Source organism: Sciurus carolinensis, chromosome 4 (assembly GCF_902686445.1).
Source record: "Sciurus carolinensis chromosome 4, mSciCar1.2, whole genome shotgun sequence".
Lineage (NCBI taxonomy): Eukaryota > Metazoa > Chordata > Mammalia > Rodentia > Sciuridae > Sciurus > Sciurus carolinensis.
The window spans coordinates 162,120,074-162,694,390 of record NC_062216.1 but is presented as its reverse complement, the minus strand read 5'-3'; the positions used below and the strand labels follow the sequence as shown (position 1 = coordinate 162,694,390).

At 47.4% G+C, this 574,317-nt stretch overlaps 4 protein-coding genes and 1 non-coding gene across 14 annotated transcripts; 1 reads left to right on the top strand and 4 right to left on the bottom strand.

Moving 5' to 3' along the window:
* Positions 1-8,111: 8,111 nt before the first annotated feature.
* Ascl4 (achaete-scute family bHLH transcription factor 4) lies at positions 8,112-18,861 on the bottom strand. Of its 4 annotated transcripts, none has more exons than XR_007108423.1 (2): positions 8,808-10,070; positions 8,112-8,470 (listed from the first exon to the last, which is right to left on the bottom strand). XR_007108423.1 is itself a non-coding variant. In XM_047550645.1 (2 exons), the coding sequence occupies exon 2, from the start codon at positions 9,453-9,455 to the stop codon at positions 8,940-8,942; it is 516 nt and encodes a 171-aa protein (XP_047406601.1). In that variant the 5' UTR covers positions 9,456-9,667; positions 18,339-18,861; the 3' UTR covers positions 8,112-8,939. The 4 variants fall into 4 exon arrangements, 3 of the variants coding, with proteins under 3 accessions (XP_047406601.1, XP_047406600.1, XP_047406599.1); XM_047550645.1 differs by adding an exon at positions 18,339-18,861 and having other exon boundaries at positions 8,112-9,667; XM_047550644.1 differs by having other exon boundaries at positions 8,112-9,667; positions 9,878-10,071.
* Positions 18,862-19,004: 143 nt separating this feature from the next.
* Prdm4 (PR/SET domain 4) lies at positions 19,005-43,048 on the top strand. 5 transcript variants are annotated; one of them, XM_047550638.1, is made up of 12 exons: positions 19,005-19,127; positions 19,472-19,738; positions 22,929-23,062; positions 25,283-25,468; positions 27,272-28,066; positions 31,939-32,088; positions 33,244-33,383; positions 34,353-34,438; positions 35,491-35,618; positions 36,236-36,550; positions 38,408-38,576; positions 41,406-43,048. In XM_047550638.1, exons 2-12 carry the CDS (start codon positions 19,728-19,730, stop codon positions 41,716-41,718), a joined length of 2,427 nt encoding a protein of 808 aa, XP_047406594.1. In that variant the 5' UTR covers positions 19,005-19,127; positions 19,472-19,727; the 3' UTR covers positions 41,719-43,048. The 5 variants fall into 5 exon arrangements, with proteins under 5 accessions (XP_047406594.1, XP_047406596.1, XP_047406597.1 ...); XM_047550640.1 differs by having other exon boundaries at positions 19,125-19,156; XM_047550641.1 differs by lacking the exon at positions 19,005-19,127 and adding an exon at positions 19,185-19,301 and having other exon boundaries at positions 33,265-33,383.
* Trnam-cau (transfer RNA methionine (anticodon CAU)) lies at positions 40,594-40,666 on the bottom strand. The gene has a single exon. It is a non-coding gene; the product is annotated as a tRNA-Met (tRNA).
* Positions 43,049-57,386: 14,338 nt separating the features above from the next.
* Positions 57,387-77,415, bottom strand: Pwp1 (PWP1 homolog, endonuclein). The gene is made up of 15 exons (XM_047551671.1): positions 77,231-77,415; positions 75,120-75,178; positions 74,809-74,993; positions 71,263-71,348; positions 71,067-71,163; positions 68,935-69,045; positions 67,859-67,989; positions 67,190-67,251; positions 64,986-65,082; positions 64,222-64,283; positions 62,445-62,556; positions 60,783-60,873; positions 60,567-60,688; positions 59,303-59,408; positions 57,387-57,732 (listed from the first exon to the last, which is right to left on the bottom strand). Exons 1-15 carry the CDS (start codon positions 77,300-77,302, stop codon positions 57,623-57,625), a joined length of 1,503 nt encoding a protein of 500 aa, XP_047407627.1. The 5' UTR covers positions 77,303-77,415; the 3' UTR covers positions 57,387-57,622.
* Positions 77,416-95,298: 17,883 nt separating this feature from the next.
* On the bottom strand, positions 95,299-363,544 carry Abtb3 (ankyrin repeat and BTB domain containing 3). Of its 3 annotated transcripts, XM_047551618.1 has the most exons (17): positions 361,959-363,544; positions 204,123-204,272; positions 190,617-190,821; positions 163,614-163,766; positions 136,290-136,455; positions 134,293-134,382; positions 132,267-132,368; positions 130,381-130,474; positions 130,130-130,265; positions 129,248-129,468; positions 127,563-127,741; positions 115,546-115,651; positions 109,609-109,711; positions 108,027-108,108; positions 102,158-102,226; positions 100,474-100,587; positions 95,299-97,374 (listed from the first exon to the last, which is right to left on the bottom strand). In XM_047551618.1, exons 1-17 carry the CDS (start codon positions 363,088-363,090, stop codon positions 97,165-97,167), a joined length of 3,312 nt encoding a protein of 1,103 aa, XP_047407574.1. In that variant the 5' UTR covers positions 363,091-363,544; the 3' UTR covers positions 95,299-97,164. The 3 variants fall into 3 exon arrangements, with proteins under 3 accessions (XP_047407574.1, XP_047407575.1, XP_047407576.1); XM_047551619.1 differs by lacking the exon at positions 132,267-132,368; XM_047551620.1 differs by lacking the exons at positions 129,248-129,468; positions 130,130-130,265.
* Positions 363,545-574,317: the final 210,773 nt, after the last annotated feature.

The window sequence follows — 574,317 nt, the reverse complement described above, 5'->3', positions numbered from 1 at the left end:
GTCTGCGACACCTTTGTTAACTTCGTCACACTGGTCTGCGACACCTTTGTTAACTTGGTCACACTGGTCTGCGACACCTTTGTTAACTTGGTCACACTGGTATGTCCAACACATGCTGTCCCGGGACTTGGCTCTCCAGTTCAATCTAAGGTTTTGTCACAGTCAGTTTGGGCTGCTGTTACAAAGTGACCGAGAGCAGGTGGCTTCAAGAACGATCATCTATTTTTCCTAGTTCTGGAGACAGAAGTCTGAGATCAGGTGTTAGCAGAGCCGGGCTCTGGTGAGGGTCCTCTTTGGGTTGCACACCGCCATCTTCTTGGTGCACCTCAAGCAGCAGAAAGAGGGTGAGAGAACTCTCTCTAATTTCTATAATAAGGACACCAATCCCAGCCACGTGGGCTCCACCCTCATGACCTGATCCCCTCTGGAAGGCCCCACCTCCTGATGCCATCACCCTTGAGCTTCGGATTTCTATGAAGGCTGGGGAGGTGCACTGCAGGTGGACAGTGTCAGGTGGAGTCAGGTGGGCGGAAATTAAATTCAAGTGCCCACACTGATATCGCCCCTGGGCCCAACTGCTTGGTGAAAGGCACAGACACCACCTCTCCAGATCTGGTGACCGAGGGCATCTCAGTTCTATTCTCTTTCAAACCCTGTTCTTTCCTGGGTTTTTTATTCTTCCTCCCCATCCCCAGAAATTCCACAAGCGGGAGAAAAGAAGGCACTCTTCTCCTCTTTCTCTCCAGCAATTCATCTACGGCATTTACTCTGGACTGTGTTCCTTTTTAATTTTTTTTCCCCAAATGATAAAAGGTTCAGTCAGTTTTTTCATCGCTGTGACCAAAACACCTGTCAAGAACAACTTAAAGGAGGAAAAGTTTATTTGGCACTCACAGTTTTACAGCTCTCAGCCCACAGACAGCTGACTCCATTGCTCTGGGCCCCAGGTGAGGCAGCACATCATGGGGCAAGGGCCCCGTCCGCGCATGGCAGGAAGCAGAGAGAGGAGGAGAGTGGGGAAGGGGCCACAGGAAGAGCAACCCTTCCAGGGCACACCCCCAGTGACCCATCTCCTCCAGCCATGCCCCGCCTGCCTTCAGTTACTACCAAGCCCATTCAAACTAGGAAGGATTGACTAAGTTATAGCTCTCATGATCCAATCATGTCACCTCATAGTCCTGCATGAACACAGGAGCTTTTGGGGGACACCTCATATCCAAACCATAACAACAAGGGTATTTTGGTTTTTATCCCAGGAGTCACAGACAAAATACTAAATAATAAGTTATTGAGCACCTATTATTTGTTGCTTGACTCTTGGGTAACCTGTGTTGCATATATTATTAATTCACATAATAAATACTATAGAACTTTCCAGAGTTGAGTCATGAAGCTTTAACCTACGAAATAAATATGAATATCATTTTTAAAGTTTCATGTCATCAAAAGTTTGAGTAAAATTTTCAAGTCATTAAAAACTGAACCCAATGGTTCTGAAACCATTGGCATCAAAGGAACAATTCTAAACGCACGTGCTCATACTTTTCATACAGCCCTCTTCTTGTTTTTGTTACCATTGCCTATAAATAGCAGAGCCGACTCCATCTTTAAGGACTTCAGTGTCTTAGTAGGCGGAACCCCTGCCCTCCCAGGTCTTTAACCTCTCCAATTTCTGGGACCATAGCTTGACCTCAGACTCCTTCATGACTGGTCATCACAGTCCTCTGAATTTACCAGAACTGTCTGACTCTGAAGACCTGAGGCTCAGAACCATCTTTGAGGTTCCATCTTTTCTTCCCCAGGGTTCGATTACACCATTCCAACTCTCTTCACCATGAAGCTCCTTGAAAGCACAGTCTTCAAGTTTATCTCTACTTCTCACTTTCCACTTATTCTTTGGTCTGCTGCACCTTTTTGCAAAGGTCCCTAGTGATCTTGAAATGGCCTAACCCAGTGGGTTTTCCTCACATGTAAACCACTTGATACTCTGATTCACATGCTGCTGGAAACCACTCACTCCTTCATATAAATTTATATCCTTGTTTAATTGCCATGATCTCATACCAGCCTGGTTCTCCTTCCAACTTCTCTGGCTCCTGCTTCTCAGTCTTCTTCAAAGACCTTTCTTCAGTCACGCCTTCAGCGTAAGCCTGCCTCGACTTTCTTCTCTTGGAAATCTTGGTTACTGTGACTATACCTATATGCGTATGGCCTCCCTCCTCGCCATGACAGTAGCTTTTCCAATTGCTTATGGGCAAGAGTAAGTAGCCTATCGGCATTATAAGTTAGGCATCTTCAAAACAAGATGATTACCTTTTAAACATGCTTATCTTTCTGATTTTAATTGATGGGAATTCCCTGGAGTTGTCTTTGACTTCTCTCCCTCCCCCATCCCCCGGTCCATCCCCCGAGTTGCCAAGACCTGGCAGTTCTACCCCATTGTCTCCCAATCCCTCCCTTCCTTTCCATTTCCACTACCATTGCCTTAGCTTAGCCCTCACACCACTTCCTCTCTCAAAATACTGAAACACCCCATTGGTCTTTGCTTCCAGCCACCAAGCAAATCTCTCTCTCTCTCTCTCTCTTTCCATATATATTTCTCCTTTGGTTAAAAAATGGAAGACATACTCTGGAGTCTGAGGAAGGAGGATTGCAAGTTTGAGGCCAGCCTCAGCAACTTAGCAAGACCCTATCTCAAAATGAAAAATAAAAAGGACTGGGGATGTAGCTCAATGGTAGAGCACTCCTGGGTTCAATCTCCAGTACCAAAGGGGGAAAAAAAGTCCAAGGTCTTTAGCCAAGCTCTCAGTGTCTCCTAGAACCTGTCTTAGCATGGTCTCCTCATTCCTAGCCTCTGTTGTTCAGTCTGTTCTCCAGACATGCTCCCTGCCTTTTCGACAGCCCTGGCCCCCTTGTGCCCTCTGCCTGCATTGCCATTCCATTTTCCGCTGCCAAATGCTTCTTCCGCAAACGTCTTCTTCCTGTTCTCTGCTCGCTTGAAGCTGGAACAACCCAATCTTTTCTCCGTGTCCTGTTCCTCATCGTGTCACAGAGCACGGGCCTGCCCTGCAGCAGACCCGCTGCAACAGGGAACAGGCATGGTTCCATTAGGAGAGACGGTAGAAAGGGAGGCGTGGGTCCTCGGAGAGGAGACTGATGGCACCCCTCCTGCCCTCCTGTTTTATAGGGTGTCCCAGGAAAGCGTCCAAAGTCCTCCCAGGTCCACCTCTTGACTTACGACTGACAACAGGATTTCAAGTCCCCACTGCACGTGGACTTACCCCACGGAGGGGAGATTTTACCTGGGTCACTTTGGCCCACGCTGACGGTTCTACCTGGAACTTGTTCCTACACATTCTATGGTAAGGAGGCTTTGCTTCTACCCATCCTCTCTCCCTGCATCCTGGAATCTGGTCTGCCTCAAGGTCACAAAAGTCCCAGCTTTGGGATAACCTGTGTTCCTATCAGCAGGGAGGCGTCTTATTTTGGGCCTGCATTTCTCCTGCAGATATCAGGTTGTTTACTGAGGAATGTAGCCTATCCTATTGATTAAATCCAGGCAGGGGTGCAAGTAAATTGCTTTGTAAAAGAAAGCATGTGGGGCTCAGCACAGGTCCCATTTGTAGAATTATCCCCTTAACCTCATGTTCCCACTGTTAGGGGACAGTTAGACGCAAATGGCGGGAACACAAGGTGAAGAGAATAATTCTATAAAATGGGCCCACTGCTTTCTTTCCCAAGAAGCAATTTACCTGCAGCCCTACCTGGCCTAAGTGAACGGGCTGTGTCACAGTCCTCAGCAAACTACCTGTTATCTGCAGGAGAAATGCAGGCACAAAATAATGTCGATAGGAAGAACCCATTTACCCTGAAGGGGGTGACTTTATGATCTTTTTCACAGACCAGATCCTGAAACTCTGGGAGGTAAGGATAGTTCCTCCAAACCATAAAATCTATAAGAATTTATGGTAAAGAATCCAATTAGAACTGGTCAGCATGGACCAAGGTGACCTAGAGTTGTCATGGCAGTGAGGACTTGAAAGTCTGATGTCACCCTGCTGTCAGTCAAAAGTCAAAAGGAGGATCTGGTTGGGACTCTCTGGAAACTTCTCTGGGATCCCTAATAAAACTGGAGTGCAGGAGAGGCACATTGTCCCTCTCCTTTCTGAAAGGACCCACTTTCTCCCTTGAGAGTGTCCCCCTTCCCTTTTCCTATCCCTTCGGTATACTCATTGCTGTTCCTGAGTGGTAGGTCTGAAATCTTTCTTGTAATACAAAGCTGCTCCCCGCCCTTTCCGTTGCATCACAACCTAGCTTGTCAGTCTGAAAGCTGCTCCCTCGCCCTTTCCACTGCAGCCATTTCTCCGCCTCCCAACCACTTGTCAGTCTGTGAACATCCTAGCTAGCTATTGGTTCATCAGTCAGCTTGCAAGTGTCCTTCTCCGTTATTGGTCCCCTGTTAGCCCTGCGGAATTACAGCTTCGCTGCCATCTTCTCTCTTGCTTTTCTCTCCCCTACTCAATTGCTTTCTCTCTCCTCCTTGCTTTTCCACTCTCTCTAGTTCTCTTTTCCTCTCATCTTCTCTCTCACCCTGCAGGGAGACACTCTGTTTGCTTAATAAACTCCCTTATGTGATTTCCCGTGTCCAGCGTGGTTTTCTTACTTTTCTGACTTGATTGCAAGAATTGGGGTTTGAAGGGGGAGTCTTTGCCTTGTCTCAGTTTCCAGGAAGACCCCAGTTCTGAGACACCACCACTCATGTCTGTCTGTTAACTATCGATAGGGTTTTTCAGTTAGGACATCACTTATTGAAGGATATAGAAAATGACAACCCACAAGACAGTGTGACCGGGGAGGAGATGGGGAGGAAGAAGACCAAACCTTGATCCTTCCTCAGTGAATCCTTTCCCAGTGACGAGACAATCCTGGGAAGGAGGCAAACATCAATCTAAAATGGCAGTCCCTGGGAAGAGGGCAAACATTGATCCAGTGACAATGGAACCACACACATTAATCCCGCCCCAGTGACAATACGATGACCCTGGGAGGAAAAAGATAAGCGCTGGACACTGAGCTCTGGACCCTCCATTCTTTCCCAATAAAAACAAGTTTCAAATGTTTACAACCTTTTTCCTGAATGCTCAAACTGACACGTTCTGTTAAAGTTTCCAATGATTAAGTCACCTCGCAGTGTCACCTATAAAAACACAAACCCCTCCTGGAACCAGTGGCCATTTTCTACCCAGGAAGTGAGCCCCTCCAATGCCTGACTGACTGACTCCACAGCTGACTAACCGGCATCGCCCATCTGTGAGGTCTGCCCGTCTCCGTCGTTTGTGCTTATACTTCTACCTCTTTTTTTCTTCAATTTAAGATCCTACTTTCCCACCAGTAGGCAAGATTCTTCAAGTTCTAATCAACAAAAAATTATAAAGCTTTTAAAAAAATGATGTGTGATAACAGCAACCAGGACTCAAAAAAAAAAAAAAAAAAGGAGTAGCCTTTAGCACCAGGTTGTCACATTCTAGTGGGAAAAGAGAAATACAGGAACTGAAAGCCACTGTTCTCAGCGGCAGGAAGCAGGCATGCCTTATTAGAGGACTTTGCACAAACTGGATGCATGGTGTTTTAGAGCTAGAAGAGGCTAAAAGATCATGCAGTCCAATCTCCATGTGTCCTGGCATAGGGAACTGAGACCACAGTAGTCAGGGACTTGCCCAAGTCACCAAGTCAGTGAGATCCAGCCCCAGGGCCAGGGCACACCCTGCCACAGCCCTCCTTCTTTGAGCTCAGCTATTACTCAGGGTTTAGACACACTTCCATGAATATTTCATTTCCACAACACTCCTCTCCACTCCATTGCTCCATTGGGAATTTATTATCTTGTCATTTTGGGAAGCACAGTTGTTTTCTGGTTTAATGAAGTGATTGGCACAGGAAAAGTGAAGATCAAACTCTTTTTTTTTTTGGTACCAGCAATTGAGCCCAGGGGCGCTTAACCACTGAGCTGGATCCCCAGCCCTTTCTATTTGTGTTTTGAGGAGACAGGTCTCACTAAGTTGCTTAGAGCCTCTCTAAATTGCTTAGGGCCTTGCTAAGTTGCTGAGGCTAAGATCAAATGTTTTAAAAACTCTTATTCCTGGAATGGCATTCCTCTGTGAATTAGCAGGAAAGTTCCAGAAAAACTGCCTGATTTTTTTTTTTCCCTCTAAAAAGTTTCTATGGTTGAGATGGGACTTTTATTTTTATTTTCCCAGGTTTCCCCAAATCATTGCCTTATTCTCAATAGGGTTTCAAACAAAACCACATTAAGTCTCCCAATGATTTGGCTGATATTCTCCTCCAACTCAGCCAGGCAGGTAACCTAGATTTTTTACCAATTTTTTCCTAATTAGCAAATTCACCTCCCTTAGGCTGGCTCCATGGAAGTTCCCATTTGGAATAACAACCAGTCTGGGGACTAAAATAGTGGAGGCATTTGCGGGGGTGGGGTTCATTGAGTAATTTGTGAGAGAAGCAAGCCATTGCATCTTGCTGAATCAACTAGAAGGCCCAGCTCTTAAGAAAAAGTTTAGTTGTGAATTGTTACACAGCATCTCTCTGTGTGACCCAAAACAAGCCATTATTATAAATATCAGCAATTATATATTTTAACACGGAGTCAGCATTCCAGGGGTCAAGTCACTCATTTCTCTAGAACCTTAACAAAGAAGGTAAAATCCTAATAGAACCTGGTTACTCTCTCCTTTTACATACTGAAGAGATCATATACCCCCCACCCAGAGGTTATTCTTAACCAGGCTTTATTCTCTATGCAACTGAGAAATAGTATAGGACTTTCTCCAAATAATGACACAACCTATGGTTGATGAGTACCACCTTTCCCCTCATGTAAAACAGAAGAGCCGAGGAAACAGTAGCAGAGGGGGTAAGTTTGCAGGCCACTTGGCTAGCAAATAACAGCAAGAGAGCACAGTGCACAAGAAATCTGGGCTTAGGGGTCAGATGGACTCAGGATTGGGTCTCAGTTCAATCCTAGCAACCTGGTCAAGGTATATCACCCCTTTGAGTTTCACTTTTTTTAAGCACAAAATAGGAACATTATCTGCCCCACACATTTTTGAGTATAAGACAAAATGTAAAAAGCACACAACTTAAGTCCTGGCACGTAAAAGATCATGAGTGAAAAAATAGCTTCCCTCCCATCTCTAAAAGGGGTAATAAAACCTACCTCATGAAGCCAGTGTGGGGAGAAGTGAAACAATACCTGGAAAGTGCTCATTTCGTATCCCTCTTAATGCCCCTTACCAAAGCCGCCTTCATGGAAAGAGAAACTCGGCATACTGGGAGACACTAAAGAGAACTTTATAAGCTGGGCACCTTTATAAGCGTAGGCCTGTGGAAGCCCAGTGACTCAGAAGGCGGAGGCAGGAGGATCACAAGTTCAAGGCCAGCTTCAGCAACTTATTGAGGCCTGAAGCGACTTAGCCAGACCCTGTCTCAAAGCAAAAAGGGCTGAGGATGTGGCTAAATGGTAAAGTGCCCCTGATTTCAATCCCTACTACCAGGAAAAAAAAAAAAAAAAAGAGAGAGAGAGAGAGAGAGAAAAACTTTATCTTCATATGTTAGTATTCATCTACTATATCTGCTGAATTCATGCTTTTCAGAAGAAAATACCCAGGATTAATTTTTGTTTGTATTTTGATAGCACAGGGGATTGAACCCAAGGCCTGGGGCATGCTAGGCAAACACTCTATCACTGAGCCCCATCCCCAAGCTCCTAGATTAGGTACTGGGGATTGAGCCCAGGGGTGCTTAACCACTGAGCCACATCCCAGCCCTAGATCAAATTTTTTTTTGGGGGGGGGTGCTGGGGATCGAACCCAGGGCCTTGTGCTTACAAGGCAAGCACTCTACCGACTGAGCTATCTCCCCAGCCCCCAAATATTTTTAAAGTAACTGTTAACAGCCAAAATCACTGGGTAATTTCAATATACCTGAAAGCCCTCAAGGATAAAAAGTTTGATAATGTGCCAAGGTCAATCCATCCCTTGTCCCACATTCCTTCCCCGCATTCAGTTCAACTACCAAAGGCACTAAGTATATTTCCATTTTATTTTAAAGTCGCGGTGTCCCTTTGATCAAAGGTTCTTAGATGGGGTGAGAAGTACAAAGGCGAATGCAAAGAGGAGGAAAACCGGTGGACAAAAGCAACTGAGAAGGAAAAGAAGTTGCCATACAGATCTGGGTTCTCTTCCAAAGAGCTCATTAGCACTAAGACATTTTACTTGGTAAATGCTACGAGGTTCTCAAGTAGTCACTTATTGATAAAACTGTGCACCAAACACAGACTGGCTGCGCTAGACCAACGTTCAGAGCCAGCGGTGCGCGCTGAAGTCTAGCTGCGGGGACTCTTCTCAAGGACCAGCGCAGAGTCGCCTTCTCCCAGAGCGCCGTGCCAATTCGATTCCTGAAACGATTCCCAAAAGAAGAAATGCAAGGAAAATGTTCCTCTCATCTAAAGGACTGTCGCGTGTGTGTATGTGCTAAAGTTCTTCTTTGGTTAATGTATAACTTAACCATATCACGAACTATGGGAAATTCCACTTTTTAAAAACCGCCCTGAGTTTTTAGATAATCGTGTTTAGAACGAGGCGCTCAGAATCTGAAACAGTGTGCATGTGCAGTTAAAAGAATGGGGGAAGAATGTCCTTAAAAGCACCTTTAAGTTGCCGGCACGTAAGCAAAAGGGGCGGGGGGGGGGGTAGTCCCAAATGGCAAACTCCCTCTTCCCCTGAAGCACTCACTTCTTTTTTCCTAAGATTTAGGGCTGCAGAAGAAACCAGATTAAAAATGCAAAGCACTTTCGGAGAGGAGTTTAGGTTGCCACCGGGGGCGGCAGTGGCGGGCGCGGGGCCGGGCAGGGCGGCTTGGGGGCGCTAGCCCGCACCCTCCTCGGGCTCGCTGCAGGGCGAGGGCGCCGACGAGGCCTTGGACTCGCCGTCGCTGTTGCATTCGGCCCTGCGCTGGGACCCGGCTGGGCCCTCGTGCCCGCGCGCGTGGCGCTCCAGCAGATCCTGGAGGTGCTTGATGTAGCTGACGGCGGCGCGCAGCGTCTCCACTTTGCTGAGGCGCCGGGCGGCCAGCTCCGGGGGCAGGTGGTCTCGGAGGCGCGCGTAGCCCTCGTTCACGCAGCGCACCCGCTGCCGCTCGCGCTCGTTGCGCAGGCGGAGGAAGGCGGGCTCCAGGGCGCCGCGCAGCGGTGGGGGCGGGCGCGGCCGTCTCCGTGCGCAGCCCCCGTGCGCCCGCTCCCAGCACGCGGCATCCAGACGCACGGCAACCCTGAAGGGGTCCCTCGGCGGGAGTAGAGGCAGGGTCCCTGGCGCGCCCAGGGGCGCGGTGCGCAGCGCATACTGCAAGGTCAGCAGTCCGGCCGTCTTCCGTTTCTCCATCATTCGCCGAAAAGCAGACAGATCATCCAAGAGAGTAATCTCTCGACCCAAGACGAGACTTAAAATCTGATCTCATCCAGATTCTGATCCATCAAACAGCCTGGCACCGCTGGTCTGTCTTTGGAAAAGTTTTCTGGGGGTCCGGAAGCTAGGTTCCAGAACAGGTTTCAAGGAAACTTTGCATGGCTTCTGAAGTTCACCGCACTCCTCGATCTCTATAAAAATTAAGACCAGAGGTGGTAGATGGATACAGGACCCTCCTCCCCCGCGCCAATCCACTCTTGAAACCCCGTCTTCCCCTCTGATCTTATTTCAAAAGATAACAAAGGGGGTTCCTCTGCTCGTTCCCACAGCCTGAATATGTGGGCGCACACCAAACAGTAATCATCCAAAGCCACCAACGCTTTTCAATTGCTGTAACACACCGTTCTGGGGCTTCAGGAGATGAGTTTTTTGCCAGCAGCCTAGGACTCTTCAAGGTTTGAGAATTCTTCCCAGGAACCTACCGATCTCCTGGCGGGGAGCGAAAGTTTACCCGTGGCTTTCTCCTTGAAAATCAAAACTTGACTGCCCTGTGGTTTCCGGCGTCCAGGTCTAATGGAATGAGCTTTTAGAGTGTTTGCAAACTTACACTTGCTCTTTCATTTCTGGGGAGGTGGAGGGAAGCGCTCATCAAAGGGAAGACTGCTCTCTTGTGGTTAGAAGATGTGTCAAATCAAGGAGGACCCCCCCGGGGAAGCTCGTTTTCTTCTCCCAAACCGAATCTTTTAAAAACCCAATTAGACACTTTTGGAAAGGAGCAAGAAAAAAATACATTCTTCAGAAAAGAATATAAGGGTCTGCATATTATGTTCCAGCGTCTGACTCAGGGTGCTTTTGGTCTCGTTGCTACTTTTTAACATCAAAAGACTGAACAGTAACAGGCACTTTTAGCCAGTTATTTCCCACACTGCTTACTGTAAACAGTTTCAGTACGGTTTCCCGACTGTTCTAATCCCACGCAGGATATAAGGACACCATCTTTCCTTAGCACTGAATATTTTTCCATTGTTTCCTTCTTTTTAAAATACACTATTTTCTCCCTTGAAGACAGGAAAGCAACATTTGAAAAGTGGGGAGCCCCAATTCCAAGGATTAAAAAAAAAGATGGCTTTGAAGACTTGTCTTTTTAACACACGACCAAAAAATGAATAATTAATCCATCCGTGTTGGTGAAGGGCTTTGAAGATGAAAGTGTCATTAAAAATCCAACTGTACTGGTTAATGTCAAAGAATGTGTTATCACACTGAAAATCAGATTTCCTGTTCTGCAAACCAGCACATTAAAGCATCTTCGACTTTAAAAGTCCAACTTAAAAACAAGAGAAGCAAAAACCCCCTACGTTTATGATCAGACCTTCTGTCGATTCCTTGGGAGCCAAGGTGTCGCCCTAACATGTTTTTTTTGACAAGTCCTGTGCTTCCCTGTTTACTCCAAAATGATCTGCCCGGAGCAACTGGAAAAACATTTCCATCAAGGCAAATAATATAGAAATAATTATTCCTTTCAGGCATAAGTTAGTCACATTTTAAAAGGCGTAGCTCCCTATGAGGCTTGTACTGGCAAACAACCTACCATGTCGTCAGGATTTCTCAGTAGAATTGAGGATTCTCTTCCTGTTAGGAGAGAAGCCCTCCAGAGAAGCAGGTAGACTTTTAGACCACAAGGTGTTTTTTTGGTTATGTCAAATATTTTGCTCTTTATTCTAAGAGTGATAAGAAGAAATTGAAGTATTTTAAAAGGGGGGGTGACATAGAAGATTTGTGTTTCAAAAAAAAAATCACTCTAAATTGGACATGGTGGCACAGACTTGTAATCCCAGCAACTCAGGGAGGCTGAGGCAGGAGGTTTGCAAGTTGGAAGTCAGCCTGGGCAATTTAGCAAGGTCTTGTATGAAAAGAAAATAAAAAGGATTGGGAATGTAGTTAAGTGACAGAGCATTCCTGGGCTCAATCCCTAGCATGGAAAAAAAAGAAAAAAGAAAAATATCATGCTTCTGCAGAGTGAAAAGTTGATTGGAGGGGAGCAAAAAGGAAAACAATTGCAACCAGGTCAGGCAAGGATGTGAGGAAGGGCTCGAAGCATAAATTACTGCAAGCTATGGGAAGGAAGCTATTGACATTAGCCAACTTGAGCATGTGTGCACCACTAGAGATCAAACCCAGGGCCCTGCCCATGCTAGGCAAGTGCTTTGCCTCTGAGCTATATCCCCAGCCTTAAAATTAATAGTGCACATCACATACTCTTTGATCCAAAGAATTCAATAACTTTGCCCTACAAAAATGAATACCCCAAGCTGGGTGTGGCGGTGCATGCCTGTCATTCCAGCTTCTTGGAAGACTGAGGCAGGAGGATCACAAGTTCCAGCCTGGGCAACTTAGCAAGACCCTAATCTCAAAATAAAACTTAAAAAAGACTGAGGGTGTAGCTTGGTGGTAGAGCTTTTGCCTAGCATGTGTGAGGTTCTGGGTTTAATCCCCAGCAGCAAAATAAATAATTAAATAAACAATGCACCAGTAGTGGTTTATAGGTACAGCAATGTTTATTGTACCATTGTTAGTGATAAAAAAAGGAAAAAGAGGCGGGAGGAAACAGCCTTAATGTCCATTCATAGGTAAAGGGTTAATACTTTGAGACTATAATGCTGTTATTAAAAATAATGAGTAAGATCTATATGTAAGAACTTGCATATATCCATGATGTGTTAAAAAATCATAGAGTAACAATTATAGCATGAACATAAAACCATCCTACATGATGCATATGTCTTTATGTGTTTGTGTGAGCAGAGAGGATTAAACGGAAAGGCGTGCACCAAACTTAGTCACTGGCTGCCTAAAAAGGATGACATTGGGGCTGGAGAAGTGTTCATTTTTCTTTATAGACCTTTCTACTGTTTAACTCACTGCAAACAGCACATATTACTTTTTTAAAAAGCTATCATAAGAGAAAATGTATAGAACACTCAAATGACGCTCTAATCTACACCAAGCCAACAGATTTGTCATTATAATTTAAAACACTAGGAACAGGTTTTCCAGCTCCTTAAAACTTCTGTCTTTGAGGAAGAAGTATGCACAGGATATATATGCCAATACTACAATAAAAAAAAAAAAGGCTAGATCTTCATTCTACAGTCCAGTTTTAACCTGGATAAATGTTCTCTCCGACTTAAAGAAGTCTTGCCTAAGGCTGGTGGTATGGTTTTGATCTGGAATGTTCCCAGGATCTCATGTGTACAAAGATGGGGCTTCAGGCAATAATTGGATCATGTGGGCTCTGACCTCATTGGTGGATTAATCCACTGATAGCGGCGGAGTACTGAGAGGTGGGCTCTCCACATATTCTTCTTCTCAGTCCTTTCTCTTCCTCTTTCCCCTGCCCCCCTCTCTCTCTTCCTCTCTCTACTTCCAGATGCTTTTCTCCATTTCTTCCACCACATCTTTCCACCATGATCATCTCAGACCCAAAGAAATGGAGCCAACTCACTCTGGTCTCAAACCAGAGTCAAAATAAATCTGTCTTTCTCTAAGTTGTTCTTGTCAGGTATTTTGGTCACAGTGACAAAAAGCTGAGTAACACAGCTGGCAAGATCAGATTACAGATATGCTAACCCACAAGAACATTTGGGACTGCTTTGTGTGGTCCTCTTTAGATGTGATCCTAAAAGGAGGAAGGGGCACTCACTAAAGGCCAGGCTCAACAGATTTAAAAGTAGATTTAAGAATGAGGAACCCTTCCACCCCTGATACTAAGCTCCTACATTACCTGCTTAAAACATGAGAGTCCGGAGAGATTTGGGTTGACTCTTCCTGTGTAATATTCAGGTTTGGATTTCCTAGCTTACAGCACTGAGGTGTGTACACCCTTCTGCCCCCATGCCTGTAATTTGCATCAGCTATGACAAGGGGAACAGGGACCTGTATGTTATGACCTCATGCTAGATGTATGATTTCTCCTAGGTGTAGTTAACTACATCTCAAATTGATTATTTAACATGATTGAATTCAATTAGTCCTTTTCTACATAGCTCAAGTATTAGCTATCTGTTTAACCACGTGTAATATCCACCAAGTATAACTAAATCTCTAGATTCATAAAAGTACTGTGGGCCACATTTGGCATCATCGGATTCATCTGGAAGGACAGGGGAGGAATGACAGCCTGGAGCAGGGTACAATTAGGCATTCACCTTCCTGGGAATCCCTGTGTTAATCTAGGTAGCAACCCACTCAGCTGCTCCTCTCCATTCCACTGCAGCCAGGTAACCACACAGGTGCAAAGGACCAAGACACATCAGACAGTGTGGCAGCTGCTCTGACTTAGAAGTCACCTATCCATTAGGAGCTAATAGATTTAATAACCACTCCATAAATAGCTTCCAGTGAACCTGGAGGGCTGAACGAAACAGACTCCACACATAGGGAAGCCCAAAGCTATATTTCCCCAGCCGGTCTTTACAGTTGTGTCAATCTACATAAAATTTACCAATCAAGTGATTGATGTGGGTGAGGTTACCTAACAGCGGAATGGACCTTCTACCTTTATCAGGTTGCCAGAGGAACCAGAACAGAAGGTCCATTGTCAGTCGGGGGGGAAAGCTGTATTAATATTTTACTCATATCATTGCACTCTAAAGATTATATAAAATTTTCAGCAAAATTTAAAGAACCATAAGTACTTAGGTACAACTTATTACTGTTTTTCCTGTTCTTCTCAAGCACTATTTGAACTTTAAACTTGTCTCTGCAGTCTTTTGTCATGTAGAAATTTAAAGTTTTTTTTTTTTTTTTTTTCATTTAATACTGAGGAATTGGGCTGGGGAGATAGCTCAGTTGGTAGAGTGCTTGCCTCGCAAGCACAAGGCCCTGGGTTCAATCCCCAGCACCGCAAAAAAAAAAAAAAAAAAAAAAAATATATATATATATATATATAAGATTTATATATATATATATATATAAGATTTATATAGATATATAAATATATATCTATATAAAATTTATATATATATATTTTAAATATATATCTTTTATATATATTTTATATATATATTTTATATATATTTATTTATATTTTATATATTTTAAATATATATATTTTATATATTTTATTTTATATATATATTTTAAAAATATATATATATATATTGAGGAATTAACCCAGAGGAGCTTTACCATTGAGCTATATCCCCAACCCTTTTTATTTTTCATTTTGAGAGAGTCTTGCTAAGTCATCCAGGGTGATTTGAACTTGCCATCCTCCGTCTCAGTCTCCAGAATTGCTGGGATTACAGGCATGTGCCACTGCACCCAGCTTCTAGCAAGTGTTTTTAAAAGATGATTTTCTAGGATTTCTTAAACTGTAACCATGTTGGCTACAGACAGTCTTGTATTTTCCTTTGAAATATATATCATTCCTTTTTCTTATTGAATTTCATTGCCTGAGATCTCCAGTTCGATGCTAACAGTAGTCGTGATAGCTGGCATCCTTTTAATGAGAAAGCTTCTAATGTTTCACCATCTCAGATTTTTTTTTTTTTTTTTTTTTTTTTCTACCAAGTATTGAACCCAGGGGTGCTTAACCACTCAGCCACATCCCCAGCCCTTTTTATATTTTATTTAGAGACAGGGTCTCGCAGAGTTTCTTTGGGCCTTGCTGAGTTGCTGAGGCTGGCTTTGAATCTGTGACCTCCTGCCTGGGCCTCCGGAGCTGCTGGGATTATAGGCGTGCACCACCTTGTCTGGCTCCCAGATATTCTTTACCAAATTAAGGAAATGCGCTTCTACTTTTAAGCCTGCGATGAGTGTTATGAGCAATGGCCTGTTGCCCTTCCTTCCGACTGAAGCACTCTTTCTCTCCATGCCTGGTGAACCACCCCCTCCCTTTCTTGATTCAAATGAGACAACTTCTTTGTCTATCCTCTTGAAAACTGTAACCCCCAACCCTGAGCCCTTCCATGTGTTTTCCCAGCCATGGTTTTTTTAATGGTGTTTCCTGCTATCTGAAGCATTACATATTTTAATTATTTGTTCCTTCTCTATCTTTTTCTGTTATAAGGGTAAGCTCCATCAGGACCGGTATTTTCTGCTTATTTTGTTCACTGCTATCTTCCCAGAGTCTGGTACATAGTAGACACTCAAAGAACATTTGTTGAATCAACTCTAGCCTTCCCATGCCTTTATGCACACATTAAATCAAGAAATAGATCTGTTAGACTCCACTGTAATTGATGAACTGCATCAGATTTCTGGGGGAGAATCCCAAGAATGCCCAAGAATAGGATTTAAATATTTCCAGACTCTCCTTAACATGAGAGACCAGAAACAGAATTTGAACTCATATAAAGGTCAATTGAAAGAAGATATTTTGACCATCCCACTCTAGACCCAAGCTTACCCATTACTACTCTGTGTTTAGTGCCAGAAGATAATGTTTACAGGTAATTTGTTCTTTGCACCTGTCTTTGCCATCCAGGAAAAAGAAAAATTGTGATCTGTTGTCTTAGCTATAATCATCTCTAAGGTCTCTCCTTGGTTGTATATTTATGTCTTGATTTCACAGTCTTTCTAATAACTGGGCTCTAAAAGAGGGGCTACTCTTCATTTCTACTGGCCAGGTTGGACGGTAATTCTCCCAGTGTTTTATTATTTTAATGGCACTATGGGGTCTCTTTGAAGGGTAAGTCACCCTAAATCAGCAGATATGGCAATCTCTGGGCATCCATTTCCTGTACATCTCCAAGTGAGTAAATACACGAGTCAATATGCCTAGCTTCAAATTACACCAGTTTGATTTTCATTTACTCATCAAATGTTTATTGAATACCTAATATATGCCAGGTATCACTCTATGTCATATAACATTAAAAAAGACAGAGAACTTGTTCCCCCAAATTAAAATCATCATGGCAAGATGGAAGATTAAACAAGTCACTATGATAATGATAGGTACAAAGAGACAGCACACAATGGATCTAATTTAGTCTGGGGAACAGAGTCAGAATACTTCAACTTTAAATGATCTTGACTTGATTTTTTTTTACATTTTTTTTAAAGAAAATAGACTTTTGAGGTATCTTTACTTTCAGTAAAATTCACCAATCTTAAATTAACTATTTGACTAATTAATATATATATTTTTTGGTACTGGAATTTCAGCCCAGGTGTGCTTTATCACTGAGCAACATTCCCAGCACTTTTTATTTTTTTATTTTGAGACAAGGTTTGACTTTGTTGCTGAGACTGGCCTGAACTTTAGATCCTCCTGCCTCAGCTTCCTGAGTTGCTGGGATTACAGGAATGTGCACTCGACCCATTTGATTAATTTTGACAAAATATATACAATTGTGTAACCACCACTACAAATGAGACCATTTCCATCATTCCTGAGAATGCCTTTATGCCCTTTGTAGTCAATATCATCCCCTTACTCAAGAATTGCTCATCTGCTTTCTGTTACTATAGCTTGCTTTTTCTAGAATTTCATATAAATGGACTCATAATATGTAATCTTTTGGGGCTGGGGTTGTGGCTCAGTGGTACAGCGCTTGCCTCGCATGTGTGAACGCTGGGTTCAATCCTCAGCACCACATAAAATAAATAAGTAAAATAAACATATTTTAAAAAATAAAGGTATTGTGTCCATCTACAACTAAATATAATTTTTAAAAATGTTATCTTTTGTGTCTGGTGTCTTCCACTTAGGCTAATAAGGTTTTTGAGATCGATCAATGTTTTGACAACTTGCTCCTTTTTATTGCTGTGTAGAATTCCACTATATTAATACACTATAATCATTCACTCACTAGTTTGTTGGGTGGTTTCCAGTTGTGGACTACAATGAGTAAAGCTACTATAAACATTCATGTACATGCTTTTGTACTTATGTTTTTAATTCTCTTGGGTAAACACCTCAGAATGTAATTACTGAATCGTATGGTATAAGAAATTACCACGTTGCTTTTGAAAGGGGCTGGACCAGTTTGCATCCTGGGCAGCAGTGCATTAGGGGTCCAGGAATTTGCTCCAAATCTACACCAATACTTGTTATGGTAGTTCTTTTTAATTTTAGCCATAATGTTACCTCCTGTGCTTCATTTGCATTTCCTTAATACCTAATGATGTTGCATGCCTTGTTTGTGTGCTTAATCACCATCCATCTATCTTCATTGGTGAAGTGGCTGTTCAAATATTTTGCACAATTTTAAAAACTTTAAAAATTGCCTTCTTATTGACTTTAAAAGGTTCTGAAAATATTTTCTCTGTCTCTTCATCTTGTTTACAGTCTTTTCAAGAACAAACGTTTTGATTTTGATGAAATTCAATTTATAAATTCTTTGTTTTGTGCTATACTTTCTTCTACGTAAATATGAGGGTTTTATTTCTTAAATTTATCTGACCTGATTTTCAAAAAAAAAAAATTAGTTGTCAATGGACCTTTATTTTATTTATTTATATGTGGTGCTGAGAATCAAAGCCAGTGCTACGCAAGCGCTCTACCACTAAGCTACAACCCCAACCCTATCCGACCTGATTTTTACATACATCTTCGCACTTAACAATATTGCTTAAAAAAAGAACAGGTGCCAAAACTCGTTCAAAGTGTTTGGACATTAATGCACATGACCATTCTGTAGGCCCCAGGTATTTTAGGGAATGCTGGGGCACTTCCTTGTGATATGATGATTTACATGTCTGCTTGGTCAAGAAGCAAAACCAGTGTGACCTGCCCACGTTCAGAGATAAGTTCCCTCAGAGGAATGTGCTTTCTCCTTATGAGAAGTCAAGCGAGGAACACGTTACAAGAATCCACACCACCCCTGCTCTCATCCAAAACGTTGTGCTTACCTCTGCCCTGGTGAAATTCACCAGTCCCCACTAAACCACCAGCTGTCCAAGGCAGGTCCGGGCATCTTGTTCTGTATTTCTATGTTTGAAAGGTAATTTATTAAATACCTTCTGGATGACGGGAAGAATCCCTGGGTCTGCTGTTCTGCGGGTGAATGGCAGATAGCAGGTGTGGTGCAGTTCCCATGTCACCCCTCTTTAAGATTGGGATCATTTTCCTGCAATATTGAAAGCCTTCGTAGTATGCTCCAGTCTTTTAGCACGGCACCTGGCATGCAGTAAGGAACGGAGGGCAAAAAGAGAAGATCTGTGCAAAACCCCAACGCCACCATTTATGACTCAAAGCGGGGAAACCGGCAACCTTCAGGTGTAACATGCAGTGCAAAACATTCGGGATAAATCTCAATTCCTCTGGGCCACACCGCTAACTCCAAATTTATTCCGAAAATTTCGGGCTCGCGTGGACCCACGCATGCTTCCCTTTTGGGAGCATGCCGCGAAGACCACAGCTCGGGATCTGGGAACTTCGGGGATTCGGAATGCACACGCAGCCTGCACAGCCGCACGGGTCGCCTAGCAACCGTGGGTCGATCGCTCGGCGCTCGACCAGATCGGGCCGGCCGGAGATGCGGCGCTCCAGCCTGAGCCTCTCGAGGCCCGCCCCCTCCGGCCCGGGTCCCTGCGGTGCGCACGCGCGGAGGGGGGCCGGACTGGGGGAGGGGCGCGCGCACGGGGGGCGGGGCGGTAGTCGCCCCGAGTGGCTGAGGAGCCGGAAACGCGCCGGGGAGGGTGCGGCGCTGAGGAGGCGGCGGGACCGGGTGGGACCGGGCGGGGCCGGGCGGGAAACGTTAGGGGAGCGGCCCTGGGGCGCGGGGGTCGAGGGCGGGGAGGGCCCCAGGCCAGCTCTGCCCGGATGAGGAACAAAGCGGAGGGGCAGGTGCGCGCCCCCCGCGCGGCCGGCAGGTGGGCTGCGCGCGGGCCGGGCGGGCGAGGGCGGCCTGCGGGCCCGCGGCCGGCGGGCGGGCGAGCGAGCGCGGCCCCGGCGGCGCTGTCGCAGCGCCTGCGGCTCTCCGGGGGCGAGGAGACGGGTGCGTTCCCCCAGTTTGGTGACCGCTCTTTCCGCCCCACCCCAGGTTGGGCAGCTCCTCCTCGAAGCTTCTGGAGGAAAGGCCCTGGGTGTCCCCCAGCATGCCCCATCCCGCGGCGGGGTGCGCGGCCACCGGCCCTTGGGAGAAGTTGGGCGGCCCCGGGCGGCCCCGAGGACGAGTGGCCGCGGTTGTGCAGCGGTTGTGAGCAAGATGCGGTAGCACGTGACGCTGGAACGCGAACCCCGATGCCGGTTCCCCGCCTCCGGAGCGCTTTTCTCTGCGACGCTTGGCCCCGCAGCAGATGCATCACAGGTAAGGACGTGGGCGCAGCGCGGGTGACAGCGTTGGCGAACCTGTGGCAGATGAGTGGCCGAGTTGGTGCTTCTGTTTTTGGTGCCATCGGAGGGCTACAGGTGTGATGGTGCATCTGGGTTTGTGTCCCAAGGGAATCAAAATCCAGAAACTAGCGTTGGGTCGAAGATACTCTCATTCATCCTGATTTACTCTGAGTGTGAACAGTTGTTCCAAATTATCCACAGGCGTATGTTGGCTGGTTGACACCTTTTTCCAGTGTATTTGAGTTATTTGATCATATCATTATCAGGAAAGTGCTTTTTTCTCCTCTTCCTTCCTTTCCCGTTGTGCTTCTTGAGTTTTATTGGTTACCCTGTGGCAGGGGTGGTAGAGTGGAGAGATTATGTTCTTAATTCTGCAGGCTGGTGCTTAAAGTACTTTGTGAACCATACCCGTAGAGTACAGAGGCAGACCAAAGACAGAATTGTTTGGTTCGGTTTTCAGGATTCTTTCAAAGGCCGTATATTTAGATTGAGGAAGATGAAACATGAATTTATTGAAATCATCCAGATTGCCCATTGCTTTTGTAAAGCATGCATTTCAGTTAGCTTCTTGTATGTCATTCCAGGAAAAAGTTGCAAGACCAGCAACTGACCAGTGTGTACATAAATCAGTTAAAAATACATAAACTGTACAGGAGGATAGGAAATGAGTAGGGAAGTGGCCCTTTCTTCCAGGATTGCTCCTTAGAATCCTTCATGAGAAGGGTAGGTAGTTAACATACAGTTGCCCTTTAGAGTAAGAGAGTCTTATGAGAATCATATTGTACATTCCCTTCCTCTGCCTCTCTGTGGGATACTAGTTACCTCTGGTTTATGGCTGCTGAGGTCATCACATTTTAGTGACTCAGAACAAAGCAGAAATCTGCTGAGCCTCTTGCATTAAACTCTGGTTGGAACTGGTTTGAGAAGGTCCAGAAGTCAACCTAGAAACACCATTTTGGTTTTTATTTTGAGGTTAGGTACATAGATAGATATTCAGGAATTTTCAGAATGGGAGTGAAAACTACAAATGTTAAGTTCTACTTTAAAAATAATTGTAACCAATTTGTTGTGGGCTCTTAATTGTTCCAGTGATTATTGTGTTTTAGTTATAGTTGTAGCTATAAAAAATTATAGGAAAAGTCTGTTAAATCAAGCTCAGAATCTCCCAGAATTAAGGTATCTGTGGTTTCTTTAGGTTACAAGAAGTTTTTGCATTTTGTGAGTAATAAGTAAGATACTGTTGTTAATATACTGTCCATATAGTGTGCTTCATTTGCATGTGACTCTAGATATCTTTCAAGGCTGATGAGTTTTACATTGCTCCATCAAATCAAATGTTCAGAGTGCCTTTTCTACTAGGTTCGCCTTGTGTACTTAATGTCCAAGAGCTTATGAGATAACCTGGCTAAGGAAAAGGGTGAACCCTATGGGTGTAGAATAATTCAAGATACAGGTGTGTATGGGACTTTAAGATGTACCCTACTAAATAGGTCCTAAAGCATTAAAACTATAAAAGCCAAACAGTTCTTTTATCATAATTTTCTCATCATAGTTAAAAGATTGGGTTTCTTTTTTTTTTTTTTTTGTACCAGAGATTGAGCCCAGGGGTGCTTAACCACTGAGCCTCACCCCAGCCCTATTTTTATATTTTATTTAGAGACAGGGTCTTGCTAAGTTACTGATGCTGGCTTTGAACTAGCAATCCTCCTGCCTCAGCCTCCTAAGCAGCTGGGATCACAGGTGTACATTATCATGCCCAGCAAGAGTTTGTGTTTCTTAAATTAGATCTGGGTTTAAATCCTAACCCTACCTCTGACTAGTTACATGTTCTTGGGTTAAGTTTCTTAGCCTGAGTCTAGATTTCCTCATCTTTAAAGCAGGATTAACAAAAGTACCTATGTTGTGGTATTTATGAGGATTAAATGAGACAGTTACACATAAATCGCTTAGCCCAGTGCCTAACTCGTGATAAGGGAGTAATAAGTATTAGCTATTATTAGTTTCAGTTTGATTGTTAAAATGTCATTGCTGTTTTTCAGAATTAAAAACCTATTGGGTTTGCCTTCACTGCTGAGGAATATGGAGCCCCATTTGATTCCCTTCCCTTCCCCTGTTTCTCCCACCCCAAATATAGGTAGATACACAAAGAAGAATGTGTAACACTGTTACCCAGCATAAGGATTAAAGGTCACTAGAGACCACCTTGAATTAGCATGTTGGCTAGCCTCTTTAAATGGTAGTGATTTTAATATGATAGTCTCTGAATTCTAATTGGGAACTAATTCTTTTTTGAAAACAACCTCCAATAATGCCGTGTTCACATCAGTATTACTCTTATTTTTAAGATGTTTTTAGTGGCACTGCAAGATGGATTGCATAGAAAAGGTGATTTTTGATTCTTAAGCCTGCCAAAAATGGTCTGTGTTAGAAAACAGATTGGCATATAAAAAAAAAAATAAACTTCTTGGCAGTATTTTACAGGATGATTTATGTTCTTTCATTTAATTACTCTGTGATTTGGGGCATATGGCTTGCCACCTTTGAGTTTTAGTTTCTTCATATACCTTATTTGGCAGAATAGGTGTGAGAATTCAAAGTAATGTTTAATAATGTTCTAGCAAAGCTTATGTAATGAACCTTGATAGAGGATGTTGATTGATTATTAAGGGATTTTTAATAAAATATTGACCCCTGGGAAAAGTATGCTGCTTCACACCATTGGTCATCTGAATCAGGCCCAGGATTGCCTCAACTCCTGATAAAAAGGATTAGTAAAAATTTTTGAATAGTTTGAAATAATAAGCCAATTAGAGAAAATAACTTTGGTGAGAAGAAAGACTTGGGTGATTGAAAAAACAAATTCATTGCCAATGTGCTGTACAGATTGCAGACTTTCCTTTGAATGGTGTCTGTAGGGTTTGGAACAAAGCTAATCTGAATTCAAATCCTGTTTCTGCTATATGACATTCATGTAGGTTAGTTAACTTCTCTGAATCCCAGTTTCTTATCAGCATTTTTAGCTCTCTCAGAGGGTTCAGGGCATGGAAATGAGTAGTTAGTTGGTCAGGCCATTTCCCCATCCCTACAAATTCAGATTCTTGAATATCTTCACATGAAGTCACTGAGGTAATTTTGCGTAACGGGTTGTGTGTGATCTTTCCTAGGATGAATGAAATGAACCTGAGCCCAGTGGGGATGGAGCAGCTGACTTCATCCTCTGTGAGCAATGCCTTGCCAGTCTCAGGAAGCCACCTGGGGTTGGCTGCCTCGCCCACTCACAGTGCCATCCCTGCCCCCGGTGAGTGGTAAGGGAGTGCCTCTGCCTCTGCACTGCAGCACTTCACTGGGTGGGCCGGAATGGCAGCCCCACACATGGTAGCATAAAAGAAAATATTTTTGTAGAGTTGCAGAGTTCTAGTGGATAGGAGTAGTAGGGTTTTTTTTGTTGTTGTTTTTGTTTTTTTCTTTTGTTTTTTTCCTACAGTCTCCTTTGGGTTAGTAGCCTTGTCCAAACCTTGACATTCTATCAGGTTATCCATTCATCTGTTTCACACCTTGGCACTCTGTCTCTGAGTTAATAGAAGAGAATCAGCTAACTTTACTCTTTAATTCCCAGAAGCATGGGAAATTGGGTTTTATTACTAGATTTGAAACTGAACAAATGTGCCAGACCTGAAATTCTGGCAAAGAGGTGGTATCACAGATGTAGCTCTTCTGCAGAGCTCCCTGTGAGCCTTATCACTCAGAGAGAATAGTACAAGAAAAGTTCATTCTTCTGTCACTGTACTTTTTTTTTTTTGTTTAATTTTATCTAGTTTTATTTTTTGCTATTGAAATGGAGAAGAATTAAATAAGCATTGATTTGTATTAATCTTTGACATTGTAATATACTAGACTTTGTTCAAAATAGGAGTTAGTGTTTAGGATTATCTTAGATAAATCTATAAGTTGTTTAGTTAGTTCTCTGTAGAGAATTATCTGATTAATTAGTAAAACACAGCAGTTGACTAAGATCAAAGCCAGGATCTCTTTACATTTAAGTATCCACAAAAGAAATTTAAAAAGCAATTATTAGTGGTTAACCCTTCTGATTGTCTCTTTGGCATTCCTTTTGTTAAGGAGGAAAAGCTTATTAAAAAATATTGCTCCTGACAAAAATATGCAAAGTCAGCACTGTCCGAGTTGGTGAGTATTCATCATGATACTTAGGCACAGTGAGGGCCACTTCAGCACTTGCAAGTAGATGTAATTCAAGGTAGTTATCATCGAAGCTTTACATTTTTTATTGATTGTGAGGCACAGCATCTGTTAAAAAGACTGTATGAAAGTGTCTATGTACAGTTTTTTTTTTTCTTTCCTGTTGGTTTCTCACATTATATTTATTTATGCCATTAGGAAGAATGAGTTAGCAGCACTGCTGCCTAGGTACAGGCATTCTTTTTTTTAAATTTATTTTTATTGTAAACAAATGGGATACATGTTGTTTGTTTGTACATGGAGTAACAGCATACCATTTGCATAATCATACATTTACATAGGGTAATGATGTTTGATTCATCTGTTATTTTTTACTCCCCCCCACCCCCCCACCCGTTTTCCCTCAATACAGTCCCTCCTTCCTCCATTCTTGCCCCCCTCCCACCCCCCATTATGTGTCATCATCCGCTTATCAGCAAGATCATTCGTCCTTTGGTTTTTTGAGATTGGCTTATCTCACTTAGCATGATATTCTCCAATTTCATCCATTTGCCTGCAAATGCCATAATTTTATTATTCTTTATAGCTGAGTAATATTCCATTGTGTATATATACCACAGTTTCTTTATCCATTCATCAATTGAAGGACATGTACAGTTTTATATCTGATTTTGAATTGCACTCTTGAAAGTAGAAGCATATCTGAATTTTTAAAAAAACATTCTCACCATATAGAAAGGAAAATAAGTAAAAAGAAAATTCATACTCCACTCCTGTGAATAATTTTCCCTTTGTTTTTCTGAATATAATTTGTTTTCTTTTTAAATGTTCTTTAAACTAGGTTTTTAATTGTAAATTAAATGTTTTGATTCTTAACCCCTTTTGTCCCATTGTTCCAGATATGGAACATCTGTAAACACATACAGTCTATAACATAGATAATATAACAAAGAAAAGGACATGATTGCAATAATCGTTATATTAATATACATATAGATTATTATTTTCAACCTATTTTAATGCACTGTTGTCATTATATTCACAGAATTGAAAACTTGGGACTCAATGGGTTAAGAGCAATACTGATAACTGAAGGATCATCTTTCATTTTTAAACTAACTTTAGGAACTAATTCTGGGACTAAAACTATTTTGCTTAGTCATGTATTAGATATTTGTCTATCTAGGGATAAGAAAGGCTACTAAGGTGAGATTTTTGCTCACATGCAAAAACTTTTCTGAGTTTAGCCAGTGGCTGTGGAGAGAACTTTTAAGTATTTATTTTCTTTTATTTATGGGGGAAAAAAATTTTTTTTTTGTAGGTCTGCCAGTGGCGATTCCAAACTTGGGTCCCTCCCTGAGCTCTTTGCCTTCTGCTTTGTCTCTGATGCTCCCAATGGGTATTGGGGATCGAGGGGTGATGTGTGGGTTACCTGAAAGAAACTATACCCTACCTCCACCACCTTACCCTCACCTGGAGAGCAGTTACTTCAGAACCATTCTACCTGGTAAGTTTTGTAGTTCTTTGTTGGGCGGGGGTAGGGAGCATAGAGCCAGCTTTTAACCTTAGTTCTTGAAGATTTGAATAAAACTCTTGCCTCATTGACATTATTGGATATTAATCCCTAGGTGGGGGGAAAAAAAACAAAAACTTTGTTTATATTTATATACTTTCCTCTGAGAATGTGTATATATTCTTGTTTTTGGCACCAGGGATTGAATCTAGGGGTACTTAACCACTGAGCTATATCACCAGCTCTTTTTATTTTTTATTTAAAGACAGGGTCTGGCCAAGTTGCTTAGGGCCTCACTAAGTTGCTGAGGCTGGCTTTGAACCTGTAACCCTCCTGTCTCAGCCTTCTGACCTGCGGGATTACAGGCATATGTCACCATGCCCAGCTAATACATTCTTCATATAGCAGTTTGACTAAGCCAAATTTTTTAATTGCACAAAAACAATTTTTCTTCTTTCTCCTTTGGCATCTCCTTGATACAATTTTTCTTTTTTCTTTCTCTTTTTTTTTTTTTGGTGGAGTGGGAGTCGGGTACTGGGGATTGAATCCAGGGCTGTTGTGCTACTGAGCCACATCCCCAACCCTTTTTATTATTTTGAGACAGGCTCTTCCTGACTTACTGGGGTTGTTCTTGAACTTGTGATCCTCCTGCCTCAACCTTCCAAGGTGCTAGATTTATAGGTGCATGCATTAATTCTGTAATTATAATTCCTACCAACCACATGTCCTGCTGCAGTGCCATTGTTTTTTAAAGTACATTGAATTTTTGTTCTTTTAGGAAAGTGTTAGAGGGAAACCTCTCAAAGTCCCTGCGTCCATCTTTTTTGATGTACTTCCTTCCTGTCTAGTATTTTGGGTATAGGTGTTTACTGTTTTTCAAAATTAAGGTCATACGTATACATAATTATTTACTTTTTTCACTTAATATTTTTCTTTGCTTCAACTTTATTTTTCTGCTGCTATGTGCTTTTCATTAAAATGCATATTCTTTAGTTCATTATATTAGTCTTTATTGTTGGCCAGGTTGATTTTTTCCAGGCTTTACCCCCATTCTAACTGATGTTCTTATGAATATCTTTGTGTATAATATTTTACCAAAATGTGTTTGGGGAAGGTCAGCATAATCAGAATTTCTTGTGTAAGATGGTATGAATATTTTTGAGGTTCTTCATAGATGTACTTTCCAAAGAGATTTTAGTAATTTACACTTCCATTAGCAGTTTAGCAAGTACCATTTCACTATGTCCTTGCAAGCACAAGTTGAAAAGTTTTTTTGGGGTTGGGAACATAACTCAGTGTTAGAGCACTTGCCTAGCATGCTTGAGGCCCTGGGTTCCACCCCAGCACACCACACACGCACACACACACAGGCTTTGTTTTGTTTCCGTAGAAGTGGTACATTTGTGACTTGTTTCGGGTAGAGTTTAATGTGTTGTGATAGTTTAGTGAGTTAAATATAATTCATTAGTAGAAGATATAACAAAATCTGCACTAAAATCTTTTTACTTTAGTTTCTTATAGAGCAAATTTTAGCACTGTAGGACTCAGGAATTGCTACCACATAAATATTAAAGGAAGCATTTAAATGATTTTCTGCCTGGCTTCAAAGGAATATGGCTAATTTTTTAGGATTTCACAGAAAGAACTCATTTATTCGTATGTTGCTATTTATAAAATACGGATATTGATTAAAATAGGAGATTTTATATTTTTAAGGAAAATAGTTTCTAGCATTTGGAATTTTTAATATGTAGCAATGTAAAACGTCTCTGATCCCTAATCTTTTATTTTTCTCAGGCATTTTATCTTATTTAGCTGACAGACCACCTCCTCAGTATATCCACCCGAACTCTATAAATGTTGATGGTAATACAGCATTGTCTATCACCAATAACCCATCAGCTCTCGATCCCTACCAGTCCAATGGAAATGTCGGATTAGAACCAGGCATTGTTTCAATAGACTCTCGTTCTGTGAACACACACGGTGCCCAAAGCCTTCATCCTAGTGATGGCCATGAGGTGGCTTTGGACACAACAATCACCATGGAGAACGTTTCCAGAGTTACCAGCCCAATCTCTACAGATGGAATGGCAGAGGAGCTTACAATGGACGGTGTTGCAGGCGAGCATTCCCAGATCCCAAACGGCTCCAGAAGTCATGAACCTCTCTCTGTGGATTCTGTGAGCAGCAACCTTGCAGCAGACACTGTAGGACATGGTGGTGTGATACCCATTCATGGGAATGGCCTGGAACTCCCTGTGGTCATGGAAACAGACCACATTGCAAGTCGTGTCAACGGGATGTCTGATAGTGCTCTCAGTGATTCCATCCACACTGTGGCCATGAGCACCAACTCTGTAAGCGTGGCACTCTCTACCTCACACAATCTCGCCTCCCTAGAATCTGTTTCCCTCCATGAAGTTGGCCTCAGCCTAGAACCTGTGGCTGTCTCCTCCATCACTCAGGAGGTTGCTATGGGTACAGGTCATGTAGATGTATCTTCAGACACTCTTTCTTTTGTACCACCTTCACTGCAAATGGAAGACTCCAATTCAAACAAGGAAAACATGGCAACTTTGTTTACAATTTGTGAGTGTGCTTAGCTTTTCTTTTTCGAAATATTGATTTGAAAAGACCATCATGGGCTGGGGTTGTAACTCAGTGGTAGAGCACTTGCCTAGCACGTGGAATGCACTGGTTTTGATTCTCAACACCACATATAAATAATAAAATAAAGGCCCATTAGCAACTAAAAAATATTTTAAAAAATAAAGAATAAAAGACCATCATTCCTAATAGGGTTAGTGACAAAGTCTGGCATGGATTAAGGGAGTATGGAAAGTTATTAGACTTTGGAGTTTTTCTTTGTATTCTCCTTTTATTAATGTGTTACCTTTTTCTCAAGTAAGCCAAGTAATGTACACTTCACTGGTTGTTATAGCATCCTCTTGAAGAAAAGAAGTCATTTCTTTACTTTACAAATAAGTTTAGCCTTATAATAGTAAGGTGTTTTCCAAGTTCTCATAAATAGAGTTCTAGTAATAAACTAGAGGCTAAACTGTGTCACATGACTTGAGTACTTTCAACACAAGACCAAAAGAAAAAAAATCTTGATCACTTTTATAACCCTATGGAAAAATGTGAGTGGATGTAAATGCATTTTTTTCTCAGAATACATATCATGTGAAAGTTCTTTTTATTGGGCAACAAAAACAAGTGATCACACTGTGTGCCTCATTCATGCAAGCAATGTGTTGTGTGCTGTTAGTATGCCAACCTGTGTACTAGATGCTGGGGATATGACAGTCCTCAGAGAGCCCCTGTGATGGGAGCATAGACAAGTGAACAGTACTGGAGCTGCCACAATTCAAGTGAGAAGCGGTGATTTTCCAACCTAGGGTAGAGATGATGAGGGTGAAGAAATTGGAGGCCATTTACAAAGAACTCAGCAGAACTGTGGACTGGATTAAGTTGGGGAAGGGGAGAGGTTTGGGAGAAAACCCTGGTTTTTGGCTTGGAATTTGTGTAGAGAGGATAATGAAAGAAGAGATTCGATTATTGCATTTTTTGGAGTGGTGCTGAGTTCAGTATTAGGCATTTGATTTGTGTTTATAAGCTGCCCTGTGGAAATGTCTAATGAGACATTGAATCTGGAGCTCGGGAAAGGTCTGTCTGACTGGAAGTATTTAGAGATTATTAACACCAAGTGGTTGATTGTGGCTAAACTGTGTAGTGTGTGTGTACAGTGAGAAGAGGGCGGGGCTTATCCAGACAGCCGCAGAGGGAGAGCTTCCAAAGTAGACTGAACAGGAGTGTGAGAGGAGGAAGCCCACCACAGTGTGGGGCTGCAGAAGTCAGTCTATGGGTTGATCCCCTTGTATTAACCTTTAAAATCTCAAGTTTATAACATGTAAACATTTTTTTCTTTTTGGTGTTGGGAATTGAGCCCAGGGGTGCTCTATCACTGAGCTACATCCCCAGCCCTTTTTGTTATTTTGAGATAGGTCTGTGTTACTAAGGGTTATCAGAACTTTTGAGCTTCCTGCTTCAGCCTCCCAAGCTGCTGGATTACAAGCATGTACTACTGCACCCAGCTTACATGTACATTTTAAAATGTACAATTTAGTGATTTTCAGTATATTCAAAAGTTGTGCTACCATCACTGCTAATTCCAAACATTTGAATCAGCCCATAAAGAAACCTCAAGCCCACTAGCAATTACTTCTCATTCCCTCCTTCCACTTCACTCTGAGGCACTCATTAATCTACTTTCTCGCTCTGGATTTGTCTGTGTGGATATTTCATATTAGTGGAATCATAATATATGTGACCTGTGTCTGGCCTCTTTCTTTAGCATAATATCCTGGCTTACCCATGTTGTAGCATGTGTCAGTACTGCATTCCTTTTTATAGCTGAATGGTATTCCACAATTTGAATATACTACACTTTATTTAGCCATTCAGCGGATGTACATTTTGGTTGTTTCCGCTTTTCGGCTATTTTGAATACTGCTGTGAACATTCATGTATAAGTTTTTGTATGAACAGATGTTTTTAATTCTCTTGGATGTACATCTAGGAATGAAATTACTCCATTTTTGACTTTAAAAAACATCGCACAATGGTAGAGCACTTCCCCAGCATGCATGAGACCCTGGGTTTAATGCCCAGCACTGTAGTATATATACATACATAAATGCACACTTTTACAAATTTCATGTACTTTTTTTTTTTTTTTTTTTTTTTTGCAGTGCTGGGGATTGAACCCAGGGCCTTATGCTTGCAAGGCAAGCACTCTACCAACTGAGCTATATCCCCAGCCCACAAATTTCAATTGACACATAATAATTGTACATATTTAGGGGGTACAATGTTTATATTTAACTTCTTGGGAATCAGCCAGACTGTTTTCTGAAGTAGCTGTGCCATTTTGCATTCTTAGCAGTATATGAAAGTTCCAGTTTCTCTACTTCCTGGCCCACCCATGGTTTCTATTTTTATTATAGCCATCCTAGTAATGTGAAGTGGCACCTCATTGTGGTTTTTAACTTACATTTCCCTAATGACTAATTATGTTAAACATCTTTTGTACTTATTGCTGTTTGTGTATCTTTGGAGAAACCTTTAAGCATTTTTTGCAGTATGAAGTCTGAATCTCCTTTGGAGATGATCCTCTAAAGAGCAGAGGAGAATCGTTCTCTTCAGTATAGGGGATCTCTAATCTGATTAGTTGTTGTTTTTTTTTTTTTTATTAAGTAATAGTAGAAGTAGAAGTTATATTACTAAATATGAAAACTTGCACATTTTATGCCATTTGAGTATTAATTTCAAATGGATTGTTAGCAAAATAAGACATGACTGTGGTTCTAAGGTTTGTTTATGTATTCAGCTACTTTGTGAATGAATTTGGAAAATCTGAACTCAGTCATTGAATAACAGTGTCATGAATACTATTCCTTAACACAGAAAGGGAAGTATAAAGAATAGAATAAAACATGGAAAAGTACACTCATTAGTGTGTAAAAGTGAAGTTGCAGTAAAAATCGAGAATAGCTTATAAAACTGGATGTCATGGTGCATGGTTGTAATGCCAGCACCTTGGGAAGTTGAGACAGGACAATTACAAGTTTTGAGGCCAGCCTGAGCACCTTGGTGAAACCCTGTCTTGGAAGAATAAAGGGCTGGGGATATAGCTAGGTGGTAGAGCACCCTTAGGTACAATGCCCAGGACTGAAAACAAATGAAAACCCCCAAACCAAAGAGAACAGTGAATGAAGGCAGTACCCTCTCTAACAATGCAAACAGAAGGACTGCATGAGCAAGTAGTTGGGCATGAGTATGATTTTGCCTGTTCTGCACGAGAGCAGATCACAATTTTTTTTTTCTTTAGAATGTGTTATGAACTAGGCCTGACGTAGCTGGCTCTGACTCCTCTGTCCACAATGGCATCTTTATTTCTACTCTGCATGACTAACAACAACTCGATTTTCTCTTATAGTTCAGAATTGTAATCTTTTGCACTTTAGGATACCAAATCCAAAAGTATTGCTTCATCTGTTTAATGTAAGGGATAATAATACTTGATTGTCGAAGTAATAGAATGTTACTTTTTCACTTTTGTCGTAGTGCTGGGGATCAAACCATGGCCTTGTTTGTGCTAGGCAAGTGCTCTACCACTGTGCAGTTTCTCATGTTTTTTTTTAATCAGTTTTTCTTTTATGCACTGAATAGGAAATTTTCCCTGTCAGATCAAAAGAAAATTAGATCTTGTTGAAGTGTGAAGAGAGAGAAGTGTGGACATATATTTTAGTGTAAGAAAGTGGTTCTTTGATTACAGTATTTCTGTTAGAACCTTGTCTTGCTGGTAACGTTTTAGGTAATAGCATTTAAATTTTTAAAAAAGGTCATAATTTAACCTGTGAACTACACCCATTTGTGTTTCTCAAATGTGCTTGTTACAGGGTGCACTCTTTGTGACCGAGCCTATCCTTCAGATTGCCCTGACCATGGACCCGTGACTTTTGTTCCTGATACTCCAATAGAGAGCAGAGCAAGACTTTCTCTCCCAAAGCAGCTCATTCTCCGCCAGTCAATTGTGGGAGCAGAAGTTGGTAAGAATCTTGGGACCATAAAACTGCATCAAGTCTCTTTTTATTGGGGTAGAGTTGTAAGAGTGGATGCGTATAATTTATATTATTTAGTGATTATTTAGTTGATCCAAAATTTGTTTATGGCTCAGGGTGGTTTTAGAGAATATTTTTCCTGTCTGGTGGTGGAGTAAATAAAGTTTCAAACTAGTGGGCAACCTCCCCCTACCTTTTTAAAAAAATATATTTTTAAATTGTTAGTGGATCTTTATTTTTTTTATTTATATGTGGTGCTGAGTATCAAACCCAGGGGTCACACATGCCAGGCAAGTGTTCTACCACTGAGCCACAACTCCAGCCTTGCATCCTCCCCTTTCTTAGAATCAGGTTTAAATAGAGGAAAGAGTCCTGGCTTGAGTCTTGAAGACTTGACTTTTATTCTGGCTGTTTCATGCACTAACAATTATACTAATAGCACTCTCCTTGAAACTTGTTTATTAAAACATGAAAAATCCACCACCAATAATTGTATGGCACAAAAGATGTTTGATCAAATGTTTGTAAGTTGTCTTATTCTCCTTAAGAAAAAGGAATACAGACTGCCAGAGTGTGTTTTGTCTTATTCTCCTTAGGAAAAAGGAATGTAGACTGCCAGAGTGTGTTTTCTCATATTCAAATTTAACGTGGCTTCGAAGTTACTATGCTGTTTTTTTTTGAAGATATGAAATTAGGTTTCATTATTCTTTCAGCTACAGCTTGAACATGAGCCGTGAAAGTGCTAAACAGCTTAGATAATATAAAGCAGTGCATTAAACATGAAAGATTTTAGAAGTTTGATTTTTTTTATAGTATTCACTTTATATTTTTATTATATAACAGTGTTTTCTTTCTTGTGTATTAACTTCAAAGTAATGTATATGGAAGGACAAGGTCAGGTTCCTTGTATGTACAACTAGGATTGGGAATTTCTGATACTGCTTCTTACTCTGCATTTCTTCTGAGCTTCGTTGAATCCATTCATTGCATTTTATTTGCTTATAGGCCAGGACCCACAGCCTTAGTTACCTCTCAGGAGTGCTGACTTGCTTGTAGTACTTAAGGTCAATGAAAACGAGTCTTTGCATGAGTGAAGCACCCGTGTCAGTATCCTGTTAGTTGTTTAAATCATTGATTGTGTAGTTGGTGTCCGTCCACTGATAGGTGTATGGACTGGAGAAACCATTCCTGTGCGCACCTGCTTTGGGCCTCTTATTGGTCAGCAGAGTCACTCCATGGAAGTAGCAGAGTGGACAGACAAGGCTGTTAACCATATCTGGAAGGTCAGTGCTAATGTAATGTTCCTGGCTTTTGGCTTTTTTATCATGATGCAGTAGTTTTTAAAAGTGATATAAAGTAAGTATTAGTCAGAACTAATGCAGTGCTATTTAGCTGTCAGTCCTTTATTTAATATTACATCCTTTTTGTTATTCTTGATGGTCAAAATATATAGCACAATACCAGCTCCTGAACAAATAGAGGATAAACTGTTTTCATCTCCATTTTTTGAGCTAATCCAACAGTTTTAATCCTTTTTATGAATTTTAATTACTTTCAGCAGCTGAAGCTGAGAGCTTTGTTTATATGATAAAAGTCATTTTTTAATTAAAACATTCCTTAAATATTTAGCTTGGGAAATAGTTCTAGAATTCGAAGCTAAGACTATTTCTCTAGTTTTCTGATGGAAACACAAGATTTTGACATAAATAGCTATTCCTATAACATGTTTTTATAGAATCTCAATGAATTGGAAATGATGCTTGCAAAACTGAAGTGGTGAGAAAGTAGGTCTTATGATAATCAGAAAGGTAAGGTGCCACTGTTTTTGGGGACTTCAGTTTTGATGTCCAAAATAGAACACAAAAGAATGCTAGGTCCAACAGGAAAAATGAGGAGGGATGGTCTTTTGCCCTTAGTGAATAGTCATTACTCTGTGCCTGCCTTGTGTTAGTGATGAAGATAGTTGGATAAGTAGACTTTTTTGTTTGTCTTTTCTAGCCAGAATGTGAATCATCAAGAACAGTCGTTCTGTGCACTGAGCCCTAAGTGGAGGTCTCTGGTGCTCTTTACTCTGTTGCTGAAGTAGGAGGATTGGTGAAGTGATAAGCATGTGGAGAAGGAGTCATATATTTTCACACTGGTTAGGAAAGCTGGAATCTGCTGTACATGAGCAGATGAATGGATTGCTGATCAAAATTTAGTGTAGTACTTTATCAAGTGTCTTATCACATGTGTCTGTTTTCTTTTGGCAGATGTACCACAATGGTGTCCTCGAATTCTGCATCATTACAACTGACGAAAATGAATGTAATTGGATGATGTTTGTGCGCAAAGCCAGGTAAGAGTAGTTGTAGATGAGAGAAGTTGTTTCCATTCTGGTGTTTTTCAGTAAGAAGGTTTGCATAAAATATGGAAGAACTGAAGAATCCATATTACATCAGTACCTGCACATATTTAAAACCTAAGACTTTTTTCAATATTTTCACTTTAGTAGTGGTTGAATAATGGTGATTATAAATCAGAACACACAGAACTACCCTTTTTTAAATGAATAGTTTATTCAGCTTACTGATGTAATGAGGAACGTATAGTCGTTGAATTTGCAAATTTTTTCTTTATGCTGGCTGTTAGTCAACCCCTTAGGCTGTTATTGGAGTTAATTTTTTTCTTGCATGTGCTACTGAGGATTGAACCCAGGGACACTCTACCACTGAGCTATTCCCCCAGTCCTTTTAAAAGTTTTTATTTTTGAGATAGTTTCTCATTAAGTTTCCAATGCTGGCCTTGAACCTGTGATCCTCCAACCTCAACCTCATGAGTCACTGGGGTTACAGGCATATGCCACTATGCCTGGCTGCAATTAATTCTTGTTAGCTAACTATCTTTGTTTTTGTCTTAGTACTTTTTAAAACTTCATTTCATTTATACTTTTTGCTTCCAGTAATAGACTTCTGTGTTTCTGACTATAAAGGGTAATCAACTAATGTACCAAAGTAACAATTCTGTTTCTCTGTAAGTTGCTCCTAATAGGTGGGATAGGGAATTACAAAAATGATTTAGAGAAAACGGTTCTAAGTTTTCATAAATGATTTCACTACAGGGGGTATGGGAGGCTTAGTATACATTTCAAAATTAATATGCTTACGGAGCTAGGAATGTAGTAGCTAGGAATCTTTGCCTAGTTTGTAAAAGACCCTGGGTTCAATCCCCTGCATTGGGGGGAAAAGATTCCATGAGCCAGCTGTGGTGATAAACACCTGTAGTCCTAGTTAGTTGGAAGTTGAGGCAGAAATGTTGCTTGAGCCAGGGAGTTTGGTGCCAACCTGGATAATATAATGAGACACCAAAATAAAAAAGAATATGCTTAATCTATTAAATGTGATAACTTAGGAATCGGGAAGAGCAGAATTTGGTGGCTTATCCCCATGATGGAAAAATTTATTTCTGCACCTCACAAGACATCCCTCCTGAACATGAACTGCTTTTCTATTATAGCCGGGATTATGCTCAGCAGATTGGTAAGTTTATAAGATTTATTTGTCACGAATCTAGCATAATAAGAACACTAAGGACCAGGAGTATCCTTTTGGAAATAATTTACATGGCAGCTGAAGTGAATCACAAACTTTTTTATACATAAAACAAGCTGTTACTCTCTGTATTTGAGCATTAAAATCTGTGAGATCCATCATAAGCTGAATGTTGCTGATCAAGCAGTATTAATGTGAAATTGCTTTTATGTTATAACTTTGATTTGGGAAGCTTCTAAGGTTTTTGAGCCAGCAGTATTGAGATTTAAGCTCATGAAGGTCAGCTAACTTCATTGAGTTGATTTAACGTGTATAAACTCTACTGTTATGTTGACAAGTTAAGAGTTTGTGCTACAAAATCTGAAAGTTCTCCTTAGGAAAGAGGCCATATAATGCGGTATTTACCAAGTGTTCTTTATGTACTTGGTACACTATTTGAGATGCTGGGGATAGAGTGTTGAGTAAGACATTTTAATTGTGTGGGTGGTGGACAGGTTGGAAATTTTGGTAAAAGGGAGATTTGTAAGCAACAATTATTAATATCAAGGACAGTTTTGAAATTTTAAGTATCAGAAGACACTAATTTTTTTTTTTTTTTTTTTAAGGTGTTCCTGAACACCCAGATGTACACCTCTGTAACTGTGGCAAGGAGTGCAATTCCTATTCAGAGTTCAAAGCTCATCTGACCAGCCACATCCATAATCATCTCCCTAGCCAGGGCCACAGCAGCAACCATGGGCCAGGCCACAGCAAAGAAAGAAAGTGGAAGTGCTCAATGTGCCCCCAAGCTTTTATCTCTCCTTCTAAACTACATGTCCACTTCATGGGTCATATGGGCATGAAGCCCCACAAGTGTGACTTCTGTAGCAAGGCTTTCAGTGATCCAAGCAATCTGCGGACCCACCTCAAGATACACACAGGTAAGCTCTGTAGGACCATCAGAATGGAATTTATGCAGCAATTTGAAATTGCAGGTAGAGTTGAGATATGATGTCTGTTTTAGTCAGTTTTCTCATTGCTGTGACCAAAAGACCTGACAAGAACAACGTAGAAGAGGAAAAGTTTATTTGGGGTTCACAGTTTCAGACAAACATTTCCACTTCTCCAGGCCCCAGTGAGGGGGAATTTATGGTGGGAGGGTATGGCAGAGGGAAGCAGCTCTGGACATTGCAGTCAGGAAGCAGAGAAAGCACTCTGCTCACGAGGGACAAAACATAAACCCCAAAGACATACCATACCCCCAATCACCTATCTCCTCTAGCTGCACCCCCTGCCTGCCTATAGTTATCATTCAGTGAGTCTGTGTCAGTGAATTAATCCATGATCCAGTCATTTCACCTCTGAAATTTCTTGCATTGTCAAACATTTTGAGCTTTAGGGGGATACTGTGTATCAACAATGTCAAGAGAAAGAATTCAGATGACTACTGATAGGACTTCACTGGGTAGTAAACCTTTGTGAGATGGATGACTGAGGCTCCTTGGAGGTTGTTACTTCCAGTTAGTAAGATGCTTCATTTTCTAGGTGCTTCCACCAGTAGTTTGAATGTATTTGGAAAAAATGCAGTTCACCAGAAAGTTGGCCATGGTGTTTGGACTTAAAGCAAAGGGAATTGCCTAGAAGTAGCTGAGCTTTCCACTGCACAGCTCAGCCTGGGTTACTAGCCTCTTTGAATCGTGCTCTGTAAACTACCCAGACTTGATTTTTGCACTTCCATGGTCTCAACTCCACACACACCAACCCTTTCTTTCAGTGCTTTTTTTTTTTTTTTTCCTTAGACACTATAACTGATGAGTTTTTTTGCTCTCTTGGGTGATTTGTTCTCTAAATCTTCAGAAGGAAGGTTTTTTTTTGTTTTTTTTTTGGTTTTTTTTTTTTTTTTTTGGTTTTTTTTCTTCTTTCTTTCTTTGTTTTGAGGTACTGGGAATTGAACCCAGGTTCTCACTTGCTAGACAAACACTTTAACACTGACCTGTATCCCAACACTTTTTACTTTTTATTTTAATACAGGGTCTCCCTAAGTAGTCCAGGCTGGCCTCAAACGTAGTCCTCCTGCCTCCAGCTGTGGAGTAGCTGGGATTACAGGAGTGTGCCACCACCCTTTACCATCTCCATCCTTTTATGCTATGACTGAGTAGTTGCGGATGAGACCTGTGACCCACAAAGCCTGATTTTTTTTTTTTTTTTTTTTTTTTTTCCTGGTATTGGGGATCGAACTCGGCCTTGATGCTTGCAAGGCAAGCATTCTACCAGCTGAGCTATCTCCTCAGCCCAAGCCTGATTCTTTCTAGCCTTTAAGAATAGTTTTGCTGAGCCCTGACTTGGATCTATTTATACATTCTTGAAAGGATCTCATTTATGTACTCTTAAAAGGATGTATGGCTTGTGGGGTCATATTATATGATAAAAAGAGAACAGTACAAAATGTAGCTTATAAAAAATGTTTGCCTGCAGACAAGTACTGAAATTCATGAGTTGTTCTTTTATGTTAGGTAGGGCACTGGGATTAAGAGTATTGTTCCCCCCAATTTTGTGTCATGTGTCAGCTACAAACATTAACACACGAGATAAGAGGTGCAAGAAGGAGAACAGATTTATTAGCTTTAGTTGCAGAATATAAACGACTCTGAGTGTTTCTAGGTAGATAGCCCAAAAAAGTGAGGTTGAGGTACCAGTCTATTCCTTATTCCTGCCTTGCTGCATTCCTATATATTATTTATCTGGAGAATACCAGCAGTTGTTTAATTCACAGTGTGATATTTTGGGTTAATTTGCAGGTCAGAAGAACTATAGGTGTACTTTGTGTGACAAGTCTTTCACCCAGAAGGCTCACCTGGAATCGCACATGGTCATCCACACGGGTGAGAAGAATCTGAAGTGTGATTACTGTGATAAGCTGTTTATGCGCAGGCAGGACCTCAAGCAGCATGTGCTCATCCACACACAGTAAGTACCTGAGCCTGCCAGCTCCAGCACTTGCAGGTGCTACCCCTATCTATTGACTGCCCTGGCAAATGGTAGATGCCTCCTGTGTTCTACATAGCCAAGCAGAAATTTTGGTTTTATCCTGGAAGCAAATAAATATTTATCATGGTGTGTTGCACTGGGTGCTGAAAAGCCATAGGAAAAGGGCACGTGAACTGCTTGAAGATCTGTCAAAGCTTCCTGGTAGTTTGAGCTAAGTCTTAAGATAAATTAGAATTATTCATGGAGGCAGAGAAGGGTAAGGAGTGAGAATGATGTCAGGTATGTCAGGGAGAGTGTCACAGGCAGAAACAGACGCAGAAAGAACTTTCGAATGTGGTTCTTTATCGTTAGAACATAGTGTGCATGTGAGAGCGATGGAGCAAGAGGCAGCCACTGGACCATGAAGAGCCTCTTATTCTCTTAAGACATTAATTTCATTCTGTAAATAATGGGAGGGCAGGGGAAGATCTGCGCCCACCTCTGCAGTGTATCAGGAACTGTTCTGTGCTGTGTATGTGTGTGTGCACGTGTCTTTGTCATTGACACAAAAACAAGCAAGTTGCTGCCTTAGCCAATTTTAGGTTTCCAGAACAGTCATGTTGTTACATTCATGTGGTTGTGCAAGTACTGCAGGACTCTAAGGAAAGGGGCGTCATGATAACTCAACCGTTCTATAGAGACAGCTCTGACAGGTGGATAGAGAATGACCAGATATCAGGAGGCTGATTAGGAATTGATTGCTGAACCCAGGTATAATGAAAAGCAGTAGTAGAAGAAACAGATTTTACAGTTGTCACCCTTGAGCAAGTGTTGGAAGAGGGACAAAATGTAGAGGTGCTCTTTAGAGATCCGTACTCACTGGAGGCTTTATGTTCTGTAGTTTGAAGAAACACCTTGCTTTGGTATCAGCTCTTTTGTTTGCTTTCTAACTACAATGCATCCCGAAACATTGAACATACAGCGAGTCAGGATCTACATCTCAACTCTCAAAAGGACCTTTTTTTTTTTTCCCCTGAGATGGGGTCTTGACATGTTGCCCAGGTTGCCTTTAAACTTTTGATCCTCTTCCCAAATAGCTGGGATCACAGGTATGTAGCACTGTGCCTGGCTGTAAAGGACGTTTTAAAATAATTTTTAGTTTTATTATTAGTATAAAATTTGGGGAGATTAGACACTAATTATCAAATAGGGAATTGTACAAGATTAGAGTTGAAAGTCGAGACCTCTGGGATCATCTAGCCAAACAGCCTGTGTGGTCAGCTAAGGTAGCCATAACTAAATACCACAGACCAAATGGCTTAAATAGCAGGGGAGGAAACCAGCATGAGAAAGCAGCCGTGATGAGCCAAGAAGACGATGCCATCTAGAACCCAATACACCAGCACCCTGATCTCAGGTTTCCTACCCCAGAATGGTGAGAAACCCCTTCGGTTATTTAAGCCACCCCATCTTCCATTTGGGAGTAGGTAGAGAGAAAGAGATATGGAGAAAATGAGATCTTTGGTGTCTTCCTCTTATTAAAAGACCACTGATCCCACCCTGGAGGCCTCTTACTCAATCTAATTATCTCCCACAGGCCCTGACTTATGTAGCAGGAGTTAGGGTTTCAACATACGAATTTGGGGGTCGTGGAGACAGACATTCCATCTATAGCACTGCCCACTATTACCACCTGGTGAGTGTGAGAAGCAGGAGGGGCCCAGACCCCACCCTTAGGGGTTCTAATTTAATTTGTCTGGGGTAGAGTCCTGGCCTTCCTAGTTAGAAAGCTCCCCAGGTGCCTGATGTCCAGCCAGGGTTGAGAACTGCGAACTTCTCCAAACAAGACTGAGTCCCACAATATCTGGCAAGTGGATATATTGTTTCTTCTTAAATACCATATAGTCATAGAAAAGTTTTGCTTGCGTCAAGCTGACATCAGCCTCTGTCCTTTCACTCTGTAACTCCCCTCTGGAATGACATATATAAATTTAATATTTCTTTTTTTTTTTTTTTTTGGCGGTGCTGGGGATTGAACCCAGGGCCTTGTGCTTATGAAGCAAGCACTCTACCAACTGAGCTATATCCCCAGCCCCTAATATTTCTTTAAAGTGACACCTTTTGTGCAATTTGTGGACACTGCCATCATCCCATTAGATCTCTTTTTGTCAGACCAAATATTCCTAGTTTCTGTGGTTTTTTATATCACCTTGTTTCACATTTGGTCACAAGAAATGAACAAAGGTTTTCAGATTATCTATTCTGAAAACAGTGGAGTTACTGTCTTCTTTGACCTTAGAGATATACACACAGTTTTTGACCTTGGATCCAATTATATTGCTCTTGTGTGTGTTCTTGGAGAAACTCCTACATGTTGCAGAGTAATTTGTGAATGTGGAAACATTCATAAACAGTCTTGCCTGTGATAAGAATAAAAAAAAAAAACCTGAAAACCACTAGGGTGTCCATTAGCAGTAGACAAATCCAGTACCACAGAATTGTGATTCCTTTATAAATAATATATAGCATTGGAAAGGAGCAAACTACTGACGTGCGAGTGAATTTCACAAGCTTCATATTCAGTGAAAGAAGCAAGACACAGGAGAAATATAAACAGGATGGTTCTGTTTATGTAGAACCTAAAATGGGCAAAGTTAGCATATGCTATTCAAACTGTACCCACGTTTTAAGACCTCTGTGTATCTAAAGCTGAACCCGATTCTAAAAGGGTAGAACTTCTCTGACAAAGGCTGAGGTTGTGAAGAATTCAGTGTGTGCCTCAGCTGTCATTTATAACCCCAAATCAAATGTTTTTCTTGTTCCTTGTAGAGAACGCCAGATCAAGTGTCCCAAGTGCGATAAGCTGTTCTTGAGAACAAATCACTTGAAGAAGCATCTCAATTCTCATGAAGGAAAGCGGGATTATGTCTGTGAAAAATGCACAAAGGCGTATCTAACCAAATACCATCTTACCCGCCATCTGAAAACCTGTAAAGGACCCACCTCCAGTTCCTCAGCACAAGAGGAAGAGGAGGAGGAGGACTCTGAGGAGGAAGATCTGGCAGACTCTGTGGGGACAGAAGACTGTAGGATTAACAGTGCTATGTTTTCACCAGATGACTCTCTCTCAGCTCATAAATAAAAGAAAAAGCAACTGCTTTGGATGGAAAATGCAAAGGGAAAAACACATATAACGAGTTATCCACTACAGTGGTTTTTATATGAGATGGTTTCTGACTTCCAGCCAGCCAGCAGTCCAGGTGGACTGATGGAATGGATAAAGCACTTACAGAGGAGTATCTGAACGGAAACACTTTAGAACAGACTGGGAAGAGAGCGCATGTGCTGTTTTTAAGCGATGGGCAGGAGGAAAAGGTCAACTTTTGAGCTCTGTTCTTTCCATAGTAATTTGGGAGAAGCATTTATGCCTGAGTGAAAGCACTCTTCTGCCCAGACAGACTAGATTTATTTTAAATTTCTCCCATTATTCCATTTTCCTCCCAACCCTATGCCTTGGTAACTCTCTAAACCAGATCCCTACTCCACAGCCATCCTGAGTGCTGACTGTGTTTTATGCAGACTGTTGTAACTTACGTGCATCAAGAATGGATTGGAAATAGCAGTGGCAGTGTGGAACCTGCAGCTCACAGGTTTAAAGCAGCACCTGCCCAGCCTCTCCTGGCTACTTGGGAATTTAGGGTAAATTGTGCTTCCCAGACTTTCAGCAGGTGCCTAGAGGGCAAATCAGAAAAGACCCATCAGTCAGTAGGCAGTGATGGCGAGAAGAAAAGGAGAGATGCCTGGCTACTGATGGAGACAGTAACTGATGGAGGTCGGGGTGAGTCACCTGGTTATTGTTACATAGAGATCTTTGAAGGATAGCCATGTCTTTGTCTCCAGTAAAGCCGCCAGCCATTCAGGTGAAGGAGACTGGGAGCACAGAGTGCCCAAATAATGTCTGGTGTACTGTCTACTGACACATACAAATGAGTGGACTCACCTGGCAAAGTGGAACCTCAGCTCATGGAAGGGAAGGAGGGGACTGATCTTTGTGTTTGGTTTCCCTGTGAAGAGTATCAAGATATCATTAAATTGTTGCCAGCTCCAAGCAACACATGACTCCAAAGGCATTAGTGCATTTGCAAGGCTGGGTCTTCCCAGTTGTCTGTGCTAAGGACCTCAATGGATAAGCATGGAGGATGCCAAAGGATTTGGAAGGTAAAGAAGTCTTAACGGTCACTAGATGGACCTGTTTTCAGGTCCCAGGGAGCATGCATACCCAACTTTTTGCAAGAAGCAGACACATCCTTAAGTTTACAGAGTTGATGGAGCATGCCTTCCTGCTTGAAATCACAACCTTTAGACTGGAGATGAAGGTTTTGCTGCTAATGTATTTATGAAATGAATGTATTTCATTCAAATTTGTATTCCTCTAGGAAGGATTAAAATTAAAAAAAATTTTTTTTAAATATAGGACTTTTCTCATAATTTCATTTTGTGGAGAAAGGGGATGAGTCTTTTATGGCAAAATTAGGTACGACTTGAGTTTTTCTAAGGTTAGAAGGGAAGAACTTCGAGATCATATTCTAATTGTTACTGCGTAATAGTACTTAGACAAACAGTGCTTCCTGTACCTTCGCCCTCCCCCGCCTGTCCTCTTCCTAAGGTGCGCCGCCTTTCTCTGCTGCCTCCTTGTGGAGCAGTGGCTCTATAGCTGAGGGCATGGTTGGCATGGGTAATTAGGGTTAGCTGCTAGTACTGGTTGTGAAACCTCTAGCCGGGCAGCTCTTGTGCCTGGGCCAGCTCCAAGGTCAGTCTTCTGCTAAGGAGGGGTAGCAGCCCCCTACCTCTTCTGTTTCCCCAGAAACCTCTGGTAGTGGATCCACTGTCTTCATTTATCTCAGCACATGTTGGTTAAATTCCTTTAACATGGAAATACTGCCCAAAATAGTTAGCCTAATGTCCAAAACACCAAAAGCAAGAAGAAATCTCAATGTTCAAGTGAGAATGTAGCCATTACCACTTATCTACAACTGTCTTCATTTTTCACCTAATTTTAAATGACACATTCCAAGTCATTCTCACAAGATGATAAATTAGTTCCTTTTGACAAACCTTTTCTGAGCCTTCTCTGTCCCATTGCAGGTGGCCTCATCCACTGCTGCTTTGGGTGAGTGGCCACACTAAAAGGCAGAACATGAGTGTGGGCTCTGGAGTTTACAGAGTGGTCTCCTAGGCTTTGCAGCATGATGGTCTATAACCTTGGCCAAATTATGTAACCAGTGCCTTTTAACTTGTAAATAAAGAATGAAGGGGTTCCCGTGTCTTAATATTTGGGTGTTAAGTGACTTAACATGTCCACGGCTACCATAATTCTTGACATAGAGTAAACAGTAGCTAATATTATTCAGTTGCATATTAGCCTAGATTTTTTATATTAGCCTACGTTTTTTTTGTAAGAAATTTTGACTATAGATGACCCAAGAGACTTTAGAAATACAATAAAGCTGGAATAATGGTTTTCAAGGCCACAGCTGAGAAACTGGCTCATAGTATTCTCGAAGATCAGTGTATGCTTGGTGTTTCCTTCCTTAACAGGCCAATTGCTCGTAGTCCTCATGTGTCATGCTGAGGTTCTCGGCCACATCGGAGGTAACAGTATTGCAGGCTAGTCTGTCGGCCGAACACATTGCTGACCTACGTGTACACTTTGCAGTAAACACTCCGTTACCTGTGTCCCGAGAGGCGTAACATGCTGGGAACTTTCAACCCCACATATCAGGTGAATTTACATTATCTGAACACCAAACTGCACCTGGGGCAAACGCTGAAGAAAAACTTTGCTCCATGTAGGCAGATGATCACTGTCCATTATGGATTGAATCGTGCCGCTCACGTCTTCATATGTTGAAATCGTAACCTCCAGTATCTCACAGTATGACCGTATTTGGACGTGATTAAAGAAGTGATTAAAATGAGGTCCTTAAGTTGGGCCCAAATCCAGTACGACTGATGAAGGTTTGCGTGTGGATTCACACAGAGGTGGAAAAGTGAACATGGGGGAGAAAGGTGCACCCCTGCAAGCCAAGGAGAGAGGCCTGAACAGGTCCTTCCTTCACAACCCACAGAACTGTCCTGCCAACACCTTTTCTTGGACTTGGAGCCTCCAGAACGTGGGATGGTGTCATTTAGGCCCTGCGGTCTGTAGTACTTCGTTGGGGCAGCCCTGGCAAACCAAACCCTGTTGAAGCAAACATCCTCTTTGTAATGACTGTGTAAAGAGGAGCAGCTTCCAGAATAGTACTTATAGATGCTGAGGAGCAACGTGAAAGGTGGTAGCGATTGTGGTCTGCGTTGCCACCAGCAGATTTTTCTACTATCCGAGGTTGGAATAGCTGAACAAAGCTCCTTAGTTGCTCTTGCATAAACATCTTGAGGGTCATTGGGTCCTCAGGTCTGTAAAAACCTCAGCACAGCTTGCTTTTCAGAAACCATTTAAGTGCTGTCACAGTTTAAGGCATGTTAGGGGAACTGGAAAAATAACTAGAATTCTGCCCCTACCTGAGGATACTCAAAATCTTGCAGTGCCTCCAAGATCTGAGTTTATATCTGGATTACTTACGGAAATCAGGGGTCCAGTCCGCCCCAGCTGGGCTCTGCGGGTGATTCTGAAGCAGCCCACTGGAGTCCTCTAGGGGTCAGGCAAGACGCAGATGCAGACGTGTGTCTAAGGCGAGTCAGGCTCTGGCAGTGTTACGTACCCTATTGATAGGTATGTGTCACTCTCAGTTGATAGATTGCTGTGTGAACCTCCTAGGGTATAAACAAAACTGGATGGGATAAGTCAGTCACTTCATGTGGCCGTGTGTGTGTGTTTGTGGTGCTGGGGATTGAACCCAGGGCCTTGTGCGTGCAAGGCAAGCATCTACTAACTGAGCTATAGTCCCAGCCCCCATGTGGCCTCTCGATGTAGTCAAGGGAATAAAACCTTGATGTATGAGACTGTTGCAACATGGTTTATAGTAAACTTTAAAAAAATAAATAAGCAGTACCTAAACTAGTAGGGAGTATAGTAGATACAAAACCATTTATTATTACGTATTGACACATATCAATACTTGTATCAAGTGTGCAGTGTACATATGCATATGTGCTGTACCTCGTTACGCCTGGTAGTGCAGTAGGTGTGCTTCCCAGCATCACCAGGCGTGAACTACGTGTCCTGCTGTGAGGTTATCAGGCGGTAGCAATTTTCAGCACCATTGTAACAGGACCGGCATGTTTTTGTTGACTGGAATGTCATTATGCTGCTCATTATAGGTGTGAAGTATTTTTAAAATCCAGGAGCAGGGGCTGGGAATGTAGTTGAGTTGGTAGAGTGCTTGCCTCGCACGTACAAGGCCCTAGGTTCAATCCCCAGCACTGTTAAAAACAAAAACAAACAAACCCAGGAGCAGGAGTGAAGAAGGCACTCCTAAGGACAGAAGATGAGTAAGGGAAGTGGACAGGCAAGCCTGCTTGTGAGGTGTGTAGTGAAAGAAGACTGGCCCTGAGAAGAGAATGAAGAGGCTGGAAAACCAGATCATACATTGAAGTACAGGACTGAACAGCATGCTGGGTTTATCACATCGGCCATTTTGTGATTGTTTAAATTACAAGTAGTTTTTGTTTGTGGTAGGCATTGTGCTAATGCTTTATAACAATCTGCAAGAAGATCTGGACTCACCTTAGTTTACAGAAGCTACTGAGGTACAGAGAGGTAAAGTAATCGACCCACCGTTACACAGTAAGAGGCAGAGCCTCGACCCCGTCTGTGTCTAACCACTGATCTTTATATTATCTATATTTTTAATGAACATATTTTTTAACTTTATTTTTTCATGTGGTACTGAGGATCGAACTCAGTACCTCTACCGCTGAGCCACAACCCCAGCCCACCACTGAACTTTGTTGATTCTCCAATAGTAGCTTGTTTGGAATTGGGATCTCACCAAGGCATATATCTAGATATTATGGTTTGAATCTTACCTGTCCCTCAAAGGCTCAGTGTTGAAGGCTGATGATACTATTGGGAGATGGTGTGGAGGCTGTAGGAGGTGGAGCCTAGTGAAAGGAAGATAGATCATTGGGGGAGTGCCTTCCTCTCTCCCTCTGCTTCCTGGCTTGCATGAAATGAGCAGCTCTGTGCCACCTTGTGCTCCCTTTGCCACAGGCCCAAAAGCAATGGAGCCAGCAACCATGGACTGAAATCTCTGAAACCTGAGCCAGAACAAATCTTTCCTGCTTATAGGTTGATTCTCTTAGTCAAGTGTTTTGTTCACGTGATGGAAAACTGACGAACACACTAGGCTATAATTCTTTAATGGAAATCTCTCAAAATCTGAACTATGCCATTTAGACAAAGCCATGTTTGGGGGGCTTGTATAAAGCATGCTCTGTTCTATTTTCTGCTCCCTGAAGCCTACCTTCCCACCTCCAAACTCACCTTTGTATTTTGCTGCATATTTGCTGATGCTCAGACTGGACATAAGGTTTTGGGATAGGACCAACATCAAGATAAATTTATGGCCAGTGTAGGGAGAGAGAGTCATTTAAGGTGAAGGGTACTTACTTTGGGAAAATTTATGTCTTGAATGATCTGTCATTGATCAATAGTAAGGAATTCTGGTCCTTCTTAGCTAGCAGTACCTAGACGATTGTGACACATTTGCCTGCAGATATAGTCATTTTTATCTTTTATTTAGTCCTCGTAGAACATTATGAAAGTAGGTTTTATGCAGTTTTATAGATGTTGGAAATGAAGTTCAGAAAAATTAGTTTCTTGCTGCCTGGGAGTACCTTTAAAAAAAAAAAAATGTGTTTCTTCAGGAGTTCCATGTTAACCTACGCGGAGCACAGAATATTTTGACTGCTTTGGTACTGACATCTCTTTAGGGTGTCTCACACTGCTACTTGTTAGTACAGGTGTATATGTGCCCTGTGGTTGTAAAATACATTTTTTATAAGCAGAGAACACCTCTGTAGGGCTTCACTCCTCGTAGGTTAGAGACAGCTGACACTTGGCTATGAAAAATGAATTATTCAATAGTGTGAAAGAGAGCATACTATTCTGTTAGGGACTTTTAAAGATGTCTGACCTAGATACACTGTAGCATAAAGCATTGCATTCGAAATTCCCAGCATGCAAACAGCGTGTTTCATGGTAAGAGAAAAGCAGGTTAGTCATTCATTCAGCAAGTATTTGTTTTCTTTAGTAAAGGAATGTGTTAGACTTAAAGGGGTGGAAGTGGGTGATTATATGTAAGAAGAGTGGTGGTGACCAGGAAATTCAGTTCAAGCCCAAAGCACCCATTATCAAGGGAAGATAACTCCAGTATATTAACCCTATAGTGTGTTAAGTGTTTTCACAATATCAACCTCATAAGGTAGGTTTTAATTTCTTGTTCTGCTACAGCCATGGAGAGTCACAGATGTTAACCCAGCTCTTAAGATCTAGGAGTGGAATTCAGAGTCTACTTCTGCATCCTATGCTTCCCCCTGTGTTCCACAGCCAGTTATTAGTGTGATTATGGAAAAGTCACTTAACTTGGCTGACTCTGTCCTCATTTTGGTAATTTATAATGATTCAAATTCTGATTGATTAATAATTATACTAGAGAAATTCCAAGTCTGAATGTTGTGAACATATATTTTGAAAATTCCAAGTGCTGAGGCATCCCATTTAGCTGAATTTTATAACAAAATCACAATCATTAAGTCTAAGGAGGGAGACTATTGAGCAGTCAAAAATAAAACACATCAGTGTGGAATGCATAGCTTGTAGGATCTTACGTAGGCTTGGGGAAGAGGGGAAGCTTCTCAGAGTGACATTTAAGCTAAACTTTGAAGGATGAATGCAAGTAGCCAAAGAGTGAGGTTTTCCAGAAGGAAAAGCATGATGATTTATTTGTTAAGTTTCTGTCAGAAATAGCACACGGCAGGAAGTGGTGAACTATTGGATATTTCATACGGGATGTGACCTTGTGGTCCTCTCGCAGCCGTTCTTTCACATGGCACCAGAGATGGTATTCCACGGAATAAGGCTTATGAACTACCCCTTTTTTCAGACAAACTATTATGTATAAACAAAATTAACTGAAAACTAAGAATGAAGAAAGTGTAGCCAGGTGCCCAGTACAAAGAGAGCATAAACATTTAGCAGCTCTTCTCTATTAAGAATAGCCAACTGCAAAAGCAACGGAGAGTATCCTATGTACTCAGCATTAAAGTCACAAAACTTAGGCATGAATTCAACAACTGGCAAAGTTTATGAAAAAACAACTTCACTGAAAAATATAAAAGAATAGAATGGAAAGTTGTCTCATGAACCTAAATGAGATACATTTAATGGCATGGAATTTAAAAAATTCTCTATAACTGTAAATCCATTAACACCATTCAATATCCCAAAGGTGTTTTTATAAAATTTGATAAGCTTATTTGAAAAAGAAGGCATAGAAATTTTTTTTTCTTGGGAAATGAATTACGAAGGCAACTTGTCCTTTGGGAACCAGAATTTACTAAGGTTATATTAATGTATTATAAAATAATTGTTTTGGCACAGAAAAGTACAAATAGTACAAACTAGAAAGTCCAGGATAAAATGCATAGAGATAGATATATCTTATAGTATAATGTTGGCATTTTGATCAGGAAAGAATGGACTATTTAATATTGGGATAATTCACTATTCATTTGGTTAAATAGTATATTTTTACCTTAGACTATACAGAAGGAAATTCCAGATCCACCAGGTATTTTTTAAATCTTGGAGTGGAGAAGGTTTTCCTAAACAACAAATTTATAACCACAAGAGACAAATGACAGTGGAGAAAAACAACATGCAGAAGATAAAACTACAGTTACTAATCAATTTTTAAAAGCACAAAACAATTAGCAAAATATTTAACAGGTAAAAAAGAAATACAAGTAAAGAACATTAAAACACGATCAACCTTACCAAATACCTAAAAGTGCAATTTTATTAATTTTGCCTATAAAGTGGCAAAGATGTACATGATCAGTACTATCCATTCTTAACCTAGATTTGAGAAAAAGGATACTTTGGGGGTGTTATTGATAAAAACTCTTTTAGAAGGCAATTTGGCAATATAACAAAAGTACTGGAGATTATACACTTTATTCATTAATCTACTTCTTTGAATCTATCCTGTGGAAATGGTCATGCGTATGCAAAAAAGGTATGTACAGTATCATGGTCCTTTCTTATGGATGTGTGGTGAGGATATGACAGTATTTGTAACAGTGGAAATGGAAAAAGAAACAACAACAAAACAACGAAAAAACCCCTCAAAGTGTTCTTGAAAAGGAAATGTTGAATATATCCCTACCAAGCAATATAATGCTGACATTAAGATGAATCAAAAAATCCATATGTACTAACCTAGAAATGGCAACAAGACACACGGATCTCCCTACATCCGTATTAACACATGGTACAGAGGGCTCTGTAGAAGCCAGTGTGGTTGGAATGTTCCCACCCAAACCTATTGATGAAATGTAATTCCCACTGTGAGGTGCGAAAGGTGGAAACTTAATCTGACTAGGATATTTGGAGGTGGGACTTTGGGGAGGTAATTAAGGTTAAAGGAGGCTGTAAGGGTGGGGCTTTCATGGGGTGGGATTATGGCTTTGTAGAAAGAGGAGACACCTGAGCTAGGATGCCATGTGATGCCCTAGTTGCCTTGGGACTACAGAGGATTCCCCACGTGTGGCCACCAGAACTTCCAGTCTTCAGAACCGTGAGCCGAACAAAGTTATTCTTTCCTAAGTACTCAGGCTGTGGTGGTCAGTTATAGCAACAGAAGATGGACTAAGGCACTTTTCAGTGTTTGGTACTGTAGAGATGAGAAAGTTAAAAACTCTCTGAGGGGCTGGGTTGTGGTTCAGTGGCCTAGCATGTGTGAGGTTCTCAGCACCATATAAAAGTAAATAAATTTGTTGTGTCCATCTCCAACTAAAAATATTTTTAAAAAAACTCCCTGAGACTCCTTTTCAGGTAAGATTCCAAACAAACCTAAAGATACCTCTAATTAGATGAACTCCTATAAGACTGATTTGGAACTGAATTACGTGGGGGGGAGAACCAGGGTCTGAGGCATCTACTGTCCCGGCTTGTCATATGACGAGATGGTCATGGTGGGTGCAGGCTTTCCAATATGGCCGGAAGCCTCCTGATCACTGGAGCAGCTGTGCCTTGCAAGCTCACTTTTGTGGGATGGAATTGGGAGTCATTCCTAGGGGTCAGCTTGGATTCATTGCTTTGACCTCTTTGTGCGCAGTGCTGGGATTGAACCCAGGGCCATGTGCATGCTAGGCAAACACTCTACCAACTGAGCTATACCCCCAACCCCCATAAATTCCTTTTGCTTCAACTAGCTGAAGGAGATTTTTTTTTCCCTAAACATAAGAATCCTGAACAAATAATCAACTTAGGAAGTGTTGTAGGAAACAGATCCTCAAGGAAATGGCCTCCTGGTCTAGTTGTCTGACTGGCCGGGGTCAAGGCAGCAAGGGTCTAGTTCCTATTAGGGGATGGGACATAGAATTGCAGCTGGTGCCCATGACTGGCACCTGGGTTAGATTGTCGTCTGGAATGAGAAGTATCCACGCTGATAAATGTAGCCTAATCTAAATTGTGGCTGCTTTCCTGGTCTTGCAACCTCAGAAGTTTTTTGACACATATTCCTCAAGATTTTGCTGACTTTTGGGGAAATTGTTGCAATTCTGTTAATATATAAACTTTCCCCATATTCGACTTTAGCATCATAGGGAATTTGAGAGTTTCATCTAGTAAGAGGTGGTAGGTGTGGTAAATGCGAATTCAAAGTATTTTGCAAGATAACTACCTGAGGTGTGGTTGTTAAAAGATTTTCAAGAACACTTCTCAAGTTCACTGGGAGGGGAGAGGGGCGGCTCTTGTCGGCAATGGAAATCTTTGGGGTTTTGTGTACTTGGAACCATTGGAATCCTCTCAGAGATCACCATTTCACTTTTTAGGTTTGCAGCCTTTCCTTCAAAGTTTCATTCAAGAAATTGCTGAAGGTGTGAATTCGACCTGTGCATCTTTAATCTGCAGGATCAGACTGTTTCTGGCTTATTATTGTATCAGTCTTCCAGCTACAGGAGTGAGAAATTTCAAGGCAATGATGTGATAACTAACTCCTTGTTTCCCTGACCTAGCCGATGTGTGTGTCAGGCAGTTGGATGTGAATATGAAGCATGCAGGGTTCAAATTGTCTGTTTCTTGTATCAGTTTTGGTAAGATGTTTTTCTAGGAATTTGTCCATTTTATATACATATTCAAATTCAGTCACACAAAGTTGCTGACAATCTATGTCCATAGGGTCCATTTTACTTCTAATGTTAACTTGTTGCTGTGATCATTGTTGCTATGGGTTTGTCAACTTTTTTACTATTCTAAAGAATCAGGTTTTTTTCTTTGATGACTTCCTGTACTGTGTGTTTGTTTTCTATGACATTAATTTCTGCTTACTTATTTCCTTTCCTTATTTTTGGGATTAAATTGTTATTCTTTTTGTAACTTTGTAAGATGGTTGCTTAGATAGTGATTTTCAGTTTTTGTTTTCTAACATGCATTTAAAGCTATTAAAAATCTGAATGCAGTTTTAGTTACATCCTGCAAGAGTTGCTATGCCATACTTTGTCACTCAATTAAAATATTTTCTCATTTGTTGTGCCTTCTCCTTTACCCATGGATTCTTTAGAAATGAATCAATTTCCAAATACTTGAAAATTTTCTAGTTATTTTCAAATTGATTTCTAGCTTAATGTCAGGACAGAGAACATAGTTTGAATAATTTTTATTCTTAAAAGTTTGTTGATACCTGGTTTATGGTCCTGCATGTGATCAATTTTAGAAAATGTTCTGTTTACTTGGAAAGAATGTACATTGTTATTTTTAGGTGGTGTACTATGAATCACAATTAGATCAACTTATTAAATCATGTTGTTTAGGCCTTTGTACTGAATTTTTTGTCTGCTTATTTCGTCAGTTACTGAGAAAGTTATGTTAAAATCTTTCATTCTGATTGTAGATTTCTTTCTTTCAGTTCTGCCATTTTTTGCTTTCCCTGTTTTGAAGCTGTTATTGGATACTTAAAATTTAAAAACGTATCTTTCATGTTGGATTGATAACTTCTATCATTATAAAAAGGAATTTACATTTATGTCTTTCCTTAAAGTCTATTTTGATATTAGAATACCACCTTAATTTTGTGATTTGAATAGTATGAATTTCTCTTTCTTATATTCAGACTTTCTGATACTTCAGCTATGGCTTTTGTGAGCACCATAGTTATAGTTGTTTTTTTTTATATATTTGAATAACCTGCCTTTCACTTTACTGAATTTAAAAACTGTGGCTCAGTGGCAGAGCGCTTGCCTAGAATGTGTGAGGCACTGGGTTCCATTCTCAGCACTACATGTAAATAGGTAAATAAAAAGTAAAGGTCCGTTGACAACTTTACAGAAATGCCCATTAATTTACATATAATTGTGAATTGGGCCTAAATCTTCCATCTATTAATTTTACCCACTTTGTATTTATTTCCCTCTACTTGTCTCCTTTGGGTTACTCTCCCTGCTTTTGGCTTATGTGTTTTTTCAGTAATCTTTTAGTAGGTAGCTTAGAGATTGCAACATACAGTCTTTACATGTCAAATGTCTTATCTACACTTTTATTCTTTCCCAAAGAATGTTGGGATCTTAGTGTTATGTACAAAGCTGCTCCCCTGCCCTTTCCGTTGCAGCCATTTCCCTGCCTCCCAACCACTGTCAGTCTGTGAACATCCTGGCTAGCTGCTGGTTCATCAGTCAGCTTGCAAGTATCCTTCTCCGATATTGGTCCCCTGTTAGCCCGGCGGAATTACAGCTTCCCCGCCATCTTTTCTCTTGCTTTCTCTCTCCTACTCACTTTCTTTCTCCTCCTGGCTTTCCACTCTCTCTAGTGCGCACTCTTTCTTGTTCCCTTTCTTTTCCTCTCATTTTCTCTCTTACCCTGCAGGGAGACACTCTGCTTAATAAACTCCCTTATGTGATTTCCCGTGTCCCGCGTGGTTTTCGTGGAATTCCTTACACTTAGAATATCTTAACTTTGTCTCCTTTCACCCTTTTATGTTGTTAGGCATTTTAATTTTACAAACATGTTAAGTTCTGTACATTATTTTGTATAGTGATGTTCATTTAAATTTACCCAGATTAATAATTTTTCCTCCTTCTATTTCCATGTTCCCATCTGGAATCATTTTTATTCTAAGTTTAATGCAGGATTTAAAATGTCTTGCTCTTTTAAAAAAACATATTTACTGGAATTTTATGGTAATTTATCATAAAATTCACCCATTTTAAGTGCACAGTTCAGTGGCCTCTAGTACACTGGGTTGTGTATCCCGCACCTCTATCCTATTTATTCCCATCATCCCCCAGAGCTCTCTTGTGCCCATTGCTGTCATTCCTTAACCTTACCCCAGTTCCAGGAAATCATTACTCCAATGTCTCTACAGATTTGCCTTCTATGAAAATGAAGCCAGAATTGAGGACAGGCAGTTAGTGTAGAAATGGGGATCAGATCAAATCCAGGAAATGAAGCCATGAAAGCCATCTGCCTCTCGAAGTTGGAGACCGCCCTGGGAGAATGGAATGTCAAGGATCTCCAGAGCCCACTTGATGACCAAATTTCCCTGCCTTTATCAAGGACTGCAGGCAAGGAGCTGCTAATCAACACCCCCTGGGCCCTTGCCTGCCTGAATCACTTTGGCCCTCCACCTGTCCGTTGCTTCTCACTTAATGCAAAACCAGGCCTAGTCATGTAGGCAGGAAGGGGAGATCAGGGGGAAGAGAAATGGAGAACAAAAGTCCTTAACCTATAAAAGATGTAGGGTGTGCTTGCTTCTTGGGACTTTAGAACATCAGCCATGGCTCCCCTTCTCCCTCCTGGGAGAAGTCTGTATTATTACTACTTTTAAATAAAACCTGTGTAATATGCTTGCCTTGGCTGCTTCTCTAGTGTTCAGAATCCAAGGATGCTTTACCATGGAGCGAAACCTCGTCCTTTCTATTTTTTGTGAGACAGGGTCTTGCTAAGTTGCTGTGGCTGGCCTCAAACTTGTAATCCTTCTGCCTCAGCCTCCTGAGTTGCTGGAATGATAGGCAGGCACCAGTGCACACAGCTTATTTTTAGCTTTCTGGGGAACTCCCACATTGCTTTCCTTAGTGGCTGTATTTACATTCCCACCAATCATGTTTACGAGTTCTTTTTTTCTCCACATTCTCACCATTTGTTGTTTTTGATAATAGCCATTCTAACTGGGCTGAAATGGTATCATATTGTAGTTTTGATTTACATTTTCCTGATGGCTACTGATATTGAACATTTTTCATATATTTATCTTCTTTTGAGAAATGTTGATTCCAATCATTTGCCAATTAAAAACTGGGATTACGTGCTTCCAAGTTCTTTATGTATTCTGGATATAACCCTGCCATAGGAATAGCTGGCATGTATTTTTTTTTCAAATTCTTTAGGTTGCCTCTTCACTGTTCGCTTTCCTGTGTAGTGTTTTTAGTGTGGTCCAGTCCTATTTTTTGTCAATTTTGTTTTCTCTGCTTTTGGAATCCTATAGAAAATCACTGTGCCAATATTGTGTTTTCTGTTTTCCTATAGTTATTTCAAATCTTACATTAAGGTCTTTGACCAATTTTGAGTTGACATTTACATAGGGTGAGAGTGGGGTCAAGTGTCATTCTTCTGCGTGTGGAAATCCAGTTTTCTAAGCACCACTTACTGAAGAGGCTGTCCTTCCTTCCTTGTTTTTTGCACCCCAGTCAAATCAGCTGGCTGTGGACGTGAGGGTTCATCTCTAGGTTCTGTTCTGTTCCACCATCTGCCTGGTTTCATGTGAGCATGGCTTGGTGGTGTGTCTCAAATCAGGTATCGCTCCCTCCGGTGTGCTTGCTGCCCATTGCTTTGGCTACTTGAGGTCTTTTGTGCTTCCACAGGAATTCTAGGATTGGTTTTTCTAGTTCTCTGAAGAATGTCATTGGTATTTCGATGGGAATTGCAGTCAATCTGTTGATTGCTTTTGGTAGTATGGACAGTTTAACAATATTATCTTTATAATTTCATTCAGCAGTGTTTTGTAATATTCACTGTAGAGGTAGGTCTGTCACTTCCTTAGTTTATTCTAGGCACTTTTGTGTGGCTACTGTGCGAATAGGATTGCTTTCTTGACAAATTCATTATTGTGTAGAAAAACTACTGAGTTTGTATCCTGCCACTTCATCACTACATTCCTTCACCAGTTTTGTCTTTTGGTTTTTCTGTGTATAATCTTAGCATTGCAGAGATCATTTGACGTCCTCCTTATTTATACACCATCACTTGCCTAGTTTCTAGTACTGTTTCGAGAGTGGTGAGAGGAGACACCCTTATCTTGTTCTTAGAGGAAACTGACTTTGCTTTTCCCCATTCAATATGCTGTTGGCTGTGGGTCTGTCATATACAGCTTTTATTAGACTGAGGTCCAATTCTTCCATACTTAAATTGTTCAGGGCCTTAACACAAAGGTATGCTGCGTTTTATTAAATGCATTTTCTACATCTATTGAGATGATTTTTTAATCATTCCATTTATGCGATGCATTCCATTCACTGATTTGCATATGTTGAACCAGCCCTGCATCCCTGGAAGGAAACCAGCATTATGATGATGATCATTTTGATGTGCAATTGAATTATTTGCTAATGTTTTGGAGGTTTTTGCATCTGTTTGTCAGACATACTGGTCTACAGTTTTTTCGTTGTGTCCTTGTCAGGTTTTGGTAATGATACTGCTGGCCTCAGTGAGTGTGGAGTTCCCTCCCCTTCAGGTCTGTGGAATAGTTTGAGAAACTTTATCTCAGCAATAAAGACATTGGTTAGTCCTGGTCTTTTTTGTTGTTGGGAGACTTCATTACTGATTTAATGTCATTACTTGTTATTGCTGTCATTAATTTTGAATAATCTAGGGCTTGTTTTGATATCTGATTAAAAACGAAATCAAAACAAAGAAATAAATAGTTAATCCATCCTTCAGTCTGCTGTTCCAGAGAGGTTTTGGTGAATTCAAGTTGCAACAACTTTATACAGTGTCTGAAACTGGAGTGACATTCTAGTCACATTCCTAAGTTATACAGGAAATGATGATGTTCGTTACTGAAAGCTCTAACAAGTTAGGGATGGATCCCATAACCCTTCCTGTTGACACTGCCTCTTCCCACGCGTGTGTAGCAAAGGCAGACTGCACGGCATCCAACATCTGAGAGAGACAGTCTGCCTCTTCTCTTTGACCATGCTGGAAAAAGCAGCACGCCACTTTTTAAAAAGTAGCACTGAGAACATTTTAAAATCATGAGCATTTGATTGAGAACAGTCAGGAAAGTGGAGCCCTGGGGCGTCTGCCTGTTGGTGGCTGTGCAGTCTAGCCAGAGCACCACCTTCCTGGGCCTGGGCTATCAGCTTCTGAAACCACACGCTTTTCCCTCTTAACACTCTAAAGCCCGGCGTGTGTCTGAAATCCCAGCTACTCAGGAGCTGGGGGCAGGAGGCTCACTTGAGCCCAGTTGTTCAAAGCCAGCCTTGGGCAGCACAGCATATCCTGTCCGAAAAACAACAACAAAACTTTTAGGTTACTACCTAATTCACTAACCTAGATTTCCTGCGATAGACGGCAGGCTTAAGGAATTAGTTTTTAAAAATCCTTTTTATTATTTTCAAGAAATCCAACAGTAACCCACACACCACCCACCTGGAGGCCAGCACAAGGCCCCACTCTGTGTCGCCACTACAGCCACAGAAAGGAATGTGAGGCAGTAGGAACCGATTTTGTTTCCATCCCTGCATGGCTGTAGCTGCATGGGGACGTTCTTGGGCCCACTTTTTAACACACTGGGTTAAGCCAGGCCAACCAGGCGATTTTATGATGCTCATCAAGTCTCCATGGGCGTGTGCGAGCTCCTGCTCCCAAAAGGGCCACTAACAGATGAGCTTCTGGCGTTGCTGAGAACAAGCCTTTCTCGTCTTCCAAATGCTTCATTTACTAAAATGCAAACCAACAGTTAAGAAATCACCAGATCAGGAAATTAAGTAATGCAAAAGAGACTAAGATATAGAAATAAGCCATAAAATTCTATTTTGGGGTGGACATCCCCCTCCCTCTGTGCCTACCTCAGCATCCTGAGTAGGTAAAATTACAGTGGGAGCCACTGTGTCCAGCTAAAAAGTATTAGGTATATTTTCATGACAATTTCTATGCCATGCTTGGTGTGATGGTGCAGTCCTGTAATCCCAGCTACTTGGGAGGCTAAGGCAGAGGACTGCCAGTTTGAGGCCGGCCTCAGCAACTCAGCAAGATCTTGTCCCAAAATTAAAACAAAACAAAACAGGGCTGGGGAGGGCTGGGGATTTAGCTGTTGGTAGAGCACTTTTCTAGCGTATGCAAGTCCCTGGGTTTGATCCTCAGCACCAAAAATCAATTGGTCTGCCAATAAAATTGGCTGCAGATGTGGCTAAGTGGTAGAGCACCCTGGGTTTAATTCCTAGTACTTGGGTGTGTGGCAGGGCAATTAAGTAAATGAGAAAGTAATTAACTAACTTGGAAGTTAAAGGTAATATGCTGCATGAAGCCAATAGTTTGTCTTTTTTTGTACTTTACCTCTGCTTGCCTTGGATTAATCTAGAATGTTTGGATAATAGCTGTCCCAGCCCTTCTAATAGCTACGTCCTTCCTGTATTCTACTCATTGTCTCTCGTTTTCTTTCATCTTTTTCTACATCATGACCAGCAGAGAACTTTTGGCATTTAGGACTCTTTATATGTAAATTCTAATTAGAATAACCCAAAGAGAAATCTCAGGATCCTTCCGCATGGAAGGGAAGATTCAGGAATCACATAGTGGGGACACAGCATCTCTATATATCTAGGACACAGCAGACTATCTTAAAATAAAAAAAGCAAACAGGATCTCCTGAACAAAGGGACTGGTCTCTAGGAAAGCAATCTTATAGAAGGTAGTTGAGGAGAGGGCAGATTTATTCACATTGGTAAGGGGAGAGCATGCTACATTCTGTCCAGCTCTGCCAGATCTTCCAGTTTTTAGACATTAAAAAAAATAATAATCTGCATTTGAGCTGGTTGTGGTAGCACATGTCTATAATCCCAGTGACTCAGGAGGTTGAGGAAGGAGGATCCTGAGTTCAAGGTCAGCTTCAGCAACTTAGCTAGACCCTGTCTCAAAGTGAAATATAAAACAGGCTGGGGATGTGGTTCTGTGGTAGAGCACCCCTAGGTTCAATCCCTGGTACAAAAGAAAAAAAAAATCTACATTTGAGTCAGGGGCAGTACTGAATGCCTGTAATCCAAGCTACTCAGGAGGCCGAGGAAGGAGGATTACAAGTTCAAGGCTAGCCTAGGCAACTTAGGCAGACCCTATTTCAAAAAATAAAAGGACTGGGAATGTAACTCAGTGGTAAAGGACTCCTGGGTTCAATTCCTAGTACCCCCCCAAAACAAAAACAAAACCCCCTCCTCCAAGAAAACAAAACTAAAAAGTGTGACAACGAGCTTACTTGTGAGTGTGAACACTTCCACAGTAAGCTGAGGACTCTTACCCGAGGAGACGGTGCTGATATCCCAGACACGAAGCCCTTCTTTCTGACCTCCAAAGGCGTAAATAAATGGCAAATCAGGACAGCATGACGAACAGAAGAGAACTCCCTAGGGAGAAAGGAAAAGAAAGCCGGTGGCTTCTGTCCTTCCAGAGCCCTGGTGTCTGGATCCCGAGCCTCTTCTGAGGTCTCAGTGTGGACAGTTCCAGCGACTCTCTACCACGGCGGCCTGCAGTCCCGAGGGAGGGGGTCACCATGTCCAATAGGAAGAGTGCAGCACGGTGGCCGTGCCAGGGAGAGGTGCGCCTGCCCTGACCACTTGGGTCTCTTCATTCTAGAAGCGATTTCCTAAGAAATCTGATCTGCTAAGACCCAGAAGCTGTTCTTTTAAACAATGAAAATAGCACGAAGGCCACTCTTAGATTTTTTTTAAACACTGCTGGGGCTTGAATCCAGGCCTCACATGCTAGGCAGGTGTTCCACACTGAGCTACATCCCGCCCTCAAGTCGTGAAGTTTGTGATGTTCTCACTTTCACATTTTTATTTCTAGATAATACATATGCATTATAGGAAATATGAATAAAAAATTAGATAAAACTTCATATTTTGGGATGTAATATGCTGAACTTAAATATAGGCACTTAAGCAATTAGGCATTTATAAATATGGACGATGCTGTAAAATATAACTTAAAATGATACTATAAGTACCTGCTATAAGTTGATACACACAAACACACCCACACACACACAATTTCTAATAGCCGTGTGGTGTTCTGTATTAGTCTAATTTAAATAATAGTGCCTTGCACACAGAAGGTGCTTAATATTTGTTCAAAGAATCCTGGTTATTTCAGAAGTTTTTAGTACTACAAATCAACTTCAGTGTAGTCAGTGTAGTCAGAGCTAGTTACGTGAAAAGGTAGTGAGAGGTACATATGCTGGCGCCAGCAGCTCTGTTGCCCTAAGGTCTAAGACTTCCTGGAGTGGTCCTGATTTTAGGGTAAAATAATAGCCACGTCACTTGTGTCCCCTTCTCATCCTTTTTAGTCTTACTAAGTGAGTGATAATCATGTGAACTGGAAAAGAAATCAGAATAGTCCCTGATTTTTCCAGAACTTTCCTAAGTCATATAACTCCCACTAAATTTAAAGCTCAAAATTAACTTCGATACATTCTTTAATGCAGTGATGTCCAGAAGAAGACAAGCAACGCAGGCAGGATCAGAATGGCAGGGAACAGAGAGGCCAGGCCAGGACGTTCTTACCATCTTCATGTCCCTGGAATGAACTAGACTTGGTCTGTCTCCTAAGATGTCCCAGATCTTCACATATTTGTCTGCTGACGCTGTCACAAGACAGCCCTTGATTTGACTGCTGAGATCAAGACCTAGAGGAAGATAATGATTAGTTCAGAGACTCACTTTGAAATACAGATTTACTTCATCATAAGTTAATGGAAATTAGACACTATTCTTGCTCACCAGAGATCTCATCATTGTGTGCATTGAGTGTAAAAATCGGCTTATCTGAACGTGCATCCAAATTATATACAAAGCCATCATCTGTACTGGCCTGGAGAGAGTAAAGAAAAGGCCAATGAAATTAGCAATGGTTAAGTATAAATCCCAGTAAAAATCAGCTACACATCTCACTGGTGGAGCTTATTAAAAATTAACATGGACACAAAGAACTTCCTCTGGGCTGAGCCAGTTACGCCCACACGGACTACTTGCACTCCACTGGCCCAAGGCAGCGAGACGTGACCACAAAGCTCTGGGGGTGACTGTGATGGCAGCAGAGCTGTAGGAGCAGAGGGTCAGACCTTGGAGTGCAAGTCTAAAGGGCAGGACTGGGAGCAGAGGCCTGGTGACATGGCTGCTCCAGGTACAGCCAGGGAGGACCCACAGAACCAGAGTCAGAGATCAGACGAGAAAAACAGCTTCTGGAGAAAGGGCGGTCAGTGCTGTCCGTGTGGTGGCAGAGCAATTCAACCAGGTAGGAGGTGGAAATGGAGGAAAAGCAGGCAAAAAACCCCAGCCAGTGCAGGAAGAAGGGAGATGGAACCACTGGGGACAGGGCCAAAAACTGAAATGGAAGGTCTTTTTCTCTGAGACTAGGAGGAAGGCAGCCACCATTTCATCACCTCCCACTTCCCTACATTTTTGTGACTTTAGCATCTATGACCATTTTCAGCAAATAACCTCAGGAACAATCTGTGCCTGACTTTTGAGAGCCAATGAAGAACACAGCATCAAATACGCTGTAGCTTCACTCCTGGTGACGGAGAAATCTGGCTCCCGGTAGGCAGCTTAGCCGGGATCTGCATGTACGAAGGATGCAGAGTTGAGATCATTCTCAGAATTATTACTTCAGGAAACTTATGAGAACTGTCCATGACTTTAAGAAAACTATTTTTAAAAACAGTATTTATTTGCCATGGGGTCTCGCTACATTGCCCAGGCTGGTCTCAAACTTGCAACCTTCCTGGCTCAGTCTCCCAGTGGCTCTTTAACACACTTTACTCCCTTTTCATTATTTAGGAAAACTGGGAAGCATATGAAGGTCTCACAACTTAATGAATCTTCCCTTGTGGGTGAAAGCTGGTTGTATTTCTCCTGGACTGAGTGTTGGCGGAACTCCTGGGGGCTCTGGGAACTATCCTCCCCACACAGCAAGGGTATTTGTTGAAGGGTCAGATCCTTCTTCCCCATTTGGGATGCGGGGTTATGAATGAAATAAGCTGGCATCGTCATCACTACGACTCCACTTAAGCACGAGGATTTAAACAGAAGATCATCTTCCTGGTCTGATTTAACCATTAAAAATCAGGAATAGTAACTGTGCCTAATATTAAAAAAAAAAAAAAAAAGACACTAAAAAGGGATCAAAATCAGTAAGTAAAAATAAGATACGGCACACTCTTGAGTGGTTGGCGGTTAGCAAAATCGTTCCCCTGTGCACTAATGTTTTTGTGGCTGAGTCATTCAAAAAAACCCCCAACTTATTTTTTTGACCTTAAGACCCAAATACTTCCCTCATAGTTAACACAGAAAAGGGTTTTCGGTGAATCTCTCTGCAATGGAATCAGGGAATCAGCTGTTAGAAACCTGGGAAAATCACAATAGTAACATTCACGTTCTTACCAAAAAATGACAAGGTGAAAAATGATTCCAGGTCACTCTCTCAATCTGCCCGCTGAACCGCCACATGCGATGGCTTTCATCTGGACTTCGGCAGTCATACAGAGCCACCGACCTGCAAACGTGCAGGCAGTTAGGCCTGAAGAGTTTAGTTCCCCTTTATGTTCTTAGTATTTTTATTCACTTTTTGAGACAGAGCCTATGTTGCCTGAACTTGAAACTATTCTCCCTCAGCTGGGATTACAGGTGTGCCACTACCATGCCTGGCTGACAATTACCTTTTTTTTTAAAACTAAACCCCAGAAACTCATGCATTTTAATTACAGCATTAGGTAAGTAGTCTTGAGAGGACAGCCTCAGCTCTGCTGCCTTTTTTTTTTTTTTTAACTCTTTTGAAGATTTTTTTATTTTTGTTTTATTTGTTCTAATTAGTTGTACATGACAGTAGGATGCATTTATACATTTTGAAAGATCATACATAAATGCAGTGTAATCTCATTTTTCTGATTGTACATCTTGCAGGACCACACTGGTCGTACAGTCATACATGTACATGAGGTGATAATGTCTGTTTCACTCCACTATCATTTAATAACATAGTTAGCAACAGATTGTGAAGTCAGGATCCCATTATTTAAAGCCTGTTTTTTTTTTTTTTTTTTTTTGGTGCTGGGGATCAAACCCAGGGCCTTGTGCTTACAAGGCAAGCACTCTACCGACTGAGCTATCTCCCCAGCCCCTTAAAGCCTGTTTTAAAGTCCTAAAAGTAGAAAAAAAGGAGCTGCTCCTCCCCAATAGGTAGAGTCTGGTCTTGCCACATGAAGCTGCTGGTGGGCTCCGAGTGTCTGCAGGGCAAATCCTCCACTGACCAGATGAATCCTATTTCCAAAGTTCAGAACAACATCTACAATTTCTTAGCCACAGTTGCTCTCTGCAGTCAGATCACTGTTTTGGGGGAACTGAGGGTACCCTTTTGTAATTTTACAGGCAGGATACCTAAGAAATGTCAACTTACTACTCTTCAAACGGTAAGGAAGCAAAATAGACTAAGTCAGTCTGATTCTACTGCTGTACTTCCCACCCTCAGGCTCAGTCAGCACAAGGAACACAGGTGACCGGAGGCTGTAGCCTGTCATAGGTAGCTGCCTATAGTGGCCTTCACTCAACTCTCCTACCTCAAGCCTTCTACCTGGGATGTGGAGATTGCTCATGAAGGCACAGTACATCTCCCCACTCCATGTCATCTATTTTGGTCAAAAGAACAAGACAGGGTACTAGTTCTGAACCCAGATCTTCAGAGGTTGTGGTATTTCGCTTATATGTCTGACCTCGCCCTAAGAATGTGTGGGCCAGCCTGCCGGTCTAGAGCCAGGTCCCCTGCTGCTCAGCTGACACAAGCCAACAGGAGCAGAACTGCCAGGCGACTTCAGCCTACATCTCCCAACCTCACGCAGACATCGGGGACAAACGTTTATCATCTAAAGTAACTGAATTTGGGGACCGTTTGTTTCATAATAATGGTTAACTTGCACATACTCAAAAAACTGAAGAAGTTACTAATTCCTGTAGCTACATTATTATGATAAAACCACACTTCCTTAGATTCCAAGGACCACAGCTGAAAACTAAAGAAAGTGGTGCTAACTGAAAGGACCACAGCTGAAAAGTACAGTAAGTAGGGGTCTCGACAGTATGTTCCATCTGCGCATCAAGTGAAAGTTCCTGAATTAGTTCAAGAGGATAAAAAAGAGCAGCAATGATTCGTGAAGTGCTTTCTTACTTATCATATGATCCAGAAATTAGAGTCTGTGCTTCAAATGGATGAAACTGCAGAGTCTGGACCTAAGGGGAGGAAAAGATAAATGAAGAGATCTATCTTTATTTTTTGTAGAATTACCTAACGTGGTGAGAACGGATTTCCATAAATTATTCACTTAGAAATTAGTAGTGTATTAAAAAACATAAATATACAGCTGGGCTCAGTGGTGGATGCCTGAATCCCAGCAGCTTGGGAGTCTGAGGTAGGAGGATCACAGGTTTGAGGCCAGCTTTAGCAATTTAGCAAGGCCCTAAGCAACTTAGCAAGACTGTCTCAAAATAAAAAATTTTAAAAGGGTTGGGGATGTGGCTCAGTTGTAAAGTGACCCTGGGTTCAATTCCCAGTGCCAAAAAAGGGAACAAATATATGCCAAACTATATTCCCAAACAAAGGCCAGCACTTTAAATACATAATGCAGTATTCCTCAAACTTTTACATATATAAGAATACATATGTGTATATGTACATGTACACACACATGGATACTTATAGCCCTCAAATGTTAAAAGATATTCAGAAGAAAAAGGGGGAATGGTCCAGTGTATCTGGGCAACTACACAGGCTTCTAAGTCCCACAGTGCACTTTAGCGTTAACAGAACCCAGAGGAATTAATTCTGCAGTCGGATCTTGTCACGTGCTCATGAGAAGCACTCTGTACACCCCAGGACACCATATGGAAACGCCCAGATTTTTAGAATCCTCTTTATTCACTCAGTTACTGTACCTTGTCTGTGTGCACAGCGAGGCTGGCTGCTGGCTTCCCCAAGGACATGTCCCACAAAATGACTGTGCTGTCAGCCGACGCACTTGCCAGCACGTTTCTGAGACAGGGAACACACAAATTAGGTGTGATCATTTAAAACGAGAGCATTAAATTAAGAAAAGGAATCAATTTACCATAGCATCAAAGTGAATACAATACTGAGGAATAAGTTTAATAAGAGAAATGCAATCTATATACTATAAACTACCAATATACTGGAAACTACCAAAGATTATCAAAAGAAACAAAAGCCTGTCTAAATGGAAGGACACCCGTGCTCCTGTACTGGATACTTAATATTGTTAACATGGAAATGCAGCAAATGCAAGATACCTAAAACAACCAAAAATCTTAAGAACAAAGTTGGGAAGCCCATAATTCCAGATTTCAAAACTTAAAAAGTTATGGTAATCATGTAAGGCGTAAGGACAGACCTATAGATTAACAGAATAGAATGAGGGACCAGAAATAAACTCTTGGCACTTTTAATTTTTGACAAAAGTGACATGATAATTAATGTTCAGTGGGAAAAGAAAGATCTTTTCAACTTAGGTTCAGGGACAACTGCATATCCCATACAAAAGTTAGGCCCTGACACCTCACACCATAAATGAAAGAATAACTCAAGACGGATCACAAACTTAAGTGTTAAGAGCTAATACTATGAAAGTCTCAGGAGTGTTCTGAGAGCACAGGTGTAGATCCTCACGATGCTGGGTTAAGGCGACAGTTTCTTAGATACAACCCAAACCACAGACAAAACTGGACATCATCAACCAAAAACACGCTGCAAAGTAGTCTACAAAGAAAGCAAAAAGACAACCCACAGAATTGGAGAGAATATTTCTGATTAGGCAGAATATGTAAAGAACTCATACAACTCAAAAAATGGACAAAGGACTCGAATATACATTTCTTACAGGGAAGATAATACAGTGGCCAAAAGATGCTCAACATCACTAATCCTTGAGAAATGCAAATCAAAACCACAATGAAGGTCAGGCATGGTGGCACACACCTGCAATCCTAGGCCTCAGGAAGCCGAGGCAGGAGAAGCACAAGTCTGAGTCCAACCTGGGCAACTTAGTGAGACCCTTTCTCAAAATAAAAAAATAAAAGGGCTAGGAATGTAACTCGGTAGTAGTACACCCCTGGGTTCAGTCCCCAGTACCAAAACAGCAAACCAGATCACAACATGATGAGACATAACTTCATACTTCTTAGGATGGCTATTGTTAAAAAAACAGAAAATAAATTTTGGAAGGACGGGGAGAAACTGGACTATGGAGTCCGTGTACACTGCTGGTAGGAATATACAATGGTGTAGCTGCTATGGAACAGTATAGAAGTTACTCAGAAAAGTAAAACTAGTACTATCATAAGATCTAGCAATACTTCTGGGGACATGCCCAAATGACCCGAAAACAGGGACTTGAGATATTTGTACACCCACATTCATAGCTGCATTATTTGCAATAGATAAAAGATGGAAGAAATCTAAGCGTCTGCTGATGAATGGATAAACAAAACGTGGTATTAACATACAATGGAACATAACTCAGCCTTCAAGAAGGACACCATGACATGAACAACAACATGTATGACCTGGGAGACTTCATGCTGAGTGAAGTAAACCAGTTTGAAAAGGTAAATACTGTATGACTCTATTCATGTGAGGTGTTTAGAATAATCACAGGGGCACGGGGAGTTAGTGTTTTAGTGTTTACAGGTTCAGAGTTTCAGTTTGGGAAGATGACAAGGTTCTGGAGATGGATGTGGGGATGGCTGTGCGACAATGTGAACGTATGGAAAGTCTCGACTTAAAAATGGTTCGAGTAGTAATTTCATGTTATGTATATTTTACTATGATTTAAAGATCCTATGACTTAAAGAAAAAAAGTGAGCAGAAGCGATATATGAAAAATGGAGTAAGAAAAATGTCTTTTGTGAAGAAACCCAGCCGTCTGCACCCTGGGTGCCGCACCACATGCTGTGGGGGAGCGGCGGTCAAGCAGGGGATGAGGAAGCAGAGCTGCTGCCCTCACAGGCCACCCGCCGCAGCAAAGGACGGCGGAAGTGAAGGCCAAAACACACAGGCAGACAGGTGTGGTGTAAAGACACCGTGGCCACCCTTTTATAGTCCAGCAAATGCCATTTCCTTTTACCTGATCAGCTTGTTCCATGAAAGGTCCAGGACAGCATCCGTATGCCCTTCTGCTGAGGAGCTCTGCAATAATTGTTTCCGTTACTTTCTGTATTAAAAGTCACCTCTCCATAAAATTGATATATTAATTTGTAAGATGCTTTAAATCATAAGATTATGTTTTGCTGTAACACAAACCTACTTGAAGAACTAAAGAAATAGACACTCTGTCTCCCTGTTGCCATAGATAACTAGGACACGTGTCAGCTCTTAAGGTAGGCACTGATCCTCCAAGTATCAATGTTGCCACTTGCCTCCCCCAATCGTAACAATTACAAATGCTACAGGAATTAATACATGGCTATTTAGAATTCAACACACACGAGGCTAAATAGAAACATTTAAAAAGTTCAAAACTGGCATATGAGTATGAAGTTATTATATATGAGGGAGAATCACAACCTAAGCCATGTTTTGTGTGGGAAATAATACGACAGTGGAGGTATTATGCAAACAAATATGTTCCTTGGATGGAGTTTTTTAAAGTAGAAAAATTATAATACCTTCATAACTACCTGTTCTGTCCCAACGAGACTATCTGGTGGAAAAAGTGTACGTTTGTATATGTTCTTATACTCTCCAGTAAACTTCTCTGTGTTTTCTAGAGTTTAAATATTTATTAACTTTTTACCTTCTTTCCTTTCTTTTTCTTCTTTTTTGAAAGTTTACTTCCGAGTGTGAAGACTGGCTCTAAAGAGTCCACTATATCAAGGTCCCACACTTCAATAACAGGGGTCATGTTTCCCACAGCAATGTAATTTCCTGCAGGAAGAAACAATGTGCTTGTGATTAGGCAGGAAAAAAAAATACAGAAAAACAACTAAGCAAATACATTACACTGTAGATTAAATGAGTAATGGCTTTGAGCAGTTGCTCACACTTCTAGATGCACCATGTAAACGTTGTTAACCATGCAGAGTCTATTTCAGGTGACCTTTTTTTTTTTTTTTTTTTGGCGGTACTGGGGATCGAACTCAGGGCCTTGTGTTTGCGAGGCAAGCACTCTACCAGCTGAGCTATCTCCCCAGCCCTTCAGGTGACCTTGAGTGGGCTCAGTCTGCATTTCTAAACAGCTCCTGGGTGACACACATGTTGTGCTGCTGGTATTAGGACTACAATTTGAGTCACAAAGGTTCAATCTTGCTTCAGTGTCCTCACTAACACAATGAGAATATCTGATGCCCACCAATACCATTCCTTCCTCATGGGCTGCTAAAAGGATGAGGAGGTCAGATCATGAATGTGAAAAGGTCTTGCAAACAAGACCGATGGTGTCAGTACTGTCAGTGTGCACCTCTCTGAAGGAGTACTGCCCGAGCACATAACGGGGGGTGCGGTGTGGCTAAGGGGACCCGATTAGTGATAAGCCTCTTCATTTTAGTTTTACCTGATGTTTTTTGAAACAGAGCATACCACTCAACTCTAGCAGGTAACACACACCACACTACTTTATATTGGGTTTTTATGGGACCGCAACAGTTTTATAGTCCAAAAAGCTTTCAGGGCTTTGTCCCTCAGCCTACAGTGGGGCTAATCTAAAGTCTGAAGATACACACACTCAAGAAATTAAGTGATCATAACTTCAGAAAATAACAGCAACTTCAGATCAGCAACAATTTTGAACACACTCATACAGAAAATAGTTTATTAGCTAGGAAAATGCCACAGGACTAGGGACCATAGGGCAACCTTAAGTTTTCCAGTTACCTGTAGAATCATCTGGGCTGGGATCAAAATTCAGCCATTCCACACTGAGAGGATATGCAGACAAGAGTATATCATGGTGTACATAGAAAGACTCTTCTTCTTGATTATAAACTGAAAAGATTGGAAAAAAAGAAGTTAATACATCAGAATAAGTCATCAGAAATTACACCCCACACAAAAGAACACTTTCCCTATAGAGACACATCTGATGACATTATAAGGAGATTCCATGGTCATCATTGACAGCTGAAAATTATCCATGTCTAATATATGTGCATCATCTGCCATGCCCCATATAGGGACATGAACACCCACAGGTCCCCCACCTGCATGCCTGCCAGGCAAATGGTCTTGATCTCTAGTTCTTTTGTTACAGAAAACAAACATTCATGACATATCCTCCAGAAGTACTTATTTGATTTTCTTAAAGGTCTAATTGATTAAAAGCAAAACTATGTTAAAACCTATGACTAGGAAGTCTTTTATTAAGAAATAAACATCATAAAATAAGCTATGGATTCCTTTTTTATTTTAATTCCTAGGGCCTCTGCTTCTGGGATGGATCCTGGGATCAGCAGATTCTATGTAAAGTTCTAGCACATCAGTCTAGGATGAGAGTACATGTTCAACATGATCAGACTGCAGTCCTGCAATAGCCTCAACCATGCTCAAGGTACTCAGCTTACATCTTAAATAAAACTGGTGATGATACTTTAAAACACATTCTTCTTTTAACCACTTCAGAGCAACAAATGGATCAGTTTTAGAATACGAGTTTTGAAATCTGAAAACAGATATGCTGGGTAATTTGTAGATTCCCTCCAAACCCAAATAATAAAACATATCTACAATGGCCTAACTTAGTAGGGAGTGGAAACGCACTGCAGGAGTAGAACTCCTTTCTACTCTTGGATCCTGAGTTCAAAGGAATGACTACAGTGTTCTTAGATGAGAATGTATACAAATGATGACAAGAGACTGTCTTACAATTTTAATTACTTGAAATTAGAATTGGTCTTCAGAAAATCAAGCGACATGGTTCTCATCTGAAATATGTAACAGTTCAAAGATATCAAGAGTGAGAAAAATTTCACATTTCAGTGCCTGCCATTGGAAGCCCTTTTAAAGAAAAATTTTATAAAAAGGTCATAATGAGTAATGGGATAAAATTGGCCTAATCTATAGCTTCCTGCAGGCAGTTCTGAGGTTTCCAAGAGTCACTGAAATCCAAGCTGGAACCAAGGGGCTGGGGTGCAGCACAGCAGCAGAGTGCTTGCCTAGCAGCCTAAGTCCTGGTTCAATACCCAGTACTGCAAAAAATTAAAAATTACAAAAATAAATAAATAAAGTAAATCTGATTTAAAACTTCATATCACTGTCTAATTCATGCCTCTCCATTCACCTCTGGCTTTAGTGTAAACATTTGCTAAGCTGGGAAGGTAAGCAAAAACTTTTGGTTCCAAAAGAGATTTGTGGCTTCTCTGTTGAATTATTATGAAGAAAACAAAGTGTTTCAAAAAGAGGAAATACCTGAAACAACTCTGAAAAAAGCAGGATAAAAATCTGTCTATCCAGCACAATCGCAATCACATAAAAGTGTTCGGGGTGAGGGGCAAGAAGGAAAAACCAGGGTGGCAAGTTATCACCTCAGGGTAATAGGATCGCGGAGTTTTGTTATTTTGTACACAGTTTTCCTTCCATGTCTACATTGGAAGTGGGGAAAACTGGTGAACATATTTAAATAAAAGACTAAAAACCCCTATTAGAATTTTCCAGGGGACCTACTTCCATTAAAAACACAGTTACCTGGGCTGGGGAGATAGCTCAGTTGGTAGAGTGCTTGCCTTGCAAGCACAAGGCCCTGGATTCGATCCCCAGCACCGCAAAAAAAAAAAAACAAAAAAAAAAAAAAAAAAAAAACAAACAAAAAAAACAGTTACCAAAGTGACAGTTCAGATTATACATGCCCAGAACAATAACCAGGAAAGGGACAAGTTGCATAAAATTTAACTTTGTAACTAACTCCAATGAAGTACAACAGAATTTAGCACTTAATACTTCATAACAGGAACCATGACAGTTATTTTAATATCACTTAGGAAACCTCTTAGTAGAGGACTTACTTCACTTACCATGCACCTCTAAATTGCACTGTTCCTGTTCAGCTCTGCCACAAACTATGAGATTGTCACTGGGCTTAATCAAGAAATCTTCACGCTCATATTGTTCCTAAGAGGGCAGAAAAAATAGTCACTGGCTAAAAGAAAGATCCAGTGAGGTTTCTCAGACACTCAAGGACACGATTAGAAAAGTGATGTAAAAATTTACCGTATCTTTCAGAGTAACATAAGGATCTTGATCATTACTCCCATATACTGTAAGACCCAGGAGAGATTCACCAAGAGTCTCAGCATCTAAAAGAATTCATCAAAATAAATAAAATGGTCATCTTGACAAAAACGGTTTTCAGAAGACATCCATCTGTGGACTTAGACCCGATCATCTATTTTGTACTAACTACACATTATCCATAGTAGAGAAAGGACACAGTGCAGGAATTTTAAAAGCCATTTATATTTGATGTTTGGAATGCATTTCTGATAGTCTTGGGGTTCACAATCTTCCAATGAAAGAATTACATCAAAGAATTAAATCTGCTGGGCACAGTGGTACACACCCTGTAACCTCAGCTACTGGGGAGGAAGAGGCAGAAGGACCACAAACTAGAGGATATCCTGGGCAACTTATTAAGACCCTGCCTTAAAAATAAAAAGGGCTGGGGCGTGGCTCAGTGGTAGAGCTTTTGCCGAGCATATGCAAGATCCTACGTTCAATTTCCAGTACCACGCCAAAACCCCCAAAACAAAACAAAACAAAAGACCCCCCACCCTTTTAGAAAATATTAGAACTGTGCTCAGATTCTCTAGCTTTCTCGCTGCAATTGTGATTCAAAACACTACAGAGTGGCCATTTTGAGGATCTAGAAATAAAATTGCCCCCAAACACTAAAATCAACACAGAATAAGTAAGGGCCGTCTGGTCAAAACTGAGAAATGATGGCTTCAGAGTTGCCAGCTGCTATAGTGCAAGCATTCTCAGAACTGTTGATAGGCTACTGTGCCTTATCAACCTGGAAAAAAAAAAAAAAAAAAGCTATATGCCCTTTTCACTAAACTTACTTGAAAATGGAATTGTTCTTTTATGAGACATCTACAAGTATAGCATAGAGTTGACCCAGAGTAACATAAACTCAAGACAAAGAAGATATGCTGAATTGTTGTTAGGGGAAGCTACTTTAAGAAGACAGGACTGATAGGGCCCAGACAACGCTATTCCCATAGCACCATGTTCTTAACAAGGTGGGGGCCCACAACCCAGGGCTGAAGGATCACACCAAGAGAAAACTGAAAAAGAATGAAGGATTTATAGCCAGAGTGTGCTCAAACCTTAGCACAACCTCCCCCCAGCTGTGTGACACTGGTAAATGGAGGTGACACTCCATTTCAGTATTCCATAATGCAGAATGAGGTAAACAGCAGTGCACAGGACACAAGGCCAGGGGAATGGGGAATATGGAGGAAGGAACATCCGGATGGAAATAAATGGACGAATGACAATAGAATCTGACAATGGAGTAAGTCAGGGTTATTTATTGGAAGGAAAAGGGGTATACCACTAATAAGATTGAAACTGGGGGTACCAATTCTGGCAGAAAGCATCCCCGAGGATGATGCAAAATTCCTAGCTGCCTCTGCCATCTTTTTCTACTTTTTCCTCCTCCTTCCTCGTGAGCCAGGCCGGGTCCTCCGTGCTTCTGGCCTAATCTAGCTTGAAGTTTCTTGCTCCTCCAGGGAGAGGTGCACCCTTTCTCCCAACTCATTCTCCACTGCTGCCTCAGGCAACCTCCTAAAATCCCTACTGAGTTGTCCTGTCCAGTGCACATACCTTTAACAGTGTCCCCTGTGCAGACCCCCAAGCCTGGCATTCAAGCTAGACCCAGTTAGTCTTCCTGAACGGCTCCCCACGCACCTCCCGCATCTTCACTCACACAGATGGACTCACGGGCATTTCCCATGGCGGGTCTTCATTCCAGCAGTTTCTTCTCCCTGTCCGAGCTCAACCCTGCTGGGACACTAAGGTTCTCTCTAGTCTGCCCGTCCGCACTACCTTCTCCTCTCCTGGGGTTGACTCCACCTCCACGCGTCGCCTATAGCACTTGAACATGCCCCCACTGGAGGCATCAGGCCAAGTGTGCTCATTTCCATTCCATCCTCACCAGAACCCACTTCCTCAGCGCTCACTTGCCCTATTTCCGATCTCCCCGTGCGCAGTGCAGACCACCTCCCCGAGTCCTGTTCTTCGAGCACTCCAACAACACCAACTGCTCTCTGGGTTCCCCACAGTGCTCACTGTCACCCCACATGGGCCCGATTTCAAAAACAACAACTGTGTATTACAGAAATTTCTAAACATGAACAAAAAGAGAGGAGGCATTAAAAAACCTACGGCATATCCCCTAGCTTTAACAATTAACAATAATTTCCCCCTGTTGTTTTTTTACCCTTTCTTTCCACTCCAATCTTTGGGCTCTTTCAGAGCAAATTCTAGAAAGCATATTATTTTACTTGACGTTTTACTGTGAACCTCTCCCTGATAAGGGTATTTTTTGGTGCCTGATAACAGCTGTGAAACTTTTGCAATGTACTATGTTAAATGCACTTCATCATCCCAAGAACATCTATCGTAAGGCAAGATATTTAATAAATCGTTAAGATTTTATACTGGGTCACTGAATTCTTGCACAAATCCAGGCTCTTAGGAAAAAGAAACAGCATTCTTTGACTCCTCAGTGTCACTCAGTATAACACTCTGTCAAAGTATCATTCATATTCCCTTCCCACCCACCTGTTGAGTAAGCCAAGGGGATCAGAGCTTAAAAAGTATCAAAATGGTATCATCTTTGAGACTTTATACATTGTACATCATATAAGGAACAACTTTTGCTTAGTATCAGTCACTCATCAGAAATCCTTCAAGAGTTGCTCCTCCATAATCAATAAATGGTAGTGACTTTGCTTTGCTGCAGATAACATCCCTGTTGAACTGATTTTTTATGTGTTGGGTCATTTATGGTTTTCTGATTTTATAACTTGGAAGTTGCTGATTCTGTTGGAATCCCGCCAGGTCCCCAAAATGCAGAGCAATTGGGATTTAGAAGTTACATACATAAAATAATTAAATCATGCACCAAACATGAATGCCTATTTCTCAACCGTCAGGATCAGGTGTTAGTGCCAAGCAGGTAGCACACCAGAAGACCACCATGGCAAGTGTGTCCCGGCTTCTGCTGGCCCCTTTTACACACATCTTCACAAGTCCAAAAAGAGCAATAAAGTTCTGTTTATGCCTTCTGAGTTCACTTTATTTCCCCCAAGACTTTCTACCTGAACTGCTCTTCTGTTCTCCCTTTTCTCTTCCCATCTGGGGTTCTCTTTTTCTAATGAGCTCCAAGAACACTGTTTCAACATGCACATATTGTGAAAAGAGTCAATGCAGTTGAGGAAAAGGCATAAAGATATAAGTTCAAGTACATTATAACTGCATACCAGAACTCACGAATGAGTTACAGAATAATATACCTAATACATGCAAGAAAATGCATAATATTTTTTTAAAAGATCTTAGATTTATACTTTAGATCAGTGGATTATATCTTCTAAACTAGTTTAAAAATATGTTCTGTTTAAATCTTGGACCAGACTATTTAACTGAAGTCAGGGATAATGAACTTGGGGTAAGCCTTGGAACACCAGCATGGTGGAGAGTACTGTGCCCGTATGTGATCAACGGCAGAAGTGACCGAGGCCTCCTCACCTGGGTCGCCGTCCTCGTCGTATCTGTCTAGGTCATACTCAGCCAACTCATCGTCTTCTAGGGTGCGGTCATCCTCTGGGTCGCCATCCTCCAGGGGTTCCCTTGGTCGTGCCTGGGTGCGGGCGCTCTGCATGCCATCTTCTGAAGGATTGCCTGTCTCCTCTTCTTCACTGCCACCCTCTTCTCTATGAGAACAAGAAGACAAAAGAAATCACCCAATGGCACTGTCCAATAACAAGACCACTAAGCCATTCTTCAAAACGCACATCTCGTCTGGATTTGATCACAGACAGCAACGTTTCTGAACTTACTGTAGCTTCTCCTTTGCTTCAGCAATGAGACGTTTTACTTCATCTTTACTTAACTCTACCTGTAAGAGAGCAAACATTTCATTATAACTTTTTTTTTTGTTTGTTTGGCACCGAGGAATGAACTCAGTGGTGTTTAACCACTGAGCCACATCCCTGTCCCATTTTTGTATTTTATTTAGAAACAGGGTCTCACTGAATTGCTTAGGACCTCACTAAGTTGCTGAGGCTGGCTTTGAACTCATGTTCTTCCTACTCAGTCTCTGAGTTTCTGGGATTATAGGTGTGCACCACCATACCTGGCTTCATTACAACATATTTAAGGAAATCATCAGAAGTTTTTGAATGAACAAGTTTGTGAAAAAATGTAAAATATAACTTCAAAAGACATCAAGATGAGAGTCAAACATCAATCCAGGTTCTCTTGATTTAACATTAATAGAGTTTTTACAGGTCCTTACAATCAAGATCCTGTCTCACTAAAACTGTCTTTTTGATTTTATAACTTGGGAGTTGCTGATTCTGTCAGAGTCCCACCAGGTCCTGTACCCTAGTAAGAGTTCAAAACTGAGGTCACTCTCTTTACTTCAAAACTGGCATTCCGTCACATTAGCAGTGCTTCAACTTTAAAACACACTGAACACTAATAAAATACAAGCTCCTTGAAGACAGAGGCTGACATGCCATTGTATAAATAGTTTAGTGGCCCATGATAGTGATGTTTAATAACTGATGATGAATTCAATCATTCACCCAGTTTCTACTAAAAAGCCTTTGAGAATGGCATTCCATTGTGGGATAGCTCCAGAAAACAATTAAGTTTAGTGAAAATACAGTTATTTGTCTAATTTTTCCTTTTGGAAATTTCACAGAATTCAACTACTTTCTTCTATAAACTCTTCAAATTTTTCTGCGCCCAAGAATCACCTGGGGGATTTCAGGCCATGTCTTGGGGCTGTAGCTCAGCGGTAGAGCATTTGCCTAGTGTTCAATTCCCTGGTGCCACAAAAATAAACATTCCAAGCCATACTCTAATCTCAATACTTCAGAGTGGAGCATGGTAATGTCTGAAGCTCCCCAAGTGTTTCTGATGCGTAGACTCATTTGGAATCACTGTCTTCAAGAATCTGAAAGGTTGTATGTCCCCCTTTAATAAGAACTACTTCCTCATTTAACAAATTTTAATGAGATAATTTTCTGTCCCTGTTCTATAAATATGCATTGAGTGTCTGCTACACGCCAAACATATGAGAAAAAGTTAATAAAACAGTTCTTGCTCTGATAGAAGATGCATGTATTGGGACTATTCCAACCCCTTACTCCTGTGAACTCCATGTCCAAGCCACTCACATTCCTACCGATTTCCCTATCTGTCATCATTGGCCCAGTCAATTACATTCAAAACGACCCGTTTTACAAGACTTATTCCCACTGACATTCAATAAACGCACGTTCACTCCATAAAGGTGGGGCCTTTTCTGTATTGTTTGTGCTTCTCGGATCCCGAACAAAGCCTGGCCTGCAGAAAGCACCCAGCGATCTTCACATGTGCTACAGACTAAGTCTGCTTTTCATTCATGGGTCACGTTCACTCTTCACCTCCCTGCCCGATCAACATCTCATTCGGATTACTCCAAAAAATTCCTGATTTGACTCTGGGCCTCCCGACATGGCAGCCTCCACGCAGCTTTTCTACGTAGCTTCCATCCTCACTCCTCCGAGCACAAAGCACGAGAGTGGAAAGTGGAGTTTGTTCCCATGCGCTCTCTTCCCAGGGATGCCTGAAAATGCACTGGGCTGGGAGTGAAGCTGTGCTGCGGTGGGTGAGCGTTTTGCGTTATTTCGCACCCGAAGCAGCACCCCGCCCCTTTCCAGTCCTCGAGGTCCACGTGCGAGCGAATTTGGGGGTGTGGCTGGTCTTGGACAGACCCGCCCTAAGCAGCAAGGTCCTGACAGGCCCAGGAGACGCGTCGGAGCCGCAGCTCTCGTCGCTACAACCAGGCCGAAGCCGGCCTCGGCCGGCCAGTCGCACCAGCTGGCCAGGCCCGTGCAGGGTCCCCAGGCCGGACTGACCGGCATGCCGCTCCCCCGATCTCGGAGCGACCAGGCCTCACCTTGTCTGGCGTCTCTTTGGCCACGCCGCAGCGGACCCAGGCCACGCAGGTCACCTGGCGGCTGCGGTTCATGGTCCTTGGCTCAAGGGCGTGTCAGGCTGGAGACCCGGGCCGCAGGGGAAGGTGGAGCGCCGCCCCGAGAGCCGCACGCTCCCGAGGAAGCCGGCAGGCAGAGCGCAGGCGCGGGCTCTTGTCCGGCCGCGGCGCCCAGTTTGACGTCATTCGAGGGCGCCGAAGGCAAAGGGCGGGGAAGGGTCCGAGACGGAAGCCGCGGGGCGGGGAAAGACTGGAGGCGGAAGCTGCGGCACGTGGGGCGCTGAGTGATGGGCTGGGCGGTGTCCTGCAGCTTGAGGGGCTTCAGGACCGTCCGGCCGGTGGCGGCGTCTGCGGACTTGATGGGAACAAAGAAAATATTTAGAACTGCAGGGGTTAATCAGAGGCAAAATGCCGCCAGCCTTTATGTATTTCGCTTGCAGTTCCGTAGACTTCGTGGTGACCGGTGGCACCAGAGAGGGAGGGTGGGTGGCTCTCTCCGATTTTCTTCTCCGTTGCTGGGGATCCAGTCCAGGGCCGAGCTCTCTACCACTGCCTCACTCGTGCCCGCCATTATTTTCTTGAATGTTGCCTTCTCACCTTAAAACATTCTGCACCTGTCATATACGAGGTGTCCGATGGCATTGGGAATCACATTGTGCTCTTTAGGTTGGAAGCAGCATTTTAAGTGCCTTATGTTAAAATGGTGGCTTAATTTTCTTTATCCTTCCCTCGTTTTTATTAAGGCAAGAGATAACGTAAAATTTACCATCTGGACCATTTTTAAGCGTACCAGTTTAGCAGCACTAAGGTTGAGAATTTTTATTCCTCCAGGCTGGCTTATTAACATCTGTCTAGGCTTGGTCAGGTGGGCCCAGGTGGGCATATGGAAATGGGCTTGTGTTTGAGTATTTGACTCTGGCTCAGTTCCCTCGGGGTTGCCAGTTTATGAGCCAACTGCTGCTGCAAGATGACCAGATCCTTTGCAGCTGCACCCAGCTCAGTGCCTACTGGGCACTTGATAAATATTTGTTAAATGAATGAGTAAAGAATAGAAGATGGGCTAGACTGTGGTTATTTCAGGCCTGCCGAACCTACCCTCTTTTACTGAACTTACTACATTCTGCCACTCCAACCCAAGGTGTGAATTTCCTTTGAAAATGAAAATCCAAATGCAGCTGGTGTAATTAATTCTTTATAACAAGAATTGACAAGAGCCAAGTTCTATTAGTTCTATTCCTAAGCCTTTTTATTGGGAACTGATGAGCTCATTTAACGTGAAAAGTCTCTTTGCCAGAGGCCAGAAAAAATGTGCTTGGCAGCATGATGGCTATTCTTAGTTAAAGGTCCCAGAGGATTGAACCCAGGTCTGTGCCAGACTCTTGTGACACCTTCTAGCTCAGCACCCTGTGTAATTAGGTTCATCAGCATTATTAACAAATGACCTTGAGTGCTGGGAAGGAAGTGAAATCCGTCATATTCTCCTCCCCATTGTACTAGGCCCTATTTCTTGCCCATCCTCTAGCTAACTCTACAATATTACCTGATAAAGATTTGGAGGAATAATAACAACTACCAGTTTCCAAGTGCCAGAGTCTCATACCATGTCATTACCAGTGACAGGTGTACCAAGTTGGAACTTCATTGTTCCAGAACTGAACTTAATTTCCATCTTTGCAAGGACAGGAACCATGAGGATCTCAACCACAGTACTGCCAATACCTGGCAGAGTGCCTGGCACAGCAAATACCAGTAAGTATTTGTCAAACAAATGAATCAGAATTCTAAACTGAAGTTCACAGACATTAAGAAACTTGCCTAACATCACGCAGTGACAGCAAGATACTGAGTCCTAGTCCAGGATCCTTTCCTTCATGCCACACAAGTTTTCTGGTAGTTGCTTGTCAATTGATTCATTCATTTTCTTGGATGCAAATGACAGATAACCCAACTCTAATTGCTGTAGGCAAGAAATGGAATTTTTATGCTAGGATGACTCAAGAATATAACGACATAAATGACTTCAGACATATCTAGGCCCCCGGTTTAAACCACTGTCATCAAGCTTTGACCTCTCTTCCATATTTCCACTGTCTTCCAATATGTTGGCTTAATTTCAAGCCTTCAGCAACTTCAGGCTTGCAGCATCACCAGCAGAAAAGCACTTGCATTTATTTCTCCTTCTCCTTGTGCCCCTTGGTAACTTGGGCTAGACTTGGCTGGCCATGGGATCAAGGGAAGTGCGGAGAGATGCCATCTCCTGATGGGAGGGTCTGTAAAGTATTTGTGACCATATTTAATTTACTATAGATGAGAAGGCGAGACCCTAAAAAGGAAGTGATTTATTAAGCCACACATCATGTAAGTGTCAAAATGGGTGACAGAGCCTAGGTTCTCCAATTTCAGTGCTGGGTGGTTCCTTCCACACCTGAGTAGCCTCTTTTGGAAAGGAAGACACGGTGTGCCGAGGGAAGAGTGAAGGCTTTACCCAAAGCCACAGATAAAATGAACTTGGTCACAGCCTCATCATCTCAAACCCCACTTAGGTGACATTCAGGGATATTTCTCAAGGACATGGACCACATCATTTATAGTATAGAGAGAGCTGACTGGGCGGAAGTTCTGATCTCCCCTTTCATGAGGCCAGGGTGAGAAAGGACTTGATGTTATTTTAGGGGTCCTGAGCACGGTTTCTGGAGTTCTCCAGTTCAACTTCATAAACGTCATTCCCCCTGCAGATCAGGCCAAGTGGTCCTGGGTCACACATTTGTCTATACTACACTGTCTTGTCCATCCCAGCATCTTTAGGTGGTGGCAGAGAGTTCGGACCAAATAAATATTTGAGAAAGGGAAGAATGATATCTCTGGACCCTTTTTAATGCTGAATAAAAGAAACCATGGAGTTGCTGCATTGCTATGAGATTCCTTACAGAAGCAGAGAAGTTGCCAGACTATAATTACAGTGCTCACGAGTACAGTGTTTATTATATCCCATGCCTGGTGTTAAGTATTCCCAGGCTCAGTGAATATTTAATGAATGAATGGATGGGTGGATGAGTGAGTGAGTGAAACTTCTCAGTCTCTCACAGGACAGATTGGTGTTCATTTGAAAACACACACACACACACACACAGAGACACACACACACACACACACAGACACAGACACACACACACACACACACACACACACACACACCCCTGGGAACTCCCGAATGCTGGAGTGTGGCTCCACCTAGTGGACACTCTCAGATTATACCTGGACCTTGACTGGTTTTCTCATTCCTTTTGTTCTGTGGCTTCTCCACTTGCTCATTCCTGCTTTACTCACTTTGGCACATGACCACCGAGCTGCGAGAGAACAGAAGCCTATCTGGAGTCCTGAAATGAGCAACTTGAGAAAGATGTTGTTAGGGGACAGTGTGGACTAGACAGGATGAATTGCTTTAGAGCTGATGGTGATGTGCAAAGGACCTTATGTTCTGAGGCCAAAAAGTAGTTTGCCCTGTGGCCTTGACTGACCCACCCACTGTCTGTGACCCCCTTTTTTTTTTTTTTTTTTAAATTCTGGGGAGGCAGGAGCTGAGCTTAGCACAGCTGTGGTGACTGAGTCCTTGCTGCATACCCCTGGGCTAGTTCTCAGATCCCAACATGACCTTGCTTGGCATGGGGGAGCTGCTATATTCATATAACAGCAGAGCACACTGGCTTTAGATTAAAAGTAAGGAACTCAAGGGATCCAGGTGGTGCATGCCTGTAATCACAGCAACTCGGGAGGCCGAGTCAGGAAGATCACAAGTCTGAGGCCAGCCTCAGACCCTGTCTCAAAATAAAAAAATTAAAAGGGCTGGGAATGTGGATCATTGGTAAAGTGCCCCTGTGTTCAATCCCCAGTACAAAACAACAAACAAACAAATCAAAACCATGAATTCAGATCTTTCTGACTCCAGCGCCTACACCGTGGGCCCTACACCGTACCATTCTTTAGAGGCTCCGGATCAAAATTGTTAAGGAGCGACCGCTGGAGACTTGCTCCCTCAGTGTGGATTTCTGACTCTGTTTACGTACCTCTCATGAGATAATGTGACCTCGGGCGAGTCGCTCAATCGGTCTGCATTTTGGCTTCTCCATTTGTACGATGGGATAACAATACCAAAGCCTCGCTATACAATTTTATACAGACACACACACACACCCCTTAGAATACTGTCCTGCATTTCCAGTCTTTGTTTTTACTATAAATTCAGAGTTACACAAATTTGTATTTCATGCCTTCACAGTTATTTTCTGCCTCTGAACTTTTGCAGCTCCTTATGACATTGCCTGAAGGAGCTGTAAATTTAGATCTTTAATATTATTTCCAAGCAAGGTTATATTTATAGTTACAGAGACACACTGACAGTTCTGAGGAAAAGAAAACTTTCTCTGTGCCTCTTAAAGATTGTGTCCCATTACTGCCCCCCAAGAAGGCACTATGAATTAAAGTATATCAATTTTATGAATTGTACTGTGCATGGTACAAGCACATTCTATTCCATTATTTGGGAAGTGGAAGTATTAATTGCTTATATGCAAATGTTTCAAGTGAACAGAAGTTTTTGTAATCTCGTTTTGGCCTTTCTTCATTTCTGTACCTGCGGCGTCTGAAATGGGCATGACCTGGGTTTCTCTTGACCTCCCAGAACCCTGATCCATTCCAAGACACCAGAAGCTAAGTCCCACAAGTCCCTCTGGAGGACTGAAGTGTGGATAGAGTCTGCCATTGTGGGATGCCCCATGGTGGCAGCAGAGCATGACTCGACGCGAGTCAAGGGCATGGTGGAACCTGGCTCGTCACTGGAGACTTCACCTTGACTCTCCTGGGTTCCAGTAAACCATGGGGAAGCAGCACGGCTCCCGTCCTTCAGTGCTGCTGTCATTTTCACTGAGTGGAGGCTCCAACCATCTCAGACTGAGACTGGTGACCTTGGCACCACGACTCTCAGGGCCAGATAATTATCCATTGTGGGGTCCTTCCCTGTGCAGTGTAGCATGCTGGACAGCACCCCTGCACCCTGGCCTCTACCCACCAGGAACATCCACCCAGTTATGAAAACCAAGAAATGCCTCTGGACGTTGCCACTACCCCCTAGGGGTAGAACCGTCCCCTGGGGAGAGAACTGTTGCCATAGAGTAAATGTCGGGAGTCCCAAGGCAGGTGGCTTGCTGTTTTAGTCAGCTTTTGTGTCTTCATGACCAAAATACCTAACAGGAACAGGAATTTTAAGTTTAGAGGAAGGAAAGATTATTTGAGGATCATGGTTTCAGAGGCCTCAGTTCATAGATGGCTGACTCCATTGCTCTGGGCTCAGCACGGGAGAAGGGCCCAGTGGAGGAAGGCAGCTCAACTCATGGGATCCGGAAGGAGTATGAGGGTGGGGCAAGGGTCATAGAGAAGCCCACCCTTCCAGGCATGTCCCAGGGACCCACCCTCCAGCCACGCCCCAACTAGTCCAGTTACCACCCAGTCAGTCCATTCAAAGTAGGATAGATGTGGGGCTTGGGAGATAGCTCAGTCAGGCCCTGGGTTCAATCCCCAGCACTGCAAAAAACAAACAAACAAACAAAAAAACAAAGTAGGATGGACTGATCAGGTTACAGCTCTCTTAAGCTAATCATTTCACCTCCGAATATTTCTGTTTTCCCAAGTAATTTATTTTTTCTTTTGTATTTATTTTTTGAGGCTATGGTGAATGGGATAGTTTTCCTAATTTTTCTTTCAGCTGATTCATCTTTGGTATATAGAAATGCAATTGATTTATGGGTGTTAATTTTATATCCTGCTATTTTGCTGAATTTGTGTATGAGTTCTACAAGTTTTCTGGTGGAGTTTTTTGGGTCTTCTAAATATAGAATCACATTGTTGGCAAAGAGGGACTGTTCAAGTTCTTTTCCTATTCATATCCCTTTAATTTCATTCTTTTGCCTAATTGCTCTGGCTAGAGTTTCAAGGATGATGTTGAATAAAAGTGGTAAAAGAGGGCATCCCTGTCTTGTTCCAGTTTTTAGAGGGAATGCTTTCAATTTTTCTGTTTAGAATGATGTTGGCCTTGGGTTTAGCATATATAGCTTTCACAATGTTGAGGTATGTTTCTACTATCCCTAGTTTTTTTAGTGTTTTGAACATGAATGGATGCTGTATTTTGTCAAATGCTTTTTCTGCACCTATTGAGATAATTGTGTGATTCTTGTCTTTAAGTCTATTGACATGATGAATTACGTTTATTGATTTCCATATGTTGAACCAACCTTGTATCCCTGGGATGAACCTCACTTGATCATGGTGCACTATCTTTTTACTATGGTTGTGTATGCAATTCACCAGTGTTTTATTAATTGCATCTTGTTCATCAGGGATATTGGCTTGAGATTTTCTTTCCTTGATGTGTCTCTGTCTAGTTTTGGTATCAGGTGATACTAGCTTCATAGAATGAGTTTGGAAGAGTTCCCTCCTTTTCTATTTTGTGGACTAATTTGAGGAGGATTGGTGTTCTTTTATTTTTTTTTAAATTATTTATTTGTTTATTTTTTTAGATGTTGATAGACCTTCATTTTGTTCATTTATGTATATGTGGTGCTGAGAATCAAACCCAGTGCCTCACACATGCTAGGCAAGCACTCCACCACTGAGCCACAATCCAGCCCTGGGGTTAGTTATTGACTATTCCTGTTTTAACACAGGAGCTTTTGGGGGACACTTCATGTCGAAGCCATAACATGTGTTAAACCTAGAACATATAACATGAGTTATCTTCCCACAGATAGTTTTGGAAAAGGTGATGATGATGGTTTGTGTGTAGAGGTAGTTGGAGTGGGGTCGGCCTGGAATTATCTGGAAAATTGATCAGTACTCTTTCTCCATGCTGCACTATAGACAGGACTGTGATCTCTTTTGGGTGTGAATACTTTTTTTTTTTTGGTACCACTTAAAAGTCACTAGAAGGGATACAGAGGTATAACCTAGAGGCTGAAGTGCTAGCAACTTGGGACATTCTCTAAACAGCAATTTCTTGTTACTGGTTTTATGTTCTCAAAGGTCATTTATAAGGAAGATGTTTCAGATGGTGACTTTCTTCCCTAAAGGCACCATTTAAAAGTCCTCCTTCAAATTAGTCTGTTTGGGCTGCCGTAACAAGAATGCCGTAGCTGGAGCTTAAACAGCGGACATTTGCTACCCACAGTCCTGGAGGCCTGAAGTCCAAGGCTGAGGTGCCAGCTGATTCCATGTCTAGTGAGGTGTCACATCCTGGCCACACAGACATGGCAGAGGGGTGAGGGAGCTCTCCGGGTCTCTTTTATAAGGGCACTAATCCCACTGGTGAGAGGTCCACCCTCATGCCCTAATCGCCTACTGACGGGCCCTGGTCCTAACACAATTGCGTGGGGATTAGGATTTTCTACGTCTGAGCACAAACCTTCCAGAAACTTCTTTCTCTGAAGCCCCCTCCTTCACTCCTGCCCCTTTATGGCTCATCTGTCCCACTTTGGACACAAACTGGTGTTGGCAAATCTCATGCATTTATATGTGGTTTCATATATATGAACCTTAACTTTCTGGGTCCTCTTTCCCCAGAATGGAAGGATGGTTATCTAATGCTTGGTAAAGATGCTAATTCACACAGTTGTCAGCAGAAACAGGTGGCTGGGCAGGTGACAGCATCCCCTTCACAACACCCCCCTCGGCAGAGTCATCAGGGGAAAAGCCACCCAGGGTTTAAGGTGATTTAAGAGACGTTCACGGAGGGCTTGAAAGACATCTCACACCCACAGGAGGAGAAATCCTTGGCAAAAGGAAACACGTGTGTCCGAAGAGGTCTCTGAGAACACGGAGTTCTTAAAATGCCTTCTTATGGGTGAATAGAGAAAACTTCTTAAGGATCTTCTTTCACATTCCACTCTTGTCCCCTCCCCACGTCCTGACCACATACAGATGGTGTGTGGGCACTCTGAAGTATCCTCCGAGAGAGAGAGAGAGAGAGAGAGAGAGAGAGAGAGAGAGAGAGAGAGAGAAGCAGGTCGCAGCGCCCTGGAACAGAGCATGGATTCTCAGACCTGGGTGCACTCAGCAGGCACCGGGCCTCGGTGGTAGATTGGGGGCAGGGCTGAGATTCCTGACAAGCCCCAGTGATGTCGGGGCTCCGGTGTGCAGACCCCACTTTGAGAAGCAAGAGAGTGCAGCACTGATTTTGGAAATTCTACACGTGCTTATGCAGAAGGAGGAGCCGCAGCGGGTGGGGGAACAGAGGAGTCGCCTGCTTGCCCCAAGTCACACATGCCAGTGAACCTGAACTAGGTATGGCTGGCACCCCTGGCTCCTGGGCCAGCGCTCAAGTCCAGATCCTGCTGTTTCCCTCTGTTCCATGTGGACAGAGCCACAGATGGACTATCGCTCCCCCATCGGCCAATTAGAGGATTTTCCTGCTCTCTTACCCGAAGGAGCCATTGCCTTCCTTTAAAGCCACCGTGGGAAACCAGAGTACTGAGACGACCCCCCACAGTGAGCATGAATCCAGGGTTGGACCCTCTACCTCAAGGTGCGCTTCTGGAAGCTACACCCTGAGGACCCTTCTTGCAGCAGTCTGGAGTCCACAGCCTCACTGGTAGCCTGGTCAGCGCCCAGACTTCCTGCTGCGTTGACAGCAGAGCTATTTACCTATTTCCTGGTTTTGCAAGTGGGGTGGGGAGAGAGAGAGAAAGAAAGAAAGAGAGGGACCCTCATGTCCTGGCCTTTCTCAATTTGCCCTTGTGTTCTTCTGCCCAAGAATACAGGCATCTCAAAGATGCTGTGTGTAGTAGGAAATGCAAGAGAATAAACAGAGTTTCAGCTCAGATGGGTCAATTTTTTTTTTTTTTTTGAGTCAGTAACTATAAAACAGAATGCCTACGGGAGGGCGAGGATTTGTTTTTGGTGGCTTAGTCTCAGTTCACTTTTGGAAGGTTGTAGCTAAAAGCAAAATCTGTTTTGATAGCAGCAAATGAATTTGTCGTCCTGGTGGAAGTGAAAACAGGAAGCCAGGTCGGCTGATCTCTGCTCCCCAGGAACTGGCCACAGATATGTCTTCTTCCTCCCCAGGGGAAGGTATTGCATGCAGGCTTTGGGGGACTTTTCTTATTTAAAAATCTCTAGAAAGAGTTGAGTCTTTGAATCTTTCTCAGCTCTAATGAGAGACTAGAAGTCAAAGTCCCTAATTCAGATTCTTCCCTGGGCCTGGAAAGAGGAGTCAGACTCAGCTCTGTGGTAACAGGGAGGCTGGCAGGTCAGGAGAGGCCTCTGGAGAGCGTCTTCCTGGGGAGCCACGGACATCACTGAGTTGCTGGGGTGAACCGGGCCTTGTGGGGAACTTGGCCCAGATGCTTTCTTTCCTTACCAATGAGGCAGGGGACCCAGTCTGGTAGAAGAAAAGCCCAAATCTGAGTTGGGACAGATGCAGCTGGGAGCAGAGAGGAAAGCAGGCCCTCCCATCGCCTATCTGATGCAGCACCTGCAGAGCAAGACCTCATCAGTGAGGCCCACCTGCCAGACGTGCGGGGCTGGTCCTAGGGGTGGTGGGTTCGGGTTTGCAGGGGCTGACTGTCCCCTCTTGCTACATTGTGTCACACCAAGAGCTGGCTGGGCGTGAAGGTCCCTGGGTGGTGCCTGCAGGGTGGGGAGCACTCCAAGAGGTTCCATCGTTTGCATTTCTGAGGTTCCAGTGATAATACCTGTTAGGTCTTTAGGCCAAAGTAACTCCATTTTGAAAATCAGCACCTGCCCCTCCCCAGGTATGACCTTCCCAGTAGGCACACCCGGAAAGAGTCCCTAACTACTGCAAACCCAGCAGAGAAGTCAAGTACAGTCACAGAACCAGACTAGTTATTTTTTAACTAGTCCACTGTTTGGAAGTTCTTTCCGGCAGGCTGCTGCTCCTTGCAGAGGGGCAGCCCGGCAGACCCTCTCTGTCCATAAGCCTTTGCTTGAACTCAGAGCCGTGTCTCTTGTGGATATTTGCGCCAGTTACCCTAACGATATCCACTAAGAACTGGTCAATATGAGCTGAGTCTTTACACAGTCAACACTTCATTCTAATCCAAAAAACACTCACAAGAAAACCTCAACCCCGAGGACACTGCGAGGGAGACGTGCGGGGCTTAGGCAGCCTGGGCGAGATGGGGAGTGGGGAGGCGGGGGCAGGGCCAGAACAAGGGCGCATGCAGAGGGTCTTCCCACGAGGCCAGCTTCCTGCCTGAGGAAAGCACTCGAGGACACGGGGACCCGATCAGACAGACACTTCCGTACTCCTGCTCCTAAGGGGGGATCCAACAGAAAAACTAAAGCAGACGTGTGGACAGAGGGGGCACCGATCAATAACAGCGAGGGCTCCCAGCTCGGGGGCCCCTTCTCTTTGGAGAAGTACCTGCTGCTTTTGCAGTAAACCTACTCCCTGCTTGCTACCTCTGGGCCCTGTTCTTTCATTCTTTGTTGAACAAAGACAACGATCCCAGCACCCCGGATGGTAACTATTGGCTTTTCCAGTAGCTCATGGGAGACACATAGCCACATCCACCTCAGCGCAGAGGTTTCGCCTTCCTCCTCCCGTCCCTCTCCTGAATGATCATGTTCTTGCAAGGCGTGGAGAGAAGAGAGCGCCTTTTCTCCCACCACTGCCAGCGAGGATGGTCAGTGAAGCGGCACGGAAGGTCTTAGGCCAGACTGACGCAGGTCTGCGACCCAGCTCTGCCACTTACTTTCTTAGCGGGTGTCCATAGCTCAGTTTCCCTACCTGGAAAAGGGGAATAAAGATTCTTACCACGTGGGGTTTTGTGAGGATAGAGATCATGCATCGAGAGAGGAGCTTGGAACATAAAGGAATGGGAAACACCCCGTCCCGTGCACTGGGATTAATGCAGACGTTTCAGTGACAGAAGCAGCTCTGGTGCCAGTATGTACTCGGGCACTGTTCCCATCACCTCTGGGATGAAGTGTGACAACCAGCTGACAGTCACATAGTTAAATTCCCCACCTGAGAGCTCAGAGCAGACACGCTGGGGTCCCTGGGAGCTCCAGGAAGTGAGGCTGTCCAGAGTGTTAGCAATCAAACTGGAACCTACTCCAGAGTGCAAGGGGGAGCTCTTAGGCTGCCCCAGGCCACTGCTGGCCTTTGGGGACAGGAGGCTGCCAGGGAGGTGGTTTTAGTCAACCAATGATAAGACTGCAGGCTGGGCCTGGGGCCTGCACTGCCCCCAGCCCCTCTCTTGCGTCTCCTGCTTGCATGGCCCCCTGTGGACATGACCTTCTGCTCTTTCACAGACTCTCCCCTCCCCCCTGCGGCAAAGTGCCTCCGTCTTCGGCCGGGCCGATGCCAGTCATCCTCATTCTGTAGGTGGGAAGACTGAGGCCAGCAAAGGCGCTCACTCGCCAGGCACTTGTGCCAAGCTGATACCAACTCAGGGTTCTTCTGTAGAGTCCAGTTTAAAAAATGCCGACGAGTCATGACAGATTTCATTCTGCCCTCAGAACGGTCCCTTCCTAACTTGATTGATTCACTGAAATCCATTTTTTCCCTTTATAAAAAGAAGCCCCATTTTTCAGTGCCTGCATTGCTTCTGGCTGCTTTCCTCTTCCCAGCTGGTGAGGTTCTGAGGCCCATTTCTCTTCCTTCTGTATTAGATGAGTAAGAATAATGAATTGGTCTGCTGCCTCCCTAACTTGATGAGGATAAATAGGGTGGCAGGCTTTAATAAAAGGCGGTGCTGGCAAAAAAAAAAATTAAGGCAGAAAGGTCATTACCAATTCTACATGTGATCTATCAAGACTGATACCTGTTTTCTGAGACCAAATAGATGATTCCTATCAGGAGAAAATGAATCATGATGACATCTCTGAGTTACAGGGACCCTTAAATTCTAAAGGTCTTCATGGCTCGAACTTCTCTCAAAGGGCTGACTAGCATTTTTTGAATGCTTCCTGTGATGGGGAGCTCATTACCTGTTCGTCTGCTCTTTTTTATATCTGGGTGGAATCTGACCCTTGAAGAGTCCTTTGTCGGAGCAGCTGTAATGCCTTGACCTTCCTGAATGAAGCCAACTCCTCTGATCTACGACCCTCTTCTGCGGAGGATGGCAGTGACCGTCACGCCCGTCTTCCCTTCTCCAGGCCAAAGAGCCCGGCTCCTTAGCTTTCTTCCACTTTCCAGTAACTTCCTTCTGATGAAGCTGCGGTTTCTCTGTGACCTTTGACAAGTGTAGGGGACATTTGTCTTGTTCATAGTTACCCATCGTCTCTCTCCTTGTAGAAGCCCCACAGTCTGCGTCCTGTTTCCCCCACAGCAGTGAGAACTGGACCTGCCCGCCTTCCCTGCTGCCGGCACGTGGTCCTGTGGCCCTGGTTTTGCCAGTCGGGTGCACCCAAAGGGAACCTGGCTTGCGAAGGGAACGCCAGGATCCGGGGGAGCTGGCGGCCCGTCGCGTGGAGCTTGGCAGGGCAGGTTGATCTCTGGTGCAGGCACAGTAGTGGAGCCTGCTGCGAGGGCATCGCTGAGATTAGTTAAGTCGTTTCTGCCTCTGTGGTTTTGGTGGCAGCAGCCACCGCAGTGACCTCATCAGGCCAGCTCTGTGTCATGGCTCCTTAGTTGTTTCTAAGGCTTTGGCTTTAATGGTTTCTCCAGCCCCGGCAGCACTTGGATGGATCCTCTAATGCCTTTGGATAAACCCCCTTTCATTTTGAAATTGGCTAGGAATCTCCACTCAAATGAATCTTGAGCTGGACGTGTGATCGCGGGGAGACCCTCAGTGCACGGAGGGACCCCATCTCCCTCATTCTAGCAACCAGGCTTCCTTCCACCAGGGTGGCCCGTGGCTGCGACCACGCCGCCACAGCTGACTCCCATCAGACTCACCGGTTAACGGAACCCCTGTGTTTAAGAGGCAGAGGTTCATTGCTTCGTCCAGGGAATTTACTCTGTGTACTTTTTTATTACCTGTTCAGCAGAAAACGGTCTCGACCTCCCCCACCTCCCCAGACACCATCTTTAATGCACAAAGAGTGAGTCCTTTGAAGCCATTCCCTTGACATGGAAAGAAAGTAATGAGGAATTAGGGATAAAATCCTGCCACCGCTTCTTCCCCACCGACTCCTTCCCCCACAGCACACAGCGGACAAGCTCAAGGTCACCCACAGCCATTTTGAACCAGATACGTGGCTCAGGACAGCATCTTTGATTCTTCCCCTCTTGATCCTTCCGAGTGTCCCTCCCACCCCCAGGGGCCCTCGGTGAGTGCACAAAGAAGCCTGGAAACACAGTCTTCAAACCAGAATCTTCTTCCCCTGCCAGCTCAGAAGGGAAAGGACAATAAAAGAAGGAGAGGGGGTTGCTTAGGGCCGTAGCAGAGCTGGGTGCCTTATGTAGACAAGGTGCGCACCTGTGAAATAATAAGGCTTATTCAGACCAAAGGCAGATGAGGGAAAGGTGAAGGGAGAAGCAGGTGATGCGTAAGTAACTCCCTAGGCTTAATGCAGGCTGAATCCTCGCCCTGCAAATAGGATTGCAAATGATTTTCTCAAATGTATTGCTAAAATGTCTTGACTGCCTGAGTCATAACAACCCTCTGGGTTGAGAGTCCAGAAAGGCTAGGTGACAGGACAGGACAGAAGCAGCTGGGTCTGACAGCAGAGAGAAATCTATGACCTCTGTTTATTTTATTTTATTTTATTTTTTATAACTTTGCTACTCAAAGATGGTCCCTGGACCAGCAGCAGCAGCAGTAGCACCTGGATCCTCAAGCCCCAACCCAGCCCCTCGGAGCCAGGCCTCACATTTCACAGGATCCTCAGGGCTTTGTATGCAGAGTAGGTTTGAGGAATATCACCTGACATCATCAGCCGATGTCAGAAAGTCTGTGGACCATGGAAGGACCTTGTTGCAGAGCTGAAGGCCATTTAGCCCAGATGGAAGGATGGGCCTCCGTCATCTGCAGTGTTACCTACAGGTGCTTTGTATATACTCATTAGCACGAGGAACCTGTGTTTAGTGCTCAGGAGACAATTGTTTTCTGAGAGCAACGACCAAGAGAGTCTCTGGCATCGTTTCTGATGTGCTCCTGTGTTCATTTGAAGGGATGGAGCTCAGTGGTAGAGCAGTTACCCAGCATTCTCCAGGCCTCAGTTCTAGCTCCAGTATAGCAGAGACTGAGAGGAAGTGAAAGAATGAGATGGAACTTCAGGGAATACTACTGGGCAATGAAAAGGAACAAACAATGGATACAGGCAACACCCTTGGTTGGATCTCAAGAGCATTAGGCTGAGAGGAAAAAAGCCAATCCTGAAAGGTGACTTGCTGCATGATTCCTTTTAGGTCACATTCTCGAAATGGCACACAGACGAGTGACTACCAGAGTTAGGGCCACAGTGCTCGGAGGAAGGGGTAAGGACAAGGCAGTGATGCAGTAGTGTGTGGAGGTCCACCCAAGTCTGCGTGTGCTGTGGAGGGCCCGGCCCACGCAGTAACCATGTCGGCTTCCTGGTTTTGATACTGTACTGGACTCACATAAGACGCCACCCCCAGGGGCACTGGGTGAGGTGCACAAGACCCCTCTGTGACACTTGCAGCTTCCTGCTAAATCTGTAATTATTTCAAAATAAAAAGTGACCCCTGAGGTTGAGGCTGGAGGATCACAAGCTCAAAGTCAGTCTCAGCAGCTTAGCGAGCACCCCGCCCCCCAGCAACTCGGCAAGAACTGGTCTCGAAAGAAAAAAGAAAAGGGTTGGGATGTGGCTCAGTGGTTAAGTACTCCTGGGTTCAATCCCTGGTACCAAAAAATTAAAAAAAACTGACCACGTCCCCAAATGGAAAAAGAGACAGTAGCAGTGTGGCCATGATCTAGTGAGATGCAATCTCAGAGTGAAACGGCCACGAGCCCTGTTCTCAGGTCACTCCAGTGGAGGCCTGTTCTACCGGAGGGTCGAGGTCCCTTTCTCTAAGTCTTCCCGGATGTGATGCAGAATGTTCTATCACGTTTCCTGGTGTTCTCACAAGGTCCGCCTGTGAATGTAGTAAGGGGAGAGCCACATGTCCCTGTCAGATGGTCAGCTTGAGAAGACCCTCATTTTAGAGCTGAGGAAACAGGTCCAGGCTGGAGAAAAGGGCTGGCCAAGGTCACCCAGGCTGCAGGTGGCAGAGGCAGGACCAGGGGTGGGATCCGTCATCCCGAGCTGCCTCCACTCTTGGCAGCTCTTCCTCTCGGAGGTCCGAGATGGCATTAAAATTCAGAACTCATCCAAAAGTCAACTCTGAGAAGCAGCAGCCAAGGCAGCAGCAACGTTAGGGTTTCTCTTTTAATTGCCTATTCACGCAGACAGATTGTCTTTTCAAATTCGGAGCTAATCTCGGAGACTGTCCTTTTGCGGGCACTCGTTATCTGACTGCCTCATCAGTAATGGAAGCTAACGTGCAGTGTGATTACTGAGCGTGAGTTCTATTTTCTTTTCCTCTCAAGCAGGAAGTTCAAAATCTGCTGGGTTATTTTTAAAGAGGGTGCAAAAATAGGATCACACCAGCTTCCGCGTGGGGCTGTCTGGAGGCACGTGCCGCTCTATTCAGGGCACTGGCCTGAGCTGGAAGGACGGAGGTGACAGAAAGTTTCATCAGGGAGCCTTTTGGTGGAGGCGTGGGGTCAGCGTCCACAGGCTCACATGGCAGCACAGGCTGCGGGGGGCTTAGCGGCCGGCTGGTGAGGGTAGGATCCCAGGGTTTTCTGGAGTGGACATCTAGTCGGGTTCTTCTGGGGCATTGTGACTGCCGTCCTCCTCCCCAGAGCTTGAGCCCCAGGCCCTGGACTAAGAGCTGGTTCTGGTGTCCGGTCATGGGTGGGGCCTAGGCTCTTAGACCTACCCCAGGGCAGTCTCCTGTCACGTGAGTCCCCAGCATGAGCCTCAGTTCCTGAACCCACAAGCCATTTCCAAAATGATCCCCGCAAAGCTAATAGTTAGGCAATACCATATTTATAAGAAAGTTAGGCCAGTTGAACTTGGCTTCTGTGGGTTTAAACATTTCTCGAGGGCTGACTTTGGGAGAGGCACTGTTCCTGGGAAGAATTATGGAAGAGCCCTGTGTGGGGGGAATTTCCCCATTCTTCAGGAATAAGTAGCAAAATCCTGGAGAATCACAAACTCTCATGGGAAGTGCTCTTACAGAAAGTTCTAGAAGCAAGAGGCAAACTCATTAACCCTCCTTTCCTGGTATGAATTGACATTTTCTCCTTCCCTGTGCTCAGTCTTAGAAGCTTGGAAAAACCTTTTCTCTGTTACTAACAGTGAGGGCTCCTTTAACCCTCTCCAGGTTCTGTTAACCAGTTATGAGGGTGAAACCCAAGATTTCAAGAGGAAAATGCAAACTAGATGAGTAACTTGTCCAACGTCTGTCTCAAAACTGGTCAGGGGCCAACGCACTGGGAACAGGGAGGTTTTCAGGTTTGTGTTTCAGGAGGTAGTCGGACTGGGTCTCGCATGGACTTATCTCCCTGAGTGGACCCTGTAAGTGGAGGGACCCGGGAAGAGGGCTGCTAGTGGCCAGCTGGAAACAGAGTTAGAGATGGTGGGAGGTGGATACTGCTGCCTCCTTCATCGGCGACTGAAGGTGGGGCATGCAAGGTGAGGTAGAGAGAGGGGAGCACGGAACTCTGAAGACAGAGACCTGACGACTAGTCAGATCCTGGGGTTACTAAGACGCCGTGTGGTGGAAGGTCTGGATGGAACCCCGACACCAGCAGGAGTAACATTTTTTTTGCTGGGACTTCACAGGAAAAAGCAATGTGACATCTGAAACCAGAACACAGAACCCCGAGGGAGTCCAGGGGTGGGGATCTCGGTGCTTGGTCCCATCGCCCTCCTGTGGGGCTGACCCTCCTTCTCATTTCTGCAGGGCCTCTGTGGCGGGCACTCATTCCCTGGTCTGTTGGGGGTGAGGCGTCCCCTTTTGAGTAGAATGGACAATTGATGTCCAGAGCGGCAGTTACTTTGGGGGTGGGCACGGAAGCCGAGCTGGCCTTGGGGTTTATTTGGCCAGCTGCACACACCCGCCCTTTCCAGGTCCCCACTGCAAATGGAAGGGTGGAGGGGGCTTGTGACAGGCAGGCTCCAGGCCCCCACCTCCCAGGATGGGCTCTGCTGTGCCCCAGTGACAATGACCCTGGCAGGCCGTAAAAGGCAGATGCCCCGCACACGGAACGGCTGGAAGGCTCGCTCACCCGAGGCCTGGCAGAGGGTCGTGCATTGTCAAGAATAAACCGACCTTCTGTTCTCCTGGCCTGACTCAGAGTTCTGGCCCCTGGCACTCGGTTGCTTTGCTTGCTTCTTAAAGAAGACACAGATCCGGCTGCGATGCAGGGATGGGCATTCTGGGGGGGTGGGGAGGTCAGCTCTGCACCAGCCCTCGTGGCTCAGTGTCCTGGATAGGCTGGCTTCTCCCGAGGTGGGCCTTTGTGGATTATCCTGGGGTAGTGATTGCTCCATGGGACTAGGTAAAACAGGCGGGTCAGGAACCAGAGCAGAACAGCTGGGGACCAGGTGTGACCTCGAGATGAAGACACCTAAGAATAAAGCTGCTTGTCCCTCCTGTACCCTAAGCCCCCACCCATCCAGTAGCATCACCTCATGCTCCTTGGTTGGAGTGGGGGGTACACCATGTTGACCATCCCCTCAAAGTGTCAGCAAGGTAAGGGAGGGACAGGCAGAACAAGTTCCCCGTAGTGGGCAATAGTACCACTGCAGTGGCCCAGGTGGCAGCACCTGTAGCCCCTCTGCCAGATGGGAAGGAAACCCCAGGCCATCACCCAGCAGTGTGTGCAGACCTGGGCCCTGGAACCCCGTCAGCCCCTGCCCACCACCAGCAACACGAGCACCTGCCTTCTGTCTAGTCTCTTCATGTCCCTCAGTTCTGCACAGTCACATTTTCCAATCTGAACCGAGGACGTTCTCAGACTTGAACTGTTGGGTAAAAAGCTCAAACATTGCGAGGCTTGGGAAAATCATTTCTTTTAATGACAGAGAAAGCACACCAAACTAACAGAAGCCCCGGTGGGAGTTGCCAAGGTACAAATCAATGCCTGGGGACCCTGAACTAGCAGCAGACATTCACGGAGGGGTCAGCTGAGGCGGAGGGACATCCCCACAGCATCTCTGAAGACGGAGGCCACAGGCGCGCGCACACTGTGTCTGTGACTTGGCCTTCTCCTCAGGCAGCTGTTTCCTTCCTCCTTGGATGGAAGGGCTGGGGGAGGTTTGCAGGTGACCACGTGGGAGACAGGCCTTTGTGTGTCAGTGTCACAGAGGAGCCAAAGCTGTAGACAGATGTGGCCTAAACCAGACTTGACACTGGTCCTCCGACCAAGGGCTCAGGGAGCGAACAGGACAGATGGATAGCAGCTCCATTAGAATCTAGGCTCCGGTGCAACTTCCCAAAGGCATGCTAGGAAACAGCTTTATCAGTAAAACTTTGCCATCCCAAAGGGTAAAAGTCTTCTCGTTTTAACGGCATGTATCTAGGTTTTAAATCAAAGAACGAGAAAAAAGGCCGCAACTCAAAAATTATTTGGAATATTGTGGCACTTCACCAATCTCTTTTGCTTATATATATATAATATATGGCAGAGCAAACGGAACCCTGTCTATATAAACTTTCGTTATAGATACCCTATACTGTACACTCTCAGAATACAGAAAGTATCCATCCTATCATACATGTTTCGTCTTTTAAAAATAATCTAACATAGTCATACTCTCTGGCTATAACAAACTATTAACATCTTCTGAGAATACAGAGAAAACTCTGGAATTAGTAATAAATTCTCTGACGTGCTACCCTCGCCCCCATTCAGCATCATCTAAGAACACATTTCTGCAAAAGCACCCCAGAATCATTCATAATCAGGAGAATAAATGGATATGTCAGTTTCACCAAATGGACTTTTAGCAAGAAGTGACGGAACACTTTGACCTTGCCAAAAAAGGAAGCACACACGTAACGCCGTACAGGTTTGGGCCCATGCAAATGCATGTCTTGTTATGTGGGGGTGTTCTATGCTCACCCCGAAACCACGATTAGCATGCAGGTTGTTTTCAACTATTGGATTAGAGATAATTATTGGCAGTGCACCTCTTTTGTGCGACCATGAGCACTGAGGCAAGATGATTTCACCTTGTATAGAGTATCAGCAATAATTTGTCAGATGCAGTGTGGACCTGCGACTTACTGTTTTAAGAAAAAAGGAAGACGATAATCTCAAAACACAGATCCCTAAACACAATTCAGTTGAAAATGAACTGTTAAGCTTTTAGAAATATATTTTAAACGACAAGACTGCCCTGTTTTTGTTATATATTATGAACATTTTAAAAAGTTCCCGCCCCTAAAAATTGGCCAAATGATTTCCTCATTATGGGTAACAGCCTCACCAATTAGCAACCGTGATTGACAGCCACCCAGATGCAGCTCTCAAGGTCTTTAACATGTACTACCAGGCTCTGCAGGATTGGTACCATTAGGTCCTCCAACTAGCGGTCAGAACCCAGAAGGCTTTGACGCCTTCGTCCGCTCGTTTGACAGTGGTTCCACGCTCCCGGGGATGCTTCAGTGGGAGTTGGCTTGGCCGCCCCAGGGTGACCCCCAAGCTCTGGACCCCGCTGCGGTTTAATCTGCACACCAGGGAACGTCTCTGGGTTTCAACAGGAGCACGTGGGAGCCGAGTTTGCTTATTCAAGAGAAGCTGGCAGTTGAGGCAGCTCCTTGGCTCAGCCAAAAACAGAAGCCAGGTGGAATCGTAGGTGTTTGTGGGAAGCCAGCGCAGGGAGGACTGGACAGTTCCCGGGCAGCGCTCGCTCTGCCGGAGGTTTCATACGATGGAACCTTTGGAAGACGACAAGTGGATAGACTGAATCCTGATGGCCAACGTCCTCTGTAAGTCCTGGAGCACATCCTGGCCCGTCCCCTCACCGTTTTTGTCATATAGGAGCTGCTTGAAGGCTTCGTTTTCGATGAGGACCATCATGTTTTTGAGAAAGTAGCCTTCGCAGTATGCAGAGAGCTCGGCGACTCCCAGGAACTGTGGGGAGGAAGAGAGGCGGGTGGTTACGCGCCTGAGGGCCCTTGCCTGCCTCCAGACAGCCATGGTGGACCCTGGGCTGCGGAAGCGGCCCTGACTCTCTGCCCTCTGCGGGACCCCTGGGTGCCACTCCGGAGCTCCTCCCTTCAGAGGATGGAGGCCGCCCCTCCACACCGTGACCTTGAGCAGATCAAATTACCTCTCTGGCCGCAGTTTTCTGAGCTACAGAATGGAGGGGTGGGTCAGAGAGGCACCGTGCTCTTCCAAGCCACTTAGGACATGGAGGCGCAAGGTGATTGGGCCGTCTCTGAGAGGCTGGCCACCAAGGCTGGGTGAAGTATCATGAGCGGGCTTCCTGTCACACACAAGTTCTCACCGACGTTCCCCTCTGGCGTGGGGAGGTCTCAGGAAAGCTTTCATCATGAACCCTGTTCTTGGAGTCACAGAGTACCAGCCTCATCCTCTAGGTGGGGAAAAACTGAGGCTCAGAGTTGCCTATCTGATTCAGTAGTCACAGAGACCCCCCTTACCACACCTGGCACCTGCTTTTAGGTTAGGGTCACTCAGCACACCTTAGTAAAAGTGGAGAGTAATAAGCACAATAGACACATTTCTAAAACTTGGTGACATTTATTGAATGGTGACTCTGTCAGACACATGCCTATCTCCACACAATGAGTGACGGACAGAACTAGGACTGGAACTCTCTTCTCCTAGACCAGAGGTTGGCAAACCCCAGGTCTGTGGGCCAAATGTGGCCCATCAGTTGTTTTTGTAAATAAAGTTTTATTAGAACACAGCCACACCATTTGTTTACATATCATATATGGCTGCTTTTGCCCTGCAAGGGTGGAATCAAGTGAAAAGCAACCATGTGGCCTGTAAAGTTGAAATGAATTATCTGGCCCTTTACAGAATGTGTTTGCTGACTGTTGTCCTAGATTATAATTTTTCAAGGTCTTACTAATTACTTACTATATTATGATGACTACCGTTCCTAATAAGTAATGGGTGGTCAATAAATACGAATGGATGAGCCCTCTGCTCTCCACGCCTGCCATCTTTCCATCAGGGTGCACTTGAGCTTACTCTTTAGCTGAGACTCAGTGTGATGAGCCAGCTTATTCTTTTGTTCCAAGTGGAGAGACACCAGAAAGGGTCATCAGAAGCTCCTGGGCATCTTTTCCAAGACTGAACAGCTCAGGAGAGCCTTGCTAGGGAAATAAAGATGGGATGGGCTTATCATCTGTCTACAATTCTGCAGCTGCATCAGAGGGTTAGATGAAGTATAGGGGCACGGCCACTAAGGGCCTTGTGGACTTTCAGAGCATGGCTGTTAGCACCTAAATGCCTGCATTTCCTGGGTTTCCAGTCAAATCCTGGTTTCTCATTTTTATCTCCCTCTTTCTCTGTGTTTGATGTGTGTGTATGTGTTTGGTGTGTGTGTTTGATGTGTGTGTGTGTGTGTTCCGGATATTGAACCCAGGGTCTTTGCATGTGCTAGGCAAGCACTCTACCACTGAGCCATGTCTCCACCCTTTTTATTTTTTCTTTTGAGACAGGGTTTTACTAAGTTCCTGAGACTGGCCTTGAACTTGCAATCCTTCTGCTTCAACCTCCTGAGTCACTGGGATTACAGGTGTGTGTCTCCACCCTTGACTGTTTTTCTCCCTCTTTTTACTAAGCTAGCCTCGAATTGCAGCTCTGTGTGGCATGGGATCATCATGGGGGTTGTGGCATCCATCTCACAGGGAAGCAGGGCACAGGAAGGGCAGGAGGTGGCTGGCTCTGTTCTGTCCCTCATGCCCATATCAGGAAGGGCAGATGTTTACGCTGGAAACACGCTAGCATGTGACCTGGAAGGTGGAGGTGGAGGCTGGTATCTGTGAAATCAAAGCCTCAGCTGCCACGATGCACTCTGCAGAGAGCTCTCCTCTGCCATAGAGAGTCTAAGCCTGTATCCCAGCCGGGGCTCACGTTGCATTGGGCCTCGCGTTAAATAGAGTTATGGGGCAGAGCTGCCTGCTAAGGAGCCTGCAGGGGTTAAAACAGACTTGCTGCCAATGGGGTGGACCACTCGTGGATGCCAGATGTGGAGCAATTTGAATGACCATGACCAGAGGAGGAGGGCATAGAACCACTAAGTCAATCAGACTTCCTTTCTGGGCAGACAGAGGATCCCTTTGGATGCTCTTCTACAAAGTAGTTAGCTTAAGATAGAAAAAAACTTACATGTGTCCTGAGAAACCAGGACTTGGTATAATCATTACCAGAGCACTCAGACAGTTCGTGTGTCCATGTGTATGAAGAAGCCTCTACTTTCTCATTACTGATAAGCCAATCAGGAAACTTTTTTTTTTTTGTGGTGCTGGGGATTGAACCCAGAGGCTTGTGCTTGCAAGGCAAGCACTCTACCAACTGAGCTATCTCCCCAGCTACCCCCTCCCCCCCTTTTTTTTTTCAGAAAACCTTCTTTTGAGTATCGAGGATTGTTGGAACTATTTCAAACATTCATTAGGCCAGACAGTAAACAAAAGGTTAAGAACCTGAGTTTTAGAATGAAACTAACCCAGGTTTAAATCTCAATGCTCCTTTCATGTCTATATACCCCCAAAGGATCAAAAGCAGTGGCTAGGGGCTGGGGAGATAGCTCAGTCGGTAGAGTGCTTGCCTTGCAAGCACAAGGCCTTGGGTTCGATCCCCAGCACTGCAAAAAAAAAAAAAAAAAAAAAAAAAAAAAAAAAAAAAAAAGGCAGTGGATCGAACAAATACTTGTACCCTCATGTTCATAGCAGTATTATTTATAGCAGCCAAAAGGTGGAAGCAACCCACGCGGTTACCAACAGATGAACAGATGAAATGCCACACACACACACACACACACACACACTGAATGGAATATTACTCAGGCTTAAAAAGGAAGGACATTCTGACACCTGGTACAACATCAATGATGTTATGCTGAGTGGAATAAACTAGTCACAAAAGGACAAATATTATACATTTCCACTTATTTGAGACCCCTGGAGGAGTCCAATTCAGAGACCAGAAGTAGCCTGGTGGTTACTAGGGGATGGCAGGGGAGGGTGGCTGGCTTACCTTGGCATGGTTGTAAATATCCACGCAGTTGTCGGTATTGATGCTTTTTGCACAGATAATCTCGCAGTGTCGCTGCAAAGCCTCCAGCTGGAAAAACTTAGCGGCAGACAGAAGCTAGAACGCATGAGAAGGTGTTAGAGTGGGGGAGGGGTGGCAGGCAAGAGTAACAGCAAGAAAATCACAGCCACAAAAGCCCCTGCCCCAGAGTGTCGGGGAGGGGACGGGAAATAAGCTGTCCCTATATTCCTTTAAGGCAGAAAGGGGGCACCAGAGGAAGGAGGCACAGGGACAGAGCTCTCCAGGGGGAGGATGGCGGTGGGGGGCAGAGAGCCCAGGCACACCTGGTATAGCAGGAGGCCAACCCCGAATGCCTGAGAGACGTCCAGAAACAAGGGTGAGCGGTGGTACCTAGCAATGGACGCCACCGCGGCGGGTGGGCGGGGCTGTGCGTTCCACGCGCCCTCCTGCACGGTCCGGTCTGCGCGATTTAACTGCACATGCGTCCGCCTCCATCAGAGCCTGGCCCTGGGAAGCAGGTGCACCCCAGCCCGTGGGGACAGGTGCTCCGGGCCCTGGGACCCTTCTGGATCCTGCTCTGTGGACCTCCTCACCTGGATGTTGATCTAGGTCCCTGATCACATCCTTTATCGTAAATGTAAACAAAAAGCATTTATTATTTTGATTTTAAAGTGACTTTTTAAAACAAGGTTTATAAAAGAGCCCGGGTCCTCAGCGTGTCGCCTGGTCCTGAGGTGGGTGGGAGAGAAGGATCAGAGGGGAAGTCCAGAGACACGAGAGTCGCTGTGTGTCTTGGAGGAGGGTGGGGAGGTGGCGAGGAAGGAGCAGGAGAAGAGGACAAACGGGCGTGCAGTGACAGCACAGCCCACGGAACTGTGCCCAGCAACTGATAAACAGCTTTCAGATCCTCTTGAAAATCCAGTGGGGTGGAAACTGTGTCGCCATTTTACAGGCAAGGAGACCGAGGCTCAGAGAGGTCAAATGACCTATCCAAGGACACAGAGCCCAGAAGTGGCAGCGCCTGCATGCAGACCCAAGCTGGCCGGGTGTCCATATCCAGCCCATTGTGTGGGTCTCCTGAACAGGATGTGCGGGAGCCTCAGGATTCCAGCCATCGCAGAGGGAGGTCTGGCTCCTTTGCTAAGGATCATTGCAGCGATTTTTGGCTTCTGGTTGAAAACTCCCAGCTTCGATTGGAAAATTGATTTGGGTTCACTTCTGGGAAGGAGCCGGGGAGCTCTCAGCCTTGGGCAGAAGGGGTGGGAACAGGCCCCTGGAGGAGGCAGCTGGCAGGGATCAGTACTGGGCTCTTGGCTTCTCCTCTTGGGAGAGGGACAGCCCTGTGATTAAGGAATGTTTACAGTGGATGTGAGTCTTTTACCCATGACAAGGGACAAGAGGTCAGCTAGGGCATTTCTGATGATGCTCTGGAGTCTGGCTTTGCTGGAGCTGGTGCTCGTCCCTGACTTCTTGGTGACAGTTAACATCGGGGCTTGCCGGAGGCTACCCAAAGGGCTGCCAGGGGAAGCCCATCCTGGGGGACTAGCGCCAAAGCCTTCACCCAGCGTGTTCTGAGATGCTGCCCAGGTGGCCTGTGACCGAGTTTATGGTGCTACCACTCACCCCTGGGGAGCCCCCAGGGGTCAAGGGCCCAGCGTCTCCTTACCTCCATGATCTCGTTGTTCTTGATGAGAAGCGACTCTGGGCCTCCACAGTAGAGATACTGCATGACGAGCTGGAAGGGAGAGAGGACGTGGGTCACAGGGCACATCTGAAAGCTGTCCAGCCACGTCCACCCTATGGCCTCCTGGGGGAAGGCCCACATGGAGTTTTCCCCGACAGGTACCCTGGAATCTGTGGCTGCCAGCCCCTGGTCCACGTCCACTACCAGGGCCAAGTGAGGCCTAAACTTGGTTCCCCCAGTGGCTCTGCCCATCTATGGGGTGCCCTCTCTCCTCCTACGCTGGCAGGCCACGCAGGTGGCATGGCTTCCAGGACCTGCACCGGCAGGACACTGCCCTGGGAACACGGCTGGCTTTGACTCGAAACCTCCTGCTGAGGTCCCAGGGAGCCAAGTGGTTTGAAGCCACTTGGGGTCCAAGGTTTCAGTGGTCACTGGTGGTGCCGTGACTGGTCCAAGCCAGGCTGTCTTCTGTCATATGACTCACCATGTCCAAATGAGGTACAGAATTACTGTTTTGCAAGTGGGTGTCCCTTGAGTGGAACCAGGTTCACGGAGGGGTCTGAACTTGCCATCACACCCCCCATGACAGCGGGAGTCCTTCACAGGTGGTGTGGACACTCTCCTGGGCTCCTCATTCCCTCTTCCACCGCCTGCTCGACAAACTAGCTTCACCCGCCTGACTCTAAGGAGGCTGTGTTGCCCAAATCTGCAGGCTGGCCACCTTCTGTGTTGGGGTACTTGTAAAATGAGGGGCTTGTGCAGGGCTGTGCTTGATGGTCCCTCCAGGCTCCGAGAGTCTGTGAGCAGAACTGGGCAGTGGTCGAGAGCAGGGACCCTGCCTTAGCGTCCGATCTGGCTCTGCCGCCTAGCAGCTGCGGGATCTGAATGGAGCTGGACCCTGCGCATCTGTAAGCTGCGGATGGTAGCAGGCGCCTGGAGGGGTCATGATGAGGCCCCAACGAGTTCCCACGTGGCTCGGGACTAGCAGGGCCGCCATTTAAAGAGTACAGTGCAGTGGTTTTCTGCCTGTTCACAAGGGTGCGTGCAGCCACCACCAGGCAATTTCAGAACATTCTCAACGCCCCCAGAAGACTTCTACCCTTGAGCGGTCACTGACACCTGCCCCACCTGCCAGCTGGGGTGCACACCGTGGAATTACCTTTCTGGATGTTTTACATAAACATCTAGAAAAAAGCCAGGCCACGTGCTCTTTGGGGTCTGACTTCTCCAGCTCTGCAAGCTTTTGAGGTTCACCCAGTTGTCACGGGTATCAGTCATGCGTTCTTTTTATTGCTGACCAACATCCCACTGTATGGACGGACATGCCACGTGGGGCGGATGCAATTACCAGCTGATGGACGGTTGGGTTCTCTCCACTTTTTGGCTCTTACGACTATGGCTGCTGTGAATTTCCATGGATGGGTTGCTTTTCTCAGATCCCATCTGCTGCTCCATCTTTCCCTCCTCCCACTCCTGATGCCTTTGATACTCTGAACTCTCCCGCCCCCTCCTCTCCCAGTCCCGGGCTTCTGCCACGCTAGTCCCTCTGCTCGGGTCCTGCCCCCTGCTGCCATTGAATTCAGCCCTTTCCTGGGGGATCCAGCTCAGGGGCCACTGCATGGGGAGCCTCAGGTCTCCTGCCGTTCCTCTTCCTGCCCTGTGTTGGGCCATCCCTTGTCCAGTGTTCCTTCTCACTGGAAAATCTGGGCACAGACGTCTCGCCCGTCATCCTACCCCAGTGCCCACAGAGTGCCCGGCACAGCAAACACCACGTGTCCCGTGCACATTCAAACATAAACATAAAACCTCCCCCGCCTCTCTTGTGTTTGGGTCTCCCACATCCTGACTTGAGGCTTTTGAGACCACCTGCCTGTCCCAGAGGTGGGGGCAGCAAGGCCTTTGAAATAACACTGGTTTACCTTCCTTTCTCCCACCCCGATGGGTCCTAAGCATCCAAAATACCAAGTCAGCAAATGCTGGGATCTTGGCCTTATTAAAATTAATTTTTCATTCCCTGAGCACCTCTTTTATAAAGGCCAAAACAATAATAAGAAGGAGAATCCTAATAATATCTGACCCCAACACAGGGCCTCTCCATTTACAAAGCACTCTTGGATTCTGTTATCTCATTTATTCAGGGTCAGCCATGGACTTGAAACCCACGGCTCCTTAGCGGTTGGAGGTTCTGGGGCTAATGGAATTTAAATTGGGCTGTCCCAGACCACGCCAGACCGACCTGCTTGCCAGCACACACCTTTCTGCAGGGGTGAAATGCACCCTTATTAGGCCGCAGGGCTTGTTTATGGAGTTGCTTTTCTTGGCAGCAGCCAATCTGCAGGAAGCCAGGACCAGAATGGCGCTAGCAGCCTAGCAGAAGCCCGGGCTTCCAGGTGCAGCTCAGCTGCGGATCTTGCGTGCATGTGATGTGACAGTCTTGGGGGAGGAGACCCAGAGCCATCGCATTTGCTAAACTTCCACCAGCACAGAGTGAGGAGCAGAGGCCCCCAGGAGGCCCCCTTCTGGGTCCAGTTCAGCCTTCCTTGGCCTATTTCAAGCCACAAATGAGGCTTTTCTTCTTTTATGGGGAAGGGGCCTGCATACGGAGTCCCCAGAGCCTGTTAAGTTGTCCCTTCCCATTACTGTAACTTTAGGCTAATGTGGCCAGGAAACCATCCCCAGTGAAGGCAATTACAGGCCTGGGGACGCTGCTGGGGCTGTTCCCAGGCAGGTCTCTCATTCACTGGATCCGCTGGACGAATATTTATTGAGTGCCTGCTAGGAGCCAAGCTCTTATCCAGGAGCCCCTCCATTAGGCCTCAGCTTTGTGGTACAAGTGCGGCTTTCGGAGCACTCGGCCAGCTGGGGAAGGGCCCGTTTCTCGGCCGCCAGCTCAAGCTCCGGGGCTATCAGGTTCTCCCGCAGGGCCCGGCAGCCTGCGCCCTCACAGCAGCGGGGAAGCGGAGAGAAGCACACAGAGCGCCAGGGGCGGCAGTGAGAACTCAGGCGCCACCTGTAAGAGCCACCGGCCAGAGCAGCAGTTCTCAGAAGGGGTGCCGGGATCCGCAGCAGCGGCAGCTGGGGTGCTTGTCAGGAATGTGCATTCTTAAGTCTGCAGACTGGACTCTGGGAGGGGCCCAGGACCTTCTGTGTTTTCCCAAGCCTCCTACCTGCCCCCAGGTGATTCAGACACCTGCTCAGGTAGCAAATCCTGGTGGACCTCAGAGTCCCGGTTCTCCTCCTGGGCTGCCACGGGGAGACAGGCAGGGGAGACGCTCTGACCTGCGATGCTGGGCCCCACCCTGAGGTTGGGTCTGATGAAGGGCCGGGCCTTCCCTGGGGATTTTTAGAGCTCCCCCCCCGGGACTTCTGCCAGGCCAGCTGAGGATGAGAACCGTTTGCTTTGAGCCTCACGCATGGTTGAGTCTCAGGAAAGGGAAACTGTCCTTTTAATCTTGATTCCTACTTAGAAAAGGCAGTCCAGAGCAGAGTCCCTCAGCTCTGCTTCCGGACAGCCTGGGTTCAAGCCCTGGCTCTCTCTGTGTTATCAGCACCGTGGCTTGGGGTGCCCTCTTGCAGTCTCTGGTCTCAATTTCTTCATCTGCAGAAATCGGAGTCATAAGCCGGGAACCCCAGATGGGCAGCGGTGAGGCCTCACAGAGCTGCTTCCAGCTGCCATTCGGGAAGGGCCGTGGCTGCTCAGCTCTCTGTAGCCGGCGTTGGCGAGGGGCTGGGAAAGGGGAAACGGGCACCCAGCCCACCTCCAGCCTCCTGTGTCCTCGCTGATCCTCCACTGCCTCCACTTTAGTGGGAGACACCTCCTGTGGCTTGGGCATAGCAGGGAGGTGGTATCATCAGTTGCAGCTTAGAAAACAACCCACTTGAAGATTGCCGCAGGCGCCATTGTGCACGTTGAATGTCTTCTCACGTTGTCTTATTTGATCTCTGCAAGATATTTGAATCTCTTCCAGAACCCAAGACACAGAGGTGCTAATGACTAATCCAGTGGCTTGGGAGGCTGAGACAGGAGGACTGCAAGTTTGAGGCCAGCCTCAGCAATTTAGTGAAGTCCTCAATGACTTGGTGAGCCAAAAAAAAAAAAAAAAAAAAAAAAAGGGCTGGGGATATAGTTCAGTGGTAAGCACCCCAGGTTAAATCCCGTTTGTTTTAAAAGAGGTTTAGAGAAGTGTCTTGTTTTTGGTTATGGAGGAAGGATTCTTTATTTTGAGGCTTCAATCATGACAAAGGAGTGCATCTTGAATGGTGGGAATTCAGGCACCTCAGCAAACTCTGGGGAGGGCCTGGTGCCTTCTTGGTGGTCCTCTCGACAGCAGGATCAGGGGCTCAGTGGTGGAGGAAGAGTCACAATCTGGCTGGTCTTCTTCCTATACTATGTGGTCTCCATGCATCTTTAGCCTCCCATATACCATAATACCCAGCTGATGACTGGTGATCACTTTTCCTCAAACACCCCACGGCTTTCTGCTCTGTGCCTTGGTTTTCGCCTTCCTCTCTCTGGGATACCCTCACTCTCTCCCATCAACCAGATGAGGAAACTGAGGCTCAGAGATTGGATGACTTGTTCAAACTCACACAAGGGGCACTGATTTTAACTTTTTTTTTTTGGCACTGGGATTGAACCCAGGGGTGCTTTACCTCTGAGCTACATCCCCAGCCCTTTTTATTTTTCATTTTGAGACAGGGTCTCACTAAGTTGCTGAGGCTGGCCTTGAACTCACAATCCTCCTGCCTCGGCCTCCCGAGTAGCTGCAATTACAGATGCTTGCCACTGCGGCAGGGGTGCTGGTTTAAAACAGGGGCATCCTGGAGTGAGACTCCATCATTCAAGACCCAGGTCAGGACCTCCTCCACATGACCTTGGTCATGGTCAGTTCAGGCCATGCTCATGGCCTCCTGTTTTCTGAATGCCCACCAGCCCTTCTAGAACAGGAGCCTAGTCATCCCTCCTGAAGTGAGCTGGAGGAACCAGGTACCTGTTAGGGATTCTGTAAACCCCAGCCCCAAGCCACGCTTGTGGTAGAGGGACCGCGGCGGTTTCCCTGCTGGCCTGGGGCAGTAAGGGGCCTGCAGCCTTCAGGAGTCCTGAAGTCCTGGAGCTCCGAGGTGCAGCCTTGCAGGAGCTGCGGGCACGAGTTCCTATTGGCTGCAAGACCACTGCAAGGGAGGGCTTATGAACCAGGCACCAAGGAAAGAGAGAAGCAGGCTGCTGCGCCTCCATAGCCACAGAACCCAAGCCCGAGGTCAATGGCATCGACCTCCTTCCCTGCCTGTGCTAGGTTCACACTAAGGTTCAAATGACCCTGGGTTCCCTAAAAGCCTGCGGGTTCCCAATCAGGCTGGGCTCAGTCACAGCGTGGGGACTCCTGTGCACGGTTCCTCTTGCCTGAAATGTTCTATCCCCCTTCTTGAGCACTAAGCCTTCCCGAGCTCCCCAGCTTTCCGATGGCCTTCGATCCCTCAGCTCCTAGGACCTCATCCGAGAGGTCTCCCTGGCTGTCCTGGCCTGAGTGGCCACGGCGGGCTGGTTCACCCCCATCTCTCACGCACCCCACAGTATACTGTAATCAATGATGACTCAGAGCCTCCCCTCTAGACTGTGGGTCTTGGGGAGAGGTTGTCCCTTAGCTCTGTGTCCCCAGCCTCCAGCTCAGTGTGAGAGGCAGGTGCCGGCTGGCTGCTGAAGGGCTGAAAGGTTGGGAAGGGGTGGCGTGGGCAGGAGCCTGGCAGCTCTGGGCAGGGGCGTCTCCAATGACGAATCCCAGGCTGAGAGTCGGAGGCAATCGCCTGTGTCCTGCGCCACCAGCGCAGAGCTGCAGGCCACACGAGGGCTCACCTGAAAGATGGGGTACTTCACGTAGCCGATCTCTATGCAGGGGCTGTCGTTGGCCGGCTTGCTGGAGAGGAGCGCTTTGAACCTGCGCGAGACACAGGGGAGATAAAAGGCGCGTGCGCACCCACGGCCTGCAGAGGCTCAGCTCTTCCTGGCCGAGGGGTCCTCGACACCCCGACTCTGAAATGCAGCAGGGACAGCGCCGGAGATCTGAAGATCTAAACCCGCCCTGTATCACATCAGCCTGGACGGAAGCTGCACTCGCAGCCAAGAAGAGTTTTGAACCAGCCCGCCCTTTCCACCTGGGGACAGGAAATGGATGGATGCCTTTAACCTGACATCCCGTCAGGGCCCTTGGCAGGCCCTCCCTTCCTGGAGCTTTTCTTGGTGTGGCCATGGCTCCCCCTCATCCGGCCGGCCGGAGCTCCCCAACTCCCTCCCCGCATCAGCTTTGCCCCCATCTGTCTCTCTGGCGCCCTCTGTAGGGACTGGAAGTATGGCAGGCATTTAATTCACACCTGCGACTCCCCCAGGGTCTCCCTACAGGGGACCTTCTGTCTTTGGCTTCCTGAACCATAAACACCCTGAGGGTAGAGACCCCATCAGCAGAAGCACCACATTCCAAACATCTAGGGATGACCTGTCTCTCTCTCTTTTAAAACGTTTGATTTTGAAATACTGATAGATTCGTGGAAGAGCCGCAGAGATGAGCAGAGGGCCTGTCTACCTCCCTGTGTCCCCGTGCCAACATCTGACAGGGCTCTGGTACCTTCGTCAAAACGGAGAAACGGACTTCAGTTCACTATGGATCCAGCTCGTCTGGTGTCACGCACGAGCGGTGGGTGAAGGAGAGTGTGCCTTTTTCTGTCTGCAAAGTGGACGCCTGGGTTTGGGGGTGTTTGGTTTGGGGGGCACTGGAGATGCCAGGATGCGCTAGGAAGCCAAGGAGCGCCGGTTACAAAGTCCCTGGAAGGGGCTTCCGTTTCTGGGTCAGCAGTGTCCACGCCCAATGCAGGCACGCTCTGCTCACCCCAGCAGCCTGGCTCCTCCGCGTGTGGCATCAACTCTCTGCCCAGCTTCGCTGCTCCCTGATCAGGTCCGAGGTAATGTGAGTCTAGAGTGTCAACCTAACTTAATTCAAATCAGTAGGGGAAAGGGCAGTACAGCCGAGCCAGCAGGGAGGGGGAGCAATTCTTCTTTTTATTATTACATACTATCCTCTGTTAACTCCACAGTTAGGAGAAAGGAAGATAAGAACCTTTGTATTTTGGTGGCTTATACTAAAGTCTGTGCCCTGACACTTGGAGAGCAGGTCTCTTGAGGCTGCCCTGTGAGGGGCCTCAGGTTGTTCACTGCACAAGGGCGCCTGGCTGAGAGAGTCAAAATGTATCCATACCCTGCATACAAAGCTCTGCCCCTGGTGCCTTGTTCTGGGTTGCACAAAGGTGTGCATCCTGTACTCTGGAATCCTTGGTATTGAGAAGATACTCTGTCAGTCCAGCAGACACCACTGATACTGAATTTCAAAAAATAGTAATAACAACACAGTCCTGATCGAGCTTGGTGCCAAACGGACGATACATACCTTGGAGAGGCTGTGAACAGCAGCACTTTGTGAGCATAAAATGGTCTTCCTTCTACCAGAAAGGTAACATCGGACATTTCTTTATTGTTCAGAAAATGAGGATCTGGAACGAGGGAGGAGGAGAGACGTTGGTGGGCAGGAAGGTGAAGCTGGGACCCTTCTTCCTGTAGAAAGCCCAAGTTAGCGTGGACAGGGAGACCACGGCGCTGAGCCGTTGGCGGTGACCAAGGAGACGGAGTCCATCAGAGGAGCGCTCCGGTCACCAGGACCCAGTGTATCACAGGAAATGCTCACCTGCAGTTAAGAACGAGCGCTTCCTCCTCGCAGACCCGGGGCAGCGCAGGGGACTTCCAGGTGCGCGAGGTGAGCGCCTGCTCCTCTCTAACAGCACCTCGGCCCGCCTTCGCTCCGCCTTCCACCCTCCAGCCCAGGTCCCCTCACCCCTGTGTGACTGCAGGTCATTGAGATCAAAGTCCTCTCCCGGGGTCAGTGAGAAGTGAGCCAGTCCCGGCCCTCATCTTTCATGAGAGCGAAGATGGTCTAACCCTAACTCCTGGTGTGCCGGCCCTGCACCCCCGGCAGAGCCACGTCGCTCCCTCGTGCGGCTGAGCTACCGATCGCGCGCGGTACAGTGACCCGTTCAAGCAGCGATGGGCGGAGAAGCCGGGATTGGAGGCAGGCGTTCTGATTCGCCAGCCGGCCTGGGAAGCACACGGTCCTCCGGTTCCCTGTCCCTGAGCCTTTCAGACCCGAGTCTCCCCAGGGGCCAGTCTGTCCTCAGCCCAGCACTCTGTCTTGTTGGGGATCTGTGACTCCCTTGGCCACCAGTCCCTGCGTCAGTCAAGAATGAGGCGACTCTCACCTGTAGGGGTGCAGTGGGCCGCCCCCCGTGGCTGACCCAGCCGCAGCGCCCCCAGGGCTACTGCCCACTCACCTCAGAGACGCTGCTCCCTGTGAACAGCACCAGCACTCGCCTAAGCCAGGGACCCAAAGGCCACAGGACAGCTTTCCAGGGCCACCAACACCCCACACCATCCGCCCCAATGGCTGCTGTATGCCCGCTAAGCGTTTCTAGATCCGGTCTCCCTCTGGCTCTCCGTCCCACTGCCTCGGCCTCGCCATCTCTCCAGCCCCTCCCTACCTGGCTCTGCCCTCTGGGCCATCCACCCCCTCCTGGCTTCCCGCTTCCTCCTGGCGGGACCTCTGTCTGTCCGTCTCCTGCTTTCTTCAGTGTCCAGGAAAAGAGTGACTCTGGAGTCAGAAGCTCAGTCACACGAACTTGGCCAGGTTATTTATCTGCCCCGTGCCTCAGTTTCCCCTTCTGTAAAGTGGGAATGGTAATGATGCTTATTACAGGCTGAGATCACAGGAGTGGGGTGCAGGAGTGAACCAGGTGAAGCGCAGAGCAAAGCGGCTGGCCAGTGTGAGCTGCCCAACCACTGTCACCACCGAACACCACTGTCACCATCAAACACCACTGTCACCACCCAACACCACTGTCACCAACAAACATCATTGTCACCGCCAATCACCACTGTCACTGCCAAACACCACTGTTACCACATGTGCACCACTGTCACCACACATACACCACTGTCACCGCCAAACACCACTGTCACCACCAAAAACCACTGTCACTGCACATACACCACTGTCACCACTAAACACCACTGTCACCGCCATACACCACTGTCACCGCACATACACCACTGTCACCGCCAAACACCACTGTCACCACCAAAAACCACTGTCACCGCACATACACCACTGTCACCACCAAACACCACTGTCACCGCACATACACCACTGTCACCACCAAACACCACTGTCACAGCACATACACCACTGTCACCACTAAACACCACTGTCACCGCCATACACCACTGTCACCACCAAACACCACTGTCACTGGCATACACAACTGTCACCGTGCATACACCACTGTCACCACCAAACACCACTGTCACCACCGAACACCACTGTCACCACCAAACACCACTGTCACTGGCATACACAACTGTCACCGTGCATACACCACTGTCACCACTGAACACTACTGTCACCACCAAACACCACTGTCACCGCCATACACCACTGTCACTGCCAAACACCACTGTCACCACCAAACACCATGTCACCGTGCATACACCACTGTCACCACCAAACACCACTGTCACCGCCATACACCATGTCACCGTGCATACACCACTGTCACCACCGAACACCACTGTCACCGTGCATACACCACTGTCACCACCGAACACCACTGTCACCGCCATACACCACTGTCACCGCCATACACCATGTCACCGTGCATACACCACTGTCACCACCGAACACCACTGTCACCGTGCATACACCACTGTCACCACCAAACACCACTGTCACCGCCATACACCATGTCACCGTGCATACACCACTGTCACCGCCAAACACCAATGTCACCGTGCATACACCACTGTCACCGCCAAACACCACTCTCAGCACCAAACACCACTGTCACCGCCATACACCACCGTCACCGTGCATACACCACTGTCACCACCAAACACCACTGTCACCGTGCATACACCACTGTCACCACCAAACACCACTGTCAATGTGCATACACAACTGTCACCACACATACACCACTGTCACTGCCAAACACCACTGTCACCACCAAACACCACTGTCACCGCACATACACCACTGTCACCGTGCATACACCACTGTCACTGCCAAACACCACTGTCACCGTGCATACACCACTGTCACCACAAAACACCACTGTCACCGTGCATACACCACTGTCACCGCCAAACACCACTGTTACCACCAAACACCACTGTCACCATGCATACACCACTGTCACTGCCAAACACCACTGTCACCGTGCATACACCACTGTTACCACCAAACACCACTGTCACCATGCATACACCACTGTCACTGCCAAACACCACTGTCACCGTGCATACAGCACTGTTACCACCAAACACCACTGTCACCGTGCATACACCACTGTCACCACCAAACACCACTGTCACCGCCATACACCACCGTCACCGTGCATACACCACTGTCACCACCAAACACCACTGTCACTGTGCATACACAACTGTCACCACACATACACCACTGTCACTGCCAAACACCACTGTCACCACCAAACACCACTGTCACCGCACATACACCACTGTCACCACCAAACACCACTGTCACCGCCATATACCACTGTCACCGTGCATACACCACTGTCACTGCCAAACACCACTGTCACCACGCATACACCACTGTCACCGCACATACACCTGGTCAATTCTTTTCTCTTAAAGACAGAGCACCCCTGGGTCCCCATACTGCCCAAGCCAGAGGTCCCACGGCTACCCACTGGTTTGTCTCTGTCCGAACATGGTCACATCACCTCTTCCCACATGGGATAAGATTTTTATTTTAGAAATATCAAAAAAGCATAAAAAAGTCAAAGTCACCTATAATCTCATTTTCTTCATAATTTTTAATTTTATAAAAAGCCCCTCAAAATCCTGAAATCGTGGGCTGGGTTAGTGGCTCAGTGGTAGAGCACTTGCCAGCATGTGAGAGGTACTGGGTCTGATCCTGAGCACCACAAATAAATAAATAGTATAAAGGTCCACTAAAAAAAATAAAATAAAAAAAGCCTGAACCCACTCCAGTAAAGCAAAGAGAAGTTACCGGGAAGCCTCAGGGTGGATGGAAACTCATTTCTCCACTTGATTTAAAGACTTGCTTGGAATACATTTCTCCTCAGCAACCTGCCTCCGTCTGCTCATTTTTCTTACCTGCCATTCATCTCCAACCAGCCCCCAGTCCTGTTCCCCAAATTGCTGGTATCTCCTCTAGCTCGCTAGTTCTCTCCCAGAATCCACTGGGAGGGCTGGAGGATCCTGTGCCACAAAAAAATGAGGCACATGCTCTCACGTTTGCCTCAGTCCCCCCCACTCCCTGATGTCTCCCACACAGAACCCATTTCATGCATTCATATCACCTGCCTGCACCTGCAGCAATGCCGGGTGAGACCCTGGTCACTGATCATTCTTACCTCTCCCTTAAAGCAAGTCCCTAAAGAATGACTAATTGGCACCCTTTAATTACCCCAGCTTGTGATGCAGGTTCCAAGATGCAATCCGCTCCCGAATCATATTCCGTTTGTTAATAATGCTAGGACGCCCTTTCTCTTCCTTACTGTGAGGGCTGAGTCTCCCTTTTTTATTTTTATTTTGGTGCTAACCGTGGAATTCTAATGCTTGTCCTGAAAACCAGGTTCTTCTTCAGGACTGGCAAGAGAAATATCAGCACATTTAGGAGAAAACATTCCCCACTCTGTGTGGCCACAGGAAAGCAGATTTTATGTCATGCCACTGACATGGCCCTTGCAAACACTGGTGACAGTGGTGACAACTTATAAGGCATCAGACCTTGTTCCCATGTCCCGGGACTGGAACCCTCCGTGTCTGACATCTGCTCATTCACTTGATCTCTACAGGTTGTTGCCCTGATAATATTTTATCAACACCTGTTGTCTGCAAGGGAGAAAACAGTGCATCCATTTTCTCACATGCTCGGACATAAAGGTAAATAGGTGAATTTGATTCAGCTGCCTGATTTTTCTTTTTTGCAAAACACTGTGTCTCGTTTGCCTTACCAAGTTATTCTTGACAGGAATGAAAATAGTTTAGAACAGTTCCATGAACTCGGCCTTTTAACAAGTGTTCACACCTCTGCTCACCTCTGGCAAACGAGTGGCTTAGTTATAGGGTAGAATTTTCAGATGCTTCATTCCTCAAATGTTCCCTCCTCTCTACAGGAAAAGGAAATGGGAAGTAGGAAAGTTCCCAGGTGGACAGGAAGGGAGTCCTTTCTCTTTAATATTTTATAGGTCCCCAGGCAAGCGAGGAGACAGGCCCATGTAAGAGCAGCTTCAGGTTTCAGGCCCTGAGCCGCTGAGTATTTCTCCCAGGCGGCAGCAGCCCCGGATCCTCTGAATGAATCCAGCGCCTGGTGGAGAGTTTCCTCCTGTCAGTTCTCAGAAGCTGGCTCTGCAGAATGAAGGCATTATGGCTCCCCCTGCGTGAATACTGCGGCCATATCTTGGGAGGGGTCTCAGAGCTGAGGCCTGAGGGTTACTTTAGACCGGGCAGGTCAAGTGCAGGCAGGAGATGGCTCAGGGCAAGTGAGCCGGGAGTTACTTTCCTGGGATTTTGGAGCCTGCAGCCTCAACTCAGGTATGTCCCCTTCACGTCTTTAGGGGTGCGTGATGCTGGAGGGGGCCGTTTCTCTCTCCCATCCCCTACAAAGGATTTCCATTGGACACAGCTGTCTCATCACTGTCCCTAGGGAAGAGGAGGGTCTTAGAGGAGGGAGTTTGGGGGACGGAGCTGCCATGTGCAGCTTGGCCTCGATCACAGTCTACCATGGGGGCGCATACATGGATCGGGAGAACTTGAGAGTCCCCACGGTCCATCACTGTGGGAGAAAAGTCTGCTTGTTGAAGGTGAGGCCCTGGAAGTCTCCTCGACCGCATTCCCAAGGTAGATTCTCCAGAGAGACACCTGATGTGGGGTTAATCCCAACTCCATCCGCCTGACTCTCCATCTATCTCATTCACCTTTAAAAACGCCCAACCATTTTTTTTTTTTTTTTTTTTTTTTGCACTGGGACTTGAACCCAGAGGCACTCAACCACTGAGCCACATCCCCAGTCCTTTTAAATATTTTAGAGACAGGGTCTCATTGAGTTGCTTAGGGCCTTGCTAAGTTACTGTGGCTGGCTTTGAACTCACGATCCTCCTGCCTCAGCCTCCCCGGCCACTGGGATGACAGGTGTGCGCGACCGCGCCCTTTATTTTTTATGGTGGTGTTTGCTCCCCGTGCAAACACAGAGCAGCAGCCCCGCGCGCCTGAGCGGGCCACTCACCCAAGCGCGAGGTCTGCTTCCTCTTGATCTCCGTCAGCTTGGGGATGGGGTATGGTCCGTAGCAGTGCGTGAAGATGACGCAGAGCTGCTGGCTGATCACTTCGTTCTGTGGAGAGAGGAGAGTTGCTGACTGGGGGCGGTGACACAGGCGTGTGTCCCCAGGCAAGCGGAGGCTCGCGCTGTGCAGGCTCCCTGAGAAATCCCCTGGAGAGCACGCCTTCCCTGGGCCCTGGCTGGTCCTGGACTGACGGCTCTACGTCTGCTATCTGTTTCCAGTGAGTTCTCTGCTGAAAGCTGGAGAAATCTTAATGAAATTCTTCTGTCTCGCCACGATCATTTATTATCCATGGGAAAGCAGATTTCTGTCGTTCATAAAACAGAAAATAAGTTTTTGATCTCAAATCCCTCTTTACCAATAATCTCAAATTCTGGAAGCCGCTAATTGGCCTGAAATGAGCAGCAGGAAGCCCTTTGGGTCCTGTGACTGCACTCTCCAAGAACACGACCAGTGTTCCTGATTCTGCTTTCTTGTGAGTTAGCCTCTGGGGGCTGGCTGAGGCATTTCTGGATCCAGGAGTAATCATTCAAATCGCATTTTGGGGTGGGGAGGGTACTGGGGATTGAACTCAGGGGTACTCGACCACTGAGTCACATCCCCAGCCCTATTTTGTATTTTATTTAGAGACAGGGCCTCAGTTGCTTAGTACCTCATTTTGCTGAGGCTGGCTTTGAACTCGAGATCCTCCTGCCTCAGCCTCCCCAGCCCTGGGATTACAGGCGTGCGCCACCACACCCGGCTCAAATCACATTTAAAAAGCAACAACAACAAAAATCCAGCAGGGGGCACTTCTGTGACCCGGAGTTCCAGTGCCCTTGAGGACTCAGGCGGAGCCTTTGTGATCGGCCTTCAGGCTCACGGTTTGCCCTTGGGCCATTTCTGTCCATTCCTCTGAGATGATTCACAGCGTTTTGCACTTTTTATGGGGCAAAGGAGGATGAAATGAGGATGAAATTAGAAAAATATTGACAGTTTCTATGGTTTGGATAAGTGTCTCAAAGGCCCATGTGCTAAAGTGTCACGGTCCCCAGCCCATGATACCCGTGGGAGGTGGTGGAACCTTTCTGAGTTGGGACCTAGTTGCGAGGTTCTTGGGTCATTGAGGAAGCTCCCTCAGGGGGCTTATGGGACTTTTCTGCTCTCTCCCTCTTTGCTTCCCAGCTGCTGTGAGTGAATGGCTAGGGGGTCCCACCATGGGGTGCTGTTGTGCCTCAGGCCCAGAAGGAATGGGGTCGACCAACCACAGCCTGAATTTCCTCTGAAACTGTGAGTCAAATAAACCTCCCTTTTAAGTGGATCATTTCAGGTAGTTTGCTGTAGTAACAAAAATCTGACAAACAACAACATATTAAATAAGAAAAGTGGTTACAACACAGTTTGTACTTTTTTTTTTAGAAATAAAATCCCTAAAAAGGTTAGGAAGAATAGAGCAGTTGTTTTGGGGGAAGGTGATGGTTTTCTTTTCTTTTTATTTGTATTTTGTGCAACAAAGGAGTATTGTTTTTTGTATTAAAATATAATCAATACAATCTTGGATCTTAAAAGATGGGCTTGGGACCACTAGGATGTCAGTGAGTCAAGGTATTCTTGAATCTAATTCATTGTGCTCCCAAGGCAAAAGGACACCAAGGAAAGAAAATCCAAACGCTCTGGTTAAAGTGGCTAGGCTGCAGAAGGTATGTTGTCACTTGGGAGTGATTCACAGCGTGTAACTACTGTGGAGGAAAAAGGAACTCTGCTTTCAAGGATGGTGCCTTCTAACCAAAGGGCGCCTGGTGCTCCTCTCCTTAACACTCAAAGCAGTGACTGCTGGCCTCGTGGCTGAATGCAGTGGTTCTCAAAGTGTGGTCCCTGGACCTTCTGGCTCAGACACTCAAGAGTGGTGTCCAGAAAGCTGGATGATCCCTGCAGTTGGAGAACCATGGGTTTCACGTGCTGTGATTCTCCCTGGTGTTCCACCCGGGCTGTGGGCTGAGAATGGGTTTTCTCTGGCCTGAAGCTTTGCCATTCACTGCGTGCCACAGCAGCCTCAGCAGCAAGTCTGAGAGTCCGTGAGGAATGCACACTGTCACCCCAGTCCCACGGGACCAGATCCACGTTTTAACACTCCACATGTGACCCCCATGCAGGGTCATGGAGTAGCACTGCGTCAGGCAGAACCTTGGCCCCTACAGGAGAGGGCGCTCTAATCCCTGGGACTGAGGACCATGAGCCACCCTTTGCTCACGCATAGGTCACCAGACAGGCGGACAGGACCGTGCAGGGGTGAAGCTGCTGGCTCGGTCTGGGAAGCTATAACTAAACACCTTAAACTGGTATTTGGACAACAAAAAAATTGTTGGCTTCTGGACAACAAAAAAATTATCTCTTCAGTTCTGGAAGCTGAGAAGTCCATGATCAATACGGGGCAGGTGCACTGTGTGGCGAGACCCTGCTTTCTCACGGATGGTGGTTTCCAGCTGTCCTCATGTGGTGGAAGGGGCAGGACATCTCTCTGGGGCCTGTTTTGCCAGGGCACTCATCTCAATCAGCTGCCGGAAGCACTCCTTCCCAATATCATCATCTGGGGGTCGGGGTTTCAAGGCATGAATTTTGGGGGAGCACAAACGTTCAGAACACAGCAGTGACAAATTAGTCAACCTTAAAGCAGAGAGATTAGCCTGTCCTCTCTGGGAGAGCCCAGTGTAACCACATGAGCCCTTAAAAGTCCAGGCAGAAGAGGATTCAGAAGGTTTGGGGACAAGAGGAAGTCACGGGGCTCTGATTCTGGGAAGGACTTGCTATTCTGATGCTGGCATCAGGTGGAGGGACCACAGGGCAGCCTGAGAGGGGACAGGCACCATTCTAGGGGAACAGGGGACCCCAGCCAGCAGTCAGCAGCCAGCAAGGAGCTAGACCACAGTCCCACAAACACAAGGAACAAAGTGAGCTGGGAAACAGCTCTTCCCTGAAGCCTCCAGAAAGAGACACCATCCTGGTGACAGCTTGGCCTTGCCCTTGGGACCCTGAGAAGAGAACTCTGCTAAGTCACACCGTCCCCAGGCATCTGAGCCATGGAAACCACGAGTGATACACAGGTGTGGTCTTGACCCTAAAACAATGGGTAAGAATCCCCGTGTCTAAGTTTACCTCAGCTGAACCATATGTCATCACCTCTGTGACCCCAGAGGGCCAGGCGCATCGTGGATGCTAGATGAGGACTTGCTGATTGTGAAGACGATGGGACCTGCTGCCTGCAGACCTGCTTTGCGCAGCCCGTGGGATGGCTGTCCCCGGGCCTGCTCACCCGCATGGGGTTTGCCTTGAGTCTTGCTGGACAGTCACGTCCCCAACCCGCTCTGAGGGGAGTAATGGAAATCCATTTCCAAGATGCGTGGCCTGAGCCGCCGGAGCTCCTGCTGTGAGGATCATTTTTTTGTGGTTTTGATTGATTGGACTTGGTAGGTGTTTACTAAGCAACCAAAGTGTCCTGCACCATGAGAGGAGTTGCACCAGGGCCCCCAGAGCAGCCCCTCCTGTCCTGGAACTTCCAACCTGACCTCTCTTTCTGACTTCAAGATATATTGTGTCACCTGAGGAAGTAGCTTTAAGTGGCCACATTTGTCCCAAAGGGATGATCTTCAAATAAGCTGGGGAGGCGTAGCTCCTTCCGGCTCAAGCAAGGGCTGTGCGTGCTGACTTCGTTCGCAGGAGTCCCTTGTGACCGGGGAACAAGAGTAAACTCACAGCAGAGGAACTTGACGAACATGCCCCAGTCACGTGACCAAGGTCAACATCAAAGGCGATAATGCTATTGATGGACAGACAGTGGCGCCGGGTCTCTGGGTCTTCCTCCACCAAATCCAAACTCCAGTCTAAGCTTGAGAAAAAACTTGGGGTATATTCCACTGGAGGGGTGACCTTCAAGATGCCCGATGAACTGTGAAGGCATGGTGGCACGTGCCTGTAATCCCTGCAGCTCCGGAAGTTGAGGCAGAAGGATTGCAAGTTCAAATTCAGCCTCAGCAACTTAGCATGGCCCTAAGCAACTCAGGGAGACCCTGGCTCAAAAAAATATAAAATAAAAAAAATAAATAAAAAAAGGGGCTGGGGATGCGGCTCAGTGGTTAAGCACACCTAGGTTCGATCCCTAGTACCAAAAAACCAAAACCAAACAAACAAAAAACTGTCAAGGTCATCAAAATCCAGGAGCATCTGAAAAATCATCTCAGTCTAGAGAAACCCGAGGAGATGGGGCAGCTAACTGTCTTATGGTGACCTGGAGGGATCCTGGAGCTGGAAAAGACACTGGGCAAGAACTAAGGCCATCTGAATACAGTGTGGGACTTAGCTGGTAATAATGCATCAGTGTTGAATCATTCATCAGAACGAATGCGCCCTGTTAATGTGAACTGTCCATCACAGGGAGAAGCAGGGGAGGGGTCCACGGAAACTCTGTACCATCTCATCAATTTTCCTCTAAATCCAAAAGATGGATGACTTAGAATCCATCTAAAAAGATGAAGTCTATTGAGGAAATCTGTCCAGGGAGGAAATAGGATATCTACAAGGAAAGAACTCGAGGTTCAGCAGAGACCGGGAAAGAGGGCGGGCTGAGGCGAGTGTGACCCCCGGCAGGTCCTGGGCTCTTTCCACTCGTCCCCCAAAGGTTTGATGGACGTGGGCTCTCTCGCGCGTGCCCAGCTGTGATCCATCCATCCATCCTTCAGATATTTCTTGAGCACCTACTAAGTGCCAGGCACTGGACACTGCTGTGCCCAAGGGGCCCTTGATTCGCTGGTGTCTGTGGAGGTGTCTGCTCCAGACCTTCCCCGGCTCCTCCTCCAGGCAGTGGGATTACAGGTGCAATCCGTTCTGGTCGCCGGGCATCCCAAATGGATAGGGACTCCGGGAGGGCTCCACTGGGCATGAGGGGCTGGCCGCCAGGCGTTTAGGGGCGTCACTGTGCAGACATGGCCAGGCTTAGCTCTGGACCCGACCCTGCAGGTGGCAGAGGGAAGGAGCCTGAGGCTCACTCTTCTGGAGGCAGGTGTGGCGTGTGGAGGTGGCTACGTTGGGATAGACGCCTATCTTCTCCTCCGCGCGGCACATGTGAGCGCAGTGCTTTGAGGCCAGACGCTCTCTGAGGCAGAATCTCAGGGGCAGCAACCAGCCTTGCAGACAGGGACCAAGCTGGAGTCCGGGGCAGGGCGGTGGGTGGGTCTGACCAGGTCCCAGGACACAGCGGCTGGTTAGCAGTGCTGGGCACGCTGGTGGGTCCCTACCACTCAGGTCTCACGCAAAAAGCTGGGTGTGTGTCTGGGACAAACTTGGGTCCTAGGACTGGGAAGCATGTGGCCCCAGAGAAGAACCGAAGGGGGTGAAGACAAATTCTTAACACCTTGTTACCATGGTGAGCTGGACTCCAGTGGCCTTGGGGCTCTTCCCACCTCCTCCTCTACCTGGCAATCTTCTGTCAAGAGCAGAAGCACATTTCTTTCAGAAGGAGCACGGGGATTAATCCCCAAGGTCCTCTGTGGGTGGCTCAGGCTGGGGCTCTGTGCGGTGGTGCAGACACAGAGAGTGGTTCGGCTGGGGCTGGGTCCCAGTTGTGGCTCCTCACTCCCTAGCTCTGTGACCTTGAAGTAGTTACTCAACATCTCTGGGCCTCAGTGTTCTCTTCCAAGGTGGGTTCAAAATCCCTGTCTGATGAGGTCGCTGTGAGGGTTAAATAAATCAACTCTTCACAGTGCACTGTTAGGAGGAGCCAAAGGAAAGTGCTAAGGTCTGACCATTGTTTTAACCCGAAGATAGCAGTTTCTCACAGTTGAACCTAATCCCAATTTTATAAGGTTCCAAAATGTTATAAAATGAAGAGTAGCTTTTAGGGGAAGGGAAACCCCACAAACCTCAACTCATTAAATGTCCACATCCATTTAAAGGACATTTCAAACCTTGAAATGCTAAAATGTGAAAAGAGCTGTTTTGGAATCAAGAGTGTGGCGTGATCACTACTTTCTGGGTACCCAACAGGCGACTCAGTGGCCAGTGCACGTGGCCAGGGATTCACTCCTGCAGACACACACTGGGCTGCCTCTGGCGCGGCTGCCCACCCCTGGTGCCCACCTGGGAAAGAGCAGGAGGCGACCAGCCCCAGGGTGCCACCGGAGTCCCCACGGGTGGGTAGACACACCTTCTATCTACAGCGAGCGAGGAAAGCTTTCTATTTATGATGCTAATATAATGTTTCCTTTTAAAATACCTTTAAGGGAAAGCAAGTTGATCTAATTTAAAAGACCAAGTCCATCATCAATGGCATAAATGACATTCTGATCTACTTAGGGCTTCACATAGTATTGTTTTTCCAGAGCTGGGAAAAGACCTGAGAGCAGGAGCAGATGACCGGTCTAGGGACTCCTCAGGCTAGAGGACTTCCAAGGTTCTTTCCAGTGCAGACTTCCTGGGTCCGTGGCTTCAGCAGACTTGAAGTGACCTGGGGGTAACCGTCCCCTGGGAAGAAGTTTCCACGGCTGGTCCACCAGCGTCTGCTTTCGTCACTGAAGAGGAGGAAGCTGGCATTCCACAGTGAGCTACGTGCTACAGGTGACACCCCCCAAAAAAGCAAAGGGACAGGGTGGCCGCGCCGTTGAGAGCATGAGCTTTGGGTCCAGGCTGCCTGGGTCAGGGTCCTGGCCCTGCGGGGTGCCCTGCTGAGCTTCAGGTCTCTGAAATGGGGTAATAGTAATAAACCCTGCTCCCTCAAAGTGTCCCTGTGAGGAGGGGGTGATGAGCAGGGCCTGGAGCGGCACCCAGCACACGGCGCTCAGGAATGTGGAGGTCACCATGTTTAAATCCAGCCCGGACTCCAGTGCCTGCGCAGGTGCTGACCACGGGGGAAGGGGAGGCCAGGAGCATGGTGAGCGGGTGACAAGGACGGGTCCAGGCAGCTCTGCTGAATGAATCCAAGGCAAAGGCGAGAGCCGCCGACCCAGCCCCTGCTCCAGGACCCCGGAAGTCTGACAAACCGGGAGGGCCAGCAAGCCGTGTCTACACCGCATCTCGCCGTCCGAGGGTTGGAACCCACAGTGCGGTGCAGTCGGAACTGGGAAAGCCTCTGCTGGCGTCTGGGGGTGCCTGACGCTTTGGGGGTCTGGGCCCACGTTATTTGGCAGGCGCCGTTTTGTCGTGGGTGGTTATCAGAGAGGAAGAGGCTCACAGAGGCTGGAGCACTTCTTCGCGGCTTCGTGGTCCAGTTTGTTAGTATTATTTTCTGCTTCAGTGGGGACTTTCTTTTGGTGAAACCAGTTGTTGTCTGACTCGGGGCTTTGGAGATGCGCCTGCTTCCTCGGGGGTGTCTGAGGTCCCAGGGGCTTTTGGGGCGATGACCCAGCCGTCGACTGAAGTTCACGAGACCTATTACTGCTTCTGCTTCTGGGAAGATGAAGGCCACACACTTTTCCTGATTCCTCAGGCTGAGTTGTCCTGCTTTGAATCTGGTGTGTCCCCTCTGAAGCTCATGTTGAAAGGTGGCGTGACCATGGAGGGGGATTAGGTTCTTAAGAGGGATGGATGCAGCTCTCACGGGACTGGACAGGTTATCACGAGACAGGGTTGTGATAAAGCCCGTCGTGTCTCCTCTGTCTGCTCATGCCTGCTTGCCTTCCAACTTTCTGCCATGAGTTGAAGCAGCACTGTGATTCCAAACAAGCCTCTTTACTTTATAAATTATCCTGTCTCAGGTATTCTGTTATAGCAACAGAAAACAGAACTAAGACATAATTACAGCTAAAATCCCTGGATATTATATATGAAAGAATCCTAAGAAGACTCAGAGATGGAGGGAAGAAGGAATACCAGCTAGGGATCTTGGGACTGGATAACACAATGATGAGGTCACCAGACTTCCTTTTTGCTGAATACGTCCCATTCTTGATGTTGAAGAAGTGGTCACTCAGAAATGCCAATGGCACAGAAAGAGAAAGTCTCAACCAAGATTCAACCAAAGCCTGCTCACTCTACCCAAAGGGGCTACCTACCAAGACAGGAAACTTCTAGACAACAGCTGCTCAACTCTTGCCATGACAGGAGAAACCATAGTTCCACTTTACCAACAGAAGTCAAGGAGAAGCCCAGATGTCCATGCTTACTGGGCTACAACAGGGCACCTCCAAGCCTCAACTGAGGTGTGCCATGGAGGGTCAAGGGGGGACCCTTGCATGCCCTCTGCAGGGTGGGGTGTCAGCAGAGACCATGTGGGAGTGTGGACTTCCTCTCCCACCTGGCAGTAAGAAGGCATCCCTCCCACGTCCTGCTGGGGTGTATCAGGAGAGTCCACGTGGGGAGCAAGAATTCTTCCCCCACCCACCAAGAAAAACCTTCCTCTTTGGGTGTCAACGGAGGCCAAGAGTGGAACCTGGATTTCTACCTGCACCTGGCAGTGACTAGGTGTCAAAAAGCCAGCAAGAGCTACGGAAGATCCAGTGTCTCAGAAGAAGCCCTGGTCTTCACTGCAAGCCACGCATAACATCAAGGACCAGAAAGACCTCAGAGCGAATGAACGGAGATAATCAACCAATGCCGCACCAGGACAGCAGGATGAAAGACGAGGGAAAATATGTGCAGGCCATATAGCTGACAAAGGACTAGTACCTAGAACACATAAAGAACTCTCAGAATTCACAGTAAAAAGCACGCCATGCCATCAGAACTCAGGCGGGACACCAGGAGGTATTTCAGTGAAGAGAACAGGCGGATGCCAGAGCGCACGCCTGGGGAATGCTGGACTTCATTCACTCTGCCGCCCTGGGAAAGGGCTGCCTCTTACCCCGAGGTCACTGGGACGTGTAGTACAACAGTTCACCAGTAGGGGTGCCACCCCACCCCGCAAAGTGCCATTTTTCCTGGACTGACCCTCCCAGCAATGAGATGCTGGTGCCCCATCTCGGCTCCTCCACTCTGAGTGACCAGTACAGCTGCCAGGGAGCAGGCTCTGGTCCACGTCTCCTGGCAAAGGCCTTTTCTTCTTCCCGTGTCTCAGCCGTTGCTGTCAAAGCTGTTGGTGACCCCCTCTCCTCCTTCCACCGCATGACCTACCCAACTTTCTTGCTGTCAGACACTGAATTGTCATCAAGGGTTCCCCAGATCCTGCCGGCCCAGCACACACCTGCCCCTTGGGGCTCCCAGCCTCCGACACCAGGAAAGGCTCAGGTGTCCTCCATGAGGACGATTCCAGTTATACCACGAGGGACCGTTGTTCTAGGATTACTTCTGCAGGAGAAAGTGCGGTCTGATTTTCAAAGGCTGTAAGAGATGGGGCACTGCTGTTCATGAGCCGAGGGTAGCCTCTGCCCCGGCTCCAGGTTCTCACACGCTTGGGGTCAGGTTTTGAGAACCATTTCCTGTCTAATGAGCTGTCCTGGTCAAACAAGCCCTGGCTCCAGGCAGGATGGAGTATACGGCGGGTGCTGGTGGTCACGAGGGTGGCGGCGCTCTGGGTGCTCGGCGTGTCCTGCTTCTTGGTCTGGCTTCTGAATACAGTGTGTTCACCTTGGTGAAAACCAATGAGGCTCTGTAGTTACCACCTGGGAACTTTTTTGTGCAATGTCATATCAAAGTGAAGTTTACTTTAAAACCCACAGGTGGGGTTTTCTAAATACACAGGATGCCTCAGCACATTCTGGAAATCCCACTGTAGCCCGAGGCAACGTTAAAAACAGAAAAGGTAAAAAGCAACAGAACACAGGACGGAAAGAGACCAGCAACGCTGTTCGCCAAAGCGGTTTCGTAGGTAACCGCGGGTGAAACCCCTCTTATCCGTTTACTTATTCTTGAGTTGGAGGAGAGGGAGGAGGCGGTTGGGTCTGAAATGCTGCCAGCAGGTTTTGCTCTTTAAGGACTCGGAGAGGCTCATTATTCTAAGGCTGAAGCACCTGCTCCCATTTGGGGACTCGGTGGGTCTGGACACCAAGCACAAATCCAGCCTGCAGGGGGCCCAGAGATGCTGGGCTAAGGACAGATGCTAATGAGAACAATGACTGGGACTTGCTTTGGACCTGAGGCCAGGTGTCCCGAGAGGCTCTGAAAGCAGATGGGCTGCGTTTGCTGCTTCCTTACTAAGGAGTCATCCCTGCTGTCTGGAGAAGGCAGTTCCAAGTCCCTCTGCACTGAGGGTGCACAGCTCATTAGCCTGGCCCGGGAGGGGGTCCCACGCTCCCTTTCATTCACAGGTTAGTTTTTCTGGAGACTTCACAGGCTCCATCCTGGACCCCAAAGTTCCACAAAGCCAGTTTTGTGGGCAGAGGTAAGAGGGCTGGCACTGGAAGCTGACGGATGGAGCTCAATTCCATCTGTCACTTTCTAGCTGTGTAACTGTCTCCATGCCTCAATTTTCCTGTCTGTTAAATGGGGATAAGTATAGTATTTCCTTCAAAAGTTGCTGGTGAGGATTGAATGAGTTACTCCTCATAAAATGCTGAGATTAGTGCCTAGCATATAGTGAAACAAGAAATGTAAATTTTAGCTTAAAAAAATTCCAATTCGCCTCTTGAAAGAGTTCATTATAAAAGGGTTCCGAGGGCAGATGAATTTGGGAAACGCTTTATTCCCTTGGTGAATTAGGATATTCAGGGCTCTGCAGAGAGAGATTTTAAATGGCGTGGCCATTCCGAGGCGAGGAGCTGACTTCAGGCCTTCGCACCTGGCTGGTGCCTGAGTGGCCCTGGCGTGCTCAATATTCTGACACCATCCCTGCTGAGTGTTGGCCTTTGCGGCTTTTGGAAAACCCTGGAGGTGCCACCTCCCCTGGTGAGCCCATCTGTGTGGGACAGACACGTAGGGATGGTTCAAAGGGCACTAGGGCATCGACTCATTTTACACTCACCTGAGCATGTTTGTACAATTGTCTTCCCCATTAGCAGACTGGGAAACTGAGGCAGAGAGAAGTGGTTTGATTAAGGTCATAAGGCTAGTAAGGAGCAGAGCTGGGATTTGAACCCCTGAAATTTGGCTCCAGGGTCCACGACCCCAACCACTGTGCTATCCTGGCCCTGTGCTCACTGAGAAGCTTGGGGCATGGGATGGTTGAGTCGCACAGTCCTCAGAGCCTTCTGGGCAGAGTGGCCCTCCCTGGTGCTTCTCGGGTCACAGTACTGGTCACTGGCCACCACGCCTCCCTTTGCCTTTAGGCCATTGACCTTGAGGGCTGGTGGGGACAGTGCCTCCAGGCTGTCCATTCCCTACATTTCCCTTCAACACATAGGACAGGACCACATAGCCCCCTGCCATGGACTGGAGTGTCCACGTGGCATTGCCAAACAAATGACCCAAGAAAGATTTTCTAAGAATGAATTCCATAATAGCCCAAGAGCCAGACTGAAGTGTGGGAGGGGACAGAGCATTTCCTGGCTGCCGGGAGTGGAGCTGTTGTCAGGGCGAACCCCAAGGGGTCAGGGCCAGGCTCCTCTGGTGCTGTCCACCTGGGAGCCTTCCCCCGGGGCCTGGCTTTCTGGAAACCGCAGGTTCTGCACCCTCTTTTCTGGGGAGCTGCACCCACTGCGTCTTCCTGGTGGATGCCTGTTGTCCATGCAGGCCTGGCGCAGGGTGGGCACCTCAGGAAGCCACTCTCCTCCCCTCTGTCCACTCCCGCCTCTCCTCGCCTGTGCCATTTAACTCTGTCTTCCAAACTGCCTCAGAGGCTGTTGGGACACCCCGCTGTGGATACCGTCCCAGCTTTAGTGCACGGTCCTTGAGTTAGAGACCGATTTGCCCACAGGCCCGGGTGCCTTGGGACATAACAGACGTTTAGCAAAACAGCTGCTTCACAGGCAATCGCGCATGCAGCGCAGCCAGCCGCAGGCACCTGTGACACCTGTGGCCGTGGCTGCAGCCATCCTGCCCGCAGGGCAGTGTCAGGTTAAGGGCCATGGAGACCTGGGGTCTGAAATCTGGCCTCATTCTCTGCCGGGGTCTCAGACGCTCGTACCTTGCTTGCTTTCAAGATCTCAAACATCAGGGGCAGGCCTTGGGTCACCAGCTCCTCCGTGTACTCCTCCTCCTGAATGGTCTTGAACTCCTTCAGCAAGCACTGGATGAGAGGCCTGCGGTGCTGCTGGAAGGCGATGCGCAGAGACTCCAGCCACGTGTGCAGAGTCCACGGCACGCCTGCGGGGAAGAGGGGCAGGGAGGGCGGGCAGGGGTGGGGCGGGAAGGAAGAAGACAACCGGAGGAGGAGGTCCGTTTTTATCTGGAAGTCGGCCTTTCCCCGGGACACTGCCAGATCACGAGACCGAGGTGCTGCCTATCCATGAACAGAGCCAGGGCTTGCCCAGCTCGAAACCGAAGGTCTCACCTCCGCAGCTCCGATCTCTGGACTACCAGCGTGCGTTTCTGCAGGCCTCGCAGCCACCGGGGCTGCATTTTACAACACACAACTGTTGTGTGGCGTGTTGGCATTATTACGCACACGACGTGGGCATGGCGCCCTTGAGGGCCGAGGTCGGAGTCTCCATCCCCGCTACTTACTGGGAGAGGGGGCAGGGAAAGGGATAGTCTGGTGCTGGATTAGGTACCACGGCCACACCCAGATGAGAGGTGAGACCTGGTGAAACCCCGCTGTGGACCGCACCGTCTTCCCTACTGGCCAGGGCGGGAGTCACATCTGTAGCTGGGAGGACACGGCTGCAGGTCCCCTGTGCGAAACGTGTCCCTCTGCAGCACTGTGTCAGGCCTCCCGCCTCTAATGGTGGCCTCCCTAGCAGCCAGCTGCTGTCATTCGCTTCTTCCCCTCGTGGTGAGGCAGAGACCAGAGAGGGAGAACACGTCTCACCACAGTTTACAACAGGACGACCGTCCAGAACCTCTGAGCTTCATCATCATGCAACATAGGCTCTCGGACAAAGATATAAATGTCCCCCTCGTGGAATAGCCATCCACCTGAGAGAGGCCAGCACGGCCACACGGAGACTGTCTTCAGTCCTCAGTCTGTGTAAAGGCCACATCTTGTATTTAGGGACCCACTGCCAGACCCCTTCAGGGCTCACTTGCCCTAAAGCCACCAGTCTAGTGACGCCTAAGCTGGTCTCATTCCCCACGGCACGAGAAGATGGTTCTGGGGTAGCTCACTCAAGGAAGAGCCACCCTGGCTTCCCTGAGAGTGACCCTGGCCCCTGAAGCTTCGTGGAGGAAGACCTGGTAAGGAAAGGAGCCTCGGCCTGGTGGCCGCCTCGTGGAGTTGGTGCTCTAAGGCGGCCTGTCCTCGGCCGGGAACCACCTGGGGTGATTGTTAAATATAGAGATTTCCAGCCTTGAGCCATGCAGACCCTCAACAGCAGAGCCTCTGGTGTAGGCCTGGCAATCTGTATTCAGACAAGCTCCCCAGGTGATTTGGATGCCTGACCGGAGTCCAGAGTTTGGGAGCCAGGGCAGGATGACCTGAGGATGGGTCTTCAGAGCAGGCAGGGCGCAGCTCTCTATGGGGACCATGTAGGCGTCTCGACCTGAAAGTGTTCCCTCAGTGAAGGGGAGGTTCCTGGGTCCCCTTGGTTGTGTGTGTGTGTGTGTGTGTGTGTGTGTGAGAAAGAGAGAGACAGAGACAGAGACAGATGGAGGGAGAGAGACCTAGAGCCGGGCAGCAGTGCCGTGCCCAGCAGTGGAAAGGGCCAGACTGACCTATGCTCCTGATATCAATTGTGACATCCACGTAGCCATGCTCAGCGCTGTGATACATGGCCTCCCTCAGGGCCCTCAGTTTGGCCTTGCTGTTGCGGCTGGCACACAGGGGGGGCGGGGCTGACTCCGCCAGGTCAGTCCCCTCGGCCAGAATCTCCTCCAGGGACAGGATATCGCTCTTCTCCTTCTCTGGCTGAGCGAGCAGTTTGCGGAACACATTCCTGTCAATCATAAACCCAGAGAGGAAGACACTCAGAGATGGAAATGGCTTGGCTGGGGCAGGGGCGCGGTGGGAAAGTGGAAGGCGCTCACTCTGGACCAGGGAACGATGTTTCGGGGATGGAGGAGGTGATGGGACATGACCATCCTTGCTCCCTGGAGGACAACTTGGGGCTAAGTAGCATCCAGAGGGCTCTAGAACTCTACCCTCCTAAGGGCTAGCCTGCCTTCCCGCCAGTGAATTCGCTTTACTTGGGGTTATAGATCATAAAATCAGATGGAAATCCTGAAGGCGACTGAGAACAGAAGTAGGCAAAGAGGAGGGGTTCTATTTTTTCTTTTTGTATGGAGTCTTCTCACTTCATGACAGTCGACGTGATTGATGTACTCTGACCCCAACTGGCAAAGAGTGAGGTGTCTCTGTGGATGAAGCTGGTTGGGACTGAATACAGCAAGCCAGTCTGTGTGGATGTGACCATGGAGCCAGCTTTTAGCAGAAACCTGGCAGGAAAGGTCACTCTGGCCAGGCCTGGGGCCTAGACCACCTCCTGCTGCGTCTGGGCTCCACATCCAGAAATAACATGGGTCTGGGGTAGGCCTGGGAATCTGCATTTTTAACAAGCACCGCTCGGGACCTTGAGGCCGTGGCCCATCCTAGCCTACCTGTGTCCGTGGGCTGCGGCCTGGCTGAAAGAATTCATATCCCCCTGGGGGGTTGTAGAAATTCCATTCCTGTACATGGTTCCTATCAGGGGATCCGCACCACGCTCCAACAGCAAACTAACCAGCTCAAAATTTCCTGCAGGCCCAGAGAAGGGGGTTTCATAAGAGAATAAAGCAAAAACAAGAGTCACAGGCACATCAAGGGCCAGGGTGGTGCAGACCCCTGGCCGGGACGAGAATTGGCAACGTACCTACGGCGGCTGCCAGCTGGAGAGGCGTCTCTGAATAGTTCTCCTCCCCGTGCTCCACGGAGCCTTCTACCTTGGCCCCGGCATCCAGGAGGAGCTGCGGAGGAAGAGCGGCCATTGAGATGTTTCAAGGACCTGTGCCCCGAGGAGGCGTCCGAAGACTGGTGGCATCAGTAAGATGCCACCGCTCCTTCCCTCCCGCTGGGTCAGGGACTGTGTGCACAGGGCTGGAGGATGAGTGGAGGGCCCCTCATGTCTTCTAGAATCTCAGGCTACCCAGTGATACAACCATGTCAGCATCACCTGGGAGCTTGTTAGAACGACAGCCTGTCTGGCCCCACCCCAGGCCTACGGTTGGAGAGTCTGCATTTTAACAACGTCTCCAGGGAATCTGTATAACGTTCAAGTTTCTGGAAGCACTAGGCTAGAAGTCCTGGGCACCAGAATGCTGGAAGACTCCCTGGCTAGGAGCCTCAGAGGACGCTGGAGTGGTCTCTTATAGCCACAGACTCTCAGGAGTCCTGACTAACTTGGGACATTCTTGGTCAACCAGGGTGAGAGTCTCTTCCAGAACCCCCGTCCGTGGCGGTAGGACAGGTTAGCAAATGCTGAGTTTTGTAAGGTGGCAGAGTGAGCTTCCGGAAGTTATGCTTCTCAGCGACTCGGTTCTGGGCATTCCCAAAGACATCTGGGCTTCTTTAGGAGGCAGATCGTCCATGAGGGCTCACAGTGAACGTGCTGTTAGCATCACTGATGTAACGTGGGGACCGTATGCGCCATTTTTACAACCCAGCTAGGGCTGCCTGCGCCCACGGCATGGGGGTGGCCTGAATTCCGCGAGGCTCGGCTTGGCTTCCTATGTTTCCATTTCTGGTTTAAAGGCCGGGGTTGCCTGTTAAAGGGTGGCGTCTGTGTCCATCAGACCGCCATCTGACCCCTCCTTTCTTGGATTCCTCTACTAGGAGGGGACGGGGCAGAAGCCAGCTCTCAGAGGGACACGTCGCGCACACAGCCTCCCGAAACATCACTTTGGATCTGTCCTAAGGATTCCCATGACCCAGGAAACGACAAAGGGAGCCTGTGAAGCTCCAGCATTGCCGAGCCGACCCCGTGACGCTGTCCTCTGCTCTGCGTAGAATTCAGAGCCAGGGGCCACACACAGGAGGCAAGTTCCTGCTGTTCCCAGAGCTTGGTACTTACTACAGGCCAGGTTGTCATGGACCAGGAAGTTGATCTTTCTTTTCCAATAAAGTAAAGACCAGGTTTAAAATCCAGAATGTGCTGGGCACACTATTCATCAGGCACCAACTCTTCAACAGCCATAACAAGCACAGGCAATAATACTCATACGCACATCACCGTACGTGAGGCTGTTCAGAACACACGTGCGGAGGCCTCCCTCTGGACCTCCTCGGTCTGACTCTCAAGAACCGGGACCCAAGCAAGCGCTCTTTGGAAAATCCCCTTGGTGATCTGGATGCTTCTTCCCCACTGATTGGAAACCACTAGATTCTACGAAACGCCAGGGTCACACCTCCAGGGAGGTTCCAAGGTACGGACACCAGTCATCTCATGTTCAAATGTTCTTATGACAAACGAAACGAGCAAATCCACAAAACGACAGTGGAGGCCCCACCCCAGAGCGACCAGGAAGAACTCTGCAGCTCGCCCTTGTGTGTGAGGCTGCGTGTGGGCACGTGAGCGGTTCATATTGGTTACAGCTGGGCCAAACAGATCAAGACATACCGTGTTTTCATTCATGGGATATAAATATATGCTGCGTGTCTTCGCCATCAACCAATATGAATCTCTTACGGAAAGTGCATGCTGGGAGAGGTGTAGATTTGCGTCACAGAGGAGAAAGGTCAGATGTGGAAATCCATTAATACCTGAACTACAGGAATATGTCCATGCAACACAGCAAAAGTCAGAGCCGTCCAATGGCGGGTCTCGGGGTGGACGGATGGATATTTATGAGGAGTACTGACAACCTATAAACAAATCGAAGTTATTTTCAAAATGTGACCTTCGAAATACTTAGGCTAGCAAATCTGACCTATCTGTAACCTGAATGTAGGTTAGAGATGCATAAAAAGGACACCCTAGAAGGTGCCCCGGGAGGTGTTGGCAGATGCCCCCAAACACCTCTTACCAAGTGGGCATTGGTCCTGTTTGTGTTTGTGGGAACAGAGACTGAAGCAGTCCCCCGGAGGCCGGGGACTGGGATTTGGAGATCTGCATGGGGCAGGGAGAAAATGTCCTCTTGCCCCATGAGGACTCCTTCGCCTCCCTGACGGGGATGAATGGGTGGCTTCCGGTCACTGGAGAAGCAGGAAAGGTACTTGCCATGGCAGTGAGCAAGCTCCCCTGCCTGTCCCCTTCCTCTGTCTGCTTGAGGGTGGAGGTCTGAGAGCTTCGGATGTCAGATAGCAAAGAAGCATCTATCTTTCCACCCACACTTTCAAGAGAGGTTCTGGGGGGCAGCAACTCCCCAGCAAGGGGCAGCCCGCTCAAGCTGTCCTGCCAAGGGAAAACCATCCTCCTCTGATGGAGGGACTTCCCTGGCTGCTCCAGCTCACCCCATGCTTCCCCACTTCACCCTCCTGTTGGCCTCCTGGCTGATAAGGACCCTGGAGTGACTGGAAGCAAGGAAGTTTTCCCTGGACACAACACAAACGGGCAACCCGAGACAGGTCTTTCAGGACGGGGGTCTCAGCATACCCCAGGCCAACACAGAGGCAGCGGGGAAGCTGGGGTTTGGGGTCCAGCATGATTCACAATCACACGTGGTTCTCATCCCCAACGTTTCTGGGGCCAAGCAACTTTGATGCCTGCAGTTCAGTTCATTGTGCTGGACGGAGGCCCTGAGTCGAGACTCATGGGATGGGCGGGAGGGGAGGGCTGGAGGACCCCGTCAGGACCCAGAGCCCTCACAGGGTCTGTACGGTGCTTGGAGCTCACAGCAGGGGTGGCAAATCCCCATGTAGGTGAAGCTTGTAAGATCCCAAACCAAACTCGTTAATTTAAAAAAATATAAAATAGTAATGAGACTGAAGGGCATCTAATTTTGGATGGAATGGGTTTTCCCAGAATCATGGCAAGATGACCTCAGCATGCCAACCTCTCTGGTGTCTGAGACTGCCAACATCTGGCTGCCAGGAAGAGTGGGTCTTCAGATGGCAGAGAAAAAGCGGGCAGAGGGGCGTGTTTCCCTATTTCGAGGTTGGGCAGATGGAGCAGGATTGCCAGCCTGGGCTGGGTACGGTCACATTTATTTCTTCTCACAACCATTTGCAGTGCCGTGATTATTCTCCCACTCTGCAGACGGGGACAGAGAGGTCATGCCACTTGCTCCACAGCAAGTCAGCACGGAGGTGGTGATTTCAGAACTTGGACCCAAGTCTGTCAAATTCTAAAGCCAGTGGGGATGGGGGGCCACGCTTTCCGTCCTACCCCACTGCCTCAAGGAAGCCTTGGGATGAGCTTTAAGACCTATCGATTCAGCCAAGGTGAGCCAATCGGGGTTTAGTGGGGAGGGCAGAGGACCCGAGCAGGGGCACCTCAGCCTGTGGGGACTGAGCAGAGCATCCTCTGTGCACTGATCAGGCGAGGGGACTGGCTGATGGCTCAGGACAGCTCTTTCTGCCCTGTTCCCTGAAGGAACGGATGGGCTTTGAATCCTCCTTGGCCATGATGGTTTTTTAAATGGAACATACGTGCAGGAAGCTCCTTGGGGCTTGGCTGGGCTGCAGCCTTGGGATGCACCAAATCTGTCAGGGGTCTCCCAGGGCCGCAGTCCCTGCAGGGCTGAGGAGCCATCTACTGGTTGAAGGGAGCACACTCAGCGGTGGCTCCGGAAGGAAAAGCCCCCCTCTCCTGGGTGGCTGGGGGCCCTGTGGTCCTCTGTGCCCTCACCTCCACATTCAGGTCAGCTCCGGCATCCAGCAGCATCTGAACCATCGCCTCGTCCCCACGGACGCAGGCGTACATCAGGGGGGTCATGCCCTGCGGTGAGTTAAAACCAGAGAACGGAGAAGGTTTACAAGGCGGCTGTGGTCAGTCAACAGAAACAAATGGAACGTCTTACGTGAGCGCAGGAGGCTCTGCTCGTGCTCAGAATCCAGCAGGTCAAAAGTATGCACGCGGCCCCGTGACTCACAGGTCCACAAGCCTCCGCACTCCGGGAACCACGGCGGAAGGGCGAAGGGAGCTCACCTTGCCTTTTCGGTATTGGTCTTTGCTTAGGTTGGAGGATTCTGGTTTGTCTGTCTGACTCAGGGTGCAACGGACCTAAGCGCATTTCCTAAAACAAGTGGCTGATTTCGACTTGCAGCTCTTAGGACTTTCTGGATTCTGCCACATCGGCCTTAAGCTATTTAACTGATGAATGCTGCTCCTCAATATTGTCTCTCTCACAATATAACGAGCATCCTCCTTGCTCTATATAAATTGCTGGTCAACGTCAAGGTTAACTGGATGCCCCTGAGCATGTGGTATCCCCAACACTGAAACTGTCACTGACAAGCAAAAGGCAAGTGAAGGATAGATGGCCTTCGGGAACACTACAGCTGCTCCTAACTCCTGCTTAGCACAAGCCAAGTACCACAACCCACAGAAGGGAGGGGTGGGTCCTTCCAACCTACAGTGTGGGGAAGCTAGCCATCTGGAAAAACATCCAAGTTAGAACCTTATCTCACACCGTACGCCATAAGCATTTCTAGTTTGATTAGAGATAGCTAGAGAAAAATTAAAACCATAAAAGATATCTAACTGGTCTCAGGATCCATGTCTAGGCATACAAGTCATGGAAGAAATCACAGAGGAGAAATCATTCTAGCAATGAGGGAATAAAAAACATTTTAGACAAAATTCAAGGTAAAAAGCACATCGAAGCATTTTTGTTGCATTATAGCAAAGGGCTGTGTCTCATATAGAAAGAGTTATTCTAAATAAATAAGAAAAGCTTCAGTGAAAAGTTGGCAAAAGATAGGCTGAAGATTAATAGGGAACACGTAAATAGATGGAGGGTTGGGAAGAGGAAACAGCTTCTGAAAAATAACTGAAGACTGAGACCCTAAGAACGGCTGGTGTGTTTGAGCCAATGCTTCCATTTTTAAGAATTTCTCTAATGAAATAATCAGGGGTTTGCGCAAAGACTAGTGTAAGTACATTTAACTCAGCATTATTAATAAAACTAATCAGAAACAACCTAAATATACATGATCGAGGTATAGCACATGAAAAAGTATTACGGTCATTTGATGTGGCCATTAAAATGATTTTTAAAAAGAATATTCATTAACATTCTCTTTAATGTAAAATGTCAAAAAAGCCAGATATAATAAGTCCCTGAATTTTTAAATAATGGAAGTGTGTGTGTGTGTGTGTGTGTGTGTGTGTGTGTGTGTGTATGTGTGTGTGTGTTAGGGATACTAAGTATTTCTCAAGAAAATTGTTAGCTGTAATGAAGTAAATCATCCCTGCCGCCCCGTCCTGGAACTCACTGTGTGAGCTGCCCATGCCAAGCCACCCCATGTGTCCCTTGTAACTTTCCTTTGGAGTTCACTGCTGTCTGTTTTCTCTGTCTGTGACATTTCCCCTCATGGGGCATCTTGAGAGACTCTTGTACCAGTTTCAGGATTTTGGGGGTGGTGGGGATGCTGCCTATTTCTGAGTTGCCTCTTAGGGTCTCCAGACTGTGTCTCTTAGGCACAGCCTAAAAGTTTGGGTGAAATAAGCCTGGATGTGTCCAAAAGAGAGAGAGAAAAATAACACTATAAAAAATAAACCTTTGAAAAAAAGACCACCTAAGTGGCCAGCAGGGGGCGCCTCGCCCCAGCGCCTGCGCTTCCACCTTGCTGCGGGGTGAGGCAGGAGCAGGCGGTGCTGGCTCGGACACCTGGAGCCTGTACCTGTTCACTCATGGTGTTGATCCCGTCAGGCCCCAGCAGAGACACTGCCTGCTTCACCAGGTCCGTCCGCCCGCAGTTCAGCATCCGAAAACCCAGGTCTTGCTTAAATTTGGCTTCGATGGCCACGGCGTCCAGCTTCCGAGAAGCACAAAAGCAGTCGTCCGCCCTGAGGGAGGAAGAGATGGTCACGTGGTGTAGCAGCTCCCCTGGGGCCTGGTCCCTGCAGAGCAGACTCCTCGGGAAGCCCGGCCTTTGCCTTTTCATGTACCTGGCTAGTTCCTAGGCTCCTCTAAAAAGACTTCCTCCTTATGTTCCTTGATCCTTTGTCCTTTATAACTGCCGCTGTTCTACCTTGCCCTCTTATGTCTCACAGCCCACCCACCTAAGCATCATGCGGAGAAGAGTTACTGACTGTCTTTATGGGTAGGCCCTGGCTTCACTGTTAATAATTCAGCTAGTGTCCACAAAACCAGAGTTAGGGTCCTATCAGCACCCCTCTTTAAACCTGGGGAGACAGAAGCATGTAAGGGACCTTCCCAAGGCATACAGTCTGCAAGTGGCAGAGCCGGGATGGGGATCAGGGTAGTCCGTGTGAAGAGCCAGCCTGCGTGTCTACTATGTGACACTGTCCCCCAGGCACGGTGCCTCCCGTTTGCCTGTCCTGTCTGCTCCTCACACTAGGCCCGGGAGTTCTGAGAGTGGGGACTTTGCATCTCTCTTCATCCCCGCTTGGCACGTGGGGTGTTAAGGAATGTGAGTGGAAGGAACCCAGAATGGCAGATCTCCCTACATTCCAAGCAGAACAAGACGGAGAGTCTGTGAAATAACTTGAGCATATGTGACAAAGTGCATTGAAGTGTCAGCCAGCTGGATGGAAGGAGGAAGGCTAGGGATGGGGCGGGGAGGGTCGTCAAGGGATCAAACAGGTGACAGATTCTGATGGTAAAAATGTCACTTCCTTCTCCTGGTGAATGGATCCATTAATTAATTATCGAATCACTACATATTTATTGAGCTTGTGTCAAATTCTGCTCTGAGCGCTGAGAACACAAAGGTAAAGAGGTCACGGCCTCTCTTCTAGGAAACCACCTGGAAGGACAGAGGAGGCGGGCATGGGCTGTCGTCATTCAGTGTGGAAGATGCAAGGGTTGAGGGGTCGGAGCAAGTGCACTGTGGGAAGAGGAGGAAGCTGGACCAGAGCCCAGGGGATCCAGCCACGCTTCCTAGGGAGGTGACCCCTGAGCTGTGTCTTAGGGGACAGGAGAAGAGAGGGTGGAAGCACCTTGAACAGAAGTCTGGAGACGGGACGTGGCAGGCAGTGTGAGGGTTGCGGTGGAGATTTAGGGTTTCTGGGGCAAAACCTTCTGGGAAGAGAGTGGCAGGAGCTGAGGGGTAGGAGCAAGATGACAGGGACGGCTGCCTTAGTGCAGAAGGTCCAGGCTTTATCTTCAAGCCGGTGAGGGGGCTGAGCAGGCCAGGGACATGCTGGCTGGCAGTTCTCAGAGGCAGGGAGGAAGGGAGGGAGGAGCCAGCCACAGAGGCAGGCCGGAGACAGGTCGGTGCTGAGTGAAGCGCTGAGCTGGGAGCAGCCTCCACCCTGCGGGGTGCTGCTGCTCAGACTCAGGCCGTCCAGGTCCCCCAAGGCCCACCATGTCAGCAGGAGCTGGCCCACCCGACCCCTTGGAATTCCCTCCGCTTGCCGTCAGAGGCTGGGAACCGAGGAAAGGAGCCAGGCGGTCAGAGCTCCAGGTCATGACAGCCGGATGCCAGCGGGACACCTCCTTCTTTTTCATCACTGGGGGACATGAGGGGGTGTCGACGGCACCGAGGCCCCCATTCACCAGGAAGGCCGGGTCTGGGGCTGAGCCACCCAGAGAGCCTCGGGAGGTGGACAGATGCCTGTGCCTGTCGCAGGGTCCTGTCTGCCATTCATCTCTGCCGGGCTGAGGATCCTTGGGCAGAACACCGGGAGCGTGTTCCAGCCACCAGGGGGAGCTGGCGTGGCACAGACCGCCACCAGGGCCCAGAGACCCAAGGCCTGCTGTTGAGGTGGGGTCTATCTGCATCTACACCCCAGGAACTGGGCGTCAGGCAAGGCCTCCAGGGTCTATCTGTAGGAGAGCCCTGAGGGACATTGAGAAGTATTTAGGAGATTACAACTGGCCAGGACCTGGACTCCAGGTTCAAGGCCTTTCCGTGGCAGGCGGGGGAATCAAGGCCACCCCGATGTTGCTGGCAGGGTCTCCAGGGAGCCCCCTTGGGTAGTGGGAAGGACTGAAGGACTACAGGCCTGGCTCAGACATGAACTTCTAGGGCACAGACTGGGGCTGAGCCTCAGGGTTTCTTGGTTTTAGTTCATGGGGGTGTTGAACTTGGGTCTCCTGCAGCTAGGGTTACCAGATCAAGCAAATAAAAAATACCAAAGACATATTGCACGGGACACACTTATACTAAAACATGGTCCACTGTTTGTCTGAAATTAACCATTTGTGCTATCTTTTATCTGAGAAAAGATAGAACTATCTCCCAGGGATCCAGACAAAACATGCAGAGAAACCATGAATCCCTCTGACGTGTAAACAGTGCCTGTCTCCAGAGAGGAGGGACTGTTGGTGGGGCAGCAGCCTTCATCCAAGGGACCAGTGGTCCCTAATGATGGCTAAAGAAGCAGTTTCACAGCGTCAGAGAAACAGGGCAAGGCCCTAGGGTGTCCATCGCAGAGGCCTCTGGGAGGGGTAAGGTGGGGCCTGCGTGTGTCGTGCTGAAGTATCTGGACCCCACGCTGGGGTGTGTGTGTGCACAAATCTTGGGAAGCTATCAGACTTGACACACCGCAGGAATGGCCTTCCTACTCCCCCCCCCCCAATTTTTATTTTATTGATTTAATTTTCTGTCTCATCTTTCTTATTTTTCCATATTGCTATTGGTGCACGGTGGCCGTACCTAATGGTGTGATTTGTTGTTGCGTGTTTGTACCCGCACACAATACGGCAGTAGAACATGGCCCATATCATTCTCCAGTACTTCCCCTTTCCCCCCAGAGCACTGCCAAATCTGGAACAGGCTGCATTGTGGAAGCCAGAGCTCCATCTTGGGATGAAGATGCTATAAACTGTCGCTGTCATGGAAAAACCCTCACTGTCATTTCCCGTCTCTGAGTCCCTTCTGATGGCATCAGTGCTTCGTGGACTCATTCAAGTAAGCTTTCCTCCCCTGGTAGTCAAGCTAATTCCACGTGACTGGATAAACATTATTGGGCACCTACTGTGCGCTGGGCCCCATGCTAAGGAGCCCCGGAGGAGGGAGACAGATCCCGTGTTCAGAGCTCAAGGCTCAGAAACGGATAATTCCAAGAATGTCAGAAGTGTTTACCAGCTACACAGGTCCTTGATTTTAATTAGAAAGAGACAAATGGCAAAAAAATCACTGCAGCTCAGATGATGTGACGATAATTGTTATTACAAGAAGTCGACATTGATTGAATACTTATTACTGAAATCTAAGCTCTTTCCACACATTCACTCACGCGATCATCACAAGTCGGTGATCTAAGAGCTATTACAAGCCTCACTCAGAGACGGGCAAACTGAGGCAAGGGAGCTTCCCAAGTCTCAGAGTTGATTCCAGGGGCGAGCCAGGATTTGACCGGATGACCTGACGCCCCGTCCCGTCCTGCATGGAGCGGCCCGGCATGCTCCATCGCGCCAACGTGCCCGTACATCCAGCTTCTGCTGGAGCTAATCTCTCCATGTCTCTTGGACCCTCAAGTGGAGCATCTCCCTGATGGAAGTGCTTAGGAACACACCTGGTCCCACCTCCAAACCTGTCCCCGGTCACCCACCTCAGTGAACGGCACCACTGTCCACCTAGAACCTGGTCTCACGCCCGTATCCATCCCAGGGGCTGTTGGTTTTCCACCCATCTCCCAAATCCATCGACTTCTCTGCACCGGCGGCCCCTCCCTGGTCCTGAGCACCGCCCTCCATCTCTGGTTGGGGGGCTGTAGACACCTCCTCATGGTGTGGAGCCTCCTCGTGGCCTCTCGCTTTCATCCTTCTCCCCATTCACACCCCTCTCTTGCCCAAGATCAGACCACACTTGCCCCTGCTTAAAGCCTTTCGCCACCGCCCGCCCGGGGTATGGAGGATAAAATCCTGCCCCGACCCCTGGAAGCCTCCAGAGCTCACCCCACCCTGCTCCATCTCCCCTGCTCTTCTCCCCTGCTCCGTCTCCTCCCTCCTTGTTCTGCACCAGGAACCCTCCTCGGCCTCCCCCTCAGGCCTGGGGTTCCTGCCTCCAGCGCTGTGCGCCCGCTCTTCCTGCTCCCAGGAAGGCCCGTCCTGGATCTTCAAGGGTAGCGTGAAGGCCAGGTGTCGGGAGGCCTCCTCTGACCAGTCCACTCAGACAAGGACACGCCCCTCTCTGCCTTCACCCGCCCCATCTCCTGGCCAGTCTCCTCTGTCTCCTGGGTATGGTCACCTTTCACAGGCTGAGCCTTTTTTTAGTTTACTTTTTATTTAAAAAAAGGTTGTTTTTTTTCCACTCTCACGCTGGCCTCCTGGGGGCTGGACCACATCTATCTTGTTATCTGTTGTCACCAGAACAGTGCCCCTGCACCAGTGCTGACGGGTAGGGGAGACAGGCAGGGTCCATTCATTTTTATTTTTAAATAAATTAACTGATCACTAAAATTGCATATATATTTATGGTGTACAACATGATGTTTTGAAATATGCATATGTTGTGGAAGGGTTAAATTAGGATAATTAATATATGTATTGCCTCATGTACTTATCATTTATTTGTGGTGAGAACACTTCAAATCTACTCTCGTAGCAATTTTCAAGTATATAATATGTTGCTATTAATTATAGTTGCCATGTTGTACAATAGAGCTCTCAAGTTTACTCCTCCTGTCTCACTGCATATGTGTATCCTTTGACCAACACCTTGCTGATCCTCTCTCCACCTCCAGTCCCTGGTATCTGCTGTTGTAGTCTCAAGGTTCTCTGCATTCAACTTTTTTGGATTCCATGTATAGTGAGATCATGCAGTATTTGTCTTTCTGTGACTGGCTTATTGCATTTAACATAATGTTCTCCAGGTTCATTTAGGTGGTCACAAATGACAGGATTTCCTTTTTAAAGGCTGAGTAGTGTTCCATTGTGCATATATACCACAGTTTCTTCATCGAGTCTTCTATTGATGGACAGTTAGGCTGATTCTGTATCTTTTGGCTACTGTGAAGAATCCTCCAAAGAACTTTGGAATACAGAATATCTCTTGACATACTGAGGCTATGTACCTAGCAGTGAGATTGCTGGATCGTATGGTATTTTTTGAGTTGTACTTTTTTTTGAGGCCCCTCCATAATGTTTTCCATTCTGACTATGTGAAGTATACAAGGATTCCCTTTTCTTCACCATCTTGCCTGCACTTATCTTTCATCTTTTTGACAGTTGCCATTCTAACAGATGGGAACCGTTACCCTATTGTAGCTTGAATTTGCATTTTCCTGATGATCGGTGACGTGCAGCATTTTTTCATATACGTCTGCCCATTTGCATGTCTTCTTTCGAGAAATGTCTATTCAGATTTTTTGCTCATTTTTAAATTTTTTGTTTTCTTGCGATTGAATTCCTTATGTTTTCTGGATAGTAACATCTTATCAGGTGTATGGTTGGCAAATACTTTGTCCCACTCTCTAGGTTCTCTCGTCCCTCTGTTGATTGCTTCCTTTGCTGTGCAGAAGCTTTTCAATGTGAGTCAATCCTCTTTGTCTATGTTTGCTTTTGTTGTCTGTGCTTTGGGGAACGTGTCCAAATAATCACTGCCAAGACCAAAGTCATGGAGCAAAACTCTATGCTTTCTTCTAGCAGTTTTACAGTTTCAGGCCTTACATTTAAGTCTTGAATCCATTTTGAGTTGATTTTTTGTAATTGCTGTGAGATCAGGATCTAATTTCCTTCTGCCTGATATCCACTTTCCCAAAACTATGTATTTTTAAAAAAATTTTTAGTTGTAGGTGGACACAAAACCTTTATTTTATTTATTCATTTATATGTGGTGCTGAGAAGTGAACCCAGTGCCTCACACGCGCTAAGCAAGTGCTCTGCCGCTGAGCTACAACTCCAGTCTGCAACACCATGTATTTTTAAAGAGATGGCCTTTTCCCCATTTGGGGGGGGTCCTGGCACCTTTCATTCTTGAAACCAGACCCCAGGAAAAGCACCTGTTTATCAAGACTCCCTTGGACACACAAAGTAAATAGAGTTCTGCCTACTGAACTTTACCAGTTAGGTCAGGCGAGAAAAATAAAGGTAAGAAACATTTCCTACAAAAGTGTGCAAACATGGGTTTCTGTTCAACCCAGTTTGTTAGAGAATTTAATTCTGGGAAAAAAACAAAACCAAACCCAAATTCCTGCAGCCTTCCTGTGAACTGGGCTCAGGGCTCTGTTTACTCTCTCTGGAAGTCCCTGAAGGATCTCCACTGCTGTAAACCAGCAGGTCCCCATGTGGCCTGAACAAATCTGTGAGCTCTCCTTTGTGCCTGACTTATCTATGCAGAAGACTATTAAGCCAGTCACCTGGGGCTTCACCAGAAGCCAGCCAACTCTGTGGTTTTCCCCTTGAGTGGCTTTCAACAACGCAATAAAAGATCTGATCAATTCAAGTAAGAAGTTCAGCTACCGAGCTGGTCAATTTCTCTGATTTCTCAAGTGCCCCAGCCCTGAGAGACTTGCTCAATATCGTCCACCACTTCAGGGACTGAGTGACTGAGAAAGATGTTTTCAGAAGGCCAGCAGGGGACTTGGGACCGCACTGCCTTTTCTCCCCAAGAAAGGAGCCAGCACTGACATGGGGGGGGGGGGCGTGTCAAAGCATTCTGCTGGTCTCTCGGTGCCTTCCAAGGGACAAATGCAGGCTGGTGACCCCCGGATATCTGTATGCATTTATCATCCCGTAGGGCCAGCACAGAAGCTGCGAGCGCCAACTCCTGTGTCTCCCTACCTGGGTTCAAGTCCCAGTTCTGTTACTTCGTGGCTGTGTGGTCTTGGGGCCAGTTACTTAGCTACTTTGTTATTTGATTTTCTCATCTGTAAAAGAAGATTTAGTAATAATTCCTGACTCATAGGATCCTGGGTGTCGATCAAATGAGATAATCCATGAATAGTGCTTAGCACACAGCTCTCATTTCCTGTCAGATTCCTCGTATCACAATTGTTATAAATTACAAAGCCAAAGGCAGCTGGTGGGAAAGAATATAAAGTAACTACACAGACAGAGACTCCAGGGCGCTGCTTTTCCTGGTACTGGGGATTGAACCCAGGGGCCTTAACCACTGAGTCACATCCCCAGCCCTTTTCTATATTTTATTTGGAGACAGGGTCTCGCTGAGTCGCTGAGGCTGGCTTTGAACCTGCGACCCTCATAGTAGTGCTTCTTAAGGTCTCAAATGAGACACTGTGTCTAATGAATACCATCAGAGTCAAGGCAGTCCTTTCCCCACGGGGGAAGCCTGGCTCCCAGAAAGGCTGCTGCCCGGTCCTGCATGGTTTTGCAAGTGACCCTCTAGCAATGACAGAGGCTCAGGGGAGTTTCTGGAACCATCCAGCCAGTGGAAACAGGCAGAGCCCTCAGGGGACTGTGGGACTGCCCAACAAGGCTCCTGATCTTTTCTTCTCTGCTCTAGGGTCAATCCCAACCCCACTGGTGCTGGAAGGTACCTGGAAGCTCCTGGCTCCCTGCCAGTCAGATGCAGTGAAATTCTGGGAAGCCTGGAGAACCTGGGCTTGGACACTGGGGTTCATCTCTTGGCTTTGCCCTCACGGCCAGGTAACCCTGCACCAGCTTGCTGACTGTCCTTTAGTTTTCTCACTCATAAAATGGGAACCTCACATTACTCTCTGTATTTTAATCTTGAGATAGCACTTACTTCACACCGGGTGTACTATAAGCTTTCTACAAGCATTAACTTGTTTAATTCTCATCATTATCCTGTGAGGCAGGCAATATTTTAAGTCGATTTGGTAAATAAGGAAAAGAGGGCACAGAGAGGTTAATTAACTGGTTGCGTTAGCCTGTTTCTGTTGCTATAACAAAATACCTGAAACCAGCTAATTACAAAGAAACAGGTTCATTTAGCTCACAGTTCTAGAGGCACAAGATCAGGAGACCCCTCAGATCGACCTCTGGTAAAGTCCCCTGATGTGACACATCATGATGGATGGCAGGAGTGTGTGCAAGGGGGAGAGATCACATGGGGAGACAGGAAGCCAGAGTGGGGCAGGGCCGATCTTGTTCTTCTACCACAACCCTCTCTCAAGAGCTAACCAGGGTCGCAGGAGAACTGCAGAAATCCCTTCGGAGGGCAGCACCCCAGTGACCTCCGAGTCCCTACGTCTGAAAGGTTCCACCACCGTGCTGAGGACCAAGCCTCCAATATATGAACGCAGAGGACAAACCCCACCCCAATCACGGTACTTGCTCACGGTCACGGCTGGTAAGGACTCAGGATGTGAACCCAGCACCTGGCTCCTGATGGAATCACTCTTCATGGCCGGCTCAGCAATCCACTGGCCAAGAGGGGCAGCTCCGGTCTGGAAGCACAGGTCCTGCAGGGACTCCTCGTACCAGGACTTGGAAATCTGTGTCCCAGAGGCCCCCGGAGCACCCTGACCATGGTCAGCAATTAAAAAGCCACCCCTGAGTGCATGCTAATGGTGGCCAGGCACTGTGCTGAGTGCTCAGCATCTGCTGCTTCCTCTGATCTTCTCCTAGAAGGAGAGGAGGAGGATGTCCCCATTCTCCAGCAAGGGACTGGCGCGGCTGAGTGTCCGACCCGAAGCCTGTGCTCTCACCCAGCAGCACAGCCCAGTGCCCGAGCCCAGCGCTCACATCCCAGGGCTGTTCCTTATTGGCAGGTCACCTCTCTACGCCTGTTTCCCCATCAGCAAAACGGGGATGACCACTGAGGTACCTGTAAGGAGTTTAAAGGGAAAATACTCTTGAACCACTCAGCATGGTGTGTGATGGTAACAAACCTGAGCCAGGTGACTTATACTCATACTCATGACCACGACTCTGTAATTGTAGGTCCTCTCTGTGGGGATTTAACCAGGCCACCTCCCTTCTCCAGCCAAGGCAGGCCTTGGGTGCCAAGGGCCTCTCAACTGCTCTGCAGCCTGGTCACTTTGAGCCCAGCTCCATGGAGGACTCTCACTTGCTGGGCCCGAGAGCTCCGCTGTAGCTCCGGGTGTTTTCCATGTTTCCTGCCCATGTGCTTTTGCTCTGTTCATCCGGGACTCAACGACAGGCTGGCCATCTGGGACTGAGAAATTTCCAAGGTCCGACTCTGAGGCAGCAGCCAGGGGCCTGCACAGGGACCACACAAGGAGAGAGGCCACTGTAGCGGGTTCACATAGAAAGTGCCAGAAGCCTACCACTGCAGGGTGCAGGCTGAGGTGTTTGTCTTGGAGAGAAAGTGAGAGGATGCAGCCCTACTATGCTGCCTAGGCTCCAATGGTTCCTTATGTGGGTTATGGTATGATGCCCAAGGCCACTGGTCAGACTAGATGTCTTGGAGGAGAGCAAAGGTAGGAACAATGGGAGAAACAGTAAACATGGATGAACAGCTTCCTGAACACACTTCAGTTAATATACTAATAACAGGCATTTATAAGTAGTGTTCTGTTTGCTAAGCTTTTCACATTAAGATTAAACTCGCTTAATCTCCAAAACAAACCCCAAACCGGGGACTGTTATCCTCACTTTGCAGAACAAAAAATGGAGGTGCCGAGGTTCACGCTCACGGTCACACAGCTCTAGGTGGTGGGGCTGGCAGGGGACCCAGGCAGCCCGGCTCAGCTCCCACTCGTCTCTTGCTTAAACCACATCAGGAAACTCAAGGTCAAGTTTCAGTATCCCCATTGTAACCTCAGGAGACAGGGGCTCCAAGGGGTGAAGCATCACGTCCTCAAGTCACCTGGTTCCACGGCCCTCCATTTCAGCATCCCCTGTCTCATTCCACAGTCCTGGCTTCAGTTCCGCCTATATTCCTCTGAGTCCCCTCGCCCTGGTCCGGCCCAATACCAGAGGTCAACATTACTGAACAGCCACCCTGTGCCAAATGCTGGGGTTGCAGCCACCCACAGGAAGTGGCAGTCCAAGGGAAGCACCGGGATTCCTTCCCTCACCCATGGAAGGTCCAGGTGCCAGGTTAGATGCTGGGGTCCGGCAGCCAGCACGTCAGACATGGGCCTGTCCTTACAAGGCTGCCACCAACCAGGAGGGTGAGAGTCTGCCCAGCTACTCAGGTAACAGTGCAATGAAAACCAAGGTGCCCGGGAAGAGGCTGAGAGAAGGGCTCACAATGGGAATTGAGGACCAGGCCGCTAGCCTTGGCATCTCTCCCTGGCATTCCGAGTTGGGACCTGTAGGGAAGAGGGGGCCGTGACTTCCAGGGTAGGGCCATCGAATGCTTGAGAACTTGACGGGGGTGTCAGGGAAGGCCGCCGATTGGAGGTCGCGGCTCACACAGCCTCCCTCCTTGCTGCGCAGCCCTGGGCCACATCATGGCCTCTGCTGCCCCCGCTGTAGGGCGGGAGCACCGCTCGTGCGTGTCCCGCTCCTGTGGGGACCGAGTGAACCGCGCATGCGCCTGCCTTCGGGTGCTCTGAAGGCAGACGCGCACCTGGGTGGGAGGTGCGACGCTGGTGACCACCGTGGGTTCGGCCGATGTGGACCTGTGCCAGCCATCCGCAGCACTCCAGGCACCCAGCTACCTCTCCAGGGTCTCTGGGGAACCCCGTGGTGGCTGCCAAGCGACACCCAAGCCAAGGACAGCAAATGGGGTTCCTCTCGTGCAGCCTCTGATGCAGAGACCTGGCTGCCTGGAGTTTGGGGTGCAGGATTCTGAGGCATGGCCAGAGTTCAAGAGGAGGGAAGAACACCCAGGTCTTTCAGGACCCTGGAGAGCCAGGATAACGGGGTTCTGTCACCGCTCCATCAACCAAGAGGCACGCGACAAATCACCTGGCTTCTCACAAGATTCCTCATGGCTGAAATGAGATGCAGGGCTGCAGGCTCCTGGGTGCTTCCCAGCACGGGCACTCTGAGTTGATGACGTGTTTTCTGGTGCTCGAATTCCACTCTTTACGAGACAATCATCCTCTCCCTCGTCCATCCCCACATTCCAGCTTCCCTGTTCTGTTTTCCAGTCGTGAAGCACTTTCACCTGGGGAAGAAAGGGTGGCAGTGCGTGCTAACTGCCCACCCCAGCATCAGTTCTCTGCTTCTTCCTCATCAGAACAGAGGATCACCCGTGCTCAGGAGTTGCGGCTGAGCACACGGGTACTCAGCTGGGGATGGCACTTGCCTACTCTGTGTGGCTGGCTACGGTCACATGATTAAGTTCTCACTCACAGAATAGAAGCAGAAGTGTCACAGGGACTCACAACCCAGTGCTGTGCTAGAGCTGGATCTTACTGGCTTGCAAAAGCCAGCTATGTGCCTCTCCTCCACCCCGCGTCCAGTGACATCTCATTGCTCACTTAAAATCAGCCTTAGCAGAAGTTACCTATGCCATGGGAACTGGCAAAGGCTACAGAACACCCTCCGCCCTCCTGGGACAGCTGTTTGGTGCACATTTAGCAGCACACACTGTCTAGGTCATCTGCTTAAGTGGAAGCTTCCAGCCCAACTTTCCATCGTTCCCTTCCCCAGTTGATAAGTGGACTTGCCAATGTCCTTACTCTGACCATGCAGGTGAACCCAATGCTCTAGGGCAGGGTTAGCAAACTCTTTCTTAAAAGTCAAGATGGTCCCTTTTTGAGGCTTGCAGGCCAGATGGTCTCTATTGTGGCTTCTCAGTTCTGCTACTGGAGCCTGAAGACAGCTATAGGTGGCACGTAAGTCAATAGACATGGGCTGTGTTCCAATAAAACTTTATTTAAAAAGACCCAACAACACAGGAGGCCAACTCAGGGGCCATGGTTTGCTGACGCCTGCTCTAAAGGAACTGTCAGGCAACCAGAGGGAGAGAAGCTGGGTCTTCAAAAGTTCTGTGTGGTACAGTCACTCTATCAGCCTGCACAGGCTGACCTGTTACATGGGTGGGCACTGTGCTCTGGAGCCACTGTGGAAGCAGCTTGCCACCTACCCAATATTTGGACTAAGAAAAGAAATGCCCCTTGTGGCTCCTCTCCTGGTAGGCAGGGTGGAAACACGCCTTGCCTGGAACCGAAAAGGCCCAATCTGCCTGCCGCTTTCTCCCACTCTGGGGAGAAGCTGGAGTCTGCAGACCTAAGTGGACAGAGCGTCCAGGAGAGCAGATTCCGTTTCCCAGACTCTGGGGATCCATACAGGGCCCACAGGGACGGTGTGCGCAGAGTGTGTCTGGCAGGACCCGGAGGCATAGCTCAGGGCTGCAGGTGCATCCTGCTGTGTGTGGCTCTTACTTCCCAGTTTATTGGGCACCTGGATGAGGCAGCCTGTTGGGGAACGAGACTGAGATCTGCTGGCTTACACATGTTTAAAAGCAGCCCAGTGATTTCCAGAGAATCACAAAGAAAGTCACATTCTGTTCCTGCTGTGAGGAGCAAGACCGGAAGAGAACTGAAAGGGGGTGTGTGGGAAGGCTGCAGGAAGGGGAGGTCCCTGCAGGCGCAGGGGAGGACTCCCGGGGTGGTGGCCCACCCTGTGCTGAAGCAGTCTGAGTTGGGAGACTCCATGTGGGCCCGCACCTTTCCACACACAGCCAGGGGCACTCATTGGTATTTTTGTCTGTTCCTGGTGGCACTGCTGTTCGGACCCTAAACAAGGGAGGGGTGACGGGTTCCAGTATTACAGATAGAAGACGTTTTAAGAAGTCTTCATCAATTCCTTCGGATCCCCTAAAGACCATGCCAACAGTGTGCTAGGCAGTGAGTGTTCTGTACCATAAATATTTTATTGGTTCTCTAATGATTATAATAATAATAATAATAATAATAATAATAATACTATAACAGCAAACAATGTAGCATTTACTATGTGCTAGGAACTATCCCAGTCTTACGCATATACACACACATATGCTTTTGTGTGTTGTCCATACATATATGCAAATGAGTACATATGTAATATAGATACACGTGTAATATAGATATAAATGTCCACATAAATATATACTCATTCATATATATGGTCTTATCTAATCCTTACTTTAACTCTATGAAATTCATCTTCATTCTTCAGAAGAGGCAATTGCAGCCCAGAGAGGCTAAGAAACTTGCCCAAGGTCACACAGCCAGTCAGTGGTAGAGCTGAGACTGGAACCCAGGCAGGCTGCTATTGGCCCTTACCACCTACTCCACTGCCTCTCTGTGCTGTTGCAGGTCTCCCACGTTTACTTTGATTCTCTTCAAATACTGTCTGGGTCAGAGCTACTAGATGCCAGGTACTGGGCTGTGGGCCAAAGAAATATACAATTCCCAACCATGGCCTTGAGGCTTAAGGGTCTCTGCAGTGGCTCCTCAGGGCCGTTCTCCATCTTCCACCCAGTCCAGGGGACCTGCTTCCCACTCCCGACACACGTTTCCCTACCGTTTTCTTCTCGGCACATGGTCCTTCTCACTCAGATCCTCCCCCTTATCCTGTTTTCCTCCAAATTGTGTTCTAGAGACAAATCCCATCTAATGGCTTCTGACTGGCAGACCCCCACCATGTTGGAGCTGAAAGAGAAAGCTCCGCTCACCTCCAGACCCTCCTGAGGCCAGGAAGCCGGAATCATGAGGACGTCCTGTTCCACCTGTGTGGAAAAGTCACCCATATATGTAAGGACAGAATCCATGTGTTTCTTCTAAATTGGTGTAGGGCAATGAGTCTGAACCAGGGGTGATTTGGACACCCAGGGGCATTTGGCAACGTCTGAGATATTCTTGGTGGTCACTGCTGGCATCCGCTCTGTGAGCAGAGGGTGCTATTGACATCCTATAATGCCCTGGGCAGTCCCTCCCCACTGCCCCAAAGAATTCTCCAGCTGCAAATGTCAATAGTACTGAGGTTGAGAAAACTTTGTGTAGGGGAATAAAATGTTTTTGCATCACTTCTTACATATCAAGTCGTTCCCATTACAGGATTCTGTAAGTGTGACAATAAAATGATGCCTTCAGAAATGAGTCGTGAAATGGCAAATCCGAGACCATGGACCCGCCTCTGATAGGCTCCTCCTCCAAGCCCCCTCCTCACACACTTCCCTTGCCCAGACTGAGTCAAATCCCTTTCACAGGCTTCAAGTTCTGGAGTTGATGATTTTATCCCCCCTTTTCTTTTGGGTAGCAAAAAGATGAACAAATCGAGTCCTTTGTGCTGAATTAAGCTACACCAAAATTTCTGTGCACCTTTCTAAGAAAGAAAAAAAAATTATATTATTGCAGCAAATGGTACATGTAATGCCTGTGAAGTTCCTAGGAGAAATCCTGGCCCCCAAATTGTGCCTACTCGCTATTTAATGCTGCTACTAGAGTGCAGAAAAGAACCAGCTCATTAAAGCTGCCTTTGACCAGGAAAAGCACCTGTGCCCTGCCTTCTGCTTTGGGAGAGACATTCGAGGGACCTGGACCCTTTCCTCTTGAGAAGTTGAGGCCCTGTTAGTGGCAAAACCCACTGCCTTTGCCTCCTAGAAAAGACAGAAATTCTGCCTTTGTTTGAATATGTTTAAAAATATTTTTCTCAAGAGCAAGAGCTACAAACACCCAGGAGAACAGATCTCGTGCTCATATCTGAGTGTCTTGTCACGTTAGTAGCCAACGATGAAGCAGCACCATGGCTTGTGATAAAGGAGAGTGACAAACTGGGTCTATCTATAGAGAAAGGAGTCACCCCTGTTTAAGGATGTGAGCTCTCAAAGCATCCCTTCTGGCAAAGACCGATTGCTGTCCTCGAGTCCCTTATCTTCTTTGTTGTAGGACTTGGAGTGTTAGCTGGCCACATGGATGTCAGAGAAAGACTACATTTCCCAGGTTCCCTTGCAGCTATGTAGGGTCACATGACTAAGTGGTGGCCAATAGGAAGTGATGTGTGTAACTTCTGGGTCTTGCCCTGGCCTTCCACTTTCCTTCATCCCATTGGATACCATCCCATGTGGCCTGCTGGGTGGGGCATGCAGAGGAAGGAACCAACCAAGGGATAGCAGAGCAACAAGAGGGAAGGGGTCTGGGTTCTGACCTTTTGGAGCTGCTGCAACAGCCCCAGAATTCTTACATCTGGATTACTGCATGAGGGAAAATTTTAACCTCCTGTCTTTTTTTATTTATTTATTTATTTTTTAATAATGTTTAGTTGTAGATGAACATAATACCTTTATTTGTTTATTTATATATGGTGCTGAGGATTGAACTGCATCACATGTGCTAGGTGAACACTCTACAACTGAGCCACAATCCTAACCCCTAACCTCCTGTCTTCTTCAAGCCAAGGTATTCTGCCTATCTGGTGCAGCTAACAAATTTATATTCTAAATGATCCATTCCACAAATGTCTTTTAAATTTAAATCAACTCAGTCACGCACACAGGAAGCATTGAGGATAGCCAACTAGTGTGCTAGGTGCTACAGATTCAAAGACAAGAGCATACAACATCCTCCAAGAAATTCTAGGAAGAGCTGATGGTCTTCTTTAATAACAACTTTAATGGCTAAACAAATTCCTGAGGTAGGAGCGCAAAATTCCACTGTTATGATCCCAAAATATACTCACTGTAACCCCAGCCTCCTAAGATACTCTTTTTTCTGTAAAGGATGGAATAGTAAATATTTTAAGCTTTGTGGGCCACATGAGCTCTCTCATAGCTACTTACCTCTACCACTGTAGGGGAAAGCAGTCATGGAACATACTAAAAAATAGGTGTGACTGTTTTCACATACAACTTTTTTTATAAAAAAGAGGGAACAGGAGGCTGGAGTTTGCTGATCCCTGCTCTGTTCAAATATGTAATAGAATAGCCTTCTCTTTGAAATTTATAAGAAGTATGTTAAAAGATCTGAGAATTTTTAGAACCTGTTTAATTTCATTTAAGCTAGGTTTCCCAAATTCATCAAACCTCTTAACATGTTTTTTTAATGCTTATTAATATCCCAGAACTGGCCTTCTGAACATGCTGTAGCAAACACTGGCTAAGTAGATAACTTTGATCATTAACACATCATTTTAGACACATATAAAATATAGACCAATACAATGACCACCTGCAATGTTGATCATTCAACAAAGACAAAAAAATAAAGCATCACATGTGTGAACAAAGGTCCTTACACAGTTCTCTGGATTCTACCTTCCCAACAGGACCTTCTCTTTTGAATTTGATCTTTACCATCCCTATGCACGCGTTCTACTTTTTACTAAATATCCACAAATTCCTAACAACATAGAAGCTCTCTTTTGCATGTTGGCAAACTTTTCATAAATCTTCTCCAACTTGTTCTTTTTTTTTGCACAGTATTTGGGAGTTGGCCACGTAGTAACGTAAAGTTCTAGTTCATTTATTTTCATTGCCACTTAGCTTTCTGTTAAATGAACATACCATAATTTATCCATTTGCCTAGAGAAAGCTTGTTATTTCTCTCTTTCACTATTATACACACTGTGCCTATAAACATCTTTGTACATGTTTCCTTATTTCCATATAGAAGTGTTTCTCTAAGGTGTAGACATAGGAGTGGAATTATGTGTTTTCAAGTTTACTTGAAAGTAGATTCAGAGTCCCCTCTGGTGGTGTTTAAGAATTCTCACTACTCAAATCTGGTATTATCAGATTTTTTCATATTTTTTTTGCCACCTGAGGGGTATGAAATGCATACCTGGGTGTGGTTCTGATTTACAGTGGCGGGATTCACAGTTGAGCCTGTCTCTCCTCTCTCTAGACCACGTGGTAGGATATTTCTGTCTTAAGTCTTCTCAGGGCGTTCTGGCATTGGCCAAAGCCGACAGGTGCATCTGAATTCCTAAAAGGATCCAGGGCTGGTGACTGACTGAGACTTTCAACAGAAACCTGTGAGTCTGTCGCAAAGGTGACTTTCACATTTCCCTCGAGTCTTTGACTGAAGCTGCCTTGCTAATAAAGGAATGTGGGCTTTGGAGTCAGGCAGACCGGGTTCAAGTTCCAGATGGGTCACCTTCTTCATATCACTGTGGGCAGGTTTCCTCATCTCCTGGAGGTCAGGTTCTGCAGGGGTAGGCAGGGGAGGGGCCCCTCAGAGGGCTTGGGAGAGCTGAACGGAGGGTGCACAAGAAACACCTGGGCCGGGGCCTGGTTCATGCAGGCTCTTGATTGTTCTGTCATTTTGCAGAGATTTAAGAGACATGAGTCGGAGCTACTCTTATTTCCTTCACGCGCTCCATGCCTCAGTTTCCCCCACAGGTCAGGGTGTTACTGTCATTTTGCACACTGAATGTCTGACTGCAAAACTGAATGACTTTCAGAGCTGGACCCACTCCTTCCGGAAGGTGACAGAATGGTGGCTGAAAGGACAGCGTGCTTTGGAAACATGGCGCCTACACAGTGTTGTGGTGAGGCCTGCGAACTTCAGGGAGTACTTCGTGGTCGGCAAACACACCTCTGCCCTGGCTTTTTACAGAGCTCTTTGTGCTAGGTACCTGACTTTGCAGTAAGTCCTGGTCACTAATTGCCAGGGAAAGATAATGACCCCGAGTAACTAATCCTTTAAACTAGAGCTTGGGAGGTTTGCTGGTAGGTGAGGAAATACGCATGTTGGGTAGAAATCTAATACAATCAAGAGCGGGTCTCCCAAATAAGTAGATCAATCAATCAATCTCTGTTTCTCAGGAAGCCAAATCCCATGCGGCAAACAACAGACCCTCATCCTGTCGGCCTGGATTGGAAGCCCTGATTTGGAAAGGAGCCGCAATGCTACTTAAGAGCTAGTTCTCTGCGAGGCTGTAGCACCAAATGTGTTTCTGTTTTGGTTTTGACACTTTGAAAGGCTGGAAACAATTCCAAGTGTTGGCAAACTGTCCGTGGCCTGCGGTCTGGTTTCCGCCCACACCAGGCTGTTGCTCAAGTGCTGTTGTGAGGGGCACTAATGACTTCCCTTCTGCCAGGGCCAGTGGCCTCTTTTCAGCCCGCGTCTCCTCTGCAGCGTCTCAGTTCTGGAAGCTGGTGACCCCTGTCCCTCTTAGACTCCTTGGTGCCTGTGCCTGCCCCTCAGCTTCCGCAGGCTCTTCTCTGACCTGGGACCACTGTTCCCTGTCTCAGGGTGCCTCCTCTTCATCAGCCCCTTCCTTGGGGTAATCTCATCCACACCCATGACTGTAATGGCACCTGTTTGCCAGAATCCGCCCCCGCCACCAAGGCTTCCTTGGTTAAGACAGCTCTTTTCTGAGGTCTTGCCGACTTCTCATCTGCCTCCCAGCGTCTCACCTTGAAGCCTTCCTACATCCGGATGAGGTTAGGAAAAGCCCAGTCTGTTCACCGATGCACTTCATGATAGCCTTGGGCTCATTCATTCATTATTGGACAGAATTACCCGGCCTAAGCTTTGCCCCTAGCCCCACAAATGAGGTAACCGATTTCTGCCCCAGTCCCAAAGAAGAGCCACTTGTCTTAAATAAAAGTCCAAGCTGTGACCCTTTCTTTCAGAACACTGCATGCCCTTAGTAGCTCCCCAAACCTCTGCTCACTTGGAACAAGGCCCGGTTAATCAGGGGCCACATTTGCTGTTTGGACATATCCTCCTCCCTGTCTGTCCTCTCTTCCCTTAGTGACCCCATCCATGGGGACTCAATTGCTCTGGACATGGTTTGGGACTCCAGCCAATGTTGGCCTTCGGAATCTTTTACTTCAGAGGTGAGTCACACAGAAGAACTCTGGAATCACAGAGGTGGGGACAGTGGCTCCCAAGGCAGCCATCCCTGGCCGATTTTCTTCCGGCACCCTGGGGACCGACCTCCCAGCAGTGACAACAGGTCTAGGACACCGCAGACTCAACCCTGAGCTACAAACCACTTCCCGATGGTGTGCCACCACACTGGTCCCTCGCTCTCCTGACCTGCACGGTCCAGAGGGGAGGAAATGAGGGCGACAGGTAATCTTCAACGTGCATTACTACAGCACAAGCCTTGTTCTGAGTGCTGTGTACGAATTATTTCACTTAATCCTCCCCACAATCTTAAGAAGTGGGTATATTACTGTCACCATTTTATAGATACAGAAACTGAGGCCCAGTGGGTGTGATTATTTGCCTAAGGTCACACGAAGAGTAAGTGGTCCAGCCAGGGTTGGAATCCAGGTCACCTGGCTGCAAGGCCAGTGCTCCTCACCACTGTGCTCTGCTTCGTCTTTAAGAAGAGTCTGGGCAGGGCCTACTCCCTGCCAACCCTGCTCCAGCAGAGAAGGCCGAGGAGAACCCTCATGTGCTTGAACAACACACTTTCCAGACCCAGCCCATTGCTACTTCTCCTGCCCTTGTAGAAAGCAACCCTGGCTGCACATGTTCCCAAGCTGGCCACTCCAGAACCCGTTTTCCTTTTCTTTTTTGATGCTGGGGACGGAACCCAGGGCCTCGCTCGTGCTAGGCAAGCGCTCTTCCACTGAGCCCCAGCCCCAGCCCAGGGTCAGTTTCTGCCACAGAACTTGGTGAGTGGAATAGAGAACACCTACCCAGATGGCAACCCCGACAGCCTGGGCACTTCCCTCCAGCCTTTCCTCCCTGTCAACATGGATTAACTTATGTTTCCAAAAAAGGTACCAGGTGCTTAGGGTGGGCCCTAGGCTACTGTGACCGCTGTCCTGAGAAGAAGATGGAAAGTGAACGCAGACACGGAGACGGAGGCTGGAGTGGCACAGCTGAGCCATGCGGAGGGTTCTGGGAGCTGGCGGACAGGAAGGCTCCTCCCTAGAGGTTTTGGAGGGAGTCCGCCCTGCGGGCCCCTGGATCTTGGACTTTCAGCCTCCAGAACTGTGAGACAATGAACATCCGTTGTTTGAAGTGCCCCAGGCAGAGCAGCTCTGTCTCTGCAGCCCTGCCACACTGCCATGCCCAGCTTCCAGCCCTCCCGAGAGGCAGCTCTGGGCCGGGCTCCTTCATTAATTGGTGCATTATAATTATACCTAATAGCGGGATTCATGGTGCCGTATGGGGAATGCACATCACCTAATGGGGTTATTTGTTTTGTGTCTGCCCCTCCAGAGCTGGCTTAGGCCCCACCATGAATACACATGTGTATCTATCACGTAAGGTGACATCTTACACACCGCTCCGTGTGGTTTTTCTCATTTGAAGACACAACAGGGCCATTCTTTTTTATTGTGATAAAATCTACATAAAATTCATCATCTTGAAGGTGTCCAGGTCTGGGGCCTTGGGTCTGTTCACGCTGTTGTTCAAATCTCACCACCCAGCCACCTCCACCCGAAACTGGACCCGCAGTCACACGACAGCAGCCCTCCCCCCGCCCAAGGGGCCGTTTTGGACACTCGTCACTCCCTCACTCTGGCATTCCACACTGATGCCACTTCTCCCTTCTCTGCATCTCTCGGGTTCTTCCTCCTCTCTCCATCTTCCCCTTCTGCCTTCAATCTGGCTGCCAGCATCTCACCTGGATCACTGGACCCCAGTGTCCCTGGACCCAGCCACCTTGGTCTATCTTCCATGTGGCCAGCAGGCAACTCTTTCTAAAAAATATAACTCTGATGTCACTTCCCTGCTTAAAATTGCACCGGCTCCTCCCTCCTGCAGATCGTCAGAGTCCTTTGGCATGGCATGCGGGACCCTTCTGGGCCAAATCTGGCCCTGCTCTCAGCTCTGCAGCCAGCAGCTGGGCCCAAGCTCTTGGCGTCTGTTAGGACGTGCGCTCTCTCGGGATCCCCGCGCGTCCTCCAGCGCGCAGTCCCACCTGGACGCCTGGGCATGTTCCCCTGCGTGGACTTATTTCTCTAAAGTCCTTTCTCCCTATCTCCTTCCTTCACTTCTCCACCTGATGGTTCCTGTTTAGTTATCAGGAAACAGATCAAATAGCACTTCGCAGGGAGGTGGCCGCTAGCTCCCCCGCCCTCCTCCTAGATCTTTACTGACAGTTGTCAGCAGTCACCTGGACCTCTCTGTGCAGCCGAGCACATAGTAGGCCAGTCACATGGTAGGCTCTCAGTAGGGCTTGCTGGGTTCCTTCAGCAGGCTCTGTGTCCTGTCCCTGACCCTGCTGGGGAGGACAGTTATGCCCCAGTGACTTCCCTGGGGCCGGGAAGGCAGTTCCCTTGCCTTCCAGGAGGCGCAAATGCACTGACATCAGTGCGGGGGAGGCAGTGGCTCCAACTGGGTCACCACGGGGCCTGCAGCCTGGGGCCGATGTCTCCCGGAGGTGAAGAAGGGGCTGGTGTCTCCCGCTGCATCCCACGGCAGCCCAGCTGAGAGTCCGTGGGGAGCAGTGAGATGCATCCGGGGCAGGGAAGGAAAAGGACACAGGGGAGAGGTGAGAGCAGACTCAAGGCCAGGAGCTTTCCAGGGCCCCATGGCGCGCTGCGCGGGCCCAGGTGCTCAGCCTCTGCAGGGGACCTTCTGGGGGAGAGAACAGGGAGGCCCAAGGTCAGGCTTCAGGAGTGTGCGTGGACATGACCCAGGGATACACCTCCGCACCCGCTCTCCCCGCCACCTATTTTCTCCCTAGGCCCCTGGTCAAATATTCATTTAAGGCAGGAGCAGGACATGTCACTCTCCCTCAGGTCCTGAGGCGCCCTCTGAACACCTGATCTGTTCTCGTCCTGGGTCACCTCCGCCCCTCGCCCTGCTCTTTCTCTGGGGCGCTCGGACTCTGCGACACTGTCACTCTTTTGCTCATGACTGTTCATTGCCTGCCTCCTACAAGGAGGATGGTCTCCTCCCAGCTCAGAACAAGATCTGGTACTGCCTAGAGCCCGGGAGGGCGTGGGAGGCACTGTGGCCCTCTGGATTCGTGGGTCTGTGGCTTTGACCAACCACGGACTGAAAATACTTAGGGAAACACCTGCACCTGGACTGAACTCGTGCAGACTTGTTCTTGTCCTTATTCTCCACAGAATACTGTTTAACAAGTCACACAGCTCTGACATGGTGTGAGGAACGTGACAATTTAGAGGGCTTAAAGTACACGGGATATGCAGTTACGTCGCCTCTATGCCATTTTATATAAGGGGCTTGAGCATCACAGATATTGGTGTCCATGGGGGTCCTGGAACCAACCTCCACACATTCCGAGGGAGGGCTGTGGGGTGCCAACGTCAGACTTCCCCTGGTCTGGATGATCTTCTCAGAGAGCCCCAGGGGTTTTCCTGAGTGGGCGCCACAGGCCATCGGCACCCCAGACCTGCCTGACAATGAACCTGAACTTCCAACTGTCATGACAGGGCAGCGTTTCAGGACCAGGGCTGTTGGGTGCCGCCATCACCCAGCTGGGCCCACACTCAACAAATAATAAACCCATCAGACTCAGGAGGTGCCCAGGAGACCTGGGAGGGGTTGAAAGTAGGTTGGTCCATGGTGCCACCTGTTTATTTCATTCATCCCTGACCTCCTGCAGCGGTCCCAGCCCAGGGAGCGGTGGCCACTCCCATCTTTACAGAAGACGAAGCAAGCCCTGTGCCATGGGTGAAGTGACTTGCTCAAGGTCACCTGAGAAAGCAGCAGGCCTAGGTGGCAGCATCTGAGTGGAGTTTGGCACTGATTAGGTGCTAATGAACACCACAGAGAAGCCAAGGCAGGAACGCAGTGACCCAGGTCCCCCGCGTCCCTTCTAAAATGCTGCCCCTTATCACCCTGGGCTTTTCCATCCGGGGACAGCTCAAATTCTGGTCTGAAACACCTGCAAAAAGATTGGCCATTTTCAGGGTTCCAAGGGCCCCCAAATCCTGTTGATAGGTGCCATTGATCAGCTGAGGGAGGACAGTACTACCCCTTACCACTTCTCTATCGACACAGTCACACTCCAGAAGAGAAAAACTGCTCCTTACAAACATGAGGGGAAAAACCAGCATTTATTTTTGCAACTCCTGAAGAGTTTCAGAACCCGTAATTAAGGAAAGAAGGACTCCTGCCAAGGGGTATTAGCCATTCTGTCCTTCCCCCCGCCGCTCCTCCACTCCCCCACCCCCCAAAGAAAGAGAGGAAACAAAGCTGGCCTCGCCACGTTGAGATTACCTGATACTTTGATTAAGGAAGAATAAATGGGTCACCCCATTGGCTCAGAAGCTGCAGCCACACAGAACGGCATCCCTCTGAACACCTGATCACCATGGTGAGGCTCTGCTGTCGCTAAGTGGAGACAAAGGCAGAGCTCCTGCAGCATTTGACCAAGGTCGCTCTGAAAATCAATGGCAGCACGAGTGCCAGACCTGGGGATCCTTGACTCCTGCTCCTTCCCGGCTGGTGTCCAGGCTGCCTCCCTCCAGGAAGCCTCCGCCAGCTGGTTGGCAATTACATTTGCTAAAGTCACTGACACTCCAGTGGCCAAGGCCACTTTCCCGCATTTGTTAGAGCGCCAAGTGACCCTCACTTTCCTGGCCTGCTTATGTTCAGGCGGGGGAACTCGGCTCTGACTCAGAACCAGGAGCCCACCTGCTAACTTCTAGGTTGGGCGAGTAGGAAGACAGAGAAAGGAGGAGGCTGTATTCCCGTCGCCTCTGGGGAAGTCCTGCATTCTAGACCTGTCTGCCTCACCGCAGTGAGTGACCTGGGGTGGGGGTTCCATAACCCCCATAAGCCTTGTCCTTCTTATCTGTAAAATGGGGTAATGCATCTGTTTTGCACAAGTTGTTGCAGATGGCTGTGGACAAGCCACATGGTCAGTTATAATAAGGCCCAGAGTGGGTCCCTAGTGTTTTTGCTGGATGTCTGATCCTGTAACCTGCAAAATGGAGACAGTCATTGTTCACATCACATTAAAAGAGATTGGAATATATATATATATATATATATATATATATATATATATATATATATATAATCTGTATACATATATTCACACACACACACATATATATATATATATATTGACCAGACTGAAAAATAAGTACCCTTTCTCATATACTGATTTTTAAAAAATTAATGTAACTGTAAGTCTTACACTTACTGTTTAGGAAAGCTAACAGAACACTATACAGTGGTCCTTGGTCTCTGTGGGAACACCCTGAGAATACCAGAATCTGCAGATGCTCAAATCCCTCATATAAAAATGGCAAAGTGTTTGCATGTAACCCAGTGAGCATCCTTCTGTGTACTTTAAATAATCTTGAGATTACTTTTAATACCTAGTACAATGTAAATGCTGCGTAAATAGTTGTTGCACTATGCTATCTAGGGAATAGCGAATCTGTGCATATTGAGAACAGAAAAAAATTGAAAATGTTTTTGATCCGTAGTTGGTTGAATTTGTAGATTCAGAACCTGCAGGTTTGGAGGGTCAACGGTCTTTCAGTTCTCTTTGAAAATGATGTCAAATCTTTGGAAATGATTTGATGAAAGTTTAGCTTGAACAGTCAACAAGTACATTTTCTATATACGAGTTGTCATTCAGGAGACACATGAGTCAAGGATGGAGAGATGAATGAGTCAAAGGAGCCCAGGGCCCCCTGTGAATCTGCCCCTTTGCTCCCCTGTGCATTCTGAATTCTAAGCTTAACACACTCACATCCCATATGCCAGGGCCGAGGCCTCAAACTGGATAGATGAGAGACAGAATCCTCCGTGTGACTGTCAGAATGACACACCCGTGGTCACTAGACCATGCTCTGCTGGAGGAGGGCACAGAGATGGATAGCTCCCCGGGGCTCACGTTTGGTCTAGGGAATTCTGAGGAGGAACAGAACCATCTAGAAGAGCTACCAGTGTCCTCTGAGAGGACTGTTTAGGTCTAGGGTGGGGAACCAGAAAAGTTATACATCGTCCATCCCTTGAACCCATAGGATCCCCTGTGGCTATCCAAATCCCCAGATGCTCAAGTCCCTTCTATAAAATGGTATAGCATTTGATGTAACCAACACCATCCTCCTGTGCACTTTAAATGATCTCTACGTTACTTATAATGCCTTGTGCAATGAAGAATTGAATGCAAGCAGCTGTTAGACTGTCATGTCTAGGTAATAGTGACAAGAAGAAGTCACCGGGTCGTGTTCAATACAGACAGAATTCTTTCCTCAAATACTTTTGGTCTGCGGCTGGTTGAACCCCCGGATGTAAAGGGCCAGTGTGGTTCTACTTATGGGTACCTGGTTTGATATCCAGCTCCTGACTCTTTCACTTAGTATCTGTGTGATACTGAGCTTTATCTAATCTCTCTGGGCCTTGATTTTCTCCTCTGTAAAATGGGGCAGCATTACTTGTCTGGTCAACAATATTTATTTTGAGGCTCATATTAGAAAAAGTTAAAGGTCTTCCAAAACTATAAAGGTATATACCTAAGTTTGAGCCTCTATTGTGATTTTGTGGTGGTGGAGACTTTGGGTCCCTACTTATTTCCCTTTGGGGGTTGTCTGTGTGGAGGTTTCGCCTTCATGACCTTACATTGTGCAAGAACTAACCTCTGAGAGGGGTTGCTAATAATATCCCCATGTTACTGATGAGGCAATTAAGGTCCAGAGAGGTTAACTAGCTTGCTCAAGGTCGTACAGCTAATTAATTGTGGTGGTGGCATTTGGACCCAGGCAATGGTACTCTGGAGCCCAGGCTCCTAACCTTGGGCTGTGACTTCTGAGAGCATGAAAAACAAAGAATACTTTGTCAGTAAACATAAAGGAAACATCTTAAGTTTCCCATCCTGCAGCAGTTCGGGGTTTATTGCAACCAGGAAGGCTGGAGACCCAAGGGTACCCCAGGCTGGAGCTGGGGGCAGTGAGGGGGACGGGTAGTGAGCTGTGGGTAGGGTGCCACCCTAGTAAACAGGAGGCAGAAGAGTCTGGGGGCAGAGGCTGGGTTTTGGCCTAAAGTCTCTAGGCTCTCTTCCTGGCACCTCCACCTACAAACTGCCCACCAACGGCTTCCTCATCTGTAAAATGGGAAGGTTATGCTAACCTCAAGGGGCTGTTGCAGGGGTTTAAGGAGCCAGGAGATGAGTACAAATGTCTTATTGCAGCTGATAACTGACACATAGTACCTGCTCACTAAATGGCCGCTTTCAGCCTCTCCCCGAGATGACTATTTTTTCTAGATGCTAAGGTGTAAGGCATGGTGGTCAGCTAGAAACCACCTAGAAAGAGAAAACCTGAAGGCAGAGAAGCTCAGTGGTTAGAATACAGGCCTGGGTCTGGCTATCTGAATTCATATCCTGAGCATTTACTAGCCTAGTGACCTTGGATATATCACTTAACCTAGGGCCTCAGTTTCCATGTCTTTGAGATGGGTATAATAATCATCTACTTGATAGGATTTGGGAGAATGTTAGATATTAATCCATGTAAAGCACTTAAAACAGGGTCCAGCTTATGGCAAACATTCCATAAAGCTAGCAGTCAAGATGGATCAGTCCCTTTTGTGTTCTTGGGCCATGTTTTATAATGCGAACCCTTGATTTCCTTGCGGAACCCCAGTCAGATCCTGGAAAGGCAGAAATCCCGAAGCCTGGCCTGTGATCAGGTCAGACAAACTGGAGCGAGGGCAGCTTCTCATCAGGTGGGCGGCAGGGATTTGAAGATTTGAAAAGGATGATAATGATCCCAGAAAACAGCTCCAGGGGTCCGGGGGCGCTCGTGTACCCCTGGACACACAATTGGGTTTCTGTGCTTTTTGCATTTGGAGACAGGTATGATTCACCTGAAGCGAATCATTTCACTTGTTTTGCTTTGGATAAAAATGAGCCCCCGGGCAGAGGGGCTTCAGCAGCCCATGAGTAGTCCCCACCTTGCTGGAGGGGAGACCTGGGTACATGGGGGGCGGAACGCAGAGGCCCCTCGGTTCCCCACGTGGGGAAGCACAGGACTGTCTCGCCCAGCCAGAAAATGTATTTGCAAGATTTGGTCAGAAAACGACGGGAAGACCCTGTTTTACTGAGAGGGAGGCGCAGAGGGAGGGAAGGGAGGAGAACAGAACAGAAAGAACAGAGGAAGGACACCGGACCCAGGCCATCCCCGCGGCCCGGAATCCGAACGGCCACGCTGCGCTCCTTTCATCCCGGGAACTCCCGACCTGCTCCCTGTCCAGCCCGCGTCTGCCATTTAAACCAGCGGTGTCTCCGCCACAGTCACGGCGACGGCGACGCGTGCGGCGCAGGGCGCCCGCAGCCCGCAGGGGAGGTGGAAGCGCCGCGCGCCCGGAGCCCCGCGCCCCGCGCCCCGCACCCGCCCGCCCGCGCCCCGCGGCCCTACCTGAGCTGGCGCGGCTCGCAGTCCACGCCGGGCAGCAGCAGCCGGGCCGCCTGGCGGACGTCGTCGCTGTCCATGGAGAAGCTGCGGCGGTGGCCGGCGTGCGCCACGGCCACCCGGATCCACTCCATCAGCGGCGGCAGCACGAGGAAGGGCCTGCAGCGGGTGGAGGCATGCGGGGACGCGCCGTTAGGGCGGCAGTGGCTGTCGCTCGGCCCCTCCCCTGCCGTGGTCGACCCCTCCTCCTGGCCCCCCGCCACCCCGCTTCCCTGGAGACCCTGCCTCTGACTTCCCGAGAAGTGGGAGAGTCTTCGGAGACATCCCGACCCCACCGGTGACCCCGGGGCAGGCTCTCCAGAATCGTTGGACCTCAGTTTCCTCATCTGTAAAACGGGGACCCTGTGACCACGGAAGCCTACGATGTAGCTAGGCTGTGAATACTATCCCTCTCCGCATCATGTGAACGTAAAGGAGATGAGTCACTTAAAGCCCCAAGCACAAGGTCTGGAGCCAGCAGAAAGCTGGTGCGCAGCCGGTGCCAGGGTTCTTGAGGCTCCTGACTCGGGCCCAGTTCTAAGGTGTCCTCTAAATCTCTCCTCCATCCCCAGCTTGCTTCCTCACACCCTCTGGAACTCACGCAGGGCTCATCCTTACCCAAGCACCGGTTGCCAAAAGGCTGTGGTATCTGGCAAAGGTATAGAGAACCACCTTTCCCAGGAAGCCAGGCCCGTCGGTGGCCCAGGAAAGCTGGACTCTTGGGATCCTGGTCACATCCCTGAAACTGGGAGCCTCAGGTGTCTCACCTGCCAGTGGAATATGGTGGTGGTCTGGTGGGGTCCAGATTGTTGCAGGCATCGACTGAGACGTCGCTCTGGACAAGCATTACTTCCTCAGTGTCTGTATGCATTGTATGTGTGTAACATATCTGTCTTTCTATTCCTTCTAGTGATTATAAACGCTGTCCTCATGCTAGGCTTACTAGGGGGACAGGGGCTTTTTAAAAACACTGATATTTTAGTCCTACCCCAGGATTCTGATTTAGTTGGTCCAGGGTGGAAAAAGCAACAGTAGTTTTTAATACCAACCATGCAAATTTAGTGTGCATAGAAATTACCTGGAGGGTTTGTTAAAATACAGATTGCTGGTCCCACCCCCAGAGTTTCTGAATTAGTAGATCAGGATGGTCCCACCCCCAGTTTCTGAATTAGTAGATCAGGAACTTGCATTTTTAGCCAGTTCCTGATTCTGATGCTGCTGGCCTGGGAATACCTTTAAAGAACTTATACTCTAATGTAATTGTGGGAGGGCCTGGGAGTCAGGTGACAGGCGCTAACATGCTGGCCCTAGCTCCTGAGATGCTGATTGGATAGGGTCCAAGAATACAGGTTTTTTTTTTTTTTTTTTTTTTTTTTTTTTTGCGGTGCTGGGGATTGAACCCAGTGCCTTGTGCTTACGAGGCAAGCACTCTACCAACTGAACTATCTCCCCAGCCCAAGAATACAGTTTTAACAAGCAGCCTGTACGATTCTGATTGAGAAATGCACCATGCAGACCCAAAAGATGGCCTGCCATTCAGCAGGGCCTGGACTTGACTGAAGCAAGGGGGCGCTAGGGAGCACAATTTAAGGAGACCAGGGGATCCATACAGGTTCCAGGCACCTCTGTGGTCTTCCCCCTTGCCCTGGGACTGCCACTCAGCTCAGCATGGCTGCCATTGGAGCTGACCCACTGTGATAAACAGATGTCATAAAGTTCTTGGTGGCAGAGTCAGAGAGTCAGACCTATGTACAGGATGCTTCTAAGGTGCACCAGTTTAGCCTTTTACATTCCTCCCAGTTAACTCCATTCATGATCTCATCCAAGTACAGGGCCGAGCTCCGAGCTAGCTGTGAGCGTGCCCATTTCACAGATGGAGAATGGGAGTTATTGAGGTTCAGAAACATGCGGGGATCACACGGATGTGAGAGCTGGGAGTCAGACCCCAAATATTTGACTACGCAGCCGGTAACCCCTTGTGATACCAGTATTCTCTTGTCCAGCTTCCCAGCATGCACCCTGTTACCCACCCGGCGCTCGTTACCCTGGGGGAACTGATTTGGTCACGGAGCCCCAGTGCCATGCCATGCTCACGCCTGGCCATGCACTCTCTTCCCTGTGCGCAGGGCCTCCAGTCCCACTGGACCTTCAAACCGTAGTTCAAATCCCACCTCTTCTAAACATTTGTCCCCATAACTCTGCCCCACGTGGACCCAGCAGAAGACTCTTTGGCCCTGCAGATGCCCCGTTGGTGGGTAAACTCCACAAGAGCAGGGACCTGGGACCGCTCAGGCCACTACTATAGCTACAGTTGCAGGACCGTGTCTGGAGCCACTTAATAAATATTTGTCCATGAAACAGATTGACTTACCAATTTCTTACTGGGTGAAACTAATAAAATGGAGTTCCTGGACCCACAGACCTGTGGAGCAGCTCCTAGGGAATTTCCGCCTGCATCTGCCTGCTACTTAGGCTGTCTCCTTCATTCTTTCACTTTCTCCATCACCTAAACTGAATCAGGCACTCAATAAACACACACTGACTTGAAATTGAATTGGATTCTACTGTCTGGGGTGATGTGGAACTTATTTTTGTCACTGAGTCTCCATCACCATCGGAAACCAGCCCCAAGAGCAAAGAGCACTCCTCTCTGGGTTGTTTTTTAGAGGTACACCCCTTCTTCCTTGACTCAGTGGTCCCCCAGAAGTGCAGCCCATGACCCCCAGTCCCTGGGGAGCTGTCTCTCTCTCACTGAACTGCCCTTGGGCTGCTGCCTTTCATGTCAGAGGCCCAGGGTACACAGCGGTACCTGAAGAAAACCAAAGAGAAGCAGAGAGAGGCTCTGCAGCTGTCCACGGAAGGAACGCCTTTACCAAGACAGCTGGCGAGCCCCAGAATAAGAAAGCTTGAACCCCGGGGGTCTGGCCTCTTCTGGAATTTTCTATGTACCTATTCTCTTCTTTCAACATCATCTCTTTTAGTCACTCTGACCTCAATAGTTTATGAGCTCATGAATTCTTTGCCAGCAACTCATTAAAAAATCTTCTTATCTTGTCTGCTCAGAAGGGGAAAACCAGCATTATTTGTGATGTTTTATTTGGAGGAGTTGGAGATGGGAAAGAATTCTAGGGCCTTGAGTCAAGGAGAGGGTGGAGAATGCTCAGGAAAAAGAATATTGCATTCTCTTTGAATATTTCCTAAGGGCACCGTGCTCCACTGGCTACCTGCTTTAGTCTGATGTCAGTATCCACTGAACCCTGGAAGCAGCCTGTGGAGCTCATTGTTTTGCAAAGACCCTGAATTCACACTCCAAGTCCTGGTTCAGGAGAATCTGGGGTGGGGCCTGGGCACCTGCATTGCACAGTGGCTCCCCTAGGAATTCTAGGGCAAACCGTCTTGGTTAGCCCCTGCCTGGGATGAGCAGGGGGAGATGGCAGACTCGGACAGTGGTAATAGTGGACAATGGTCCCTGGAGGCCGTGCAGTACGGAGGTTAGGAGCCTGGGCCAAGGACACAGACAGGCCAGGAGCTGGGCTCCAGTTTCCCCCTGGGGGCTGTGTGCTATGGTTTAAATGTCTGTGTCTCCCCCAAACTTCATGTTGACACTAAGTCCCCAGCAAGGAGGTGTGGCCTTGGGAGGCGATCCCGATCCAGTCATGAGGGCTGCACTCTCCTGACTGGGATTAGAGATTGAGCAGAGTGCGCTCTTGTCCCTCCTTCCCTTTCACCAAGTGAGGACACTACCGTCTCCCTCTGGAGGAAGAGAGCAGCCGGCCCTAGACACCAATACTGTTGGTCTCTTGACCTTGGACTTTCAGTCTCCAGAACCGACTGTTTATAAATTAGCCAGTCTGTGGTATTTTGTTACAGCAGCAAAAATGGACTAAGACATAGTGGATCACGGAATGCAATTTTCTCATTGGAAAAACGGGGATAGTAACAGTGTCTACTTCAGAGGCTGAATAATGGCCCCCAAAGATGTCCACATCCTCATCACTAGAACCCGTATTTTACCTGGCAAAATGTGTTTTGTTTTATCTGGCAAAATGGACTTTGCACATGAGACTAAGTTAAGAATCTTGAGGTATTCCAGATTAGACAGGTGGACCCAAGTACACTCCCAGCGATCCTTACAAGAGGGAGGCAAGAAGGCCAAAGGAGGAAGGGGGCTCCGGACACCTGACGCAGGAATCCTGCAGGGAAGGAGTCAGGAGCTGAAAGGAAGGCAGGCGGCCTCCAGAAGCTAGAAACAGATTCTCCCCAGCTCCTCCGGGAGGTTCTGGCCTGCCGACCTTTGACTTTAGTCCAGTGCATCTGATCTTGGACTTCCGACCCCCAGAACAACAAGAGAGTTGTTCTGTGCTGTTTTAAGCCTCCACATTTGTGGCAAGTTTTTTTTTCACAGACACAGGGAACAAGTAAGAGTGTTATTGTAAGAACAAGGTGATGTATGGTTCTGGCTCCTGGACCCAAGAAACTGCTAAGTTTTTTAAATTTATTTTTTAGTTTTTTGTACCAGTGACTGAACCCAAGGGTGCTTAACCACTGAGCCACCTCCCCAGCCCTTTTTATTTTTTACTTAGAGACAGGTTCTCACTGAGCTGCTTAGGGCCTCGCTAAGTTGCTAAGGCTGGCTTTGAACTCGCGATCCCCCTGCCTCAGTCTCCTGAGCCGCTGGGATTACAGGCGTGCGCCACTGTGCCCGGCTTCAGTAAATTCTTATCACCAACCCTGTTTCTGGCATCACCATCCCAGCTGGATGGAGGAAAAGGCCTAGCTCCCTGTAGGAGGGACACAGAAGCCTGTCCCCACCCTCTTTGCAAACCGAAGCAAACCTTCGCAGTTGCTACAGACTTCCCTTTACAAACTAGGTGGCCTGACTTCTCGTCCTTGATATTTACTGAGTCTTTCACAGGCTGGAGAGGAGTTTAGATGTTTGACTGTGTTTTAGGAAGCTCATCATTCCAGAGATCCGGGGAGCAAAGAAAAAGCCGCTGAGCTGATAGTAGACAATGCCCAGCGTTGGTTTCTATGGCAATACACTTGTAATCTCACTGCATCTGTGGACACAGAAGCCAGGAAGATGGCAGAGGTAAGAGGTGGCCAGGCAGGTTTCCATAGCGACAGCCCTACTGTGTGAAGTGTGGTCAGGCTGCCCCCCTCCCCTCCCCCTCCGTGGTTCCTGCAGGAGAGGAGGGAGCCCAAGAAAGGGCTCCAGGTGAGTGAGCAGAGCTTCTTGAACATGAGCGTGCCCATGACTCTCCTGGTAGTTTTTTTTTTTTAATGTAGATTTCATTTTGGAGAGTCTAGGACAGGGCCTGAGAATCTACATTTCTAATGAGCACCAGGTGACGACGGGGCTGCTGGTCTCTGGACCGCATTTTGATTAACCAGGCCCTAAGAATACTGTGACTTAAGCCAGAAACCAGAGAAGGTGAATTTGATTCCTGTATTTAAAGGAGGATGTGGGGCCAGACCTGACCGAGCTTCTGTCGGGATCAGAGGCAGCAGACAACGAATGGAAGGTGGAAGCACCTGGCTGGAGCCTCAGGTTGCCCGAAGCCCAGGTCGCGCTCTGCCGAGCCACCGAGGGGAAAGCTGGTGTCTGGTGATTCCAGCTTGGGTCTTGGAGGTGGGTTCTGCCTCGTGGCGGGATTCTTGTTCAGTCTTCCAACCATCCTCGGCCCTCTTTCAGTCTTGGGGAGTTCTTTCTGACTAAGCACATGTCCCCTAATCTGAAGAGTATTTTGAATTCATGACAATGTCTAGAATCTTCCTGAAAATAAAAACCCTTAAAAAATACACCTGTGAACACTAATGTTATATGTCAACTTGCCCAGGGCACAAACTACCCAGATATGTGGTCACACTTAGTCCGGGTATTGCTGTGGAGGCATTTGTTTATTCAGTGTGGAGAAGATCAACATTTAAATCAGTCGACTCTGAGTAAAGGGATTGCCTCCAAAACGTGGGTGGGTTGGGCGCAGTAATGCACACCTGTAGTTCTAGCTACTCAGAAGGCTAAGGCAGGAGGCTCTCAAGTTCAAGGACAACCTGGGCAAGACTGCCTCAAAATAAAAAATAAAAAGGGCTGGGGATGTAGCTCAGTGGTAGAGCACCCCGGGTTCAATCTGCAGCACCAGAGGAAAAAAAGAAGAGGGCATTCTGCCTCCGAGGACCCTGGACTGACTGCCAACAGCCGCTCTTCCCTGGTCTCCACTTGCCAGCTCATGAGCCAGTTCCTGAAATTAAATCTGTGTATGTATAGCACATTAGGGTTCTCAAGAAAAGCAGGAACTATAGTCTATGTGCTTGTCGATAGATGGATTATCACCTATTTATCTCTACCTACCTATTGATTTATTGATTGATCGGTTGATCCAACGATCATCTGTATCAATCCACCTATCGATCAATTTCTCTCTCTATCCACCCATCCACCCATCCATTCATCCATCCATCTACTGATTCATCTATCCATTCATCCATTCATCCATCCATCCATTCATCCATCCATCCATCCATCCATCCATCCATCTATCCATCCACCCATCTATCCATCCACCCATCCATCCATCCATCCATCTACCCATCCATCTTTCCATTTATCCATCCACCCATCCATCCATTCATCTTTCTATCCACCCATCTATCCATCCATCCATCCATCTTTCCATCCATCTATCCATCCACCCATCCACCCATCCACCCATCCATCTAGCTATCTGTTCATCTTATCTATCCACAGCCCACACCCTGCTGGTGTTCCTCTGCGGAACCCTGGCTGGCACACCCCTCGGTGAGACGAACTCTGTGCAGGATGCCCGCTCCCCTCTCGGCCAGACTCCGCCCCCTTTACCATCATGCAGAGTTGGCTGAGGCAGGGAGGAGTCCTGGGGGGTGGTCACAGGGAGGACACTTCTCAATGTCCCAAGTGCGCAGACACTCTACTTGAGGACCATGGAACAAAGGCAACTTCGGCAGGGTCGACGCTTTTCAGGGAAAAGTGAAGCATTTTGTGTCAGAAGGTCAAGTGCGGAACTCAGCCCCATTTATGGTGATTACACAAATTGCCTGAAATGGGGAAGCACCAGGGGCGCTAGGTGAAGAGGTGGCCTCTGTTGATGGTGCTGCTGGTACATGTGACTGACCGCAGTCACGCTCGGCCTTCCCGTCACCCGTTCTGAGGGGGGTGACTTAGGGGGCTGGAGCGCTGAAGTACAGTGTGCGAGACAGAAACGGCGAGAGCCCGCACCTTGTCCAGCAGGGCTGCGCGTGCCCAGCCCTCTCCTTCTCATCCCGCAGAAGGACTGCATTTCTCCTCCCGACTCCTGCTGCCCTGGGACGTGGCTCCCTCACTCACCTCCCTGTGCTCCCTCGATCTCACCCTCCTCCCTGTACCTTCCCCATCGGCTTTTAACCTCTCACAGATTAAAGAGCAAAGCTCTGAGGCCTGGTCCTCCAGGAGCACTGGTCCTCCAGGAGCACTGGTCTAGATGTTCCATGCAGTTCCCCGTCTTTGGGGACCCCAAAGTCAGTCACCGGGAGGCCAGTGAGGAAGCACATCCTGCCCCAGCCTGCTTGCTGGGCATATTTGTTTCCTAGGGCTGCTGTGACACACGGCCACAAACCTGGTGGCTTAACACAGCAGAAAGTATTTCCTCCCGTTCTAGAGGCCAGAGTCCGAAGTCCAGGCGCTTCTGCCCGTGGCTCCGGGGAGTCTGCTTCTTGCCCCGTTGGGCTCTTGACAGCTGCTGGCATTCCCTGGGGAACGGCTGTATCACTCCAGTCCCAGAGTCTGTCACCTCCCCTCTGTGGCTGTCGAGGCTCCCTCACTAATAAGGAAGATCGTGGTCATATTCAGGACCCACTGAGGGGACCCTGGATAATCTGCCCAGCTCAAGATCCTTAAAGAGTCTCATCTGCAAAGACAGTGCTCACAGGTCCCGGGCATTGGGAGCTGCTGTCCTGGGGGTCCCAGGTATTAGGAGCTACTGTCCTGGGGGTCCCGGGCATTGGGAGCTGCTGTCCTGGGGGTCCCAGGTATTAGGAGCTGCTGTCCTGGGGGTCCCGGGCATTGGGAGCTGCTGTCCTGGGGGCCCCGGGCATTGGGAGCTGCTGTCCTGGGGTCCCGGGTATTGGGAGCTGCTGTCCTGGGGGTCCCAGGTATTAGGAGTTGCTGTCCTGGGGTCCCAGGTATTAGGAGTTGCTGTCCTGGGGTCCCAGGTATTAGGAGTTGCTGTCCTGGGGTCCCAGGTATTAGGAGTTGCTGTCCTGGGGTCCCAGGTATTAGGAGTTGCTGTCCTGGGGTCCCAGGTATTAGGAGTTGCTGTCCTGGGGGTCCCAGGTATTAGGAGTTGCTGTCCTGGGGGCCCGGGTATTAGGAGCTGCTGTCCTGGGGGTCCCAGGTATTAGGAGCTGCTGTCCTGGGGTCCCGGGTATCAGGAGCTGCTGTGGTGGGGGTCCCGGGTATTGGGAGCTGCTGTCCTGGGGGTCCCGGGTATTAGGAGCTGCTGTCCTGGGGGTCCCGGGCATTGGGAGCTGCTGTCCTGGGGGCCCCGGGCATTGGGAGCTGCTGTCCTGGGGTCCCGGGTATTAGGAGCTGCTGTCCTGGGGGTCCCAGGTATTAGGAGCTGCTGTCCTGGGGTCCCGGGTATCAGGAGCTGCTGTGGTGGGGGTCCCGGGTATTGGGAGCTGCTGTCCTGGGGGTCCACTATTCAACCGGCTGCTCCTGTCACCGCGGGCTTCCCTCCATGCCTACCCAGGGCCCAGCGCCTCGGGTCTGGAGAGCGCAGGCTTCGAGCTGCTTCTCACGTGCTTGCAGGGACCAGCAGCCCGGCCAGTGCCCTCCTCCTGAGGACACCGACAGCCCAGGGAGGGACCACAGCCTCAGAAGTGGGAGCCACGGGCCGTGTGGGGCTGCCCCAGAGCCCGCGTGCTGCCTCGCTCGGAGAGTAAACAGCCAGGAGAAGGCAGAGCCCCCCAGCCCGACCCCGGGACAGGCAGCTCCCGCAGCCGAGAAAGCAGGCCCGCCTGGTCCAGGCCAAGAGGCAATGGCCAGGGCTGGCCCGCAGGGGTCACCAGGGCTGCCTCTACCTCCAAAACGAGCACCAGAAAGTTGTACGAGGCAGCCCAGGCCTTTCAGAGGACACGGGCCCTGCCTCCGTGTGGCCTGGCTGTTAGGGGAGGCTCCTTGAAGTTTCAGCCCGGGCTCCGCTGTGCACCAGCTGTGGGAGCGTGGCTAAGTCACTTAACCTCTCTGTGTCTCTGTTTCCTCACCTACAAAACAGGAGGGATTTTAATGCCACCCCACAAGATGGTTAGGAAGATCAAGTGAGAGAATTTATGTGAGGTGCTTAGCACTTTGTAAAGGCTCAATAAAGTCTTATTTAGGGCTTGTCCTATGTGGGACATGGTTCTGAGTACTTTCTTTGGCTCATTTGATAATGACAAGAAGTCTAAAGTGTTATTATTGTCTTCATTCTACAGATAATGAAAGGAGGCCCAGAGGGGTTATGCAACCTGTCTAAGGGCACACAGCTATAAGCAGCAGCGCTGGAATGCAGACGCAGGTCGCTGGACTCAGAGGCAGGGCTCTTAGCCGTGTAGTGTATCACTTCCAGGCAGAGGCATGTGCAAAGGCCAGAGGCAGCTGGGGGCACGGGGCTTTGGAGGAACTCAGGTGGGTGCTGCTGGCCGGAGAAGAGAGAGCAAGGAAGGAGATGGACGGGTGAGAGGGGATGCTGGAGAGAGGCAGGGAAGGACAGGAGGCAGGGTCTTGCGACTTCCCGAATAAAACTGCAAGTTCCCGACATTTCATTCCTCAGTTACAATCGTAGTTGAGAACATAGAGGGGGAAAAACCTCAGAAAAAATACTTGAAAAGAAACACAAGAATGACTGAGGAGAATATGCAAAGCAATGGGTGAGCCATGACCCTCTCTTTGAAAAATTAACGGAGAATACCTTCACATGGTGGCGGAGACCGCTGGGGTCCTGCCATGTGTTCTTTTCTTCCTTAGTAATGAGATCCCCAAATTTTAATTGGCTCATGATTACCTAGCATAAAGATTATATTTTTTAAGTCTCTCTTGCACCTAGGAGACTGGTTCTTAGGATGAAGTCTGAGCAGAAGTTTCATATATAAGACTTTCACACAAGGCCCTAAAGGGAAGAGGTCCAAATTTCTCTGGCGTTCCTTCGTTCTATGGACAGGAAAGTGGGCATGATGGCTGGCACCTAAGCAGCCAAACTGGACCATGAGGTAGAAGCCATGTTGATGGAGGCAGAGCCACAAGAGAAGGAGGACTTGGATATCTGATAGTTGCATGATGGTACTAGCCCTGGATTCTTTCTTTCAGACTTTGTTACTATGAGACCAAATTTTTGGTTAAACACCTACTCTGAGCTGTCACTCATCACCAGACCTCATTCTAGTGACACATGTCAGTCCCTGCATGTAGGTCAAACCTCTACTTCTCCTATTTTCTGTCACCATGGTTTGAGTCTCTTTTCCTTTTAATCACGATCTTCCAAGGAACTTAAAAACTTGAGGCTCTATATTTGGTCTCAGAAAGTACATTTGTTAAAATGTGTGTTATAATGAATTCTGCGTGTTCATTTAAAGGTGTAAACTGAACCGTAGGAAGTTGAATTTGTTCATTAACCTTATGGAAACTCGCTGACAATGGCTTTGAGCTCATCATAATGAAGTCGACCCAGAAAGACAACAAGGGAGGTGCTCCTGGAATCAAAACCCATCTCAAAGTCTTCAGCAGTCAAAAATTTGCTCGCAAGTAAGAAATTTAAAATTAGCGGATCAGTTTGAAAATGCCATGCAGAATCTCTTCCACGAACCTAAACAGAGGGACATAAAGGAGAGGCAGAGGTGGCCTTGAGTTTGTCCCTGGGCTGTGACTTTGAGGAAAACAGTATGGCTCCCTGGTCCTACGCCCCTGAACTCACTCTGCCCTGCATCCGGGGTGAGCCGGATGGGCCACCTGGATGTGCCCACGCCGACCAAGCCAAACCCTTTAGAACAAGGCCCAGGCCCGGCCGTGGGACCCAGGAGGCTCCTGAGCGGAGGCAGCTCTGGCCCAGGCTCTGCTGCTCATGGCTGTGGACTGTGTATCCGGCCCCCTCGGGGCCTGTGTCTCAAGGCAGACTTGAAAGACGAGAGAACCTCTCTTCTAGCTTAAAATAATAGTAGAATGTTTTGAAAGAAAGAAAGAACAAAAACAGGGACAGAAGGCAGGTCGGGGGACACCGTGGGAGCTGCGTCCCATGAAGTTTCTGCTCTGATGACCATGCCGTCCACCTGTGCTATCCCCTGGCCCAGGGGCTGCGGAGACCTGAAAGGTGGCTGGTGTGACTGAGAAACTAGCATTTTAATTCATTTAAGTGGCCACGTGTGGTCAGTGGCTCCCGCTGGGTCTGTGGCCACCGGATGGCTTTTGGGTCAGTACCATCTCAGACAAGGATCCCAGGAGCGTGGCGGGCGGGAAGAGGGCCGCGGCAGATATCAGACGTTCACATTTGACGTTCCCTCCTGAACCACGACCTACGTCATCGTCACCGTTGTCATTATCGTCAGGTTTTAGCAACTGCCATTTCCTGAGTGCTTCTACCAAAAGCTGGCACAGAGAGGATCGACCTTGGGGGGTACTGTGATCATCACCTCTATTTTGGAAAGGAGCATACGGGGCAGCACCAGGAAGCCCCGCGGGTGCCAAGCTGACGGGGCCGAGCGGGGTCTGAGCGAGGGGCGCCAGGGTCTGTGAGCAGCCATTACCGTACTGAGCCCCCGGCTGTGCACCGGGGCACACGGTCAGCGCACGGTCACTGGGACCGGACACGCTCCTGTCCTGCTGCTGGGGAGTGAGGGACAGGCCACAGAACTCCAGGCTCCGCTGGAGTGGGGAAAGGTCACGATCCCTGTACCCTGACGAGACTCTTCTGTACAATGAATGCTGTCATTTAGACATGACCACGCTGACTTCGAGAGACCCCGAGCACGGTTCGCTTATTCTTAGACGTGACCACAGAATTTTTAAAGTTCTCCAGGTGATCTAGAAAGATCTTAAGAACTAAACTAAACTGAACTAAAACTGCTAAAGTTGGAAAAGAATCTTTTGGGAAGACTTTGTTTTCTCAACATTATGGTGCATGTGTGTGTGTGTGTGTGTGTGTGTGTGTGTGTGTGTTATGGAGCATGTGTTTAAATTAGATGATCAGCACTATATGACTCTTGTTTCCCTTTTTTCCTTGGTGGCCGGGAAACTCAAAGCTACATTTTGTGCTCAGTTCCAGTAATGAATCTCAGGAGACTTTCTGGTGCAGAGGAATTCCTTGGTCTTAATGACAGGTTTTTGTATTCTTATCTCCGTTTTGTGGTTCTGTTATAGCTAACTCATACTGTGAGTTTAGTTCAAGTTCCTTCAGAGTGCGACTGGCTATAAGTGGTGAATAAACAAACATCGTTGATCTCAGATTGCACCAAAGTCCCCAAAGTAGTGGAGATAAGAATACAAATGTCAGTTATGTAGGATGAGGGGCTCCTCTGAAGAGGCAGGGACAGAATTTCCCAGTCAAAAGAAACAATAATAAAGGGAAAGTAGATCAAGACAGGAAAGAAAAGACCCTCCTCCCCTGAGGCTTAAATCAAGGAAGAGAGAAGGGAAAGAAAAGAGGCGTCTCAGTGTCCGCCTAAAGCCAGGTGGCCGTCGAGCAGACCTGTGGGCTCTCCAGTGGCACGAGGAGAGGCTGTGGGCAGTGTACTTCTCTGACTTCACATTGGCTACTTCCCATTCTGCTGAGGCTGGAGGGCGCCATGATGGGAACCTGCAGGGGAGTGTGTGGTCCTCATAAATGGATGGTCAGCGGGCTCTTTCTGTAGCTGTGCTGTCCAGGAAGGGACGGTGGAGGCCGGGGCACCACGGAGGGCAACTCCTCCGTCTCCACCAGCAAACTCTTCAGGTGAGTCGGGGGCGGGAGCAAGGCTCGGCCCTTCTCAGGAGAACCTGTGCTCCTCTCTCCAAGGCAAGGGGCTGAGTCCTGGGACAGTCCTGGGTGGGGGCAGAGTGACTGCCACCCAAGCAAGGGACAGTCAGAGTGAATCTCAAGGCAGGCGCAGGCCTGGCCAGTCGGAGCCTCCCGCCAGGGGTGCAGGTGGGGAAGTCGGTGGAGACTTGGCTGGGGTGCAGGAGCTGGTCCTATGGGAGCCGGGGGCCAGGGGAGTGGGCAAGGCACAGTGTCACCTCCCGCTTGGACACCTCCCTCCCCTGAGGAGTGAGGGTCAGGGGGTCAGCAAGGGACCAGAGAGGAAGTGCTGCTCTCTGGAGGCTTTGCATTTAGGCATCTTCATTGCATCCGCCATTGAACACGTAGCCAAAATGGTTATGAAGGTGGGCTTTGGATTAAGAAAAATAACACAGGATCCAGAAAAAGTCAGGCTCCTGCCCACTTCCTCCTCCGGCAGCCGCGACTGCAACGCCACAGTCTGCCTGAAGGGGGCGCTCCAGCGCACGTGCGCCCTGCGCAGCGCGCGTCTGCAGACTTTCCGGGTCAGCTCCCTCCACCTGTTCTCAGTCTGCTTCCCGCTTTCCGGCCTCTGGGCCTTGCTATAAATTCCTCTGCTCATCACTGGGATGTGTCCACGTTGAAGCCTCGTTCCACTCGATCTGATCGGACACACCAGTTGCTCCCCGTCCACCTTTCCAGGCCCATCCCCTGCCGGCATTTTCATACCCTGCATTTTCTTCTCCCAGGCGTGGACTCCACCCCAGCACTACAAACAGGAGAGGCTTGTGCACAGCACTGAACAAAAGTCACGCCTTTTTTTTGCAGTAGCGAGGCTACAAGCCAACGCCAAATACGCATAATGCCCGGAACTGGGTGTGGTCTGCACTGTCCACAGCCCTTGAAGAGACCATGGTGACTCATCTTTGGCACCTCCTTCTTTAATATCCAGGACAGGGGATTTTGTAGGAGTAGGTGCTAAATAAAGGTTGAGTTAAATTGATAGCTATCCCCCAGGAATGCAGGCTCTGGAGCCAGACGGTTTGGGGTTTTAATCCTGGTGCTGCAAGGTAATGGGGCCAATGGCCAAATTTCAGCAAGTCACATGGTTAATGAGCTCTAGGGCTCCACTCTGGAAACGGGGTGACATGGGCCCTGCAGCCTTGCCTGGCACACAGAAGGTGCTCAGGAAGTTTCTGAGCAGTGAGGAACTGCATCTGGATTAGGAATGGATCAGTTCTGCAAGCCCCAGGCCCAGCGGAAAGCTCCAGAGGGATCTCTGCTCCCTGTAGGTCAGACAGGGGAGTGCTTGGCGCTCGGAAGCTGGGATGGGCCTAGGGCGGAGCCTGGGCTGGACAAGCCCTGGGGAGGATGTTGGGGGCGGGGCAGAGATGCAAATGAACACTGGGCCACGTGACTTTTAGACTTCCTCTCAACCCTGAGGAGTCTATTTAGCACCCACATGCTCAGTCACACTAACTGATCAGTCCTTTCTGGAACATTCTGCGTTCATCGCCTCTCTTTCTTTTCCTGCTGCTGTTTCCTTTTTCCTCCCACCCTCTCTATCCATCTTTCCAGATACTGATCAGATATCACGCCCTCTGGACAGGGGCTCCCCAAGGGCCGCGCTCCCACAATGCAGTTAGTCTCCGCCCCTCCAGACGCCCCCACCACACACACAACCTGTGCACCACACTATTCAGATGGTGTGGCTGCGGTCACGTGTCTTCACCAGCACCCCACCACACTGTGGGGGGATGGGCGAGTTGTGTTTGTACCCTACAGACTGGCACGTAGTGGCCTAGTCACTCCTAAGGTGACATGTCATATTAACTCCCTGGTCTGTTGTTTCTCCTCACCAGACTGGAGGCTCCCTGTGGGGAGGGCTCACCTGCAGGTCCTCAGTCAGCTTTTATTAGGCGAACAAATGAACGTGTGTTTAAATGGATTGATGAACGTATGATTGAATTCTGTGAATTTGCTTAGCTTAAATTCTGGTGGTTTCCCACCTTCCTCTGGGGCATAATACACTGAAATGGGTTCTAAAGATGCAGTCAAATGATAAAAATAGCAACATGTGGCTCATTTCCAGTTGCATTAAGGATAGGAATTCCACATAATTGCGATTCAATGAGAACCAGGCGTGGGTAAAAACTGGGTTAAAAGTCAGGCCCGGGACTCTGCCAAGGGCTCAGAATAAATCCCAGTGACCCTCAAAGACTTTTTAGATGCTGGGAAAGACAGAAAGGAAATGGAAATAATGGACTGCATTGGGATCACGCTGCTGTTCAGGGCAGACGTCCCTGTGCCAGACCTGGGGCATGGGGGAGGGGCTGGCAAAAGAGGTACAAGGCGAAAGGCTGCAGAAACCATTTGCACGACGGTGCCAGTCCCAGGACAGACTAGGTGCTGAAGCTGCTAAAAGGGATTGTTCGTCAGACTCCCGAGTTTGTAGATGATACGGGCTGATGGAGGAAATTGCAAGGTCCAAAAATTGTCGGCTGTCTGTCCTAATGAGACCCAAGTCATTTTAGTGCAATTCATCTCAAAGAATTCAACCTAACAAACCTTTATGGAGCCTCACACCACTCAGGCAATAGAAACCAAGCTCATTTGCATGCCTAAAAGGCCCTGCAGGAACTGACCCTGACTACCTTGGACTTCACCTCCTACCAATTGTCCTCACTTGCTCTGCTCCAGGCTCCTTGCTGTTCTTTGTGCACGTAAAGCATGCTCTTGCCCCAGGACCTTTGCACTTACTGCTCTCTAAGCCTGCCAAGATCTGTCCTGAGAGATCTGCATAGCTTGCTAATTCCTTAGATCACCCTAGCAAAAATAGCACCTGTCACCACTTGTACCTTGTTTGAATACCTGCTTTATTTCTCCGTATGCCACCAATCTGTGCCTTATATTTTATTATTTATGCATTTGTTCCTTGCCTGTCTTCTTTGGTAAAATGTAAGCTCCAGGAAGGCAGGCATTATGGTAGATGTGCTATAAATAGCTGCTGAATGGATGAATGAACAAATAAGTGCCACCATGTAGGTGCTTCTGACCTTGGTGATAGTGCAGAGGCCCCGGTCCTCAGTGAACGCAGGGTCTACTGGAAAGCATGAGCCAAGAGCCCTTCACCACCTCAGGGATGCCCCAAGCCTTGTGAGACAACGAAGTTGCTGTTGCGGTTGAGGGGAGTGGAGTGGCCTCGGGGACTGAGCCCAGGATGGGGAGAGAGAGGGGTCTGCAGAAAGCACCCTGGCAGAGGAATCCGGTGAGGCAGTGCAGGGCTAGTTTAGGGGTCCCGTGTGAACTGGTACCCGGGGAGTTGGCAGAGAGGAGGGAGCGTGCAGGATGGACCCGGGAAATCATCAACACATGCGCAGCAGGGGCCCCCGGGAGCGGGCCGAGCACGCACCGGGTTCGCTGTCTGCCACTGTCTCTTGGGGCAACGGTCTGTGTTGAGATTTTTGGAGGGCATAGGGCATAAAACCTGGCCGCGGTGTTCCATCTAGTAATGGGCTTAGTGTGGCCACACGGCCCTGATTTTCCAGGGCGTCTCCAATCGCACATGTCTGCCTGGCCTGGGCTGCACGTAGGCTTATTAGCGGAGGACTTGGATTCGTGCATCAGGGCCTAAGGTGGCCATCGAGGAAGAAGGCAGGTGACCAAGGTCTGGGGTGGACCATGAAATGTGCCTTGGGAGACGTGCTTCTAAAGTGCTCTGGGGTCCCAAGGAGGACAGGACCGCCGGGAGGGGGCAGTGCAGAGCAGGGGAGGTGCAGCCGGGGGTCTCAGGTTGGTCCTCGGTTTTGCCACTTACAGGTCTCCTTTCTCACTCACGCCTTGCTGTGCGGGGCCCCTAGGCCAGAGACTCACAGAGCAGGGGGTCCAAGGACTGCAGAGGGGTGCCGCAGCCTTGCACGTGAACTTGGCAGTGAGAGGAGAACAGAGGCCTGGGGAAGGATCCGGCTCCTCCCTGGGCCTACATTCCTGGGCAGGCCGGAACCCAACTGGCTGAATCTTGACCAAATTCCTCACAGTGGCGTGCAAGAACTAAGGAGGCTTCACAGGGGATGTTCCTGGACCCAGGGGGAAACATAACGCGGGCCAGAGACGTTAAGTCTAGGATCGTAAACGAGCAAGTGCGGCCACCCCATAAACGCCTCCTGGAGTCGCCGGGTCTTCTCGTCTACAGACGTGGTCAAGTGCGTGCCATGAACCTCGTACAAAAGAACAAGGCGAGCTCTGCCTTCCCAGGGTGTTCACGTGCTCTTCCCTCGAACACCACACGGTTCAGCGAGAGGGGCGGGGATCCCCAGGGCTCCCTGGAGCAGACCCCGGATGCAGCGGGGCCACTCACGGCACGACGGGGGTCAAGCTCATGGCTTTTCTAGCACCAGTCTCTCGAGATGGGAGAAGAAACCCTGTCTGAGGTCCCCACCTCCCAGCTTTGGGGGAGACTCCAGGGAGATCCAGGGGTGGAACATCCCTGGAGCCAGGATGTGCTCACTCAGGGGATTCTGATCGTCACTGCGGGAGGAAAGCTCACAGGCCAGGCGGGCGTCATTTTTCCTTAGGATTCCCACAAGGCCTTGCTCTTTGCAAAAGGAGAGGCGTGGGAATGGCCGGGCAGGGCTCCCTTCCCGGGCTCTCCTTCCGCAATTTCTTGCCATCAGAGGCCCCAAGGATTAACTCCTCAGTTGCTTCCCTCCAAAAGACTACTCTTTTTATACCCAATCCCTCTCCATAGATAGCTTAGTTGTGCTACTGTGGGCAGTTTTGAAAGAGTAGCAGTTCACAAATTGGAAACGACCCAAATGACCAGCAACCCAGGAACCATTAGAAAATTATGGTCCATTCCGAAGGTGGAATATTTTGCAGTCATTAAAAATGATGTGTATGAATGTTCTGTAGCAGTACTACGAAATGCTTATTGTATGCTATTAAGGGAAATAAAAAGATATAAAGTTATACATACATAGTACAAACATTTAAAAAGCCTTCACTATTTGCATTTTAAAAAAAGATACTACACTAAGTACTAATTTTGGCTACATCTGGGGATCAGAATTGTAGGTAATTTTAATCTTTCTTATATTTTTCAAAATTAAAAAAATGGGAATATATATACCTTTTCGGGGGGAGGGGGAAGACAAGATAGTATAAAGATGGGAATTTACAGCACCCCGTATTGTAGTTGTAAAGAAAGATGCAGTCCATAAGGAGAGTAAAACGGAAGGAGGGAACATGATTAAATCAATAAAACCCCAGGAAAATCGCAGACCCGAGGAGGCTGTTTGCAATGTCAGACTTTGAAGAACGTAAAATCAACTCAGATCTGTCTACGGAGCAAGTGACCAGATTTACCGCCTGGCCATTTCCCACCACATGAACCCCGGCTCCGTGTTGGCCGCTATTGATATCGCTATTTCTGAAAGCATAAAATAAAAATAAAGTGGAAGCTTGGCACAGAGGCTGTTGGCCGGGGATAGCCCTGCTCAGAGACGTGTCCTCTCTGCAGGCTGCTCTGCTCCGGGGCATTTGGGCTCCTGCCTGGGCCCTGCCCTGCCCTGGCCAGCTCTCAGTGTGCACTGGGTGGCTTTAAGAGCTCATTTTTGCAAATTCTTTTTTGTTTTTAAGAAAAGATTTTTCCAGAGTGTTCACAGTGACCTCGGCTCCAAATATGGAGCATCCAAGGGACCGCCAGTTCCAGGCAAATGAGGAAGAGCCAACAATTCTGGAGGTCAATGTGGTTTCCCTGGGGACCCTTCAGGGGTAGGGATGGGGCCAACAGGGACAGGTCCCCCCGAGAGACACAGAGGATGGCACCCATCAGACAGGGGCTTCCGTCGTCTCTGCGGGACTCTTTAGAGAAACTTCTAATAGGTTCTTACATCTGTCCCTGTCCCCTTGGCAGCCGTGTCCCAGACTGGTCTTGCTGTCTCTCACCCACCCGATGCCAGGCCGGGCTGGCTGCCCCACAGAGAGAGCACGAGATGACCAACGCCCCCACCCTGCCTCTGAGGAGCTCGGGTCCGCAGAGACAGACTTCCATGGAAGGCAACGGACAATGCCAGCGCAGTGGCAGGGCCACAGGGAGGTGACCGAGGGGACACAGGCTCTGGAATCACCGTTCAGGGCTCAGCTTCCTGCCCAGCCCTGCCTTAGCTCTGGGACCTTGGGTACGTCCTTGACCTTCTCACTCCCCATCTGTAAAACAGGCAGAATGACAGTATCTCAGAGGGTGACGGGGACGCTGAGGTGGGGGATCTGGAGAAGCGCGGGTCCTGGGGCCTGGTGCGCGCTGGCTCTGGACAGCTGTGGGAGCTGCCCACCACAGGCTTGTGGAGAAGGGGCGGCCTTCCCCGCCAGAGGCCGGTGGGCGGGCCCCACCGCAGGGACGAGGGGCGGCAGGGTCCTGAGGGAGGAGCAGGGTTTGCGTTTTAGGCCTGCCTCTCCCCTTGTCCAGCCTTTGCCCCATTTGGCTGCTGCGGGCACGATGGCCCCGTGACGCTGCAGGCCACCGTGTTCTCCGGCACGCTTTCAATGCAGGGGGGTATTCTAAAATATTTAACTACCAGCAAGGCCAGGCACCAACCAGCTCCTACGCCCTCAGTGCAGACAGGGCACCTGAGGTCCCCGACAGGGCTGGATGCCAAGCCGCACCCACTGTGGGGGAGGGCACTGCAGGGACGTGGCGCTTACTGACCCATGGAGAAGCGCTTCAGCAATTGGCTGAACAGCTGCACCTCTGCCACCCACCCGGGGCCACTCCAGCCCTGACCTGAATCTTCCTCGCGGGGCTGTGCCCTCCTCACCCCGGCGTGTGGCTTCAGGTTTCCCACCTGGAGCCTCGGCCACTCACTGCCTGATCTTCTCCACCTTTCCAAGTCTGGTCCCAATACTGCCGTCCTGGATGTGCCCAGCAGGGCCTCTCTGCCTCCCTGGGACACTTGCGATTCCCCTGCATCCTGGCTGTGAGGCCTCCTGGGCTCGGCCCTCCCCAGCACACGGCCAGACACGGAGCAGCAGGTGCCCCCGTTAAGGGAGTGGATTCTGGGGACAGGCCGCCTCGGGAGCAAATTGCCCATCCTCTCTGCCTCCCTTTCCCCATCTTTAAAATCAGCATGACCACAATCATATCCTGATGGGTCACAGGAGGGATGCATGAGTCGATTCACGGAAAGTACCAAGAACAGGGCCCGATGTAGGAATTCAATGAGCCTTAGCTCTTTGCTACTGCATGGACGGATCATGGAGAAGATGTTTAACAATAAACAAAAATAATGAAAAGATTTAAGTAAAGTAAATGAAAAGCTTAAGTGACACTGAGGTAAAGATCTAAGAGGAGGTGGGATGGCAGGGCAGAGAGGAGGACCGTGGTGGCAGGGGCTGGCAGTGGTCAGTGGTGGGCAGGAGGAGGTCAGCAGGTGCCGGGTGACGTCCAGCTAGGCAGGAGTAGTGAGTTCTGTGATCTGCACAGCTCGGAGATGTGATTAATAATAATAACGCATTGCTTACTTCGGAGTCTCTGAGAGAGGGTTTTAAATGCTTGCAAAGAGATGACAAACATTTGGGATGATGGGATATGCTAATCAGCCTGATTTGATCATTCCATAAGTTATGCAAGTACTGAAACATTATCTTCTGCCCCACTGACATATAATTAGTAGTTGTCAATTAAAAATAAAACTTGCAGATTCTATTTTTTTTTTTTTTTGTACTGGGGATTGAACCCAGGGGCGCTTAACCACTGAGCCACATCCCCAACCCTTTTTTGTATTTTATTTGGAGACAGGGTCTCACTGAGTTGCATAGGACCTCGCTAAGTTGGAGGCTGGCTTTGAACTTGGGATCCTGTTAGGGTTTAAATGTGACGTCCCCCCAAAACTCACATGTGAGACAGTGTAAGCTTTGAAGGAGAAACGAGCGGGTCATGGTCTTAACCTCATCAGTGGATTGATGCCTGATGGGATTCACTGAGTGGTCACTGGAGGCAGGTGGGATGTGGCTGGAGGAGGTGGGAATCAGGGCGAGGCTTGGGGTATGTATTTTGTATCTGGAGCGTGGAGTCTCACTCTGCTTCCTGATCATCATGTGAGTTGCTTCCCTCTACCACACTCTCCCACCATGATGTTCAGCCTCACCTTGAGCCCTGAGGAATGCAGCCAGCCTTCTGAAACCGTGGGCCCTCAATTAAACCTTTCCTCCTCTATAATTGTACTGGTCGGGTCATTTAGTCACAGCAGTGAAAAAGCTGACTAAAACAGATCCTCCTGCCTCAGCCTCCCGAGCCGCCGGGATCAGAGGCGTGCACCCCTGGGCCCAGCTTTCTGTGTTTACCTATACAGCAATTTAAGAGAGTAGCAAGTTTCTCAAAGGTTTTTAACCATTGTCCAGTCAGATAAAGTGATTCAATGATCATTATTCTATTTATATTAGCAATATTCGTTGAGACCTTAGGCCAAAGAAAAATGGAGAAGGAAATAAAAAGAGGGAGAGGAAAGCATATAAGGCAAGGATGTTCCTGGCCACAGATCTGCAGCTTTTCACCTTCCTAGGGAACCCTTTTGTCCCTCCTGTCCGCTGGGTGTGACAGGGGTAGAGAGTGAGCTCAGGAGGACTCGAGCATCTTGACTTTGCACCTCAGCTTTGCCCTGATGTGCTGTGTAACCTGAGCAAATGGCACAACCTCTCTGAGCCTGAGGTTTCTCATCAGCAAGATTGGGATAGCAATGGGAGACAGTGTCGCCAAGAGACCCACTGGATTCCTGTGAGGATTCCACAAGCTCACATGCTTACTAGAGAGCGTGGGCTCTCAGAGAAACCTGACAAAATTTGATGGCGATGACAGGCTTCAAGAAACTGAGCTCGAGATGATGCAACATGGGCCAGAGCAGAGGCTCAGGGGGAGAGCTGGTCCCTTGCCTCTCCCGTGGCTCCTTCCTGGTTGCTTGGGAAGACTGATTGCCACGACTTTTCCTAAAAGAGGGCACTCCTGCGCGGGGTCTCTGGTCTAGCGTTGGGGTGCTGGAAATGTCCGATGCAAGAACCACCAGCTACTGCAGCTTTCAGGTATTTGAACGGAGGCTGGTGGTACCAAGGAACTGAGCATTAGTGTGGTTTGATCTTTACACCCTGAAGTATAAATGCCTGCCCATGGCTAGGCGTTACCATGCTGGACAGGGAAGCTCTGGTCCTTTAGTCTTCATGTCATAAAAGTCCAGTTGTCCGTCTCTTTTCCCCCAAACCAGGAGCAGCTGGCACCCAGGCTAGATCAGACAGCTATGGGAGCCAGTTTAGTGGGATTCGGAAAAGACCTGGATCCTGGAACACAGCAGGGTGGCCGTGCAGCCGGCCAGACTGAAGCTGCCTGTCAGGCCACTCTTGATCCCGAACCCCTCAGCTGGTCCTGAGGTCAGAAGCCATTTCTCCCCCTCGGCTGGGAAGAATTCCCAGGCGCCTGAGTCGAAGCTGGTTGTCAAGCCCCGGAGGCCGGAGGTGTTTGGCAGCGCGAAGGTGGAGAAGTTCAGGATCTGCCCGATGCTGTCCCCAAGGACGACACCTGTCACTTCCTGCCTGGCCTTTCCTTTCCACAGCTTGTCACTAAGTTGCCATCCCTGAGCCACGGAAGAGGAGCTGGGCCTTCTCGTTTGGCTGAGCGTGATCATTAAACTTGTAGGCTCAGAGCTGTCCCTTGGCGGCAGCTGCTCCGAAGCCCCCCAGGGCCACGCCTGGCCTCTGGCCATGCATTCCGGTGATTGCAGAGGTCAGGACAGTTGAGGCCCCCACGAGGCTCGATCCAGCCCCCAAACTGCAGGACACGCTCGGGAGCACCTGTGATGGGCTAAGCTCTGGCGGGTGACACAAGTCGCAGGCTTATCTCTGCTTTCGTGTAGCTTACTTTTGGAAGCGAGTGTGGATTGGGAAGTGAAGACATGACAGACGCGAAGAACGAGAATCCCTGGTATTCACGGCCCTGTCCCTGGAGCTTGTTAGGAATGGAGACTCAGGTACCACCCTGAGGCCTGAGGAGTAGAACCCACATGTTAACAAGAGCCCCGGATCCCCGGAGAGGCCCTGTTATCATAAACCTCCAGGTAATAAACGCCACAGCGGTGAGAATAATAACGGACATTATTTAAAACCGCCTAAAGCGTCCTGAGTTTTAAGAACTTTAAATATATGAACACCAAACAGTGTCCTAACAGTTCTCTGACGTAGATTCTCCCATTTTAAAGATGAGGAAAGTGAGTCTCAGAGTGGTTAAGTAACATTTTGAAGGTCGCACAGCTATTGAGTATTAGAACCAGGACACTAACCCATGTATTCTGGCTCCAGAATATAAAAATATTCAAAATTTATTCCCCCTGTCTAACAGATGTATATATGTATTGAAATACATACTGCATCCTGTAAATAGCATTATTTTCATCAATTTAAAAAGTAGATATTTATCAATGTGCTACCAAGATCCTTAGCTTCCAAATAGTATTTTCCTACTAAGTAACAGTGAAGGGTCAAAGATTTAATTTTCTCACCAGCAGATAAGGATGCTCCTAGCTCACAAGGCTGAGGGGCGGATTCAGCTAATCGGAATGTGAAGTGCCTCACACAGGATGCAACAGGCATGTAGTAGATGCTCATTAAACACTACAGGCCTCCCACTGCCTGTTTATGCCTCTATGGAGATCTGGTCTCTTCCCCTCTGCCCAGCCCTCTCCGAGCTGGTCACTGCCTACAGGAAGAAGTCTTTCAGCCCAGAGGACCCTCAGGTACAAGGAGATGAGATCCCCTTGGGTAGCTGTAGAGCTGTCCTGGTTTACAAATCCCAATATCTCCTTTAACAACTCTGCAGAATTATCTTCCAAGGTCCCTTTGAAGGACATAGCCAGTTACAAGTGCCAGTGAATTCAGAGGAGCCCAAAGCTCTGGCTCTTTATCAAGCATTTCTAGTACTACCAGGTCAGATACAATGTACCAATCTGGGCCTGTTCCGACTGTAAGCAAGGTTGCCTAGAAACTGCAATTTTTATCAGGTTTCCAGGGGAACAGAGCTAGAGAATTAACCCAAGGTCAAATTCTCATGCAGAAGCGCAAAGTGTCTGTTAACCTGCTGCCCACGCCAGGCCTCCCTGAGGCTTCCCTTCTGCTTTAAGCTGCCACCGCAGGTCAGCTTTGGTGACCAAGCATCCTGACTGGTAGTGCTACTGGTATCGAGGACACATCCTCCCCGCCACGTGCCGATATTGGTGAAAAAGAGTGGAGTCGAGTTCTAAGTTACATTCTGGATGCTCTGTGTCACCCTGCTCTGTCATGGGACTATGTTGAGATTCGAATCTCAGTCCTCACAGGTCACAGATGAAAAACATGTTAAGTGACCATGGGTTGGGGTGACATTTTAGTACAGGAAATAGCTCGGAAGATGTATTTGGGTGCCATGAGCTCCTAATGTTCTGTTCCATTGGCTTTATGAGCTCAGTTTCTTCAAGTGTAAATTCCTTCATTTGTTAAAACCATTTTGTTTCTCAGCATTCATTCATAAACAGTTGGTGACTGATCGTACACCCATGTTTGCGGCTGAGATTCCTCTGGCAGGCATTTGGCCACATCTGTTGCTACTTCCTGCTTGCCAAAGGGCTGAGAGCAGTTCCTGTGTGTGCATAAATCCTGCTTTGTTTGCAAGAAGATTGGGGGTGCCCAGAGCTACCTAGTTGTCTCGTATTCCGAGTAAAGCTGCCCTTTGCTCCTCCCAACATGACCAGCTACCTAGGGTGATGAAACACCCGATTGCATTTACATTCATCCTTGCTATTTGGAAATTACATAATCATAAATCTTACAAAATTATTATTATTATTATTATTATATTTATTTATTTTTTTGCAGTGCTGGGGATTGAACCCAGGGCCTTGTGCTTGTGAGGCAAGCACTCTACCAACTGAGCTATCTCCCCAGCCCCAATCTTACAAAATTTATCTGAGGCCTGCTTTCCTTCCTTTCTTCCTTCCATCTTTCCTTCCTTCCTTCCTTCCTCTTTCCTTCCTTCCTGCCTTCTTATTTCCAAGGTTTCTGGAGACAAGTTCTACCCACGAGCATCTCACAGGTTTTAAAAACTCAAGAAACAGTCAAAAATCATTACTTCATTCTACAAACATCTGTTGCTTCCCCCGCTGCTCCAGGTGTTGAGCTTGGCCTCGGCTGTGGAGTAATGGCCCAAACACACGTGTTGTCTGCCCTCATGAAGCTTACAGGTAACACACAGCCGTGGAAATACATATATAATTTAAAATCTCCATGCTAGGCAGAAAATAAGGTGCTATGAGCAGAGGCAGGCAGAGTGTGAGACTCGACGGTGGAAGCCAGAGGGCAAGGTTGAGTGGACGAGGAGGCTTACGGTGGGCAGGGTCTGGCTGGAGATGGAGGGGCTCCCCTGCAGGGAGATGGGGGTCCAGAGTGTCATGCTCCTGTTGGGAGCAGGGGCTGACGCATCTGGTGCCCCGGGGCTGAGGCCAGTGCCTTCCATTCCCTCATCCCTTGGGATGCCAGTCAGGGAAAGCAAAGTATTGGTGTCTAACTCAGATGACTTTTTTGCTCAGGGACCAGGGGCATTTCATGGGGGCATGTTTGAACATGAACATATGCGCTGGATGCCCACTGATTTGACCTGGACACTGAGGGACCTGCGTAACCCCTGACATGCGAGCTCCACACTGGACGGACCTATGGATGCTAACTCGGGATTCTCCAAAATCAAGAAGCAACCTCTGCCTGGCCCGGGCTCCACCCTCTTCTCTTAACCGCAAGTCCAGAGACAGGCAGGGGTTTGTGCGGGAGCCCAGTTTCTTCCGGCAGAAAGAGTGACCCGTGGGCTTTTGAGAACCAGTGAGCTTTGGGAACTGAGAAAGGAAAGTTGTACTGAGCCCATTCCGGGAGGTGCCCAGCTCTGCACACATAGCAGTACAACGACAATAATAAAGGCTGACACTTATCAGGCGCTTGTGGCTACTGGCACTGCTCAACTCATTTAATTTTCCAACGGTTCTACACAGGATTTACTCTTTGTATCCCTGTTTTGCAGATGAAGAAATTGAGGCCCAGAGAGTTTAAGGAACTTTCCCAGGACCCCTCAGTTTTTCGTTAGAAGAGCTTGGACTTGAGCCCAGCGAGTCTGGGCCTCACAGCCTGCTCTCCCAACTTCTCTTTTTGGTAAACTGGGGTCACTCCCATAGTACTTAGAGCAAACAGGGCCAGCGTGGAGGCCGGGACCCCGTTTGTGAGTCACTATGGAAAGAGGCTCCATGAACCCGCTGCTGAAGGAAGAGGGAAGGGAGGGGACAGCTCGTGGCGGCAGCTGCTCCTGGGGCTGTTTCTGAAGCCCTGTGTCAGAGGGTGAAAGTGTCCCCAGAGAGTCCTGGGATTTCCAGATGGGAGGAAACCTCGGGACCAGCTTGCTTCCGCCCTGATACACAGAAGGGGAGGCTGGGCCGCATGGAAGCGGAGGGGCAGAGCTGGGAGCCGCAGAGCCGGGCCCCTCCCAGGCCGTGCCAGCTCCTTCCCACCCCAGAGTGGCCCAGCCCCCTGCCCCCCGAGAGGCCCCCTCCAGCTGAGCTGGTGCTTCCGGTTCCCCGTGGAAGCCCAGGTGAGGAGGATGGAGACAAGTTCCACCCACAAGGAAGCCGGCAGCACCCCTGAGGCCCTCATCCCTGGATCTGCAGGCCCACTCCTCTGACCAAGGCCATTTTTATCCAATAAAAACCCATTTCAAAGACCCCTGCTTCTAAGATACCCCGTTAGGACGTAAGGTTTCCCTCTGGACCCCTCCAGCAAGTTTTGGCAACTGGGAAGTTCTTACCCCAGCGCCCTCCCCTCATGCACCCGCACGGCTCCCTGGAGTAGCAGGCTGGGTTGACCAGGGCAGCTTCTCCCTGGTCACTGGGGGCGAGGCCCGTCTTACCTTTCCACCTGCAGGTTGACCTTGGAAGGCTCCACGTTGGGGTTTTCCCATTCCATCTGCGGGCAGTGCATGAAATAGCAAAGGGTGTACAGGGCCTCGGGCTCCCAGTAGAGCGCCCCCTGCTTGTGGTGCAGGGGGGTGCCGTTGCCGTGGTGCTTGGCATTGAGGGGCTGCAGGTGATGCATGGCGCGGGACACCAGGTCACCTGTGGACAGAAGCAAGAGTTCAGATCCTCTGGGCAGACAAGGCTTGTGGAGAAGCTGTACCTGAAAATTTCTATGGAGACTCTGATCCTTGGGGTCCCTCCTTAACTGAGGTGGTCCCAGGGGACCTCCAGGTCACACTCAGGAGAACATTCGTTCATCATGTGACTGTTGAGGGTTTACGGACCTGGCGAGCTGTGTCAAGCACAGATGGCTGCCGGGGCCACTGCTCCTGCCCTTATGGAACGCAAGGCCCAGGCCGCCCTCTGTGCTCAGCTCCCTTGCCTATGATGTGGCTAAAGTCATCTGCAGACACAAGAATGGGTCACACTCCCTCTTGCCTCTGAAGTTATGTATATACTATTTGCTCTTTCCAGAACATTCTCCCCTCCTCTTCTCTAGGCCAACGCCTACTGGTCTTCCAGATATCTGTGTGTATGTTAATTCCTCCAAGAAACCATCTGGGAGCCACCCTCCTCCTGCCTCGGTGATCACGCTGTACTTTCCTCATCAAGGCTTGTGGGGTGCTGCCTTAGAGTGGCCTTGTTCCTTGTCAGTCTTTCCTGGGGACAACACCTCACTCTAATGTGATGCTTCCTCTGTGCCAGACAGTTCTCAGCACTTTGATTCCTACTGTCAAGTAGGTACCTAGATGAACCCATTTTACAGATGAAGAAACAGAGGCCCAAAGTGGTTCAACGACTTCTCAAGGCCACAGAGACACAGGTGGCAGAGTCAGGTTTAAACCAGGGAGTCTGGCTCCAGAATCCACATACTTGGCCGTGTTCCTTGAGGAGAGAGCTTCTGCCTCACTCATCTTGGCACCAGCAAGCCTTGGGCAACCTTCTGCTTTTTCTCTAGCTTTCTCAGAAAGAAACTAAACTTCTCCTTAATCCAACCCAAGCTTCCTGCTCCCACATTGTTCCCACGGGAGGGTCTTCCCATGGAGGGGCTGCTGGCCTGGGGAGTCCTGACTTTTATTGGCTAAGATGGTGCTTTCCAAACTTGGGTAATTTGCAGGCCACCTTCTTGGGTGTATCTGTACCCAAGTACCACTTTTACAATTCTTTAATTGAAGTGAAATGGGCTCATTTTGTTTTATTTAAATATATCTATCTAAAAAAGGAAACTTACGTCACTATCATGAATGGAATATCAGTCCATGGCCATAAATAGAAGGTCACTGGAAAAGTAAATCCGGTGAAAACAGAGCAGTGTACTTCATTTCTAGCTGAATTTTGGTCCTGTTTTTTCTTTTATTCCAAATAGTAAGAGTTAGAGAGGGGTCAGGGGCTCATATCCAATGGAGTCTTTCTTCTTAAAGTAACTAGGATGAAAATGAATGGAGAAGAATCTCTCTGTGATAGATGATATTTAACGCACTGAGTCATCCCACTTAAAATCATCTCATGCACAACTGTGTTGCACACTTTGGGGCACACTCACCTAGATTGCCTGTGGTGGTTAATTTGATGTGTCAATGTGCCTGGGCTGTGGTGCTCAGTCATTTGGTCTCACTCTGCTCTATATATTGCTATGAGGGTATTGTTTTTAGGTGTAATTAGCATTGAAATCATTAGACTTGAGTAAAGCAGATTGCCTTCCACACTGTGAATGGACCTCATCCAATCAGGTAAAGGAGTTAAAAGACTGAAGTTCCCCAAAGAGGAAGGAATTCTGCTCCCGGCCGCAGCATCAGCTCTTACTAGAATTTCTCGCCTGTTGGTCTGACTGCCTTGTAACTTTTGGACTTGCGACCCTATGACCAAGTGATGCAATCCTTAAAATAATTTTTTTTTCACCCTGTCTCTCCACACACACACACACAATCGGCTGTCTCTCTGGCGACCCCTAACACAATCTCTGATATGGCCTCAGTCTCCCTGTGCCCGTGCGTCATTTTCCAGCAGAAACCCAGCGTTCACCCTCCCACTGAAGCTTTCTATGCCTTTGCCCGTCGTCTACACCCAAGTAAGTGTGGTAGGACGAGAGGCAGGAGCTTCTCCTCTGGAGACTTAGAACTCCCTTCCTAGGGTCCTGTGTCCCAAGGTGGGGAGCACTACCTCAAAATATGATTGACAGTGGGGCCGTTAGCCCTCTTTAAGGAGAGTTGGCTATGGAAAGTCCTCGGAGCTCTTTCCTACTGAGTGCAGAGGTAGCTTCGAAATCCTTCTTAAGGCAAGATCCCAGGCAGTCACTGTGTCTGATAAGAGTTGTCAGAAGAAAGAAAACCTCGGAGTCACCTGAGTCCCAAGGCCGCACTAGGACAAGCTAACTAGAGTATAATCCAGGGGCTTAATACCTGGACAGCAGGTGCAGGGGCTGAGTTGATGACAGTCAGTTAGCCATGTAACTACAGATGTTAACTTGGCTGGACTAGGGGATGCCCAGATAGCTAGTAAGGCATTATTTCTGGGTATGTCTGTGAGGATGGTTCTGGAAGAGTCTGGCATTTGAACCAGGGAAATGAGTAAGAAAGGTCTGCCCTCACCCAATGTGGGCAGGCTCTGTCTAATCAGCCGAGGGTCCAGGTGGAAAAAGAGGCAAATTCTCTTGGTGCTTTTCAGAGCCAGAAGTCCCTCTTCTCTCATCCTTCCACCTTCTGCCTGAGGACAGAGCAACAAGGCGCCATCTTGGAAGCAAAGAGAGCCAGCTGTCATGACACCAAACCTGCTGGCATCTTAATTTTGGACTCCCTCGGTCTCCATGACTCTGAGGAAATCAATTTCTATTCTTGATAACGTCCCCAGTCAAATGAAGACAGGGTGGTTGCTTCTGGACACCTCTTCAAACCTTACCATGCCTAGTCCAGAGCCTGCTTTTCCTCTCTCCATTTCCCACAACTGGAAAACACACCCAAGAAATTAAAAGAAGAATCAGGAAGGGACGGTCTCCTTTAGAGGCAGATGGGCAGGAAGACCCAACGGGCTACAGAAGGAAGACATGGAAGACTAGTGTTCTACAGAGCAAATCCACACTGAGGTGACCAGGAAGCCTGGTCTATCAGACCAGATGGCCCACCCAGCCCCCGGCAAGGCTGACAGAGCTTTGCCCTGAAGACTGAAAGGTTCCCATTCTTCATCTTGGCCTGTTATGGCCATTGCTCACGAACCCCGAATAGGTGCAGCCCGGGCAGCTTGGTTTGGGGACCACGGGACGAGGCTATGGTGGATGTTACCAAATACATGCCCAGTGCTTCCTGTGTGGGGTGCAGTTCTGAGAACCTGGCACCTACTTTGCCATTCAAGGGCCACACAACCCCACAACGTGTGTCCTCACGGCACAGACACCTCCCCGGCGAGGACAGCGAGTGCAGAGGGAATCTGAGCCACTCCGCCCTGGTGGAACGCAGAGCCGAGCGTCCCCGCTGCTGCGCTGGCCCGAGTGCACAGCGGGCCACCTACAAGGGCAGGGAGGGGTCTCCACGTGGGGGGGGTTGGCACCGACTCATGGAGGCCTCGGGGGATCACAGCAGCCTCGGGACACTGGTGTTGTGGCGGAAGAGCTCTGTGCACGTCCGCTGGCGCCTCCCGGCAGCGTCCCGTGTAGAGCGTGGAAGGGCCGCGCGGACCGTGCTGCAGCTGCAGGGGGGACTGAGTCTCCAGAACTGCCCTGGCCTGGAGTCACGGTCTTCAAGGTGGCCCCGGCCATGGGCAGGAGTGACGTGTGGGGGTCCACGCGGTTCAGGGGAGGCCAAGGCCCCGGGCTGTGGGCAGCTCCGCTCTGAGCCGCAGCACGGCAGGAAGAAATAGCAGCCATGTGTCACTGGTCGCCTGGGGACTCTCGAAAACTTCTGGGAGATTTTGTCCTGTGTCGCCTATCTTGCCTGGGGACACAGTCCTCTGTCACCTGGGGACTCCCAAACACTGGGCAGGGGGCTGCATGTCAGTGAGTTGGCAGGATCTGGGGGGCTCTGAGGTTGGCCAGGTCTGAGGGGGATGTGGCCTTTGCCTCACCCCAGGGGAGGACAGCAGGAAGGGCTTGGCTCCCCAGGAAGTGACCCAGCTCAACGCTCTCCGTCCCCCAGGAGGACAGCTGTGCTGCAAACATCCTGGAGAGAGCAAGGGAGGACGGAGGGAGGAAGGCAGGAAGGCTTCCCGGCCACAGACCTGAGCGCCAGGGTCGTTCCTAAACAGCAGGAGGGCTCCGGGAAAGTGCTGGAAACGTGGTTCCAGAACCACGGCTCCGAGAGTCAGGACTGGCCCTCGTTGGTCCGGGCTGTCCTGCCAGGTGTCCTTTCTGCAGTGTCCAACAGTGGGAAGCCATTACTGCCACTATTATCATGAACAATAGAAACAGCGGCCATTCATTAAGGCCCAAGGCTGTGCTGGCTCGGGGAGCACCTGCCGCACGTGTCTGCCCTCGTGTGCTCCTCGTGGTGCTCCTCAAGGCCCTGCGCACGGTGTGCATCGATGCTACTTCAATTTTGCAGCCGTGGGCCTCAACCGATTTTTGCCTCACAGGGCCATTTGGTGAAGACTGGAGACACATTGGGTTGCCACGTTCAGGAGGCCACTGGCACCCAGTGGGTGGAGTTTCAGGATGCTTTAAATGTCCTGTAATGCACAGGGCTGTCATCCCAAGGAATGCAGCCCTGAATGTCCACAGGGCCCAAAGAGAGAAACGCTGCTTCACAGATAGGGAAACTGAGGTTACAGGGTGCATGGGGGGGAAGACAAGGTCCTGAGTCCTGGTCCATCTGGCTGTAATGCCTGTGTGTCTTCACCCCACGGGGATCTGGGTCCCTCTTTGAAAGGTTTCCCTCTGCAGCTGGCCAACTGGCCATCCGTCTCGGAGCGACTGAGCATTACATAGCCAAAGTGTTAACCAATGCTCCAAGACCTCGGTCAGTAAGTCCACTTCTGGGAACGTGTCCCAGAGCGAGGATTCAAAAGGCAGCAAAATCTCCGTTCACAAGGATTTGCACCCAAACCCTATTTACAGGATCCAAAATTTGACAAACGAATGTCCCCCTATAAAAAGCACAGCTAAAGAAAGCCCGGCAGTCTTTAAAAATGTTTATGCCTATCTGCAACGGCATGAGAAAAAATCTTCATGTTAAAATGGCTAATGGAAAAAGGAAAATCCAAAGTGGCCAACACTGTGATCAGGATTATGGTTTTAAAAACTGCTCAAAGTAAGCAACGGGAAGGGAAAAAACCAACATGTTGACCAAAGACTTCTCTGCCGAGGGGATTAAGGGTGACATTCCCAGCCAACTCTTCCGCAGTCTCTGAACTTTGAATTCTGCATGTGCTGTTTATATTATCAGAATAACGAGCTTACCCGGGTGGTATTTACTTTCCAGGGTCAGACTAGAATACCCTTATTTTTCTGCCTCTCTCTTTCCAAAGCTCCCACTTAATAGCATGAAAAAGAAAAATAAAATAGGAGTAGGGAAGAGAAGGGGGCCCGCATTCCGGGCCCCTCCAACACCCCTTGCATCCCCAGGGGCTGGGAGGCCTGGCTGGTGGCGCCTTTTGCCGTTGGCCAAGGCCTCTCCTGGTCCTCAGGCCACCTCTCGCTCCCCCTGCAATTGCAGACGCCGTGGTTCTGTGATTGTTTTCGCACCGGGATTGTCCTTCCCTGCATCTTCCAGGTACTGAAGACTCCATGGCTGTGACCAAGGAGCCCTCCAGGATGCCCCCGATCAGAAGCAAGCCCCCCCCTCACCCACACACCCGCAACACCAGTCAATGGAGCCTGGGATGTACCTGCTTCATTCTGTGGCACTTCACTGTTTACCATCTGCACCTCCTGTTCTGAGCCTCGAGGGCAGAGACCGGGCCTCGTGCCCCGGGAAAGGGCAGCATGGGGTTAGATTGCCTGAGTCTCAGCCTCCAGCTTGCCACTATCTAGCTGTGTGACTTGGTGAGTTACTTAACCTCTCTGTAAGCAGGAATGATTAAGACATAATGGATTTGTTAGGTGGATAAATGACAAGTACCCATGACGTACACAACTGTGGTTTGCGCGTTTGTAGAACGGGGATAATAGTACTTACTCCACAGTTTGAAATGAGGAGGAGCAAATAAGGCATTTAGAGCACTTGGAACGTGGTCTGGTACACTGTGTATGCTTACTCGGTATCAGCACTACTCTTTAATCATCACCATCATCATCATCATGTGGCATCACCACCATCATCACCACCGTCATCTCCATCATCTCCATCATCACCACCATCACCACCATCATCATCATCATCATCTCCATCATCTCCATCATCCCCACCATCTCCATCATCTCCATCACCACCATCACCACCATCATCATCATCATCATCTCCATCATCTCCATCATCACCACCATCTCCATCATCACCACCATCATCATCATCACCATCATCATCTCCATCATCTCCATCATCCCTATCATTGCACCATCATCTCCATCATCACCATCATCACCATCATCACTGTCATCTCCAACATCACCACCATCTCCATCATCTCCATCATCACCACCATCCCTATCATTTCACCATCATCTCCATCATCACCATCATCACCATCATCTCCATCATCACCACCACCTCCATCATCTCCATCATCACCATCATCACTGTCATCTCCAACATTACCATCATTTCCATCATCCCTATCATTTCACCATCATCTCCATCATCTCCATCATCACCACCATCATCATCATCACCATCATCTCCATCATCTCCATCATAACCATCATCTCCATCATCTCCATCATAACCATCATCTCCATCATAACCATCATCTCCATCATCTCCACCATCTCCATCATCACCACCACCATCATCATCATCACCATCATCTCCATCATCTCCATCATCACCATCATCACCTTCATCCCATCATCTCCATCATTACCATCATCTCCATCATCACTGTCATCTCCATTATCTCCATCATCACCACCATCTCCATCATCACCACTATCATCTCCATCATCTCCATCATCTCCACCATCACCATCATCACCACCATCTCCACCATCACCACCATCATCTCTATCATGTCCATCATCACCATCATCTCCATCATCACCATCATCACCATCACCACCATCACCATCACCACCATCACCATCATCTCCATCATGTCCATCATCACCACCATCTCCATCATCACCATCACCACCATCATCACCATCACCATCATCATCTCCATCATCACCACCATCACCACCATCACCACCATCTCCATCACTACCATCACTGTCATTTCCCTGATAATCACCACCACCATCAGCAGCAGCAGAGGACTAGGTCAGAGACCCCGAGGCTATCTCCTAGCAGGACTGGCCGTGGGAGACGGGCTGGCAGAGGGCCTGCTACCATCACTCACTCCACTTCAAACCCTGCTCTCTCCATGTGCTGTCTGCTGGCTCCTCTGCCAGCTTCATGGGCTCCAAACAACAAATCCATTCGTCACTCGCTTCTCTGAGCTTGGGAAGGTGGAATTTGGGCCGAGGAGCCTACTTGGAAATCAGTCTACTGATAATCATGTTTCCCAAAGTCAGCCTCTTGGGACTCACCACGGATATCGCTCCTGTGTGTGGCTCATACAATTTATTTACTTAATATTTTGCTTTAAATTGGTTCATTCATTCACATGAATGAATTTATTTACACAGGAAACTTCCTATCAGGGCCACAAATGGAAAACCAATATTTTTCTAGTACTTATAAAATATACATAGCAATAAAAATTAAAAAGTGTTCTGTGTGTCACCTGTGATCATCCCTGATGCTACTCTGAGCAGCCCCCAAGAGGCTGGCACTCCTGTGTGCCAGTGTGATTGCCCTGGGCAAAGGCTCACGCCTTTCAAAGGGGGTTCCTTCTGCCCCAACCCATGCTGAGACGTCACCTTCACTTCCTTCCCAAATCTTCATTTCACTCCGGTTAACCACACCTAATGTAATATGTTCCTCAGACCTCCCATATCCTGGACCAGGCAAGTATGGCCACCCTCTTTTCACAGAGGTAACACTGAGGATCAGAGTGATCAAGTCACTTGCCCCAAGTCACACAGCACAGGTGAGCACTGAGATGTTCTCCAGAGTCATAAAATACTGTTCAGCTTGCCTCATTCAAATCTTTCCCCTTGAAAAAGAAAAAGAAGGAAGGAAGAGATAGTACTATGTATAATCCAGGTCATTAGGTACCAAATGATGAGAAATTTGTTCCCATGGAGAAGGAGGGATGGAGGAGCAGATGTGGAACAGCAGAATCGATCTTTGGATTCAGTGGGAAGCTGGCCATCCATTCACTCATTCAGTCATTTGCCAAATATATATTGAGTCCTACTGTGTGCCAGGCATTGTTCTAGGCATTGGGGCTACAGTCTGGTGGGGGGACTCAGAAAATAATCAAATACATAGTGTATCAGGGTGGTCACGGGTGCTAAGAAGAAAATTAAAGCAGGAAGAAGGTACAGAGATGGATGCGGAGGGGTTAGTGGGTGGTGTGGTCACCGGAATGCCTCTCTGAAGTGACATTTTGGTTGAGATTTGGATGAAGTGAGGGAGGAACCTTGTGCGTATCAGAGGAAGGCTTTCCAGGAATGGGGAGCAGCGGGTGCCAAGGCCCTGTGGTAGAAGCATGAGTACAAATTCAAGAATCACCAAGAGGCCAGTGACCACCTTGCCGCCTGAGAAGGTCACAGGTACACCCAGGGCCAGAGGCAGCAGGACTCTGCAAAGGGCCCGCCCACATTTCAAACATGCAGAGAGAACCCCTCATCTGAGCTAGAAGGACTGTTTCTAGGTAGTGGTTTTTGTCCCCTGAGAGACACTGAGACAACCTGGAAACCTCTTATTTCAGGTGTAAGTTAATGGCCCTGTTTTGACTGCCTGACTGAGGGGCTCCGGGTTCACACTGCAGTGGCAAGACATTAGCGAGGGACACTTCACCACGCAACTCTCACTTATCGGAACAGCAGAAGCAAACGCTGTGATAACGGCTTTCAGACGAGGGCTCAACTGGGCGCTTGGGGCGAGACTGGGGTGACAGGCAGAACAGCCAAGACGAGGTCTCAGGGACACAGAAACAGAGGTGGAGGGGACCGAAGGTCGGGATGAGCTCGTCCCAAAGCGAGCGGAGCCAGGTCCCCTGCTTCTGCGTGGCCTGGCTGGGAAACAGGGCCCCCTGCCCGCTCCAGCCTTGCTCCTGGGTTCAGGGACGGAGGTCAGCACTGCCCAGCAGATGCTGAGGGCAACCGTGAGGTCCAGCACCTCATGAAGCTCCCAGGGTTCAGGGCACGCGACTCCCAGGCCGTGTCCATCGGGGACCTCCTGGTGTCCCGATGGAGCGTCCCCTCCACGTTTTAGAACGTGCTGAGGTCCCGAGTTCCAAAGCCCAGTGGAAAACCTTTCCTCCGACGGGTTTCGCCTGAGTCCCGCTCACCGGGCGCACCTCCTGGGGCGGGTCCTTAGACGAGTTCGCTTCAGGTCACTCACTTGACATTCAGCGCTGCTGCCCAAGCTGCGGCTGATGCGCGGGGCGCTCAGAATGCAAAGTGGCTTTGGGCATCGCAGGGCAGAGGCAACAGAGAAGATGAGTCAGGACTGCCACTTCCTGGCCGGGGAGCCTCGGGCAAGGCGCGGACCTTTCCTAAGTTTCAGTTTTTCCCATCCGTGCAACGGGAATAAGGCTATCTGGGATGGCACCCAGGGAGTGTCCCAGACGTGGAAATACTGTCACCCCAAGCTGGGGATGTCGGTCAGCTTTCCATCACGGTGACAAAATCCCTGAGATAATCAGCTTATCGGGAGAAAGGATTTATTTTGGCTTGAGTCTCAGAGTTTCTGTTCACGGTCGCTTGGCACCGCTGGTTGGGGCCTGTGGTGCACAGAGAGTCACAGCAGGAGCCTGGGGTGGAGGAGGCTGCTCAGCTGAAGGAGGCCACAGGCTGGAGACGAAAGCTTCAGGGCAGGAGCCTCCAGGGGACATTCAGATCCAAATGGCAGCACCAAAGCAGCCTGGGTAAAGGGAGGTGACTGCGTTCCGCTGGATCAAGGCCGTCCCGGGTCATCAGAGTGCCCTGGGCAGGGGTTACAGGAGAGAGCCCATGCAGGGCTGGGTCCCCTATCCCTTGGGAACGGTCCCATCTCCAGTTTAGATCAGAGCTCGGAATCCACCAGGCCCCCTATGGAGTGAATGGCAGGTCCCCCAGGTGGACGGGCACAGCCCCTGCCCATACCCTGATGGTCGGGGTCGAGTGGAGGCATCTGCTGGACCTCCCTCCGCCCCTTATGGGATAAGGAGAACACAGGGGCCGTTGCCGCGAGGCCTTATCAAGGTGCCCGAGTTCAGTGGACACCACCCGCTGGTCACCTGTTGAGAAGGGGTCTGCTCTGGACCCTGGCAGGCGAGGTTTCCTGCTGAAGACCCTTCCCCACCTCACCTGGGCTGTGGCTTCTGCACCCGGCCCAGCAGGGTCGCCTTTGCATATGAAGAACAGCTCTCGGTACACAGAGAGCAAGTCTGTGTGACTCGGACCACAGAGCCAGCCAGTCCAGACTACAGGCAGATCCGGAAGGAGGCCAGGCGATCCCCTTCCGTCCACCCGACGGCTTACCCTGGTGCTTCTGCACACGTCCTCCGGGCTGACCTGACGAATGTAGGGAACCCAGTCACAACTGACAACACCCACCTGCGAGCCCGCGACTCCCACGTGAGAGTCAACACTCCATGATGGCGGGGTTTGATTTACAGAGCAAGTTATCCCTAAAGACAATTCAGGCAGCGGGTCGGGCCTGCGGGCCGCCTGCTCAGGGGAGTGCAGGTTGGGTCAGCAGGTCCTTTCTTTGAGGAAGGCACCAGAATTAGGCAGGGTCCCTCGGGTGCCTGAGGCCGGGAGGGGTCTTTGAGCTATCCCAGGACCAACCTTTGACACACGGGGGTGGGGGCAGTGTCGGGGGCCACCTGGTACAGGGGCCTCATCCCTGGCAACACCCACGCAGCCAAGTCCCAAGTCTGCAGCCAGATTCTACACTTCCAGGGTCATGGTCACGTCCTGGAAATGAGCGAAGCCCCAGATGGGCGGCCTTTCCTCTTCTAGCAATGTCTCCCAGGTGCGGATGGGACACGGCATCCGCACACCCTGGGGGCAGAGGTTCCCTCTTCCCAGTCCGCTTGTGGATACCTCAGAATGGCATCCACACACATCGGCGCCTCAAACCCATGGGGTCATCAGACCTGCGCCACCGCTTGTGACTTCACATGTCAATCAAAGCCCAGCATGACTACCACACTAGAGATTTAAGAAATTGGGATAACTGAATTTTAACCCTGGCCTCCTTTGTAATCCTATGTATAGTGTGCATTTAAAGATATTCTGAGTCAGGGTCCCTGGCTTTACCAGATTCCAAGGGGGTATGCAGCCCCAATGTCTGAGCAATCGCATTTCTGACAGCTGGACCACCTGTGACGGGAGGGAGGCAGCTCGTGGCTTCAGGGTCTGCAGTGGACGCCCCTCGCTAGAGGGGCAGGCCATGGCCTGTGGAAGCTGCTGTCCTGGGTGGGCAGGGAATTCCCCTGGGCCCTGGGCCCTGAATCTCATCGTAGTTCAGGATTTGCTGGAGTTGCAGTACCAACCCAGCTTTAGCCTAATTCCACCATTTCTGAGATCACTGCTCTGATTCCATCAGGAGCTGAAATAGCAAATTCCTTTTGGCGATCAATTGGATCATAAGTAGATACAGTGCCATTTTCCTCTGGTTGGTCAGACTTAGCACAACCCTGAATTGGTGCACAAGCATGACAGATTATTCCTTGAACTTGGGACACCTCAGCCTTGGCTGTTCCTTCCTTCTTTCTACCTTTCTGTCTCTGTTTTCTATTTTTCTGGTCAGCTCGCCCTTCTTTCCTTCCTTCCTTCCTTCCTTGCTTCCTTCCTTCCTTCCTTCCTTCCTTCCTTCTTCCCTCCCTCTTTGCTTCAGGCTTCCTGAAGGCCTACTATGTGCCGGATAGTATTCTTGGTGCTGGTGTTGTATCAGTGAATACATCAAATGCTCCTACTGTTAGGGAGAACAGAGGCTGCAAGTAAGAGATGATTAAAAACAAGAAAGTAAAATACACAGTGTGCCTAGGAGAGGGGACGTGAGTGACCACCCTTGGGGACTGGGATTCTGGTTCGGTGATGCAAATGTCCTAAACTGACGTTGGCCATGGTTGCACAAAACACAGGAAAAACGAGAGACTTGCCTACAGAGGTGAACCTCTGTGTCTCAGTGAATAGAGTCTCATTCAACCCCGAAGAATATATAAACTGTCACCAGATGGCAACTGCTGACCACAACAGTTCAGCAGGGAAGGGGGACAGGGTGGCTGTGACGGCGTGTGTGTCCTCCCTGAATTCCTGCTGAGGCCTCAGCCCGTGTGATGGACACAAGGTGAGGGTGGGGCCCAGGTGGGGTGAGTGGTCTTATAAGAAGAGGCAGACTCCTCCTTCCCCTCTGTGCCCCTTCCTGCCATATGAGAAGGCGGCCACCTGCAGGCCCTCACCGGGAGCTGACTGCTCCCCTCCTTGACCTTGAACTTGGAGCCTCCAGAACTGTGGGAGGTAGACATTTCTGGGCCAGCTGCCTGTGGTGGCCTTTGGCTGTGTCAGCCTGAGCCCTCGGGGTTACAGTTTTAAATGGGGTGGCCAGGGCTGCCTCACTGAGGAGCCAACACTTGGGTGGAACTGGAGGGTCACGAGGGAGCCAGTAGTGGCTGTCTGGAGGGGCGCGTCAGGCCGAGGGACACAGGTGCACAGGTCCCCAGCTGTGCCTGCGATGTTCAAGGACAAGAAGGTGCCAGAGAAACAGTAGAGGGGGGTGTGTGTGTGTGAGAGGGACGCTGAGAGCCATCCTGCAGCCTTTGGCTTTTCCTCTGGGTCAGAGGGGTCCGTGCAGGACTCGGAACAGAGAGGAGTCATCTGACATGTGCTTCAAGGATCCAGCGTGGGGATGGACAGTGAGCGGCCCCAGCAGAGACCCCCATGCGCCTGCGTGCCCGGGCCCGTGCCAGGTGCCCGATGGGCTTCCATTCACAGCATCGCCACTGCAAACTCCAGGCTGGGAACCATTATTTCTTGTATTTTATAGAAAAGGGAAATGAGGCTCAGAGGTCAGCAACTCGACCTCGACTAGCGGTCAGCTCCCCAGGCCCCCGGCTCCAGGAACCTCCCCTTCCCACTGCTTTAATATCATCTTGTGCACACAGCAGGCACTCAGTAACAGTCCTGGTCACAAAGCAGCGAACGCCCCAAGGGGTGGGCATGGTGAACGGCGCGTCCGCTGGGCACGGGGAGGGAACGTGGTGGCGGCGTCACTTACTCAGCTCGGCGATGCTGCCCACGCGGGTGGCCAGCAGGGACTGCTCGATGGTCCTCAGCTCCGACTGGCTGAAGGCGGGCAGCCCCCCCGGCTTGCTGGGCCGCTGCGCGTCTCTGTGCAGGTTCAGGTTGTCTGGCAGGCACAGCACCCCTGCAGCCAGAGGGAGACAGTGAAAGGAAGACGGCGGTTACTCCTCAGGTCACCAGGGGAGGGGACAGAACTGCAGCTGCCATAGGGTCACACTGAGGAGCAAGCCAACAAGGGAACCCGTGCCCGGGACCCTTTTAGACGTGGCGTCCAGCTGGTTTCAAAGATCCCCTCAAAGGCCTGACGACTGATCTTAACAACCAGGTGGACATGGGACTTGAGGCCCACATTTCCAAGAAATGGAACCCTCCCCAGGCGCCTGGAAGGGATTCCGTCCACTTGGAGATGCTGCCTGTGAACTCCAAGGTCGCTGCCCCCGTCCTCCGTCCCAGAGGGAGCTGCAGACCCTGAGCATCCTGGGGGCAGTCACTGCTGGCAGTGGCCTCTGAGGGTTTGCCCAGCAAACGTAACTGGGTGGCTGGGCTGTGGTCCATGGACGGGCTTCTGGCTCTCACTGCAGACTCTATGTTGGGAGGCAGAAAAGTCCCGGGAACTTTGGTAACCTGTACTGTGAACACCCCTGGAAATCCCGAGACTCTTCCCTTCTTTCCCATTCTCTAAATACTTATCGAGAACCCGAGGTCTTGCTTGCGTAGATTCCTCAAATATTCCCTCTTCCTTTGCTACCCCAAGGAAGCCTGTGCTTCTTGCTCCTTGACCTTCGGCCTTGACTCCTTGATTGATGGACTCAAAGGCCCAAAAAAGCACTCTCTCTACTTTCTTTCTGCCTTTGCCCTGAGAACACATGCCCTGACTAGCCTGCTGGTCTGAGAGCGAGAGATACATGCAGGAGATCCAGGAGTGACTGGCGGCTTCGAGCTGCCCCAGATGCCACTGAGACAGGGGCTCTTTCTTACTCACCATTGTTATGGTGAAAGCTAACAGATACCGTTACTAAGCACCAGTCACAGAGGACACGATGAATAAGGCTGACACTGCGCTGCCTTAGGGACAGAGACGGGCAGAGTACACGTCATCTTTGTTCTCAGGGGTGCCAGTCTGAGTGAAGGAGAGATACTGTTAGGTACATGACCATAAAACTCTATGACAAATTAGGAATGAGGTGCTGTCTTATCAGGGATCCAAAGAATCAGCCGTGGTTGGTAAATAGGAAGCATTGGTTGAACTGAGTTGCTAACCCTGCAGCAGTTTGGAGATGCAGAAGCAGCAGAAAACCAAGGTCTTTTTTTTTTTTTTTTTTTTGCGGTGCTGGGGATCGAACCCAGGGCCTTGTGCTTGCAAGGCAAGCACTCTACCAACTGAGTGCTCTATCTCCCCAGCCCAAAACACCAAGGCCTTTATAAACTCAATGAACGCCTAAGACCAGCACTGCCAATTAAGCATGTCAGTACGCTGATGTGTTGCTAGTCTCCATTGCTCTGGTGAAGGCCAACAGACAGCCACCGGGCCTAAGTATCGATATGCTTTGGCACTTGATTTAAACCAACTGGCAGGGCCAGGGGAGGTGGAAAGCAAAGGCCAGCGGTCCCTCTTCACTCTTCACCCTGAGGGAAAGGCCCTGCTCTAGAAGGTGGGCGTCTTGTCTGGTGATCTGCCACACAGCTCTTCTGGCCTGCTGGCCACCAGTGGCGGCAGCTGAATGGAGTCACTTACTTTGTCTGCAATGGTTTAGCTTCATCCCTAAGGGAGGCTGAGACGGTGGGAAAGGCCATGTACTGGGTGATTTATTATTACTATTATTATTATTTTATTTTTACAGACTGCATTTTGATTCATTGTACACTAATGGGGTACAACTTTTGCTTTCTGTGGTTGTGCACGATGTAGATTCACACCATTTGTGTATCACTCATGTACACAGGGTGATGTTGTCTGTCTCAGTCCACCGTCTTTCATACCCCACCCTCCTCTCATTTCGCTCTACATAATCCAAAGTTCCTCCACTCTTCTCTCACCCTGCACCATCCCACCCCATTTTGTATCATCATCCACCTATCAGGGAAAACATTTGGCCTTTGGTGTTTTGAGAGTGGCTTATTTCACTTAGCATGATATTCTCCAGCTCCATCCATGTACCTGCAAATGCCATAATTTTATTCTTCTTTATGGCTGAATAATATTGATGACTAATAATAATGGATAGATACGAATGAACATTAGATTTTTTTAATGGTATCACTGGGAAATAGGTTTAGATTTCTTTCTAAGATTCTCCTCCAACCATTTACTTTTCAAACACTTCTGCATGTGACTGAATGTTTTCTATCACAGCCCAGTAAACAGACACACACATACACACACACACACGGACACACACACACGGACACACACACGTACACACAGACACACATGTATGCACACATGTACACACACGCACACACATATGCATACACACACACACATTTTCATGAAAAAATTTTTGTGGAAAATAGCACTGACCCTTAGTACGTGTGAGAAAGCCTCAGTTTTTCCCTTTTTCCCTTTTTCGTCTTACCGACCTCTTCTCCTGTCTTATCAATGAAATGCGCTGGCTGGCTGCAGCCCCCACAATGACTTCAGGACCGGCTAATGGGTCATAAAAGCAGTTTGGAAATCACTGTTGGAGCCAGCGGGCAGCCTGGCAGTACCTGGTCCGTTCGGTTTCCCCGCTGACTGGACACAGGCTGGGGCTGCTTTCAGGGAAGACGAGCCCTTCACAGAAACGCCCACCTCACCTCGCAAGGCCACCCTGCCACTCCCTCAGCCCTGTCATCCTCCCCGTGGCCCCAGGCAGGGCTGCTCCCAGTCACCGCCTGTGTGTTCACCTGCTGAGACATGCAGTCAGAGGCCAGGCCAAGCAGCCGTTGCCATGGCAATGGATGGTGGGCCAGGCCCTCACCTGACACCCCTGAGTTCTCTAACTCCAATTCAGGGGCTTCCGCCCCTGAGGAACTCACTGCCCCAAGCGCAGGATCGCCGTCACCCATGGCAAGTGACCCAAGTTTCAGGGTAACAAGGCCCTCCACGTTAGGGAAAAGGCGTGTCAGAGAGTCAGCAAAGGAGCCCCAGGAGGCAGCTGGGGATTAATGGGACACATGACTCACGTGTTCTCAAAGAATCGCTTTCTCAATATTTGCATTGTTTGCGGGAAGTTGTGATGTTGCTTCATACGTTGGATGAGACACAAATGCGACTTGGAGTCCGAAACCCAAAGCTTCAGTCCCACTCTGTCCCTTCCTGTGTTGACTCTGGGAAGCTCAGGGAAGCTCTCCGGGCAGAGCTCAGTATCCTCTGCTGTGAAATGGGGCTATTGGTAATGGCCTGTCTTTCTCCCAGGCTGCAGGGGTGGGGTAGGGCAAGGGAAATAAATGAGACATGAGAGGATTCTGCTTGTGCTCAGCAAAAAGTAGGTTATTCACATATGTTAACTGAGATGAAATCAGCCAATGTGTGCAAGCCCAGTTTTGGACTACTTTATGGTTTAGCACACGGATAAACAATTTCCCTCGCAACTTATTCTTCTTATTCCAACTTATTCCTCTTATTCCAACTTATTCCTCTAAGGAGGACTAAGGGCTATGCTATTTAAATTTGAGAATATAATTATTCAAAGAAGCTTCAAGATCTACATTACAGAGATTTGGGAAATCTAAACTTGATCTACTATGCAAAGATTATATACAAGGGGTTTCTCTTCTTTTTGAGGACTCTATATGGTGTCTACACATCAGCTGGAGTCATTTATTCTTTTTTTTTTTTTTTTTTTTTTTTGTGAAAAAAACCCTCTAGGTGAATGGGAAGGCCTGGTGTCATATTTCAGTGTCAGAAGCAGGCCTGAGCTTTGGGCTGCTCATCAATTCCCATTTTGGCAGCCAGGGACAGCCATGCCCTGGTGATTAAGACCTAGGTTTAAAGACAGAGGCAGCTGAGGCTCAAATATGACTTTGGGTCTAAAACCAGGATCCAGGGAGCTTGCAAAGTCATTTCTCCCTGAAATCCTATTAATCCAGGTGTGTCGAGCATTTGACTAAAGAGAGAGTTGATTCCAATTCTCGACAGCATCTATCACAGGTCCGGAAGAATGACCAGCTGTGCCTCTGAGCACCTACATTTTCACCCACAAAAGGCTGTGCAGCAGGGGAAAGGGGGCTGGGTATGACCATGACTTTGACCTTGACTGAGCTGAGCACCCATCCTGCTATGGCCCCTTCTCAACCCAGATAACAACTTCCTCTTCCTCCCCCTCCAGTCAGCTTTGCTACCTGCAGGGAGGGGTTAAAGGATCCACCTCCCTGGGTTTGTTGTGATGATTAAACTTAAAGCCTCGGCCTACACCTACCCTGTTCCCACAGATGTGCAGCTTTTTGCATTTAAAATCTGGATTCAAACAGCTTTGCAGGTCATCTTTCCAAAATCTCATGCAACTAGGCACATGACAATTTTCGGGGAGGTCATTCAGAACCTAAAACACAAGGACCACCGCTTTGGGTGGGACCCGAGACAAACCACACCTGGTCTGCTGTCCTGATGTCCTTTCTCCTCCCGTCTCCCCCCTCCCCCTGAGCACAGGATGGCCCCCCTGGCCAATTTAATGCCCTGCCCTCTCTCTCCAGTCTACTGGTCCTGGGGGACAGGGATGCCAAATGCCCTTAAGAAGAAAACCAAGCAGGACAGCCAACAGCATCCATCTGCTGGACCCTCTGCAATGACATCGACCGTGGTGATGGAGGAGGTGGAGACCCCTAACTTCTATTGAGCCGGTCACCGTGGCGAATGCTTTACACATTTCAATTTGATTTGATTTTAATCCTCCCAGCCGCACTAAAGGGTAGGGAACCAAATATTTTGGGGAGACAGTAAAAGGTAAAAGATGAGAACAAATCTCTGTGTTCAAATTACCTGAGTGGAATTCTGATGATAGCACTTCATCTCATTTTCTATTCACAGCATTTGCCTCCACTTGATATTTTATTATTACATATTATTTACAAATGTTTATGCCTGTCCTGGCACTTACTGTAAGCAACCAACGGTTTACCTGTCCGTGTGTGTGTGTGTGTGTGTGTGTGTGTGTGTGCGCGCGAAGGGGGTTGAGGTGTAGCAACGGGAAGGGGTAGAATCAGGAGGTGACGGTGTCATCCTGTGCTGGGAGGGCTGACCACGTGAGCCTTGGTACTCTGGACCCAGGTTTGGGCTCTGCGGTGTCTGTCTCTGGCTGCAAGAGAACAGACTCCATTAAGTCCTGCCTGCCACGCGCTACTTGGTCTTCCGTTAAGATCCCGCAAAATTTAAAGGGGAGGGTTCAGCACCCGTGTCACCTGTAGCAACCAGGAAGCAGCAGTTGGGTGCGGCATCCTCCCATCCGGTCGCTGGATGAGGCTCAATCTGGACACAGAGCAGCCCTTGAATAGGCAAAGGACCAGCTGGCCAGGTGCAGACGCCCCCTCGCCTTCTTCCAGCGGGGCGTCCAGGGCTTTGACTTGGCTGCTCTGAGCCCCATCCTCCCTCTATAAGTGGTTGCTATCTGCCTCCTGGCGTGGCTGGGAGGCTATATATATAGACAACCTGGCACAGAGAAGGGGGTCGATAAATGTTTGCTAATAATCTGAGTAAATGAAGTTCTCTGAAGCTCAAGATTTAGGAATTCAATAACCCAGACAGTGCCAGAAGGCCTTCTTTTACTGTTAAATTTATTAAGAAACAAGATAGGAAATTATCAGTTTTTTAAAATGCTTGCACGACTCCCTTGGAAACCCCTTTCTATTTTAAGAGACTTGGCAGCAAGAAATAAATTCAGGGTGACTTGGCGAACCCATTTGTCTATGAGAAGCAAGACTACTCCAATTAGGATGCGCCCAGACTGTGTTTCCCCCCAAACAAATTATGTGCCAGGAATGTTCTTGGGGAGTTTCATGCTGAACCACCAAAAGAAGAGAGCTGGAGGAAGAACAGAGGGGCATTTCCAGAATCGGGCTCGAGGGCAGAGGTGGAGCTGAAGCACACAGGAGGAATAGCGTGCTGACCTTCGGAAAGAGCAGGAAGGTGCCTGGGCTTCCCTCACTCAGCCACACACGTGGACAGAGCCCATGGGACACGCCTGTCCTCCAAGCTCCTGGGTGGCTGGGGATCCAGGCCACCATCAGGGAAGTACCTGGAGGAAAGTGCAGAGCAGAGGTGCTTGTGCGTCCTGTGGAGTCTCACTGTGCGGCCTGAGGAGCCTCAGGGGTGCTTCCTGGGTGAGTCCACTGCAGGCTGGGACCTCGGGAGCAGCTGCTGCAGAGCAGAGTGGGCGGAGTGTGGGTTCTGAAGTCCGGAGGCTGGGCTGCACCACAGCGCGGCCGGCTACCAGGGTACCCCCTCGGCATGGCCCCAGGCCTCCTGGCTGGTACTATGGGAACAGTCACCACATCACCTCCTAGGGCCTCAGGAAGATCGCATGAGCTCGCAAAGCTTGGTCTCTATAAGGAGTTCAATGAATATTAACTACTATTATTATTATATTCGGGAAGGACACTCCAGGGAAGAACAAAGGCCCAGAGGCCTGTGCTCTGCATATAGGGAAGTGACTGGAGGAGAAGGTGCAGAGGAGGGAGAAGCTGAACTGGGGGGCAGGAGGGTCAAGGAGGACCCTGGCTCTGAGCCCCAAGGCTTTGGACCTAGACCTAAACCTTCACCTCCCGCCACCATGTTCGGCTCTCTTCCCTTTCACAGCCCCAGACGGTGGTTTGTACCCACGAGCTCCATTTCTTTCTCCTACCCGCTGTCTCCAGCCCCGGTTAGCTCCATCTGTGCCGGGTGCCCAGCAAGTTCACGCTTATCCACCCAGGCCAGCCTGAGTGTCACTTTGGACCAGCCAGAGACTCCGAGAAGCTACAGCCTGTTTTTAGGAAGCTCCGAGTCTAGACAGGGGGATCCTGAGACAGGGGTACTCAGTGTGGTTGCTGAGCACAGAGAGACAGAGAGGGGCAGGGTCACCAAGGAGGAAGTGGCCCAAGGTGACCCCACAGGCTTTTCTTGCCCACATGAGCCAGAGGCTTTTCCTCGTGGTCAGCTCAGGAGTGAGGGGAGTGGGTAAGATCTGGGGCGGGGGTACGAGCCCTGAGATGCACAGTGGGAACTATGCTGTTTTGAAGGCAGAGGGTGTGGGACAGGGACAGTGGGATGACACTGTGGCTCTAGTACTGAGAGCAGAACTTAAAAACCAACCGTTAGAGAACCACAGAGAAGTGAAGGGTGAAAAGCTCTGCTCATTCATCCGCTCGGTAAGTATTAGCTGAGCACCTACTAGGTGCTAGGCACAGTTCTAGGTCCTGGGGAGCCAGCAGAGAAATACGGGAAGTCCTTGCCATCTTGGGTACTGTGTTCCACACGTGTGTGTGTGTGTGGTGCTGGGGATTGCAATGCTGGCCAAGGGCTCTGCTACTGAGCTACAGCCCAGCCCTCTTTCAGCTATTGAGACAGGGTTCACTGCTTTGCTGAGTGGGGCCTCGGATTTGCAATCATCCTGCCTCAGCCTCCTGTGGAGCCGGGATTACAGACATGTGCTTCTGTCCCCCCAGCTCCAAATGTCTGTTCTAAACACATAATTAGACGACGGAGCTGTTTGTGGTCAGTGCCGGGAGGAAGGTGAGCAGACGGGAAGGACGGGAAGTGTGGCACAGGGCCGGAGAGAGACCTGAAGGAAGTGAGGGTGTAGGCCAGGCACTGCCCATCCTGGGGGAGGCTCAGGCCATCAGAGGGGACAGGAAGGGTGAAGGCCATGGGGGAATGTTCTTGGCTGGACACAGAAAGGAGCAGAGGAAGTTGAGGGAGCGCAGCAGGTGGCGAGGCCTGACAGGTGCCCAGGGCAGGCTGGGTGGGGCCCCGCGGGCGACTGCAAAGCTCTGGCTTTGACTGAGGGGCCGGGAGCCCTGGGAGGGCTGAGGGGGGAGGCTATGAGGAGCAGGTTTTGGAGGGCTGCACAGCTGGCAGGTTGAACAGGCTGAGGGCGTGACCGGGGCTGACCAGAGTGGCCACAGCAGAGGCAGCCAAACGATGATTCTGGGTGTAAAGGGAAGGTGGGGTCAATGGATTTGCTAACTGGGGTAGATGTGGGAAAGGAAGGCAGGCGAGAATCATTCCAAGGTTTCCGACCCATGCAATTGACGATACAGGTTTACTGCTTCCGGCAAGAGGGTTGGGTTTGGGAAAAGACCAGCTCAACTGGAGACAGCTGTGGGTCACCTCCTGGAGCTGCTCCCTGCTCCTCACCTCCATGATGCAGAGCCTCATCTTGTGAGTCCCAGTGGCAAATGTTCCTTCCCCTCTTTCCTCTCCCCTGTCACGAGGGGCCACTGCTAGGCATCCTTACAAGATGGCTGCTTCCCTCCTCTACCCTGCCTGCTTCTCTCCCTGGTTCTGCCTTTATTCTATCGTCCCCACTACTTCCCATGGAGTCCTCCTCTACATCCGTCCTGTAGGGGTTTAAGACAGAAGAGAGACTCAGTTTCCTCGCTCACATCGGCAGTGAGGAGGCCCCGGGTCTGGAAGAACTTGTGGGCACCTGCTTCAGGCTCTAACTCCTCACACCGAGGAGGTTCAGAGCCCCAGTCAAGGAACGTCATTGAATACCTCCAGCTCGGTCTTGGGTAGCTGTGGAAATGTCAGAGGTTGGGCAGATTTTGGAGACCATCTGGCTCCCAGGAGTAGCTGTGCCCTTTGGAAGTTCTCTGAAACGCATCTTCCTTGCCGTGTACACAGAAGTGAAACTTGTGGGCCCTCAGTGTCATGCTATGGGACAAAACCCAGCTTGGGGTTGTGACTGACAGGGAAATTATGTGCTAGAGTCATTTAGGTTGAGAAATAGTCTTTGGCATTTCAATGAACACAATGGGAACCGAGTAGGGTAAAACAATGAGGCAGATTTTCAGACAATGAAGGCTCTCTTGCTCTGTGTCAAGGTGGGTATGCAGCCTCTTCTTAAATATCTGCAATCCAAATTCTTTAATTGATATGTCCATCCCATTCACCATCCATTAATTTATTCACCATCCATCCACCAATCCATCCATCATCCACCTATCCATCCATCATCCATCCATCATCCATCCATCCATCCATCTGCCCACTCATCCATCAATCACCCAGCCATCAATCATCCATCCATGCAACTGGTCATCCTTTAATTCATTGAACTATTTTGAGCACCTACCATGTGCTACGCATTGTGCTGCACAACAGGAATACAGCAGGAAAAACATGAAATAGCTGCTGTCACGGAGCTGGGCTTCCATTCATCGAGTCACTCATCCACCCATCCACCCTCTCGTCTTTCTCTGTGCTCCCATCCATCTGCCCCACACAATCTATTTGGAACTTTAATGAAAAGTTAAGACACATCCTGCCCTTAAGAGACTCACAATGCAGTGGGATGGGTACACTAGGTCATGAGCACTGCGGGTGCTGGAAGGGAAGTCTGGGTGGTGCATCAGGACAGCCTTCCTGGATCAGCTGACCTGGATGGGGGCGTAGAGGGGGTCACGGGAAGAGGCTTGCAGGAGCAGCAAGAGTTAAGGCACGGAGGCAAAACCCTGATGCATGTGGAGACTGTGAGAGGTTGGCTGAGGCTGGGGCGTGAGCTGAAGGGAATCCCAAAGAGGTGCTCAGGGCTGGATCAAGGAGGGGCTTCTACATCGTGGTGGGGAGGGCAGATGAGTCCCCTGGGAGCGAGTCCTGGGCCTCATTTCATGCCTCCATGAGGTCAGCACTCACTGCTGGTGCTCTGGCCCCAGCGACCAGCCAAGATGCCCACACTCAACAGAGGCGACGAGCAGCGCTCTCTGCTCAGGCCTTTGGCCAGTGCAGAGCAAAGCAGTGCAGAGCATTCCTTCTCTGCCTCCCGGACCTCCTGGGCGGGGAATGTGGCCTGGGGCTCCTTTCTGCTCAGCAGAGGTCTCAGACTTAACCTTCTGGCTTCCTTTTCCCTCTCTGCTTCTGCCTCCACACTCGGCCAGCCCGGGCTGTGGTGAGCAGCCCACCCGGCTGGCTCTGTTGCCCGGCTCAGCACTCTCTGATGGCTTCCATCCCAGACTGACCGTCTCCTTTCCCGCCAACGTGTGGGAGAACCTGAGCTAGTCGCAAGTTGGTCTCCTCACATCCCAGGTCTCCCCCTCCCCACCCGACTCCCATCTGTGACGTCCGTTTGTGAATTATAAAGTTGCACGTGCCCACTTCAAGAACGTCAGCGGTGTAAGAGGGGGTAAAACGGTAAACCGAAAGCAACCTCCTTCTCTGACCCTTCACCTGGTTGCACTGTGATCAGTTTTTTGTGTAAGATTCTAGAACTTTCCATTAATCCCATTCACGTGTTCATTCGCTGACACAACGCATATTTATTAAGTCCAAACGGTGTGCAGGTTCTGTGAGGATAAAGGTGGGAGCCCTGTCCTGGTAGAGTTCAAAATCTAGCTGGAGGGACAAGCCGCCATCACAGGATCACACAAATAACCGCACCACTATTGACATAGCGTAGATAAAAAGCCTGCCTGATACCACACCCTCAACAAGGTGAGAGCTGGAGAATCCTTCTAATTTAATTGGATTTCAGATAATTACAGACAATTTTTCAGGGTTATCACCATCGTTTCCCTTTGTGAACTGTTTCTGTATTTTTTCAACCCAGGTTTCTATGGGCATATCAAATTCTTCCTCATTTATAAAAGTCCTTTCTACATTAAGGAAATCAGCCCTTTTCCTGGCATGTGTCATGCACATAAGTTTTTCCAGGTTATCATCTGCCTTTTGAGTATGTAACAGTATTTTTTCACATAGAAACCTTTCATTCAATGCAGACAAATGCATCGCTCTTTCTCTCTACAGGTTTCGCATCCAAGGTTATATGTAGAAAGCCCTTCCTTTACCTAAGATGATTTTTAAAATCAACCATGGTTTTTAATATTAAATATTTGATAATTTTATTTTAATATTAATAATTGATAATTTTAGTCTCACTATTAATATTAAAATTATACTCTGGAGTGAGGTAGGGATCGAGTTTTCGTTTTGTCCAAGTGACGAATCAATTGTGTCAACACTTGCTGAATAATGCATCTTTCCCCCACTGATTTAAAACAGTTCCACTTTAGCAACTCTTTGTCTCCAGATACAGTGAGCTACATCTTTCTTTCTTTCTTTCTTTATTTTTTTATCCCACAGATCTAGTTCTTTCTGTGCCAGAACCAAACAGTTTAATTATCGTAGCTTCTTAAATGGTTTAAAATCAGTGCTGCTCCTGACTCCATAACTCTGCTTTTTCAAAGCTAGTCTGAGGCTCTCTTTAGCTCTTTCTTTCCAAGGTTAATTTTAATTCTGATTCACTGAATATCTGAAGAGGTCAATTGGCAAAGGTGGACACATTAGGAAGGGAGGCAGTGAGGAGCTATGGGAGGGGATAGGATTTCTATGGCCATTTAAAAAAAATCTCCCATTCTCATTATTTGATCATACATCACATTCCCTACAAGGAACTGAGGCTGGGACATTTTCCTGTTGCCACCAACTGTCCAATTGGATCGGGTCTCGCGGAGGCTGGTTTAATAGACACAAGCTAAACTAGCGAATGAGTCCTGAGCGGCGCTGTGTGGGAGAGACTCGCAGGGGCTGGAGAACACACCCCACCACGGATTCCTGCTGCCACAGAAACTGAAGGGGGCTGAAAATATGGAGAGGTTTCACGACAGCTGTCAGAAGCACTTTATGCGAAGGACAAACATTCTCAGATTTGTCGGGTCCCCGGGATCTCTAGAAACCATTTCCAGGTAAAGCCGGGATACCCTCTAGAGCAGAAGTGGGTGCGCCTGGCAGGCTTCTGGCTGGAGATTCTTTCCAGCAGAACTTCTGCAGAGCAAGCGGATTATTTCTATTCATCACGAAGGCCCCTGAGGCCTGCAAGATCCTGACTCACCCACAAAAGATTAAATCACATTCAACCATGCTTTAGTGTTAAGTATATTTAATTGTATTCTAAATCTTCAAAGACTGATTATCTTTAATTAAACAGCCTGGCGACTATAGACTTAATACTTATTTGATATGATATGATATGGTAGGGAACTATTCACTAGAATGTTAAATAAGTTGAAATACCCTATGGCTGACCACAGGGAGCGTGTATGTGTGTGTGTGTGTGTGTCTGTCTGTGTGTCTACAGCCTTGTAAGAGTTGGCTAAATGCTGCTGTTAACACGGTGTAGATGTTAATGGCACATAAAAGCATAACTCTGCCATTTGCAGCCGTGCATGTGTATGCAGATATAAATAACTAATAGGCCTTTCACAATCCATCGAAAATACAAAGATTACTAAATTGGCTTTTAAAAACATTAGAATCCCATTAGACCAAATTCAGCAGCTGATTATAGAGCAAAAGAACCACAAGAGGACTCTAAATTCTCATTTGTTGCTGCTGTTAAAAGGGACTGCACTTTCAAGGAGGCCCTGGCCCCGGGGGAGAGAGCGCAGAGCCCTGGTGAAGTCCTGTCCGGCTGGATGTGTGGATAAGGACGCTCCTGGGGAGGGGCCTATGCTAAGGCTTAGATCCAGGAAAACGGGAAAGAGCCCAGATGGAAGTAGGATGCTCAGCTTTTTATTATTATTTCCCCCGCCTTCCCGAGAAGGCTTCGTGGGCATCTCTTCCCCACCCTCCACCCTCACCCCGTATCTTTTACTTCCATATTGTGGTGCTTTGACATCTGGGGCCCGCCCGCCCCTCCCACCGTTAACCAATTCCCAGAGAGAGTGAACCATTGGCAGGGAGCTCATGTTTCCAACGCAGACCACCCAACCGAGCCCACACCAGCTGCTCTGTGGGCTCTCCACTGGGGCCACTTCCAACCTGCTCTGATCTCTCTAGGGCCGGACCCCAGACAACTAGCGGCAGCCCCGCCGTGGAGCCTGCTGAAAGCGTTCAAAGCAGCCAGTTCTAAGCCTGCTCACCCTGCTGCTCCCACTCATGCCTGAACACCGGCAGGGCTTTTGCCCGCAGCCCCCTCCCAGCTCCTCCTGCATCCCAGGACCCTGGTGCTTCCCTGTAGACCCTCCCCTGGGAACTGTGAGCAAGAAACTCTGTTTTCCATAGAATCACCTTCTCACCTGATGGTCTAACTTGTTCTTTGAATATACTGTTTTAAAAGACCCCACCTGTTGAAATTTTAATGCCACAAACACTGTATACACCTTTATGTGCTGTGGTGCTTTTGAGGATCACAAACCATTGTAATACTTCCGGGGGGGGGGAGGGTGCTTCACCCTGCAGTGCGAATTGCTCCCTATTGAGATTGCGGGGAACACGGTGGGGGGTTTACCAAGCACCTATCCCGGCCCCACCCCAGGCCACACAAGCCAGAACCTCTGGACCAGGACCCAGGTGCTGGTGTCTTCTCAACCTTCCCCACAGTGACCCAAGCATGGACAGGCGGAGAACCTGAGTTAACCCAAGCTGCAGCTGCTCCCCCACGCCTCCTCACCAAACCTGGCCCCCGCCCACCACATTCCCATCCGCAGACCAGAACCAAAGATCCGGGGCTGCAGAGCCTGCTGCCCGTGTTGGGAGCTCAGCCCACTTGATCCCATGAGTCGGATCTCTCAGTGTGGACATGGCCTGGACAATGGTCAGAACCCCTTGCAGTGGACTGAATGACGGGCCCCCAAAGACACGGGAAGGTGACATTTGGAGATAGGTCTTCGTGGATGTCATGAGGCTAAGAATCTCAGAAGGAGCTCATCTGGGATTCAGGATCCAGAGTGAGATCCAGGGACACTCTTCCCTGCACAAGCAGGGCAGAGGGAGACTGGGGACAGATGCCCAGAGGAGGCCATGTACAGATGGAGCAGCAACCGGAGTGGAGAGTGCCTGCAGGTCAAGGAGGGTGGGCACTCCCTGTGGCTGGGAGACTAGTGCCTCAGATTCTCCCCCACAGGCTCCAGTGGGAACCAATGCCACCAGCTCAGCTTCCAGCTTCCAGAATGTGAGAGGGTAGAAGGTTGCTTTAAACCCCTGGGATTGTGGTAACTTATATGGCAGCTCCAGGACTGAATTCTCTGTGATTTTAAGTGCCTCTTCCTGTCTAGAGCAAAGTTATAAGCCATGACCCCTTTCTCCCACATCAACAACCTTCAATGGCTCCCTATTGCCTAGAGGACAAGATTGAAACCTCTTAACCAGGACATAAGGGCTTTTGTGACCTTTAGCTAAGCTAGCTGTCCAACCAGGTTTCCTTCCAAACTGACTGAGCTCCTCTTTCCTGGATGTGACCTCCCACCTTCCTGCCTCTGCCAGCACTTCTACAGGGATCTGCCCTTCCTGTTCCTCAAGGCACAACTCAAATGCCACGCTCTTCCGTGAGCTGCCCTAGACTCTCTCAAATGGGGGCCCAGGCTGGAAAGGACTCTTAAAGTATTTTAGTCAGCTTTTTTGCTACTGTGACTAAAAGACCGAACCTGAACAACTTTGGAGGAGGAAAAGTTTATTTGGGGGCTCCTGGTTTCAGTGGTTTCAATCCACAGACAGCAGGCTCCATTCCTCAGGAGTCAAGGTCAGGTAGAACATCATGGAGGAAGAGTGTGGCAGAGGGAAGCAGCTCACATCACCATCAGGAAGCAGAGATGCCACTCTCCAGATACAAAATGTACACCCAAAGCCACGCCCCCAGTCCCCACCGCCTCCAGCCACACCCACCTGCCTCCAGTTACCACTCAGTGAATCCCACCAGGGTGTCATCCACCGATTAGGTCATGGCTATAACCCCATCATTTCTCCTCCAAACCTTCTTGCATTGTCTCAGAGGTGAGCTTTTAAGGGGGACGCCACATCTAAACCATAACATAAGGCAAGTTATAAAGTCTGGACTTTATTCTGAAATCAATGAAGAGCCACTTAAAGGTTCCTATGGAGGCAGAGAAGTGATCCAGGTTTGGGTTGCTGCCATCAGGGTGACAGGAGGTGGGAGTTGGGACGGGGAGAGGCGGCCAGATGAGAGCTGTTTCTCAGAGCCGGGCTGCTGTGGGCACACCTGCGGGTGCCTGCATCAGGAGCCCACCTGAGCACTAAAAACCAAATGCAAAAGTGAATCCTCAGGTGCACGGGGTGGAGGAGCCGGCCCGTGCAGCCCTGTGGTCTGGGCAGGGTGGGAGGAACAGCGCAGAGCCTTGAGGACCTGCCCAGGGCCACGCGGCAGACGAATGTGGGCCTCATTTGCCAAGTTAGGCACTGCGCTAATGACTGGAAGTCACAGATACTGGAGAGACAGGGCTCAGCGGAGTGTTAGGATGGAGCAGATATCCGGAGGGATCCTTGGCCCAGAGGCCTGCAAGCACCTGCAAGATGATATAGTTCAAAGCAGAGGAAGGCACCCTGCGGTGGGCGGGGCGCACCTGCCAGGTAGCCTGGAGGGAAGGGGAACTGGGCGGGGCCTGGGGCGGAGCAGGCGCACACTGCATGCGGGGAGGGCGGTCCACACGCATTGGGGCCCTCACCCAAGGCCCTAGCGGAGGAGCCAGGCCCTAGCGCAGCAAGCGCTAGGTCAAGTTGATGAGCTGATTGCGGAGAAACCCTTCGATCGCGGAGCCCAGGCGCGGCATAGATGAGTATTTGTACTACCTGAAGTTGGTACAAAGTCACGCGCCTGTACACAGCCCCCTCCCGTGTACACACGCGTCCACGCACACACACACATGCATGCACAGTTGCCCATCCATCCATTTTTTGCAGTTTTACGCGTGTGCGTGTGTGTAATCGAACGTCTTCCAGGACAAAGCCCTGCTACAGAGAAAAACGACACACTTTTCTCCTGGGGGGCGGCGGGGGGGGGGGCGCGTTTCTCAACAGACGTGATGAAGCATTTTGAAAGTTTGCCCTCTGTTACTGAGAACCAGTGAGTCGTGAAATCACAAGCCTTAAAAGCTGGGAGGCCGGAGGCATCCCTGCCCACTCAGTCACAAGCACTTCCTGAGAGTAAACTATGTGCCAGAGTCTGAGCACAAGATGACGGTCCCTCATCAGAGTCTATAGTCCAACTATCTTAGAGATAAGAAAACAAAAGCCCAGAGAGGGTAAGTAACTCTTCTGACATCACACAGACTTGGTCGAACCCCATTTCTGGATAACCGAAAGCTACCTCTGGGTACAGGCATGAATTACCAATTTGAAAAGAATTGGAACATAACTCTACATTTCTATTACTGTGCTGCTGGAAGAACATTGGTCTCCAAAGATATTCACGTCCCGGTCCCCAGAACCTGTGAATATGTTATGTTACATACAAGGGGAATCAAAGGAGTGAATGGAATTAAGGTTGCTAATCAGCTGACCCCCAGCCAGGAGGTTGTCCTGGGTCATCCAGGTGGGCTTGGTGTGATCACAGGGTTCCTGACTGTGGAGGAGGTGGGCAGGGGACTCAGTGTCAGAGCCATGAGGTGTGGGAAAGGCTGTAACCAGCCATGGCTGGCATGGGGATGGGAAGGACCCCACGCTGTGGAATGAGGAAGCTGGAAGAGGCAGGGAGCGTTGTCCCGAGGGCCTTGGTTTTAGAGCGTTGTCCCGAGGGCCTTGGTTTTAGCTCAGTGAGACCCACGCTGGGCTCCCGGCCTCTAGAACGGTAGGCGATACATTATATTGTTCTAGGCCTCTCGTTACAGCAGCCACAGGACACTCATACGCTCTGAGAGATGGCTGAGCCTCCTCAAGGGCTCTTCAGGGTGCCGTTCTGAAACGGACAGCACTCATCTTCCCTGAAGGGCAGACATCTCATTTCACTTTAAAACCTGGGATCAGTTTTCGGCCAGGACACCTTTGCCTTTTCCCCCTCTGAGTAAATTCCAGAACTTAACACAGAAATCAAGAAATGGCCAAAGAATGCCATTTCTCACAGCTTCCTGTCTCAGTTCTCCCACTCACTTCTCTCTCTGCCTCTGGGCCACTGTCCCCGGCTTTCATTTTCTGGACCACTGCTCCCGGCGTTCCTTCTCGTGCCCACTGAAGTGACCTTGAGGGCCAGCACTGCCCTCCCCACGCCCACACTTCCTTTCCTTCTCAGTTTCCGCTCCAAGCCTGCCTTCTGCTTCCAGACGTGGCTCAGACTCCTGACCTGGAGGGCGAGGAGGGGACCTGGACGTGGGCCAGTCCTGGAATCTGCCCGGTGAGGGTAGAGTTGAGGTGGGGACGAGTCACCTCCAGGGGAAGGAGGGATGTGCCCACCATCTCAGGGGAAGGGGGTGGGGAACAAAAGACTTTTCCAGGAATTCAGAGGATCAGAACGTCAATTTTCTGGTACTGAAAATTGTCCCTCCTGGGAATGTGATTGGAGAAAAGCCACGTCATCTGTCATTCAACAGCAGTCATTGCAAACTTAGTGATGGGTTCTGTCCATGTGATGCAGTGATGGTGACGATGGTGATAAATGTTGATGAGGTGGTGATGGGGGTGGCAGTGATGCTCATGGTGATGAGCCCAGTGGTGACACTGATGATGGTGCTGAGGGTGAGGGTGATGGTGACAATGAAGTGAAGTTGGTGACGATGGTGAAGATGGTGGTCATGGTGATGGTGATGGTGACAGTGATGGTGGTGGTGGTGATGTTGGTGATGGTGGTGATGGTGGAGATGGTGGTGATGGTGGTGATGGTGGTGATGGTGGTGGCAGTGATGGTGGTGATGGTGGTGGCAGTGATGGTGGTGATGGTGGTGGCAGTGATGGTGATGGTGATGGTGACGATGGTGGTGATGGTGGTGATGGTGACGATGGTGACGATGGTGGTGATGGTGGTGATGGTGACGATGGTGGTGATGCTGATGATGGTGATCATGGTGTTGATGGTGGTGGTGATGGTGACGATGGTGGTGATGGTGGTGATGGTGGTGGGCATGAAAAATTTGTGGGTGATGGTGATGATGGTGGTGATGGTGATGATGGTAGTGATGGTGGTGATGGTGATGATGATGGTGATGGTGATGGTGATGGTGATGTCATAGTGATGGTGGTGATGGTGATAATGGTGGTGATGATGGTGATGGTGGTGATGATGGTGATGGTGATGGTGATAGTGATGGTGATGATGTGATGGTGGTCATGGTGATAATGGTGGTGACGATGGTGGTGATGGTGGTCATGGTGATGGTGATGGTGATGATGGTGATGGTGATGTGATGGTCATAGTGATGGTGGTCATGGTGATAATGGTGGTGATGGTGGTGGTGGTGATGATGGTGATGGTGATGTGATGGTCATAGTGATGGTGGTCATGGTGATAATGGTGGTGATGATGGTGATGGTGATGTGATGGTCATAGTGATGGTGGTAATGGTGATAATGGTGGTGATGGTGGTGGTGGTGATGATGGTGATGGTGATGGTCATAGTGATGGTGGTCATGGTGATAATGGTGGTGATGATGGTGGTGGTGATGATCATAGTGATGGTGGTCATGCTGATAATGGTAGTGATGGTGGTGGTGGTGATGATGGTGATGGTGATGGTCATAGTGATGGTGGTCATGGTGATAATGGTGGTCATGGTGATGATGTGATGGTGGTCATGGTGATGATACTGGCCATGGTAGTGATGGTGGTGGCAATGTTGGCAGCAGCAGAGTTGACGGTGTGGGTGATGGTGGGAGCTAACGCCTACTGTGCGGCAGGCACTCCTCTCAGTACTTGCCATATACTTGCCCATTTTATATCTTCAGGTGGTGGGCATGAAAAATTTGCCAAATTAACGGGTAGAGGATGATGGTTCCTACCACGCGGAGCTCACAACTAGGAACAGAGGTAGGTGGGTCAGAACCAAGGGAAGATAGGATATGGGAAAGTGAAATAGAAATAATGATCACAATAAAATAAGACAGAGCAGCGGGCAGATGTGTGGGCTGGAGACGAGGCTGCCCTGTTTTAAACCCAGGATCTGTTACTTATGAACTCTGGTCACATGAATGAACCACTCTGCCTCGGTTTCCTCTTCTGTAACATCGGGATGGGAATCACGGTGGCTCCCTCCTGGGGCTGGTGTGAGGGTCCGTGACCTGGTGTGTGTCCACACCCAAACAGTGCTGGCACTCAGTAGGTGCAGGCCCCTGTGTTTCTCAGCAGAAGCCATCTAAGCCCCAGGAAGCAGCTTTTGGTGTTTCTGTGGTTGTCTTTGCTGCCTCCACTGTTGCTGCCACTTGGACACCAAAGTCCCTGCTTCTGATCAAAGCCAATTTCCCGTTGTGCATCCTCCTCTCCTCTGGGCCTCTCTCACAGGGAGAGGTCCAGGGAGACAATGAAACAAGGGACACTGGAGTGAGTCTTCAGGAACGCGTCACTTCAAAAAAGGGCCTTGATAGCAAAGGAAGGAGGAGCTGTTCTGGATAAAGGAGGAAGCGGGGCAGGGGCACATACCTGGGGGAGGTGGGGCAGGCTGTGCCTGGGCCTGGGGCAGGAGTTTGGGGGGCAGGAAACACCTTAGGTCCCACTACAAGCCTGATGGGAGCCACTCCAGGTCGGAATCATAAACCCGCCCTTGCTCTGCGCCTCCTAGAGGTGCTGTCTGGAAGTGGTGTTCCTACCTACACACGTGGCTATAGCTACAGTGGCACTGAGAGTCACACGGGTCAGAGGATAAGCAGTTGCAACCCGCGCAGCACTGGGGGGCCGAGACATGCCCATCCTCAGCCTCGTCTTCTTCGTCCTTATGAACTTTTATGTAGTGCTTATTATGTGCCATTTCAAATACACACGCTCGGAGGTCTTATCTCACATAATCCTCGTAATAACCCTATGAGGTAGCTTATACCATTGTACCCATTTTCCAGATGGGACAACAGAGGCAGGAAAGAGTTACACCACCAGGGCAGAGCTGTATGGGAGCCAGAGACACAGGGCCTGGACACTGATGGAAGAGTTCATCAGCCACTGAGAAGCTGCCAATGTCCCCATGGGAAGTGGGTGTCAGGAGCTGATACCCCAAGAGGCCGCTTCCCCAAAACTTCATTCCTACTTGTGTCAGAGTCTCTGAGAGGCCATTGTGGGGTCTGGCTGTGACCTGGCAGGGGCAGACAGTCCTAGCCTCTCCCTGCCCTCTTGCCTGGAGCAGGGATGGGGTCCCAGGGTGGCTGGGCCTGGTTCAAGTCATGCCCACGCCTGAGCCTGTGAGCAGCATGCAGGGAGCAGAAGACCCCCTGAGGTCTCCTCCAGCTGGAGCTGCCCTCCTGCCCAGGTCATGGGCTCAGGCAGGCCCCGGGCACCCTGCTGCCTGCCTCCAGTCTGCTCTCCTTGCAGAGCGTGTGCACACAGGACACCGCAGCACAGCTGAGCAGGTGCAGGTGGGCCTGGCTCCACCCACAGGCTGGCGCACCTGCGAGGGCAATGGCTAAGGCAAAAGGGAACCACCCCAGCAGCAATGTGGCTTTTCTGCTGGCTGCAAAACACGCCATGTTCCCTTCCTGCCCCTCCTCCCGGCCACCAGGGAAGAGGAATGGCGTTCATGAAGACAGTCGGTGGAATGGACCAGCCTCAGTCTGCAACACCCCAGAGAGGACCCTGGGGCTCTGGGGGATCCTGGCTGCCCCTGCCTTTCCTGTTCCTGAGAGGCAACAGCCAGCCTGCTCCCTATCTCTGCATTTCCCTGGCTCTGCTCGTGACAGCTCCCCTGTGTCCCCACAGTCCCCTGGCAGGAGCTGGAGCTTAAAAGGCCTGTTTTGCAAGCTCTGGGTTCTGTGATGCCACCTTCCGTGCTTTGATTAAGAACGGTCCTCGGGGACCTGCTGCAGAGAAGCTGGGATCCCTGGCTGCTGCCAGATCTAGGAAGGAGAGGGCAGTGGATGGTGCAGGACGGGTGCAGAGAGGTGCTGTGGGGACACTACTCACGCCCCCGGGAGAGGGAGAGAGGTAGACCTGCTGAGAATAATCTGGTCCTGGAGCCATGGGCAGACCCCAGCTCTGCACGTTTCTAAGTCTGCGGAACAGTCAGGAGAGCAGGAGGTGCGTTCGCTCAGGCCTCCAGTGGACTCCCCAGGGATGACTCGCGGCACCTGCAGGGGTCTGAAACGGGCGCTGGGCTCCCTGGCCACACCCACCTTGGGCCAATGCACTCACGCCACCTGCTCGCTCTGCTCTGCCAGGCCACTCAGAGCCGACAGCTCAGGACCCCCAGGACAGTCCTGTCCAGACCCTCCCTGTAGGAGGGCGAAGGGACGGGGCAGGGCTGGCCGGGGAACCCTCAGCGTTTCTCAGACCTTTTCTGTGTCCAGCAACGCCCAGGGTGCTTGCTCGGGCCGTCCCACCTGTGTCTGGAGCGGGGCCGAGCTGGGCTCTTCCCGGTCCTCCCCTGACTGTCTCTGAACGTGCCCTCGAGCCTGGGTTCCTGTGTTCACGAGGTGGGGCTCTCGGCACCTCCTTTCGCGGGTCTGCTGTGAGGCCCAAGGAGGTGACAGTGTGCTAGCGCTCAGGCTCTGTCACAAAGCACTGGCCCGTCCGTCCCTTGTCTCGTGGTTCTGGAGAGTCACACAATTCAAGTCCCGGGGGGGCTGGCGGCACTGGTTCCTTGCAAGGGACTTTGAGGGAGAATCTGTTCCCTGCCTGCCCTGGCTCTGGAGTTGGGCCGGCTCCCTTGGGTGCCCTGGGCTTGTAGGAGCCTCACCTTGAACTTGTTCTTCTCAAGGCTTTTTCCCTGAGTGCCTGCTTGTCCCTCCCCCTCCTCATAAGGACGCCAGTCTAATGGATGAGAGGCCCCCTCAGAGGACTTCAGCTGAAGAATTTTGACAGGGACACAGTTCAAACCATGGCACGCTGCCAAGCGCAGCAGGGGTCCTCAAGGAGCGCCTGCTTGGTCTTTTCTGTTCCCACGGAAGAGGAGCTGGCCTCGGGCTGAGAGGTCCTGTCCCTCTGGAGCTGTCCCGTCGGAGGGCAGACGCTCGGATTGTTGGGCAAACACCGCCTGCCAGAGTCCACCTTCATGCTGGGCCTGGCCTTCCCCAAAGGGAGGCCCCGCTGCAGAGAAGCCCTCCACGTTCCGCACCAGGCGGGACCCTGCGCGACGGTGAAGGGGTGCGGCCGGGCCTCGGCAAGGGAGGCAGCCCACCCTGCCTTTCCTGCCTGTGCTGCCCTGGAGGACCTCAGTCGGGAGGCCCCAAGGGCTGCCTCTGCCCAGGGGCCTTTTCTCCCCATTTTCTGTTTCCTCTGCAGCCTGGCCCCGGGGAAGCTGAGCTCAGTCTCCAGCCCCGGGGTGAACGGCTTCCCCTTTGTCGCCTGTCACTCTGATCCTGACAGCAGCACGGGGGAAAAGATCTCTGCTACACCCGGGCGCCGGTGGCTCCTATTAGCACAAGGCTCCTGGGCAGGGCCGCGGGGCCGCGGGTGCTGGTTTATCTCTGGGGAAGGCGAGTGGCCGCCCAAGGGCACGGAGCTAATCAGCAGGCAGAGGACTCAGTGCCACGTCCTTCCCCGTGGCTGTCCCCAGACTGAGCCGCTGTCACCGCTGGGCTGCTGTCTTTGGTGCTGTTCAGTGGGGCTGGGCTGGCCTCCTCTCGGAGGGTGGACAGGTCCCCTGGGGACCCTTAGCTGTTCCTCAGGGGAGATGAAGTGTCCGTGAGGGAGGAGGAGGCCAGGGGGTCCTGGGGCCGGGACACAGGAAGCAGAGGTGGGATGGGGGGCATGGCCAGTGTTACCCCTGGAAGGTGGAGCAGGGTGCCCGGGCCACCAGCACTGAGAGGGGCCCTTAGAGTGGGAACGTGCTGGCCTAGGTTCTCGTCCAGGGCCGTGGGCCTGGCGTCCTGGTCTTGCCACGACTCCTCAGGTAATCGCTGCATTCCGGGACCCTCTCCAAAGCCCCTGGGTCCCAACAGCCAGTTCCGGCCTGAAAGGCTAAGGAGCCCTTCGCCTGGCGGAAGAAAGAATGAAGGACCGATGCGTGAGGGGCTTCTGTCTTGGGCCTTGGAGGCGCCGATTCCCCTGCCGGAGCCCCCTACTCAGATGCATGGTCCTTATGTGCACGATGACACCGGGGCAGGTGTGGCCCGGGCACAGCTCTGAGTCCTGCAGCTCTGAGTTCTAACTCTGTTCCGTGTGGCTCTGGCCACCCATGAGGGCCTACACAGAGCCCAGGGCCGGGTGAGCACCTCAAGGTCAGCCCTCGCCCATTCCCACGAAGGGGATATGATGGTTATTTAGATGGAGAAAGGGCACAGAGATTTTTAAAAATTAACTTCCATTGAGATCTGATTAACACATGATAACATGTCCATTTTAGCCTACAGCAGGATGAGTTTTTGACGAGTGGACAACCTGTGCAACTGATCAAGTCGATAAGTCCCCAATCAAGTTGGAGCACTTTGTTGTCTCCTAAGCACAGAGACATTTAGGTGGCCAGCCAGGGAATATGGAGCTCTGATGAGGACGGAGCACAGTTCGATGCTGGTGTCTCCTGCCACCTTCCATGGGGGTCCCCCTAAGCCAGCCGCTCCTGTACCCGAACCCCACCTTCCTCTGCTCCCTTGTTCCCCAAACCCGGAGTGCCGCCTCCTCTCTTCTGCCTCCCCCGCAGCTTGGCATTAGTCTCTCTGGACACCAGTGCCCTTGACGTCCTTGGACACTGCTCAGCTGCTCAGTTACCGATGATCAATTGTATCTGCGTTTTGGTGAATTCTGTTTATCGTCTTTTCCCTCTAAGGGACCAGAGGACTCCTGAGGGTCTTGCTGGCAACCTCTCTGGTTTTCAGGGCAAGTGTAGGCGATCGACCCCACTGGAGTGAAAAAGGGCCTGTTCAGTTTTTAAAAGGGCAAAATCACATGCGCTGGAATATTTCCCGATGCGGGCAGAGCCCTGCCGACTTACCCCCTTGATCAGCGAGGGCTGAGAAGGCTCAGGGGTCACAGGACACCCCAGGATGGGGTGTCCCTTCAGACGGGATCATTGCGTTCTTCCACTCGCCGGTCCCCATCCAAGTCCACCCTCAGCCAAGGCAACAGGCGAGGCTTGACTGCTCTCCTCCTGACAGGAGCGCTGAGCAGAGGCCTCGTGTCTCTGAGGCCATGAAGAAATAAGGATTCCACGTTCCCAGAGCCGTGCTCCTCGACCACCAGCTGAGCCCGGCGCTGAGGCAGGCGCGGTGCTGAGCTCCGTGGTCTCCAGGAGCTCATGGTCAAGAAGATGACCAACCCAGCATGTTGCCCTGACGCAAGAGGATACGCACTGTGTGGCCTCTGTTGCACCTGGGAACCCGACGGCAGAGGGGGGATGGACTGACCTCTGCAGCCAGACTAGCTAGGTTCAAACCGCAGCTCGCCTATTTACCAGCTGTGTGACTGTGAGAGAGTGACCCAACCTCTCTGGCCTTAATCTCCTCCTCTGTAAAATGGTGATAATAAAATCAATATCCTCAGCCTTGCAGGCCACACTCTCTGCAGCAGCTCCTCAGCCCGCCTTCCAATGGCGTGGCTTTATTCAGGACAGGGGGCCCTTGGGCTGTGGTTGGCCAGCCCAAGTTAGAAGGTTAAAGAGACACAGGCACGGATCCATCGGGCCCGAGGTGGCCACACCCCTCAAAATAATGGTGGATCTTTCACAGCTGATCCTCAGCCCAGGCACTTTCCATGGCAGAGAGTGACAGAGAGAGAGACAGACAGACAGATGGCAGAGTATGAAATGTCCCAATGTCTCCCTTCCCGACTTTCAGTCCCGGGAGCTGTGGATGGCATGGGACGGCATTAAGGCCCTTCTCCCAGGCTCCTCCCCCCATGGCAGAGGAAGGGGGTGCTGGCCCTGCCCACGCCCCCGTTTCCAGGACCGGCACACGGGGAGGCGGGGCCTGTGCACTGAGCACCGTCCGCCGGCGTGAGCTACAGAACAGCTCTGCAGGCTCAGCTCAGCAGGTCACGTGCTGCGTCACACCCTGGGGAATCCTCAAGCATGGAGGACACGGCTGTGGGGTCAGAGGCCGGGTTAAAACTCCAGCCCTTCCCACTGACCAGCAGCGTGATCCAGGGCTCCTCTCTGAGCCTCAGTTTCTTATCTGTAAAATGGGTTTCTGTGAGACCATGAGGCCATGGAGACCAGGTACCAATGTCAAGTCCATTATCAGGAGGCCAAGAATCTGGCTCATCTGTGGGTCACCTGTGTGACCCTCCCAACCTGTCCCTTTTCTTGCTCCAGACTCAGCTGTCTCTACCCTCTCGGCTCGTGTTATTTGTTTGCTGGAACTCAAAATCAGAAAAATCCCAGCCGCTTCTGCACGCACGGGAGAAACGCTGAAGAGAGTAAAGCAGACACATGAAGTCGTTTCCTCAGACTACCACACAGACGTCATTTTCTTTTGCTAAAATAATTTCTTCTGTGCATTTGTGCAGTCTTGGAAACATTGCTTTCCAAAGAGAAAGTTATGTTATGTGTCAGGAGAATATGAAAAATAAATATAAATAAAACAGCAATGAGCTCATTTGTGGCCTGCAGCTCTGACAACTCCTGGCCTGGCAGAGGGCTTGATTTATGTGCAAGGTCGGGTTATTCATTCCGGAAGGTCAAGCACTCGGCTATTTTCATGGCTTAGGCCTTCAACCTGTAAAAACACACTCAGGGACACACACACACAGACTCCATCACCAAAAGCGCCCTCTCAATTCTCTCTGAAGCAACAGAGGGCTGAGAGCTGGAAGAAGTCATTAAAGAGCATTCCTGGGAGGGCAGGAGGCGCAGCGGGGACAAGGGAAGGACTGTGAATCCTGAGGTGCAGAGGGGGTCTTCTCTCCTAGCTGGGGTTCGCTATTACCCCACCAGTTTTATAATCTTGGGGAAAACTGAGACGTAGCATGTGGAGAGGCAGGAGGGGGTGGCTGTAGAATCGGTGGGGCTAAGACTTGAGTCCTGCTTTGCTACAGACACACCCTGTGGGCCTAGGCCCCTAATTTACCCCATGACCTCAGTTTCTCATCTCTAAAATGGGTATCATATAACCTCCCAGCCCAGGGTTCCCGTACACACTGAGGGGGAAGCTGTGTGTGAAGGTCTTCTCCCCAGTGGTCTCTCCATCTCTGCAGATGCCTGCTGGACATGGTCACTCAGGGTCTGATGGGCATGGAGGATGGACATGCCCAGGCTGCCCTGTGCCCTGTCCCCAGCCTGTTCCTCCAGCATCTTTGCCCCAGTGAACAGCAGCTTCGTCCTCCCCGTGCGCAGGCCTGAGGCTGGAGTCGGCCTTGGCTGCTTGAATCCCTGCGTCCACAGCTCATCCGTCAGCAAATCCCGGGGCCTCTTTCTTCAGAAAAGCCCAGAACCCCAGGCTGCCAGTTGGACTGTCACCTTCCTCTCTGACATCTCCAAGGGAGTTGCTGCCACAGGAATGCAAATTTCAGGGACAAAGACCAGGGCCTGGCACCTGGCAGGTGCCGGGACCGAGTGCCGTGCCAGACCCTCTACCTAGAATGCCTTTCTCCTCCTCTTAACCATTTTTTTTTTTTTTTTTTCTTTTTGGTACCAGGGGATTGAACTCAGGGTGCTTCACCACTGAGCCACATTCCCAGCCCTTTTTATTATTTTTTAAATTTTGAAACAGGGTCTTGCTAAGTGGCTGAGGGCCTCGCCAAATGACTGAGGCTGGTTCTGAACCTGCGATCCTCCTGCCTCAGCCTCCCGAGCTGCTAACCATCCTTTTCTGGGTCTGGGTCTGCCTCAAAGGCTACCTTCTTCAGGGGTCCCTGCCCCAAATCCCCGCAGCACCTGGCATCAGACATACATTCCGTGCGTCTCATTCCAGAGCTACCTCTCCATCTGCTGGTTGAGAACAGGGCGTGGGGCTGGCCACTCTGGATCAGGGCTGGGGACCACCTGCTTCCCCTGTTCCTCTTGGAGCCTCCTTTTCCTCGACTTCAGAGAATCACTGTGAGCATGGACCTCTGCTGGGAATGAGCCGAGCTCCAGGGTCCCGTGTGGCTATGCACGTCAAGCGTTTATCACAGCGCAGGGGGGTGCTCCGTGCATTCCAGAGCCATTACTGCCATCACCGCCAGGTCCTGCAGGGATATGGAGAAAAGACATTCCCCCGGGGCTAAGGTGCAACGGTCAGGACCAACGAAAGGACGCGACCTCCAGAGAGGGAGAAATGAGGGACAAAAACAGCAAACATTCGGTACGTGCCAGACGCTGGCAGGCGCTACGCATCCATTTGCTGACTTTTAGCAACAAGGACACTGGGACGCAGAGGGGGGCACAGAGACAGAGAGGGCCCCCGAGATCACACAGCGGAGCTGGGACTCAGTCCCTGGGCTCAAGGCCCTCGTGCCTGCGTGGGGTGGCTTGTGACGCCTCCCGGGACAGAGGTCCCAAGAAGCTCTTGGAGGGGCAATTCTGAGTCGGGAGAAGACAGTAGCAAAGGCCTCCGGGGACCCTGACAGTGCCTTTGTGGGGGGCTGCCTGCACGCTCTTGTGTTTAGTCTGAACTCTGTCAACAGCCACCTGGGATTGCCGGAGCCCTGCAGGGTGGGAAAACATCTGCAGCCCAGCTGTGTCCACCAGCCCTGGGGCCACGTCAACGCACGTGCCATTTGCAAAACCTGTCGGTTCTCCAGGTACCTTGTGGGAGGGAGGGAGAAGGTGTGGGAACAGAGGCAGATCGCCAGGAAGAATCAGGAGCAAACCCCTTCTCCCCGACAGACTCAGCCTTCCAGAGGTGCAGACGGTCCAAAGGCCGCTGCTGGCTCAGGGCGGGAGGGCGAAGTGGACCCGCGGCCATTCTGAGGGGTCAGAGGCTGAGGGGGTGGGAATCCTTCTCAGATGGGGTGAGGAAAACCCTGGGTTCCAGATGGTAAGTCTCTGAGACAGATAAAGGGAGTATCAATCCATCTCCCTGCACCCCAAAACATACAAATGATATATTAAAATAGGGGTGAAGGAGAGGAGTAGTAACTGAGCCCCAATCCTTCCCGAGCCTCAGACATTGCCTCCTCTTTCAGACGCTTCAGCTGATAGAGAAGGTCAAGATAAAGGTCAAGTTCAGCAGTCACTCCTCTCAGTGCACCTGGAGTGAGTCCTTCCTTTAATCAGTTATGCATTTGCTTATCAAATCGTATTCAAAGCACATCCCAGCCCATTCACTCCACAAACACCCACTATGCGCATGACGAGGCTTGGGAGGCACAGCTGGGCTGGACCCTTCGCAGGCCGGCTTTGATGGGCTCCTGACCTCATCTCCCACTCCAACCCCTTTCCATCCAACAGGCAAAGCTTTTGAAACTCAAACAGGATCGTGTCTCTTCAAAAAAAAAAAAGTTTTTTCTTTTTTTAAAATTTTTAAAAAAATTTTTATCTGTTCTAATTAGTTACACGTGACAGCAGAATGCAATTTCAATTCATTGTACACAAACGGAGCATTGTACACAAACTATTCATTTCTCTGGTTGTCCATGATGTAGAGTCGCACCATCCCTGTGACCATACGGGTACTGAGGGTAATGATGTCCATCTCATTCCACCATCTTTCCCACACTCCTGCCCCTTCTCTCCCCCCATTCCCCTCTGCCAATCCAAAGTTCCTCCATTTGTCCCTTCCCCCACCCCCATTATGGATCAGCATCCTTACATCAGAGAAAACATTTAGCCTTTGGTTTTTTGGGATTGGCTTATTTCACTTAGCGTGGTAGACTCCAACTCCATCCATTTACTTGCAAATGCCATAATTTTATTCTCCTTTAAGGCTAAGTAATATTCCATTGTATATATATATATACCATAGTCTCTTTATCCATTCATCTGTTGAAGGGCACCTAGTCTGGTTCCATAGTTTAGCTATTGTGAACTGAGCAGCTATGAACATTGATGTGGCTGTATCTCTGTGGTATGCTGATTTTAAGTCCTTTGGCTATAGGCCGAGGAGAGGGATAGCTGGGTCAAATGGTGGGTCCATTCCAAGTTTTCTAAGGAGTCTCCACACTGCTTTCCAGAGTGGTCGCACTAATTTGTAGTCCCACCAGCTTTGATTGTATTTAAACACTGCATACAGTCTTAGCCCTACAAAAAACCCCCTGCACTCAAGTGATCAACGAAAGTGGCAGACGCAGCAGCGATGGACCCCGAGGCCGTCACGTAGCGCCCTGCATCGTGCATTGAGGAGGATCACGCTGAGCACCATCTGGGTGGACAGAGACCTTTACTGTTGGACTTTCTCTCAGAGCCTTTCCAACCCAGCTCTGATGGGTCCTTTCCACAGGACTTGGAGGAGACTCCCTCTGCCTCAGCCTTGCTTGTCCTTCTGACAGGTTTATTTGATGGTCCCTGGGACGCTGTCACCGACCAGATTTCCCTTTTCCTAACACCAACCTGGAAGCTCAGGGCCCTCCATGTAGCTGAGTGGGGAAAGCGTGCCGTGTGCAGAATGGCAGAGCATCGTCCACTTTTAAATTCATCACTTCTGGTCTTTTGCGTGTGTGTGCGTCTTTGCCCGTGTTTTTCTTTTATCTCTATCGATCATTGAGTTCACGTTTATTTTCTCTTGCCGTTTAGCATGTAGCTTCATCAGCATCCTTTAATTCCTGTTGGAACATGTTGGTGCATAAAACGCGATGGGGAGCAGGTTAGATAAAACAAGAAACGAGGATAAAACCAAATAACGGTTTTGAGCTGGAAGTTTTAAAAACATCCCCAGGTCATACCTGCCGCGTTCACACCGAAGCACGTGCAATCGGCGCCCTGCCTCTGAGGACATTCCAGAGGCCCACGGGCCCTGGCAGGTTAATATCCTCCTCTCCACCAACGCTCCGGGCAGGGACAGCTCTGGGTGCCAGCCTGCCTGCCACGCACTCGCCCCTCCCACCTGGAGAAAATAGCTTCCTGTGCTATTTTCACTCTAAGAAGCGTTAAGAGCTACTCAGCGCTCCGTTCCCTTGCTTTTCACAGGGATGTCTCTCGACACACCCGAACTCTGTATCAGGGACGGTGCTAAAGGCAGGAGAGAGGACGCAGACGCCCTCGACCTCGCTCGCGTTGGAGGTGGGAGGTGGAAATGGCCTTTTGCCCTCTGTCAAGGCACAAACCCCAGCATATGGAATTTTTAAGCAGAAAGTTCCAGCATATATATTCAGATGCAGGGCACAGACGGACCTCAGGGTCCCTGAGGAGCCAGCACAGAGCTGAATACAGTTGATGTGACTTCCTCCCAAAGAAGGACATCCCTACCCCGCTTCTCTGTAGTGCAATCTGACAAATATTTGTGCAGCCCTGCTACGTGGACATCCTATGAGCAGAGCAGACGGGCTTGCGGTGGGCGAGCGCGGGAGTTTGGGTACAGGCACACAGGAGCAAATCGGCGTACTATGAACCCAGCAGGCGGACTTCACACGGTGTCCTCTACCTTCAAGGGGCTCGTGTGGGGTGGGGGCGGGGCAGACATGGCTGCAATCCTGGCTCCCTCCATTCCGCTGATTCCTCAGGCGTTTCTAGAACACCCGTCAGGCGTCGTCTCCCCTGAGAAGCCTGACTCGATCACCTCTGCCTTCTGTCGGGTCAGGACCAAGTGTCTCGCAGCTCCAGTGACAGTACTGATGTCCTGGAGGCACCGGACACTCAAGTTATGCTAAAACTATCTGCAGAATGTAAGAGTGAATAAGTGATGGAATGAACAAATGAAGGACTTCCCCAGTAAGACTGAGCCGGAATCATGCTTTTTGGTAGTCACTGCGAGCTGGTATGAAGTCGAGCACGTTCCAAAGTCTCCAGCAGGAGGGCGGGTGGTGGAGAACCAGCTGGGAAGCCCCCAGCTCACATGGAACATCTCCCTGCGAGCCCCGGGATCCTCCTCAAGGTGAGCAGGCAATGGGCCCGAAGGCCCGAGCCACCTTGACCAGTGCCCCAGCCAGCAGGGCCCCTCTCACCCGGGGTCCCCTCCTTCCCTTCCCTCTCTCCAGCTTAATGAAGGAAGTGGTGGTTTGACACTGTAAAATAAGCAAATCGGGGCCCCGGCTGCCGAGGAATGTTTGCATCTTGCTCCCGCCTGCAGAAACGTGATCCATGACTTCAATCCCCGGCCACCCAGAACCCACAGCTCAGCACCCACACGGGGCTGCCGGCCCGGGGAGAGGTGCGATGCTCTTTGGCGAGGCCAGGTCATCTCATCCTGAGGCGCTTTGCAACCTCCAGCTGGCATTACAACTCTGCTGTCAAAATTCACTCCCAGCAGCCAGGGCCACCCTGGGGAGGACCAGAGAACAAAAAGGGACAAACATGATTTCGGTGCCAGAAGCCTCCAGCGCAAGGCCGAGCTTTGTCACTGACCCTTGGTGCCCCAGTTTCCTTATTTTTAAAACAAAGTCAACAATACCATCTGCAGCTGAAGTCCCTACCAGGTCCAGCAGATGGTCCCCCGGCTCCTGAGATGGAACCGGATCACAGCCCAGCCCGGGGTTCAGATTCTGGCTGCTCCGGCCCCCAGCTGAGCTGTGCTCAGCATCTTACGCCCATTGTGGCCTTTGGTCACCATGACAACTCGATGATCTAGGCCTTATTATTCTGACTCTACAGGTGAGGAAACTAAGACTGAAAAAGATCAAGGTCGAGTCTGACTTCCATCCTGAACGCAGCGGCACAGAGATGCTTCCTGGCCTAGGGCGCAGGGAGGTGCCATCCCTCAAAAGGTATCAGAGGGAGGTCAAAGTGAAGTGGTGTCGCTTGGCAGCCTCCGGTGGCCGAGCTGGGGTGAGGCTCTCTGCTGAGCTGAGTCCCTGCCGCAGCTGGACTGGCTGCGAGGGAAGCGGGTGCTAGCAGAACTGCAGAGGCCAGCGGTGACGGCAGGCAGCGGCCAGGCGGGAGGGCTGAGCCTCCTCCTGGTGGGGCCCAGGGTGGGCCAGAGGGATTGGATGCTTAAAAGAGTAGTTTCCAGAAGGGGCTGGGCATCAGATTCACTCCTGGGGCCTGTGCTGTTCTGCTTCTCCGGCCCCAGCCTGGGGAACCAGATTCAGGGGGAGAGGGAGGACGGGGCACTGACAAGTGGCAGTAGCGCGATACCCACCACCCGGGGGGCTGGGACCCAGGCCCTGTGCTGCAGGTCGGGAAATGCTACAACAACTGAAGATGGGCCCACGATGCTCTACCGTGCACGGTACCTGCCTCCCAGGGCCAAGGACAGCCTAACCTCTGACCTGGCTGCAGTTCTGCCCCACGCCCGGCCTCCCTCTGTGGCCAGCCTGTTCTTCCCGGGGCTGAGCCATTCTGGAAGAGGACAGGCCTGATCTCTTCACCTTGGCTCCAGCCTGCCCGCTCCCAGGACGTTGGTCACCGGGAAAGGGCCTGCCGTTTGGAGCAGCGTCCCTTCCCATGCTGGCATCTTGTTATGAACCTTCCACACTGTTCCATCCCAGGGCCTCCCGTGGGGGTCAGAGGAACGGTGAGCAGAGGGGGCTCCAGTGCCGGTGGACAGCGGGGAGCCCTGCTCAGGGTCTGGCTCAGCATCCATGCTCCATACATGGGGGCCGAGGGGCTCCCCTGAACCCCGATGCTGGGTGCCAGGCACAGAGGACTTGGCCACTCCACCCCGGGTACATCCCCAGCAGGACTGTGCGCACCATCGCCAGAGACGTGTTCTAGGATTTCCACAGCAGCCCAGCCGCAGCGGGACGGATAGACCAAAGTGGGTTCCCTCAGCCAGCGACGCCCCACAGCCCCACACGACGGCGCAGAGGAATCAAATGGACGCGTGGCCCTGAGCCGCCAGCGCTGGACGCAGAAGGGCCCAGGCCACGCAGAGAGTCCCTTCACGCCAAGCTCAGAAGCAGGCGAGCTGTGCTGTGGGCGTTGGCCGAGCGGCCCCAGGGAGGGTGGTGACAGGAGGGGACGGGCGGCCAGGCCCGGAGCCCAATCCAGCTGGGCACGCAGATGTGCAGGAGCCAGGAGCCGTAGGGTTTTGAGGTGGGCACTTTCTGCGTGTTTATCACACTTCCATTAAAACACAAATCTCACCCCAGAGAGGTTCAGGAAGGAAGAGAGAGGAAAGGTGTCAGGGAGCCAAGACACGGCCACATAGGACCCTGCCCTTGGCCACATGGGACCCCAGCCCTCAGCCATGTGGGATCCCAGGGACCCGGACCTTGGCCACGTGGTACCCTGGCCCTTGGCCACATGGGACCCGGCCCTCACTCAGCTGTGGCTTGCCGTGTCCTCCCCTGGTCCATGGGCCTCCATGGCCTCATGTCACCCTTGCTCTGTAGAAGGGGTGCTAGAATAAGGTGGCCTCTGTCACCTAGTGGGGACTGTCTCTGTAGCGGGTGTAAGGACGTCAGGAGGCTGCTGTCACTGACTTCTCCCAGTGACCTACTGGACACCCTGAGTCGTCAACCCCATGGGACCTTGGGTACTCAAGTCGGTCAGGTCCTGTTCTCAGTAACCATTCATCTTGTCACACAAAGGGCCAGCACTGGGCCCTAAGTACCGGAGCAGAGAAACACCTGTTGAACTGGTGATGTCCCCACTCGGTGCAGGAAGGATACAGTGAGAGGCAACGCTGGGGCACCCTCACGATGCCCGTGGACGGCCTGCCAGGCCTGTCCTGAGCCCTTCCAGGGGTTTCTCGTTGACTCATCAGAGTCCTCGTGGGCTAGGTTCTATTTATTAGACCCATTTACATCAGATGTAAACTGAAGAACAGAGAGGCCAAGTGAGTTGCCTAATGTCCCACAGCTAGCGAATGGCATGGCAGGGTTTCCAACCAAGTGAATTTGGCTACAGACCCCAGGCAGGATTTTGCTTTGTTTTGTTTTTTTACCTTCTCCCTGCAGCTGTCTGGGCTTTGACTTGTCTGGATGTGGGGAGACTGGGACTCTAGCTCTCATTCTGTGTTGTTCCAGCCCTCCTTTCCTTTCCCTTCGACATTTGGTGGCTTCCATCACTGCCCCTCTGGGAGGGGCTTCGTCCTCCCAGACCGAAGAGGCCGCTCCAGTCCATCTGCTTGCGTGCACGGCAGCTGCTTAGAGCTCTGCACCACCATCTCTTGCGTGGGGACTTCTCCAGTCTCCAGGCCCCGTCCCTGCTGCAGAAGGGACGATGGACCCTGGGAGCAGTGTTCTGGGCTTGTCTGGGCAGTGTTCTGGGCCTCAGGCATTTGTTTTCTCTTTGGTCCCCAGTGTCCTTCCCGATAATGGCCAGTTATTTTTCTTCAGGCTTAAGAGGCGTCAAGGAAATGAGGAAACTGCCCTGGGCAGGAGCCCGGGGTTCCAGACACTCCATCTGTCCTGGGAGTGGGGGGCAGTAACCAGGTCCAAGAGGGGCCCGGGGTCTCCACCATCTGGACCAGGAACCACACTCCGGCACTGCAGGCCCAGGGAGGAACCGGCACCCGCCAGGCCAGAGCCTCCCGGGACGGCTGCGGGAGACCCTCTGCCCCTTACATAGCGGGCTGCGCTGCCAGACGGACGCTTGCCCTGTGCCGGGCACCAGGATGGGGGACCTCGGAGTTGCAGCACCCCATCCTTGAACCTGACCTGATGGGAAACGGAGGGCAATGCTGCCGCCGTGTCCTTTCCTCAGAGACCCCCAGGGACCCTGCAGCCTGTCCGGTCTGTGAAAGTAGCCAGTGGGCCCGACCCTCGCATTCGCCCTGGGCACCGTCGCTCTAAGGATTCAGCATGGGACGCAGGTGGGCACGGTCGGGCCTCAGGGGCCACTGGCCGTTGATTCTCACTCCTGACGCCCCTCGACTCACAACGGGGCTCCTTCCAATAAGTCCGTCGTGAGCTAAAGATAACGTCAGCCAAAGGCATTCCACAGAGCTGCCCACTGAGTGTCACTGCTCAGTCTTGCCTGCCACCCACACGCTCGGAGCACGCAGGGGCCTGCCCTGTAATGGTGCCGAGGGTCTCCTCTCGACCACGGGACACCAGACGTGCAGCGCTTGTGGGCTTTCCCCTCAGGATGGGCCTGTGGCTGCCGCCGCCCACGTGGAACAAGAAGACTGTCCTACACCTCGCTCGCTGGGACGGGAGCAAATTTAAAAGATCAAAGGCAAATCCCAGGTGCGGTTCCTACACCAGGTCGGAAAGTCGGAAGCTGGACGCTTGCAGGTCAGGGGCCATCTGAACACACACCTTCCCTCCTCGCCGGTTCTCTCCCCTCAACCTGCAGTGGGAACCCCGACTTCTGCAGTCAGTCCTGAGATCCCAAGGAAGCAAACACCAGTCTCCTTTTCTGGAAGGAGATCAGGTTCACCCCATGATTCCTGAAGAGCCCCAGTCTTGGGATCCTTCCCTGGTCCCTCACTCTCGCTCTAGCTGTGTGACTTTGTGGTGGTCACTTAACTTCTCAGTTCCACCTCTGTGAAATGGGGTGATAACACCTCTGAGTTCTTGTGAGAATCCACTGAATGAAAAAAATACATATATTCTATATACATATATGCAGCGTATATACTGTATCCATTAGTGATGGGAAGCTGGACTGTGGTACTGGGCAGCCGGGTTAGAGTCCCACCTTTGCCATTTGGTAAGTCTGAGACCTTAAGCAACGTGTCCGACCTTTATGGGACTTTATTTACAGTGGGAACAGCACTGTACCCACCTTCTAGGGGCTCCTGTGAGGAGTCCATGCGATGACACATGTCATATCAATCATGTAGAACAGTGCCTGTCCCATAGGAGCTTTATGTGTGTGTGTATATGATATGTACAATATATGTAATGAATATAGAACGCACCCATGTGTACACGTGTATATCCTATTTATGGAATATATGTGCACATGTATGTGTGTGCATATATGGGAAAACCCCTGGTTCCAGCCCCACATAGGGATTCACTGATTTCCCTTGAAAACGCCAAGCGCCACGTCCCACACCAGCCCCACGCCAGCCCACAATTCAGTATTTATTAACTGCCTCCTCCGTGCCCGGCATGCTCAGTACTCCACAGCTGTTCCCTCTGACAGCGGCGATTGTTCCGAGGTGCCGGGATACCTCTGGGAACAAGACGTCCACCTCGCGCCCTCCTTCTCCCGTCACCCCCAGCTGGCTGGCGAGGCTGGGCCGGGCCCGCTCTCCAGATGGCTCGGTGCCTCCTTCCCGGGCCTCCGCTCCGGGCAGGCTTCTCTGCCTCTGGCTACGGTCCCACGCGGTGGGGCGGCCCCTCCCAGCCGGAGCCAGGCGCTGGGAGAGGTGCCACGAGGCCAGGGTCGGTTAATCTTGCCTGTAATTAGCAGTTGCAATAAGTGACAGGCCCAGGGTGACCTCACAGATGGCAGCCAGCTCTGCCCCGAGTGATGAATCGGGAGCATCCAGGTTTGTGAAGGGCTGGTTCCTGTCACCGCGCCCCCCACACCTGCTGCCCGGGCCCCAGCGTGGGGGTGGCTTGGCCGGCCAGGCCTTCCTCAGGACAGAGGACACTGGGCAGAGCAGGGACGTGGAGGGTGGGCTCTTGGCTTTCCCGGGACGCCAGGCAGTTCTATCCTGACTAGAGTCTTGGGGAGAAAGGAGCACAACATTTACTGAGCCTCTAACCTAGTACCCAGCTAAGGAATAACGATGACAATGACTTCCATATGAAGTCACCATCTTACAGGATCCAAAAGATTAAAATATGGGGCTGGGGTAAGGTCAGTGGTAGAAGCTCGCTGAGCCCACACGAGGCCTGGGTCCCCCTCAATACTAAAACAAAAAGGTGGGTGTTGTCAGCTTCTTCCTATGGTTCAATCCATTGTGATCTAACCTGTGTGCCAGGCACAGTTCCACATGACCGACGTGACACGTCTCCTGCTGGGGTCTGCCGTCAGGAGATCACCTGATGCCACACGAGTCACCTCCCTAGTGGGACGTCGCTGTCTTGGCCTGTCGGCTTCTGGGGCCTAGCTCTCCACTAGCTCCACACTTAGCGGTACGGGAAGAGAAGTGTCATTTGGTGAACCCCTAGGAGCCCCACCCAATCACCCCCTTTCACAGATGAGGAAGTGGAGGCACGGCTGGAACAGCCATGTGACCCGGGTGGTTGGAAGCCTTCAAGGTCAGAGGCCCTGCTTCCTGTCAGTTGGAGCACATTTTTAATCCTGTCGCCGGGGTGGGATACCTAAGGGCTCCAGGCCTCGGAGCGTGGAGGGTGAGACAGGGTGCCTGGTGTGAGAGTCAACTGCTACCAGTCACAGGTCTGGAACTTTAGAAAACTGCTTGGAGCAATAAATACTCCCTTAATGTTAAATAGTGCAGAGAGAGAGATCAATAGAAAAAATATCCATCTTGTCCCCATATTCTATTTTTTTCCATAGCACTCAATGTGTCAGAGATGGTGGGATTTAGGTATTTATTTACTTATGACTTTTCTCTACCCAAATCTGAACCAGTGACCACCTTGTTTGTCTTTCTATCCCTCATGTCCCAGAGTGCCCATCACATAGTAGGTGCTCAGTAAAAGCTTGTGCAACCTTCTGGACGGAGAGCTCCCTTCCCTTCCTCGAAGTAGGAAATGCCACCAGCCCAGCAGCAGCTCATGTTTACAGACGGTTCTCTCCCACCCAGCCTCCGCCACACGGATCCAGGAAGGAGCATGGTTTGTTTTCAAGGTCACACTCAAAGCCTCCCCCTCCCTGGCTGCAACTCCCAGCCACACTCAGATCCCGGACTCTGATTTCCCCTGGTCCTAGCAATCTCCTGACAGAAGCCAGAGGCCCTTTGAACTCTATATGCGCAGGAGGTCACTGACTGGCTGGCTTCCCTCTCTCCCCGGCACAAGGGGGAGGGAGTGCCTTCCCCCTGCCAGGCCCAGAGGAGTGAAAAATACACACCCAGGTCCCCTGCTGCCTGCCCAGCGGAGCTTGTCTCCAGATCTCCCTTTTCTTGCTTCATGAGTGCCGGGCCAGTTCCCCGCCGCCAGCCCTCTGAGGGGCGCCTCCCTGTAGCCTGGCTGGCCTCAGCTCCTGCAGGCAGGGCTCCTGCAGGCAGGGCTCCTGCATTCAATCAGGGGGCGAGGGATGGATCTGGAGCCCTTGCCTATGAGAAGCGTGAGTGGGGTGGGCAACAGCCAAGCATCTTCCAAGTCAGGACAGTCTTCTTCCTGCATGTGGGTGGGGGAGCCTCTTCTGGTCTCTTTAGGGGGATCACATCTGGAAGGATCAGCTGGAGGGCACATCTGGAACCAGCCAAGCCTCTGCTCATTGTGGGCAGTGAGGCGACCCCAGAAGGGAACACAGAGGGAAAGAACTTCATAACAAAAGGCGGGCATCACCTTTGATGCAGAACAGAACGGCTCCTGGGCCTTTCCCGAAAGCCCCTTCTCTAATAAAGGAGACCAGGAGAAAAATGAGTGCCGCTTTAAGAGGCTGATTTCTCTGGAGCCCTGAGAGGGCCAAGATGAAGCTGGGTCTGTCTGTGCGCAGGAGCATCCGGGCTGGGAAGCCACCCAGCATTCAAGTGTGTGCTAAGCAGGTGGGCGTGGCTGTGGCCTTTGGAACAGCACACTCAGCGGTCACAAAATACAAAGGCCTGAGCCAGGGCTGCCGTCTGTGTGGATGGCTTCCCCTCTCCACCCGGCTGGTCGTAGCACCCCGACTCCTGCCAGCATCGGCCTCTGGCCCACGCTCGGTTCCAAAGCACTGCAGAGTTTGACAGATGAATACACCAACCCTGTGACAGCGCCCATTCACTAGTGCTTACCACCCGCCATCTGGCACCTTCTAAGGGCTCCACTTGAATAAACTGATTTTCAGCGCCCGTGACATCTCGTGAGGGAGATGCTGCAGAGATACAACCCCTTTTGAAGCCCTTGGGGGCTAGGTGTGTTCCAGAATTAAGGAGTTTGGAGTTTCAGAGAGACGAGACCTGGGCCATCACCACGATTAAGCCCCTGGGACCTTCTGCAGCCACCTGTAGCCACATCCTCACTAGGAACAGGAAGACCTTGGAGAGCCTGCTATTCTCTGAGCCAGGTTTAGCTGCCCAATGAATCTTTGCTCAGCTAATGAAAAAAAAAAATGTCTGGTTTCCAGAGCTTTCCATGTCGTTGGTGTTTTTGTTGTTTTGGGGAGTACCAGGGATTGAACTTGGGGCACTTGCCCACCGAGCCGCATCCCCAGCCCTAGCCCCTGTTGCTTAGCACCCCACTTTTGCTGAGGCTGGCGTTGAACTCGAGATCCTCCTGCCTCAGCCTCCCAGGCTGCTGGGATTACAGGCCTGTCTGGGTTTTGAAATCGCACATCCAGGAACAGGAAGTCCTGCTCTGCAGAGCAGAGGGTGGGAGGTGGAGACCGGAAGCAGGTCTGTGGTAGGGCCAGGCTTCACGCACAGCCCAGCTGGACCCTGCGCCCCGCTCGGCTCCCTCCACGTACGTGGGAACCTCTGGAGTCACTTCCCCAGGTGCACCGCCTGCAGGGTCACCCCCCAAGCCCACGGCTTTGCACGTCCTCTCGTTCTGACCCTCAAACCAGCACGTGGTCTGGGAGCAAATCAAGTCCTGGCCGCTCTTTGCTTTTGCAGGTACTGTCCGGCCAGCTCCCACTCACCCTTCAAAGGCCATTCAGATGCCCCTTCCTCACTGAGGCACGTGCAGATCCTGCTTATCCCCCTTGTCCCTGCTCAGAGTGGCACGATTCCCTGTTGACCCTCCAGGATCACCTTCCAATGAGCGTTAACCAGGGCGCTGCCTGCTCTCTGGCTTCTGGAAACACCTGCCATCAACCCCTGCCAAAGACCCCCCATCCACCCCCAGGCCCCCGGGCTGTCTCATCAGTGGTCACTGCAGCCTCTGGTTCCTCATGCTGTGGCTCCAGGTCACACTATGACCAGCCCTTCTCTGATGCCCACCAAGAGGCCACTTCACAAAGCAGCTGAGAGAGGAGCCAGTGTGCTGGGCATTTAGGGTTGAAGCGTTGGGACAGAGGACATGTGTGCCCTACAGGAACAGAACCTGCCTCCAGCTGCAGCTGGGGCAGGCTCTTAATGGCCTCTGCAGGATGACTTCTTGGGCCTCCGCCCCACAGGGCCCCGGCCTCTCCTCCGTGCCTCCCTGCAACCCCTCTTAAGAGCAAAACCAATTCCTGTTTCCTCCTTGCAAAGCAAATCTGCCAGTTCTCTCCCGCGCTTGGGTCCTGCCCTCTGACACCCTCCTACTCTGTGTCCTGGGCCTCAGGATCCACCTTCTGTCACAAGCAGCACCTCAAGGCCCCCACCCCCAGCAGGCAGCCTCCTCCCCGGGACTCTGCAGGTGGCAGCCGAGATGACCACAGGGCTCAGCTTGTCTGAATGCTGACCTTTGCTCCCACTCTGGCCTGTCTTGATGTGCTCAGTGTCCAGCAGGAAGCTGGATGCATAGCAGGTCTTGGTGACAACAGAATGAGCGAACCCAAGATACACGAAGAATCCGAATCCCTCTGAGAGGCAGCGTGAGGTACAGAGAGGAGCTTGTCCTGCACAGCAGAGGAGTGTGTGTGTGTGTGTGTGTGTGTGTGTGTGTTCTGGGAGTCATGGAGGTTAGGCCTGGGGGTGCGCAAAGGTAAAACAGACAAGACCTGCCAGTCCAGGAGGTCAGACGGGCCGCCCAGAGGCCTGAGGCCTGACACAACAGCAGCCCTGAGCTTGGCCCGGGGACAGAGGCCCTGGCTGGGGCTTTCTTACCACAGAGTGACCAGGGAGGTGTTCCCCAGTCCCCCGCCCCCAGGATGCCCACGCTGTTCGGAACGGTGAGGCTGCACTTGATGTTAAATCTAGGATTCCCGCCGGTGCCCGCTAAGCCGTTCCTGGGTCCCTCCCGTGTGCTGAGCTCTTCCTGGGCGCTGGGAAGTCAGGGTAGGGAGCGGCTCACAGTTCGGGGGGGAACAGAGGAAAACCAATGACGCAAACATGGAGAGCTTGTCCCCTGGAGCCTCCCAGCCGGGGAAAGGACTGGGCGAGACCTGCGAGTGTGACCTTGAACGACCCCTTTCAGCTCTGGGGCTCTGATAACAGTGCTGACCTCAGCGGGTTGCAAACAAGCTAATCTGCAGGGCGTCCTCAGAGATGGGCGCACACAGCGCGTTCTGCCTGAGCTCGATACGCTGTGACTGCTCACGGTACCAGGAATGACTACTCTGCTGTGACCCATGCTTTGCTGGCCCCCGTCTTGGCCGCCCAGGCTCCACGTGGTCTTGCCCTTCTCTGACCTGGTGGTTAACACTTTCCTCACCCACTTGCTTGAGACCAGGGTTTCTCAATGACAACGATTGGGATCCAAAATAATCCTTAGCTGTGACAGTATGTGGGAGGAGGCCGGCGGGTGTCTGTACCACGCTCAGCAGCAGCCTGGGCTCGACCCATTAGATGCCAGGAGCATCACCACCTTCCCAGCTACGACACTCACAAATGTCTCCAGACGCTGTCCAACAGCCGGGATAGGGGAAGGGATGAAGCTCTGCCGTGGCTGCACACAACTGGCTGTCTCTCAGCAGACTCAGGGCTCAGCCCCTGCTGCTCCCACCACCTGGAATGCTCTTTCCAAATCACTAGGTGGCTCAGTCCTTCAGTTTTCAGGTCTCCGCTCAGAGGTCACCAACTCCTCAGAGGCCTTTCCTGGTCACTACACGCACACACGCACATGCTTCGTGGGTCACGAACTTTCTCTCACTGCCCACGACCTTATGGCCAGTCCACGTCTCAGCCAGAGTCAGAGCTGGCCAGACGCAGAAGGCCGGTCAAAGCCCCATCGCAAGGCAAGACATGCGCCAGGCTGCATCTGCCCCGAGCCTGGCCCTCCCCCCGGGCTGACCCAGACGGGCCTCAGAGCATTTGCCAGGCCCCTGTTCTCAGAGGGGATGACGGAGGCCCAGGGATGGGGCCCATCGGCCATCAGCCCCACAGAGCTGATGGCAGCGTAGGATCGGCCTCCCCGTCTTTGCTGATCCCAGACGGGAATGGTTCTGGAGAGGGCGAGCTGAAAGAGGCGGGCTGGGGCTCTCCGCACAGCACTGGGGAAAGCTCTCTACTGCAGTCTGTGGGCAGAAGCCCCGCGAGGCTGCTGAGGAGATCTAATGAGAACGATGAGACACACGCAGCGCGAGCCTGGTGCAACGCAGGAGAGGAAGTGCTCTGAGTGGTCGTCACCAGGGCGGGCGCTGGTCTCATCCGAAGTCTGGGCTTTGGAGTGCAGCTCTCCTGGAGCCAACTGCAGCTGACGCTCACTGCTGTGAGCCTGGCCGCGGTGCGAAGCCCTCCGTGCCTCAGTTATATCTGGTATAAGATGGGAATGCTGCAGAACTACCTCCGGGAAGCTTGTAAGGCTGAAGTGAGGTAATGCTGGGTGCAAAGCACGGTGGCCAAGGACAGTGACAGTGTTTATTAGGTTATTGTCATCACCACCACCTCCACCGTCAGCACTACCACCATCATCATCACCATCATCAATCACCATTACCACCACCACCGTCAGCACCAACATCACCATCACCACATCGGCGAACTGGTCACCACCACCACCACTACCATTACCACCACTACCACTATCACTATCACCACCACCATTACCACCACTACCATCATCACCATCACCACCACCATCATTACCACCACCACCACTATCACCATCATCACCACCATCATTACCACCACCACCACTATCACCATCACCACAACCATTACCACCACTACCATCATCACCATCATCAATCACCATTACCACCACCACCATCAGCACCAACATCACCATCACCACATCGGTGAACTGGTCACCACCACCACCACTACCACTCTCACTATCACCATCACCACCACAACCATTACCACCACTACCACTATCACTATCACCATCACCTCCACCACCACCACTATCACCATCACCACCACCATTACCACCACTGCCACTATCACCATCACTACCACCACTACCATCATCACCATCATTACCACACCACCACTATCACCATCACCACAATCATTACCACCACTACCACTATCACCATCATTACCACCACCATCATCACCATCATCAATCACCATCACCACCACTACCACCATCACCACCACCATCAGTACCAACATCACCATCATCACCATCCTCACATCAGCAACCTGGTCACTACCACCACCACTACCACTACCACTGTCACCATTACCACCACTACCACTATCACCATCACCACCATCACCAATATCACCACTACCACCACTATCTCCATCACCATCATCATCACCACCATCACCATCATCACCCACATCAACATCATCATTACCATTACCACCATCATCATCAGTATCAATCACCACCATCATCACCATCATCATCACCATCATCAATCACCATTACCACCATCATTGCCCAAATAATCACCTGATGCATCTATTTCCTACCACTCCGACACTTGACACGGTTCTGTTGGAGTAGAGGATTCAACACTTGACACGGTTCTGATGAAAGAACTGTGGGGCCATAGGCGTGGCGTGTCTCCATGTGCAGTTTACTTTAATACTAATAATCAATATATCCTTAGATTCAGATTATAGAGAATACTGGGGAGATTTCATGGTGCTGGGACACAAAATAACATACAATAAAGTTTATATTAATACTTAGATGAAATCATAATTAAACAATTATGATTTACTCAAATTTGTAAGGAGCCTGTGTTTTCTTTTAGTATACAAATTCTCTAAAAGTTATATATAAGTATATGAGAGTATTCCTCTGAGCTTTGATGTGGTGTTTGGTCTTCATTGCTTTCTTAGTGTTTATGATTAAGTTTAAGGATATTTTTCCCACTTAATAAATAAATAGGTTAATCATAAGTACAATTTGTATTCTTCCTATGTCTAGTTAGAGTTTCAGTCTGCCATTGAGTACATGAAATAGAATAAATATTACTATAAGCTGATTCCTCTATTCTCTGTTAATAATAACAAAAACTTTCCACTGTTAATAACTAACATTAGCGTTCTTGGAAAGGGTAACTTCTATAGAAATTTAATGACATATTCTTTCAGGGAAATTAAAACTAAACGGAGTCCTCCACCTTACTGTTTTTCTTTTTCTTTAAGCTATCATACAGTAAGAACATGTTTCTTGAATAAGATCATGAATTATAGTCGTGAAGATTTTTTACTTAACACTTCCTTGTATCAACCATGAAATGATATAATCAATACCAAAGAAAAAACATACAAAAAGACTCTGTGAACATAAAGATTCAGACTCAGCCTCAGAACACTTGGCGTCTCCGTGTGCTGTTTCTCCACCGCGCCTCCCGTCTACCTGGGACCCCCACTGCTGCTAGGGCTGGACCCCGGCAATCGCCATCATCACCAACATCATCATCACCAACCTCACTATCACCACTACCATCACCACCACCACCATCGCCATCACTGCCATCATTACCATCACTATAATCACCTCCACTACCATCATCACCACTACCATCATTACCCAAATCATCACCACCATTACTATTATCACCAACATCACCATCATCACCATCACTACCTTCATACCATCATCATCATCACTACTATCACCATCACCACCACCACCATCACCACCACCACCATCACCACCATCACCATCATCATCACCAACACCACCGTCACCATCACTACCATCATTACCATCACTATAATCACCTCCACTACCATCATCACCACTACCACTACTGTCAGCACCAACATCATCATTATCACATCAACATCCTGGTCACCACCACCACCAATACCACTATCACCACCACCACCACCATCACCACCACCACCACCACCACCACCATCATCACCACCAACACCACCATCACCATCACTACCTTCATACCATCATCATCATCATCACTATTATCACCATCACCACCACCACCATCATTACCCAAATCATCGCCACCATTACTATTATCACCATCATCACCACCACCACCACCACCACCATCACTACCTTCATACCATCATCATCATCACTACTATCACCATCACCACCATCATCGCCACCACTGCCTCACTCAGAATCCCTTCTCTCAGGTGCCCTCTTCTTTGCTTCAGGCCATGAAGCCAAGGCAGGCAGCACTCCCTGGAGAAACCCGGCTCCACCCGGTCCTCCTTATGTATTCGGTGGCACCTTTGCATTCCTGCACTCCTGCAGTCGTGCCGGAGGAGGACACTTGGCTATGTCGAGTGCCACGCTCAGGTGCCAGCTGCCGGCCTGGCTTATTTGTTTTCTCTGGATCTGACCCTGGGCTTGTCCCTGCTTCTCACCTCTACAGCCTTCCCACCCTCCTCCTTTCTTCAGGGCAAATGTGCAGCACAAGTCTCAGGCAGGAAGGTAAGTGTCAAAAGCCACAGGAGTCAAGGGCTTACATAACCAGGGGTGGGGTGTTCATTTCCTTGGGCTGCTCTATCACATTCCAAAAACTCTGGGTGGCTTAAAACAACAGAAATGTTTCTCTCAAAGTCTAGAGACCAGCGGTTCAAAAGCAGCATAGCTGGTTCCTTCTGTAGGCTCTGAGGGATCTGCCCTGTGTCTCTCCTGGCTTCAGGGCTCCAGCAACCCTGGGGTCCCTTGGCTTGTGGCTGCGCCACTCTGACCGCTGTCCCTGTCTTCATGTGCCTTCTTATTTTGCACTTCTGTGTCCTCTCTTCCCCCAGTGGATTTAGAGACCACCCTGATCCAGCATGAACTCGTCTTAACAAACTACATCTGCCAAGCCCTGATTTCCAATAAGGTCACCTTCTGAGGCTCCAAGTGGACTTGAATTTTGCAGGATGCAATTCAACCACGTACTGGGGCAAAGATTTTAAGAGATTATTTAGTACCTTCCTCCGACTGGAACCCTTTCTGAATGCCTTACACGCTCCTCCCCAGTGGAAGATGGAAGAAGAGGGATTCTGACTCAGTAGCAGCAGCAACACTGTGGCCTTCTGAGGGGGATCTCAAGAGTACTAGTACCCTGCAGGTGTTCCAGAGAAGCTCATAATGGCCTCCAAGGAGAGTGGACTTCTTCATCCTCCAATGGGTAAAGAGTTCCTAAGGCCACATAGCTGTAAGTAGAGAGCTAGGCCTAGAACCAAGGCCATACCCCCGAGTCCAAGGCTCATTCTCTGTCTGCATTTTTTCTATAGTTTGAATCTTAAGGGGTCCCCAGAGGCCCATGTGATAAAGGCATGTTACAGGCATGACATTACTGGAAGATTATGGGACCTAGTGGGAGGTCTTGGGGGTCACTGGGCCATGTCCCTGAAGGGGACTGTGGGATCCCAGTCTCTTCCTCTTTCCCTCTCTTGTATCCCAGTTGTGAGGTTTTGCTCCACCACGTGCTCCCCACCAGGATGTGCTGCCTTGCTACAGGCCCAAAGCAACAGGACCCATTGACCATCAATTAAAACCTCCAAAATGTGAGCCAAAATAAACCTTTTAAAAAAATAAGTTCATTATCTCAGGCAGTTTGTTATAGTGACAAAAAGCTGACAAACATAATTTTCTTCCCAAGAAAAGAAAGAACACTGCTGATTTTGCAACAGAAAACAGGTGGCTTAGAAACCTTTAAGGGATTTGGGGAGAAATTACCCCTTGAGAAGCAGCCACCCAGAACACTGAGGAGAAGCATTGGCAGGATGCAGGGAGCCAAATTACTTTCCTTAAAAAGGAAAAAATCACAAGAGGTTGGTCCCCTTTCCTGTTCTCTGTCATCTTTAAGACCATCTCTGATCAGCCTGCTTAAAGCTGCACTCCAATACTCCTCAGCTCTCCCTGCTTTGTGTCCCTCCTCCAGCCTCCTCTATTTTCATTTTTAATCTTGATGACGTCTTTCTCTCTAGATGGTACGGCTCAGGCATGGGCGTTTTGTCTGTTCATTTCAAATCCCTCGTGTCTGCCCTGGTAGTGGTGCTGCGTGAATGTTCGGTGAGTCAATCATTCACGCATGACCGAGTTTAGTGCAGGGTCCAGTGCAGTAACGTAAGGGTGCTCAGGATTCAGACCCTCTGGGAATGAATCTAGCACCTCACTGCCTAGCAAGTTACTTCATGTCTCTGGGTCTCAGTTTCCTCCTCTGTAAAATGGGGATAACCTATCAGCCATTATTACAATTATTGGATTTTTAAAAATTTATTTGGGACAGAACACTACACAGTTGTACAGGGCAGGAGGAAAAGGAGACAGACTCTCTGTCCTCAGAGACTGGCCCAAACTACCAGCGTCTACAGCAGTAGACGGCTGTACCTGGCACAGAGTGGGCCCTCAGTGGACGGCAGAGAATGAAGGGAAAGTGACCCATTTGCCAGGTTCCCCAGCAGAAGCTGGTTCCGTGGCCTGTGGCCAGATCCGTGGGAGGCTGCTGATAACTTGGGCGAGGAGCTATGGCGAGTGTTCAGATGAGGACTGTCTGTTGGCTGTCCCCCACCTGGCAGGGCCCACAGAGGCTTCCAGGATGTCTAGAGTTCAAGTCCCGGCTCTTCCCCTGGCGGGCTGTGTGTCTCTAGACGAGTCCCTTGGCCAAGCTGGTCTCGGTATTCCCCACAGTACTGAGTGGGTGGAGCTTCCTTCCAAACCTTTCCAGCCATGACACCGAGGTCCCACCAGCCCCTCGCACCCCGTCCATCCTGTCCCACTGCAGACATATTGCTGGGCTGCTGCTCTGGGTCTAGTCCTCCGCCAGCTGCCCAAAGGTGTAGACCTCTGTGTTAGCACCTACCAGGCTCTGGGCCAGGCTCTGCCCTCGCTTGATGGGTGACCCCAGCCTCTCAGCCTCTCAAGTCACGGTACCCCCCACCCGTCCCACAGGGAGTTGTGCCAATAACAATGCTGCATAAAGCCCCTGACAGTGCCCAGCACAGGGTGGGCACTCAGTATATGGTTTTCCTTCTCACCCAGGCAAGGAGCAGGGGGACACTAGACAGTGACGAGTCCTTGTGCAAAGCTGAACATGTCACCCACTTGATTCCCTGATACCCTGCTATTCCCATTCAGAGGAAGAACCTGAGGCTCAGCAAGGTCGACAAAGCTGCCCAGGGTCACAGAGCTACCAAGGATCACGGCAGAGACTTGAACATATTTCTTTCTGTTGCCAAAGTCTTGGTCCATGGATTGCTTCTGAGGGAACACGTGGGACGCTGATTCTCCTGACACTCTGCTGAGCAGTACAGATGGCAGGACAGGCATGAGCTGGCAAGCAGCAGGCGAGGCTGTGCCCGCAGGGCCCTGGGCGAGTCCACTGTATTTTATTCGGTGGAAGAGGGACACACACACACACTCACACACACACACACACACACACACACACACACACAATAGAATATTACTCAGCTTTAAAGAAGAATGAAATTCTGGCCTTTGCTGATAAATGGATGAAGTTGGAGAATATCATGTTAAGCGAAATAAGCCAAACCCAAAAAACCAAAGGCCAAATGTTTTCTCTGATATGCAGATGCTAATAATAAGTGGGGCATATAGGGAAGGTAGAGATACTTTACATTAGGTAAAGGGAGTGAGGCGGGGAGGGGATGGGGAAGGAATGGTAGTGGAGTGAAACAGACATGATTACCTCGTGTGCATGAGTGACTGCATGACCAGTGTGATCCTGCAATATGTAAAATTAGAAAAATGAGGGATTACACTCCATTTTTGTATGATCTATCAAAATGTACAAATGCATTCTACTGTCATGTGTAATTAATTAGAACAAATAAAATAAAGAAATTTTTAAAAAGAGGGCTATGTTATCATTGCCTGCTCAGAAGGACTCTTCCCTGGGCTGGGAGCTGGATCTGAACTTGCAGGATCCCTCCTGCTCTAACAAGATTGAGCACCGTGACTCTGTACCCAGAGACCCCATCCATTAGTTGATTAAAAGCCATAGATCGGCCTGCCCAGGACTCGGCAGCGCCATCATGAATAAGAAGTGTCAGGAAATCTTTCCCTGTAACCAATGTCTTTGAAATTGCCATGGTGACAGTTAATAAAATTTCGGAGTCTATCTTTCAGCAAGCCAGCTCTGCTGCCAGGCAATAAAATTTGGGCTAGCCTTTGAAGCAGTTTGTATTTAAATGAGCCGTGAGTGCCGTATCTCAAAGTTCCACGCCCTCGGATTAAAAACAACCAGAGCCACCAAAGATGAGCTTGTCAAACCATTATTCCAGGCTGACAGGGGCGGCCGTGAGTTAGGTTAAGGTTTGCAGAGGATTCCCGAGAGGCAGAAGGACTATCGCCGTGGTCACGTGTATGGTGACATGAGCCCAACAGCCCGAGTTCAAATCCAGGTTCTGACTCCTCGCTTTGTGACCTTGATCAAGTTGCATAGCCTTTCTGTGCTTCAGTTTCTTCGTCTATGAAATGGGAATGCAACTTAGTAAATATTTCAGAAGATGGTGTCAGGATTAGATGTGTGCGTATAGAAGTCCATGTCAACTTGGGAGCGGGTCCTGGCCTGCATTGTGAATTCACTGAATGAATAAACACGCTTTCGCGTTGCCGGCAATTCCTCATGCCTCTCTGGTCCATGGTCTCAGGCAGTGCCCCTCCATCCTGACTCTGGGCCGGACCTTGGGATGTCATTTGGCTGAGAGAAGTCAATGGACGTGATGGTGCTCTAACAGCACCCAATGCTGAGGCTGGATTCAATAAAAGTAGCTTGATCCACACCCTCTCTGGAAGGCCCAGGGCAGCCAGGTGAACAGAGCCAGGCTGGTCTTCAGAATTGGAGATGGTGGCGGACAGCCCAGCTGTGCCCCTGGGGTCATCTCAGACCCGCCTGCACCAGCTGAGCCTGAGTCTGCAGGAGAGCAGAGCAGGAGGCAGGGCTGACTCTCCGACCCAAGCTGACCTGGGAAGTGTGGCTGAGCCCATCAAGTGGCCCAGGGTCCCCAACTAGTGAGCATTGATAAGTGCTTGCTGTTTAAGCCATTTTGAGTTTGGGGTGGCTCGTTCCACAGCAACCCCTGATGGACACAGGACCACATGCACACTGAACACTGTCGCAGGCATGAAGGGAAGAGCGGTGACCACGATGTTGCTCAGGACCTTGAGGGACTCATTGCCCTGGAGGGAAACATCACCAAAACGCAGTTCTATCATGACCTGGCCTTGTAGGACCCTCCACTGAGAGACAGTAGGGACATTCCAGGCAGAAAGTCTGGCAGGGACCAGAGCAGAGAGGTGTGAAAAGACCGTGCATCGGAGCCTGCCTTGGGTTTAGAGACCAATGCAGATGTTAAAGGATTTCTTTCCCATCCATTGGCATTCACCAATGAGTCGGGGACCTGAGTATCGGTCCCTCAACAGTGGAGACACAGAGAGAAAGATGAAGTACTCAACAACCTTCTTTGCACCAGACAGAACAGCTCTTCAGATGGACTCGTGCGATCTTAAGCTAACATGGTAGGCGTTTTCAGACAGGTTATAAAACTTGGCTGAGATCCTACAGCAAGCAAGTGAGCAGCTTTGTCACCAGCAGGTGCCGTGCCCTAGCTCAGTGAACAGATCCCAGATCCCAGCTCTGCCGCTCACTAGCTGTGTGACCTCAGGTCACATGCTTGAGCTCTCTGACCCCACTGTCCTCTTCCAGACTGAGCCCTGACACAGGACTCCAGCTAACACAGGAGGAGCTCAATCTGCAATAGCTATTTCTCTTATTATTCTTCTCCCGTGCGCACAGCTCCTAGGCATTGGTGTCCACAGCAGCTACCAGCTGTCCTTGGAGGGTGACTGGACCTTGCAAAAGCCTCAGTTTCCTTCTTTATAGGATGGGAGTGAGGATACCACTTGACCTTGAGGCTTGTTTTAAGGTTAAATATGACTGTGCAAATTAGGTGCTCAGCCCGGTGCCCAACACACACCAGGGGCTGTTAGTTATATTTGTATAATTTTTATTTAACATGGGTACAAATATTAGATTAAAGGAGGAATAGAGGAAAAGAGTGAAAATGTGTTCCCTCCCTAAGCACAGGAGCCCTGAGGTCTGCTGGCCTTGGGGCCTGGTGTTTAGAGAGCAGGTCCCCAGGAGGATCTCAGTGGCTCAAGAGGCACAGAGGACACAAGGTCAGAGATATGGCTGAGCTACTCCGTGGGACAAAGTTGCATGAAGCCTGTCCCTACTGGGTTCCTGGAACACCCAGGCTGCTTCTGTTGCTTCTGAGGAAAGTTCCACATCAGCTTTTATCCCAGAAAGCCTGGGTGAACCTACAAGTACCCTCAGGAGGTCCGCTTCCTGTGCAGGAGCAGAGCCAGCTCCCCGGGCATGTGCCCCGTACAGGGCAGACAGCACCAAGCTTGGTTAAGTGATCTGCTGTTGCCATTTGAATTTTCTAAGCATTTAAATACGGGGTTCTGTGTTCTCATTTGGGATGAGGCTCTGGGACTCAGGTGCATCAGCCTGCTTAGGACCTAGCCAAATGCAGACCCTCAGGGCGCCCTCAGATCAAATCTGCCTCTGTGGGCACCAAAGCTGCACCTGTTGGTCAGGCAGACTGGGTATGTATTCTTTCAACAAGTATTGATTGAGTGACTACTGTGTGCCAGGCACAGTGCATATATAATGAAGGGTACGAGGTCTCTGACTTCAATTAGTTTGCATACCCACACTGTACGCTTGATCTCTCCCTTAACCTGGCAGTTCCCCGCATGCCAACCCTGGATTTCTCCCAGGCAGAAAACTGCATTGCTCTCCCAAGCTCTCCAGCTGGGGACCCAGGAGTCCTCCTGAGTCCTCCCTCGCAGTCCTGAGGGTTTTATCTGCAGACTTCAGCTCCAGTCTGTGCGTCTTAGCACTCTTCCCTGCACCCCTGCCTCCAGGCCACCGTCAGCCTCTTAGCTCCTCTTCCCTCACCCAGTCTTGTTCCACACCTTTCCTCCTCTGGTTCACCAGAGGAATTAACATGTGAGGAGATCAGATGGCTCCCTCGTGTGAAGCCCTCTGTCTTAGTCCATCCCTGCTGCTACGACAGAATACCATAAACCAGGGGGCTTAGAACAAGGGAGATTATCTCTCACAGTTCTGGAAGCTGGGAGGTCCAAGAGGAAGATGAGCAGATTAGCTCTCCGGCGAGGGCCTGCCTTCTGACTCACTGATGGTGCTTAATGCCGTGTCCTCACGTGGTGGCACTGACTAGTTAGCTCTCTGGGCCCTTTTATGAGGGTGCTAATCATGATCATGAGAGCCTGGGCCTTCATGACCCATCTTCTAATCCCATCACCTCAGAGGTTAGGATTTTGATGTGAGAATCTGGAGACATAAAATATTTAATATCTTATACCCCTCAATCACTTCCTGTTATATTTAGCATAAAGTCCTGGTGCCGACCTTGGCTTCACACCCGAGGAGCTGGTCCCCAGCCTTACCTTATCCTGCCCTCCCCCAGCCCCATTCCTGACTATCAGCCAGTCCAGCATCCTCTGGGCTCCCTAAATACAGCAGCTCTTTCCTGCCTCAGGGTCTTTGCACATGCTGTTCCTTAGACCTGGATCCCTTTCCCCTGTGGCCCCACCGCTGTCCTTTGCTCTTCCTTCATTTCTCACCAGAAATGTCACAACTTCAGAGGGGTCAACTTCCCGGCCACCCTGTCCAAGGCTTCCCACCCCATGACTCTGCAGTTCATCACTTGTCACAGTCGGTACTGCTGTTCTGGATGTGGTCTCCTCAGTTTTAAGCACCTCCCCTCCAGGGCTCATCCCTGGAGACTGCCAGCTCCACAGGGCAGAGACCTTCCCAAGCGCATGCGGGGCACAGCTGGCGCTCAGGGCTTGTTTTCTGGATGGCTAAGCTCACAGCTCAGTGCCAGAGGTAGAGAGGAAATCAACACTGACCGTCTGGCTTATCCTGGAAATGCTCTGCAGCACTGAAGTGGCCCGTCTGCAGAGGCAGGAGGACTTGGTAATAAAGGCGGCCCCTCCCAGTGCGCCTGCCACCATTCCCCGGGCCCAGGGGTATCCAGTGCTCAGCCCAGGTGCCGGCGGGCAGCCAGCTCTCAACACGTTAGCTTTTGTATCATGGTCGTTATTATTATTGTTCTCCAGCGTTGGTGGCTGGACAGACTCTCCGAGGGTCAGGGGTTGGGGTGAGCGGTGTCCCGACAGAGGGGCACAGGTAAGAAGCAGCAAGGGTGGAGCCGTGTGTCCAAACGTCTGTGAGGGGCGCCGGGTGGGCGGAGAGGACAGCACTGAGGGACACAGATCTCCACGGGCTTGCCAGCCTTGCTGAGTGACCCAGACTGGCCCAGAGGACTGTGGAAAACCAGCGGGGACACGATCTGCTGCCGACGGTGTGTTCTGGCGGGGAGCACGGCGCATTGGACGGGGCAGGAGAAGAGGGTTATTTATCAACTCCCGGGAGCACAGCCGTCCACTCTGCAGGCCTCCGGAGGCTCGGGACCCGCAGGGTGGCGCAGGGTGGCGGGTTACCCCATAACCTGCCGTGCACAGTCTCTGGGTAGGCTCACCTCTCCGCCACGGCGGCCTCCTGGAAGAGAAATGAGGTTCCCGCCTCGTGTTTCGCAAGGAAGAGGTGAAAGAATCCATCAAAGTGAACCAACCTCATCTCAGATTAAATCATACGCGAGACAAAGTCAGGAAATCCATCCTTTATGGAACCATATTTTTCTCTCTTTAATGTCACTTCTTTCAAACCCATCAAAGCAAAACGTGCTGTACGCGACCGTTGCATAATGTCACAGGGACCATTGTACGAGATCCATCCGCCCCGGAAAGGGCGCTTATCCAGTGTTGAAGCCCTGACCCCAGAATCTTTAGAATTACTTCACAGGCTATTTTTTAAAATTATATATACACACACACACACATCTTAACTCAGTGGCAGAATTAGCTTCTTCCAGCCTGGTAAGAGAAGAAAGGGGAAAAGGAAGTAATCAGAATAAGAAAGGTCAGACACAAGGGGCAGCCAAGAAATGTCTCAGCTCATTTCCTATCGGTCCCTGCTCTCACGCCTCGGGGATTCCAGCCAGCCCGGAGGTCGGCTTAGAAAGATTGGTGATGAGAGAAGAGCGCTGACATTTATGGAGCTCCTACTGTGTGCAGCATTGTGCCCAACGCATCAGCTCAGTGAAGCCTCCGGTCTTTCCTTCTGAAGTGGTACCCCACTACACCCCTCTTCTTTTCTAAAATGTTTAATTTTTTATTTGTTCTTTTCAGATAGAGGTGACACTAGAGTGTATCTTGACATATGGTACATATACTTGTGGTTGTACATGATGTGGGGTTTCACTGGTCGTATATTCACACAGATGTGAGGTGTCCCCCAAAAGCTCATGTGTGAGACAATGCAAGATGGTTCAGAGGAGAAATGATTGGGCTGTGAGAATCTTAACCCATCGGTGAATTAATCCACCGATGGGATTAGCTGAGTGGTAACTGAAGTGGTGGGTGTGGCCGGAGGAGGTGGGAATTGGGGCGTGGCTTTGAGTATACATTTGTATCTGGCCAGTGGAGTCTCTCTCTGCTTTCTGATCATGATGTGAGCTGCTTCCCTCTGCCACACTCTTCTACAGTGAGCCCTGAGGAATGGAGCCAACCTTCTATGAACTAAGATCCCTGAAAACGTGAGCCCTCAAATAAACTTTTCCTCCTCTAGATTTGTTCTGGTCGGATCTTTCAGCCACAGTAGTGAAAAAGCTAACTAAAACATAAAGGAACATAAGAAAGTTATATGGATTCATTCTACTGTCTTTCCTATCCCATCCCCTTCCTTCCCTTCATTCCTCTTTGCTGAATCCACTGAACCTCTATTCTTCCCTCCCCCTCCCTGTTGTTGTGTGTTAGCATCCACATGTCAGAGAATATTCCACCTTTGTTTTTCAGGAATCGTCTTATTTCACTTAGCACAATAGTCTCCAGGTTCATCCATTTACTGGCAAACGTTATAAAGTCATTATGTTTTTTATGGCTAAGTAATATTCCATTGTGCACATATACCACTTTCTTTATCCATTCATCTGTTGAAGGGCAGCTAAGTTAGTTCTATAGCTTAGCTAGTGTGAATTGAGCTACTGTAAACATTGATGTGGCTGTGTCAGGGTAGTATGCTGATTTTAAGTCCTTTGGGTATAGGCCAAGGAGTAGGATAACTGGGTCGAATGGTGGTTCCATTCCAAGTTTTCTGAGGAATCATCCTACTGCTTTCCAGAGTGGATATACCAGTTTGCACTCCCATCAGCATTGAATGAGAGTGCCTTTTCCTCACATTCTCACCAACATTTATCATTATTTGTATTCTTGATAATTGCCATTCTGACTGGAGTGGGATGGAATCTCAATGTAGTTTTAATTTGCTTTTCTCTGGTTGCTAAAGACATGGAACACGTTTTTCACATATTTGTTGACAATTTGTGTTTCTTCTTCTGAGAAGCTGTTGTACCCCTTTTCTGATGCAAAAACAGAAGTCTAAAATATTAAGTGACGTGGCTAAGGGTATGCAGACGGTTCACAATTGTTGCTCCTGTGCTCCATGGTCACCACCGTATGGTGCCTGAAGGGATTCAGGAGAAGCTGAAGGCAGAGCCCCTCCCTCCAGAGGCCCAGAGCCTTCTAGGCCAGAATGGAAGATTTATGCAGCAAAATGAGAGGAGAGGAGAAGGACCTTGCAGCCTTACAGTTCCGCACGTTGGGACAGCCGTCTGTTACCTGTCCCATGTGCCATCTGGGGACATGAAGCTGATGTGACCAGTTTCCATTCCGAGAGCGAGTTCTGCCTCATCAGAGCATATCTGGCCTGACTTTGCACTTGGGAAACAGACCTGCCCCGAGAAGAGGAGAAACCCAGCTGCACCCCCTGCCGCTGCTGCTGCCGGGACCTCCGGAGCCCAGCGCCCCTGACTGACAGCTCTGTGGTCCAGCCTGCCCAACCCTCAACTCCCCAGTGGGCAACCTGGGGACCCACAAGCCAAGTGCGCAGCCAAGGCCACACTCCTGGCGAGCAGAAGCACAAGGGGTGGCTCCAGGTTACCTGCCCCAGCCCGGGCTTCCATTTTCTAAGCTTCCTCCTGCCCGTTACTTCTCAGAACTGGGTTCTGCATTTTATGAGGCCTTCCTCATGCTTTTCTGATCCTCCCTCCCTCCCTCCTTCCCTCCCTTCCTTCCATCCATCCAGATGGAACCATCCAGAACACTGCGGTTCTGAGGCCCCATTACAGAACCAGTGGAAGCCCCGGCCCAGCTCACAGGCTCCTCATGGCTGTAGCTGATCATAGGCACTTGGCAGGCCACACCCCGGGCTTGGTTTTGAATTTTGCTTAAAGTTTATTTTTGTTTCTGTCTCTTCTAATTTCTTTAAGAACTGTCCTCCTTTCTTTCTGAGTGCCATTTCATCTCAGAGAAAGATTCATCAAATCAGAGTGCCCAGTAGATTCAGGATATCAGGAGGAAGCTGGACCTGAGTTCTGAAGATATGTACTCAGATCTTAGCTGTCTGGCTGACAAGCTGTGGGGCCCTGGGCAAGTTACTTGACCTGTCTGAGTCTCAATTTCCTTGACTGGAAAGTGTGGATCGTAACCTGTACTCCAGGGATCTGTTAAGGAAACTTAGGGATACAATGCATTGGAAAGTGCCTTCCAACTAAGGGCTTCATCATTTTAAAAAGAGTGGTCTGATTATTTTTTTAATTCGAATTCTTTGAAGATGATCATCCACTCAAGATCCCAGAGCCCCTCTCTGCTAACCAGAACACTCTCTTCCAGAATAGTCTGTTCCAGAACATTGGGGGATGCGGCAGGGCAGAATGGGTTGTTCCAAGCATTTGCTCTCCAGCTAATAAAAAATGGGGCGAGCGAGGTTATCAGGTAGACGTTTTAAGCCTTCTGTGACCTTCCCAAAGCCCAGTCTGGCTTTTCATGTTGGTGGGTTCCTGAGAGTCTGGGTTTCCCAACCTGTGCCCCAAGTTGGTGGTAGGGGGTTGGGAGGAGCGAGAGAAGGAAATGTGACCTCGCAGCGAGGTTGCTTCTTGAGCTGCTTTGCCATGTTTGAAATTCAGATAGCTGCAGCTCTTCCTGCGCTGTTTTAGCAGTTACCAGGTTGACGGGCTCATGTCGGAACTCCAGGCCAGCCCATGTAGTGGTTTTGTCCACATGAATTATGGAGGTGCCCCGGGGCCTCCTCTGCTACGAGGGAGATGAGAGGCATGGGGGACAGCCTCTTCATTAAGGCCTCCTGAAGCCAGACACGGGACTTCAGAATTGTGTTCTGAGCCAGGAGAGCTTGGCTTCCACCTCTGAGCCCCCTCCAGATGAGAGCTGAGGTGTGTTCCAGCTTCTTCCCAAATATTGACGGAGTTGCCTGGGCCAGGATGCTAAGTTGGGCTGAGCAGGGCCAAGGACATTTTCCACAATGATTTTAAATCAACTGCAGAGCAACCCTGTGAAAGTGAGTTTCACAATCTCCACTTGAGGGATCAGAAGAACGATGTCCAGATGGAAGCTGGAATTGGAAACAGCGCCCAAATCAGGCTTGGTCGCTTACGTGTAGCTGGCCTACCTGACTTGTTGACTTAGGCCTAGTCACCCGCAAAAATGTGGATCACTCCTCGCTTTAGCAGTTGCTATGAGAAGTAAGTGAATTAAAGTGTGGAATTTGGGTGGGTACTCTGAGTGGCAGCTGTGATTGATTCGCCCAAGTCCAGCATCTTTGATCACTAATTCCATTATCTACCCCTAGGGGGTGCTATAAGGAACCGGAAGTCTAACATTGGTACTCTGAATGGCACTCAGGAAGAAAGAAGGGTAGCTTCCAAAGAAATTAGAAGAGATAGGATTAAAAATAACTTAAAGGAAAACTCTAAGCCTGAGGCACGGCCTTCAAAGTACCCCTATCTGTTAGATCTAAATTGTAAGTTGCTTGGGGCTAAGAAACTGTCTCCTTACTTCCATCCCTGAACTCCCAAGGGCTAGCCCGGTGTCTTGGGAAGGAGGATTTGCTGAGTGAGTAAATGCTCATGGGTTGGTGGCGCAAACACATGGTTAGGCTCATGCCTGATGAGGACCAGCTATTGCCCACTAAGGTTGGAACAATCTGGATGGAGACCTGAGCTACAGTGGGGTAATTATCAGTAGCAATGGAGTTGAGGGAAGATGAGGTTACAGACCTCAGAGTGTGACCAGAGGGGACATGGCCAGTGAGGTCAGTTTCTAGAGCTGCACCCCTGCCTCAGTGGCTCCATGTGAAGTTGTCCTGCCCTGCCCTGCAGCACAGCATGCATGTGTCTCTCTGCCCCTCTCTCTGGGGCCTCCTGTGGTTCCCCGCCCACTCTCCGACCTTGCTGGACCTCACGGGGAGCCCAGCCTCAACCTGCTCCTCATTTCCACACAGGGGGAAAAATCCCCCTTTTCTCCCAAAGGTGGAGCGTATATTTTGGAGGTTTATTCATTGCACCACCAAGCACTTTGGGTTACATAAATGGGCAGGGGTTTTGAAAATGCTGCTAATTTCATCTGAAATAGATGGAAGTGGGATTGGGAGTCTGCCTCCCTTACGAGTCTGCGATTCCGGCAGCAAGCTACCAGCTTCGCATGACCTCTGATTTCTAGTTCGTGAGACAGGGCTAATAAAGGCTGCCTTGGAAGGCGTTCTGTTTGCCCGGTCATTCATTGATGAATCCTATGGTATTTTCACAGCATCCAGTCTGTACTGGTCACTGCACTGGCCACCAAGCACAGTTAGGTGCTGGCTGTGGGTTAAAATGGGTCAGGGTCCTTGGTGGCCCTAGCAGGGTTGGACACATAGGTGGTCAGTGGGCACTGGTTTTATTGCCTTCTCTGTGGGACGTGGATTCTGACCATAGTAGGCAAAGCACAGGGAGGGCTGAAGTGACAGTTGCTGAGTGAATGAATGGAGAGGCCCGTTCTTCAGCCACGTGCTTCCTCGGCCCACCCCTCTGGGTTTTGCCTATCTCTGCCTGGTGAAGGATAGTTGGGGGCACTCCAGCCCCTCAGTCCTGCCTCTGGCCAGGAAACTGCCCCCCCGCCCCCATTTCCTACAATCATTTGCCTAAGCTTCCCCTTTAAGCTTGGAGAAACCAAGAAAACAATTTTTGTTTTCTGCAAGTCCTACTGGCCAAATACATCCCGCTCTCTTGTAGATGTTTAATTATGGCTACCGCTGTGGTCTAAATGTCTGTGTCCCCCAAATTCAGGAAGTCATAACCCCCAAGGTGATGGTATTAGGGAGTAGGGTTTTCGGGGGAGGTTAGGGAATGATGGGATTAGTACCCTTATAAAAGAGGCCCTGGAGAGACCTCGGCCCTTCTACCACGTGAGCACACTGTGAGAAGACTGTGAACCAGATCATGGGCCCTTGCCAGACTCCAAATCTGCGGAGCCTTTGACTGTTGACTTCCCAGTCCCAGAACTGTGATAAATTGTTGTTTATAAGTCACCCAGTTTCTGGTATGTTGTTACAGCAGCCCACACGGATAAGCAGCTTCCCTGGGGAGGAGCGTACCAAGTCTGGGAGAGAAGATTCCAGGGTGGCGAGCAGGCCAGTCTCCCTGCTCCCTGGCCCCTCGATGCACTTTACTTAAGAGTCCTCCTGGGCCTCCGTGAAGCGCGATTACCTACCAAGATTTACATGCTTCAGGTTTTTCATGAGTCCCTTATCACCTATCCAAGAACCATTACTAGCTGGGAGGAAAAGAAAGAGAGGACAAACAGGAGAGAGAACACGGCACAGACATCTTTCCTAGCACCCCATTCCCTGCCATCTTGGCACCTGTGGAGAAACGCCGTAAGATGTTAAGCTGTTCAGCCAAGTAAATAAAGTCCAGAAGCATCAATCCTCCACACCGCAGGGCTTTCAGCAGGCGAAACAAGGAAATGGAAACTCCAGCCTTCTCTGGTTTCCAGACACAAATTAAGCTGGAGCCAGAAAGGAGGCGAGTGACGAGGGAGGACCCTCTAACATTCTAACAGGCCCTGAACTACTTTGACAATTTCTTGCTTATTGGAAAAAAATATTCTGCAATAAAAATATTGATTGATTCATTCACTCAGTCATCTATCCAGTTAGCTATTGTCCAGCTGTGTAGCCTGTGCTGGGCTCTGGAAATGCAGACGAGAGCTCCTCACTGCCCTCAAGAAGAAACAGAGGTGTTTCTCAGAGCTTAGACCAAGATGTGCTAAGGGCAGAACTTGGGGGTGAAGTCAGGATTCTGTGTTTTGAGCAAACACCCCAGGTGGTTCTTAAGCACGCCGAGGTCTGAGCATCCCTGGCCTACATCCCTGTCCATCCCAGGGCTCGGGGCAGAGGAGAAGGGTGGGCAGGCACTTCACAGGTCAGCTGACCTTGACGTGAAGCCTCACCCCACCTCAGCCTGGCTGTGTGACCCGAGCAGATTACCCCAATGCTGAGCCTCGTTTTCCTCACCTATAAAAGGGGAACCACATTGTAAACCTGCAAAGGTTATGTGAGCCTCTGAAGATTATGGACGCCCTGCCCCTGGCTTGGGCATTCACTCTGCTGAGCCGCTGTCCTTATTGTCCCCTGCCCCACTCTCTTTTTTTCCTTTTCCTTGTCTCCCTCCATTGGAGAATGAATATCACGTGGCATGAAGGGTCCTCACTGTTGCTGTTGGGGACTTCAAATGAGACCACTGCAGACAATGTTCCCAGTCTGGTGGGGCTACCTGTTCTCAAGCAGGGTAAGAAGGTGACTGCCCCACAGAGGCAGGAAGAATCAGAAGAGCCAGCCTGGAAAGGGCGGGGAGATCAGAGCCTCCCAGCATGGAAAATGTCCTAAAAAGGAGGTCAGTGGCTGAGTGGCGGGTGTCATGGTGGGGTGGCGGGGACAAGACCTGAACTCGGAGAAGGAGCCAGCAGCCAGGTGACACGGAGCTGCCTACACAGGGCATGGGCCTCCCTGGATCCAGAATGGGTGGGGGCCACGCTGAAGTGTTAATGTTGACCTCCACTACTGCAGGTGAGCAGCTCTGGGGGGCAGAGGGGTTTCCGGGCAATGGGCGGGGCGAGACCTCTAGCAACTGGTGTAGCCTCACAGTGGATATGGGCTGAATAACAGGCCATCGACTGAGCCCTGCGAAGGCATTTAGACTTGATTCCAGGCACCACGGGAAGCCACTGATGGGTAAAGCAGCAGGGTACTAATGCCAGCAGATTAACATTTTAAAAAGCCACTCTGTTAGCACATTTTAAGTACATGCACAAAAAGAATTCGGACAATAATAATCAAGGGGACAGGGGAAAGTGGGAGGTGATGGATACATGCGTGGTCTTGATGGCGAGGGGTTTGCAGGTGTGCCCGTCCCCAGACTCACTGAGAGGGCGGCGTCTATTATGTGCAGCTTGTCAATCAGACCTCCATAAGGTGCTTTAAAAGTAAACTAAATAGCAATAGGGTTGCTGTCTGTGGATGACGGAGGTCACACTGGAGGTGGGACAAGAAGGAAGCGTGTGTGCTGAGCCAGGGGAGAGGAGCCAGAGCAAGATCAGAGAGGAAGAGAGGCAGGGCCACCTGTGTGGTACCCAAGGTGCCCGGAGTCTGGTGCAGTGAGTTTTCTGATGTGAAGGCTCCTCCCCAGAAGCAAGAGGCCTAAGTCCAAGAATTAAGGGCTAATTGGTTCAAGTACTTCCTTATACATTCCGAATATTCCCAGAGCTAAAGTTCAGACCAGCTGCTGTCAAACCGAGCAGGTCAACCTTATTATGAAGCCAACTGTGTCTGGGTAAGGTTAAATTCTGGCAGAAGAAGAAGAAAAATCAGACATCTGAAGTGCTGTTATCTACAAATTACAGCACCATTAAAGACACGCAATTATCAGCACTTTGTGTGAGCGACTTTATGTTCAAGCCACAAACAAACTGTTTGTTCTTTGAGAGACAAATGTGAGCCGCACTTCCAGGTGGTTAACAACCACGACAGTAAAATAAACCGGATGATGTCTTGTGTTTGCAGAACACGGTCCCATTTATGAACTGCCTCGTATTGGCACAAGCGGGAGTCTTCTCCTCAGCTAAACAGACGTTCAAGGTGAATGTTTCCAGTGGTCCTGCAATTGCTTGACACCCAAAAGTGACTCACCTGGAGCAACTGTCCTCCCAGAGGTGACCAGCTGTCGCCCTCCGTGCTAGAATTTATGTCTCCGTTGGATCCTCACTAAGAAGAGGCTGGTGCTGATGTTCAAGTGTCATTGTGTCTCATCTTCAGTGAGGACTCTGGGAACACTAAATGGAAAGCACCCCCCAACTCAGGGCGAGACTAAGAACAAAGACAGCAGGTCACAGGTTAAAAAGAGAGGGGGAGGTTTGCAAATGGCTGGGGCCTTTTATCTGTCCAATAGCATGTTTCCAGAAAGCCCAGATATTCGCATTTCCTTGAGGACAGACATCGAGCGTGTAAAGAAGAGTCTAATGCCTCTCGAGACTACAGCACACAAGTTTCTGATGGGTTCAGAGAGCACAAAAGCAAGGAAGGGGCAATCATCTTCTGTGTCCATGCACGCCCAGCCCCCAAGAAGAAGACATGTGCAAAGTTCTGCACCATTGAAACAGGACGATTTTTGAAAAGTCCAACTTGCTTTTATGGCCTGAAAAGGTAGGACCTGATGACACTCCATCCCCAGTAGAATGGCTTACTGACAGTCTCCTCCACTGCCTGCCGACGCACCCAAAAGAGGTGAGACGCCTGCCCAGCTCATTCCCATTCCTGTTTGCAGAAGAAATCGTGACACAGAGTATCCACAGTGACTGTTACCCCGGGCAGAATCCCAGATACAGGAGTGTCTGGGGGACTGGTTGTATCATCTGAGAACCATCTGAGAGCAGAGCTGGGCCCAGCTCAAGGTTTCTGGATCACCTTCAAGTGGTCTCCCCATTGTAGAATATCCTCAGGAGAGACCCCTTGGGACCAGGGGACACAGGTAAGAAGATGCCATCAGTCTCTGCCATTGGAAGTCAGCAACTCTAGTCAAGGTCAAGGCTGTGTGGGACTGAGTGAAGGTCAAGAGAAGATAAAGAGCCCTCCATAACCACTGTAGTAGGTTGAACATTGGCCCCCGAAGATATGACCACCGTCCTAAGACTAATTCACAGTCCAGAACTTGTGAATGTTACCTTATTTGGGAAAGGGGTCTTTGTAGAGGTAACTAATTAAATCAAAAATCCTGAGATGAGGAGCCATCTTGGATTATCCAGATAGTCCCTAAATCCAAGGACAAGAGTATTTGTAAGAGAAAAAGCAGAAAAGGAGATTTGAGACAGACCGAAGAAGAGGAGGCAATGTGGAAGGAGGAAGAAATTGGAGAAAGAACATCAGTGCTCACAGCAACTAGAAGAGTCAAAGACCCAATTCTCCCCTGGGATCTCCAGAATGAGTGCCACCCACTGACACCTTGATTTTGAACTTTCAGCCTGCAGACTGTGGGAGAATGCATTTCTACTGTTGGAAGACACCTGGCTTGTGGTAATGTTACGGCAGCCGTAGGAAACTCATACATATAATCGGAAGACGTTACCCAGAGGATCTGAGCACCACCTGCATCCCAAGCTTCCTCACAAAGAATCCACAGACTCCTAGGAGTTCAAGGATGACTTTTCTAGCCCTGAAATCATATGCAAAATTGACAGGGCACTTGGACATTTTTGGGGAGAGTGTCTACAACTTTCATCTGATGCTCAAATAAGACTAGGATCCCCCCAAATATCAAAAACATAGACCCTCTCCATGACAGGGTACAGCCGTCCAGGGCCTGACAGTTCCTCGTTCATTCACTCTCTTACTCTAGCAATCATTCTACAAAGGGTTATAAAGTACTTGTTATGGGCTCTGGCTTGGATAAGCACTAATAAGCAGAGCTGGTAGATGCTCCACTATCTGCCAGGATAGAGAGGAGTGAGCTCAACCTCTAGATATTCTGCCCAGAAGAAACAAATTCCTTTAGGCCCTGCTTGCTGGACTTCATAGGATGTCAGGTGGGCTATCACACAGGATGCTCTGAGTTACTCCTAGGCTTGAATATGTAACCACACGAGATCATCACACTCTTAGAATGGTCTAGAAACTTCAATATGGCAACCATATTAACTGCCTGTCAACCTGACTGCCTGTCTCACCCAGCAGTGGTTCCAAATCCTTGTTTGACCACGTGGCTGCATTAGTGGTGTAGAAAATACAATCCGGGGGCTTGCAGGGGACTCGCATGGGATCCCTAGGCCCAGGTTGGCCCTCCCTCCCAGTTGTTCCCCTTGGTCTCTGACTGGGCCTCCTCCAGAATAGGTCACAGTATCCCAGGAAGGGTCAGTCACTTGTTGAAAAGCCTTTTGAGAGCAAGTCATTTCTGAATTCTCCCTCCTGGCACCCCATCTGGCACTTTGGATGGCATGCCCTGAGAGGAGGAATGAATTAGGGAAGTCTCCCCTCTTCCCAACCCCTCCCCCTCGGCTTTGGAAGAATCGCAAAGACTCCACGTTGGCAGGCGTAGGGAAATGGGTGCGTGCGTACTGTGAGGGTGGCATGGTGAGTTAGCTCCATTTCTGAGGACACCTTAGAACACTCTATATCTGCACCAACATGCCACTGGCCACATGTGGCTACCTGAATTAAAATGAATTAAAATTTAAAAAATTAAAAATGCAACTTCTCAATCATATTTGCCACTTTGCAAGTACCCAGTGGTCACATTTGGCTAATGGGTCCTATTGGACTGTGCAATGCTCCGCCCTCTGACCCCATAATTCCACTGCAGGAATTACATCCTGAGACATAATAAAGGAAGAACAGACTCTCATACATGGCACCATCCAGAACAAGGAAATGTTGGAAACAACCCAAATGCTTCCTATGAGAGACTGGCTCAGCACACAGTATCGACATGAAGGAAAAACTAAGGACCTTCTTACATTTGTGTTCATTCATCAGATATGTATTAAGCACCTACTGTGTGCTCAGTTCTGTACTGAGTCCAGCATGCTGAACAATACAAGGAAGAACCCTGTTCTTCCGGTATTCTCACTCCAGAGTGGAAGAGATGGACTATAAACAAGTTATGATTGCATAAAGAAGATTATTTCAAAATGCAAGTATCATTGAAGAAATAAGAACCCCAAAGCCACAGAGAGTAACTGGACCAGAGAGCAGATGCCACATAGAGACGGTCCTCAAGTGCATCACATCCCCAACCCCGTGAAGGCGCAGTGGACGCCTCTCAGAGCATGCGGATTAGCCAGGGCCGGAGAACGTGTCATACGGCGTCACTGTGATGATGGGCAGGCTCTGACTCTTTCTATAGAAGACGTGCACGCGTGGAGCAACAATCGGAAGAGAGCTCAGAGGCACGTATAGATGGTTCCCGTCCTGCAGGGTGGCTGGGTTTGCGTTCACAATGCTGTTGCAGTGTATAGATGCTAACAGGAAATGTCAGCTAAGCATAGCAGGCTCCAAAATGAGGGTCAGGCTGATTGTCAGAAGGGCAGGTGGCCACCTGGAGGTGATGCTGGTCATATTCCAGAGCCAACTTGACACCTCTGAGGGTTCACTCCCCGGGCAGAATGAACTCTTTTCTCCCCCGTGTTCCCATTGACCTTTATTCTTAATGCAGATAGAGTTCCTGGACATGGAATTGTAGCTACATCTGTCTCCTGGATTTGCTTTAGCTATTTGCATGGAGCATCTGAGAATGCGGCAGGTGCTTCAGATGCAAAGATGAGCAAGACAAAGGCCTTGCCTCAAGGGCTCATGGGAAGGGCTATAGCAGACACTGTGCATGTCTTCCCCGGATGCCCTTGTCCTTACCGCTTGGGTGCATACAAGCTGACTTCCCACTGCCACCACCTGCATTTCTTTGCCTACAAGCTTTCTTGTGTCAAGCTTTCTTGAGTCCACCATGTGTGACAGGTTGGAAGTGCCTGCTGGGAGCAGCCCTCAACCAAAGACTGACAGAGCTGGTGTATAAATATCCCAGTGTGGTTCTATACCGAGTGCCAGTTTTCCGGTGGGAATAGACTCCAATCACTCATGGCAATAGTTGATGTGATAGACTGAAGGTCTGTGTCCCTGCCCCACCCCCACCCCTGCCTCCAAATCCATGTTGAAATCCTAAGCCCCACTGTGATGGTATTAGGAGACAGGGCCTTTTGGAGGAGATGAGGTCAGAAAGATGGCGCCATCATGAACATCCTTAAAAAAGGGACCCAGAGAGCTCTTGAGCCCTCTTTCAAATCTGTGAAGATAGAGTAGGAAGCCGGCAGTCTGCAACCTGGGAAAGGTTCTTTGCTAAAACCTAACCACACCAGCACCCTGAGCTTGGACTTGCAGCCTCTGAAACTGTGAGAAATAGTTTGTGTTATTTCTAAGTCGCCCAGGGTCTAGGACTTGGTTACAGCAGCCTGGGTGGATTAAGAAAGCTGTTGCCCTTCTCTGGGTGTCAGCCCTTTCCTGGCCCGCTTCCCTCTGCTGTCACCTCCCTTACATATTTCTAGCACTATATGTTGGCTTCAGGTCTGAGTTTAAGGGAAACCCAACCTCCATCAAGGACCTACTCTGTTTAAGACTATTATGAGGATTCAGAGAAAAGAGCATTCATAAAACACCCAGAGTGCATTCAGCAGGCACTCAGCAAGCCCACTTCCCTTCCATGGGGTCACTCCCTCAGCAGTTGATCTGACTGTTCCCAGGACCGTCTTTTCTGTTGTGCTCTGCAAAGCATTGTGGGACCACCTACGTCATCCGAGATGATTTCTCCAACAGCTGTTTGGGTAATTACAATTTCTAATTATAACTCATCTTTATGATTTTGATAAATCCATTAGAGATGAACCCTCCATCCCCTCCTCCCTCTCCTCTTCTTGTCTTGAACGTGTTAACCCTGCTCTGCCGTGAAGAAGAGGCAGGCGAATAGGTGGGCTTGTTAATGAGTGGGCTGTGAACAAAGAAGCTTCTCACAACATAATCTCATTAAGAATGATCACCCAGAGCCGGGGCCTCAAATTGAAGCCTGCATCACAACCTCTGGGAGATGTGTTATAAATCCACGTTCCTCAGCCTCTCCTGCACAGATTCTAATACGAAAATTCGGATGGAACTCAGGAATTTTCATTCAAGCAACTTCCCCAAGGCCAGAGCGCACACTAAAAGAGATATGGCCCTTTTCCTCCTCTCTGCTTGCACGGTTGTCCACTGGTGCCTGGGCCGAGTGAACGGCCTCTGTTCATCGTGCAGCATCTCTTACTGGACACTTCCTCTGTTCCAACCACGAAGCAACGTGTTGGGATTACCATAAACATCTGCCACACATGATCAGGGCCCATGTCTGCTACTTTTGGCATACTGGAAATCAACTTTAAACACATAGTAGGACCTCAGTGAAGACTATCCCCTTGCAAAGGTATAGGAGGGAGGTTGATACTTCCCAAGGAGTTCCTATCTCCCTAAGGTCTCAACAGCTTTATGGTGACTTAGGTAAAAATGTACCAGAGCATACTGACACCAAACCAGCTCATCACCCACCTTGTTCATATACCCGTATCCTTCTCTCTCTCACAAGCAAAAAAAAGGCTCTTTCCTTCTCTCAGTCCCGTCAGTTCTCTCACACCTCAGGGTGACCTCTGACCACTGCACACTGTAGTTCCAGTCCTCCTAGTGAACACCGCAGACCAGGCAAGAACATGAAAATTTAAAAATTGGTGTGAGATGAGATATGTGGTTGACCAGTTGTCCAGGTTGACAGTGGAGCCGTGTCACATCCTAAATCTAGGGGAAGGAGACAGGCTACTGACATGCAAACCCTAGGAAACCACCAACCGAAGGTCAACTCAGAGGCTGGTCCAAGCCCCTTTCACGGGCTCTGCCCAGGTCGGACAGAACTGACTCAATGCCCAAGCAAAGCTGAGAAGGAGAGAGTAGCACTTTCTGTGCTTTAAGTCAGAGTGAATCCCCCACCTCCACCCTCACCTCACATAATAAACCCTCCTAATTTAAGGGTGGGCCTTATCCCCCTGTCCCCTGGACCTCCCTTCCCAGCCTGCACTAGAAGCTTAGACAGGTGGCTAGGTGAAGCAATATGGCAGCTACGTGCCTTTGAGCTAACCTCACCCCCTCTCTTGAGGGAGAAATGGTAATGGTGCCCACCTCACTGGGATGCTGTCAGGACTGAACAATAGGGTGACTGGCAGGGGTTTATCACAGTGCCTGGCACGTAGCAAGGGCTCAATAAATGTTAAACTATTTTAATTGGATTTTACCTCTTCACACTATGTGATATTCTAGTTTGGATTCCCTCAAAAGCAGACCTGGAGGCAGGGATTTGGGTATGAATTATTGATTTTGGAGGTAATCCTAGGATGCACAGCAAGGGGATGGGGAGAGAGGTGGGGACGAGAGTGGATCAAGCATGCTATAATGAGATGGTCACTGCTGTTGGCCCTGGGGCTCGGCCTTGCTGAGGACGGTCTAAGAGGCTGAGGAACACACCTCAGGACTGTTGCAACAGAGGCCTGGTGTTTCCCTGCCAGTTCCCATCCTTCACCGGTCAGGGATGCTCCCCGGGTAACTCTCTAACATGTCCAACCTGTCTGGCTGCAGGCTACAGATGTTCCAGGAGCCTGAGGACCCCAGGGCAGACAGATATAGGAGGTGCATGCCGACAGTCTGTGGCAGGACCCAGAGATGGTCAGGACGTGAGTGGGGTACTGCCAGTCTCTGTCACAGCAAATGAGTTGGCACTAGACACGGTGACCCTGGATGCCAACCATGGAAAACCCTGGGAGCCATTTTGGGGCTTAGTTAGGTAAGCAGGGCTTCCTTCCTGCATTTTTTAATTTGTTCATTTCTTCCATTCAGTCATTCAATGGCGTCTATGGAGCACCTACGGACCGCTGGGCATCAGACACTGCGTGAGATGCTGGAAGAGTCAAGGAGTAAGGAACTGCACCTGGGAAGAGTGAAGGCCTTCCAGGCAGAGGGTCTAGAACCAGCAAAAGCTGGAGAAAGGATGTCCTCACGGTACTGAGGCGGTGGCAAGTGGTTTGACATGGTTGGACACGTGAAGAGGCAAGACAGAGACAGGAGGGCGGGTGGTGAGGCTGTTCCAAAGGACTCTGGTTGTGTGTGAAGGTGCTGACATGCCGGGAGCAGCCAGGCTGTGGCCTGAAATGATTCTCAGACTGCTACACGGTCAGCATCCAGGGAACCGCATTGGCAATACCCCCTCAGCCACCCGTCAGGCACGCGTGGTGAACACTCCATCCACCTTGGCTGTCCCATTGAGACGTTGATCCATGAGCCACTGAGAGCCCGCGCAGATGAGAGGAGAGGTGAGTGTCCCATAAAGAAGGCTGTGGCAGGCTGAGAGATGGCCCCGCAAAGCATCCTCTTCCACTGTCTGGTGCCTGTGTCACCTTACATGGCCAAAGAGGCTCTGAAGAAGGATTATATTTAGGGCTTCAGAAGAAGAAAGTCATCTGGGAGTACTTGGTTGGACCCAGCTAATCACAAGGTTCTTAGAAGAGGACAGAGGTGGGCTACAGGTCAGAGAAGAGAAGCCAGGGAGACAGGGGAAGCAGAGAGTGGAGGGAGGGGCCGCGAGCCAAGCCACGCAGCAGCCCAAAGAGGCCTGAAGAGGCCAGGACGGACCCCCTGGAGCCTCCAGAAGGAACCAGCCCTGCTGTGTCTTGTCTTTACCCCAGGAAGACTCAGTATGGACCTCCGTCCTCCAGGAACGTAAGAGAGTGCATGTATGTTGCTTCAAGTTGCAGTTTGGGGTTATTTGTCACAGTAGAAACGAGAAAATGATGCAGTGTCTCAGCGGGCATGGAAATGGATGCGACTGAGGACAAGAAGGCAGAAGAGTAGGGGGACCCTGGCAGGCAGGTCACGGGTGACGGGGACCTAAAGGTGAGGCAGCAGCAGCAGGCTGGGACAAAGGGAATGGATAAGAGAGGAATTAAGAGGCCAGAATCCCATGGACTTGGCGGAGGAGGAAGAGGAGGGAGGGGGCAGCAGAGTTCCAGCCAGGCTTCTGGTTTGGGTGATGGAGGTGGGGGTGGGGGGCAAGGCGATGATCTGGGACCCTGCTCCCTGGCATCGGGGCAGGGTGGGCCCTCCTCCATCTCCACAATGGCTGCCTTGCTGCATAGTCCAGCTTTCGGCAAGGCTGGTGAACCAGTGAGCCAATCAGCAAACCCAACCTCTTCAGTAAATGCAGAAGATCCCCGTGGGCACTGCAGGGGCAGCATCTGCATGTTGCTCAGGGGACTCTGGGAAGGAGGGGACAGAGCGGGGCTGTGTGGGCAGGAAGAGGCCAGCAGTGCCCCTCGATCCTAGCTTAGGGTGGAGCCAGTCCCCTGCCCAGGCTGTGTCCCACTGGGGATGCAGAGGGCCGCCGGAGGGCCAGGCTGCAGGCTTGAGGTCCACCCCTCCCCTTCCCTGTCCTGGACACAATGGGGCCAGCAGGCCACTACATGTCCTTAATCATTCTAAACTGTTCTAAGAAGCGGGCCAGGGTACCGCTGTGAAGTGCTGATGGCACAGAACTGGAGAGAATAGTAAATAGAAAGGAAACACCCCAGAGGAGCCGGGGAGGAGATGCCAGCGTTTATGCAACTAGGCCAGAGCTCGCGAAGCCCCCGCCAGAGGCTCGGGGAGGCGGGAGGAGCCTCTGCCAGCATGCAAACGCCTTCTGCAGCTGGGTCCCAGGAGGCAGAACGCCGCTCAGGAGGCCGAGATGGATGGTCAGGGAGTCTCCCTTCTCCAGAGCACGAGGACACGTCCTGCGTCCCAGGGAGGTGGGGGGAGACTGACACCCACTCAGCATCCCCAGGCCTGGCCCAGAGCTCAAGGAGGGCACAGGTTGCTGGGGACACGGACATGGAAATGAGGGAGCGAGTCGAAGCTCGGATAAAAATCTGGACCACAGATGATGGCACGGGGGTCACCAAGGCAGGAGGGGCGGGTCCCCCCTGTGTGGGTCAGGGAAGTCTTTACAGGAGGGGTGGTTCTCTTGGTGTTTGTTCAATGGAGGTGACATTCCCGACACGTAAAATGAACCTTAAAGCGAATGATCCGGTGGCACTGGTGCACGATTTTCCACCCCCTCTACCTGGCTCCCGACGGATCTGGACCTGCGGAGTCGTTGTCCCATTCCTCCCCTCCCCGAGCCCTGGCACCCCGTCGCCCTCTGTCTCCACAGATGCCTGTCCCGCATATTTTATGTCCCTGGAATCAGGCCCATCGTGACCTTTGCAGCTGGCTCCTCACACGACACGTGGCGTGGCATTTCTGAGGTCCACGTGTTTTCTAGTATCAGGGTTTCATTCTTTTTAGTGGCTGAAGAGCAGAGGAGGTGATTTTTGAGCTGATTTTTTTTTAAATGAGGAGGGGTATATGAGCCAGGAGACAAAGGGTGGCATTCCTGGGAAGGAGGTGGTGTTGGCAAAGGGGTGGCAGCTTGAGAGGTCAGACGTGGGGACGGTGGCCGTGAAGGACCCATGGGTAAGGCCTGGAAGGTAGGAGGGCTTGGGGCCTGGGGGTTTGTGGGTAGTAACTGAAGCCACGGGAGGAGTGGAGGGGGCGAGGTGGCCGCTCATTCTAGCAAAGATGCTCTGGCTGCAGTGTGGACCACCGAAGAAGGGAAACCAGTTAAGCAGCTGCTGGGAGGTACTGGGGCCAGGACTCAGGCAGCAACTGAGGGCTCACAGAGGGTGGACTGGCCACGGCTCCCAGGAGCCGCCTGACTGGTCTCCCTTCTTCAGTGGTCCATATTGCGTTAGAGCCTCTTTTTCCAAAATGAGGACAGAGAGGCGGTCGTGCTGTGGGGGAGTTAAGCTCAGGTTCTGGGGGGTCCTCCGGGTGGGCCTCTCCGGCAGCTGGGTCAGGAGAGCCGCCGGGCTGAGACAGAGCCTTGTGGATCCTGCTTCATTTATTCTTTACATCCGCCTCGTGCAGCACCCCTGAGTCCCATTCCACAGTGGGGACAGCAGAGTCAGAGGGATCAGGTCACATCCTCAAAGCTCCATTGCTAGTAAGTGGCAGGTCGGGGGTTCCACCGGGTCCTTGCCTCAGGGCTCTCTATAACAGCCGCCCCCACCCCACCCCAAACTCTAAATCCACTCTGCACTTTCACAGGCCTGAACCAACCCCAGGCAGCAATTCTGCTGTCTCCATGTTCAAGCGCAGCGGGTAGAGGTGGGGAAAGAGAGGCAGGCAGGACACTGTTCTCCAAGCAAACACTTAGAATTCCCAAAGAGGCCCTGGAGATGTGACTGAGTCTGGATTAGACCCCAGGGTTTCCAGGACGGAGCAGCTGCAGATAAGGTAACCAGGGAGACGCCCCCGGGGAGCGGAGCCTGCGTGTGTTTCCCATACCGCTTCAGTGCCAGCTCTGGCATCTCAAGGTAATGGCATTAACTGATTCCTCCACATCACGTGGCCCAGCTTACGGGGCCGTAGTGGGGAGGAGGATGCATGCTAACAATTTTACGGGCAGATTTGGGGCTTTGGGGGCCTTCTTAACTGGCAAGAATAAATCAGCCCCAGAGGCAAACAAAACGCAGGCAAGAGCAAAACTACCCAAAGAAAACAACTTAGGGAAGTGATCAGGTGTCATTTAAAGCTAGGGAGGCAAGGCAGGGATTGTTTATTTTAATGAAGCAAAACCAGCATCATCTCAGAATGTAGCTTTAAACGAGTCCAGTTGGCATTGTCAAGGCCAAACAGCCCAGGCTGCTGCAGAACAGCCTTGGAGTGGTGTCAGGTTGTTGCTGGACTCGCGTCTGAATAATTCAATGTGATGCAGCTGTCCTCTCAAACAGAAAACCTGAGGCCACAGGTCAGGAGGCACTACCGGCTCCAAACCGGGACCTCTGCAATGGCCCGCTGTCCTCATCCTCAGCCCCTCTTGGGCCTGCCCCAGCCCCACCCAGGCCTCCCAGCCTCTCCCTACACACCAGCCCCACGGGACGTCCTCTCCGGGCTGTATGGGAGAAACGCGGTACTTCTGTCTGCTTTCTCTCCGCCCTTCAGGTGGCTCGCGAACAGGTGTCTATCAGCTTTTCAAGTTCAAGTTCATTTTCTGGCATGGAGGTATCGTGTTTGGCAGCAGGATAAGGTCTGGGAAGCCCTCTGAGAGGTGGTATCCAGCATGCTGTGCTTCTCATGGCTACGATTACCTTTTTTTTTTTTGTCTCCAGGAAAGCATCTTTTGTGACAGCAAGAAATGACAAAGCAGAATCCTCATTTATTTATTTTTTTAAATTCTTATTATGCCAGAGTAGTATAAATCAGTTATTTTTGCTTACACGGCCACCATTTTCCCGTTCCTGGCAATGCACGGCTTTGGGGGGGGGGTTTCTTCCCTGCCGACACCCCTGATGCCAGCTTGGCTATGTGACAGTCAGCCGGTCTGTGCATTCCATTTCTTTGGAAATTGTGACTGGGTCAGGGATGGGCAGGTGAGGGATGGGCAGGCGAGAGGAATGGGCTGGTGACTAACGATGACCAAATCATCAGATTTGTTGAAACTCTTGAGGAAGAAACACTTTTCTGTGGCCATTGCTCTAGTAACCCTGGAGCTGCTGGGGTCACGGGTGAGAGGTGAAGAAAACTGAGGTATCAGGCCAGAAAGGGACGGGATCCTGATGATACCATTTGCCTTCCTGGAACCAGCCATGCTTGAAATCCAGGCACGGCTGGGCTCTTCCGTTATGGAAGCCAGAATGAGTTGAGTTTCTTTTCTTACAAGCAAAAGAATCCTAACGAGTAAAACCTCATACTGTGCTTTGCACAAAAGAGGTGTGAGACGTTATCTCCCATGCAATTTTTTTAAAAGCAAATCATACTGTATCTAATTTCCAAATTCATCCCGATTCTTACCAACTCTCACCGCCTCCATTGCTACTACTGAGGTCCAAGCCTCCGCCATCTCTCCCGTCAGTCACTGCAGAAGTCTCCTCTTTTGTCTTGTTATTTCCCTTCTTATCTCTCCACTTGGCAGGAGAGCAGAAGGGTCCTTTAAAAGCCTAATTCTGACATTGTCACTCTCCTGCTCAGATGTTCCATGGTTCCTACTCCACACTGGATAAAATTCAAAGGCTTCCCACAGCCCCTGGGCCTAATTGCAGCCTGTGTGGCCACATATCCCCGCCCCATCTCTGTCCCGTCTTCCATCACGCCTGCTCACTCACAGGGTCCTGGCCATGCTGGTCTTTGCTTAAGTCACGTCCTCCTGTAAGGACCTTTGCACCTGTTACCTCCTGGTCCAGAGCCTCTGTCCCCCAGTGTTTTCCTGGCTCCCTTTCTACCCAGATTTCACATCTTCCAGGCCCTTCCTTGACCACCACAAACTACCCCCTTGCCTCACTTTCTCTGTAGCACGCTGGACTTAGAGCCCGATGCGTGCTGGATTGCTGTCTCTGTCTTGTCCTCCCTGCTAGCCTCACATCCATAAGGACAGGGACTTCGCCTCTTGTTTGCCACTTTGGCCCAGTGCCCAGAACGGAGCCTGGCACACCACAGGCGCTGGGAGCTCCCCTAAGTGCTGAGTGTGCAATGAACAGTCTGGCGATCAGCAGCCTCTCTGGTCCATCAGTTCCCGTCTGCATAATGAAATGATCCCAAGAGACCCGTGGTCTTCAAAGTACAGTCACCTTCAGGCTGAGGTGGGGTGAGGCAGGGTCTCTGGGGCCACTTCCCTGCTTCAACCAAGTAGTTCCACTTAATTTTTTTATATTCTGGGATCTAAAGAAGAAACGAAGGTTTCCTGCTGCCCAGGGTGGCTTAGAGGGTCTTACAAACAGCTTGGGGGTAGGTCTAAAAATCCACAATTTCCTTTTCTCTAAGGCATTTCAGCACACTGTATTTTCTCTTAGCAGAAAAGCTTTGGGGGTTTGTTTGCTTGGCTTTAAATTCTATGAAAGTCTAAGCAGATTCTCTTTCCCTTCATTAGAAAAGCTACCAGGGGTTACTCTCTTCTGGTACCGCTATATTATCTGGTCAGCCCTCGCTGTCCCCATCTGCTATGGAAGGTTCCGGCACAGAAGTCCTTGTGCTTTGAGTCTTTAAAGGGAATCTTCCCCCTCCTCCTCATTTGGTCACAGATCCCCCCTTTTCTTTTACTCCCATGCAATGTAGGGGCATTGGTATTTTTCCTGATGTCTACTAAGATGTGACGTTTAAGCAGGACCAGAAAAATCAATCCGTGTATGAGGCTAATTAAGGCTGTTTTGTCTATTCTTGCAACTTCTCTCAAAGGCAAAATTTTTCTCAATAGACTCAGCATATTGAGAGATTTATAGCAACAACAACCCAAAACCCAGTGAGAGTGAGCCCAAGACAATAGCTCTTCATGGACCTCCCCAGGACAGGCCCTCCGGAACCCGCCTCTCTTCTGCAGCAGCTTAGGAAGTTGGCAGAAGAGACGAGAAGAATTGGGAATCCAAGCTGTGTAATCTGAACAGCAGTGCTTCAGGCAGCTCGCTCTGGGAGCTGCGTTTAGGGTCAGGAAGAGAAACGGGAGGTGGGGGCAGGAGGAAGGGGTGCGGTGGGGAGTGGCCGCCACATACTTCAAGGTGGTACCCAGGTAGGTCTTTTAGTCCCCATGGCACAGAGAATGTAGAGGTCCCCAGCTAGGACCGTGATGGAGCTGTGTGCCCAACCCAGGACCCAAGCAAAGGTTCCCTCCACACACTGCTCTGCCTCCGGGGAGACCAGGTCAATGGCAGGGCCGGGTCTGCAGGAGAGTTTAGGGGAGAGGCCCTGACTGCTCTCAGAGTGTCAGAAAGGTCACGAAGGACACCTACCGCTGGATTTGCAAACAGGGTCCCCTCAAGAAGGGTCTTAGTAGAGTAATGGGGATCCTTGCCTTGAGTTGATCCTCATGGGAAAACTGCACAGAGCGGTCTTTCCAACGGGCACATCTGACCTTGACGCCCCTAAAAGCCAGTCACCGGTTCCCCGCCAGCCTCCCGAGCCCACCGCCACCCCTCCTCATGCCCCGAACATAGTGCTTTGTTAAGGTCACTCCTCCTGGGCGCTCCCAGCTCCCATCCTGGGTCTCGCCCTTGCCGTTCCCTCTGTGAGGAACGCCCCTCCCTCAGCTCCTCTCCAGACCCTTGGCCTTTATTAAACACCTCCCATATGCTAGTCCCTGGTCTGAGGGTTCTGCATGGATTAACTACCCTAATAACCATTCTGTGAGGTGAAAGGCCAAGGCACAGAGGGCCAGCAGCTGGGGGTGACAGGACAGAGACTGGCTGTAGACAGAGTACCCCAGGCAGTCCTCTCAGGAAGCAGTTCAGCTGAGACTGAATGAGGAAAGTGGGACACTCGTGGGACTATCAGGGGAAGAACAATCCAGGAGAATGAAACAGCCAGTGCAAAGGTCCTGTGGCAGGAATCAATTCCACATATTGAAGAAACAGAAGTACTGGAAGCAACGGGCTGAATGCTGGAACCATCTAAGAGGGAGCGGGGGTCAGATCACAATGAGGAGGATCTGGATTTAATTCTGAGTGTGCCACTGGTCTGAACCAGTCTTACGTGGAGACAGACAGGTGAGTGTTGGAGGAGCGGGATGCCAAAGAGGAAGGTTCTGGAAGACACGTCCCTCCCTCCCTCGTGGACCACGGTGCACAGGTCGCGTTCTGCACCACTGGTCTACCTGGGCTCTGCTGTGGGCGAGGCTTCCTGGTCAGCCCTCTAGATCTGTCTCTGAGAGAAGCGTCTCAAAGTGTTTTTGTTTCTTAATTAAATTCCAGCAACCTGCTCCTTTTAATTGTGTTGAATTATCAGGCCATCTGTTACCTGGGCAAGCATGGAAGCTGGCAGCGAGTCCTGGGGCAGTGCCGGGCTCTCCCCGGGGTGAGGCTGAGGATGGCGGGGCATCCGAGTTACCTGGAACGGGATCTGGGAAAGGTTCTAAGCGGGTCTGCTGTCGTTTAAAAAGCTGGGACACTGCTGCCCTAAATCAACCCGCCACCTCTGCTGCATATGCCAGCCTCAGAAAAGCGGAGAATCGTACCGAGGTCACGGAGGGAGCTGCAGAGCAGGGACAGACGGTCCTGCCAGCTCGGCCAGGCCGGCTCCCTTTCTGGCTGCCTGGTTTCTAGGTTACCACAGGTCACTGCTCTCGGAATATTCGCAGCCCTGACCTGAGCGTGGTCTTTACCCTGCAGTGGATGAGAAGCACCCTCTTCAATTCCAAGCACGGAGGACAGACCGTGGTGGCCTGGTGGGGTTGGGGGACAGGATGCAGGACCGAAATGACTCCCAATATAGCCAGGTGCCGGTTCCCTCTGTCCCCCCAATCCTCAGAAAGGCGCCTTGGGATGAGCTAAGGGATTTTTCTAGAACTATCTACATCGCTCTCTCCTACTGGTGGGGCTGTGGATCATTTCACACGTCTGGAGGGAAGCAGGGCTTTTCAGAGTTGCTGGTGCTCACATCAGTGGGCAGACCTCAGGTGCACCAAGGAATGAGACCCAGGTTCTACCTGGCATTCAGCTTGTCGAGGGATGTGGTCTGAGCCCAGCCCCGTCTGAGCACACGGTGGACAGTCAGTAAGAGTGACCACCAAGTTCTGTAAGGGTGTTGAAAAAGCTGACAATTAAACCCACGTATTATTCCTCTGTTACACAGCAGAAGCCTCTGTGAAGACAGAAGCTCAGGAAGGTTGAATAAGTTGTCTAAGGTTGTTTAGTGGGTTGGACAGTGACCCCCCCAAAAAAAATATGTCCAAGTCCCTGAGCCTGTGAATATAACCTTATTTGACAAAAGGGACTTGGAGATGTAATCCAAGTGTCACCAAAGAGATAAGAGAGAGGAAGACAGGGAGGGGGATGCACGGGGACAGAGGCGGAGATTGGCCACAAGTCTAGCAATGACTGGAGCCACTGGAAGATGGAAAGGCAGGGGAGGCATCTCCCAGGAGCCTTAGGAAGGAGCAGCCCTCAGACCCTCCCTTCAGAGGGAGACCAACAGCTGCGTGTTGGACGTCGCGTCTCCAGAACTCTTGTATTAAGCCACCCTGTTTGTGGCCGTTGTTACAGCGGCCCCGGAACACGGAGGCCGGTCTTAAGGCCAGCTGGTGGTAGAGGCTGTTCTGTTTGACCCGAAGGCTACGCTTTTAACCGCGAATGAGAGGATCCATGGTTGGGTGAACGAATGGATGGAGGAATGGAGAAACGCCCTTGCAGGAGAAGACCAGCAATGCTGTTTTGGTGGCAAGGTGGGGAAGAGGGAGAGCCAGGCAGGCAAGTATCGATGGCTAATTTCTTTGTCTTCGTGAGTCAAATCCGACACCCTCCCTTCTGCCTGTTCCTCCAACGTTAGGAATCCCGTGCTCACTGGAAACGGGGAGAAGCTGACAGGAGGCCTGGCAGAGAAGGCCATGCGTGAAGGTAAGATGGAAACACCTGCCGGGTCCAGGTGACCAGCGGCCTCCCAGCTCGTCGTGAGGGGTGGCCCCTGGAAAGAGGGCAAGGAGGCACCAGAGCAGGAGCTGGCTTTCGAGACTCGCGTGCCCGACCAGGCACCCGGGCGTTTGAGCCAGTGACTCTCCCAAGGACCACGGGTCTCCTCTCTTTTGCTACCTCCGTCCCCCACCCAGCCCCTTCCTCTGCCTAAGGGAGAGGGCCTGGGTGCCTCAAGGCAGAGGGAAGAGCCGCTGGCCCGGTTTCCAGAACCTGCTAACAGAACGATCCAGGCAGCGGGGCTCGGTGGAAAGAAGGAGGGAAGCGGGTCTCCGAGGCCTCTCTGGGTGACAGGGCTCCACGTGGCACCCGTGACGGCAGAAGGGGTGGGCAGGGAGACGGCAGCCCTCCCACTGCACTCTGGGCCCCTCGATGACACCCAGGTGAGCCTCTCGGGCTGCGTCCACCCACTGTGTGTCCCTGACCTCGGACTTCTCCAACCTGCAGCCGGGCTGCCTGAATGATTGTAGACTCTGGAATTTTTCCAACCTCCCATTACTGGCTGGCTGTGAAGCAGAGTGTAAAACGCCAATCATTTTTCTTTTTTTCTTTCCAATTCCACAGTCCTCTGACATCAGAACAAATTTCAGACCTCAACTGTCAGAGCTCTGGACATAAACAGCTCTCACCAGCCCCTCAAGGGGAAGCGGCAGCTTGACATGACGCAGAGGACTTTGAACGTGGGGCCATCTAGGTTAAGGGTTCGAGTCTGAGCGCCACCATTTGCCGACATGGTGGCCTAGACAAACGTTCCAACTCTTGGGGTCGAGGTGTGTGGGCTCACCCAGCGAACCTCTGCAGAGTGCCCTGCTGTGGCAGCCTGGCTCCTCCCGGAAGGGGCAGGAGGGACCAGCAAGAAGAATACCCCACGGCGCTTAAGAGCCACTCCGAGCACTAAAAATGGGTGAGTCAGAGAGGCCAAGTGCAGCTTTAGGTGCAAAAACAGGGCGAGGCCCCTCTGAAGAGGTAACATCGGAAGTAAGAGACAAGAGACAAGAAGAAGCTGGTCACAGAAAAACAAACAAACAAACAAACAAAAAAAAAAACAGCAGAAGCATTTTAACATTTTAAGTGAAGGGAACAGCTAGTGCTGTGGCCCAAGGACTGAGCAGCACTTGGCAGTTCAGATAGAAGCCACGGTGTCATGTACGGGGGATGCGATGGTGACAGAAGATGCCAGAGAAAGGTTAGGACCAGATCGCACAGTGGCTCCAAACCGGGGTGCCCGCGATGATGGACCAGGGTACAGGGTAGAACTTCTACTTACATTTATCTTTGAATCTAAAAACATAAGAAGGAAATTAAATTCAATTTTACTAAGCTATTGCTGATAGCGCATATTTAATTTCTCAATATGCATATAATGAAGGAGGATGCTCAAGTTTGGGGAGTGGAATACATAATTTAAAAAAAATTTTTTAACACATCAATCATTTGACTTCTGTAAGAGAATGAGGAGCGGGTAGGTGACCCTCTGGGAGCTTTAGGAACAACAGGACGACATCCCCAATCCATGTGTCCCAAATAGAAATATCTGGAGCCCCCAATGAGATAAGCCATGTGATGGTTTTTATTACATACAGAAATTCTGTGTAGCCTAAAAAGTATTAGAACTATCACCAATCACCCAAGTATCCCCCAAACCCAAATCTGCCTAACAACAACAACAACAACAACAACAACAACAACAACAAATTCCTGCTCATGTGAGTCTGATATTCTCCTGGCCTCCACTTCCCATGGCCCACCCGGGCCTCCTCTGACCAAGACCGGCGCTCTCCATGTTCAGCCTGCCCTTCCTGCACAGGCATGCTCTGTCCTCCTGCTGCTCCATCTAAGAAAATAACTGATTTTATTTCTCCTTTTAGAGATTCATGATGTACACCGTGTATTCAAGGCCCTGAGAAGTCCTGCAATTAAAAGGCCGGTTAACTTGGTCTAATCCCGTGACTCGCAACCAGGCCGCCCACTGGCATTGTTTGGGGTGCTTCACCAACTACTTAAACCGAGTCCTGTGCCTGAGAAGGACGCAGGATGTAGCCTGAGCGGCAGGAGCTGTCCAAGCTTCTGGGCGGTTCCAGTGGGCAGTCGCTGGGGAACTCTCCTCCAACTCAGCAGCAGCCAGCTACCCCAGCTTCTTGCCTGCAAGAGTTAATCTAGCGCCTATTCAGGTCCCCATGGAACGGACCTGGCACCGTGAGGAGCACACTTTGGGAATGCTGGACTGAGGCAGCAGTTTGCAAACTGGACTGCCTCCTGCGGTCAGCCAGGGACTTTAAAGAAGAGCCATTTCCCAGGTGCAACCTGGGATGTGCCCCATCTGGAGCGACAGGGCTGTGGTCTGCAGATCTGGAGTTTTAACAGGTTCCCTGGATGACTCTGATGATCCCATGAGTCTGGGGGCCATCCACCCTCCTTCTGCCTCAGTCCCACACTGCTGCCCTGGCAGGAGCAGCCCGATTGGGCAGGGGACACCAGGCAGTGCCAGGCTTTGAGTGTGACGGGCTGGTCAGGGACGGGCGTGTCTTAATTTATGGGTCACCTGGCTTAGCACCTAGGCCTCTGGGCCCCAGCCTTCTCATTTGTGAAATCATAAAACGATCTTTACGGCTCCTGCTCAAACCTCTTACATCTCTGTTAGTGCAATCTGGAGAATGACATGGCCATGGGGAGACATTAAGCACACAGGCGCTCCTTCACTGTCTCTTCCAACCCTGCGGGACGATCTGTCCTGCTTGGAGGAGTGGGACCCAGCAGTAAGTGTGAACGCTCGGGCACCTGGGCCTGGCTCAGACCAGCTGCGTGGCCTCGGGCAAGTGACCGGCACTACCGAACCTCGGCTTCCTCATCTGTAGAACCAGGAGAGCTGGATCAGGCAGGCAGACTGCGTGGGGCTGTGCAGGAAGAAAATGGGGGCTGGCCAGAGTGCGGGCACAGTGCCTGGTACCCAGGAAGAGCTCGGCGCGGGTCTGCTGCTGGTGGCAGCAGGAGAGGAGCAGAGGAGCACCCTAAAACACTGTCACTGTAGTCTTAAGGCCCACAATTCTCAAAGGACACTGGTGGTGATTTCATCTCTCCTGATGAGCCAAGATTTGTGGGGGACCGGGGCGTCTTGAAGCAAGAACAGACACTCCGCACTCCAAGCCAGCCATTGCCACGTGGCTCCCAGTGCTGCAGGTCATCAGAGAACTTTGTCTCAGTCCCCAGAAACATGGGGTGAGCATGGCTGGACGGAGCTCAGACCATCAACCACAGCATCTGCTGCTCAGCACCATTAAAATCCACCCACTGGAATTGCTTGGGAAACTCACCATCTACTTGTGTCTGAGTCCTGCCCCTGAGAAGGACACGTTGTCCCTGGGCATGACTGGTTGGTGCCTCAAGGCCGAGGAGATGGTGGGGGTTGCTTGGGTCCTCAGGCTGATGGGTCACAGAGTCAGAAATGGCCGAGAAGGTTCGCAGTCCCTACGAATGGGGACTCTGAGGACCAGAGGGGTAACGAGGTGCCCCAACTTGCCAGTTGAAGGCTATGAAAGAAGAGGGCGCGGGGACGCTAACGCTTATTGAGCACCTACTGACTACCCCACACCACTCTGCAACGGTTAGTTCTGCAGCCGCTGCACCCCGTGGCTTGCGCGTTGGCTGGCCTTTGATCCACGAGGCGGTGGTGTTCACAGAGGTGGTGACTAAGTTTCCAGCAGGCAGAGAGGGGCTGAGTTCTCAGTCGAGTCCCGGGTCAGCTCGTCTAGGGCCGGGTCAGCGCTGCGGCTGGCGGCTGTCCCCGAGGGCGCGCTCTAGACGCTCCTCCCAGGGAGCGCCGGTCACGCTCATTCATCCGCTCGGGGCGCACGGATTCCACCTCCGCTTGGCCATCCGACTGTTTGACCAGCAGCTCTTTTACCAGAAACATCAGCTGCGGGGAGTCTCCGGAACCCACGCACGCCCCCCGAATCAGCTGTGGGGAGTCTCCGGAACCCACGCACGCCCCCCGAATCAGCTGCGGGGAGTCTCCGGAACCCACGCACGCCCCCCAATCAGCTGCGGGGAGTCTCCGGAACCCACGCACGCCCCTGAGCCCCTCCTCCACTCCCTCCTTTTCCTGGGAATGACCCCTCCAGTGACCCAGTGGTTCAATAACCCCCACCTGATCCTCCTGTGCCCCTTCCAGCCCCTCAGGCCCATCTTTGAACTCTGGCCCAGTCCTCTGCATCTCCAGCGTCCACCCGCTTGTCCAGTTCCGGCCTTCCCGCAGCCGCCTGGATAGTCTGCCGCTCTCATTCCTCGTCTTCCACTCAGCGGCCAGGGGGACCGTCACAGGCACAAATCCAGGTGAGTCCTTCCCTCCCGCACACCCAACGGCTGCTTCCGCCCTGGGGACCACGATGGGAATCCTTGGGTCTCTCTGGCCGCTCTGCCCTCCCCTCGGCTCTGCCCGTCCCTGGCCCCCTGCAGCCCTCCAGCTAGCACAGGACCATCTCATCCTGGGACGACACTGTCCTCATCCTAGAACCCAGACTGCCCTCTTCTTTTGCCCAGCTGACTCTTTTTTAAGAGCCTTAGTTATTTATCTATTTATTTACACACGCGTATCCCTTGTGGGTCTGGAGGGGCCCTGGGTGGCCTGCACTCGGGGTCTCTCCATTGGCAGTGGCTGGGCCCAGAGCCATCCTGACGGCTGCTGGCCGTGGATGCTGGGCCTGGGCTGGGGGCAGGGCTCCATGCTGAGAAGGGCCCGGCGCTAGGCCAATGCTCTACTGTCGCCACCTTGAGATTCTTCACTTTTTGTAACCAAAGGCCCCACATTTTCGTTTTGCCCTGGAGCGCAGAAGCTGCAGCCCGTCCTGACTGGGACTGCTGGTCACCTCCACACAGGCTTCAGTGCCGACGGGGCTTGCTGACAACACGGTGGCTTGGTTTCAAGTGTGAGAGTTTTGGGGAGTGAGCGTGAGTGCGTACACACAGGTGAGAGACAGACAGACAGACAGACAGAGAGGAGAAGCACCGTGGCCCAGCCGACTCACTCCGTAAGAGATCCACTCAAGTCCCTTGCTGGGGACACCTTCCAGACCACTTCCCTTAGAGCACCGTGTTCCTTCTTAGCAGCTCTGCACCTTGGGGGGCTACAAAGCCCATGGGGTAGGAACGCAGGCTTTGCTCACCATCATGCCCCTGGAGTCCAGCACAGCACCTGGCACAAGGTACAGTCTCAACTGCCACAGGAATGAATGGAAAGTCGCAGTGTCTACAGTAACCGACAAGCTTGGATTCGAACCCCAAACTGTCTGACTCTGAGGCTCAGGAGGGAGGAAAACAATGGGCGGGCCCGAAGCCCGGAGGCTGGTGCCAGTTCCAAAGCCAGGGTTGTCACTTAGCAGCTGTGCGACCTTGCACAAGTTCTTTAACCCCGAGGCCCTCACTACCCTCATCTGCAAAATGGAAATTACAGGCTTAATGTCAGATAAAATGAGATACATGTGCAAAACCCTTAGAGATTGACACCAAGATCTCAGTGTATCAGCTATTCCCACCTCCCTCAATCCAGCTGAGTCTCCCCTCCTGTCCCTGCCGTCTCCCAGAGATGAGCCAACCCTTGTCACCAATAGTCACACAGCTCCCAACCGTGCCGAGTATTTAAACCATTTTTTGACAATCTTTAAATTTGCAAATTAGAAATGTCAACACTCGCCTTGAATGAGTTGGATAAGGATGTGACGGTAGTCCACGGGGTCCCAGGTTTTAATAAAAGGAGAAAGAACCAACAATATCAATTTTTAAAAAAGCACCTGATGTACACTTTCCAAATTACCACTCTTTGCATTTTCCTCTTTTATGTGCATTGCAGTTAAATTGCCTGCTCAGAAAATCTCGGCCACACAGCACGCCCGTCTCCTCACAAAGCCGCACACATTTTTAGCATCCGCTTGGGGTTTGATTGTGGAGAGCACAATACACGGCAAGAGACGGTTTATCATATTTGGTTGGCTTGCCCCTCATTTTTCCTGCTGACAGTTTTATTCATTTCACGGCAAGGACAGGTTCGACACAGGCGGGGGGTGGAGGTGCATTCCAGGGCTTTGCACCATCCTCAGGCTTCCTGCACCATCCTCCACCTTTGCACGACATCCTGGGAGGAAAGCCCCATAGGGCACCCCCAGGCAACCTGGGTGCAGAAGGGAGGACTCGGGATCTGCTGTCTGAGAGCGAGCTGGGTACCGTCCAGTTGGTACAGCTGGACATATGATGACTTGGTGAGCCAGTGCCCTGGTCTCTTGGGGGTCCTTGAGAGGTCTGGTGGATTCCATCCATATCCTACCTTTCCCCTCGTCCCTGGCCACATGATTGACAGTTCCTTGCACTGAAGGGGAGCAATTGCTCTAGCCCTTGACTTTGAGTTTGCCCATGTGACTGTTTCTCTGTTGACCAACAGACAAGGCAGAGGTTCTGGATTTTTCCATTGCACACCTTGCAAACCCTGGTGTGTTGGGTCTCTGCATCTCTGTGCACCTCTACGCCCAGGTAGCTGCTGCTCTCAGACAAGCCCCCACAGTGGACATGGTGGAGCAGATCCGAGCTCAAACCTCTTGAGGAGCTAAGCCTGGCTGGAGGGGTAGCTTGAAATGGCAGCCTTGGCCAAGCCTAGAATATTCCAACTGCCTCCCTGACTCACAGATACACAATCACAAGTAGCTGTTAAAGTCACTGGGTTTCAGGGGGATTTGTTATGTGATCAGAATGAAGCAATTCAAGGGAAGAGAAAGACCCTCTGCCCTGTGCCAAGCTCCGTGCCAAGCGTTCCCCACACATCCTCTTCTCTAAACCTGCCAAGCCTCCTGGGTGCCAGGTGGCATTTTATGCCCATGTCACAGATTAGCAAGCGGAGGCCGGTAGCCTGATGTGCCTGGGCTCACACGGCAGGCACAGACCTAAGTGCTTCCCACACTGACTCACTGAATCCTCGGTACAGTCCCAGGACAGGGCGATGATATTTGAAAGATGAAGAAACAGGGAATGGGAAGGTGAAGGGGCTCGCCCGGGGTGCAGCAGCCCGACTGCGGGGGAGAGGTGGGACGCAGAGCCCCAACTCCGTGCGAAAGACGAGGCGAGGGCCTGGTTCAGAGCAGGTGGCACAGGACACCTGGGGGAAGACAGCGGTGCCGAGACCATGTGCGTCGGAGACTCACGGAGGGACCCGGTGTGGGGTCGGAAATGGCCTGCGGTTTCTCAGAGCCACACCCAGGACTCACGCTTGCCTTTCGCTCTGGTGTTCTCAGTGTCTGACCCCCGCAACCCATAAGGACAGACGTTTCTGCCTACTTGGGTTGTGACACATCCCCAGGGCCTGCCATGTACCTCTGACCGCCCGGCTCAGCGCCTCTCTCGTGGGACAGGCAGACCACAGGCCCTGGGAGGACAGCGTGCGGGGGAAGCCAGCTCCAAGTCCAGGCGGAGACTTCCTTGGCAGGGGTCCAGGCCCGGCCTGTGCCTGCTTCCGGCATGGCCACCCAGGGGCTGGCTTCCCTCCCCGGCCTGGGCCGGGGTCAGACGCCGGGCCTGGCTCCCACCAGGCTCCTGATTTCCAAGCAACTGACATTTCTCAGCCTCCTGCAGTGGCCAGCAATGACCCCTGGCAGCCCCCACCACCTTCAAGAAAGAAGGAGGGAAAGTGAAGGAGAAAATGTGCATTGATTTAAAGAAAACACAGTAACTGAAAGGAGCAAGCACTGGCCATTTACTGAGTACTTACTATTCGACCTTGGCCATGACCCTATGGGCTGCTGTTATCATTGTCCCCATGTGACAAGCGCGGAAACGGAAGTCCAGAGCCGAGGTCACACTGCTTAGGTAATGATCGCAACCTGGACGGCATTAGGGTGCCGAGTCCCGAGCCCGATGCTCTGCACATACGAAGTGGTTACCACTCTGGCCGGGGTGCCCCCAGCACCCCCACTGTACAGGGAAGGACGCTGAGCCTCAGGGAGAGCGAGGTCTGTGCCCCAGGGGACAGACTTGGACAGAAGACCCAGCAGCCCGACTCCCTGACCACCAGGCTACACTGCCTCTTCCATATGCAGCAAAAAGCCCTGCTTGGCACTCATGTGACGGCAGCTTGGAGAACACTGTGCGGGTCCGGTGTGGTGATTCCACCTCCCAGTGGTCATCCCAGCATGCGTTCTGTGCCTTTGGGGACCCCCCCCCGATGTCCCCTGCCCCCAGGATAGCCAGCCCAGCACGTGGCGCAGGCCCGGCTCCCAGGGCTGTGAGGTCGTGAAGGTCCGTCTGTGTTTGTGGTCTTCATTCAGAGTCTCACTGGGAGGCTGACCAGCAGGCGGGCGGTGCCCTGGCCTCGCAGGCTCTGCGGCCCCGCCGTTCCCCTCCCCCTCCCCACTCCCAGGGTCCCGGTGGGTCAGGAACCATGGCTACAGGTCAGTCCTCCCTTCGCAGGTGGGCAAACTGAGGCTCAGAGGGCAGAAGTGACCTGTCCCAAGGTCACGAGCCAACTGATGGCGGCTTGGGACCAGGCCCGGCAGTCTGGGGACACTGATCAGCGAGGATGGGTGTGTCGCGCTCACACGTGTGTGGCCCGTGCTCCCGCCACCCGGGGTCAGGTCGCCCGCCTTCATAGGCCCTGCGGTTCCTTGAGAGCTGAGATCCCAGACCTGCCCTGGGCCAGGAAGCACGTGGCTCTGGCCGCAGTGGCCCTCTGCCAGCCCTGCCTTCCGCCTCCCCTCCGGCCCCAGCCCTTCCCTTCAAGAGTCGGGGCGTGAGCTGCCCGGAGCTGCCCAGCCGGCCTTGCCACGTGCCCCGGGGCCAGCCCAGCACTGCCAGCCGTCAGCCCGCGGCTTCGACCAGACAGGCTCAAACGCGCTCGGCAGAGCTGAGACCGAGAGTGGGCACCTCTGCTGCCCAGACAGCGAAGCCCCGAGCTGTCACTACCGCCAGGCTGCAGTCTGTAGCTCCTGGCTGCCACCCTGAGACAGACGCCTGGTCCCGCTGGCCCGTATCGATTCTTAGGGCTGCTGGCAGCGAAGCCGCCCCAGAAGCCACGGCAGCCTGAAGGCTGGGCTTGCAGCCGACCCAGGACAAACAGGTGAGCGTCCAGAACCAGGCTGGTGGGCCCTGGGCCCTGGGGAGAAGAGGGGCGCCCGCAGTGCAGTGATTCACAGCCCAGCGACAGTCACCCTGAGCGGTGGCTAAAGTCAGAGAGGTGGGCAGTTACGGGTCCTGAGTCCGACGCTTGCCTTGTCTGAGGCCGGGTTCCCGCCTCCCCAGCTCTGTGAAGGGTAAGGAGGGGCCGCTGCAGCTCAGGGAGGAGGCTCTGCAGCAGGCGCGAGGCCCTGGGTTCCCGCCCAGACCTGGGGGAAAGTCAGCACAGAGGACAGCGGGCGGCTGATGTCAGCACTCGGCCGGGGCCAGCATGGGTGGGCCACCCCTCATCAGGAGCTCCACTCCTCCCAGTGTCTCTGCGACAGTTACTGTGGGCCAGGACGGTCCCCTCACTGCGTGCAGATGAAGTCCCACAATCGTCACACCAAGCCCCGGGAAAGACCAGTCACGTCCCTGCTTCACGGCTGAGAAGTCAGGTGCAGGGCTGAGGAGGCTGCTGAGGTCTCCAGTCCTCTAGCTCAGCCCGGCCCACGCTCTCACCCACTCTGCTGAGAGGGCTGGAACGTCAGGGGAAGGCACTCGGCCTTTGTACCTTGGGAGAGTCGGCCTGGGGACTAGGTGGCATCCGAAGGTTTGAGGTCACAGGAAGCTGGCAACCAGAGCTGACAGGCAGGGCACACTCTTCTGAGCCCTCCTCCTGATTAAACAGCTAGAAACAGCAAGAACCCCAGGGACACCATTTGGGTTGTGCAGCTTGTGCACTGCTTAATTCTAGAGGGTGCCATTCACATACACTAGTACCTCTAGAGTCGAGCAGTGTACAACCTGGCCAACTGTACATCAAGGCCCAGACAGAAGTGCCTCCTATCGCTGGCAGATTAAAACCAGTGCCTTGTCTATATCACTCCAAGATCTGCTCACCAAAGTGCTGCAGCAAAACAGCAGGGTGGTGGGTCTGCATCTTGGATCTGCCACTTCATACTAACGCGAGGCCCCAGGGAGTTTCTGGAACCTCATCGGGTCTCACCACCATCGCTGCAAGGCAGGCGATACTAACTAACGGCGCCTTCCCTGCGGGGCGGTTTGCATAAGCTGAGACACGGGAACAGCCCCCCAGACACAGCTGGCCTTTGGGACGCAGCATCTGGGAGGAGCGAGGCCGGGGTGTGGAGAGGGAGCCCCATCCGTCAGGGCTGCCGCAGTGAGGGAGCGCCTGTCTTGACGGAGCGCCACAGTGCCATCAATCAGAGCTCCCCAAGCCGCTGGAAAACTAGGTACGCATTATTCCTGAAGCCAGAGGGACTCCCCGGGGAGCCCGACCTGGCAAGTCGCTCACAAAACACTCCATCTTTCGGGGTGCTTCTCAGACACCCCGGGTGCTTTCTAAGGCAATCCCCAGCAGATCCGTCTCCATGACACATCTTAAAGAGACAGGGTGCGCTGACAGGAGGGGCCCGGGAGAGGGCCCGAGACGTACAGCCTCATCCGTCTTGAGCAGAGGGTGCCTGTGTCCCTCTTTTGACTGGTCCCTCTTCCCTGCTCCGGAGAAAACGTGAAAATTTTGTTGGGAAAACAAGTTCCTTCTAGCAGATGGGACATAGATCATTAGAATAAAATCTGGTTGCCGTTCACTCTGTTTTCTGCATGGATTCCAAAGACTGCCCGGCATTTCATTCACTGCGTCCCCTTTGTTTATGTCCTTTACTTCTGACTGGGGTGGGTGGGAGGCCGGGAAAGGAGGCCCCCGCGGCACCTAGCCTAGCCTCGGGCTTCCCTCGTCCTCCGGCGTTGCAATTGACAGCTGAGCCTGGCTGGGCTGGACCCCCCGAGCCCCCAGAGAGCCGGTTCCTCTTAAGAAACCAAGAGAGTCGAATTGGTGGAGGGCTTTGTCAAGGACAAGGTGGACAACAGCCGCTCAGTGTCCTCTGTTGGTAAACGTCTGGGAGACATGATCTCATTTCATTCCGGCTGCGACTCCCTGAGGTGGCGGTAGGGACCTGGAGGCCCACTTGAAGGGCGGGCTAGCGAGGCCCGCGGGGGCGCTGGAGGCGCCACCTGGGCAGAGGTAGCGGGCAGGGAGGCGGCACCCCCCAGCTCCCTCTGCTTCTGCAACAGAGCTGAGAGCACCCAGCCCCTTGCTGGCCCGCGTCCTGCAGGCACAGGGACATCTGCGATGGGAAGGCCACACGCACGCCCAGGTCTGACGCTGACGCCTGCTCATGTCTGCACCCCACCAGGCCTGGCTCCGCTCCTCCATCGCGTGGAAGTAACGGCACCCGCCTGGCAGGCGGCCAGCGCCTGTGCCCACGATCTACAGACCACGCCTGGGACATCGCGGGTCCCCCGCTGCGCGGCGTGGACTCGGGCCTGAGGCCTGTGGCTACATCCTCACCCCCAGGAGGGGAGGAAGGAGCAAGCACCGCGTCCGAGGCTCGGGTGGCTGGGGTCTGCCCCCCATTCCCAAGAGCACGGATTCAGAGGGGGACGAGCATGGGGCACGAGAGGCCAGGGAGCCCGGTCACCCCTCCAGAATTGGTGGCTCTGCGGGTTTCCGAGCTGGCCAGGTGCAGAGACTCAACTCAGGAAGCGGGGTCTCTGGGCACCAGCAGAGGGACCGGCCTCCTGTCTGCAGGGCCCACGTGGGGTCAGGCAGGGGGTGGGCAGGCCTGCTGCCTCCCGCCGCCCGGACCAGGGGTGAGGTGCAGGCTGGAGAGAGGTGGAGAGGGACACTGCAGCGCGGCCATGGCTCTGTGGGGACAAGTGGCTGCAAACGTCCCAGGGAGCCACCGTGGGCCAGCATGTGGGGCTGAGCATGGATGTCCTTCCAGCCGAGGGAGGAGAGGAGAGGCCCCTTCCATCACCTCACGGCATCCCTGAAAGACCCTGGAGGCGGCTGCCGCCAGGACCACTTTACAGAGGAGAAAGAGGCTAGGACTCAGCCCATCAGGCTGAAAGGCTGGGACTTGAATCCAGTCTGCTTTCCTTGCCTGCCATGCTTCCCACAGGCGGGCAGTAAGCGCCTGCGCTCAAGAGTGAGGCTGCCTGGCTCACAGCCCAGCTCCACCTCTCAAAGCTGTGTGGCGTCTAGTGAGTGACTTAACCTCTCTGAACCTCAGTTTACTCGTCTGTAAAATAGCAACAACTATAGTACCCACCTCCCTGTGATGTGGAGACTGAATAAAAGACATCAAGTGATTCGCATACAGTATAGACGTAGCAAACGGTGACTGTTGTAATGACCTTCCCACGCTCATCTCCATCAAGACTGGTTTAGGAGTCAGGATAGGACTAGGCTTCTGAGGACCAGTCCTGGGGGGACAGACGATGGAGAACTGAGGTCGGAGGGCCCAGCAAGGACTCTCGAAGTGACTGTCGCCTGTTGAGTGAAAGGGAGAGGTTGGGGCCGGACCCACCACAGACGTAGGATTTAAAAAGGAGATTCCTTCTGTTCCTTTTGTTTAGTTTTGCTTATTATTCCGCAGGCGTAAAGCAGTGCTTCTCAGATGCTGGGGTTTCACAGATCAGGGACGTCTCCCCACTGTGAAGACCAACGTCGGGAAAATTGTGTCATCTCACAATGACGGAAGCCAACCTTGACCTCGGTGCCATCGTTTCTGATTTTTTAAGGGGTGTGCGGACACCAGGACACCAGGACATGGGGTTGAGACCCAGCACGGCCTTTAGATGCAAGCCACACCCGTGGGTGAGCGGGGCACCCGCTGAACCCTGGGCGAGCGGCCCTTCCCGGTGTTGAATATCCCCCGCCGCTTGGGACGCTGAGGCCCAGGAGGTGTCTGTTTCTCATAATTACTGCGTGTTAATGTAATCACCGGAGCAGGGAGCCAGCTGGAAAGGATGGAGCCTGACATCCCGAAAAGACAGACAGCTAAATAAGTCATCGGGCCGCAGACAGCCTGGCTGCCGGCTTACGTAACCGCCTCCCCTCGCTCCCTTTCGGTTCCTCTGTTTGGCCTTTTTTGTGCTTTTGCTCTTCTCTCTTCTGTCTGCCTGGACAACAGGCAGGGAGAACACTGGACATGAAAGGAAGCCCATTTGGGAACACAGGACAGACACCTCCTCAGCAGCTGCAGGCACAGAAGCAAACCCCAGGTTTCCATGGGAGCCAGGATAGGCCCCAAGAGAAGACCTGGCACCATGTGGCCTTGCATGTGAATGTGGGCAGGGTCCTCAGCCTGGCCCGCGCGGGCAGGAGGCAGGGACGGCCCTTCCCAAATGGCAAACTCGGTTAGTGCATTTTAATTGGTCCAGGGCCTTTTGAAGCCAGGCTGCTTAGGGAGGCAGGAAGTAATCGATTCTCTGCCAATCCATTTCCATCCCGGCTCTGCGTCTGCATGGAAGGACCAGCAAGAGGAGGCTGACTCAGCACCTCCCAGCCGGGAACTGGAAGAGGCCACCATGGTCAGGAACCCTGACAGTGTGTGAGTCTCTCCCTGTGCTCTCCATGTCCCTAAATAACGGTGATGAGAGCCAGGTGCGGTGGCACATGCCTGTCATCCCCGTAGCTCGGGAGGGTGAGGCAGGAGGATCTCGAGTTCAAAGCCAGCCTCAGCAACTTAGCAAGGCCCTGAGCCACTCAGAGAGACCCTGTCTCTAAATAAAATATTATAAAAGGGCTGGGGATGAGGGTAGGAGCCCCTGGGTTCATTCCTCAGTACCAAATAAATAAATAAATGGCAGCGGAGACCAGGAGCAACGGAGCGCTGACCACTTACTGCGGATGCACACCTGGCTTTGAACGCTTCACCTCACCAAGGGCTCACAATTCCCATTTTGCAGGTGAGGACATTCAGACACAGAAAGGTGAAGTTCAAGGGAATGGCCACACCCGTGCAAGCCGGCACAAATGCGCCAGCGTGGCCAACGTCAACAAAAGCGGAGAGAAACACTGACTGGGCTTTTCTCAAACTTAACTGGAGGGAAGGGTACAGGGATACTTGTTAAACACAGATTCCTGGGTCCCCACGCCCACTAATCAGTCAGAGATTCCAGCAGAGTTGGTGAGGATGTGGGGATAAAGGTCCACTCATACACTGCTGTGGGATTGCAAATTGGTACAGTCACTCTGGAAAGCAATGTGGAGATTCCTCAGAAAACTGGGAATGGAACCACCATGACCCAGCTATCCCACTCCTTGGTTTATACCCAAACGACTTAAAATCAGCAAACTACAGTAACACAGACACGACAATGTTTATAGCAGCTCAATGAACAATAGCTAAGCTAGGGAACCAACTTAGGAGGCCTTCAACAGATGAATGTATAAAGAAAATGTGGTATATATACACGATGGAATATTATTCAGCCATAAAGAAGACTGAAATTATGGCATTTGCCAGTAAATGGATGGAACTGGAGACTATCATGCTAAGTGAAATAAGCCAATACCCAAAAACCAAAGACCAAATGTTCTCTCTGAGATGTGGATGCTGACTCACAGTAAGGGAGTACATAGAAGAAAAGAAGTTCATTGGGTTAGAAAAAGGGAAATGAAGGGAAGGGAGGGAGGATGGGAATAAGAAAGACAGTGGAATGAACTAGACATCACTTTCCTGTGCTCATATATGAACACATGACCAGTGAAACTCCCCCGCGTACAACCACAAGAATGGGCTCCTAACCAGAATAAGTTATACTCCATGTAGGTGTGATATGTCCAAATCCACTCTACTGTCACATTTATCTAAAATGAACAAATATAAAATGCAAAAAAAAAATAAAATAGGCAATCCTAACAGAGGAGCCTGGAAACTTGGATGGCGAGCAAGTGACTGTAGGTGCTCTTCCTGTGGGTCTCCTTGAGCAATTCACATACACATTATCAAGGCCACATATATAAGGCATTTAGAACCTTGCTGGGCAGCCCGACCGTTGCCATGACATTACAACATTATATATCATGATGACATTACAGACTAGATTATTGTAGATATCTATATGGATAGCATAGATAGAGACACCTATAATATCTGTGTCGACAGCATTTATACATCTTTAATATCTATAATATTGTAGGTGCCCCTTGACCTACCACTGCACATGCGTTCAGTCCCCCGTCCCGCTGGACACCATGGCTCAGCCCAGCCTACCCTAAACCTGCCTGCAACGCAAAGCCTCTTCCCCGACCCAGCGCTGAGTCGCTCGCGCATCCGCTGAGTACCACCGACTGAAGGTGACCCCGAATGGGTGCGGGAGCGTGCTTTTACGCCTTCGTGAGTCAGAGGCCATCTGCAGGGGACAGCGGCTATCGTTTTCTCTGCAGGTGATTTCCAGTCCATGAGCTCAGGCCTGGGGAGATGGGAGCCTCTTCGGGGTCTCCAGTCACCCTAGTGACTCCTCTCCCAGTCCGCAGTGTGGGTCTGGTGTTCAACGTCAGAGGCTGAGCCAGGTCAAACAGTAGAGGGGAGAGTTTGGGGGTGGGTGCTGTGTCCCTGCTAGGGGAGCTCCTGGGCGGGGGGTCTCACAACCCCGTGGTCTCAGCAACCATCCTGCCGCATGTTAAGTATCTTGGAAGAAGAGTCACTCTTGAAGGACATGCTCAGCAGGTACCCCGGCATCCCTCTCTCCGGCCAGCTGTGCTTCTGTTTAAAGATAACTGGTTTTCAAATGCTTTCCCCTAAACACACAAGCCACCTGCTTCCCCTGGTGCACAACCAAGGAAGCAGATCTGCTCCAGGGATGGAGGAAGATCGACCGTGGCGGACCTGTTTTGAGACCATAAGTCTCCACATTCACATCCTAGGCGGGGCAAGAGCTGTTCCCAGGGCGACTGGACTCTCTAATGCACTGATGTGAGACTCAATGTCCCCACCCCCACAGCAGGCCAGGCTGGATGCCCGGGTGGCCTGTCTGGATCACACCAAACTCACCCCCAGCCTGTGACCCCCTGAGCCCACGCTCCGCACATTTGACTAACTATACTGATTCCTAGAAGGTACGGGGAAGCCACAATGTGCTTTGTGACTAGCAGGCAGCAATTTCCTCCCGAACCGTGTTAAACAGGTCCCGCAATAGGAGTTGAAACCCTCCGTGTAAGAAGTAAACAATCTCCTCACCCTCTCGCTGCCTCCCAGTCCCAATTTAGTGGTCTTTAAATTGCTGCTTCCTGCACTGGGTTTTAAAGTGAGGCTGTGCAGCAGGAGAACCACCCAGGAAAGGGGGAACCACAAGCAGAAAATGAAGAGCCATCTCTGAACGCCCTGGAGCACACCCAAGTGCCGCAGAGGGCAGGCGATGCTACGGGAGGCGGCTTCTCGGCAGCACGCCCGCCTTCCCGTCCCAGGGCTCTCCTCCTCGCAGGCCCGGGGAGACCTGCCGCCACCAGCCTCCTCTCTAGGTCAGACCCCCCTGCCCTGACACGAGCTCAGAGACGCTAAGTGGTTCTCTGGGAACTCAGTGGTGCTGCTGTGTGTCTGTGTTATCTAATCTCCACGGGGACAGGCCTGCAGCCATGCTTAAACTGCTTTGAAAAATCACTCTGTCGTGGTGAGGACGGGTGTGTGCGAACACCGGGCTCCGCAGACCCAATCTGGGCCTCGTGCGCCCACCCTGCATGCTGTGGCGTCTGCCACTGCTCATTTTCTTCCAGGGGACACTTGCCCCACCCCAACCCAAGGCCATCACAGATGGTCCAGGCGAGGTGGCCAGGCTAGGTCAGGAAAAGGTCTATAATTCACACAAAAGCTAAGAAAACAGCCAAGCTGGGCCAAGGAGTGACCAGCCTGCTAAATCCCCCTGCTGTGTGTTCTCAGAGCTGCCTGGGCTTTTCTTTACTTTCTCTATTTTGTTTTTCTTGTTCTAATTAGTTGTACATGACAGTAGAATGCACTTACGCATTTTGATAAATCTTACATAAATGGAGCATAATCTCTCATTCTTCTGATTCTGCGTGTTGCGGGATCACCTGGGTCACGCAGTCGTACATGCACGTGAGGTAACGGTGTCTGTTTCACTCTACTGTCCTTCCTCCCCCCACGCCCTTCCCTCCCTTCACTCCCCTCTGCCTCTGTTCTTCCCTAGCCCCCCGTTATCGTGAACTAGCTTCTGCATATCAGAGAAAACATTTGACTCAGCAGCCCCGTCAGTGTTTAGAGCAGCTCAACTCACAGTAGCTACACTATGGAACCAGCCTCGGCGTCCTTCAGCAGATGATTGGATAAAGAAAATGTGGCTTTTCTTTTGCAGCCTCCCTTCCAACTATGAGTGTGCGATGATTTCTACCTAGACAAAGAAAACAAACAGCATGGAAACAGAGCCAGAAAGGCACGTCAGGGTCACGCAGGACAGAGGTGGCCCTGCACACTGTACAGGAGGTGTGCTGTTGAGACCCCGGGTGGGACACGCGACCTCCCCGGGGGGAGATCAGATCAGACCCCCTCTCCTTCTCTAGGCAGAAGGAGTCCCAACTGGACTGAAGACCCACGTGGAGAGCTGAGACACGAACTCCAACAGCACCAGAGGGAGACACCGTAAACTATCTTCACGGGCTTGGGTCTTCATCAAGTCAACAGAGTCTTGATTATAAAAGAAAAGATGGATGTGATCATAACACAGCTACGACCTACCTTCCTGTGACAAAAAGCCCCACGAACGAAGCCCCAAAATAAGCAATACTGGGGCCGGGAAGAGATTTATAACACAAAAGTCAGTCCCCAAGCTGTGTCAAGAATTCCCACAAAAAAATTTAAAAGGCAAGCGATCCAACAGGGAAAAACAAAACAAAACAAAACAAAAAAAACAGGCAAAGAATCTGGACAGGTATTTTCTGACGAGGAGACCCAAATATGCAGAAAACACAGAGAAATGTTTGAGTCACTGGTGATCAGAGATCTACAGACAGGGGATGCAGCTCAGTCGGTAGAGCGCTTGCCTAGCACGCTCCAGGCCCTGGGTTCAATCCCCAGCACCGCCAAAATAAAAGGAGGTATACAGACAAAAGTGAGTCTAAGGAACCGTTCCTCATCCAATCTGTTAGGCAAAAATTGAAAAGTCTAATAATAACAAGTATTGGTGAGAATACAGAGAAACAAGGACTCCACACTGCTAGTGTCAGCTGAACCCTCTGGAAAACAGGCTGCCAGGCTGCCAGTGCGCCTGCCTGTGATTCCACAACCCTGCCACCCCGGGAGCCCAAGAGAGCCACCAAGACATCCCCGCTGCAGCCCTGGCTTGGCAGGACAAAGTTAGGAACTGATAGGGAAGCCCACGGTGACCCGAGTGGATGAGGAAGCACAGTGTTTCCATGTAGATATATTTAAAGACAATATTGGGTAAAAAAAAGTTGAGTTGCCGATCGGTGAGCACTGTTGGATGTCACTCATGCACATTGGATGTCACTCTTGCTGTTTCACAAAGAAAGACCATCTGTGAATCACCAGCACACAGAGGTAGCCAAACAGAGACGGACTGGAAGGCCAAGCCTCAAACTCAGGATCAAGGCTGCTGCGGGAAGGGAGGCAGAACTGGAAGTGGCTAACAATGGGGATTTCAGCTTTAGCAGAAATATTTTACTTCTGTTATTTGAGAAAATCATGCAAATAGGAGAAATTATTAAACTGTTAATTCCAGCAGGTGGTTTTATATTCTCAGCATTTTTAATTACTGAAAAGATCATTAATCCTCAAGCAAATAAAATTAAAATTCATCATGTGAAGAAATCATCTATACCACTGTTCGCTCAGGCCCACGTCCCCCAGGGCTGGCTTGGGCCTACCTCGGCTTTGCTACACGCCCTGGACGCTGAGCGAAGGCACCTTCAATACATTGCCTCATTCTGTCCCCTGAGTTCCTAGGAGGGTCTTCATTGTGCAGATGAGAAAACTGCAGTCTGGGAAGGTTATGTGACTTCCCAAATCTCCCAGGCTAGCAGATTTTGAACTTGACCCTATCTCTAGACATGGCGGGGAGAGTTCAAGACAGAAAGGAGATACAGGGGATCCGGGAGAAGGGGGTGAGGGGGGAGCCAGGTAGACACAGCAGGGTTCTGAAGGTTCCACCTGGATAAACATACTGACAGCACAACAGTCCCCGGAGAAAAGAATCAGTATGAACGTGCAGAGGACAGGAAGGAGGCGGGGAAGGGTGGCCTGGGTCACGAAGGGCCTGAATACCAGGACCAGGGAGGCTCGGCCGAGGACAGGGCGGGGCCAGGAGGAGGGCCTGCTGGACCCAGGAGCCCACAGGCCACACGGGCTGGCTCCAGCCAGGTCCCCACCTTCGCCGCATGGCTCCCTGCCCTGGGTCCCAGCATCTCTGGCACCCTTGGGAGCCCAGCCTCCCAGGCACGTCCCACCCTGCTCTGCGCGTCTCTGCCCCATCCCTTGGCCCCACCTGTTTCTAGGTTGCCTCCTGCCAATGAGCCTCTCTGTGCCTCGGCTCACTCCTAGGCAAACATGGGAACTCTGGGGACAGTGAGTGGGGCCGGGAAAGCGACTGGAGACCAGGGCTGGCCCCGGGACAACCCTCCTACAGCACGTGGGGAGTGTGGCCTCCTCAGGAGGCTGTGGACATACACAGAGGTCCTCTGGGAGGTGGCGCAGGAAGTGCCCCTCAGACAGTGTGTACAGCAGCTGTCAGTCAACCGTCTGGCCCAGCTAGCTCCAGCCAGCGGGGCAAGCAGCACAGCTGAATGCCCAGGGACAGGGTGTGGCCAGTGTCGAGGCCACAGACAAGCAGCATAGGGCCCTGGACAGCGTCAGCAGGGGATCTAAATACCAAACCAGAACACCAGATCGAAGTCCCAGGATGAGAAACAGGCAAAGCCCGTGACACTGGGGCAGAGAACAGAGCTTAGTGTGCGTGCAGGTGGTTATTTAGGGCTCAAATTGGGGGAGACACCAGGAGCTCCTGCAGACGCACCTGCTGATGAGGGCGGGTGGCAGCGAATGCCAGAGTTGCCTTGGTCAGAGACACAACTGGGCCGGGTATGCAGGTGGGCAGTGCTCAGAGCCCGCGGAGACGCCAGGAGAGAGAGCAAAACCCAACGGTGAGAAAGGGACCCTGAGAAGACTCCAGGGCCTCTACACAGTGGGCCCTCCGCTGACTGCAGCTCTTCTGGGCCTAACAGGCCACTGACGAAGCCCCTGGCCTGCCTCGTCTGGGGATTAATGATGTTGTCTTTGATGATACGAACATAACGGTGATGCTGACAGCTGCCACTTACTGAGAGCTGCGCTGCTCTAAATGCTTCGCACGCACCAACTTATTTAAATGCACAGCAACCCTGTGAAGAAAGAATAGTCTTGCAGAGGAAGGAAGTGGGACATGAAGAGGTTAAGCCGGTGACAGCAGGCCAGTGAGGCCACCCGGAAGGACTTGTGGAAGAGCTGTGTGAGATGATGGGTACGTGCTGGGTGACTGCCCCAAGGAACCTCAGTTTGGGGGGTGCTTGGTGGGGCTTCACGGAGTCTTCATGTGGAAGCTTTTGCAAGAGGGCTTGGTGGAACCAAAGGTCCCTGGTTTTGGAGTCAGGTGATCCTGGGCAGAAGTCCAGGCCCTGCTAGCTGTGCAATCTTAAAGAGGTGAATTCACCTTTCTGGGCTTTGGTTTTAGCATTCTTTCAGCAAACATGGGGTCCTACTTGAGCCAGGCGTCAGGACAGGCATGCTGGTGTAAAGTGGGGTGAACTGTGCTGAGAGTAACTGCTGCCGTGCCAGAGCCTGGGCCCTGGTAATTCCCGAGCGCTTGGCTTCTGGTTGTTGCTCCCTGAGTCGGAGCGGGCAGGACTTGGATGCTAAGGGTTTCTGTTCCCCAGGTCTCCTGGCCCCACCCCGCCCCACCCCAGTGTGCCTGCCCAGCCCCGACTCGCCTCTCCCACACGGAAAAGGAAACGCTGAGATCACCTGCCTGCCCAGCTCAGCTGCTCCTGGAAACCCCGTGAGCTCATCAGAAACCACTACAGGTTTATCTTCAAGGTAGGAGGCGCTGATTGCAGCTTGCAGAGCAGAGGTCCCGCCCTGCCCATCACCAGGGCCCCGGGGAAGCATTTCCTGACTCACCTGTGTACAACCATGGTGCCAAAGCCCCACAGGCCCAGGCGGGGCCAGGCTGGACACCTGCCCTGCCCTCCCCTCCCCATGGCTCTTGCTTGGCGGTGGGTGGTCCCAGGTTCCAGGCTGCCTGTTCCTTGGCCTGAACCATCTGTCCACAGGGCCAGGAAGGGGCTTCCACAGGTGGTAGGAGTCAGAAAAACTCGGATTCCCTCTAAGAGGATTTGCCTTTTCTCTATTAACACGACCTATGCGTTTTACTCCATTTTTATTTAGTGAACGTGTATTAGGCGCCAACCGTGTGCACCATGCTGGTCTACCAGTGCATATGATTTTTGCCTTCATGGAACTTCCAGTTTTGTAGAGAAGACTGTGTTGATCGCAAACATGGACAGTTGCCATGGTGACACGGGATCCCATGAAAGAAGAACAGAGTTGGAGTCTGGATCCCGAGGTCAAGGATGGTCCCACAGAGAGGGAGGCGGACACTGAGAGATTTGCAAGGGCTGGACAGAAGAGGCCCCCCTCGGGTTCAGCAAGAGTGAACTCATGCAGAGGGGGTCTTGGTCCATCCCAGGAACAGAAGGGCCACTGTGACGGGAGGAGGGGCGAGGAGGGCCCCCTTGCAGTGCACCTTGGGGCCGTGGTGAGCCATCTGGGTCTTAAGTGCCTCCCTCAGAGGGGCCCGGGCAGCAAGGGGAAGGCAGAACAGGAGCCGGTTCCTGCAGGGAAGGACAGAGGCGAGCCTGCGCTGTTCTACCTCTGGAGAAGGAACTCTTAGCGACTCAGAAAGCAGGAAGGTCCAGGGAAACTCAGGGGCACCGCCGCCTGCCCGGAGCCCGGGAGGGCAGAGACGGGTCCCTCCTTGCCCACTGGTGTTCTGTGTGTGCTTCACAGAGGGTGGGGTGGCATCCAGCATCACAAGCAGCCAGGAGGTGAGCGTTGCAGCGCCGTTCGCAGGCAAGGAGACCGAGCGCAGAGAGACTAAGTCACTCAAGTGGCATGGCTGACAAGTGGCAGAACCCAGATCTGCGGTTAGAAAAATCCAATTTCAGAAAACTAGCACCCTTTGCTGGTCACGCATGTCTCCAAGAAACTGTTGAATGCTGTGAATCTGCTCCCCAGAAAATGTGTGGGTTACCCCCTCCCCCCAGTAACAGCACCCTCCTCTAAATTGTGCATCCTTAGAAGAGACCGAAAAGCCTGGTGACCAGCCCTGATGGTGGTGCCAGACTGTATGTCATTGGGATTTAGGTCCAGTTCCATGACTTTACGAGCTGTGTGAACTTGGACAAGTCACCTCACCTCTCTGTGCCCATCTCCTTGTCTGTCAAGTGGCAATAATGAAGGCACCTGGGACACTGGTTTGCTCAAAGGCTAAGGGGATTAATTCATGTCAAGTGCTCATAACCTTGTGCAGCACAAGAGCGTCACCTGAATTCATCTACAACCACCCAGGACGCAGCCCTTTCCCTGAATCCCAATCTCGTTTTTTCCAGCCACTTTTTAAGGGACAGCCTGAGTATCACCTCCTCTGAGAAGCAGCTTCCGAGGCAGTCAGTCGGAGCCCCGACCACCACCCTCGGGGTGCCGTCAGCCCTACAGTGTTGCCGATGCTGTCTTTTCCTGTTGGTCTGCCTCGTGCCTGAGGTTCAGCTCTTTGAGGAAGAAACCAGGCTAGCCTGCCTCCCACCTCCCAGGACCTGCTGCATCCTAGCAACTCAGAAGATGTATGTATTTGCTTAATACGTTTGGATTAAAAGAGGCAGGTAGATAAAAAGACATGGCACCTTGTCATAAGACAGTGGGTCATGGAGGGACCAGTAGAGGCCTTGGAGCCAAGCTAACCTCAGCCAGAGTCCAGGCTTCCCAACCCACAGGCTGTGGGGCCTTGGGCAATATGCTTAGCCCTTAAGACTACGCCCTCCTCCATAATGGACCTAGTAACATCTACCCCTGGGAGGCTGGAAGCTTAATAATGCAGGTGCTGTGGTTTGAATATGGTCTGTCCCTTCCGAAACTCATGGAGTTTAATTCCCAGAGTCATAAGCCAATGGTATTCAGAGGGGGAAACAATCCAACCGTGGTGTTTGGAGGTGAGGCCTCTGGGAGGTAATTAGGACTAGATAAGGCGGTCCAGGTGGAGTCCCCTGGTTGAATCCTGGTGGCTTTCTTACAAGAGGGAGAGGGACCAGACAGACACATATGCACTCCCTGAATCACCACGTGACATCCTGGGCCACCTTGGGACTCTGCCAGCAAGAAAGCCAGGATCTCAATCTTGGGCCTCCAGAACCATGAACCCAAATCAACCTCTTTGCTTTGTAAGTTACAGTCTGTTTCAGTAGCAGCAGAAGGCGGCCAATCAAGAGGTGGACCACACAGTAGATGCTTTTTAAAATCCTCACAGGTCTGTTGCCCAGGAGCTGTGAGAAAGCAAGAGTCTCACTGTGGTGCGGGTCTCCAAAGGTGGCCCTGGATGGCCCGCCCCTCTCAGGGCCACGCCTTTGTTTAGGCTCCTCCCACAGGGAATCTAGAGGACGAGCATGGGCAGCATCTGCTGTCCTTGAGAGCACGTGGAAGCCCCGAGCCACCACACGGAACGTTCAACTGTTGTGCTAAAAAGGACCGTGCAGAGGGAGCAGAGAGAGACAGGGACAGGCTTGGGAAGAGGAAGAGGTCCTCTAGCCGGAAAGGGGACAGACACATACATGCACCCTCAGGTGTCCCAATGTCCCTGCTGACCTCACCCAACCATCTCCCACCAAGACAGGACAGTGAGCCATCCTAGGTGGTCCAAGGTCACTGGGGCAGAAGAGCCGCTCAGCCGAGCTCATCTTCTGAGGGAGAAGGTGCCTCTAGTTTGAAGTCACCATGTTTGGGTGGTTTGTTCTGCATTCACCCTGGACAGGAGGGTCGGACAAGCCCTAACCCAGGGTGTGAGTCGCCACGACTGTTTCAGAATGTGCAGCCTAACCAGGTCTCAGCGAGGGGCGGGATGTCACTGTGGGGAGGTGTGTGGGTCAGGTGGCAGACCACCTGGGGTGCATCTTGCCTCTGTCATTTATAAGCTCTGTGACCCTTGAAGAGTATTCCTGCTTCTATTTCCTTACATGCAAAATGAGAGAATAGGGTTATGGTAAGCTTCAATGAGACAGAGAAAGCAAGGTAGGTAAGCATTAAAAAATCAGCTACTCCAGAGAGATGGGAGGAGGCAAGTGATCACCACCAGAGTCATACAGCTGCTTCAGAGTTTTGTGTAATTAAAAAAAAAATCTCAAATCTTGCTGCAAATTTGTTGAGGTAAATCCCACAGCCTCTGGCCTCATTTGACCCCTCAGACTCTCCTAACAAGCTGTGGAACTTGAAGAACAGAGGTGCCGTCCCCAGGGCCACACGGATGAACACCCACCTGAGGCTCAGAGCCATTTCTGAGAAAGGAAATTAAAAAAGCTGAACTCTGATTTTAATGTTGATTTGTTCCAACGTGAGAAAAGGTAAACTCCATGCTTTTCCTCTAAGGAATACAAAACACAAAATCTGAGCCAGCCGTTTGATCCTTGTTAAATTAATGTATCCACCACACGGGGGACCAGGGTCGTCATTCATCTGTGACTAGGTGACAAGGCTGTGAATGCTTCAGGTCTCCTAGCAGAGGTCTGGCTGGATTCAGGATACAGAGGTCAGGGACGTGGGGATCGCCCAGCAATCGGATCCGGGCGCCTGCTAGACACCACCCAGCCAGTCTCGAGGGCTCACGGGTGGCGGGCTGGGCCAAGCCTCCCAGAAGTGGGGAGCAGGGAGAAGCAGGAGGAGAGGAATCCCTGAAGGTCTGGTGGAATAAGCACCCCATCCATGACAGAGGGGACAAAACCCCTCCATGAGACTGTATTTACATCAGTGCTGCGTTGAAATTAACGTTGAATTAAGTCAGAAGCCCTCACGTCTGCGTGGGAGGGGCAGGGTTGCAGGCTGCTTGGGGGAAGGGCCACTCCTGAGGCCCAGTGGTCTAGGAAGGCCCAGGAAACAGATGCTCCTAACCTGGCACCCTGCCTGGCACAGAGCAGGTCCCCTGAGATGCTGGTGGACGGATGAATGAGCGGACTTTGCAAGTGAGACCCCACCCTGCCCCTTCCTTGTGGCCACATCTGTTAGTTCATCTGGTGATTAGCTGCACTTCTGTCCCCCCACTGAACAGCAAGGACCCTGCCCGTGCTGTCACCCCTGAGTCTTCAGCACCTAGCCCAGCACCTAACAAACAGCAGTTGCTCAACAAATTCTCTTTGACTTAGGGGTAGAGTGACCAAGGGACAGACCGCCTAATATCAAGAGGGGTGGAAGGCACCTCTCTGCAGGAGCAGGCTGGGGGGTGGGGTGCAGGCAGCTGCCTGTCAGGTCCACACCATCTCCTTTCACAATCAGCATGTGTGTGTGTGTGTGTGTGTGTGTGTGTGTGTGTGTGTATGCATCGCGCACGCGCGCGCACACACACACACACACACACACACACTCTCTTTTTCCATTTCCTTGACTCTTGGGCTTCCCACCCAGGAGGCACAGCACTCGGTGATGTGCCAGGGATATCGCCATGACATGACAGGATTGGAAAGCCAGGTGTGGCAGATGCTGTGGAAGGAGGTGGTGGGGAGAGGCTGAGCCAGACCATCTGCAGGGGGCCCTGGAACACCTGGCCCGTCCCACCCTCCAGCAAAGCCCAGTGGATGGTCCCTCAGTGCCGTGGGTTCACTGGGCACAGGCTGGCCCGGGACAAGTGGAGCGAATGCTCTTTCAGGCTGTAGAAAAGTCACCCAGCTCCTGGAAGCCGCAGGCCAGATCTCCCTCTGTCTACTGCTTTGCATTTGTAAAGAACCTTAATCTACATCAATAGTCACTCAGCAACGAAGGTTCATGGAGTAGCTACTTCAGGTCCAGCTCTGTGCTAAGTGCTGGGGATATAGCCAGGGGCAAGACAAGGTCCTTGTCCTCCGTTGAGGCATCTAAGGATGGTCACCTGTTCCAAAAGCCCACAAACATCAACTGAAAGTTGATCGAGGAGGAAGAGAAGAAATATAGTCCTGTGTAAGTCCCATGGGAGTGGAAAATAGGGAACTAACCTGGTTAAGCAGCGGTAACAACTGACCAAGACCTGAAGGAAGAAGTCTACTAGGAGAAAGGGGAAGAGGTAAGGACTGCAGGCCAGCAAAGAGCGTGTACAAAGGCCCTGAGGAGGAGGGTGCAACCCATTTAACAGATCAGGAGCTAAAGCCAGAACACTTGGTCAAGGTCAGAGAGCAGAACCAGGACCCGAACTCAGACTTTTCACTCAAACCTTCATTTGTGAAACGCCAGAGGCCTCAAAACCCCAGGATCCCTTTTCCCAGGTCTGCTGGACATAGTGGAATGGCGGGAAGGTGGCCTTCCTGGCCAGTGAGGAACAGGAAATGCCGGGGAACGCAGAGCTCACGGGACTGCCCAACGAGTCAGGGCTTGGGGAGGGTGCATTGCCTTCAAGCCTGTGAGCTGTCCTCCTGCCACAGCTGCTCCAGCTGGCACTCCAGGGGCTTGGGCAAGCGCCACGGCGGGGGTGGTCTTCTGAGGAACACCTCAGCCTTGCCCGGCAGCAGGCTGCTGCATCAGCAGATGCCACGCCTGGGGAGGCTTTGGGAAACCCCGCCCCAGCTGGCAGGAGGAGGGACAGCTCCCCAGCCCTGATGAGACAGTCCAGCCACCGTCCTGCAGCTACGGTCATCCACGTGCGGGGACACAGCATGGGCAACGAGAGCCCCCAGCTTGTTCCTGTCAGGGAGGCCCTGGGGTCACCTCCAGCCCCATGGCCCCAGCTTGTTCCTGTCAGGGGGGCCCTGGGGTCACCTCCAGCCCCATGGCCCCAGCTTGTTCCTGTCAGAGGGGCCCTGGGGTCACCTCCAGCCCCAAGCCCTTTCCTCACGGCGCTCCTCTACTGGAGATCATTCCAGGTGCTGACCCGTCTCTTCTCTGTCTAACACACAAGAGGGTCAAAGCCACGAGGACAGAGGCTGTGTCACCAGCACCTGGCACTTACGTCACTGCACCTGAATGCAGAAGGAGTGAACATTAAAGAGAAGGAAGGAAAGGTCACCTTCAAGGACGAAGGAAGATTGGCCAGGATGATTCCCTTTGCCCAGCGGGTGAGCGTCAGGGTCTGAATCCAGTGCAGGAGAAGCACTCACCACCCACCACCCCCTCGGGAGCAGGGAGAAGCAGTGGACATGGACAGACACGCAAAGCAAGAGCTACTAGACAAGGTTGCAAGAGAAAGTCCAAGCCAGAGGGTGACGCCAAAGCCCACAGCAACTCACAGCGAGGAACACATCAACGGCATCAGTGGGGAGCAGCAGCGCCCCCTGTGGCGGGGGCTGTGGGCTGCCCTACAAGACCCTCCAGGTTCAAGGCAGGGAGCCCCCAGCTGCTCCCTTCCAGGGAGCCACTCGGCTAAGGGAAGCTCGCCCGAGGTCACACCCCCCTGGGGCAGCCGTATCAATGGCTGGTTAATGAGGGGGCACAAAGGACTGCCCCCCTTGAAACTGTGGACACCTCCACGGGCTTCTCCAGCCTGGAGCTCCCATGGGGGCAGCTGAGGCCTTGCTGCAGGTGCATCAAGTTCAACATCTCCCTCTGTCCAGTTCTGTGCATCCGAGGGGATCCCAGGAGCAGCCCCCAAAGACCCCTGTGGGAACCTCTTGGTGTCTCTTTTCCAGGAAACCCAACCTAAGACCCCTCCCCAGAGGCTCTTTAGAAACCAGCAAACCCAACCCAGGTCCCCATCTGGGCCGCTGTCACTGGCTCCCGTCAACCTGTCTTCCCTCCGCTGAGATGGGGCGGGGAGAAGGGAGAGTTCTGTTCCTCACCAGAGATGCTCAGGTGCTGGTTAAGGACACTGTGGGCTCTGGAGACAACCTGCCCAGATGGGGATCCAGCATCACCCTTCCTAGCTGCGTGACCCTAAGCAAGTCTGTTCTGCTTCCTCATTTGTAAAATGAGATTCCGTCTCACTGGATATTGAGGACCACCTTCATCGATAGGACGAGTCTTTGGAAGGTACCTAGCACTCTGCAAATGCCCCAGAACAGGTTACACCCCATTTCTGCAGGGTGTACACTTTCCACTTTCTCCTCACTCCCCTAGGGACCTCAGGTGTGCAGGGCTATAGCCCAGGGCACCTTGCACACCTGGGCCTAACGCTAACTACTGGATGGATGGATGGATGGATGGATGGATGGATGGATCCGGGCACGTTGGCTGCCTGGAGCCTTATCTGGAGGGTGGTCTCTTGGAGCTTCACTTTCTACAGCCCTGGAGAAGTTTTCAGAATGGAAGACCCTGAGCAGATAGAAGACACTGTTATTGTCTGAACTGTCTGAAACTTCTTATCACTAATTCTGATCACCTAGGGACATGCCATTTCCATAAATCAGCCAACCACAATAGGCCAGGCAGAGTCTAAAGATGACAATAATAATCATGTATATTTATGCATGCCTTTGTTCTGCAAAGCGCCAAACAATCGGCAATCATTATCTCATTAATCCTACAGCAGCTCTGAAAGGTAGGCCTGGAACAGGTGTCTCTCGAATAGGCAGGAAGATGATGCTGATAGCAATGATTGCTTATTGACCACTTTTACTCTGTGCTGGGCTTGATCATTATTAATCATTATTAATTATTAATGTTATTAATATTTCAAGGGCTTTATAAATATTAACTCAACTGTAATGTCGTGAAGTAGCTACTGTTTGCTGTGGTTTAAATATGGTTTACTCTCTCCAACCATGATGCTTTTGGTTGCTGTGGCAACCACGTTGGGAGGTGGGGCCTGGTGGGGGTGTTTAAGTCTGGGGAATGGAGCCCATGTGGCTGGTTCAGTGCCTTTTTTGTTGTAAATTCTCACACTCGATAGGACTGGATAAGTAATGCTGCCTCTGTTATTTTGCCTCTTCCACAAGTGCCTGCTTGCCTTTCTGCTTTTGGCCATGTTTGGATGCAGCAAGACCCTCCCCAGAAGCCAAGCAGAAGCCAGACCACGCTCTTAGAACCGTGAGCCAAATAAACACCTATCCTTTAAAAAAAATCACCCAGTCTCAGGTATTCCACAGCAACAACAGATAATGGACAGAGACACTATGCTCATCCTTAGCTTACAGAGGAGGAAACCAGAATCTGGAGAGGTGAGGGAATTTGTCCAAGGTCACCCTGCTGGCTAGGAGCAAAAGCGGGATTTCAACCCAGGCAGCCCGACTCTGGGACCTGCTGGTTGAAACCCAGCCTCACGCTGCCTCCCAAAACATGGGAGGCATTAGAGTTAAGAGAAAGGCAGAGGCCAATGCTGAAGCCAGAGCTATGTTTGCAAGACACCAAAGTGACAGTCTAGGCCAGACGTATGTGCAGGACTTGTGGGGAAGGCTAGAAGTCCCCAAATGAGCCCAGACAGCAGCTATAAGGAATTGTTGTTGCCGTTGTGCCAGGGTTGGAACACAGGGCGCTTGCCCACGGAGCCGCGCCCCAGCCCTTTTTATTTCTTATTTTGAGACAGGGTCTCACGAAGTGGCTTAGGGCCTCATGAAGTTGCTGAGGCTGGCTTTAAACTGGTGGTCCTCCTGCCTCGGCCTCCTGAATGGCTGGGTTGCAGGGGTGCGCCACCACACCTGGCAGGGTTGTTTTGTTTGTAAAGGAGTCAAATCCCATCACGTCCGGCTTACAGCCTCCAACAGCTTCCCGCTGGAACTCCTTATCTTGACAGATGAGCCCTCACGTGGCCCAGTGCTGGCCGCCTCCTCAGAGCTTCCTCCTCCGCGAAGGCACAGACACAGCCCGTCTCATTCCGAGCAAGTCCTCTCCCAGGAGTCCCGGGGAAGCCCGGGTCACCTCCACACCTTCCTGCTCTCCTCCTGCTCTTGGTCTTATCACTGACTTGTTCTTGTTAATTTCTTTATTCATTTACTATTTTTGTCCCCTAGTTAAATGTAAGCTCCATGCCAGGGTGGTCTATGTTTGGTCCATAGCGACTCTGTCTCCTGCTGGGGTCGTGGGGAGGGGCTCCATAAACACGTGGGATGAATTATAATACAGAACAAGGGGAGCAGCTGTGGCAGGTCAGGAACGGCCTGTGAGCTACATAAATCAGCTCATTTCCTCCTCCCAATGCCCTGCTGAGTCCTATGTTCATCCCCACCTTACCGCTGACAAAGCTGAGGCAGGGGAGGTGAAGTGACTTGCCCAAGTCACACGACTGGCAAATGACAGAGCCAGGAGGCACACACAGGCAGTCCAGGGCTCGGGCCACACTCCACACCACACCCTGGTCCTCCCTGACAAGGAATCCAGACCCAGCTCCTTAAAACAATGAGGAAGCTGAGGCACACACTAAGCACCAGCCCTGCGGAATCTTCTGGAAGACCTGCCCTTTCAGTCCTGCACCCTAGCTGTTGCACACCTTGTACTCTCTGCTTTCTTGGCCCACTCCTTTCTCGCCCTTCAGGTTCCTGCTGAGGTGGCCCCTTGGGGGAAGCCTCCCCACACCTTCAGGCCTGGCCAGGTGCGCCCGTGCATCCCCTTGGCACCCTGCGCTTGCCTAGCCCTGCCGGGGGCCCACTATGTGGCACGTGTACAGACGTGTCTGCAGGAGCCCCACACCCACTCATGATTCAGCAAGTGTCTTCTGCATGCCTACCACGTGCCCAGCCAGCTCCTGGGTGCCAGCAAGAGAGTGCCAAGCAAACCATCTTCAGCCAACCTTCTACTTGGGGAGATGGATAATAAGCAAACAAAAATACAATATAATATCATGGAAAATTTTGAAGACAGAGACAGAGTAGAGGAAAAGAGAGTAATAGGTTGGGGCTCTATTACATAAAATAGTCAAGAACAGCTACATAATAAAAAAAAGGTCATCTCCAAACTTTCTTAACAATATACTTCCAGAATCCTTAGGTATGCCTCCCCAGTGTGTTAGAGTAATCTATAATTATTATTATACCTAATCTAAAATTAAATACTTATATATCTAACATATAAGTACATGTGGTACGCTGTTATGTATGTATACATAGAATATAAATATATGTATATAACATATATGGTATATGCATTGCATACTGTTTTACTACTGAATTATATGGTTTGTTATAAAATATACACAAAATACAGAAAGACTAAAAGGATGAGAAGAAGTTAATAGGAAGGATGTTCTGGAACATTCTCAACTCCTAGCACACTGTCCTGTGCACTCATGCATACAGCCTTATTGTGATGAAATATCAGCTCAAATCAGTACTAAAAAGCAAAAAAGTACAAACAAAGAAATTGGGTCACTCCCTGATTTGAGCTAATTACACACCCCAAAAATGATCTGTTGAATGACTCAGGGCATGGAGTTTAGTAGACTCTAGGTAGGTCGGGGTTAGTCAGGTCATTTCCTAATTCTGGGTCTGTTGCCCCATCCGTAAACACAGGGTGTAGTCTGAACCCCAAGGGTCTCCTGAGTCTACACAGGCACAGAAACGTAGGTTCAAGTTCACTCCGCTTGAACTCTACCACTGTTTCCTGATTAAGACAAGGCCATCTCCTTCATGGTCCAAGTGCAGCCAAGTTCTGGTGTGGACAGGGCTTCGCTGCTGGCCTTTCATTGATTTTTACTAGTTCACATGGAAAGAAAAAATGCAAACAGAGACAAATGCACTCTCCATTCCCAATCCCAGGAAATTATGCAGAGATTCGGGAGAGTAATGAAGACCATCAAGCATTCCCTGAAATAAGAGCCCGCAATCTTCCACAGTCTTTGGTGACAAAAGGCAAAACTGCAGGCCAGACCATTCATAAGCAGCAGGTCTGTTAACCAGAGCTCAGCTCAGAACACATGGGCAGGTGTGGAGATCCATCCTGTGGTTCTGCTCTCAAAGGCCACAGATGAATCACAGCATCATGCCACACCACGCCAGGGCTGCTGGGGCCCTCTGGGTTCTGCCGGGCTGTCCGGTAGAGGGAGGCTGTAGACCTGCCTGCCCTGTGGATCGCAGCCAGACACACCGTGGGGCGCTGGGGTGGACGTGAGCGAGCCCTTGTTCAGTGGGGCAAACCGGTTCCAGAGTTTCTGAGCAAGAAGGAGAGCTGACTCCAGCGCTTCTTGACAGCCTGCTCCTCTGATCCTCGCTCCTCTGAAAGGCTCTGTCAGTTCCTCAAGGTCGGGTCTGTCTTTGGCGCTGCTGTATCTCCAAATGCCACAGCACAGGGCTTTGCTGGTAATGGGTAAGTCCAGTACTAAGGAAGGAAGAAAGGGAGCAGGGCACGGAGGAGGGGGTGGCCGGGGAGGAGGGGTGGGGATTCAGTCTGTGGCTTGTCTGCTGACAACCAAGACCATTTACAGAGCCTCAGTCTGTACTGGCTGGAGTCACCAGGGCTTTAAATGCAAGATCACATAGACTTTTCCAACAGTCCTACAGGAGGATGTTGCTATTGTACCATTGAATAGAAAGGGAATCAGAGGCTCAGAGAGGTCCAGTGACTTGCCCAAGGCCACTCACTGAGCAGGTAGCTGGTAAATGTAGGATGCTTTGACAGTTCTGGGGCCTAACCACCACCCCACACTGCCTGCCACTGGGACCTGAATCAGACTTCTTGAATCAGACTTCTCTTTCTCCTCACTGTAAGAACAGGGGCAGCTTCACCCAGGGAGAGGCAGCAACTCCTACTTTAAACCTCCAGAGGAGGCAATGCCTGTCCACAGGGCAGGGCATGCAGCCAAAGACTCATCAGGGGACATTTTCACAAGTGACAGAAGATCCATTCTCATTCCCAAAGACAGAAGACAGTGTGGTTGTGGATTTGGGCAGGAACAGTCAGGATAGGAATGTGAACGGAAACAGAGCAGACAGACCAGTGGGGGTGGGGGTGGGGGACCAGGAAACTGATGGGGGCTGAGGACCTGTCAGAGGACATGTCAAGGTGTCAAGGTGGGAGCCCAAAGACAGGCAGGTGGGTTCCTCCAGGTGCAGAGTGGGGCTGCGCTGGGAGACGGCCCTCCTCCCCTGCTTACTTGCTGTGAGGTTTTGAACAAATGGCTTCAACTCCCAGGGCCTCGGCTCCCCGTCTATAAAACAGGGGTAATAACAGTGCCTACCTTATAGGGCTTTATAAGGATGAAATGCAATGTAAGTGCATATAAATTGCTTTAAGCACAGGGCCTGGCGTATGGCAAGCACTCCGTAAGTAATAGTAGTTGGTGGCGGTGCTGGACGGTCGTGCTGAATGATGCTCAAAGCAGGAAGAGGCGAAGGGCTGGACAGGTAAGATCTAAGCAGAGAGCAATCTCGTCACCTCCAACCTTTAAGGGACGTTAAAGAGGTTAACAAAGCATGCTGAGTACAGTTAAGCCAAAGAGAGTGACTCAGGGACGGGACCAAGGCTGAATCGCACGCATCCTGGACAGGGACCATGGCTGAATCACATGCAATGCAGACCCTGGCATGGCTCTGCACCCAGGGCATGCTCCACACAAGCATCGGGTCCCCGGGAGTCTGCAATGAGATCACAGTCCCTACTCCCGCTCTTTGCTTGGTTCCCTTCTACTCCCCTCGCTGCCGATTCATTTGTCTACTCCCCCCACTTTCAGAGTATTTGTTGCATCATGAACCTTCTGGAAACTAGGAAGGTATTAAGGAAGTCCAGGATGGAGCTCGAGTGGAGGCAAGCATACCTACATGGTGAATAACTGAGTCACCGAGTGCTCATTACGCTCAGCCACATCCCACTGATGACCCCAAACAAGGTTTTTACCCTGCCTGTGTGAGCCCCGTGGGAAACCCTCAAAGGTTACACTGCGTTTGCCCAAACTATCCAGTCCTTGACGGGCACTTGCCGAGGAAGACTGGGGTGTGGGCCAACAGCTCTGAGGAAAGAATCGTTCATCTCACCATGGAGCATCGCAACTCAGGACCACAGTGAGAAACTCAAGGTCACCTCCATCCTCATCGCTACCCGTGACCTTCTCAAGCTCCCCCAGCACATGCTGGCCCCTCAGGACCCCAGATACTTCCTCAGGGGTGCAGGGGAGAGGTCCATGAGGCAGTTGGGTTCCCAAGAATCAGAAAAGAAGACGGAGATGGGCCCGAGATGTGAGCATGGGATGCGCGCATGTACACTCTCTCCACACGTGATTCCTGACCAGGGAAGGGCAGGAAGCAGGACCCGGCTCGGGAGAAGCTGGGCCGGGATGCGTTAATGGAGGCCTCAGCCCCGTCTCCCCAGGCCCGATCTACCTTGGCGCCTGGGGGCTGGGCTCTTAAACCCCACACCCATCAGTCACTGAAGGTACACTGCTGACCCAGGGGGTGTGACAGGCAGGCTCAGGAACACTCTCAACCAGGGGCAGTTTCCAAAGACAGCTGAGAACAGTGCTCCCAACAGGTGTTGGGCAATGGCCTGCATCCTGAAGGGGGATCAGGGCAGCCCACTTCCGTGACCCGGACAGTCCAAGTGGTAGCCACTGGCTCCTTTTCCCCATGGAAGAGCCAGAAGACGCAGAGCAGTAGCTGAGATGTTGGACTCTGGATTCAGTCAGTCAGGGCCCAAATGGAGAATCTGCCCCTTATCCCTGAAGCCCCTCTCCTATCAAATGGGACCGCTACCCATACCTTGCCCATTCAGCTCTTGTAGGGTTGAGTTCAGCAACTGTGCCCTGTATACAGTAATCACTCAATAACAGGCAGCTATGCTCATTACCACATCTGCAGAAGAAAGGAGGAAACTGCTTCCTTCGGGTCACAGGAGTAGTTGTTTCTCAGACTCCCAGAGTTTCTAGCATAAATGTAAATCAATTCATTCATCCATCCGTCAGACATATTTTCAAGGACAAGGATTATATGCCAGGAGGAGTTCTAGGTCTCAGGGACACAGTGGTGACCAAAAGAGGAAGCTCAACTCTCAAGGAATTGAGTGGAACAAAAGAACCAAGATGTCTGCTACACAAGTCCTGAAGAAGAAAGGAAGGTCAGAGAAGCCAGGGGCTGGCTGGGGTGCAGGATGGGGGCAGGAAGAAGGAAGCGACTCCGGGGAGGTGAGCAAGCACCAGCAGGAAGTGAGTGCAGGGTCTGGGGAAGCAGGAGGAACTTCAATGCAAAGACAGGAGTTGAGAGCGGTTGGTCATATTCGGGGAACAAGGCCAAAGGGTCATGGGGCTGCAGAGCCCTGCACTGGGGGAAGGGAAGGGAGAGGCACGGAAAAGGCAGCCAGGCCAGTGGGGCAGAGCCTCATGCCGGGCAAGCACTCCAGATTCTCCTCTAGAGGTATGTGGGCCTCCAAGTGGCAGAAAGAGAAGCCACTGGAGGAAGAAGCATGGAGGACCAGAGAAACCAAGAGATCAGGAACCTCCAGAGAGCATCCAGCCCAGCTTCTTGGCCTCCAGCACTCACACGTTGTGGGACGCAGTCACATGTTGTGGATGAGGAACTGGAACCCAGAGCTTGGGCCGAGGCACAAAGGGCTCTGGGGGAGGACTTTGGCTTTGTTACTGTTCTTTCAAAAGGAACCCCTAGCCCTTGGCTGGACAAGGAAACATTGTGGATGGCTCCTCAGTCAAGGAAGCCAAGGAGTCTGTCCTTAAAGTTTGTCTGTGTCGTTTATGAGCAGGGAGGCCCGAACGGCCACCTTCCCCCAGAGCCAGAGACTCCCTCCACCCCAAGTGTCCTTCAGGGCCCCGGAGAGGAAACCAACCCAACCTCAGGCCAGTCTGGAAACCAGGGCCGGAGATGATCCAGGGATTCAGACGTTGTCGCCGGGCGGTGCCTGAGGAAACATGAGGAGGCTCAGGGACCGTGAGCTCAGAAGCCACCCGCGGGAGCCCGGCTTCCCCTGCCAGGGCCCTGAGGTCACCGTTCGTAGCTGGAGCACTTTTGGGCAGCGGGCAGCTCTCTGTGTCCTGGAGGACCACGGCTGCCAGGGAGAAGGAACGAAGGAAGCTCTTTCTGAAAAGATGGAGCCGATGAGAGCCCAGAGGACTGCCTTGGCCCAGGAGGGGGAGCTGAGCAGAGGGGACCTGAGCCAGGCCTCAAAGCCAGTCCTGCAGGCAGGGGAGGAGTCCCGCAGGGCGGCAGGAGGCCTGCAGGTGGGAGCAGCGGGACGCGGGAATGTAGGTTAGACAACTGGGGCACTTCTGAAGCCGCCACGTCTGCGGCAAAGCCAGGCAGGGCTGGAAGAGGCAGGAAGTGGGAGAGTGGAGGGCCAAGCCGGCCTCCAGGCCTCTGATTTGGAAAAGGGACCGGGGAGAGAAGAAGCCCCTGTGAAGCAGGAAGGCCAGGGCGTGAGCTGCCACCAGCCCCTTCCAGTCCCCTCCTGCCATTGGAAATGGGTTAAAGGTCCCAGGGCCCTTCCAGCCAGGGGGCTCGCCAGTCACCTCACTGCCGAGTCCTCTCCACCTCCCCACTTCCTGAGCTCTCCCAGCAGTGGCCACTCCCCGTCCATCCTGTCTGATCCTACTTGTTGGGCTGAGCTTTCGGTTCTTGCACAAATATTGACTGAGCATGAACAGAAGGCGCCGGGCTGGAGGCTGGGAAGGACGCTGAGTTGCAGGGTCACCGTCTCTCAAGGGCCACGGACAAAGGAAGCCCTGGGATAGGCAGCCCAGACACCCGGGACCCAAAGGCCCGCTCCATGGCTCCCGGCTGTGTGACCTTGGTTGGGCAAGTCACACAAGCCCGCGGTCTCCATTTCAGTTTCCTTATCTGAACGCTGGAGGGACCTGGAGATGGGGCTGTGGGGTGACAGGGCTGTAAAGGCCAACGGGGCTCAGGTGAGGCCTCTGCAGAATATCACAGCTCCGGCTCCTGCAGGGCCTCAACCGTCCTGGATGCTTCTTGGGTCTCCTCTCTGTCCTCACAATCACCCCACAAGGTAGGAAGCTCTGTCTGCACACAGACGTGACAGGAAGTGGGAGGGAGCCCTGAGCAGCACCTAGGAGGCCAGGGGCGCGGAGAGTCAACTGACGGGCAGCTTGCACTTGTGTTCACTACGGGCTCAGTGTGGTTCTAGGTCAGCGGTTCTCAGCAGAACTGGCCTGGCCCCTTCTCCAGGGGGCATCTGTGACTGTCATACCTTATCAAGACCCAGGGGGAGGAGGGCCACTGGCATCCAGTGCACAGGACAGCCATGTAAGAGGGAACCATCTGGTCCGAAATGTCAATCACACAAGGTTGAGGAGGGCTGCTCTAGGTCCTGGGGTATGGCTGGGGACCAACAGGCAATGGCCCTGGGGTGTGCAGGTGACAGACGGTGAGCAGCTAAGCAAATGTCTAGAGGTGCATGAGTAAAGAGTGCTGAGAAAAGCAAAGTAAGAAAAGGAAGAGAGAGTGACAGGGTCGTGAGGGACAGAGAGGAGAGACGGGAGAGAAGCAAGGGGTGAACCTGTGACCGAGGCCCCGGGTGGGGTGCAGGTGGCATCCTTAGGGGTGGTGGGAGGTCTGTGCAGCCAGGCCACAGTGACAGATGCTGTTGGGAATACTGTGACACTTTGGTCATTGGCGTGGACTCCTCTTGGCCCCCCAGGGGGACACTCCATGAGGACACAGGCCATTCCCTCGTGCCTCGGTGCCACACACTGGCAGGAAGCAAGCTGAGGAGGCAGCAGGTTGAGCTCTGGCTCCGGGAAGCAGTTTCCTGTATTGTGAAATCTACATGAGACACGCCGTCTCTGCTTTGTTCTGGTTTGGGGCAGGAAATGGGTTTAAATATGCTGTCAGCTTTGGGTTTTTGCTTTGTTTTGTTTTTTGGGTCATTGTTGGCTTTCATTCATTCGAGAAGAGCCAGTAGACCGTGACAGCATCCCTGAAAGAGTCGATCCCGGTATCGCGTCTTCATCCTACTGAGACATTACTGCATCCAACAAGTAGGTGTTGACCGCGGTCCCCGGGCAGAGCAGGGACGTCGCAGATGAATGGAGCACAGGTGCTTCTCTCCAGCAACGTGCGGAAAATAAAAAAGTTAAGCCATGCGTCTAGTTATTAATATGAGGTACGAAGTGCCAAGTGTCTCCAGTAAACCCAGAATTGGGAAGAAGGCAGACTGACTTCCTAGAAAGCAGGACAGAGAACAGCTCCCATGTTAGTTCTGAGTTGCAGTGCTGAGGGGGTCCTGAGACCCTCCCTGCGCTCAGTGAGATAGGACGCTGCGCTCGGTGACGGGTGTCTGCCATGAACAAGGCACCATGGGGCAGAGGCACCCAGTATCTTTGCCATCTGAAGTGGAAATGCAGCTTGAAGAGTGAATCACATCCTTCCTCTCAACCTGCGGCACAGACACATGGGGCTGGGGCTGGGGCTGTAGCACAGCTTGCCTCGCAAGCACAAGGCCCTGGTTCAATCCCCAGCACCGCAAAAAAATAATAATAAATATACTGCACTATCAATGCGGAAATGGAGGAACAAGAACAAACTCAATCTCACTGTCTGGAGTGTGTATTTATTTACTTCTCCAGCTCCAGGAGGATTTAAGAAAGAAGATAAAAGCAACGAATTCTCTGCTACTAAGCAAGTGACTACAGAAGACTCTGTCAGGCATTGCTGCTTGGGGTCAGAGGGCACAGGGCACAGCACTGAAGCTCTGGGCCTCTGAGCTGAGGTCCCTCCCCTGACCTCCCTCACTTTCTGTCCCCTGAGCTTCACAGGAGCCTGGTGGAACCCGGAAAGCACATCCTAGACCTGGATTTGCCAGTCAAATCCTTCCTTCCCAGGGGCTGGACAGGAAGTGGGAGATGTCGTTCTGCCACTGCCTGGTCCTAGCAACAGGAAGTGGGCAGTCTCCCTACATCCACGTCCGTGGGGACACAGCCTGTCCACAGCCTGTCTTTAGGCTACCTGAAGAACCCTGTCAGTGTGGCAGAAGCAACCTAAAGATGGGACTTAGTCTCATTCTGACACAGCCAGGTTCCAGAATGATCTCCCTGCTTGCTAGTCAAGCTGGGATTAAGCCAGAGGCAGCACACAGGCCTCAGGATCCAGAGAGATGGAATTGCTTTATTAATATCACAAAGTAGAGCGGGAAGAGCATTACAGATTCACTGAGCCAGTTTCAGTTCTTAACACCAAAACCCGGGAGGGCGGGGAGGGGGTGGGCCAGGTCATCGCCCGCTCCATGAGCACTCTCTGGGGGCCATTCATGGGTGGCCGTGGCTGCCCCCCTGGGAAGGTGACAGCCCTTCCTGGCCAGTGTGGCAAGTCAAGAAGAACTTCTGTGTCCACCTGTGTAGACGGACAGCCCTCCAGGGCTCAGGAAAGAAAGTGACAGAACACAGCCTCCATCAAGGATCAAACGCTTAAAGAACAAAGCAGAAGGAAAAAAAAAAAAAAGGCCCCTGTTTTGAAAGGCAGCCGAAGATGCACCTTCCCAGGGCCAACTCTGTGTGGCTTCTAGAACACACTATTTCCAGCAGCCCAGACGAGCAGCCGCCAGACCACGCAACCCAGAGCCTGGCCCTGAAGCCTCGGTGCTTCCCTCAAGCTCGTGGCCCAGAGACCTGGCTTGTTTTATTTTTACTTTTTTTTTCCAGGGAAAAACTAAGAGGGGAAAGGAAACCGGGGAGAAATACTGTGTCCCTAAAGCCCACCTGCAGAAACAGCCAGGCCAGAGGAGCTCTCTGCAGGCTGGCCCCGTTCCTAGCTGAGCAGCTACCACGTGCCACGCCTTCCTTGGTCCCCCAAGTCTGTGGGGCAATGGGGTGGCTGTGGAAGAGGACAGAGCAGACGCTCTAAAGAGACCTCAGCCGTGTGAAAATAGGCTCTGCTGAGCAAGCCCACTGGCAGCTTCCAGGAACCTGCATGGGATACCATGGGGATGCCAAGAAAGCAAGGAGATCATTCTGGAAACTGGCTGTGTCGGAATGAGACTAAGCCCCATCTTTAGGTTGCTTCTGCCATACTGACAGGGTTCTTCTGCGAGGAAGTTATGGATTAGCAGGTAGAGACAAGTGGCGATGGCATTTGGGGGGGTGGGGCTAGGGGTCCCCCCTTTATATCCACCTTGCGAGGATGGGGGAACAGCTGAAAGCATCACTAAAGTCACATTTGATGATGATCACGATAACATTTATTGAAAGCTATGCTCTTCCATACTCTAGCATTGAATTCTTCCAAAAATCCAAGGAGATTCAGGTGCCATTCCTCTCTTACAGAGAAATGGAGGCTCGGAGGGGTTGAAGAAGTCACTCAGATTCATGTGGCAGAGGAGCGAGTGGAGGAGCCTGCACTGAGTCCAGTTCATCCGAACCCAGGTTCACGTTCATTCCCTTGTGCTTGACCTCCTCCCAACATTGTGAGGGATCATCGACACCCCTAATCAGAGCACCATGTGAGTCTAAAAAGAAAGGACTATTCTGTTTTACTTATTTATTTGAACCATCAGGTTCAGAGACCCTTATTCAGAACAGCATAACAAGTTCAGAAACAAATCCACATACAAAAGAATTTGAGAGAGGATGAAAGGTCTACCTCGTCTCGAAGCAGAAATAATCTGTAATAATGTCAAGAAAACTGGCTCTCTAAATGAACTCAGACCCCTTCCAGATGTAAAGGTGTATTCTCTAAAAGAATGAAAAAACATCAAGCGTGAAAAGAAAACTCCAAAGCGAAGAGAAGAAAGTGTGAGAGAATATCTTTGTGGACTTTGAGGTATGAAAAGTTCTTAAATAAGGTCCCCAAAGCGTAAACCAAAAAGGGAAAAAATGTTGAGAGATTTAATTGCGTCCCAATGAAGAGTTTCTTTTCAACAAAACTTATGCTGGACAAGTTGACAGAGAGACAGCAGAGTGCAGAAAGGTATGTGCAATGTTCAAACCCAGCAAAGGATGGCATCTAGCTACACCAGAAACCCCAACAAGTCAACAGAAACAGACAGGAAATACCACAGAAAAATGGTCCATGAATGTAATGGGCAGTTGACAGAAGTAGAATGTCAACAAGTCGATGAAAAGGGGCTCTGACTTACTAGAAACGAGGGTGAGATCAACAAGGGGATCCCCATCCCACTCAGCTGACTGGCGACACTCGACGGCTGAACCACACTCCATGCTGGGAGAGGGTACGGGGAAATGGGCACCCTCACACGACGTTGGTGGGGGTCTAGACTAGTGTAGCCATTCTTGAGGTCCATAGGGTAGTGACTATCAAAACTAAGTTATGTATAAGCTTTAGGAACCCCAAAACCCTCTCCTGGGCATAGATCTCAGAGAGGGACATGCATGAGCCCCCATGAGGACAGGTACAGGAGACTCCTGACTGCGCTAGTGTTGGTGGCAGTGGAGAAGTGGAAGCAAACAGGTGTCGTCGCTAGAGAATGGAAAAAGACAACCAGGATGGGAGCTCACGTGACGGCTGTCAGCGTTGTTCACCAAGTATCTTCCCTTGTTCCTCCTGCTTGATTCCTGGTGGGATGACCATTCTTACCCCTTATGAAGGTGGGAATCTTCTAGCCGCTCTGGGATAGAAGGCTTTAAAAGTCAGCGTGCCACGTGCCACCTTCTGGATAGAGCCCACGAGAGGCAGTGGGTGCCCTGTCATTTCCTCTGCCTTCTCCCTCTCAGCCCAAGTCCCCGCGGCCAAGCTCCTGTTGGCCTGATGGGCACGCGTATCGCCAAGCGCCCAGCCGCCATCCTTCTGGCTGCTGTGGTTTGGGTGGCGTTCTGCAGCTTTGCCCACCTAGAATCAGTGCTGCTGTTGTTGGCAGTAAACCAGACCCACAGCCAACCGCACTGGCAGGTCTCGAACACCCGGGAGAGTGAGTGAGAACGGCAGGGACCAACCAAGCCCCGAAGCACAAAGCCACTTCTGCAAGTCAACAACACGCACACACAGCAAGGCTGCGCTCTGCGCAGACTCACAGCTGGTCAGGGACGTGGAGAGAACGCCCGTGAGCCCCAGGAGGGAGTGGCAGGTCGCCAATCAATTAAGAAAAGTGAAGAGTTAAAGCAAGAGAGAGCCTTGTACCCATGACGACACTTCCATGTACCGATGACTACGAATGATCCAACTGTCCAACACATCTGAGATCCAGAAAGGAGAGGCCAGGGTGCTGGAATGCCCGGCCTTTCTCGGTTGACCCTGGTCTGCATCTAAACCCTTCGCGCCCATCAGCCTTCGGCACCTGTGCACCTCCCTTACCCAGCAGGTCCCTTGTGGAGCTGCCCCTGATAGGGGCTCACACGACCCCCATGTCCTAAGGGACAGAGGACACCCACAGCATCCCCACCTGTCTTCCGCTTCACTGTGATGGGAGGGAGAAGGTTGCAGGCAGCCCGACTGCAGAGTCGTGAGCGGGGCTGCAAACCCCAGGCAAACGGCTGAGGCAGCCGCAGCTGGGGACACGCTCTGGCTGCCTGAGAGGATCTCAGTCCAGAGCAGATGCCAGCTGGACTGGGCAAGTGGGGAGCCTGCGAGTTGTGTCCACAAGGGCAGAAGGTGGGGTGAGGCTCTCCCGGGGGGCTCCTGGCAGCCCTGGCTTTTTGCTGGTTTTCAGGGGCTCATGGGGGAATCTGACTTGAAGATCCACCCCCGAGCTGTGTCACAGCAGTGATGGACGAAGACTGCCATTTCCATTCCTTGATGGAGCGGAAAGGGGACAGTCTTGGAGTTGGGCTGCAGGGGTCCCCATCAGGAGAAGCTGCGGGTCTCCTCACCAGACCATTGGCTCTTTGGAGTCCAGAACCAGAGATTATTTGAATTTGTATTCTAGCCCCTCATCAAAGTTCTACTGAGTAAATAAAATAATGAATGAGTGAATTAACTGACAACTTAATTTTCGTTCTAACGATCTCTATTCTCTCCCCCTCAGCATTAAATCAATTCAGGGCATTCAGTTATGAATCTCCAAGCTGAGCACTGTGTGGGCATTCAGGAGCCGCTTATAAATTTGTTGATCTGAACTGTTTATGTGCTTCTTATTCTGAACGGTTCATGCGCATTTATTCTGGAAACAACCAACTTAGACAAATACATTCATCTGACTTGGGGCAGCCCCTAAAATGCAAACGGTAGAATAATTTCAACGATCCAACGATGAGCGCATATGCAAAGCTCTTTCATATCCATTGTGAAGATTAACCCTCAGACCAACCCTCTCTTCCCCTGCTAGCTCCATTGATAAGGAAGACCAAGCTTATGAGGGGTCAGTAATCAACTCACGGGTTTCTGGAATGGAAGTCAGTCATCGCAGAAGGAACAGGAGAGCCAGAAAACTGCCGTCTGCAGTCCCCAGTGTAATGGCTGGCTCAGGTAAGGACCATCCATGGAAGCTGAGCCCAGGGGGAGGAGTGGCGGGGAACAGGACCCTCGTGGGATTTCAAAGGGTCACACACAGATTACTTAACGATCACAAAGGATTACAGTGACGAGATCTTGCAGTCCCTAGTGGTAACCCAAGGGTGGAACGTGGGGTCTTCAATTATGGGACCAATATCAGTGCTCCTGCGGTGACACGGGACGCGGGTATCCCTGCCACACGCACTTCAGTTTACAGGCCACAAGGACACCATCAGAGAATCCAGAGCGTGGGAGGCTCCATCAGACCCGCACACCGATTTTCTTTTGTTTTGTGGAAACAAAAAGGCGGGGGAGGGGCCGTTCTGGATTAAAAGGCTAAAGAGATGTCACAACTGAACGTGACACATCAGCTGCTGGACTTTAAAAAAAGCAAGAAGAATTCTTGGGACATCTGATGGGAAGTCAATAAGGACAGAAGGGCAGACGGCGTCCCTGAATTGACCCCTTCTCTGGTGTGACCGCGTTCTGTACCAACAGGGAATCTCTTGGTTGTGACCGTCGCCCGGAATCAGGCAGCAGAGTGTCCAGGAACGTCCACGTCCTCTGGAAACGCAGCCGGAAGGCGTGGGGCCGAGATGCCTGAAACTCGCATTCGCGTGGTCAGGCGAAGTGGTGACCGTGGGTGGGGGCGTGTGGAGACCCCAGCGGGTGTGCAAATGGGGCCAGCGGAGCTCAAGGTCAAGGGCATGCAAGTATTTATTGTGCTGTTCCTTCAACTTTTCTGTAGGTTTAAAATTTTGCAACTGAGAAACAAAAACAGGTTGGGAAGAAAAACAAGTGTTCTGACTCAGAGGCCCAGGGTGGGCCGGGTCACCGAGCCGTTCTGAGGAAAGCAATGCCCTCCCCCTGTCCCTAGGACGGCCATGGCCCCTTTGCACCCAGCAGGAAGAGTCAGCAGTTAGATGACAGGGTGGTTTTCCCACTCACTCATTAAAAAAATATTTTCTTTCCACAGAGTACTCAATGTGGGTTATAAAATTAAGTCTATTTTCCACCCCATTTTCATTTTAATAGTAAAACACATTTGCTAAATATCTCAATTAGAGATTGAAGAAAAGGCCATCCTTCACTCTTCAAGCGGTATTTCCACTAATTTGATTGCTAGTTCAGGGCTGAAGGAAGAGGGCAGCTCTCAATCATTAAGTGCCTCCCTCCTCCTCCGGGCCGCAACCCAGCAGGCATGACCAATCAATCACCACTGCTGTCCCCCTTAAGCCACAACCTTCTCTGCAGCCTGCAGAATTGTTTCCTGGTGTCAGATTTTTTCTTTTACACTTTCCTCCCAACTTTTCTTTCTTTTTTTTTAAGACATTAGAAGAACTGGTGTGGTGGGGCACACTTGTAATCCCAGCAGCTCAGGAGGCTGGGGCAGGAGGATCGCAAGTTCACAGCCAGCCTCAGCAACTTAGCAAGGCTCTGAGCAACTTAGTGAGGTCCTGTCTCAAAATAAAAAATAAAAAGAGCTGGGGATGTGGCTCTGTGGTTAAGCATCCCTGGGTTCCATCTCTGGAACAAAAAAAAAAAAAAAAAAAAAGACATTAGAGGAGGAAAGAGTTAAGTTTGTTCTTTTATTCTAGGAGACTCATTACATTCAAATAACTTACCTCAGCTGTTCTGTGCAAAATAGTTTTCAAGGCCCCTGATTTCCTCCCTTAATTATTCATTTAACAGTCATTTATGAACTGCCTACTGTGTGCTGGTACCTGGGGTGCCAAGCACTGAAGATACTGCTAGGTGGTTCACTGCAAGGAGTGACCAACCACCAGCTGGGAAGGGCAGGTGAAGGCTGCTAAGAGGAGGTGACATTCTCAGAAGGTTCTAGAATGGTGCAGGTGGCTTGCAAGGGATCATGGCAGCTGTGCTGTCAGGGGCGTGCAGTGCGTTCTCTGGCTGTACTGCCCCTCTTCTGGCTTCACCAGCTCCTGGGAGCACCTGAGTCTGCTGCTGGAGCCGCCCCGTGTGCAGGGGCTGTTGGCTGCCTGCATTTCTTTGGAGGCAGAGTCCATGAAAGTCGCCCAGTGGAGGGACAGACGTCTCGCCTTTCTCTTTGTGGTGGGTCAGCTGCTTCGGGTGTCATGTTCACAGGAGCAGCTGGGATGGGCAGTTCTCGGTGGTGATCTGTGCAGTGCTAAGCTGGACCCACCCCAGGTGGCAAACCCTCTCACTCTGAGTGCCTGAAATTCCATCCCGTCCTCAGAGTAGCACCTGAGGGAGGAGGTGACGTGGAGCGCCAGGGCCGCCTGAGCAGCTCTCTCCTATCCACAGGGGAGATGCTCAGGTCAGCTCCTGCGACCTGCAGCCACCTCGGGAGGTAGAGGGGCGTGGGAGGAGACGCCCAGTGCTCCTCAGAACAATGTCCGCTCTGCTCCCAAAAGATGATTTTAAGTTTTGTGCTTTCTGGAAAATACACCATCCCACATGGTCTCCTATGGCTGGATCAGAATCAAAATCTGACATAATGATGAAACGGAAGAGAAGAGGAAAAGATTTATTTTTGTCTACTCTGCATATTAAGTGTCCATATATGTGATCTCCTCAGACCCCCCCACAAACTTCTAAAAGCTATGTATTATTATTACTATTATTATTCTCATTTTATATCCAAGTAAGTTGAAAGTTCAGAAAAATATGTTCATCATCAGCCAGGCACAGTGACACATGCCTGTAAATCCCAGCAGCTTGGGAGGCTGAAGCAGGAGGTTGGCCAAGTTCAAGGCCACCTCAGCAACTTAGTGAGGCCCTAAGAAACTCAGAGCAATCCTGTCTCAAAATAAAATGAAAAAGACCCCAGGGGTGTGGTTCAGAGGTAGAGCACCCCTGGGTTCAGTCCCGGTACCACAAGTACCAACTGCCATCCACTCACACCTCACTCTGTATCAGGCCAACCATCACCTGCCTGACCACTTGTACTGTGAACTCACTGAGTCTAAGAAAGGTGGAGAGTGACCTGGCCAGGGCCGTCCACTCCAGAGGTGTGTTGGCACCAGGATTCACAGCCAGGTCCACCGACTCCACGCCTGTCTGACTCTCAAACACTGCTAATGCTCACGTGCCATCCGCTCCGTGCCAGAGCCCTGGAGCAAACACTGTGCCCGGCAGCAACACTGTGTCCCGGGGGGTTGACATGGCCTCGCTGAGCACGCAGGGGTTATTCTCTAGATCAAATCTAAAAACTACTTAAACACCAGCTTGGAAAAGTCATTAGACTTAGATTTTGGTGGTGCCACCTTCAGGAACAATGGCTTACCCTTATTTGATGCCAGTCGTGTGCCAGGCACTGTTCCGAGAGGCACTGCACACTTCAGGGTGGACACGCTGCTGCTCGCCAATCTTCCTGGCTGTCCCCTACTCCTGGACCCTCCCCCACCTGGAATTCACACTGGGCCAGGCAACCTGCTTTGGCCGGTGAAGTGCCACCTGTGATTTGTGTCACCATCTCTGGAATAGGAAGCCTCAGGGGTCAGTGCATGATTCTCCGTAATCCTGGGTGTACCTTCCCAGGTACACCGAGAAGGGAAGCGTGTTGATACTCAGGGGCTGGAAAATCGAAGCAGCCTGGGATATGTTGAGCCAACACACGGAGCCAACTGTTCTAGAACCACGAGGATTTTCAGAGCAGTTTGCATAATAAGAAATGATCATTGCTTGCCCTGAACTTCCGAGATATGGGGTTTGTCTTCCTGTGGCATCACCTAGCTTAGCCTGGCCCCAAATCATCAGATCCTCACACCAAGTATAAGATGCCCTTCTTCCATTTCACAGGCAAGAAATGGAAGCACAGAAGGGTTAGGTAACTTCCAAAAATCACATAGCTCATAAAGGATAGAGCCACTGTGAACCTCAAGAATTGAGACCCAGAATCCAGACACTCAGTAAATATCCTACATTTCCTCACCAACATTTTTACCAATCAGACATACTAATGCATACACATCAGGGTCTACAGACTTTTTAGTATACCTTAGCCAATGTTTAAAGAATAAGAGAATTACAACAACCTATAATTAAAGAAACACCAAAATTGCTTGCTTTAAAAAAAGAGAAAAAAAAGCCTAGTTCAGCTTATAAGGCAATTAAAACTGAAAATGGGTCACAACAGAGGTGACTATTCTTTGGGGAACTGCTTGAATACCAGAAAACCACTTGAAGAAAACCTCAGTTTCTCTGTCTTTACCTAATTTCTTAGAGTTTACTCTAAAGAGCAATAGACACAATTAAAAGTATAATTAGAATTCTCATTCTTCTCCCAAATTATATGTTTTCCTTCTAATCAAAAATTGTTTCTTTAACAGACTCGTTGTTTTCTCCTTAAATCAGAGCTGATCCTGAACCAGCTGCCGCAGTCCTCAGGTCAAAATGGAGTTCACTTTGTGAACTTGAGTGCGTCTCTCTCAGTCCCCTTTGAAGCAAGGACACTTGTCAAAGTCCTCTCTGTTGTGTGTGGTCCATATGATTTAGGACATTTGGTGAAGTGGTTCTTTCAAAAGCAATTAACAGATTTTATGGAAGCAGAGCCGGGCAGAGGTCTGACCTGAAGCTGTGACCCGTCTACCCGGGGCAGGGACAAACCAGCAGGCCTGGCTTTTCCCCTAAGTAGAAGGGTCATCAACCTCCAAAAGTCAGGCGATGCTAAGGGCAGGGGTCGGTTTAGCAATGGCTGAGAGATCGGCCTCTGCAGCCAGGCTGCCCGGGCTCAACGCCAGCTCCTCCGTGTACGACCCAGGAGAGTCAGGACAGGAGACATCGTTCTTTGAAACTTTAGTTTAGTCATTTACAAGATAGGAGTGGACAGGATCTTTACTCATGGTTAAAAGAATGAAAACAGAAACTGAGCAGACATTTCACAGAAGAAGATATACAATCGATCAACAAATATATGAACAAATGTTCAACTTCTCTAGCAGTTAGAGAACTGCAAATCAAAACTACCTAAGATGCCATCTCACGCCAATCAGAATGGCAATTATAAAGAATACAAGCAACAGTAAGTGTTGGTGAGGATGTGGGGGAAAAGGCACACTCCTCCATTGCTGGTGGGAATGCAGATTGGTGCAGCCACTCTGGAAAGCAGTGTGGAGATTCCTCAGAAAGCTTGGAAAGGACCCACCATTTGACCCAGCTATCCCACTCCTCAGCCTATACCCAAAGGACTTAAAATCCGCCTACTACAGTGACGCAGCTACATCTATCAAAATGTATAACAAATTAGAATAAAAAAATTAATTGAAAAAAGAAGAATGAAAAAAGAAGTCGCATTCCAAAAGCCGAGGAGGGCACTCGGCATCAGAGGTACCCCTTTATAACTATTACTGGAGGACGATTATTCCCCTCTCCTGGCGGGTCCTGCTCTGCAAGCGACCTCCGTCCTTCCGACATCCCAAGCACGTCTTCACCCCTCACCGACGCCTTCCCTGGGGAGGTGGAACCACTCATCTTGCTCCTGGTCTGGGCTGAGGAGCTGGGTCGCACACAACAGGGAGAACTTGGACAAGTGTCCTTGCTTCGAAGGGGCCTGGGAGGGACTGCCACTCCACGCTGGCTTAAGGACTGAGCTCGGCCCTGCCTCTCCTCCTCCTTCCGGCCAGCTGCCTAGGAGAGAGGCTGGCACCCCACTGACCAGCATGAGGTCTGCCGTTTCCCAGCATGCACCAGGGCAGGTGCAGTTTCAGTGCTAGGAAGCCAAGCGGCTGCTGCAGGGAAGACGCGAGGCTCATTAGTAATAAAGGCACCGTTCTGACCTCCATCTTCCTGTCCTCCCTCGGTCCACTTCGGCAATAACGAGCGTAGGAAGGGAGCTGTCCCTCATCACGTCCTCTCAGACCTCGTGGTGGTGGCTGCACTCTTTCTGGAAGGCACGCCAGGCCTTTTATGAGCTGGAATCCAGCAACGCCATGTTTAGGAATTTATCCTCGGGAGATAATCAATCACGTGCAAAAAGTTCCACTGCCGGGTAATTCACTCCAGAGCTGCTCATAGAATCGAAAACTAAGAAACAACCTAAACATCCGCTATTAGAGGACTGACCACAGGATCGTTTAAATGACGCTGTCAAAGACTACGTCATGCCAGCAAAGACGGTCAGGCATGAATGAAAGAAGCAAGGACAGAACAGCACGTGTAACGCGATTCTGTTTTGCAAGGAGAAAAGATAAACGCACCAAAACATCTGGAAAGGATTCACTGCAGGTGGCTGGCCTTGCCCACCTCTGGGTGGGTCGTTTGCAGCTCTGCTTTTATTACTCAATCAACAGTCTGATTTCTCTCCGACGTACTTGCAGGTGGAAATACGGAGAGAAGGTATTTTTCCCTTTTCAAAAAGCTAGGTACCCGGGCCGGGTGGCGGAGCTCCTTGAGAAGTCAGCCTGGGCTTCCCGCCTGCCGTGGCTCAGACTCCCCTTGGACCAGAGCCATCAGGACCGAGCTCACGCGTCCCGTGTCCTCCGGCTCCACCAGGGTCTGAATGTCCGGCCTGCTGTGAAAGAAGCCCGGGCAGGGCTCTGGCAGAGCCCAGCGCTTGGGGGACAGTCAGTGCTGGCCAGGGAGGGCAGATGGTGACCACAGCCCAGCAACAACACTCAGGAAATGGGCACCTGGACTTTGGGGCCCTCACAGGTTGGTCCCAAGGCCTCTGCATGTTGTCCGGAGCCTTTGCCACCTGGCCCTGGGCAAGGCTTGGCCATCTTACACCCTCTCGCTCGCCTCACTCTCCAAGCCAACAGAGAGCTTGCCGCCTCTCGCCGGCCCGTGCCCTGGTTCCCCGATGCCCCTGATGAGCCGTCTCTCCTCTGTCCCTTCCTCCGTCACCTCCCAGCTCCTTGTGATGGACTCCTACTCATCCTGCAAAGCCCACCCGGCCAGCGCCTGCTGGGGGAGGATTCCATCATGGGCTCCCCCTGGCCTTTGGGCAGACTCCGATTAAGCAGGGACCAGGTGTCACGCAGGGTGACGACCGCCCAATCCCAGGCTGGCGGGTGACCTTGGAACAGCAGAGGGAATGGCAGGCACCTGGCTGTGGCTCAGGTGGGCTCAAGCCCATCCCGGGAAAGGCTCCCAGACTTGACTTTCTCGCCTGTAAAGGGGGAGCGAGAGCCAGACGGGAAACGAGGCCACGAGGAGCCCAGGGCACCCGAGGGGTCAGGACCCGAGGGCGTCCGTCTGGGACTCATGGCTGCTCTGAGTGACTCAGTACAAAGTCCACAAGGACGAGAACAAAACCGCAAGCGACACGCAGGTCTGCCTGTGCAGAGCCGTCTCCCCAACCTTCCTCTCGTATGCTCACGGCAGCGTGGCCGCCCTCCCCGCGTCCAGGGTTCTGCTCCACCTGGAGCTGACACGCCCCAACGCTGTGTCCCCGAGTGTCCCGGAGCCCGAAGCTGGAGGCTCTGTCTGCAGAGGAGCAGGTGCCGGGAAGACCGGAGGACCCGCCGCAAGCCCAGGTGTCTGATCGGCGTCACCTCCCCTCTCTGGGCCTCAGTCTTCTCATCTGACCAATGAGAGACCCGGGCCAGACGACCCAGCGACAGCCCCGCCCCACAGCCACAGATCCCCGCCCTCCAGCCTCGGCCACACGCCCCCGCCTCCGACCTCTGCCCACCCAGCCTCCTGCGTCTGACCTTTTTATGAGTCTGAATGTCAACCTTCAGACACGTGATGATGGCATTTCCTGGATCAGGGGCTAGGTCAACAGTGACTGCTCTCCCGTCTGGGACCACACCTGCTCCTGCCCGCAGAGGCCGGGACAGGGGACAAGGGACACGGGAGGGAGCAGCAGACTGCAGGGGAGGGTGAGCCTGGAGCTCCAGAGCAGCGGCCCCCTAAAAGCATCTTAGAATCCCCCAGTGGGACTCCTTAAAATAGACTCTGGAGCCCACAGCCAGGGTTTCTTATTCAGTGGGTCTAGGGAGATTCAGGGGCCACACTTTGAGAATAGCTGTGAGGAACAGGATTTCATGACCCTTCCAAGGTCCAGCCCCATCCCAGTACCTGCCTAACCTCATCTCTGACTCTCCCCACTGGGTCAACCCCCCCCCCCATTATTCTCCAAACCAACCTGGCCATTTCTGCCTCAGGGCCTTTGCACGTACTCCCGCCCAATGCCTAGAAGGCACTTCTCTAGTTACCTGTACAGCTCATTGCCAATTTCTTTGAAGGCCTCCTAAAACCTCCCTCTCTCAAGGATGTCTTCCCAGCTAAACTCAAAACCTCCCAATACTTAACTCCCCTCATCCCGGCTTTTATTTTCCTCTGTAGCACATGCCCTCACTTCACACGCCACCAATCTGATACGTGCTTATTTCTGTCTCCCCCATGAGAATGTGGGTTCCATGGAGGGCAAAGAGTCTGTCTGTGCCATTTGCCACTGTATCTCAGAAATAGCATCAGACAAACTGAGTAATTTAATATTTGTGGGAGGAAGAGAGAGGAGAGAGGGAGAGAGGTACAGGAGGGAGAGAGGAGGGAGGGAAAGAAAAAGAATGAGGGAAAAGGAAGAAGTTCCACAGACCAATGACATTTTTAAATAGTTGTAGAGGGTCCCCACCTTCGCTGTAATCCCAGGAAGGGCTTTGGAAGCCCAGAAACATCACCTGCCATCCCTGCCCCATTAGGGCCTCACGGGGTGGCCAGAGTCCTACTGAGCACAGGGGAGCTGGAATCTGGTGATTCTGAGTTTTTTTAAAATTTTGCTTTAACTCATTTTTTGTTTGGTTTTGGTGCTGGGGATTGAACCCAGGGCTCTGTGCTTGCGAGGCAAGCTCTCTACCAACTGAGCTGTCTCCCCAGCCCTCACTTTAACTCTTGAGCTGAGTTTTTCCTTTTTAACTCAGAAGTCAAATTCCAAGTGTGGTGCCGACATCAGGTCATCCGATTCCGGAGCAGGAGAGCATCCGGGCATTAGCCCCGAGCCTGGCACATAGTAGCTTCTCAACGAACACTGGCTGACTGGACCGTGGCAGAGGGGACTCGCCGCAGCCCTGGGTCTGTCTGGACTGCTGCTGGGCTGTTGCTGCTGCCGCCTTTGCAGAGTCTTGGGGCAGAATCTGTCCAGAGTGCTCTCAGGCTTTATGAGCCGGCTGGGGGTCGGGAGCACGGACTGGGGACCCTTTGGCCACAGGCAGGGTATTTTTCCACGACAGGGATCAACATGGATGGAGGGACTGTAATGACGTGGCGTGTCCACGGTCCCAAGAGCTTGGACAACTGGCAGGATCCCTCGGAGGACGCTGGCCTCATCCCTCGGAGGACGCTGGCCTCCACCTTCTCCACAGTGGCCACAGCTCCCGAGCACTCTGGTTCCCTGACGCCAGGGTCCCCGCAGGGAGGGACGGGGGCACCTCCAGCTCCCGCACAGGGAAGGGGCGGCTCCTGGCTCTCCATCCCTCATAAGCTCGCCCACCCCGCCAGCTGCTCATTCAGAATTTTACGAGTGTCCCTAATGGCTCTGCTGTGGCACCTGGTGCCAGAGCCCAGCCAGCCTCCCCGGCTCCCCTCAAGGGAGGGAGTCAGACCCGTGCCACGCCAGGCGGGGCCCACCCGTCGCCAGGGGACCCAAGCTGGTTCTGGGTGGCACACGGATGGACGTTTCTAAGTTAATAAGCGTTTACTTATTTTATTGCGTCTTCCAAAATCCAGCCGGCACACCAACACCCCAGGTCGCCGGCCTTTTAGCCCCAAAGGTGTTCGTGCTGAACGAGGAAGGAGATTTGAACTCACCAGTAGAAAAAGGGACTGGGAAGGGGCGCCCCACACGGACCGAGCTCAGGACACACGGGTAGTGGGTTCAAATCCTGGCCCTGATCATTGAGCCACCTGGGGTGGCGATGTCTTCCGGGTGGGTTTTGAAGTTCATCGCGATCCTGGCAGGTGCCAGCGCGTGATCAGCTTATCATCATCACCGCAAATCCTCCTGGGTCTGCAGGGGACTCTGGAAGACGGCTTTCTGGGGAGGAAGCTGGCGTGCTCAAGCCCCAAGTTGCAAGTCGACCGTGAAAAGAGGGAAACACATAAGGGGAGGAGAAAATGGCTTTGTCCGTGGGCCCCGGGAGCTTCCGGGGCCCCCTGATGAGGAGGGAGACAGCTGGACAGCGAAGGCCCAGGGCTCCCAAGAGCCAGCTGTCCTGGGCAGTCTGGACCCCATCTGCCTTGGCGGGCAGCAGTCCACACTCGCCACTTCCCATGAATGGCACGTCGGAACCACAACAGAGAAGCTCTAATCCCAGGTGGCTCTGCCCCACACGAGCTCCGGCTACCAGACCACAGACCCAGCTCTGCAGCTGGCAGCCACCTATGAGAGGCACAGACCAGGTCTCCTAAAATGTAACCTGGGGAGGTGACCAAGGTCTCTTGGACCATAGAAGCCTTTGGCGAGGGGAGAGGGTCTCCGAATGTCTGGGCAAAGGACCCCTCCAATTTTACAGAGCACAGATCAGTCACTCCTAGGATGGTAGATCCACACAATGGAATAGCACTCAGCAACAAAAAAAGGAACATGATCCATGAATGACTCTCAAATGCATTATGCTGGGTAGCAGGAGGCGGAGTCCAAGGGACACATACTGTGTAATCACAGCTATCACATCCCCGAAAAAGCAAAACGATAGGGCCAGAGAGTAAGTCAGTGACTTGCCAGGGGTTACAGGTATGTATAGGGAGACTACACTGAGATACACTACTTCACACCCAATAGGATGGCTATAATCAAAAATACAGACAATAACAAGTGTTGACAGAGATGTGGAGAAACTCTCATACACGGCTCATGGAATTATAAAATGGTGCAAGCAATATGAAAAATCGTTTGGCGGATCTTCAAAAAGTTATACACAGAGTTAACCATATGACCCAGCAATTCCAGGGTCCACTTAAAAACTCATACATGAACAGTCCCTGTAGCATCATTAAAAATAGCCCCAAAGCAGAAACAACCCAAATATCCAGTCACTGTAAAAAAAATACAAATATGGTATATCCATACAAAGGAATATTATTCAGCAAGAAAAAAGGAATGGTGAGCTGATACATGCCACCACACGGATGAACCCCAGAAACATTCTTTTCAGTGAAAGAAGGCTGGCACAAAAGACCAACTATTATATGATCCCATTTATAGAAAAGGTCCAGAACAGGCAAAATTCACAGTGACAGAAAGTACATTAGTGGTGGGGGGGGGGGGGTGTGGCCTACGCTTGTTGTGGAGATGGCTGAAGAACTCCATGGAAACAGCAGATCTCACAGAACTGTGCCCTTCAAATCGTGAACCGTGGGAATTCCATCTCCATCTCTCAAGACCTAAGGGGTAATCAGTTGCCACGAAGGAAACGAGAAGCGGGAGAAGCGGGATTGTTTGCGTCTGGCTGTGGTTGGAGCTGGACAGTCGCACTACTCGTCTCAACTCCTGGAAGGACGTGAGGATGGCGCCAGAAGAACCCGGTCTCTCAGAACGACATCCAAAGCGGGGCCCTCCGTCCACCTGGGGCGACGTGCTTCACCGGCCACGCCGTTCAACTCCTGCAAAGCACCCTTGAAACAGTGCAGCCTCCATTCCACAGACGGGCAAACCGAGGCTGGGGCAGCCCCGCCATCTGCTCAGGATTGCGGCTGGGAAGTGTCCTCAGAGCCGGGACTCGAACCCGGGTCTCTCTGACCCCAGGTCCCTGTGAAGGTCCGCGGGCCGCCTCTGCACAGCTCCAGTCTGGACGCTGGTCGTCTTTGACAGCTAACTGCCGCTCATCCCTCTGCACAGTGAGGTCCCCGGGGCCCAGGCCCACCCTGGCTCTCCGTGGCCTGGGGCACAACCGCCACCCTCTGCCTAGTGTTTCCGCTCTGGGAAGGACTGTCCCGACTCCCGACTCAGCAGGTGCTGAGAAGCAGGTGTTCCCCAAGGCCCTGGGCGCCCTGCTGTTGGAATCCATTCCCGAGCCCACTCTCCAGACCCCCGCTGCCTGGCGCCCGCCTCTCTCCACCCCAGCCCTTCCTGCATCCCGAGGTTCCTGGAGCCGGAGAAAAGGCTCGAAACCACAAGTCGGATCTCCATCGCAATGTCAAGGCGAGCACAAGCTCTCGAGCCCCATTGAGAAGCCCGTGCGCGCTGAGCGGAGACCCCTAGCTTTGTCAGGTCGTCTGGTGCAGGACACGACCTGGGTAACCGCCCAGGGCAGCCCTACTCTTCCTTGCCCGCCCACTGTCCCGAGAACAAACATGGACGTCCTCTGAGGGCCCGAGGCTCCCTCTCTGAGCTACTCCTTCCCTCTGCGCTCCACCCCCCATTTCCCAAGTGGACTCTCCCCTTGCAGAAACCCTTCCTCCCAGCCTGGAAAACTCCTCACATCCTCTTGCCTTCACCTTAGATGTCCTCCCTTCTCCAGGGCCTCCCCTGACCCTCCAAGTCCCAGATGGGGTGCCCCCAGCAACACACACCTCACTCCTTACCGCCCATCACACCTGCATGGGAACAGCCAGCTCCTGCAGCCTCTCCCCAGGACACCAAGTCTGCCAGGGCAGGTACCACCCACTGATGAGGCAGGTACCACCCACTGATGGGGCAGGTACCGTCCAATGATCAGGCAGGCACCACCCACTGATGGGGCAGGCACCACCCACTGATCAAGCAGGCACCACCCACTGATCAGGCAGGCACCACCCACTGATGGGGCAGGCACCATTCACTGATCGGGCAGGCACCACCCACTGATGGGGCAGGTACCATTCACTGATCGGGGCAGGCACCACCCATTGATGGGGCAGGCACCACCCACTGATCAGGCAGGCACCACCCACTGATGGGGCAGGCACCACCCACTGATTGGCCATGCACGCTTAGCACAGGGTAGATTTTTATTGAATGAATGAATCAGTTAAAGAGGAAGTGAGCGGGGAACGAAATGGCTTGCCATTGGTAGGACATACAGGATTCCACATCTGGATCTCCGCCTGACCCATGGCTTTACTGAGGAGGAGACCGACTCCTGAGGGCGGTCCCATGACGGTCCTGGGCCACACACAGCCAGCTGTTGACAGGCAGAGGGCACAGGAGGCCAGGCCAATCCTCTCCCACTGCAGGAGGCAGGGAGAGCAGAAAAACCCGCCACACACAGGGACGCGCGTTCAAGAAACACTCAGAGAGGCCAGGCGCGGTGGCACACGCCTGTCATCCCAGCGGCCCGGGAGGCTGAGGCAGGAGGATCGCGAGTTCAAAGCCAGCCTCAGCAAAAACAAGGTGCTAAGCAACTCAGGGAGACCCTGTCTCTAAATAAAATACAAAATCGGGCTGTGGAGGTGGCTCGGTGGTCCAGTGCCCCTGGGTTCAAATCCTGACACCCCAAAAAACAAACAGATGGAAAGACGCAGTGGACCCCGTGGGGAAGCTGCAGGACTTTGACGCCGGGAGCCTCGGCTCCTCCTTGGTCATGAGGCCTCCGCAGGCAACCAGCACACCTGGGAAGGGGCACCCCGGCTCCCGCTGCAGGGGTGCAGACCAAGGGGAGCCGGGGAGAAGCACTCGCTCGTTCGCAGCCAATCCCAGCGAGCAGGGCCTGCAGAAGCCGCAGCGCCCCTGCCAACTCCACAGGCCCCTCTTGCAGGGGGTTGGTTCCGGGGTCCCTGGAAGCAACCGAGAGGACTCCACAGTGATCTGTAGGCTTTCGGGGATTTGAAAACATCCCTCTCCATTTAAAATAGCCTGCCGCTCAGGGAGAAGGGGGGACGCAGACTGTTCAGCAGATTGGGCCACGTTCAGGGCAGGAGGGCGAGGATAGTGGGGCGGATGTCGCTCGTGGGAGAACATTCCCAGCCGGTTCTCCCGGTCCTCCTGCTCTGCCCAACAGGGAGGCCCTGGGAGAATCTCAGTTTTGAGCCAGAGACCCCGATGGTGTGGCCACTCTCAGATCCCGGGTGGCCAGTCTGCCTCCAGGGAAGCAGAAGCGAGAATCTCGGCCACCTTCCCCAGGCGTCCCCACTCTGCAGAGGCCAGAACCACGCGGCTTCCTCCCTGAGCTGGCTCCCCTGTGGCCTTAAGTGGCCTAAAGAGAAGGAGCAGAGCAGCGGACAGCCTGCCTCCCGGTCAGCAAAGGTCACCCTCACCTTTGAGAGGGGAGAGAGCAGAGTCCCCTTCCCAGAAAACAGGCCTGCAGGGATCAGCACGGGTGAGCCCGGATTGATCTTAAGGGCCCAAACAGAGGCGGACGTCTGTGCTGTCCACGCCTCACCGAGTCAGGTCCGCGCCTCGCAAGCTCTTCTTCTCTATGAAGAGGTGGAACTGCTGGCACGTGTTCCTCAGAGCCAGGCTCTGGCTCGGGGACAGTGCTCACTAGGCAGGTGCCCTACACTGAGCTACAGGCCCAGCCCCTGACACTGTAAAAGTTCATCCCTGTCCCAGATTAGGGTTGCCAGTTAAAAGACAGGATGTACTTTAAAAAAAAAAAAAAAAAAAAAAATCATTCCTTCTTTATCTGACATTTGCATTGAATTGGCATCCTGTCTCTTAGTCGGTAAATCTGGCAATTCAGGACTTTTTCTCATCTAATCCTAACAACTCTGAAAAATAGGTCCTGTACCCATTTTATAGAAAAAGAGACAAAGGCTCAGAGAGGTCACACAAGCTTCCGAGGCTCCACGTGGGTAGGTGGGAGGGCTGAGGTTCACTGCCCCTCTGTCTTTCCATCTGCAGGCTGGACATGCGTGTTAGGATGAATGAACGGGAGGGAGAAGCCCGGAGCCTGTTGGGCACTTGGCTCTGAGTCACCGTCCCTCCCTGGAACCCGGAATACTTCCTCATTAGAGAAATTGCTCACCGCTGACGCTGCCCCACATTCTTCTTGGGAGAGGGCCAGCGGCTGGAGAGGGAGGATGTGCACAGGGCCATTTCTCCCCAGGTGGAAACAAATCTCCTCTTGCCAGGAACGGGAACGGGAGGGGGAGAGTCTGGACAGAGGAGGCTGCCGCCCTGCAGCCGGGCCCTGGGGCGGAGGCAGGGAGGCTGTGTCTGCAGCCTTCTTCTTCTGCTGGTCCCTGGCCCCGGCCGCAGGACCTCAGAGAGCCCCAGGCAGGGCATCGGGCAGGTGTCCAGGTGCAGGGACCACCCGATGCCCGCGGAGCTAGGCGCCCAGGCTCTTCCTCCACTCAGGGTCGCCCCCACTCGCGCCTAAGTGTCACCTCCCAGGAGAGGCTTTCCCGCGGCCCCGGCTAAAGCAGCACCCCTGGCTGAGCCCGTGTGACGGCTCGGCGCGCCCTTCGCACGCGTCACGGGAACGCGGCTCTTCAGCCCGGCGCCTGGGCACCCGGAAGGTCGTGGGCGCTCAGGAGGCGCTCAGGACGTGGGCGGAAAGACTGAAGGGAGGTCTGCTCCAGATACGCCGCGGCGGTGGACAGACGTGCGTGTGCGTGCGTGTGCACAGGTGAATGCACGCACGCTCCACACACGCGCGCACACCAGCTCCCCTGCCACGCCCACTCCGCTGCCTCCTCCTCCCGACCCCTCCCCACCCCACGAGCAAGGCTGCGACCCCCTCGGTCTCCCTTCTCTCAATCTGCCTCGTCCCTTGTTTGGGGCACTGCCCGGCACGTCCTGGTGTCCTCGGGGCCCACTGGACGTTTCAGAGGGGCGACGACTTTTCCCGTGGCTCGTGCCTGCTGGCAGGCGACCCTGCCTGGCCCCGTCGGGCACGTTCCTCCCGCGGCCTCGAAGGTGGGCAGGTCTGGCTGTGGCCCTGGCGCGCCGTCAGGGTGGCCCAGCGCCCGTGCTGGACGCGGCCCTGGCCCGGCCTGGAGGCGCCTGGTTCCTGCCTCGCGGAGGCCAGACGCCGTTACCGAGCCCTGGACCATGCGAGCCCGGCCACGCGGAGGGGTCAGGAGCAAGCAGGTGCCCCGTGGGCGACTCTCGGCCCGGCGCCTCCGCGCGCTACCTGGCCAAGCCCAGGCCGGTCCCTGGGCGCACAGCCCACGGCGACCTCAATGGCTCTTAAGCCGCTAGGTCTGCAGGGCGGTTACGGTGCAGGGACCGCCAACGGTGCAAGGCCAGGCGGGTCCGGAGGGCGACCCGGGAAGGCCACGCGCTGCTCCAAGTGACAGACGACAGACTGCTGGGGGCGAAACCGGAACCGCAGTCACGCCTGGACGTCCTGGGGACACGGCCGGACGGTCGCCGTCAAACGTGGCGTCAAAGGACCCCGTGTCTGCACCTGGCACCAGGAGGCAGGTGTCCTCGCCCCCGACGGGGCGGGGACGGGGACGCGATCCTGCCGCCAAGGCCCAGCGGCGGAGCCTGGAAGCCACGTCTCTGTCTCCCCAGGACAAAGCGGACTCTCCCCGCTAAAGATGGAGAGCGGCTGGGCTGAAGGGCTTCCGGCTGGCTCCGGGATCGGGGGTCTGGCCACCGGGCGCCCTCTGGGGTCTGTCCAGAAGCATCTCCAGGGTCCCGAGCCTCCCTCGATGGCCCGGGCTCCAGGCCTCCCATCCTCCCTGAGGTCATGGCCACTGCCCGGGTCAGTCCAGGGAACCTCTGCCCCTCGCACCTGCTCCTGGGGTGCAGGACACTGGGCAGCCGAGCTGTGCTCCCAGCAGCCCGGGGCCCCCTGATTCTGCTGCTTATCACCAAAGGGAGCAGACGACTCCCCCAGCTTCTCTGGGTCCCCCACCCCACAGGACTGCTGCAGAGATGGAGATCCTGTCTTGTCCATCGCCTGGAATGGAGGGAAGGCTGAATCCAAGACAGAGTTCCGGCTGAACGGAAGGCGGAGCCCAGGGGAGGGCGGCCACACCCCTGCCTCGCTCACCCTTCCTGTTCTGCCCACCCCTCCCTCTTGGCTCAGCTCCCCACCCTTCCCCAAGGCCTACCCCCAACACCTGCCGACAGCCAGCTTCCATTTGAGACCGGAAGGCCACTGCTGGGGTGCTTCTGTAGTCAGTCTCCGAGGTGCCTCAGTTTTCCTTTGGGGAATTCAGAGCCTCCTGTCAATGAGTCTGGGGACAACTGAGTCCAGTCCCATCTGGTCTAAACCAGTTGGCATGGCGATTGGGGACAGGACAAAATCAAATCTCCCCCCAATTCTCTTTGCAGACAAGTCCTATAAAACTACCTTCAGAGAGCTCTAAAGCCAGAGAGCTTGGTAAGTGGCCTCAGAGGTGAGCTCTCTCAGGAGCATCCCAGTGTCTACTTATGTGGAAAGGATCTCGGGTCTCCATCACACTTGATTTTGCGCGTCTTTTCAACCCTGGGCTGGCCCCTGATCATTCGCAAACTTCCCACTCATCTCTACACCCATCTTAGTTCGTTTTCTGTTACTGTGACAGAATACAGGAGACTGGATAACTTACAAAGGAAAGAAGTTTATTAGGCTGATGGCTCTCAAGGCTGGAAGTCCAAGATAAGGCGTCTTATTGAGCCGCCTCGTGCCGCTTCAGAACACGGTGGTTAAAGCAGAAGGGCGAGCAGGCACCACAGCCCACTCTGTGGTTACTAATCACCTCTTAGAGGCACTTCCTCCCAACACCACCACAATGGCAATTAAATTTCATGAAGAGTCTTGGAGGGGATAAATCATATTCAAAGAAGGGCTCACTCTACCCGCAGGCACCCTTTTCCCTACCTTTCATCATTCTTTGTCTGCCTTAAAATACAAAAGTGATGACTGGAGCTGTAGCAGCCCTATTGGGACAGTGAGGCTACCCTGAGGCTAGAAACCATGTGCTCAGGATGGCAGCACAGAAAGACAGGAGCCAGGCTTTGGCCTGTCTGCCTTGGACAGTGATAACAGAGAGCACCAACTCCCTTCCTTGTTTAAGCCGCTGTTAATTAGCTCTCTGACACTGATGGCCCACCATACACCCTGACATCAGATTGGCTGAAGCCTTAAAATCGAGTGTGGTGGGTCAAGTAGGGCACTTCCACTCCTGAGGTGGTGCACACCTCCAATCCCTGCAGCTCGGGAGGCTGAGGCAGGAGGATTGCAGGTTCAAAGCCAACCTCAGCAACTTAGCCAGACCCCGTCTCAAAATAAAAAATAAATTAAAAGGACTGAGGATGTGGCTCAGTGGCCCCTGGGTTAAAAGGATGTTGTCCCCATCCGAGTTCACGTTCTAGACCCAGGATCATGAGGGCTTGGAATGAAGGGACTTCCAGCATCTCAGGAAGTCACAGAATTCTGGGAGAGCACAGTGTCCTGGAAGGCTCTTCATGGATGATCTAACCCACTGGTTTTCAAACTGGGTTCCACTGGGTAATGGAGTTCACAGCACACAAAGGGGATATCAGTTGGAGCAAAACAACTCTGTTTCTTGGGTTTCAAAGAATGAGGTTCCTGAAACACTGAGTACCCAAAAGAGGGACCGCTACAAGTGGGACAAGTGGTCCCTTTTCAGCACAGACAACCTAACTCCTACGCCCACTTCATCGAAGAAGAAACTGAGGCTCCTGGAGGGCCACACTCCCTTGCTTCTCAGCCTCACCAATCTTGGACTTGCCTGGTCAATGCTTACCCTTCCCAGGTGGCCTCACCAGGTCGGGTGGTGGTGTGGTCATTTGCTGCTGGACGCCCAGCTCCTGCGCAAAACCTGCCACAGGGAGCCGTGGGTGACAGCGCATGGCGGCAGCCCCGTGGTGAGCGAGAGCCACTGGGCTCAATCCTGAGCCCCACCTGTGGCCTGGGTAGACCAGGATCGCAGGTGCCTGGGCTCAGGTGGGGGACTGGGCATCCTTGGTGCTTGCTCTGTCCCGAGAGGCCGGGGACAGGCCGGGCGCCTGCAGCCTCCGGCACAGCTCAGGTCATCCCGACCTGCTCAAGGGCACCTCTGAACTGTGCTCGGGTCCCTCCCGCGCCCGCCTGGCCTGGGACTGACCCCGGCTCGGCCTGCCCGCTTCTCCTCAGCCAACTCCCGGCTTCCAGCAATGACTGACGATCCTTTTGAAAACACGCTTGGAGATGTGCGGATCGCAAAGTGACCGGACCAGAAGGAGGCTGCGCCGGGGAGGGCCCTGGAGTGGTCGCTGGCCACTTCCTAGACACTGAGGGCTGCGTCCCTGCTGCACGCGGCTGCAGGAAAAGGGACCGGTAGGTGGTAAGGACGAGAGCCACCAGGCAAGCACCCTGTCCATCCCCAGGCCTCTGACCCCCAGCACCTGCCCCAGGGAATTCACAGACTCGGCAGCGCCCTCCATGAGAAGGGGAGACGGAGAGAGCCGACCGCTGGGCTTCATTTAAACGTTGCACTAGATCCTATTTATTGTGACAACTGCAGAGCACTGTGTGTGTGAGTGTGTGTGTGTGTGTGTGTGAGTGTCCATGAGTGTGTGTGTGAGTGTGTGTGTGTATGAGTGTGTGTGTGAGAGTATGCATGAGTGTGCGTGTGTGCGAGTGTGTGAGTGTGAGAGTATGCGTGTGTGAGTGTGCATAAGTGTGTGCGTGTGTGTGAGAGCATGTGTGAGTGTGTACATGTGAGTGTATGAGTGTGTGTGTGAGCGAGAGAGTGTGTGCATTTGAGTGTGAATGTATGAATGTGTGAGTGTGTGAGTGTGTGCGTCTGAGTGTATGAGTGCATGTGAGTGTATGAGTGTGTGTGTGAGTGTGTGAGTGAGTGTGTGTGTGTGTGTGTGTGTGTGTGTGGCCTTGGTCAGGGGTGGAAACCCTCGGAGGGACCTTCCCGGGGCCGATGTTCCTTTACGCCACCAGCGCAAGACCACGTCGTTCCAGGAGAATTAGCTCTTCGTTAGCTCTTCGCCATTCTCGGACCCAGGGAAACAGCCAAAGGCCTCAAAATGAAAATTATCGGCTCCAAAATATGAAAAGAAAGCAGCAAAGCCATAATCAATAACTGTCATCAAGCGGCTGAAACCCTTAATGTGACGTCAACGTCGTGAGCGTCTCAACCGTTGGTGACGTTTCACTACGTGTGGGGAAATAGATACACAAATCTGTTGGATTCCTTCGTTTTCCAGGAAGCCCTGCGACACGGCCCGATGACAGAAACCAGAGCACCCCCAGCCCACAAAATGAGGATCACGCTCACAGAGAGAAATAATGCCAACAGCAAAACCACGACGGAATCTTTTCAGCCACAGACTTAACTGTGCGTTCGCGCAGGCTGCGGGACGGACCTCCACAAGTACAGGGGACGGAGGGCGGGCAGGTGTCCACATGGCCTGCTCAGTGGTCTGAGCCCAGGCCAGCAAACCTCCACCCTGACCAGAAGCTCCCGCAAATGTCCCCTTTCTGGTCATTCTGATGATCAGATAAGACGGCACACATGGACCGTGCTTGCACACGCACGTGCACACACACTCACATATACTCTCACACACTCACCCATTCACACACACACTCACACACACACTCACACACACACACACCCTGCCTGCTTCCTGGGTACTCCTGTACATACACTTACACACACTCACCCATTCACACACACACTCACACACTCACACACACACACACACCCTGCCTGCTTCCTGGGTACTCCTGTACATACACTTACACACACTCACACATTCACACACACACTCACACACTCACACACCCTGCCTGCTTCCTGGGTACTCCTGTACATACACTCACACATACTCACACATTCACACACACACTCACATACACTCACACACACTCACCCATTCACACACTCACACACTCACACACACACACACACCCTGCCTGCTTCCTGGGTACTCCTGTACATACACTCACACACACTCACCCATTCACACACACACTCACACATTCACACACACACTCACATACACTCACACACACTCACACATTCACACACACACTCACACACTCACACACCCTGCCTGCTTCCTGGGTCCCTCCTGCAGTGACCAGCTCCTGCAGTGACCAGAACTTGCCAGGGTCTCATGCAATGAGAACACAGGACTCTTCCTTGAAAAGCCAGTCAGGAACCTCCTCTCTCGCCTTCCATGGACAACACCTTCCTGCTTAAGGAAAGCGTGCTGCGTGACTCAGACCCGGGCAGAGGCCCCGGGGACCGGCTGTGTCCGGAGGTCTGCTACCACAGTCCTTTCAGAAGCAAAGCCCCCACAAAACGAAACAAAAAGGGCAGGAAGCCTGTCTGGAGGCACCTCTCCCACCGGGCAGACCCCACCTGTTGGGGTTTAGATGTGAGGTGTCCCCCAAAAGCTCATGTGTGAGACAGGCAAGAACATTCAGAGGCGAAACCGTTAGATTGAGGTGTGGCCTAATCAGCGAATTAATCCTCTGATACGGATTAACTGGCCGTGACCTGCGGCAGGCAGGCTGAGGCTGGAGGAGGCCGGTGGCTGGGGTCAGGCTCTGGGGCCTACATTCTGTCCCTGGCGAGCAGAGCTCTCTGCTTCCTGATTTCCAGGGCCTGAGCAGCTTTCCTCCTCCACATCCTTCCACCATGATGTCCTGCCTCACCTTGGTCCCAGGGCAATGGAGTCGGCCATCTAGGGACTGAGACCTCTGAAACCATAAGCCAAATAAACTTTTCCTTCTCTATTTCGTTCTTGTCAGGTCTTTTGGTCACAGTGAAGAAAAGGCTGACTAAAACATTACCTTTCCAGTATCTAATGCAACACCAATGACCTCGTATGTGGGAGCAGAACGGACTTTGTGACGGAACAGAGCAGAGTAGGCTTCATATGCTCTGCACTCATGTTATCCTTCAGGAACGGCTTGATCAGGGTGGGCCAGGGTTCCTCAAGAAAGGCCCACTACAGGGAAGGCTCGGGTGCACTTGGGTGGCAGCCCCTTTTTCCGAGGCCAGTGGGAAGGTGGCTAAGGGCCCTCTGCGGTCTACGGAGCCCCACAGAAGCTCTGATGATCCAGAGGTGACCTCCCCACCGCCCTGCTCTTTCTGAGTGAGCGTTCCGTGGGCCCCTGACCTTGGAGCCACAGCATCTGAGGCCGGATCCGAAATGCTCTGGGTGACTTGGGGGAGCCCTTTCCTTCTCCCAAAGAAGATGGGGGGTACAGTCAGGGTCAGACTCCAGATTCCACTGGGGCCACAGAGGCTACCGGGGAGGACAAAGTAAGTCCATCTGTCCAGCGGTCGGGGGTCCAAAGGCCGAGGTGACCTCCACATCCTGACAGCCTCCGGATGGAGCCCCTGCGTGCTCCCCACCACCTGGTACAGCCACCCAGGCTTCAAGACATCTGTGCTACCAGGGAGCCCGGACGGAGCCCTGGATGTGGAGCCAAGCAGACGCTCACGGCCTGGGAACCCTGGCAAGACGCTCAACGCTCCACCCTCTCTGTCCTCTTGGGTGGCCCGGGATGTTAACACCCACTCCATATGGCTGACGTGAGTGTCGACAGAAATGACCGCTAGCACACGGTGAAGCGGGTCAGTCTACAGGTTTGATAGCAGTAAGCTTTTGTGGTTTCAAAGTCCCAACCAGCGCAGGCTGATGGCCCCTCTCCTCTGGCCTTCCTGGGGCCCCTGGCTTCCGTTCCACTCGCCCAGCCGCTCCGCTGGGCCCCAGGGGGAGGAGGAAGAAGAGGCAGAGCCCCGTGGTCACTGAGAACATTAGCACACAGCAGCTCAGAGAGAATTTGAATCAATATGTGTTCTAGAAAAACATGGTTCTCGTCTTGGCGATCGCAAAACCGGTTTGGATGCTGGCAGCTGAACGTGCTTTACCTGTTAGGCCAGTGCCTGGCGCTTAGTAGGCGCTGGACTGCTTCTCGAGTAAAGGACTAGAAGGAGAGCGGGAGAGAGAATGGGGCTCTCGCCTTCGTCATCCCGGGCCCTGTGGCTGAGGACCACGCGAGGCCCGTCTGGTTCAACTGCTGGACGGCTCCCTGTGGCGGGAGCCGGCCCCGCCACCCCTTCGTGCCACGGCTGGTATCCTCAGAGCACTTAAGGAGTTTTCAACAGGCCACATCACACCCCGGCTACCAGCTGCCAACGTGGTTAACAGCAGGGCCTGGCGATGACCAGTCGGGTGACCTGGGTTGGGCCCCAGCTCCTGCGACCCCACAGCATGGCCTTGTGGGAGTCCTGGAACCTCTGTTTCCTCAGGTGTTGGTGGGATTAAATGAGATACTACTGGGCAGTGCTCAGGCTGACTGGTGCCGATCAGAGCTAAGGGAGGTCAGCATGGCGTGACGGAAACACCGGCCCGGAGCTAGGAGGGCAGAGCCGGGCCCGCTGGGTGGCGAGGTCTCTGCTCCTCTGACCCTCAGGACCTCCTGCGGCCCACCACCCCGGCTCACCTGCAGGCAGCGCTGCCGCCCCACGCGAGGCTCCCGACCCCCTGGCTCTCGAATGCAGAATCCATCTGACACCCAGATCGAAGGCAGCGGGGCTGCCCCAGAATTCTGGAGACTTCTTGCGGCTCTGAGATGCCAGACGCGGCTTTCCGCTTTGAATCAGGGTGGGGTTTCTCTCGCAGGCAGCAAAGCGGGCACAGAGGCGTGCCCAGCGCTCAAGTCTTTCTCGCTCTTCAAAGAGAGCGAGCGGTGAAAGGAGGACTTTCCAGGGCCGGCTCCCGGCCAGCTGGCCGCGGTCAGCGGGGGGCTCTCTGCTGGCCTGACACCACGGGGTCTCGGCCGGTGCCACCACCCACCCGAGTGTTTGGGGGACGGGGCGGCAGGGAGCGGAACCAGCAGACAGCCCTGTGTGCACGCAGTGTAGTCACTGAACAGACATGCTGAAGTGCCTACTGTGTGCCCGATGCCGTCCCAGTGACAGAAACGCCCTGGAAAGATGACCGGGCCAGTGACCACGCGATCCGGTCTGAAGGGTGCGTGACTGGGGAACGCGGGTGTGGTCGGGGCAGGCGGCCACGCGGCTACTGACATCCGGCCCTTTCCCATGAGGCGGGCCGCTTGCAGGTGAGGAAACCGGGGCTCCGAGGTCAGTCCCCAGGGGGCCCGGCTACTGAAGCATGAGGCTGGGACTTGAACCCAGGCCATCCGAGCTCGGACCCTTGACTGTAACTGCCGCCACCATCCCTCCCCTTACCATCGATGGCATCAGAGCCGTCAGCGAGGGAATGACTTCCGCCCAGCGCGTCACCGGCTCCCGAAGCCACCGTTGGCCTGCGTTAGGGTTTGGGAATTCAGGACGGATCCTTCTGTTGATGTGAAATCGGTGGAGCCACAAAACTACGTAGGGCACAAAGACACAGAGCTCGCTGAGGTGCAGAGGCGGCGGCTTTAAGACGCAGGCCTTTGAGGGCCACGGTGACTCTGCCAGGGTGACAGATGACAGCCGGCACTCTGGCACGGAGGGCGGGGACGAGCCTGGCAGGACGGGGCTATTTTTGGCTCAGAGATGACTTTGATGGGCTCTGCTCTGCGCCTGGGGATCCGAATGCCCCCTGGGGAGTGAGCCGCAGCCTGAAGAGGGAGCAAAAGGAGCCTGGCAGCAGGAAGAACCGGGGCCACCCACCTGGGCACCAGCAGGGTCGCCCTCAGCTCCGCCCGTGGTCCTGAGCCTCCCACGCGCTTTATTTCCGGCACCGATGATCCTCGTCTGCTTCCTCCTCCTCTCCATCCCTTTGGACCCCGGCACGGCACCCCCTCTCTCTGCCTCCCCAGCCCCGTCTGCTCCGCGGCTTCTCGGCCACCTGCTTTTCTGACTTGTCTCAGTGGCCAAAGCACAAACAGCCAGGCCGAGGCTCCCGGGCTCCCGCTAGCCTGAGCCTCCCGGCATGTCACTCTGGAAGGACTCGCCCATCCTCCTGGCCAGAGCGTTGCAAACGACATGTGGTGTGCAAAAGGCCGAACCCTGTAAAACAGCCCGAGCAGGGCCGGGCGGGGCCGCCTCACCTCGCACCCGGCCCCGTGAGGTCTCCAAGGGCTGGGAGAGCTCGTCTGGTCAGGCTGACTGGCCTGCTCTCCCCGGCCTGCCGAGGACCCCCTGAGGATGTCTCCCCGTCCTCCTGAGAAGCGTCGCAGGCACCCTCTGGCTCACTACGGGGACCGTGGTTCCCACTGGGACGTGGACACTGCTGCTTCTTCATGGGCCTGGACGGGTCAGCAGGCGGCACAGGTGCTCCCACAGCGACACCGTGACCACGCACACGCGCCCGCCGCGGCTGGCCGCTTCCTCCTCCGGGGCGCCCTTCCTCCCGCTGACCTTCAGGACATCAGGTGTCTCCCTGGCTCTGTGGCTCAGCCTCCAGGGCTGGCTCGCCTCCTGCCTCGGCCCTTGGTCCTCCTGTCCTTCCACACTCGCGGCCTTGGGGACCCTGCCCCAGCTCATGGCTTTAAAACCGTCCCCAGCTCTCTGCTGCCCAGTCTCCAAACCATCCCTGCTCCTGCACACCAGCCATGGCCGTCCACCTGCTGGGCGACGTCCCCCTGGGCTCCTGATCCTTCCGCAGCTCCACGGCTGCCTCATCCAGGGCCACCTGGCCCTGGGGTCCTCCTACCCCTCACCGTGCTCTAACATGGCCTTACTGATGCTGCCTGCAGGGTGGAAGCCCACTGCCCCTCAGTCCTGCTAGACGGCCGTCCTGGGCCAGGTCACCCGCCTCAGTCACCAGCGGCCGACAGGCTCTCTCAGCAGTTGGACTTCTGTCTGCGCCCTGGTGACCCTGGGATTCGGCAAGCACCTCGCCCTCCCTGGCCCTGGGGTCCTCTCTGGGAAGCAGAGGGAGCCACACCCTTCCCGCAGAGGAGACTTGAACACGTGCAGGGCGTGGTGAACACCGGCTGTCAGCTGTCCCCGCGGTGACGTCTGCCCAGAGCACTGCTTCCTGGACACTCACAGCCTGGACCTGGTGCTCCCTCATTCCCCACTCCTGCCGAGGACACGGAGGCCCAGAGAGCTCAGGAGCGCCAGGAGGCGGGGCACCTGCCGGCCCACGGGAGCCCAGCTGCCTGGCGGGTCCACGGGACGGGGCTCCCCTCGCCCTGCCGGCTCGCCCTTTGGCCGCCCTCTCGACGGTAGCAGCAGACCTGGGTGCAGGGAGGAGGGCGTAGGGCGGGGAAGGGCCTCACACCGACCCCCAGGCCAACAGAGCAGAGCCTCCGGCCTCTCCCTGGCCGACTGGACGAGAGGCACCAGGAGGCGTCACTAGGCCGACGTGGCAGCTGCAGAAGAGCGGGAACCGCAGGGAGAAGGGAGGCCCTGCTGCCCCTGCCGGCCCTGACGGCACAGGGACGCGCGCATCACCTTCTCCAGAGTCACACCCTTGTCCTCCCACCCTGCCGTGCGTCCCCATGGCCTGTGTTACCCCATGACCAGGAGAGGAGGTGAACAAGGAGCCTCCAACAGTCACCTGCGCGGTGCCCAGTCTGGGGGCTCATTTGGAATGAATGCCAGCCTGCAAGCTCCCGGCGGGCAGGGGGCTGCAGGGTCCGCTCTGGAGGGGGAGCCAGGCGCCACCCTCAGAGGCTGCAGACGGAAGGCCGGGAGGCCCAGGGAGGGAATGGCCGGTCCTGCTCCCCAGAACTTGACGTTCTCAGAGGCGTCAAGAGAAAGGGGGGATTCCTGTCTACGTGCTGCCGGTGCACCTCACGACGCCTGGCTGGTACCCTGAGCTGGGACACAGGCCACCAGAAGGAAAGCAGTCCATCCGCCACCCCGTCCCCGAGGCAGCCGCCATCTTCCTAAGGTCGCAGCGGCCCCTCCCCAGCTGCCTCCCTGCCTGGCTTTCGGCTGGTCATGCACAGGGAGCTGCCAATTCGAGTCTGCATGGGGCACACCTGAGCTTGACTGTGGTCGCTTTCACTGGCTCGGGCACCGTCTAAGGGGGTCCTGACGCTGCCACACAGCCCGCGTTTCACCGTGAGATGCAGAGCGGACCGGAGATCTCATGGCAGGTTCACAAATTCACCCCCACCGCCACGAGCTGCCACCCGACTCGGCTTCCCAAGAGTGAATCACAGAGGAGGAGAGGTGGGGCGAGAATCCAGAAACCTGGGAATCCGGTTCCAGCTCTGTCATGTGACCTTGGGCCAGGGAGTGTCTCAGCTGAGCCTCAGTTTCCCCATCAGTAAAATGGGAGACTTGAATCAGCTGCCCCCTTGGGATGAGGTGAGAGAAAGAGTAGAATTCAAAATCCTCTGACTCCAGATCCAAGCCTGCTCTGCCCCTTATTGTCTTAGCAACTCTGGGCAAGTGACTAAAGGTCTTGCAGCCTCAGATTCTTCTTCAGATGGAATGATAACAATACCCAACTGGTCTTCCCACACTCACCCCTTCTTTCCAGTCTGCTCTTTGTACGGCAGCCAACATGAGCTGAGCTTTATAGAATGCAAATCTGATCATAGTCTCTCCCTCCTTAAAAGCTTTCAAAGACTCTTCAGTGCCCTCAAAAAAGACAGACCTAAACTGGCAGATGCTTGGTTTAACCTCTTCCTGGCTTCCTTTGCTCTCCTCTCTTCTCTCCACACTGGCTGAGCCTCCTTCCCAAAAATGCTCCCCTCTGCCACAGGCCCTTTGCACATGCTATTTACATTCACAGAGAACTCTTCCTACCTCTTCCACCAAACTGACCATGCTGCAGCCTCATCTAGACTTCACTTCCTTAATGAAGTCTCCCTGGGATCCCAACACTGGCAAGAGCCTCATTGAAGGTCCACAGCCCAGTTCTCTCCTTTGTAGCCGCTGTCAGGGTTATACATCCACATTTGCATGACAACCTGACAGATAAATTAAATCCATCGCAGGCCTGCAAGTTCCATGAGGGCAGGGACCATGTTGCTTACCTTGGTGCCCAGAGAAATGGTCATAGCAGATATAGCAAAACCCAGTAATAGCTAATGTTTATGAAGCAATAGCTACACACCGGGCACTTTCTAACAGTCCTACAAATTATATTCCATTATTATTCTAATTCAGCAAGGAGAAGACTGAGTCACAGAGAGGTTAGGTAACTGGCCTAATATCACACAGCTAATAAGTGGTCAAATCCCAGAAGCCCAGTTTTTATGGACCATCTGAAGTCACCCGGTCTGTCAGTGAGGCCGGGTTCCAGGAGGCCAGCCCTCTCAAGCACTTAATAAAGGTAACTGCTAACATATTGAGCATTCATTAGTGTCCAATGCTACTCTAAGGACTTCTGCATGAATTAACTCATCCAATCCTCCCAACAACCCGCAAGGGAACACTGCCATTATTCTCATTAGCCAGATGAGGAAATCGAAGCCAGGAAAGATGCACTGACTTGTCCAAGGTCACCTGGCTCAGAGAGGGCAGAGCCAGAATTTGAACTTGGTCCACCTCCCTCCTGCTCTGCGATTCTCCAGCAGATCCAGGCTCAGTCTCCAGCAGAGCAGAACTGGGGTAAATTCTCCTCTAGGCCACAGATTCCGCCTGCTTCCACTAGTGCTTCGTAGGGCACTGAGCCTGCCCAGCGAGGCAGGGTATGGACAGAGCTGCCCCTGGAGGCTCTAAAGCCAGCCACTGCCTGGGGCCTCCGCTGAGCAGCCAATGCTGGGATCTGGTGAAGGCTGGGCGGTGGCTCAGGGGCAGCCAGGGAGAGGGAGGCCGGAGGGCAGGTGGCAGGGGACAAGTCCTGGGACCACAGGCAGCAAGGACAATCATCAGCCCTAACCACCAGCACAGGCCCAGGCTGAGGTCCCCAGCCGCTCGCCCCCGGCTGCTCTAGGCCCTCTGGCATCCTTTCAGGGTCCCCACGGGTTGAACGTCACCACTGCGCTGGGGCAGCTCAGAGCACAGACGCTGAGCCCACATCCCAACTCTACCCCTTAGAATCGGTGGCAACCCAAACTGGTGCCTGAACTTCCATGAGCCTCAGTTTCCTCCCCAGCCACACGGGGATCAGAAACACCCACTGCATTCGAACAGCGTGGGGATGAAGTGAGGTAACAGCTCAGCCACTGGCGCATCCCCGGATGATGAAATGCAGGGGTGGCGGAGGAGGAAGACAGCGCAGAGTGTGGTTTTCCCGGAGGCCCGACTCTTTCAGAGTCCTCTGTCCCCCACGGTGGAGAGCCACAGCCCTAGTCACCGTGATCCATCCACCTCCAGCACAGAGCCGCACCACAGGAATAAGCAAGATAATAGATGACGGCTGTCAAGTACACGCCACGGATGGGACAAAGACTTCACGTCCCTGTGTCATTTCCATCCTGCGAGACAGTCCAGAGCCCAGCTCTGGTCACATCTAGCCAGCCACTTGCAAGCCACTGTTGTCTTGGGCAAATCCTTTAAACTTTGTGTTCCTCAACATCCTAATCTGGAAAACGGGGTTTGGTCACAGCACCCGCTTGGTCAAGTTGCTGAGATGGCCAGCTCCCAGTTCAAAAGGCACGCCCCTTCAGGAGTGCAGATTGCGGCTGGGGTCACTGGTTACCCAGCCAGGACCACAATTCCCAGCCCCCTTGCATTCTAGTTAAGGCTACAGGACAGAGTTCTGGTGCGTGGAATGTGGAAGGAATGGATACCTCCACACCCAGGACTGTCCCATAAAAACTCAGTCCCCTATACTCTCTATCATCTGCTATCAGAAAGTTCCTCACAGTCGACTTCCAGGAACAGAAAACTCCCTTCCCCACCATCCCCCATACTTTACAGGGAGGAAGAGACAATTTTTATTGTGATCTGCCTCTAAATTATTAAGTTTTGCCTGCCACACAAGATAGCATGACACTCGATGATAGAGAAATCGGTGCCAGAAGTGGGGTGTTGATGAGATGTGACATTGACGTGCAAGCCACATGTCAGGCTATGATATTACAGGCTAGAAAACTGGAGACCCACATCATGCCGTGAAAAATGTTTGGTTTAACTGTCACCTGTGTTGACTTAGAAGGCAGAACTCATGCCCAACGATCCTTAGGATTAGAGAAAGAGGTTGGAAAAAATAATGATAATAGAGTCTATCGAGTTAGCTGCCTCAGATGTTTAGTGGCAGGGACACCGATCTCACCAATACAGCAGCATTGATGCAAAGCCCACTAAATTGTTGAGGGAATTGCATTGGCAAAATCTATAAGCCTGGATTTCCAGTCTTTTATTGTCAGAGTATTATCATAATCCTTGGGCCCGTAAAAATTCAAGTTATGAAAGATTTAGAGCCCCCTGAGGCCACTTCAGGTGTGGTCAAAAAGAATGGTGGACAAAGAACATCTCCCCCTGGGCAGAGCTGGAAGCATAGAGATTAATGAGCCAGTAGACTCTTCTCAGAAAGCAGAACGGAGACCTCGCCTAGGAACCCACCCACTGCCAGGTACAACCACGCAATGGCTTTTGGCATGATTTCGTAGCTACCAAGGACCAGGCCTGCTGGGTGTCTTCTACTAATCCCATTTCCAAATGCGAGCTATCCTGTGGTTCTGTGGTTCTCCCACCCTGCTCTGATACGGGGTGCTGAGGCAGGGTGGAGACAGTGTCCCTTTTGGGCGACAGGTCCTTAGGCCATGAGGACCCACACTCAGTTCTGTGGATGGGACTGAGGATCATCCAAAGATGCTGAACTTTAAGTTGGGAGAAGTGACCAGATAAAATATGGATTCCACCCTCAGGAAAAAGGGTAAGAAGGAGGCACACAGACATTCAGTGGCCAGAGGGCCAGCGATACCTCTGGTCATGACACATGGGCATCTTTCTTAAGATCTTCCACATCCTCGCTTATTCTTCCTGCATCTGAATGTCCAGGGAAGGCACTGGAGGCCACAGGTGGAGATAAACAGCAAGACTCCCCGTCCGTCAGCCTTGTTACCTAAACGACCTTCTGCCTCTTCCTACCCATCAGTTTAAGTGAGTAAGAAATGACCTTCCATTGTGTTCAACCACTGAGATGTAGGGACTGTCTTTTATAAGAGCTGATATAAATGTAACAATTGTAACATGGAGAACTCGTAAAACAGAGCCCAGCCTGTACCAAGCTACACGGGTGTAACTATGACTCTTACAGTGCCCATTTTACAGATAGGGAGACTGCAGCTTAGGGGTGTGTCTGACTCCAGAGCCAGTTGCTATTTTATTTGTACCTCCCAGTAGATGATAATCAGTCCCATTTTATAGGTGAATTTGTCATCTCGCTTAAGGTCACGAATAATGACAGGCTCAGAATTAGGGGCCATCCTATTCAAAGGCTTGACCTCAGGTCTCCAGGTTGATCCCTCGTTGTTTTATTTGGTCATGATTTTTTATTTTGTTTCAGGAAACACCCAGCTTTCAGATGCCCCAGCCCTGAACTGACAAGTCTACACAGAGAACCAAATAACCCTCTACTGACCTAAATTCCAAGTGTTCATTTACATCGAGCCAGTTAATTAAAAACGTGCTCTGTGAACAAAGATCCTGCTAAAGGCTGGCACTTGGGATGGCTTTCACTGCTTCTCTCCAAGAGCTGAGTTTCTTGTGTGACATTTCAGACCAGCACAGTCACTCTGCACCAGGGAACAGCACGAGCCGCCTGGCAGCAGAAAAACTGCTGAGCAAGCAGTTCTGCAGAACCAGTGTCCACGGGGCGACAGAAAAGCAGGGGGCCCGAAAACCAGCTACCCACCAAACCAGTGCAGGCGAGGCAAGGGTTGGTGTAATTAATGTTTATAAAGTGATTGGGGATCCCTGAAATGAAAGAGCCTATTCAAAATCCCCAAAGTACTGTTATCACCAGCCCGAGTAATCTGTTTTTGAAGGAAGCCGTCATTATCAAGAGTGTAGTGCACGGCTGATGTTTGCACACCCCGTATCTGATCTCATCTTGTGATTGCCCTACGTGGTAGGTTTGGGTTTCCTTCTTTTTGTGTGGGTCTTTAAAAAACAAAAATGTAATCCTCACTGTACTGATGAGAAAACCAGATTCAGCAAAATTAAGTCACTTGCTAGAAACTAGCAGAGCTGAAATTTGAGACTAGAGCTTTCTAAGTGTCAAGACCTTCTCCCTTACTGCCTCTTCCCTTCAAGCGCTTTCTGCATTTAAAACAAAATTTCATTTGAGAAGACCTATGGCTTTTTTAAAAAACTGAAGTATACCTTGAAATACCAAGAAATGCACAAATTTCAAGTTCATGATGGGATACGTTTTGACACTTATAAACCTCTGAGTCCCTACTCTATCAACATAAGGGACACTTCTATCACGCCAGGGAGTCCCCTGGTGACCCTTCTCTAAAGATATATTATAAATTAAAAAAAAAAATAAGCTAATTTCCTTTGACCAAAACAATCTTTTTTGTGACGTTGGTTATGAGATTATGCCCGTGGAAGTCAGTTGCTTAGGTTGGTGCACTGAACTCCTTGGTGTTGGGAATATCCAAAAGGGAAATCCAGGTAACACTTGGTGCCCTACCGACTCCATCCGCAAAGGGCACAGGGAGTTAAGTTGATCTGGCGGCGAGAGGTGGCACCAGCAAGCCCAGTTATCACCATTTCAGTTCCTACCATGCGTCAGGCACGAGACGCATCCTGAGAGCACACAATCCCATTTAATCTTCATCATTATTACCTTCATTACAGGACAGGATAATGGGGCTCAGAGAGGTTAGGTAACATCACCAAGAACACAGAGCTAGAAAATGGCACCTTTAAAATTCAAGTCCCAGGGGTCTTTACAGCAGCTTTACAGCTGCAGAGGAGTAAGTTTTAAAAGACTAAGACTGAGTGGGCCGGTTATATTCATTCAACGAACAGTAGCAGGTATGGCCCAAGTGCCCAGCGCTGCGCAGGGTAATAGGGAGAAGGCACAGGATGAACAAGAGAGAGGAGGGCTGCCAGGGAGAACTTCTCAACCCACTCTCCAAGGACAAATGGAAACAGCCAGCTGGGAAGTTTCGGCTACAGTGACCAACACGCACAAAGGCATCAAGGGGCACTTCCGCCCACTCCTTATTTAGTTTGAGCAAAATCAATTGAGGAAAGTCAACATTTCAAACCCCACAGAAACACCTGGGGTCTCTCAGCTGTTGCCCCAGCTCTGCAAAACAGCTGAAAGCGAGGGCTTTCACATCACCCCAAAGTGCATGACCAATGAGCCTGTGCGATTCCTGAAGACCAACGATCTCGTTTGCAGAGGTGAGTCCCGCGTGACTAGTTTCCTGACTCCTCGCACTTGACAGTTTAGCAAATTAGAAGGATGGGCAGGTGGAGAGGTGACAATAAGAAGGGAGACTCAAAACACAATAGCTCCTTTCAGGACACGGCAGGTGTAACAGGGTATGACAGCTCACTCAACTCAACAGGCATCTAATAAGCTCCAACTGTATCCCAGGCCCTCCCTTAGGCTTGACAGAGGATATAAAAACATATCAAATTCAGTGCTGGCCAGTTCAGTTTGGTAGGGACAAAAGTCTATCAACTGAGACAAAGAGAATGTCTGGTTGTAGAGAGTCTCTGTTCAACTGTGTGGATAATGAAGGAAGGATGGCCTGAGGCAGGGGACTCACCTGTCATTAAGGTAATACAGACAGTGGTTAAGAGGGTGGACTCTGAGGCCAGGTCATCTGCATTCAGACAAGTGATACTTCAGTTCCCTGTGCCTCAGTTTCTTCTTTTGTTAAGGGGGATAATAGAAGAACTTTTTCAATGAAACACTGAGGATCGAATAGTCAATACTGAGAAGGATGCCGGATCAGGTCAGCTGTTATTACCTCCTATCCAGTGTTTGTTTATCCTCTAGCGTTTAGAAGCCGCTCAATAAATATTGACGAACAAATGAACTCATAAAAGAATAAATAAACGATACTACTGAGTTAAAGGGGGGTAAATCTATTATAAAAGGTCTGATCTCCTTAACGTTTGCAGCAAAAGAGTTTAAGAAACAGGTTTGATATTAAATGTAAGTTTCAGATGCCTAAGACATTAATCACTCATTCCTTTACTCTCTTGCATACATGTCCTGCCATGGCAAACAAGCCCCAAGCAAGGAAGAGATCACAATGAAATTACAGCACATCTCCTGCCTGGGACTCAGGAGTTAAGCTTTGTGGTGTGGGAAACGCCGTGATGGCAGAGTCCCAACCACCACACACTCACCCTGCCCAAAACCAACTCTGTGGTCTTCTCTGTCCTTCAATTATGCTTACTCCAAAAAGAATAAACACAAACACTGTCTTTAAAAGATGTTAAGGATCACAAAAGTAAAATCTATCTGAAAAACACAGGGGCGACTACTGCAGAGGTACAGGGAGACCTGGGGGGTGTATTATATATGTAGCCCCTATTTTGCAGATGAGGAGCCCAGAGAAGTCACAGTACCCTGCCAGAAGGTACGACTTAAGAGAAAGGCAGACATAGATGGAGCCCAGTGCCCAGATGTGCAGACTGAGGGGAATGATGATCTCCCACAAAGGAAATATTGGGGGGCGGGGAAGAGGGGAGGTTCCAGCCCAAGAAGGAGCCTTGAGGGGGCGGGGATGGGGGCGTGGCACAGGGTTAAAGAATGATTGAAGCCGGACACTGGGAGATCGCCTTGGGAAGAACACCCAGACCCTCTGAGCTTTTTGGTGGAGACAGGTTTCCAAACAAAGCATAATCCAGTCCAAAGCTGCTAGTTTTTGCGGGTGAACCCCCCATGCTGAAGAAGCCCATAGGAAGCCCGTGCCTTCTCCCCAGATGTTCCGCTCTGTCTGGATGGTGTGCACACGCGTGTGTCCTCCTCTTTGGGGGTTGTGCCCTCCTTCTGCAGGCAGCAGAGGGGTGGGGCTCTAGCAGAGATCCCAAAGAGTCTCAGGGATCAACGCAGGTCCTCCGCCCCCAAAACACACATGTACCATTGGCTTCGGTCCTTTTTTCCCCTCCCCCACCTATGATCAAACCCAGGTGAAGGAATCCGGAGCTGCAGGGTCGGTTTCCAAAAGGTTTCAGCTGGAGCCCGGAGCCCTGCTCGCCTGCTCGCTCCTGCGCACGCTCCCAGGGCACTTACACACGGGCTCACATCGAACACATGCACACACTCGTATGTGTACACTTGGCACCCCCAGAGGCCGAGCCGCGCCCACTGCCTCTCTCCTTCAGCCCCCGGGAAACAGACAGGCAGCAACATGAATGAAATCTGCCCAGAGAGACTGCATTTCTGCTCCAACCACGCAACCTCCGGCCAAACCGCCGAATATGTAACAAAGTTTTATTTCGCTTTTAGAGTCTCCAGTTACGCTTCTACCATTTCCTGTGGAAAATTGAAGCTTTGAAGTGTCTAGCTCCGGCTTTCTCAGACAGGCAGGACTGCCAGCGCGAGCTCTCAAAAACAAGCGCCTGAGTCCCACCCCCTCTGCCGCCAGAACCGCGGGTTCAGACCCACCAGCTCCGGCCTCCAAACAGGGCGGTGCAAAGAAAGGACGACAGGACCTGCGGGAAACGCCGCCCTAAGCTGATAACCCCCTCCCCGAACCCCGCCCCGCCACCATCCTGCTTGGGTCCCTCGTGACACTCCTTCAGTCAAGTGGTGACAGCTGCAAATCCTTGCCAGAGGGAACCTAGACGGCAAGAGCTGGGAGGTCGGAATTAAGGGCTTTGTCCATTGCTAGGCATCCCCCGCCATCACCAGTTGTGTGCTCTGGACCCCCCCAAAAAATTGCCCGGGAACAAACTTGACCGGATCAGCCTGCTCGCTCCCCCTCCCACCACACGTACACACCTCGCCCCGACTGTTTCTAGGTCGAGCCAGCTTTTAACCATTCTGCCTTCACCGCCGCCCGTCCCTCCTTCCCCGTGGGAAGGGCCAGGCCGTGGGCCAAAAAGAGAACTGGATGGCGGAAGGAGGAGCGCGCCTCCTCCCGAGTCCTAGAGAGTCAACGCCGTGGACACGGGAATGTGGCATCTTAACGATCTAAACAAACGGGGTGCGGGTAGAAGACATGTACCAGGTGCAAAAGATCTCAAGCCCGCTTTTTAAAAAATGGTGTCGGGTTTCGCCCACGGCAGCCAGCCACCGCCCCGCCCCGCACTGGGGGTGGGGGCGGGGGGCGGAACCGTGCGCTCCCGAACCTAGGCTGCTGCAAGTACGCGCATCTCTAGCACCGTGAAGAACGTGCGGGCTTCTGGCCGCCTCCTGCTCCGCCGCCCGCTCCAAACCGTGGGGCAGGGGCTGGTGGCCGGAAAGACGCGGGAGGGGGACGGGAGGCAAACTTGCGCCGAGAGTTAGCAGAGTTGGGTGGGAGGGAGAGGCACCCGCGCGGCCACTTACCGCTGGCGTTCTTCCCGCAGATGAGGTGCTGGTAGGGCTGCAGAAGCCCCCAGATCTCGGAGTCGTTGTTGACCGTGTGCTCCAGGGTCTCTACGGTGAACTTGGGCGCCTCGTGGAGAGTGTGGTGGTGGTGATGGTTGGCTGCAGCGGCAGCTGGCGGGACTGCGGCGGCGGCCGCGGCTGGCGGGGCGCAACAGCTACTGCCCCCGCTGGCGCTGCTGGCTGCGCTGCAGGCGCCGCCGCTCGCCGCTCCCCCTCCGGGCGCCTCCCGCTCCTTATCCACCGCGGGGGCAGCACCGGGGCCTGAGCTCGGGCCTGGGCCGGAGCCAGAGGCCGAGCCGGGGCCGCTGCAGCTCCGGGGCAGCCCCGAGGCCACTACCCGCGCGTAGATGTCCCGGAAGAGGCTCTCCATGCAGGCGGTCAGGTAGATGGCGGCGTGCTCGTGGATGCGCAGCGCCACGCGGCTGTCCACCATCCAGCGATACACGCGGCCCACGGAGAAGGTGAGGCCGCAACGCGCCGACTTACCGCGGCCCAGGCGGTCCCCGCCAGCACTGCTCATGTTGTAAAGGGACAGTGCGGCCAGCGCCGCTGCTGTGCAGTGCGCCGCCAGGCCCCAAGACAGCACGATCTCCATGGCGCTCTGAATCTCGTACTTGGTGCACTTGGCGAAGCGCAAGCTCAGGCGCTGCGCCTCTTTGGCGATGCGCACCAGCGCCCGGCTCACCAGCATCGATAGCTTAGCCAGCGCGTCCTTGGGCAGGCTGCCGGGTGCCACTGGGCCTGCCCGGGGATCCCGCGAGCGCAGCAGCAGCACCTCCAGCTCCTGCAGGGTCCAGGGGACCTCGTCGAGGTCCGGCAGCAGCCGCGAACAGTGCTGGCCGGCGCAGTCCAGCCCCTCGGAGTCTTCCACCAGGGCAGTGTTGACGGTGTCAAAGCTGTTGTGCCGGCTGTGCATGGAGTCAGTTAGAGGCGGCCAGCAGCTCCCGCCATACGGGGACGCCGGGTGCGAGTCGGAACAGCACAGAGACAAGTTGGAGGAGCGCACCGAGTCCGCCGCGCCACCATAACCCGAGTCCAGCGTCAGATCCTCCAGCGTTCGCACCACGGGCTTCTTACCTCTTCTGGCCATCGCTGCGCCACTTCATGCTGCGGCCGACTGGGAACCGAGTGGAAGGAGCGGCGAGGAGCAGCGGGCACCCGGGTTCGCGGGGCAAGCGGACTCCGCGCCGCCTCGGCTCACTTTTCCACCAGGTGTTATCAGCACCAAGTATTACTACTTTCGGCTGCCTCCCGGAGCTGAAATGCACAGGGCAGACCCTGGAGTCATCTTCCAGAGTCTGGGCCAGAACTGGGGCGCACTGAAAAGCGAGCCAGACCGGGAGGGAAGCTCCCTCCGGAACTCGCCCCTTTCATCCAAAATAAAAAGTGTCTGGCCCGGTCCTCCCTGGGCCTGAATGGGTGCAGAAGCTGCCGGGCGCCGTCTACAGTGTCCGAAGGATGGAGACTGCCCCAAATGCCGCCGCAGCAGCTCCGCGGGCAGCTGGCTCCCTGCTCTCAGCTCGCGGCCGCAGCTCCCTCGGTGCCCGCCCGCCCCGCACTGAAGCACCGCGGCTGCCAAGGCCGCTGCAAACCCTGGCGAACCTCAGCAAACCCCGGGCAGCCAGCTGGGCGGGCGTATGCAAAGCAGGAAAGGCGTAGAGCCAATGAGATCGGAGGATGCTAATTACTTCGCCCTTTTAAAAAAAAATTCCTCCTCGCCACGTGGCCCCGCCCCTCAAACACGCCCCCGGCCTTGACCAAGGCTACAGGAAGTGGGGAGCGGCGGCCTAGGAGAGGGGGGACCCGTGGGAGCGTGAAGACGCGAAAGCTGCTGCTGTGCTGCTGTCCCTGCCCCTCGTGCTTCCGGCTTGGGTACCATAACGGGAGGGTGTTGGTTTAGCAGATGACCCTACAACTGAGGTGTGCTCCCCCCAGCGGTTCACAAAGAGTCTACCCGAGGGTCACTTTCTGCCCCTGCCTTTCGGTCTTCACGTTCCTTTTTAAAATCAATACTTGGAGGTAGTTTTCCTTTTCTTACTCTATCCCCCACTTTAGGTACCCAAACCTCTGTCAGCTCTTCTTTGCTCCATGGTGGAAGGAAGTAAGCCAGGAGAGCGGAGAGGGGCCAGTGTGATGGACGCCACTGGAAGGCTGAGTCTCTACCTGCCACCTGGGTTTGCTAACTAGGCCGCTTTGTTATTTGCAAGCAGGAGAAACCTGTGTGCATCCGTCAGAGTCCTGGGTGGGGTCCTGGAGGAAGGATTCATGCCCTGCTTTGAAGTTCTGGTGGGTGTTCTTCCAGACAACTAGCTGCATTAGTGTCAAATGGCATTATCTTGTTTACTTGTGGGCCCCCACGCATGCACCCTAGCAAAAGCCGTCCTTTTACATGGAGACCCCCAGTTCCCCACACAGTGCCTCTCAGCTTAGAAGTCCACTCCTACAGTAAGCCCATTCAAATCTCCCAAAAGTAGCAGGGTGCTTCCACGGCCTCACCCCTTGCTGTGGTGGCTGTTGTCACTCAAGGTTGTTACAGTCTGTTTATTTGTCTGGATTCCACACTGGGCTAGAGGTTTGCTGTGCACAGGCCTGGCACAGAATAGGTGCTTAGTAAATATTTGTAAACTGATGATGGAATAGAGGACATGCTTTAAAACTGTTGCTTGGATGTTCAACAATGGCCAACAGGTAGCTGAAAAGATGCTCAGCGTCACTAATCATCAGGGAACTGAAAATCAAAACCATAATGAGCTGTCACCTCACACCTGTGAGGATGGCAGTTGTTGAAAAGTGGAAAGATAACAAGCATTGACAAGGACGTGGAGGAAAGAACTCTTCCTTGTACACAGCTGCCGGAATGTAAAGTGGTACAGCCACTATGCAAAATAATGTAGAAGTTCCTTAAAAAAATGGAGCTACCCTATGATCCAGCAGTCTCACTTCTGGATATTTATCCAAAGGAAATAAAATCAGTATCTGGAAGTGCTGATTGCATTTCCAGGTCCATTGCAGCATTATACAATAACCAAGATATGGAAACAACTTGTGTATGTCCACAGATGGAAGCATAAAGAAACTGTAATACAGATAGATAGATATAGTGGAATACTATTCAGCCTTTAAAATGAGGGCTATACCTCCATTTGACAATATGAAGTACATGGAAAGCATTATGCTAAAGGAAATAAGTCAGACACATAAAAACACATACTGTCACTTATATGTGAATCTTAAAAAAAAAAAAAAACAAAAAAAAACAGCGAGCCAGGGTAACAATTACCAGGGGTTTAGGTGTGCGGAGGGCTATTGGTCAAAGATACACACTTTCAGTCAGAAGATGAAGAAGTCCTAGAGACCTAATGTAAGGACTACAGATAATAATGATGTAACCTTGAAATTTACTGTGAAGGTAAATCTTCATTTTTCTCATACACATGAAAAAAAGTAACTGAGAGGTGATAGGTATGTTAATTACCTTGATGGTGGTAATCATGTGCAATGTATACATTATATCAAACATGGAGTGCACCTAAATATATATAATTTTTATTTGTCGATCATACCTCAATAAGTGGAGTTGGGGGGATTATCTGATTTTTTCATATCTATGAGCCCCAAATTCCTGGTCACCCTGTACCCACCATCCTAATACATGCTCATCATCTTTCACTGTGACTATTATTATTTTCTACCAACTGCTCTCATCTCCTGCCTCTTCTTTTTCCAAACCACCCAATCCAATAAACCTCCAAAACCCCAGCTCTCATTTTGTCATTCAAAAACATTTAGCATAAAAAAAAAAACATTTAGCATATCAAAAAATTCAAAGACTCTCCACTGTCTTGCAGACAACCTGACTTTCCGAGACCTCACCGGGTCCCCAACGCTGATGGTCTTTAATGGACTGAACCCTGCCTCCCTCTCTGGCTTCCCTCATCCCAGCCTTCTGAACACGCTTGCTCATGTAGATATGCAGACATGCACAGATGCACCCACACACATATATACATGTCCACCCTAGGCTCTAACCCTTCTGCAGGCTCTTGCTGGTTTTCCAAGTTGGCATCTTGTCTCTTGCATCTGATAGGCCCTTGCAGGTGCTGCTGCCTCTGCTTACATACCCACCTACCCACTTCCCCATCCGGTAAGCACCTTCCTTCTCATCCACTAAGATTCAGCTCCAGGCTGCCTCCACTGTACAATAGTCCTTGATGCTGCCTGCTCTCTATCCAGTCTGGACGGGGGAAGATTTCCCCGTCCCTATTGCTTGGAGCTTGTTCCCAGAGCCCTGGTCCCTTCTTTGCACATTTCCCTGGTGATCTCATCTACTCTGTGCCTCCAGTTACCACTGGTGTGCTGATGTTGCTTGAGTGACAACTTCTCAGTAGCACACAGGTAGCAAGAGAAACAGGAAAAGCCTCATAGCAGAGAAAAACTGAAAGCAATGGGTTAAGAAGTTAGTTGTTTCCTTTTGTGGCGCCAGGTTGACTTGGATTCCAATATTGCTTCCGCTGCCTTTCCAATCATGTACCCCGAGGTCACTCATCCAATCTCTTTACACCTTTATTTTCTTGTCTTTGAAATGCCCACCCCCAAATCACATCCACTTTCTAAGGTTGCAGGGGTTAAATAAGATCTTTCCATGTATAGAATTTAGCACAAGATCCCACATGTGACAATAGCTCTATAAATACCTGTTAGTATTTTTTACATTGTTCTACTGTTTTTGCAATGAACACTTATGGAGTAAGATGGAAACAACAACAAATGTAGAATACACCATTCAACTTAGCCTTCACGCCTGGGAGGAAATGCCCCCTCCTCTAGGCGACTTTGCCCGTCCCTGCTCTTTCCTCTTCTTGGTCTGCAGATGTCCTGTGCTTGTCTTCTCTCCCTCCCAGATGGCACACTCTTTAAAAGCAAGCTCTTGCCCCTAACATAGTGTCAGTGCTAATGAACATGCTCCTTGGCACTATGGATAAGCCAAAGCACGTGTCTGACTAGTTTCCAAAAGTAAATCCTTTGCAATGATGTTAAGCACTGAAGATGTGTGATCCCAAACACTAACAATGAAAAGCACAGCAACCCAGGTTCAATATTAGCCCCCATGCTACTAGAAAATTCAGTTGAAGAAGAGGAAGGAGGAGAAGAAAAATGAAATCATTCAAAATCAATCCTACCTCCTGGAGATACCAACATTAACAACTTGTATTGCCTTTTAAAATCTTCCCCAGACTCTTTCTTCTGACCATGTATATTTTTACACACAATTGGGATTACTCTGTAAAATTATTTTGCATTTTGATTTTTCCTCAAAAAAGTTTCTGAAACTTTATAGTATAATCATTTCCCCCATATGATTAAATATTCATCCAAAATATTGAGGTTTGAATGAGGTTGTGGGACAGTTTGGCCAGTGCTGCAAATGATCTGTAGTATGACTGACTCTTGGACAGCACTGTGCTGGCCGTGGAGAGCCAAGGGGACTCAGCTTTGCTTCTGGTCCTGCTTTTAGTTGAAAAACAGATGTTAATCAGAGCTGCAAGTGCAATGAGTTTCCAAGGAGGGGAAGTTCAAGGACTACACACACGAATGAACGGATGGTATATGTTTCACCACATCATTTCTGAGCAAGTCCCTTGCAAATATCAGCCATTTCCAAATGCACGTGTACATGTGGATCTCAGCCATGATCCCTTCACTAAGCATCTTCGTGTATGGAAGACTCTAGAACTGGAGATTATAAAGGAGTTTGCCCAATTTCCTTCTGCTGCAAAACAGAAAGAGATGCTTGTACCCACTTCTGAAGTCTCTCCTGAAAGACAGAGACACCATGTCAACATACAGCAGCTTGCTTATTCAAGGATATTGCTGCGCCTGTTAACATCAGGCAACATTTAGAGCAGATCCCTGTGCGAGCCTGGCCTCCTAGCAGTGATCCTTCATGTCTTGGGGGTCATGTGTCCTTTAGCAAACTTGCAAAGTCATCAAGTCTCACTAGAAAAGTACGAGTGCACATGGACATTATTTATATGCAGTTGGGAGAAAGTTTCATAATACCTGGGGTTAGCTGACCCCCAGATTCTACCTATTAATATGTTGATCATTGTCATCTCCATCACTTTTTGAGAATATGCTTTGTGGCAGGCACCGTTTTAAGGACTTCACACGTACCTATGGCACAACATCCCCATTTTATAGATGAGGTTCTAAGAAGTTGTGTAATTCACCCAAAATCAAGGGGCTATGGAGTCACAGACACAGAATTTCCAACTGTAAAACCCTTTCCCTTGGCAGGTCCCACGGGGCTCTGATGGGGGCACGGAGTGGACTGGGGGAGTTCCTCACCCAGGTCAGGGGCGTCAAGATGACCTTCTGCAAGAAGTGACACAGGCACCCAACTTGAGGGATGAGTAGGGATTGACCACATGTGGAAAATCCTCCAAAAAGCAGAAAGAACAACTGCAATGATCCCAGGACCCAAAAGAATTCAGTCATTTGGAGGAACTGGCGAAAGTTCAGTGTGGCGGAAGTTCAGTTGCAGAAGCAACTGGTAAGAAATGAGGCTGAGGAGGAAGGCTCAGGCCAGCAGAAAGGCCCTGAGAGCATTTTAAGGAATTTGGACTGAATCCCAAAAGCAATTAGGAGACCCAGGTGAGCTGACATGTCTAACTTCCTTGGAATCCAGAAAAAGGTTGACTAGGAGGAGAGGGAAGGCAAGCAGAGCCACAATCATTCAAAGCCAACTCAACTGCCGGCATCAGGGGCCAGAGGTTTCATGTAAAGCTGTAACGGTATTATCCAAGCAAACGTACATTCCCTCGGCTCCATTAACCTCTCCTCTTCCCTGGGAGCCAGGCAGCTCTGTAGAGTGAGTAGGAAGAATACTCACATCAGAATTAGTGTGGCTTGTGTTCAAAGTTTGCTTCCCACTTTATCTGTTGCTTGCTTACTTTTGACTTCTATGAAACTGGGAAACTAATATTTATCTCGAATTATTAGGAAAGTTCATTAACATAATGCATGTAATGTGCCTGACCTATTTGAGAGTAACTGGTCACTTGTCACTGAGAAGAGGGGAAAATACACAATCCTGTAGTAGTCAGGATAGACTAGGTTATGCTTCAGTAACAAACAATCCTGAAATCTCAGTGACTCAGGTTACAATGTAGAATGTGGGTCCATAAGGTTACTCTACTAGCAGTATTCACTTAGGAATCCAGGCTGCTGGAAACGACTAGAAGATTCACATGTTCCCAAAGCTGATAAAGTCAAAAAAGGGATAAAGGGACATAAAATAACTCTGACTTTTAAAGTTTTCACCTGGGAGTTACCTACACCCATCATTCCTGTTCATATTTCACTGGTGAAAACCAGTCATGCAGCTGCATGTAAGTTCAAAAAAGTAGGAAAGTAGAATAGAAAGTGAAGTAGAATATTCATGAACAACCATAATGGCCACAGCAAATGTAGCCTTCTGCTCCGTCAGGAGTTCTTCTATAGGGGGCCAGTTTATTTAATTGACAGACTCAGGAGGAGATGCTGACCTTTCCAAGTTCATTATCTGCAAGCAATCTGGTCTGTTAAAATCTGAGAATGTGGGTGATGAGCACTAGGGGAACACTAAGAAAACAGCACAGGCATTTCTTGGGTCTCTGTACCCTCTGGGGTGAGGGTTAAATGAGATGGCAAATGAAAATTATTCCAGAACATTCTCTACTACATAACCCACCTGGCCTCTTGGGACTGAGTCAAAACTTCACTTCAGGACTTACCTGACTACTAAACCCCAGGCTAGTTCAAGTTCCTCTGCCATTAGATCTCCTAGAGCTTCCTCCAGAGCACATGTGTCCTGGTTTTTAATTATAGATTCATATTAATGCCTTTGACCCCAATTAGACTATATGATTCATGAGGGTGCAAGCCTATTATTCTGCTCACTGCTATAAACCCCAACACCTAGCACATAGTAGGCACTCAAGAAATGTGTGTGGGAATGGGTGAATAGGTGTCGTAGCACAGACTCTGCTCCCCAGATGATTCTACAATGGCATTTTCTACCCTGAAGTCTCTACCCCTAAGCAGATTCTCCAATGGGGGATCTCAGTGACTTTAGGAAAAATGGGCCAGCCTGGTGGCTTATTGGTGCAACAAGTCCTCTATTCAAATGTAAGCTCTCTAAGGCAAGGGCCACTGCTGTCCAGCCAGCACCTAGAACAGTGCCTGTAAAGCACCTGAGCAGGAAGAACTTCCTCTTCCTCTTCTCTTCTCCTTCCGGCTCCCACACAGGTGAGCCAGTGAGATCCAAGGCCAGGAATCAATCAAGTCTTTCTTGGGTAACTGCTCTGTACCCACTGTGGGAATTCTAAAATAGAGAGAGAGTCTCTTGTCCATTAGGAACTTCTGCTCTGGGTGGTCCAGCCAGAGAATAAAAACCACTCTAGAAATAACAGAATACAAAGAATCAGGTAGAGAGGAGAGGACAGGCCAGCCGAGCCACGCGGCAGGGAGGAGGTGACTAGAAGTTCCCACCAGCAGACAGCACCAGCCACCCCTATCAGGGAGGCCATGGAGGAGACAGTGCAGGGGAGGTAGCTCGTGGTGGTGGGGACACTACGTGGCACTGGGGGATCCATAAGTAAGAGGCAGCTGCTGCCAGGACACAAGCCGGAGTGGGCAAGGAAGGACCAAGACCCCGGACTCGCTTCTCTGCCTCCCCCATTTTCTGCCAGAGCCCCCCACTGGCTCAACCCACCCAGCAAGGGAGGGCGACGGAGGGACATAAGTTAGACCAGGCGGAGCCCTGTAAGTGCGGGTGAGGGAGAGAGAGAGGTCAGCCATGGGCCAGCTCAGGAGGACGAGCCTTTTGTAGGTGAATTACGATACTACGTCCATGTGGTGCACCTTCAGAGGACGCGTCAGTTGGTCCTGTCACCTTCCCATGTCCTTACCTGGAAAAGCCGCCGGTCACCTCCTATTTTTATTGTTCCCAAGAGCCTCTCTCTTGGTCCCCGCCAGGCTGGTCTCACCTCCCTGTTCAGACTCCCCTCCACCCTGGCTCATTTTCTACATCAGGTCCCATCACTCTCAGCAAGAGTAGTGATGTCCAGCCTCAATGGCTGCTGTCCTGCTCTGGTGACCAGCCCTGCAGGCCCTAAAACGAACTGTAGTTTCTTAAATAAGCGAGTGTCTTCTCATGCTGTTCTGTGTACTGAATGATGTTACATTGATTTTTTTTTCCTATTTACTCCTACACATCCTTCAAAGCCCAGGCCAAATATTACCCCTTTGTGGTAAGAACTACTGCCCTCCCGTCCTGCCCCACAGAACTGGCCCCTTCCTTTGATTCTTTTCTTTAAAACATTGAACACGTGCCTTCATTACAGCCCTTTCCGATACTTATTAGCTCTGATCAGTGTCATCAGCAGCAGCTACAGCAGCTTTTTGCTTTTTTTCTCTGTGTGATGAGTAACGGTTCCAAGTATAGGTCATAAAGACCCTGGTTTAAGTATCAGTGGCTGGCAGTATGATTTGTAGATGCATTTTTTTATAGCAAAACCATATGCCTTTCTTTCTTTTATTATTATTTTTTTAACTTTTATTTTTACAGACTGCATTTTGATTCATTGTACACAAATGGGGTACAACTTTTCAGTTCTATGGTTGTACATGATGTAGATTCACCCCATTCATGTAATTGTAGATGCATTTTTAACCCCTGAATTTCCACCTATTATTTTTGTGTGTGTAGGAAATTAATGCCTCCTAACCTTCCGTAGGTCAACAAGACATAGCGGTAGAGACCACGCCTATCCGTGCTCAGCCTGGCGCACGTGAGAGCTCCAAGTCCCAGCTACCTAACCCTGATCTTTGAACCAGAAACAGGATCCTGCTGCATACACTGATTTGTAATCTACTCTTCTCATTAAATCATATCACTTTTTTTCATGTCCTTAAGCAATTTTTTCCTCCAGCTTTTTATTTAGAAAACTTTCAAACAGAAAAGTAGATAGATAGATAAACATCCTGTCCACCCCTCGCCACACTGACCGGTACTAGCGTTCGCTCCCTCCGGGCTCTGTCTGCAGGTGTGTGTGTGTGTGTGTGTGTGTGTGTGTGTGTGTGTGTGCGCGCGCGCGCGCGCACATGTTGCCTGTAAGCTCCTTTTTCTCTGCACTATTTGAGTCAGCTGCAGACATCCCGACACGTTAGTATGTGTCCTACATTACTCTACAAGAAGTAGCACTGATATTATCTAATGGTATAGAAATCCTATTTTAATTATCTCCTGAATGTGCTCCGTGGTGGTTTTCCTGACCTCATTTGTAATGACTCCATGGAATTCCACAGATGTCAAACGAATTTCTCAAGGAATCTCTTATTGGATATTTAGGTTCTTTGCAGGGTTGCATACAGCTCGGAGGCAGGGGGAATGTCTTTATAACTCTTGTTTGTGTATGTGACGTTTTATTTCCTTGGGCAAAAAAAATTCTACAGTGGCATGTGGCCCAAGGTAACGCAGCATTCTGAGAGTTGGAGGCCCACAGCTACGTTGCCCTCTAAGTAGACTGGACCCATCTCCCTCTCCAGCAGTACAAGACCACCTGTGTCTCCTTTGTGAGTCCTTTGGCACCTCTTATCATTATCATTTTATATTCATTTATATAATAAGATAAATAATAACTGATACTTACATACCATCTCTGATGTGGCAGCTATGGTTCCAGACACATGACACTGTCCATCTTACAGATGAGGACACAGGCTGAGTTTCAGCAACTTCCGAAGGTCACATAGGTAGGAAGCAGCACCCGGTCCACTGAATCCGTAGCCTGTGCCCATCTGTTACCTCCTCTGTGATATTACCTCTCTCTCTCTCTCTCTCTCTCTCTCTCTCTCTCTCTCTCTCTCTATCTATCTCTCTCTGTCTCTCTTTTGTTTTTGGTACCAGGATTGAACCTCAGGGACTCTTGACCACTAGCCACATCCCCAGCCCTATTTTATGTTTTATTTAGAGACAGGGTCTCACTGAGTTGTTTAGCACCTCACCTTTGCTGAGGTTGGCTTTGAACTCGAGATCCTCCTGCCTCAGCCTCCGGAGCCACTGGGATTACAGGCATGCACCATTGCGCCCTGCTATTACCTCTTCACAGAGTGTCTCACGTTTATTTTATTATTATTTTATTGTTTGTTTTGTTTTGTTTTTTATTTTCTTCTCTTAAGTCTTTTATATCTTTGCCTGGATTAATTCCTTGTTGGTTATTTTTCTTCTTCTCTCTCTTTCCCCTAAGCTGTTTGCCTTTTTGTTATTGATTTTGATGAACTACTTAGACAATTCAACACTTAACTCTTTCTCTGTTGCATTTCTTGCAGGTAGATTTCCTTTTCTTCCTTTAAAATTTATTTATTTGCTTACATGCTATCACACAATTTTAGTTTCCTTCTATTTCTCTTTGTTGCTTCTTCCCCTGAAGGTTGGTAAGTTTAGAAAGGTCTGCCCTATTCTCAAGAGGATAAACATTATCCTCTATTTTTATCTTATCTTAAATCTTCACATTTTACTTTTCTATCTTCAATCCGTCCCACTTTCCCTCACCTTGGCCAACACCAGAGTGACTTTATTTCTAAACCAGACCTTAAATGCCTTCCAGGGATGGAAATAGGAGGTTGTCAATTTAAAGGTTGGTTCTGGTGTCAGGGGAGGAGAGGTGTCTCCGGAGACGCATCTAAGAAGTTCCCAGAGAGAAGAGGGAGCTCCACTCAGGACCAGCAGGGTTGTTAGCTTATGTGATGGAAAAGAATTTCAGCACACACCAATCAGAGGCATAGACAGGATTATTTAGGAAAGCAGATACATATTCAAGGGAGAATGGGGGCCATCTCGAGAGTAAGAGGCTACCAACTCTTCTTTTAAAGAAAACTCGGAGAGGGATTGGTGTGGGAAGGTAGGTAGGAATGGTGTTAGTCTGGTGATCTCAAGATGGTTTATGGTGTTCTGCTCGATCTCGGGACCCTGGGCTGACGTGATCTTCATTATCTGATTGGTAGTTAGTGCTGGAAAGTCTCCCTAATATTTCTCAAAATATTACATCTGTCTTTACTTAATCTATTTATGAGCGGCAATTAATAGTACATAAGATATCAATGAATGAATTTATGATTATCTTTTTTAAGACTTACAGAATTCCCCAGGAATTTGAGAAAAACAGGTCTGGAAAAGTACACAGTACTTTTGACTTAAATTTTTATTTCCTTGTCCCTCCTTTATGTCTCCTTTGTACCTATTTTTTCTTACTTCTCTTCTACCTCACAGGGACTTGTACTGCTTTGTTACATCGGGAATGTCACGTGAATTCCCCAGGAGCAGGGCACCAAAGGCAGAATAGGGCTGCCGTTTCAATCTGTTTCGTACGTGATGTGTCCTTTCCCCTGCTTTCCATCTCAGATAGGAAACACTTGCTACCCGCTGGACAGGGAAGACAAAAGCCAGCCTCCCTCCTAGCCCGGCAAGGAGGCTATTGTGGTAGTTGAGAGAAAGGCATGCCAAGAATTCATTTCAATCTGAAAGGCCTTTTCAGGGCCAAGCATCCTTTCAAGAGTTTACAAACAGTCCAATGAAGTGTTTCAGGCACGATTTCAATACCAATTCTGCTTCTGCCAGACAATGGTTCCTTGAGGATGATGCTTTTCTTCAATACACATTACTGTTTTCAGCAAGGCCTGGATTTTAACATCAGCTAATTCCATTCTTTCTTTGCTCTGCTCTTTGCCCAAATATTGTGACTGAAACCATTCCTCACCAAAGGAAACAGTTAGCAAATTTCCAAATATACTTCAGGAGAAACACAGCAGCTCCATGGCCCAAGCCATAATTTGGTGCTTGCGGTGTCTGCAACATGGGAGATCGTCAGTCAATGTTTGCTAAGTAAATTAGTGGAAGTGTGCATGGGGTTCAGGAAAAGAACAACAGCTATTAAGTCTGTAATGAACAAAGGGGGGCACAGTCTGACATTTTTACAGGGAAGCATAAACCTTTAAAATCACAGGTCTAATGCATTTACTCCTTTAGCTAATAGACAATTTTCTGATGTGTGTTTCACAAAACATTAGCTCTATGAAATGCAGAGGAAAAAAGTTTTCAAGTTTGGGATCCACTGAACCCTTTTTCCCTCTTTCAGAGAGACATGATCAATATTCCCATATAAAAGTCTATTATTTCTGCAACATAGATACATGATTTTTAATTAAACAACTCCATAAGGGCAGCAGTAAGTTCTATTATAATCACTAATACATCCCTGGGGCTTCTGAGAGTGTTCTTAGATATTTGTTGAATGAATGAAAGAATATACTAGTCATCTATTGCTGTACACAGATTGATTCTTAAAGCTTACTGTTTTAAAACAGCAAACATTTATTACCTCACAGTTTCTGTGGACACAGCTTAGATTGGGCCTCTGCTTCAGAATCTCTTAGGCTGCAATCAAGGTGTTTGAGTTTTAGTCATCTCAAGCCTCATTTGGGGAGAATTCACTTGCAAGATCACTCATAGGCTGATGCTGGAAGCTTCTTTAGTTCCTTGTTATAAGGTCAACTCCCACCCAGACGGCAAGCTTCCCTCCGAGGGCTTCCAAGATGGAAGCCACAGTCTTTTTTATAACCTAATCTCAGAATTGCATCCCTTTGCTTCATAGTGATACAGCTGTTTACCGGTGACGAGTTCTGCTTCCTCTAATGTTGAAGTTTGAACACTAGAGAAGCACGCCAAGGCAAGCATATTAAGCAGGTTTTATTTAAAAGTAGTAATAATACAGACTTCTTCCAATGGGGCCATGGCTGATGTTCTAAAGTCCCAAGAAGCGAGCGCACCTACATCTTTTACAGGTTAAGGTCTCTTTTGCTCTCCAGTCCTCTCCCCCCTTATCTCTCCTTCCTGCCTATGTGAATAGGCCTGGTTTTGCAGGTAAGATGCATAAAGTGAGAAGCGATGGGCAGGGGGAGGGTCAAAGTGATTCAGCCAGGTAAGGGCCCAGGGGACATTAATTAGCAGCTCCTTGCCTGCAGTCCTTGATAAGGGCAGGGAAATTTGGCAATCAGTGGGCTCTGGAGGTCCTTGACATTCCATTCTCCCAGGGGCAGTCTCCAACTTCCAGAGGCAGATGGCTTTCATGGCCTCCAATTCCTCAATTTGACCTGATCCCCTATTTCTACACTAACTGCCTGTCTCCAATTCTGGCTTCAACAGTCTACTTGTTAGAAATGAGTCAATAAATCCAACTCACACTCAAGAGGAGGGTATTACACAAGAGCATGAATGCCAGGAAATGGGGATGATTGACTGGCTTAGATGCTGCTTGTTAAAGAATGACTGAATGGATCCTACCTTTTCCATAATTATTTCCATAATTATTTGGCCCCAAACTTTCTTTCAATAACTTTTAATCTAGAAAAGCATTTCAGGAAATATGTATTAAGAGCTATATTCTAGGACATAAAAATAACTAAAACATAATTTATTTATTAATGTACTATTTTTTAGGACACAGTGATGCTTTGTGTACCTGGCCCTGTTCTTTGAAGAGCTCAGGGGTTAGCCCTTTTAGAACGCACTGCTGTGTGTGCGATATTAGAACAGTGCAGATTCTAACTGAAGAATAAGAGGAAGGATCTGGTCATCTGTGTGGTCTTCTGATTGACTAGCAGATGCTCTCTCCTCAGATGCTTTCTTGATGAAGCAGGGGCATTAGCTAGCCTTGTTCGTGGTATACACTTGTACCAGGATTTTCAATTTTAAATGGGTGACACAAATTGCCGAATTAGTGAGCAAATATTTATGGTGGAGGTGGTTTTGGAGGTTCAGAGTCATCAACACTAATCATGTTAGGAATTTCTCTTTAAGAATTATTAATAGAATTGTGCATCACTCATGATCTAAGAAATTCGGCACAGATGTGTATTTCTTTAGATAGTAAAGTGTGAGGAGAAAGTAGCACGTGTTACATCAGAAAGAAGTTTTAAGAACTAATGTGTAATTGGCTTCATGCTTTTCCTTTTTCCAGTCTCTGGGATCATGGAAGCAGGGTTGAGATGGAGCTTCCATGAGCCTGTGATCTTGAGCAAGTCTCAGGAAGGGACAGATAATGGGACATGAATAATGAGAGTGAGAAATTAACCATTGTCATTTAAGACACTGAAATGTTTGTTACTGCAGCATAACCTAGCTGATACCATAGTTTAGCAGTGAACATCAGCATTTGGTGTCCATCAACAGAAGATCAAGCATCTGGTAGTGGTAGTGCCAGTTGTGTCTACTTGATCAGTCACGATGTTGACTGTATTTTTGGTGTGTAACCTTTCTTTGTTGCTGTATATGTGTTGTAAAGGGTGTTGTGAGCTATATCCTTCCAGTTAATCCCTTTCTTACTAAAATCACTTGGGTCAGGTTTCTGTTGCTTACAATGAGAAAAACTTCCTAATATTCTGTTTCATTGGATAGGAATCTATTGATCCCAGTATGCCCATTACTGTCCTAACTTCGGGCAACACTTGCAAGTTTAATATTGGAACTCAATAATGAATAAGACCTACTCCCTAATCTCAAGTAATTTAAAATCTCATTAAACAAATAGTATGCACATAAATGAAGCTAGTTGAGAAAATTAAAATAAGCATGCGACAATGCACGTATCTGCATATGTTCTTTAACTAGAAACTTACAGAAAAAAACAAAGATAAAACAGGGCACATGCATTTTAATTTCTTTGTATACCTTCGCTCACCCAAATTATTTTTGAGTAATATTTTCTCAACATAGTAGCATGATTTTTCCAATAGGACCTGTCATGCAGTAAGCACAAAATATATACTTGTTAAATGTCAGAAGGAATAAATGAGATTAAGGGCATAGGTAGACTTGATCGGTGTGCCCAGGGTTCAAGTGGCCTAGAGTTCAAGTCTTACTTTACAATTTCTTAGCTCCTGTGCAGTTTTCTTGAGGTTACTGAACCTTGGAATGGAGACTCCTAAAATCCTTGCCTTGGTTTCACGGGATTCTTTAAAGCATTGAGTAGATGCTACTATTAGCATATAAAAAGCATGCAATAAATGAAATATAGGCATTTAGACTCCCACATGTAAATACTGGTGTGAGTGCACAAACTCCCCAGAATCTATTTCACTTCTTTTGTTAACTCATATAGAAATAGTTGCTAAGCATTTACCGTAGTCTGCAATGACTGTTGAGGACTAGGTGTCAGTAGTGATAAGTCAAGTGCAGGGACCATGTGTCTACACCGCAGAGGAAGTTTGGATGAACCACTAGTAAAAATCAGAAATTCTGCCCTTTGTATTTTCCCATAGATGCCCCAATTTCCACCCCCTATACTTCTTGTAGCTGAGGGAAAAAAACAACAGAGTCTAGATATGACAGAAGCTGTAAGTCGCCTGCCTCCACTCCATTGTCCCCTTTCTCCTTACAATTATAATCTTGATTTTCTTTAGGGTGGTAATGAGTTCAATTATGATCTGGTAATTGTGGTAATGAATCCTTCGATAAGACTAGGAAGGACAGTAGAGTGAAGCAGACATGATTACCTCATGTACATGTAGGACTGCATGACCCATGTGATTCTGCAATATGTATAATCAGAAAAATGAGAAATTACACTCCACTTATGTATGATCTATCAAAATGTCTAAATGCATTCTACTGTCATGTACAACTAATTAGAACAAAATTTTAAAAATTAATATAAAAAAGACTATATTTCCTACTATCGCCTATAACTGGAGGTAGCTGTGATTAGTACTAGTCAAAGACATATTAGCAGAAGAGTGCTGGGCATTTCTGAAAGGCTTTGCTGTCCTGACTTAGGTGGCACCTCATCCTACCAAAGATGGTGGGGAGAGGAAAGCCGGAGGAGCTAGGGCCCCTGGTGGCACTGTGAAGCCACACCATTGGCCTGAGTAAGCCAGTTTTATGTCATGCAGTAAAGTTCCAAACCTTTAATTTACCCATCTGACAAACATTTACTGAGTACCTATTATGTACAAGACACTAAACTAGACCTTGGGGATACAGCAGAGAACAAAGAAGACAGCTTACTTTACATCCACCATGTGATGCAGCCAGAGGGCTCTCACCAAAGCTGGTGCCATGTTATTTGGACTTTCAGCCTATAAAACTATGAACTAAATAAACCTCTTTTCCTTTTAAATTGCCCAGTCTCAGGTACTTTGTCCTGGCAATGAAAAATGAACTAAGACAGGATGCAGAGCCTGGTAGATCAGTTTAAGGACTTTGGCTTTTACTGGAAGTAATTGGTTAGTGACTGGAAGGATTTGAGCATAGTGTCATGATCTGAATTGCATTTGAACAGGATCACACTGAATGTTGGAAAGAGAATAGAAAATAGAGAGTGGGGGTCAGAGGTGAAAACCAGAAGGTGAGTTAGGAATCCCCTGCAATAACCCAAACTTGTGCCACATGCAACATTGTCCTGGTATCCAGATTTTCAAGAGTCTGACAGTGTTACCCAAATGATGTATGCAAACCACCATGGCTTGGGCATAATTAATGATCCCACGCCCCCTCCAAAGCAGGAGGACCCTGAGTGCTTTGCTACCTGATTTACCAAGCAGAACACGAGGAACTCTTCATCTAATTGAAACAGTGGGGGGAGATTTTAAATAGGCAACGTGCCATTACCCAAATTAGAATAGACACGGGACACCAAGACTTAGACTCCCACAAAAACGAAACACAGAAACAGCCCAGTCACCAGTTCAGGTGACCAGTAGAATAAGATGTGGGTCAAAGCATTCTGTTGACTCCATGACAAAACAGGCTCATCACAAATGCGATGCTATTTTCCTCCCTTCTCCCGCGAAGACGATGCCGTCCTGGGACCAGCGAAGCCTCCTCTTTAGAGAGCAGCCCTGTTTGCCTCAGGTGAGGCCGAGATGGACAAGCTCCATGGCCATCTCTTGGTACAAGCAATTTGTTGAACAGTGGCAGGTGGCGGTGGTAGACCATGTGGGCACCTCCAGGAGAAGGATGCTCACCTTCCATCTCCCTGCTGTGAGTACCAGGGTCCTCCAGGCAGGCTCTGCCAGTCCCTGCCCAGGGATGAATCTGTGTTGGTCTTTGCCAGTCACAAGGTTCTCGTGGCCCTTGTTCAACGTGACAGCCATGGAATGTGCTCCCCTACCCTAGGGAGTGTCCCTGGACATCAGCCCATCTGCCACGCTTTAAAAGTCACCGCTGCCCTAAGTGATAGCCACGATGCTAAGGCAGGCTTGTTCCCCCAACAGGCAGGGAGGCCTGAGGCCTCTCCTAAGTCCTCACTCAGCTTTCCTTAGAACTGCACTGAGGTCAAAGATGTTTACCCAACCTCCTCTCCTCCCTTCCTCCCTCCCTCCCTCCTTTCCTCCCTCCCTCCCTTCCTTCCTCCCTCCCTCCCTCCCTCCTTTCCTTCCTTCCTTCCTTCCTTCCTTCCTTCCTTCCTTCCTTCCTTCCTTCCTTCCCTCCCTCCTTTCCTTCCTTCCTTCCTTCCTTCCTTCCTTCCTTCCTTCCTTCCTTCCTTCCCTCCCTCCTTTCCTTCCTTCCTTCCTTCCTTCCTTCCTTCCTTCCTTCCTTCCTTCCCTCTCTCCCTCCCTCCCTCCCTCCCTCCCTTCCTTCCTTCCCTCCCTCCCTCCCTCCCTTCCTTCCTCCCTCCCTCCCTTCCTTCCCTCCCTCCTTTCCTTCCTTCCTTCCTTCCTTCCCTCCCTCCCTCCCTCCCTTCCTTCCTCCCTCCCTCCCTTCCTTCCTTCCTTCCTTCCTCCCTCCCTCCCTCCCTTCCTTCCTTCCTTCCTTCCTTCCTCCCTCCCTCCCTCCCTCCCTTCCTTCCTTCCTTCCTTCCTCCCTCCCTCTTTTCCTTCCTTCCCTCCCTCCCTCTTTTCCTTCCTTCCTTCCTTCCTTCCTTCCTTCCTTCCTTCCTTCCTTCCTTCCTTCCTTCCTTCCCCATTCTTCCTTCCATCCCCCAGGGTCAAGCTGCATCGTCATCAGGTGGCTTTGCTAGACTCTTCTTGCTCCTTCCCCATCTTCTCTCCCAGTCATTTCCCTAATACCGTCCTGCTATGTTTAATCCTGTCCTGAAACTGTCTTAGGAGACCTGGGTCAATATTCCAAGTTACTACTAAAGCACGGCACGTGATACAACTCTGGCCAATAAGTACAGAAACAAGTTTAAGGGAGGAGGTGGTGCCCACAGGGAGTTTTATTTGTTCTTAGAGAGGGGAATTCAAGCAAAAGATTCTTTTTTTTTTTTCTGCCTCAGGACCAGAAGTAGATCCTGGTTTTGTGGAACTGAAAGCTTATATAATTTGAAACACCTTTAAAAATGCCTTATCTTTACAACTGTCAAAAGGTATGTGGCCATTTGGGCACATCATTAGGCCTTGAAGGGGCTTGAAAGTAAGGGAACCTGAAGCTAAAGTTTAATTGACTTCATGAAAATCTGCCTCTACTCAGGATATTGCTATTAGCATGTGATGATGGAGCTAGGGCAGCCACCTTGGGACTACGAGGGGAACCAGCTGAAGAGAATGAGCCAACACAGTGGAAGGAACATGTCCTTGTTGATGTTGAGCCCCGTAATTATTCAACCTTGGAAACATCCTACTTCTAGATTTGAGAGCGAATACATTTTCTTACCCTAAAGCCAAATTTCATTGGCCTCTCTCTTATTTGTAGTCAAAAGCATTTTAACAGGTACAGATTTATTTCTGAAGAGGTTTGTTCTGTCAACCCAACCACTGTGATACATGGGGTGGGGAGGTGACTCGGGAAAAGACAAGCAAGGTGGCAGCATCTAGCAACTAGATCTGCACCGCAGATGTTTTCCTAGAAAATCCAGAATTCTTCTAAGAACACAGCGGTGGAAGGATGAGGGAGAATTACTTGCTTCTGGAAAAATGGAGAGGGTCTTAAGAAGAAAGGGTCTCCACTCAGTTATGGTAAGAAGCAGAGTGTCACTGGTGACACACCAGAACTGCTTTGGGCTGTCCCAGCTGTCACAGACTACAAGGACCCCACAGGGGACCCAGCGCCAGCGCGAACCCACAGGGCTTCATAGCACACATCAAACCTCCTTCCTGAGCTGACATAATGTTTCAACCCCAAAACTGGCATCTTTGTGGGTCAGCTAATAATAGTCTATGACACGTATTGAGCTTGGTTTTATGTCAGGTTCTATGCCAGCACTCTGCATACAGGGTTTGCTTTAATCCTCATGGCAAATTTATGATAGAAAAATTATTACTCCTGCTTGCAAACAAGAAATTAAGGCTCAGAAAAGTTAAGTAACCTGCCCAAAGTTACACCGCTATGAAATTATAAGCCAGAATCAAACCCCAATCATTTCTTGCTTCAGGTTCTCTTTCTCCCAGACTCATAATGTCCTCCAATTTTTTAGTATAACAGGACAGATAGTAAATGTTTGCAGCCCTGTGAGCCAGAAAAGTCCATTGCAGCTACTCCACTCCCCACTACAGTGCTAGCGCAGCCACAGACAATACAGGAGTGAAGGGGAGTGGCTGCGTTCCAATAAAGCTTTATTGACAAAAACACACAGAGGGCCTGACTTGTCCCCCGAACTGGTTCCTGCAAGCTGTCATCACTTCCTTGCTTCTCTCATGCTCCTCTTATTTGCACCCCATGGATCCTATCACCCCTGCTACCACAGTGCTTATTCCAGGTGAGACACAGAGTCCAGAGGACCTCAGTTCAGTTGTGAGAGCAAAGGCGTATCACCCACTAAGTGTCCAATGAAGCTTCAACTCCACCAGCTCACTTGACAGGCTCCCTCTGGGTCCTGCTGGATCCTTAGCAAGGGGAGGGGCTGTTTAGTAAAAAAATGTATATATATATATACATACATATATATGTATATGTATATATATGTATATTTATACACACACAGATATACATATGTATTTTTAGGTTTGCATAAGGAAAATATCCAGCAATACTTTCTTTCCTTCACACTTTCCTTCATGTCAAGTGGTCCCAAAATGGTCAAGAGTATTTTAGCCATCTGACTGAAGTGGAACTTGAGCGTAGGGAAAAGTAGTTTATGTCCAGTGGGATATTTATGGATTCATACTTCGTTGTGTATGGCCAGGCTACTGCTTGCTGCCCTGGTGTGGGGATGGCCTCTGAGCGTCCCTCCCCAGTCCCTGCCGCCACCCCGTGATATGCACTCATCATCTCTAGCCCTCGAGGGGCAGGGATGGAGAACCTCACCCTTGGTGCTGTGACCGGAAGTGGAGGGGGAGAAGCAGGGTTCAAGATGTAGGAAGGCTGGACTCCATCTGTGGGAAATTCCCCCTGGAAGTGGACCACTGGCTTCTCATCCAGGACTAATCAAAACGGGATTCCTCTTTTCAGGGAATGCGTGATAAGGCACCTGTGCAGGTGTGAGTGCACAGGAGAGCGACGAGCTAAGGAAGCTAGCCAGCCAATTTCATCGCGCCCTCGTTGTTCCGTTAAAGTAAGTGGAAAATAGAAGATTGATAATGTTGATATTAGTGAGGTGGGGGCCAAAGGACAGTCAGGGTAGGTGATGGGTGACCGGGTCAGGAAGAGGGAGGGGCTGGCTTAGAAGCAATACAATGCTAACACCTCCAGAGCACCTCCCCTCCTCCAACCTGTTGCCAAGGTCACCTGCCTCGGAGTTGTTAATGAGTAGCCTGGGCATCTCCTTTCCCACCCTTGGTCACACAGGCAGGATGAGAGGAGGGCATGAGAACAAAGGAAATCTGAAATCTAGAAAAGAGGCAGGACACCCCTGCTCCCTCGGGCACCAGCTTTGACCCCCTCCTCTGCAGAGGAGTCTCTCTCTCTCTCTCTCTCTCTCTCTCTCTCTCTCTCTCTCCTTCCTATTCTTTAAATAAAATGTTTTGCTCTTGCCTGGGCATTTCTCAGGTGTTCCATTTTCCACACCGGAGAAACAGCACTCAACACAGAACACAGTTATCATCTGTATCATCTCTGGTCTCATCAGTACTAAGAAACAGGCCTCAGAGATGTGATAGTGTTAAGAACCAAGAGGAAGCCCATTGAGCAGATGGAACCCGAGAATATTTAACTTCCATGTGACACTTTCTGTTCTAAGCTGGACCACCCCTGTTCATTTCTAGAGAAAAGAGCTACCTGGAAGAATGTGCAACACATGGAAGTCACAACAGCAAAGACGATGCTTACCCAGGAATCCCAGGGTTTGTGTAACTAGGGTGGAGCCTTCTCTCCTTAGTCCCCATGACATTTGACATACACCTTGTCAATAGCTCACCTGTGTATAAGGTAGGTACTGAATAAAGTCATTGAACTTCCGAGCCGCAGTCTCTTGACCTGTAGGATAATGACCTTGCTCATGTCTATCAGCAAGTTGGGGATAATAATACTATCATTGTAAGGCTTCCACTAGGAACATTGTGACAATGTTCCCAGGGAAGGACCGGGCCCTGGCAGCTGCTCAGCCCACTCGATTCTCTTCCTGTGCGACATTGTTGAATTGGGGTGACGAGTCGGGCAGCTCTGAAGGCCTCCTTTGCCAGTGTTCACGCCATTTCCCAGTCTGACCACTGGCTTAGAGATGATGCTAATGGACATCCTCCCTGTGCCCAGAAATGACTGAAACCCTCTGCAGCAGGTGCAGCCCCTGGTCTGAAACGGAAATATCCAGCAACATTGCTGCTAAGACTGGACCCAGAGAGATGCATGCTCCAGAGCAGGTGTGGGAGGGAGGAGAGGGAAAGATGGGGAGCCCACAGTGACCTGACTGGCCTGCACATGGAGCTTTGTGTTCCTCACCCTCACGTCTACCAGCAAGTTGAGAATTATCCTTTCTTTACAGATGAGGAAACAGAGGCACATGGACTCTAGGAGGCTTCCCCAAGGACACACAGCAGAACAGTGCAAAGCAGGGCTAGAACTAGGTCCCCTGAGTCCATTTCTAGAGTTGCTGGCACTCACCCCTGCCCTTAGATTCCACGGCTCATCTCTGTACTCAGGTGAAGGCTTTGGGATGGCTTCCCTGGTCCTGCTCCTCAGCCCCCCACTAAACAAGAGGAAAGACACACTGAAACTCTGCCCTGGTCAAATCGCTCTCTCTGAGAAGCCAAGCATTTAGAAATTCTAAGTCCGTGGGGGTGAGTCTGAGGATGCAGGACCTTGAGTTCAAATCCAATATCTTGAGCTCTATTTTTAAGAGTCTTTCTGGGAGAAAATGTTCTATTCCAGATCTCCATTCATTCATTCATTCATTCACTTACTCATTCACATATGAATAGCATGCTTGCTATGCATCAAGTGCTGTGCTGGGCACAGATAGACAGGTATACAGTGGTGACAGATGAGGTTTCTGTCTTGGACTTGACAAGACAGGTAAAACAAACAAAAAAATCCAGGCAAGACTGAAAGGATTCTTGATGAGGGTTAAGTAGGAATAAATAGAAGAAGCTGAGATAGAGAGCCCAACTTTGAGTCAGGTGGTGCAGGAAGGTGACCTTTAAGCGAGTCTTAAAGCATGGGCGGAGGCAGCCAAGAAAGGTGAGGTTGGGGTGGAAAACTTTCCAGGTAAAGGGAACAACCTGCGCCAATCCCCAGACAGGAGTACTCAGCCAGTGTGACCAGAGCATGGCGGGTGCGGTCAGAGTTGAGTTTGGCAAGTTGTCAGGGACCAGCTAATGGCCAGGTTGGTAGCGATGGTAAGAGTCTTTGATTTCAGTCTTCTTGCACATGGGAATTCACTAAACTTGAAAGGTCTTGGTTAATAACTATTTTGATGCAGTAGTAAATCAGAAGAAATGAGAAAGTTTCCATTTGGATGCTGACTTTGAGGTAGGGGGACTGCAGTAATAACCCCTCCCCTTCATCCCTCTCCGTAGCCACGCCCTTTTCCAGTTCCTCTCAATACCAAGATCCACCTGGAATCTGGCTTGGCTGCATGACTTACTTTTGTTCAAAGGGCTGTTAGTAACTATGATGCGACCAGAGACATGCCCTGGGGAAGAGACCCGGAACTCGCACTGAGTCTCGTGCTGAGAACCCACACCAGCCATCCAGCTAAAGCAATCCTAGGGAGAAAGCAGAGGGAGAGCCATCTTTTACCTGGAGCATAACACGGTTGGTTGTAAATTGCCTTTTAGGTGATGGATTGGAAATGAAAGGTGGAAGCTGAGAAACTGTCAGGCTAGTGTTACCAGAGTCCCCGAGGCAACCTCCTGGGCCAGCATCATCCACAGAGCGCAGGAAGCATGCCCAGGAGGGTCCACTGGACAACTGGGTGTCCTTGCTGTCAGACAGAGGTCTGAGCTGACAGTGACTGATGGGGGCTGAGGCTGGCTCCCACGGGTCAGGCAGCACTGAGGACGGTCCCTCTTCCTGCACTATAACCCCACCTGCTGCTCCTGGGAGAAGGCCCTGCCTCCAGCCTTCCTTTCTTGAATCTGTTAAAAGCCCTCCTCTCCTCTGCATCCTAAAGCTCTCCCTCCTCCTTCCTTTCCTGACCCCAGTTGCCTATCTCTCCACTCCTGCCCCGGCTGCTCGGAAGCAATGGACTCTGCCTTGTTTCCTGCCCCCCACCTCCAAATCAATGGCGGGTCGAACCCCAGAGATTTTCTATCTGCACTCCCAGGCACTTCCCTTGTCTCCTTGCTGTTCTGATTGCTCTGACCTTGGTCTTGTTTCTTGTAACTTTTGATTGAGATCATTGCAACACTCTCTGGTCTCGCTTGACTGTTCTACATTCCTTATCATTTCTGGATTCTCTGAGTACCAGCTCTGAGCCTGGTGACCTCCTGCTCAGAATCTCTCTTTTGCTCAGAAGTTGTTAGAACTCTGTAGATTGACTCAGAGACTCCATGCTCCCGTCTCATCCAACTCTCCAAGTTTATTTCCTGCCACTCTTCTTAATGAATCCTGTGTTCTCACCAAATGGAATATCCGTTTTCCTCATACATAGACTGTCTGACCATAGACCTGTGCTTGTGATCTTGCTCTTCCCTGGCAGCCCAGTCTGCAATTTCTTTCTTTCTTTCCTTTTTAATTTATTTTTATTGTAAACAAATGGGATACATGTTGTTTCTGTCTGTACGTGGCGTAACAGCATACCGTTTGCATATTCATACATTTACATAGAGTAATGATGTCTGATTCATTCCGTTATTTTTTCCTTCCCCCCACTCCTCCCACCCCTCTTTTCCCTCTATACAGTTCCTCCTTCCTCCATTCTTGCCCCCCTCCCACCCCCCAATATGTGTCATCATCCGTTTATCAGTGAGATCATTCGCCTTTTGGATTTTTGAGATTGGCTTATCTCACTTAACATGATATTCTCCAATTTCATCCATTTGCCTGCAAATGCCATAATTTTATTATTCTTTATAGCTGAGTAATATTCCATTGTATATACATACCACAGTTTCTTTATCCATTCATCAATCGAAGGGCATCTAGGTTGGTTCCACAGTCTGGCTATTGCGAATTGAGCAGCTATGAACATTGATGTTGCTGTATCTCTGTAGTAAGCTGATTTTAAGTCCTTTGGGTATAGGCCGAGGAGTGGGATGGCTGGGTCAAATGGTAGGTCCATTCCAAGTTTTCTAAGGAATCTCCACCCCAGTCTGCAATTTCTACACACCTACCCACACCAAATCTTCAAAGTCTGGCAGAAATAGTTTTCCTCCTCCATGAAGCCTTATTTTGTCTTCTTGGGATAAATAAATATTTTGCCAAATATCATTGGCATAAAGATGGTCATAATCATCGACAATTTTACCATATGGGAAAGTCATATGGTAAACCAGATGACTGTCAAACAGAGGCCTGAGTTGATGGTGGTTGATTGGGGCTGAGGCTGGATCCCACGGGTCAGGCAGCATTGAGGACGTCCCTCTTCCTGCACTGTAACCCCACCTTCTGCTAAACTTACCATATTAGTTAACCTAAGGACTGTAAAATTGGATAATTATATGAAACAGGCAAATAGTATGAGACATAAAAATATACTTTATAAATGGCAGAATGGGCTGGGAAAGTACTGTAGCAAATGTCATAGTGTCTGTCACTTATATCGGAGCAGCTGCTGCTCAGCACCAGCCAATTGTTGCCATTTGGAAATGTGGGTCTAGAATTATGAGGTCACGTGATTATTAGAGAGATGCGAGAAATCTGATTATTTATGTGAGATCTTGCAGTTTTTAAAAGTTGGCAACTGGCTCAGATTTTAACAGTTGTGCTGCCAACTTTGCAAATTCCCGGTTGGAGGAGGTTGTATTCTGTTTAAGTGAAAAGGCTGCGTAATTGAATTACTGGATAGGATTCATCCAGGCAAAGCTGGTTGACTCTCAGAAAACTAGAGCATCCTGTAATGCATTTAACCCTGGCTCCATGGTTGATTCGGAAGGCACTTTGTGGCTTTGCTATGTCTAGGCTTCTCATTCGGAACATCAGTCATCATCAGGGAGAATAGAGAGGAGCTTTCTGGGAACTGGAGCTCTCTGCTTGTCTGTATTCTGGAGACAACCACACTGCTTTCTGCCTACTGCATCTATTTCCAAGGCTGCTCTCATTTTCCCTCAGACTTTTGCACTGAGCAACCACTCTGCCAGTCAAGACCAGGTCTCCCAGGTCCCCAAATGCTGTATGATCTCAGCAGTCAACAGGGCATAAGCTTAAGGGACTGAGGACCAGAAAGAACCCCCCTGAAGCCCAGGATTAATTGTTTAACATCATTCTCACAGGACTTGTAATAATATTTGATTCTTTATGCTAATGGTGACTGTGTATTGAGTACATGTACTAGGCCTTGTCACAAGCCTGTGGAATCTGACAGCAATCTACAAAGTAGATAATTGTGTTACTCAGGAGAAGTTAATGATTATAAGATGACATCCCCAAAATTCCAGGGCTAAGTGCAGTGAGAACTTATTTCTTGTTCACATCACACTTCCATGTGATTTGGATTAACAGGGGAGCTCTGTTCCATGCAGTCATTCAGGGATTCAGGATCCTTCCATCCTGGGGTTGGACCCACCTCTAGGATCTTAGGATTCCTCTTTCCTGTTGGCAAATGCAGAAAAAGAACTAGAATTACACATGGGGTATTTTTATCCACCAGAACTGGAAAAGATTCACATCTTCTCACGTTCTCTGGACAAGGACCCAATCCTCTGGCCATACCTAAATGCAAGTATCGTCAGGCTGTGTTCAGATTCTAGCAGCCTCTGCCCCAGTGCTCATTCCCATTTCCCAGATGAAGGAAACAATCTCAGAGAAGTTATGTATGTCACTTGCCTCGGGTGACACACCACTCAGTGGCAGAGCTAGGCCTCAAACCTACCCAGGTCTTGTATTGATATCCACCTTCCTCCACGGCTCTGCTCAGTTCTTGTTGCATCTCCCATCCATCCTGTCCTGCGGGCATCAGTGCATGTGACACACCCGCTCTCACAGGCCACTTGCATGTGGGGAATGTGTTATCGGCATAGTTCCATGGGGCTCTGCCTAAAGAGGCTCTAGACTTTAAATTGTTGAACTTTCCTAAGGATGCACATGCTGCTTCCTTCTAGGAGGGAAAAAGGAAGGGAGGGAGTGAGTCACAGGTGATGTGCCCTATCCATCAAGAATAACGGGGCCACTTTCATAGAGATGTGTCACTTCACGGAGTTGGTTAGTTTGTATTACATTTGTGTATTTCTTCCCCTGCCCCCAGAAACTTGAGAAAAACATTGGGGCTTATATTTCCAGTATGTTTCAGAGTCCCTGTGACATTATAAATATCTATGAATGTATTTTGGATGACTAATTTCTTAGAGTTAAGATGGCCTATTCGTATAAGTGTAAGATTGGCTACATGAGAGAATTTGGGAGTATAATTAGCTATGGGTAGGAAACTTCAGTGTTACTCTTTCTTGAACTGAATTCCCCCGTTCTACCCTCTCTCCCCAACACTAAAACTTGGCCAAGTGCTCCTGGGACACTCCCCAGCACTTTGGCTTCTCCTATACTTTCTTCCTAACACTTGTTATGGTTATACATATTTTTTATTTTTAACAGACTGCATTTTGATTCATTGTACACAAATGGGGTACATCATTTCACTGCAATCAATGGTTGTGCATGTTGTACATTCATACCATTCATGTAATCATACACGTACATAGAAACTTGCCTATGTAATGATTCGTGTCTGCCTATTCCCCCCAGACTGGAAACTCCCTGAGGACAGAGATCATGTCTTTCTTTATCATCCTTGTATCAGTCAGTTAATGCTGCATAATAAACAATCCCTAAACTCAGTAACTGAAGACAACCATTATGTATTCTCACTTGTGTATCCATAGGTTTTCAGGGGTTTGACTGATCTAAGCTGGTCTCTGCTGAACTTAACTCCAAGCTGAGAGTATATCTGTTTCTTCGGAAATCCGTTGGCATGTTGTTCTCATGGAGATAATTGAAGTCCAAGAGGCAGTGGAAGACAAGTCTCTTAGAGCCTACTCTTAGAACCAGCTCACAGCAATTCCGCCCACACTCTGCTGTCTAAAGTGAACCACGTGGCTAAGTCCGACCTCCACTGGGTGGAAAAATACACCGTGCCACTTTAAGGAGCAACTGCAAAGTCACATGACAGAGGGTGCGGATGCAGACCTGAGTGAAGAATTTCAAGCAATAATGCACTGTATCACATGACTGCGTCTCCATGACTTGCACATTAGAGCTACTAAATAGATATCATTTGAATAAATGTATTAGATGTGCTAAGTCAATTAATTTCTCTGGGTTCAAATAAATCAAACCACTGGTTGGTGAGGATGGACTAATGTTGCAGGATAATATATTAAGAGATCAGTTTGTGCTTGTTCTTTCTAATTCTTTTCCTTCCTGAAGTTCATGAGAGGAGCCAGGAGGAGCTGTGTACTCTTCACAGAAGGGCGGAGGTGACCCTAGGGCTTCTCCCAGCTCTCATTCAAGTCTCTGTCCCTTGAGAGAGACTTTTTTTTTTTTTTTTTTTTTTTTTTGTGGTACTGGGGATCGAACTCAGGGCTTTGTGCTTGCAAGGTAAGCACTCTACCAGCTGAGCTATCTCCCCAGCTGAGAGAGACTTTTGAGAGAGGAAACTTGCTCAGCCAGGAAGCAGAGAGCTGACCACACGCATACACATGGCCATGTGTCTCTTTTCTGAGAAGATGGAATTGCTTCTGGGAGGACTGTTGGATTTTGTGAGGCAGAAAAACCTTAGACCCATCCACAAATATTCCTAACCCCAGTGAGTGCCCCAGAGGCAGAGACTTGTGGACATGAAGGGTCCCCTTCACTTAGACAGTGATAACACCAACCACCTAAACATCCAGAGTTGGGAACACGAACAAGTTCCCAGTAAGTTTTGTGATTAAATGTCTCACTTCCTACTGGAATAAGTGTCATGATTAAGCCATCTTAAAGGAAATAAAGAAAATGCTATTTCCCATACACCTGAGTCAGAGAACAGTCATCCATACATTGAACTGTGAAGAGTAGAGCTGGGAATTTTCAAAGCAAGGGGTTTTCTTTTTCTTTTCTTTTTTTTTTTTTTGGAGAGAGAGATTAATACTATGTGAATAGTATTGAAATATTTTGAGGACATTGGTTTCCATTTTCATGTGAAACCTTATACATCTAAAGGCCTCCACAGAGCACCAGGAGAGAGGTGCCCATAATGTAAAAAGGGACCTTTGTCCCTCTTTCAGGGCTTGAGGGCTTTTTTGTAAAACCCACACACTCTCAGATTGTGAAGTTAAATTAACAATAATGTTTAAATTATGCAGGTTCCCAGCTGTGCTGTGATGTTTGCACACTTTCTAGGAAATGACTAATTATAATTAGTGCTTAAATAGAAAAGAGGTGCTGTCATTAAAAGAAAAGGAGAAAAACGACACAGTGCTGGCTATTTGCATTCCCTGTCGCTGGGGTTGCTAGCTGAAGGACGGAAGGGAAATGGATGTTGGTGTCCACACTCTGGAGAAGATGGATTTAGATGCTCGTGGGTCAAGTGAGGACGCCAGACACAGAACAATTCCCAGCTCTAATCTGATGTCAGCGAGTCACCTCATCAGGAAGGCAGTGAGGAGTAGAAGCAAGGACCACGCTAGCGGCGGAGCTGGGTTCTCGTCCAGCTCTGTCTCTCATTACTTGTGGAAGGTCATTTAGCTTCCTGGGTCTTCGTTTCCTGAATTACAAAGCCACGCCAACCATGCCTGCCCTAGTGTTAAGATTTTTCCATGAGTTTACTTTTCTCCCTGAGACAATAACCACTGCTTTTTGAGAGCTGCCAGGCTCTGAGCTGGATCTTGTTATTTAGGGGGTGAAAACATGGAACCTTCTCTCCTCTGCCCTATAGTCTTCCTGCTTATCTCTATCTTGGTGGTCTTTTCCTTGGTCCCTCTTGCTAGCCCTTCACCATAAAGCATAGGATCCAGGTCCTGATCACTGTCCACTGTTGCATTGCCAGTACCTGGCAGAGTGTGTGCATACTGTAGACACAGATAAATGTTACTTGGAAGAAGGAAGAGAGACACCTTGGCTTATATCGATAGAAAATGATTTAAATGCATTAGTCTTGCCTCATCTGCACTATAAACTCTTTGAAAACAAGGAGTGTGTCTGACATTTCTTCTGGCATTTACTAAGGTGCTCAGCGATTCTGAGCACGTCATTATTCCTGGGTTCCCATGAATAATTATTGAGCCCCTACCAGGAAGAAGATACTTTAAGCTGGGCAAGGTGATGCATGCCTGCAATCCTAACTTCTCCAGAGGCTGAGGAAGGAGAATGGAAAGTTGAAGGCCTCATCCTGGGCAACTCGGTGAGACTGTGTTTCAAAAATTTTTAAAAAAGTGGCAGGGACTGGGGATGTCGCTGGGTGGTAGAGTGCTTGCCTCGCATGTGCAAGGCCCGGGGTTCACTCCCCAGCACCACAAAATGAAAAAATAAATCACAAATTAACAAATAGAATGAATAAAAAATAACAAGAAGGCACTTCAGCAGGAGCCAAGGGTATGGCCTTGGATAGGACAGTTAAACCTTCTGCCTCTTGGGACTTAGATTGGAAAGGAGAGTCAGATCATTAGTGGTGAATCATCGAACCAGTACATCCTCAACCCCAAACTGGGAGCAGTACTGCGACAAACACTGCAGCCTGCCAACTGAACACCATCACCCACGTCCCTCTTTTGCTAACGTAATATTGTTCCCAGGGATTAGACGTAGTGTAGCTGAGTTGGACTAAACTCCTATGGAAATTCCATTTCCTCCTCATTAGTCATTGCTCTGTATAGACACGTGACTCATTCTGGCCAATAAGGGGGAGACTGCCAGCGGACTTCTGGGAATTAGTTTTCTCCTGAGAAAGCAGAAACCTAATTGAGGGAAAAGTCCTTTTGCCCCCTCCCCTATCCTTCCTGCTTGGCAGGTGGTCACGTGACAATGTGCTGTTTGCTGCTGCGGCAGCCCCCTTGTGACACTGAGGGCCACTCTGTTGGAACATTGATGAGAGCAGAGCAGGCTCCTGGAACAGATCTGTGCTCCTGAGTCTAAAGAAGCCCGACGAGTGGCTCCTTCTTCTGAGTCCTGAACTAATTAGGAAGATAATGAAGAAACTACCATGTTGGTTGCTGATGAGCTCTCAGTAAGTGGCGGTAGGCTGACGGGGAACCGTTGGGCCCCAGCCTCACTTTAGGCAGATTTAGCACTAATTACAGACCATACCTGGAGTAACAGAGGCCAAGCGCTGCATGTGGCAGGCACAGTCCCCAGAAGAAATGGGTTAAACTTAACCAGACGCATGAGCCATCCTCTTCCCCAGGGATGGAGGGAGTAAAGGGGAAGAAGGGGGGAAAAAACAGAAAACAGAATTGACGGTGATAGAGCTTCCTGCACATGGAAGGAAACTTCTGGAATGAACACAAAGCATCCCACCACCCCCAACCATGTGGCTGAGCTACTGCACTGACCTCAGAGTTGCCTTCAAACCTCTTACTCCATGAGACTTGCAAACTCCTGTTATTGAGGAGTTCCTTTTAGTCAGGTGTTCTGGTCATTGCAGCCACAAACATCCTAACTGGTCCAAGCACCAGAAAGGAAACGCACAGGACAGGGAAAGGGACGTCAAAGGGAAGCTCATTTTCATTCAGACAGGGGTGCAGGTAGTCCCAGGGGAGTGTCTCTAACTTTATGCCCCTTCAGGTGACTCTGAAGCATGGGAGAGAAGGTTTGACAGCATAAGAAGCAGCGAGTGAGAAGACCACCCCCCACCACCAAGGCATCAAGGGAAGGCCACGTGGACCAAGCGGATTCAGTGAGAGGGAGAGTCCTGAGATATGGTATCAGAGAGGGCGGCAGTGGAGGGATCAGAGTTTCACAAATGGGATGTAGCTGGTGGGGTTGTCAGGGAGCAGGTGATGGAAGGGAACTTTACAAATAAGGATGTTCATTAAGGAACTGAGAGGAGTGAAAAGAGGAGCAGGAAACAAAGCAGATCGGGCAGGCGGTCAGGTTGAGGTGCTGTGCAGGTCAAAGGCAGAGTCAAAGTGACCAGAACTTTGCATCCCCACCTAGAACCATCACTGACTTCCGGATAACCCCTGAAGGGACAGGCAGCCAGAGTAAGAAGGCTGCCCTGAGCAGGAATCTGGGTAACCCTCATACTTCTTCCTGCACAGAGCTGGGCAAGCTGCCAAGTCTCAGAGCACCATCTTCCACAGGAGCCCTCACTGTGACCAGCGCCAAGGTCACTGGATCCCCCACCCTGCCTTCAGCTTTAATATCTCTCTAGAAAAACTCACAGAAATCACCGGGAGCTGTTAAGTTCAGGGTATGGTGTTATGGTTTGGGTACAAAGAGTCCCCCCCAAAACTCCTGTATTAACGTATTAATGTTCAGAGGTAAAATGGTTGGATTGTGGGAGCTGTAAACTAATTAGTCCATCCAACTTTGAATGGACTGACTGGGTAGTAACTGGAGGCCTGTGAAGTGTGGCTGGAGAAGGTGGGTGACTTGGGGTGTACCCTGGAAGGAACATTCACCCAAGCTTGGGAATCCTGAAAAGTTCACTCAAACTTGGTGTCCAGAGTTTTTATTTGCTTCTAGTACATAGGCATTACCGATTGCCTGATTGATTGATTGATTGCACATGAAGTTGGTCTCAGTATTCAAATAGATGAGCCAAGCTAGCACCCTAATTCACCTTATTGTGTCTCCAGTGTGGCCCCCTCCTACCTAGTATGACATAGGTTACCTTTCTGGGGACAAAGATGAGGGATGGCAAAGGCCACACTTGTCTTTGGACCAGGTAAAGTTCTTTACTATGTATTTTTACACTGGGATAAAGAGTTTGGATTATATCCTTAAGGCAGTGGAAGCCATCTCTGTGTGACTCAGGAAAGGTTAGAAGGAAGTTGTTTTGATGGTCAGAAGGTTTGCTGAGGAGAGAACTCGCCATCATGGAGTCAGGCATAGTCCTGGACTGGCTTCCACTCTGCCATGAGACCAAAAATCAAGTCACTTCCCTGCTCATGATCTCAATTTCTATTAAAAATGAAGGTTGACCTGGTCTCCAACCTTTCCAGTTTGTACATTCTGTGACTCTCTTACTACCCCCTATTTCTGTCAGCAAGTTTTCCTGGGTCAGTGGTTTGGGCCAGAGGTTTCTCAACCTTGAACTATTGATGCTTTGGACATTCTTTGTTTGGGGGGGCTGTCTCGTGCCTTGCAGAATTCCCAGCATTCTCTCTGATCTCTGGAAACCAATAATACTATTTCCCTGAATTGTGACAATCAAAAATCTTTGAAGACATAGCCAAATATCACCTGGTGGCAAAACTGCCCAACTGAAGAACAACTGTTTTAACTCAAAATATCTGAATTATTTGTTTAAAACCAAAGGTACATCCTAAGTGGTCTTGGGCAATTGTTCAAGATTTCTGGGACTCTGCTTCAGGGTAGGGTGGGGATTGTGCCTTGATAAATGCTTGATGGCTTGGTAGAGGGAGGAGGATTACTAATTCCAGCAAGACGTGCACACCTTGAAAACCTGGGAGAGAACTAGTACAGGACCTACCTCCACTGCCCGCAACTTGCTCACCAGCTGACTATTTATTTGTGCTGGACGGGTTTTGTGAATGAAAGCAAGATCACATCCACCAGGTCTCCCCACCCTCTTATTAAACCAGTCTATTGTCATCCTTTCTGACACTTTTCTTGGGCTGATTGCCAAAGCTGACTCAGCTAATGCCTTCCTACAGAATTCTCCACCCAGCTTTGGAGTCTGAATCAGGCCCCAGTGTGTTGTACGTGCGTGCGTGCGTGCGTGCGTGCGTGCATGCGTGCATATTCTCTGAGTCTGATTTAATATGCATTGTGTCAACTTCTGCTCCTGCAAAGACTTCGCCATCCTCCAGATTTTTCTTTTCTGAATCATTGCCCCTGTGACACGATGCAGCTCTCAGAATCGGAAGGAATGCCTGAGAGTACAGACATTTGACATCGGATGCTGGGTTCTGTAGGTGGCATCTAATGGGGACTTCAGGGTCACCATAACTCCATCCTTTAATGGATAACGGTTCCTCCCATCTTTTGGGGACTCACTCCTTTGTGGAAGCTGTTGGTCGTGTTCTAATATGGGAGGTTCTGGGGTTGCTATGGTCATACGAGAGGGACCATTAAGATGGACAATATCTTTTGGTCACAGTGATTGGTGCAGTGATAACCATCTGACCTCAGTGGAACCAATCAGTTCAGCTCCTTTCTTTCTGATCACAGATTGGGATGATTGAGGAGCCGCTGCTGGCCAGAAAACATAAAGACCACACAAAATGAGATAACAGAAAAGGAGACAGAACGTTGTCACCATATCTGAGATCTCTTGTGGCAGAGGTCCTGGAGGCCACCCCACCAATCTTCTTAATATGCACAGCCAAAAATTTCATGTCTTTCCCCAAGAGATGCATTTAAATTCTTTTTCCTAAACTTGTTTGAATTGGGTTTCTTATACAGTAAAAAATTTCAGGCCAAATAGATTTATTGAGTCAATGTAGATTTATTAAACCTTGATATTGACAGTGATATCAGATATTAGAACAGAAAAGATAATTTATTTACTTAATTATATGATCATTCAACAAATATCTACTAGTCCAATAGTGATTAAGGTTATCCCTCAGGAGTTAGAGCTTTGAATTCAAATTCTAGTTTCACTCTCTGTGATGCTGGGTAAATAAACTTGTTGAGCCCTAACTTATTCATATCTTCAGAGTTTAAACATGACTATGTTGAGCTGTTAACCTGTTTTGACATGTTTAGCATTGAACCTAGCATGTTATAGGTGCCTGCACATTGGTAGTTCAAAATGCATATATCATGCACTGCAGAAAGATTAGGGAGTTCCCAAAGGGCATGCAGCTATCTAGGGACTTGATCCATCTTCCTACTCTACTCAGATTTATCAAATTCCCTTGAAGAACCAAAAGAATTTAGATCTAGCTCACAGTGTGTGCTGGCCAGCTTCCTGTCACTGTAACAAATGCCTGAGATAATGAATATATAGAGGGAGAAGGTGTATTTTGGCTCAGAGTTTTAGAGATTTATCCCACAATTGGTTGGCTCCATTTCTTTGGGGCCTGTGATGAGGCAGCACATCATGGCAGGGGCACATGGCAGAGAAAAAGCCATTCAACTAATGGCCAAGATGCAAAAGAGAGAGAGAGGAAGGCTCTGGGCCTCCACAATACCCTATCAAGGGTCTGTCCCCCAAAGACCCAAGATCTTCCACTAAGCTCCACATATTAAAATTTCCACAGCCTCCCAATAGCACCTCCCTGGGGAAGAAACCTCGACCACAGGAGCCTTTGGGGACACTTAAGATCTAAACTATGGCAGGGGTTGTCATTAATTTAAATATGACCAAGTAAAGGTCAAGGTTGCCAGTGCTTCAAAATTGTCCCAATTCCCTGATGTTTACTAGTTTGTACCAGCTTAAGCAACAGAAATTCTATGTTCCATGATTTGAACATATTGGAAGTTATTTCTCTTATAATCAAATGCCAAGGAAAGTAGTTCAGGCCTAGATTGAAGATTCTTCAGGACCATCAAGGATCCTGGACCCTTCCGGATGTCTTCTCTGCCGTCCATGGATGTTTGGCTGCCACACCTCCAAACAACATTTCTGCAGTCCAGCCAGGGAGAATGAAAGGGAAGCAAGTGGTACCTCTATCAGAAGAATGAAAGCTTTCCCAGTAAAAGGTTTCATGTCTTATGCCCAACTATGGCTACAGAGAGTCCAGGGACTGTTTTTACCTGGCACATTGCCACCCTGAAGAAAATCAGGGATCTTTAGTAAGGAAGACAGAGGGTGGGAGCTGAGGAGGAAACTGTCATTGCTTTCTGACTAGGCAAGTAGGTCCACCTTAGCTCCAATAAACCTCACCCTTTATAGCCTGTCAAACTCTTAGTAAGAGATAAATATCGAGTTGTTTATTTATTCATTTATTCATTTAACAAATTGTCAAGCACTGTGCTAAACAACGGGAAATTACAGAAATAAATCATAAGACGTGTTTTCTGTACTGAAGGAACTCTCCAGCTAATGGAGAAAATAGATAAACAAACTACTACAATAAAAATATGATGAATGGGGTACCAGAGGTAGAACTAGAAGAACTCAACCTAGGGAGTGGCAGTAACCCTGCCCATACAGCAAGTCAGGGGAAACTTCAGAGAGAAGGTCATTGTCGACCTGAGCCTTGAAAAGTGAGTAAGTGTATTCGTCAGGTTAAGCTGCGCTGTGCTGTGGTAACAATAAATCCCCAAATCTCAGGGGATTAAAACAAAAAGTTCACTTCACACCCGCATAAAGTTGAATGTAGACTCACTTGGTCAGGAGGTTCTCTTGGGTACCTTTGCACCAGTGGGTGACTCAGGGGACTCAAGACCTTTCAGCTATTGTCTCTACTATCCTCTGGGACCTTAGACTCCTTTCTAGACATTCTGAATTCAGCTGGCCACTGAGTGAAGAGCATATAGAGTATCGTGAATCCCCCAATTGAGCCACATCCCCTTTAAGTACCACAGGCATTTCTTCTCACATTCCATTGGTAAATACTGGTCACATGGTCCTACCTGAAGCAATGGATGCTGGAAAATGTGACCTTTCACTCAGCAGCAACTCCAATATGGAAGAGTTATGCCAAGTTCCTTGACCAATTATGCATCTCTGCTACTACAGGAGATTGTTAGGCAAGGGAGGAAAATAAAGGGGATTTGAGGAAGGGGACGTGGCTTATGCAAAATCCTAGATATGTATCAAATATCTACCAGTACCAGATATTTGGTACTGGTATCTACCATCTACCAGATATTTGGATTTTGCACAGAGAACACTGTTGTGCTGGGTGTTAGGTTACAGGAGACATGGGAGAAGGGTCTAAAGGAAGACTGGAATATAAATTAATGTGATAGGGAGAGCCCTTGAAGGAGCTGGAATTACATGCTAAGAATCTGACCTTGTCTTGTAGGCAGTGGGAAGACGTTAGAAGCTTTATATGTGAGCAGGACTTCAGTGGCTACGAGGAGGATGGACTAGAGAATGCAGACAGGAGGCAGGACCACATTCAAGACGGAAGCCAACTTCCAAGTGGGAAGTGATGAAAGGCTGAGGTGGGGCCGTGGCTAGAGTCTGGAGAGAAGGCTCTGAGCAACATTGTGCAGGTGGAGTTGATTGGACATGCAACGTGGGGCAGGGAGAGGGAAGCGCTAGTTACACACAGTGTGCGCCACTCGAGAAGGATTCTCTCCTGTGCTCCCTTTCCATTTCCTACTATGGTGACCTACACTGAGTCTGCAGGAAAATCAAAGAGCTCCACATCACTTTACAAAATGTGACCACGTCCAAATGCCATGAGGCTTTGTCGGTTGCACAGCGGCTGGTGTCAGAATTGGGCAGCGCTCTGAAGTGTGGGAAGAAAATAAAGGGTGGAAGTGTGCAGGTAGGATAAGTCAAAGGAAATAACTGTCAAATCTTTCCTCTTAAGTAGCACAGTGCAGTGCATTCTGTATAATAAAGTTTTGTTTCCCAATTGTGTTGGATGTCGACTTTCTGCTTCTCTTCCTGGTCCAATCTGAAGTTCCAGATAGACTCATGATCCAAAGCAGAACTCAAAAGAGTTGCATATGGAGGTTGAAGGACATTTCACCATATGATTCCTGTTACTCTCATATTTGCATAAAGTGCACGAGATGTGATATCAACTGTTTATATTGTCACTTATATGGATTTTGAACACTAGGATTATAAAAAGTTTAATTTTACCAAATTAGATTTAATTCAAATTTCTAACTATTAAATAACAAGTTCAGACATTTAAACAATGAAACAGTGTTGATTTAAATTTTGATATAATTACTATTCATTTACATTTTGCCTTTGAATTTTAAGCCACTTTTGAATATTTTAGAAGAAAAGTTTTTAAGCATGTAGAATGTGAAAACGTTTTGTACATTGTATTAGTTTGCTGTGAATGGAAAACAAAGTTTGCAGGTTAACATAGCATACATTTATTATCTCACGGTGTCCATGAGTTAGATTAGTGGGTATTTACTGGGTTTTCTGCTCAGGGTCTTACAAAACCACAGTCAAGTTGTCAGCTGGAGCTGCACCCTCATCTGGAACTTGGAGACCTCTTCTAAGTTCATGTGATTGTTGTAGAATTTAGTTCCTTTTCATTGCAGGATTGAGATCTTTAGCTCCTGAGACACTGGCTCTACCATATGACTCTCTTTACTGGAAGTTCACACATCATGGCAACCTGCTTCTTCAAGGTTAAGAGAGTTTCTCCATCTGCTAAGAATCTTACATGGTGTAACCTAATCAAGACAGTGAGATCCCATCACTTTTACCATATTCTATTAGTCCGAAGCAACCATATATCCAAACAAAAAGTCCTGCCTAAATTCACAGGGAGGGATTACACCTTGCTGTGAATCATGAGAAACACATCGTTGGTGTCATCTTGCAGTATGTCTGCCACGTACATTTACCTTAATCTATCTTCTTAGTAAACGTCTATTCAATGTTTATGTACTTTAAAACAGTAACATTTTACTTTTAAATGTAAAAAAATCATTTTTTAGGGTAAGATCATCACTATCCATAAAATAAAAATCTTGAGTATTAACATCATAGTTAAGTGATTATGCTTAAAGGAAAGCAAGAGATAAATATTAGAGAATGAATATATAATGATTGATGATTATATATGTTTTCATTTATTACTTGTCCTAAATCACTGTTCCAACAACAGAACACACAGAACTTTTGAGTCCAGTCGACTTTGATGTTCTACCAACTTCTATTCATTTGCAAACCAATGCTTTATGTTAATTTTTTATTTTGCCTTTGTTAAGGTAGGAAATAGAAAAGGCAGCTCTCTAGCTCTTTTTATTATTTTAAACTTTTAAGCAGATAGTAGGTGAGGACACTCCATTTTTACGGTTGCCCTGGGTGTAAAAGTTTGGGGTAGGCCCACCTATAAGATCGTAAGATTAACAGCCTCACAGAAGTCTGCACTCACACCAATTCTTGATGAAAACCAAACTTTAAATACCCATATGTCCATGAATTTTCTTTCTTTTTGATTTTGGTACTGGGATTGAACCCAGGGGCACTTAACCACTGAGCTACATCCCAACCCTTTTTATTTTTTATTTGAGACAGGGTCTCTAAGTTGCTTAGTGACTCTCAAAGTTGCTAAGGCTGGTTTTGAACTTGCACTCCCCCTGCCTCAGCCTCCAGAGCTGCTGGGATTACAGGTGTGCACCACCACACCTGGCTATACATGAATTTTCTTTGTGAAAAATAAAAACTTGCAAAAAAAAAAAAAAGAAAATCCATAATCTCATTCATGAGAGATAATTACTTAATATTTTGGTACAGTTTTGCTTCTATACTTCCCCTCCCAAATACTGATATGCCACAACTCAGCTAACCAATCCTACATTCTTAGACAGTCAGTAGCTGTCCTTTTTGAGTGTGCTCTTTTAGATGACACCAAGATTTAATAACTGAAACACTAGGTGCATTTAAAATTTTTTCCCATCAGGTTAAGTCTTAGAAGCACTACTACTGGTTCAGTGGTTATACACTTTTTAAAGTATTCTGGAATATACCATCAAATTCTCTTCCTTACACTAATTGTCTTAAATATGATTATCTTCTTGTCATTACCTTATTCAAGAACTTAGAGTGAATGATTTCCTATGGCCAAGCATCTTTTGGGGGCATCCAGGGACCTCCATAAACAGGCCCTAATCTTTCTTTTCACATTTATTTCCTATTGCACCCCATAAGCATCCTTTCTGCTAACCTAGATGTTCTATTGATTTCTCTCTGAACTTCTGCTCATGTTGTTTTTCCTGGCCCTCTTCCCCACTAACTCTTCCTTCAAGAACTAATTCAAATGTCACTTTCCTAGGAAGCCTGATGCTTATTTCTTCTTCTAATGATGATCATTTTTTTTTTCTCTAAATTCCTATCACACTCATGGCTTTTCCATTGTTTCATCTGGGTTAGTGGTCAGTTTGTTTCCCTGGCTAGATTAAGACATCCTGGCAAATGCCAAGATTACTGAAATCTAATATTCTAGAAAGGGAAGTGAGTCTCACAGCCTGCCAGTATGAGTTCACTATGATCAAGCCTATCAGATTAATGTCATTTCCTCTTTTGAAGGACTTGCTAGTCAGCTAGATTAAGGGAAGGAAGGAAGAAAGCTAGTATTGGTGTAATGTATAATATATACATACATGTATGTCAGGAATTTTTAACTATTTTTTCATGTGTTTACTATATTCCAAGTACGGTGATAAAACTCTTTAGGAATACTGTTTAAATTTCTGCTTACAATACTACTGTGAGGTAGGTATTAGCAGTATTCCCATATTCCCAATGAGGACACTGATGGTCTGAGAAATTCTGTGACTTGTCCATAAGTCAGCAGAAGAACTGGAATTTGAACCCAGGAGCCTTGGCTCTGCAAATGACCATCACAACCTCTAGGCTGTGCCAACCTCATGAGTTACGTACTTGATTCCCACTTACGGCTCACAGTCATCCTAGGAGGCAGGAAATATTTTATCTTCAAGCTACAGATGAAAAATCTGAGACTGGAAGACATTAAGTCATTTGTGGGAGGAAAGTAAGTCATGGTATTGGGATCCAAACCTGGATTGTGTGATTTCAAGTCTACTGAGGTTTTGGTGTATCTGCAGTTAAAGCAGGAGGTTCTCAGGATCTTGTAATCTTCTTGAGTAAGAGAAATTAGAGATGTGTGGTCTAGAGTAGGTTGACACACAATTGGCTAAATGACCAGGCCCAAAGAATATTGATTAAAGGGCAGCAGCTCTTCCTTCCATTGAGGAAGATTTCTAGTGCAGTGTCATAGGGCTCTGGCTACAGTACTGTCCCAGCTATGGGGACTGGGTCCTCCTTCTGTAGTCTACATCTATGACTAGATCTATGTGGATCTCCACAAGGTTGTATCTGGGTAGGTGGGATCAGACTTAGAAGGCGGACTCTATGTTAAATTTCTCAGGGTTGGAAGACTGTCGGACTCATGGACCAGGGTGGTCTGCCAGAGAGATGAGAAGAATGACAGAACCAGCTGGCCATAGGGGTCTCAGGCTGTGAAACAAGATCAACAGTGAGAGTTACAAAGAGTCCACTGAGGTTCGAAGTCAGGAAGAACTTACTCAAAGCTGGAACAGGTCATTAACAGGATGGTTTGTTGTGGATCCACATAAACCCAACGTTCATGCGAGATTTTCAGGGATTTACTTTTCCTACAGTATTACAAAGTAATGTCTGAATAATCTAGAAGGAAAAATAGCATAAGAATTAGAAATGTTATAGATCTGCCAAAAGTAAACAAAACAGAGAAACAAAGAAGGGTTTTGTTTGTTCCATGGTGGTGTAAAATTGCAAAAAAAATTTTTTGAGCAAAATAGAAAATAAAACATTACAGACACCATCACACCCCAACTGTGTGGTAGGGAGATAATGAGTTCCTCGTCAATTTCACATCCAAGCAGAGGATAAATGGCCACTTGTCAGGGAGAAGATGCTGTTGATAGTTCCAAACATTAATGGAGAACCAGATTCAATGAGTCTCAGGGTTTCTTTTAACCCTGACATTCTAGGGTTCTACAAAGGGAGGGAAGACATTTTCAAGGAAATGCTAAAATAGAAGGAAGGGGAGGAAGACATGCTTTCAAAAGGTTCTTAAGGCTGACACTTGCTTAAAGTACCACCTGGCCACTGCTCTCACCTAGAAAGAGAACTTCCCCCCGCACACATTTCCAGATGTCACAAGATTGTGCTTGTGTTCTCAGCTTATTCTATTGAGAGAAGGTGTGTGTGGCTATGTTGTGTTACCCAGAATGAATAATAAGCCAGGGAGAGGTCTTCCTGATGTAGGAACACTGTCTTTGTGGTAAAAGAAGTAGGAGTATCTCTGAGAAGTTCCAGATATATACCATTCAGTGTCTCAAAATTCCTCATGTTGAGGACTCTGCCCTTTTCTCATGAACAGCAAGCCCTGGGTACAAAGGGTTTCCACGTCTTTTCCCCTTTCTGTTAGAGAATCTTTCGAACCTAATTTTGATTCTGTTTCCAGTTTATTAATTGGGACTTTCTGCAAGGCTGAAGGTGGTAAATGGTGGATATATATCATGTAGGAACCTCCTTTCCCTTCTGCTTCATGTTTCCAAGTGTGGGGACCATCGTGAGAGTAGCACTCTTGCCTTCTCTCCTCAGAGGAGAAGCAGTTTATCTGATCGGAGAATTTAAGATAAGGAGGTGAGCATGCTCAGTCCTCCCCGTCTCTTTCTGTGCCAGATGCTCATGAAGCATTATCAAAAGCTCTAAGCAGGTCTGTCCCTGTAGCGGAGGCCTGCATTTTGGGAATTAAGTTTAACACTGGGAAGTGTTAGCAAGTAATCTGGCCAGATCTAAACCATGCTTATTGTTTTATCTGTAGTAAAGCTGACATTTTTATCTCCATCTGCTGGACTCCTTGGGGTTTCTCTCTATTAATTAGGAACTCAGGCAGGGAGCAGGGATGTCATTTATTAACTCCCTAAATCCCCACAGAATTACCTCTCTTGCAGATAAGGCCATCTTGATTTGGTTCACCCATTTCTCCAGTCTTCTCCCACACGACCCCCTCCCTTCTTTTCACCCTCCAAGAACATCAGGGCACTTGTCATTTCTATAGTACCCCATGCTCTTCCTGCCTTTGTGCCTTTACTAATGTTGTTTTTTCCACGTGCATACCCATTCACCTCCACCCCCTACCTGTTCTGCTAATGCTTATCCAGGGTTCTGGCCTGATCTATGGAACACCCCAGAAGGCCTCCCTGATCATCACCTTCCTACCACTCCAGACCCAGTTTTGAGCTCCTGCAGTAATAAAGGTCTGAAGTGAACACATCATACTGCTTTAAAATAGATCTCTCACCTCTGGGTCGTGAGTTTACTGAGTGGGGACTGTGTTCTTTTGTGAATCCACAGAAGATAAGCCCAGTAAAAGTGTGTTAAATCAATGGATAGATTAGTCAGGAGCAGATACTATTCAGTCTTGAGGCCAGGCTGAATTGGGAAAGGTATTTACAATAAGCCAGAGAAAGAGATTCAAGGTTATAGTCAAGGAGACAAAGCCAAGCATTCAGTTCACAGAGCAGTGGCCAAGTGAGCAGAAGTAAACTCAAAGAGAAGGAAGCAGGAGATAAAAGGGATACAGTGCAAGGAACACGTCAGGGCAAACGATGCAGAACTAAGGCTGTGAGAAGCAAATGAGCCCTGGTGTTGGGCGCAAGGTTCAGGGAGGGCCTGTGGTTCGAGTGTGTTAGAAACTTATATATTCACCTATTAATAGTAATTGGAAGTGGGGCTTTAAAGAGGTAATTAGGATTAGATAAGATCATAAAAATGGGGTACCATGGTAGCCATGGTAGCTGAAGCTCTTGCTATGCCTTGCCATGTGATATTCTCAGCCTTGTTAAGATGCAGCAAGAAAGCCTTTACCAGACTCCCAGCAGATGTTTGTGCCATGCTCTTAGACTTCCCAGTCTCCAAAACTGTGAACCAAATAAACCTCCATTCTTTTCAGGTTACCTGGTCTCAGGCATTTTGTCACAGCAACAGAAAACAGACTAAGAAGGAGACAGAAGCTTAAGGCAAGGATTTGGTTAGAAGGGAATGCAGGGAAAATCACAGTAGTGAGAAGCAGGAGATGTAGAGCTTGGTCTCTGTTTTGCCACCAAGAATTAAAAACTTGAGTGATCTTGAAAAAGTCTCTTTGTTTTCCTGGGAGAGAGTTTCCTCACCTACAAACCTGAGCAGCACGTCTTAGATTACTTCTCAGTGCCCTTCTGGCTTGAATGTACCATGTTCTCCAACTACTATTCCATAATATGCTGGGAGATAATTCTTCCATAATATATCATATGTAATTTTTATAAACATATATATATATATATACACACACACACATACATTTTACCTATACATGCAATTTTAACCCTTCATTTAATTAACCACAGATGTTTCTTCTATTTTGACCTGATGAAATTAAGAAAATTAAGCTAAGGTTATTCCTGAGATACCTTCCAGATATAAAAGGTTTATTGTACTGTAATTCCCTCTGTTCATCGAGCATCTGCTCTCTTCCTCTCTGTGCTTGGCACTAGTGTACTCTTCATTTTAAATGGACTTATAATATAGCTGAAATAAAAAGGCTAAAATCTTCAAAATGATTGAGAAAAAGGCCCAAGTCATTACATAATTTAGTGCAAAATTGTATGTTATAGACTCTAAGGAATTGACAGAAGTGAGGGAGACGAGGAGGAATTGATATCAGGGAAGGTTTCCTGGAGAAAATTGGCCTGCATAAGTGAACAGGACATAGGTGAAAAGGAAGGCAGAGATGGATGGATGGATGGATGGATGGATGGATAGATGGAGTAAAATAAATCCCAAGCAAAAGTAGAAATCTAAAGACAATCCTGAATGTGTATGGGCTCACTGGAGACCTACTTTGCTGGAGTAAGGAAATGGGAAGGGAAAGAGGCTGATAATCTGAGGCATTTCCACTTGTGGTAGGTACTCATAGTGTGTGTGTTTTGGGGTGTCTGCCTCCTACAGGCCCTTTCTCTGGAAACCAGCATGCAGAGCTGAAGAAGAGGGTCAGGGCCATGTCTATACCACGTGGCTAGTCTCATACCTGGCTACAGATCATTGGACCAATGGTTGAAACTGGACCAAAGCTTAGTCAATTCAGTTCTTCTTCCAGAAATATGGTACTGGGGCACAGAAAAAACAGAGCAGGAGGAGTTTTCATGGAAAGGCTGGAGTGTAGAAAGGTCTGGTGGGGTGAAGGGGAGGAAGAGATTGAAAGGAGCTAAGAAAGGCTGAGAAAATCAATTTGCAGAAAGAAAAGGGAACCATGTGCAGAGAGGAAAAGATGGAACACCCTAAGACAGATGCTGCGGCTCCCAGGAGATGGAGCAAGTGCCTGGATTCCAACGAGCCTGATTCCTCTCCTGAGAACTCTGTTGCATTTCCTATTCCTTGATTTCAGTTGAATTAGTTTAAATACTTTCTTCCTGTTTCTTACAATAAAAACAACCTTAGCCAGGACAGTCCATTCTCAAACATTTTTCCAGGTTAAACTTCCCACCAATTCAATGAAATAGGAATTGTTTCCACATTATTAACATGGATGCCAGAGCTTAGACAGAGATCTGCCCAAGCACCCAGCTAGTAGTGGGTAAGCTGGAAGTCCAAACAGCTCTAAGATCTCCAGGTTCTTAGACCTCCCATTTTACCACATGCCTCCCCAAGGAACAATTGTCAGTGTTAGATTCATCAGCTGATCCTAAGAACTCTTTTCTGTAACCTGCACAATTTATTCAACTCAGCTTTATGCTACATTTGTTCATGGGCCAATTTGATCACTTTTTGTCATTCTGAGATTCTCCTGTGAAGGACAAAAGTTTACTCAGACACAAGTTCAAAATTTGTAAGACATCAGATACTATATTTGCAACTCTTATCGAGCCAAATACAAAGAAATCTTGTCCTCAAAAAATACCCAGATTCTAGAGAATAAAGGAAACTGGTCAAAATTAGTGGAATCTTTCCAAACCAAGTTGATTATAAATGTCCTTAATTTGGAGATCAGTTAAGTAATTAATTCATCCTAAGCCACATCCATTGAGCAGTTGCCATGCCTAATTTTTCCATTTTGAAAATCCAATTCAAAGACACCTTCTTCATGCAATCCACATTCTTGCCATTCAACTATTGAGGTCCTCTCAAATACCACATTACTTATCACAATATGTTCCAAAATTCATCTCCATCTGGAAAGCTTCCACTCTTCTTCCAAGATTCATCAGAAGCTACCACCCTTTCTCCAAAATTCCCCTTTCGTGTAAAGCTGTCCACTCCCTCTCTGCCCCATGCAGGTTAATAGCACTTCCCACTATAGTCCCCAGGAAACCCAGACCTTAAATCTCATTGCTGTATTGTAATTGTCTCTTTTCTGATAAAGCCATGTGTTCTTCCTCCATGCCAGAGAACTCTTTCCTTTCCAATTCCTACCTCTTCTCCATCCCTCGACTAATGGGAGAGTAATTGCTAACCTGATGAACTTGAGATATTGCTTAGGCCATGCTTCATTAATGAGAGAGGCCGCCATGATGGAGACCACTCTGTGCCAACGGTAGGTCAGAATTTTCCTAACCTTCCCTGGTCACCCACAGAGGTGCTAGGATAAAAATCAGCCAATCTTCCTCTTCTACTTCTCTTCTACACTTTTGGTAAATTAAGATAACATGTGGCCGTGGGTGTGGTGGAGATCTGCAGCCCTGCCTGCAGACATAGCCATCCTCCCCGGCTCTAGGCCAGCACCCTTCACCTGCATAGGCAAGCCAGGTAGTGCTCTGCAAGCTGCTATTGGGGTTGGGGACAGGAAATAGTACCTGGGTTTCCCAGCTGTAGTCTGTTTACCAGGGGAGACCTGATTTTCATGAATGATGGTGGGGTAGTTGAGCATCTGTTCATCCATTAGTAAAGTGGAACTTTCTCATTTAAGTCTGTTTCTTTGATCCATAAACTTTAGACTATTCCTGTAGTCAGAATTCTGCAGCTAGATGCTCATGAAGCAGGATTTGACACTTAAATCCCACCCCACACCTGCTACAACACATTTCTTAGTGAAGTTTTCTAACCCAGTCATTTTTCAGCTCTGGCTGTAGGTTAGAATAACCTTTCCCACAAGAAATCTAGATGATTCTAAAGTGTGGATAAATTTAAGAATCTTTGCAAAGGAGAGCTTAGCAAATTCGCCAGCCCCCACCCTACCTGAGGATGTGAGCTGTGCTATGAAGCAGTCAAAAGAAGCTTCAGTAATCAGTAGATTTAAGCAGAGCTCTGAGTGACCTTGAATTACTTCACCTCTCTGTGCCACAGACCTATCATCTGTAAAATAAGAGGTTTCACCGAGAGCTCTGCTTTTGATATTTTGGGAGCCACAGGCACCTTTGAAATGACCATGAAAGCTCTGGACATATCCCCAGAAAAATGACCATTTGTTCACCCTCACACATTTGCATTCAGTTTCTGGGGTGCTTGGGCTTCCTAAGACCCTGGTCTAAAGAGTGACTGGGGTCTTTTGCAGCTTTCAGATCCATCATCCCAGGCTCTTTAATCTGGTAGAGAGCAGCTCTGGGCCAGCAGACTACACTCCTTTTTCTCTCTTGCTGAGCCCGCTTCTGCTTGTGTCTCCACCCAAGGGGTCCATGAGGCTAAGGATTTGGCCTCTGAGGGCCTGCACCCCACCCTTCCACACCAGGCTCTTGGGATCTGGAGTCCTATATTCCCTGCCAGAATACCCCCAGCACTTCTGCAGGTTTCCCTAGATGTGTGCTCCCAACTCTGATCCACTCTGCTAGTTTCCATGGGTCACCTTGGGGGTGTGAATAAGCTGCAGGCCCACGTGAACACATGTGAGACCCCTTACAGGAAGCCAGAGAGGGGAACAAGATGGAGTGAGCCGTGGGCTGGGGACTGGACTGCCTCTCCCGGCTGTCATTCCACTGCTCTGACACTGTTTAAACTGGACTTCCAGGGCATTATATTTTTATAATGATAAAATCATCTGTCAAGGTAGGTGGACAGGACATATTTTTAGTTTGCGGTTCCTTATCCTGATTTATAACTTTTAAATATTTACACAAATGATATTTGGGCCTCTCTTTGTACCCTAGTTTCAGGCCCCAAAAATGCTAAGGGAGGATCCAAGGAAATATGTATATGATGTGAATCCATCTAAGCTGCTTTGATTTCTGACATCTTTCCTTCACTGTCCCTTATGATGTTGATAATGATGATAGCTAAACTTCAGAAAACAACACTGCTAACATTGAAGCACAACATGCATATGTAAAACTCTCATGGAAGTACAGCGCACATGCATAAAAGTGCACAAGTTTACACAGAGCTCATGTGTGTAACAAGTAACTGGACTGAGACACAGAATATTGCTAGCATCTCTTAATTCCCCTTCCAGTCACTACTTTCTCTACCCTTCCCTGAGGTAACCAAAATTCTGCCCAACTTTTGCTTCCTTTTGAACTTTGCATAAATGGAATCATATCATATGTATTCATATCTGGCTTCTTTCCCTCCATATTGTATTTATGTTATTCATCCATGCTATTGCATGAAATACTTCATTCTCTTTCATTATTATAAGTATCCACTGGATGAATATTCCACTTTCCATTTCCTCCCTCCGTTTGACTGGTAGACATTTAGACTTTTCATTTTTTACCAAAAAAATAATGCTGCTATGACCATTCTTTCACATGTCTTTCAGTGTCCATGTAAATTCATTTATAATTGAGTATATATTCCCAGGAGTGAAATTACAGGATCTCAGAATATGGATACATTGAGATTTACTACATACTGCAAAAAGTATGGTGTGTAAGAAGATTTTAAATTATTCAGTGTATTTTATTTATAGTCATAGAGCTGTTTGGATTTTCCTTTTCTTCACGTGTCAGTTTTGTTAAGCCTTGCTTCCAAAGTTCATTTTCTTTAACTCGTTTATAATACCCTCTTACTATGTTAATATCCAGAGAATCTGTAATAATCTCTCCCTTTTTATTTATAAAATCTATGCCTTTTTACATTTCTTTCTCTTTTTGTATAAGTGATTTATTAACTTTATGAGTATTTTCAAAGAAATAACCTATGATTTTATTGATTTTCTCTATTGTACATTTCTTTTCAATTCCTGTTCTTATATGTATTTTTTCTTTCCTTCTACCTTCTATGGGTTAAACTTGCTGGATGTTTTTTCTAATTTCTTACTATGGATACTGTCAAAGTTTCTTTTCTGCTGCTATAATAGAATACCATAGATCAGATAAATTACTGAAGAAAAATCTATATCTTGCAGTTCTGGAGGATCAATCTGCTGGTACCTGGTGGGTCCTTCTTGCTGCATCATAGCCTGACAGAGCACATGTAGTTTTGTGGAGAACGCATGAAAAGGTAAGAGGGTGGCAGCAAGAGAAAGCTAAGGAAGCCAAACACACTTTTATAACAATTGCTCTCTTAACTAACTTGCTTCTGTATTAATGGCATTAATCCATTCATGACTGTGGAGCCCTCAGTATCTACTCCCCTGTCAGAAGTTCACTTCTTAATATTATGATGGCAATGAATATCAACATGAGTTTTAGAAAGGACATTCAAACCATAGCAGATACTTAGATATTTGACTTAAACTCTCTTCTTTTCCAATATATGCACTTAAAGATAGATATAAAGATGATATAGATTTAGTATTCTCTCAATCACTGCTTTAGCTATAGATCACGAGTTTTGATATGCCATATTTCATAAGCATTCCATTCTAAATATTTTGATTTCAAATGTGATTTTTAATTTTTATTATTTTGAAGCATATTGTTTAATTTTCAAGTATTTGGAGATATTCTGGTTAAACATTGTAATTTATTTCTAGCTCAATTCTATTGTGGTCAAAGACAAATTTTTTTATTTCAATCCTTTGAAACTTGTTGAGATTGCACTTGGAAAGAGTTTGTATTCTGCAGTTGTTAGGTCTGGTGTTCTATATATAACAACTAGGCCATGTTTTATAAGCATGCTGACTTTTCTGTTTCCTTGTTCTATCAGTCACTGAGAAAGGTATGCTAAAATGTCCAATATGCTCATGGGTTTTTCTATTTCTCTTTTTAGTTCTGTCATTATTGTTTCCTATAGTTTGAGGTGTTATTAATAGTTCATGCCAACTTAAAATATTTACAATTTCCTGTGGATGGACCTTTTATCACATAGAAATGCTTCTCTTTATCTCTAGCCATTCTCTTTCCCTTAAAGTCTGCTTTATCTGATATTAACATAACTGTCAGTTTTCTTTTGGTTGACATTACATAGTATACTTCCTTGTATACTTTTACTTATTTTAATATTTAAATTGTGTGTGTGTGTGTGTGTGTGTGTGTGTGTGTGTGTAGAAAGAGAAAGGGAAGTGGGGAGAGAGAGAGAAAATTTAATTTTTTGTCCAGGTTGACAATCTTCAGCTATTAGCTAGACTATTCTTTTCACATTTCACAGAATTATCTACATACTTGGGTTAATTTTGTTATTTTATTATTTGTTTGTTTTCTCTTTGTTCATCCGTTCTTTGGCCCTTTTAAACATTTTTTGCCTTCTGTTGAAATAATTGTGTAATTTAATCAGTACATCTATCCATTTATATATTTTACATATTGTAACTATGTTTTTCAACAATTGTCCTATAGATAACCATACAGATAGACTTGCCAAGGTCTTGTACAAATTAGCAACAATTCAAGGAAACTGAATACTCTCTTTACTACCCACTACCTTTGCTTTCATTATTGTTGTGTATCTAAAAATATTTAAACCATGCATGACATTGATATTGTTGTTTAAATATGTAATTCTCATTTAAATATTATACTTTGCATTAATTTCTTTTCTTTTCTATGCTTCAATATAGTCTATTTTGCCTTCTACCTAAAGAACTTTATTTGGTTTTAATTTTAGTAAGAGTCTGCTGGTATGATTCTCTCAGTCTTTTGGTTTATAAATATCTTCATTTCACTTTTATTTTAAGGGTTATTATAAATCAGCACAGAAGTGTAGAGGTCAGCCATTATCTTTCTTCACTTTGAAGATGTCATTCATTTGTCATTCAGATGTCATTCTTCCATTGTGGAGCTTCCACTTTTACTATTATTTTTTGAGAAGTCATCTATCAGATTATTGTTGCTCTTTAAAGTTGATATGTCTTTTATCCTCTGGTTGTGTTTTTAGGATGATGAGCTCATCTTTGGTTTTGAGTAGTTTTACTACAATGTGCTTATATGTGACTTCCTTTCTATTTATTTCCCCTTGGAGTTAATAAAACTTCTTGAACCTGTGGTGTGGTGTCTTTCATTGGCTTGGGACATATTTCACTATCTCTTCATTCATTGTTCCGCCCCATTCCATCCTTCCTGTTCTTCTGGGACTTCGACTGCTTCCTTGTTCAACCTTTCTATCTGTCCCATATGTCTCAGATTCCTTTCTCTTTTTTTTTCCCATTCTTTTATGGGAATGAGTCCAGACATTTCCTTCTCACAAATGCTTCAGTTCACTACTCCTTTCTCAGCTCCTTCTAACCAGCTGATAACCCTATATGCTCAGTTTTAAAATTTTGGCTACTTTATTTTTAAGTTTGGAATTCCACTTGATCATTTTTTAAATAACCATTTAAAAAATTCTTATTCTATGCTGAAAATTATCTAATTTCTTGAATACATTTATGACAGTTATTTTAAGACTGTGTTAACTCCTAGACCTTCATTACATGTTGATTTCTTTATATTGATGGGATTTATTTTCCTCATGGTTTTTGAACGTTTTGTCTTGCCTCCAAGTGAGTCTGGTAAAAATTTTTTTTATTGAATATCAGATTGTATATGTAAAGTTCACTATGACATTATCTTTCTCCAAGAGGATTAACTTTTGTTTTCAGCAAGTAGATAGGTAAAGGTAGACAGTCCCACCTTAATTAAATCAGTGATGGAACATATTCAAAACTAGGAGTTAGTCATGATGAGGATTGATGTATTTCTAGTTAATCCATATTCTTGGATCCTAACCCTCAGTGGAAAACATAGGGTAAGCTTCATGGTTCCTCTCCTCTGAGAGTCCCTGTCTCTTGTTTTTGTTCTTTTGAATCCCATACATCTACCAGAATGCTGCCCAGTTTTGTGTTTTTTGTTTGTTGGTTTGTTTGTTTGTTTTTTGCTTCTCTCTTCCATCCAGCTTCTTGGCATCTTGAGAATGCCTATCCATCAGCTCATTACTCTTCACTGCCTTTCTCTCTGACATCTGAGGCTCTGAAGTCCTCACAGCCTTGGGATTTTCTTTGAACATTTCACACAGCTCCTCTGGTTGCCCTCAGAGGAATAACTGGTCTGAAACAAGCTATTCTATAAACCCTCAATGGCTAACATTTATGAAGTGTTCAGTATGTGGCAGGCACTGGTCTACACAGTCTATATGTACCTGAATATTTAAACATCACAACCTTAACTTGCCAATTCTTTTATTTTCTATGCTTTGTAGAGAAAAGATGTGCTACAGAGAGAGACAGGTAATTTGTTCAAGGTTATCCAGTATAAAGGGTATATCAATAATCTGAAGTCAGGCAACTTGAATTTAGAACCCTACACTTAGCCATAGAACTATAAACCTCTTAATTAACCTCTCATGTATTTGAGATCCAGGTGGTATACCTAACACTTCATTACTAACTGCACATTTTTACAGGAGCTAAACTGAGTTTCTGTTACTTGCCATCAAATGATTTCTGATGAAGTTCTTTGGACAAACTGCCTCTCCCACCAAAAAGCTTCATTAAAATGGATTAATAGCTTCTCCCAAAACCTTTCTTGTATTTATGCCTAGAGATTCTCATTTCTTACCATCCTCATGATCTCATTTACTTCCCTTGTTAAAAAAAAGGAAACTTGCTGGACAATTCTCTCATACCCACAGTGCCAGCAAACCTATCTATGAGAAATAAAAGTTCTATTAAAGCTAAAAGTAGGTAGCCTCGACGAAGGAACAAAGTCCTCCAGCAAGGTTAGCATTCCACCAGGCTTGTGCTCCAAGCCCCAGAGCACAGCTTGAACCAGGGAGCTAATTGAGGCAGCTGCTGAGAGGCAGTAGTCATACCCCCACCCCAACTCATTAATCTGCCTTCCTCGGCTATGAAAGGGACCCAGGGCTTCCATTTTAGCAACATGAAGAAACAAACCACTTCCACACATAATTCCATAAAAATCCCCTCCTGGAACCCTTATCTTAAAAAAAAAAAAAAAAAAAAAAGAACAACAAAAAAAGCAATACTCATGAGATAGTCTCTGTAGCTTCTAATAGCTTTTTATTTAGCAAATCTTACTTCATAAAATTCACTCAGCTCTTTCATTTTTTCCACTATTGGCCAAACATGGTACCCAGTGGTAGGTGTTTTGAGTCCATCCTGGCCCACACCAAGGTCTGAAGGAGTTAGGGAGAAGCCCAAAATAAGGTGTATGCCTTGGGAGGAATTGGAGGCAAGAGGAAAATTCTCTTCAGGAAATGTGACCCTTCACCCATGGAGGAAGCCCTTTTTTCTTTGTCAGGAGGGAATGGGAAAGAGGGTGATACACAGTCATCTTGTCCAATGAACCTTCTGTTCCCTGGCATTCAGAAAGAAACCCTCCATTCCTGCTGATGAGAGGCTGTGAAGAACTCAGCGCGGACACCAAAAAGGACTTGAGCTGCTAACCTCAGAAGAGTCCACCAGAAGCTCTTTCCCAACTACCCTGCTAAGAGAATGATGATGGTGGTGATTGTTATGATTTAGGTGATTGTTATGATTTAGACAGGAGGTCTCCCCCCAAAAGTTCATGTGTGAGACAATGCCAGAATGTTGAGAAGTGAGGTGATTACATTAGGGGAGCATATCTGTTAAGCCACTGATATGGATTAACTGGGAGGTTATGGTAGGCAGGTAGAGCATGGCTGCAAGAAGTGGGTCACTGGGGCCGTGCTGTTGGGTTTATAATTTGTATCTGGTAAGCAGAGCTCTCTGTGCTTTCTGGTTGCCATGCCCTGAGCTGCTTTCCTCCTCCATCCCTTCCGCCATGATGTTCTGTCTTTCCTCCGGGCCAAGAGCAATGGCGTCAGCTGAGCAAGGACTGAGCCTCTGAAACTGTGAGCCAAAATAAATGTTTCCTTCCCTAAGTTGTTCTTGTCAGGTCTTTTGGTCACAGCAACAGAAAGCTGACTAAAACAGTGATGAAGATGACAACAGGTCATTTCATTGGATATTATATCAGATGAGCTATAGGCATTATTGCCAAGAAATCTGAAAGGCAAGTATTTTTACCCTAATTTTACATATGAGAGAATGAGGTTGGAAAGGTTGCGTGGTTTGCCCGGTCACTCTGGAAGTGGTGAAGCCAGGATCCTACTTAAACCCATGTTCTTTTCAAATACCACCCTATCTTCTGACCTCGGTTCATTGCCACACCAGAGTGATCCTGGATATCTTAATGTGAGGTCAAACCACTATTTTGTCACAATGGAACAGAATAACTACTCTCCCACAAAGAAACAAAAATAAATACAATCAAACTACTAAAGATTATTTAGCAAGACATTGAGTGGGAAGCTTCCTGACTCCTGGAATGGACAACAAAGATTGAGCCAAGGTTCCAGATACCAACCTTCTAAATAGAGCTAGAGGCACAAAGAGTTCTGCCAGCTTTCCACCCAGGATTTCCAGGAGCAGCAGAAGAAACAATTCTTTACCCTACGGAAGAGGGTCATGGGTAGTCTGGGTAGCTAGTCACAGGCCCAGCAGGTCCTGCTGAATTTGGAGTTGGAGTCTTTTCCCCCTACAGTGGAGACCAGGGTGCTTCCCCATTTCCTAGAACAGCAGTTCTCAATGGTTTTTAGTCACAAAGACCCCTTTATGTTCTTAAAAATTATTGATAACTCCAAAGAGATTTTTGTCTCATGTGGTTCATACCTATGAATATTCACATTATTGGAGATTAAAAGTAGAATTTAAAAAAATATTTACTTATTGACTAATCTAAAAGTAATTAAATAAACCCATTGTCAACATAAAAACTTCTTATGAAAAAATTAATACATTTTCAAAAAAGAGTAGCGTTATCTTACAGTTTTTAAAAGTCTATTACCTACTTTAATAGAAAAATACCTGAATTCTCACATCTGTTTCTGCATTTAAGATGTTGAATTACATTGCTTTGATTGAAGAATATAAAAATCTGCCCTCACACAGATGTGTACTTGAGAAGAATATTTTAATACTTTTTTTATATAACTGCAGCTATTCTTTGATATTACACCAAAACTTGACAAGTACTATAGTAATTTCTCAAGGATTGTTTGTAATATGGAATCAGAAGCCATGTCAATATATTTTGTTCTTTGTTACATTAAAATGCATTGATTACACTTACAATGGATATTTTACCCACTTTCTATAACATCATCCATTTATCTGTTATTTGGAAACATTTTGTCACTCAGTTATGAAAATCTTCTAAATCGGCATATTTCATTATGCTAGTAAAAATCACCCATGTGTTAGCCAGACTCACTATGAGCCTAATCTCTGACAAGAACAACTTACAGGAGGAAAAGTTTATTTTGAGCTTGTAGTTTCAGAGGTTCAGTCCATGGTTGGCTGACTCCATAGCTGTGGGTCTGTGGTGAGGAGCTTCGTGGCAGAGGGACATGGTGAGGGGAAGCTGCCTACCTCATGGTAGCCAGGAAGCAGAGAGAGAGGGTGAAAAAGAAGCCAGGGAGACAAAACACAGTCCCCAAGAGCATGCCACCAGTGACCTACTCCCTCCAGCCACGCCCCACCTGCCTACGGTTACCACAAAGTTAGTCTTCTCAAGTCAAATTATTATCCATCAAATAGATGAATGCACTGATTAATCCACAGCTCTCACGATCTAATAATTTCACCTCTGAACATTCCTCTAGGAACACAGGAGCTTTAGGGAGACAGCTCATATCCAAACCATAACAACCTGCAATGTCATCACAAAAGGTTATTAGTACAGGAAGCTACTGCGCACATGATATCAGATGCAAATTCTGTAAAATTCCAGTTTCTGCTTGAAAGCTCACATTGTATCATTGGTAGCAAATACTGTCAGAATTTGTAACCAATACTGCTTTCCCCCCCTCTGGAAGGGACAGACTCTCTTTGTACTTTTTCAAGAAAATAGGTGCCAAGTAACCAACCGGTATCACAATTTTTGGTATGTCCGTCATTCTTTCATGAAAGAAGTAGCTAGATCCTTCACCTTACAGTTCAGTTGCAAAAGTGTGGGATTTTTTCTTTCTTAAAACAACCATCTTACTTCATGTACCCCAGAAGTGCTTTGTGTGTACTTCCCTTTTAATCACAAAGTTTTATTATAAGGATGTATACTCAAGGGTTGAGGTATACTTAATCAATACTTTTTACTTCTTCATCAAGACATTCTTAAGTGAAACAAAAGTTTTTGTTTCTCTGGCAAGTATGTGGTGGTGAAGAGTCTGGTGTCTGCTAGAGCATTTGGACACCACTAACTTCCTTCACACTAAAGCACCAGCGGTTTTGCCCACCTTTATTTTGTATCATTAATGCAAAAGTCAACAAGGTGAAAAAGGCAAATAACATTTCATTATAAAAACAATTTCAACCTTGGGAATCCCCTGAGAGGCTCTTAAAGATCTCCGGGACTCCATGGGCCATTCTGCAGAAACTGCTTTCCTAGTTAATTAAGGACAAGTGAAGCTTCTGGAAAATATCACCCAGTGGGGGTGCTTGTAAGAAGTGGAGACTGGCGCCCCCTCTGGATGCTCGTGAAACTGTCGTCAAAAGGCAAATCATGGGTTGCCTTCAGGGAGGAGGGGAATCTTGGTAGATGGAAGATGTGTACCCAGAATGGGGGAAGACACGGTGTAGGATTGCATTTTTGGTCTGTGTTAGACGGTCTGTCTGAGGACCAAGGAGAAACCGAAAAGGGGACTTTTTTGGTAATTCATCCACTCAGTTGGGGTGCCCATTTACTGTCTGCCCAACACAGCGTATGCCAATGGCAGCTCCGATTTGGGGACATGTATATACCCAGGTGCCTCTCACCTGGAGATTTGGGAAATCAAGAAGCTACTTAGAGTACCCCATGATAATAAGGAGAGAGGAGACCAAGGAAAATGTGTGTCTGAGGCTGTTTTGGCTGCAATAACAAAAATTTCATGGACTGAACAGTTTGTAAACAACAGAAATTGTTTTTTATCTTTTTAGAGACTGAGGAGGCCAAGATCAAGGCATGGGCAAATACAGCGTTTGGTGAGGGCCTGCTTTCTGGTTTATAGATGATCATTTTCTCACTGGGTCCTCATATGGTGAAAAGGGCAAGTTAGCTCTCTGGGCAAGTTAGTGCTCTTTTATAAGAGCACTGATTCCATTCATGATCACCTACCAAAGACCCCATGTCCCAAAACTGTCACATTGGGGGTTAGGATTTCAACAAATGAATTTGAGGAAGTAGGACACAGGTGTTCAGTTTCTAGCATTGTACCTAGGAAGAAATGAAGCATTCTCCACCCCGGCCCCGTTCCGCATAGCTGAGCACGTCAATGAAGATATCAAAGATTCCCCTGGCTCCATGTCAGACAGCAAAGGGTTAAAGGCAGGAGACTCAGGCTGCCAAGAGAGGAAGTGCTTCACGAGATGATAGTCGATGGAGAGGTGAGAGGAGTTAGGGACAACGGGGACAGGACGAGGCTCCATATTGCCTGGAGAACACCGTGCATGTCATCTGCACAGAGAGCACCACATCAAACATAGCATCTCCCCCCCCTTTATCAGAATGGGACTCATCTGCTCTTCCTCATCCTCAGTGCCATTCAGGGAGTAGAAAGTTCCAGTGTTAATGGAGAAACTTTCAGAAGTAAAATGGTTGGACGGTGAGAGCTGTAACTTAATCAGCCCGTCTGAGTTAGATGGATGGGGTGGTAACTGTAGGCAGGTGGGGCATGGCTGGATGAGGTGGCTCCCTGGGCGTGTGCCCTGGAAGGGTGTTTCAGCCCCTTCCCTTTCCTTTCTCTGTTCCTGGCCACCATGAGGGGAGCCGGGCTCCTCTGCCATGCCCTTCCGCCATGATGTTCTGCCTCACATGGGTCCAGAGCAGTGGAATCTGCTTACCACGGACTAAACCTGTGAACCGTGAGCCAAAAGCTGATCAACACAGGCAGGAAGAGAGCCAGTACTGCTCCGCCCTCCTCCCACTCTCCCTTTCCAATGCTCAGGTCTGAGGAAGACCGAGGGGCAGCAGCTCACAGTTCCTAGGTTCCAGCTGGGGCAACTGGGAAGTTTGAAATGGACGTGCAGAACAATAATTTTAAACTAGACCAAACTGAATTTTAGTAGTCTAAAGTATTAAAAAAAATATTGACTCAGTTCACGACCTTAATAAGGGACCTCCTATCCAGTGGGAAGAAAAGAAAGATTTAATACAGAGTAGCTAGGGGTAGTGAATGGAATAAATAAAATCGTCATGTTTTTATTCCCCCAAAGAGCTGAGACTCCTCGAACCAGTCACATCTAAATGCATCTAAAGCAACCAAAAGGCTCAGTGTCCAAGGTTCCTTTCAGCCAGCTCCCAAAACTCAACTCCCAACTCGCATGGAAGTAAAAATAAGTGCTGTCTCTTTTCTGCTCACTGTGGCCTGGAGAGGCTCTGTGGCGTGATGGAGGGAATATGGATATGGTGGAGACACCAGTGCTCTCTGCCCACCTCTTCTCACTGTCACCGCGGCTCCCCAACAGTGCCCGTGGACGGCTAGCCACACTGCCTCGCTTGCCCTCTGACCACATGTGATTCAGGCTCCACCAGTCATGACTCCCGGTTCCTGCTTAGTGTAATGGAGGGGCATAGACCCAGGCAGGTCGACCAGGGCCCCCGGAGGGATTTGATCTGTGGTTGCTAGGAAGGGAGTTCAGAAAATTAATTGAGCCTGTTGCTGACAGAGCCCACCTCTCGTGGGTAAGACCTGCGGGAGAATGAAGAGCCAAGGACGCAGGGCTGAGCGGGAGAGAGAGCTGGGGCAGCTGTCAGGGACTCCCTGCATTAGCTTGGGCTGAAGCCAAGGAACCCACCCCTTGGACTTCGAAGCTTTGGGCATTGCTATGGTTTGGACCTTGAGCATTCCCCAAAGGCCCATATGTAAAGTCCGGTCCCCAGGGTGGTGGTATTGGAAGCACTGCGGACCTTTAAGGGGTAGAAGAGGGCTTGAAATGTGTATTCCTTTGTTCTAAACCATAACAAGGGGCCTTGAGGGCTGGAGGTACAACTCAGTGGTAGTGTGTGCTTAGCGTGCATAAAGCTCTGGGATCCATCCCCAGTACCCACCTCCCCCAAAAAAGGTGGCCTAGTGAGAGGTCCTTGGATAATTGAGGGAATGCCTTCAGAGGGATTGTGGAAACTGGGTCTCTTGTTAGCTCTCTGCTGACTTGAGATGTGACCGTCTGCACCTGCCATGTGCTGCTGCCATGATATACTGTCATCCACTCACCTTCACCAGAGGCCAAACCAATGGGGTCACCCCACCTTGGACTTGAACCTCCCAAACTGAGGTAAATAAAATCTTTACTTCATAAATATCTTACATCATGTACTTTGTTACAGTCATAGAAGCTGACTAATACAGCCTATTGCTCTTTTTGACTAAACTAAGCCAAGTTGGGGACTTGTGCAGTCTGAATACGCTGGCTTCCAAAGTCAGCTCTTTCAATTATTAACACGTGAGCATAAGCAACGTATTAAACATTATTCATTCCTCTATTTATTTATCCAACAAATATTTATCGAATGTATATGAAGTGCTACTAGAATTTGAACTCGGCCCTAAGGATCAAAGATGAGACCATTTGCTCTCTGTTTTTAAGGAGCTCACAGTCTTTTGGAGATGAAAAATAAGTCACAAAAATCAATGAAAAAATTGTTTTAAAATTCAAGGGGAGTGTAGACAAAGCACACAAACACCAGTCTGGAAATACCAGGCGACGCTGTGAGCTGGGGACTTGCCGCAGAGAAACAAGGGCATTCCAGGCAGAGGAGAGCGTCTGCAAGGGCGGAGGCGAGGGAGGGTGGGGCAGGAAGGTGCTAGCTTGGCGGGAGGCCCGGAGAGTGGACCGTGAGTCAAGGGGGGACAGGGGCAGGTGGGCACCATGCCATGCAAAGGAGTTTGACCTGTGACCTAAAGGTCATGATGAGCCCCTGAAGGAGTTTCGGCCTGGGGTTGGGGGGCAGGAGGATGAAAAGACTCAGATAAACAGCGACAATTCCAGATGATTGAAACAGGGCGAGACAGGAGACAGAGAACCAAGAGACGAGGCGGTGCTGGAGAAGAAGGTGGCCAGGTGATACCGAAACTGTCTGAGTGTGATATAAGGAGCCTCTGGAACAAGGTATAGATACACTGAGTGAACAGACGGAACATTAAATCACTGAGCTTGAGTAGACTCGCTAGTTTCAAATTCTGCCCTGTTTACTGTGTGACTTGGATAAGTTGCTTAACCTCTCTGAGTGGCTTAACAGGTAAGCAGGGTGAGGGTTGCATATTATTTTTTGGTTTTATAATGAGAGTACTTCTTGCCTTTCCAAGATTCTTAACCTGCTCTGAGTCATGATTCCTCTGAGAAGTTTATGAAAGCTGTGTCCTGTCTTCTCAGACATATATATAAGCAAGCAAAATACTAATAACTAACATTTGCCAAACACTTACTATATCCCTGTCAATATTCTAGAAACTTTAATCATCACACAAACCATGATTTGGTACTATTATTCCTACGTTATGTTAAGTCATTCAGAGAGGTTAAGCAACTTACCCAAGTCACACAGTAAACAGGGCAGAATTTGAAACAAGTGTGTCTGCTCAAGCTCAGTGATTTAATGACCATGCTCCTCAGACAGGAGCATCTGTGCCGTGCCTACAATTTGCAGGGGGAGGAGGATCAGAGGTTCATCCACCCCGAGCCCATTCACTGTTACTTGTAAACCGCTATCAGATTTAAGGATAAGAACGTGGTTGTGCAGGACCCTTGGTAAACTCGACAGTGAGATGGATGGAAGGGATGCCCATCATTGATTCCGGGTTCCCTCAAGCCCGCCTCCCCTCACTGCCGTCGGAAGAGGCCAGCTCTACGCCCTAACCCAACGATGGCTGCCCTAAAGGAGCATTTGTAGACCTTCATGATTCTTCTTGAAATGTTACCAGCAAAGGTAAACTCGCCCCATGTCTCTGTACTGTGTCTACCTGAGCTTTAAACACGAGATTTTCCAGGCCCCTCTCCTCCTGTCCCCACTGAGAAAGGACCCTCCGACACTAACCACCCACTCTTCACTGTCTCCAAATTGCCTCTGGTGATCAGGATTTGTACCCCAACACTTCCCATCTGCCACCTTCTCTGTCGAGCACCTCACACACATGACCTCAGTGAACACTCACCACAATTCAGGTCGTGGACTGAATCAGTCCCACGTTTCTCAGGCACTTGTATGAATGATGTTTATTATGTTGATTTTCTTGCTGCAGAAACCTCAGGCTCAGTGATGTCAACGTTCCCAAGGTTTTACTGCTAGAAAGCGGCAGAGCCAAACCTCCCCACGCCTGACCCTGTGCTCCTCCCCAGCCGAGCAACTGCCCGCACAAGCCAGACTTGGCCAGCTGGCGGTGGGGTAGACGGGAGATGCCCTGTCCAGAAGCTGACCCTCCTGGCATTTTTCCAGAAATCCACAGGGAGTAGCATTTACCAGCTGCCCTTGAAGGGTGTTGGCACTGCCAGGGTGACCCTGTCATCCATCCTGCGGGCTTGTTCGCACCTTCCAGTTACTGTGAAAACCTGTTGCCCCTCCGCAGTGATTGAGATTGCAGACCTTAGGAGGCACAGCCATTTGCAGACCTAATAAGGTATCACGTTGCCTGCGTCCAAAGCACTACAGAACTTCTCTCCCGTGCTCTCTGACAACGGTGTAACTGTACAACTCTGGGGGTCGCCAAACTAGCCCTTGATATATTTTAATTTTCCTGGATTTGAAGAAGCTGATGCTGGGTAGGTAAAAGGCTTGGTCAAGTTCATGCAATACATTTGGGAATAAAAGTCAGTTCTCAGATCGTACCGGCGTGAAGGAGGTAAAAGGGTCACAGTTCCACCCGCCTCATGCTTCTTAACAGTTGGGCAGAAGAATCACCAGGAAAGTTAGTTAAAATTCAGAGTCCCAGGCCCCGACGCTTGCACATCCTCTTTGACGGGACCTGGGAGCCTGCATTTTGAGAAGTGCCCAGGTGACAGTGATGCTGGGGTCTCCAGGCTGTACTTCCGAGAGACATCGCTCTGAACTTCCCACTCTGGGTAGATGAGGAGTGGGTTTCTTAGACCCGTTGTCCAAAGGCCACAGCGTTCCTGGCATGGGGCAGGTGGCCAAGGGAGTCCCACAGGTGTCTGTCTCTTGTGCTCCTGTGGCCCAGCGGGCTCTGTCAGGGGTGCTTCGGGTCTGTCGCAGCTGCAAAGGCGGCGCCATGGCCCTTTCTCAGCAGCTATGCACCAGGGGTCGTTTCTCCTTGACTGATTTACCGACTTGCTTCTAACAAATCGAGTGAGGCAGACGTGATGGGATGTGGCGCTTGGCATTAGGTTATGGAAAGGCTTGTCTGGGCTTGTGGTCCTGCAGGGATGCACAGCGCCATCTTGACAGCTGCCCTGCAGAGACGCCCACGTGACAGGAGACAAACGTGCCCAGCACCAAGGCCTCCCGGCAGCCACCGCTGGGTGCGCGGAAGCCATCACCTCCCCAGCAAGTCTTGAGATGACAGCAGTCCTGGTGGGCACCTTGATTGCAGCCAGGGAAGGGACCTCGAACCAGAGGCATCCAAACCAAAAAACCACACCCAGACTCTAGAGCCCCAGGAGCTGGGAGATCATGTTTGCCTGGAGTTGCTGAATTTGGGGTGTAGACTGTTATACAGCAGAGAGACATGGTGCAGTGAGGCCGCATCAAGATTTATGAAGAAAAGGAAATAAAGCAGGTCTGTTTGCTATTGTTAATGATCTTGCAGAGGAAAAAAATCGAGGAGAAGGAGGAGAGAAAGGCTGAAGAGATGCCCTTTGGGAGACAAGAAGCGATGAGACCTCGTGTGCATAGGAGGGACGGACTTCAGAGAGAGGCAGAGTGAGAGGGCAGATTCACTGGAGAAGGACCAGATGAAGTCTGTGGTCAGGAATTCAAAGCAAAACCAGCAGGGAGTTCTTGTGATTTTTTTCCTCCAGCTCCACTCAGCTGCACAGGTTTGGACTTGGAATAGGCAGCTCAGCATTTAATCAGGGCTTCGTTTTGCCAAGAAAGAATGACAAAGCTGGAGAGGACAAGGCAGTTGAGGGTATTCACAAAGCAGTCACCATCACAATTGGCTGGCGACGTGGTAAGAGGAATAAAGTGGAGGTCTAGTGGGGACAAAGGATTTTTGGGAATGGGGCTGCTGGAGAGAAGGACCATAGTAGTTAGAGGGTGGGCTCAAGAAACCAAGGTTAGGGCTGGGGTGCAGTTATGGGGCCTGGCCATGGGACAGAGTGACAGAAAGGGGAAGAGGAGGTCTTCGGAGGAAAGACGTCCAAGGAACTGGAACCGCAGCATGACAGGTTGCCAGAGGGGTCATTGCTCACATCTTTGAAACAGATACATTTAAGACACCCCAGAGATCATCTAGATCAAAATTGCCACAGTGAGGGGAAGTAGGAGGAGATGAAGACCTTAATAAATAAAGAAGCGATTAACCAACACTAGTGTTTAATTGGCAAAGTCATTTTTTAACACCTTGAACCAAGATACATAAAAATAAGACTTAATCGTGGAAATCACGCATTCTGTCTTCCTAGCACTTGTCTAAGTGCACGTGCAAAATACCTCCTTTGGTCCTCACAGTGCACCTAGGAAGCAGGTGCTATGGTTATTCCTGTTTTTCAGATGAGGAAACCGGCACAGAGAGGTTAAATAATTAGCCTATGAGCAAACTGCTGATAGATGGAAGATTTGGGATTTGAGTCTCGGACTCTGGTTCTGGAGTTTTGGCTTTTAATCACTAAACCATCCTGCTTCCCCGCCTCTCCTTTCATCTAGTCCCTCTTCTCTGGCAAGTCCCCAGGGCGCTAGGGTCAGTGCCACCCAGCTTTGTTCTGTCACTTGTCTTGAATGGATGGCTTCTGCTCTTGGCTTTCATAACAGAGAGCTAAGATACATTTCTCCTGGCTGCTCCTAGTGTGCACACACACACACACACACACACACACACACTCACACTCACACACATGCACACACACTCTTGCACGTCCCTCTGCCAAGCTCAAAACTGAGTGCCTCCTGGTGGAGGTGGGACCGGGTGGTGATGGAGGGTGGGTTCTGGGCCCAGGTCCCTGCTCTGCAGCCCACCTTGGCTGTGTGACCTTGGCAAGTTCCTCGCTTCACCACACCTTCATTTCCCAGTTGCAAAATGGGCATTCCCAGACCCCTTCCTCCCGGGACAGGAGGCGACGAGTGTAAATCGCCCACCCTGACACAGGCTCAGTGCCTCAGATCACTGCTACCTTCCTTCATCTCCTATCATTCTCCCCAAGCCCATTGACTTTCTTGCCATTTCCTTAATATGTTAAGTAATTTTTGCCTCTTGGCCTAGTCCCCTATATTTTCATGAGATGAACTCCTTTGATTCAGGTTTCTACTCAGATGTCACCTCTTTAACAGGCTTACTTGCTTATCTAATTGTTTTAGCCAACTTTTTCACTGCTTGACTAAGAGACCCGACCAGAACAATCAGAGAGGAGGAAAAGTTTATTTGGGGGCTCACGGTTTCAGAAGTCTCCATCCACAGACAGCCGGCTCCATTCCTCGGGGCTCAAGGTGAGGCAGGACATCTTGGCGGAAGAGTGTGGCAGAGGGAAGCAGCTCACACGATGATCAAGAAGCAGAGAGACTCCACTCTCCAGATACAAATATATACCCAAAGCCACGTCCCAATTTCCACCTCCTCCAGCCCCCCCCACCCCCCCCCCACCCCCCCGTCTCCAGTTACCACTCAGTTAATCCCTATCGGGGGATTAATTCACTGATTGGGTTAAGACTCTCACAACCCAGTGGTTTCTCCTTCAAAACTTCTTGCATTGTCTCACACATGAGCTTTTGGGGGACACCTCATGTAAACCATAACACTAATCTAAAGCTTGCACATATGTACACACACACGCCTATTTTACTATTTATCATTTTATTATCTGCACAGCACTCATCATTATTTGATTTTATATATATTTTATATATATTTTAATCTCATATATAGACTATAGGCTCTGCCTACCTCCCTAGAACATAGACTCGAGAAGGGCAAGAGCTTTGTACTCCTTGCTCATGGTGATAATCCAGTGCTGGGCATAAGAAACGCTCATTAAGTGCTCACTGAATAAATGCTGAAAGCACACCCATAAATGCTGGTAATGAAGACCACCATTAACTGAGGGTTAACTCTGTGCTACATCCTTCCTATGAGTTGCCTCATTTAACCCTGACAAACAGCCTAAGAGACAGGTACGATGGCACTCAGATGAACATGAGACGCTCTTGAGGGGCAGAGCAGGTGAGTGCCATACTCAAGGTCACGCCCCAGGTAAATGGAGGAGCCAGGCTTCAAACACATGATTTGCAAAGCCTGCAGTCCTGACCCTTGAGCATTGTGGGTAAAAGAGGCCTGCTGTCTTTCTTTGCCAGAATTTTCCCTCTCACATTCCAAACTGGTTGCTATCTCTGGCACTCAGACAGGCTGCCTTCAAGTCCACCAGGGACTATTCTGGAAAAGACCCAACTTGGCTCTTTGGAAAAGCACCCCAGCTGGGCTGGGAGCATCAGGCCCTGTGAGGCCCCTGCTGGCTGGCCCCTGCCTACTGGCACTGCCACATGTCGGGGACTGATTCTGAGAAGCAGCCACCAGGTGCAGCAGATGCAGAGCCAAGGGGCTCACAGCCTCTCATTCTTCACAGCCGCCCCCTGCTGGCCCCTCACTTCCAGCTGTACCAGAATATTGGCTATTTCCAGAAGGGGCCAACTGCTTCTCTACCCCTTGCCTGAGAGCATTCTGTCCCCTGCTTGGCATGCCCTTCTGCCACCTTGTCCTCAAGCAAACTCCTGCTCATCCTTCAAGACCCAGCTCGAGTCCCCTCCTCCATCAAGTCCTCTGATTACCTGCAGATGGGCTGGACTGGCCTTCTCTCTGTTCCTCCTCTGGACTTTACTGCAAAGGGATGGAGTCCGTGGGCTTGAAGTCAGGCAAATTCCATCCACGCATTCGCTCCTCTGCTAGTAAGTCGGGGGACCGCAGCGAGTTACTTAAACACCCCAACTGCTGTTTTCCCATCTTCCCTGGGAACGACAGAGGTCTACCTCGTGGTGTTGGTGTGACTCAGGTGAGATAACCCACGCAGAGTGCACGTGCCTGTTGCGGGGTGAAGCCTCAGAAGCATCTGCAACGACCGCTCTTCACTCCACCTTTCCCAAAGAACCCAGGAGCCTGCTCTCCCTTGCTAGGCTGTCGTCTTACAACGTTGTCTTGTACCCCTGAAACAGGAGTTGTGCCTGGAACGCACTAGTCGCTCCATAAAGGTTTGTGAAATGGATCTAGCAAAATTTTTCTCAAACTTTAAAAGTTTGAGAGGCAACTAAACTAAGCTTAATTTGGGGTTTGAGTCTAGAGTTTGGCTCAGCTTCAGGGGTATTTCAGTTGTCTTCATTTTAGAACCCAGGTGACAGGGTCAATGGCTCCGTGCAGCAGACTCATGGGGAGGGAGGATGCTCCAGTGAGCTGATGGAAACTGAGATTCCTGTGTGTGGGGTGTGTGGTGTGTGTGTGTGTGTGTGTGTGTGTGTGTGTGTGTGTGTTGGCACTGTGACCAAAATATCCTACATAAACAACTTAGAGGAGGAAAAGACTATTTGGGCTCATGGTTTCATAAGACTCAGTCCATGGTTGGTCAACTCCACTGCTCTGGGCCTGAGATGAGGCAGAACGTCATTGTGGAAGGGCATGGTGGAGGAAAGTTGCTAGAGAGAGAGAGAGAGAGAATTCCCAACGGTACCCCCTGGACTACTTCCTTCAGCCACATCCAACCTGCCTTCAACTACCACCCAGTATAGTAATCCTTTCAAATTATTGATCCATAAAGTAGATTAATTCACTGATTCGGTTATAGTTCTCATAATCTAATCATTTCACCTCTGAGGAACATTCCGGCATTGTCTAACCTGAGCTTTTAGGGGACACCTACTATCCAAACCGTAACACACTCTCTTGGGATGGGGGTGAGAAGGAAAACAACCCAACCAAACCCTGAGCCCCCACGTCCTCTCTTGACCTGTGATCTCAGTTTCCCTCATCTCTTTAATCATTTCATGTACAATGGGAACATCTTCTTGAAAGCAGGATGCTGTAGGCATCTCAAAAACTCCAGGATCCAGAGAAAGATTTGGCCTCTCTGCATCAGCTCATGTCCTGGATACTTCCTGAGAATTTCCTGAGCATGTGTGCAATCAGATCCTTTACTGCCCTGGTATAGGGGGACAGGAAGTACATTACCCTACCTGCTCATGCTGGGGGTCAGGTTTCTTCTCAGCTTCCTGTGTATTGGGTGGTCATGGCTTCACACAGTGATGAATGATTCCATGACTCTAAATGCCACATTATAATGTCATTCTCTGGGCTTAAGAGGGGGATCCCTACTTTATAGCCCTGTCCTCATCTCCTTCCCTAAAGGCAGCCAGCTTTCTGACTGCAGTGGGGACCTCCTTGCTACCATTTCCTACCATTTCTTCTTCTCACCTCCCCTGCCCCTCCTTATGTTTACTTTAACTTGAAATATCCCACTTTGAGCTAATGTCCTTTCAAGAGAACTTCTTATAATAAATACCCTACTTCAACAGAGCACATTAGTGCCTTTCTTCCGCAAAAAAAGTCTTCTCATTACAAAAGTAATACATGCTCATTATAAAATAAATGGAAAATGCAGGAACATTTTTTAAAATAATATTTAAATGACCCATAATCTCACAGCCCTTAGAAAACCACAACTGAATGTTTGCACAGTGCCTTCCAGAGTGTTTTGTGTGCTTAGGTATCGATTTGTACGCCATTCATGTCACATTACTACTAAAAAGGGATGATCACCCTATGCAGTGCGTTTATTTATAGCTTGTGGCTTTCCATGACAAGTTCCCATCTTTTCTTTCTTTCCTGGCCACCACCATAAAAAAGAAAGCAGATGTTAGTGTCCTGGGATCCTGGATATAAGAAAACTAAGAACCAAAGAAGGAGTGACTTTTTCAAGGTCATGCAGCTTGTTTGCATGGCTGGAATTGGAGCCCAAGTCTCCTGGGTCATGGCCAAGTCCTCTTTCCATTGGACTGAAAGGAGAAAATAGGCCCAGATGCTCTAAGGAGAAGAGGCTTATGTACCAAGAACCAAATTTATAAAATGTAGAATCAGAGTTCTAAGGTGGTGTACATTTTCACCCCAAGTCCAAAGATAGCAAATGTTGAAATCCTTTCTTGAAGCAAATTTGAAAATGTACTATGGTCACTGAAGGAGTAAGAGACGTGCTCTCTTGCCCCGATCCTGGACCCTCATCCCTGCTGACCCTCTCTTCTAGTTAGGGTTTCAATTTGCAAATTGAAACATAACTTACTCCTATTTCATGCAGAAAACTGATTTATTCAAGGGTATTAAATACATCACGTACTCTCCAGAAAGACTAGAGAACCAGGTTTGGTAGCCACATAACCAAATAATGAGGAACAACAAAACCTAGAGTGATTGTCAAATATCTGGCAACCACATAATGCATGCTTCAACCAACCAGAAGAGTGGAGGGCAGTAGGTAACCTCTACAGCTGTTCCAGGGCATAATCTCTGAACATCAGCTCAAATCATACCTTGGGAGCAGTCTGGCAAGGAGGCTGTCTTAGATTTCTTTTGATAATGCACATAACAAATTATTTCTCCAATCTCAACAATGTTTTATTTTTTTGTTAATGGGTAAGTTGTGATTTGGCTAATCTTGGCAGGGATCAGCTGAGGTTAGTTTGCATTTGGATCCAGAGTTTGGCTCAGGCTCAGGGATTTTCTGGGTGTTTCATTCTAGAAGGGTCAGTGGTTACATGGAGCAGGCTCTTTTCATGGTGAGGGAGGAGGCTCAAGTGGGCTGAAGGAAACTCACCATGCTTCTTACTGCCTTTCTCTAGTAGACCTGAGAAGCTGTCCCTTCCATCTGCAGTCCATGGCTCAAAGTCAAATCCTACAGCCAAGTTCAACGTCAATGCGTCTGGAACACAGACTCCGTCTACTGTCATGGGAGGCAATGCAGAGTCGTGTCCCCAGAGGCATGGATTCTATTGAGGGGAAAAGTGAAGAGTAGGGAACATTATCCAGTCTACCACAGCCCAACTTCTGCCATGCCCTGAGTGCACCCTCTGCAGTTCATACCACCAGCAATGGGCATTGCTACCCGGGAGCTGTTTTATACTCTGCCTGCTGTCAATGGAGGGACTTGCCACCATACGCATCAGGAGATTCTTTTCTGCTTCTCTAGTTTCTAGTTCTTTATCTAGAGCAGATACCGTCCTGGCTACCAAGAAGGCTGGAAAAGCAAGTATCTGACTTCTACCTAAGACAGGGGTGAAACAGTTAACTCATGAAGGGGTAGTTGAAGCAAAAAGTAGGAACTTTCTCCAACATAGGAGGAATGGTCAAGGTTTGGGGCAGCCAGAAAGAGCAGTAAATGTGCACTGCACGCACCTTCACAGCAGACCTCGGGGAGCATGAAAATCCAGCACAGCCTTGATCCAGCCATACGTCTGCAACTGTCCCTTCTCCCAACTCCACATCTTCCTGACTCGACAGTTCCCTGAAATTGGATTTCTCCCACTCGTGACATCTGCTCTGCCCCCTCGACTGTGATAATGATCACAGAGATGCTGAGTATGTCCAACAACCACTCTCTCCTCCTTCCCTCAATTAACACACCTTGAGCTTTAGTTGGGCTCATGAATGAGGAAATGAAGACTACACTTCCCAGTTTCCATTGCAGCAATTGATTCTGGCCAATAGATATGAGGGGAAGGTGCACATGAACAAAAGTTGAACCATATTCTTCAAAGGAAGTTACTTGTCCTCCATTTTTACTTTCCCAACCCCTTGGGTTGGAACGTAGGTATGGTGAGCTGACATCATTCATGCAGGAAGGATAGCAGCCAATGGGGTGAGGAAGAAGCAGGACAGAAGGAGCCAGGTCTCTGGATGACCTCAGGGAAAAGACCTGCCTCTCTCCCTGGACCATCCACTCTGATTTATAAATGAGAGGGAAATTAACTCCTATCTGTTTAAGCCACTATGATTTTGGTCACTACAAAAAAGAGCTAACTCAATATTCTAACTAAAACAGACTCACCTGGTCTTACCTTGGCTGCAAGAGTAGATGGACACATCTGGGGTATAAGTCCCGACTGCCAGTTACCTGTTTTGTGACCTTGGGCATATTATCCTCTGATACTCAGTATTTTCATCTGTGAATGGAGTTACACTGTCTATAAAATTGCTGTATGACTTGATTTTTTATATTGATTATAAAACAGTAAACTAGCTGGCATTTAGCCACTCAATAAAGGACACACATTCTTTAGGAGTCTGCCCTTTGGTAGCAAACATGTATCTCATATATGTGATAGCCAAAGGCCTATGTTCAACAAATTTTTCATTCCTTAACTCAAATAATTATTAATTCTTATTGTGTAGGTATTCCCCTAGGTGAATTGAGAAATAAAAGGATAAAGAACAATTCCACACTTAAGTATCTTACAATTTAGTAAGAAATAAAAAAGAAAAAAAAAAAAAGCAGAAACAACCAAATAATTCATGGCAGAATAAAATAAATGTGAAGAAAGAGAGTGGGCAAAATGTTTAGAGAAAGAAAAGATTGTACCTAAATCAAAATGAAGTAGGATTAACAGATAAAAATACAAGGTATTTACTGAAATTTTATTTTCCGAAAAATAACAAATGTTTTTAGCATAAATGTGTCTTATGAAAATTGCAGGACATATTTACATTAAAATTATTCATTGTGTATCTGAAATTCAAATTTAACGGATCATCCTATATTTTCTTTGCTAAATCTGGCAGTTCTAAACTTGGGGGAGGATCTGGGAGATCAGAGAGGAACTGGCATTTGAACTGTGCCTTAAGGATAATGAATAGGATTTCAATCGCCAGATTATTAATTCAATAGCTGATTATTTAAGACCTGGATTATTTATTCCAGCCTGAGAAGACAATGAGAACAGAGGATGAGAGGTTGAAGTATCCGGAATACCTTGGTATCTACATCATTGCACGGTGATTTGTCTCATCTGGCCATTATCTTGGTGAATCCAGCTAACGCTGAACCTAATGACAGATTCAGAGGAAGTGCAGCCATGTTGCAAAATTCAAAAACTAAGAGCTGGGATCCTTAGTATTGTGTTCATCTAGCAGTAAATGTCCTGAATTCTGCAGGTACAATTGAACTAGAATGTAGAGAATTTTAAAGAAGGAGGATACAGTGTCGGAATAGTGATGTTCCAAGAAGAATAAGAACTACGACCTACATCTTCTTTCTTTGAAAGATGATTATAAAACACACTACTTCTGGGTTCTACTCAGCTCTCAAGGACCCTGGTCTTTCCTGGAACCCACATGGATGGGCCCTAGGCAGACATTGTGCTCTGCAAGGCCTGTGTCACTATACCTAAAAATGGTTGGGACAAGGCGGATATGTGACTTCGGTTGAGCCAATCAGAATCCGTCTCCTGGGTGTTAGGAACTAGAAGATTCTAGTTAATTCTGAATCAGTCTCTGGCAAAGAGAATTTATGGTTATTGATAACTACTATTACAGCAAAGCCTTGTCCCCACAATGGCCTCCTGAACTTTGTTCAGAGTGGAAGGAGGGAGATCAGAAGCCTGGAGACCCCATTCTTCTGAGTTTGATGATTAAACGTTGGGGAAGTTCTCTTCTCGGTGCTGAAAGTTGATATGGTTTCATACTGTAAACTGTGCAAATGCAGATCATTTCTTTTTGTTCTTTGTTAATTTTGCTTAGTGATGGTCAGAGTTGACCTGGGCACCAAGGGCTCAGGCAAGGTGCAGGCTCCCTCCTGCCCTCTGTCCATGTGCTGGCCCCCATTTCTATATTTGCCCCCTGGAGCAGCAGTAGGGATATATGCCGATCTCTAGGCATGTTCTGCTCTGTGCCTGCTCTAAGCTGAGAAGACTGCTGTTCGCATTATTGATAAGGAGCCCGAGAATCTGAAAGATCAACGTGACGAGCCGTCTGCCATGCCTCATTCAAGCCTGGACTTGCACAACACGCCTGGTCTCATGATTCCAGTGTGGTGAGTTTAGGATTTAAGGAGGCTCCTCTGGGGCTTTACTGGTTTTGCTTTGGTCCCTCGGAATTCCTACAGAAAAGGATGCAGCAGACTTGTCAGGTGAGGTATCTCCGGGTAAAATAAAAATGAATGAGCCACAGTCTGCACTCCTGAATCAGGGCGTGAACCAGGAAGAAAAGAGCCGAGGAGGGAAAGCTGCAGAGTGCTTTCTCCTGCCTTGCCGTGACCTTGAGCCCCGTCGGCTTCGGTGTCAATGCCGAGGGAGGATGCTTTGAACTGAGGAACAGGAAAAGACCATAAAGAAAGATGCTTTTAGTTGTTTCCTGGGGTAGGGAGCAGGGGTGAATGATGTGGCCTCTTGCTCCTGACACTCTCTGGCATCCCATTGAAACTAGATCCCCCTTCAAAAGTCCTCCTTCAAGATTTCACTCCAGTGTCATTTACAGTAGAAACACCAAACTGGGGAGGGTGGCACCAATCTTCAAATCACCCAAGTGGCTGGACAAAGATGATTTTCACAGCTGGAGCCTGGGAAGGCAGAGGCGTGGCCAACTCCATTGGTCTCTCCAAGGTTGCATTAGCTGTTGGAAAGTCCTGAATGATCAGCTCACCCCAAATTTTGACCTCACCTAATTGGTAAAACCTGAGAGTGGATTTGTAATTAAAAAGGAAAAATGTCTCCTTGGTCCTAACAATGGTTTCTGTTGTAAGGAAAAAGCCCCAGTTCTCTGAACCAAAGTAATCTTTCATCAATGGTCATGTGTAATGTCTTTCTGGGATGAGAGGGATTTGTAATGCTTATTTTTGTGTTTGAGATTAATCTGATGTTTCATTTCTCACCCCAGGCTCTGGGGAACAGTAGTAATTTTCAACTTTGTAAAGCTTTCTCTCATTTTTTTATTCCATTCAAAGGCAGCTATTCTAAGTTTGGGTGTCTTTTGTATAACACGGCATTCCTTGGGCTATTATGGATGGCTTTTTAGAAAAGCATATTGTCAGTTGACTCCAGTGACACCAGGGAAACAATCCAACCACGTGAGGTATGCTCCTTCCAAAGGTTGATATTCCGCACTTCAGAGACGTGACCACAAACCCAGCACTTAATCAACTGTCCTGAATGTGCCTGTCGGTTAGACAGTAAAGCCTTCTATTACCAGTAACTCACTAAAACAGGACTGTGCAGAAATGAACCACATATATTTTATTCATTTCTGAGTTCCCAAGGAAAGAAGTTTCATGAAGAAATGGCCTGGAAACTCCCAGAAGGGAGATAACCCCAGTCGATCAAGAGGCACCCCTCCCTAGTTTAGGACCTGATTGTAAAGTGTAAGGTTTTCCCAAAACACAGTGAGGTGTGAGTTGTTGGTGACTGTCTTACCTCATCATGCTCATCAGGAACCAGATCAAAGACAGAAACATCTGGGTTCAAAACCTAGCTCCATCGCTTACTGAGTCTGTGACCCGAGACGAGTTACTTAGTCTTCCTCTGCCTCAGCTTCCTTATCTATAAAATGAAAATAACAGAATTATTATACAGTTAAATGAGATACTAATGTTCCTATTAGCAGCTCGCTTTCAGCCAGGAAACACAAAGCACTCTAGGTCTTTTGACACAGGGGAATTTAATACAGGAAATAAGTGATCCAGGAGATAGAGATGATGATTCAAACAGATACCAAGAAGGCAGCGTGGAGATTAGAAATGGTGGGGACTGCTAGGGCTGGAGCGGCAGTAGGTCCTGCAGGAGCTGAAGCACATTGGGTCTGAGCTGGAGGAACAGAGGACATGTCACTGGATGCAGAGCAAAGGGGCAGAAACACTCCAACTCCTCGCCAAATCCTGTCTCCCAGCTCTCCATCCATCTCCCATGGCTGAACTGTCCTGGGAATTGTGGGGTAAGGGAGCCTAGAGAATATAATTCCCTGAAATATGGAGCAGAGAAAGAGAAGGTCAAGGGTGGATGTGAGTGCAAAGGGGCCATTAACCAGCAGAGGCTGACACTTATGGAGCCGTTAGCTGGGCACTGGGACTCAGGGCTTCACACAGATTGACTCATTTAAGCCTCTTTGATGTACCCAATAAATGTTAGATCTGTTATTGAAGATTACTTCCCCAAAGAAAGGACAACCCAAGGAAAATGTGGCATGTGGGTGCATCCCCACGTTGAAATAAACAGGGGAGGAACTAGACCTGGTTCACTTTGAGTCCCTGGCACATAGCATGGTACTCTGCCATTGGTGCTCATTCAGTTCATATTTGTTAAGCTAAATGAAATTAGCAGCAATGAAATCAGTGAAGTGGGACTGAGTGAAGGGCTGTCTCCGACCCTGGAGAGTGACTTCAAAGAACCGTTCATCAAAGAACCCTGCCTGATTCTCTCTCGCCAGGGGCTTTGATAGCCTGAGCCACCATCTATGCCCATTGTGTCTCTAAAGCCCATGCTGGAAAGTCCAGAGGACCAGATCACAAAGAGAGGGAGAAGGACGCCGAGGAGTACCAGCTACTCAGTTCTCCAGTCCAGAGACCAGATTTTTGAATGGAGAAGCCTTCAAGAGGAGCCCGGTGCCAGACGGACCACAGCCACATGAGCAACTCAGAGCAGGAGCTCACAACCGAGCTGCTCCTGAATCAGGACCTCCTGATAATAGATGAGCCTGTTGCTATTTTAAGGCACCAAGATTTTGGTGTGATTTGTTATGTAGCAACAGATAGTTAGTAATTAACCATTAAATACACAGTAATAGAAAACTAGAGCTAAAAGACATTTGAAAGTCAGGAAAAAGATGCTCCCAAAATATTAATAGTGATTTTCTCGGATGAGATGACATGCATTTATTTTCTCCTTTTGCCTTCTTTCTGAACTTTTGGAATGATGAGGTATTTCCTTGAACAACTGAAGAAATAAACTTTATGTTGAAAAACATTCAACCGTGACTTTGTTTTGGCATCCAGGTTCCTTCAGCCAAGCTCCAGGTTTCCTCCCTGGGGCTCCTGGGAATCATGTACAGGTGCACGAACCCAAGACAGCCAAAGCCTTAAGGAGCACCAGAGAACCCTTGTCCAGCCCCCCAGGCCATCCACATGATAACCTTGTCCAAATTTTCTATGAATTAAACATCTCCACCACAGGGTTTTATCACATCCAGATCCAAATCTTTCTTCAGTCTCCACCAGAGGGATGTCTTTCCCTCTAATGAACTAACGAGTGTCTCCCTGGAGCTTCCAATCACTCTTCTTACTCAAGAAATATTTGTGAGGTCTTCAGCTGAGTGCCTGCTGTGGGCCATACACACTTGTTCTAGATCCTGGATCCAACAGCGAACAAGACAAAATCCTTATTCCCAAGGAAACTGGATACTAGTGGGGGAGATGCACAATTTAAAAAACAAACAAAGCAAAACATGATGGCTATGCTTGAGTGTGCCCCTCTCCCGAACTTCTCATGCTGGAAACTTTTAAAAAGTGGCAGTGGGGGTGGGGAACAAGAGGAGGTCTTGGGAGTGGATCCTTTATGAATGGATTAATACCTTTCTCCTGGGAATGGATGACCTATAGTGGGAATTCTGCCCTGTGTTCTCTCCTTTCCATGTGCCTGCCTGTCCTTCCGCTGTCCCCCATGAATTGGACACCAAATGTGACCATCTGATCTGGAACTTCACTGTCTTGAGAATTATGAGTCAAAATAAGCCTCTTTTCCTTATAGAGTACTCGACCTCAGGTGTTTGGTTTGGATGTAAGGTGACCCCCAAAAGCTCACGTGTAAGACAACGCAAGAAGGTTTGGAAGAGACATGATTGGGGTACAGCCTTAACCTAATCAATGAATTATCCCATTAACTGAGTGGTAACTGGAGGCAGGTGGGATGTAGCAGGAGGAGGTGGCTCACTGGGGGCGTGGCTATGGGGTATGTCTTGTAACTGGGAAACGGAGTCTCTCTCTCTCTCTCTGCTTCCTGATCACCATGTCAGCTGCTTCCCTCTGCCACATTCTTCTGCCATGTCGTCCTGCTTCACCTTGAGCCCCAAAGAATGGAGGCTGCTGTCTATGGATTGAGACTTCTGACACCATGAGCCTCTAAATAAACTTTTCTTCCCTAAAATTGTTCGGGTTGGGTCCTATAGTCACAGCAGCAAAACAGTTGACTAAAAAACATCAGGTGTCCTATTATAGCAATAGAAAATAGACAGAGACAATAATGTAAGTGAGACAGGGTACTATGAAGACATTAAATCAAGTTAATGTGATTAAGAGTTAGGGTAGTATGATTTTTTTAAAGGATGGGCAGAGAAAGCCACCCTGGGGAAGTGACTTGGGGTAGAGAGACCTGGAAGAAGTGAGAGAGGGCAACTTGTGACTCTTTGGGGGAAGAACATCCTGGGGGGTGACTCCTGAAGCAGACATCTGCTTGGCAAACCTGAGTAAGAGCCTGAAGCCAGGATGAGGGTGGTGGATGTGGGAGAGAAAGGTAGGAACACGAGGCTGGGGAAGATGTGAAGGCTGATCATAAAGACCTGGGACCATGCTCAGGACTCTGAGTTTCATTCTGGGTGTGATGGGAAGCCACTGGGGGGTTGGGGAGAGGACTCACAGGGGACAAGTGATGTGAACCGACTGAGGTCTTCAAAGTGTCACCCTGACTGGTGACAATGAGAAAGGGATGGGAGAGAAGGGGAATTGAGAGAACCCCTGGCTGGTTGCTGAAGTTGTTTAGGCAGCAAATGGGTGAGAGGCGGTTGAATTCTGGATATATTTCAAAGGCAGAACCAATAGGACTTGATGAATTAAATCAAATGTGACGATGAGAAGGAATTCAAAGATAACCTCGAATTTCTTTGAAATAAATAATTTCATATCAACTAACTCTTATGTATGACTATATGGCTCTGCCTATGACTAAAATGGATGAGGACAGACAGACAACATTCCCAAATCATTTTCGTATATTAGTGCTGATATAGTAAGTGTGCTCAGGTTAGGCTAAATGTTACAATGGCAACCCAGAGGAGGAGCAATAAGGGTTTCCTAGAGGAGAAATGCCTATAGGAGCTTAAATGAGGAAGAGATGGCAGGCAAAGATCTTTCCAGGACTGGAACCATTTTGGCTGGACTGGGAAGGAGGAAACAGGAAGCTGTTGTGGAGAACACTGAGCACGTGGGTGTTCCTGGAGGCAAACACGTCACATGGGACCAGGGAGGACTTGAGGATAAAGAAGTCCACAGGAGCCACGCTCAGCAGGGTGTTGAGCTTCTGAAGACGACTGGGCTTCATCCTGGGGACAGTGAGAGCAGGGTGGGTATTAACCAAGGAGGTGAGTGGGCTGTGTGCCCCAGAAAGAGGCAGCCACAGGGTGGAGAAAGGAGCCAGAAGATCTGATTGGAGGTGGGAATGGAAACTACAATAGCAGCCCAGGGCAAAATGCCAAGAGACTGGGGCAGGGCAATAGAGGCGAAGAAAGGGAGGGAAGGTGTGCTAAACAAACAGAAGTCAGAGGAACCCATCTTGTAGCCAGTGGGGTGCTGGGGTGACTGAGTATGGACAGGATGGCTCCGAGCTCTCGATGTGGGTGCAGGAAGTGAAACATGAGGGGAAAGGCAAGGAGAGTCCTTGGACATGTCAAGTGTGAGCTGCCTCAGGGACACGCCCAGTGGGCCAGGCGGACAGGCAGGAGATGTAGAAGCCTCAAGCTCAAGAGCAAGGGCAAAGCTGGAAATGAAGACGGTCCCTGCCACTCTGTCCCTGGGGACTCTGCAAGTCAAGACAGAGTTGATTTTCACAGGGAGGCCCTTTCCGTGTTTGAGGACAGCCACGCCACTCTTCAGTCTCACCCCACTGGCTGCCTTGAGGCTGAACACCCTTGGTTCCTCCCATCACCTCGCTTTGGGGCAAATAGAGTGGTTGGAAGTCTCGGTGTGTGGCCCGGGGCCCAGCAGCATCGCCCGGGGGTGTGAGAAGGGTAGACCTTCAGATCTGCTCCAGACCCATTTGGTCAGAGTCGGCAGTCAGCAATTGACAAGAAACACTGGTTTAAAGTGGACTGGATTTATACTGCAGGGTTGATACTCTGGCCACGTTATTAGCATATGTGGGCAGCTTACTTCTCTTACCTTTCTGTTTCTCTCCCCGTCAACTGGGGATAATGTTAGGACTGACCCCACCAGGAAGTTAAAAGGCTTAAGTAAAACAATTCAAGTAAAGTACGTCATGTGGTCAGGACCTCAGAGCGAGTTTATTACCGATGACAAGGCTCAAGACCTCTTCCTTCCTGTACTACCAGCCTCCTCTGAATTGCCTCCAATTTGTCTACATTCCTTTTTAAAAAGCACCCAGAGTTGAGCACCTCCACTGAATGTGGCCTGGTCAGCCCTTGGGTATATTGGACTACTTCATTCTAGATATCCCATTTTTATAGTTTGCTATCTTCAGATAGAATAGAGTCACCAGCACATAATAGCTAAGAACTGAGCGAGGGAGCTAGACTGTGCCTGAATTTCGTCCCTACAATTTGGCAGTAGGAGGGCCTTGCACAAGTCAGTTAAACTGTCTGGGACTATTTCCTCATCTGTGAAAAGGAGATAAAACTAGTTCTGCCTTACAGAGTGCTTTGGTCTAGATAGAGTTTGTCCCTGATGTGGTGTGTTGAGGTGGCAGGAACTTTTAAAAATGGAGCCTAGTGAAGGGCACTACATTTTGGGGGCTTCACCCTTGTGATGGACTAATGTTGGCCTTGCAGGAGTGGGTCAGGTCTAGTAGGAGAGAATTGTTACAAATGGAGGGAACCTGTCCTCTCCCCAGTCTCTTGCTTCCTTGCTCACCTGTGCCCCTTCTGCAGGTGACCAGTTCCCTTGCCGCTTCTCCACTATGTTCTGAGAATGTCACCAGGATGCCAGTGCCATGCTGTTTGGACCCTCCAGACACCAGGATTGGGGTCTAAATAAACTTCTTTATAAATTATCCAGCACCAGCATCAGGCATTTTGTGATAGTAACACAAAACACACTAATAGGGTTATTGTGACATTGAAATGACTTAAAGTAACTAAAACACTTTGTGTAGCATCTGGGGCATTTAAGGTACCCGCTAACTATTATCATCAGTACAATTTCAGTATAATGCGTCTCATGAAATCATGGCATGTTAGAGGTCCAGAAAGGTTGAGATGTGCCCAAGCTAGAGAGGTGTAGACATTCCAACTCAGAAATCTGACCCTTCAAAGCACATCTGCTATCATCCCCTCACACAGGAATTCCAAAGAAAGGCTCTGGGAATGGTATCTCCATTGTGTAGTACCCAACCTACAAGACAGCATGCAGGGGACCTGTCCTCTCTGTATTCACGGCATCAGAATCCAGCAGCTGTCATGTGGGGTATGGAAGAAGAAGAAGACCTGCTGTCTACTCTCACAGAATCTTAATGTCTTTGGAGTTTGCTTCAGGTCAATAATGAGTTCTGCAATTATAACAAATGTGGAGTTAAATTCAGTGAGAAATAATTTTGATATTTCTCAACTGTCTGATTGCCTTAAGTCTTAAAAACAAAATACTGATGGCAGGAATTTTCCCCAGGAACCTGGGACTGAATGTATTAATTTCTTCACCTTTTCTGGTAAGTACTAGCAAAATGGAAAAGAAATAATCATCTCTGGTCTGGTGGTGGGCTGAGGTTTTATCGTGCTTTTGGACGTGCTGAGTGGCTACCAGGAGCAGGGTGCCTTGCCCTAGTCAGTGGGGCTATCATGAATGACAGGATCATCAATGTCAAACTCTAGGGAGCATCAGAACTGTCGTTCCTAACCCCCTCCTCAGAAAGCTAGTCCAGTAAGCAAGAATAGGGTCCAGGAGCAGCATTTGAATGAGCACCATATGTACTTCTCACAAAAAAATACTCACTCTTAGAAACACTAGAGTGTAACGTACATGCAGGGAATAGTCTTTGGACTTAGATAAGGGTCAAATTCCCTTGTGAGATTTCGACCTCCCTAAGCTTTGATTCCCTTTAACCTGGGCTAATAAATGGATCCACCTCAAAAAGTTGCCTTGAGAATGAAATGAGATAAAACACATAAAACACTTAAATTCTATGCCTCAACAGTCTTTGAACTCAATGAGAGTTAACTCATTATTCCTAAAAAGCAGTATAGCCTTTTGACTCTGAGCATGGATATTGGAACCAAACAGATCTGGTCTCAAACACTCTTCTACCATTTATAAATTGTGGGATCTTGTTTTCCATTGGGTCTAATATCTCCCCTCTACTGTGGAGTTGTAAAGATGGAGTCAGCATGATCAAGAGCTTAACCAAGTGCTTTATTTAATCATTAGTGCTATTCCCCAAATATCTCACTCTCCTTTGGGGGGCACACGATAGAATTGTACCCTCCCAATTAAAAGTTAGTTGAGACCATGTGATTTGCTTTGTGTCAATGAAATGTGAACAGAAATGATGTGCTGCTTCTGGGCAGAAGTTTTAAGAGTACAATCTGTTACATCATCTTTGTTCTGTTGGAAAAACTATGGCGCACAAATCTCTGTTTACCTGGGTCCTGAGAGACTCTATGGAGCAGAGGCTCCATGAGACCCCAAGGAGCATGTAGAACAAGGACATACTAAGCCACTGCCATTTTGAGGTCATTTGTTACTACAACATAACCTAGTTCATCCCACCTAATACACCTGGTACGTGGTAATCTCTCAAGTTATTATCTGCTATGATTCTTATAATCATTGTCCTTCAGTGGCTTACAACTCAGCAAGAGCAAGAGCAAAACTTGAGAAAATGAAATATTAAAGAGCAAGTCTTCACCGCCTGTGAGGAATGCTAAATAAATGAAAAATTTCAATATAGTAGATACTCTAGAAGACAGTCAAGAGAAAGACGCAGTGGTTTACAATAATTAGAAAAGGCTTGGTTTTATATTAAATCCAAATTTACTGAGACTTTAATTTTTGTTCTATCTAAAGTAAAAAGAAATTTAATTCCTGATGTGTCTTGTAATATACCCTAGACCTTGAGCTCTTGAGAAGACTCTTGAATTGAATATTTAAGCAATGATGCAACCGGGGCCTCCCAGAGTGTTACCTGCCTTCATTAAATCTCAATTTCCAAGACAGATGTCTTATCTCCTGACTTTTCATTAAAGTGCGGGAGGGGATCAGGAGAGAAGAAAGGAAGTACAGTGGACGGTTGTGGGACAGATCAGCGTTCTGTCCTTTCTCTCTGAAGACTTTCTCCTCTCTCCTCCTCCTTGGTTGAAGCATTCTGGCTGTGTCTACGGTCCAAGTCACTAGGGTCCAAGGAAGTCTAGACAAGAGGACTGAGGTTGGGGGAACTAACAGCTGTCAGCACAAGGAACCAAGAGATCACATGAGAGCAGCCAGAACCACAGCCTCATCTGTGAATCTGGTGGGACAGGTGGTCCCCACTGTGGGAGACGTGCAGAGATACCTTCCCCGCCACCAGCTCCCCTTTGCACCCAGACACCACCTTAGGAAGGAGGTGGAGAAGGAGGAAAAACAGCCCTGATGGGAGTTGGAACTTTTAATTGATAAGGTAAACTGGTGAGGTAAACTGACTTTTCTGGGAGTATGGGAACTCTAAAACAAGACCAGTCCAGTTTTAGAAAACTAAGGTACTATTTCTTTCACCTGAGTAAAATTTTTCTCCACCATGTATTTACTCACAACTATATGCACCAGAAGTACAACAATCGCATTGTCCATATTCGAAGAAACATAAAAAATATTAACACATGGCCAACACTGAAACAACTTTCATGAATTCAGTGATTCTCAGATTTTAAGTGTGCATCAGAATCATACAAAGGGCTTGTTCAAATGCGGATTACTGGACCCACCCCCAGAGTTTCTTTTTCAGTGCACCTGGAGCAGTGGCTTAGAACCTGCATTTCTAACAAGTTCCCTGGTGATGCCCTGCTGGTCCAGGGACCACACTTTGAGAACCACTATACTAACTCATCTGAGTCCAATGTTCAACTCACTCCAATGGATACTGAATATTGGCAGATGAAATACTATGGAATGTAGCCATGGGTATTTTGATATTTTAGTCCTCATTGTCATTATCACCCTCATTTTCTTTTTCATCTTTATTTTTATGGTTCCCATTGTCGACGTCTAAGTTGTTCCCCAGAGCCAAGGGTTGAGCTAAGTGCTCTGCACAGCGGATCTCATTCAACCCGACACGTACTGTTGCTCCCGTTTTCCAGGTGATGGAACTGAAGTGTCAAGAAATGAAGGGACTGGTTCAAAGTGGCAGAGCCCCCAAGTGGCACAGCTGGGCTTCCATGGGCCGTCAGACCCAGAGCAGTTTCTTTCGCTAGGACGATGCTCCTTATTAAGGGGTGACCGAGATGACCCCAGAGCCCAGAATTGACAGAAGCAAACCAAAGCCCACGGATTATCGGAAAGCACCGATGAAGTCGTCCTTCAACCTCTTTGGATGTGGGGCCCTTTCTGTCCTGTTTTGCTGTAGCTCCTACCTCGCCCCTCACCTCCCGTCTCAGTTTTAAGACTTCCCTTTTGAGAGCTCAGAAGTTTCCGTTTCATTTCCCATCTGAGCACTTAGCGCTCTCCGTTCCCTGGTCACTTTCTCAACCATCCCTTAGCTTGGGGAGGGGTTGGGGGAAGGGTGCTTTCTTGAGCATCTAATTAAATTGATTTTGCTAAACAAAACACCATCTCCTCTAGAGAGAAATCATATCACTGTTTGTGAGCAGAAGCAGCTGTCAGCAATTACGTTTTAAATAGTAGGGTTTATTCTTCTATTTGATATGCACAGTCTATTTAAAAAAAAAAAAAAAAAAAAAAAAAAAAAAAAAAAAAAAAAAAAGCTTGTAGAGAGAAGCAGGTCCAGTGATGAACTTGAACAAGAACAGTTCATGTTCAACTGCACCTTCAGCAGTCTGGGTTTAACCCAAAGGGTATGTTCGTGGTCTTCCTTGATTCCAGTGCCTTGGTGGGCCGCTGTTTTGCGGACCCCTGCCCACATAGCAGGTGGCCCCCAGCAGTGTGGGCAAACCTCAGACCCAAACTAAAAGAATGAACGGGGCTATCACAGTCATCGGCCGTCGATCACATGCTTCCTAATATTTTTTTTCACAAGAATTTTCCATCTGTGTGTCACACCAAGCAGGACAAAGTCATCTTCTGAGTCCAATTGAGCAAGAGAGAATGTGTACCCAGCCTGACTAGACTGCTTCCCAGAAATGCAGGGGGGGAACCCTGGGTGGAAACTCAGCTCTCCTTTCCACTTCCTGCTGCCTCTTCCCCTCTTCCTCCTCCTCCCTGGGGACAGAGAACATTCTAGGCTCTTCCCCAAGGATCAGCAGGACCCATACTCCAGTGCCAGGCAAGTGAGGTGCGGGTGGGGCGAGGTAGCAGGGGCACTGAGGAGGGAGCATGGGAGCAGCAAGGCCCCCTGCTGGGCCGTGAGTCTGCCCAGGGTGGTTGCTGGCATTTCTGGCCTCCAGGTGACAGCCTTTTGCACCATCTGAGACGGAACTGATGGCTGTGTGCTCGATTGTGTCTCACTTACACCCTCTCCTTTCTTCCTTTGATGCTCATTCTCTTTCCTATTTTTCTGATTATAAAAGAAATATATGCTCATTGCAAAAGAAAAAAAAATCAAAAATGACAAAAAACATAAATAGGAAAATATCCTTCCCAATCACCCCTGGAAAGTATGTATGTCATTAAGACCATTTTCAATATTTCAGAAATACTCAGATATTTCGGTCCATCATCTGGATCGTCTTTTACAGATCTTTATGTTTTCGAAGTACAATTGTCTCATACTGTTCATCCTGTTTCACAACCTGCCTCCTCTCACCACAAATTATGGGTCTCTTTCCAAGTCAATCAATATGTACCTACCTCATCATTCCTGGTGCTACACGACACGGCAGACGACTCTAATTTATTTAACCGGTTCCCTCCTAATGAACTCAGGGCTGGATGAGGGTCCTCTTCCCTCCCTGCCCCCAGACCCAGCAAACTGACATAGCCATTTCCTCCCCACAGCTGCCTGGGCTCCACTTTCCCAGGACCAGGGCTCTATCTCTGGACTCCATCTCCTTAGAAGTCCCTGTGGGTGGAAACAAGAGCTGCACACATCTGAAGTCCCTCCAGCCTGTGCGCCACCGCTGCCCCTGAGGGCAGGAAGTGGACAGGAGGAAGCCACCCAGGCCAGAGAAGAAGGAACGGCTCTTAAATCACCCCTTTCCCCATCAAGCCTCCTGTCCCCAGAGCTCCTCCCCCACAGCCCGTTCCCCCACACGAGTTCCAGCATGTCCCTGTCTCACTGCCACACCGCCCTTGAACTTGACTTTGGCCAACACATGTTCTAGAATTCTTCCTCTTTTCCCCTCTTTTCTTTCCCTCCCCCTGTACAATACACACAGCCACGTCGCCTCCCTATCCAACCCATACCCACAACCCTCCACATGGTCCTGTAGCTGGACCTGTGTGGCAGAGGAACCAGGGACTCTGCTCTCTCCTCCCTCCTCAGTGCAGAAAAACTGGTCTTTGAAGATCAGGCTGAGCAGGGCTGCTGACGCTGCCCCTCCGACGGCAGTGCTGCAGAGGGGCCATTATGTCCAGACTCCAGAGCTCACGAACTCCTCCAGCCCCTCAGACAGCACTGAATGTGTGCTGAGAAAAGGAGGCAAAAAAGCAACCTCCGGTGCTAACTGTATGCTCACACGAACAGGATTGCGAATGCACTTGACAGAGAGACCAGACGGCAGGCCGGGTTAGGATGGGTGTCTTCAGGGTGTCAGGAGGATCTGTAGGGAGCCTGGAAATGTCTTTGTTGTTGTTTGTTTGTTTTGTTTTGTTTTGAGAGCATTTATCAGTTTTCAAATGAATGAGCATTAACCGTGCTTTATTCAAGCAGAAGGATTTGTCAGGGTTTTGATTCGCTTCACCGTTCATAATTTTCTAAGGGAAACTTCAGAGCTTCTGGATCTTTCCAGTATTGTTCATTTTCTTTCCATCGACCTCCACCAGGAAGCAGTAAAGGAGGAGCTTAGGAGAGGGAGGGGACTTGCTTTCTGATGGTGGAGTAAAACCAGGACGTGTGACTTCAAGTCCCATCTCTGCTAAGTACTTGCATGACCTTGGACAAGTCATTCGCTTTGAATCTCAATTCCTCTGTCTGCAGAGTCAGAAAGTCTTTTCTAGCTCCAGCTTCCTAGGTGAATAATGACTTTGCTGTAGGTAGCAGAGAGAAAAATGAAAAGGAAGAGAAGTTGCAAAGAGCAAGAGACTAGTTCTCAGTCAGATATAAACAAATGGCAAAAAGGCAGTCTGTCCTGGTGGGTGAATAGATTCGTAATAAAATTCAGGATCAGAAAGAGTGGAACCCTTCCTAGAGAGAACTCGAAGGGTGGGGGGGGAGGTCTGCTGACCGTTTCCTGAGGCTATTTTCCCTCTTTTTTCCTTTAATTAATGCAGCTTCACCCCCATCCAAACGAACACATCAAAGTTTAGCTGGACACACAGCCACCCAGTCAGTTTCCCAGAGTCCCTTGAAGCCCTTTGGAACCCAGGACCCTTCAGCACCATGGTGTATGAGCAACAGAGACATGTGCACCTCCCACATCATGTCCTTACATTTGCTTGTCCTTGGCTCCTTCTTTCTTTCACTTCCCACCAGCAGATCACAGGGACAACTGGAGCATCTTAGAAGGTCCCGCCATGAGTGACCAGACCTTCCTGCCAGCCCAAATCGCTCAACTCTGGAGTTTTACGGAGAGACAAGGACCCCACCATTGCTTAAGCCATTGTATAGGTCTCTCTGTTGGAGCGCATTAGCCTGTAGCCTAACCAACATGAAGGTCTTCACACACAGCTCTAAGTTAGGGGGTAACTAATACTGTCATCAGAACGTCAGCGACAGCAATGGGATTACATCGAAGGACAACAGCCCACCAGACCTTGCCAGCCCTGTGATCTTGAATAGATTGTTTACTGGTCTCCGATTTCCCCTCTATAAAATAGCAAAATGCTGTCTTATCTAGGATTATTGGGGAGAGGAGAGGTCAAGCAGGTCAGGTGCCCCGGTGATCCATAAATGGTAGTCGTGGTTCTTCTTCAGAAGGCATCTTGGTAGGGGTCAGTTCGAGGACTTCCGCAGGGGCGCTCTAGGGAGAAGAGGCATGTTTATTTTGGGGGGAGCGGGCAACAGCTCTTTGCTTCAGACCTGTCAGTCACCCAAGTGCCACCCAGTGTCAGAGCCAAGGCAGTTGGTAAAATGACTGACAACTCAAGGGACAACTGGAAAAGAAAGGACTTCAAGGTACAGAAGGGACTTTGGTGAGATGGAGATCAGGAGACATTTCTTTCTGGTCCTAGACTTGAGAAGAATCGTGGGTCGTGGGGCTGTTAATCGTGCAGCGGATCAGGTCTCCCTCTTCACCTGACGGCTGGAAAACTCAAAGCCGATTCTGGCTTTCCACCTAGCGACCCATCGACTAGCGACACAAGCACTTTGGAATTTGCCTTTGTTCTGGTTTCATTTCGTGTCTCTAACTTGGATTATTGTTTTTCTTTCTCACTTCTTCTAATTTATGTTCTCTGTGGTATTTTATAAGTTCCTGTAAGACTCTTAAATTTTTTTCCTGGAACAAAGAATGAATGAAGGGATAGATGGATAAAGAGGTAAATAACAACAGAATTTCAGAGTAGGAAAGGATCTTAGAAGCCATGTAATTCAAGGTATTTCCTCTGCGGTCTCCTTCAGAGAGGGTTGATCAGGAATCCCCCTTCAATTAAAGAGTCAATTCTAATAATATGATATTAGAATATTCTGGCTTATAGAAAGTTAATGTCTGTCCTTACAGGAAATAACATTATTTATGGCAAAAGGAGATAATATTTTTAATAAATAAAAAAGGTGGCAGAAGGAAAGTAAGGGTCTGAGATCAAAGTGGAATGGCATTAGCTCTTATTCTCAGTGAAACTTGTGAACTCCAATGATCTCTTCAGTATTTTCTAAATACAGACCATCTACGTTTGTCATTGTGCCACTACTCAATTCCAGACTTATCTGGTTCTGAATTATAAATAAAAACAATACATACAACAAGAAAGTAAAAATGCAACCCGCAGAATGGGGAAAATATTGCAAATTATACATCCGATAAGGGATTTGCATCTAGAATGTACTGTACAACTTAATAATAAAAGGATGGGAAAAAGATGAATAACCCAATTAAAAAATGAACAAAGGGATTTAATAGACATTTCCCCAAAGAAGGTATTAAAATGGCCAATAAGCACTCAAGAAGATGCTCAACACAATTAGCCATTAGGGAAATGCAAATCAAAACTACAGTGAGAGACCTTCCACACCCACTAGCATAGCAATCATAAAAGAAGACAGATAATAAGTAGGGGAAGGATGTAGAGAAATTGGAACCCTCACAGGCTACTAAGAGGTCGTAAAATGGCGCAGCCTCTTTGGAAAACAGCCTGCACAATCCTCAGAATGTTAAACATAGAATTATTGTGTGACCCAACAATTCTGCTCCTCGATGTTTACCTGAGAGAAATGGAAACATATGTCCACCAAAAGCAAACCTTGTATACTGATGTTTATAGAGGCATTATTCCTAATGGTGAAAACAACTCAAATGTCCATCAAATGGTGGATGGATAAATAAAACAAGGCTTCTCTCTACAATGGCATTCTTCAGCAATAAAAATGAATGGAGTGCTGACACTTGTATAACATGGATGAAACCTGAGAACTTGAAGCTGAGTCAAAGGAACCAGTCAGGAAAGACCACTTAAAGTATGATCCTCTACATATGAGATGCCCTGAGCAGACAAACGTGTAGACAGAAAGCAGATTAAGGGTTGCCTTGGACTTGGGGTGGGGTTGGGTGGAATGTGGGGAATTGGGGGGAACTAGAGTGACTATTAATGGGTACAGCTTCATTTGGGGTGAGGAAATGCAGAACTGATTGTCAGATGGCTGCACAATTTTATGAATATACTAAAAACTATTGGATTCTATATTTTAATGAGGCGAGTTGTATGGTAGGTGAATTACATCTCAATAAAGATGTTGTTTTTAAAGCGAGGCCCAGGTATTGTATCAATCCTGGTTCTTGGTTACAAACAAAGTCTGTGGTGAATAAACAGAAAGGGGAATCTGTCCAGGCTGTGAGGAATCTCGGACTCTCCAGGAGGGCCAGGGTGTGAGTCCCCCAGCGCCACCTGGAGGACTTCTCCAGAATAGCCATCACTCACTGCAGATCCTATACTGTTGAGACAGAATGGACACAATTTCCCCTCACTGCTACCTGCCAGGATCTGGTCACCCCTGTCACCACAGATCACATGAAGCTTCCTCAAGATGCTCTCTTCTGGAAGTCCAGAGGAAGGCCATCAGATTGGCTGAGGCTAGGTCTCCCGCCTGCACGGATGCTGCAAAGGAAGCTGGGAAAGCTCTGCCTTCCGCTGCGTGGGGGGGGGGCAGGTTGGATAAGAGAAGTGCTCTCAGCAAAGGAAGGATGTTTTCAATCTTCCCTTCCTGCTTTTCACTGGATAGGGTGAGTTTGAATTTTCTTCTGCTGTTTTAAAGTTCATATATTCCGTTTTGTTCTGATGATTGTCATTAACCGAAGACTTGTTCGTAGGTTTTGTAATACAATAATATGCTGCAGACAGCGTGCCACATCTGTTCTCTATTCTGCATTCAGTGGCTTCACCTTCATAGCTGGTATTTTGATCACAGTGTATTTCCACCGTGAATATTGTCAAATGTTGTAAATCGGTGGCCCTCCCCAGGGAACCAACTGTTAAACACACAGGATATTATCCGTATTGAATTCTAAATTGTCACTGTAACCAGTATTTTAATACAATCCTACTCAATATGGGCTCCCTGGGCCCATGCTGGCCTTCAAACTGTTTTATTATCAGTCTGCAGTAAGTTCAGAAACGTAGAGCAATTTAGAGTAATTTAAAATTACTGTGACATCAGCCCAATGTGTGATTTTGTATTTCTTGAAAGTATCATTCCAGGATGGATTTGAAATTTTCAAAGTAGCCATGACCACAAGTTGTTTGAGAAGTACACCATTAGCTTGCTCCAGGTATTCTTTGTTCTATTCTTAACCCCTCATAAAGCAGGGAGTGATATTATCTTCACAGATATTAAAAGTCCCATTATCTGGTTACTGATGGATTCTGCATAGCCTCTGACCTCATCACTTTAAAAACTGATTCTGATGTTTTTGCTCAAGTTCTACCATTCTGGCTTCTCCTTGGTAGAACCCCCATCTCAACCACGGTAATATCAAAAGACTAAAAAGAGGTGCCAGGGTTTTAAAATAAACCAACAAAAACTCACATAGATCAGAAAATACCTCTTTCTATTTCCTACATATAAAAACCAAGAAGGATGTACATAAACATATCAGTGGTTATCCTTGGGTAATAGGATAAGGAATTGAAATTATGTTTTTGTATATTTGAATTTTCAGTATTTATTTTTTTACAAATGAATACATTCTATGTTACAAAGAGAAAAACAAATGCGTGCCCTCATTTCCTGGGTTTTCTGGATTTTCAGTGGATTTCTCTTCTTATACCTGGTTTTCTTCAGAGAAAATGATGAAATTCAAGCACCAGTCCTGGAAAGTCTCAGGACACCGTCATAAAACAGTCACGATGATACGCTCAGATATTAAATCCATATCAGAACCAATCTGCAAATGCCGGAGGTCATATGTAATTGAAGTTTGCCACCCCCAATTTCCTACCAAATTCTGCTGTTCCCAGACTTATTGAGAAATTATTCTAACCTCGAGATTGATTTGCTAGAACATCATCACTCTTGTTCTCCACAGGTGGATGTGATACAGGTATTAACTCTGAGTTCTCAACAAGTGAGACGGGATCTTTCTGTGCTCCTCCTATGCATCTTAAACATGAGGACTCTGAGAACTGTTTTGATTTTGGCCAGACAGCAATACATGCCTTGAATTTTTATGGAAAAATTTTACATCCAGGGACTTTTAACACATATAATATAATCATCTCCTCCTATTCTCAAGTAATAGCCTTAAAATAATACTAACTAGAGAAATTTAAATTAAACCTGCAGGGCAAAATTCTTTTTACTCTATAAATTTTAGTGTACTTATTTATTTATTTTAAATATCTTTTCAGTTGCAGATGAACACAATACCTTTATTTTATTTATTTATCTTTATGCGGTGCTGAGGATCAAACCCAGGGCTTCGCATGTGCTAGGCAAGAGCTCTACCTCTGAGGTACAACCCCACCCCCTGTAGTGTATTTATTTAATGCCATTATCTAAACCTAGAAAATGTTTGGGAAAATTGACACTCTCATATACTACAGATGGGACATAAATTGGTATAATCTTTCTGGAAATCATTTTATCTCTCTGTTAGCAAAAGTATTTAAAATATGCATATAGGCAGAACTTCTGGCTGAAGCAGTCAGGAAAGATAGGTAAATTCTCCTCCTTGTTCCCCAAAATGATAAAAATTGTAAAAAAAAAAAAAGTGATGCAAAAATGATCATTTCAGATCTTTGGAAATTGATCAAAAACAAATAGGAAACTGAAAAATAAATTCTTTCATGAGAACTTGCTGGAGATTCAAGATTGGAGGAAGGCTGCATTTCCACCAGCTCCCTGGCTCTGGATTCAGGTAAAGGAAATACTGCTTGTCAGCAAGGTGGCTGAGAGAAGGAATTCACTGAGATTCAATATCAAACAGTCAAAAACAGAGATGCAGAAATTCAGGTGCATTGAACAAAGAGCAAGAGTCCATTGGGGCCAAGCTAGTGGTGGCAGCGGTAACGGTGCCAGGAGAGGGACAGCACAAACAGAGAAACACATTGGACACATTTGGCATGGAGAAACCTGGAGAACAGAAAAACAGACCAAACTGAGCTGATGCAGAGGCTGCACAGCAAACAGGGGTTGGAAAAACGCTCGGTTTCTCAACTGGGAAGCAGAGGGGTGAGGCAGGAGGCCCCTGGAGGAGGCCACGCTGCAGCTTGCTGCTGGGGCCCGGGGAGATCAGAGCATGTGCTCAGGTTGCACCTAGCAGATCATGAGTGAAAAAGGCAGAGAAGACTACCTCGGGGGGGGATTCAAGTCAGGAACAGAGGGGAGTGCCACTCATTCACTTTCCCTTGGAGTCTGGCAACTCAAGTGACCTGCTGAGAAAGGTCAGGGGAATGAACAGGCTGGTGTGAATACACCTGGAGACGAAGCCCAGGAAGGTCACATTTGTGAGCAGGAGAGGGTGTGGGAGAGTGGAGAACTGGTTCCCTGCCTGGGGAGTAGAATTCTCAGGAGGCTCCTGAGATCCAGGCTCCCAGCAGAGATTGGCATCCAGCCTGGTCCTGGGGGTGTGTTGATCAAATCTGCCCAACAGTACCACCCAACACAGACCCTAAGGCCTGGCTAGAGGTAAGCACCTGCTGCCAGAACTGCCCACTTGGCACTGTGCACCAGCTCCACCCTGGGAATGCATTGATCTGGTCTGCCTGGACAAAACGCCAATCAACAGTACTTTCCAGTCCATCCTACTTCAAACTGGTGAGCAGAGGAGTTGAAAGCTATTTCAGCCAGCTTTGGCTCCAGCCACAACATCTGGCAGGTTAATGAGCAAGAAGGAATTAACAACCCCTGGCTCTTGCATGTGTTTTCTCTCTCTCTCTCTCTCTCTCTCTCTCTCTCTCTCTCTCTCTCTCATTGCTCAAGAAGAAATGAAAATAGTGAGCCATAAGCAGTTAGCATTCATTCTTATCAATAGTTTTGACTTCAGTGGAGGCAATTCTTTTATTTTTTATTAAGAAAATTTTCCTTTTTTTTGAGTTCTTGCTGTGCTGACTGATTCATGAATATACATATACACATATACATATTTGAAACTTTGTTTCTTTTTATTTTTAACATTTTTATGATGGCTGTTTTCCTTTGTCTTATCTTTGAAGGTTAGAGTTTTTGTTTATTTTGTGTTTTTTTTTTGTTTCTCTTATTTCTTTTTAGTATCCAATAGTCAAATACTCTTGCTCTCTCTCTCCAGTTACTTACTTTATCTTTTTATTTATTTTTCTATTCCTTCTTTATAGCTGTCACTTGTTACTTCTCTCTTGTTTTATCTTGGTTCACATTTTGAACATCCTAAACTTTACCTTCCTATCACATGTCTTTTCTCTCAATGAACTGCATCTTTACAATCTTTTATAACTATTTGGTTTATAACTCTTGCCCCCACCATTCATGTTGTTGCTGTTATTAGTACTGTACAGGATGTAATTGACAGTTGCTGTTCACTTTAAAGTCAGATCTAGTTCATAGCTATGTATTGCTTTTGCTTTTGGCAATTGCTGACCCCACCATTCCTGTTTTTGTGGTAATTAGTAGATCTCATAGAAGGCACCAGGCATCTATTTTAATGCTATAATTTTTTTTCTTTTGTTGTTGCTATTATGTTTACTTCTTTTCTGTGAGGTGCTGGAAATCTACTGAGACACTACAAGTTCACAGGGTAGAGTCTCTGCTGCTGAGTTAAACCCAGACAAAAGATAGCACACCTTGCTCCACACACCAATTAACCATGCTCAAAGTTCAGTGATACATTAATACAAAGAATAGAAAAGACAAAACCCCCCAAATAATAACCAGGCCCCAAGTCAGAACAGCTAAGGGTCCTCAGGTCCACTCACGGGCATCTACTTCTACAGCAAATACAGAGAATTAACACAAAGGTCGTGGACACCATGTCTACAAGAAAGTTCAATCAAGATCACTTTGGAATATACAGAATTGTTAAGTGAAGAAGAGCAATCACAGAGGGTGAGTTCCACATACCCTGCTGTATACAATACAACTGCCAGATCTATAAGGAGAGACACCACTCTTTTGAGACCTACAGGAAAAGTGGAATCCTCAAGTTCTGAAACAATATACACTGTATCACATTACACTAATTATCACCAAAGAACTAGCGAGGAAACTACACTGCAAGACCCATTTGAAATATATTAGAAAATTTGAAATAACCTGATATCCCAGAATACTTTGGCAAGGGAATGCCATGCCCTGAAAAAGCCCACACATAAAAGAGAAAGATAAATCCAACCCAACATATACAATAAAAACCAACACAGGAATATAAGAAATGTTAATAAACAAGCACCATGGAACCCTCTGATCTTCATAATTCACTGGTAACTGACCCCACAGGTACTGAAGTGGATGAAATACCAGGTAAAGAATTCAAAAGAATGATTATAAAAATAATTGATGAATTCCAAGAGAACCCAGAAAAACAACAAAACAACTGAAAAAATTAAGGAAGTCAGTATAGGATATGAATATGGAATTCAGTAAGGAGATAGAGCTATTGAGAAAGAACCAAACAGAAACCTTAGAAATGAAAGATAGAATAAATGAAATAAAATGTTTGGTAGAATGCTGCAATGTGCATGCAGAAAACTGGTGAGGGGTGGTGGAGGATTAAGAAAGACACATAAACATTTAGAGAGAAAAGAGGCATCAAGTAGAACACTGATCTCAGGTGCAGAAGAAGTGCCAAAGAGTTGGCTCAGCACATTTATTATACAGAGTCTCATAATCAGGAAGTAAAAGACTATAGAGGTATTGTTTTTGTGCACTAGAAAGTTACAGAACTGGAAACATGTTTGTAGCTATTCCACTGTTGCAACACTAGAGCTCCCTGAGGCCCAGGGAACCCACTGTTGGAGGTTCTATTAAGCCGGGCAAGCTTGGAAGTTACACCACTGGTGAAACATTGTACTTGCTGTGCTCAGAATCCTCTATCCCTGAGAGTTGATGTCTGTCATTCCAGGTTAAAATTGATATCTCTGGACGTTTGCCCAGAGAGACCAAAGGCCAGCGTCACCACAGCAACTGGGAAATGTTAACCCTGAACTTTTGCACAGGGGAATCCCAGCACAAGTGCACCACAACCATGAGGTGATCAAACACCTTGATTCACATCACTGCTCTCCACACTTGAAAGTTTCTCTAATACAGTAGACCATCCCGAAGACAAAATCTCAGAGACAGTATAAAGGAAAGAAAATAAGTAACCGAAACCAGAATATATAAATACTCTGGGAAAACATTAAGAGAGCAAATATAAGAACCACTGAAATCAAACAGGGTGGTGAGATGCAGGCTAAAGGCATGAATAACCTCTTTAAGGAAGTAATAACAGAAAAATTTTCAAACCTTGAGAATGAGAAGGACATCCAGATATAGGAGACATTCAAAACTTCAATGGACAAGATCAAAAAAGAACCTCTCCTCAACACAATATAATTAAAACATCTAACATACAGAACAAGGGTAGAATTTCAGAAGTCTCAAGAGAAAAATGTCAGGTCACGTTTACAGGCAAGCAAATTAGAATTACTTCTGATTTCTCAGTACAAATTCTAAAAGCCAGGAGGGTTCAGAATAACCATCAACCAAGATTGCTATATCCAGCAAAGCTATCCTTCAAAATTGAAGTAGAAATAAAAATCTTCCAAGATAAGCAAAAACTTAAAAAATTAATGACTACTAAGCTGAAACTATAGAAAATTCTGAAAGAAGTATTACACACAGAAGAAACCAAAAACAAGCCCAGAGCTCACAAATGAACCAGCCTCATGTGAGGAGTAGCTAAGCAAATAAGAAACAGGAAATAAGAAACAGGACCAAATTAAATGTTAAAAATAAATCAAAATGGCAGGAATTAATAAAATTCTCTCTACAATAACATGGAATGTAAATGGCCTCCACTTTTCAATTAAAAGGCATCACTGGTAGAATTGATGACAAAGAAAGACCCAGATATAGCCAGGTGCAGTGGCACATGCCGGTAGTCCCAGTGGCTTGGAAGGCTGAGGCAGGGAATCATGAGTTCAAAACCAGCCTCAGCAACTTAGCAAGGCTCTAAGCAACTTAGTGAGACCCTGTCTCTAAATAAAATATTAAAAGGGGGTATGGCTCAGTGGTTATGTGCCCCTGGGTTTAATCCCTGGTATAAAAACAGAACAAAACAAAAAAATCAATTCTATGTTGTTGACAAGAGATTCATCTTATAAGCAAAGAGAGTCACAGGCTGAAAGTTAAAGGATGGATATTGATATAACATGCAAATTAAGCACTAAAATAAGCTGGAGTAGCTACTTTCATAACCAACAATATAGACTTCAAACCAAAATTAATCAGAAGAGACAAAGAAGATCATACTTGTAAAGGGAAAAGTCCAACAAGATGTCATAACAATAGTAAATATTCATGCCCCAAACATTGGTACAACTAATTATATAAAACAGACACTACTCAAATTAAAGATGCAAACCTCAGTACAATAATACTGGGTGGTTTCAACACACCTTTCTCACCAATTGATAGGTCATCTAAACATAAATTCGGTAAAGATTCTTCAGACCTAAAAAATATTATTGATCAAATGGACTTACCAGACATCTATAAACTATTTCATACAACAACAGTCAAATTTACTTTCTTCTCAGCAGCTGATGGAACTTTCTCCAAAATATACCATATTTTAAGCCACAAAGCAACTCTTAGCAAATATGCAAAGTTATATAATTCCTTGTATCTTATCTGATCATAAAGAAATGAAATTAGAAATCAATACCAAAAACTGAAAATAAAAAACTCTGCAGAAACTAAATAAACATATGGAGATTGAGCAATATATTTCTGAATGATAAATGGGAGAGAAAAAAATCAGGGAAGAAATTAAAATTCTTAGAATCAAATGATAATACTGATACAACATACCTTACCTCTAGGCCACTATGAAGGCAGTTTTAAGAGGAAAGTTTATAGCTATATGCCTGCATAAGAAAATCAGAAACATCCCAAATAAACAACCTAATAATGCATCTCAGGATGCTGGAAAAACAAGAATGAACCCATTCCAAAACCAGCAGAAGAAAGAAAAGAATTAAGATCAGAGCCAAAATCAATGAAATAGAGAATTTTTAAAAAATACAAGGGATCAATGAAGTGAAGAGTTGGTTCTTTGAAAATATAAAGAAGGTTGATAAACCTTTAGCCAAACTAACCAAAAGAAAAAGAGAAGGTCTGAATTAATAAAATTAGAAATGAAAAAAGAGAAATCACCACAGACACCACAGAAATTCAGAGGATCACTAGGGACTATTTTGAAAATTTATATTCCAATAAACTGAAAAATCTGGGAGAAATGAATATATATATATATATAGACACATATGACCTGCAAAAATTGAATTGAGAAGACATAGAAAACCTAAACAACCAATAACTAGGAATGAGATAGCAGTGATAAAAAAAATACCTCCAAAAGAGAAAAGGCCAGGATCAGATAGATTCTCAGCTAAATTCTGTCCACCCTTGAAGAAACAATGTCAATGCTCCTCAAATTATTCCATAAAGTAGAAAGGGGTAGAATACTTCCAAATTTATTCTATGAAGCCAGTATCACCCTTATATCAAAAATAGATAAGGACTCGTCAAGAGCAAAAACGACAGACCAATATCCCTGATGATCTTAGATGGAAAATTCTTAATAAAATATTAGCAAATGTTATTCAAAAAAATATCAAGAATACTGTACATCATGACTGAGATGGTTTTATCCCAGGGTTGCAGGCATGGTTTAACATACACAAATCATTAAATGTAACTCACTACATAAGTAGAATTAAGGACAAAAGTCACATAGTGATCTCAAGAGATGCTAAGAAACCCTTTGACAAAATTCAGCACCTCTTCATAAAAAGACACTGAAGAAACTAACAATAAAAGGAACTTAACATCATAAAACCTATGTACAACAAATCCAAAGCCAGCATCATAGTTAATGAGGAAAAACTAAAAGTATTCTTTAAATCGGGAATAAGACAAGGGTGTTCATTGTCATCATTCGTATTTAGTGTGGTACTAGATATTCTAGCCAGAGCAATTAGATAGGATGAGGAAACAAAGGGGATAAAAATAGGAAAGGAAGAAGTCATATTATCACTGAGAGCCAATGCTATACTGAGGCTCCAAAATCTCCTCCAAAAGATTGCTAGAGCTAATAAACAAATTCAGAAAAGTAGCAGATTACAAAATCATCATATAAAAATCATCATCTTTCCTGTATACCTATAATGAATCTGCTGAGAAAGAAATCAGAAAAAAAAAAAAATCCCACTCACAACAGCCTTAAAAAAAAAAAAAAAAAAAAAAAAAAAAAAAAAAAACCTAAGAATAAATCTAACCAAGGAGGTTAAAGACCTCTATGACAAAAACTATAAAACATTGAAGAAACAAATTGAAAACCTCAGAAGATAGAAAGACCTCTCATATACATGGATGGGCAAAATTAACATTGTTAAAATGGCCATATTATGAAAAGCAATATATAGATCCCCAATGGCATTCTTCACAGAACTAGAAAAATAGTCCTAAAATTCAGTTGGAAAAGTAAGAGACTCAGAATTATCAAGAAATTCCTATAAATAAATAAATGAATAAATAAATAAATAAATAAAGCAAAATGAAGACATCAGAATATCTGACTTCAAATTATACTACAGAACTATAGTAACAAAAACTGCTTGGTACTGGCATTAAAACAGACGCATAAACCAAATAGAGCAGAATAAAAGACACAGAGGCAAACCCACACAGATACAATCATCTGAACCTTGACAATGTGGCAAAAACATACATTGGAGAAAAGACAACTTTTTTAACAAACAGTACTGGGAAAACTGGTTATCATATGTACAAGAATGAGACTAGATTCTTATCTCTCCCTCTGTACAAAATTCAACTCAAAATGAATCAAAGACCTAGGAATTAGACCAGAGACTATGCAACTCTTAGAAGAAAACAGAAGCTCAACATTCCAATGTATAGACGCAGGCAATGACTTCCTAAATAGGACCCCTAAAGCTTGCAACATAAATGGGATGGCATCAAATTAAAATGCTTCTGAACAGTAAAAAAATTAAGAATGTGAAGAAAGAACCTACAGAATGGGAGAAAATCTTTGCTGGTCCACTTCTCTGACAGGATTATTAATATCCAGAATACATAAAGAACTCAAAAAACTTTAAAATATCAAATAATCCAATTAATAAAAGGAAACATGAACTAAACAGACACTTCTCAAAAGAATGAATACAAATGGCCAACAAATACATAAAAGAAATGTTCAATATCATTAGCAAATCAAAACTGCACTGAGATTTCATCTCACTCCTGGTAGAAGGGCAGTCCTCAAGAATACAAGCAATAAGGAGATCCAAGATGGTGAATTAGAAGGAGGATGCATTCCTTGTCACTCTGTGACTCGGGATTCAAGTAGAGGAAATACTGTTTCTCTGCGAGGCAGCCATTGCTGCCCACCGATCCCCGGCTGTTTATCCCCATTCGACTGCCAAGATTGCCTGCCTTCTGCCAGCATATTGCCCACCTTTTGAGCACAGATCGCTCACTGACCACCACCTATCATTCACCATTTGCTCCTTTGCCCACCTCTTGCCTGCCCATTGCCTGCCTTTCACCTACCCATCTCCTGCCACCCAATGTCTACCTGCCAATTGCCTGCTGTTAGCCTGTAGACCACCCACAGATTGCCAGCAGATCACCCACTGCCTGCTGCCCACTGCCCACTGCTGCATGGAAGTCCATTGTCATGGTACCTGCAGGTTTGGTTACACACATGGCCACCACCATCTTGGGACACCCGCCAGGACCTGCTGGTTTGGTACCACCACTGCCATCTCAGGGCCTCTTTGCAGGGTCACTTTGTGTGAGTACATCCCTGGTGGTCTCTCTGCAAGTTGAAAGGGCATTGAGATCTTGGGACTGTAGCAATGTAGAGCCTGGGAAAGCTGAAGTCCAGGTCCATCAGATTGTAGCTGGGTTTGCCTGGGCCCCCCAGTCTGGCAAGGTTGTGGAGACCAGGGGCTATTCCCCCAGAGGGCACAGGTTGGGCAAATTGGAGAAAACTGGGCTATCTCCAGCCCAGTGAGTCCTGCAGTGTGCAGGGATGGAAGGGGCCAGTTACAAATGGTGGGAAGGCTGGAAGAGGGTGTGAGGGCATCTTGCTATTAGCTTTCCCACCAACTGGTCCTGCACCCACTGGACTAGAGCTAACATCACTTCAGACAACCCCACCACCTATGGGTGGAGAAGGGAAGCTGAGAAAATTTTTGAAAGCCAATGGAAACAATCATTCAATTTTCCATTGAGACTTTCCTTTTTTTTCTTTTTGCACCCTCTCTCTCACACCTCTACATCTTTGAATCCAAGTATTTTTCATGCATCAATTTATTGAGGAATGGGATGTCTGAATAGTATATTATAGTTGTGTTGTGTATTCTTATATTTTTACTTTTTAAAAAAATCTGTATATATATTTTCTCTCATTTGTCTCTCTCCCTGGATTCTCTTTCTCACTTCTCTCATACTAACAGTCAACTCTATTAATTCCTCCCTTGCTCTTACTATAAATTTTTATCTCTATTTTCTCTCTTTCTCTCTCATAAACATCACATCTTACACTACTTTTGTTCCCTCATTGTCCATCATTTGAAACAGTAAACACTTTTAGCAAACTTACTGTTTATATTGTAGACAATAATTGAACACATCCTCACTGTTTATTGTGACAAAATTGTAAGCACCTTAATAGGAGCTATTTGGTTTAAGACTGTATATTGTTTGCATTGGGTGTTATTAATATTGGTCTTTCCCTTATAGGTGAGGTACTAGAAGCCTTCAGGAACACTATAAGACTACAGGGTAGAAACTGTACTGCCTCAGATCCATACCACTAGATAGGAAGACACACAAACAACAGGAAGAAACAAGGTAACAGCACCTCAAACAAACCAAGATGTTCCAACAATAGAATCCATACACCCAGTAGAAGAAACGTCAGAGAAGGAGTTTAGAAAGTACATAGTTAGACTGATCTTTGAAATAAAGGATTGTATCAGAGAGAAAATACAGGAAGTGAAAGATCACTTCAATAAAGATACAGAGATTATAAAAAAGGAATCAAGCAGAAATCCTTGAAATGAAGGAAACAGTAAACAAAATTCAAAATTCAATGGAAAGTATCACCAACAGACTAGACCACTTAGAAGACAGAACCTCAGACAATGAAGACAAAACATATATTCTTGAACATAAAGTTGACTGCACAGAGAAGATGGTAGGAAACCGTAAGCAGAACTTTCAAGAAATATGGGATAACATGAAAAGACTAAATTTAAGATTTATTGGAATAGACAAAGGCATGGAGATACAAACCAAAGAAATTCACAATCTTTTCATTGAAATAATAACAAAAAATTTCACAAATCTAAACAATGAAATGGAAAATCAACTATGAGAGGCTTACAGGACTCCGAATGTACAAAATTACAGCAGACACACACCAAAGCACATTATAATGAGAATGACTGACATATAGAATACGGATAGAAATTTAAAGGCTGTGAGAGAAAAAAATCAAATTACATATAGAGGAAAACTAATTCGAATTTCAGCTGATTTCTCAACCCAGACCCTCAACACCAGGAGGTCCTGGAATAACACATATCAAGCTCTGAAAGAAAGTGGATGCCAACTGAGAATTTTATATCCAGCAAAATTAAACTTCAGATTTCAAGATGAAATAAAAACTTTCCATGATAAACAAAAGTTTTTTAAAAAACTCAACTAGAAAGCCTGCACTACAGAATGTTCTCAGCAAAATATTCCATGAGGAGGAAATGAAAAAAAAAAAAAAAACAATGAAAATCAGAAAATGGAGAAGCTACACTACAAGAAAGGTCAATCAAAGGAGAAACTAAGTCAAGTTAAAAACCAAAAATAAACCAGAATGACCAAAAATACAAATTGTATCTCAATAATAATGCTGAATGTTAATGGTCTAAACTCATCAATCAATATGGCATTTGAAAATAAATGGATGGAATTGGAGAATATCATGCTGAGTGAAATAAGCCGATCCCAAAAAAACCAAAGGCTGAATATTTTCCCTGATAAGTGGAGAATGATATATAACTCATTCAGCTCTGATTGAATTATAGGGTGGGGGGTGGGTAGTGAGAGAAGAATGCAGAAACTTTATGTAGAAGGAAATGAGAGGGAGGGGGTATAAAAAATTGTGGAATGAGACAGACATCATTACCCTATGTTCATGTATGATTACACAAATGGTATGAATCTACATCATGTACAACCATAGAAACAAAACGATGTACCCCATTTGTGTACAATGAATCAAAATGCAGTCTGTAAAAAATGAATAAATAAATAAATAATTTTTAAAAAAGACATAGACCAGCAGATTGTATTAAGACAAAAGTCCCAAAAATATGCTGTCTTCAAGAGACTCACCTCCTAGGAAAAGACATCCACAGATTGAAGGTGAAAGGTTAGGAAAAAACATATCACTCACATGGACTACATAAACAAGCAGGGGTATCCATCCTCATAGCAGATAAAGTGGACTTCAAGCCAAAGTTAGTCAGAAGGGATAAAGAAGGACATATTGCTTAAGGGAATCATACATCGACAAGACATAACAATCGTAAATGTATATGCCCCAAACAATGGAACATCTATATACATCAAACAAAACCTTCTCAATTTTAAGAATTAAATAAACTACAACACAATAATACTGGGTGACTTTAACATATCTTCTTGCCATGTGATAGATCTTCCAAACAAAAACTAAACAAAGAAACTAGAACTAATTAATTTAATCAATGATTTAGACTTAATGGACATATATAGAGTATTTCATCCATCATGACTTAAAACACTTTCTTCTCAGCAGGACATGCATCCTTCTTTAAAAAAGATCATATCTTAAGTCACAAAGCAACTCTTAAAAAATACAAAAAAATAGAAATACCCTGCATTCTATCAGATTGTAATGGAATGAAACTAGAAGTCAATAATAAAATAAAAAATACAAGATACTCCAACACCTGGAAACGAAATAGCATGCTATTGAATGATGAATGGATAGCAGAAGAAATCATAGAGGAAATAAAAAATACTTAGAGGTAACATATCAAAATCTTGATACAATGTATCAAAATCTCTGGGACACTCTGAAGGAAGTGCTAAGTGGAATGTTCATTGCTTTGGGCTCATACATTAAAAGAATAAAAAGTCAATATATAAATGACCTAACATTACATCTCAAAGTCCAAGAAAAAGAAGAACAAATCAATACCTAAAACAATAGTGTTGAGAGCAGGGTGGTATCTGTGCTGCTAACTGTCTCAAGGACAAACAGGACTGCTGGGCCCCTGTGCTCACCAAGGTTGTTAAGAGATATTTGTCCGAGGAATGTGCGGTTGCCTGGAGACCTTATCCGTCAAGGACAGGAGCGGGGCTTAGCCCCGACTCATCTCCTGCATAGTTCACCCCTTCCCTCCTCCCTTCTTCCACTAGGACCGTTCAGTTCTGGCAGGACTCAATGAGAATCAAATAGATCGGCCGGACCCAACCAGAGGAGGACTAATGTTTAGCTGTTCAAATGTTAACCAATTAAAAGAACACTGTAAAACTGCTTGCCTTTCATTATAAAAACCCTGCTAACGGGGCCTCTCTTAGCGTCACTGGTTAAGGACGCAGAGGACCAGGTTCGAACTTGCTAATAAATGACTCTTTGCTGCTTGCATTGATCGTGGTCTCTGGTGGTCCTTGTGGGGTCTCAAGCCTTTGGGCACAACAATAGAAGACAAGAAATAATTAAAATCAGAGCTGAAATCAATGAAATTGAAATAAAAGGAACAATTGAAAAAAATCAACCAAACAAAAAGTTGGTTCTTTGGAAAAATAAATAAAATTAATAAACCCTTAGCCACACTAACAAAGAGAAAGAGAGAGAAAACTCAAATTACTAAAATTTGTGGTGAAAAGGGAAATATCACAATGGTCACTACTGAAATTCAGAAGATAATTAGAAACTACTTTCAAAACTTGTACTCAAATAAAATAGAAAATCTCAAAGACATCAACAAATTTCTAGAGACATAGGATCTACCCAAACTGATGCAGGAGGACATACACAATTTAAACAGATCAATGTCAAGCAATGAAATAGAAGAAGTCATCAAAAGCCTACCAACCAAGAAAAGTTCAGGATCAGACAGATTCTCAGCTAAGTTCTACAAGACCTTCAAAGAATTAACACCAATCCTCCTCAAATTATTCCATGAAATAGAAAAGGAGGGAACCTTTCCAAACTCATTCTATGAGGCTAGTATCACCCTGATACCAAAACCAGATAAAGACACATCAAGGAAAGAAAATTTCAGACCAATATCCCTGATAAACATGGATGCAAAAATTCTCAATAAAATTCTGGCAAATTGCATAAAAAATATTGAAAAGATAGTGCACCACGATCAAGTGGGGTTTATCCCAGGGATGCAAGGTTGGTTCAACATATGGAAATCAATAAATGTAATACATCACATCAATATATTTAAAGACAAGAACCATATGATCATCTCAATAGATGAAGAAAAAACATTTGACAAAATACAGCACCCCTTCATGTACAAAACACTAGAAAAACTAGGGATAGTAGGAACATACTTCAACATTGTAAAAGCTATCTATGCTAAGCCCAAGGCCAACATCATTCTAAATGGAGAAAAATCAAAAGCACTTCTTCTAAGAACTGGAACAAGACAGGGATGCCTTCTTTCACCACTTCTACTCAACATTATCCTTAAAACTCTAGCCAGAGCGATCAGAAAAAAACAAAGCAATTAAAGGGATATGAATAAGAAAAGGAGAACTCAAATTATCCCTACTTGCTGACGACATGATTCTATGTTTAGAAGATTCAAAAAATTCCACCAGAAAACTTCTATAACTAAAAAATGAATCCAACAAAGCAGCAGGATAAAAAATCAATACCCATAAATCAAATGCATAAGTGATGAATCCACTGCAAGAGAAATTAGGAAACCTACCCATTCACAATAACCTCAAGAAAAACAAATTGTTGGGAATCAATCTAACAAAAGAGGCAAAAGACCTCTACAATGAAAACTACAGAACACTAAAGAAAGAAGTTGTAGAAGACCTTAGAAGATGAAAAGATCTCCCATGCTCTTGGATAGGCAGAATTAATATTGTCAAAATGGCCATACTACCAAAAGTGTTATGCAGATTTAATGAAATTCCTATTAAAATCCCAATGACATTTTTCATAGAGCTAGAAAAAGCAATCATGAAATTCATTTGGAAAAATAAGAGACCCAGAATAGCCAAAGCAATCCTTAGCAAGAAAAGTGAAGCAGGAGGCATCTCAGTACCAGACCTTAAACTGTACTACACAGCCATCATAATAAAAACAGCACGGTGTTGGCACCAAAATAGACATGTACACCAATGGTACAAAATAGAAGACACAGAGACAAACCCACATAAATACAGGTATCTCATACTAGACAAAGATGCCAAAAACATACATGGAGAAAAGATAGCTTATTCAACAAATGGTGCTGGGAAAATTAGAACTCCATATGTAACAAAATTAAATTAAACCTCTATCTCTCATCCTGCACAAAAATCAACTCAAAGTGAATCATAGACTTAGGCACTAGAACACAGACCCTGTGCCTAATAGAAGAAAAAGTTGGCCCAAATCTTCATCATGTCAGTTTAGGACCTGCCTTCCTTAACAAGACTCCTAAAGCACAAGAAGTAAAATTAAGAATCAATAAATGGGATGAATTCAGACTAAAAAGCTTCTTCTTAGAAAAGAAAATGATCAATAATGTGAAGAGAGAGCCTACAGAATGGGAGAAAATCTTTACCACACACACATCAGATAAAGCACTAATCTCCAGGATATGTAAAGAATTCAAAAGACTTAACACCAAAAAGTACATAACCCAATCAAAAAATGGGCTAAGGAATTGAACAGACACTTCACAGAAGAAATACGATCGATCAATAAACATGTAAAAATATGTTAATCATCTCTAGCCATTAGAAAAATGTGAATCAAAACTACTCTAAGATTTTATCTCACTCCAGTAAGAATGACAATTATCAAGAATTTAAGCAATAAAATCACTTTTTATTGTGATGGCAAGGATGTGGGGGAGAAGGTACACTCAGACATTGCTGGTGGGACTGCAAATTGGTGCAATCACTCTGGAACACATTATGGACATTCATCAGAAAACTTGGACTGGAACCACCATTTGATCCAGCTATCCCACCCTTTGGTTTATACCCAAAGGTCTTAAAATCAGCATACTTCAGTGATGCAGCCACATCAATGTTTATAGCAGCTCAATTCACAATATCTAAACTATGGAACCAACCTAGATGCATTTCAACAAATGAATGGATAAAGAGAATGTGGTATATATAGACAATGGAATATTATTCAGTCATAAAGAAGAATAAAATTATGGCATTTGCAGGTAAATGGATGGAGTTGGAGAATATCATGCTAAGTGAAATAGGCCAACCCCTAAAAACCAAAGGCAGAATGTTTTCTCTGATAAGTGGATGATGATACATATTGGGGGTGGTGGGGGTAGGGGGTAAGAGAAGAATGGAGGAACTTTGGATTATGTAGAGGGAAATGAGAGGGGGAGGGATGGGAGTATGAAAGATGGTGGAATGAGACAGACACCATAACCCTATGTACACACATTATTACACAAATCGTGTGACTCTACATCATGTACAACCATAGAAATGAAAAGTTGTACCCCATTTGTGTACAATGAATAAAAAAATAATTTAAAATAAAAAATTTTGAAATCTTCTTGGAAAAAAGAGACTAGAAATGGAACTACCACATGATCCAGCTATACCACTCCTCAGTATTTATCCTAAACAACTAAAGTCATCATACTATAACAATGCATGCAAACCCATGTTTATAGTTGCACAACTTACAATAGCCAAACTGTGGAACCAGCTTAGGTGTCCATCAACAGATGAGTGGATAAAGAAAATGTAGTATATATACACACAAATTGTTTAATTTAACAATAAAGAAGAATGAATTTTTATTCAATCCTAAAGAAGAATGAAATTATGCCATTTTCAGGAAAATGGATGGAACTTGAGAACATTAAGTCAAGCAAAATAGGACAAACTTAGAAAGTCAAGGGTAATATGCTTTCTCTCATCTGTGGAAATTAGAGAGGAAAAAGTAAAATAAAGATGGGGGGCAAGTCTCATGAAAATCAAAGGGAGATCAATAGAAGAGTGGAAGGAGACCAGAGGAGGGAGGAGGGAAGGGAAAGGGGAAATATTGGGGGATGATATTTGGGCAAATTATATGGGTATATTGTGCACATGATGAATATATAATAATGGATCCCACCATTATGTACATCTATAATGAACCAATAAAATATATGGAAAAATTGCTGAACTTTGAACAAGAACAGACGTCTATGGTGTTCTGCCTAGAACGCTCCCACCCCTCCCCTTATTCCTCACACAGCAGTGCTATCAGGGTGGGCAATCTGTGCATATCAGGAGCCTTGTTACTGGGGAGGACTTAATTTGGAGCAGAGGGAAGAAAATCTGTGCTCAGAAATATTGACAGTAAAAACAAACTTGGTAGGAAACAAACAGGAGAAACTCACAGTTACCATGGATTGAAGTTGCACAGCCGACAGCACGTGTGGCAGAATTGGGGACTAGCCAGAAATTTAGTATGGAGAACCTGTCCATGAACATCACAGAAGCTGGATTAGCTCTCTACACATCCCTGGCTATGTGGGAGCCTGCACAGATCCATGACCCCAGGGAACACAAGCAAAAATAGACCCTCACTGAGACTCATAATAATCAAACTATTGAAAGATGAAAACAAAGATAAAAATCTTAAAACCAGCAAGGAGAAAATTGTCACCTATGGAAGACAGAAATATGATCAACAGCTGACTTCTTATCTGAAGCAACAGAGGTCAGGAGGAAGTGGAATGGTATTCAAAATGCTAAAAGAATAAACCATGGAAAAACATCTCACTATCCCACAAAGCTATCCATCAAAAATGATGGCAAAATAGTGTTATTTGCAGTTAAAAAAAAAATTGGGTGAGTGTTGCTAGGTCACTTGCTTTATGGGAAATACTAAAGGAAGTTCTTCAGGGTGAAACAAATGACACAAAGTGGACAGAAAGAGGTAAATGTTAAATATGTGGGCAAATATAAAAATATGTGTAAAAATGGTTTATCTCTTCTTTGTCCTTAATTTCGCTAGAAGACATTATTGAAGCTGACCATGGTGGTGCATAGCTGGAATACCAGGTACTTGGGAGGCAGAGTCAGGAGGATCACAAGTTCAATACCAGCATAGACAACTTAGTGAGATTCTGCCTCAAAATTCAAAAAAATTGAAAGGGCTGGGAGTGTAACTCAGTGGCAGCATGTCTCTAGGTTCAATCCCCTGTAAAACAACAGAAAGATAGTAAAGGAAGGAAGGAGGGAAGGAAGGAAGGAAGGAAGGAAGAAAGGAAGGAAGGAAGGAGAGAGAAACATAATATTGTCCAAATCAATAATTATAGCACTGTATAATTTGGCTTCTAATAAATACAAATATATATGACAATAATAGTACAGGAAGTGTGAATATAGTAGAAATTCAGATGAGCAAAGTTGCTACATTTTATTCAAAGTAAGACAGGAATAACCTCAGGTAAAATGAAAAAAGTTAACCTATACATTATAATTCTTAAAGCAATCCATTATATAACTAAAAATAACACTCATTAAGAAAACAATTAAAAACCTAAAAAAAATAGTTAAAAAACATGACCCCATTAGGGAAATATAAATTATAGCCACAATGAAATATAATCCACATCTCCTAGGTTGATTACAATGTTATGATAAATTGGAATCCACATGCACTGCAGGTTAGAATATAAAATGATGCAGATACTGTGGAATACTGGTGGTTCTTCAAAAAATTAAACAGAATCACCACATAATATAGGAATTTCTCTCCTAGGCCTATAGTGTAAAGAAAGAAAAATAGGGTTTCAAAGAAGTATTTGTACACAAATGCTTCATGGCAGCACACTTTGTGATACCAAAATTGTGGATGTAATACAAGTGTCCATCAATGGATTCATGAATAAACAAACTGCAATAGATATATACAAAGGTATATTAGTCAGCCCTAAAAAAGAATGAAGTACAGATATGTACTTCAATTTGGATGAACCTCAAAAACATTATGCTAAGAGAAAGAAGTCAGACACAGGGTCACATAATTTAAGATTCTATTTTTATGAAATGTACAGAATATCTAAAGCCATAGATCCCTACAACAGATTGTCGCAAAGGGTTGGGATTTAGAGCGGGCATAGGGAGTAAATACTTATTTAATATGAGGTCTTCCTTTGGGTGTTACATGTTGGAAGTATGTACAGATGATGGTTGCCCAGCAATATGAATATATCAAATGTCACTGAATTATACACTTTAAAATGGTTAATTTTACACTATGTAAAATTCATCTCAATTTAAAAAATTAAAACATGATCCTATATATTGAAAATCCTAAGGAATATGCCCCCACAAGTTTTTTATTTGTTCTTTTTAGATATACATGACAGTAGAGTCTATTTTGACAAATTATACATCAAGTATAATATTTTCCTATTATTGTCATTGTCTATGATGTAGAGTTACATTGGTCATATAGTCATATATAAGGATAGGAAAGTTATGTCTGATTCATTCTTCTGTCTTTCTTTTTTTTAAATTTATTTTTATTGTAAACAAATGGGATACATGTTGTTTCTGTTTGTACATGGAGTAACAGCATACCATTTGCATAATCATACATTTACATAGGGTAATGATGTTTGATTCACTCTGTTATATTTTCCTCCCCCCCACCCCTCCCACCCCTCTTTTCCCACTATACAGTCCCTCCTTCCTCCATTCTTGCACCCCTCCCACCCCCCATTATGTGTCATCATTCGCTTATCAGCGAGATCATTCGTCCTTTGGATTTTTGAGATTGGCTTATCTCACTTAGCATGATATTCTCCAATTTCATCCATTTACCTGCAAATGCCATAATTTTATTATTCTTTATAGCTGAATAATATTCCATTGTGTATATATATATATATATCAATCACAGTTTCTTTATCCACTTATCAATTGAAGGACATCTAGGTTGGTTCCACAGTCTGGTTATTGTGAATTGAGAAGCTATGAACATTGATGTGGCTGTATCTCTGTAGTATGCTGATTTTAAGTCCTTTGTGTATAGGACAAGGAGTGGGATAGCTGGGTCAAATGGTGGGTCCATTCCAAGTTTTATAAGGAATCTCCACACTGCTTTCCAGAGTGGCTGCACTACTTTGCAACCCCATCAGCAATGTATGAGTGTATCTTTTTCCCCACATCCTCACCAACACCTATTGTTGCTTGTATTCTTGATAATCACCATTCTAATTGGGGTGAGATGGAATCTTAGTGTAGTTTTGATTTGCATTTCTCTTATTACTAGAGATGTTGAACATTTTTTCATATGTTTGTGGATTGCTTGTAGATCTTCTTCTGTGAAGTGTCTGTTCATATCCTTAGCCCATTTGTTGATTGGGTTATTTGTATTCTTCATGTAGTTTTTTGAATTCTTCATATATTCTGGAAATTAGTGCTCTATCTGAAGTATGAGTGGCAAAGATTTTCTCCCACTCTGTAGGCTCTCTCTTCGCATTGCTGATAGTTTCCTTTGCTGAGAGAAAACTATTTAGTTTGAATCTGTCCCAGTTATTGATTCTTGCTTCTATTTCTTGTGCTATGGGAGTCCTGTTAAGGAAGTCTGATCCTAAGCCAACAAGTTGAAGATTTGGACCTACTTTTTCTTCTATAAGATGCAGGGTCTCTTGTCTGATTTCAAGGTCCTTGATCCATTGTGAGTTGATTTTTGTGCAGGGTGAGAAATAGGGGCTTAGTTTCATTCTGTTGCTTATGGATTTCCAGTTTTCCCAGCACCATTTGTTGAAGAGGCTATCTTTTCTCTATTGCATATTTTTGGCACCTTTGTCTAGTATGAGAAAATTGTATTTATTTGGGTTTGTGTCCATGTCCTCTATTCTGTACCATTGATCTACCTGTCTATTTTGGTACCAATACCATGCCGTTTTTGTTACTATTGCTTTGTAGTATAGATGAAGTTCTGGTATTGCGATACCCCCTGTTTTATTCTTCCTGCTAAGGATTGCTTTAGCTATTCTGCATTTCTTATTCTTCCAGATGAATTTCATGATTGCTTGCTCTATTTCTGTAAGGTACATCATTGGGATTTTAATTGGAAATGCATTGAATCTGTATAGCACTTTTGGTAGTATGGCCATTTTGACAATATTAATTCTGCCTATCCAAGAACATGGGAGATCTTTCCATCTTCTAAGGTCTTCCTCAATTTCTTTCTTCAATGTTTTGTAGTTTTCATTGTAGAGATCTTTTACCTCTTTGGTTAGATTGATTCCCAAGTATTTTTTTTCTTTTTGAGACTATTGCAAATGGAGTTGTTTTCCTCATTTCCCTTTCAGCTGTTTCGTTGCTTGTGTATAAAAATGCTTTCGATTTATGCGTGTTGATTTTATAGCCTGCTATTTTGCTGAATTCATTGATGAGGTCTAGAAGTTTTCTGGAGGAGGTTTTTGGATCCTCTAAATATAGAATCATGTCATCCACAAATAGTGACAGCTTAAGTTCCTCTTTTCCTGTTCGTATCCCTTTAATTTCTTTAGTCTGCCTAATTGCTCTGGCTAGAGTTTCCAGGACAATGTTGAGTAGAAGTGGTGAAAGAGGACATCCCTGTCTTGTACCCGTTTTTAAAGGGAATGGTTTCAGTTTTTCTTCATTAAGAATGATGTTGGCCATGGGCTTAGCATAAATAGCCTTTACAATGTTCAGGTATGTTCCTACTATCCCTATTTTTTTCTAGTGTTTTGAGCATGAAGGGGTGTTGTATTTTGTCAAACACTTTTTCTGCGTCAATTGAAATGACCATATGATTCTTATCCTTAAGTCTATTGACATGATGGATTACGTTTATTGATTTACAAATGTTAAACCATCCTTGCATTCCAGGGATGAACCCCACTTGATCATGGTGCATGATTTTCTTAATATGTTTTTGGATACGGTTTGCCAATATTTTGTTAAGGATCTTTGCATCTATGTTCATCAAGGATATTGGTCTAAAATTTTCTTTCCTTGATGTGTCTTTGCCTGGTTTGGGTATGAGGGTGATATTAGCTTCACAGAATGAGTTTGGTAGGGTACCCACCTTTTCTATTCCCTGGAATACTTTGAGAAATATTGGAATGAGTTCTTCTTTGAAGGTCTTGTAGAACTCGACTGAGAATCCATCTGGTCCTGGGCTTTTCTTGGATGGTAGATTTATAATGGCTTCTTCTATTTCATTGCTTGATATTGATCTGTTTAAATTGTGTATGTCCTCCTGGTTCAGTTTGGGAGGAGCATATGTCTCTAGAAATTTGTCAATGTCTTCGGTAGTTTCTATTCTGTTGGAATACAGATTTTCAAAGTAGCTTCTCATTATGTTATGTATCTCGGTGGTGTCTGTCGTGATATTTCCTTTTTCATAATGAATTTTAGTAATTTGAGTTTTCTCTCTCCTTCTCTTTGTTAGTGTGGCTAAGGGTTTGTCTATTTTGTTTACTTTCTCAAAGAACCAACTTTTTGTTTTGTCAATCTTTTGAATTGTTTCTTTTCTTTCAATTTCATTGATTTCAGCTCTGATTTTAATGATTTCCTGTCTTCTACTACTTTTGCTGTTATTCTGTTCTTCTTTTTCTAGGGCTTTGAGCTGTAATGTTAGGTCATTTAGTTGTTGACTTTTCATTCTTTTCTGGAATGCACTCCATGCAATGAATTTTCCTCTTAGTACAGCTTTCATAGTGTCCCAGAGATTTTGATATGTTGTGTCGTCATTCCCATTGACCTCTAAGAATTTTTTTATCTCCTCCCTGATGTTTTCTGTTATCCATGTTTCATTCAATAGCATATTATTTAGTCTCCAGGTGTTGGAGTAATTTCTGTTTTTTATTTTGTCATTGATTTCTACTCTCAGTCCATTATGATCTGATAGAACACAAGGCAGTATCTCTATTCTTTTGCATTTCCTAAGGGCTGCTTTGTGGCATAACATATGGTCTATTTTCGAGAAAGTTCCATGTGCTGCTGAGAAGAAAGTAAATCCGCTCATTGATGGATGGAATATTCTATATATGTCTATTAAGTCTAGGTTATTAATTGTGTTATTGAGTTCTATGGTTTCTTTGTTCGATTTTTGTTTGGAAGATCTATCTAGTGGTGACAGTGGTGCATTAAAGTTACCCAGAATTATTGTGTTGTGGTCTATGTGATTCCTGAAATTGAGAAGGATTTGTTTGATGTACAGGATGCACCATTGTTTGGGGAATAAATATTTACCATCGTTATGTCTTCCTGATTTATGGTTCCTTTAAGCAGTATGAAATGTCCTTCTTTATCCCTTCTGACTAACTTTGGCTTGAAGTCCACTTTATCTGATATAAGGATGGAAACCCCCACTTTTTTACTGAGTCTATGTGCATGGTAGGTTTTTCCCATCCTTTCACCTTTAGTCTGTGGATGTCTTTTTCTATGAGATGAGTCTCTTGCAGGCAGCATATTGTTGGGTCTTTCTTTTTAATCCATTCTGCCAGTCTATGTCTTTTGATTGATGAGTTTAGGCCATTAACGTTCAGTGTTATTATTGAGATATGATTTGTATTCCCAGTCATTTGGCTTCTTTTTGGTTTTTAAGTTGGCTTGGTTTCTCCTTTGAGTGGTTTTTCTCTAAGGTAGTTCCTCCCTTTGCCGACCTACATTGTTGTTTTTCATTTCCTCCTCATGGAATATTTTGTTGCGAACATTCTGTAGTGCAGGCTTTCTATTTGTAAATTCTTTTAACTTTTGTTTATCATGGAAGGATTTTATTTCATCTTCATATCTGAAGGTTAGTTTTGCTGGATATAGGATTCTTGGTTGGCAACCATGTTCTTTCAGAGCTTGAAATATGTTGTTCCAGGACCTTCTAGCTTTTAGAGTCTGGGTTGAGAATCTGCTGCTATCCGTATTGGTTTCCCCCTATATGTAATCTGATGCATTTCTCTCGCGGCCTTCAAAATCCTATCTTTATTTTGAATGTTAGGCATTTTCATTATAATGTGCCTTGGTGTGGATCTGTTGTGATTTTGTGTATTTGGTGTTCTGTAAGCCTCTTGTATTTCATTTTCCATTTCATTCTTCAGGTTTGGGACATTTTCTGATATTATTTCATTGAATAGGTTGTTCATTCCTTTGGTTTGTATCTCTGTGCCTTCCTCAATCCCAATAATTCTTAAATTTGATCTTTTCATGATGTCCCATAGTTCTTGGAGATTCTGTTCATGATTTCTTACCATCTTCTCTGTTTGGGTAACTATATTTTCAAGATTAAATATTTTGTCTTCATTGTCTGAGGTTCTGTCTTCCAAGTGGTCTAGTCTTTTGGTGATGCTTTCCATTGAATTTTTTATTTGGTTTATTGTCTCCTTCATTTCAAGGATTTCTGTTTGGTTTTTTTTTTTTTTTTTTTTTTTTTTTTTTTTGAGAATCTCTATCTCTTTGTTGAAATGATCTTTTGCTTTCTGCACTTGCTCTTTCAGCTTATTGGTATTATCATTCATTGCCTGCATTTGCTGTCTTATCTCATCCTTTGCTTCATGAATCATCTTAATCATGTATAATCTGAAGTCCTTTCCTGACATTTCTTCTAACATACTGCCATTGGATTCTATTAATATAGAATCTAGATTTGTTTGGATCATTTTCTTCCCTTGTTTTTTCATGTTGTTCATGTATCTTCCCCTCTAGCAGTGCAGATCTGGGATATTGCAGATTTCCCCCTATAGGCTTATAGTGGCCCTATAGGTTTTCAAAACCCTTTCTTTAAGGGGAGATCAATATTAGCAGTGCCCAATTCAGACACTATGCAAACCTAGACCTAATAGCCCCTATGAGGGCAATAACAAAATTGTCATAATAAACAGAATGAGTTCAAATATTATCTTCAGTAAAACAAACAGATTTGCAATAAGTTCTGCAGTTTCAAATGGAGAACAAAGAGGATGCGGAGGGATGTAGAATGTGGCTGTTAATGGGATAAGAAAAGAATATACAGAAGTTCTAGATAATAGAAAGGGTGAGAGTGTAATCAAAAGAAATTGGATGTTAGCATGCAAAAAAGGGAGAAAGAGACTCTGAGGGAACAGGTAAACAAAAGGAAAAGAGAGCAAGAAAAGTAAAGAAATAAAAACAGAATTTTTCAGTAAGGAGAAAAAAGAAAATCTACAGTATAACAGTCATATAGTAATGAAACCTCCCAGTCTTCAGTGGCCTGATGCATGAGAGGTACCTGACCATGAGATTCAAGTCTCCAGCAGGCGTCTCAGGATGGGATTTGCCCCACCTAAAGATCAGAGCTATGGCTTCCAGGATTATCCAAGATGGTCGCTCTGGCTTCCAAATGTGTTGGCAAATGGGGAGCTGCAGCCCAGGGTGTGGCCATGGTCAGCTGGAGGTCCTGGAGTTGGGATGCGGTTGGTCCGGCAGGGGTCCTGGAGGTTGGGTGTGTTTGGTGTGGTTGCGGGATCCTGAAGGCCAGGTGCAATCCGTCGGTCTGGGGTCCCGGTGATAGGGCACAGTCAGTTGGTCCGGGGGTCCTGGCGGCAGGGAGCAGTCAGTCAATGTGAGGGCCCCAGAGGCAGGGAGTGATCAGTCGGGCTGAGGGATCCTGGAGATGGGGCTCAGTCAGTCCAGGCAGGGGTCCTACGGGGTCTGGCTGTTGTCTCAAAATGGCGGCAGCCACATGTAATCAAACCTGCAGGTACTGTAACAGTGAACGTCCAGGCAACAGCAGGCAGCTGGTGCTCCATTGGCGGTCGGCGATCAGTTTGCTGACTGTTGTCTGATGATCGGGAGGTGAACTTCGTGCGTTGGGTCATGGGATAGGTGTAAGGCAGGCGATGGACAGCTCTTCTGTCTTTTTTATTCCCATTTCTCCTCCCTTCCCTTCATTTCCCTTTGTCTGGACCAATGAACTTCTAATCTTCCCCCATGTATTGTGGGTTAGCATCCACATATCAGAGGAGACATTCTGCCTTTGATTTTGTGGAGACTTGCTTATATCTCTTAGCATAGACTCCAGTTCCAGTCATTTACTACTGGCAAATGCCATAATTTCATTCTTATTTATGACTTAGTAATATTCCATTGTGTATATAGACCACATTTTCTTTATCCATTCATCTGTTGAAGGGCACCTAGTTTGGTTCCATAGCTAGCTATTGTGAATTGAGCTGCTGTAAATATTGATGTGGCTGTGTCACTGTAGTGTGCTGATTTTAAGTCCTTTGGACATAAACCGAGGAGTGGGATAACTGGATCAGATGATGGTTGCATTCCAAGTTTTCTAAGGAACCTCCACACTGCTTTCCAGAGTGGTTGTCCCACAAATTTTAAGCTCTATTAGAATTAATAAATGATTTTAGCAAGTTGGCAGAAAACAAAATAAATATAGAAAGGTCAATTGTATTTCTATATGATAGAAACAATTCCAAAATGAAATTAAGAAAACAACTCCACAATAGCATGAAAAAGAACAAAATATGTGACTTTGAAAAGAAGTTATAGACTGAAATAAAAATATTTTCCAATTACATATCTGATAAAGAACTTACATCTAGGATATATAACTTTTACAACTTTTAAAAACATCCAACTTTAAAAATGCTAAAATATTTAAATAGACATTTTGCCAAAAAAAGATACACAGATGACTAGTACTCACATGAAAAGACACTTAGCACAATTAATCATTATGAAAATGCAAATTCCAACTATAATGAGTGATGGCAAGGATGTGGGGAATCTGGTACCCACACACTTGGTTGCTGGGAGTATAGATTGGTAGGGTCACTTCACAAAACAGTATGTAGTTTCTTAGAAAGTTAAAAATAAACTTTCTATATAATTCAGCAATGCCATTGTGAGGTGTCTACCTAAGAGAAATGAAATGTATTTATATGTATAATGAATGCTGATAGCAGCATTATTCACAATAGACAGAAAAAAACCCAAATGTCCATTAACTGATCAATTGATAAACAAAATGTGTTATATTCATATAATGGAATACTATTTGACAGCAAAAAGAAACAGACTATTGATCTGTGCTCCTGGATGAACAAACCTAAGAAACTTTATTACAAGTGATCACAAATAGTACAATACTATTTATATAAAATTTCCAGAAAAGTCGAATCTGTAGAGCTCATCAATATTGCCTGGGGTTCAAGGTGGGAGAGAAAACGCACTGCAAATTGACACAGAGGACATTGTGGGTAATGGGAACATTCTAGAACTAAATTGTGGTCATGGTTGCACAATTTACTATAAAACATCGAATTGTATCCTTTTGGTGAATGCTATGATGTGCAAATTATATCTCAACAAAGCCGTTAAAAAGTGATGTACTTTTTTTTAATTAGTAATTTCACTTCTATTTATTTTTACAATCATAACCATTAATGTGATTCATTTTCTTGCCCTGAGGATGTTTATCACAGCTTCATTTATAAATAGTAAACAATTTGAAATAAATGGTTCAGCATTATATCATGATTAAATAAAATGCAAGACTTTGCAGATGAATGTTATTATATAACATTATTGAATATTGTAATACTGTACCATATTGTGTACTATTATACATTTTTAATATGAAATGCAGTAATCGATCATGAAATATGTTCAAGACATTCTGTTAAACTAAAAGAATGATGTTATAAAATAATAGGATGATTTCATTAAAAAATAAATACATGCATAGAAATAAGTCTGGGAGGGTATTCACCAAAATTATATCTGGATGATGGTATTTTGAGTGATAGCTTTAGGGCTTTTTTTTTTTTTTAACTTCGCTTACTCATGTCTTGGAATTTTTATATGATATGGATCTTTATGAAAAAATATAACAGTTAAAGGAAAGTTCTGTGAAGCTCGTAAGGCCCAACAGCACAGCAGGAAAATGGAATGATTTTTCCACCTGGGTCTCCAAATTTTTCACCTCAACAAGCAAATTCCTGCACAAATATCCCTTCCATTATGCTTTATTCAGTTATTGCCCTCCACACTTGCCATAGAACATTTTGTACTTGATATGTGCTTTCGTGACATATCATCTTTCATAATTCCTTTGTCCTTACAATAACCCCCTGAGCAACAAGAACACACACACAAAAAAAACTTAATACATTTGTATAATACATACACTACAAGTTAGCAATTAGTAATACTTACACTATATACTATAGGTAGAATTATAATTAATACATATTTTGCATGCATACACATAAATTCCTCATTTATTTTTCTTAACAAACTCTGAGGGACCTATTATCATCCCCATTATATAGACTAGGAAAAAAAAAACACAGGTCGAGGGACCGGCCAAGTGACATTCTTATCTCCATTTCAGACGCTGGAAAACAAGAACTGAGCCTCAGAAAGGTTGATGTGTGGCAAAACCACACAGTTAAAATCAGAACTTAAACTTCCCCTGAGAACGAGTCATTATTATGATGTCCTGTTCAGAATCTTCCATGTCGTTTGAATGCTGACTTTCTTCGGAAGTGGGGAAATAATGGGTGTTGGCATAAATGGATTTATTTCTGTGCCAACAGCAAGGAGCGAGGTTGAAAGAAGTGGTGGATGCCTTCCAACAGTTTGTCCAGAGGTGCTTGGCCTACTTTCTCTCCCCATGGAGTTTGGTACTTTTAAAAGGTGATTTTCTTTCTTCAGTTAGACCTTAATTTGGATTTGAGTAAGTGGAAGTCATAGTGCTCTGTTGGTGTAAACAGCTTAATACAAACCGTTCAAGGCTATTTGTGGCTGGATTTAAGGCCCAAACTGTAATGTTCAACATAAAAATATAAAAGCTTGAAGTTTTCCTTTTTGGATCCAAACACTCCTAACATTTAAATACATGCTTGAGTATATTCAGAATCTTATACTGCCTTGTAGGCCCTATAAATATATGCATGCCTATTTGCACAGCCAGGGGAAGTAACAGCAAAGCAGTTGTTGATTTTACAGCTGTCAAACTCAGCAATAAATATCTACTTTTATTGAGTGCTTACTGTGCACTGGGGCTTAGTACTTTTTTTGTAGGCAGGGTCTTAAGAAATCTTCCTTCCAAGCACCCTCTGAGGATGCTACCATTTTTAATCCCCTTTTTACTGATGAGGAAACTGAGGCCCGTGCATGTGGTAATAACTTACTCAAGGTGGGATGGCTGGCAGTTGGCATCGATAGAGTTCAAACTCAGAGCTGTTGGACTCTTAAGTTGAGCCGTATTCTAGGGTAGATTCTGCTGTTGGAGTTCATTCTGCATGCTCTGATAATTATGGTCTTAGGTGTTCTGGCCTCTTTGAGAACTTAACAACATCAACTGAAGTGTGTTCTCAGAATATTCACAGAGACCTCAAAAGTAATAAGAAATATGGCATTTGTATATTGTATCTCTTTTAACCAAAGTCTCAATGCATGTTGAAGGGACCTACTTGCTGAAGTTGGAAGTTAACTGGCTGGCAAGGATTTTGATATTTAAGATTCATGAATTCATTCACCTCAGACTTCGGATGTTTATAGGGGTAGCAGACCATGTACTAAGTCCTGGGCATCTGGATTTGACTGGACCTGGTTCTGACCTCAAGGGGTTCATGATCTAGCAGAGACAGGAGCATAGAAAACTAACCCTAACATAATATCATACGTGTTACAGTGAAGGCAGGTGACGTTTAACATCTTTAACCTCTGCTATGGCCTGGGCATTGGCCAACCAAGTAGCATGAGTGGACCCTTGCCATAAACTACCGGCATGCCTGACTTTCCCACTAGTAAATGGCAGTTTTGAAGAGTCATACCTGGGACAGAAGGAAAGCTTCAAAGCAAGGTACTATCTGATGATCCAAATTGAAAAAAAAAAAAAAATGAGTTGCATTTCACTAGGTAAAGAGCCAAAAGGAAAAACAGGCCAGGGGGGCTGGGAATTAGGTGCCTACTGGGGACAGTAGGAGATAAACTGGGAAAGGCAGATGGGACTAACATTCTGAGGCCTTGAATATCCCTTGGCCTTCCTTGATACTGCTGGCAATTTGAAGCCTTTCTGATATTTTTGAGTAAGAAAATGGTGTGGTTATGCGCTAGTAAGAATCCTTAGACATTTTCTAGTCCATCCTCCCCCCAAAATGCAGATTTTCATCCCAGGGAATTGACTCACCAATCTTCCCTTGAACATATTCAAGAGCAAGCAGCGTATTCGTCTCAAGCTAGTCTGTCTCTGCTAGAGGAAATACTTTCCCAAGCACCTTGCTTATGGCATTTTGTGACTGACGGAATGAATTTATGAATGAATGAATGAATTTTCATGTACCAACTCCTCATAGAGACCTTGAAAATAATTCCACATTTTGCAAATGGAGTTAGCATTTGCATTAGCCACATTGGAGTTAGCCACATTCCTTCCAAAACCCCCTGTGAACCTGACACACAACATACTTCCTCGTCTTGATCTCTCTCCTCCTGAATGTGGTACTTTTAACTTGTTGACATCCCTATGAAGATCGAAGCCAGACAACAGACAGCCCCCAAGTCAACTGAGCCCGTGAGGACTCTTAATACCCTTCATCAGAGCACTCAAACTCACTATGTTTTAAAATTTTTTTAAAGATTTGCTTATTACAGAATTGTAAAATAAGGCAAGTACTTCAGCATGTATAAAGTAAAAGGTATCGTCATCTCTTCCTCTAGTTGCACTAAGATAATTGCCCATGAATGAAATGTTTAATGTCCTTCCAGGCTTATCCATATCCTAACACAATGTGATTGTGCTATTATTAGAATTTAATTACCTTTCTAAACATCTGGCTGGCCACTGTCTCTGCAGACTCCTACAGAGATTGCAGTCAGCCAAACCTTCTCCCCTGCCCCACATCCTCGAGTTATTAGAGAGCTTTGCAAGTTCTCTAGCCAGAAGCAGCGCTTCCTTATTTCTCTTTGTTGAATTTCATCTTGTGGGGGTGGGCACATTTTCCCAACCCATAAAGGTCTCTCTGACTCTACTTTGTCTGACCCATAGGTTTGCTAAGTAAATTCAACAGCAGAGACCCACGGAGACCTCTGTCGGGCCATTCCTCTTTGAAATCCTCCAGTGGCTTCCTTAAGCCCTCTGCGCTTCGGTTTCCTCATATGTTAAGTCAAGGAGCACGATTTGGGGGCCTCTAAGATCCCTGTCTGATTTTGAAAGTCTTGAAGGTGCAACATGCCCTGCTAAGTGTCCTCCTAGCAGCAGCTGATACTTCGCCGTGTGAGAAAGCCCACATTTTCTAGGCTGGTTGCAGAAGGTAAAGGTAATTATTCTGAAGATTCGATCAAGGGCGGAGCAAACTGCTTTGATTAAATTATCCAGGTTCTGGTTTTGAAAGATGGGACCCAGTAAGGTCCCGCAGATGTGAAGATCGTTGCAGCAATTCTAAAGAGAGAGACCAAGCTTAGTACTGTTTCCAAGTTCCAAGTGCAGGTCACATTTGTTTTCCTGGAGGTGGAGTTTGATCTTTAAAAAAAAAAGAAAAAAAAAATCAAATCCCAATGTTCTAAATGCAGCTCTAGCTCCCACCAAGGTTAGCTGAAAGTGGCTGACTTCTCAAGGTGACTTAGTGGCTTGGCTGGGCAGTTCTTCTGGATGGGAAACTTTGTCTAACCAGCCTTGTGAGACTTTTCTTGAAGTGGAGTTCAAGGCTACCTCAAAAAGCTTGTCCTCCCTTAACCCCAGTCAAAGGAGAGCCCTGCAGAACAGAGCGAGGAGCCTCCTGAAGTGTAATTAATAATTGAATACAATTTAATTATTTGGCTGAAATACATTATGGGAATGATTTTCAAAATGAAAATCATTTCCCCCCTTTCCAGTGTCAAAGATTTAACAGTTGCTAGTGTTTCTTTCTAAGGGCATGTTTTCAGGGTTCTGTTATGATGAGAAGCTATTGCTCTTCCCCTTTCCCACCTCCTGTCACAATAGGGAAGATTGCAGCACCTGGCCATGATTGATTCTAAAGAATAAAATACAGAAGCACCAGGCGTGGTGGCTCACGCCTGTAATCCCAGCAGCTCAGAAGGTTTACGCAAGAGGATCGCAAGTTCAAAGCCAGCCTCAGCAACTTAGTGAGGCCCTGTCTCAAAATAAAAAATAAAAAGGGCTGGAGATGTGACTCAGTGGTTAAGTGTCCCTGGGTTCAATCCCCAGTACTAAGAAAGAAAGAAAGAAAGAAAGAAAGAAGGAAAGAAGGAAGGAAGGAAGGAAGGAAAGAAGGAAGGAAGGAAGGAAAGAAAGAAAAGAAAAAAGGAAGTACAGAAGGAACTTCAGGGAGAGGGGAGGCGATGGACAGGTATGTCAGGAAAAGCAAACTGCCAGTTTCACCTCTGCTGTCACACTGCAGTCCACTCAGTCACAGACTCCTGTGACCCCAAAAGGTGTGGAGATATGTCCCCGCCAGCAGTTCTGCAGTGGACAGAGGCTGGATGTCCTCTGATCCAATTCAGTCCACACACCCTCTACCTGGAGAGAGTGTCAGATCCCACAGGTTGAGGGCTCCGTCCCCAAGCCTGTCCCCACTTCCGATCCACTCACAAGTCACAGCCTTGGGAACTTCTGAGTGCTACAAATTGAGGTTCCCATGCCTACTGCCTCAGATTCAGTTAATTTGCTAGAGCAGCTCACAGAACTCAGGGAAACTCTACACTTACATTTATGGTTTAGTATAAAAGACATTTTTTAAAGATACAAATAAGCAGCCAGATGAAGAGACACAGAGGTCTGGAAGGTCCTAAGCACAGGAACCACTGTACCTGTGGCACTGGGACGAGCTCTCCCTTCCCTTTCACCTCCACCTATTCACCTACCTGGAAGCTCCCAGACCCCTTCCTTGGGGAATTTTATAGAAACTTTATTAAATGCTTTTGCTGAAATTTGATGGAAAGGCTCTGATCTGACACAAATAGGCTGAGCGGGGGCCCAGAAGTTCAGCCCCGATCCTTCTTGGTCTCTCTGTGCAGCAATCCTTCCTGGTGGGCATGAGGCAGGATCCTTCTGAAATGGGGGACTTGCCATCAGAGAAGTTCTTTATGGAAGTTCTCAGACAGAAAAGAGGGGAGAGATTGGACTACTTTCTTGCTTTCTATGACCCACCCTGGGGAAGGGGACTTCTAACTTCTATGTCTGGCCATGGGGAGAAAAAAGAGCAGGTTAGCCAGGCACGGTGATGCACGCCTGTAATCCCAGAGACTCGGGAGGCTGAGGCAGGAGGATCCCAAGTTCAAGGTCAGCCTCAGCAACTCAGTGAAACCCTGTCTCAAAATTTAAGAAATGAAAAGTGCTGGGGTGTAGCTCAGCGGTAGAGCACCCCTGGGTACAGTCCCTACTACTGGGGGTAGGCAGAGAGCAGGGAAAAGGAGACCGTCACAGAGGGAGGGAGACTTTGCTTCCTAACACCTAAAGTGCCCCAACATTATTCAAGTCACTTTGGAAATGACAAAGGCTGTGAGAGCAATGAGCCAGGAGCCATGGATGAAAATTTTTTAAAAAGAAAAAATTATTGTATCGCAAGAGGGAAATCCAGTGCACCAAAACTCAGAAAATGGTTAGCGTTAGGTGAAACTGTTAGAACAGAAGGTGGCTGGACATTATTTGTCAATGGCAAGGGTTCTGGAACCAGAGGGCTGATTTCAAATCATCACACATGAGATGAGTGACCAAGGGCAAGAGTGACTTCACCTGTGTGCCGGGTTTCTCCTCTATAAGTTGGGGATCGTCACAGGACTTGCTTTATGTAGTCAGTATGTGCATCACACGTGTTGAGGCGTGTAAAGTGTTTAGAACAGTGCCTGGCTCACAGTCAGCCTCAACTAAGGTTGTATATATGATGGGTATAGATTATATGCTTATTTATACACACTCGAATACCAGCAAAACCTTCCCACCCCTCAGGATGGCTATTACACTAGGATTCTCCTGAGAAACAGGATATCTATCTATCTATCTATCTATCTATCTATCTATCTATCTATCTCCACCCATCAATGAATCTATCTACAGACAAAAAACCATAACTAAGAGAAAATAAAATAAAAAACCCTAGGGAACAAAGCTATACTAGATCTGAAAATGCTGTACCAAGGAAAGAGAGAGAAAAAAGAGTAAATCTGGGCTCTGAACTTGAGAGCACTCTAATTGATAAGAGCAGGTACTAAAGGCAGCCACCCATTATTTTACTGCATTAACAAGAAAGGACGGGGTATCAAAAGTGAAGAGATGTTTTAGAGCGCACGGGCTTCCCAGTGGAAGGTTTTAGGGTGTTTGAAAGTTTACAGGACCTCTCTGTGTTATTTCTGATAAATTCACGTAACTCTACAATTATCTCCAAATAAAAGGTTTTTTAAAAAAAAAATCACGTTGTAAAAAAATAATAATAATAATAATAATAACAAAAAAGCAAGGAGAAAAGTAAACCGCATTTCCTGGGCCTCCAGGAAAATTGCCATCCACCCAATCCTCCCACGTGGGTCCTAGGGAGCCTGGAATGGTCTGGATGTGTCCTCCAACTGCTGGTTTCGATCCCCCAATTCACGTGTTAATGGTATTTCCAGCTGGGGCATTTGGGAGATAGTTAGGGTTAGAGAGCATCAAGAGCATAGGCCCTCAGATGGCACTAGTGGCTTTATCAGAAGAGGAAGAAAGACCCCAGCTAGCTCCCTTGCTCTGTCTCTAGCATGTGACGTCCTCTGTGTGCTACAAGGCAGCAAGAAGGTCCTCATCCCATGCTGGGGCAGTGCTCTTGGACTTCCCAGCTTTTGGGTCCATGAGCAAAATGAACTTTTATTCTTTATAAATTTCCCAGTCTCTGGTATTTTGTTCTATCAACTGAAAATGGACTAAGGCAGCCCTGCACCATGTGGAGCAGGCTTGGCAGCCAGGTGAACAGCCGCCATCACTGGGTAATGGGCTTCCTCAGTACCTGGGCACCCTTTCCAGTTGACCTGGCTGGCTTTAAGAAGCAGGTATGAAGGGCTCCAGTTTATTTCCTCCAAAAGCCCAAGTGAGCCCCACAGGGTGATGTACTGAGGCCCAGTTGCATGTACTGGATGGAGACCACCATTTTTTTTGCCTTAATGATGAGGAATTTCATTTTTAACTCAGTTTGTGGAAGGTGATTCTCAATCTCTCTCAGTCCCAGTCATGGTAGGGGGTCTTGGGCCCCCTCCTTGAAAGTCTTTGTGACCCCAAGGACCTTAATATGATGCTCTGTGGTACCTGCTGGTGCCCACGAGACATGCCCCACTTCTGGTAGGACACCTTGCCAAAAAGAACCTAATAAGACATTCCTTTTCAGATGCTAAGACCTCCTAAATCATCTCTACCTCCAACACCTGCTACATCTGGACCACTAACTCCAGTGAGGGGCGGGGCAGCTGCCAGCTTAGACCCTCTGGCAACAGCCACAGACTTGCGAAGCCTGATGATACTCATAAGAATAGTAGCTAATGTATATAAGCTGATCCAGTTATTGTGTAACAGAAACTTGCAGTTCCTAAGTGTTTGATATGTATTAACTTAACACTCACAAAATCCTATGAAGTAGCCGGGCCCAGTGGTGCCCACCTGTAATCCCAGCAACTTGGGAGGCTGAGGCAGGAGGATCTCGAGTTCAAAACCAGCCTTAGCAAAAGCAAGGTGCTAAGAAAGTCAGGGAGACCCTGTCTCTAAATAAAACACAAAATAGGGCTGGGGATGTGGCTCAGTGGTTGAGTGCCCCAGAGTTCAATCCCTGGTACCCCCACCCAAAAAAATCCTGTGAAGTAGATAGTAGATACCATCATGTGTGCGTGCGTGTGTGTGTGTGCGTGTATGTGTGTGTGTGTGTTTCACTCCATGTTTTAGGTCGGAAAACTAAGGCATACATTAATATCATAAACCAAAGAAAATGGCTAACCCAGGCAGCCTGAATGCCAACTCCACACTCTTTACTCTCGTACATTATTCCCTAAAGGGTTTTAGAAAAATGATTTCCAACCTGTAACTACAGAGCAGCCATGGAATTATTGCAAGGTACCTGGGAATCCATATGGCAGGCAAATATAATCCACAAACAAATACATAATGCCTGAGACATTTATGTACAAATATTTTTCAAATGTATATAGATGCCATTGTGAAAAAATTAAAATATCAAATATTGAACACATTGTAGCTTTTACTCAGAGTTTCTCAATCACAGGTGCAGGGGGGGAAATCAGAACCCAAGGCAATATATTCAATTATGGTCTTCTTTTGCCTTATTTTGAGACACTGATAGATTTGCTTCTCTCTAATATTTTAGAGAAACATAAATCAAAAGAATAAACAAGTGCAAATTCTAAACAAAGGAGACTTAAATTTTTTTTTTTTTTTGAAGCATCATATACAGAGAGAACAGCACCGGATCCTAGGAAATAGCTGGATGAATTTCATAAGCTGGAACAACTGCCTCAGTAGCACCAGATCAAGAAACAACATGGTCAGAGGCCTGGAGATTCCTCGTGCTTCCTGCAATCGCTCTCCAAGCCCCTTGCCGGCAGCCGCTTGCAGTAGGTGGAACTGTGTACCCCAGAAGACACGTTTGAGTCTTGACTCCCAGCACTGTGAAGGAATGTGACCTTATTTGGAAAGAGGGTCCAGTCTTTGCAGATGCAATCAAATTAAGATGAGGTCATACCAGAGGAGCAGACTGGACCCTAATCCAATAACTGGTGTCCTCACGGGAAGAGGAAAGACGGAGACAGCACACACAGGAGGATGCTGTGTGAAGACACACACACGCAGGGAAGGAAGACGGGCATGTGACAATGAGGGTACTTGCTAAGGAACACCAGGGATGGCAGAAGCCACCAGAAGCCAGAAGAGGCGAGGCAAGACCTGCCCTTGGATCCTTGAGGGCATGCAGCCTGCTAAAGCCTTGATTTCTGATTGAGACCTCCAGGTCTGTGAGAGAATGACCTTCTGTTGTTTTAAGCCACCCAGCATGTGCTACTGTGTTACAGCAGCTCCGACAACCTGATACACTTTTACTCTGCCTCTGAACGCCATGGAGTATTCTTTTTGTTTGTGTTTATCCTTTATATAACTGGAATCCCATGGTGCGCTCCTTCACATTCGCCTTCTTTCACTCGTATTTGGGATTCCCGCATGCTGCTGCTGGGCATAGCTGTAAACCTTTCATTCTTTTATTCTTAATAGTCCAGCTAGACAAGAGGGTTTTTATCAGATCTGCCAACATCGCAGGTTCTCCTGTCTCACCAGAAGTTTACCACTCACCTTTTCCATAAGGGCCTAGAACCTTGGCATACTTTGAGTCTATACATTTCACAGGCTTCCAGTGGGAAAAAGACAGCCATCACGGAGCCCCACGTTCCACGTAGGAGGGTCCCCAGGGCCTCCGGTAATAGACGCCAAACACTGCAAGGAGTCCTGATGTGGGCCGTTTTTTGGAAAGAACAGTATTCAGAATCGAGGGGAAAATACTGGAAAGTGCTGGAAAACTTGGTAGGAAAAATACAGAGGCACACTCTGGCTTTCCTGGCCTTCTTTCAGCTTGTCTGATAAATGCATTCTAGTGTTGAACTTTCTGTCCTTTCCTATTGCTGATTCAAGGGCTAAATTTAAATGCAATAATAAGCAAATAAAATAAAAAGTTCCTGATACTTGAAAGGGTAGGAAGGCATCAAAGAAAGTGACTGAGTGCTTGCCAGGGCTGTCGGAGCAAAGCACCACAGGCTGGGGGCTTAAAAAGCAGAAGTTCATCATCTCGCAGTCCTCGAGGCTGGAAGTCCAAGTCTGAGATGTCCCGGGCGGGGTGGTCACTCCGGTGGCCTCTCTGCATGGCTTGCAGATGGCCTCCTTCTCCCAGTGTCCTCTAGTGGCCTTCCCTCTTACGTGTTCTGGGTTAGGTCCCACTCTGATGGTCTGTCCACTTGCTCACCTCTTTATAGGTCCATCTCCAAATGCACTCATGTTCTGAGGTCCTGGGGATTAAGGCTTCAACACATGAACTTGGGGAGGCGACATGATTCAGCCCATTACAGTGATTTAATATTATTCTCATTTTTAACTTGTGTTCTAGCTCTGCCCTCTCCCTAATGGACTTTAAACAGGCAGGTTTCAGACACTAAAGCCAGAGCCCAGGAAAACTAAGGTCCATGCCAATGTCGTGTTCACTGACTGTTGGGGCCACTATAACACAGAAGGACTTTCCTGGGCTGCAGTCCTGTGGACTTTTTTTTTAAAAAACATAAAGAATATTTTATTTTTCTGTGGTACAAATACACAATGGAATATTACTCAGCCCTAAAGAAGAAGGAATTATGGCATTTGCAGGTAGATGGATGGAACTGGAGAGTAACATGCTCTGTGAAATAAGCCAATCCCAAAAAAACAGAGGTCGAATGTTTTCTCTAATAAGTGGATGCTGATCCATAGTGGGGGGTGGGTAGGGAAGGATGAAGGATCTTTGGATTGTACAGAGGGGAGTAAGGGAAGGAATGGGGTGAGTAGATTGTGAGACCCTAACCCCATATACATGTATGAAAATAATTTTTTAAAAATATTATTTATCACTGTCAAAAACAAGTTCATGAAAACAAATAAATAAATGAATGAATGAAGAAATAAAAGTTAAAAAAAAAAAAGAACTTCTGATTTTAGAATTGGAAGGAAACATGGAGGGAAATTTAAATCTCTCCCATAATGGGTTTGACACCAACATTCTCACGTGTACCGTTGTACTGCCCGTGGCTGACAGAGATTGCCTTAGAAGGGACATTTTCCACTGAGTCACTTTCCAGGTTCTTTTTTCTCTTTCCAGTGAAAGCGTGCCTTTCCCACCAACATGACATGCCGCAAGATCCCTCCCTGGCAGGTGCTGGTGTTTATTTTTTGGAAGTCATTCCATTTTGTCCTGCTGTGTTTTATTGAGAGGTTGTAATTGGGGGCTTCTGTTATCATTAGTGTGTGAAGCAATGTCTGAAAGCTCCCCCTTCAGGGGTCTGCGGAGTGCTCAGCTGTGGCTGATCCTGGAGCTCCAGAGAGAGTCCCAGGGGACTCCAGCCTAGTGGAGGAGACAGACTAGAGCAGACGATTTCCAAGAAGCCTGCTGGGAGCCGTGATGTGGTAGATTCCATCTGGGCTCCCATTTCTCTGGGAATCATCCCTTCCACAGGAACAGGGCCTGGCACTGCCGTGGGGCCATCCAGCCACGACAGATGCGCTAAGAAGCGCGTGGCTATCCCACACTGAGCAATCATGACCTTGCGATGGTCATCGGTCTCTGCTGAGGATCACCTGAGCTACAGACATGGGACTCTGGAAGCCAGGGGTGGTCAGATGTAACGATGGGGTGTGTACGTGCGTGTTCTCAGCAGGCCAGGTCCTGTCCTGATAAGCCCCTGTTTTTCCTTATGCTAGACTTGTACTGTTGAAATTTGGAACCGGATGGAACTTTGTTGTTAAGGACCTGTGTATCGTGGAATGTTGAGAAGTGTCCCTGTCCTTTACCCTCAGACGACAGTGGTAATAAACAGAAATGTCTCCAAACATGGCTGATGTCACTGGAGGTGCTGGAAATCATACTTCCTTCAAGAACCCCCATAATAGAGTAACCAAGGGTTTATTACCTACAACCGAAAGAGCCCTGGCTGAGATGCTTCCTGGGGAGGCGGGGCAGGCCCTGAGCATTGCCAGCTACAGCCCAGCACACAGTGTCCTGGGCTCTAGACTCTTCAAGAAGACAAATTGTAAGAAGCACGGCTGCTGCTGTTCACCACTAATAGAGGGAGAATAAAACAACCTATGAGAAACCGCTTCTTAACATTTGAGATAGTAAAGATGGTCATAGCCTTTCTGTTTTTCTAAATTCAAGTTTAATTGAAAGTCATCTGCCACACTAACAGGAATACCAACTCTTTTCATTCCCTTTTCACCTTGATCATCTGATACAAACAAACTCTGAAGGCTTTGTTAGCCAAAAAGGGAGAGCATTCTCCTTTTAACCCCAAAGGAGAGAGAACATTGATTCTAATGCAGGAATCTTCCAGCTTTACTGAGCTTTAGCTCCTATCAGTAAAGTCTTCTTCTCTCCCCAATGTATGTATGAATAATACATTTATCCAGCTATAAACCAGTTTTACATTAATGTTAAATTATATACAATATACCAGGTTATATGAGAAAATATCAACATTTTTAAGTGATCACAGGACATATAGCCCATTAATTAATGAACAGATAAACAAAATGTGATATTCAAGCAACAGAATATGATTTATCCATGAAAGGGAATGAAGTACTGATACATACTATAATACAAATGGAACTAGAAAACCATTAATGCTAAATCAAAGAGACCAGTCACAAAAGAATACACAGTATGTGATTCCATTTTTATGAAAGTCCACACCAGGGGGATGTATGGAGATAGAAAGATTCGTGGTTGCTTGGGGCTGGTCCAGTAGGGATACTGTGTTAGGGCTGTAGTTAGGGGTACAGGTGTCTTTCTGAGTTTAAAATAAAATGTTCTAAAAGTCACAATGGAATAGTTGCATGCCTTCATGACCACACTGAATTGTATACACTAAATGGGCTAATTATATAATATGTGGATTATATCTCAATAAGACTGTTTTAAAAATACATACCAATAGTTCTCTTTCCTCCTCTCTCCTCTCGTTTTGTGCTGTACCTTCTTAGGGAATCACGTCTTAATTAGGAGACCACACAAGTAGTGACTCAGACCCATTTCTGCCATGGTCTTTTATCCCCCCATGGGGCACTATTAAAGGCTAAGCACCCACACCCAACACTGTGGCTAAAAGGAATCTCCCAACACCAAGCATTGGCAACCATGTAAGAAAATGGGGTGAAGCTGGTACCCTCAGACACTCTGTGGGAGTTCAAACTGGCATAATTACTTTACAATTAAAACTAAGTACATACTCTAACTCCCAGCAATTTAAGGTCCTGGTATTTACTCAACAGAAATGAAAATGGGAGGGTCAGGTGGAGGATAAAGGGAACTTGGGGAAAGTACCCAAACAGTGAGATAGAAGGAAAGTTCTTGCGTTCCACAGCACAGTGGGATGGCTATAGTTCACTATAACCTGTTCTATATTCTAGGAAGATCTAGAAGAGAGAAGCAAGAAGGATCCAAACTTAAAGAAATAATGAGAGAGAAATGCTAATTACCCCGATTTGATCTGCATATTCTGCATGCATTTGTTGAAACATCACGGAACCCCACTAATATGAATAATTAGTACATGTTAGTCCAAAAACTTATAAATTAGTACAAAAAAGAAAGGAAGGAAGGAAGGAAGGAAGGAAGGAAGGAAGGAAGGAAGGAAGGAAGGAAGGGAAAATGCAAACATCCTGGCCCTCAGAATGCTGGCCCCCAAAGAATACACCCCAGAACGCTCATAGCAGCATCGTTTTTAACACCAAACTGGAAACAACCCAGATGTTCAACAGTAGAAGGGGCAGGTAAATTAAAACTCTATCCAGCAACAAGTGTTAATGAAACAATCCTATACAATAAATGAAGGATTCTTGTGAAAATAACATATGCAAAATCAGTCAGAAACCAAAGGGCCTGCGCTGTACGGTTCCATGTAGATAAAGGCACAGGCGCCCGCGCTGCGAGAAGTCAGGCTACTCGGGATGCGCGGAGCTCCGTGCAGGGCCCCAAAGGGACAGTTCTGGGTTATTGGTCTTGCTCTTTTTCTTGATGGCGGCCACACGGGTGGGTTCTTTGTATAAATTCATTGTCTTCCATTTGGATTATTTGCACCTTTCTATCGCGTGCTAGACTTTGTAATGCATTTATTAAAATAAATAAAGTGGAAAAGTACAAATAGAGTTGAGGCGGGCGGGGGTTGCCAGAGTCCTTCAGCTCACTCCGAGGTGCCCTTCTGAGGCCCAGCCCAGCTGCCATCGCAGAAGGCTGGGGCTGGTTCCACTCCCTCCTCCTCCCGCAAGCCGCCCGGGTCCTCAGCTGCCTCCGCCCCTTGCACCACCCTTGCGCACCCCTCAGCCATCATGCCCACCCTCCAGCTGCCCCGGGACCGTAGGATCTTCCACATCCAGAACCACCTGCCGCTTCCTGAGAAATGCAGAGGGGTCAGACCAGTTCCCCATGATTCCTGAACAGAGGGTGTGTTTCCCAATCCACCCTCTTGCCAGTCAGCCGCGCCCTCCGTGGGAAGCGGGAGGCTCCTCCGTCCTGGCACTGAGCGGGGCTCCCTCTCCTCCTGGCGTTGACTCTTCTCATGCTGGGTGGGCACATCGAATGCTCTGTCTCTGTTAACCTCACAACCACCTCTGACGACAGGTTATCCTCACTATGCAGATGAGGGAGGAAGAGCTGGCGAGAGATTTGCCAAGGTGACTCATTCCTGGGAGCCAATTCTGCATCCTTCCAGCGGACCTTAAGTGAATTCCTGGACCAAGTCCCAGAAGCGTGGGGAAGGGAGGGGTGATTGTTCTCTCTAAACATTCTAAACATGTCACTTCAGTGATAAATAATCAGGATATGAAGGAAGTATGTTAAATGCCAGGAGGGATATAAACAGGAAGGACAAAAAAGAGGCAGAAGAGCCTTAAATGGAGAGAGCAAGAAACATGGGCTGGGACTTGAATGGCCGCCTAGGAGCAGCCAGGAGGTGGACTGCAAAGACCGACAGGGACCTCTCTGGACAACGCAGGGAGGTGGAGCAGGCCAGGAACCGTGGCAAGGTCCAGGATGACTGGTGTGGAGAGTAAACTGAGAAGCAATTGAGGGGTGGGGCTGGAGAAAGAGGCTGGATGTGGGGTGATAACAATATAGTCATCAATATTATGTCAATTTGATTGGACCATGGAGTTTCCAGGTATTTGGACAAGTATTATTCTGGGGTTTTCTACCAAGGTCTTTTAGGATAATATAAACATTACATTGGTGGACTTGGTAAAGCAGATTTCCCTAACGTGGGTGGGCCTCTTCCAATCAGTTGAAGGCATAAATAGAACAAAAATGTCCACAGTGCCTTGTGTCAGCTGCCTTGGAACTTGGACATCAACTTTTTCCTGCCTTTGGACTTGAACTGAAATACCAGCTATTCCTGAATCTGGAGCCAACCAGCCTTCCTACTCAAATCCACCACGCTCTCCCAGTTGTCAGGACTTTGGGTTTGGACTGGAACCACACCATCAGCTCCCTGGGTCACCATCTTGCTGACTTGCTTGCAGAGGCTGGGGCTTCTCCGCTGGTCTAATCTTGAGAATCCATTTCTCATAATATGTCTTTCATCGTCTACATCTTGTTGGTTGTGCTTCCCTGGACAGCCCTGACTGACACCGGCAGGAAAGGTGTTTGACACTCAATTCCACAAACAATGATGAACAAGGGAAAGGGCTTCACTGGTGGGTGTTAGGAAGGTTCATGCAGCAACAGTGCATGGAGCAGCACCAAGTCCAAGAGCACCTACCTCTTCAACCACCTCTTAAGAACTGGAAGATGATTGGTTAAAGGACCGTCTGAGACTGCCTGGTCTCCTGGCTCTGAAGGAATTCCCGCCTCACGTTCAGGTGGCACAGGCCACACTCGGGCAAGGGGCTCTGCCATCTGGCTTGTTTTCCGTGTACTAGAGTCTCCAGTGAACGGCTCCCTTCCCAGTCAGCCCTCATCACTCACTGTGTCCTTCCCCCAGGGGACTCTGATGATATCTGTTCCCAGTAATAGTCGGTGCACATGTATACATATTTCCCTCCTTTTTTTACAAATGCACTAGAACCTTGCTTTTATCAGTTGACAATGTGCACTGAAGACCAGTCCTTAGCAGTCCATCAAGATCCCTGCCGTTCTCTCTATGGCTGTATAATAGCTCATGGCAGGGACAACCATAGTTTTACTGAGCCAGCCCCCTACAGATGGGCGTTTAAGTTGCTGTCATTCTTAACCAATTACAAACAATGCTGCAACAACAACAAAACCTTGTACACATGTCACATGTCACTTCACACACATGCAAGCATTTAGGTGACAGAAATCAGATATCATCATTCCTCTGCCCAAGCCCTCCATGGGCTTCCTGCCACTCAGAACGACGTCTAAAGTCCTTCGCGCAGTCGCCAAGGTCACCCAGGACCTGACTCAAGGCTCCTCTCCAGTTTCCTCTTCCTGTCTCGCCCTCCTCCAGTCACATTGGCCTCCTGCCTGCCACAAACACCATCTCGTTCTCCCCTCAGGATCTTAGGGGGTCTGCATGGTCTCTCCCTCCCTCCACCAGATCTCTGCTCAGAAATCTTCCCAGAGAGATCTTTCCTGCTATCTAGTTTTTTCCATCACTTTCAATCCTCTTTCCCCATCCTATTTTCTCCATAGCACTTACTACGACCTGCAAGTATGATTATTTTTATTTCTGTGTTTATTTGCTATCTTCTCAACAAAATATAACAAAGCACGAATTCCATGACAGGAGGGATTTCATTCACTGCTATGTCCACATCTTCAAGAACGGCAGCTGGCATATAATAGATGCTCAATAAACATAGTAGAAGGGAGAGAAAGGATTAACACTTGCACACCCCTGTGGGAGGTCACGGCCGTCCCTGGCACGTCACTGTCTTAATCATATCAACAGTGTCTGCCTTCAGGAAGGGCTCAGGAAATACATCCCGAGAGTAATTGCCCATGTTCTAGCTACTCCTGTGCTGTTTCTCTTTCACTCTAGATTGCAAACTCTCTGAAGCCAGGGACCCCTACCTATGCTCCACATCACCTGTCATAGAGCTTTGTGTACCTCAGTTCATGCATATTTGGAAGCCGGTGTTTCTAAAGTGGATGGTAAGTGCTATCTGTGTACCTACGAGGCACTCCATCAATATTTTTAAATAGCAACTGAACATTTCCACTTTCATTACCGGGTTCATTATAAAGAAGGAACACACACATTAAACAAGAGAATGACCGTGTGGGGAAGATTTTTGACCCTCATTCTGATTCATTGGATGATTTTATGTCTACAGCATTAGCAACCTGCTATTTGACCGTGCCGCAATAATTTTGTTGAATACAGAATCAGTTCCACTTAGAACATGATTGGGTTCTTTTTAAAGTGCCACTTTTACCATTTTTACAGGATGCATCTTTGAGCTAACATTTCAGGACATCTTGTTTCGGAAAGTTGCGTCTTCAGTGAAATACAATAGCTGTGATGAGAAGCGCTTTTTGGAATAAGCAAGTGAAAGTGAGAAGAGACTTTATTTTTGATCCAAGGGTCACAAGAGAATGGAATTGTCAAACACTTTTGGCCCTGGAGAGAGCTAAAGAGCTGAGCTTAAGCTATTTCATTATAAAGGGAAGTGAAGAGTGGAAGAAGAGGAGGCAGAGAACGTTAGTGTTATTCGGTTAATTTCCTACGGAAAATTCTAAGCATGCCACACCAGGACCTCTGCCCTGCAGCGCCCATCTGCGGCTGGGCTTCACCCCGTGGGATCAAGGGCCATCCTCGGGCACTGGGGTGATGTGGGGTCTTGCTTCATCCAGACATTTGCTTGTTAGGCACAAAGCTCAGGAGAATTTGTATTCTCTCTGATTCTGGGGAAATCAAATTTAGAAACAGGACAGAGAGAGAATTTTCTAGAATCTAATGACTCCCATTATAAGCCAAAGGCAAAAAAATGTTAGCTCAGGGCGGCAGGATAATGAAGTTGGTCATTAGCAGCTGGGAAATACCATTCCTGCAAACCCTGCTCTGGTGAGCCACGTGAAATTGGTTGGAAGATTACAGATTGCCAATTTATCCTGCACTCACCGATCTGTCGCTAGCACAAGAGTTGGGTGTTGCCACCGGGTGCCTGTTTGGATGAAAACAAAGGGAAGCTGAAGAAAGCTGAAAAGAATCTGCTAAATATCTGGAAACAATGTGGACCCGTGAATGTTTTCAAAGGAGATCAGATTCTAAGGGATGGAGCAGGATTTCTCATCCATGTGGAAGTTCCCTCCCCCATTGAAAGGAAAAACAATATTACCCCCTCAATCAAAGGATCATTTACCATGAGAAACCAAAGACTTTTTGATAAGTGACTATGAATTGCAAATCATCATGCACAAAGAGAAGTTTTGTCTTTATCTTTCTAGCTGATAATGCTTTTAAGATTACTATGAAAATATGTGCTATAGTTTAAAATTTGGGTAGAACATGCAGACCCCAGTTTAAGAAATACTGTGTTGGTGAAGATCTGGCTTCTGTCAACTCCAGCTTTTATCATATGGTCACTGGTTTCTAACTGACATGTTTGGTATAAGCCTGAAAGTATGTTAACTATTACTTAGAAGTAAAGAGGAAAATGCATGTAAATGTGGTACATTTCTTTAAGATGACTGTGCTTCTATTTCTGTGAGCCGAGAAACATCAGGTTTTACTTGGGGATATGTCTTCCCCTCAAAAGTGGATTGTTGAGTTAGTATTACAGAGAAAAGCCCTCAATTAGGTAGAACAGCCAAAGCTGCATGTGGCGCTAACCGGACCAAGAGTAAAAGTCTATAAAACTCCAAGGCATCGACGCAGTGACGTGTGGGAGTTACTGTTACTGATTTATGAGGACAGAGCCCGGCTGTGTTGTTGGTTTCAGGTCATTTTACCACACACTCCCCTGTACGAAAGAGTTTTTGGAGTCCAGAGTGAGAGGCAGGTGGTAGTTAAGAACATGGGCCCTGGAGTTGGGCAGATCACCACAGAGGGTTGTGTGACCCTAGCCCAGTCACTTACCTGAGAATCTGAGTTTTCTTATTGATGAAGTGAGGTAATGATAACCATTTCTTATATTTGTGGATTAGGTTAAAATGTACTTAAATGTGTATGTGATCATAACCTCACCTAAAGAGAACATGGCACACGGTAGCCACACAGGAGGTGGGTATGTGTTGAAGCTGAATGGGGGCGTCCCAAGCACAGTGCCTTATAGACTTCTGGGCCCAGGTCACTTCTTATCCAAGGTTGACACTCCTGAGGTCCCAAGGTCTCTAAGCTCCTGGTTGCCTATTTGTGCTTTGCTCAAGTTGGACTTTCTGACTCTCTTCCACTCTCTTTGTTTCTCTCTCTCTCTCTTTCTCGTGCACCCCACTGGTTCCCAACTCTGAGGTCACAGAGTGTCGGGGTCAGGAGAAGCAAGTGAGTTCATCGTGTAACCTGCGTCCGGAGCAAGCACAACTTGTGACAAAATCAAAACATGGTCTTCTTTTTGTTTTCTACTATCCCTTTAAAAGCGATTCTGTGAACAGACTGGTAGTTCCTCAAAAGGTTACACAAATAGTTATATGACTCAGCAATGCCACTCCTAAGTATGCATCCAAGAGAAATGAAAATACACGACCAAACGCAAGCCCGAGTGCTGGCCTTCACAGCAGCATTGTTCAGAATAGGCAAAAAGTGAGTCAGCACAGTGACACACACCTGTAATCCCAGCCGCTCGGGAGGCCGAGGCAGGAGGATCTTGAGTTCAAAACCAGCCTCAGCAAAAGCGAGGTGCTAAGAAAGTCAGTGAGACCCTGTCTCTAAATAAAACACAAAATAGAGCTGGGGATGTGGCTCAGTGGTCGAGTGTCCCTGAGTTCAAAGCAAAAAGTGGAAATAACCCAGTTGTCCATCAATTGGTAAACACGCAAATAAAAGATAGTATAGCGGTATGATGGAATATCATTTGGCTAGAAGGAGAAATGAAGTAGTGAGTCATGATTTAACACCGACAAACCTTGGAAACATTAGGCTAAGTGCAAAAGTCAGTCACAACGTGCCAGGCAATGTGTGGTTCTATTTATATGAATTGCCCTGGAAAAGCAGAGACCGGACGTAGGTTGGTGGCGACCGAGGGGTGGTGAGTTTGGAGGGCAAGAGGAGTGAGGCTAAGAGGCATGGGACACTTTCAGGGAGGTGGGAATGATATAAACCTGACTGTGGCGGGTCGCACTGGTTGCTGGACTCGGGGTGAAGAGGAGAAACGCCCCCTCTGGCTCCTGAAGGGATAGAGGGGCTTCGCACAGCACCTCCCCCAAGGAGCTCTCCCTCCAGCTCTTCTCTGGCACGCCCTGGCCCCCTTTTCTATTTTGGATCTGGTAAGGGATTCGAGGGTTGCCACCCTGCTCTTAGAGATTCGCTTTGTAAGTTCAGTGACTGGAATGTGCCCCCTTGGTCTTGAGGTGTTGAAATGTCTGGGCACACTAAGCACAAATGCCACACTTCCTTGTCACCTGACCAGGTCCCTGGCCATCTCTGCTCTCGGGGGACAGCCCTACTCAGCAACCTCTCCTCAGACCCCTGAGAGACTCTGCTACCTCCTTGGAAGCTAGCCACAGGGGCGCCTGGGCTAGCCTGGGCTTTTCACCTAGGGTGGGGTGCGAGCTAGCAAATGCACTCCTTGGCTCAGTTGCTGACAGGTAAGAACAGAAGTCCAGCAGGCACAAGTTAGTCCCCAAATCCAGGGTACAACATAGGACATAATATTTCATTTCTTGAAACCGAATGTAATCTGCCCCAAGCCCCCCCACCCTTCTCCTGGCTGGTGGGAGACATCTTGAGGATTCAATAATTGGGACTAGAGAAGGAGACTCTCTCTTCTCCTCCTTAGGTAATTTAAGAATTCTGGAATTCGCAAGGCCAAAAAACTGGGGTAGGAGGCAACGTATTATAGCCCAATGGCGTCCAGCTTTACCACTGTCCCTCCGTGTCTACTGAGCATGCGTGTCCACCATCCAGCCCATGGATGCTGCTCCACAGGTGGTTCCAGAAATGCCATGAGGAAATGACACCCTGCAGCCATTCCCCCTGGGGTGCTCCTCGGGACATCCATCTCTGGCATCCCATCTCCACACTTCTCCTGGTCTTGGGGGACCACTTCCACCCTCCCTGATCAAAATCTCTCCCCTTCACCAGTGGCTTCCAGTGGAGCTTTAGAAACCTAGTGCTGGTCTTGTTAACTGCAGGCCGGACTGGGGAATCAGATGCTAACTTAGCTAGTCCTTTATGGGTCGTTTCTTTGCCTGCTTGCTTAACAATTGACCCTGTTATAGAATTTCAGCCGAACAGAAGGCTCAGCACACATGTTCAGGATCCACCAACAGAATAGTTCTTGGCATGTGGATTCCTGGGTGGCCACCACTGCGGATCAAAACCGCAGGTGAAAGGGAAAGCTGGTAAAAATGAAGCAGGAACGACTCACTTTTCAGTGCTGCCCAGCCCAATGCCCCATTACCCACAGGACCTGCAGGGCTAGACAGCCGGCATGGCTCTCGTGAGCACACTCACTGTCCCCCTGCCCCCAGCCGGCCCAGGGTGGGTCCACAAGCTCCCTGCCGAGGAGGGCGCAGCTATCTGCTAGCACTCAAGCCACACCCCTCCATTCCCAGGACCAAGCCAGCCCACTGAGGTAAATTTCAGACTTAGGAAAGAAAACAGTAACTATGGATTTGAACTCCCTGAGAAAGAAACTAGATAGGCCCTTGCCCCACTTCTATTTTATTAAAACTCCTCTGCTCCATCCAAGACACCCACGTTCCAACCTCTGAAAGCCGTCATATCCTCTCCCGGAAATCTCACCATCTCCATTCCTGCCACCCAGACAGAGCAAGGCCACTTCTTCTCCCACCACCTCTGGGGAGCCTCTAGTGGCCATGTCAGTCTGAGGGGTCCCCACGCCCCTCTGAATCCTGATACTGCTTGTCATCCAATTCAGATCTGCTTTCCTCATTACAATGTTTTACACGTTTTATCCCCTTGAAGTCAGGGGTGGTATCCTCTGCTCTGGGCCTCCAATCTCTTCCCTGCCCTCTGCCCCCGAATATTGTTTTGGTGATAGTAATTATTTTACAGGTAGCTCTCTCCCATGACACAGTACGTGTCAAGTACCAAACTAAGTGTCCACCTGCACCTCTTCACAAATCTCATGGCCACCTGTAAAGCGGGGGCCATGGTTACCTCCAGGAACTTCCAGAGACTGAGTCTCCTGCCAGAAGTAACAGAACAGAGTCTGAAAACTCAAGTCCCTCCAACTCCCAAGTCTACACTCCCAGTTTCTAAGAGTTGCTGTCAGTGAGATCACAGAGCAGAAAATGGAAGGCAAGGGCTACTCCTTCGGTGTTCCTTTATGGACTAGTGATAATCCCAGGAAAGACTCCTATTGGGTATAAACCAAGGAGTGGGATAGCTGGGTCAATTGGTGGGTCCATTCCAAGTTTTCTGAGGAAACTCCACACTGCTTTCCAGAGTGGCTGCACCAATTTGCAACTCCACCAGCAAGATATGAGTGTGCCTTTTTCCCCACATCCAGGCCAACACTTATTATTGCTTGTGTTCTTGATAATACCCATTCTAATTGGAGTTAGATGAAATCTTAGGGTGCTTTTAATTTGCATTTCTCTAATTACTAGGGATGATGAGTACTTTTTCATATATTTGTTGATCACCTGTATATCTTCTTCTGTGAAGTGTCTGTCCATTTCCTTAGCTCATTTATTGATTGGGTTCTTTGTATTTTGGGTGTAAAGTTTTTTAAGTTCTTTATAAACTTGGAGATGAGTGCTCTGTCTGAAGTGTGTGTGGAAAAGATTTCCTCCCACTCTGTAGGCTCTCTTTTCACATTATTGATTGTTTTCTGTGCTGAGAAAAAACTTTTTAGTTTGAATCTATCTCATTTATTGATTCTTGCTTTTATTTCTTGCGCTCTGGGGGTCTTGTTAAGGAAGTCTGGTCCTAAACCAACATGATGGAGATTTGGGCCTACTTTTTCTTCTGTTTGGCGAAGGGTCTCAGGCCTAATTCCTAGATCCTTGATCCATTTTGAGTTGAATTTTGTACAGTGTAAGAGATAGGGGTTTAATTTCATTTTACTGCATATGGATTTCCAGTTTTGCCAGCACCATTTGTTGAAGAGACTGTCTTTTCTCCATTGTGTGTTTTTGGCACCTTTTTGTCTAGTATGAGATAGCTGTACTTATGTGAGTATGTCTCCACGTCTTCTGCCCTGTACCATTGATCTACCTGTCTATTTTGGTGCCAATGCCATGCTGTTTTTGTTACTATTGCTCTATCTACAGTGATGCAACCACATCAATGTTCATAGCAGCTCAATTCATAATAGCTAGATTGTAGAACCAACCTAGATGCCCTTCAATTGACAAATGGATAAAGAAATTGTGGTATATATACACAATGGAATATTGTCGGGGTTTCGGCCGGACCCCTGGCCCTAGGTGTGGCAAGGCTAAGATGGCGCCTGGCAGTGAGCCAGAGCAGTTAACTTTTGCACAAACAACTGACATTATTTTGAGGAAGTTCCAGGGATTGGTTGAGTTCCCTCGTGGACAGTGCATGATCACTGCATGTCTGCATTTACTGCCTGTATCTGTTCATGCTCTCCCCTCGTGCTCAAATGCTGATTGGTTACAGTAATGTATATATTGGAGTGTAAGTTCCTCTAAGAGGGAGAACAAAGAAAGAACTATGAGGAAGTAAGCGCGCAAAATAAAGAGCTCAAAAGAACCAGGCTTGCGTCTCGTTTCTCTGCGGGCAGGGAGCGCGACAGAATATTACTCAGCTATAAAGAAGATTAAAACTATGGCATTTGCAGGTAAATGGGTGAAGCTGAAAAAAATCATGCTAAGTGAAATAGGCCAAGTCCAAAAAATAAAGGCCAAATGTTTTCTCTGATAAGTGCATGACAATATACAATGAGGGGTGGTGGGGGAAGAGAAGAATGAAAGAACTTTGGATGGTGTAGAGGAAAATGGGGTGGGAGGGGGTAGGGGACAGAAAGATTGTAGAATGAAACAGTGTTACCCTATGTACATGTATGATTGCACAAATGGTGTGAGTCTACATTGTGCACAACCATAGAAATGAAAAGTTGTACCCCACTTGTGTACAAAGAATCAAAATGCAGTTTGTAAAACTAAAAAAGATTTTAATAAAAAAAAGAATTTAAAAAAAAAGACTCCTAGACTCAGAAAGGGCCTCGTCCCCAGTCTGACAATTCGCTCAGGACAGAGAGGAGCTTAAATGCGGGATTCTTGACCCTCAAGCCAGTGCTCCTTCTTCCACACCCTGCTGCTCTACTATATGACAAAAATGCTCCTTTTGAAAGCTTGGTCCCTTTGTACTTCTCTACTGCAGAACAAACCACCCTTTAGCAAAAACCAAAACAGTAATTTTCTGTGGAGTGGATAATCACTCACTCCAGCAAACTAAAAGGACATACTGTGGTTAGAGCAGGGAACATGTGAAAAATTGTTTGCTTGTTTCTGTTTGTATATAAAAAGTAAGCGGGTATCTGTGTACACACGTGTCCGCACTTTTCAGGTCACAAACCTGCTCCTGGTCCAGCCACCCACGGCCATATGGAATGCTTTTCATAGACTAGGGCAGAACCAAAGAGAATTGGTTTCTTAGTCATTTAGAATCTTTCATTTTAAAAATGCGTATCGTGGAGAAGTTTCGAGCAGTGTGGCGTTGATGAGGCACGGGAAAAGTTAACTGGGACCAAGGGGAGACAGAGAAAGGGCTGAGGCCACAACTCCCAGGATGCCTCTCCCAGCCTTGACCAGGTTTTAATAGAGGTCAGTTCAACAGGTCGACTGAAGGCTTCGCACCTGCCAGGCTGCTCCGTGGTGGAGATGCCAAGACCAGTAAGACTTGATCTCCAGCTTCAAAGGCTCACAGTGATGGGGTAAACGGAATGCCAGAATGAACACCCTTAGAAGGGGAAGATGAAAAGGAAATTTAAAAGCCTTCAAGTATCAAAGGAACCATCTTCAAGAACTTTCTAGGGACAGAATAGCACACATAGCAGTGAGACTGTCAGACAGCTGGGGTTCACATCCCAGTTCCATTACAAATTAAGGCGCTGCCCTGCGCTTTAATTGCAGCATCTGAAAAACAATGATGAAATCCATATTTATACCCTGGAGTTGTCAGGATTGGAGAAGATGCTGCATGTCAGAGACTTGTTGTTGAAGTACTTGGCATGCTTAGTAAATCGGGGTAAAGTAAAGCAGGATAAGGGGCGCTAGTGAAATGGATTCTAGGATTTCATTTGAAAAAAAAAAAAAAAAAAGTAGCTGAGAAGACCTTCCTGAGGAGCTAAAGCTCAATGAGGTGAAGAAGAGAGCGATGCAGAGTGTTCCCCAGGCAGAGGGGACAGGAAGTGCAAAGACATGTTCAAGGATGGCCTAGAGAGAAGAGACGGTGGTGAGAAGAGGTGAGAAGACATTGAGGAGGTCCAGATCATCAATGGCAGGATTCGGGCCTTGGTTTTAAGTGTGGTGGAAGCCTTGTGTGGATTTTGAGTGAGGGAGTGATGTGATGTAATAGCCACATGTGGCTGGGTGACAAGGGACATTACTGTATCAGGAAGGAGCACAGCATGATCCATTAGGAAGCTGGGTCACCTAACCAAAGCCAGAAACAATGGGGCTTTGTCCAATGATAGCAGGAGAGGCAGAGAGATGGTCAGATCTGAGCTCTATTTTGAAGACACAGCTCATGGGACTTGATGACATCATGGCATTCATTTGCTTGTTTGTTTATTAGCCATTTCTGGCAATAGAAATTAATCTCCAAAAGGGCAAAGGTGGGTTTGTGTTTTCTCTGATTTTTTTTTCTTTTTGTTGTTCTAGCATAGTTTCTAAAATAGTGCTTGGAGTATAACCAGCACTCAGTATGTATTTGCTGTGTATTTGTCTAATGGGTGTAAGAGAAAGAGGTGTCAAAATAACTCCATCATGCTCATAGGCTGATTCATTATCATGGCTCAGATTTACTCCTATGCTTTTCTCAAGACAAGTGAATGGGAAAAGCACACACACACACACACACACACACACACACACACACACAGAGGGATTCATTCATTCATTCAAGAATCACAGCACATGACCTTGGGAGGTCATCTAATACAGCCCCATGTCCTCAAATGATAAGAAATAGTCATGTTCCTTTTGACACAACTGAGAGCTGAAATGACTCACCTAATACAATTAAACCTACTAATAATAATGGATACATTTATTTTGCATTTATCATATGTCAGGTCCATTGCAAAGTGCTTGCTTACAGAAGTAGGAATTGCTGGTATCCCCATTTTATAGATGAGGAAAATGTGACCACAAGGCCATGCAGACAGGAAATTATGGAATCAGGACTTAAATCCGGGTTCATTTTGATGTTAAAGCCACAACACTGTACAATACCAATAGTCACATAACCCATGTGTTATGCCCACCAATGTTGAGCCCTACCCTCCTGGATTAAGTAGATAAGAATAAGTGGCTTCTTATCTACTGTCCACTGACTTTCATTCTGTGTTCTTTTGGACTTGGCTCCTATTGAGCTAAGGAAGTGAGGTGAGAGTCAATCTATTCCTGTCCTCTATTCCTGGTTTTAATCTCCCTCCGCCACCATAGAGCGGAATGTGTGGCAGGTTAAGTGGAACATGGGGTATTTTGTGTTGTTAGAACAAATTGTGAAAACTTAAGGAACTGATTTCTAGGGTCTACTGGAAAGATTCAGAAGCGATTGTCATTTCTCTTTTCTTTCATCTCCAAATCAGTTATAAATGGCCTAGAAAGGAAAACCTTTCCTTATGCTGCATAAGTCACTGGTTCTCTTTGATTACCTGTTCAAAGTTTCCATGCATTTTAATGTCATATTGATCAAGACTGTTTTTCAATTTCTAGTGCTTATTTATGAAATGATTTATGTTAGCCAATAGCTAACTGAACCACTAACTCAGTATAGCATGTTAAGGAGAAGTAAAAACTCCAAGCATCTCCCACTATGTTCAACTTTCAAAGGTAACAAGTTGTTTACTCCTCAACTTGTATAAGAATATAACTATTTATTAAAATGAGTATTAGAATTAGTAGAACCTTTTAGAAATGATTTAACACTTTTGAATACTCCAACATAAAAAATAGTCACAAAATCAAGTGTTTCATATTAAATATGAAAAGTACATGGGTGTACATATATGCATGCATGGTCAATTAGGAAGGGTAGGTATAGAATTTTAATCTATTTAAATTTTAATCTATTTGATTGATTATGAACCTACAGTTTAGACCAAGAACTAGACAGAGAGCTGTGATACATGGAAGAAAAAATTGCATGTAGAAAACCAGGGTAGAAAGATTTTTCCATTTTCTAACACGAAGAGATCAAGAATTCCCCTGCCATTTGGCCTATCTCAAGTCATGAAGGCTATTTACCGCCACATTGTCTCATTTGAGAAAGAGATATAATAGGGCCAAGGGAACTTAAAACTACCACATCGACAGCTAACACTTTGGGAAGTTTATTTGAGGTCCTGTCCTAAGCATTTTAAATGCATTAACTCAGTCCTCACAACAACTGTGTGAAGCAGATAGGATTATTAGTGTCATTTTGCAGATGAGGACAATGTGAAATGTAAAATTGAGTGACTTACACAAATAATGTGACAAGTGAGTGGCTGAGCAGGGATTTAAATGCAGGAAGTCTGACTCCAAAGTCCAGAGTCTTAACCACTGCATTCCAGTGTCTCTCAACAACCACAAGCTCATCATTTAAATAACATCAGTTTGAAGGCTGTTAGGATGTGCTAAGTCTTATTGTTGAAACATTTCAACTTTTTTTTTTCTCATTGATTCCTTGCAACAACCCAGTGAAGTTGGGTTTGCTATCCCAATTTTACAAGTGAGGAGCTTAAACTTCAAAAAGACTTTTATTTATCTTATTGTTTCTACGTTCTTCTCCCCATTGTTATTGGTGTTAGGGAGGCAGAAATAGGATAAATGCTTCAGAACACAAAATCTCAAGACTGGAAGGAAGGGAATTAAAAACAACTAAGCTCTACTTAAAAAAAAAAAAAAAAAAAAAAAAAAAAAAAAAAAACCCTAACTAAGCCCAACCCTGGTATAAGGCTTAACCTTCTCCTCCATTATCTCTGATGAGGGCTGAACCTCTCTCCACTAACCAGGTTAACCTCTAGACTTTCCCCACTGGATAGAAAAGCTGAATTCTGTATCAGACTAAAAGAAGGAAACATCTCCTCACTTTAAAGAAGCTGAAGTAAAACAAGATGAAGTCATTTATTAGGAAAAAAATCTATGGGAAAGAGTTTTAAAAGCTATAAGAATTCAAGACTACCTCCAAAGCTATTAATTTTCTAAACCATAAAGAGATGAAGAAGAATAATGATGGAGAACTATAAGAAAAATGAATAGTAGAGATGACCCTGCTCCCTGTCAAGAGCAGAAAGGGTTTCGTAGCCAGACCTGGAAATGGCACATATTATTTCTGCCCAGATCCCATTGGTCAGATATCAGTCACATGGACAAACCTAACTGCAAAGGAGGCTGGGAACTGTAGTCTTCCTATGTAACTAGGAAGAGGAAAATAAAACAGGTTTTGAGAATATTATTTCTGCCCCCAATTTTAAAAATTGCTACGATTCTACCCTCAGATATCCACTTAATATTTGAGAAGGCATTATGTAAAAGAACCAAATGAACTTTATCCCTAGCCTCTAACACCATTCTTAAACTATTGTAGGGAGGACATTAAATATTTATTGAATGAATGGATTAATAAACCTCACAAGTGTGGACATGACAAGTTTATCACCCTAGAAGTCTGAGGCATGGAAATGGGAAAAAGAATTCCCTTTGACTGTTCTCACCACTAACTTTCATTTTTTTTTTCCCCCAGAAACTGTATGGCTAAAAGTTACTTTGAAGAGCTTAGAATGATGGAATAAATTCTAGAACATAAGACCAAGGGTCAGTCTGAGCTTTAACACTGTATAGATATGTGGTCTTTAGCAAAGCCCTGAACCTCAGTGGACAGCAGATTCCTCATCTATAAAGCACAGTGGGAGAACATATATGGAGACTATCCTCTGCCCATCCAACAGTCCCTTCACATCTTATTGGATAACAGAACCCCAGTTTTTCCTAAGTGCAGCATGCTCAGCCTGGGGGGATTAATTATGATCAGCTTAAGTCAAGGGTGGCAATTCTTTTCAACACTAATTAGTCTAAAGGTAGAATTGTGAACAGGTTATGGACAATGAGATTAAGGGGAAATCTGCTGGAGGCCTTCAGGGAAAGCTTGTCCTTCCTTGTAGAAGAGAACATGCAGGAGGAAAAGACCCTGTTGGCCCCATCCACTTCCATCTCCTTGGGATGCCTCAAAGTCAGACTGTGATACTCCATTGCTGCAACTTACCTAGGACCAGTGTTTGTTGCACAGAAAGATCAGAATAGCCAGGGTCCTCACTGACATTGTTGAGCTTTTGAAACAACCTGGGACAACCTATTTCCAATCTTAGTGTTCCATGAAAAATATGCACCCATTGTTTAAAATCACTTTATTTGCATATACTATTACTTGCAGCCAAGAACATTCCAAACTGAAACAAAGTAGATGACTCTTTCAGGTCTTTCCACTCCAACACTATCAGTCTTAATACTTTGAAAGAGAAGAGGTGGGAGAAACAATTGAAGGTAATCCAAACCTTCATGACAAGCATGGTAAAAGAGCTTAAATGCAAATTGGCATGCCCACAGAATCAGAAAATTGGGCCAGGTCCCTACAGAGCAGGGAAGAGAGCTGGTACAAGTCCACGGGAATAAAATTACAAATATAACTCGAACAAATGTGCAACTTTATCAAGAAACAAATGACCATTAAAAAAGTCTTTTGAAATTATATTTGTCCAAAGCAGGCTCTGTCTTTTGATAAGTAAAAGAGAACTAAAAACAAGTGGCTTTCAAATGATCTTTTTCTTTCTGAATTTTATGTGTCTATGGTTGTTTTTTTTGTAACTGTCATCTTTCCAGAAAAGACCACCTATGGTCAGATGATTAGAACAAATTGAAAGTCAAATCGGAACAGGGAATGAAAGAGCTGAAGACCATCTACAGCTCTATAGAGAGCAAAGTTATTCACTGCCTGTATCTGATTCCATAATGGCTTGAGTCTTTTTTTTTTTTTTTTTTTTTTTTTTTTGTAGAAAACCTATGAGCATTGTCTGGCACTGTATCTAGTATTTATAAGGCACTCCACAAATATTGGTTGAATCTGATTTTGTATACTTAACTGACTCTGGTCTATTTAGAGCAGTAACCAGCAAAAATTGAAGGGCATCAGTTAACAATGAATAAGCAAGAACATTTCCAGGGTCTTCCAGAAGGGACATAAACACCTCCAGTACCCCTTGGAACAATAGATCAAATCTAGAAGCCTGGTATTTGGGTAACAGACAGAGGATTTTAATATAAAAATAACCAATATGTATTGAGTGCTACATTTCACACATTGTACATTCATTATCTCGTTTGATGCTCAAAATAGTCCTCTGAACCAGGAATCTTTATTCTCTTCATTTTACAAGTGAAGGAACTAAGAATTAGGTTCAGTAACCTTACAAGGTCATTCAGTGGAGAAAGTAGCAGAACGGGGACTCAAGCCTCATTCTGATGATTCTGACGTCAAGCCTCATGTCTGACGACTCTAAAATCCACTCTGTACCACTGTACTACACTGCCCCACTCAAGAAAAGAAAAAGAAGAGAAGATGAAAAGGAAGAGTGGGTTCTGTCAGGAAGTTGCTTCTCAGGTAGGCAGGATCAAAGAAACGCAGGCTCGGAGAAGGAACTGGAAATCGAACAAAATCTGCCTTGGAGAGTTGAGAGTGTTAGGGAAGGGAGATGACTCAGCGGAACTAGGGTAGAGACAGGTGAAACTGAAGAAAGAAAATGAAATGCAGACTACTTAAATAATCTGGGAGGGGAAAGAACCGGGTAAAGAACAGTTAAATTCAGATATCAGTGCATCTGGACTTCTCTGCTAACAAAATCTCCAAAACAAGTTTTTACCTCCTCTACTGGATTCTTCCTAATTCAGCTTTTTTGATATCTGATGGAGCTCTCATTCTGCAAAAAGCAAAACATTTGATGAATCCTCCACTTGCCTTGTTAGCAATTTCTTCTTTTAGAAGATCCAGGGAGCAATGAGGAGGGGCATGTGACTGGGGGGGGACTTTGCTGATGAGATCAGATTTTCAAAGGGCATGTACAAGAAGAGGGAATGAGGGACACATAATCAAGAACGAATGCGCAAGACGAGCAAAGCCCCGTAGACAAGCAAAGCCCCGTAAGAATAACGTCGGAGAAGCCAGAGCCCAAATCTCAGAGGCTGGTAAAATACCAAGAACAATAAAACCAAAAAAAAAAAAAAAAAAAAAATCAGGATTCTTTTAGTTCATATAGGGAACGGATTGGCTGCTTGGGGTTGAAAAACAATGCTAACAGATTTTTTTTTTAGGTAACAAATGGTAACAATGACAAGATGAAATCAGAATAATAATTAATAAAGAATTTGAGGACCAAAATGTGAATGAGATTTAGAGGGACCATCAGAGATGATGCAGAAACCCTAGTTTGGGCAATAGCAGAGCTGTTACCATCCCTAGGTTTGAAAGGACCCAGAGAGAGAGAATTTACCAGAACCTGAAACACAAGAGGGTTGTATAAAGCACAGAAGGTCCAGAGGAGCAGTCTCCTTCCAAAGAAGGACACAGCAAACCTGAAGTTACCTGGCAAGAGGGGAGGCAGGGCACAAATCCCTGGCCTTCTCCCCTTCCTTCCTCCATTCTCTTGCCATGAGCTCCCCACCACCTAACCTGTGATGAAGGACAGCCAGGGGAGCCCCCTAGAGCAGGGAGCAGAGGGGGAAAGGTTAAGAATGAATCTCAGGGCTCCAGAGAAGATAGCTGGCGCTGCTTCAATGCCTATCTTTACACTTCTTAACCTACCACATACACTGGGCAAAGACAGTAACCAGAACACATCTTTCAAGCTTTCTCTGGCTCCAACCATTTGTTTCCTTTATCTAGACTCATTTCTGAGCTGTTGTCAATGGTGCAACTCTTCTCCAATGCCACAAATATTCTTGGTGCAAAATGCTTCCTTTCTACATGGCTGCAAAGGAACGAGTTTTGTAGGGCCACCCAGGTTTTGTGGGGTGAGAAGAATCACGTCTCTAATTACTATTAGATCTACAGCAGAAAGAACTGGTGCCAAAGAGTCATGTTTCCCCTCTATTATTTAGTCTTGTCTCTAAGAAGCAGCCCCTCGATGAGGGACTGCATATCCCAGCCTCACCTTCTGCTTGACGGGCATCAGGTGACTCGTTCTGGCCAATGGAATGAGAGTAAAAGTGACGAGCAACTCCATAGAACCAAGTCAGATGTCAAGTATGTGGTGCGACCTCTGCTCACTCTCCCTTCCAAAGCAACCTAAGTCATGCGTGAGAATCGTAATGAAAATATCCCAATCTTTAAATTACCACTTACATGAAAGCCACTCAGAAGAGTCATCTGACCAGAATGTCTACATTTTGAAAGTGAGAGGTAACTTATCCTGACCACTGTAAGGTCTTTTGCCCTGTAGTTACTTCCTGTAATCCCCTTTCAACTTTCTCACCCAAGGGTTCAAATTATGGTAATTGGAATAAAACATGGGGATAGAAAATCACCTCCTAAGTGAGTATCCAAATTATTTTCTTTTGTTGAAATTTCAGTTTGAGGCAGTTCTGGAATCAGAAAGAATATGGTATTTGGAGTATCTGAGTCCAAGTTCTACCACTTATTTATGCAGCCTAACCTTGAGAGATCCCATCAGCTCTCTTCTCTGTCAAACAAGGATATTAATAAAGCTTCCCTGTCAAGTTGTTGTGAGGATCAAATAAGATAAGGGACATGGAAACATTCTGTTCACTGTACAGTCATGGACAAAATTAGTCCTCTGCTCCATTAAGAGGGAGTCAAGTTGCATTTGCCTTTCAAGATCATTCTCTCTGGACATGGTGTTGTCAAATTAATTCCCAGCCCCTTCTTTTCTCTCATGGTCAGGTTCACTTCTGTCCATTCTCACCTCTATTAACAAGAACGTAGTCTCTCTTTATTGTTTGGAACTTTTGTAATTTGAGTTTTGCCCAGGGAAGAATGATTTTTTAAAATGGGCCCCAAAACGAATTAATAGAAATAACTTCTGTAGATTTGGAGACTATGGTTTACAGTAAAGCTCATTCTTTGCCCTGGGCAATAGTTTCCAGTTGAAGTGGTTGGATTTCTCCTATGCACACATACACACAAAAACCTGTATCCAAATGCCCTGTTTTTTTATTCCAAGTAGAATATGGCTTTTTGCTATTTTAAATTTCCTCGACTTTTATAAGTAAGTTTTTAAATTGCTGTGTTTTTTTTTTAAAACTCAAGATATAAACAATGGATGTAATACAATCCTTTTGCTTTATAAATGAGAAAACAGAAAGCCAAGAATATTTCATGACCCAGTTTAAGCATTACTTCCTCCAATAAATTTTCCATTTTCTCTCCCTCGTGAGCTGAGTGGGGTACCTTTCCTCTATCACAGAACTGGTTGGTGAGGAGCTGCAGTTGTAACTCAGTGGTAGAGCACTTGCCTAGCATGTGTGAGGCACCAGGTTCATTCCTCAGCACCACATAAAAATAAATAAATAAAATAAAGGTGTTGTGTCCATCTACAACTAAAATTATTTTTTTGAAAGCAAAAAAAGAACTGGTTAGTGATAAAACCAGATTCTGAACTACTTATAGTGGAACCAAATCTTTTCTGAATCTCGGGGCCTCTGACCTCCATGTAAATCCGCAGGTACTTTGTCATGACCACCCCTAGCTGCTAGGGAGATTGGAAAAGAGAGTAAAGTTGTTTCTTGGTATTTGGGGCAGAGTAATTCCAGGGCCCCCTGAATTCCAAAATCTACAGATGCTCAAGTACCTTATATAAAATGGTGTAGTATTTGCATACAACCTATTCACATCTTCCTGTAGACTTTAAATCGTGTCTAGATTGCTTTTAATATCCAACACAATATAAATGCTATGTAAATAGTTGTTATACTGTATTGTTTTAGGGAACAATGACAAGGGCAGGGGAGTCTAGATGTCCACTATAGGTGCATCCATTATGGGCCCAACCACATAGTATCTGGACAAAGCACGAGGCAAGTGCTCAAACGAGGGATGAGGAGAGAACCAGGACCTGTGAGATGTGGAAGGCCACAGCAGGATTTGCCTGCACATCACTTCATTTGTGTGGATTCATCATACTGTTGACTGGTGGCAAATTCAGGTTTTGCCTTTAGGAACTTTCTGGAATGTTTTTCATATCTGCTTTAACCCACAGTTGATTGAATTCACTGATATGGAACCATGGATATGGAAGGCTGATTATATTTAGCTGAGCACATTGCCTCTCCAAACAAAATCAGGATCTATGAGCAACGAAGTGGGCTATTGAGTTGGCTACTCACGTGTCTGCCGCAGTCTGTGACATGATTGGAGCTCAATAAATATCTGTAGATTGAATGTCAGCATCAGGCACTCCAAGTTGAATGAGTACATGAAGTTCACCTGAATGACAGAACAGGATCTAAGACCTAGGTATACGGTGTTCCAGCCTACAGCTCCTTCTACTACCTGACACTACCTCAATATCATAAATCCACTAACATGATTATCTGGTTCTACACTCCTTTCAAGAGTTACCATCTTCTCTCTGCAGTATATTAATTTCCCTAAAAGATATTCAACCAATTCTATTGGGGTTTTCTCTCCAATACCTCTGTAGTATTTACTCAAATACTTTAGTAAAAGGAATGACATTGATGGGAATGTAATAAACATAAATCTTGGGTGGTTTTGTGAGGTTTTCCCAGTTTTTTACTTTACTTACCTCCAGACTTAAATTTATTATGACATGTACCTCTATCTCACCCAATACTACAGAGTTATTAATAACTTGCCCTGCTGAATAAATCAGAGACCCTGAAAAAATGTGGAGTAAGCATTTGTTATGCACATATGGGATTTACCAAGTTTCCACATTTGAAGATCTAATATTAGGATTCACATGTTGTGCAAGGCTTTGCAGAAGAAAAGACATTTCACATCTTCTTGACTTTGAAAATAGGATATACTTTGCATGCAAGAAAAGTCGTGAGAGTATAGTGATTTTGAATAATCACCAAGAAACAAGGCTTCAGTAAACTATAAGAAACACATTACCAAGATAAATTCAAATGCAAGGGGGTAAAATTAAGTGCAAGGATTTACATGCACAAATACACATAAATGCATTTAGGTTGGAATCTGCTTGTAATTAGCAGGGTGACCTTGTGGAACCCCTTTGACATTTGAGGACTTCAGTTCTGTCACCTGTGAGAGGTGATCTCCACCCTCCCCCCACCCTCATTCACGTCTGAACTCTGTAATTTTCTTTTTTAAGCACTGAGACAGAGAGTTCATTTGTAAAGTTACATGGTGACCAAAAAAAAAAAAAAAATGCTCTCCTTAAACTTGGATTTAAGGTTGATGGTTTAAATTTTTCATTTACCGTAGAATTATTGTTATTTGGGCATCTTGTTATTTGTTTGCAATTTATAGATTTGTATTCATTGAGACAATGCTATTTTTACTTTTGTTCTTGCACTTAATATTTTATCCTCAATATTTGGCCACATGTCCACAAAGTTTTCATAATGGTGGTTTGGCTGGTGCCATGTTATCCCATTCGGGTGGAACGTTACAAATTTGGAGTCATCCTTTCCTTCCTCTCACACTCCACATCCAATGCCTCAGCAAATCCTGTCAGCTCTGTCTTCAGAGTATAGCCAGGATCTGACACTCACCACCTCTATCACAGCCCTCCTCATCCAAACCACCAGAATCTGCTGGCTAGATTGTTTCCCTGCTTTTCCATCCGGCATCTTTTCTTCCTGATGCAGTGAACTTCACATGCTGCAGCAGTATCTTTCCAAAACAGTAAGTTGTGTCTTGATCCCCCTCTTCTCAAAGCTCCCCAACAACCTTCCATCTTGGAGCCATCAGAGTCCTTCCCATGGCCTAAGGAGTCTACTCTGCCTGGTTTCCCTTCTCCCTCTCTGATCTCATCTTCAACCACTTTCCCCCGGTTCACTCTCCGCCAGCCCTCCTGACTCCCCTATTGCTCTTGCCAGGGTCACTCCTGTGGCAGAACTTGGCAATCAGTGTCATCCCTGCTCAGAAAGCTATTCTCCAGCAGATCCTCATGGCTTACTGAACATTTTCAGGTTTAAAAGTCACCTCCAGGGGCTGGGTCGTAGCTCAGTGGTAGAGCACTTTATTTTATATATTTATGTAGTGTCTTGCATGCATGGGGCACTGGGTTTGATCCTCGGCACCACATAAATATATAAAATAAAGGTATCGTGTCCATCTACAACTAAAAAAAATAAAAGTCACCTCTATTAGAGAGGTCTCTCATCACCCTATCTAAAATAGCAGCTGACTCAGCATCATTTATCACCATCTGAAATATTATTTATTTGTCTATAAACCTCTACCAAAAACACCAACACCTAACAAAATGGAAAATGTACAAGGACAGAGGCTTTGGTTCACTGCTGTAACCCCCACACCCAGAACAGTGTGATCAGTAAACAATTGTTTGAATGAATTAATTACACCATTTGATAGGCCTGTGACAGGTTATGAATCTGGTGGTGGAGAGAGTGCTAGGAGACGAGACAAGCAAAGGAATTATCTCGGGAAGATTCCTGTGCACTGTGCTAAACATTTGAGCTTCATCGTTGCCTAATCAGAAGCCACAGAAAGAAAAACTTTAATCACAGAAATGAAAAAAATCATGTTGTGTTAAAAAATAAACTCTGCCAGTAGTGGAGAGAATACATTTGACATGAAGGAGATAGAAAGCAGTGATAGATAGATTGAAGGTGGGCTATTTCTAAAGTTCATTGCAGGAAAAAAAAAAAAAAATAGAGTTTCCAGTCTAGGGATGTATCTCAGTGGTAAAGCTCAGTGGTATACTTAGTGATTCCCTGGGTTCAATCCCCAGCACTAAAAAGGAAAAAAATATAACACAAATAGAATTATAATGTGATCCAACAATTCTGAGTGGATAACTCAAAATATTGTAAGCAGAGACAAAGACATGTGCATATTCCTATGTTCATAGCAGCATTTTTCACAATAGCCAAAAGGTGGAAACAACTCAAGTGTCCATCGATGGATGAATAATAAGCCAAAAGGTGGAAACAACCCAAGTGTCCACCAATGGATGAATAATAAGCCAAAGGAGGTATATACACAAGTATCCATCAATGGATGAATGACAACCCAAGGTGGTATATACATAAGATTCAGCCTTACGAGGGGAGGAAGCTCTGACAAATGCTGCAACATGGATTGCCCTTGAAGACATTGTGCTGAGTGCAATAAGCCGACTACAAAAAGACACTTCCCAGATGACGTCAAATCCATAGAGGCAGCAAATGGAATGATGGCTGACGGGCTAGAGGGAGGTGGGGAAAGGAGAGTTATCATTTAGTGGGTACAGTTTTGGTTTTGCAAGATGAATATAAATTCCACAAATAGATGGCAGTAATGGTTGCACAACACTGTGATTGCACTTAATGCCACCTTTGCTGGACACTTAAAAATGGTTCAAATGACACATTTCATATCGTATATATTTTATTACAGCTTAAAAAAGAAAAGTTCATAAGAAAGACAACGTGAGTCAGAGCCTGGGTGATGGAAGGAAAAAGTCAGGAGGGGACAGATTCAAATGACATAAATTTGAATCAGCAGGATGTTGAGAACCGCGCGTCCTGTGGGGAAGGAGGTCATGGAAAAGGACGATTTCCAAGTCTCCAGATGTGGATCTGGATGGGTAGCAGGCACCTCAACAGATACAAGAGAAGGAGGAGGAGGGATGGATCTGAGAAGGAAGACAAGGAGCTGAGGTTGCACTCAAATTGGGGTGTTTTGGGGGTCTTCTGAAGGGAGATACCCAGTAAGCCTTTGACACAAGATGCAGCACACCGAGGGAGAAGTTTGGGCTGGAAATACAGATTTGGCATCTCTAACACATAGTCACTGGAATGACTGACATCCCTCAGAGAGTATGTTGGAGAAAGAAGAGAAGAGGGGTTAGGGGTAGAGATCTTGAGCCAGAATAGGAAGAAGTGACTGCAAAGAGAGACAATGAAGAATGAGTTAAAAGGTTCAGGAATCACAGGGAGCTAATCACCAGAGTAGTCACTGCTACCAAAAGCTCTAACGTGTTCAAGAAAGTTAAGTGCTGAAGTGGATCCCATGAATCAAGCAACTGGGAAGATTACTGGAGACACTGAAAGGAGTAACTTGAAGAGTAGCAGATTTTAATACCAAATTGCAGTGAAACTACCAATGAGGAAATAGAAGTTAAAGGCTTGAATAGGAATTCAAAGTGAAAATTACAAAATAAATATAAATTATGATATAGATATGTATGTTATACACATAGATATGTAGCTATGTATAATCTCCTACAATACAGATAGTCTATCTTGCTTTTAAAAAAAAACAAAACTAATCAACTGGGAGTGGGGACACCATTGTTTTTTGGTGGTGGTGACTTAGTCTCCGTCCCAACTACTCAGTCCTGAAAAGACAAAACAAATAACATAGCTGGTTTAAAAGAAATAGTATCTGTGGTCAATGTGGCAGCTTTCCGCCCATTTTCCAGTCTCCATCAGTAACAGAACTCTGATTTTATTCGGGCATCAATGTGCTCAGCTAAGTCTATTTCCCAGCTTCCCTTGCAGCTGTGAGTGGAAATCTTTGGGTAGGGTTTTCAGGAGAGCTGGAGGAAGGCTAATTCAGCAGGGCAGTGCCTCCCTTTTATCTCATGCCCTTTCGAATCTCCCTTCTTGGATATGATGGCTGAGATGGCATGTGTCCAACCGGAGGTTTCAGGTTAGGCCCATGGAGTTATTTTGAGGATGAAAGTTGGATGCTGAGGGTGATGGAGCAGAAAATCCACCTAGGCCCCTAACGCCATCACAAAGACAGCAGAGCGTCTCTAAAGTGTGTACCCAAGGGCTTCTGGTAGGTGAGAGAATAAACCCCCACTTGACTATAGTTGGGTCTTACTGTCAGGAGCTGAACACAATCCCTAACGCCTGACTTTGAATTACCATTCTGTTCAGTTCTGAAGTTCTCCAAGAGCAGCCACTAAATTACTTCAATACTAAAAGCACTAAAAAAGATGGTTGCTTACCTAGTTTCTGGTACCTAAAGTTCCTAGCACAGTGGCCTGGGTCGTATTTTACCACTCAAGATAAGGTTTAGATCTCAAACATCCTTGGAAGAGTTGTCTCGTAAACTACAATTTATTTTCGGAGGTTGGTCTGGGTTCTGCTCAGGACAGGGAAGAAACATGATGTGGATAAACACCCAGGGAAGAACAGAAAGTAAAGAAGAAGAGCTCAGGCAGAGTCATGCAGTCTGGCCTTAGGGACCAAATGGCACAGCCACCGGCTTCAGCAGTTTAGGGTTTACCCAGTTGAGGGACCAATAGTTAAATAACCAATGTATATAGAACATTCCAAGCAAAATATCATGCATTCTACTTATATTATTTCATTTAATCTTTACAATACCCCTGTGAAGTTAGGTGATACTGTTCATACCTCCAGGTTACAGATGAAGAAACTGAGGCACAGAGACTTGAAGTAGATAGGACTCTTGAAAGGTGGCTCAAGATCTCTCTCAGGCCAGAGATTCAACTATAACCAATGGTAATGTTTTTAAATAATAATAAAGTCAACCCATAACAAGCAATTACATGCCAAGCAAGCATTTCACGCACACTAAATTTAACAACTTCATGAGGTGAGTACAATTCATGTCCCGATTTTGTTCAAGAGAAAATTGAGGCAATTAGAGGTTAACAAACTCACCCACATGAAGCTAGACAGTGGGATTTGAACCCAAGTTTATCTTACTCTAAAGCTAGTAAATATTGAGGGGAGACCTTTATTTTTTTCTAAACTTTTTCAAAGACCCTCAATTTTTAATGCACGAAACAACTAGAAAATAAAAGGTACCATGCAGTACATTTTAGTTTTCCAATGCTGTATTCCTGTTAAAAGCAAACACTATATAAATCCACTCACATGGGTGTTAATGACACCCAAGAATTAATGATACCCATTATTCTTATTTTATCAATTTGGAAGCATAGAGGTCATGTGACTTTCTCAAATACAATAAAAGGATCAAAAGAATGGTCTGGTGGGGAGAGCATCCCCTCCCCTGATCCTGGTGGGTTTTAGTAGTGGGATGAAGAATGGAGGTCTTCTCCATACTCTGGAGCATGTGAAGGACTCATAGACCTTGGGAAGAAAGAAAAATGTAAGATGAAACTTTATCTCCCCACCTCCTCTTCTGTGTCTGGAATAAAGTTTCATTTTTCACTCCTGAAGAATTCGGTCATGGCTGCGGATAGACTGGGAAGGATGTCCATGCATTAAAGACTCAGGAGCTGGGGCTACAGATGCCTGGGTGGGAAGGCACCACCGTGGATCATACTGACATCCAAACAGCACCTTGGAAGCAGAAGGGGCTGAGACCAGCATTGTTCACACCATCAGCTGCTGCTCACTGACCTGGGGCACAGTCCCTTTCCACTGACAAGCTAAGTCAGAGAGGGCAATAAAGGACACCAAAAAATCCCCAGACTGAGGCTGGAATTGGCATCCTGGTGCACGGGGCCAGTCTCCCTGAGAAGGTCTTGGCCTCTTCTCTTTGTGGAGAGCCTGAAATGGATGAATTGAGTCTCCCTTGCTATGCTTTCCAACAATTCCAGCTGGAGAGTTCTAAAAAGAGACAGGCCTCTGAGGCTGTTTAGACATATTCTGCCATTGTGCTGCAGCAAGGGGACAGAGCAGCAGACCAGGCCTCTGGTCACTTGGCACTCAGCAACCTTAGTTCCACCATGTTCAATTTCCCCAGCAAGAGTGCTACAAATACATTTTTGGTTAACACCAATTTTTGTTTGGATTTGAACTTACTTGCTAATAGTGATTTTTTTTAAAAACATTAAATTAAAGCAACAATGAGAAACCACTTACTATTTTTACTTGGATTTTTAGGTAGCAAATGCTGAGAATGCAGGTAATGATTTTTTTTAAGTCTCAATAGGTGGAAACAGAGATTGGCAAACAACTTGGCAAAAGCCTTAAAATAGTCATATTATCTGACCTACTAATTTTACTTGGAAATTTATCCTAAGAAATAGGTAGAAGACCAGGTGCAGTCATGCATGCCTATAATCCCAGTGACTTGGGCAGCAAAGGCAGGAGGACTTCAAGGTCAAGGCCAGTCTAGGCAACTTAGTGATGTCCTGTCTCAAAACAAAAAGGACTGAGAGTAGAACTCAGTGGTAAAGCACCCCTGGGTTCAATCCCCAGGACAAGGAAGGAAGGAAGGAAAAATGTAATCATGATTGGCATTTAAGAATATTATACCTGGGAGTGAGGGGTTGGGGAGTGAGAGAAGAATGGGGGAACTCTGGATTATGTAGAGGGAAATGAGAGGGAGGGGGGTATGAAAAATGGTGAAGTGAGACAGACATCATTACCCTACGTACATGTACGATTACACGAATGGTATGGATCTACATCATGTACAACCATAGAAATGAAATGATGAACCCATTTGTGTACAATGAATCAAAATGCAGTCTGTAAAAAATTAAAAGATAAATAAAAATAATAAAAAAGAATATTATAGCAAACATTTTCAAAATCTGTCAAGAACAATTCCAAACACCCTCACTTTTATAGAAATTTCCATCTCCCTATAGTTCAAATGATATCATCTCTCCCATTGCAGTCCCCTGGCCACCAGTGATTGGAGGAAATAGGCTGGGCCTGTGACAGTTTTCACCCCTCAGTTAATCATTTTTGGGGACAGACATGGACAGCTATTTTTTAAGTTGATTCTGACACTTGCAGTTGAAATACGGTAGATGTTCACCACAGCATTATTTATAATAGCACAAGTTTGAGACAGAGATGTCTTCTAATGCAGGGTTGGCTAAATAAACTATAGTATTTACAATTGTCGTTATTGGCCTCAAATGTGCTCTGTAAGATACCCTCCACTAAGATACCCTCCCTTCAGCAACCATGGCCTCCTTCTCCCACACACTTTTCCCTCTTCCATTTCTGAAGAACTCCTGGAAAGACTTACCCAGACTCACTCTGATCACTGCTCCCCACCCCGTCTTTCCAGAATCCCCTTAATCAGTCTCTTTTCCACTAAAAGCAGTCTCGTCAAAGTCGCCAGTGACTCTCAAGGTCCTGAGTGCATTAGCCAGTCCTGCCTTCGTCCTTCTAGACCTTATCGGCAGCATTTGACGTAGCTGATGGCTTACGTGTTCTCGAAATTCTTCCTTCACTTGGCTTCTAAACCCCAACTCTCTTGTTCTCCCACCGCCCTCTCCACTGTTTCTTAGTTTTTGGTTTGTTTTTTTTTTTTTCTTCTTTCTTTCTTTCTTTTTCGGATTCGCCCTCATTCTCCTTACTTCTGTCCATGCCCCAAAACTCAGCCCTCAAGTACTGATGACTTCCAGGTTTCCTTCTCCAGCCTGGGTTTCTTCCCTGAACTTCACTCCCACATCAAATTGCCTATTCTACTTTCACATTTTGGGATATCTAAGAGGGCTCTCAAATCTGAATTCTTAATTCCTCTCTACTCCAAACCCATTCCTGAAACTCACTCTTCCCTGGGCTTCCAGTCTAAGTAAATGGCACAACTATTCACTCTGTCACTCAAATTCATATATGAACAGCGGTTGTCCCTGGTTAGTAGAATTGCAGGAGATTTATGTCTTTCTTTGCATTATTGAATGAGCAGCATTGATCAGAGGAGGAAGGAATCAATCACAATGCAGAAGGGAAAGAACTGAGAAATAAAGAATGAACATGGTAAAGCAAACCAGAAAGAGAGAGAGAGAGAGAGAGAGAGAGAGAGAGAGAGAGAGAATTAACATGGACTCTGTGCATATAAGGCAATGGGTATAAGAAACAAGATATTCTGGAGGAAAATAGAACAGGTAAAATTAAGAAGTGGAAACTGCCACGTGCAGATTGTTTGCATTCTTACGACCAAGAAGGTGAGGCAGCCAAGAACGTTTGGAGTTTGACCAAATGGAGCAGCAGGTCTATACCTATGAATGATGATTGGAGTCCTAGGTATTTCCACGTGGGCTTAGCCAGACCACGAAGTTCAGGCTGGGTGCTGGGCTAGGTAAGACTGTCATCTGAGACTTAGCTCAAACTTCCTTCTCTTTATGCTTACTCCTGAAGTAGCACGAAGAGGATTACTAAGACAGGGTGCAGAGGAGAGGGCTTGCCCCTGCTCTTTCCTTTTGCCTCAGAGAAGTACCGCTAAGCTTAGCCCAGCCCACAGGAAGTGTAGCCCAGGAGTGTGGACTAGCAGCCTCAAGGCCTCCTGCACCCTCAGCTGTGGCAGTGGCTCGAAACAACTAATGTGACTATATAAGGCAGCCATTCTGCTTCTTAACCAGTCAGGTCGTCTAAACTTAAGGTCCCAGTTCCAAGTCTTGAAATTCTGCAGGTGGATAATCTTCCATTGTCTGTACCTACACTTCAGAGGTTTCTGTTTCTGTCTGTGTCAGGGCTTTCTGTGGGAAGATGAGCCATGGAAATCTGTACTAGCAGGGCCCTCCAGAGAAAGAGAACCAACAAGATATATAAAGAGGAGGGAAGAAGGGAGAGGGAAAGGGACTGATTTTAAAGAATTGGCTCATATAATTATGAAGGCCTGAGGAGTGTACAACCTGATGGGACAGGCCATCAGGCTGGCCTCCAGAGACAGAGTGGCAGCCTGAGTCCAAAGGCCACCAGATAGATTTCCTTTTTTGCTCAGAGGAGTTCAGTCTTTGCTCTATTAAGGCTTTCAACTGATTGGATGGGTCTATCCACATTATGGAGGGTAATCTGCTTTAGTCTAAATCAATTGATTTAAATTTCATCCAAAAGCACCTCTACAGAAACATCTAGAATAATGTTCACCAAATACCTGTGAACCATGACCCACCAAGTTGACAGATAAAATTATCCGCCTCACCTCAGTTATGGTACCTCTACTACATGGTGGAAAATCGGCATCCAAATGAAATTCAAAGAACCACACGCAGCCTAACCGGCCCCATCCTGGGAGAAGATCAAAGAGAGGTCTGAGAAGTGTTCGAGTAGTTGAGGGATCGCATGTGAGTTATCATGAATGGCTTAGATGGAGCCTGTGCACTTCAGAGTTTCCAGGTTCCCAGTGATGTTCTTAAGTCTTCTACTGGCTTCCGGCAGAGTCCCCGTAGATAAAGAATCATATGGCTGCATATCTGTGTTGTTCCACCTGCTCTGCCCATTGGCTTTGCCTAAAAGGCACCTTAGCCTAAAGAGTGTTAGGAAGTCACTCACCTGTTGATGGACAGACACTAGACCACAGCAACAACAGTAACCTGCTGGGTACTTTGCTGAGCATACCTGAATATGACTAGAAAGCAACACATACTTTGCTACTTCATAATATTCCTACAAAAACATACTTTTACAGAATGTAACAAAAATATTTTAAAATAACAATATAAAAAATGCATTTGCTGCAGGAGAGCAGGGTACATGGACAGGGGAGAGGTCAGGGAACAAACGAGTTCGAAAAGAACTAGGAAAGACACAAAAACAAATTTCACCTATCAGAAGTTTCCCCTGTGCTTTGCCCAAGTCACTGATTGAACTTGACTCCTTTGTTTTTCAATTCATGCCATCAATCTAGCCCAGAATCCTTTATTCCTGACATTACTTATTATTTGATCCTTAGTGTCTCTTTTTCTGAACTTGACCTCTGAGGTTGAATCTGATTCATTTTATAGTTAAAAAAAATGTTTATAGGGACAGTCTTAGCTTTTTTTCCCTGATAGATGAGTGAGGCTGCCTTTGTAATATTGATTTTCAAAAGTTCTTTTGCCATTTCTTATTTATAAAACCATAAATTACAGGGCCAGATGATATCTGAGGGTTCACTGAGTTCAACTGTCTGGGGAATAGGAAATTGAGGTTCAAAGGGGGTCAGTGATTTCCTCAAGGCGTTGAGTAAAAACAAGCTGAGGCTCCGACTCATTTCCAAGCTCTCTCTGCTGCACCACAGGCAGAAAAAGCAAGGATATCAGAAGGAAGAAGCAGAATCCTTTCCTGCTGGCAGGGGCACGTGACTCCTTCACAGATCGCACGTTCGTTACTCTGGGAATTAATGGTTCAATTTGGTATTAAACAAAATGGCTCACGTGGCTGATCCAGCCCAAGTGAAGGATCAGCAAAACGGAGACCTGAGTTTCTCCGGATGATCATCGGAAGCAGTCCCTGAAGGGGTAAGACAAACGCATCAAGCCTTTCTGCAAAGCCAATTTTGGGCAATGGTCTGATTGCTGGATAAATCACACCAGGAAATTGAAATGAGTGGTGCGGATGGCACAGAGCAGGGTGCATTATAGGGTAGTGAATATTTCTCTTCTCCTTAGAGAAATCACTGGATCAGACATAGAGAGGGATCGTGCAGAATGTCCAGGGAAATAAGGAGAGACAAGGAAGAAGAAAAGAGCACATATGAGATACATAAATCAAAAGGATAAATTGATGCCAGAGAAGGTATATAATTAAAAGAAAGAAAGAAACTGATGGCTGAAGACAAGGCTGAAAGGAGACAGAGGACTTCAAGGCAAACAGAAACCCCAAAGTACACTTTACTTCTCAACTGTTCCTTGGCTGGGTGATTTATGCATACTGCATTTTTCAATGCCAGACTGGACTGACATAACCGCAAAGCACAGAACTCCTGTCCCTTCACCTTGCTAACCTACACACAGAGAATGAAAATTAGTGTGATAAATAAATCATCGACAGGAGATTACATTTATTTCCATCCTAGCTTGATATCCATCATTTGACTTGCTCATGGATTCAAGACACTTATTGAGCATCTAATACGTACCAAGCACTGCGCTAAGATACAGTAACACACAAGATGGCTGTGGTCTCCGTCCTTGTTAAGCTAACACTGTAACCAGGGGAATAGACTACAAAGCCACATAAAAGTGACCAAGGTTACTAGCTATGCTGCAGCTTGGGTATCAGTACTGCATGCTGCTACTTGTGGTAGAAAATCAGGATGGAAATCAGGGTTTTGTTTTTTCTCATATAATAAATACAAATAGAGACAAGTTTTTCATACATAGAAACACAAAAATATGGGCAGCCCAGAGAACATGCAACTCCTCAAAAATGACACCAGACTCACACTGTGGGTCAAGCGAACTAGACAGGCAGTGCGGTGTCGGCCCAGGCTGCTCGACAGGTGCTACTCACCAGTTTTTGTTAAATCATATTATTAAATCTTGGCTCTGCTACTTTTCTATTCTGTGTCGTCGGGGAAGTTACTTAATCTCTCTCCACTTCTCCAGTTTTCTTATCTGTAAAGTGAAAATGGAAAGGATGGCCCTCCCTCCCGGGCCGATTGGAAGGATTAATGAGGTAGTACGTGCAAACCACAGGAACAGCGCATCGGGCAATACGTGCGCCCTGGCAGCCTTGGTAGGTTGAATTTTATCTTCAGGCTTGACCCCTTGCAGTCTGCCTCAGGCAGGTTTTGCGTCCTCAGGCATCAGAAGGGGAGAAGGGGAAAGAACAGAAAGTGGTAGGCCAACTTAATCCGGCCTTTTAAGAATCGGGAATACAAAAGTTTCTCTGAAAGTCCCGCCCAATGGACTTTGCTTTTATCTCATTGGACAGAACCATGTCACGTGGCCACGCCTAGCTGGAAGGGAAGGACCCTGGTTGTAGAGGAGTTAAAAGGCTCATGGGTAGGGAGCTGAGGACTGGACTGGACGGGGAGCTGTGGACCAACTGACATAGTGGAACAGGCTTCCATCCAGACACAACCACTGTTAACAGCTGATAAAGTCCCTTTACGTGAATCACGCAGGTTGAACTTAATGGTGCCCCCAGAGTCTTACTCACCAGAGTCTCTTTTCCTTCACACAAGATAAGATGCCCCAGGTTACTGAATTCCAAGAATTCCGAACAACTTCATTATTTACTACGTTTCAATATGAGCTGTGCTGTGTGCTGCAAGAGGCCCTGGAAATTTAGAAATGATGCCTGACCTCATAGACCATAAACCATCTTTGACAAGAGGCGGCCTACTTGAAGGAATTCACGAAAATTGTAGGAAGAAATCTGGCCATAAGAACCAAAAGTCTTAGAAATACCCATACGTTTAGCCCAGCAATTTTACTTCAAAAACTAAACAGTTTGAAAGCTGGACAAAAATTTCATCCACCAAGATGCTGACATTATACTGTTTTTGATAGCCAGAAAGGTCCCACAACTGATTATTAAGCAATCGTGAAACTTAGGTCTATGAGAAGTTTATAATGTTATAAGAAACATTATGGGATAGTTTTCACTTTTATTTTAGTGTTAGGACACATATGAGAAAATGATCATTACGTACTACTCAGTTTGGGGATGGAGTTCACCAATGTGTGCAGCCACTGGATACTCTAATGGTTAGCATAGGGACTTTAGAATTAGACTGGTTCCACGTTCCCTCTTTGAAACCCACCCGTTACTTCTCTAAGCCTCTAAATACAGCATAGAAAGCCAGAAGGAGGAAGGGAAATGTTTTTAAGAGGAAAGAAATGCCTTAGCAAGTCCCACAATGGGGACAGGGGTGGAGAACACAAAAGAGGCTGTCCCGGTTAGAACAGATCTCCACCAATGAGCACTCTGCTTCCTGACATCAAAATGGCTACCATCAACTCCGCAGTGAGGCTTCTGTGCCTGCCCACCCCAGACAGCAGGACAGAAGAGTGCTCTTCCTGTGGTCTCAGTGACTTCTGTGTTGCTGCTCTGGTTTGGACCCTGTAGGTCCCGCAGAGGTCCATGTGTTAAAGGCTTGGTCCCCGCTGGGCACTATTGGGAGGTGGTGGAAGTTTTAAGAGGCAGGGCCTCCTGGGAAGTCTTTGGGTCACTGAGGGCAGGACCTTGAAGGGGATCGTGGGACTCCCTCCTCACTTTCCTTTGCTTCCTGACCATGAGTTGAGCAGTTGTGCCCCACCAGGCACCCCCACCATGCTGTGCTGCCTTATCACAGGCCCAAAAGCAGTAGGGCCAATCAATCAATCATGGACTGGAACCTTCCAAACTGTTAGCCAAGATGAACCTTTTCTTTTTTTTAAGTTAATCTTCTCAGGTTTTTCCTATAGTGATGGAGGGCTGACTTAAACAATCCAGTATCGCTGAGGCTGTAGCTCAGTGACAGGGTACTTGCCTAGCTTGCACTAGGCCCTGGGTTCAGTCCTCAGCAAAAAGAGATGAATAAATCCAATCTTTCTATGTTGCCCATGAGTCATCAACAGGTTTTATCTCTTGAAACCTCTTCTTTCTTGTCTTCTCACTCTCTCCTAAATTTTACTGTTGGCCCTTAACAGTTTCCTCTCTTACCTTCTACTCATCTACTCCATCCCTAAATGTTGGGGTATTACAAATCTGGGTCTGGATATTGGATAGCTGTCCAAGGCTATCCAAGAGAGTACTGAATAGCCTTCCAATACTATCTTTATGCATATTTTAGGATGAGTCCAAAATTTTCATCTCTAACCCTGACATCTCCATTCAAACTCCAATCTCACTTACCCAACTACTTACCCAACATCTCAGATGTAGCAAATTCAAAGGAGAATTCACGATTTTCCGACTGAAAACTCTAGTCCTTTCCTAGTCCCTCATAAGAACTCATCCACTGAGGTACTCAAACCCCAAACCTAGAATCCATCTTTAAGTCTCCCATTCTTCAAACCACCTCCTGCCCCCACCACACTTAATGGACCTGTGTTCCTACCAGTGGTAACCGCAAGGTAGGTACATCAGGACTAAGTGTGCTGCTCTGCCCTGGGCTATGCCATCACAGTCTCTTGCCTTGGTCAGTTCCTAAACTGGTTTCTTAATTAGTCCTTGTTCCCATTCTTTCCTCCTGTATTAGTTTCCCAGGGATTCTGTAACCATTTATCATAAACGTGGTGGCAAAAGAACATAAATTCATTCCTATCATTCTGGAGGCCAGAAATCTAAGATACTGGCAGGACCACACTCGCTCTGAAGGTGCTAAGGAGGAATTTGTGATGATTAATTTTCGGAGTTGCCTTGATTGGGTCACGAAGGGCCCAGGTATTTGGTCAAACATTATTCTGGGTGTTTCTGTTCAGGGTGATTTTAGATGAGAATAACATTTAAATGGGTGAACTCTGAGTAAAGCAGACCCCCTCCCGCAGATCACCCTCCACACTGTGAGTAGGCCCCACTGGGCAATATATTCCTCTTTGGGGTGTGTTACTCCTGCCCATTTACTGAGAGATCCTAAAAGCTGCTAATTTTGAGTGAACCCAGAACAAGAAAAGGTCTGCAATAGGTCCAGACTGCTGTGTAAGCTTCTGGCCCTTGGGGCCATGTGATCCAGCAGATCCCAGGGTGCTTGAAGCCTCAGTGGCTGTTGGGGATGATGTCTGAAGGCTTCGGCAGGTCCCTCTGGGAGAACTGCAACGTAGACCCTTAGGCTTCCACACGCGCATCTGCTGGTTGTGTCTCTCTGGGGGACTCTAATACAGAAGACTTCCTTGCTGCTGTCAGCTTCTGGTGACTCTGGACATTCTCAGCTGTGGCTGCATCACTCCGTCTCTGCCGCCACCTCCAGAGGCCTTCTCTACACGTGCCTTCTCTTCTTCTGTTTTTTATAAGGATACTTGTCACTAGTCTCAGGACCCATGCATTAATCTAGAGTGGCTACATCTTTACATCCTTAATCATATCCTCAAAGAATCTTCTTTGCAAAATAAGATCACATCCATAGGTCCCAGGGATTAGAATATGGACCTAAATTTAGGGTCATCATTAAACCACCAAATTTGCCTAAATTCCATCTCCTTACTTAGGGAGACTGATCTTTTTTTTTTTTTTTAACACAAATTAGTCAATATCACATGACCTTTTATAACAAAAATCAGTCGCTGTCACTCCTTGAAATTTTTCAGCTTCCCTTGTACTTAGAAACAAACAAAATTCATGATTATAGTCTACTTTGACCCTTGTGTATTTCCCTGACCTCACCTCCTGCCTCTCTGAACTCTGGCCACATTAGGCTTCTGTTGGTTCCTGGAACTGACACTTAATTCACCCTTAGGACATTTGCATTCACTGGGCTCTCTGCTAGGATACCATATTATCATGTTCTTCACTCTATCTTGTCATTGAAATCACAGCTCAAACATGGCTTCCCCAGGGATAATCTTCCCAGAGAACCCAATAAGTTAGTTCCCTTTCACCATACTCCCTACCTTTGCATCTGCTCTACATAGGTGCTCACTAGTTTGTTGTCCATATTTCAAGATTTCAGAGACTTTATCTTGTTTACTGCTGTATTTTCCAGTGCTTAGCCACAGCAGAAGCTTGAAAGAATATGTATAGGATAAATAAATAGTGCATTAATAACAATACAAGCAGTGGCAAGACTAATGACTTTCATTGTAGAGTGCAGTGTTGTTTACAAGGATAGATGTTGAGTGGAATTTTGTTGTTATCCTGCAGGCTGAATCCAAATCTTTGAACGAAAAGTGATAGATAACACCATATTCCAAGATCGAGCTTTCCAGAAAGACTAGCCATGGGGTCATCAACCTCCCCACAGGATTTGGCCCCAGAATTGGTGCAAATACTCCATCTACTACATAAGATTCAATGGCCATGAGAAGTATGAAGGAAAATTATCATTGACTTTAAGGGAAGTGCAGTATTTGTGGTAAGAGGAGACTGCTTCCCCTAAACCAGAAAAACGTCTTACAATGTTAAGTGCTATGGACTGAATTATACTTCCCCAAAATTCATATGTTAAAACCCTAATCTCTAATGCAATGATATTTAGAGATGAAGTTTTTAGGAGATAATTAGGTTTAGACAAGGTCATGAGGGTGGCCCCCAATGATCACATACTCTCCGCCAAACACAAGAAGGTAGGCATTTGCAAGCAAGAAAGATGACCCTCACCAGACCTTGATCTTGCTGGCACCCTTACCTCAGACTTCCACCCCACAGAACTGTGAAATTTAAATTTCTGTTGTTTATACTACCCAACCTCTGGCATTTCGTTATGGTATCCCAAACTTACTAAGACATTGTGGCACTTGCAAGAAGAACTTTCCTTCTCTAGTGACTTGTTTGCTAATCTCTGGTGTCTTCTGGTTCCACTATCAAGCTGTCGCCAAGCATAATGTGATGAGAGAGTTCTTGGAGAATGTTCTAGAAACCCAGGTAGAGTCCATTAATCTTTTTATTCCTCTCTCCACTGTGGAATAGAAGAATGGGTACTTGGGGACAAAGACTTAGATTCGGGGGCCTTTGGAAAGAGAATGGTGTCACTTAACATTGTTAAGATAGATGCCTTGGTAGAAGGAAAAGAAGGGAAGGAAATATTCATGGTGCAATGTGATATGACTGGAGGAGATAGGGTGGGCCCCACTCCGTCTCAGCTTCCTGTAGCCTTTGGAGGATGCTGAAGAACTTGGAAACTTCTCAGCCTCCTTGCAATAACAAGGTAAGTATAAGAGCCAGAGTCTGAGCAGAACTGGTGATTTGAGGGCAAGTGCTGGGACACCAACTGGGGGGAAGTGGTCCTTAAGTACAGAGGAAGAGAATGACCACCCAAGAAAATAACGTGCACATCATCTGCAGGAAGATCACCACACCAGCAGAGGGCACTAGCACAGAACTGAAGGGAAGCCAGGGGCAACTGCATTACAATGTCCCCTGGTGGACAATTGCCGAACACCTCTGCCTCACCTTTCCTCCAGGTTCTCAGCTACACAAGATCTCAAAGAGGGGCAAAGCAGACACCTCGGGGTCATCTCTGGCCCTCCACTCCAAGCTCCCAGGGCCTCAAAGAGCATGATCTTCCTGGGGCCAAGAACAGAACTTACAATCAGACTTAATATTGAAATCATGAAAATAAACAGAGCCGTGCCTTAAACTCTGAAACCAGACCGCTCACGTCACCTAGGTGACTAGGAAGTTATTACATCTGTCCAAGATATCACCAAGGGAAATCTATCCAGGGTAAAGAAAGATATATCGAAGCACAGTTGAAATAAACAGGGAAAATAAAACTGCATCATGATTATTCAGAAAAGGTTGAGACCCTTCTAAGAACTGATACCATATACACCATTATAAATGTGAGACTCAAAAATCAGTCTGTGAGGTTAATTACTATCGTTCCATTTTACAGATGAGGAAGGAGAGACTCAAGAGCTCTGCTGGATGATCTGCTCAAGATCATTAAGCAACTAAGTAGCAGAACCAGAGGCTCAGCCAGAAGTCCAAGAGTCTTTCAGTAACAAAATCATGATTACCTTTCATTAAGTGGTTACAGTAGAACCAGACCCTGCACTGAGGACTTCAGTTACTGCTACAGTTTGGTTTTGGAATGTCCCTCAAAGGTCCACATATTAAAAGCATGGTCCCCAGCCCATGGTGCTGTTGGGAAGTGGTGGAACCTTTAAGAGGTGGTGTCTAGTGGGCTCTTAGGCCATTAGTGTTGTGCCCTTGAAGGTGACTGTGAGACCCAGTTTCTCCCTTTCTTTTATTTATTTATTCCCCATGACCCAACCATCATGTTCCCATGTGCTGCCTCACCACCGGCCCAAAAGCAACTGAGCAAACTGATCAAGGACTGAAACCTCCAAAACCATGAATAAAATAAACCATTTTTCTTTATAAGTTGATTATCTCAGGTGTTTTGTTACAACAGCAAGCTGACTAATATTCACAGTATCTCGTGGAATCCTTGCAACTCTCCTCTGAGGCATATTCTCCTCCTTTCATTTTGCAGATGAGGGAGCTGCTGGTGCCCAGTAAACAGCAATCTGCAAACATTGTGTGCACAGGTTGGTAAGACACAGCTCCTGCTTTCTGTGACTCATAATACTGTTGTGGCAGCATAAAGTCAGGTCAAAGATAACTAACAATCCAAAGTCAAGGATTATTAAATAGGAATGAGAGACATTGCTATAATGAATCTATAATGTGATAAGGTTCCATGTAGGGAATGAATCACCTGGAGCTGCAGTTACCGCCTAAGCCTCCAAGCTGAGGTTATTGCCTAAGCTTCCTAAGTAGGAAAGAGCATTTTTACTGGATCTTAAAAGATTGTCCAGGTGTGGAAGTCTAAGAATGGAAATATTGAGATGGGACCCCAAGAGATGGAGTGAGGAAATTATCAGCAAGACCACCAAAGTGGATTTCAAAGACAGTAAAGTCTTCTAGTCTGACTTCAGATGAATCTTCAAGAACAGCAGTCCTTTGCTGCATGTTGGGACCTTGTCCTATCTCTTCTCTCCACCCCTCCCTATACTCTTCCTCAGCCGTTCAGCTTCAGCTTGGATGTCACATCCACCAGGGTGCCTTCCTTAACTCCTCTGCTGGGTTCCCACTGCATTTTGTGCTGTCTCTCTCCTCTCTTTTAGTACCCATTGCCTTATAATTCAACTGCTTATTTACCTGCCGGTGCCACTTGCCAGCCCATAAGCTGGGAATACAGGACCATTCACTGTTTGTGGTCTGGCCGTATCCAGAACACCGTGCACAATTTTTTAAATATCCACTGAATGCATCTCTATCTCTAAGTCTCCTGTGCAAGACTAAGAAGTTTTTTTCTTTATCCCCAAAGCTCCCAGGGACTCATTCAAGATTCTGAAGCAGATGACCAACACATCAAAAATAATAATTTTTAAAAATAAACTCATTTTGGAATAAGTAAAACTGTAGAAAAGCTGCAAAGATAGTCCAGAGCATCCCTCTTGTGAACATCTTCTATCTCTACAACTAGGACATCAGTATTGTTCTTACTATGAACTAAACTACACACGTTATCCAGATTTCAGCAGATTTTTCATGAATGTCCTGTATCTTTTCCAAGATCCAATCTAGGGTGCCATATTGCATTTAGATGTTCTGTTTTAAAAGCAACGCTTCTATTTTAGACATCTGATGAGTGGGCAGCTTGGGAAAGAGACGAAAGGTAGAGGGACCAGTTCAGTGAGAACTGTTAAAATTCCAGTCTTAGAAACCCAGGTGACAAAAGGAACGACGGAGGGAGCAGCAGGACATATCAATAGGAAAAAACCCTCTGTGGTTGGAAGAAATGAGAAATAATCTGTGGTCTCCTTGCTTTCCTAAAATTCAAAGCCAGCTCCTGATTCCAGGGCTGCTCCTGACCCAGTTTCTATTCTGTCCCTGACATTTTGCATCCCTCATTCCTGCTTCTATTTATTTATTTTTCCTCCTTAGCCCTCCTCGCCAATGTGCTAAATAATTGACGTATTTATTTTCCGTTTCCTTCACGAGAGCAAGGATTTTGTCTGCTTCATTCGTTTCTATACCCTGCAGCCTAGACCAGTTCTAAGCACACGGGAATCCGTGCTCACGGATCTAACCACCAGGAACCGGAGGGTTTCGGTCTGGGTGGTGAGGGAAATGATGGTTTTGTGGAAGAAATGACATCTGAGAAAATTAGCTGGAAGAGAGAGACTCAGTTCCCAGCACCTGTCTGAAGTCATGCTAGGGTGGCAGTCAGGAACATAGGGAACAGGGGAAGAAAGTCTCAGATGTTTAATGTCCCTTCATCCACGGTCAGTGAGTTCTGCCTGAACCCAGGGCCCCCCAGACAGGCCATTGTCTCTCCACACTGCTGATAACATTTCATTCTCCAAAAGTCCCCATGACACTACCCAAAAACGCTAGGACGTACTGGACCCAGAGCAAGCCCACCAACAATCAGCTAGGTGACGTTAAGTCCTCCATTTTTATCTCAACTTCCTTATTAAAGCAAAAGATGGTTTACAGATCCTGGGATTCCAGGACCAAGAGACTGCAAGCTAAGCCCTTAGACACGAGGTCCTTCCTCGCCTTCATATTCTGTAATCCTAAGAGGGGTACGGTTGAGGGCGCCCTAATGCTCCAACAGCAATGCAGAGCTGGACAGTTCGGGGGTGGGGCAGAAGCAGGGCCTTCTAAGAGTGTTTGTTTCAAGAAGATGCCAGAGAAAGGGTACAATTTTGCTTTCAAGCCTGAATCCATTGTCCCTACCCTATGGTAATCTCATTCTTCAAGCGCCACCTACTGGTAAATGACTTCCAGGAGCAGAAACAATGCTCACAAAAGGATTTGGTATTTCTACCTAATCTTGTTTTAATAAATGTGTTTCAGGACAAAGTATTGGGTAATATTAAAAAGAAAAAACATCTCTCCCATAGAAAAGCTTCTATAACGGGTTAACCACTCAGAAAGGAAATAGAACTTTCCAGGCTTAGTCAGCAGTTATAAGAGAGAACGAAACCTTTTCATTTGCACTTCTCCTTTACAAGGGATCCCTTGCCTAAGAAAGCAGGCATTTTCCTGAAAGGTTAACCAAATTTGAATGAAGGGATTTACATTTTAATTGCAGTAAGAGACATCGCTGCTTTAAAGAGTCCCAAGAGTAATCCTTTTCTAAAGAAAATAATCACTCCAGAATGTTGGCTTTTAAACTCAGCCTCTCATTTAATGTGTTTCGAATCTGGGCCCACCTGTTCTCGGGACGTGCGTTCTGGGCAATTTTAAAATGACAGCCTTTAGCTCACACTCTCTTTAAAAACAAGCTAAATACACTCAAAGCCCATTCTGAGCTGGCAGCAAGGCCTGGGTACGAGGTTATTTATGAGGTGTTAGGTCTGCCTGGATCCATACTCTTGTCTCTCCCAGAGGCCTTGACCCAGCCATTCCTGGCCTGACAAGTGACTGTCCTTACCAGCTTCCATCCTAGGGTACTTGAAATCGTGGTTTTGCTCCTCGCCCATCCCCCAAAGAGAAGAATTTAATGTAAAAAAGAAATAAGATTACTTACTACAAGACAAAAGGAGTCTATTTTGAAAGAATTATATTCTGACTTCTTTGTGGGCGAGGAGCTGGGAGAACATTATCATGAGATCAGAGAGCCTGATAGCAATGTTGTTCATATCAAGTAAGATAATAAAAGACCAAGAGTCTTTGAAAGATGATTTTATGCTTTTTGCCAAGAAAGGTAGGTCTTGGAAAAGCTAGGAATGGTAGAAAATAGTTAAAAACTTGAGTTCAGAAAGACCCGGATTTAAATCTCAGTCCTGCCTGTTTCTCATTGCAATTTAAAATGCTGAGTACATTATTTATCCTCTCTGTGACTCAATTTTCGTAGCTATAAAATGGGATAATAAGAGTATTTCTCCTGCCAGGCTGCTGTCAGAATGGAGAGTGATACTCAGCACTAGGCACCTAAGAAGAGTTCAATAAATGGTAGTGACCACCACTAGTAACGATATCAAATGTGATGGTCCCTTTGTCAGTATTGATAAGGGGATTCGAAGACCAGAATGGGAAGTGGAAAGGCCCTGGGTTGGAAATCAGAAGACCTGAGGCTGTTTGAACCTGCACATGTGACTCGGGGCACATCTAATCGGCTCCCTTTGGGTAAAATTACTCGTGTACCTGGTCCTTTTCAGCCCTAAGTTAAATCAATGGGCTCTGTTGCTTTAAAAGTAGTTTTAAAGTTCTCAGTGCTGGAAATAGGCTGTTGTTTTTATAAAAATGATTATTCTGAGCCTAAGGAAAACATTTCAATCCAACCTTTAGGTTACTTCCCCCACCCCCAACCCCCATTAGCAATCTCATAAATTCACGGACATTTTGAAGCACAAAGACTTCCTTGTAGATTGTTATTAGAGGTTTGGCTTGAAACGAGGTCAGGGAAAGCAGAGCGGGAGCACCAACGGCTTGAAGGAGGGAGCTCCTGCGGGCTTCGTCAGGGCCTCTCTCTGCAGGGCTGGGGCAGCTCCAAGGGTTTAGCACGTCGGCTTCCCTGGGGAGCAACGGCCCATTGGACTGAGTTATAGCCAATGGGGGAGCAGCTTGTAAAATGAGCAAAGACTCCCCAAGGATGGAATTTTAACCAACGCCTTGTACCTTTCAAACTCCTGAACACAACATGTGGGAAAATGACCTTGTAATCAAAGCTGACTGCCAATGTGAGGTCATCCCAGAATGGAAATGATTTTGGATCTAGAAATCAAGTTTATGACTTGTCTTATTCCATCAGCTTTTATTGATTCTTTGGCTAGATTGGGGATAGGTACAGTTAACATAGGCAATTTCAAGGCAGCTCGCTTGCTGAGCTGCTCAATTCTTTTCCAGAAAATTTGACTCCATCTCTATAATGAATCAATCCAAGGACAAGATCCTTAAAAGAATCATAAAAAGTCAAACTGTAGACATTGTAGATTAACTCTTGACAAGCTAAACAGGAATACGGAAAATTTCCAATAAAATCTAATATTTCCCTTAACAGATAACTTGTTTGATCGGCTGTGTTTTATTTTACAAATAAGTGAACTATATTCCAATGGAATTGCTTAGGCCTGAGAACTATTTTCTTGGTTCACTTAGGAAACCAAGAGCACACATTTTTATTATGAAACTAAAATTATATACTAGAAAACTATAACAAAAACAAAGGCTTCCCTTTCTCTCAGAACCCAAAGAAAATCATGAGTAATGTCTTAAGGTATTCTCATATATATCTGTATGTAGACATTAATTAAATTGGGATAGAATCTACAACCTTATCTAAAATTTGCTATAAAGAATGTTCTGGCATATTTTCAAAATCAAAAAAGAGTTCTGAGAAGTGAACAATGGGCAAGGCAGAAAATCGGAACAGCAGTACTAAGGCTTGGTGGGCATTTGATTGTATTAGGACTCAGAAACTGCTGTCCCAAAGTCCTTGGAACTGAAGGAGATTGAGAGGACCTCAGAGCTAAGAAGGCCACCGTGGCTGCCCCCTGACTTTCTGTGTGAGAGCTGGAGGTAAAGAAACTCCGACCCACCTTGTCTGAAAGTAGGTCATTGGCCTTAGATCCAGCGGGGTCCTGCCCTGTACCGAGGGGAATCAAAGCTATACAGAGAAACCAAACAGAAAGGCCTTGTTGGGTTCCCCCACTTATTCTATTACCATTAATAAAAGCACAGGCTGGGGTTTCCAGGGGGTCCCAGGCTCCAGGTTCTTGGCCTCCCAAACAAAGAATTGAGCTAGACGTGAGAAGGTGGCAAACAAAGATTCATTAAAAGCCAAAGAGCACTGTGGGGGAATAGAGCCGACTGAGTCGCAAAGCCACGCAAGGTCCGGTGTATACTGTGGAGCCTGCTTTTATTGGACTGTGCTAGTTCTCCCGTTTCTCCCCTGGGTGGATGGGGATTGACTGGCATCTTGATTGACAGTTAATTTGACATCATTTCTTCTCTGCTTCCCCTGCCTTTCTTTTCCCCCCAGGAAATGAACAGGAAAGGGAGCAAATCACAATGCTAATGATATGTCAACTAGCAACAAGTTAACCTGAGGTCAGTCCGTGCCCAAGACCCCAGACTTTGCCTTTTAGGGGCTTGAATTCCCCTGTAGTATTTAGCTGCCTCTCTTTACCTGCAAGATGGCCTACTTTCTCTTCACAGGAAGGGGCTTCCGGCGGTGTTAGGTGGGCTAGGGATGTTAGTTTTTCTTCTGCCCTCTCCTCCATTCCCTATCTCCTACCTAACAATTAGATCATACCCTTTTCTGTCCACATTTCTACCCAACTGTCTGTTCTTAATTAAATCTAAGCATAAAAACAGACACTTTTGGACTATGGAGGTGGCTCAGTGGTAGAATGCTGGTTTAGAATGCTGAAGCTCTGGTTTCAATCCCCAACTACCACACACACACACACACACACACACACACACACACACACAAATTAAAAATAAAGAAAAGAAATTAGTTTTCCTTGGGTCTTTGACTATGCCTTTCTGCAGGCTCCTATTCCATGCAAACCTGTAATTAAGTAAATTTGTTAGACTATTTTCTTATTAACCTGTCTTTTGATACAGGGCTTTTGGTCACAACCCTCATGATGGGTGAGGAAAGATAACGTCTTTCCATCTCCATAGTTGATATTCTGGAGTCGAATTTTAGAAAACAAAATTAATTTGTAATTTAAGAGGTGTTATCTTCTTTTCAGAGGTTTCTCCCTCCCAGGTCAGGTCTATTTTTATATTTTGCAGGAGTTTTGTTTTGGTTTGGTTTGGAGATATCTTTTACTTTTAATCTCTACAACAGTCTGAGTCCATTTAATTTTGTCCTGTACATCTTTTCTAGTGCTCCCGTATGGGAAAGACACTTCAAAGCACCCCCCGAGCTGTAGCCATAAAGATCCTCATTAAACAGTCAAGGGAAGTTGGTGAAGGGAGAGGCTGTACAGCCCCGAGACTGAAAGGATTATATTATCCAGGGAGAATAAAAGATTGCAATTAAAACCGATCGAATATAAAGAGACTACAAAGAGCTGTGTATCAATAACGTTAAAATGTTTGCTTTTTTCAAGTTCAAGGACTCAGTTTCTTTTTAAGTAGCCATGTTTTCTATGGGAACTCTTATGGGATTAGGAAAACACATTTCATTATGTGACTCACCAAGGGTAAATTTCAGGCTCTCCCCCTGGTGCTTGGTCTTCTTGACTCAGACATCCTTCCAAATTCACTAGGCACTGTGTGTCCCTAGAAAACGGCTCTTGCTCCTTGGACTCCTCTTGGTCCGTGTTCTTTACTTACACTTCAAGTATTGTGTACTTTAACCGACAAAACCCAAATCATGATTTTGGCAAGGTACTCATTGAATTAATCGTCCTCCTCATAGAATTCTCCAAGAGGGCAGGTACTATGATTGTGTCACTGACCACGGTAACTGCAGTACCAGGCACAGAGTAGAAACTTGATAAATTTTGATGGCATGGATAATTAAATAAGCACAGCATATCTGTCCTTGATCGTGAGAGATGATGGAGAACATGTGCCCTGCATAGTACCCCACACATGGAAAAACACCAGGTTATGAAAACAGTCAACCAAAAAACAGACAGCAGGCTCACATAAGCAATCAGACAGGACATCTGCTGGTGGTTTCGTGTAAGGAGAAGAGGCTGGTTTGCAGACAGAAAACTCATGACATGCCCTGCTCCTTTTCTCTGTTAGCACCTCATTATCCATTCCTCCAGACTGCCCACCTTTACTGGGCTCTCCATGGTGCTGCTCGTAGAGGGGTGTAACACGAAGTAGAAACAACCATTACCTGCCTGGCAAGCTCTGGTTGCGCACTCAGAGGGAAGGAGGGCAAAACCAACCCCATTCACGTACAGCAACAAAGATGCTGACTTCAGTTCACTCGGGATTTTTGTTATTCATGGAGTTTTACAAAAAGAAGTCGTCAATCACCAAAGACTTTGTTGATTTATTATAGATTGCATTTCTGTTTTATCCTGAACTTCCAATGAGTACAGTTTATCTTTACTATTTTGACTGTGTTCATTCCATTTGGGACACTGGACTTGTATTTTAATTCCAACTTTGTTTACTCATTCAATTTTTTTTTTTTTTTTTTTTTTTGAGTCAGGCTCTTGCTATGTTGTCCAGGTTGTTCTTCAACTCCTGGATTCAGGTGATCCTTGGGACTCAGCCTTCTGAGAAGCTGGGACCACAGGGGGCATCATCATGCCCAACCATCTGACATATTTTCATCAAAGACTTATTATATGCCAGTGTATTCATCCCTGGGACCCAAGAGTGAACAAAACAGATGCAAGCCCAACTCACAGGTTAGTCTAGTGGACAATGCAGACATGTTAATAAGCAATTGCAAAAATAGCAGGGGTCTAGCCTCCCACATGAAATCAGGGAGTGCTTTAAACACCTTAATAGGTAAGCAAAATGGATATACATGTTTATGTGCATTTTTTCACTGTTTTCAGCAGATTCTTAATCATCCCCAATCTAATGGTTGAGGTGAGACAAAACTACCTGCAAAAGTCACAACCAAAGCATAAATATCTCCAACTCAGCTATTTTGAACTAGATGTACCATGTAATTGGGGCCAGGCAGGAGGAGGTATGAATTAGTTACTGCCATATCCAGCTTAGAAATTCTGTGTGTAGACTATCCAAAGAGAACAAAAAGTCAGGTGTACTAAGTTGTGGTTTTGTTCCCTATCATTCCCTCCTCCCCGCCGTGATATGATGACCTGTCTCCATCCCCTGACATTAGGCTTGGCGGTGCGGCTTCCTTCACCTAAGGAAACGTGCATGGAAATGTTGTGTGCCTTCTGCAAACAGAAGTTTAACAGCTTCCCAGAAGTTCTGCTTTACTCTTTTATCTTCTCACATAAGATGGGCCCCAAGTATGGGACTCTCCTCCAACCTACGTCCCATAATGGGAAAGACATGGAGCAGAGCTGACCGGTGAGTTAACATGTGATGTGAGGTGGTAAGCCATTGAGATGTCGGGGGTTACTGCACACAATCTAGCTAAAACCCACTAGATCAACATGCTTCAACACACCGAATAGGATTCAAACAGGGGATCCGGGGGCACAGAATAACCACACTATCCTATAGCAAGCCAAGAAATCACACATCAGGGAAGTTTATGGTCACATGGACAAATAAGTCAATGAGACTGGAGAGATGTTTTGAATAACCTTGAACAGGCTTGTTGTGATCTCTGAATCTAGTACATTGAACTCAAGAACAGGACAATCTGTATTCTTTTCAAGTTCCACAGAATAATTTATGAAAAATGACTTGTGCACTAACCATGAAATAGATTTCTTTACAAAAATCTCTGACTACAATGCAATTAATTTAGAAAGCAATTTTTTAAACAGAAATAATCACTCACTTGGAAATTGAAAAACAGATATCTAAATAGTTCATGTGACAAAGATATTATAGCAAATAGGAAGATATTTAGAATTGAACAATTCTGTCAAAATTACCTTAAATATATATACTATAAAAGAACTAGATTTAAAATGAATTAAGCATTCAACTTTATAAGTTAGAAAAAGGACAAAATAAACTCAAAGAAAGTAGAAATAAATAAAATATGGGATCACCAATTTTCATGAACAACAAACACAAAACAGAGACCCAGTGAAACCAAAAGTTGCATTTTTCTAAAGGACTAATAAAATTGACAAATCTCCAATAAGATCAGTTAAGAAAAAAAGAGAAAGCACAAATAAATACTGTTAGGATGAAAAAAGGTTAAATTTTAAAGAGAAAATAAGATGATATTGTGAAAATTTCAAAGGATGAATACCAGAAAAATATAACTTATCAAAACCTAACTCCAGATAAAGTAAAAAACCTTGTCAGATAAGCTGAAAAGAGGTTGAATAATTAATCAAAAATCTTTCCACAAAAATTACCATACTCATATAGTTTCATGGGGAAATTTCATCAAATATTTAAGGAACAAGTAAATCCAATGTTAGACAAATTCTTCTAAGATATAGAAATAGAGAAAATCCATTCCAACTCACTTTTATAATGCCAACATAAGAATTACATACACTGAAGTAGTCAAAGGCAATATACAAATTAAAAAAATAGGTAAATTTCAGTAATGATCACAGATTTAAAAATATCTAAGCAAAATATTAGCAAACTGATTCTAACAACAGATAAAAATACATAATTCATCATCATGAAGTTGACTTCATTCCAGCAACTCAAAATTAGGTCACCTGTGAAAATATTCTAATATCCCATGGCAGTAAATTAAAAATAATATGACCATCTCAATGGATGCAACAAAGAATTTAATAAAAGCAAATATCAAATCATTTCAAAAAATTATTTGTGACAAAATATAATGGATTTTTTTCAAAAAAATTTTTCTCCTGATAAAGCTTATTTAAGGGAAAGAAATGGTAATGTAAGTCATATTCCTTGGTGAAATGTAAAAATAAATATATTCTTTTAAGATTAGGTATAAGACTTCTATTTAACATTTTACTAGCCAATGAATCAACATAAGAAAAAGAAAAAATGAATGCAGAAATACGTCACATTTATTTTATCAATTTTAGGAATCACATAGACCACAACACAATAATTCTGGGTGACTTTAATGCACCACTGTCACCACTAGATAGATCTTCCAAACAAAAACCAACCAAAGAAATCATAGAACTCAATAACACAATCAATAACCTAGGCTTAATAGACATATATAGAATATTCCGTCCATCAACGAGCGGATTCACTTTTTTCTCAGAAGCACATGGAACTTTCTCAAAAATAGACCATATGTTATGCCACAAAGCAGCCCTTAGGAAATGCAAAAAAATAGAGATACTGCCTTGTGTTCTATCAGATCATAATGGACTGAGAATAGAAATCAATGACAAAATAAAGAACAGAAATTACTCCAACACCTGGAGACTAAATAATATGCTATCGAATGAAACATGGATAACAGAAAACATCAGGGAGGAGATAAAAAAAATCTTAGAGGTCAATGAGAACGACAATACAACATATCAAAATCTCTGGGACACTATGAAGGTGGTACTCAGAGGAAAATTCATTGCATGGAGTACATTCCAGAAAAGAATGAAAAGTCAACAACTAAATGACCTCACATTACAGCTCAAAGCCCTAGAAAAAGAAGAACAGAATAACAGCAAAAGTAGTAGAAGACAGGAAATCATTAAAATCAGAGCTGAAATCAATGAAATTGAAACAAAAGAAACAATTTAAAAGATTGACAAAACAAAAAGTTGGTTCTTTGAGAAAGTAAACAAAATAGACAAACCCTTAGCCACACTAACAAAGAGAAGGAGAGAGAAGACTCAAATTACTAAAATTTGTGATGAAAAAGGAAATATCACGACAGACACCACTGAGATACAGAACATAATGAGAAGCTACTTTGAAAATCTGTATTCCAACAAAATAGAAACTACCAAAGACAGTGACAAATTTCTAGAGACATATGCTCCTCCCAAACTAACCAGGAGGACATATACAATATAAACAGATCAATATCAAGCAACGAAGTAGGAAGAAGCCATTAAAAACCTACCATCCAAGAAAAGCCCAAGACCAGATGGGTTCTCAGCCAAGTTCTACAAGACCTTCAAAGAAGAACTCATTCCAATATTTCTCAAAGTATTCCAGGGAATAGAAAAGGAGGTCACCCTACCAAACTCATTCTACGAAGCTAATATCACCCTCATACCCAAACCAGGCAAAGACACATCAAGGAAAGAAAATTTTAGACCAATATCCTTGATGAACATAGATGCAAAGATCCTTAACAAAATATTGGCAAACCGTATCCAAAAACATATTAAGAAAATTGTGCACCACAATCAAGTGGGGTTCATCCCTGGAATGCAAGGATGGTTTAACATCTGTAAATCAATAAACGTAATCCATCATGTCAATAGACTTAAGGATAAGAATCATATGGTTATGTAAATTGACACAGAAAAAGCATTCAACAAAATACAACACCCCTTTATGCTCAAAACACTAGAAAAAATAGGGATAGTAGGAACATACCTGAACATTGTAAAGGCTATTTATGCTAAGCCCATGGCCAACATCATTCTTAATGGAGAAAAACTGAAACCATTCCCTTTAAAAACGGGCACAAGACAGGGATGTCCTCTTTCACCACTTCTATTCAACCTTGTCCTCGAAACTCTAGCCAGAGAAATTAGGCAGACTAAAGAAATTAAAGTGATACAAATAGGAGAAGAGGAACTTAAGCTGTCACTATTTGCCGATGACATGATTCTATAAATAGAGGATCCAAAAACCTCCTCCAGAAAACTTCTAGACCTCATCAATGAATTCAGCAAAATAGCAGGCTATAAAATCGACATGCATAAATCTAAAGAATTTTTATACACAAGCGACGAAACAGCTGAAAGGGAAATGAGGAAAACAACTCCATTTGCAATAGCCTCAAAAAAAAAAAATAAAATACTTGGGAATCAATCTAACCAAAGAGGTAAAAGAACTCTACAATGAAAACTACAAAACATTGAAGAAAGAAATTGAGGAAAACCTTAGAAGATGGAAAGATCTCCCATGTTCTTGGATAGGCAGAATTAATATTGTCAAAATGGTCACACTAACAAAACTGCTATACAGATTATTCAATGCAATTCCAATTAAAATCCCAATGATGTACCTTACAGAAATAGAGCAAGAAATTATGAAATTCATCTGGAAGAATAAAAAACCCAGAAGAGCTAAAGCAATCCTCAGTAGAAAGAGTGAAGCAGGGGGTATCGCAATACCAGATCTTCAACTCTACTACAAAGCAATAGTAACAAAAACGGCATGGTATTGGTACCAAAATAGAAAGGTGGATCAATGGTACAGAATAGAGGACATGGACCCAAACCCAAATAAATATAATTTTCTCATACTAGACAAAGGGGCCAAAAATATGCAATGGAGAAAAGATAGCCTCTTCAACAAATGGTGTTGGGAAAACAGAATGAAACTAAACCCATATCTCTCACCATGCACGAAAATAAACTCAAAATGGATTAAGGACCTTGGAATCAGACCAGAGACCCTGCATCTTATAGAAGAAAACGTAGGTCCAAATCTTCAACTTGTTGGCTTAGGATCAGACTTCCTTAACAGGACTCCCATAGCACAAGAAATAAAAGCAAGAATCAATAACTGGGATAGATTCAAACTAAAAAGCTTTCTCTCAGCAAAGGAAACTATCAGCAATGCAAAGAAACAGCCTACAGAGTGGGAGAAAATCTTTGCCAATCATACTTCAGATAGAGCACTAATCTCTAGAATCTATAAAGAACTCAAAAAACTCTACACCAAGAATGCAAATAATCCAATCGACAAATGGGCTAAGGAAATGAATAGACACTGCACAGAAGAAGATCTACAAGCAATCAACAAACATATGGAAAAATGTTCAACATCTCTAGTAATAAGAGAAATGCAAATCAAAACCACCCTAAGATTCCATCTCACCCCAATTAGAATGGCGATTATCAAGAATACAAGCAACAACAGGTGTTGGCGAGGATGTGGGGAGAAAGGTACACTCATACATTGCTGGTGGGGCTGCAAATTAGTGCAACCACTCTGGAAAGCAGTGTGGAGATTCCTTAGAAAACTTGGAATGGAACCAGCTATCCCACTCCTTGGCCTATACCCAAAGGACTTAAAATCAGCATATTACAGAGATACAGCCACATCAATGTTCATAGCTGCTCAGTTCACAATAGCCAGATTGTGGAACCAACCTAGATGTCCTTCAATTGATGAATGGATAAAGAAACTGTGGTATATATATACAATGGAATATTACTCAGTCATAAAGAATGATAAAATTATGGCATTTGCAGGCAAATGGATGAAATTGGAGAATATCATGCTAAGTGAGATAAGCCAATCTCAAAAAAAACAAAGGACTAATGATATCACTAATAAGTGGATGATGACACATAATGGGGGTGGGAGGGGTTAGTGTTAGGGTTAGAGTTAGGGTTAGGGAGGGTGGCAAGAATGGAGGAAGGAAGGACTGTATAGAGGGAAAAGAGGGGTGGGAGGGGTGGGGGGGGGAAGGAAAAATAATAGAATGAATCAAACAGCATTATCCTATGTAAATTTATGATTACACAAATGGTATGCCTTTACGCCATGTACAAACAGAGAAACAACATGTATCCCATTTGTTTACAATAAAATAAAAAAAATTAAAAAATAAAAAAAGAAGATGGAAAGATCTTCCATGTTCTTGGATAGGCAGAATTAATATTGTCAAAATGGCCATACTACCAAAAGTGCTATACAGATTCAATGCAATTCCAATTAAAATCCCAATGATGTACCTTACAGAAATAGAGCAAGCAGTCATGAAATTCATCTGGAAGAATAAGAAACCCAGAATAGCTAAAGCTATTCTGAATATTCAGAATAGCTAAAGCTAAGCTTCCTTAGCAGGAAGAAACAGGGGGTATTGCAATACCAGAACTTCAACTATACTGCAAAGCAATAGTAACAAAAACAGCATGGTATTGGCACCAAAATAGACAGGTAGATCAATGGTACAGAATAGAGGACACAGACACAAACACAAATAAATACAATTTTCTCATACTAGACAAAGGGGCCAAAAATATCCAATGGAGAAAAGATAGCCTCTTCAACAAATGGTGCTGGGAAAACTGGAAATCCATATGCAACAGAATGAAAATAAACCCCTATCTCTCACCCTGCACAAAAATCAACTCACAATGGATCAAGGACCTTGAAATCAAGACAAGAGACCCTGCATCTTATAGAAGAAGAAGTAGGTCCAAATCTTCAAAATGTTGGCTTAGGATCAGACTTCCTTAACAGGACTCCCATAGCACAAGAAATAAAAGCAAGAATCAACAACTGGGATAGATTCAAACTGAAAAGCTTTCTCTCAGCAAAGGAAACTATCAGCAATGCGAAGAGAGAGCCTACAGAGTGGGAGAATATCTTTGCCACTCATACTTCAGATAGAGCACTAATTTCCAGAATATATAGAGAACTCAAAAAACTCTACACGAAGATTACAAATAACCCAGTCAACAAATGGGCTAAGGATATGAACAGACACTTCACAGAAGAAGATCTACAAGCAATCAACAAACATATGAAAAAATGTTCACCATCTTTAGTAATAAGAGAAATTTAAATCAAAACTACACTAAGATGCCATCTCACCCCAATTAGAATGGTGATTATCAAGAATACAAGCAACAATAGGTGTTGGAGAAAATGTGGGGGAAAAGGTACACTCATACATTGCTGGTGGGGTTGCAAATTAGTGCAGCCACTCTGGAAAGCAGTGTGGAGATTCCTTATAAAACTTGGAATGGAACCACCATTTGATCCAGCTATCCCACTCCTTGGCCTATACCCAAAGGACTTAAAATCAGTATACTACAGAGATACAGCCACATCAATGTTCATAGCTGCTCAATTCACAATAGTCAGATTGTGGAACCAATCTAGATGTCCTTCAATTGATGAATGGATAAAGAAACACAATGGAATATTACTCAGTTATAAAGAATAATAAATTTATGGCATTTGCAGGCAAATGGATGAAATTGGAGAATATCATGCTAAGTGAGATAAGCCAATCTCTAAAAACCAAAGGAAGAATAATCTCACTGATAAGCGGATGATGACACATATAGGGGGTGGGAGGGGGGCAAGAATGGAGGAAGAAGGGACTGTATAGAGGGAAAAGAGGGGTGGGAGGGGTGGGGGGAAGGATAAAATAACAGAATGAATCAAACATCATTAACCTATGTAAATGTATGATTACACAAATGGTATGCCTTTACTCCATGTACAAACAGAAACAACATGTATCCCATTTGTTTACAATAAAAATAAATTTTTTTAAAAACAGAAGAAATACAAGTGATCAAAACATATATGAAAATGTTCAACATCTCTAGCAATTAGAGAAATGCAAATTAAAAACTACATTAATATTTCATCTCACTCCAGTCAGAATGGCAATTATCAAGAATACAAATAACAATAAATGTTGGTGAAGATGTGGGGGAAAAGGTACATTCATACATTGCTGGTGGGACTGCAAATTAGCATGACTACTCTGGAAAATAGTATGGAGATTCCTCAAAAAACTAGGAATGGAACCACCATATGACCCAGCTTTCCTACTCTTCAGTATATAACCAAAAAATTTAAAATGAGCATACTACAGTGCTGCAGCCACATCAATATTTATAGCAGCTCAATTCACAATAGCTAAACTATAGATCCAACCTAAGTGCCCTTCAACAAATGAATGGTTAAAGAAAATATGGTACATATACACAGTGGGGTAATACTCAGCCATAAAGAAAAATGACTTTATGGCATTTGCCAGAAAATAGATGGAACTAGAGACTACCATGTTAAGTGAAATAAGCCAGTCCCCAAAAGTCCAAAGTTGAATGTTTTCTCTGATATGCGGAAGCTAATCCAAAATGGAGGGAGGCATAAAAAATGAATAGAAGAAAGATGAGTGGAGTAGACAAAGGGGAGTGAAGAGGAGGGAGGAGGGGTAGGGTAGGGAAAGAGAGTGGAGTGATCTGACCTCACTTTCCTGTGTATGTATATGAATACACCACAGTGAATCTCACCATTGTGTACATTCACAAGATAGTAATTTTTTTAAAAAATGATAAATAGCAGAAAGATCAGTAGAATAGAGAAATAGGCAGGGAGGAGGGGAGGGCAAGGGGAAGTACTGGGGACTGAATTTGAGCAAATATATTCCATTCTTTTATAATTATGTCAAAATGAATTCTATCATTACATATAACTAAAAAGAACCAATAAAAGGGGAAGAAAAACCAGGTAGAAATTCTTGCCCTATCAGACAGTAATGGCGATAAATTGACTAAAGAAACAGAATAAACCATCCTTAAAACAGACTCCAACATACATGGGAACCTGATTTGTTGCAGGGAAATTACATACTGCATGCTAAAAAATCGCCCCAAACAGAAAACATTTTTTAATTTCTTATAATTCTGTGGACAGAGTAGCCAGTTCTTCTGTCTCCCTGGGACTGAATGACGCATCCCCATTCGGTTACTTGCTGTGCTGAACTGGAAGGTCCCAAAGTTGACCGAGTTGCCTAACTTCCCTCCAATAGGACCTCTCTATTTGTTAAGGTAAGTTGCTAGACCAGTCCAGATTCAAGGGGAAGGAAATTCAACACTACCTCTTGGTGGGTAGAGTATCATACGTACAGAAAGAGGATCACAGCCAACTTTGGAAACTAGCACAGATGAGTTATAGAGGATAGTGAGAAATGGAAAGCCTATACAACAGGTTGTCCAGGTTGAATAAAGTGGGACCAGACCTCCATCTCACATTGTAAGTTAAAGGCTTAAATGTAAAAGGTAAAACTGTAAATCTCAGAACCAACCTAGATGCCCTTCAGTAGATGAATGGATAAAGAAACTGTTGTATATATACACAATGGAATATTATTCAGTCATGAAGAAGAATAAAATTATGGCATTTGCAGGTAAATGGATGGAGCTGGAGAATATAATGCTAAGTGAAATAAACCGAGCCCAAAAAAACAAAGGCCGAATGATTTCTCTGATAAGTGGATGGTGATACATAACGGGGGAATGGAGGAAGGATGGATTGTACAGAGGAAAATGAGGGGTGGGATGGGGGCAAGGGGAAGGAAAGATAATAGAATGAGACAAACATCATTACCCTATGTTCTTGTATGATTACACAAATGGTGTGACTCTACTTTGTGTACAACCAGAGAAATGAAAGTTGTGCCCCCTTTGTGTACAATGAATCTAAATTTAAAAAATTAAAATTAAAAAAAAAAGAAAAACAGTAAATTTCTAAGAAAACAAGCAAAACATGCTTAAAACCTTGGAAGGGGAAAAGGTTTCTGAAGTAACACACAAATAAGCACAAACTAGAAAAGATTATTTAAATTCACCAACATTAAAGTGCAGAATTTTTGTTCCTCAGAATACCACAAGAAAAAAAGAAAAGATTGCACTGCCTACTGAGAAAAAAATAATTGCAAGATATGCAACCAACAAAGGACTGTTATCCAAAATGTGTGAAGAATTCCGAAATATCAATAAAGAAAAAGACAAAACAATTTCAAAATGGGAAAGAGACTTGAACAAGAACATCATAAAGGAAAAGCCATGACCAATGGCCAATAAACACATGAAAAGATTCTCGCCTTTGTTCTCACCAAAGCTATAATGAGATTATCTCACATCAATGTTGTGAGAAATCCTAGTTCTTGGCTGGCAGCAGAGAATGTCTCAAGTGTGTAAGGAAAACTGCTTCGGCTACCTAGGAAAGTAAACAACTGCCCCAAATTGACTCAGTGTTACCAAGGGAACCCGTGTAGGAGTCTAGTGGTCTGATCCCCTGTGGCACACCGTGATTGGGCAAGAAACCTATAAAATGTATAGCTGTTCCCACAATAAACGAGTTTGCAGGCTGCTCGCCACAAGCCTGCTTCCATCCAACTCCTGGAGTCTGGGTCTTGACTCCGTATCCTTATCCCGCGTATGAGCTAGCCTGGCACAAGAGAAACTACACAAGAAACTAGGAACAAGAGATACTTACATACTGTTCCGGTGGAAGTAAAAAGGAACACTACCAGTTTGAAACATAATTTGACATTGATCAATCAGTCTGAAGATGCACAGGCTCTTGACCCAGCAAAATTGCCTCTCAGCATATTTCCTGGTGAAACTCTTGTACATAAATATTAGAAGATAAAATGTTTAAAGCAGCAATGTGTATAATGATTTTTAAGAAGAAATTTACCATTGATAAAAGAATGCATAAGTAGATGGTGGCCTGTTTTTTAAAAATTTATTTTTTATTGGATATTGATCAATTATAGACATTTATGAATTACAAAGCCATGCTTTGATAAATGCATACAACGTGGAATGATTGAATCAACTAGATGATGTCCCAATCACCTCAAGAACTCATGATGCCTGTTTAGCTGAAGCGTTGAACCGTTTGGCCAAGACTACCTCCCCCACCCCCAGCCTCTAACAACCAGCATTTGGATCTCTGCTTTTATGGATTTAATTCTTTTTAGCTTCCACATATAAATGAGAACATGCAGTTCTTGGCCTTTCTGTGTGTGTCTTGCTCTTTAAATAGAATATGAATCCCACAATGAAAATGAATGAACTTGGCTGGATTTCAAAAGCATTAGGTGAGCAACAAAACCAAGTCACAGAAGACTAGATTCTGTATAATTTGACTTACATGAAGTTCAGAAAAACAAGAAACTAAGCAATAGGTGGATTAGAGGGTGATATGTAATAAAATATTAAAGGAAAATAAGGGCATGATAAACATGAAATTCAGATATTTGTTATCTCGGGGAAGAAAGAAGGAGGATGGAATCAAAGAAGCACAGAGTGGCTTCAAGGCCACTGGTAATTGTCTTGAAACCAGGTACTGCACATATGGCTGTTCATCGTGTTATTCTTTAAACCTCACAGGCATGTTATAGTTATTACTTTATAGATATAAGGCATCCAATAAAAGCAATAAAAATTTGAATCTTTTAAAAACGTATGGAACATAGCAAATGATAAATGACAGTAGCAGAAATAATACAATGTCAAAACTGAGAGATTTAATTTCCCTCTGCCTTGTTTCCCAAAATACTATTGTCATGAAGAAACTCTGCCATTAATGTGGAATTCATATCTTTCTACAATGTCAGAATTTATTGAATAACAATAAATTCACAGGCTGTACCATTTTCACTGACTACTCATGGCTCAACTGATGGTCACAAGCTGGACAATCAAGTTCTTTTATCTTAATCTTAACAACCAGTTTCTGTAACACTCAAGTGGCACATCAATCACACATCACACTTTATACAATTATATATATATATAGAGAGAGAGAGAGAAAGGTAGATATATGTAGGTTACAGAAAAGCTAAGAAAGGGTTAAGACAGACACAGGGGTTCTGGAGGCTGAAATAAGATCAAAGGCAGAGAGCAGACACAAATGCAGAGTCCTGCAGAGCTGGCAAAGCTAAGGAACTTATTCTAGGCCGGGTCCTGACTGGGGGCAGTTTCAGAGTACCAGCTTGGAGTGTCCACTTGAGAGGTCAGCTTGAACTGGGCCCTGTGTGGTCATCAGAGGCTGGAGAAACCACACAGTGCTGCAGCTCTAGGACAGAGATTCAGAGGTTCATCTCTGTGGTGACTTTCCTGGGCAAGGCTCCCAGTGAGTGACCAGGTGATGGGGTCAGTGTGCCACTGTGTCCAGTCTCGGTGTGATCCTCCTTTTATGGGCCTCAGATAAGGGGGTGCTTCATTCAGTGCTCTCGTGTGTTGGATAAGCTCAGAGGCCTGTTTTTTCTGATACAAATTTGATATGCCCATGTATTCATGTGCTTCTGGTTAATTCATGAAGTTCAGAGGTGGGGCCATTTTTATTAGCATGGGTCATTCATCAGTTTGTGCCTTATAGTTGTGCTGGGCAGATAGTGGCTGCTTACTTGTATCAACCAGGTATAGAGTCATCCCACCTAATCACTTAAACTCAAAATGGAGTAATTCATGACAAACTACTGCTTTATAAACTGGAGTAACTCAGAGTAAGGCACAGCCTGAAAACTGCTGTCCTGTACCTCAGTGAGTAACTCAACAGGGCATGGCCTGCTCTCCACAACTACTGATTTTCGCCAGTAATTCTTCCTCCCCATCTTCAGCAGGGAGCCTAAGGAAATGAGAAAGCAAGCCATGTGGCTACTTGGGAGAAGCTTCTGGAACCAACAATAGAATGGAGAGAGAGAAATAAATTGATCTTTGTCCCAGAATATCTAAAGTGAATCAGAGGCGTTTGGAGGTTGATGGTAAATCACCTCCAGTGGCTTGTGACCGCTGTGCATGACACGGGTCCCACCTCACCTCCTACCACTGCCTCTCAACCCCGCCTCACACCTTAATTTGATCTTATTATGATAAAGATCCTGGTTTGCATTACAAAGCCCTTAACTTGACACCAGGGACTCTGTGTCTAATCAATCTCTTTTTTATTAAAATTTTCATTTTTTAAATTTGTTCTCATTCGTTATACTTGACAGTAGAATGCATTTAGACACATTGTACACAAATGGAACACAACTTCTCCTTCTTCTGGCTGAACATGGTGCAGACTCACACCAGTAGTGTAATCATACATATATATAGGGTTATAATGTCCATCTCATTCCACCATCTTTCCCATCCCCCCACTTCCCCTCACTCCCCTCAGCACAATCCAAAGTCCCTTTATTCCCCGACTCATTTAGGATCAGCATCTGCTTATCAAAGAAAACATTTGGCCTTTGCTTTTTGTGTTTGGCTTATTTCACTTAGCGTGATATTCTCCAGCTCCATCCATTTACCTGCAAATTCCATAATTTCATTCTTCTTTAAGGCAGAGTAATATTCCATTGAGTATATGTGCCACAGTTTCTTTATCCATTCATCTTTTGAAGGGCATCTAGGTTGGTTCCATAGTTTAGTTATTGTGAATTGAGCTGCTGTAAGCATTGACGTGGCTGCATCACTGTAGTGTACTGATTTCATGTCTACTTCTTAATCCCCAGCATCCCCACCCAGGCTCTGCAGGGCTGCATATGGTGGGAGGAGTACCACAGTTCCATTGCTTTTCCAATTTGTTGCTTTCTCTCCCTCTTTGCCTCTACTCATTCTATTATTACTTGCTTAGGGTGGTCTCACTGCCCAGTCTAGCTATCTTGAGTCAATCTTACCTTTCCTTCCAAACAGACGTCTCTTCCTTTAAAATATAAATGGGATTAGTCCCCTGCTTAAAAGGGTCATCAGCTCCCTTTAAACTCTAGGTAGTGTCCACAGTCCTAACACTGTAATAATTTCTCAATTTTGCTAAGTATTCATCTGTTTCTCCACATGAAATTTCTCCTGCAAACTCCATCAACATGGATAAACTCAAGCCTTGTGTTCAAATATTTTTCTTGCTCAAATAAATTCCTTACTATTTTCAAAATGAATTAATGAAAGAGAAAAAGACTTGCAACAGAATATGTTCAATTGACCTAAATGAAGGTAACCAACTAAAGACACATGAAGTAAATGAAATCTAATTTTGTCCAAGAGGAGGTACATTCAACTACCATTGAGCATTTCTATTAGTATTTTCAATGTGAAATTCCTGCCCATCACCCTAGTTCTACTAAGTTGAGGTCTTCCCAACAGGCTCCCAGAAAACTCTTGATCTTTTTCTTCATATTAATGCATTTCTAAGAGTAAGGGACCATGCAGTTTTGCAAACCTTACTTCCTTGAATTCTGAACGTAGCTTCTCCCAACATACTGTGAGGTCTTGCAAAGTTGCTTAGTATTTCAGTTTCATCACCTTTAAAATGGAAAAAGCAATATTTGCCTGAAAGTTATTATGAAGATAAAACATGACATATTGCAGACCTTTTGGGACTATTTATCTCCCCAAATAGGGTGTCTACCCTGAGGGCCTGTGAAAGATTCCTTAGCTCTGCTCAGCATTGCTAAACCCAAAACTCCAAGAGGAAAGATGAATGAGAAGGTAAAAATTGCTTCTCATCAAATTCTGTGTTCTGACCTCACATGTGGTAGGCAGAATTTTAAGAATGACTCTAGTTATTGTTTGGATATAAAGTGCCACCCTCCCCCCAAAAGTTCACGTATTTAGGTAGGAGGTGAAATGATTAGATTTTGAGTGCTGTGATTTAATCGGTGAATTGATAATTTGAATGGATTGCTGGGTGGTGACTCTAAGTAAGTGGGGCAAGGCTAGAGGATGTGGATCACGGGGGCAGGCATTGAAGAGTCTATTTTTTGTCCCTGGCTCCTTGTGCACTCCCCATCCCCCGCCCCGTCCCGCCCCGCCCTTCCTGGCTGCATGAGCAGAGTAACTTTCCCTCTCCATGCCCACTTCCACCATGATGTTCTGCCTCACCTCAGGCCCAGAGGAATGGAGTTAGCCAACCATCGACTGAACCTCTGAAACCATGAACCAAAATAACTTTTCCTCCACTAAGTTGTTCGGGTCCAGTATTTTTGGTCACAGAGTTGAAAAACTGACTAACTCAACTCCCAATGGCCCTCACTCTTGTATAAGGGGAGGCCCTTTGAGTTTGGAGGGAGTCTGTGGTTATATGAGAGAGGCTGCCTACAGGACGGTTCCTATGGTGAGGGCTCCATTTATTCACATGAGCCATGTACATCTGTATTCTACACAAGCCCTTTAAAGGCTGAGAGTTTTCTCCTGTTGGTGGCAGAAGGGAAAAAAATAATCCTCTGAGAACCCAGTGGAGCTGGCCTGGACTTCTGACTTACAGAAATATGAGATAATAAAATGGGGTTTGCTTTCAGACACTACACTTGTGCTAATTTGTCAGGGAGCAGTAAAAAAATGAGTTCGACATCCAAACTTGGCAATGACTAGCGACAATATCCTCTTTCTGTCCCTTACCCCATACACCCACTAGTTTTGATGACCTCTGTCTCATCTGAAATGGGGTTTGGGGTTGGTTGGTTGGTTGGTTGGTTGAGTAGTTGGTTTAACTGGAAAAAAGTGGAGAGAGGTAATTTCATGAGGAGAAGGGCTGAATAGAGGAAAGGGGTAAGAAATCCCAGAAAGATGATGAAATAGTGTCAGGTTTTCAACCCCCAAAGAGAAAGAAACTGAGTTTAGAGGCAAATGGGGCGATTCAAGTAGAATTTGTGGGACTCTGCATGTAAGCAGAGCTTCTTTAGAAGAAACCACAAGTGAGCTGATCACGTAGGTCAGTGTCCGAGGGCTTGCCTAGCATGTCCAAGGCCCTGGGTTCAATACGCAGCACTTTAAAGAGGAAGAGGGAGATAGAAGGAGGAGGAGTCATTAACAAAGAAGAAACTGTGAAGGAAACTGCATCCACCATCTACCCAAATATTTGGAACACATCGTTCAGGCACCCCAAGGTTTGAAATCTAACAGAGTACTTGCAAGCAAACCTTTTAGTGGAGTCTTTGTCTGGATCCTGGCTCCTCCCATGCTGGGTGGTAGCAGGGATGGGTTTTTTCCAAGCCGCTGCATAATCAGCATTAACAGACACATAACCCCAAAGGCCAGAAGGGAGATTGGAATTATACCTTGGAGCATCTTCTAGAAACCACTAGGGTGACTGATGGGAATGGGAGGCAGGTTGAGGTATAACCAACAACTAGCAGAACCCAACTAGCTTCCTTTAACTGACAAGAGCGTTCTAGAGACTCCGTCCCCAAATGCTCTTCCTGCCCTAACCCTAAATACCCTCTCAATTTAAGCAATAAATCATGCCTGTTTGTTACAGTTGGCCTTTCTCTCTCGAAACTGCCCTTAGTCTCCTGCCTAAAGGCCTGCACTTGCTTTTGATCACTGTTTCCTAGGAATGCAGGTTGTCAGAAGTTTGGTATCAGTCACAAGATTTGCCAAAATCTGTTTTGGCATTGGCTTTGACCTTGAAAGGCTGAGTTGCAGAATGCCAGCTTTAATGTCATATCTGTCCTCCACAATGTGCACATGATCAACAAGCAAGTAACTGTGTAGTTGTTATTGAATCTAGCCTGCAGAACAATGTCAACAATAGAAGATTCAGGGTCATTATTAATATCTGATTACATACTTTCCAACATAGGTGAACATTTTAGATATAACTCATAGCAAAAAAAAATATTTGTGTGCTTTGAATTTTGAATTCCTGTCGCTCTGTTGAAGTATAACTGTATTTTTCAATCTGCGAAAGTAAAATGCTAGAATACCTAATGATGATTGTGATAGCTTCTGCGTTTATAAAAAAACATTATCGGGAAATCTCAAATCTATAAAGGGAGCGAACATTAACTAGAAAATTGTAGGAAGAATACCATATCCTTTTTGAATCAATAAAGCTTTATAAAAGTTTAAATAATATAAAGCAGAACAATGAAGATTAGATTAGATCAAAATTTTAATCTTTACAGAAGTGTTTGGTGTTTTAGCATTCATAACATTAAATAAATTCACCTCTAAAACTATTTGGCTTTCAGTTACTTCATTCCATTTACACTGTGCATCTGCAGTTGTTTGTGTGTGTGTGTGTGTGTGTGTGTGTGTGCGTTGTTGTTTGTGTGTGTGTTTGTTTAGTTGTTTGTTTTGGTACCAGGGATTGAACCCAGGGGTGTTTAACCACTGAGCCACACCCCCAACTCTTCAGTTCTTTTTTCAGAAGTAATTAGCATGCAGCCTAATGAAGCTGAATTACTGACTGTAAACAGAAAGATAAGAGGAACTTTCATCATTTTTCTTCAGTCAAAGAGAAACCACAAGGCAGACAAGGGATTTTGGAATTGCCTTGTCGTGTACTTATACGAGATGTTCAAACAAGATGAAATAGCAGCTATTACATTTTTAAAAGGCTGCTTGAATAAGAGAGAGTCTTTTATGCAGCACTTTGCAGATTAAAATACCAATATAGCAGGGCTTTCTACCCACCAGAGACTGCCTGCAGAGGAAGTGGTCCAAAGGCCAGAACCTGCTGAAGAAGTAGCTAAAGCAATGTTCCTTACGGGAGCAAGCGCTTCTTATCTGTAATGATGTGACTATCACACTTTGCCAGGGAAGATGCTAAAATTGGTGTGCATGCCATCAAAGCCAAATTGCAGATGAAAATGCAGAGAACTGTTACCTTAGAAGCCAATTTAATTGATCCACGGCCCCATTTCTGGACCTGAGAGTGAAGAACAAATTTTTCTCAAGCGGTGGTGTAAAGAAGCAAGTACCTACAGAAATAATAAAAATAAAACATGGAAGTAATTTGATGTCTGCTTCAGGAGAGAGAGAGAGAGAGAGAGAGAGAGAGAGAGAGAATATCTTCCTCAGGTAGTGCAGAGATTTTATTTGTGAAATTGGCTCAAAAATTGTGTCCTCTCTATTAAACAAATGTTTAGCCTATGAGTCAAAAGTCTTTATCAGATTCTACCAGAGGGAAAGGAAGGCTTACCAATTCAGAGGTGACATTGCCATCAGCTCCAAGGTTTAAAGCTAGTCAATCGGGCTGGCTGGGTCTGATGGAAGAAAGGCCTTCTCTATGTGGTTTCTCATCATTACACGGGGCCCTCCTGAGGTTGGTGGCATGGTACTAGTCACAGGGATTCAAAACAAGAAAGCCAGTCTGCCCTTCCCCTAAAAGTGATCCCATCCAGGTCTCCTTCTATCTTCCGAGTGGCTAGGTTCAAAGAAACTGCTTTACCTTTCCTGAACACACTACAGCTTCCAATACCCGTGATCACTCCTTTGATCTTAAAACCAGTAACTTCTAGTTTGAATGAAACTCTTCCAGTTTCTCTATCAATGAAACTGATAGTTACTGTCCCCAGCAGCCACCAGAGGCCCTCCCTTGGGGGCAGACTTTCCATCAGGGGTGAGACTGCATCGCAGCTTCAATGATACAACTACAACGTAAAATCGCAAGACTGTGGTACTCACAGTTTGGGGGGGGCGCACATGACACACCTGGACGCCACACCTGGAGGTCGGGAAGCACAGGTCAGGGAACGCAGGAACCTGGGCCAATGTCTTTGTTTCTGGAAGTTATCCAAACAGGTTTTCGGCCCCAAACTAGAAAACAGTCTGGATATTTTTAGGTTTTCTCAGTCAGTGGAGGATTTTCACAGCCACTTTGGGTTTATATTCAGTTGATTTTGAATTTCCCCCTGGGCCATCTTCGTTCCCTCTTCCCAAGGACTGATCTAAATTCCAAGCAGTTGGAAGCAAAACAGGGAAGCGTCTGCTTTGATGTTGTCCCCGGCTCCACGCTGACCTTGGTTAAAAGGGTAAGTGAGCTTTGGCTGTGGGCGTACTTCACCACTCCACGCCTAGAGGCCCTCCTCTCCCTGGCATGGTCTCTGCTGCTTTCTGCAGCCACCCTCACTGAAACTGAGAGTTCTTCTCCAGGGTTGCTGTCCCTAGGCTCATTTTGAGGCCTTTGGTGGGGTCTTTGGAAATTGTGCTCTTTCTTTCTTGCAAAGAGACCTAAGTTTCTTTATCTGTCCTATAATGGCCAGGTTCTTTTGGTAAGGACCAGAAGCGTCCCATGATTAGAAAGATGATGTGTCTTCTCTGCAGAACATCACTACCTGATAGTGTCCCACAACAAGAGGAGCCCGTGCAAACGCTAGCAAGCAGACACAAACACTCACACAACTTGTGTAGTGGCATCCCGTCCTTAATGAAGCTTCTCCAGAGACCCCCAATTGTTCTGGACTATCAGCAAGAATTTCTGCAAAAGAGTTCCAATGTGACCAGGCTTCCCAGTTTCTATTGCTCGGTCTGGCAATAACTAGATTTGGCCACGGGCTTCATGATGTTACTTCTGCTTTTGTGGTAAAACGTGTAAAAATCTCTGAATTAAAAAAAAAAAATTAGCATTCTCTAGGAACTCAAAGGAAAAAAAAAAAATACTTTTATGTAGACTGCTGCAAACAGTGTGTCTCCAAACCCCACACCCCTCCCCACACCACCACACACTACGTATAAAGTTCTAAAAATTTCTGGACTCAGGGTTCAGAGGTAAGAATTGATTTAGGCAAAATCCCCCCTCTGTACCAACTGCAGTCAATGAACCTGCTTCGTGCTAACTCCTCGGTGTCCGGCCTCATCTGTCCTACATCGCTTGTTTCTGTCCTTCCTCTTGAAGCCTGATGAACACCTTCAATGAAAGTTTCACTCAATGTGTAACAATATTCTGACACTGGAAGCTTCTAAGACATATATATATTGAATATATATATATTTAATGCAAGTCACATACATAATTTAAAAATTTCTAGTACCTTATTTTTTTAAAGGTAAAAAGGAGCAAATAAAGTTAATCTTTTTTGGGGGTGGGGGTACCGGGGATTGGAACTCAGAGGCATTGGACCACTGAGCCACATCCCCAGTCCTATTTTGTATTTATTTAGCGACAGGGTTTCACTGAGTTGCTTAGCGCCTCACTTTTGCTGAGACTGGATTTGAACTCGAGATCCTCCTGCCTCAGCCTCCTGAGCCACTGGGATGACAGGCGGGTGCCACTGCCCCTGACTGAAGTTAATCTTTTGGTTTCTTTGTTTTTAACTTTTTTGCCTAAAAACATAAATAATTAAAAGCACAGCTACTGATGACCTCAGAAAACAAATGAATAGTTTAATGAGTTATTTTAAGATTGAGCCCTTGGGTAACTACTACCCAGGTCAAGAAAACAGATTTTGCTGACTGCCTTACAAGTCTCTTCATGTGTTCCTGCCCAATCTCAACCTATTCCTGCCTTCTAAGTGCTACCAATCTTTTGATTTTTTTTTTCTATTTAGTAGACTTTGTTTTTTAAAACAGTTTTATATTTACAGGGAAAAGATGATTTAGTACAGGGACTATCTGTACCATATACCGTCACAGACACACCCTGTTTCCCCATTATGAACACCGTAAACATTAACGTGACATTCGCTGTAGTGAATGAGTCAACACTGATACATTATCAATATTCATCAACCCAAGTCTATGGTTCATCCACATTTCCTTAGTTTTTACTTGACTTTTTTCCTGTTCCAGGATCCCATCTAGGATAGAACATTACATTTAATTGTCAAGGGTCCTTGGCTCCTCTCAGCTATCACAATTCTCAGACTTTGCTTTGCTTTTGATGATCTTGGCATTTTTGAGGATGACTGAGTATATGGCTAGGCGTTCATTTACTGGAGTTTGATATTTTCCTCATGATTGACCTGGGGCTGTGGGCTTTTGTGATGATCATAGCAGTAAAGTGCCATTTTTGTTATGTCATATCAAGGATGTTGGACCCTATGGACTCAAGATCAAACTAATTTTAGGAACATATTTCACTGACTGCAATAAGATCTAAAATATCATCATCTGCACGTGCACTCTATATTAAGGTTATTAATGAATAGTTCACTCTCCTTTTATGCTGTTTTACACTTTCAGCACATCTCAGTTTGGGTCAGACACATTACCAGTGCTCCGTAGCTGTAAGTGGTAGTGGCCACCATACTAAATAATGCAGTTCTAAGAGGCTCCTGCCTCCCAGAGTTCCAGGCAGAAAATGGAGACAGAGGTCCCTCCCTCTGAGTTCTCCAAGTATATCTAACTTTAGTCTCTTATCTAACTTTCTCCTCTCTGGGTGGTTTCCCCTCACTTCCTCCTGTCCATGGGATCCTTGCAAAACTGAAGGGACAGATGTCTCATGTGACTCAACAGAAATTATCCAAACACCTGACTGGGCTGTATATGTGTCCATTTGTTTACTTTGTTTTACCTAAAAACCAAGAATTTGGACTCTATTGGTCTTGGTGTAGCTGCTTCCCTCTAGGGCAATTGAAGGGGTCTGGTCTGTGTGAGGGGCTAAGCCTCCTGGTAAATATGAAGATATTCAAATGATATTATAGGACAGTTAGAAAACATTTTAGATAATATTCTACAATATCACTTTGTCACACACTCATTAATAACCATTAAAATTTTAGTTCTTTATAAGCTGAGATGAAAGCAAGAACATAAACATACCTTCATGATTGTACTAATCCACTTTATATTACTGTAACAAAATACCTGAAATAATCAGCATGTTGAGGATAAAGGTTTGTTTTGGCTCAAGGTTTCAGAGGTTTGAATCCTCGGCCACTCGGTCCTGTTGCTTTGGGCTTGTGGCAGCACAGTGTATCATGTAGGAAGTAGTAGTGTGTGGTAGAGGAGACCTGATCACCTCATGGTGGCCAGGAAGCAAAAAGAGAGGAAGGGGCTGAATCTCCTTTAAGTGCCATCCTCAGTGATGTAACTTCTTTCCACCAAGCCCCACCTCTTAAAGGATCCACCACCTACCCATAAATGCCACAGTCTGGTGCCCAACTTTAACACATGGGCCTTGGGAAACGTAGATCCAAACCACAGCAACCATCAAATGCTCTAAAATGCGCCATGCCCAAAAGTATGCCCCACTACCTTTCCAGGAAATTCACTTGTAACTAATTCACAATAACCACCCTTGGATGTTCTTGCATTTTTCTCTCATGCATAAAAGTCAATATTTGACTTTGAACTCACCAGTAAAGTTTTGCTTTTCAAAAGTTTTTCAAATGCTATGGAATTTCATTCCAATCTACACAGTTCTGTCGATGGTTAGTTTCCATGCCCACTCCCCACACCTATCTAATTCCTATTAGCTGAAATAAATTACACTTGAACTGATCATCGTAGGAAACAATACTTTGATATTATTCCAAGGAGCCCTCAGCATAAAAGGCTACATAACAAATGTGTGTTTCTTATATTCAGGTGGCTCCTTAGGAAAAGATGATCCTGCTGGAATATTTCCTGACCTCGGGCACTCTCCATCTTCCTCCACTCTCCCAATTTTCTCCTCTTGAATTCTTGGATTTTATCACAGGAACTTTTTGCCAATCTTGCTAATAGTAAAAGCTGTTGTACAGAGAAAAAAAATTTAGAAGAGTGTTCTTTTAGTTCATCCTCTGTGGAAGAAAGGAGATGGAAGGCTGGTGATAAGGACAGAAAAGGTTATTTTTAAACTTATATTCAATGTGTTAGAAGAGTAGAATTTAAAACCTAGTTTCCCTTTTGTTCAACACATAAATTCAACATATAAATTTTATTATTCTATTGATAAGTCTAGTACATTTTAATAAGGAGTTTTGATTAATATTCTCAAGTTGAACAAACCAAACTCCCTCCAACCAGTTCTGTTTACAACCTTAGTTTAATTGAATTTCCCTTAAAACATTCTAAATTACATTCATAAATTTAACATTTTCAATTTTCTATTTTTTAAGCACATTAATTACCTACCCTGACAAGCAAAACATTCCCAAATACTTATAGACTAAATTAAATTTATAAATATAATGAATATCTTAAACATTCCAATACTATACTCTTTGCCAACCATAAAATCCTCTTACTTCTCTCAGCAATAAACTACAAATCTAAACTCAATTTCTCCACTACATATTTTAAGTTGAAATCAGAAGATGAATCTCTCATATCATTTTATACACCCAGTTATTTTAAACATTATAAATTCTGAAAACATGAAATACAGTTAGTCCCTAAATTTAAATACACAAGTGTTAATGCTATGTATTTCTTCTCTTGATCTTTCTATATTTAGTTCTACATCTTCCCAAAGCTAAAATATAAGTATTCACTCCATCTCAAGAAAATTGTATTTATTTCTCGGCCCAAGGCATTATGTGAATTCCAGGGTAATTTTTTCCAGCACCAAAAATGAATGCATTCAGCTTTTTAGAAAATTAGTCACGTACTCCAATTGAGAATTTCAAGTATAAATCTTTCCAGTTGCGAAGGTTGGTTTTGTGGACCGCCTCCTGGGTTCAAGCTACACTATTATCTAGCCCTTTGCTCCCATTGGAGTTAGAAAACCAAACCCCTCCCCCATGTTGCTTCACCACCTAGATTGGATTTAACTAATCATGGTACTGTTTGATTATATTGAGCATGTTTTCTAATTTTTGTCTTTGCTGTCCATACAAGCATGAAGTATTACCCATGGCATGTGTTTGCTTCAAGGAAAACACTGGAATCCCAGGAACTCTGCAGGACTACTTTATGTTTGAAGTGGACATGGAGAAGGACAGAGCCATCTGTGTGTGACGGGAGAGGAAAGGGGCAGGCAGGACACAGCAAAGGTCATGCCTGGGAGGAGAGATGTAATGGCCACCGTAGCCCAAGCAGGGACTCACTGCTTCCTCCTTCCAAGCCCTGTCCTCATTTGTCACAGTCCATGCCCCATCACAGTGGTGGTGACAGTAAGTGAATGGGGTTCGGTCTCACCTCACTGCTACATGCAATGTGTTTCCAACACCCTGCTATCCCAAGAGGAGCCCCTGAACGTAGATCTTGTTCCCTAGTCTTCCTTTGCAGTCAAGTCTGAGAGCCATAGATAGGTAACCACTAACAAGATTTTTCTACCAGAAAATTCTTCGCTGAACCGTGCCCTTTGCTGAACGGCTCTCTGACTGCCTTTCCTCCGGCCTTCTTTTCTATCACAACGTTTCACTCTCCTTTCCCCAGTGGACTTTCGCTCTCTCCCCTCTTTCCACACGGGACCTTTACCTTGCTTCTCTCACCTACTGCCTCCCCCTGCCCCTCCACCTTTATTTCCACTTTAGATTGGGTTAGCTCCTTCCTTTATAGGCTCCCACCTTCTCATGGACGTCCTCTTGAGTAGGACCCACGTCCAGGTTCCTACACCCTTCCTATGCTGTCTTCCCCACAGGGCTGCACTGGCACAAGGACTGTGTTGTATTGTTAGATGCCCAACACCGACACGTGTCTGGCACATAATCATTCCGAAGAACTACACTATCAAACTAAGTTTAGATTGGAATTCTATCTTCTAAATTAAAGAATAAATAATATATGTTGAAAGCTAGTGTTGGAGGCAAACAGATATAATGAGGAGTTCAAGGAAGATTTCTGAAGATTTCAAAGTTGACATAGAGAGTAAGCTTTTTGTTAAGTTCTTATGTAGGGATGACAAAAATTTTCCCTCTTCCTCTGAAGCTTCAAGTGCGCTGAAAGAAACTGACAATAGCCAGATTAACAGGAGAAAAGGCATGAAAATTCAATATCATACAATCTGCACAGAAGCCACCAAAATATGGAACTCAAAGAAGGACCAGATGGTTGAAGCTTAAATACCCTCTTCAGAGGGGACAGGGAAGGGAGAGGGTGGAGGCACTTTTAGATGGGTAATAAATGATGTTTAGGGGGAATGAATGATCCCAAAGCACAGGTGAAGATTGTAAATAATTCCCTCTGGAAACTAACAATAACCTGTGACAAAGTTCCCCAGGCTGTCTTCCTGTGGTATGAGTTTAATCTTCTCTGGTTAATAAAGTTTCAGGCAGGAGGTGATTGGAAGGCAATTGTTCTTCTTATTGGTGGACCCTGTTTATGTGGATAAGAGAACTTCACAGAACAGCCTCTCTCTGTGCTTCGGTGGGTAGAAGGGGACAAGGGAAGGTCAGAGGGACCTTGGGCCTGAGGCAGCTTCCATGTCCTTCCAATTTCCTTTCATGCAAAGTCCCAGCATATCGAGGGCCATGCTTTGGCATATTGTTTTCTGAGTCCCAAGCTAACATATAGAAAAGTGCCCAGTTCCTCAGTGTACAGACCAGTGGATGTTCACAAAGGGAACACTCCCATGAACCAGTGCCAAATCCAGTTACAGAACACTCCCAGCACCAAGGTGGCCTCTTCATGTCCCCTACCAGTGACTTCCAGGTTTATTCAGCTTTAAAAACATCATTTTTTCTGGCGCTACTTCAATGCTTATAGACATCAGCAGCATGAGAACAAATGTGGAGTGTTAGGCGGCTGCTTTTGTTTCCTCATCTGGAAAATGGATTTGACAATAGTAGCTTCCCATTGGGGTTAATCCTGAAACATATGGTAAGGATTTGCAATTGAATCAATTAGGAGCTATCTCGGAAACAGGAACCTCTTTCAGTCTTTCAAACAAAGGCAATTGGTGTCTAAGAAGCCCAATGGTCTAGTTAGACAACCCAGAGATCACTAGCAGCAGCAAAGCCTACCATCCCAGGTCACAAGTAATATTTCCATACCATCCCCAGGGCTGGAGGAGCAAATAGAAGACACTGTCCTATCAGAGTCCCTGTCTTGTCTAGTAAGCAGGAGACGGTGTCCCTAAGAGGGGCTGAACTGAAGTTTCCAGTGACCATAGAGGGATCAAAACCACTGCCAGAAGGGAAGTCCCAGGAATAGCAGCAAAGTGAGGGAAGTGGGTAGAGATAAATTCTGGTTTTTCCTCTCCTCCTGCCTCCTAATCCAATGCCAGTGCTCCCACCAGCCAAACCTATCTGGAAGCCAAAGAACAAGGAGCCTGGGAAGGGGGATTCACTGGGATTCAGAACAAGGCAGATATTGTTACTATTATCTAATTTTAAGATGTATACCTGTTCTTATCACTGATAAGAATATTTCAATAGCATTAATCTTACATTTGTCCATAAGCATCAGGATTCTTTTAGGGTCACAAGTAATATTTCCATACCATTGCTGTATTAAAAAAAACTACAAAATTGAATCACTTAAAATAGAAACAATTGCTAATTTGATCATGAATATGTGCTTTGGACAGGTATTGGGAGGGACAGCTTGTTTCTTTAGCACGTGATAGCTAGACTGGAGTACAGGGGACACTTTCTCACCCCTATATTTCCAGCACTCAGAATGTGGCCTGGAATATAGGAACATATTACAATAAAAAAAGTTTCATTGACCAAATTAATCCTTATTTCAAGATTTTTTTCCAGTGATTAGAGCCAATATATATATTTTTAATTTTATTGGTGCATTATAATTATACATTGCAGTGATTTTTTTAAAATCAGAGCTTACAATCAAATGATTCTTAACTATTAGGAGGGATTCAGATATTAAGGCAGAAGAAAAGTATCTCAGAAAAGCAAGAAGTGGGGTTCAGAGTACCAGAGATTTACAACTATCTCCAGAAATGGAAGAAGAGCAGGGTCCCACACACTTCTTGGTGACAGTGGCCCAAGGAGATGTCAGGTCCCTGGAGATAGGGGATAGTAGACTTGGCAGGTGGCAACATGAACAGGATCACGGGAAACCTAAGCAGCAAAAACAAAGAAAATCCAAACAAGCTATCATTGTGTGTTGTGTAGCACACAAAATCAGCAGATGGCACCCAGAGCTGAAAGGACCACGTGGAAGACAATGGCCACCTCTGCAGTTGTTAGTAGTGACATACCAAGGCCTCCATGTAGCCACATCACCTTGATATGGCCCCCAGGAAGTAAGAAGAAAGCTCTAAAAACGACTGAGTTAAATTTCTTGTCAACTTGGCAGAAGAGCAGGGCATGAGAAATTAAGTGGATTCGCAGAAAATAATTTTCCTCTAGATCCGGCTTTGCAGACCGAGATTCCTATCAACTAAATATGAGTGATAAAGAGTTTGGCTGAGGTGCAATTAAATTGCAGACTGAGGAAATGTGTGTAAGGGGCGGGAGCAGCTGGTAGGTGGATGGGTGGGGATTGGATGCAGAATGCTCTCGGGATCCCCCCTGAGTGTTGGGTGGGAAAGTGATTGATGGGCTTTTCCACTATCATAGGTGCTGCTGATATGCAAATTATCTTCTAGCTGATTGGTTAATTCAGGAATGACGTCAGTGAAAGGAACCGCTGTGATGATTCATTCACCTTTTCCCCAGTACATCGTTTCGCTCCACCAAGTTTGTTCTTTCTTCCTCTAAGTAACAACGTCTGAATGGCAAAGTAGATCAACAAAGCTGAACACAGCAAGCCACCCATGATTCATCCATATTTTTCTCCTGTCTTGATTTAATATATTCCTGTGTCTTAGAGGTGGAGTTCTACCTGACCTTTCTTTATTGAATTCTTGTCTCCATAAATCAATAGTCTTAATTTGTTTTTATACCCTTTACATCAAGCTATCTTTGCTTTTTAAAAGTAAAGTCGGATGTTTAATTTCTTATTTCTTTAATGGGAACTAAACTTTTTAAATGTTATTTTACTAAGATTATCTTTGTAATGCTATGGTTATTAAGTTGCATACATTTTAAGGGATCTGTTCCGACTAAATGTGTTCATAAGCCTTATTGTTTTAGCTGAGCATCTTTACAGAATAGAGATTTTCTGAACTCACACCCCATGCTTGTGGGGTCTCATGTAGTTCCTCTACTAACCTCCAGGTGGCAACACCGGCACCAACCAACTTGCTCTCCTGGGATTCTGAAAGATTAAGGGCCCGGGAAAAGGCAGGCTGGGCGGTGCCTGCTCTCACAACCAGCACGTATGAAGAAACCTCTTCTCTGAATTGCCTCTAAGTTTTGCCCACTAACTGTCCTTTAAAAATCTAGCTTTGAGTGCTGGGTTGTTCTTTCTCCTCTGACTTGAGCTTATGATACTTGTCATTTATGTATGTTTTCTTTAAAGAGTTTCTACCAGTTCTTTTGTGGCTTTAACATACAAAGCAACTCTTAAATCTGTTTCTCCACCCTGATCTCTTTCCAAGTGCTTCCGTCTCAATACAGCAACACCTAGAGTGGCTGGTTCGTTCATCACCGAATGTTCAAGTACCAGGAACCAGAGCACTTGAGAAGCACTTTGATAGCTGAGTAGCAAGCAGTACGACTTAGGGCCATCTTTCCAATCCTTCCATCACTTCCCTCCTTCCTACGAACAGACTGTGTTAGTGTTACGGTTATAATGAATGCTCTCCCACGCCCCCAGTTTCTGCCACTGCTCAATATAAATTGAAAATCTAGCGAACAGTGGCCAAAATATGAATTGAAAGTCTACCCACTTACTTCACTACATGAACATTTTAAATAAATATGCTGTGGAACCATCCAATCTGTTGGAATCCTTTCTTCTTCTTCTTTTTTTTTTTTTTCCTTTTTAACGTTTTTTTTTTTTTTTTTTTTTTTTTTTTGTCCAGTGTAAATGCAATTTTCTACAAAAAGCCTTCCCAGATTTTCTTAACCAGAGTTCTTTTGCCTTCTACCATGCTCTCTGATCATCCTGGGTTTGTGCCTATATTGTAGCTTCTAAATGCCAGTGTCATGGAGGGAATAGAGTGGAGCTGAGAGATCCTGGTTTTGTTTCATGCCTCTTCCACTTTTGAGGGCACATAATGAGAACTTAACTACTCTGGGCCTCAGTTTTCTTGTCTGTAAAGTGGGGGTGTTAATAACTAACTCACTTAGCCTTTGTGAAAATGAAATAAAAGAACATATATATTAAGGATTCAATTGACCTTGGATATTATTAATAGTTTTGGGGGTATTTATTCATTCACTCTTTTAATAAGTATGGTGGGGCTTATCCTAGAGGGGGAGACATGTGTAACCAAACAAATAAATGTGTACTATAATGTTAGGTACTGATGAATGCTACGAAGAAAACTCAAGGAGACAAAGGGATTGGAGAATGATGAAGGCTGAGCAGACAGAGTGGACAAGGATGTCCTTCCTAAGGAGGGGACCCCGAGGCAGACAGTCGAAGGCAGTAGGAGAGGGAATCATGAGAACATGGGAAAAGAACATTCCAGACAGAAGGAAAAGCAAGTGCAAAGTGCTTGAGGTCCAGCATTCCTGGCCTGTTTGGAGAAAGCAGGGAGTGAGCAGGAGAGAACAGAAGGAGCCAAAGCACCAGAGAAGGCTGGGAGGTGAGAGCAAGGGGCCAGGCCAGGTTGCTTGTCTCTGAATTTCCCGTAACACTGGGCTGGATTTCTCAGTCAGGACAATATTTTTCGATCCACAAATCAGAGTCCAAGTTCAACTGCTTTCATTTTTTCTATAGTAAAACTTAGTTTCTATCTTAAAGTCTCAGACTTTTCAGTGACTGAAAACTGGTTATTTCCAGGTCTTCTCAACAGTTTCAAGATTTCTTCTTTTTTTTTTTTATTTCAAGTTTAACCTTAAGGAATTATGGGGGTGGGGAGGGGACCCCTCTCTTTCTCTCTGCTTTCCTTCAAGGTAGCACCAGAGTTCTCGGTAAGATCACATCTTGAAGAAGGCCATCCACACTGCCATGAACCCCAACCTGCTGTGCTGGAGAAGTGACTTCCGGAGATGCGGCCTCCTGATTCCAGATGAGGAGTTGACACAAGGCCCTTCTAGCCTTAGATCACCCTCAGCTTATCTCCATATCTGGAGCCGATCCTAGATAAATGTAGGTAAGATACCATTTCTATTTTTGATAACATGCGTTCCATGTATTCATAAACCAGTCCAGCTTGGAAAATTTTCATGCAGTGTTGAGGAAAGGAATGGAGAGCAGCGAATCTTTCTTGATTTACATCTGAACCAAGTTTCTTGAATTTAAAACAAAAATGTTGAATTACCTTTGTCCCCTAGTTCTGCCCCCTCTGAGGTAATAGAACTCACATATCCAATGACCTGTCTGGGGATGGTCACAGGGGAAAAAAAGAAAAAAGAACTATTGGAGAAAAGCATTGGCTAATATTTCACAATATCATATTGCCACATTTGTAACTATTGACCCTTTCTAAATGTACTCAGTCAAGAAGAAGGATAAGAAACAAGCAAGAAATCTGTTCACAAGTATATCCTGGTGAACTAGGCCAGTTATGGATTGCCTCTGTGTCCAGTTAGGAGACAGACACCACCCAGGAAATCAGACAGAGAATGTTTATAGAAGAATTATAATCAACAAGTGATCCGTGAAGAAGGAATAAAGGGAACCCTAAAGAATACCCCAAGATTGAGGAAGAGTACCCTAGAAAGGGGGAGTGCCAGGGATCTGGGAAGGGGTGGCTATAGGCACTGGCTGTGTTGCCCTGATGCAGGACTGATCTCCAGTCACCAGGCAGAGGTTGGTGGGCAGAACACCATGGCTGGGAGTAGTTACAGGAAGCCCCTTCCAGTATGCAGGTGGGCTGAGGCGGGGAAGCCAACAGCTGGAATACTGTGAGACTCACTGGGAACAGACCAGCAGGGAGGCCACTGAAACTTGATAGGAGTCAGTTCACTATATGTCCCTTCCCCAAGTGCCTCTGTCAGCAATGGAGTAGGAGCCAGAGAAAGAAAACAGAAGCACACCAGCATTAGGAAGAGAAGCCCATTCCATCTGCAGTTTCCTTCCAGTGCCCTCTACAGACAGTGTTTACCATCATGCTCACCGTGTCTGCTTCCATTAACACAGAGGAGGTAAAGGAAAAATGAATTTGGAAGTAAGAGGCAATAAACTGATAACTGAATTAAGTACAATGTCAATTGTGATCAATTGGGTGTTACCACAGTCTCTAGAAGAATTTACTCAGGGTTGAGAACCAGGCACTGTGGCAGGTGATATAATAAACAACATGATAGACAAAAATCTCTGCCCTCCTGGAGTTTGTAGGCATAGATTGACTGCCAGTAAGCAAGTAAACAAAAAAGATACCAATAAATGGTATGTATACACAATGGAATATTACTCAGTCATAAAGAAGAATGAAATTATGGCATTTGCTGGTAAATGGACGGAACTGGAGACTATCATGCTAAGTGAATTAAGCCAATCCCAAAAAACCCAAGGCTCTGTGTTCTCTCTGATATGCAGATCAACTGACTCACAATAGGTGTGGGGTGAGTGAAGTTTCACTGGAGTGGGGAGGAAGGGCAGGGGGATAGGAATGGGAAAGAGAGTGGAATGAATCAGACATAACTTTACTATGTTCATACATGAATGCACGTCTAGTGTAACTCCACATCATGTACAACCACAAGAATGGGAAGTTACAGTCCATGTATGTATGATAAGTCAAAATATGTTCTACTGTCATGTATAACTAAAAAGAACAAATTTTAAATTTTTTTAAAAAAGAGACCAATGATAATTAGTGCCATAATGAAAGGAAATGGAGAACTATGATGGAGAATAAGAAGGGCCTCTTTTTTTAAAATGGGAATACTTAGACCTCTTTGGAGTGATGGCAAAAATTGTGTTTTGTTTTTTTTTTAATGGGCAAAAAAGATTACTGGTCTCTTGTCTAGCATACCCTTCAGGTTACTCTCTGCCTGTATTGTCATTGAGCTATTTTACAACTCTATAAATTACAGATAATTGACAGCAATGCAAATGAAGCTGGTCCATGAACATGCAAATGAATTTTGTCCTCTGAAAGTTCAATCAGATCTCCTCCCCTCACTCCTCCACGGAAGCGGCCAGTCTTGCATCTATTCAGCAAATTAATTTTAACATTCTGGGTGGCCCGTCTTCGTCTGTTTTCTGTTGCTATACCAGAGTACCAGAAGCTGGATGATGTATAAAGGAAAGAAGTTTATTTGGCTCATGATTCTGGAGGAGGGAGATTCAAGATCGGGCAGCCACATCTGGCTAGGGCCTCATGCTATGTGAGAAAGTGGTGATGGCATTCCATGATGGGAGTGTGGGCAAGAATGGCAAGGGAGCACGTGTGGTGAGAGTCAGGACCTGAGAGTGACTGGGCTTTATAGCATCGGCTGCTGAGATAATCAGCCCACCCCAAGGGAACTGCACTGATTACTTTTTTTTTTTTTTTTTTGGGGGGTGGTACTGGGGATTGAACTCAAGGCTTTACCACTGAGCCACATCCCCAGCCCCCTCATTACTTCTTAATGACCACCTCTCAACATCATTAGTGGGAACCAAATTGCAAACCATGCATAGCATGGCCGGTATATAATTGCTCTTTAGATTCTCCTTTTAGTAACATCTCATGGGCTCGCTTGTTAATGAGTTTAGTGACATCTTTGACATGAGTCCATTTTGTATGCACTGAGTCATAATTAACCTTTCAAAAATAAATAATCCTTTAACACATTTAAATTGGTTCCCCCAAAGACTAGAATTTGGGGGATACCCAGTCAACAGTCATATCACATCACGTTGAATGAGTTGACTGAACTGTCCACTCCTTCATTATTTATATTGATAACACATGCCCAAAATCAACGCAGCAAGATGGGGTCAAGAGACAACAGCAACTTTCAATTTAGAGGTTGACATACTTTCATCACGAGTGCTTATGAAATCAAAAAGATATTGATTTTTCCAACACTGTTGGCAGTTAGAGGAATGTTTAACAGGACTCCTCTTAGATATTTTTGAGCCCATGGTACACTTGGGTTCATAGAATTTGAAAGTAGCATAGGGAATTGAGAAATCATCTAGTTTAATTCCTTTATTTTATAGATGAATTAGACCAAAAAAAGCCTAAGTGATTTATTCAAGATCATTGCTTTAGTCTGCTTTTCATTAATGTAACAAAATGCTTGAAATTGGGTGACTTTATAAAGAAAAGAGATTTATTAAACTCATAGTTGTAAAGGCTGAAAGTTCAAGTTTGGGCAGCCCCACTCACTTGGCCTATGATGAGAGAGCATCCCTTTCCAGAGCAGCACCCTCGGCAACCTAAGGACTTCCCACTAGTGTCCACCACGTGAAGTTCCCATCACCTTTCACATCACCTCCTTGAGGGCCAAGCCTCTATCACACAAACCTTTCAGTGACAAACCACAGCCACAGTAATCATCAACAAAGGCAAGCTGAGATTTAAGCCAGTCTCTTCTTCTTAGTTCCATAATATTTCTACTACTCCCATGTTTTTTGGTGGTGCTGGGGATTGAACCCAGGGCCTTGTGTGTTAGGCAAGCACTCTACCAACTGAGCTCTATCCCCAGCCCCTTCACAAGTGATTCTTGACAATGCTCATACATAATATTCACTCGGCAAGAACAGGGGCTGTCCTTGAGCTGTAGTATAGGTTAAGAAAAGAACTTGGATACAGAAAAAGTTTGGTTTTTCACCTCGTTGTAACACTTATTTGTGTTCCTGAGTTTTAGTTTCTTCATCAGCAAAATAGGCATAGATAATTAAATAATAACTGATGTAATATGAGTATTACAAAGATTAATAATACTTAAGGAACTTAGCACATAGTAAATGCTCAGTAAGTCTTAGCCATTATTAAAAGACAATTCCCATATTTTAAAAAATCCAGATATATATTAAAGTAACCATCTATGTGCCTTTGGTATTTGAGAAATGCACAGTTGACAACACTGACACTTCTATAATAAATTAGTTTT

Coding starts and splice junctions, on each gene's coding strand:
- Ascl4 (XM_047550645.1), bottom strand. CDS start 9,455: ATGATGGAGAAACGGAAGACGGCCGGACTGCTGACCTTGCAGTATGCG.
- Prdm4 (XM_047550638.1), top strand. Junction 32,089..33,243: donor AATTGTGGGAGCAGAAGTTG/GTAAGAATCTTG, acceptor TTGATTGTGTAG/TTGGTGTCCGTCCACTGATA. Junction 34,439..35,490: donor ATGTTTGTGCGCAAAGCCAG/GTAAGAGTAGTT, acceptor GTGATAACTTAG/GAATCGGGAAGAGCAGAATT.
- Pwp1 (XM_047551671.1), bottom strand. CDS start 77,302: ATGAACCGCAGCCGCCAGGTGACCTGCGTGGCCTGGGTCCGCTGCGGC. Junction 71,164..71,262: donor ATGTTACTCTGAAAGATACG/GTAAATTTTTAC, acceptor CTGCCCTCTTAG/GAACAATATGAGCGTGAAGA. Junction 65,083..67,189: donor TCATGGAACAAGCTGATCAG/GTAAAAGGAAAT, acceptor TCCCTGTCTCAG/AAACGTGCTGGCAAGTGCGT.
- Abtb3 (XM_047551618.1), bottom strand. CDS start 363,090: ATGGCCAGAAGAGGTAAGAAGCCCGTGGTGCGAACGCTGGAGGATCTG. Junction 190,822..204,122: donor GGGCAGCATCGCCGAGCTGA/GTAAGTGACGCC, acceptor TTCTGTCCACAG/GTGACCTGGTGTCCCGCGCC. Junction 136,456..163,613: donor TGCGAGCCGCGCCAGCTCAG/GTAGGGCCGCGG, acceptor TTCCTCCCTCAG/GGCGGACGACTGCTTTTGTG.